The 539,538-nt window shown below is 43.7% G+C and overlaps 8 protein-coding genes and 1 pseudogene across 19 annotated transcripts; 5 read left to right on the forward strand and 4 right to left on the reverse strand.

The window, feature by feature from the left end:
* The first annotated feature begins 307 nt into the window (after positions 1 to 307).
* On the forward strand, positions 308 to 14,465 carry LACTB (lactamase beta). The gene is made up of 6 exons (XM_061594733.1): positions 308 to 687; positions 3,378 to 3,444; positions 7,025 to 7,215; positions 7,590 to 7,923; positions 8,863 to 9,028; positions 12,179 to 14,465. The coding sequence occupies exons 1-6, from the start codon at positions 421 to 423 to the stop codon at positions 12,741 to 12,743; spliced, it is 1,590 nt and encodes a 529-aa protein (XP_061450717.1). The 5' UTR covers positions 308 to 420; the 3' UTR covers positions 12,744 to 14,465.
* A 352-nt stretch (positions 14,466 to 14,817) lies between these two features.
* RPS27L (ribosomal protein S27 like) lies at positions 14,818 to 23,944 on the reverse strand. 2 transcript variants are annotated; one of them, XM_061594735.1, is made up of 4 exons: positions 23,767 to 23,944; positions 22,068 to 22,176; positions 17,503 to 17,613; positions 14,818 to 15,938 (listed from the first exon to the last, which is right to left on the reverse strand). In XM_061594735.1, the coding sequence occupies exons 1-4, from the start codon at positions 23,770 to 23,772 to the stop codon at positions 15,910 to 15,912; spliced, it is 255 nt and encodes an 84-aa protein (XP_061450719.1). In that variant the 5' UTR covers positions 23,773 to 23,944; the 3' UTR covers positions 14,818 to 15,909. The 2 variants fall into 2 exon arrangements, with proteins under 2 accessions (XP_061450719.1, XP_061450718.1); XM_061594734.1 differs by lacking the exon at positions 23,767 to 23,944 and adding an exon at positions 23,273 to 23,755.
* Positions 23,945 to 24,111: 167 nt separating this feature from the next.
* Positions 24,112 to 24,220, forward strand: LOC133370104 (5S ribosomal RNA; annotated as a pseudogene).
* Positions 24,221 to 33,328: 9,108 nt separating this feature from the next.
* On the forward strand, positions 33,329 to 79,051 carry RAB8B (RAB8B, member RAS oncogene family). Its single transcript, XM_061595085.1, has 8 exons — positions 33,329 to 33,533; positions 55,579 to 55,639; positions 63,594 to 63,654; positions 64,532 to 64,609; positions 66,125 to 66,214; positions 67,789 to 67,854; positions 70,892 to 70,942; positions 75,129 to 79,051. Exons 1-8 carry the CDS (start codon positions 33,410 to 33,412, stop codon positions 75,219 to 75,221), a joined length of 624 nt encoding a protein of 207 aa, XP_061451069.1. The 5' UTR covers positions 33,329 to 33,409; the 3' UTR covers positions 75,222 to 79,051.
* Positions 79,052 to 88,462: 9,411 nt separating this feature from the next.
* On the forward strand, positions 88,463 to 248,800 carry USP3 (ubiquitin specific peptidase 3). 5 transcript variants are annotated; one of them, XM_061594930.1, is made up of 17 exons: positions 88,463 to 88,695; positions 96,942 to 97,119; positions 142,872 to 143,018; positions 214,417 to 214,477; positions 215,205 to 215,336; positions 222,251 to 222,334; positions 223,221 to 223,302; positions 224,812 to 224,894; positions 225,374 to 225,487; positions 229,852 to 229,965; positions 240,619 to 240,765; positions 241,619 to 241,725; positions 241,816 to 241,896; positions 242,005 to 242,123; positions 245,311 to 245,424; positions 245,698 to 245,765; positions 248,184 to 248,800. In XM_061594930.1, exons 1-17 carry the CDS (start codon positions 88,516 to 88,518, stop codon positions 248,347 to 248,349), a joined length of 1,977 nt encoding a protein of 658 aa, XP_061450914.1. In that variant the 5' UTR covers positions 88,463 to 88,515; the 3' UTR covers positions 248,350 to 248,800. The 5 variants fall into 5 exon arrangements, with proteins under 5 accessions (XP_061450914.1, XP_061450916.1, XP_061450915.1 ...); XM_061594932.1 differs by lacking the exon at positions 96,942 to 97,119 and having other exon boundaries at positions 88,607 to 88,695; XM_061594931.1 differs by lacking the exons at positions 88,463 to 88,695; positions 96,942 to 97,119 and adding an exon at positions 106,734 to 106,790.
* Positions 94,076 to 130,305, reverse strand: CA12 (carbonic anhydrase 12). The gene is made up of 10 exons (XM_061594935.1): positions 130,212 to 130,305; positions 125,656 to 125,676; positions 122,308 to 122,487; positions 118,568 to 118,710; positions 113,382 to 113,477; positions 112,246 to 112,309; positions 111,475 to 111,632; positions 106,002 to 106,128; positions 95,866 to 95,953; positions 94,076 to 94,314 (listed from the first exon to the last, which is right to left on the reverse strand). Exons 1-10 carry the CDS (start codon positions 130,303 to 130,305, stop codon positions 94,233 to 94,235), a joined length of 1,053 nt encoding a protein of 350 aa, XP_061450919.1. The 3' UTR covers positions 94,076 to 94,232.
* A 2,160-nt stretch (positions 248,801 to 250,960) lies between the features above and the next one.
* On the forward strand, positions 250,961 to 256,141 carry FBXL22 (F-box and leucine rich repeat protein 22). Its single transcript, XM_061594936.1, has 2 exons — positions 250,961 to 252,986; positions 254,707 to 256,141. Exons 1-2 carry the CDS (start codon positions 252,652 to 252,654, stop codon positions 255,053 to 255,055), a joined length of 684 nt encoding a protein of 227 aa, XP_061450920.1. The 5' UTR covers positions 250,961 to 252,651; the 3' UTR covers positions 255,056 to 256,141.
* Positions 256,013 to 423,799, reverse strand: HERC1 (HECT and RLD domain containing E3 ubiquitin protein ligase family member 1). 7 transcript variants are annotated; one of them, XM_061594925.1, is made up of 78 exons: positions 423,607 to 423,799; positions 404,218 to 405,173; positions 402,442 to 402,537; positions 401,025 to 401,219; positions 400,449 to 400,760; positions 397,888 to 397,984; positions 396,487 to 396,630; positions 394,542 to 394,669; positions 393,321 to 393,465; positions 393,059 to 393,230; positions 392,272 to 392,406; positions 391,156 to 391,321; positions 376,321 to 376,446; positions 375,311 to 375,532; positions 374,643 to 374,795; positions 374,026 to 374,158; positions 369,901 to 370,092; positions 368,918 to 369,139; positions 362,342 to 362,515; positions 359,398 to 359,512; positions 359,188 to 359,308; positions 354,367 to 354,538; positions 353,882 to 354,188; positions 353,053 to 353,173; positions 346,661 to 346,712; positions 340,268 to 340,536; positions 339,549 to 339,764; positions 337,399 to 337,519; positions 336,999 to 337,236; positions 335,188 to 335,387; positions 334,062 to 334,217; positions 333,681 to 333,787; positions 332,342 to 332,449; positions 331,911 to 332,081; positions 330,790 to 331,029; positions 330,103 to 330,186; positions 328,281 to 328,804; positions 326,703 to 327,481; positions 323,420 to 323,618; positions 322,702 to 322,862; positions 322,457 to 322,573; positions 319,064 to 319,295; positions 317,848 to 317,972; positions 317,064 to 317,284; positions 313,113 to 313,381; positions 311,132 to 311,184; positions 310,833 to 311,033; positions 309,168 to 309,342; positions 307,731 to 308,001; positions 306,698 to 306,911; positions 305,362 to 305,618; positions 304,823 to 304,950; positions 302,141 to 302,268; positions 301,331 to 301,531; positions 299,429 to 299,559; positions 297,987 to 298,186; positions 297,598 to 297,709; positions 297,056 to 297,202; positions 296,720 to 296,821; positions 286,052 to 286,225; positions 285,229 to 285,522; positions 278,045 to 278,110; positions 273,160 to 273,285; positions 271,552 to 271,690; positions 270,449 to 270,630; positions 267,654 to 267,809; positions 266,457 to 266,579; positions 265,271 to 265,373; positions 263,973 to 264,142; positions 263,487 to 263,625; positions 262,860 to 263,029; positions 262,023 to 262,192; positions 261,387 to 261,552; positions 260,418 to 260,494; positions 259,086 to 259,338; positions 258,524 to 258,676; positions 257,562 to 257,867; positions 256,013 to 256,651 (listed from the first exon to the last, which is right to left on the reverse strand). In XM_061594925.1, exons 2-78 carry the CDS (start codon positions 405,145 to 405,147, stop codon positions 256,466 to 256,468), a joined length of 14,640 nt encoding a protein of 4,879 aa, XP_061450909.1. In that variant the 5' UTR covers positions 405,148 to 405,173; positions 423,607 to 423,799; the 3' UTR covers positions 256,013 to 256,465. The 7 variants fall into 7 exon arrangements, with proteins under 7 accessions (XP_061450909.1, XP_061450907.1, XP_061450906.1 ...); XM_061594923.1 differs by having other exon boundaries at positions 310,833 to 311,030; positions 331,911 to 332,087; XM_061594922.1 differs by having other exon boundaries at positions 331,911 to 332,087.
* Positions 423,800 to 451,675: 27,876 nt separating this feature from the next.
* DAPK2 (death associated protein kinase 2) lies at positions 451,676 to 534,589 on the reverse strand. Its single transcript, XM_061595879.1, has 11 exons — positions 534,509 to 534,589; positions 533,997 to 534,160; positions 496,229 to 496,327; positions 469,101 to 469,322; positions 467,302 to 467,440; positions 464,669 to 464,798; positions 463,781 to 463,829; positions 463,507 to 463,533; positions 456,742 to 456,894; positions 454,555 to 454,600; positions 451,676 to 453,311 (listed from the first exon to the last, which is right to left on the reverse strand). The coding sequence occupies exons 1-11, from the start codon at positions 534,587 to 534,589 to the stop codon at positions 452,661 to 452,663; spliced, it is 1,761 nt and encodes a 586-aa protein (XP_061451863.1). The 3' UTR covers positions 451,676 to 452,660.
* Positions 534,590 to 539,538: the final 4,949 nt, after the last annotated feature.

Here is a 539,538-nt window from a genome sequence, read left to right on the forward strand (position 1 = left end):
AAGATTGGAAAAAATATGAGAAACTGATGGAATCCGAAATGGACAGATGCACCCATCCCTCCTCCTCAATAAAACATACTTAGATTTGGTCTACTGTTCGGGGCATGGGGAATCTTCTTCATCAGATTTTTTTACGGGGTGTGCAGTGATGAATAAATATGGGGAACTTGGGCACTACGTTCGGAACTGTTCAACAAAATGAGATGGAAAAGTGAAGAGGGACAAAGTCAGAGAAAGATCCCCTCGATGCGCTCGACTGGCTACTGTGCTGTCTGTTTACGAGCGCCTGTCCAGAAGTGAGCGGCTCTGCTCGATGTGCTCGGCAGGCGTCTTCTTCTGCCTGGCGCGTCTCCTCGCAGCGCCGGCCTAGGCCTGGGCCTAAGCTTGAGCCTGCGAGGCGGGCGAGCTCTCGACAGCGTGATGCTGCGGGGCCTGGTAGCGGTGCGGAGGGTCCAGCTGCTCCAGCAGCGCCCGCTCCTGAGGGGCCTGTGCAGGAGCGGCGGCCGGGGCCTGTGGAGCCCGCCTTCTCGCCGAGGCTGCTGGCGGCTGGGCGTGGGGCTCGGGCTGGCGCTGACGGCGCTGGCGGCCGCCGCTGTGGGGGAAGACGAGGAGCAGGAGGGTCCGCCGAGGGAAGCGGGCTTCGCCCGGGCCGTTGCCAGCAGCAGAGATCTTCTTCAGCGGGTGAAGGTGGGAAGGACGGAGTGACACACACGCCATGATGGGAGGGGGAGCTGAGCGCTCTCGAGCATGTGCAGAGTTTATTTTCCCCCACGGTTTCCCCCCCCCAGGACCAAATGCCAAAGCGCTTCTGAGCATTGAAGGGCATGGGGTGCCTGAGAACATACAAAGTTTATTCCCCCCCCCCGTGTCAAACGTGCCCCGTATATCCAGTTAAATTTCCACTCTCAAGGGAATCCTTAAAAAAAAGGACTAAAGGGTACACAGCGTGTTCAAACATACGGCAAAGTCCCTCTGAGCATGTACAAAGTTAAACTGTAAAAAGGGTCAAAGGGGGAACCTCCTGAGTGTGTGCAGAGTGCCATTGTTGTAAGGAATGTTTCCTCACCTGTCTGAAAGTGTTAGGACAGTTGTGCTGTAACATCTGGTAAAACCCTGCCCCATCTTCTGTGGCCTGGCTTGGGTGGCAGGGACCCCTCATGTTGTGCTGCAGAACAGGTGACCCAGCCAAAGAATGCATATGTACCAAATTGACTATGCTAACCCACTTTGGTATTTAATCTCTGTCTCCATGAGATTTTTATTTATTTATTTATTTATTATGAAATTTGTTAGTCGCCCATCTGGCTGGTTGGCCAGCCACTCTGGGCGATGTACACATTAAAACAGTATATAAAACAGTTAAAAGTTTAAGAACACAGTAAAACTAGCCCGTTCCAAAAGCCTGCTTAAAAAACCAAGTCTTCAGGGTCCGGCGGAAGCTCATTATAGACGGGGCATGGCGTAGATCATTTGGGAGAGAATTCCATAGGGTGGGGGCCACAATTGAGAAGGCCCTCTCTCGAGTCCTCACCAGTCTAGCTGTTTTGACTGGTGGGATCCAGAGAAGGTCTTCTGAGGCTGATCTTGTTGAGCGGCATCCCTGTCAATGCTGGAGGCGCTCCTTCAGATAAGCTGGGCCACAACCGTATAGGGTTTTAAAGGTTAAGACCAACACCTTGAATTGGGCTCGGTACACAACCGGTAACCAATGTAACTCCTTCAACACAGGAGTGATGTGATCTCTACGGCGGCCGGCTGTAATCAGACGCGCCGCTGCATTTTGTACCAGCTGTAACTTCCGAACCGTTTTCAAGGGTAACCCCATGTAGAGCGCGTTACAGTAGTCTAAGCGAGTGGTGATCAGGGTATATACCACCGGTGGAAGCAGATGATTGGGAAGGTAGGGGCGTAGCCTCCGTATCAGATGGAGTTGATACAGAGCTGCCCGGCTCACAGCCGAAACTTGAGCTTCCATGGACAGCTGGGTGTCAAGAACGACCCCCAGGCTACGAACCTGGTCTTTTAGGGGCAGTCGTACCCCGTTAAGCACCAGGTCTATATCTCCCAGCCTTCCTTTGTCTCCCACAAACAGCACCTCAGTTTTGTTAGGGTTCAGCTTCAGCTTATTCCTTCCCATCCAGCCACTCACCGACTCCAGACATTTGGACAGGGTTTCCACAGCCAACCTTGGTGAAGATTTAAATGAGAGACAGAGCTGCGTGTCATCCGCATACCTTAAGATGCCTTAATGCATAGGTGTGTAGTATAGGTATGTGCACATGGAAATATTTTTCTCCTCATAATAATAATAATAATGTAGTTTATTTGTAGACTGCCGTTAATCTGATTATTGGGGGGTGTCCTGCAACATAATATAAAACCACGTAATAAAAAAATAACAGAAATCTTACAAATTTGACCTTAAACTAAACTAACAGAAGAGAGTAGTCTCAAAGACTCAGAAACATATGCAACACTAGTGGCTCAACTTCCTCTAGCGAATCTGATAGCTGATCAGGGGAGTAAAAGTGTGAAGCTCTGCCTCAGTGGCAGGAGGAATCATAGAATAGTAGAATTGGAAGGGGCCTACAAAGCCATCAACTCCATCCCCCTGCTCAATGCAGGAATCCGAATTAAAGCATACCTGACAGGTGACTGTCCAGCTGTTTCTTGAATTTCTCCAGTATTGGAGAGCCCACCACCACCCTAGGTCATAGGTTCCATTGTTGTACCAGACTAATAGTTAGGAAGCCGAAATCTGACTTCCTATAACTTGAGCCCATTAGTCGTGTCCTGCACTCTGGGATGATTGAGATCCTGGCCCTCCTCTGTGTGACAACCTTTCATGTACTTGAACAGTGCTATCATATCTCCCCTCAGTCTTCCTTTCTTAAGGCTAAGCATGCCCAGTTCTTTCAGTCTCTTCTCATAGTCCTCTGATCATCCTCATTGCCCTCCTCTGAACCTGTTCCAGTTTGTCTGCATCCTTCTTAAAGTATAGTGTCCAGAACTGGATGCAGTACTCAAGATATGAGGCCTAACCAGTGCTGAATAGAGAGGAACTAGTGCTTGATGCAATTTGGAAACTATACTTCTGTTAAAGCTGCCTAAATAGCATTTGACTTTTTTGCCGCCACATCCCACTGTTGGCTCATGTTCAGCTTGTGATCAACAACAATTCCAAGATCTTCCTAACATGTGGTATTGCTGAGCCAAGTAGGAGGAAGGAGGGTTCTCAGCCTCCATTGGTGTGGGCAGGGGTATGTGCCTGTAATGGAATTCAGAAGAATTTAAATTGCTTTTTTAAAAAGATGCATACTTTAGGATTGAAGCATAATGGGAACACAAAAAACTGAAGTTGTTTTTTATTCCAATAGGATGAAGTGGGAGCCCCTGGAATAGTAATAGGAGTTTCTGTAGACGGTAAAGAGGTGTGGTCAGAAGGTGAGTATTAATGTGTTTTTATTATTTATCAAATGCTTCTTGTTTGTGTGTGGGGGTTATCTTTATGTAAGAATACAATATAACAAAATTATTATTCATTAATTCATTTCTGTAAGTATTGAGAATGGAGGAGAGAGGAATGCTCTCTAAAGACAAAACCTGAGGGGAAATCGACTTCAGATTTGTATTACCTGATTAGTTGACGTTTGTTTTTTGGGGGGAAAGACACCTCTTGACTTGGCAGTTTGTAATCAAAGTTAGTGATGCACATGGGAGGGACAGCTTCAGCATAGCTCTGCTGAGCTTGATGGAACAATCCTGTGATTCCTGTCAGTTGTGATTCTACTATCAGTGGTTGCTAGCGGGAATTGGATGAAGTAAGGTTGTCTTAGCATATGCTTTTTGCTGGATAATATCCTTTTAGGATGCTGCATATGTGAATTGTTTCAGTCCTGTCCCTGCCAAAGGCTTTGTTTGTTGTTGGGCCTTATTTTCCCCATTTGGGCTTCCCGCCCCAGCCGGGGGGGGGGGGTTCCTACCTCTTTTTGAAAAAACTACCACCTCTTTGAATGTTTTAAGAAACAGTATCTGCATAATACAAGCACTGGGTACATAACCTTTAACATTCTGTGTTGGCAGTACACTTAGTGGGAGCTGGATAGAAAGAAGGGTTTTACTAGGTGGGGCTTTCCCTGCCCTATTACTGTTGTCATCGGATAAGATCTGTCAAGATGATGGTGCCTGCTTGATTCTCTAGTCCACTTGCTTCAAGAACTCTCTCTCTTCTGTCGGCCCTTTTCCTGACATTGCCTGAGACAGGCTCTCCTGTCCTTGGGCCTTGTGGGAGGTTTTGCCTTAGCTAACCCTATTTTCTCCCACCTTCCTTCAGCACCATGCTTTCACTAACCATCATTTCCCCTAGGCCCTTGCCTTTCAGTCCACTGCCTCTTTTGTTCTGCGTCCTTGAGCTGCTTGGGGTCTTGGTCAGCCCCCTTGTCTATGCAGGAGTTCAGCATCATCCCGTCCCCTTCTTGGCAGTGTGCAGCCTCTCCTGTCTTTAGGCCTTATGTGAGCTTCTGAGTCTAGTTCTCTTTTTGTCAACTAGCTGCTTACTCTGCTGTTTCTTTCGTCAGGCCTCTGCTGCTCCATCAACCCTTCAGCTCCATGTTCCTGTATCTTGATTTGCTGCTTTCTCAGCCCTTTCTTCCCACCCTCTTACCTGTGAGCTTACCTGCTTGTCACTTAGCTTGCTGGGCAGGACAAGCTTTGTGAACATTTGTATGACATTACAGCAACTTGGCTAGTGTTGGAAGCATCACCACAGCATGTGTTTGCACATTATGCTATGAAAACCATTGCAGAGGAGCTCATCCTAATGCAATAAAGTAGCACAAGGAAGTGCAACGTGTTCATCTGTTTTAACTTGGTTACATTTGTTTGCTACATTTAAATAATTACTATGATGCAAAATTTAGCTTTGTTTGTACTGTAATTTTATGCCCCTGCGATTTTACCCGGTAGTCTCTTTTCTTCCATGGCAGTCTGGAAGGGTTGTGTTCTTTCTTAATAATTGCTTCTCAAAGCTAAGTTTAAATTATTTTTCCCATTCATTTGTTAATTCTAAAAAGATAACTGGCGATGGTTCACATTAACCTAACTTCAGAATGAATTAAGGAGTCTGTAAAGATTGCAAACCAACTGGGGAGGGAAAAATGTTTCTGCTGAAAATGGCCCATCTTATGATCACCCTTCTGTAGTAAATTTATAAATAATAAGTTTAAACGTGGGCAAGGGAAGGTCAAGAGCAGTAAGATTCTAAATACCCTTACAGCAGCTGCATAAATGTGTGATGCGAGAAAACAGCCTTAAAGGTGATAAGAGTTAAAACAAGGGTATCCAAATCAGACTTGCTCAGAAGCTCCCAGTATGCTGACTCAAAACATTTCCTCTTTTGAGATGCTTGCTTGCCATAGGGAGGCGACATCCCTGAATCCTGCTTGGGCAGGTGTAGCTTGTACTGTGACCTAGAGTGAGACAATTCACTTGTCAGGGCAATAAATCTATTATTTGAATTCAGGTAGGCTGTTTCTTTTCAATGCTTGTCTTCCTCTCCCCAATTAAGATAACAAACGGCATGTATGTTAAGATGATTCATTGATGGTTCTGTGTTGTTACATGGAACATTTTCACCAAAATTGATTTGCTTTACTTGGGCTTGTTTTTCCCTCTCATGCAACTTCAGAGCTCAGTGTGGCAGTGTGGTCTGCCAGGATTAGATAATGTGTGCTTGCCACACACAATGCCTCTTATCGTGGCTCTAAATGGTGCTGAAGTTCATTTGATGAGCCGAGTTAGACCAAAGCTGGACACTACGCTGGACCTGACATCTGTCTGTCTTGATAAGAGGAGATCTGCTTTGAAGCTGGGTTGATAAAAAGTAATGATTTTTTTTTTTAAAAAATCATTTTTATTTAAATCAATTTTTAAAATTTAAATCAGACTTCAAAATTTTCTTTAAAAATAGTAAAAAAAGAGCTTAGGTCAAAGATATCATCATGAATACTAATTATACCACTTCTAATTATATTCTGTGAATATGTTAGCAGCAGTTTATGGAGATGGGAGATAACTGATCAGCCCTATTCGATGGTGGTGTACATGAAGTGCACATTCTCTCTCTGTCTCTTGGCCTTGCCCTCTAAGTACAAAGATAGAAAGGGTCAATGAATAGAAAATGTGGGGAGATAGAGTAGATCTGAACAATGAGGAGACCACTGAAGTGGTAATCCAGCTCTCAAAAGCTGTAGCCTCTTCTGCAGGTGTAGAGAGAACGTTTTCTTCTTTTGGACTAATTCATTCTAAATTGAGAAATAAGTTGGGAACTGAAAAAGTAGGAAAGCGTGTATTTCTTTTCCAGACAATGAACAAGGAAGACAAAGGTGAAATAAAAGACCGAGTTAACTATACCACCCAATGTTTTACGTTTCTCATGTTGACTTGGTTGAATTTATTTTGTAAAGAATTTTAATCTAAAATGTAAATACATTTATTTATCTAGTTAACAATTCAATCATCCAAATGAATGTTTTGTTAATGTTGTTGTTTTTTCTTTCTGGTTAGTTTTCTTCTTCAACTATCTTTTTAGTACAATTTCAAAGCCTGGTTGTTGCTGGTGATTCTGACACATCATGATTAATTGACCAGTTGGAGCTGGTTCATCACCTGAATGACTTTTCAAGTTAATTCTTATCACCCCATTTTTTTGATGAAAATTAATCTGAAAACAATTCAGAATAATTGCTTAGTGTGTACCTACCTTTAAATGAAACCTACGTCTCTGAATATGTATTAAGGTTATATTAAACAATAAAGTTCTTCTATGAAAAAAATGAAAAAATCTTCACTAGTGATTTAAATTGTAATTTAAATCATTAAAATAAAGTCCTTTGGGGAAACAGTTTAAATCAAATCAGCCCTGCTTTGAAGAGTCCTAGACAACCTGATCTTTTGGTTTTCATAGAGTTGAGGTTTTTCAGTGCACAGAACACCACTTGACAGTAATCTTCTTATTCCCTTAAAGGAATGGGTTACGCTGATGTGGAGAACCGTGTTCTCTGCAAGCCAGAGACTGTCCTGCGAATTGCTAGCATTAGCAAATCTCTGACTATGGTTGCTGTGGCAAAGCTGTGGGAGGAAGGAAGACTGGATTTAGATGCTCCAGTGCAGAAATATGTTCCAGAATTTCCTGAAAAAGAATATGAAGGTAAAAAGGTAAATGAGGCTGTTCACCAGCATTAAGTGGTGATTTGATAGGATTTCTTGCACACCCAGTCACCTATAACATGTGCTGAATGGTGAACAAGAAGTAGTAGCTTTCTTGTTAAGAAAAATGGACATTTAATAGGTAATACAACAGGTAAATATACGTTCTTGACTGGGGTGGGTGGCATCCCCCTTGACAACTTATACTGGCATGATCCTGTCAACTATAGTAAGGCTAGTTAAGTGTCAGCTGATTAATGGGGTTGCCATCCACAAGTCTCTCCCACTGCCCTGAATACTGGAAATGTATTTATGATTATTATAACTACAATACATGCTATCAGTCCACATTGAACTTGAGCTGATACCTTTTAAAAATGTAGGTCACCATTACGACAAGGCTGCTCACTTCACATTTAAGTGGAATTCGCCACTATGAAAAAGATATCTCCAAAGTAAAGGAAGAGAAAGAAAAGGCCAACAGAGCCCTGAAAGCTGCAAAAGATACCAAAAAATCTGACCAGCGAGAGAGTAAAGATAAAGGCTCTGAAAAGACTGACTCTCCTAAAGCCAAGCCAGAACACGAAAACAAACATTCCAAAAGTGGAAAGAAAAAAACAGAGTTTGAACATCAAGAATATTACTTGAAAGAAAAAATTGATAATGTGATTGATTCACTGGACATATTTAAAAATGATCCTTTGTTCTTTAAACCAGGTGAGTTGTTGTGTGTTTGGCCCAAACCACTTAGTACAGCTGTGTTGTCAGGATGCCAAGTGGCAGCTCACATAACTTGTTTCAACATTATCTTTTCATTGAGCAAAGGGTTTAATGGTCTTTGCCTCCTCCATCTTCATTGTGAAGTATGTCCTTATTTCTATACTTTTCCTCTCATGAATGCATGAAACATACCAGTGTGTCTTCTCTGGGGATCTGAAGAGGAGGGAGGATTATAGCAGAGAGTCCCAGTTTCAATCCTTGCCATTTCCAGGTGGGGTTGGGAAAGGCTCCATACTGTAACCTGGAGCAAGCTAGTACTAGTTGGTGTAGACAATATGGAGTTAGATGATCAGTGGTCTGACTCAGTATAAGGCAGCTTCCTGTGTTCATAAGAGCGCTTGTATTCCAAATACAGTACATAGATCTCAGGGATTGTTAATATCAGGTTACAAGAGAGAGCAGTTTATTATATTGAGAGTTTTTAAAAGTCCTGAACTTTAACTGCTGGAAGAGCTAATTTTATACAGTTTTAGACCTGGAGCCAACCTATTAAATTAAGTACTTTTTTCACCCCTCACATCATCTCAACAACCTTAGCAAGCAGATCCCTCTTCAGGGACCAAGAGCATAAGTGGTATGTAAAACATTCCTAGAGCCAGTGTGGTGTAGTGGTTAGAGTGTTGGACTATGACCTGGGAGACCAGGGCTCAAATCCCCCAACAGCCATGAAGCTCACTGGGTGACCTTGGGCCAGTCACTGCCTCTCAGCCTCAGAGGGAGGCAATGGTAAACCCCCTTTGAATACCGCTTACCATGAAAACCCTATTCATAGGGTCACCATAAGTTGGGATCGACTTGAAGGCAGTCCATTTCCAATACATTCCTAGCAAAAGCATTGTATAAAAAGGGCCTTTTTTCTCCTCTCCTTTCTTCAAGGTAGTCAGTTTTTGTATTCGACTCATGGATTTACTCTTCTGAGTGCGGTCGTAGAGAGAGCCTCAGGCCAGAAATTCACAGACTACATGCTGAAGATATTTCGTGACCTAGATATGTTGACAACAAGACTGGATGATAATGAGCCACTGATATATAATAGATCAAGGTAAACAGTCATGTGGTCATGTCCTGTAGCTGCTCATTTGTTTTGGCTGAATAAACGGTGTTCTGGGCATCCACAGCAGTCGGGGTTCCTCTGACGCTAGCAGAAGCCTGCATGTACTTTCAGATGGCATGTCCCCTCTGCAACAGCCTTATTTTCTCTCAGTCACAACTGAGCAGTTACTGGATCCACTGGAGTCTATGTAGTCCCAGCCTGGTATCCTCCAAATGTTTTGGATTACAACTCCCAGTAGTACAATGGTACTCCCAGCAGCCCTAGTATCACATGGCACTGCTGACTGGGGCTCATAGGAGTTGTAGTCCACAATATCTGGAAAGCCAGGTTGGGGACAGCTGCTTTTAAACAAAATAATAGAGAATTAGTAGTCTAGGCAGGTAATAAAGACACCACAGACTCTTAAGCTTTTGTTAAATATTGAGTTAAAATCTGTAAGAAAAATACTTGTAAGATTAAAATATGCCAGATGAATTTTCTCCAATCCTCCCTCTACCTCGCTTCATTTCCCTCCTCCCAACCCACAGTGCTCATTTAACATTAGCCCTTCAAAGTCCTCCAAATAAGCAGAGGTTATAGTTACAAATTACCAAGAGATCAAAAGCAACATCTTTTGTTAGTCAACAGGTTAGAAAGACACACACACACTCGCTCAAAATAAAAAGCATGTGGCTATTACTCAGTGTGGTGTAGTGGTTAAGGTGTTGGACTAGGACCTGGGAGACCAGGGTTCGAATCCCCACAGCCATGAAGCTCCCTGGGTCACCTTGGGCCACTCACTGCCTCTCAGTAAAAACCCCTCTGAATACCTCTTACCATGAAAACCCTGTTCGTAGGGTCGCCATAAGTCAGGATTGACTTGAAGGCAGTCCATTTTTCCATTGCTCTTGGGAAACTTGGGCAACATTCTGGTTGTGGATGTTTAGTTTTAAGAAAATAATGTTTTGCACAAGTTATTCCAAAGTGAGCGGCAATGAATTTACAAATCTTTTATAGATTTCTATAAAGAGAATGAGAGATTTCTTCCTCCAGCTGGAAGACTATTAATCTTGCATTCTTTTGTGTGCTTTTCTTCCACCTTAAAATGCAAGTATAGAAATATCATGTTAGAGCTGGTCCTGAAAGCCAAATGTAATTGCATATATTGCAACACCCCAATCCAGATAAGAGATCAGCACAGAGAAGCAGGTGCTTGTGTATGTGAATTACTTGCTGGATTGGGAACTGCAAGCATAAATCAGATTTGCATCCATGTATGAACCCTGATTAGCCTGACTGCATTGCTCTTACTGGGATGCACATCTTTTCTACATTCCAGTGCAACTGGCCAAGCATAAATGCCATCTTAACACACTGTTAGAGCTGGATTGAGGTATTAATAAAATTTTCATGAATATGCAGATTCTTTGGGCTGCTTTGTTTGCTTTTTCCTGTTATGAGAACAGAATGATAGTTTTGGAGATTCTCTACAGTAAATGGGTTTCTCTGTGTCAGTAGTAATTGTTAATACCTGTGTCTTGTCAGAGAGAGAAACTTGGGAAATGCTGGCAAGCCCTTAATTTTTATCAATGGAAATAAATCTCATGGGGCAGTTAACATTATTCTAAACTAAATTAAAAGGAACATGTATATGTTACATTAAGGGGAGCAGGGTAGAACTGAATGTAATGCTTCTCCGTTGGGAGGGATGTTCTAAAACCAGAAGATGCTGCCATCTTGTGGTTCCCTTTGTATTTCCATAATGCAGTGCCATGAAATAACGGTACCTGTTTTCTGGTAGCCCCTTTTTCAAACAGCCAAGCTTAAAAGTGAGTAAGTTTAGGCCAAGACTTTTGTTCTTAATTTCCATCATGTATTTATGTCAGCTTTGACCGGAGCTAAGTTAACCATGTTTAAATTTGTTTAGACCGGCAGTTGCACACCTAAAACAGAGCTTCCATGGCTGGCAGGTTGTTTCCTGGTGATTTTGCTGTGTGCGTTTGTGCTGTTAATGAAGATAGCCATAGGAAAGGGCTCTCGCCTGTCTCATGTCTAAAATTTGAAGGGACAGAGTTCTGAACTTTATTAGAAAGATCAAGCCTAGACTACACTGGGAAGGTGCTTTTCTAGATGACGTAGGACTAACCCTGAATACAAATAGAATCTCTACTGTGGAAGAGGCTCATCAGTGCACTTGAAGGACCGGCCCGTATCAGCAAAATGATGTGGCTGTAGCATGGATAGCTTGAGTGTGTGCACATCTTTTAATCCTGGAGGGATTTTTATGTCCTCTTGGCTGATGGTCATTTCTTCCGTTCCTTCCAGTGTTTTCTTTCCAATCATGGGCTAATGTTTTTTTTTAAGGAAGATGACTGTTCTCGGGAACTAAGCTTCTGCACGGATCCAAATCCTATTAACAGCTTCCCTTCATTTGGAATCCTATAGCAGCCTTTCAGTTTAGAGATTTTTGTAATTCTCCCCCTGCCCAGAGCAGGAATGTTGAGTGCATTGGCCATAGATCAAGGGTGAGCATCTTGCTTCCTGGCACCACAGGGGTGGGGGTTTCTTGTTTGGTTTCTACAATTCCAGTGCAACTGCTCCTCTTACCATTCATTGTAAAGCAACTTCATGCTGAGATCTGGAGCCAAGCAAGCGTGACTGGCAAATAGCTATGCATACTGCTTACTAACTGTGCAAAGCTTCCCCATTAGTATCATTACTGTTGTAGAGCCTGTTATCCTATCCTATTCTGCCAAATCAACAGGCTAGAGAACATTCTGGTGTTAACAGTAAGCTGCCTTCTACCACCTTCAAAAGGTAGGTCATGTGGGTCTAAAAAGAGGAAAGTCCAAAGTTCAGGTTATCACACTTGCTGATCCCTTTTAGCTTGAGAGAGACGTACGAAAGGAAAAACATGCCCACCCTTCCTTCAGAAGCTAGAAGCCTCTCTGCCCCCCAGCTTGCTCACTGGCTGCAGCTTCTTGGACATTGAATTTGTCTTGCGTATTATTTGCTGCTGGCAGAAATGTTTCATTGGTTATTATCGTCTTGTACTTTCTTCTCCCATGTAGTTTCTGAAGTGTTGCCTATGGCACATTTGAATAAAACAGGTACTTCCTTTTCTGTGTGAATGACCATCCTTATTGCTTTCACCTCTAGGTATTACATTCACAACAGAAAAGGCCATCTGGTCAACGCACCGTATGTGGACAACTCCTACAAGTGGGCTGGTGGCGGATTTGTCTCCACTGTGGGTGATCTCCTTAAATTTGGGAATGCTATGCTATATGGCTATCAACTTGGCCAGTTGAAAAACCATGCCACCAGACTCCTTCCTGGTTATCTCAAGCCTGGCACCATAGCAATGATGTGGACCGCAGTTCCAAACACAGAGGCATCCTGGTACAAAGATGGTACATATGGTATGGCGTGGTTCATTGTGGAGAATAAGCAGGAATATGGCTTCTGCAGGCGGCAGCAACGCTATACCTTCCACACTGGTGGGGCAGTGGGTGCAAGCAGTGTCCTGCTCATTCTTCCTGAAGAATCAGACTCTGAGGCTGCAAAGGGTGGCCCGCTGATGCCACCCCACGGTGTGGTGGTCACAATTATTTGTAACATGCAGTCAGTTTCCCTTGACAGCACTGCCTTAAAGATTGCAATGGAATTTGAAAAGGAAAAGTTAGCACAATACAGTGCTAAAAACAGTGCCTTGCAGGATTAAGCAACGTTCAAAAAGAAATGTGGAAAGTTGTGTACGCTGGCAGGTGTCCATAGTACTGAAAGTATCCTCTTGCAAAGACATGCCCCCATTCTATGTTGATTGTGCTGCATTAGAACTTACCACTCAGGGAAGCAGCCATGTGGGTCAAGCAAACCCTCGTTAAAGGGGGGATTTCTCCTGTGCATGTTGCCAAAAGCACCAGCAATGATAACTTTTGCTACTTAAAGGCAAACCTAGATGCCAATCACAGTGTGGCACTTCTTTCTCTGCTGCTAATTGGGTAAAATTGAAATGTGCAAAATAAACATCTTCCTTGGAAGCCTGTAGGGGGTAGCCTTGCACATGTGACAACATCTGCTTATGCTCTTCAGCAGACTCTTCATAGTTGTACCTGAAAGACTGATAGTAATAGTAATAGTGAAAACCCAGGAGATTATCTCCAGATATGCCTTGACTAGGGAGGAACAGAGGTCTATTCATGCGGGACTTTGCTGCTGCTATGCTTGTTTGTGGATGGCAGGTCTCAATAAAGGAAAGGAACAAAGAAAAGTAGCAAAGACTGAGCTGCTGAAGGCAGCGAACCCCATCAGCCCCTGAGAGACAGCTAAGGAGGGCATGGGCAGGTTGACCTCCCTCCTTGGCTCACTGGGACTGTTAGCAGGGCTCAGTCCTCCACTTCAGGACAGCAAATTCTGCAGGTATGATGGGACTGACTTTACACAACAGTTTCATCCAAGTCAGATGTTGCTATCTAGCTTTTAAATGCGTTTGGCATTTTTTAGGAGTTTGCTTGCCAAGTAATATTCCTGTAGACTTGAGGGCAGTCTGGAGGGCTTTTTAAAAAATAGGTTGAAGCCTGCCTCATGATAGCAAAGAATAGTTTGTTTCAGAATTTGGCATGGTTGACTTCAGTGAGGATGTGTGCTCATAGTAGGCTGCCAACATTGTGCAGACTTTGGGAGAGGATTTCAGTTGCTCCCTGTCCTTCAGCATTTTACTGCAGGTATTATTTCCAAAGTGTAGGAGGCAAGGAAGCATTTTAAAGCTTTAAGAGATGTTTGCAATCCAATACATGCTTACCTGAGAGTAAGTCTCACTTCTGAGTTGACATGTATTAGATTGCAGCCTCTTTGTCAAAAGCAGCAATCATATGTGCATTTGCTTAGGAATAAGCTCTGATGAATAAATGGGACTTGCTTCTGAACAATCGTGCATAGATTCAGGCTGTATCTGACAACTTTTTTTGCCTGTTCTCCCTTCTATAAAAGGCCCTGAAATGCCTTCTCTACCGATGTTTTATTATCCTAGAATTCCTCTGAAGGAGATTCTGGTGCACTGCACAGGCATGCATAATCTGTTCTCCACTTTCAAGCATGCCTGTTAGTAATAAGAGTGATATGCTAGGGCTGATGGGAGTTGTAGTCCAAAACATTTTGGGTACCAGCTTGGGAAAGGCTGGTCTAGGTGCTGAACAACTGAACTGTCACATTTGACTTCTGTTAGGTAGGTAAAATAGTCCTTCAAGGATGAGAGATCACCTTGGTTTTGCAGGTGCACAATGACCCTAGTATAAATTATGTTAAGCATTTCTTGCTCTCTTGCTCTATCCCTTTCTCCAGCAGTCTCCAGTGGTTCTATTAGTCTAGAATGTCTATCTGGACCTTTTTATTATTAACTAGCATTTTTGTATGCCTAACCAATAAACACTTTATGTTAACAATATTCAAGTGTCCCTAGGTGCTACATTCATAACCAATTGAATCTGCCCCCTTTCTGGCAGGAGGTGTAGATTCTGGAATCTGGAAAAACAGCTTTGTAGCTTTAAGACGTGCAGAGCAATGTATGTAAAAGCTGCCTGGGGACAGCAGAGGTAGTGACTTCTGCAGAAAGAGGGGAAAGTAAGACACACGTACACCCCCACACCCGGGCTGAGCCTAAACCTACACAAACTGATTGACAGAGGAATGTGTAACTAAAACGTATACGTTTAAGTAAAATGTTAGCCTGCCCTGCTTTATCTAAGGAGCTGTTAACTTTCCAAGACGTGTAATAAGATAGCTCCAACTCCTGCAGATCACATCTCAAGCAGTTTATTTATTCTGATGCAGACAAACTAGTAAAAAGCACAAAATAGTTTCATTTGAGGAAAGAGAGACAATTACTGATCAACTAAGATTCTTCCAAACAGGTGCCACAGCTTCAATGCTGTTTTTGAGGATGGTATTTTATACATTATCAGTGAAGAATAACACAAAGGTTGTAGCAATTATGATTAAAGGTAATTTGCAGTGAATTAGCTTAATGATTGATACGTTCCTTAAACCAGTTATTTGCTCTGCTGGCCACAGCCAGTAAAGTGCATGTCATTCTACCAACCGCCCAGTACAGGTTAGAAACAGCAGTTCAGGGTGGCAGAAGGTGGTCAAGGCAGGGGCCACACAGCCCATGGCCAAACAGTCCAAGAACATTGGCAGCTACCATCTACTAGGTTCTCCAAGGCCTTTCCCATCATCTGCCCCTTTTAACAGGAAGTGTCAGGGATTCTTCTGCATGCAACGCATGTGCTCCGACACTGAACTATGATCCCTCCCCATAAAGAAAAACCAGAGAAGTTTAAAGGGGCTGCATCACAGCATAACTTGCCAGTGAAACATGCAACAATGCAAGCAGGTTCTTCACAGGTTTATCAAGTGTTGTGCAGTTAGTTGACAAGGCAGGAACAAGTATTAGTGTCTACTGGGAACTTCTGGGCAAGACTTGACTGAAACAAAATGGTTTTTTTGCAATAAGCCAATAATAATGATCTTGCATAGCTTGTATTCATTTTGGTGGGGATTTGCAAAGCAGAGGTTCCAAGAGGGCTAGGCCCTGTAGCTGCAAAATCAGCAGGGTTAAAATATTAAAATGCCTCCTTTCCTGTGGAAATTTCTCTTAACAAGTAAAGCCCTATTCATTTAATGTCTATTTCATAATACAAACTACAAAACTAGAGTTTGGTTACTCCAAAATATATATACAAAATCTGCCCAAAATATGAGAAGTCAATTCTTTGCTGTTTTCTGGGATTCTTCCCCCAAAGCTAAACATAATTAACTTGCTAGATTAAGCAGCATTGTCAAACAGATAAGGCTTCCAGCGGTGTCACATACAGCAGCACAGAAATCATTCAGTGTTGCTTTCTTCTAAATGAGCAACCTGCAAAGAAAAAAACGTGCATGAGAACCAGAGAGATTTTAGAGACTAGACAGTTACATGGAAATGAGAGCTGCTGTTTTCCAAATATCCTCCAGCACATGCTTCTCTCTGTAAAAACCCAAGCTTCCCTTCTTTGGGACACTTGCACTAGTGTTGATCTTCAGTATGTCTCCCTGTAATTTAAACCCATTGCTACTTGGGGCGGGGGGGGGGGGATAGCGACTGACTCTTAGTCTCACTTCCCTCACATACATTCAACTATCATTGTGCCCTACCTTGCCATCCTAGTGCAATTTTTCACAAATTATCTTGAATTAATTTATCTTTAAAAAAAATTACCTATTGAAAAGCCCAGTAGCTAAACTAGGGAACCTTTCAGATGAGACGTTAACTTCAGCAGCCCCTCTGTATTTAATAGGAATGTAGGAAGCTGCCTTTTACTGAGTCAGACCATTGGTCCATCTAGCTTAGTACTGTCTACAATGACTGGCAGCGGCTTGGTCAGGGTTCTCTACCAGGCCGCCTTGGAATTGCCAGGGACTGAACCTGATCCTTCTGCATCCAAGGCAGATGCTCTCTGTCTCTTCCCTAGCTCTGCAAATTTCGCTAAGCCGTGATTCTCAGAGTTCAGACTACAACCTCTTCACACAGAACCCGTTTGCTTGTGTAGGTTTTGAGAATCTGTACTGTAGAATACACAGCATTTTGCAAAACTGCATATCTAGATTGTCTAGACTCTAGAGAAAGGTCTAAAATAGCTTTTACATTTACTGATTGTCCCTTTCCTCTAATGAGCTCAAGCCAGCTTGTATAAAGTGCCTCCTCATCTCCCACTGAAACTAGGCATGGATCAGTGGCAATTTCTGCTAAATATGGATGGACTGGGTTGGCATTCTAGAATATATAGTACTGGATTTCTTTAGCCAGCTACACAATCCAAGACACTATCTTGTAGAGTATATACTTTTCCTTGAGTGTTGATGCCCCATTTCCTGTTTGAGAAGAATTTGAACCCTGTTCTAAATTCTGCCAACCCCCCCCTCTTCAATTGTTGAAGTCTGAGTATATTTCCAGATGCCTATTCAATCATGGACATTAAAGATGTTTTGTGCAGAGCAGAATCAAGTTGCAACATACTGAACCAGGTCATTAATCTATCTAGCCCCAGTATTTTTTTATTCTATTCAACATTTCAGACATAGGTTTTTCACAGCCCTGCTACCCAAAAGCCATGAACTGAAGATGTCTGGGACTGAAACTGATACCTTGTGCCTGCAAAGCATGTGTTGTACCACTGAGTAACAAGTACTCCCCATGGCTCTAGAACAGCCTCCGCCAATCTGGTGCCCTCCAGATGGTTTGGACTTCAATTTCCCCAAGTCCCAGCCAGCACAATGGAGAAGGCTGCTCTAGAATTTTAGAGTCCACACGTATATTAGGAGAGAAAATAAGGAATTTCTTTAAATCTATAGGCTGCTTGTGCATATGAATAGTAAAATCACAGCATAAATGGTGTATCTGCACATGGGTAGCTAAATTTAAGGGGCAAGATGTTGTCCCCTACCTTCTGTGAGTCTGGCTTTGCCTCCCGTGGGCTGGCACAAGACTGTCGAACATCCTACACAGGGCACCACTGTCTGAGCATGGCTGAACACTGTGGTGATCTTGTAGCATCCTGAATTTTCAAAAGCATACATTTCTCATTCAGATAGACACACACACTGATACCACACTGAGCATCGAACATAATACCCAGTGCTACACTGGGATGTCAAATACTGTCCATTGTCTTCTCGGGTCTTTTCAGTTTCTTGCCCTCTGTGTTAAAATTAGTACAGGCAAGTCAATATATTTAAGGTCACCCAGGGTTGTCCACAGCCAAGTGGGAGCTTGAACCCGCTTCTCTTCCCCCTCTACAGCTTTCATAAATTTTAGTTGAGATGTGTTAAAGTTGTTCTTGGAGGCCTGTGCCAGTGATCAAACAGGTCGTGCAGTTAGAATGCTCATTTAAGAAGAGAAAAAAGGCACTCTACACTGCATTGGTTTGCCAAATCCATGGGCCACCCTGGGCTCCTACTAGGAGGAACCATGGGATATCAATGTAATAAACAAATAATAAAATAGGTTTGTGTGTACTCTTTTTAAGAACTCTTACTAGTGTCACATAAATCACTGAGACATAGAATAGCAATAAAGAGAAAACTTTTCAAAGAAATGCAGCAAACCTCACGCCACAACAAAACCTCAAGTGACCGGCTCTTACAGAAGCTACTGGCTGAGATCAAAGGGCAGAGATATGGCTTACAAGCAACATTCATCTTAAAGCAAGGCTAGCGAACCTTTGGCCTTCAATTCCCAAGAACTCTAGCCAGCATGGCCAACAGTTAACAGTGGGAGTTGTAGTCGAGCAACATCTGGAGGGTCAAAGGTTCCCCAGCTCTGACTTAGAGACCCGGAGGAGCAAAGTCCATCCAGCTGGTGTTATATTGATTGTGAAAGTGGAAGATGGGATTATAGTTGATAAGCTGAATGTGAGTCAGCATAGCAATGTGACATGGCTTCAAAAAAGGCTAAAGCAAGTTTGAGCTACATTAATAAAACCATAGTCACAAGAAATAATAGTTCCATTTTATTCCACACTAGTCAAATTTCACTTGAAGTACTGTGTCTAGGTTTGGGAAGTATGTAGAAAAGTTGGAATGGGTTCAGAAAGTGCAGCAAGAATGGTCAGGATACATAAAAACAAGTCCTATGAAGAAAGTTGAATAATTGGGTACTGTTTAGCCTGGCAAAGAGAGAAGCTGAGGGGACATAATAGCCCTCTTCAAATACGTAAGAACGGACATATAGAAGAGGCAAAGATTTGTTTGCTGCTGATTCAGAGGGCAAGACAAGATCTATTGGGCTCAAGTTACAGGAGGGCAGGTTTTGGTTGAACATTAGGAGAAGCTTCTTGACAGTAAGAGCAGTTTGATACCTAGAGGGGTGGGTGAGCTGTTCAAGCAGAGGTTGGACATCCATCTTTTGAGGATTCTCTAGCTCTGGATTTCTTGCACTGAGCAAAGGGTTGGACTAGATGGCCTCTCTCCAAGTCTTATTATTCTATCTGTAAGACAATGCCCTTAAAGAATTCCAGGATACGCAAAAAACAAAGAATCCTCCAGCACCTTCAAGACTAACACATTTATGGTGACATGGGCTAGAGCAGCATGAAATGATTTTACAGATGAAAAGTCAATTTGATGGATTTCTGTACCTCCCAAGAAGTTACTTTGAGCCTAGTACTTTGGGGCCAAGAGGGCTTTGGATGAGCAGTTCCTGACCACAGAGCACTGCAGCCATCTGTTGGGAATGCTTTGATTTGGATTCCTGCATTGAGCAGGGGGGTGGACTTGATGGCCTGATTTGCCCTTTCCAACTCTACTATTCTATGATTCTAAGCCCTGACTGAAACTGATGGGAATTTCTAAACTGGCTTGCCATACAGAATGATTTTCTTTAGAAAAACAAGTCTTGCTATGCAAGTCTTGAGTGCACCTCACTGGATGCATGCCTTGGTTTACTCCTTCACTAACAGATGCAGCCAGATAAAAAGACAGGCAGAGGGGAAAAGAGAAACAGTTCCATTTAAGTACAGTTAACTGAGCAAGAGGAGAAGATGTATAGTGATTAGCTCAGATACTGTGGAAAAAATGGACTGCCTTCAAGTCGATCCCGATTTATGGCTACCCTATGAATAGGGTTTTCATGGTAAGCGGTATTCAGAGGAGGTTTACCATTGCCTCCCTCTGAGGCTAGTCCTCCCCAGCTGGCCCGGGTCTGCTCAGCTTGCCACAGCTGCACAAGCCAGCCCCTTCCTTGTCCGCAGCTGCCAGCTGGGGGGACAACTGGGCTCCTTGGGACTCTGCAGGTTGCCCATGGCTGCACAGGTGGCAGGGCACGTCACCCCTGAGCCACTCACTGTGGGGGTGATATTTAGCTGGCCCTTCACACTCAGGAGACACGAGCGGGAATTTGAACTCGCAGGCTCTGGAGTCACTCAAAGCAATCATTTATAATTCTGCACTTACACTCCAGTACATTTTTTCTAACATTCCTTGGAAGAAGAGATCACCAGGGGACACATTCCAAACAGTTGGTAAATTTGCTTGAGATCTTCCTATTCATACCCAATCTTTCCATTTGATTATATGCTGCTTTGGTGTGCTTCCATCACTTGGTCATTTAAACAGTACCCAGTAGATGGTAGACTTTGTAAAATTCTGAATTTGTTAGCAAAGAGCCACCATGGTAGCAGGAGACAAGTAAGCAATGGGTGGGCAGTAGGGAAGGAAGGAAACGGGAAGTTATTGAAAGCCATAAGCCAGGACTCATAGCATAGGTAATGCAGAGAATCTTCACTTGCATGCATATTTTCAGATTTATTTCCACTGCTATGATGACTGCAAACACAGTTTTTAAAAAATGTGAATATACCCAGAACAAAATAAAAAAGGAATGGAACCATCCTGCCTTCCTATCTGATTTTCTTTTATTTGGCCTGAAAGAACAAGATTTTCAGCATCCATATCTACCTCACATATTGTACAACGATGTTTGTGCAGGTAAAGTTATTTAAGTGGAATATTCCCACAAAGAGAGAAATGCTGTGAATGTCAGTGACCTAGCGCAGCCAAAGTTGCATGTGTATGAAAGCAGGATAATCCAGAACTAATATAAAATGTTCCCAACTCCTTTAGTGTTGCATCTGACAAAAATAAAAATGTTATAATTGTTCTTCTCCTGACATTCTCAGGAAGTGGGCTACAGCAGGTAAGAGAATGTCAGCTGTAAGGTTTTTCATCCTTAGATGACATTTAAACTTTAAGAGCCAAACTTTTGCTTTCAAGTATTCCAGATGCACTAACTAGGTATATAGGCAGGAGGCTGAAGAAATGTGCACATGCTTAGGAGGAAGTTTCACCACATGCAGTGGGACCAGATAAGTATGCAAAAGACTGCAGTCTGTAAGCACTAGTGTGCACATAGATCAGTGGTTCTCAAACTTTTTTGGTTCGCAGTGCACTGTAAAACATATAAAAATTTTCGGCGCACTTCATGTACAAAATTAAAGATATATTAATATATTTTAAGGGGCCTAGCCTAGCTATTAATTGATCATGGATGTAATAAATCTCTATACAAATGGGTTTCTTCTCATTTTTAAAATATACTTCCGTAATATTCACGGCACATCTAGCCACCTCTTGCGGTGCACCAGTGTGCCGCGGCGCACCATTTGAGAATCACTGACATAGATACTACATGTAAAAGGTTTCTCACACGCAAGCACACACAGACTTCCATTGATTACACAGTCACGTATAACCTTTAGGAGGGAACTACCTGAACAACTTGACCTTCTGAATAAACTCTTCTGATATGTAGCTGCAGTGTTTCAGTAATGAATGTGGGAAATGAGCCATATCAGTAAATGTTAGACTGCCCGCACAGCCAGTGGAAGCCATTATTCAAAACTGTAAGAAAGCAAGTATCTTGCTTCCTCAAAACAATTTTCTCTGGCCTTTATAGTAAAAATATTATAGCCAAGGAGATATGTGCCACAAACATTTTTATAAAAAAATATTTATTTGTTATTAAATTGTTTATTGTTGGATAAATAACCATTCTTACAAATCAAGGATTTAACAACGCTATTGAAAATTTTGTTAAGAAAAAAAGGACTGAAAGTTAATTCTTCAATTAGTGTTATTTGTTGCTCACTGGGATGTTGAAGCAAATAAGGCAAAAAGAATGGATTAAGTCTAGATTCCTTCTGGAGGAATCGCACGTCTCTTGTCATGGAAAGTTACAAAGACTTACTGCATGTCCTTTTGCAGTACTTTTACTCCAGGAGAAGAGATGAATATGTAAATCCAAGTGGGAGGCCATTAATCTCTTACTGCAGTCTTTACCAACCTGGTGCTTCTGCAGCCGTTTTGGACTACAGGTCCCATCAGCCCCAGCAAGTGCTGGCAGGGACTGATGGGAGTTGTAGTCCAAGATGCCTGGAAGGCACCAGGTTGGCAAAGGCTGCCTTTAAGTTTTCTGTGGTCCTTTACAGAAAAGAACACTTTAAAAAATAGTTACCTGGACATTTGACATCCATGAAGTAGGAATTTGGACTCTGCACCAGGCGTTTCTTTTTGTGTTTTCTCTTTTCCTCCTCTAAGGACGGGTGACTTAAATCTCTAGTCAGCTATGCAAGATATCAAAGGAGAGTTATTGCCATGTATACAACAAAGTAGGATTTGTTAGCTTGGCTGGCCAAGGTATTTTCTACTGTGTATTCTGCTGCGTATTTCTCCCAGGGCTCCCCCAAACAATTTTGGTGTCCAAGGCACAAAAATCCAAATGCTACCCTAAACACAGGGCACAATTCCCCTCAGTAAAATGGACAACTCTGAACAAGAAATTTGGCTTTCCTCTCCTCCCCCTTTTCCTCATAAACAAGAACTTTCACCCCTATTAAGGGGGTAGGGCATTCGCCATATGGCAAACAGTCATACAGTTGCAACCGGGCAATGGTCTTGATGTGCTGAATTTGCCAGGTGATGACTTCATTACAAAACCATATGTGAAAGATTAGCAACCAGAAGACTTGGCAGATCCTGGAAAGAGTGCACTGAATGAACAAAGAGAGAGAGCTCTCTCCTTGGACAGCCTGCCATGAATTCTAAAATTAGCCACTGAAAGCCCAGTCAGGCACCTGCTGCTGCTGATAGCAATAGGTTGGCTCCTAGGGGAAGAACTTTTACCAACCGTCTAAATCAAATGCTTGAAAAAGTGGTAGACCAAAAACCTATGCTTGAGCTCTATGGAGAAGTGAAAGGAGACTACCCATCCCCCCCCCGCACTACGCTGCTCAGTTTTGTAGTTACTTTTCCGATACATGCTTATATTCTTAATCTGTTTTTGTTTTTTTTTAAATGGGGTGGATGAAATAGGATTCAGAGTCCTGGCCCCTTCACCACAACTGCTCCACAAATTGCTCCGAGTCTCTATGCAGGGAAAGAGTAACAGCTTCACACTGCAGCTGGATGCTGTCTCCTGGGTGTCAAGGGCCAGCTAAAGATCGCCCCCACAGTGAGTGGCTCAGGGGTGACGTGCCCTGCCACCTGTGCAGCCCTGGGCAAGCGGCCTAGTCCCAAGGAGCCCAGTTGCCCCCAGCTGGCAGCTGCGGACAAGGAAGGGGCTGGCTTGTGCTGCTGTGGCAAGCTGAGCAGGCCCTAGCCAGCTGGGGAGGACTAGCCTCAGAGGGAGGCAATGGTAAACCCTCTCTGAATACCGCTTACCATGAAAACCCTATTCATAGGGTCGCCATAAGTCGGGATCGACTTGAAGGCAGGCTATTCCCGTTTTCACCACACACCACTGAAGGGGAGGTAGCAGGGCTACCCAGCGTTGCTCCCAGGACAAAGAGCAACCGCCCGGTTTTGCCGAGACGACGGGCATCGGAAAGCGCCCGGCGCTTTTTCCCAGGGAGCCCGTGTTTGGCTTTGCAGCGGTGGGTCTGCCCCGGAGGAGTCGTACAGGCGCAACCTGCTGTGGGGCGCGGTGGGGGGCAGGGAAAGCGGCAAAGGGTCTCCCTGCACGGCCAAGACCGCCCTGCGCCACCCCCGAAAATGGAGCGGAAAGGGACGGGGAGGGGGCTCTCGCTCTCCCTCCCCGCCGCTGGGACTCGTCTCTTCCCGACAGGCAGAGCTCGGGCGGGTGCCCTCCTCGCCTCACCCACCCATTAACCCCTCAAGCGCCGCCCCCTGACCGCCCGACCGCGGCGGCCACTCACGGGCATGTTTACTCTGCCGCCGCTGCAAGCCTGCCGCACTCCTAACCACGCACGCAGAGATCGAAACGCAGCCACGTGACGCAGAGGGAGAGGCCCCGCCTCTTCCCGGTCTCCAAGGCGACGCCCACTTCCGCGAGGCCTTCCGAGAGCCGCAACGCCGTGGTGTGGCGGGCACGCGTTGGAGGCGACGCGGTCGTAAAAAAAAAAAAAGCGATAGCGACGCTTTGCAGCGGCAAACAGCAGTATTTGAAATAAGAAAGGAAAACACACTTCAGAGCGTTTTTTGAATTCCATTTTCTACAAACAAAAAATGTAGAATAAATACGATGCACTTAAGAGGAACAAGCCTACGGCCATTCTACCCTGAACACGCCGGATCTGGGAAGCTAAGCAGGGTCAGGCCTGATTAGTACTTGGATGGGAGACCGCTTAGAAATACCGGGTGCCGTAGGCTTAGAGGAAGGCAATGGTAACCCACTCGGAATACCTCTTACCATGAAAACCCTACGAATACATCCAAAAAAGATTCATAGGGTCGCTATAAGTCACAATCAACAACAACAAATAACCTTTTCCCCCTTTCCACTGTGAGCCTCCGATGAATTTAGGGCTAAATCTCAGAGACTGCCCAAGGAGGTAGTCAACCTGTGCCTGGACTATGCCATTGCATTGATTGATTGATTGACTGATTGACTGCTCCCCAATGACCTGTGCCCTCCAGATGTTTGGGGCCACAGCTCCCATCAGCTCTAGCCAGTGCGCCACAGGGCATTTGCACCCTGCTGTCCAAATCAAAAGGGCCTTGTTCCATGGGGCCCATCTATTATTTGTATAAAGAAGGGACGTTGAAAGAAAACCTCTTTTATTAGGGATATATTAGGGCACATAAGCCCCAGAGCTCCATGGGATCAGGACCCTTCCAAAGACCAGGAAAGTCAAAGGTCCTTAGCAGTCAAGTCATTTAGGGATGCCTCTCCTTTGTCCATACAGGGTCCTTCCCAGCTGTGAAGCATCCAAGAGAGGGGGTCTAAGGTCTGGCCCTCAGGGCCAAGCAAGTTCGTCTTGGGCAGGTGGGGGCAGGCTCCCCCTAGTGGTGAATGAGGATATCGGGGTGTCTCCTGGTAAAGCCCTGAGACAGGGCAATACTGACTCCAACGTTTACTCAGGGTCTAGAACCAGCACTCCTCCTCATTTCTCCTGGCCAGTCTGGATTTGGCAACAGGAGCGATGGAGAGGGTATCTCAGATCCCTCCATATGGGACTCTGGGGAGCCTGCCACTCTCCTTCAGCCCCTTCTCTTTGGGTCTTTAAGGGGAAGACTCTTGGTGGCTGTTCTGGAAAAGGCTTTTTTTGCCCCAAGTGCGAGTTCAGCCCCTAGACCTAGGCCCGCCTCTCCAGCCTTCCCTCCCCCTGCCATGATCTCCTCTTCCTTAATTAATGTAGGACTGTGGTCTCATCTGCAGTATACCTTTAAAGCAGTATCATGCTTCCCCCAAAGCATCCTGGGAACTGTAGTTTGTTGTGGGTGCTGAGAGTTGTCAGGAGGCCCCTCACAGAGCTACAATTCTCAGAGTGGTTTAACAATCGCTCCTTCTTCCCAAGTAACTCTGTGACGGTAAGAGGGGCCTCTTGATGGTGCTCAGCCCCTTTCCTTTACAAGCTGGCAAATTGGGGCTGGTTGAAAATGGGCAATGGCTCTGCTGGGCAGAACTGACCCGCTCGTTCAGTATACCTGCTGCAGAGGTCTACAGAGCTCTACCCTTTGAAATTCCATTAACAGCCAACAAATTCATTAGTAGAGGTCTACCATTTGAACTAGTGCCTTAAGAACTCTGCCCTTTGAAATTCCATTAACAGCCAACAGGATTAGTAGACAAAACACTGGGCATCTAGGGGTTCAGCAACAAGGAAGCAACCATGGAGGCTATGTGGGTGAAATGGGCCGTGAAGACCCTTCGGCAACCACCTTTTCTCCCTTCAGATGTGCTCCTTTACGCATTCTACATCGCAAACAAGAACCGCTGAAACATGTTCATTTCATGGAGGAAATGCAATGAAAACCAAGAAAATCTTCAAACCGCACGGAGAATGTGAATTAGGATAGCAAGTTTGCCAAAGAGGGAAGAAGCCTCCTCAGCGTCTTTTGCACCTGAGCTGGTGCTAGTTTACTGCCAAAGAAAATGCACAAGGTTATGACAGCAAAATAAAACAGACTATTACATATCTATATAAAGCGTGGGAAGGGGGACACCACACTCTTAATTACCTGAAATATCCTCTTTTCAGCTCCTCTTTGCTTGATGTATTCTTTCGGAAGGAATTCTTTTAGACTGGAAAAAAACAAAGAGCCACAGGTAATGGAGAGACGATTGCCTCTGCCTCGTTTTGAAGCAAGAACGGATGTCAACCATCCGTTCAATACATGTCAACCATGTCAATACATTTAAAGGACTCTTTTGCCTCTTTCACAGTTGTGGCTTCCCCCAAAGAATGCTGGGAACTCTAGTTTGTTAAGGGTGTTGAAAGTTGTTAGGAGATCCCTGTTCTGATCTGATTGTGAGAAGATTTCTTCAGAGACTATGGAAGGGTACTGTTTTTGAGAAAACGTAAGTGCTTTGTCATGGCTAAAGCTGCAATCCTGTACACACTTACCTGGACGTAAGCCCCATCAGGTACAACCTTCTGAGTAAGCATGCATATGATTGTAATATACATCAAATAGCACACCTTCCTTCCAGCCAAAAAAACCCAATATATTGGAGGACAAAAAGAGAGAGAGGTTTATGATTTTAAAATTATTATTCATAGTGGTGGTGGTTGTTTTCCCTAATCTGATTATTTTTGTTGATCTAAAGCAATTGACCTATTTAGCTTTAGTGTTCTGTTGTCAAAATAGCTTGGGAGTAATCTAATTAAGACTACAATAACCACTCAAATGGTTCTATTTAATTACTCGCAACCCAATTACTCTAGCACTGAAAGGGAAGCAGCAGAATTGCCTAGACTGATTTATTTGCGCTTATAAATGAACAGGCTGAGATATTGTTTGTTGACTTTAAAAAAAAATTGAGTCTTTCCCCAAAATATACAAATGTAACAATCACACAAATAATAAAATAGAGCAAACAAGTGGCAAAGAGGCACAAGATCTAACATTAAACAGCAAATGTGCTGGCTGACACAAACCAAAGTTCATTTGCCACGATTCGGTTTTCATAAAGTAAAAGGAACAAAGGCTAACTTAATTGCACATTTACAGCTTGGAATAAGGCAAAGACTGATTGGCTTATAGCGTTGTGCAAAATAACCTGTATTTGGGAATGGAATACCGCAGGAAATACTTCATAATTTTAAATTAATTCACGTTCTTGCTGCTTCCTATCTTTCACATCTTCACAAGAATCCTGTGAGGCAGGTTAAGCGAAGAAGCTGCGACTGGCCCAAAGTAACCTAGTGAGCGGATGTGAACCCTGGTCTCCCAGGTTCTAGTGTCACCCTCTGGTTCTTCCTTGCTTTCAGAATGAAGCATTTCTACTTCTTTCTTTTGATGTCGTCTATTCCAGGGGTGAAGAACATCTGTGGACTTTTAGTTGCTGTTGGACTCCAACTCGCATCAGCCCCAGCCTCGATGGTCAGGGATGATGGGAGATGGAGTTTGCCAACATTGGAGGGCCACAGGTTTCCCATCCCTGGTCTAAAGAGTTCTTCTCTCCCTCAGTGCTCTTGTCCCCTTGTCCCCTCTGGGCATCCGCCTGCCCGGGGAGATATATAAGTGTTGGGTTGTTGTAAAGGCAGCAAATTGTTTAAATGCTGTGAGTCTGCAGGAAAGGCACTGATGTCTGTGAGGCGTCCTTCCCTGGCTCTCCCTGTCAGGTTCCTACCTGCGCGTGGTTACTGCCTGTCACTAGGCACCACCAGGGACTCCACCAGTCCGGACTGTCCTCTCTTTTGGTTTCTCTCCCCGCTCTAGCACAGATCTCAACAGATCCCCCTGCTAGGCAGCACCACCAGTCACGTCCTATAACCAGTAGTCCCAGAGACTCTGCCTGAGTCTCCCTCAATTAGGTTACCTCTGTGACTGCGTGCTTAAGCTGTCCCAATCCCTTTGATTTACTCAGACTGCTTATAATTCTGGTTTGCTCTGAATACTTGTGGTGTTATTCTTCCCTTCCCCGCTGCCACCATTTGTTATAGTTTCCCTTCAGCCTTGGTTATTTACCTCACCCTAAGAACATAAGAACATAAGAAGAGCCTGCTGGATCAGGCCAGTGGCCCATCTAGTCCAGCATCCTGTTCTCACAGTGGCCAACCAGGTGCCTGGGGGAAGCCCGCAAGCAGGACCCGAGTGCAAGAACACTCTCCCCTCCTGAGGCTTCCGGCAACTGGTTTTCAGAAGCATGCTGCCTCTGACTAGGGTGGCAGAGCACAGCCATCATGGCTAGTAGCCATTGATAGCCCTGTCCTCCATGAATTTGTCTAATCTTCTTTTAAAGCCGTCCAAGCTGGTGGCCATTACTGCATCTTGTGGGAGCAAATTCCATAGTTTAACTATGCACTGAGTAAAGAAGTACTTCCTTTTGTCTGTCCTGAATCTTCCAACATTCAGCTTCTTTGAATGTCCACGAGTTCTAGTATTATGAGAGAGGGAGAAGAACTTTTCTCTATCCACTTTCTCAATGCCATGCATAATTTTATACACTTCTATCATGTCTCCTCTGACCCGCCTTTTCTCTAAACTAAAAAGCCCCAAATGCTGCAACCTTTCCTTGTAAGGGAGTCGCTCCATCCCCTTGATCATTCTGGTTGCCCTCTTCTGAACCTTTTCCAACTCTATAATATCCTTTTTGAGATGAGGTGACCAGAACTGTACACAGTATTCCAAATGCGGCCGCACCATAGATTTATACAATGGCATTATGATATCAGCTGTTTTATTTTCAATACCTTTCCTAATTATCGCTAGCATGGAATTTGCCTTTTTCACAGCTGCCGCACACTGGGTCGACATTTTCATCGTGCTGTCCACTACAACCCCGAGGTCTCTCTCCTGGTCGGTCACCGCCAGTTCAGACCCCATGAGCGTATATGTGAAATTCAGATTTTTTGCTCCAATATGCATAATTTTACACTTGTTTATATTGAATTGCATTTGCCATTTTTCTGCCCATGCACTCAGTTTGGAGAGGTCTTTTTGGAGCTCTTCGCAATCCCTTTTTGTTTTAACAACCCTGAACAATTTAGTGTCATCAGCAAACTTGGCCACTTCATTGCTCACTCCTAATTCTAGGTCATTAATGAACAAGTTGAAAAGTACAGGTCCCAATACCGATCCTTGAGGGACTCCACTTTCTACAGCCCTCCATTAGGAGAACTGTCCGTTTATTCCTACTCTCTGCTTTCTGCTTCTTAACCAATTTCTTATCCACAAGAGGACCTCTCCTCTTATTCTATGACTGCTAAGCTTCCTCAGAAGCCTTTGGTGAGGTACCTTGTCAAATGCTTTTTGAAAGTCTAAGTACACTATGTCCACTGGATCACCTCTATCTATATGCTAGTTGACACTCTCAAAGAATTCTAATAGGTTACTGAGACAGGACTTTCCCTTGCAGAAGCCATGCTGGCTCTGCTTCAGCAAGGCTTGTTCTTCTATGTGCTTAGTTAATCTAGCTTTAATAATACTTTCTACCAGTTTTCCAGGGACAGAAGTTAAGCTAACTGGCCTGTAATTTCCGGGATCCCCTCTGGATCCCTTTTTGAAGATTGGCGTTACATTTGCCACTTTCCAGTCCTTAGGCACGGAGGAGGACCCGAGGGACAAGTTACATATTTTAGTTAGCAGATCAGCAATTTCACATTTGAGTTCTTTGAGAACTCTCGGGTGGATGCCATCCGGGCCCGGTGATTTGTCAGTTTTTATATTGTCCATTAAGCTTAGAACTTCCTCTCTCGTTACCACTATTTGTCTCAGTTCCTCAGAATCCCTTCCTTCTGGTCTGTGAAACCCCAGCCAAGGATCAGGCCTTTGGTAAACCAAATTAAGTATTTATTAAATAACACAGATAACAAAGATAACAAGATTACTTCATAAGGCACATAAGCATATGGTTTTATCTAATACTAATCCGAACTCTACCCCCCTCCTTCTCCACGCTCTCCTGACAAACAACTCTCTCAAACCCACCAAAACAACCTAACATCCACTCCAACGTTCACCACCCCCAGATTTACCTGACATCCTTCCATTTATACCCTCAGCCATTTTAAAACATTCAGCCAATCATCCAGCATTCTACTGCCCATTCACTCCCCCTTCCTCTTTCATTCTACTTACCATGTATCTCCTATACAAACAGCACTTACCCTATTTACACTAACACAGGAACATCACAATGTCCTCCCAACAGAACACTGGCACCAACAAGTTTGGAACACACTGGATTAGAAAAAATAACAATACTACTGAAGAAAGCAAAATGACAAATGTATTGAGATAAATTTGAAGAAAGATATGATTTTATTTGTTTTATAAATAGAAAGTACAGTGATTAGAGACCACAAGAAACACATGGAGTCCTTTCAAGATACATGTCTCAAATACAGGACCTGGATACATAACACCCCTCCTAGGGACAGAAGAAAACAGGGGGGGAAATCAATATCTTTTCTTCGCCTGTATATGTTGCAGTTATTGTTGTACTTGCAGTTAAATGGAAATATATACAATTCCTCCATAAAATTAATAAAATATTCTAAAGAAACAAAAAAGTATGCGATTCGCATACAATATGTAAATCTGCTCAGTTCCTCTTTTCCCTTTCACAGCAGAATGTACTGAGGGAAGTCTAACAACTAGCCTGGCACATGTATCAAACTTTTATTATTTTGAATAACAATTCCTGACCAAGAATTTGTTGGGTCACAAAGCTTGGGGACATTTAAATAACAATGGATATAATCCCACTCTGTTGGAATAAATGGGAGTTTTGTCTTTGACCACAATGGATGATGAATAGTATTTTACACCGATTTATTATTGAACACATTATAAAAATGATTTGAAGTAATTCACTAAATAAATAGAGAGCCAGTCGTGTAGTAGTTAGAGTGTTGGACTATGATCTGGGAGACCAGGGTTTGAATCCCGACACAGCCACGAAGCTCCCTGGGTGACCTTGGGTCAGTCTCGGCCTCAGAGGGAGGCAATGGTAAACCCCCTCTGAATACCGCTTACCATGAAAATCCTATTCATAGGGTCACCATAAGTCGGGATCGACTTGAAGGCAGCCCATTTCCATTTTTACAGTTACCTTTGTACAGTAGGTTGGAGAGCCAGTGTGGCGTAGTGGTTAGAGTGTTGGACTACGACCCGGGAGACCAGGGTTTGAATCCCCACACAGCCATGAAGCTCCCTGGGTGACCTTGGGCCAGTCACTGCCTCTCAACCTCAAGAGGAAGGCAATGGCAAACCACCTCTGAATACCACTTACCGTGAACACCTTATTCATAGGGTCGCCTTAAGTCTGGATCGATTTGAAGGCAGTCCATTTCCATTTTCACTAAATAAAGATCAGCTTTATTTGTCATCTATATAAAATCTGTTCCTACAAAAAAACTTAAAGTAACACTTCAATTTATTACTGTAGTTAACAGGATCGTCATTTGGGGGTGTACTCCTTGATCCATGTTTGTTGCCGCAGCCGCAGCCTCAGCCTCAGTGGTTAGGTGTGCCTTTTATCAGCTACAGTTGTTCTTGGACAAGAATAGCTTGGCCATGGCAATTCATGCACTGGTAACCTCAAGACTTGATTATTGCAACGTGGTCTGTGTGGGACTACCCTTGGGCCTGGTCTGGAAGTTCCAGCTGGTGCAAAATGCTGCAGCTAGACTGTTGGTGGGGGTAGGTTACCACCTGTGTATAACTCCAATGCTTAAAATCTTGTCCTGGCTGCCCATATGCCATAGCAGTTCAAAGTTCTTGTCATAATTTACAAAGCCCATAACAGCATGGGTCCAAAGTACCATAAGGGCCACTTGATGCCTTATATCCCTGCTGGACCACTGATGTCTTCGGGGGAGTCAGTATTAGTGGTCTCCCATGGCTCAGATACACAGCTCACATCTACCAGGAGCTGTCTGTTCTGTGGGCCTAATGCTGAGGAACTCCCTCCCAGTTGAGATCAGATAGAGCCCCTCCCTGTTGAACTTCAGGCAGTTGGTGGACTTGTATTATTTCAGCAGACATGTTACTTGAGTTTTCCTGATTTTATGGATAAATTTAATCTGATTTTATATTTTGTATCTGTTTTGAAACATAATTGTACACCGCTTAGAAACTATGGTTTTAAGCAGTTTATAAAATGTCAAAATAAATGCTTTTTGAAATGTTCAATGTACACTGTCCTTCAGAAAATTTCAAAATAAATAGCAGTATTTTCCACAAATAGATTTTAGGATGTGACTTCTGGGTCCCTCCACCCACTCTCTTGTAACACCAGTTCCATCAGGCTTCCTCTCTCCTGTCAAATAAATGTGTGTGATCAAAATGGCTCACAGGAAATAAATCTAAATACAATCGTACAATTACCATAACCCATTGCAAAAATTATCATTTTAATTATATAATTTTATTAGCCATGATATCTTTATGAATAATTATAAAATAATATTATAACAGGACACTAACAAATAAACAATTAGGAGTTTATTTAAATTTTAAACTTTAAAATACATCAGCTTATAATGCTATACATAAATAACTGAGGATGGCTTTGGTGTAGGCCATGAAGAGTCCTCCATTGCACCTGGCTTCCTTGAGAAGTATAGTTTCCAAATTGCGTATTAGTTCCCCTCTATTCAGCACTAGTTAGGCCTCATCTTAAATACTGCGTCCAGTTCTGGTCTCCGCACTTTAAGAAGGATGCAGACAAACTGGAACAGATTCAGAGGAGGGCAACAAGGATAATCAGGGGACTGGAAACAAAGCCCTATGAGGAGAGACTGAAAGAACTGGGCATGTTTAGCCTAGAGAAGAGAAGACTGAGGGGAGATATGATAGCACTCTTCAAGTACATGAAGGGTTGTTGTCACGTAGAGGAGGGCCGGGATCTCTTCTCGATCGTCCCAGAGTGCACGACTTGGAATAATGGGCTCAACTTGCAGGAAGCCAGATTTCGACTGGACATCAGGAAAAACTTCCTAGCCATTAGAGAAGTACGACAATAGGACCAATGACCTAGGGTCTAACACTGGAAGGCTTCAAGTGGCATCTGGACAGGCACCTGTTGGGGATGCTTTAACTTGGATTCCTGCACTGAGCAAGGGGTTGGACTTGATGGCCATACAAGCTCCTTCCAACTCTACCTTCCTATGATTCCTCCCGCTTTGGAGCCCGGGATCTGAGCAGACCCGCAAAGAGGCAGCATCGCAAGCGCCTTCTCTGAGCCTTGCGGGCGACGTGGCCTCCGGAAAGCCAGAAACACTACTGTTCCCAGAGGCCCTTGCGCGGGGGTTGGGGTAGAGGGAGAGGGGAGAGCTTCCGGCGGCGCGCGCGGCCGTAACCTCTACGTCCCTCCCATCGCAATGCCCCGCCCCTTCCTGCCCTCTCTCCCCTCCCCCTCGCTCCTGGCCGCCAGTCCCAGCGAAGATGGCGAAGACCTACGACTATCTCTTCAAGCTGCTGCTGATCGGCGACTCGGGCGTGGGCAAGACCTGCCTGCTCTTCCGCTTCAGCGAGGACGCCTTCAACACCACCTTCATCTCCACCATCGGTGAGGCGAGGCGAGGCAGTCTCACTGCTCCTGAGGCGGACTCCTCTGAGGGGAATCCCACAGGCAGGCAGGCGGAACTGATGCCGCTGTCCCGCTTCACAAACCCACGAGCTCTGAGGGCGTCGAGGCGGCGGCCCACTGGGCCCTCGGAGCGCGGCTGAGGGGGCGCTTCTCCCAGAGGGGGCTCGCCGGGCGTCGCCGCCGCCAGCGGGCAAGCGGGGTGGTCTCCGTCTTCTCTCTCTCGTCCCTCAGACCCGCTTGTTGCTGGCTTTAATTGGGAGAGGAGGAGGAGGCGCGCCATGGTCTTCCTCTCCCTTCATCTTCCGCCCGTTATAACTTGTGTGGGCGATATAACGGAGAGGAGGGGGTCCTGAGGCGTTTATTCCGAGTAGGGGGCGCGAGGCGGCGTGTTCTTCCTCCCCGTGTACTTCCTCGGTTCCTCTCTCCCGCCCCATCACCCAGCTCACTTTCTTAATGGCTTTGTTGCGGAGATTTGTTCTGAGGGGGCGCCGTGGAAAGGAAGGGCTGTTTTGGGGGGCCGGGGCGAAGGTTTGAGGAAGGGTTTCCAGCGAGCACCTTTGGGGCGGGCGATACCCCACCTGCAGCGTTGCGCCAAGTGCGGGGTCCCGCCGTGGCCGCCCTCCTCCCCCCCTCCCAAATGGGAGCCCCGGGCCTGCAGATCTGTACGCCGCCCCTATTCTCTTTTCCTCCCCGCCCCCGAGACGACACCCAACCCAGCCTGCCCCGATAGAAATAGGCTCTCTTGGAGGAACTCCCAAAGAGGTCGCTCTCCTTTGACACTTCTGGGGTGCTTTACCGGGTCCTGTTTGTGGCCCATAAAAAAGTTGCCTTTCGCAAAGGCCATCTCTGGCCCCTGGTGGCGGATAGGCACTTGTTTCGGGACTTACTGTTAAACTGCGCAGTGCTGTACAAAAATAGCGTAAGAGGCATATCCTCTGTTTACCACCTACGGTTATGGCATGCTGAGGAAGAACAGGAGGGCGAATAGCTCTGTGGAAAAGCCCAGGTAAATAACTGTCAAAACTGGCCAGTGGAAGAGATACTTGTCTAGCTACCCAGCAGCATCTCTGGATTGACTGGAATTGCTTTTCAAAGGAATTCAAAGGATTGACTGGAATTGCTTTTACTCTGATAGCCAACATGGATGAGATAGAGATGAGTTTGAAACTTATCACTAGTTGCTGTTTTCCTTAGACATTTCATGGGTGAGTGGTTGCTACTTGGCTCAGTTCAGCTAAAGAATTCGCCTTGTTTGTCAGAGCTAAGGAGATACAGCTCCACAGCTCCTGAGGAAGGAAAGTATTTCCGAAATGCGTAGAGCACTACAGTAAATTTTACTCAGCACCAGAGCCTGCCTCTCCTTTTTGTCTTCAGTTCAGCGACTATCACGCCATATATGCTGTCTGACAGTGGGCATGCCTGTATGCTTTCTACCAGTCTACCCAGAACTGATGTTGAGTTAACCAACCTGGATCCTTTTTGTAAAAATGATGTTGTGCTGGCCACTTACAGTACAGATCTGTCCTAAGGGATCATTTTGCTCTTTCTTGGAGTGATGCTTTCCTTAACTGAGATGCGCATTCTCCATGATGGCAGTTCTGGCCCTGGAAGTGGGGCACTGCTATCAACTCTCCAGGTCAACTATCTTAGCTTTGAGGGAACTCATCATGGCATACGATGGTGGGTGGTTCTGATATGAGACTGTAACTGCCCAGCTGTTTGAGGCATAAGGTGTAGTGGTGCTTGTAATCTTTTATAAAAAAACCTTTTTTATTAAGGCATTGTAATTTATGTTGTTGGTTCTACGGTATTAAGAACACTGGTATACCCCCATTAAGTATTTTAAGGCAGTTGTACCAGAACATTTAAGCAATGAAAACGATTGTAGTAACAGGGAGCATTTTCATGACCAGGGGTAATAATAGATTACAGTATATGATAAGAGAGTAGGAACACCCTTGATGAACTTCTAAACAGGCTGTATGACTTGGTTGTAACTTGTGCTGTTTTCCTTTCACTGTTGAGTAGCTTTTCCTTCTCGTGAAAACCAATTACTTTTAAGGAGTCTTGCAGATGGGGCTGGCAACTTCTATTCTAGGATCTTTGCTGCTACACTACAGTTACCACAGATATATTATTTGTTTTTTGAATTGCATGTAGCCTCAACATCATCATTATTATAATTAACATTTTGTCATCCTGTTAAAAACGGTTCCATTACCACAGTAGTATTTGGTCATGTGTATAAACATGTTGTATTAAATGCAAAGGCTGTTGGATGCATATTGACAGAATGCTCAGTTCTGTTCTACTAAAGAACCTGTGTTAACTGGGAAAAGTGTAACTTTTTAATAGTTGGCGTTCTAGTTTTGCTTAAGCAATTGGGATACATATCATTTTCATCTGAAACCAAATGTGTCTAACAGTTGTTTCTCAAGTGTAATCTCATTGAATCAGGCTGCTTTCCTTGACTGCAACCCACTTAGTGCTGAGGCATTTTAAAGACTGCTTTCTGAAATACTTTTTTAAAAATTATAACAAACAATTGTAACCAATAAGACATCTAAAGCAAGCAGGCAAGGCATTAAGACTACATTGTTGGCTTCAGGAACAGCCAAGGTTGTGTTCTCCAGATTTTGCTGGACTATAGTTCCCATGGGCCCCAGCTGGCTTGGCTAATAGTGAGGGATGCTGAGGGTTATATTCCCAACGACGTCTGGTGGCTACCTTGAGCTAGCTAGCCCAACCAAAATCCTTTATAGGAAGCTGCCTTTTACCAAGACAGACCATTGGTCCATCTAGTTCAGGTAGCAGCTTTCCAGAGTTTCAGACTGAAGTCTTAGCTCTACCTGGAGATCCCACTTGGATTGAATCTCAGATCTTTTGCATTGTAAAGTAAGTGTTCTACCTCTACGCCCTTTCCTAGAATTTGCTGGTGGTGAATTTGGTGGTGATGGCCACCAACTTGGATGGCTTTAAAGGAGAATTATACAAATTTATGGAGTATACAGCTACCAATTGTACAGTACTAGCTACTACAGCTATGTTCTGCCTCCAGTGTTGGAGACCGTATGCCTGTGAATGCCACTTGTTGGAAATCCCAAGTGGGGGAGTGCTGTTGCACTCATGTCCTGCTTTTGGGCATCTGGTTGACCACTGGGAGAATAGGATATCAGACTACATGGGCCATTGGCCTGATCCATCATGCTCTTTTGTCCCCTAAATGAAAGATTTTTCCAGGCTCCAGAACCTCCTGAAACCCATTAGACACACATTCTAAGGGACTGAATTCTCCAAAGAAGCTACTGCCGCAGGAGGCCTGACATCTGTCTCCCCTCATTGGTACATCACAGTGAATGATGGCACCCTAAACAGGCCTTTCTCAGTTAATCTCTATGTGGGGAAATAGTTGGTTCGAGGAAGGGTGTTCCTTTGCTTCTCAGGGAACTGTCATAGTAACTGGTTGCTATTCAATTTTTTGAATGCTGAGTGTACAGAAATGGTCAGGAAATGGAAGAGGTCACAAGAAAAACTGCTTAAGCTGGGTGTCATATTAAACACTAATTAGCTACAGTAAGTAGTCTTGTGCAAGAGTGTTCATGTATTCTGAGGCTCTGTGGTTTTCTGGCCTTGCTGGTTCACATAGCACTTTTGTCAGGTTAGGAACATACATTGGCATGTGAAGGTCCTACACTTTGAGACTATTCTTGTACTCTTTATAAAGTAAAGGTTTTAATTAATGTGCTTATGTAAATACAGTTCCTGTGTGGTGAAATGTTTGTGTATGGTTCTGTCTTCCTGTTGAGCTAAATGTGTTGTCACTCATGTCACAAGTGCTCTTTTGTATTTACGTGTGCTTTGATGTGACTATAATACTTCTATTTGTTTTAACGTTCATTTGATTTAAAATTGTTTCTTTTGCTGCTTAGCTCACTTGAGAACTCTCGCATACACACAAAGGAATGAAGCTCAAATGCATTTTAGTATCATGTATGAAAATGCCGTAGAGCATTATTATGTCACCTGAATATTTTAAGTATCTTCAGAAATGATTGATGTGGTAAATTTGCCATAATCAGTGGTGGTGGTCGTTATTGAGATGTATAGTTATAGAAGTTTGTTATACACCAAGGACAACACTATCAGTGTGTCATGAAGCTGCCGTTAGAGCCAGAATGGTGTAGACATAGTATATCTCGACTTCAGCACAGTGTTTGACAAAGTGCCCCTTAATATTTTGATTAGCAAGCTAGCTAAATGTGGGCTGGATGGAACAACTATAATATGGATCCACAGGTGGCTACAGAATCATACTCAGAGTGCTTATCAGTGGTTCCCTCTGAAACTGAGGGGAGGTAATGAGTGGGTACCTGCAGGGCTCAGTCTTGGGCCCAGTGCTCTTCAACATTTGTATTAATGACTTAGATGAGGAGATGCTCATCTGGTAGAGTGGTACGACAATGAAATCAATGACCTAGCGAGGTGGTAGGCTCTCCCAACACTGGAGGCATTCAAGAGGCAGATGAACAGGCATCTGTTGGGTATGTTTTAAACTGGATTCCTGCTTTGAGCAAGGGGTTGGACTTGATGGCCTTATAGGCCCCTTCCAACTCTACTATTCTATGATTCTGTGAAATGTCCCAGATGCCTGGGCAAAAAGGACTTTGCTTAAGCTTCTGCTTTTTTTGCTTAATTCCTACGAATGCCAACCATACCAAAATTTTATTGTTGTGCTGTTTTAGAGAACTCTGTTGGGAGGCTTCTAGGACAAGGTACATGTGCAAGCAAGTCACTTGGTTGCTTTGTACATGAGGAACTACAACTAAATGTGAACAAGTCTTTTGTTGGAGGTGTCAGAAAAATTGTACTTGTGCTGTAGATGGCTCATTCGCATATGCAAGTCATTGCTTGATGCTGACAAATGATGGAGCACAGCAATATTTGAACCAGACCTTGCAAGTGACAGTTGCCTCTGCCTGTAATTACAGATATGGTTGTTTTTTGCTTTAATATTTAAAGGACAAGGAAACAATTCCCCAAAATGTACATTGTTATTATTTTTATTCTCTTGAGTACTATAAGTTTTCTCTTCCACTTATAGCATTCATTGTACCCATCACCGTCATGTGGGCTTTTGGCTGGTTAATCTGAAGTACCACCACACTTCCTTGTTCTTCTTTCTTTAACAGACTAACATGGTAGGCAGTTGGATGGCAATGTTACCAGAGACAACTAGGACAAATGTAGGGTTTCACAACAACTACTACTTGAGTGTTGAATACAGTAGGGCCCCACTCTCCCACTCATACAGCGGGCTACATTCCAGACCCCTGCCTAAAAGTGAAACCCATCAATAAAATGGTGCCCGATGCCCGAAAAACACCATAAAAGCAGAACAAGCTCCAAATGAGTGGGGCCTTACTCTAATTTTAGCCGCGTATTAGCGGGCTGCCAAAAAGCAGGGCCCTACTGTAGTTTACTTAGGTTGCAGTTCTAAACATGCCCTTCCTTGAGAGTAAGTTCATTGAATTTAATGAGACGTTTGAGTAGCCATGTGTAGGATTGTGCTGTTGGCATTCTACTTGTGGTTGCTCAACTGTGCTCTCTGTGCAGTGACTTTTTGGTCTAGCAGCATAATAGTTCTGCATCTCTTCACTTTCTGATTGTAGCTGCAATAGCAGTTAAACTGAGAAGGTTCGTATGTTAATCCTAGTTAAAAGATGGAGGACCATGAAAGTGCTACATAAAAAATGTACCCAACATGTGTCAAGGATTGGCTGGTCGGTTGCACTTCTGTGTAAATGAGCTGAAGTTGTGCAGGACGTTGAAAAGGCTACCCAGTGGCTCAGTTCAGACACGATAAACCTCAGGAGAGAGGAGCAGAGTAAAAGCTGTCTTGTTTGTAGCAGACTATAGCCTGCTGTATTCCTCTGACTGCAGCAAATTAGAAGCATTCTAATTGTCACCTTCCACACAAATGAGGGAAGGATGGCACACATGTTTCTTATTCTTGTAATGGCAAACCATGGTTTGGCACTGTGGCAGAATGCTGGTGGTAACTTTTTTTGGGGGGGGGGAGGAATATATATTTTTATTGAATTTTATAACATCTCATACAAACCAGAATAACGACAAGAATAAAATAAAACAATTTATTTATTAATTATTTGATTTATATCCCGCCCTTCCTCCCAGCAGGAGCCCATAATAAATGTACATTGGGGGGGGAATGCTTCCCAAAGCCCTTGTGAGAATGGAATGATGAGTTAGTTGGGTCTTTCATCTAATTCAGAAGGTCTCTTAAATTCTCCTTATGCAGAAGCAAGATGTGTTTAGAAACTCACAACTCTGTTTTCCTTACACTTAATTAATCTGTAGCAAGTTGATTTTCTTTACACTTAATTAAGCTGCATCAAGAATCTACTCTGGTATCTCTGCAAATGTATGTTTAGTGGAAACATATCGGAGTCAAATACTCTGGACTCAGGATTTTACAGCTTCCTTGAGTGGAAATTGTCTACGCAGATCTCATCTTAAAGGGAAATGAAGCTTGACAGCATCATCTACAAAGTCGGCTGTTTTAGAAGTCACTATATAATTGCATAAAATTTTTGAAAGTTGATCAAAGGTTAACACAAAACATGTATAATATGCAGTCTTGCCTCTTCATCTGCTTTTATACCAGGATACAGAGGCACACATGTTTGACCGGAGCATCATAGTTCTGGCCTTTATTAGTCTTGAATTAATCTATTGCTGTGTGATGTGTTTTCAGATTAAATGTGTTGGGTTTTATAATATTCAGCAAGAGGGTTGTTCTCTCCAAAGGCGGTTGGGTTTCTTATGCTGGCAATCTTAACATAGCTGAATTTGTGGGCTAGCTCCCTTATGGTCTGGGAGGAGTTCAAATTCAGTGTAGAAACTTGCTGACTATGAAACAAACTTTGTAATATTTACATTCTTATCCAAGATGATATCAGAATCTGGCAGAGTGTCCACAAAGGCTGTTTGTGTGTCAAATGGCTGGAACAGTTTGGTTTTTCTTTTTTAATAGTTTTTTCCTCTGCGTTCATTTTATCTGTCTCCATTTTGATTAACAGAAGCCTTTGTATTGGAACATCAGCTTCTAATATTTTATCAAAATATCAAGATAAAACTAGAGATGTTTTTTCCCCAAAAAACTTGGAAAAGTTTGGATTATGTAGTGTGCGATCAGCTGGAGTGTGGGGAGCTCACGCACTATAGCTGATCACTGTCAGCTGGAGTGCGGCGGCTGGAATATAGTAGGGCCCCACTTTCAAGCGGTTTTTGCTTTTCGGCAGGGGCCTGGAACGTAACCTGCCATATGAGTGGGGCCCTACTGTAATGGCCAGTGGCCGGGCTGTAAATCTGTCAGGCTTGAGTTGAGGAGGAGTGGCCAGCAAATACAGCAAGTGTGGATACCAGGTGGGAAGAGCCAAGAGAGTGCAGAACAGACGAATCCTTGGGGCAGTCCAGAGTCAAGGTACCGAAGATCCAATTGGGCAGGGTCTGACGCACAGAATCATGAGCAGGGCTGGTGATGATCTGGCACAGAAGTCTGACGTTTCCAGCAAGAACCCAAGCTGCTCACAGTCTTTTAAGCTCAGTGTCTGAGGCCAGCTGTTTGCAATCAGCCTTCCCTCTCTCAAGAGCTTGGGGTTCTTAAAAGGGCCAACTGCCTCCATTGGCATCTCCTTTCTGCTGGGGTTGGACTAGCTTCCTGGTCACTCCCTGAATCTGACAGGATGGCTCCAGCAGAGTCCTACTCTTTGTTTGATGATGAAGGGTCTTGAGCTGCCTCTCTGCTCATCCCTTCTCCTGGGTCTGAGGTCTTCCATTCCCTTTCATCCTCTGTTGAGTCCTCTGAGGCATAACACTAGGTTCCTTACAGCTTAGCAGCTTGTAACTCAAGTTGTAACAAAAATAATTAAAAAGTAAATTCAACTTGTAATTATTGTCTGAACAAACTGTAATTCTAATATAACAAATGTGACAAACAAGGCAAACCAAGTTATACATAATACATATTATGTTCCTAAAGATACTTTTGATCTGTAAAGGATGCTAAAAAAATGAGTATTGTGTATTGTCCAGTTTCCCAAAATAATAATAATAATAAAAATCTGTTTCCCCCCCTTAAAACCCTCCAGAAAAAACTTTTTTTCTTGGCTTCATTATTTCTGGAAATTTAAACACTTCTTGGTAAAACTCAGATTTTGGAAGAATAAAAAATCATGGAGGAAAGCAGTAGCAATATGGAAACTTTGCTTTAGAAACTCCAGTTAATATGGGAGCTTCATACTTAAAACATTACTCTTTAATTTGTTGTTTTGTGCCTTCAAGTCGATTACGACTTATGGCGACCCTATGAATCAGCGACCTCCAGTAGCATCTGTCATGAACCACCCTGTTCAGGTCTTGTAAGTTCAGATCTGTGGCTTCCTTTATGGACTCAATCCATCTCTTGTTTGGCCTTCCTCTTTTTCTACTCCCTGCTGTTTTTCCCAGCATTATTGTCTTTTCTAGTGAATCATGTCTTCTCATTATGTGTCCAAAGTGTGATAACCTCAGTTTCAACATTTTAGTTTCTGGTGACAGTTCTGGTTTAATTTGTTCTAACACCCAATTATTTGTGTTTTTTGCGGTCCATGGTATCTGCAAAGCTCTTCTCCAACACCACATTTCAAATGAGTTGATTTTTCTCGTATCTGCTTTTTTCACTGTCCAACTTTTACATCCATACATAGAGATCGGGAAGACCATGGTCTGAATGATCCTGACTTTAGTGTTCAGTGATACCTCTTTGCATTTGAGGACCTTTTCTAGTTCTCTCATAGCTGCCCTCCGCAGTACTAGCCTTCTTCTGATTTCTTGACTGTTGTCTCCATTTTGGTTAATGACTGTGCCGAGGTATTGATAATCCTTGACATGTTCAATGTCCTCATTATCAACTTTAAAGTTACATAAATCTGTTGTCATTACTTTAGCCTTTTTGACATTCAGCTGTAGTCCTGCTTTTGTGCTTTCCTCTTTAACTTTCATCAGCATTCGTCCTCTTTAATAATATATCGTATAATCATACCCTGTAAATGTCATAGTAAGTAGAGAAAAACATGGCTATACTGAATCCTTGTTTAGCCCCTCTCCATTCTGATAAATAAGATATCCTTGAAAATACTGGTCTCTCTGAAGTTCGTATCTGTCAGAATTGGTGTATAAAAAAACTGTTAACTGCTGATTCTGAACTTTCAGTTTGAGTTTGACAGACTTCATAAAGTGGAAGACTCTTGTGAATTGAAACAAGCTTCTCACCTGTTTTTATGATTGAGACCTTGATTGTGTGATTACGTCTGGGTGTGCAAATATTGCTAATTGTTTTCACTGAATGCAGAAGATAAAAGCATGTGAGACTAATGGTGGTCCTACTATCATATTGCAGAGACAACATACTTGGCAAACACGTCTTCAATCAAATTCCAGAAGAGTTCTGTGTTCTGCAACATTTGAGAGTACACTTCCAACATAGCCCTTGAGTGTTGCTTGTTTAATAGTTGAATCAAATGTATAGAAATACTCCTCATTACTATATTTTGAATGTTTGAGCAATGAGATTCTTTTAAGAAGATCTTTAAAAATTAATTATATCTGAGGGAAAATATTTTGAGGATTTTATCCATTGTCCAGCAAACCCCCAATCTTTCTGCTTCAGGCTTCGGAAGTTGGAGAAGTGAGGATTTTGTTTCTCCAGGCCTTTACAGAAGTAGTTCAAGTTGTAACAGCAAATGTGATGTCTGAGTAATCAGGAAATTGGTTGTGGGAAGAGGGTATAGAACACTTTGCAGTGGTTTTCCGGGGTAGAGTGTTTTATTCACCTAAAAGATCTTAACATCCCCACAAACATTTTTAAATGCTAGTTTAAAACTACAATTTTTAAAGGCTTCAGTATTATGTTTATAGATGTCATGCTATCTCCTTATGCTCTTTCTCCTTTATGTGTACTGACAGTTTTTTTGGTGAAATGGCTTGGGGTGTATGGGTAAGCTTCTGCGCCTTTTGTCTCCTCTGCATGACAGATGTCTGACGGCTTCATCTCCATCTCCATCTACAATTGGCAGATGGAGCTTTCCTAGATGTGTGTCTGTCTCATTTGACTGATAAGGAGACAAATGTCTTATTTAAATATCAGTTAACTCTTAATGATTCAGGAATTCAGGAAACACCTGACTGGATAGCATATGTTCTGAGGAACTTACTGTGAACCATAAGAAAGCCATCTGCCACACCTTGATATGTTTGTGTTCTTCACAATAGGTACTTTGCACATATTAATTAATTAATTAATTAATTATTTGATTTATATCCCGCAGGAGCCCAGGGCAGCAAACAGAAACGCTAAAAACACTTTAAAACATCATAAAAACAGACCTTAAAATACATTAAAACAAAACAATGTTAAAAACATTTTTAGAAAAAGTTTTAAAAACATCTTTTAAAAAGGGTTAAAAACATATTATTAAAAAAACATATTAACAAGCAATTCTAACAGACGCAGACCGTTGTCTGATTGTTTGGTGGCTGAATGCTGATTTAATGTGTGTTTCTGAAACTCCTTGTTGAGTTTATTAAACAAAGCAAAATGCCCTACCCCTAATTTCTGCTCAAACTCTGATTGTGGGCAGACTCCTGTTTCTTGGGACTAGCAGAGGGCATCTTCCACTTCATTATCTGTGGAATCCTCCTAGGCTCACTGGCTATATAAAAGTTAAATAGCTTTCCTAGCATCAAGGCTTAGTATATGCAGGCAAAAGGCATATTAAGTAATGAAGATAATGTTGCATGGGACCCCCAGCTTGGCAGTTATTCTCTCCGTTTCTTCCATTCCTCAAGAAAGGGACCTGAGTTAGGAACTGTACATAGCAATGAACTTGCTTTGCTTCACTCTATATGTGGCTGCTTTTGTGGCAGACAAGGCATGCTCTGTCCTGGCCAACTGTTGGATTCAGACTCACTGGTGTGTTTTCCTTCATTATGTTTAATGTGGAATTTCATCTTAGAATGCTTCATAGACAGCAAGTGAACATGTTGTCACAGCAATTGAACATGCCCCTTGAGACCCTTTAAGTAGGCTTATGGCCTTTCTGTTTGCACGGGGAAGGTTTCTCAGAACACGACTAGCTAGCAAGTGGGCACGCCTTCAGACAGGTTGAAAAGCTGCTGCTATCTGTTAATGCCTGTGCATCTGCCGGCCTTGGTGATGGGGCTGGAGGTACTTCAGCCACCTCCTCCTCTGAAACTGCCTCTGGTTGAGCCTCCAATTCCTCCCCCTCAGAGGAAGGCACAAGCTCCTGTGATAAGGCAGGGCTGAGAGGTGGGATGGGAGGTGGCTCACTTTGCCAAAAGTGACTGGAATTAGGGGGCAGAGTTGTCACCATCTAAACTGCTGAAGTGTCCTGTTTCAGCCCCCTCCCGTTGCAGCCCACCAGGTCCCTCCCCAGGATCCTCCTCTTACTGATCACTCTACAAGAACTCTCCACAGGGACCATGACGTGCTCTGATTCTGATTTTGGTAGTCTGAATGCATAGTTTATATATAGTGATTTGCCTTTTTATAACTGCAAAATATATCTATCCATATTGAATTGAACTTCACTGTCTGGCGGCCTGAGAGATGCCAGGCAGGTTACAGTTTGATAACTGAACAGTTTCCAAAGCCGTCTGTCCCTGTTCTGCTATTTGCTTTGGGGAACCTGAGCGTTAACTGAGTTAACTCAGTTGACTCAGGATAGTGGCTTGTAACAATTGCATGATTGATAGTTCGGAGAGTTTAATTTTGTAAGTAGTTAGGTTAGCAGTTTCCTTCTTAAAGGTCCAGTGAGGCTAAAAATAACCCTTGGGTTGGTTTAATTTAACCTTGTTATCATGGCAGTTCAACTTATAACCAGACTTTTTGTGTGCATATTAGTGTTGCTAGTGATTCCTTCTGCCACTGGTACATGTAATAGTATTGATGCTAAATGTCAATGATTTCATGGATGTAATAAGCAATGTTAGATTACTCCCCTGAATATTTTGGTATAACTTGAAATGGAAGTGTGGACTGGGTGTGGCCAACCCCCCTTCCAGTATTTCAAAACATTACAGAGGAAGACCCTGTCAATCTGAGTCATCTTGGCGGACAGTACTACATGCATGCAGAACATGTTCTTCTGACCTTAAAGCTAAAGATCTAAGGAGGTGTTGGCCATCTTGAACTGTGGAGAAATGATTTCCTCATTGCACTAGTGATTCAGCATTTTATTCATTTCAGTGCCCCTGCCAGATAAGCACTATGAGGCATATTGTGGAGCTTTTGTTCTGAGATAATTTAGTCACTAGTACATTTTCTACAAAAATGTTGGTGTATGTGACCCCCGAGCCACTGTTGGAGCTGATCTTAAAGTTGCTGCTTTGAATTAGTCTCTTTATTGAAAGTTGTTAAATAGGTCGGGAACAAGTTTTTCTCTTTCAACAATAGTAACAGAATTTATACCAGCCTTCTTCAAACCACATGGTTCGTGGCTGTTGGAAGGTTTGTTGCCTAATAGTGACATGTAGTAAGCTTTGTTTTTTTTTAATCAAAGAAAAAAAACCCTGCATTTGATCCAGTATCCTTGCCTATAATTTGCCAACAGAATAGGCCAGCAGGCTATGATGTATGTGCTTAATTTGCTCACCTCACCCGCTCAAAGGAGCCAGTTATTGAGTCACATGCTAGTTGTCTTTTGGTGCTTTGTCCGGTTTGCTTTGGGTGAATAAATATATACTTTAGGCATGGCATATTAAAGGTTAGATCTAATCTAAGTTTTAGATAGCCTGTATACCCATGGAATTGCCAATGTAGATGTTTTTTGGGGGAAAGGCCAAAGATTAAAGTTCAGAATGATTAATTGTCTTTGTGACTTTTTATAGCATGGCACTAGCATGTTGCAGTTGGTGCAAAATGCAGCAGTGTGACTGCTCACTGGGGCAGGATATCATCAACCTGTTACCCCGCTACTGAAAGAATGGCACTAGTTCAGCCTTTCCCAACTAGTGGGCCACCAGGTGTTGTTGGACCACAACTCCCATCAGCCTCAGCCAGCATTGCCAATGGTCAGGAAAGATGGGAATTGTGGTCCAACAACATCTGGTGGCCCACTAGTTGGGAAAGGCTGCACTAGTTGCTTATTAGCTGCCGGGTCAAGTTAAAAGTGCTGGTTTTGATTTACAAAGCTCTATACAACTTGAGACCAGAATAGCTGAAAGACTGTCTTCCTCTTACATACTCAGTGGATCACTGCACTCTGCAGGTGAGGGTCCCCTGCAGATACCATCTTATCAGGAGGTCCGTTCCACACAACATAGGAAGTGGACCTGTAGTATTGTGGCACCTACCTTTTGGAATTCCCTGCCCTTAAATATTAGACAGGCAACATCTCTGTTATCTTTTCAGCACCTACTGAAGACCTTCCTGTTTCAACAAGCCTTTTAAGTAGAGATCTTTATTCCAGTCTGCATCTGTGCTGGAATTGCTGGTTAAGATGTTTTTAAGGATTTTTAAAAAAAATGTTTTTAAGATGTTTTATTTTTACGATACTGGTTTTTGAGTTTTTTAAGCTGTTGTGTTTTGTCCTTTGTTTGCCACCCTGAGCTCCTTCTGGGAAGGAGGGTGGGATAGAAATTTAATAAATAATAACAATAATATTAGCATGTTACAGTTGTACTCCACCCTCCCATAAACATTTTATTTCTCAAACCTCTAGTTTTTTCATCTGTCCCAGCATCCAAGTGCGAATGTGCATAAGCAAGTCTTGGTGTTTCTTTCAACTATAAGTTATGAATTAAAAGGGAGGTTGAGCAAAACTGATCTCAGACTTCAGGAATTTAGAGGCTAGTGTAACCATATTTTTTAATTACAGAATGTGTCATAAACAGAAGGAATGAATTAGAGAGAAATCTCCAGGCACTAGACTTTATGCTTGGGATCCAGTCTTGGTGCATTTATACCTTTCTTAAAAGGCTAATATGCGGACTTAACAGTTTGTAGGTATGTCTGTGCATGTCAGTTTTTAATCTCTGGATTGCAACAAAACGATCCCCTCAGTAGGATGTAGCATTGTATAACTGAAACATTCAGATCATCTTGAAGAAGTTACTCTGAAATTCTCATATTTTAGTTTTGCTGTAGACTTGTGGATTTTGGGTGTGATATATTGGGATATATAATGTGTCATCTGAACAGGACCTTGGGTAGATCCACACCATACATTTGCATATTTTTCATAAAATATGAGTTTCCAATCTGACAGAAAGCTTGTTTGTTATAAAGATGAAGTGGAGTCTTTATAAGTGTCTTTGTCGCGTTCACTGCAATTTATTTCTGACCTTACAGATAGCTTGTAGTCCCTTGCACTGTGCAATGAGTGCTACAGGCTTCCAGATGCACTGCCTACAAATAGGAGCTGAATAACTTGCAATAATGGGCTGAGTTCAAGGATGAATGACTAGTACTGTGGGTGGAGAAAATGAGGTTTTGGTGTCTTTGCCAAAGAGAGGATGGACAGATTCTCATTAGCAAGTAGTGGACATTAGGAAGGTGCTTCAAACAGAGTCAGACCATTGGTCCATCTACCTTAGAATTGTTTACACTGACTGGTAGAGGCTCCACAGGTCTCCTGGGAAGGCGAAAATTCACAAACACTGTAAAGTTTAAATCAACCTTAACAATAACCGAATACTCAAGACTTAAGGTACACATATAAAACACTAAATTGCAAATAGGGCAATTTATTACAAACAATTCAGAAAATCAGTATAAACTCATTAACAAACTTCAACATGCAATTTCAGATCAATACCCATACATAATAAAATACAAAAAGGACCAATAAGCTGAGTCCAGGCACCAGTCCAGGGCTTGCATAGTCTCTCATGATTCGGATGTTACAGTGAAATAGAGCTGGGTATCATAGTGTAGTGGTTAGAGTGTTGGACTACAACCTGGGTTCGAATCCCCACACAGCTATGAAGCTCACTGGGTGACCTGGGGCCAGTCACTGCCTCTCAGCCTCAGAGGAGGGCAATGGTAAACCCCCTCTCAATACCGCTTACCTACTCGTAGGGTCGCCGTAAGTCAGAATCGACTTGAAGGCAGTACATTTCCATTTTCAGCATCAGCATACTGCTGACACCTTGCCCCAAATCTCCAGATAGTCGCTCCCAAGGGCTTCATATAGATGTTAAACAGCATTGGGGACAACCTGGTACCCTGCCCAACCAGTACTTGTGCCAGATCAGCCTCACAGTATGTCTTTTGCCACTTGCAGGCAGGGCTGTGGAGTCGGAGTCATGGAGTCGGAGTCGGGAGCAATTTTGGGTGGAGTCGGAGTCAGTAGAAATGTACCGACTCCGACTTCGACTCCTTCATAAATGGCAAATATATATTAACTAGTAATAACAAATTTACTGTAGTAAAATGGTAGCACAAGGCATTTCATCACCACCACGTGAATCCAGAGCTTGGAAAAGTTACTTTTTAAAACTACAACTCCCACGAGCCCAATCCCTGGGGCTGATGGGAGTTGTAGTTTAAAAAAGTAACTTCTCCAAGCTCTGGATTCGCGTGGTGGTGATGAAATGCCTTGTGCTACCATTTTACTACAGTAAATTTGTTATTACTAGTTAATATACATTTGCCATTTATGAAGGAGTCGGAGTCGGACAGTAGAAAAATAGAGGAGTCGGAGTCGAAGGTCTGGCATACCGACTCCACAGCCCTGCTTGCAGGGCCCAGTCCAAAGGGTGGCCAGGTGGAGCCCGGGCCCCTGGGGCTACAGGGGCCCCTCCACTCCCCTTCGATTTGCGGCAGGATTGCTGCCGCGGATCACACAGTGAGAGCTCCAGAGCCCCCACCATTCCCTTGCTACTTCAAACTACCTTTCTTGGCTGTTGTGTGGTTGCGTGGGCAGCACTGCCCTTAACCAAGATGGCAGCCGAGTTTCTTAAGGGGCTGAAGCCTCTGCCGTCATCTTGGCTGATGGCACGCATGCGCCCTGAACTCCTACTGGGAGGACTGTCAGGATATAAATTTAATAAATAAATAAGTAGTCTGACCATGGCAATGGGGTAACACTCACCCCCCTATCCCCAGACCACCCCTTCCTCCATCTGGAGCAAAAACCAAGTTGAGTGTGTGCCCTGCCATACATGTTGGACTGGTGACAACTTGAGATAGCCTCATGGTTGTCATGAAGTCCAGAGCCAGCAGACTTGACATGGAGGTTGAAATCACCCAGGACTATTTTTCTGGGCTCCTCCAATACCATAGCAGCCTCCGTGAGCTCAGTCAGTTTATTGTCTCCTTGGTGTGACACCAGGTGCAGGCACTCACAGCCAGATCCAAGACAGAGTGGTTTCCTGGTAACAGAGATGGAAATTCTATGGACTAGATCAACCCTCCCCACCAGTCCTTACAGCCTGTGCTGGTGTTGCATCAAGTATCCAGGTGGGTCAGATCAACTCCCCACAGCTCACTCACCCAGGTCTTGGTAATACACACTAAATTGGTACCCTCATCCATGATGAATCCATGAGTGTGGTCTTATTATTGTGTACTGATCTGGTGTTAAACAACAGCATACACAGGCTGGTGGGCATGGCAGATCAGTAACCAGGAACCTGTCTATGGGAGTGGGAGCCAGGAACATTGCGTAGATAGCCATGCCCTCAACTTCCATGGTAGCTCATTGCCTTGGATGTGTGTTAAATGTACGGTGTGGACCTGGCCCTTGGGGGGATCGCCATTATCCTGCCAAGATTGAAGAGGGTGAGGTCCAGATCCAAAAGTTACTGTGTAAAAGTCAGTTTTATTTGGCTTAACAGCAACCTTATTTTCTACTAAGATCATAAAGCAGACCCCAACCTGGTGCCCTCCAGATGTTTTGAACTACACCTCCTATCAATCAATGGGTTGTAGAGCTTACCTGGAACTCAACTCTTAAGAACTTTCATACCTTTTAGCATGTTACAGAAGCAAGCACAAAAAAAATTCCTGGCATCTTCAAAATGTAATAAACATGCAGTGACAGATGCTTTTGTGTACTACAGTCCAGAAGTGTTATCCTCACTTGGCTGGTAGGCTCACACATGCTGAGAGGGAAACTGTAAATTGGCCTCCAATCTAGTCTTCCAGATATTTTGGCCTACAACTCCCATCATCCATGACCACTGACTGTGCTAGCATAGTTCTAGCCCCAAACATCTGAAGGGCACCAGGTTGGCGAAGGCTGCTGTAAACAGTGAGACCAAAAAGCCATGAAGTACAAGACATGCAGTTTGACTTTTCTGTGCAAACCTCAACTGTATGAAGGATGAGCACAGTGATCATTTACCACAGCAGTAAAAGGGAGGTTTTTTTAAAAAAATGTGGAAGTGAAAAAACTCAATTTAATGTAGATGTAAGCACAATCTGCATCAGTATGTATCCAAGTCAGACTGGATTTTTGCTGGTGTAAAAAATATTAAGCTCCAGATTTTTTTTTAATTGCCTCAAACTGGAGGTGTGGTTTTTGTCTACCACTTCCTTTTGCACCATTTATCTTACTGTGGACACGTGTGACAAGAATGTCCCCCAGGCAGTCTCCACAATGCAAGTCACGTAATATGTCATGTCAAATTTTAAGGAAATGTGGATCCAGCTGTCATACGGTGGGGTGCAATACTATATAAAAGATGTTACAGTTTTATGGATACACTCTTAAAATACCCAAACAAGATCTCACTTGATGGGAAATCTGAATTTGCTGTTGTCCAGCTTGTTGCACTTGGTTATGATAGCGGGCTGTTGCTCATCTCCTAGCTCTAAACCTTGCATCTGGGAATATCTGTTATGAGAACTGTTATTCTTAGGCAGCTGTGATTGGCCCTTGGTCTCTACCAGTACAATCAGATGCTTATGGCTCTTCTGTGTTAGAAAAATGGTGTAGTATATAGGTATACAGCTATTAATTTTTAATAAAATAATGTGCGAAGTGAACCTGAAACTAATGTTGTGAGATACTACCAGGTGACAAGAGGGAACAGCTTTGTGAGGTGTTGTTTTTAAAGCAAAATTTCTATGTACTCGTATTGAGGAGTTCTACACGGCCTGGCATCCCTGTGTGTGGGAAAATAGAGCAAAAGATTATTCTTCAGAGAAACTAGTTTTATAAGAAACTTGTACTATGCAGACCTATTTTCTTATCTCTTCTGTAAGAAAACATTTGTTCATGTTGTACATTCTGATATATAAAATCTATTTTGTTCAAACTGTTTCTTTTTGAAGCTAATGAATGTTATAGCCCAGTGTGTCTGTATGTGTTAACCTTGAGTTCTTCCTGATAGAGGGGCAGTTGCACACACACAACTGAGGTTGGGATGACAATTAGCACCAAAAGCAGGCCTATGTGGGCTGCAAATGAGCCATACTGGCAAGAAAATGTATCTTCTGGCTCCTTAAAGAGGAACAACACTTATTGTTGCAGTTTTGTGGCCTAGTGCTATTTCCTCAGATGTGTGAAGTATTATCCTTATTGGATTATTATTATTAGTCGTGTGTGCGTGCGTGGACACACACAGGTGTAGAAAAAAGTTTGTAAACTCATAAAATGGAAGAAAGCAGTAAATCTGTTTCTGTGCAAATGTGTACAGTAGAATAATCCATTCACAATAGCAGTCCCTGGCTAGCTTATTTTTCTTGATATCCTAATTTAACATCTAAAAGAAACAGTGACTTTCTGTAGTGGGGAAGATAACCCCATATTGATCTTGCTTTGATCTTGCTTAGTAGAAGAAACATAACTCAGCAATGCATTGCAAACTTCTTGAAATCTTGACTAGCCTGGCCTGAGACATCTTGATACCTGAGGTTGAAAATCTAAATGGCACCCCCTTTGCTAATTAATCCTCTGGGAAGAATCCTCTGGGAAGTTCTCTTGCATGGGCCCCCTCGCAGACGAACTTCTGTGTTCTTCTACAGCTCCTGTTCATTTCAGTTGCAGCTTGTGCAGGAGAACCTAGCTGTGGATTCTGCCCTATGGGCCTACTGGTTTGTGTCCTATTCAGTGGTGCCCTAAATCGTCTACCAGATACGTTGTCTCTAACTTGACTCTTGGTAAAGCCACCCTGTGCATAGGTGTAATACTCTTCAGGTGCAATACCTAAAATGGCATTTTCCAGACTTCTGATACCTGAGGCAGACTGTTTGCTGAACAAAAGCTAGAGATACACTTCCCTCTTGCACACTGTGAGGTTTATGTTTAATGTACATAAGAGAGCCACCCACTTTCAGTAGAGCCTTCTCAATGTGTTTCTGTATGAGTCGCTGTTCTGATTTGGAAGAAGGCTTTTGCAGAGAGGAAATATACAGGTTAATTCTGTGGGATGTCTGCTTCAGGAGTAGTTGAAAGATTCAACCCCCCTGTTGCAGACAGGCAGCAAAGTTATCCCCAGCAGAGGCAAGGCCAGAATACTGAATCATACTGAGACATAGGAAACCTGGGCTTACACAAGCCTTTTAATCTTAACTATTCTTTTTCCTAATGGCACAGCACACCAACAGTATTGTCATGGTGCACAATTTAAAAGTTAGTGGCCTAAGCTTTCTTGTATTGTTGACTGCTTTCCTAGTGGTAAAAAATTAGAATTAACTCTGCTGCCTGACTAAACTCTGAAACCTTCTCCATCATGCTCTTCATTTTTTAAAGTTCCTTTTGGAAACACCTTCCTTCACATTTCATGCAACCTGCTCATCAGGAAGCAGCAGTCAGTCACCAGATCTGTGCTGCTGGTGGGTGCAGCAGCTTGCCACTTCCTGTTGCTGAAGTGAGGAAACAAAAGAAACGTCATTGCTTGCTCGTTAAGAGCTGCAAGTGCTTGTAAGACTTTCCGTTGTTTCTGTGAAAGTGAGAGAGCAAAAACTCTGTCAACTCTGTGTACATTTCTCCACTTTGAACAGGAATTTAGTCAACCAACTACCATGTTACGGCACACATTACATTTAAATTGCCTCCCTGGGCTCCTGCTGGGAGGAAGGACAGGATATAAATCCAACAAATAAGTAAACAATAAATTAGGAGATATTGGGTTGCTTAAAACCTATGGATACCAAATGTAGGCTTAAGGCATAGTCTTATGGGCATCTGCCTTTTCTGTAGGACGGGATCTTCCCTGTGTGTGTGGGAGAGATGATAAAAGCAGGTGGTCTATGTCTCTTAGGTGAAAAATCTCAACTTTGTTATAAAAGTAGGTATTCCCACCGTAACGTCTCTGTTGGCTGCCCACAGCAGATGGGCTACCAGGCCAAGCCTCAATTTTTCTATTGGATTATGATTTGTCATTAGATGCTCATGTATGTTACCATTTTGTGCTGATTAGTGCCATTACAATTTTAATTTTATTAGCTGCTTTAAGTATGCTAATGAAAGGCAGGATGTAAATTAAACACTCATGGACCAAAGGAAAAGGATTCAGCAGATTATTCAGGGGTGGGGTAGGAGAGCACACAGGTGGGCTTTAGCAACAGAACTGAGCTGCATTGAGTGAAATGCCATCTTTATTACCAGAAGCCATGCCAAGACTCCTGTCTCATATTAACTCTTCAATATATTTTTTTAATTGACTGCTCATTTTATAATTTTCTGCACCTATCTGAAGGCTTAGAAATGTGTTCCTTTGGAACAGAATGAATACCATGTTGGCTTCAGGCACAATACAAAAAATGTCTATAGGTTATTTCTTCCACATTCTGCTAAACTTCTCATTTTATCTCTAATTCAGTTAAGTGTAATTAAATGCAAGCTCTTCAGAGAAATTGACAGAAATTTCAACAGTGGATTTTAACACTGGGCATTATTTTGGACTGTTTGTCAGCAACATTGTTAGCCTAATGTGGGGGGTGGGGAGGCTCTGGAGATGGTTAGCCAGTTCATTGTGTCTTTACCCTGGCCTTCAACACCTGAGATGTACATTTTTAGGACCCATCCTTTTTCTGTGATGTTGTTTGGTTGTTTTTAACTGTTGTAAATTATATGTTTTTAAATTGTTGTAACCCACACTGGGACCTTTGGGTGAAGGGCTTGTAATAAATTATGATGATGGTGGTGGTGTTTGCTATGAGGATCTGGATGACTAGAAAGCAGAACAATTAGACCTGTATCTGTAGCAAGCAGCCAGACCTGTTTCAGAGCCACTCCATGTTTTCCCCCAATTTGACTTGTTATTTGGAACCAAGTTATATCTGTAAAAACAAAACTGTTTTTCACCCATTCACTAGAATGGAGAATTTTAAAATGGCCATATAATTGCCAGTGTCTGTCTCACAGAAATTGATAAAATTCGCAGGCATAGGAACCCATCCAGAATGGATTAATCTGCCAAACTGTAGACAGAAATATGTAGACGTTTTTGTGCAGGGCACCTTTTAAATGTTGATACTTTTTTTTCAAGTAAAGTAAAACTTGGATGCAGTTTGCAAGTATCACTGCTTCTGAGTGGACAAAGCTTGACAGATTTCATAATGATAGCTGCACTGGTTCTCCTTCAAGGGCAGACGTTACTGGTTGCGGGTTGGTATTGTAGGAATCATATAGTGCAGTGGGTGGGTGGGGGAGACCATGGATTCCTAGGAAAGACTGGGGTGAAGGAAATGTCACCCTCCCCCAGCAAGGACCATGTTACATAAAGGGTCATTGGTGGGGGGTTGGCCCCCTCAACACAGACTTTTGGGGATCCCATTGCCCAAGTGAATCTCCAGTCACACTTCTCTGGATGCAAGCCAATGTGAGGTTGTACATTCTCCTTCATATCAATCAACCTTGAATGCTAAATTTCAGTATGCTTATTTGCAGAGCCATCTCTACATACCACTATGACAGACAGTATCTAATTTGAGAGCAAAGCAGCACAACCATGTAGAACCCTAATTAATACAAATCTTTCTTTCCCCCAGGAATTGACTTTAAAATCAGAACAATAGAACTAGATGGGAAGAAAATCAAACTACAGATATGGTAAGTTTATAAGAATACAGCTTGCCTTTGCCCCTGGAGATTTCAGATCAAGGTTGCAAAGCGTACTTGCCAATGGATTGCTGTTTATCTCTTTCTCTCAAGCTCCTTGAATTAAAAACTTGGGCATGTTACTTAAAGTTCAAACCAGCTTTTGAAAACTGATACCAGAAAAATGTTAGTTGTCTACACAACATTTACATGCAAGAGGTATTCATGATTGAATAATGGGTTGTTGCTCATCCCTTGATGGTTTAGTTAAGTTCTACATTTAGGCCTTCTAAAGACTTGTGGCATTTAGACATCTCTGGCAGACTTGTCACCGTTTGGAGGATTTGTTTTCATCCCTAGCATTGTTTGGTGTACAAACTGCTTTACAACATAGGCTTGAGACCTAGCATTCTTCTGTGAGACAAGACTTATTTTCTGATTATTAAATCATATTAAATTCTCCCTTTCTATTGAAAAAATGCTCAACACAGCTTATAATTACAAAGTTTAAAAACAAACTGGTTTGAAACAGAAATAGAACAAGTCTAAAAATAGCCACAAGAGAGAATTGATTCACAAAAGGCTTCTCTCAGCCTTGGAGGTCAAGCAGCAAGTTTTATGTTCCCAGTGAAATAGTGGTGCAAAATGACTTGCATGTGCCATATTAGTGGCTGTAACATCCATGTACTCTCAGTAATGATAGACAAACTTTGCTCCCTCCAATCTAAAGATTGTTAAATAAATAGCCAATATATACTCGGAGAACGTGAGGTCTCTTCACACAATATAAAACCAGCCAACCCCCACCACTCCATCTTCCTATCCAACAGAGAAAATAGGAGTTGAGATCACTACATGTGGAATGGAACGACTGCACTAACAGAATCAGCATTTTGTTTAATGGGTACAGTTGGAGATGGAGCACATGGCTGAACACCAATCTATACATATAAGCAGTGGAGGCTGGTTACTAGGGTTACTGGGGCACAGCCACAATGAAAATGTCAAGCAATTTTTAAAAAACAATTCCTCCCAAAATCCCAAAGCCACGCCCTTTCCTGCCCTAGAAACATCTTATACTTCTATTTGAACTCAGGAAAGCTCTGCAAACTTTTCTATCAATCTACTGTTCTCAACCCTACTAGGAAGGCTCTGACTCCATCTGTTTTTATGGGACCTATCCAGCACAGTCAGTATAGTGGATTAGGGAGGAGTCAAGACTTCTTCAAAAACAGCCCCATGTAGCATGTATCAGAATCATACATTAGTTCTTTTTTTTTTTTTTACAATAATTTTTATTCAAATTTTCATAAAACATAGAAAACAAAATCATAAAACATTCAAAGACAAAAAACAAAACAAAACAAAAATGATTAAACAAAAAAATAAAATAAAATAAAATGTTGACTTCCCATTTGTCACATATCAAATCAGTTATAGGTCTACAATATATAACAATCCTGTCTCTTAAATCATATTATAAAATCACTTTCCTCCAGTAGTTATCTTAATTAATCATCAAATCTCATAAACATTACTTTATTCTTTCCACAAAAAGTCAAAGAGAGGTTTCAATTCTTTAAGAAATATATCTATCAATTTTTCTCCAAATAAACATGTCAATTAATCCATCTCGTTAATAATTATAATAATCTTATTGTCATAACCATAGTCCAAATAAACATTTCGATTAATCCATCTCATCAGAATCTGTTAGGTCCAATAATTTCAATAGCCATTATTCCATTATCCCTATTAGTTCCATCTTCCATCTTCAATAGTCCTGTTAAGTCCAGTAATTTCAGTGTCCAATCTTCCATTATCAGTATTCCATAATAATCTTGCTGTTGTAGCCATAGTCATATAATAAGAGTCTGATGGGAATTTCCTCTATCCCAAATATTTTCTTGCCATCCATTCTGAATAAGTTGCTGAAATACTGTTGTAAAGTCATATTTGTGTTCTTCTTTTTTACAAAATGCACTGGCTCATCTCTTAAGAGTTTTTCCATTGTCACATGGCTGCAGTTAATTCCATAGATTTTCTCTATATCAAGCTCCATCACATCATTCCAGTCCAGAAGATTATCCAAGCCATTGATAACTTTATCTCTAATATCTTCATTAATTTCTTCAGAGATAACATTAAATTCCAAACAGTAGATTTTATTTCTAAAATCCATAAACTCCAGATCTTTTTCCAATTCCACATTTGTTCCAATCTCCAGGGCTTGTATCTTCCCTTTATTTTTTCTTTTCTCATCTCTGATCTCATTCTCCTCTCTCACAGGGTCCCCTATTTCTTTAAGCTCCTGCGTCATTTTGCTCAGTTCAATTTTCAGCTCCTTACTACCCTGTCGCAGGGTTTGTTTCGTTATCTCAATCTCATCCATTATTTTCTGAAACATAATTACTTCCAGATTCTCAGCCACTTTCTTGATTGCCATTTTTAAAACCACGAAAACAAAGCAAAACAAAAATAAAGAAGAACCACTTCTTATTTCAGCAACAATTGGGTTAATATTCCAGGCTTGATGACCTCACAGTATAAACAGAGCAACCTGCCTTATCTCTCTTGTGCAAGAATGCAAAACAAATTTAGTTCCCAGCATCAAAACAGTTAGTGGCGTCGTGAAGAAGCAGATTCGTCAAAATAAAATAGACCAAAAAGAGAATAGTCCCAGACAATATAATATTCCTCGGAATAGAAATCAGGAATAGAAATCCCTCTTCTGTTTATTATCTTTAGAATGCACTTCCAGGACAGCTTTTTGCGACAGAAACAGAGATAAGCTGTTAATTTCGTGAATAACAGAGAAGAGCTATATCTCACCCAGAAGTTGTCCAAAGCCGATCAATCTGACAAATCTCCTTTTGCTGCAACAATTTAAACCAAGTAAAAAAAATAATAGAAAGAAGGGTGCTTGCCTGTTAGTCCGTTCTCTCTTTGAAGAAAAGATAAACGTATCGCTTAAGCAGATAGAGCTTGTTAGAAAGTCCGTCCGGCATTGTTGGCTGGACCTTATCTCATAAATTAATGAAATCCAGTCCTCCCAACAAAAACAGGCTTTGAGGTTGATCTCTACGTTTCTCCCTGCCCGGGAGAAATTTCATCAGTCAAAAAAAAAAATGTTCTGACTGATTTATATCTGAATAAGCTTCTTTTGAGGCGGGAGCCCGTCCCAAAAGCAGGCACAAGCGAAGTCACCCTTCCCGGAAGTCCAGAATCATACATTAGTTCTGAGCATACTCAGAGTTGTTTCCCGAAAGCCAGATCTCATAGGTCACCAGAAAAGCAACAGATAGTATTTCCTACTTTGAGGAGTTTTAATTTTTGTTTTGTTTAGTATTTTTTATGTGACCTTACTAGAGAGAGATAATCAGAGAGCACAAGCAAACAACAGTGAGTCTCTGTATATACTGTAATAAATATCTTTTTTTTTTTACTTAATCATGTTGCATTTTTTCATGAATTGAGAGGAGAAATAGTGGATGGCTTGTGTATGTGCTGCAACAAACTCTATTAACCATTTCCCTGAATTCATTCATTAAAAGCTGCAGCAGCTTGGGTGAAGCAGCTGATTTGAGACACATGCAATTCAGAGTATTTTCAGAAAAGATTTGTGGATCTGCTTCCAATGAACCCCTCCCCTAGCTTAAGTTGAGACTATTTTGAATGCCCAGGAATGGAGGAAAATGCATGCTTTTTTGTGAGTTTTGTCAGTGGACTAAAACGAAAAGTTTGGGTTCTTTGCTTGTCTGGATATGACTCTACATCCTTTTCCAAACCCAGAAGATATTCTCCCTGATCTCAAGCATAATAGAGGCTGATTATTATTAGTTTGGTGCGATGTACTCTGCACATGAGCAGAGACTATTACTTCACTTTTTCAGGACTGAGCTATGCTTTGCAAATATGTTCTGCTGTGCTTTGATGTGCCCTACCTCAAATGGGGGAATCATTTTTTTGTTGGAATACTTTGTTCTTTTAATTTAGAAGAAAAATGTTTTGGATAATGAAAAGTTAAATTGATTCTTGTGGGGGAGGAAAACTGCATGTAACTGGTAGCAAAGTGTTCGTCACATTTTAAAACGTCTTGTGGTATTAGTTTATTTTTTTGACAAAGGATGTGTAGGTGTAATCAAGTTGTAGGTGAATTCAAAAACTTATGTCGTGGTATGGCTTAATTTCTAAATAATAATAATAATAATAATAATAATAATAATAATAAATTTAATTTCTTCGTCGCCTATCTGGCCTATGGCCACTCTAGGCGACTTACAAAATTATTAAAATACAATTAATAAAATACAGTAATACAATAAAAACAATAGATCTACAACAACAATATTAAAACTGGGTAGGAGGCATTACAATTATATCGATTAACCCTCCCCAGATACCCTGAAGGCCTGCTGAAAAAGCCAGGTCTTTAAGGCTTTCCGAAATACATTTAGGGAAGAGGCATGCCGGAGATCTTGTGGGAGGGAGTTCCAAAGAGTGGGGGCCGCCACTGAGAATGCCCTCTCTCTTGTACCCGCCAATCTGGCTGTTTTTGATGGCGGGATTGAGAGAAGGCCCTGTGTGGCCGATCTTGTCGGGCGGCATAATTGGTGGCGTTGAAGGCGCTCCGTGAGATAAACTGGGCCGAAACCTTATAGGGATTTAAAGGTCAATACCAACACCTTGAATTGGGCTCGGAAAACAACTGGAAGCCAGCGTAGGTCGAACAACACTGGTGTGATGTGATCTCGGCAGCGACTATTCGTAAGTAGTCGAGCCGCCGCATTTTGTATCGGTTGTAATTTCCGGACCGTTTTCAAGGGTAACCCCACGTAGAGCGCATTACAGTAGTCCAAATGAGAGGTGATCAGGGCGTGTACCACCAGTGGCTGCTGATGAACAGGAAGGTAGGGTTGCAGCCTTCGTATGAGGTGTAGTTGGTACCAGGCTGCCCGGCTCACTGCTGAAATCTGAGCCTCCATGGACAGCCTGGAATCAAGCACAACCCCAAGGCTGCGGACCTGGTCCTTTAGGGGTAAACTCACCCCATTGAACTTCAGGTCAATGTCACCCAACCTTCTCTTGTCCCCCACAAGTAGTACCTCGGTTAAGAGTTATAGAGTCAATCTTGTCCGAAAATCGTACTTGGGCCCTCTTACATGGAAGCTCCTCCTCTGCCCATATGTAGAAAAGATTTTCTTTTTTAGTAAGGAGACAGTAGCACTTTGCATATGTATAATGGCACACTTTCCTAAATAAGTGCTATACAAGTCCTATTGTAATGAAAACAGCAAGGTTAAAAATTGCAGCCCAAAACCACTGCATGCAAGGGCAATAACATCTACAGTAGGGCCCTGCTTCTCGGTGCTCTGCTTTTCGGCGTTCTGTTAATACGGCGCTACCGTGGCGATCAGCTGGAGGGGGGGCTGGAGCTCCCCGCGCTCCAGTTGATCTCACCGGAGGAGGAGAATATCAGCTATAGAGCGCTCTAGCTGATCTTCTCTTCTGGCGGGAACAGACTCCCATGCTGGGATCCTCTTCTGGTGTGATCAGACTGTCCTCCGGCGTGATCAGTAGGTTAGGTTCCAGATCCCCGCGCTACAGCTGATCCGTTTTTTGGCGATTTTTGCTTTTCAGTGGGGGTCTGGAACCTAACCTGCCGTATGAGTGGGGCCCTACTGTATTTAAAAAATCAATTTAAAAAATAGGACTCTCAAATCTGTCAGATTCAACTATAAAAATAAAATCTAGATCAGTCTTCCCCAATGTCCAGGCTGTGCTGGCTAGGGGCGATAGGAATTGTAGTTTATGAACTATGAAGGGGTTGAGGAAGGTTGATCTAGAACTTGCTTGCTTGTAAATACCACTTGAGTAATTTTTACTTGAGTGCAAATGCATTAAGATTGAAGTTGTAACATTTTGCTGGCTTGTTTTTGTTCAATGCAGAATGTAATTGCAATCCGCAGAGTGCTGTCCCAGGAGGCTGTTCCAAGTGGTCTGAAGACTGGTTGGTCCAGTTGCTTCGGAACCGATGGGACATTCTAAGACCTCCTGTGATGAGTTTGCAAAGCACTTTGCAGATAAAATTGATCGTCTAAAGAGTATGATTCCGCACGCTATGGATACAGTGAGTGAGCCAGAGTCGGCCAGTGGTTCTCCGGTGATGTGTGATTGGTTCCAGCTTCTTCCTTCTGATGAAGTGGACAAGGTGCTTTCAACCTTAAGGCCAACCACCTGCTTACTCGATCCTTGCCCATCATGGCTCATTATGAGCTGCAAGAACAGACTGGGTGAGGGGATCAAGGTGGTGGTAAATGCATCCTTGGAAGAGGGCGTGATGCCATCAGCTCTCAAGGAGGCAGTAATAAAACCAATTTTAAAGAAGCCCTCCTTGAATCCCCAAGATCTGAACAGCTTTTGCCCAATCTCAAATTTACCATTCTTGGGCAAGGCGGTCAAGCGGGTGGTGGCAGAGCAGTTGCAAGCGCACTTGGAGGAAGCTGATTATCTGGATCCATTTCAGTCGGGCTTCAGGCCTGGACATGGGACTGAAACAGCCTTGGTCGCCTTGGTGGATGATATGAGGAGAGCGTTGGATAGGGGTGAATGCACCTTCCTCGTCCTCCTGGATCTCTCAGCGGCTTTTGATACCGTTGACCACGGTATCCTTTTGGACTGCCTGGAGGGATTAGGCACGGGGGCACTGTACTGCAGTGGTTCCGTTCCTTCCTCTCTGACAGGCACCAAAGAGTAGCATTGGGGGATGAGGTTTCGGATCCTTGGCCTCTCACCTGTGGGGTGCTACAGGGCTCCATCCTCTCCCCGATGCTATTTAACATTTATATAAAGCTGCTGGGGGCTATCATTAGGAGATTTGGGCTGCAGTGTCACCAATATGCGGATGACACACAGCTCTATCATTTAAATCTTCACCAAGGTCAGCTGTAGAAACCCTGTCCAAGTGCCTGGAGTCGGTGAGTGGCTGGATGGGAAGGAATAAGCTGAAACTGAACCCTGACAAAACCAAGGTCCTGTTCGTGGGAGACAAGGGAAGGTTAGGGGATTTGAACCTGGTGCTCAGTGGGGTACAATTACCCCTGAAAGACCAGGTCTGCAGCCTCGGGATCATTCTTGACTCCCAACTGTCCATGGAAGTTCAGGTTTCGGCTGTGAGCCGGGCAGCACTGTATCAACTCCATCTGATACAGAGACTGTGCCCCTACCTCCCCAATCATCTGCTCCCATCGGTGGTACATGCCCTGGTCTCCTCTCGCCTAGACTACTGTAATGCGCTCTACGTGGGGCTACCCTTGAAAACGGTCCGGAAGCTGCAACTGGTACAGAATGCGGTGGCACGCCTGATTAAAGGCAGCCGCCGGCGAGATCACATAACTCCAGTGCTAAAAGAGTTGCACTGGTTACCAATTGCTTGCCGGGCCCAATTCAAGGTGTTGGTTTTGACCTTTAAATCCCTATATGGTCTCAGCCCAGTCTATCTGAAGGAGCACCTCCAGCATCATCAGCTATGCCGCCCAACAAGGTCAGCCTCAAAAGACCTTCTCTCTATCCCATCAGTCAAAACAGCCAGACTGGTGAGGACTAGAGAGAGGGCTTTTTCAATTGTGGCCCCCACCCTGTGGAACTCCCTCCCAAATGATCTCCGCCATGCTCCCTCTATAATGAGTTTCCACCGGGCTGTGAAGACCTGGCTCTTCAGGCAGGCTTTTGGTGTGGGTTAGATGTTATTGTTTTCAGATTTTTAATGTCTATTATATTTGTATGCCTATCTTGTACATTGCCCAGACTGGCTGGATAGCCAGCCAGATGGGTGACTAAGAAATTCAATAAATAAATAAATATGTTATACTTAAGCTGAAAGGTAAACATTAAGGGTATTGGTATTGGGTGAGGTCTGAAGCATTGAATTGCTCCCTCCATTTTATACATCTGTTTTGATTTACAGGGATACTGCTGGTCAGGAAAGATTTCGCACAATTACAACAGCATACTACAGAGGAGCCATGGTGAGTGCTCATTTTCAACTTTGGTTTTTCTGCTGTTATACAGTAAGTGTATCAGCATTTCACTTTTGATTACCAAGTTCACAATATTGCAGATAAATGTCTTGCTTCACAGAAGGGCCATTTCATGTTTCTTCTAAAGTCCTGTTTCCAAATACAAGATGGGAGTACTGTTTCAGTGAAGTGGGATTTACAATTCCTTAGAAGCTTACCATACTATAATTGTAGTGCCATTGAAATGAGTTGCAGAACACACTAGTTGTGTCATTGCCAATGGTGAGTGACCATGACTGCTGTCAAGTTCCTTCCTTGCCAAAATGAGACAGGTAGCTCTGAACAGTCAGGAATTGAGGCAATGGAATGTAAGCAGATACTGCACCCTTAAGTTAGGTGCACAGACTGGAGTAGGATTGATTTGAGGGTGAGAGGATGCAAGTCCTCTTGCAGAAATATTGAAAAATGAGCTTATGTGTGATGTGATAGGAATGTTGGGTTGTGGATAATGTCTGCATTGCAGTGTTGAGGTGGGGGGGTTAGGACTAGGGGGGCAGTAGGCAACTGCACATAGTTAAACTATGGAATTCATTGCCACAAAATGTGGTGACAACCCAACAGATGGCTTTGAAAGGGGGTTAGACATATTCATAGAGTCTGTCAATTGCTACTGGTTAGGAAGGCCATATGTTACCTTCAGGATCAGAGGCAGCATGCTGGGGAACACGAGCAGGAGAGGGCTGTTCTCATGTCCTGCTTGTGGGCTTCCCAGAGGCCATTGGTTGGCCACTGTCTGAAATAGGATGCTGGACTAGATGGCCTTTGGGCCTGAATCTAGCAGCCAGGTGGTTTGTATGTTCTTACGGTCTTGCTCTGATTTCTCTAGGGAATAATGCTGGTATACGATATCACAAATGAAAAGTCCTTTGACAATATTAAAAATTGGATAAGGAACATAGAAGAGGTAAGTGTATATAAGGGAATAACTAGCTTTGGCTGCCAGCTTCTTGAAACCCCAAACAGAATGAAATATCACCAAGCAGCTTAAATTGCACAACTATCTAGACAGCTGTTGTCGTGTCAAGGGGAAATAGGGGCAAAGTGACTTTGATGCCAGTGACTGGATTCAAGTGAAATTTGTTTTCACAGGGCATCAAGTAAACAAAAAGTAAACAAAAAAGTGTAGGGGTGGAGTAAGTCTGGCTGCTTTCTTTGGGACATATTAGATGAGAATGATTCTCTGAGTACTTTTTCCCCTGATGGAATTAAGATAAACAAGAGACAGATGATAAACATGTAAGGGACTGCCAAGGTGATGGCCTGTCAGTGCTTGAGCATACTTGATTAGGTAATGTTTCAATTTTTTATCTTTGAATAAAGGAACCGAGAAATCTCTTTCTAGCTGGTAAACATTTTGCTTAGCTCTGGGCTAAACCCTTGTTCATTTCTTCTTAGCTGAAGCTATGTTTACCACTCAGTGCTTATTTAAACACCAGCACAGTCCAAGCCCTACATTTTGACATAGTCCTTGCTCAGTAAAGTGAAATAAAGAAAGTTTAAAGGAAAGGATCAGAGGGAGAAAAGGAAGTTGCAATTAATTGGAGGCTTAGGAGGAGGATATATTTGGGAAAGGTGCTATATTTAACTTAGAAAAACGCAACATAGCATCCAAACCCATGACACCAGCCAGTCATTAGTAGTACCGCCCCATGGGACATAGGCCTAATAACTAGTCCTCAGATTCTCATAAAATAAGGCCCAGTTTACTAATAGGAATTGGTTGTTTTTCTTTCTCAACTAAATGTTAATTTTGTCTGCACTTTTTGAGTCTACAATACAGTAATAATTTGGCCTAGTAATGGACAGATATGCAGGTGGGATGATCGCAAGATTGAATACATCCCTGTATTTTTTAAAAAAAATCTTAGAGTCAAAGGGAAGGATTCTTGCCATGTCTTCTCCCTGACATGCTTTTTCTTTATATGGAGAATTTTGGGGTGGGGGAGAGCTTTCAAGATGTATTCCCCTACCTGAAGTCTGGGGTGGTATATTCCAGAACGAGGACTGCGCCAGCTCATGAACAAATAAAACGGCAGCAGAAGCCCACAAGGTCCATGAGTCTTTATTCCATTCAGCAATGCAGTAACTGTCCCATTGCCGTTCATACACCAAAAGCTCCTCGTTAAAGGGAAATTATGAGAGTGAACTTAGAAAAAAAGTCAACTGCTTAGAAGAACAGATATGCTGGTCTAGACCAGCCCCTACTTTTATTTCTGTGGTTGATACTATGGGGTGCTTCCAGATATGTGTTAATCAGACAATTCTTTGAGTAAAACATAATGAGTTTTGTTCTGATTTAATTAAAAATGTGTGACTTCCCATTCTGATAGCTTGGTTCCTGTTATATATCTGGCATAACAAGATTTTGTTGAACAGATGTTGTGATTTCGCTGTTCTTAGTGTTTCTCCCTCTGTTCAGCACGCATCTTCAGATGTAGAAAGAATGATCCTGGGTAATAAATGTGATATGAATGAGAAAAGGCAAGTTTCAAAAGAAAAAGGAGAAAAGGTAAATCTTGCTCCATCAACAACTCTCTCTATATTTTTCACTTTCTTGATGCCCTTTTCTTTCTTGATTCAGTTCTCATTTGGAGGCGGTGAGTGAAATAGAAAAGAAGTGTGCAGTGCAGTAACCACTACCTTGATTTCTATGTTAATTTGGGGATGGACTCGAGTTTATGAAACAGCAGTTTCCCTGGAGCATTTCAAAACCATCATTTATTGAGGTGAAATAATCATGACTGTGGGCCATAATATGCTAACTATCAAGTTCATCAACTACAGGAGTTTAAATCACAGTTGATCCAAGACAGAGCAGCAAGGATAACAAGCAAAAGATTTGGGATACGGAACTCTTGAAAATCCCACCACACTGCAGGCTGGACAGTTACAACTGTTTCATTCTTCCTGTGTGAATAGACAACAGCTAAAAATTGTGCCCCTTCTGCCCACTGATATCAGTTAAATGCTGTCAATTTCATTGTGGTTGTATTTGGGCCACAACCTTTGTGTCCTGAACCAGTTTTGACTCTGTTAACAAAGTTTAGCATAAAAACTAAGGACGTTGGCAAGGGTCACCTAAGGCAGACATAGAAATCAGCTTCAGGGACTCATTAAAACAAACTTCAAAGCCAAGACAAACTTTCAATCTGAGCTGAAGGAGAATGCTCCCTCTCCACTGTGGGAAAGAATAGAAAGGGGATACTTGCGACAGTTTCCCATGGTGTACATGGAAGTCTAGCTTGGCTCCCCGGTCTCCAATTCCACCCCTTTCTGTCCCTCTCCCTTAGAACCTAATGGAGAAAAGCCAGGATGGAAATGGGCGGAGAGGGGGGAATTAAGAGGAGGGGGAACCCAATCCCTCACAATCCAGCCTAATGGAATGAAGCTGCTCCATGAGATTGGGGTGGAATGAGGCAGGTAGATGGGCAGGAGGAAGCAATTTTCTGAGGCCTTGGATTGACTCAGTTATGTTTTCCCAACTACTCAGGTTGTTTTATTTTCAGACTTAAACCTAGAGCTCCATCCATTTTTAGTAACTCTTTTCACTGGTTAAAAACACCATTCTGGGTTACTGCTCATACTGGATAGTAGGCTAGCATCTTGTAAAGGGCAGACCTGAAAGTGGTATCATAGTGTGGTGTGTCTTGCTTCCTTAAACTGCTTGAAAATGGAAAAACAGCAGTAACAACAGAATGCAGAGGCTGCACTTGAAAGAGCTAGGCGGTGTCTTCCATGTGTGTGGTGGCCCTTCAGCTCCACCGTTTGTACTTCAACCCAATCCTGGTTCCAAAGGGTGGGGGCATGCCACAGCAAATTTCCAAGAGGGATGGAGTGGGGCTGCCACCTTAAGGGAAAATGGGGCATTGCACACACCATACATATGGAAGTCCTTTTGCACATTGGCCCCTTTGGATTCCAACTAAAGACTGCAGTAGCTTGAGAATGATAGAAATAGTGTTGACTTAGCCATAAGTCCTGCTTGCAGCTGCTACAATGTAGTTGAGCAGCTAGATGAGCTGACAGCATGTTGAAAATTTACTTTTTAAAAACACCAATGAATTCTTATTAATACTTTTGCAGTTAGCAATTGATTATGGAATCAAATTTCTGGAGACAAGTGCAAAATCAAGCATAAATGTGGAAGAGGTAAGAGCAACTAACAATTTGTTGGCCACCTAGTGGTTAAAATGTTTTTCTGATGTTGTAACTTTTTATTTATGATTTGTATGTTGTACTATAGATGCACTAAATAAAGTCCTGTATTTACACAAGTGCTTTTGGGTGGTCATCAGGAGTGGGGGGTTCAAATCTTAGCTTGGCTTACTAGCCAGCAATTATTTGTATGGCAGCTGACCCCTCACCAGAATACACGAAGGACTCAAGGACTCGGGGAGCCAATATTCAAAAAGGGATCCAGAGGGGATCCCGGAAATTACAGGCCAGTTAGCTTAACTTCTGTCCCTGGAAAACTGGTAGAAAGTATTATTAAAGCTAGATTAACTAAGCACATAGAAGAACAAGCCTTGCTGAAGCAGAGCCAGCATGGCTTCTGCAAGGGAAAGTCCTGTCTCAGTAACCTATTAGAATTCTATTAGAATAGAGTGAGCAGTGAAGTGGCCAAGTTTGCTGACGACACTAAATTGTTCAGGGTTGTTAAAACAAAAAGGGATTGTGAAGAGCTCCAAAAAGATCTCTCCAAACTGAGTGCATGGGCAGAAAAATGGCAAATGCAATTCAATATAAACAAGTGTAAAATTATGCATATTGGAGCAAAAAATCTGAATTTCACATATACGCTCATGGGGTCTGAACTGGCGGTGACCGACCAGGAGAGAGACCTCGGGGTTGTGGTGGACAGCACGATGAAAATGTCGACCCAGTGTGCGGCAGCTGTGAAAAAGGCAAATTCCATGCTAGCGATAATTAGGAAAGGTATTGAAAATAAAACAGGCGATATCATAATGCCGTTGTATAAATCTATGGTGCGGCCGCATTTGGAATACTGTGTACAGTTCTGGTCGCCTCATCTCAAAAAGGATATTCTAGAGTTGGAAAAGGTTCAGAAGAGGGCAACCAGAATGATCAAGGGGATGGAGCGACTCCCTTACGAGGAAAGGTTGCAGCATTTGGGGCTTTTTAGTTTAGAGAAAAGGCGGGTCAGAGGAGACATGATAGAAGTGTATAAAATTATGCATGGCATTGAGAAAGTGGATAGAGAAAAGTTCTTCTCCCTCTCTCATAATACTAGAACTCGTGGACATTCAAAGAAGCTGAATGTTGGAAGATTCAGGACAGACAAAAGGAAGTACTTCTTTACTCAGCGCATAGTTAAACTATGGAATTTGCTCCCACAAGATGCAGTAATGGCCACCAGCTTGGACGGCTTTAAAAGAAGATTAGACAAATTCATGGAGGACAGGGCTATCAATGGCTACTAGCCGTGATGGCTGTGCTGTGCCACCCTAGTCAGAGGCAGCATGCTTCTGAAAACCAGTTGCCGGAAGCCTCAGGAGGGGAGAGTGTTCTTGCACTCGGGTCCTGCTTGCGGGCTTCCCCCAGGCACCTGGTTGGCCACTGTGAGAACAGGATGCTGGACTAGATGGGCCACTGGCCTGATCCAGCAGGCTCTTCTTATGTTCTTATGTCCCTTTTTTGCAGTGTTTCCACAGCATTGCAAAAGAGTGGAGAAGGGACCATAGCTCTGTGGTAGAGCACCTGCTTTGTATGCAGAAGGTCCCAGGCCAATTCCAGGCATTTCAGCTAAAAAGACCAGGGAGCAGGTAATGGAAGAGATCCTTTTGGACATGTAGAGCTGCTGCCAGTCCATCTCACCCTTCTTCCAAATCTGCTCCACTTGCTAGGGGAAAAGCTGGGTCTTGTTTCACTCTGTGTCAGGCTTCTGCAGAAGCCAGACCCAATGAGAGTTCCTTGCTGGGGCTTCTGCCTTCTGCAGACTAGGACAGTCCCCCCTCCTTTTCCTGAATTGTCTACAACTGTCGGAGAAGGTCATCACTATTGTGGATTTGTGGTCACTGTTCTTAAACTTGCATGTGGAGATGCTGCAGTTCATACAGATTCATTCAGATGGAAAAACAGAGAAAGTTGACTGCAGAAATCACAAAGGATGATTAATTTAGTGAGGAAGGGACTATAGCTGGAATGTTTTTTCTGTACAGTTGCTGATGCAGGGGTAATCGCACGATGTGACCCAGGTTGTGACATCAAGCCCAGTTTGCATTAAATGGTTTTGGTCCCAGCTTTGTCGCATACCTCAAATACGTAATTCTGACATTCTTTTGAAATTAAGAATAAATGCCCTTACCACTTGGAGCAACTGTATAAAGTGATTTTCTAGTGCATGAGGTTGAAGGATTAAAACTGCAGTGCACAAGCAAATCACACATGCTTCATACACACCAGGATCTGTGGTTTACAGCAGACAATGGTGGTGGTTGTAGTCTGCAACAACTGGAGGCCACTGCATGGCTATTCCTGGTACAGAATAATAGTAAAATGGCCTCTGGACAACATTAGTTTAGTTGTATTAATTTAGAGCCCATGTTGTTGGGGCATGTTCACATTCCTCCTTGTGACTGAATTTTCTTCACGTTCTTAGGCCCAGCTCTGGACTCACGTTACTTTCTCAGAATGTTTAGCTCTTTACTAAATTAACTCTGAACTGCCAGACACCACTTGACCAAACAACAGAAATAAGCTTAAATATATAGGACAGGAGCGTCAAAACTGGTGACGTAACATTCTCTGATATACAATACGTGTGTTTATTCTACCTGCCTATACTGCCTATTCTAGACAGATTTCTAGAGCCCCTTTTCTGCCATCAGAAAGTAGTGTTGTCTTTCTGCTACATTAGTGAGGGAAAATAAATTGTTCAGAAAGTAATATCTGAGCCAAGAACACCGTCAAATGGGAGTCGTAAAATGGCACTTTTGCTCTGAGGCATGTTTAGATCTTGGGTGCTCAGTCTCAAAGATCTCTCTAATAAGCCAGTTCCCATAAGACTAAAAGTGGAAGGGGACAAAGATTTTTAAACTCCTAAAAAGTAGTTCTCATTAAAAAAAAAATCATCCTGCACACTCAAGTGCCTAAAATGTGATGATATAAGATGAGCTCTTCAGTCCATTTGTATTTTTCTGATAACTTTTTTTCCTCTTCATTCTAGGCTTTTTTCACTCTTGCACGGGATATTATGACAAAACTCAACAAAAAAATGGTTGGTTTCTCTCATCTGTATCTCATGATTAGTATATCTTGTATGGAATACAGAGATTCAGTTTTGCCTGGCCTTAGTAGTCATCCAGAGTTTTGTACATTCAACCCTACCTTTTCTTCAAGTGAGCGGGGTCTTGTCTGTGATGTTATGCTAGAGCTTTGGAGGCATTGAGGGAATCTGTGAAGCTGAGCCCAACCATGATATGCTCCCATCCTCCTTTAGAGCTCATAGCTGATATGGGTACGCATCCATGTGGGGCTCTGCTTCACCTTGGCCAGATGCTTCCTTTGGTGATGAGCAAATCGATGAATCGTTGAGAAGGAAATTCCTTGTCTGAACTGAAATACACATTTTGAATAAATTAGACAGTATATGCCCCTGGAAATGGGAATGTGAAGATTATATTCCTTCCCATTTGCTCAAAAGCAACATTCTGCACAGTTTCTTCTCAAGTCCTGCATTTAGAACATCCACAGCCAAAATTTGCAAAGCTTAGAATTCGCCTGCAATGCTGTCAGAGCTTATAAGGGGAGAGCCCCCATGTTTCTTACCTTTTGGCTTGGCACATCCAAATGGTTGCAATTTTTTTTTCCTGGGAGGACTCTTCTTTTTCTACCTCACCCCACCCCAATGGAAATAAAGAAGACTGAAATGAAACAATATGTTGCAGGCCTCCCAAATCTGATGCATCAGATATTACATGGATAAGTGTTTTAACCAACTAAGTTCTACTCAGAGTAGACCCATTGAAATTAATGGACCTAAGTTAGCCATATCCACTAAAATTTCAGTGGACCTTCTCTAAGTAGGACTAACACTGGACATAACCCTAAGTGCCAGGCAGATTGCGCTTGGGTCTTTAAGATGTACGTCAGGCACCACAGTCTGAAGTAGCCTTGATTCCCCCCCCCCAGCAGTGTAATAGAAATTTTGTGATACATTTGCCTTTTTTTATGGGAACATGAACACTGCTTCATGAGGCCTAACTGAACTTTCCCTCCATATAGTTCTCTGTTAAGACTATCAGACCCAGAGGGAGCCTTGCCATTAGAACAATAGATCTTGGGTGCATTAGAGGTGGCAAAGCAGAATTTACAGGTCTGAATCCTTGCACAAATCCTCCAGGAAATTCTGCTGCAGAGGTCTTGCTGAAAACACACTGGGAGGTGTGTACAAGAACACAGAGGCATGTACAGTGCCTTACAAAAGTAATCAGACCCCTGACCAATGCTCTCATATTACTGAATCACAAATGGTACATTGTAATTTTGTTCTGTATGATATTTTATTTTGAAACTCTGAAACTCAGCATCAATTATTATAAGATGACATTGGTTTTATGTTGGGAAATGTTTGTAAGAAACATAAAAAACGAACATGCTGCTTGCGTAAGTATTCAGGCCCTTTGCTGTGGAAGCTCCCAGTTTACCCAGATGAAAGAAATTGCCCTATCCAGGACACCATTACCTTACCACTGGCCTCCGCCTGTGAACCATTAAAGTTGCTGTCACATTGCCAGGATAACAACCCCACTGTTGAAGGATCATTCGTCAGGCTGTGGACCTGAAGGAAAATGAAGACCAAAGAGCATTCTACAGAAGTGAGAGATAATGTAATACAAATGCATAGCTTAGGAAAAGGGTACAAAATAATAACCAAGTGTTTGGATATCCCAGTGAGGACAATTGGATCAATAATCAGGAAGTGCATCACACCACCCAGGCACTGCCAAGAAAAGGCCGTCCCTCAAAATTCAGCGCTTGAACCAGGAGACTTGTGAGAGAAGCTGCAGAGAGGCCAACAATCACTTGGAAGGAGCTACAGAGTTCAGTGGCTGGGAGTGGAGTAATGGTGCACCCGTCAACCATATCAAGAGCTCTGCATAACACTGGCCTATCTGGGAGGGTGGCAAGAAAGAAGCTGTTACTCAAAGTACCATCTGAAAGCATGTCTGGAGCTTGCCAGAAAGCAGGAGAGTGCCCCAGCTGTAATGTGGGGAAAGGTTTTGTGGTCAGGTGAGACCAAGATAGAGCTTATTGACCAAAGCTCAAAGCACTATGTGTGGCGCAAACCTAACATTGCCCATGCCTGAAGACATGCCATCCCTACAGTGAAGTATGGTGGTGGCAGCATCATGCTGTGGGGATACTTCTCATCAGCAGGGACTGGGCATCTTGTTAAAATCGAAGGAGGAAAATACAGGGAAATACTGCAAGAGAACCTGCTTCAGTCCACTAAAAAACTGAAGCTTGGGAGGAAATTCACTTTTTAGCAGGACAATGATCCCAAGCACAAGGCCAAAGCAGCATTGGAGTGGCTCCAGAACAAAAAGGTGAATGTCCTACAGTGGCCCAGTCAAAGTCCTGATCTCAATCCCACTGAGAATCTGTGGCACTCTTTGAAAATTGCGGTCCACAAGCTTTGTCCATCCAACCAACCTGAATGACCTGAGTGAATCCTCCAAGAAGAATGGGCCAAAATCCCTCTGACACTGTGTGCAAAGCTGGCACATACCTACCCCAAAAGACTTAAAGCTGTTTTTGCAGCGAAAGGTGGCTGTGCCAAATGTTAATATGTGTGGGTTGAATACTTATGCAAGCAACATGTTTCAGTTTTATATGTTTCTTACAAACATTTCCCAACATAAAACCAATGTCACCTTACAATAATTGATTTTGAGTTTCAGTGTTTCAGAATACAATATCCTGCAGAACTAAATTATAATGTACCATTTGTAATTCAGCAATATTGAGAGCATTGGTCAGGGGTCTGGTTACTTTTGCAAGGCACAGTAGCTCCCTTCTGTTTGAAAGAGGTTTGCTTAGGAGAATATTCTGGTGGATGGTGCTCTTTGAATTTTCCATTAGAGATACCACAAAGAGTTTCACTTCTGAAAGGCATGTAAATCTACCAAATGAGATTATTTGTTAGATTCCCTCCTGTGGGGAAGGCTCTGCTTGTGGTCCTGGCCTTTTTGGCAGTGACTCACAGTAGGGCCTTCTCCATGCCAGCACCTCAGCTATGGAGGTTCCTTTGTCCACTACCATTATTTCACTGACAGCTAAAGACCCACTTATTTATCCAGGCCTTTGGGGAAACATGAATATGGCTGATGATTTGCTGTTCCTTGTTTGCTGTACTTCTGAATTTTAAATTGTTTTACTCATGATATTTTGAAAGCTTTATTTCTGTTTTGTGGCTTATCTGTATGCCACCCTGGGCTGCTATGGAAGGAAGGGCAGGGTATAAACACAACGAATAAATAAGACTAACACGTAGAGGTCATGTGCAGGGCCCACTCCTGCATGAACCTCAGGAACAGGAATTGCACATGACGCTGCTGCTTCTCTTTTGCACAGGTCCTTTTCACTTCAGTGGGCCAAGTCTATACTTCCCATTATTTCCCAAATGCCTGATGACTGGCATACACTACTTTTTTTGAATAAAATTGGAGTCATACTCTTAAACCTCAAAAGTTTCACTATTGGCATGAAAACTCCTTCCCCCAGCTGTTCTGGGCATGATTTCTGTTTGGAAGAATGCAAACCCAGAGCAATGACTTATGCAAGGATGCAACAGGCAGTCACATCTGAGGGCAGTTAACTATGCCGCAATTCTGTATCAGTTGTGATTAAATGCTTTGGATACGGCAGAATTATACAGCCCAAGCAAAGGCAGATTGTAAGGAGACACAATTAGAGCAGTGAATCTTACAAAGATGCAGTTGGGCAACCTCTAAGTGAGGGTATTTTGGGCCCATAGTGTAGCGTAGTGGTTTGAGTGTTGGACTACGACCTGGGAGACCAGGGTTCAAATCCCCACACAGCCATGAAGCTCACTGGGTGACCTTGGGCCAGTCACTGCCTCTCAGAGGAATGGTAAACCCCCTCTGAAAACCACTTACCATGAAAACCGTATTCATAGGGTCGCCAAAAGTCGGGATCGACTTGAAGGCAGTCTGTTTCCATTTTCAGTATCCTTTAGTTATTTCCTAAAGCACTTTTCTGTGTGTAGATAATTACTTGACCTCTGTTTCAGGTACACCAGTACACAAAACAGCATGTTTTATTAGTTTTTCATTGGATCTGAGTATTGTTCATAGCAGGGAGGGGGGAATAATCCAAAGGCTGGGTCCATTCCTTTCTAATAATGAACCTTGTATTTTTTTCTTCTTCTGTCTCCTTAGAATGACAACAGTTCAGCAGGTGCAAGCGGACCAGTGAAAATAATGGAAAACAGATCAAAGAAGAGCAGCTTCTTTCGATGCACGCTGCTTTGATGAACTCCTTTTAATAGACTGCAGCATACCTAGAGAGAAAAAAATCCCTTTCCTGCTTCTCTGAAAGCGCAGGCTCACCTAGCCTCAGAGCTGTTACCACCAGGCTGCTGCTGAGAGCTCTGTTTGAACGTAGAGTGCACTAAACCAAGATAATGGATTTTGGTTCGCTCTGCTTCTCAACGTGTTGGGCTCCCTCTTCTCAAATGTGGAAGCTGTGAAGTCAAGTGAGACGCACATGTGCAGAAGCTAAATCTTTCTTCATCACTTTGTTTCACTGCCTGTTTCAACAGCTGCTTGGTTTTTCTTTGCACACTTGTACTAGTCTTCGGTTGCCTGCCAGAGCAGAGTCTTGCCCTTGTTCTTGCACAGCTTTTTTTGTCTGCTAAGCATTCCTTAGCATTTTCCCCCAGCTGTAGTATAAAAGGACCAGATAGGATCCCATTAAATATATAGGGCATGATCCAGCCCTTCATACATGCAGTGCCCATGCTCAGAGGATCCCCGTAGAGTCAGTAGAACTCTGCCTACAGTGATGCTTGGGCAGCGTAAAAGACTATTAGAGCTATGTTTGCTTCCCATATCTCCATCCAGCTGCCCTCATCTACTTGGTATAATTTACTTATGCTCTGTCAAGGCAAAAGGGAGGCCTTTATGTGATATGGGAGGTGTGCATGGACCTCCCACCAACCCTGTAGGCCCCACATAAAGCCTGTGCACTGGAAATGGGGGGAGGGGCTCAGAGCCCTATGGAAATTGATGCGCACAACTAATGTTGTCTGCCTGATTGCCTGGTATGCCCCTAGTATTTTTCTCAGGCATACAAATATGTCTGCAACATAAATGTGGTTTTGTAACCTGGTGGAAAGCTTAACACCTCAGGCACTTAAAACCTCTATTTGGGTTATAATGGGCTTACCTTGCCAGTTTTGTTTTCCATATAAATAGATTTGTGTATTTGTTAATTAACTTTTTTTCTGAATGTAGGGTGTTGCTTTTCTGACCATGTACAGAAAGTGTTCCTTAACTACTTACGACATCCAACTCACCTGTGACTTCACTTCTATTTCATGCTACATTTAGTTGAATTGGGGAGCACTCAGCTCTCTCTTAAATGCAGCAACTGTTTCTACATATAAAAATTTCTTGTTCCTGTTTCAGCCTGTTGAATATTGATAGAAAAGGTGCACATAGCATGTGTAATTGTCCCCTGTAGCTTTCAGTTCCTCTTCAATAAGGCAGGTGCTTTACAAAAAGCATTGTTATTCTGTTGATAATGACATTCAATGAATCTTGTAGCAACTAACTGATACTAGTTCAAACCTTTAGCACAGATACAAACTTAGCTGCCTTTCTCACTCAGCTGAGACTCCCATACCTAGACTATTTCACCATTATTTAAATTATTTATAAAATGTTGGGTGATTTTAAGAACAGGTGCTTTAGTTCTATTGATGTGCCAAACATGGACCTTTGCAAAGTATAACTTAATCTGAACACCACCTCAACCTTCTGAAACATGCCCCATTAGCTAGCCAAGTAGGCACACAACTTCATTTTAGAAGGTCAAGTGTTGGTCTTAATATAATTCTAAGCGTATTTTGCATCTTTCAACATGAATAGGTTGGCCATTGGTAGTCAGTAGAGCATCTGATTGGTTTCTAGGTTGAGCGGGTTAGAAAAAAATCATTCCTATAGAGTTGTGAATTTGGGTATGTTCCTCCACTGCCCATATGTTCATAGTCCTAACAATATTGCTCAAATGACCTCTTGGGTTGTCCCCCATCTGGCTGATGGCTAGAAGAGAAGCATATCTGGCAGGAATATTCAACTGCAAAACACAAGTATGCCCAATAGCATACTAAAACATTGCAGTTCCTACTTTATAACACAAAGTGCTTTTTTTAGCCTAAGAGTGACTATACCCATGATGCATGTCCATCTTTTTTTATCACATCTGACTTCTTTGTATTGTAAATCTGTATCTCGGGATTGTTTGAAAGCCAAAACTGTCAAGTTCTGTGGTTCCCTTCTGCAGATTTTCTTTGCTTACATTTCCTCTTTGTTGGCATCATACTTCACATCTTGGTTCTACATATGAACATATAGTCTCTATGAACTTCCCTTTGAGAGAGCCTGTAACTAGTTGAACTGATATAAAGTGCTTCTTGAAGCAGCAGCAAATTGGGGTACCTACTCTGTTTTATTAAAAAAAAACTTGCTATTTTCTTACTTCTAGCTATGCTAAAATGTACATAATTTGAGTAAGACCATAGGAAATTCACTTTAAGCTTGTTGTAAGGATGCCACATAGAGTTCACTTTGTTTCATAATGTTAATGTTTAGTTTTTTTCCTGTCAAAAGATTAGTGACAGAATTGTCCGTTCCCTGAAAATTCTTGTTTCATGTGGAAACAACATTAGTCTTAAGGAAAAGTTGATGTAGCCTGTGCAGCAGCATTAAGTGCTATGGCTGCACTTGGACTTTTTCATAATAGTTAAGGCTTTTGTCTACAAATAGTATGCCTTGTCAAACAGATGTGCTGTATTTTACCATGTAAACCAGCTAATTGTTCACTGCAAACACTTTCCTTGAGAGCTTTTGGCAAGCAGGCATGCAAATGAAAGTGTGAGGCTGCCTTTGCATTGGTTGCTTGCTACAAACATTTCTTAATCCAGAATCAGTCTTGTGTAGTGTGGTAACCCTGCAGAAGACAACATTGCTATAACCTAGCTAATAGTTGGTTTCGATTCCTAACCCTTATCATTTCTACATGATATAACCCATTTGGCCTTGCTGTGTAGAACTCATTCATTTCAACAAAGGGTAATCCTTAATGCTCTTTCCAGAACAAAAAATGTACATTCTCTCCCCATTCTTAATTTTCTGTTGTTTACTACTGACTTTATAAATGAGAGTGCAACTTTAAAATGTGCATCTATGCTTGTTGATCTGTCAAAGCATCTCTCCTCCAATTGATCTTTTTATGGCTTAAATGCTTGGTTTTAAGTTTTACACATCTGGTTACAAATTTGGATCCCTGTATGGCATATGAAACATAAAAATCTTGAACTTTATGTTCTCTCTGTACAATACTGTAAAATACTTGCTAGCCTTTTTTGAGAAGTGTAGTTTTTTTTAATAAATGGGGTATTTATCTATCCCAAGTGCATTCCCACTTCTCACTTGCAAATGCAACAAATAAAGTCCATTATTTCTGCTAGCCAAAATGGATGTTGTGTTAGACTTTTTAAATTCTGTCAATAACTTGGTCATTAACAACATGAGAGGCTTGTGACAGTGCATGTGTTTGGTAATTATGAAAAGGCCCAATTTAGAATGAATGAAAAAATTGTAAGACTAAAGGAGCTAACAGTTAAGTCTCTGGTGTCATATTTTAGGCTTTTCATTTCAAAATACATGTGAATACAGGGCCTCTTAGATACAATTTTTCCTAGCTTCTGGGCAATTTGTAGTGCATTCCTATGGCCTTACAAATATATTTTTCTGTGCAAATTACATTGTTCTCCCTTGGGCTTATAATTTTAATATGATATACTAAATTCTGAGAAATAAAACATGATCCAAAAGAGCCTAATTTTTACATACCAATTATTCTGCCATGTGTGAAGCACAACTGATCACCCCTCCAAAGGCATAAAGTGGAAGAGCTCCTGCAGATAATGTGGACTTGTCAAATGGTTAAGTTGTAAACCTAATCATTAATTGTGTACTGATACTGTATAAAAAAGACGAAGGGGGGAGGGGTGGTATTTCAAGTGAACTCTTTTATAACTATGTCCATCTCAAATAAAATTACATAATTAAGTGTTCAGCTTTTGTATGAAATCACACCATGTGACCCAAACAATTCTCTACTGCATTACAATTCTGTCAGAGTAAGAAGAGGTAAGAGACTACAATCTCCTGTAACTGAATAGATTGTTGGAACACCCTTACATTTCCTAATTAGGGTCGTAGCTATTGTTAACTTTTATTGCACACCATTCTCAGGGCTGCACCCCAGACTCTGAGAAAGTAATGCATATTGGATCTCCATCCTTTTCAACATGATACGTTGTTTATAAAGAGTCAGACCGTTGGTCCGTCTAGCTTAATAGTGAGGAGGAACCTCAGGCCCAGAGGCTGAATGTCATCCTGCAGGGTTCTCCGTGGCAGACTACATCCCCCCGATGCTATACCCACTCCGTAACCCTGCTTTGCATTGCAAATGCCCTTACCTGGCTGCAATGTGTCCTTGGACTCTGTTAATGCTTCTGGTTTGTCTGGGAAGAGGCTGGAGAGGAGTGGGCAGAAATTAGCCTACTGTACAAAGGTAGATTTTGCACTTGTTACTCCACCCACTTTTGCCTGTGGCCTCTGGAAGGTTGCCCCCAAAAGAATGCTGGCCTTGGGCTGAAAAATGGTTTCCATCCCTGGTTTACAGCAGGGATGTGGAACCTGTGAGGCCCTCCAAATGTTGTTGGACTGCAGCACCCATCATACTGGACCTGCCTGGAGCTGGTGAGAGTAACATCTGGCGATCCAGAGGTTTCCCTTGGTATACATGGTTTCAGATAGGAGGTTTTCCCCTAACCCTACGAGGAGATGCCAAGTATTGAACATGGGACCTTCTATATGCAAATGATGCACTCTGCCTCTCAGCCATGGACCTTCCATTTTTCAGGGAGGGCGGAGCTATGACTGAAGGACTATTTCCTGCTTCAAATTATTACAAGGCAAAAATTTGTAAAAGGTAATCTTGTCATATTCTTGTGTCGAAAACAAGAGAGCGCGCCCAAAGAGTAGCATAATGAGTTCGGTATCCAGGAGTGCTTTAGAATTGTGTTCCTCGTGCAGCAGCTTCCCTGTGCCACATATCGAACCACATTTGAAACGGGACTTTGAAAAAATAATATGTGATAATACGAGAGCCTGCAGTTAACTAACATGTTTTCACCAAAGACACCATTTTCACTGGGGATGGGGTGGGGTGGGGTGAGTTTAAGGATAGCACAACTTCCTGCAAACCATCAGAAAGGAAATTATTTGCTGCACCACTAGCAGCAAGTGCAGACATGAGAACCTGTTGCAGCCTTTGCTTTAAATGCTTTAAAGCTATTCCAGTTTCACAAGGAACTGCTCCAGCTGATGAAAACTGATCTCTCCCCTCATCTCTAGTAGCAGAGGACTGGTTCTGACCATGCTGGAGTGAGAACATTGCATTTTGCACATGCTCAAATAAATGGTTGGCCAACGTTCCTAAAGTTGAATCCTGTGCTGTAAACCCCGTTGACTGGCACAAACTGAGCCTCCAGAATTTGCACGAGTATAAGGACTCTGCTATTATGGTTGCTGCTGATTGTGAACGCAGTAGAATACTGGTTTTGTTTGCTTTCATGCCCTCAAAAATAACCTATTGCAAAAGACTAAAATGATCCTTCTTTCAGGATAGCTGATACATAAGGCCATGGGGTGCATGCAACTCAGCTGAGTCCTCAGATAAGTGGGTGAATTTGGAAAGGGGGAGGGACAACTGGCAGACAGATGGCATCCACGCTGACTGCAATATTTTTCCGCTAGGATAGCTAAAAAGGCTATGATCAAGTAGATCTAACTATGTTAATGGATAGTTTTTGTTGCTGCTTTCGCTTGCCTTGTTTCCTGCAGTTACTGTTTCAGTGTTCTGTGTCTCAGTGTGGTATACTTCGGGACTCTCCCGTTTTATCTTGGCAACAATCTGTTGAGGTTGAGTGTGTGTGAGTGACCTAAAGTGAGCTTCTGGGCTGAGCAGCAATCCTAACTCAAGGCTTTCCAATCTCCTTATGTGTTGAGCAAGGGAGAACACTTGACAACTAGAGAGAAGCATTTGCCCCAACTTAATAAATAAATAAATAACATGAGATAAGCTGTTGTCATTACTACTTAATCCCATGTGTTGAGTTTCCTTTTGTAATTCAACACCAAAGTATCATCTTCCAGATGCATGCCAAGGATGTCTGCCAGTATTCATTTAGTGGTTTTTAAACCCTCTGCTCTTCAGCAGTACCTTATCAGAAATTAATGTACTCCTAACCTAGTTTGTAGCTGAATGAGTCCTGTTACAAAAGGAGCTACAAAATGTATACAGTAAGAATATCCCTCTGTTGATAGGTTTGGAGATGTGTCCCCTGTTCTAAAAGCTCTTATTCAGTGTTTAATTCTGCCAAAACATCTATATGAAGCTGCTGGGAGTGGTCATTAGGCGTTTTGGGTTAAGGTGTCAGTATGCTGATGACACCCAGCCACACTCTTAGACTGGGTACATAGTTCACAGGTGCCCCTGGACTGAAATTTATGTGACAACTATGACTGTTCATGGCTATAAAGAATCTGGCTATTGTAGTCATGTATTGGTAACCTCACAGTTGGACTACTGTAATGTGCTGCTTGTGGGGCTTCCCTTGCATTTGGTTTAGAAGCTGCAATTGATGCAGAGTACAGCAGCTAGGGTGCTTGGTGGAGTCTCTTTTCCCACACACATTACACCAGTGTTGAAAAAGCTGTACTGGCTGCCTGTGAGCCACTGAGCCATGTTCAAGGACTTCTTGTTGGCATATAAGGGCCTTCTCAGTGGTGGCCCCCAAATTATGGAATGATCTTTTTGATGAGGTGTGCCTGGTGCCAACACTGTTATATTTTTGGTGCCAGATCAAGACTTTCCTCTTCTCCCAGGCATTTTTAAACAGCATTTGAATAGCACATTTTTAACTTGCCTATCGGTTTTTATGGGTTTTAATATGTATACTTGTTTTTAATGTTTTTAATCGTTGTAAACTGACCAGAGAGCTTCCACTATTAGGCAGTATATAAATGTAATAAATAAATATAAAACCCTAAACAACTTGGCACTAGAATACCTAGTGGACTGCTGCCCTGGCCACTTGCCTTGCTGGCTATACCATGATTAGTGGAATGCCGCCTCATGACATCTGGCAAGTGGACCTTCTCAGTGGTGGCACCCATCCTCTGGAATACCTTCCCATGTGCAATTTGGGAGGTAGAAATTATTTTTCATTCTTGAAAATGTACCTTGCAAGCTTTTCCTCGATTTTAAATTTTTACTGCGCTGTTCTGTTTTTACTGATATGTGTATTCAGCTTTATAGTGTTTACATTTTGGGCTTAACACATTTAAACCCTTTAGGGATCAATGTATATTAAAATATTATAAATGAACATGATACGCAAAACTTCAGTCACCAGGGTTATTTAAAAAAAAAATTATGAATGGACAAGTATCCAGGCCTAACCTCCCTTCTACCAAAACCTTTCCAGGTAGCTTTGGCAAGCCACTCTCCCTCTCCCATCTGCAATGCAGGGCCAGGAGAATAACACTGACTGGCCCTATAGCAGGAATGTGAGGCCTGTGACCTGCCAGGTGATCTAGGACTCCAAGTCCCATCAGCCTCAGCCAGCGTGGCTAATGGCCAGAGATGATGTGAGTTCTAGTCTAAGAACATCTGGAGGGCCATGGGCTGCCCACCCCTGCCTTTGTTTAAGGATTGCAGCTAGATAATGCATGGGAGGTGCTTGGAACACCTGGAAGTGTTATACAAATATTAATTAATATTATTAGCCTTAAGCCTGCTATGTTGTGACAGTGTTCCCTACAAGATAAAGTGGCATCTGGCAGTCTTTAGGGCGGTGCAAGCTGTGGCCAGGAGTACACACACACCCGGCCATTGGTGAGGGCTGATGGGAGGTCGGAGTCTTATAGCTTTCCCATCATGGCTCTTTCAACAAGCCTTTTAAGTTGATACCTATCCCAGTCTGTGTCTGTTAGAACTGCTTGTTAATTTTTTTAAATGATGTTTTTAACCCTTTTTTAAAAGATGTTTTTAAAGCTTTTTTTCCCTAAATGTTTTTAATGTTTTGTTTTAATGTATTTTAAGGTCTGTTTTTATGATGTTTTAAAGTGTTTTTAGCGCTTCTGTTTGCTGCTCTGGGCTCCTGCTGGGAGGAAGGACGGGATAGAAATCAAATAATAAATAAATAAATAAAATAAAACAAGTAAAGTAAAGGCTGCTCTCCAATACACACTTACCTGGGTGTCCCATTGAACCCAATGGAGCTTACTTCTGACTAGGTATTGGATTGCAGTCTAAGTAACTATTGAAAAAATGAAATGGACTGCCTTCAAGTCGATCCCGACTTATGGTGACCCTCTGAATAGGGTGTTCATGGTAAGCAGTATTCAGAGGGGGTTTACCATTGCCTCCCTCTGAGGCTGAGAGGCAGTGACTGGCCCAAGGTCACCCAGTGAGCTTCATGGCTGTGTGGGGATTTGAACCCTGGTCCAGGTCATAGTCCAACACTAACCACTATGCCACACTGGTTCTCAAGTAACTATTATTATTCCCCATATTGTAGTTGGGTCTGAGCTTGACGTTTCCTATCCCTGCTTTAGGGTATGAAAATGCTCCCTTATAGCATCTCTGCATTAACTTGAAAGAAACTCGCCTATCGGCCAAGATCTGTCCCTCTGCTTTATGGTAACTGAAGCAACGACTTTATTCTTAGAAATTCTACCCAGCCCTTCAAGCGGCTTACTAAAAATCAGAAAATGCAACCAAGCAGTGAAATCAAGCAAGTGCATACTAAAAGTGGCAAGAGCTATAAAATATTACAGGTATGCATCCTGAACTGTATCCAATAAATAAATATAGAAGAGTGGCTTCAGCCCACTAATGTTACATTGTGTCACAACATTTTATGCAAAGCCCTTTTGCTTTGTTTTGCAAATTGGTGGAAGCCTCTCCCCCCCCCTTTCTTTCCGAGCATTTAAAATTTGGGTGTCTTTGTCAAGCAGGTGGGACATGAAGGTCGTCAAATTGCTTTTTCAAAGCAGCTTCATCTTTCCAGTTGTCTTTCGCAGTATAACATATTATGGTTCCTATAACACAATTCCCTCCCCTTAAATATTAGACAGGCGCCATCTGTGTTATCTTTTCGGTGCCTATTGAAGACTTTCCTCTTTCAACAAGCCTTTTAAGTTGAGACCTATCCCAGTCTGCATTTGTGCTGGAATTGCTTTTTAAGATGTTTTTTAAAAATGTTCCCCCCCAAACAATATGTTTTTTAACGCTTTTTATTTAAGATGTTTTTAAAGCTTTTTTTAAAAAAAAGTTTTTAAAGTTGTTTTGTTTTAATGTATTTTAAGATCTGTTTTTATGATATTTTACAGTGTTTTTAGTGCTTTTGTTTGCTGCCCTGGGCTCCTGCTGGGAGGAAGGGTGGAATAAAAATCAAATAATAAATACATAAATAAATAAGTGATACTTTTTTTAACATTAGATAAGTTTGTTCAGAGTTATGTTTAAAAGTGTCAGGTACTTCACGTTCTTTGTTTTGTATTCTATTCCGATGTTGTGGTGAGCAGTGCCGGATTTAGACTTGGTGAGGCCCTAAGCTATATAAAGCTTGGAGGCCCTTTGTTAAAAAAGTACACCAGATATATATTTATACAGCCACGAGAGTGGCTGTATACTATAGCCAGCAGGGATTTTTCACATTCCGCAATGTTAAATTGAAAATACTCCCCATGCCATTCTGATGCTTCCCATAAGCTCATTTCAAAACAATACCTTACGTACCTTACAGTCCTGAACTCAGAAATGCTTGCTTAACAACCCTGTCAATTTTCATGGCGATACACAAAACAGTCAGAGAGAATAGACAGTTCAAAGTGTAAAAAGAGAGAGAAAAACCTCAGAGCCCTTTAGGACTTTTTTCTCTGAGAGTTATAATCTGTTGAAATTCATTAAAAATCAGCCATGTTCACAGAGTACCTGTAGTCCTAATACTGACGTTGCCCCATACTCTGACCTTCATCTGCTGCAGTTTAAAAGTTTAAAAAATGCCTGGCTGATTTTTAATTAATTTAATAAATTTTGGCTGGGACCCAATGATAGCGCGGAGCATGCTCAGTAAGAACCAACTGTCAAGAGTTCTAAAAGCCTCACAGCTGCTGGGCTTGGCTAATCAGAGGGCCACACCCACACCAGACTTTGATTTCATGTGAGACAGTCATGGCTTCCCTCAAAGAATCCTGGGAAGTGTAGTTTGTGAAGGGTGCTAAGAGACTCCTATTCCCCTGAGAGAATGGTTTAACAGTCAGCCACTCTGATTGAAGGTCTGTGAGGGGAACAGGGCGTCTCCTAGCAACTCTCAGCACCCTTCACTAACTACACTTCCCAGGATTCTTTGAGAGAAGCCATGACTGTCCAAAGTGAAATAAAGGCCTGGTGTGGATGCTTTGGTTTAAATTTGGGTGGGAGGCTACATGTGTCTGCTGTAGAATAAAAAGGTGGGGGAAAGCCTGAAAAAGAATGATTCTGTTTACAATGTTTTCCTTTTGGAAAGGAAAGGGGCTTCCCTTCTGCCCAGTGCCCACCCACCCAATCTCCTCCCCTCCCACTCCCTGCCCCTTCCCTGGGTCAGTGTTGGACTACGACCTGGGAGACCAGGGTTCGAATCCCCACACAGCCATGAAGCTGACTGGGTGACCTTGGGCCAGTCACTGCCTCTTAGCCTCAGAGGAAGGCAATGGTGAAATCACCTCTGAATACCGTGTACCATGAAAAACCCTATACAAAGGGTTGCAATAGGTGGGGATTACCTTGAAGGCAGTCCATTTTCATTTTCAAACATGATTTCATAGAAATAAATCCCACTGAACTCAAAAAATATGCAAATGATCAAACCCACCCTCCCTTCTCTTTCCTCCTATCCCCTCCTCTTGCCCCTCCCCTCCCCCTTCCTTTGCCCCTCACTCCCCATCCCCTTCCTCCTCCCCATGGTCAGTTTTACCTATCTTAAACATGATTGCACGGAAGTAAATACCATTGAACTCTATAAGCATGCAAATGATCAAACCTGCCCTCCCCTCCACCTTCCTTTGCCCCCCTCCATTACGCTCCTTCCCACTCCCCCTCCTCCTCCCCCATGGTCAGTGTTTCCTATCCTAACCAAGATTGCATAGGAATACATCCCATTGAAAATAAGCATGCAAATGATCAGACCTGCTTTCCCCTTCTCCTCCCCCTTCCTCCTCCCCTGCCCACTCCAGCCCTCCCTCCCTTGCCCCCTGTTCAGTTTTACCTATCCTAAGCATGATTGCACGGGAGTAAATCGCACTGAATTTAATAAACATGCAAATGATCAAACCTGTCCTTCTCCTCCCCTCTCCATCCTGCCTCCTCCCCTCCCAGTCCTCCCCTCTGCATTTCCTCCCTCCTCCTCCCCTCCCCATCCTCTGTGGTCAGTTTCACCTATCCTAAGCATGATTGCAAGGGAGTAAATCCCATTGAACTCAATAAGCATGCAAATGATCCATCCATTCTCAGCAAACTTGGGCAGGATCCCATTTCTTACCTCCCGGATTAAAAAGCAGGGAAATTCACTAATAGGCAAAAAACCTTGTGGTTTAAGAACATACCTATAGCCCACAGCTATTCTATCAAACTTTAAAAAGCAGGGAAATTGGGCAGCTATAGTGAATGCACCAGGGGAGCAGGAGACCTGACCTCCTCTCTGAGATATTGTACTGCCCTACAAATTGGTCAAAATGCAAACACCATTTGGGTTGGTCTTTCACAGTCCAATCCACTTCCTGTGTAGCTTGGAAGAATTTGGTAACATGTGCTTCTGAGCATATGGTGAGTGGTGGCAACACCTGCAATCAGCCCAAATAATAGAAAGAAGACATGTGCTGTGCTAATCTTGCTTTAGCAGGGAGGAAGCAACATTATTAAGACAGTTGATATAGTTCAGATGGTCACTTTGAATATGTCTGATTTCCTTTGCAATTTTAGTTACGTTTCCTATAGGAAATCATTTTCTTTTGTTTCTATTTCTGTGAATATGTGAAGTACACCAACTCTTTGCAAAATTTATACTAAAAAAACTCCAAACATAATTGTGGAATAAGGGCACTGACTTCTGCAGAATAGTCTCCAGTGGACCTCACGAGTGTCTTAATTTGCACAAGATAAAACAGTGGAAGGTGAAATATATTCTAGCAAAATGCTAGGTGTGCTCTATGTTTTTAATTGACTGTTGCCCATCTTGCCTTAAATGAAGTGGTTTAAACATAGCAGGCTGAAAATATGCATCCTCTTTTTTCCAACAGCTAGAGTCATTGCTGAAGTAGCAACATATTGGAATCAGTCTGATTTTTCATCAAACTGCAGGTCCAAATTCCACTGTTAATGCACCCAAAATAGAAATAAAACATAACCTCCAGTTTGAAACACAAAAGGCTGTCTTCACCATCATATGACACTGACCTATAAAAAGGCTTTGAAATTAATAAAAATAAATTTGACACAGATTTTCTAGTGTAGATTCTCTGTAGAAACATTAATAACACAGGAAAGAAGCAAAGTAAGAAGAACACCAGCAAACATACAAAAATATAATTCTCTATCTTTGGAGATGGCAGGTGTTGCCACCACTCACTATATGCTCAGAGGCACATGTTACCAAATTCTTCCAAGCTACACAGGAAGTGGATTGGACTATGAAAGACCAACCCAAATGGTGTTTGCATTTTGACCAATTTGTAGGGCAGTACAATATCTCAGAGAGGAGGTCAGGTCTCCTGCTCCCCTGGTACATTCACTATAGCTGCCCAATTTCCCTGCTTTTTAAAGTTTGATAGAATAGCTGTGGGCTATAGGTACATTCTTAAACTGTGAGGTTTTTTGCCTATTAGTGAATATATATATATATATATATATATATATATATATATATATATATATATTCAGTACACATAAAATTTTAAAAGTCCCCCCCAAAAATTCTGAAATGTTTTGAGGCCCCTGCGGATTGTGAGGCCGTAAGCTGTAGCTTGTTTAGCTTATGCCTAAATCCGGCACTGGTGGTGAGGCAGTTTTGGGGAAAGGGAATTGCGGGGCGGGGGACAAAATTGGATGCGGCGGATGATCAAACAGCCTGTGTGTGAGAGAGAGAGAGAGAGAGAGCGGGAAGCGTGAACGAGGAGGGCGGCAGAAGAAGAAGAAGGCAGCTTGTCCGGCAGCAGGCCGGGCGGGCCGCGCTCGTTGTGCCTCAGGGGCGAAGGGCCGTTTCTCTTTCTCCCTGGCTGACTAGCTGAGGTCGGCCGCTTCCCGCCAAGGCCCAGCAGGGGGCGGCGGCGGACTACCAAAGTCAGGCCCGGGCCCGGCGGCGTACATCGCCTGAGTGCAGCCGCCGGCCTGGCCTCCTCTCGGCTTCATCGCCCTACCTGCGGAGCGATGGGCCACCAGGGCTTGGGCCGCGGCAGCTGCCTGAGGAAGAAGCCCAGGCCTGCCTTCAGGCGCCGCCACAATCTCTGCCTGTGCTCGCTCAGGGGAGTCGCCAAGGCAAACGCCCGCCCGTCGCCGGCCGCTAAACAGCCGCTGGCTCCTGCGTTGTCTTTAGTCAGCCAGAAATGGGTAAGAAAACCAAACTATTTACTTACTTATGGAAGTATGTTTATGTCGCCATAGCATAAAATGTCAGGACGTCCACAGTGTGGCGTAGTGGTTAAGGTGTTGGACTACGAGGGTTCGAATCCCCACATAGCCCTGAAGCGCCCTGGGTGACCTTGGGCCAGACACTGCCTCTCAGCCCCATGAAAACCCTATTCATAGGGTCGCCATAAGTCGGAATCGACTTGAAGGCAGTACATTTACATTTACCGCAATAAAACCACAGGACACAATTAAAAACAATGCTAAATGTTTACAAAAATAAGAGTCAAGCCCTACGTTTGTTCTTTTGTTTATTATTAAATTTATATGCCACCCTTCATCACGAGACCCCAGGGTGGTTTACAGCATAGAAAATAATATATGCCAATAATTGACATCATATCTATACTGTTCAAAAATTAAAGCAATTATAACAGGAAGAAATATATAATAAAATACAAAATCTTAGATTCAACTGTAAAAAGGCCAGAAGTCAGCAATGGGGGAAGGGAGGTGTGTCGAACCGAGGACAGAGTCACTTCAAAACGCAGCCAGACAAACCCTTCTCACTGTTTCTGAAGTTATTAGAGTGCCCACAGCCTCAGTGGTATGTTGGAATTAAGCAGTTTATGGCTTTATAGGCTATAAACATCACCTTGAGTTGTTCATGGAAAAGAACAGGGCGCAACTGCAGATGTCAAAGTGCAGGCAAAAGGTGTTCCTGGCAGATCATTGTGGAGATTGTAGCATTGCCAGGAGTGCAAATGCCACACCTCGGATGTGAACCCCAGGTTTATTCAGGATGGGGGTCAAACTGTCTTGTTAGCTGTTTCAGTCCGGTGTTTCTGACATATCTGAGACACAAGATGCCAAGGGTGGAGTTATTGAAAGATTCCAGTTGCTCCCTGCTGGAACATCCTTTCTACCTAAGACTTTAAGGCTTACTCATCATGAAGAACTCCCATGGAAACCAATGAGAGTTAACATTTGGGTGAACATACACAGATTGTGATGTAAACGAATTGGTATGACCATGGTTTTCACAGCTTCTACCTTTGAGAAGCCCTTTCCACCTTGGTGTTCTCAGCTGGAGGTCCACTGCATGCTATATAATGTTCTAGGGTGTCCATGCACAGGGAACTAACCAGGCTTGCGTAGCCTCAGCCTTGCCCTGCAAGAACAGCATGCAACTAGAACAGAGTCAGCAGCATGCACCTGCAGCTGGCGTTGCAGGGACATCTTGACAGCGCAGGCAAGCAGTCTTTGAGAAGGTTGCCCATTATTACTGCTTTTCTCCCTGAGGCACCCTGGGGTTCCTCAGAACACCGTTTGATAATCCCTCTTGATAGCCCTCATGAGCCTTCAGAGCAATTTATATCTCCACTATAAGGACTATTGGGCATTCCTTGCTATCTGACTTAAAAGCAGTATTCCCTGCTGTGGATTACATGGTCATCACTCCGTGGAGAGTTCAGGAAATGCAGAGAGGAAACATTGCCTGGCTTTTATCCTGGAAGATAATTTTGTGTGATATATATATAAAAGAGTAAATATTTGAAGAAGAAAAGGAGTTGCCACAAAACTCGTAATAAAAATATTTATTGTGTGATGCTACATGAAGTTAAAATTATTGATTATGTTTATATAAGACTCTTGCTACAATAAGAAAGAACCTTCTGTACAAACTTGCAGCTTCCACCTGATGTCACTAGCAATAACCACTGGAGGGAAACATAATTTCTTTAGCCTGAAACTAACAATGAGTTCATTATTATCCCGAGAGTAAATGGTGGCATTATGAGAATATTTGATTTGACCTATTTGATTTAGAGGTATCTGAAGTCTGACCTACAAACTGCTTAAGCCAGGGCTGGGGAACCCAGATGTTTCTGGACTGGAGCCCCCTACATCCCTGACTAGTGGCCACGCTGGCTGGGTCAGATGGGAGTAGGAATCCAGCAACATTTGGAGAGCCCTCACAGGTCTCCCATGCCTTGTTTAAGCCAAAACTTAAAGCTGGTTTTGTCCTTTTGAAATAAGTTGCTTAAGTGCATGTGAATGTAGACTAGGGATGGGGGAGGAATTTGATTTCAGTTCACATTCAAAGCTGAATTTATCAAATTCGCACTTTCCAAAACAATATGAGAACTGAAACACAGCCATCCTTTGAAATTTGCACATGTCCAGATTTTGCAATGCAGATCTCCAACTAAGCAATGTTTACAACAATGCATACATTAGGGGAAAGTGTGCATAAAAATGAATGTGTTTGAAAATAGCATACAAAAATGCATTATATTCAGATAAATTGCTTTCAAAATGTGTACATTAGTTAAAGCTTCATACAAAAATGTATTTATTAAGAGAAATTTGCACTAAAATGCTGACCCTAAAATGCTGGTCTTAATTTATAAGGTGTATAACCTTTACTTTAAGGATATGATCCAGCAAAATTTAGGCAGCAAATTCTTTACATGCTTACCTGGAAATATCCCCATGGAATTCAGTGAGGCTTATTTCTGAGTACGGGTACACACACACACACTCTTCCCTAACTCCTAACCTTAATATCTATATATGTGAGCACTTTTACCTCTAAACTGATTTCAATAGGAGGATTAAGCAGATGCATAATTCTCTCCTGTTTAATCAATAGGATCCAAAAGCACTTATGAGGCTAGAATAATACTGCTAAGAAAATAAAATCAGCACATGATTATACCTTATTTTCCTACCTCATTGGCTGTGTGAACAGAATATATGATTTCCATGAGAATAGGGTTTTTAAATCCTTGCTTTTGAACCACTGTATGTATGCATGTTCTTATGGCTGGCCCTGAAGAAAAGATTTTGCAACTAAAATATTTATTGCTTCATTCAATAAATTGTTTTCCAGCACACACTGAAGCCCTATCCTCTCTGTCCCCTCCCCCTCACCTTTTCGTACTGCCCTCCACTCACTTTGTGATTTTCATGAATTTCATCAAGCTACTCATGAAACCCAAATTTTTAATGTCCAAAACTGTTGCTCTTAGCTAAAAATACAGGCCTTAAAGACGAAAACGTGAGAAGATGCAGAATACAATAATTATCGTCTGCAGTTCAAAGAGATGATCAATGAACCTCTGAAATGTTTCACTGTAATAGTATTTTGTTTCAATTTTGCTGGCATTAGTGACTCGGGATCTTCCAGTGCCAGTGTTTCAACAGTGGGCCAAGTTCAAGGTGCTGGTTTTGGTGTACAAAGTCCTATACAATTAGGGACCAGGAGACCTGAAAGATCGTCTTACCCCTTATAAACACAGTCAATCACTACGCTCTGTAGGTGAGGGCCTCCTGCAGGTACCATCTTTCAGGAGGTCCATCCCACACAAAATAAGAAGTGGCTCTTAAGGGTAGTGGGTCCTACCCTACCCTTTGGAATTCCCTCCCCTTAAATATTAAACAGGCACCATCTCTATCTTTTCAGCGCCTACTTGAGATCTTCTCTTTCAACAAGACTTTTAAGTAGAGACCTTATCCCAGTCTGAGTCTGTGTTGGAATAGCTTTTTAAGATTTTTAAAGCTTTTTTTTTTAAAGATGTTTTTAAGATGCTTTACTTTTAAGATATTTTAAAGATGTTTTAATATGTTTTTAGTGGTTTGTCTCATTTGCTGCCCTGGGCTCCTGCTGGGAGAAAGGACAGGATAGAAATTTAATAATAAATAATAATAATGGTAGCATAAGCCAGAATGCCTGAGAAAAGAAACTATTTCTAACAGGATCTAAGGCACAACAGTTTGTATATGAGCCTTAATAGGCAGAGGTTGGAAAATTTTGATTCATGTGTGACTATATTTTCTCTTATGCCTCTCATTTCTGTCACTGAAGAGTCACATAACCGTTCGGTCAGCTCTTAAAAGGGACCTGGCCTCATTGTACTAGGGTACAGCTGAGGGTTGCTGCAGCTGCTCTGGATGCTTCACTGAACTGGCGTATCGGAGCCAAATTGTTGAAAACAGAATTGGCGTCTTGTCACTTTAATTATCTTGACACTTCCAGAAAACCAATGTGGGCACAAGGTGATGCTAGCACACACAACCAGGAAAAAGCACTGCAGGGAAATGCATGGCCCTTTCCTCAGGACAATCCAGAGCAGTTCACACTTCTGCCTTCATGTTTGCACAGTGAGGAACAACAAAAGCACTGAAATTAGAGCTATCATGAAGGCAGGCCTTGGGAGTACCCTGGGGGCAGATGCAAACTAGCAGAAACTGTATAGCCTTTGTTGGACTGAGCTGTTTTAGACTAATGGTGAGGGATCCCATGGATGGATGCTGTCCTATATAAAAATGGCCCTGAATTTGGGATACTAGCCAATCAAGGAGAAGAGTTTTAGCCAAGCCTTCTTTTTGATGTACTAACTTTTGATGGGCAGTGAGGATTTTATAAGAAGAAAGTACTCAGACATGCAATACCCTGCTGGCATTATTATTGTTATTGTTATTTATTACATTTAGATACTACCCCATAGCCAAAGCTCTCTGGGCGGTTTACAGCAGTTAAAAACAATAAAAACAAATATACACATTTTAAAACACAAAAAACAATTTAAAAACAATTAAAAACAATTAAAAACAATTTAAAAACACACGCTAAAATGTCTGGGAGAAGAGGAAAGCCTTGACCTGGCACCGAAAAGATAACAGTGTTGGTGCCAGGTGCACCTTGTCAGGGAGATCATTCCATAATTTGGGGGCCACCACTGAGAAGGCCCTCTCCCTTGTTGCCAGGGGGGCCTTAGATGTTGAGCGTAGTGTACGGGTGGGTTCATGTCGGGAGAGGCGTTCCATCAGGTATTGTGGTCCTATTAAGAAATATAGTCAAGAAAGAACTATACTACACACTTTCACAAAAGTGGTCTACAGATGAACCATGTTTTGGGTCTTTTAGTTGCCCTTCCAGCTCTATTTTTCATGTTAATATTCTGCTTCCAAAGCAGGCCTCCTATCCAAAATTGCTCCTTTTCCTCCCAGTATCCTCCACTGTTTCTGTTCCATTATTAGCCATGGTACTTCAGTCTGGCACTAATAACATTCTCTACTCCCTGATGCGTGTGATTCCTTAGCATTAGCAACATTCATTTTATGATTTGGGGTAGGGGTCTCACCTATACAGTAGATACATATGAAAGTCGTTCTTCAAACTAGAATGCTTTTTGTTAGCATGCAGCATGAGTGGAGTTATATCATAAACTGAGCTCAACACCAGATCCTAATACATTGTTTGGTACTTTTTGGGGTGGGAGTGGGGAGGTTAAGGCACATGTCTGTTGCATATCTACTTGATAGCAAACTCTCTCCTTTCATAGCCTATTGCAGAAACAAGAACAGCTGAACACATCCCTTTTTGTGCTCATGCAAAAACAATCCCACCAGATTTGAGTGATAGACAAAGGCCAGAGATAATAGGAATATTTGAGCTGTTAAGGATGTGTAAATACTTGGGAAAGTCATGAATGAATGGCTCCTTAGGTAGCTCATGCTTTGGAGATATTCTCCTCCTCTTTGCTGGTGGCTGGCTTGTAGATGACCCCTTTGTCTTCCTTTGTCCTTTTGATGCTGAAAAACAGAACAACTGGGTTAGCCAAAATGTAAATTGCAATTGGAGAATATTAGCAATTATTTTAAAGCTCTATTCTGTTGTTCTTTGAGCTGGAGTGATGAGAATATGGGCTTTTCCCCACACAGACAATGGTTTATGTGGGATTTCTAATCCATTTTAGAGGTTTTGAGTAAAGAAGCAGCAGAGGATGGTAATTCACACAATTGTTTGGTCTCTTTTCTGACATGGTGAACCTGCTGTCAGTGCAGCTCATTACAAGTGGATTCAGGCAACAAAGATTGAATGATGACATGATGAGATAGCCCAGCTATCTGAGGTGGCATCATGGTGACTCCTCAGTCTTTTCACCTTTGAAGAGCAGCTGACTTCAATGACAATAAAGGCGCCTTTATGAGATAACAACCCTGTGAACAGGTTGTTAACAGGATATCCAAATCTTCCCTCAGACCTGTGTTTGGAACCTATTGTAAGATGTGCTCAGTCTGAGGCTGTGGGTAAATAATGAGCATGCCGATTAGCTTCAACATGTAAAAAAATAATCTAAAAATTGTTACGTTTATTAACAAATTAAAACAACAACACAGGGATACACCTTTAGAATTCAGGGGCATTTCATGACGCAAATAATGGACAAGAGAATATTTTTTTAAAAGGAGGAGCAAAGTAGGGATGTTCCTAACAATGACAGGCTTTTGAGAGGCACAGCTGCTTCAGAAAAGGACGTAACTGAAGAGTACATGCTTTGCATTGAAAATGTCCCGGTTGGATCCCCAGCATTTCCAGGTAAATACCAGCTTTATGAATAATAAAAGCTGCCTCCTTTCCCTTTATTCCCATTTTCTGCCTCCACAGAACGTGCATGTTTCATCTAAGGTTGGAGACAGGCCTGGTAACAGCCGAATTTTACATTCCCAAAGATGGGTGCGGGGAGGGTCAACCACTGTATATTCCTTCTTCCCAGCAGCTGAAGTGCGACCTGAAACCCAACCGAGTCTCACCTGAATGTCTGCTGCCTTTGCAGCTATTCCTCCCAGATGCTTCACCATCAGCCACTGTCAGTTTTTTCCTCTTCCCAGCCATGTTCCTGACAGTTTGGATGCCCCCCACCAAAAGCGATTGCCCTCAAATGGATTTACTCTTGTAATGTGTGCATTGCCAAAGTGTAATGAACATATGAAACTGCCAGGTTATTGCTTCAGCTAGGCCAATATTGTCTGTTCTGACTGGCAGCCGTTCTTCAAGATCATGGGCACAGAAGTATTTTCCAGCCCTGCTCCTTAAATTGGACATGCCAGGGACTGAACTTGGGACCTTCTGCAGCCCAAGCATTAGGCTCTGCCGCTGAACAGCAGCCCAAGAAAAAACGAATGTGGGCTCTGGTGTTGGTAGGAAGGGCACTGCTGGAAATGTAATTTGTGGAGCACCAGAGTACGTTTTTATTACGACTGTTGAAATTAGTTTCGTCTACTAATTATACAAGAAAATGTAATGATAGAGAATCAAGACCCTAAACTAATATTCCATAGAATGACAGTAAAAAGTCTTACCTCTTCCTTCTTCGAATCAGCCAAAAGGCTACAGCGATAATGAAGACAGTGCTGAGGCTACTGGCTAATACAACAAACAAGACAAAACCTTTGGGGGGGGGAGAAAAGCAGGCAGTTATTAGTAAAACATCATAAATGGAGAACTTGTCCCTAACCTGTTGTGATGCTATAATTAACTTTGCTGTTGATAGCCTGCATTGAGCCTTCAAAGAAGAATATATAACATTTTCTGAGGACTAATACACATTACTAACATGAAAAAATTAATCAGTCCTTTGACTGAAAGCTTTGGAACAAAAAAATGTTACTCAAATTCTAAGTATTATTGTATTTCTGCCTTTAATATTACTTGTACAGCTCCTACTTATTTAAGTGGGACTTGTCCCATGTGTGCGTGTGCACATGCAGGTACACATGCAGGCACACAGAGTAGGGGTTCAGTTGGTATTTTCTGCCATGTCTTGGGCCAGCCATAATTTGTTATTGAATCACTGTGCTTTGGAGCTCAATCATATCTGTGTCCAGGTTTTTTTTTCTTCAAAGAAGTACTAGTATGAATTTCATTGCCTTCCCTAATGCTTATGACAGAAGACATGGTCAATAAACATTTACAATTAATTGGTTTCATGTTTAGCAGATAGGGATGGAAAGTTCTGTCAATTTCAGTTCTCTCAGTTTCTCATTTTTCCAATGTTACATTTCTGCAGCAATCTGCAAATTTGGTTTAAAAAAATCCTCATGAAAATTCTCCACCATTTTAGTGCGAATTTCTTCAAATAAACAAAATTTTGTAGGCAGTGTTAACAAAGGTACACATTTTTGCAGCCATTTCTCATCACATCATGCCTTTTTGCCTGTTATTTTCACTCATATATTCATTTTTATCCACACTTTCCTCTAATACATGCATTTTTGTAAATATTGTTTAGCTGGCAAACTGCACCCCAAAATTCTAATAAATGTGAATTTCAAAGGATGGCTGTTTCGCTTCTCATATTGTTTCAGAAAGTGCGAATTTGATAAATTCTGCTTGAAATGCGAACTGAATTGAAATTCTCACCCATTCCTACTTGCAGAGCAGATCTGCATTGGAACGATATGTGTTGGGGTCGAGAGATGATGAAAGGAGAATTAGATCAAATAGAAGAGGTCGTAATCACACTATGAATCACAAAGGTGGCAATGTTGGCAAGGGGGTCTTGAGGAAAACATACCCGCACTCAGTCTGTCATGTGCTGGATCTTGACAAAACAGGTAAGGAAAATTGAAATGCACAATTCCACTGCAATTAATGTTGGACAAACAAGAACCTAATTACTTTTCTAACTGAGGTGGGCTTGAATCTTAGTTTCTGGGTGGATTTTTTGCAAACTGCCTGAAGAATAACTGGGAATGAAAAGTCAGCCATAGTCATCTTTCTGCTTATAAGTTTGGTAGACTGAAAAGGACTGGCTGTTTCAGCCTCCTCAATTGTCCATTGAGGGTCTTTTGTTTACCTGCTGCTACGGACATCACTAACCAAATCTGCTGGTCATATAGATGGTGTTTGTTCATAAGCAGGGCTGGCCCAAGACATTTTGCCCCTCAAGTGGCTCCACTGTGCAATATGAGAGCTCCGGTACTGCTCCAGTTTGCATTCTCTGCATTGTCTATCAGACACTTGGCCCCAAGTAAAAAAGGTAAAGGTGTCCCCGCACTTGTAGTGCGAGTCGTTTCCGACTCTTAGGGTGACGTCTTGTGAGGTTTACTAGGCAGGCCGTATATATGGGGTGGGATTGCCAGTTCCTTCCCTGGCCTTTCTTTACCCCCAGCATATGCCGGGTACTCATTTTACCGACCACGGATGGATGGAAGGCTGAGTGGACCTCGACCCCTTTTACCGGAGTTTCGAGTTCCTCCTTCCGTTGGAATCGAACTCCGGCCATGAGCAGAGCTTTCGGCTGCATTACTGCCACTTACCGCTCTGCGCCACGGAGGGTCCAAGTAGCTGCCATTTTCAAAGCAGTCCACTTGGCATTGCTTTATCTTCTGCAGTGTTGTGGCTGAGGAGGGGTGTGATGTTCCTATATTAATGTATATATGGTAAGTGTTGGTTGTTTAGAAGATACATGGTAAGTGGAGTGAAAGAGGGGGAGTGAATGGGCAGTAGAATGCGAGATGATTGGCTGAGTGTTTAAAATGGCTGAACGTATAAAAGGAAGAGTGAGAGTGGAATCTGGGGGGGAGAAGAGAACTGAGTGGGTTGCTTGGTGGGGTTTAGAAAGTTGTTTGCCAGGAGGGAGGTGGAGTTCGGATTAGTATTGAGTAAAACCATATGCTTATGTGCCTTAAGAAGGAATCTTGTTAATCTTGTTAGCTTTGTTATCTGTAATAAATACTTAATTTGGTTTACCAAAGGCCTGATCCTTGGCTGGGGTTTCACAGACCAGAAGGGAGGGTAAGGTAATGACCAAGGCTGAAGGGGAACTGTAACAAATGGTGGCAGCGGTGAAGAGAATAACAATACCAGTATTCAGAGTCTCTGGGAATACTAGTATTGGGACGTTACTGGTGGTTGCCTAGCAGGGGGATCTGTTGAGATCTGTGCTAGAGCGGGGAGAGAAACAATAAAAGAGGACAGTCCGGACTGGTGGAGTCCCTGGTGGTGCCTAGTGACAGGCAGTAGCCACGCGCAGGTAGGAACCTGACAGGGAGAGCCAGGGAAGGGCGTCACAAGGGGGAATTCCTTGAAATTAGTATAATAAGGAAAAGGCTAAGCTAGAACCCTTCTCCTTAACATGCTGGTTTTCTACAGGCAGGTAATATTTTTGTAGGAGCCTTCCACAACCTAGTGTTCCCCCATGTTTTGGACTACAACTCCCATCAGCCCCAACCAGCACAGCCATTCTGGGGCAAGCTCTTTGAGGGCAGTCGGCTGGCTGCTCCTGATAAGAGAATGCTGTACTAGATACGGACCCACTGTTAAAGACCTTACCCTGGAAGACAATCTTACTCGGCCATGAGTGATCGCCAATGAAAACTAGATGGACTTTGGTCTTATCCAAGAATAACTAGAGATTTAAAACCAGGGTTAAATACAGGTGAAATATTTCTCCCACGCTATAATATTTTGCTACTACCCCATTTCTATCTCTGCCTGACCTCTTCTACCATTAGCAATAGCGGATAGGAAGAAGTTTTTTCTCCCATTCTCATCATACTAGAAACTGGAGCATCCAATGAAGCTGAATGTTGGAAGATTCAGGGGAGACAAAAGAAAGCATTTCTTCACGCAGCGCATAGTTAGACTGTGGAACTTGCTCCCACAAGGAGAGGCAGTGATGGCCACCAACCTGGAGGGCTTTAAAAGAAGATTAGCCAAATGCATGGAGGAGAAGGTGGTGAGCCATGATGGCTGTGCTCCATCTCCACTCGGGGCCTGCTTGCCATCCCCTAATGAGCCAGATAGTTGGTCACTGTGAGAAGAGGATGCTGGACTGGGACGGGATTTTGGCCTGGTCCAGCAGGGCTTTTCTTATGTTCTTAATAACCAACACAGAAAATGGATGGAATAAACATCCATAGTATATTTTCTTCTGTCTCAGGCAGACCACTACCTCTTATCTCAGTTTCCCATTTGAAAAATGGGAATAATCATGAACAAGCATTATTTGGTAAATGCCATGGCCAATCAACTAAACTGGTGATCTCCTACAATGGGCTAAATTGAGTGCAAATGACTTTGTTAATTAGAAGTTAGATTGTTTTTTTTGACAACCAGTACCCTAGCAGAGGGCACTATTAATAACAAAGCAGGCAGTCGAGTAAATGCAGTTAATTAACTGAGATTTTAGTTTTACTTCCCTGTATGGTAGAGAGAGGCTTCTAGGGAGCCTACAAGCATGCTTCCAAGACTCAGGTGTCTGTCAATGGCCTGGTCTGCCAAAATGCTAAGGCATGGTTTGGTAAACTATAGTTTATGTGAGCATCTGGACCCTGCCCAGCAGCTTAATTATGATTTGTTTACTGCCAACAAACTACAGTCTTAAGCCACAGGTTGTTGTTGGATTGCGAACCTTAGCTTGTTTTTACTATGACTTGGCATTATATACAAGCCTGGCACTCTTCTTTGCCCATGGTTTGTTTGGCTACCCTACTCAACAAGCTACAAAAACATGAGGCAACACCAGCTGGAAAACAAACCAAGCTTTGCAAAAACAAGCATTGGTTTGAGTGTGGACAACTTATGATTAATAACCAAACCATGGCTTAGCATTACATCTGAACCAGGCCAATACAAGGCATTCAGAAACACAATTGTTCTGACTCATCCACAGTGGTTGTGTGATAATTGTTATTGTGGGTACAGTGGCACCTAAGCTTGGAGACATGATAAGAAGCAATACACTTCTGAAGGTCAGATGTTGGGAACAAGCAGTGGGGATAAGCTATTGCTTTCCTGTCCTCTGGTGGACTTCCTAAAGACATAATGTCGGGCACTATTAAAAACAGGATGCTGAACTAGCTGGAGCTTTGATCTGTCCAGTAGGGCACCCACAACACATCCCATGACATGTTTCAGTGCCATGTTGTCATGACTGGCCATCAACAAGCATTAATCTACTGGCAAAGGTTTGCAGTCCACCTAGGAAAGCCTGTGGTGCAAATTTGTTTGACTGATTGATTCTAGTTTTTAAAGTTTAACTTATCCTTCAATGTAAATATTTCCAAGGTGACTTACAAAATTAAACGCAACAAGAACAGTAATTACAATAAGATGTCAAATTCCTACGGGGCCTTATATTTTTCCCTATTACCTCCTAACTGAAGCTCAGCTTGCATATTACGCTTTCCAACCACAGGGTGACCTGTGGAGAAAGTAGACAGAAAAAAGTTTTTCTCCTTGCTTAACTCTGGAAGTCACAGTCATCCAATGAAGCTGAATGCTGGAAGATTCAGACAGACCAATGGAAGTACTTCTTAACATACACTGAGTTAAAGGCAGTGATGGATAGCTTTAAAAGAGGGTTAGACAGATGAATGGAGGGAAAGGCTATTGATGGCTACTACCCTGGAGCTATCTGCTAGTGCTCCATGGAATCCCAGGTGCTATGTCCTTCCTCCACTGTCAGAGGCAGCATGCTTGTGCATACCAGTTGCTGGGGATCACAAGTGGGGAGAAGGCTGTTGTCTGCAGATCCTGCTCATGGGCTTTCTATGGGCATCTGGTTGCCTACTGAGAACAGAGTGCTGAACTAGATGGGCTCTTGGCCTTTTATGGTCTTATCTCTTTCAGGATCACTATGAGGATAAAATGGGAGGAGGGGGGACAATCATGTAGATGGCCTGAGCTCATTGAAGGAAGGGCTGGATGAAAATGTTATATGAATCATGTTGTTGCTAGGAGGCAAGACATTAAATGTCTGGGTGCCGTCATCAGGAGTTTTGGAGTGCGTTGCCACCAGTACGCTGATGACACGCAGCTCTATTTCTCCTTTTCATCTTCTACAGGTGAGTCTGTGGATGTGCTGAATCACTGCCTGACCGCGATAATGGACTGGATGAGAGCTAATAAACTGAGACTCAATCCAGACAAGACTGAGACACTGTTGGTGAATGCCTTCCCTGCCCAGATGGTGGATGCTTACCCTGTTCTAGATGGGGTTACACTCCCCTTGAAGGAACAGGTTCGTAGTCTTGGGGTTCTTTTCGATCCTTCCTTGTCTCTGGAGGTGCAAGTGGCCACGGTGGCAAGGAATGCATTCTACCACCTTTGGTTGGTAGCCCAGCTACGCCCCTATCTGGACAGGGATGACCTCGCCTCAGTTGTTCATGCTCTGGTAACTTCTAGGTTGGATTACTGTAATGCGCTCTACGTAGGGCTGCCCTTGAAGACAGTTCGGAAGCTTCAGCTAGTGCAAAACGCAGCAGCCAGACTGCTGACGAGGACCAGCCGGTCAGCGCATATAACACCTGTTCTGGCCCGTTTGCACTGGCTACCTATTTGCTTCCGAGCCAGATTCAAGGTGCTGGTTTTGATCTATAAAGCCTTACATGGCGTGGGACCGCAGTATCTTGTGGAACGCCTCTCCCGCTATGAACCGACCCGGTCACTTTGCTCAGCGTCTAAGGCCCTCCTCCGGGTACCAACCCATCGGGAAGCCCGGAGGATGGTTACTCGATCTAGGGCCTTTTCTGTAGTGGCTCCCGAATTGTGGAATAGCCTCCCCGAAGAAATACGCCTGGCGCCGACGCTTCTATCTTTTCGGCGCCAGGTTAAGACCTGGCTATGCTCCCAGGCATTTTAATGCGTTTAATGTTACAATTTTAAATCTCTTTGTTTCAGTTTATTTATTGTGATATTTTGTATTTCTGTACTTTTAATCTTTTGTACACCGCCCAGAGAGCTATTCGCTATGGGCGGTTTAAAAATGAAATAAAATAAATAAATAATAAATAAATAAATGGTTTGGTTTGATTCCAGTTCACTTTCAGCTGCAACTGAAGCAGTTCCAGTTCAGGCCAGTAACAGTTCAATAAACAGTGTGGCAGAAATGAACTAATTTTATTTATTTATTTATTGAATTTCTTAGTCGCCCATCTGGCTGGCTATCTAGCCGCTCTGGGCGACGTACAAAATAATCATACAGATACAATAAACATTAAAAATCTGGACACAAGATAATAAAATCTAGCCCACCCCGAAAGCCTCCCTGAAGAGCCAGGTCTTCACGGCCCGGCGGAAACTCAGTATAGAGGGGGCATGGCAGAGATCAATGGGTTCCCCAATGGGTTCTGTTCCAGGTCACATGAGAAAATTTAAATATGTGGCTGTTTGTAGAGCAAGTCAATCGCTTGCACACTCACTGCTTTAGTTCTCTGGGTTGGGACACTAAGGTGGCATGCTGCAACGCTCCTCCTCCTAGAGCACTGCAGACCAAGTCATCGCACATGCACCGTTTGATTTTTTTATAAACACCTTTTATACAAAACCTTATGTCAAAAGTTAGAAGAAAAGGTTTCAGTTCACACATTCAACACTGTCCTCTCATTCTGCAGAGGCTGGTTGAGCATTGCAGCATGAGAGACGCTCCTTTGTCTGGTGTGCCCTGCTTTCTCTTCTTCCCACAGGCTGTCTTATCCTTAGAGTCTGCTACCTTAATGAGGAAGCAGGACCCAAAGCCAGGCCCAGCACTCTTTACGATCGCAGAGTACAGAAGCCTGGGTGGACCCAAAAGTTATGAGCTCTACCCAATGCTGCTGTTACTTTATGCACTCATTCTGATTCATTCTAGTTCTGGAGAGCCAGTGAGTGTGGACCCCATCAGGTGTTTCTGATCAAACCCTTATTCTGAACTGGGAACCTATGTTTTTAAGAATTATTTTTAAATTATTGTTAGGTACAGGATTTTTTGGTTCAGGAACAAAATAAAGTTTTGTGCCAGTTTTTGGTTCAGGTTTTGTTTGAATAGTAGTTTCTTTTATAAACATAACATTAAGCAGCCTTTTTCATCTCTCTCTCTCTTGCATTTGCACAGTATTTTGATCTCTCATGGTAGCCAAGGCTGGGATGCCAGCCTTCAGTGCACAAAGCAGCAGGTCCATGGGACAGGTGCCAGCACTTTGAGCAGGGTGCTAACAGGGAGGCTGAGCTGACCCAGCAGTTGCCTTGAGTAATGCTGGCCTCAGTTTTTGTTTGGCCTTCAGAATGTGTCTGCAACTTTTCAAGCTTGTTGACATCCTTCCTTGTGGAACACAGCTGAGGTTTTACTAGTCGTACTGCCACTAAAGTGGTATGAATGTTAGTCATTTCAGTTTTCTAACTTCTTTCTGCTTCTTTGAATAAAATACTCTGTTCAAGGCAGAGCTTAGAGCAAACTTTATTACAAATCTGTTATGCGACCAACACAAATATACAAAACATAATAAAATTAGAGAATCTCCCTGCCATCCTCACCGCCCATTATTTCAAAAACCACTCACTGCTTTTATTTAGGGAGCAAATAAAGAATCTTGTTTGCAGAAAAATTAGCCATCTTTGTTACTTTTGCTTTTCAAATAAATTCAAATTGCTTGCTAACTTCTAAGGTGCGAGAGTATCAGAAAAATCAGGGCGTTTTCACACATTATATGGCAGCAAGCTTAGATTTGTAATTGAGTGTGCACATGATGGGAAGTTCCAGGCAGTTCTGATGCTTTGCACCTGTATGACACACATGTGCGTGTCATTCACATGTATGTGGTTAGAGGTACGTGTTTGACAGCTTCCACAATCAATTTCTACAGAACAGAGGCACGCCAAGTTTCTCCTACATCCCAGTCAAGTGGATTCCTGGTATGTGTGCATAAAACACTTGGGTGTGTGTGAACTTTTGTGTGTGCAAGTACATTTCTCCTGCTAAAATATCAGAGCACATCTGTTTGTGTATTGTGGACTTCAGAATGAGTTCTGCATTAGCTAAGAATCTAAGGACAACACACTTGTTTTCTCCAGCACCATGGATGCCAACATGTTAATGGTATCTAAAAATATAAACAGTGCCCGTGGTCCTCAACATCAAGGGGAAATGATAACAGGTCTACTCAGAAGAAACAGCTGTGCATAAATATTTAGAAGTGGAGTGAAATTGATTTGGACTTGCTTCTTTTGAGTTTGGAGACTGGTCTAGCTGACCTTGACGTCTTGCCACAGTTTTGTTAATGTAGATGTTGACTGTGTGTCCCCACCAAAATAGCCACATTTTCCATTTGATTTATTCTGCATCTAGGATTTCAGCTTTCAAAGAAATTTGCAGTTGTGAAGCAAAGCACTTTATAAAAAATCCGTAATAGACAGCACAGTGCAATGCAGAACTTGGTTTGCCTTATTAATTGTAAAAGAAAATAGAACATGGCTTTCATGATATACACATTTGAAAGCCCATGAAATTTCATGGGTTGTGAAAGGAAATCTCTCCATATCTCTTCCTTGCTTGTTTGCCATCTTTGGAATATTTAGGAGTGGGGAGTGCAGCAGAGGTTATTTTCGCAGCATTTCTGTAGCTTAGTTTATATGTTACATGTCCTAGTTGAATAGCAAATGGTCAGCCAAAGAGGTCTAACCCTCCAAGCATAATTCAAAAGGAAATAAAGACAGGTGACCTAAGGCAGCCAGGGTGTCCCTGAAAATGTTCGTTATTACCATTTGCCCTTAAAGTTTTCTGCCAGCTGCTTGGTTCATGTGCCAAGTGAATATGTGTCACTGAAGTTCCTAAACTGCTAGGAACTCTGTCCGTGTTATATAAATAATAAATAATTATTATGTTTGGGGTTTACCCCTATTTTTTAAAAAGCATCACAGTTTCAAGCACTTTGGAAATCTAGTGGAGAAATCCTCCTAAGTGGTTTGTACAGTTGCTGGAATAATGCATAATTAACAGAATAAGCCCCATTCAGTACAGTGGGTGTTATTTGTGAATAAACATGCATGAGATTGCATTATAACTATACTTTCTTTATTGTAAAACAACAAAGTTTGCAGTCCAGTTTGCACAAAAGAAGCCAAGCGATAATAAGAAAAGCACATTACTGATCCACAGTAAAATGCAAGGATGCGTTTGTTTGCTTGTTTGGACGGAAGTCATTATTGCATTGATTTGTCAATCATTCAGAACCATGTAAGGAGCTTTAATAAATTCTTGTCACCTCACATTTCACTTGAGTTAGATGGCTAATTTTTCAGCTCATGACGGTGGATTTTTGCAATTAATCCAGCGTTATGAGCCTTTTTTTTTTTTACGTGTCAAACTCAGTCTCCTGAAGGGTTTCGTCAGATCCTTTGCAACTCCCCAGAAAAAGTCTCCCTGCAATGCAAAGTTGTGATTCCTTTAGATGCAAATCACCAGATAACAAAAGACCCTTGTCCACTTGCAGGTGCTTGTGGCAACTTGAGGCTTTTAGAAAATAAAAATCAGGCAACCCCAACACAAAACAAGATAAACAATTAAAACTGTATTTAACTAAACTTGGAGGACATCCTTGCTTCCATATCAGGGTGAGGAAGAATGCTGCACCCTCAATGTCTTTACTGTGCCAGGGGCACTCATGAGCATATAAAGCCTCAAACTCTGGACTAGAGTTCCTGCATAAATTTGAAATTTGTATTGGCTGTTGCTTACCTTGCCGGAAGGAGACAGAAACCAGCCTTTCGTCAACCTTCTGGACTCTCCGGAAGTTGTTCACCATTTCAAGAGGGGCAGGGTCATTAGGCTGTGTGCAGTACAGAGCAGTTTGCAGGGCCAGCAGCTATAAAAGGACACCAGTGTTACAACATCAGAGTGGCAGGAATGGAAAGGCACCTTTTCCTTGGATATTTTCCGTTGCCAATTCTCATTACAATTGAGGTGTTTCCCCCAATAGCTAGCTTTCATTATGTTGTAGCTGGGATGTATTATCTCTCATACTCATAAAATTCACTCACACTCACAAAATTAACATGCAAACTGTGTAACAGATAAAAAATACAGAAAATGGTGGCGTGATATTCTGATGAAAAGTATTCACAGTGGAAAGCTCAACTAAGGCAGGGGTGTGTATATACACGAGTGCACGCATCCCACACTTATGGAGACGTGGATATATGCACAATTAATGTTTCATGGGGGCTGTTTAAAACAGTCACATATAGGGCTTATATTCAGTCTTTCTAGCTGTCAACCCAGATGAAATGCGGAGGTGTTAATGTGGTCTGAGTGCATTACCTGGATTGCAGATCAGCACATTATTGCTTATCCTTCAGATGGTTTTGTTTTGTTTTGCAGAGGACACTAGGCCTATGATGGAATGCTTAGACAACCATTTCCCTACATGCATTCAAGGCTTGCCCAGGACATTTGCTGCCCCAGGATCTCTTCTGCAGTGTTTCCATGGGATGCAACTCTCATATTGCCCACTGATTGCTTGTACAGGTATATCCCTGCACACACTGTTGAAAGAACACTTTTTTTTACATTAGGTAAAAGAAATTTGGGTCATACAATGTGGATTCCAGCTAGATTAACTCTGTCAGCTGTGTTTTCCTGGTTTTAAGCACTAGAACAGGGGTGGCCAAACTTGCTTAACGTAAGAGCCACATACAATAAACTTCAGATGCTTGAGAGCCGCAAGACATGAACAAATATTACACACACGCTTTTATTGTTACATGCACATTTTGTTACAAAAAGTTTATATAACTATGGAAACATCTTTTTTTTTTTTTTTTTTTTTTTCCAATAATTTTTATTCAGATTTTCATAAAACATACAAGACAAAATCATAAAACATTCAAAGACAAAAAACAAAATCAAAAATAGTTAAACAAAAAGAAAAAAAGAAAAGAAGAAAAAAAAAAAAAAAAGTAAAAAATAAAGAGTAAAATATTGACTTCCCATTTGTCAAAGATCAAATCAGTTATAAGTCTATAATATATAGCAATCCTGTCTCTTAAGTCATATTATAAAATCACTTTCCTCCAGTAGTTATCTTACTTAATCATCAAATCTCATAAACATTACTTTATTCTTTCCACAAAAAGTCAAAGAGAGGTTTCAATTCTTTAAGAAATATATCTATCAATTTTTTTTTCCAGATAAGCATATCGATTAATCCATCTCATTACTAATTATGATAATCTTATTGTCATAACCATAGTCAAAATAAACATTTCAATTAATCCATCACATCAGAATCTGTTAGGTTCAGTAATTTCAGTAGCCATTGTTCTATTATCTCTATTAGTTCCATTTTCCATCTTCCATCTTCAGTAGTCTTGTTAAGTCCAGTAATTTCAATATCCAATCTTCCATTATCAGTATTCCATAATAATCTTGCTGTCAAAGCCATAGTCATATAATAAGAGTCTGATGGGAATTACCTCTATCCCAAATATTTTCTTGCCATCCATTCTGAATAAGTTGCTGAAATACTGCTGTAAAATCATATCTCTGTTCTTTTTTTCAAAATACACTGGGTCATCTCTTAAAAGTTTTTCCATTGTCACATGGCTGCAGTTAATTCCATAGATTTTCTCTATATTGGGCTCCATCACATCATTCCAGTCCAGAAGATAATCCATGCCATTGATAACTTTATCTCTAGAATCTTCATTAATTTCTTCAGAGATAACATTAAGTTCCAAACAATAGATTTTATTTCTAAAGTCCATAGACTCCAAATCTTGTTCCTGTTCCACGTTTGTTCCAATCTCCGGGATCTCCTCTCTCACAGGGACCCCTATTCCAGTCTCCAGGGTCTCCTCTCTCACAGGGACCCCTATTCCAATCTCCGGGGTCTCCTCTCTCACAGGGACCCCTTCCAGGGTCACCTCTCTCACAGGGACCCTTATATCTTTAATCTCCTGCTTCATTTTACTCAATTCAATTTTCGTTATCTCAATCTCATTCATTATTCTCTGAAACATAGTTATTTCCAGATTCTCAGCCACTTTCTTAATTGCCATTTTAAAAGAAAAATATAGGAAAACCACTTCTTATTTCAGCAACAATTGGGTTAATACTCCAAACTTGGTGACATCACAGTATAAACAGAGCAGACAGCCTTATCTCTCCAATAGTTAAGTAAACAAAATGCAGTTCCCAGGATCGAAGCAATTAATGGCAATCGTCAAGAAACAGATTCGTCAAAATAAAATAGACCAAAAAGAGAGTAGTCTCAAAACAGTATAATATTTTTCAAAATAAAAATCTGGAATAGAAATCCCTCTTCTGTGTGTATCTTTAGAATGCAAATCCAGGACAGCTTTTTGCAACAAAAACAGAGATAAGCTATTAATTAGTGCGTAGCAGAGAGAAGTTACGGCTCCCCAGTGAGATGTCAAAAACCGATCAATCTGGCAAATCTCTTTTAAACAGCAACAATTTAAGTCAAGTAAAAGAAAAATATAGAAAGAAGGGTGCTTGCCTGTTAGTGCGTTCTCTCTTAGAAGATAAGATGAACTTTCGCTTTAACAGATAGAGCTTGCTGTTGAAAATCCGTCCCACCTTCGTCGGCTGGACCTCGTCCCATAAATTAATGAGATCTGGTCGTCCCAACAAAAATAGGCTTTGAGGTTAATCTCTTCGTTTCTCCCTACCCGGGAGAAGTTTAATCAGTCAAAAAAAAAAGAAAAAACTGACTGATATATCTGAATAAGCTTCTTTTGAGGCAGGAGCCCGTCTCAAAAGCAGGCACAGGCTAAGTCACCCTTCCCGGAAGTCCTAACTATGGAAACATCTAAGAAAAATATGCAAATAAAAGGGGTAAAAACAGATATTTTAATGATATTTATTTGTCTTAGTAAATATCTGGTCAAAACATGGAGGAAAATATGTAAACCAATAAAATTAGAGATATTTTAATCAGATACCACCTTACAAAATTATAGTCTTATCATAATATTTTTATGTGACAAACAGACATTGCTGCAATTATCAGGCTATTTACTGCTAGAAGGGGTCTTATGAGTCTCCATCTTGGCTGTGAGTCATTGAAAATCCAGCTGATATGTTGTCAAGGATGTACGAATTACCTCCATCAGGTGTTGATTTGTAAGGATAGCACAATGCTTCGACTTCACAAACTTCATTACAGAGTACAGTGATTCACAGCAGTATGTTGTGCTGAAAATTGAAAATTGGTTTTCTTCAGGATATTTTATTTCTGGAACTTCCTTTCAGAACTCAATTGTAGACCGGGATTTATTTACTCTCTTTTTGAGATTGGGAAAGTAACTGAAGTTTCTTGACAATATGTCTCTTTGAAAAACTCTTATTTCATTCTGAAAGCTGAACATTGTCTAAGTAAGATCAGAAACAATCTTATCCTTCCCCTGGAGTGCCAAGTTGAGAGTTTGTAGATAATTCATTATATCAGTAAGGAACATTAGATCTTGCATCCATTCATCATTTTCCAGTTGAGGATAGAATCTTTTCTTTTCTTCAAGAAAAGTAATAATAGGCTCCAACAGATCCACAAACCTACTTAAGACATTGCTGGTTGACAGCCACCTCACAATGCAGAAGAAAGGGACATCACTGGGTTTATCTTCAAGCTCCAGTTCTTCAATAAAATTTTTGAACTGTCAGTGGGTCTTCCCATTTAAGCGTATGAAATTGACAAATTCAAGAACAGATTTCATAACATTTTCATACCTGAAGTATCTGGCTGCCAGGTGTTCACGATGAATAATGCAATGAACAGAGAGAAACTCTGGAAAGCTGGGATCATTTTTCATAAGTGCAATTAATCCTGCATTTCCCCCCACCATTGCAGGTGCTCCATCTGTTGCAACACTGATGAGTTTATCCAGTGGAATGTCAGCATTTGTTAAGGCTGTCAAGTGCATTTTTAATGTCAACACCACGAGTTGTTTCTTTTAGTGCCACTAGGTCCAACATCTCTTCTTTCACAGTTGCATCAGAGGAAACATAACGAACAAATACCGCCAGTTGTGGGTTGTCTTGTATGCCTGTAGATTCATCGAGAGCAAAGCTGAATGCAAGGGAATTCTTTAAATCATTTTGCATTTTGCCTGCAACATCAGCACTGATCTGGGAGCCGCACATATATATCAAAGAGCCGCATGTGGCTCATGAGCCGCAGTTTGGCCACCCCTGCACTAGAACATAAGAAGAACTTGCTGGATTAGGCCAGTGGTCCATCTAGTCCAGCATCCTGTTCTCACAGTGGCCAGCCAGTTGCCCCCAGTTGCCCATGGGAAGCCCACAAGCAGGACCTGACTGCAAGAGCACTCTCCCCTCTGCAATTTCCAGCAACTGGTATTTGGAAGCATTCCACCTCTGACTATGGAGGCAGAGCACAGCCATCGTGGTTAGTAACCACTGATAGCATTATCCCCCATGAATTTGTCTGATCTTTTTTTAAAGCCTCCAGATTGGCAGCCATCACTGCCTCTTGTGAGAGCACTTGAATTGCATACTTTAACGCGCTGTGTGAAGAAGTACTTTTTTTTGTCTGGCCTGAATCTTCTGACATTCCACGAGTTCTAGTGTTATGAGAGAGGGAGAAAAACTTTTCGGTATTCACTTTTTTCATGCCATGCATAATTTTATACACTTCTATCATGTCACCTGTTACTCGCTTTTTCTCTAAACTCCATCAGGTTTCTCCATTCCACCAGGTTTGTGTTATGCTCAGTATATCAGTGCTGTCCTCTAAGAGCAAGAACTCTAATTCTCCCATGTTGGCTTGGAAGTTTCCAGCATTAGCGTATAAACACTTGTATACAGTGACTCTCTTCAAGTGTCTTGCACACTTTTGGTTTGGCCTGTGGTACTTTTGCCTTTCTGGATTGTTATCCTGTGCCCCTGCACTCACAGTGCCCAGTTCTAGGCCTACCCCATTTAAGTTTTCATCATTTTATTTTCCTTATCCTAAGGAGGAAGTTCAGGCTTATTATCCCATTTTAATCCAACACAGTAAGGCTAATACAGTAGACCAAACCAAAGTCTTGTACAGACGTTGTTTCAGAAGTTGTGTAATTAGGTGGGAAACACTGAAGGCAGGAATACACTTAACATACATAATTACTGGCAACATTTTACTTTTTAAAATTTATTTTTTACTGAGAAGATATGTTTTATGGAACCTTGCCTGTTCTTCTGAAATTTGTACTGGTTTTCGAAATACCGTCCAAAGAACACTTGGGTAGCAAGGAGGTGTGGTGAGGGATCCTTCATAGCGGTAGTATTCATCCAGTCTGTCTGGGAGCAAATCTTGGACATTGAAACCTGGGATGAAGGTTTTCTGACCTGAAAAAAATCATCCTTGTTTTACTAGCTATATTCTTAGCACCCCACCTCTCAACTTCTTGTTTTGGGATGGAACATTTCCTTAATTTTTTACTTTGCTCTCTTCTTCATCATTCCAGAATCGCCTGTGTGCTGAACAAAATAAGCACTTGCACCAGTTGCACTGATAGAGCACATCTAGCTAAAGAAGCAACATGTTGTGCCCCAGAGGTCATAGCAGTTACAGCCCATCAGTGGGGCTGGCTGCTGCAAACACTCACTTTGCTGAGAGCAACAGAGATGATCCAGTGTTGTCATGTCAATTGCGGAGCTGAAGCTGTTTATCTAACTCATCTGGGGTGTGGGAAGAATGACAGTGAGACAGACAACTTTGGGAGGGATGATCCTGGGTGAAACAAGCAGAACTTTACAAAATCAGCAAACTGGGTTATTGTTTGCTTATAAACAATTTAGTACATTCTGCCTGGTTCCCGAATTCCTTGAAACAAAAAATAAATGACATATAGCACACTGGCCTCATACCAATGACTAATGAAAACCCGTGCTGCAGGTGTATTCCAAATAGGCTGCTTTGGGCTATGAACCTCTTTCTGCCTGGAATCCTGTTTCCTACCTTTGTATTTCACATTCTGAAAATGGCTGAAGATCTTTTCATATGATGGATTGAATGGGCCTATCTGTAACAAAGCAGAGCGGATTTATTTTCTACGTGATTACAGTTCTGCATAGTTTAAGGTTGCAGGTCACTGTTGGGCACAATTAAGGGTTACTCAACAGGAGACAGGACAAAATAGGAAGGTGGTAGCACAGCTTCCGTTCAGTTCAATGAATCTTGCTCAAGAGCACTTCTGGTGGGTTGTGCCCCCATGTTTACGTGTGGGGAAGACCATTTGCATTCTTTACCTTGGAGATTACAATGTTTTGCTCTGTTTTGGTCTATTTCAGGTTGTACCTTCATTTGTTGGTGAAATAAGCCTAGCCACAGATTTAGTGAGCTGAGGTCATTTCTTTTCAGGGCACAAATACACCGATAATTCTGCACCACCTGTATTTCAATAACCCCTGAGCTGCTCTCATTAGAGTAACAGCACCTGGTGGTGAGCGATTTCTTTAACCACATTCTATAGCCATGATTATAGTTCACTAACCCATTAGCAAAATAGCAGTGGAAAAACAAATCAATCATTTTAGGTCGCCAAAGTGTATTTGGGGGAGGAAGAAGTGTTGTTTGTGTTGCAACATGAATGAAAAGGCATACAAGAGGACAGTGATCCTTCAACAGTACACAAGGACAGGCAATCAAACTAGCCTTGCCTTTCTTCTTCCCCCTTTGTCAGGTGAGGGACCCTGTGGCTCTTCAGATCTTTCTGGATTACAACTCTGACCATCCCTGAGCACTGGTCATACTGGATGGGGCCAGTGGGAGTTGCAGTCCAGCAACATCTGGGGGGCCACCACTTCCCCAGCCCTGATCTAGAAGGACAAGCCTGGAACCTGGACAGTGGCATCAACTGCCAGGAGCCAGATGAGACTTTCACAGAGCTTGAAAAAGTTACTTTTTTGAACTACAACTCCCATCAACCCAATCCAGTGGCCATGCTGGCTGGGGCTGATGGGAGTTGTAGTTTAAAAAAAGTAACTTTTCCAAGCTCTGCACACATATGCAAACACACCAGCATATCCCTAATGACATTGCACCTCTGGGTGGGCTTTAATTGTAAGCCACTTTAGAAAAAGAGAGGCCCTTACCTCAATCAGGATAGCCAAAACTGCCAGTCCATCTGACTTATCTATTGCTGATTTCGAATCTCGATATCTGTCAGAGTTATAATGTACTATGTGGAGCTACAGAGAGGGAATAAAATGGCAAATAGGATCAACAGAAAGTATGACGAACATACAAAAATTACAAAAGAGAATCTAGTCTGCTGGATGCTTCATTGCAGTACTTCTTGTCAACCAGTATCTGTTTTCTTAACTAGACACTCGAGGTTTTTTTAAAAAATAAGGAAACTATGCTTATATTCTGAACATCAAAATCAAAGGATCAGTGTTATTTTATTTATTTATTTTTATTTTATTTTATTTATATACCGCCCTAAGCCCATAGCCCAAACGTAATCCAGGAACACTTATTTGTGTGAATATGCGAGCTTGGTGGCTTGCACCCAAGGCTGCTTTTACACAGCCTAAGCCTGGCCTAGTTAGAGGCCATCAGAACTGCAACATATGAACTACAGATGTCATTAAGGTGAGCAGAAGTTGGGGGTAGGGGAATCTGGCTGATGATGGGTACAATCCACCAAGAAATTATTCTGTTGTGCATGAGTATGGGATTTCAATTTGGCGTGTGCAGGAGAGCTTGGTTGACTGTGCCCCCTGTTAACAACTAAAAATGGAGGGTGAGAGATGGGGGCCAGTGCCACACAATTAGGATTTTCTGTCTGAGGCACCAAAAATGTTTTGGGTCAGCTCTGCGCTTCCAGTCCTTTGTCATTGACCTTGAATTACACCAGGGCAGGCATCCATGTTTTCTGCTAGACTTATAATTAGGCTGAGACATGAAACAGCTTAGTGGTTATGAACTGAAGGAACTGAACATAATGACAATATTCTGCTGAGTCCATAGAGTGGATTGTGCTGTGTTCATACAGGTCCTCCCAGGCAATTCTGTAGAATAAATATCTAAACTAGGATTATGAAATTTATTAGTGGATATGGATTGATCAACTGCTACTAGAGCTCCCTTTTTCAGGGGTGCCAGTATGGTGCCATCGGTTTCTTTTTTTGAACGGTTTGCGTTATGATTTGGTGTTGGTGCTTGGAGAAGGTGGGTTTTGTAGAGAGTTTTGTACTGAGGAAAGGGAAAACTCAATCAGTGGATGAAAAAGAATGAAACTTCTTGAAGATTTAAGAAACTTTTTTATTTACTGAAAAAATTTGGTTTTTAAAAATGTATATTAAAAAAATTATAAGCTGCTTCTCCACCTAAGAAAGGGTCCTAAAAGTACATTAAGCAGGGGGTTGGACCTAATGGTCTTATAAGCCTCTTCCAACTCTCCTATTCTAGATTCCATGATTCTAAATAAATAATGTAAATCTACTTCCTTCAAATCGATTCCGACTTATGGCGACCCTATGAATAGGGTTTTCATGAGGCTGAGAGGCAGTGACTGGCCTAAGGTCACCCAGTGAGCTTTATGGCTATGTGGGGATTCGAACCTTGGTCTCCCAGGTCATAGTCCAACACCTTAATGCAATGAACAAGGCTGGCCATGCCATGCAGCAGAGGGTGAAGCAACCTCCAACCTGCTTCAGCCAGCACCAAGAGGAGAAGAGGGATTGAGGGCACAATCAAACTTGCATTTATGCCGGGCTGAGGGGAACTGGATGCAATGGATCTTCAGCTGACCTGGCTGGGTCCCGGCTTAGCTGGTTTATGCCAGCATCGATCTGTCAACTCAGCTCAGCCAAGACCCAGCTGGTTCAGCTAAGACTGGTGCAAGTGGAGCTAGCATAAGCTGGTGTAAGGTCCAGAAAAGGGGCATGTTGGGGGCATGTCAGGGGAAGGGCTGATGTGAGGGGACTTAGGCCACACCTAAGTTGTGTTTGGAGCACTCCTGCAGATGCCAACCCAGCCAGGAAAAAGGTAGGTTTAAGAAAATAATTGCAATAGAAGTTAATGGAGAGGGTTTACTCTCCAGTAGGGGTATCTGGGAGAGCAAGCTTTTACTTTCTGGTCTCTGGGCTCACAGCTCCTGGCTATGCTGGCGTTCAGCCAGTCCAGAGGCTCCTGAACAGCAGCTGGATGAGGCGGAACTTTACGGCGGCTTCCCCTGAGTTGGATTGCTCTGTGAGACAGGAATTTGGTGTATTTTAATCTTGCCTGTTGTAGATTTGTTTTAATTTGTTTTATTCTAGATTTTTTTAAATGCCCTTTTCACTTTTAATTGTAGTTGGTCTTTTAAATGTTTTATGTTGCTGTACATTACCCTGATGTTTTGTGAGAAGGCAGTTTATAAATAAATAAATAACTTAATAACTTAATAAATAAATAGTATATTGCCTTGGGTACCCTTGGGAGGGCCAAAAGGTGGTACGAAAAACATTTTTATAAATTAATAAATAAATGGCTATCTTTTAAAAGCATCAGCCTAATCATGTGCGTGTGTGTGCATGTGCTTTGGACTTCACCTCAGGCACCAAGATATCTTGAGCCAGCCCTGACAATGAAAGGAAAATAATCAAATTAAACAGGGCAGTTACACAATAAAATTTTTGAGTAGCAGAAATAAATCAACAACATCAGCAGAAGACCAAGTAGCAGGATAGAAAATCAAACATCCTGGTGAGAATTAACCAATATTGAAGGAATAATGGAACAGGATGGTCTTCACCAACCAATGGAAGTTTAAAGTGCCACCCTGGGCTCCTGCTTGGAGGAAGGGCAGAATATAAATATAATAATAATAATAATAATAATAATAATAATAATAATAATAAAAAGGAAGGACCAGAAAACATCCTTTAGAAGGAAGTCCGGGTGCCGTCACCAAGAAGGCTTTCATCCCATATTCCCATCAACTGCACTTTTGATGATGATAGGATATGGAGCAGGGCCTCCTTTAAATATCTATGTGAAGCCAAATAAAAAAAAATGGACCATCATCCAACCCTGTTTCCAGCACCAGGCCAATATTACTGTAGGCCTGAACTGCCTTTCAACTCCAGTTCCTGGCTTCCTTTCAACAGCTGTCTATGGTTCACCTCTGGCACTGGCAGAATGTAGCAGTTTCTGGCTGCATCTGACAGATACACAAGCCACCTGAGGCTGATCAGCCTGGTGCTGCTTCATCCCTACCTCAGTAATAGAGATGAAAGGCAGGCAGGAGGCCTCTTTCCAAGAGTAGAAGTGGTAGGGTGGTATCCCTCCGTCCCATTGGACATGTGTAGGGAAGGATAAAACAAGAGAATAGAATAAAGAGCTACAGAAGTTCAAGAGCCAACATTGAAATTAAGAATGCTAATTACAGCCTTCTCCGCTTTCTTAAACCAGTTGTTTACCGGGCCCAATTCAAGGTGTTGGTGCTGACCTTTAAAACCGTATACGGTTTCGGCCCAGTCTATCTGAAGGAGCGCCTCCAGCATCAGCAGCGATGCCGCCTGACGAGATCAGCCTCCCAAGACCTTCTCTCGGTCCCACCGGTTAAAACAGCCAGGCTGGTGCGGACCAGAGAGAGGGCTTTTCCGATCGTGGCCCCCACCCTCTGGAATTCCCTTCCTTTTGATCTCCGACATGCTCCCTCCCTGATGGGTTTTCGCCAAGCCTTAAAAACCTGGCTGTTCAGGCGGGCCTATGGGATTGGGGAGGATTAATTTTATAAGGTTTTAAATAGAAATTGGTTTTAAATGGATTATGATTGTGTTTGCTTGTATTTTATTTTGTATTATGTACTGCTCTCTATTATTGTAAGTCGCCTAGGGTGTCCACTAACCTGGACAGATAGGCGACCAACAAATAAAATTTATTATTTATTATTATTATTTATTAATTATGCCAAGCTACGCTAGATATAAGAGAGGTGGGCGGGCACATTACTTGTCTGAGCATTTCTAGTACTTTCCAGCTTTTGCAGCAAGGCTAAGGCTTCTAAGAGCAAAGAGCATTTTCTGAAGCTGTCTCTTTTCTAAACTAAGTGACCTTGACAAAAGCGTAATCTCTGACATACTGCTTTCATTTTGCTCTCTCTGGAAGATTCCAGGCTGCTTATTACGTTTTATCTGTTCAACAGCTGGGTCTGGTCTAGGTGCCAGTGGGAATTCCTTTCTCTCTGTCATAGATAGGATGGGGTGGGGGAGTATGAACACTGTTTGACTCATCAGACTGAGAGCTGCCAGAGATTTCTGGAAACATTTCTCTCATGTTTTCGCCAGCCCCCTCAGTGACATCTGTAACTCACTCTTCATCCTCGCAATCTTGCCAAAGGTTCTCCCATGACAGTACATCATGTTACAGTACATCATGTGTTCACATAACTGTCATGAGCCCCATGGAGGACTGTTGGCAGGACTGGTCTGAGGAGAAGGAGGTATGGGATCCAGGGAAAGGGCTCAGTGCTCCGGGTACTGTGGATGAGGATGTTGGGGAGGAGTCCAGTGGTCTGCCCATTGACTGCTCATTGACAGCCTCTCCTCCATGGTGTCTGATGATGTGGAGGAGGGGGTTGAGCTGTTGGCCCCTTTGATCACACTGCCTTCAGCAGTGACAGTGGAGCAGCAGCCAGGCCTGCACTGCTGTGGTGGGTCTACCCTCATCTCAGGAGGGAAAGCTGGAGGCAGGGCCGGAGGAGGATCTGGCAGAGTCATCCCTGCCCCCATTGGTGACACAGATATGAATAAACTAAGCCTATTAGCCAGCCTATTCGTAGGAGTGCACACTTGCTGGCCCAGTCCTGAGTTGAGGAAAAAGACCCACAAAAGTAGCTATACCTGCCCATCCTTTATTAAGGGGATTCAGGGGGCATGTCAAGTGTTGCGACAATGTATTTCCTTGAGCAGCCATGCTGCTTAATGCCTTGTAGTGATTTTAGACCTTTAGTGTATCCCGACCTATATTCCATTTGCATTCTAATCTGTGGATTAAAGCCACTGGCAATAACTGAGCCGAGTCCCACGTCTGATTCTGCTGATGGGAGCCAGGACAATAACTGCCTCTGCATATGGCTTCAGTGGCCTGAACTCACATGTACAGCCAGTACTGTATTGGTGGGACTGGCCCTCATTAAGGCCATGCTAAGAGTGCCAAAAGAAACATTTTCAATTGTTGTGGTCATTTTTTGTTGGCTGAAAGCTGATGACTGACTCCCTGTTGTCATCCTAAATAAATACATACATAAGCAAATATATTCAACAAATTAAATGCGTAATAATCTTACTTCGGCCGCAAAGTGCCTCCCCCCAATTGTGTGCTCAGAGCCTTCCTGCTTGTTCCGGTTTCCCCAGTGTAAATGGAGCTGAGCAGCAGAGTACTGGAAAGGGAGGCTCTGGATATGCATGCTTGGAAAAAGACTCATTTTTACTACAAGAGAAAATGGGAGAGAGAATATGATGTGACAGAGTTAATAATCGGGGGAATGGCTGGGTACTCAAAAGACTTGGAGCACAGGAGCATGGCACATATTTGCATAAAATATGCGTATGCTAATTTATATGTATAGATGCAAATTTGGACTGCGGGCACACTTGTTCCTTCAAAAGCAATCAGAATGGTGTCTCTGTCCTCTGCTGGCCACAACTCTCTTCCCCACTGCTGACTTTAGACCTTTCAGGACTGCCCACAGTGAAGCATTGAGCCAATCACTGACTTTGCCTGAGCCTGCAGCAAAGCATTTACATTGGTCACACCTGGAAGAGAAACAGGTTGATCTACCAATTACTTGCAAAATTTGCTGGAAGCTGAATTTAAAGTAAGGGTAGAAACACACTCACTGTTCTGCTGCTTCCAGTGCGTCTCCATCTCTCTTGTTTCTGAAAACGGGCACATGATGCTAGTCAAACCGCACACCTTTTTACTATAAAACCTGGTGGGATCAGCTTGAGTGCAGTTTTTTTTAAATTCCGCTTCAAAGAGATTTCTGAACTGATTGGCAGATCAACCCATTCCCCCTCCAGGTGTAGCCAATGGAAACACTTTGGTGTAGGCAACAAGCGTGTTTATAGCCTAAAATGCACTCAAGCTGATCCAACCAGGTTTTAGAGTAAAAAGGGGTGGGATTTGACTAGCATCATGTGCCCGTTTTCAGAAAAGAGAGGTGGAGACGCACTGGAACCAGCAGAACAGCGAGTGTGTTTCTACCCTTCAACTGCCTGTTTGGGGGAGGCAGAGAGAAAACTCTGGCTGTTGGGGCTTACTCCAAGCTATGGGGTGCCAACAGGATTTTCTGAACCAGTACTCTGTATGTCATGGATAGGGGATCATGTGGCCCTCCAGATGTGATTTTTATTTATTTATTTATTTATTTATTGAATTTTTATACCGCCCCACTAGCATAGCTCTCTGTGGGGTGTACAACAAATATAATAAATACAATAGAATCACATAGAACAATACAAAAAATATAAATGCAAATCCATAATCTAAAACCAGATAAAACATATTTTAGAAAAGCTAAAATGCCTGATAAAATAGGAAGGTTTTAACTTGGCGCCGAAAGGATAGCAATGTCGGTGCCAAGTGCACTTCTTCGGGAAGACTATTCCACAGTTCGGGGGCCACCACTGAGAAGGCCCTAGTTCTTGTTACCATCCTCCGAGCTTCTCTATGAGTCGGAACTCGGAGGAGGGCCTTCGATGTCAAGCGTAGTGTACTCAATGCTCATCACCTAGAATGGCCAGTGGCCAGGGTGATGGGAATTGTAGTCCAGCAACAGCTGGAGATCAGCCACAGGTTCCCACCCTTGCTGTATGTTGATTCAGACCTATTCCCTCCCCCAAATCTATTGGCAAGAACTGCTGCTTATGTACACCATACAGTGAAATGAAGTGATTCTGAGTAAATTCAGAAGGCATCTGGCTGGGGTTTCACCAGCACTGTGCTTTGTAGTGCCCTGTAGGCAAAGTAAAAAAACAAGCTGAAATTACTCAACAGAGTCTTGTGGCACCTTCAAAACTAACAAATTCATTATGGCATAAGCTTTTGTATACTAGAGCCCACTTGATGAAATGCACAAAGCATTTGTCCTGAGCTGCTGGTGCATGGTGTTGGGGGTGGGAACAGTGAAAGCCAAGGAGGGAAACAAGTTGCAAAAAGTGACCATTCCATTATTAACAGTGGTCATTTACAAAGCAATGTTGGTGACAGTGCAAAGATCTGGGCATTGGTGAGCTAATTAACACATGTAGTGTGATTAAAAACAACTAAACAATGCTTCAATTTGGATTCCTGCATTGAGCAGGGGGTTGGACTCAGTGGCCTTATAGGCCCCTTCCAACTCTACAGTTCTATGATTCAGACACCGTCATCCTGATATATGCCACAGGTGACAGAATTGAACCTCTTAATAGATTTTAATTCAGTGGTTTCACATTGCACTCTCCCTTTGAAGTTCATGCGCTCAAGAACAGCCACCTTTAGGTCAGAGGCAGAGTGTCTTGGGATTATGAACAGTTCCCTCACTGGTTTTTGAATACAACTAGTTCTGATGTAGGCTGTGAGCACACTAGTTGCCCACAGCAAAGTGTTTCCATTGGCCACACCTGGAGGGGGAATGGGTTGATCTGCCAATCAGTTGTGAAATTTTTTTGAAGCTGAATTAACAACAAAAAGCACTCAAATTGCTCCCACCAGGTTTTAGAGTAAAAAGCGGAGGAGTTTGACTAGTGTCGTGTGTCCCCGTTTTCAGAAGATAGAGGTGGAGATGCACTGGAACCAACAGAACAGTAACTGTGTCTCTACCCATAGATTTGTGTTTAAATCCCCACTTTTTTGGACAAGATCTTAAACTGAGATGTGCATTTAGGGCTCCTGGTACCAAGTCTTGCTAATAAGAACCTAAGAACATAAGAAGAGCCTGCTGGATCAGGCCAGAGGCCCATCTAGTCCAGCATCCTGTTCTCACAGTGGCCAACCAGGTGCCTGGGGGAAGCCCGCAAGCAGGACCCGAGTGCAAGAACACTCTCCCCTCCTGAGGCTTCCGGCAACTGGTCTTCAGAAGCATGCTGCCTCTGACTAGGGTGGCAGACTTTGAAAGATGAATGTTGTGGAGTTCATTAGATCAGGATTATTGTCCATGCTGGTGCAAAGGGAACAAGAAGCTTTGTGGCCATTGAAAGAAAATTGTTCTTTTGCTATAAAACATGATGAAAAAAGGGGGTTCAATTGTGATTCAAAATAGAGATATTAAGACAATTCAGAGACAACTTATGTACATATTGATGGAGATTCTGAAGAAAGGAAACTTTAAATATCATCTGCATTGTTGTTGAAGGAGCTATGGTTGTGGAGTTAAGTGGGTGAGAAACTAGCAACGGTTTGAAGCTTTCTGTGCCTCTTTTAGTTGTATTTTTCCATGTTGCTAAAATGCTCCAGAAAACAAAACAAAACACTGCATGGAGCTCATCCCTCTAAGCTTGGTAGAAGGACATGGCACCTATAATTATGCCAGTTAGTTCGGCCAAGACCAGTTCAACATGCTGGCCCAGGAGATTATTATGGTGTACTTTGCTTTGGTGGGACTTGCATGATTTATTACCCTGTAGTTTAATTTATTTATTTATTTATTACTCATTACCACCAAGTGAAATAGCAGGTTACTTAACCTGTAACTGTCGTTCTTCATCATGGCACAGAACCCATAAGTATGATGGGACAGGGGCCCATGACCTCTGCACTGGAGGGAAATTCAGATTGAAAAGTAGTGTAGTGGAGACTAAGCTGTAAAGCAGACCAGATCTTACCTCCATGCTAACCTCTCAACCTCAATCCCCCATCTGCAGTAGGAGGATAATAAGTTTGGCGTGCTTTATTGGGTTGTTTTAAGGATTATAAATTATATTGGGTTAATAAATGTGGAACATTGAGCACTCTAAAGTCTGGTATAATGCTAAATATTATCATTTGTTATTCTGTAATAATAATAATAGTTCCGTTTTCTCGGTCAGTGTTAGCTTCCCTTACCTGAGTGTCCATTATTGGTCAAAATAAACTTTTCAATGAAGGATACATTGTAGCCTTCCAGTTGTATTGGCAGAAGAGTGGAATCATACTGGAGAATGTCATTGTGAAAGTCGATTGGTGACTGGAACACTCCTCCGCAATAGGGGAACATCTTGGGCCATACTTTCTCCCCATCAGAACCTAGGAGATCCAAGAAAGGAATCCAGAGCTCTAACAAAGGATGCTGCCTGATACTGAGTCAAACGACTGGCCCCTTCTAGCTCAGTGTTGCCTATATCAGTAGTGGTCTGTGGTCTTTTCAGGCCCAAACATGCCTTTGGGGGCCCATGTCTTCATTTCTTGCCACATATTTGTAGGGTGGTAGTGCTCCTGTTGTGACCCACCTTAGCTCAGGCCACAAGGTGGTAGTGGGTCCTCACGTCCCAGCTGAAGACCAATGGACTACACCAGCTGGTGGCAGCTATCCAGGGTTTCAGGCAGGGAGCTGTGTCCCATTCCTACCTGGAGATGTCATTGGGACTTTTGGCATGCAAAGCAGGTGCTCTGCTACTGAGCTACAGTCCTTCCCCACCAAAAGATTGTATCCGTTCCATTTTTATCCCTCCCTTCCTATTCAGTAAGGTTGGCACACACACATGCTTCCCTCTCCTTCCGTTTTATCCTCATACAGCTGCATGCCACTACAACCATACATGGGGTTAATTCTCAGAGCCCTCTTCAGACTTTGAAGGGTCTTGGGGTGCACATGCACAGTGTCCCTCTGCAATTGGCAGGCAATATGAAGCCTCTGGATTGGTATTTTTTATTTTAACAAGTTTGTAATGCACTTTTCACAAAGTGGTGGACAAAATTCACATAAAACACAACTAATAACATATAATATATGAAACATTTAAAACATGTACCCTGTACATTATTAAAAGCTAGCACAAATATATGAATAACCCCAACAAATGCCTCAACAACTGGAAACCAGTAAATAACAATTTCACAGCTCAGTTTATATTAGCCATTAAAGGCTTCAGCAAAGAGATGGGTCTTCAAGGCCAGCTTCCAAATATAAAGGGTTGGGGCTTTCTTGATCTCAGGTGGAATCCAGTCCCATAACTTGGGGGGCCACCACTGAAGAGGCCCTACTGTTATGGGTTTTCCAGTCATAAGAACTTAAGAAGAGCCTGCAGGATCAGGCCAATGGCCCATCTAGTCCAGCATCCTGTTCTCACAGTGGCCAGCCAGATGCCTATAGGAAACTCTCAACCAGGATCTGAGTGCATAAGCACTCTCTCTGATTTCCAGCAACTGGAATTGTCTGTGATTTGGGTCATAAATGTATGTTGCCTGACGCATATCTGATCAGGGCCTCAGACATGTTACTAGCCCGGCAATATGTTGCCATGGGACCTAAATAGAAGTAGTAGTTTGCTATGATCACAGACCAAATAAAATTCAGTACAGAATAAAAGATACATTATAAAAGATACATTGTAAGTCGCCCAGAGTGGCAGATTAACCTCTGCCAGATGGGCGCCTAACAAATCTCATAAATAAATAAATAAAACATAACAATTAAAACAAATATAAATAATTATTATACATATATTTAGATTAGGAACAGGGAGGCCCTAGGTTCAAATCCCTAGTCAGTCATAAAGGTCCCTTTGTGACCCATGTCTCTCTCTCTCTCTCAAATCCTAACCTACCTCATAGGGTTGTTGTAAGGATAAAAGGGGTGGTGGAGGAGCCCCAACCTCCTTGGAGGAAGGGTGACATCAACACTGAATAGCAACAACTTTCTGTTCTTCCTTGGTCAGCAGAACTGTGTTATCTGCCTGCTGGCTCTTGGCTTTATTTATTATTATAATTTATTATTTGATTTATATCCCGCCCTTCCTCCCAGCAGGAGCCCAGGGTGGCACTTGTCCCAACACACACACACATCCCAGGTCTTGCCCTGGCCTGTAGGGACCACATTCAGCAGAATAAATGCCTTTGACTGCAACTTTATGTGTCTTACGTGCATGCGTGCATGATTTCTGTTTCTTGAGAAATTCCTGCTTACACCACTCTGGGATGGTTTTAAATGCTATGCAAAGGTCTCCTGCAACTTTCCTGCATGGAGGCCAAGGGCTGAAAGAACTGCTTATCTGACTCACATAGTGGAAAAGCCCTCCAGTAGTAGGAGAAAGAGTTCAGCCTGTGCTTGCTACACTGGGACTGGGATATCTCTTACAGGAGGGCAAAGGCTACCTCGAGCCGCGTACCACTAATTACTCTGCACTCCAATGAAAGGGTGGGGGTGGGGTGGTGGAAGGACAGCAAGCACTCTGCATTCCCCACAGTGACACACCTTTCTCTTGAGAAGACAGAATTCCCCTGAAGGAACACTGCGCAACGTAATTGTTTCGCCATGGAGGCTGCCTTGCAATTCTCCACTTCCCCAAATAGGAGGGTGTCTTACAGGGGCAGTTTCCCTGTGAAGAGTGAGTATGGGGGGTGGGGGTTGTGCAAGTGCACACATGCTTTTAACACCTGTGTATTTATAAATATTTTATTATTTATTTATTTATTTATTACATTTATACCCTGCCTTTCTTTTCATGATAGAAACCCAAGGGGGCTTACATATGGTTCCCAGGGGGTCTCCCATCCAGGCACTGGCCAGACTTGACCCTGCTTAGCTTCAGCGGGGAGCTGGCATTATGTACCTTCAGACCATAACCTGCAATAATATGCAAGTTGAGCACATTCATTTACTCAGATAAGGCTTCTCCAGATGACCTTTTTATTGAGCATTCATCCTGTCTGCATGTACAAAGCGTACATCTGCCCAGTGTTCTACTGAGCATTCTGTTTCAACAGATGGTTCTTGGGACTTAATTTCTGCTGCACATCAACATTAATGAGCAAACTACAAAGATGTAATGTTACCACACAATACACCTTTGCTTCCACTCAGCTGCCTTCCATTCCTGCTCTCTGTTACATTGAACTTGCAGTTGCAGTCACGTGTCACCTGTCACCCAGCAGTGGTCTAGTAAGTTTTGGTGGTCAGCTGGTTGGCCTGGTAGTTCACCAAGTGATCAGCCCACCTCTTTTAACAGGGATTGATGTCACGCAATACAGAAGCACATTCCTTCCTTGATAACGAACCTGTGATAACTACCATATCATCAAGGCATCACATGCTGGTATCACCAGTTGAGCCCTGTTGTATAGATGAATGGAAGATTTGTAGGCAATGGGACAACAAATCACATTCTGCTATTAACTAAATTAGACTTGATCTAACCTGATATTAAAACTACATGATAAAGAATTATAATTTAATGTAATGAAGCCATTACTTACCAACATAAGACCACTGGGACCCTAGAAGGAAAGTAAAAGAGAGATTATTTGCAGCTCACACAAATACAAAATACTATAACTAAACATAGTGTATAAAAGTATATAATTAACATAAAATAGCAACCAAATATATCTATATAATTCTCAACTTGTAACTAAGAACTTCAGCCTGAATTTACTTATTTCATCCTCCCTCCCAATCTATTTTCCTTGTGTCTTCTTGGGATTGTAAGCTTGAGGGCAAGGGCTGTCTTCTTTTTGTGTGTGATCTGAAAGCTACTCTAGGGCTAAACAGCTGGTGGTGGTGGTGATACTTTAAATAAATAAATAATAGTGCAATCCTATACGTGTTTACCCAGAAGTATGTCCCAGTGCATTTAGTGGTGCTTCATCCCATTTAAATGTGCAAAGGACAGTAGCCTTATTCTTTGATAATGAATGCTAGTAATACATGCGAATGGGAGTAAATTCCATTGATCTCAGTAACCATGCAAATGATCAATCCATTCTCACCAGACTTTCACAGGAACCCATTTCTTACTTCCCGGATTAAAAAGCAGAGAAATTCCTGTTACATGTTACCAAATTCTTCCAAGCTATACAGGAATTGGACTGGACTGTGAAAGACCAACCCCAATTATGTTTGCATTTTTACAAATTTGTAGGGCAGTACAATATCTCAGAGAGGAGGTCAGGTCTCTTGCTCCCCTGGTGCGTTCACTATAGCTGCCAAATTTCCCTGCTTTTTAAAGTTTGATAGAAATATCTGTGGGCTATTGGTATGTTCTTAAACCGCAAGGTTTTTTGCCTATTAGTGAATAAGTTCTTCAACAACTGCCCTCCACAATGATTCTGAAAGCCTCTGCCCCTACATCTCCTTCCCTCACCAAAGCAACGGGAGGCCATGCTGCCCTTCAAAATATACAGTCTCCCCTTGGCAACTTACAGCACATAAAACAATTAAAAACCATAAAAAATATAAAACAATTTACTAATAGTAAAATATTTCACTACTGCTAAAATCCAATTTCATCATCTTGCCGTCCCAGTAAAAATAGAGCCCTCTCCTTCAAACATATCCTCACTAAAAGCAGTCCTGAATAAAAAGTGTGTTTATATCCCACCTAAATTATAGCAAGGAAGGATCTTAAGGCAGGGAGTTCCACAGTCATGGAGCCACCACAGAAAAGGTCTTCTGCCTGCCAGCCTAATTGGGGTGGGGCACAAGGACACGAAAGCCTTTCTCTGTCACTGATCTTAAATCTCTGCCCAGTTTGAATGGACCTGAAGAGTCCTTCAAGTAACTTAGTCCCAAGAGGTTAAGAGCTCTAAAGGCTATGACCTTGAACGGAGTGTTGGACTGGGACCTGAAAACCAGCGTTCAAATCACCACTCAGCTACCAAGCTCAAAGGCTGATTTGGGGCCAGTCCCTGTTTCCCAGCTTACCCTACCTCACAGGGTTGTTGTGAGGATACAATGAAGATGGGGACAACCCTGTATGTCACCTTGAGCTGCTTGGAGGAAGGGTGGGATAGAAATATAATATATCCCTTGTAGCCATCTTCATGCAAGAACAGAAGAAAGCTTGAAATATATTTGGGATATGGGTGTGTTTTAAATCTTATTTTGGGCTTCCAATAGTTTTTTGCAGCAAACGTCTTGTTTGGGTACAACCGCACACGGCCTCCCACCTTCTTCCTCAGCAGAACTTCTGTCTCTTGTTACAGGAGCAACCTTGGAGTCTTGAGCAGATCCCTGTATTAAATGCCAGGAGCTTTCACACAAGTGAGATACTGCCCTTGTTTGTTTGTTTGTTTAAATTTCTAACCCGCCTCTCCAGTTAAAAATGCTCCAGGCACTGAGCTCAGTGTGCTTTGGGCTGTTGTAACGTCCTCTTTAAACAAAGGAGAGCAACAGAGGCCTTTCAGAATTCAGAGAGAGAGTCTGCTTTCCAAACAATGACATTATTCAGCTGCATTTGAGCTTACAGCGAGCACTGCTCTGTGTGAGTGAGTGTGTGTGTGATGTCTTTTCCTAGACTAAAATATCTCCAACTAGTGGAACTGTAGCAGCAGAATGACAGGCACTGCAGTGGTCCCTGCTAATTAGGGGCTGTCCTTATTTTCCTGTAAATTGGGCCTGGGGAACTGGGGGGGGGGAGACGTTGGATTGCAACTCCAACATCCCTGACAGTTGGCCACGCTGGCTGCCTGGAGTTGGAGTCCAGCAACAACTGGAAGATTGCTGGTTCACCATCCCTGTTTTACAAATCATCATCCCTGTTTTGTCTGGGGGGGGATCTTGGAGGGCTGTCCTAACCTACAATTAAATCTGCCTTTAATCTACAAGCAGCTCAAGATGGTATATGTGAGCCCCACATTTTATCCTCCCAGCCACTTTGTCAGGTAGGTTCGTCTGAGAGACAGAGACTGGTGCAAGTGATGGCTGAGTGGGAATTTGAATTTGGTTCCTAATCCTACACTCCAACACAAGGATAGCCAGTGTGGTGCCCTTCAGTTTTTGCTGGACAACATCTATCATCCCTAACCATTTGCCATGCTGGCTGGTGCTGGTGGGAGCTGTCATTCATCAACATCAGTGGTCACCACATTGGCTGCCCCTGGTGTACCCACTATGCCACCCTGGCTCTCTTTATGACACTGCCTTACTCTTAGTTGCTGGATTAGTAATGAAGCCCTTCCTGTCTGCTTTTCCCAGAACTATGGATGCATTTTGTCCCAAGCACTTATGTATGCAAATATACATACAGGTACCGTGTTGGACAATCTGTTGTTGCAAACATGGCAGCTGGCAAGTTTCACTTTGTGCTGCTGATAACATTTTGTAGGAGAAATCTGTTGGCTTGGGCTTTTGTAAAATCACCTGCAAAGCTTGAAATGGCCTTGGATAGCTTCCATGTTCGTAGGTATAGCAGCCCTTCCCTGACATTTGAAGTGGACTGAGAAGAGGGCAGCTCTAGACGCAAAGAGGATTGACAGAGCAACAGCTTCCTATACCATTATTTTTAGTGTCCCCTTTAATCTTAAATTAATGCAGCGTTGTCGTGGCTGTGAGTTGCATGAGCTGTGAGACAGGATGTCCATGCTCCAAATCTCACAGCCCAGATGAAGGTGCTTTCTCTGAGGCCAGGCGTTGTGTCCGTTGGTTGAGGAGCTCCATATTATTATCCACTATTACAGGTGGTGCCTCTCCAGGGTTGCAGCAGAGGGTTGGTCTCTCTCCCATCCCTACCTGATCCTTTTAACTGTGCTAGTGCTTTTAAGAACCTTCCACTCTCGTTGTCTGCTGTTGGTTTTCTTTTCGTTTTATTTTATTTATTTATTTATTTGTTTTATTGCACTTGTATACCGCCCCATAGCCGAAGCTCTCTGGGCGGTTTACAGCAACCAAAAACAAAACAAATATACAATTTAAAACACATATTTTAAAAACAATTTAAAACACAAATTTAAAATTTAAAACAATTTAAAACACATGCTAAAATGCCTGGGAGAAGAGGAAAGTCTTGACCTGGCGCCGAAAAGATAACAGTGTTGGCGCCAGGCACACCTCGTCAATAAGATCATTCCATAATTTGGGGGCCACCACTGAGAAGGCCCTTTCCCTTGGTTGGTCTTTCACAGTCCAATCCACTTCCTGTGTAGCTTGGAGGAATTTGGTAACATGTGACTGCTTTAATATCGTTTATTCACATTCTATTTTGAATGTTATGGTTTTAACTATTCTTTTGTAAACCGTTCAGAGAACTTCAGTTATTGGGTGGCACTGAAATGGAGTGAATAAATAATGAATCAATAAATGGGGTGCCAGGGCCCATAAGAACCCCCTTGAGGGCCTTAAGCACCCTGCCCTGTTCCCACAGCAACAGCCCCACATCACATCTGCAAAATGGACATACTGTTATTGGCCAACCTAACTGGGCTGCTGTAAGGATTACAATACCTGTGAAATAGCTTAAAACACTGGTGTATAATATTAGTAGTAGAGCTTGAGTTGTGTGGTCTGAGTTGTTACTGATTCATGTAAGTAAGTAAAGTACAGTAAAACTTAATTTTTGTGTCGCCTATTTGGCCGAAGCCACTCTAGGCGACGTACACATTCCTTCAGGAAGTTATGCTTTAGAAATACTCCCTAAGAAGTCATTGCAAGCATTTGGGTACTGCCAGCGAGAAACACAAGCGCACCTCCTTGGCATGCACTTAGGAACATAAGCATGGCCACTCAGACATCTGATAAGTTCCAGAGAAGCAACTGCAATAGTTGCAAAAGCAACAAAGTGCCCTGTAGCACCTTAAAGACAAAGCTATTTATTATGGTACAAGCTTTTGTGGACTTCATCAGATGCCTGAAGTGGTGTTCTCCATTGACAGTACGTGTGTGTGTGTGTGTGTGTATAGAATGTAAAGTGTAAGTGAAATGGTAATGAAATGCAAAGCGTAAAATTCAGTTAGAGCTCAGCTTCCCAACTGCTGCATGCATTACTGCTACACCACCTTAGGAACACCAACATGAAAGAAGGCTGAAAATCCGTTACCATTGACAGGTGCTTGCGCAGAAAGGTGAGCCTTGAGGAGGAGAGTCAGAAGAGTAGTTGCGATTGCTGTGCTGAAGGACCTTGTGGCTGACATATCCAGGAAAGCTTTTTGTCTCCTCTGTGGTTTACACAGGGCTGCCTGCCCTTCCTTAGTCTCAGTGGAGCAAGCTGGCTTCAAAGTGACACACACACCCCAAACAGACAACTGCTCCTGCTAATGACTTACTGTCTCTCTACCCTGACAGCCTTTGCGTCTGAACGACTCAGCCCCCAAACAAATGATGTCAGTGAAGGACCTGCCTCCCTGGTCACATCACCTCAGAGCTGCAGGCTACAGCATCCCTCCTCTGCTCCATTGTGATCTGGAAATGAAACCTTCTGCACCTCTTGGGGACAATCCCAGCCCTTACACATTAAGTACAGCACTGTTTTCCTTTTTAAAAAACTCCACTTTCCTCACACTAAACTCCCCCTAGCTTTGAATTCCCCACTCAGCACCAGTTGTAGGAATGCAATTATTATGCAGATACGGGTCCCTCTCAAAAGGGAATGTGTGGCGGAGGGGTGGCGGCAAAGCAAGCAGCTGCATCATTGCTGCCACTGGGGTGGGGAAGTGGCAGCATATTCTGAGGGGGTGGTCAGTGCTGGAAAAAGCCCACTGAGGGCACTCTGTCCAAGACCTCCCAAAATCTGGAACAAGCCCTGCGCCTAACTGAAGTTACTGGGGAGGGGGTTGAACTTGGGCCCTTCTGTGTGCCCTACCACTGACTTACACGTGTCCTTCACTCTGATTGAAACTTTAATGTGCCTTCTTCCCAGTGTCCACTAACAGAATGAGAGGGAAAGGAGAGGGAAGGGAGGTTGGACAAAGGGTGCTCTGTCAGGTGGGGTTGTGTGTGAGAGAAGGAGTTCTAGGATCTGGACGAGAAAGACGAGATAGGAATAATTTTTGTAAAAACCCACAAATCACAGGAGCAAGATCCTGTGTGTGTGTGCATGTGCCCACACACATTTTTTACTCTTGCATGTGGCACAGTCTGTGTGTCACATGGATATATTTCCCTCTGCAGTCTGCAGACAGCACTGGCACTGGGCCAACAGGGTCCCTCCTAATCTCTCTTTGTGGTTTGCCATAATTTGAGTTGATCATAGGCTGCATGTCTGTTAATGATGAAGTTTTTCATCTGATTATGTTTGATCAAATCCAAGTCTTACCCTCTGACTTTTTCACCCTGGCCTTCCTTGTAGTACTTTCTCTTCTGTCTAGTTTTCAGACAGAAAACATTTGTTGTTCTTTAATTTACTCTTATTTTTATTTTATGGTTTTATGTTTGTAACTGGCTTTTTATCACATAACAGCATCTGTTTCTCCCTCACAGTGCAATCCTATACAGGGCCGGCACCAGAGGGTGGCCAGGTTGGGCTCTGGTTGAGGGCCCCTGCAGCCCAGAGGGGCTGCTGAAGTGCCCCTCCTGTTCCGTGATCCATGGCAGTGTTGGGTCCGGCAACCCAATCCTGCTGCGGATCGTGGAAAGGGAGCTCCTAGGCACCTCCTCAATACAAACAACGCAGGCTTCAATAAGCCCGCTTGCACACCCCACCAACCTCTCCCATCAGTGTGAATGCTGTGTGCACTGTACACGCATGCCTGCCATCACCCAATATGATGGCGGGAGCTTCCCTAAGGGGCTGATGACCCTGCCACCATCTTGTTTGATGGCAGGCATGTGAGCTATGTGCACACATCATTCACATGACACGAGAGGTAGGTAGGGCATATGGGTGGGCTTATTAGCCCCGCACTGCCTGTATCAAAGGAGTGTTGGGCTACAGTGGTGTGGGCCCACGGAAGGCTGGTGCCCAAGAGCCCAGTCATGCCTGGCACCAGCCCTGACCCCATTCATGTCCACTCAGACTTAAGTCTAAGTTTACTCCCAAGTAGGCATGAGTGAGAAATTTTACTCATTTGACATTTCATGCTGAATCTATCAAATTCACACTTTCTGAAACAATGTGTGTGTTATGTGTCTTCAAGTCGATTACAACTTAAGGCGACCATATGAATCAGCGACCTCCAAGAGCATCTGTCGTGAACCACCCTGTTCAGATCTTGTAAGTTCAGGTCTGTGGCTTCCTTTATGGAATCAATCCATCTCTGGTTTGGTCTTCCTCTTTTTCTACTCCCTTCTGTTTTTCCTAGCATTATTGTTTTTTCTAGTGAATCGTCTTCTCATTATGTGTCCAAATATGATAACCTCAGTTTCATCATTTTAGCTTCTAATGATAGTTCTGGTTTAATTTGTTCTAACACCCAATTATTTGTCTTTTTTGCGGTCCATGGTGTCCTCAAAGCTCTCCTCCATTTCAAATGAGTTGATTTTTCTGTTATCTGCTTTTTTCACTGTCCAACTTTCACATCCATACACAGAGATTGGGAATACCATGGTCTGAATGATCCTGACTTTAGTGTTCAGTGATACATCTTTGCATTTGAGGACCTTTTCTAGTTCTCTCACAGCTGCCCTCGCCAGTCCTAAGCCGCCTTCTGATTTCTTGACTATTGTTCCCATTTTTGTTAATTACTGTGCCATTGATAATCCCTGACAAGTTCAATGTCCTCCTTGTCAACTTTAAAGTAACATAAATCTTCTGTTGACATTACTTTAGTCTTTTTGACTTTCAGCTGTAGTCCTGCTTTTGTGCTTTCCTCTTGAACTTTCATCAGGATTCGTTTCAAATCATTACTGGTTTCTGCTAGTAGTATGGTATCATCTGCATATCTTAAATTATTGCTATTTCTCCCTTCATCTTGGTCTAACCCCACTTCTTGTATATGTTACATATGAGAACCAAAACACCGCCATCCTTCAAAATTCGCACTTATTTAAATTGTGCAATGCAGTTCACCAACCAAACAATGTTTACAAAAATGCATACGTTAGGGGAAAGTGTGCATAAAAATGAATATATTAGTGAAAATAACTTACAAAATGCATTATTGCTTGCAAAAAAGTGTACATTAGTCAAAACTGCCTACAAAAATGTGTTTATTTGGAGAAATTTGCTAGAGAATTTTCATGAGGTTTTTAAAAAAAATAAAATTGCAAATTGCTGCAGAAATGTGGAGAACTGAATTTAAGACTGGAAAAATGAGCAATGGAAAGAACTGAAATTGACAGATCCGTCCATCTATACTCCCATGTCTGTGTATAGGATTGCAGGTTTAAATTAGTTTCATTTCAAATCAAGGCCAGGTTAACGTCTAAGCAGGGGCTTCTCTGTTATAGCCCCAGAACTATATTTATAATTATTTTAGTACAGAAATTTGGAATGCATTCTTATCAAAGGTCAACATGGCTTCTCCAGGTGGTATAAAATAAACAAAGCAACGTTGTAATATTTCATTGTCAGATGGCTTAACAGTATAAATCAAAAGGTCGTATAAGAACAGAAGAGCCTGCAGGATCAGGCCAGTGGCCCATCTAGTCCAGCATCCTCTTCTCAAAGTGGCCAACCAGATGTCTCAATGGGAAGCCCACAGGCAGGATCTGAGTGCAACACATTGAACTGGGCTCAGTAACCTATAGGCAGCCAGTGCAAACATTTTAGCAAAAGGTGTTATATGGCTCCTTTGAGTCAGTCAAAACCTGGCAGCCATCTTCTGGACTAAATTCAGTTCTGAACCATTTTCGGGGGCAGCCCACAGAGTGCACATTATAGTAATCAAACTGGGAAACTACCAGCGCATGGATTACTGTGGGCAAGGTATCTCTGGGGACTGGGAGGGACCCAGGCTCAATTCTTTGCTCAGCCATAAAGCTCACTGGGTGCCCTTGGACAAGTCAAGGTTGTAGCTCAGTGGTCAAGCATCTGTTTTGCATGCAGACGTTCTCAGTTTCAGTCCTCGGTATCTCCAGGTACAGCTGGGAGAGATCTCTGCGTAAACCCTGGAGAGCTGCTGCCATTCAGTTTGGACAATATTGAGCCAGATGGAGCAATGGTCTGACTCGGTATAAGGCAGCTTCCTGTGTTCTTATGTTCTCATTCTAACCTATCTCACACAGTTGTTGTGAAAATAAAATGGGAAACTGCTGCCCTGACCTCCTTGGATGAAAGGTGGGATATAAATGTAACAAAATGAATAACTTATAAAATAACATATTCCAGCTGCATGGGCTTAGCTGGATGCTTCTGGTTCAGTGTTTTTGGTTAACACAACTATTTTTGCCCCCCGCCCTGGTGTTATATTGTTTATATTGTTTTTGCTATTAGAAAAAAGCAAATAGGGAGTGTGTGGTTTATACAAAATGGGCAGGACAAAAACAGAGGCTAATCCATTTTTGTCCAAGGAATCTTTGAAGATGGAATGCTCCTAGCAGGACCCCTGATGAAATATTAAATTCCAAACTTTAATTCAAGGCTCTAGGATTCTGCGTTGGGATCCGTATTCTGCATATCTAGGCTGCCATTTGAACAATACGATTGCATGTGGACACGAGAACGTCAGGAGGACCTCGCAGCTGGACCACAGCAACCAACTAGATTCCCCTTATGGGAAGCCCACAAGCAGAACCTGAGTGCAACAACAGCACTCTCCCCACTTGTGATTCCCACCAACTGACATTCAGAGCGATATCACCTCCGATGCTAGAGGTAATATAGCCAACATGGCTAGTAGTAGCCATTGCTTATCTTATCCTCCCTTATTTTGGTGACCATCACTACTTCTTGTGGTAATGAATTCCATAGTTTAACTATGTACTATGTGAAGAAGGATTTCCTCTTCTGTCCTGAATCTTTCACTATTAAGGATAACTGGAAGACCCCCATTGGGCTATAGTGTGATGAGAGCGCCAAGTGACTTTGACGCTGTCCTGAGACAAAAGCAATGAAGTATACAAACCAGAAGGGACGCCACAGTTCACTGGCTTTGATGTCCAGGTTGTTGCATATATTGAGTTCCACCTCACCCAGGGCCAGCTGTATCTTACAAGTAGACTAAGTGAAAGTACATCTCAGCTGGCAGTCTGTAGTGTGTGGTCTCTTACATTTATAATTTTGCAAAACAAAGAAAATACATTTGTTTTTAAAAAATGGTTTGAGTTTGTTGAATTGATAGAGGGCCATAGGGCATGTGCCACACAAACATATATATTTAAACCCTCAAGAGCTATATTCACAGGACTGATCTCAATTCATAGAGTTATCCTATAGATGTATAGGCTGGGTAAGACTATCGATATATTCACTAATAGGCAAAAAACCTTGCGGTTTAAGAACATACCCATAGCCCACAGCTATTCTATCAAACTTTAAAAAGCAGGGAAATTGGGCAGCTATAGTGAATGCACCAGGGGAGCAGGAGACCTGAACTCCTCTCTGAGGCACATTTTACCAAATTCTTCCAAGCTACACAGGAAGTGGATTGGACTGTGAAAGACCAACCCAAATGATGTTTGCATTTTGACCAATTTGTAGGGCAGTCCAATATCTCAGAGAGGAGGAGGGGAGGGGAGGAGGAGGAGGAGGAGGAGGAGGGAGGGGAGGAAATGCAGAGGGGAGGACTGGGAGGGGAGGAGGCAGGATGGAGAGGGGAGGAGAAGGACAGGTTTGATCATTTGCATGTTTATTAAATTCAGTGCGATTTACTCCTGTGCAGTCATGCTTAGGATAGGTAAAACTGAACGGGGGGGAGGGAGGGAGGGAGGGCTGGAGTGGGCAGGGGAGGAGGAAGGGAGAGGAGAAAGTAGGTCTGATCATTTGCATGCTTATTTTCAGTGGGATGTACTCCTATGCAATCTTGGTTAGGATAGGAAACACTGACCATGGGGGAGGAGGAGGGGGAGGGGGAAGGAGCGTAATGGAGGGGGGCAAAGGAAGGTGGAGGGGAGGGCAGGTTTGATCATTTGTATGCTTATAGAGTTCAATGTTATTTACTTCCGTGCAATCATGTTTAAGATAGGTAAAACTGACCATGGGGAGGAGGAAGGGGATGGGGAGTGAGGGGCAAAGGAAGGGGGAGGGGAGGGGCAAGAGGAGGGGATAGGAGGAAAGAGAAGGGAGGGTGGGTTTGATCATTTGCATATTTTTTGAGTTCAGTGGGATTTATTTCTATGCAATCATGTTTGAAAATGAAAATGGACTGCCTTCAAGTCAATCCCCACCTATTGCAACCCTTTGAATAGGGTTTTCATGGTAAACGGTATTCAGAGGTGATTTCACCATTGTCTTCCTCTGAGGCTAAGAGGCAGTGACTGGCCCAAGGTCACCCAGTCAGCTTCATGGCTGTGTGGGGATTCGAACCCTGGTCTCCCAGGTCGTAGTCCAACACTGACCCAGGGAAGGGGCAGGGAGTGGGAGGGGAGGAGATTGGGTGGGTGGGCACTGGGCAGAAGGGAAGCCCCTTTCCTTTCCAAAAGGAAAACATTGTAAACAGAATCATTCTTTTTCAGGCTTTCCCCCACCTTTTTATTCTACAGCAGACACATGTAGCCTCCCACCCAAATTTAAACCAAAGCATCCACACCAGGCCTTTATTTCACTTTGGACAGTCATGGCTTCTCTCAAAGAATCCTGGGAAGTGTAGTTAGTGAAGGGTGCTGAGAGTTGCTAGGAGACGCCCTGTTCCCCTCACAGACCTTCAATCAGAGTGGCTGACTGTTAAACCATTCTCTCAGGGGAATAGGAGTCTCTTAGCACCCTTCACAAACTACACTTCCCAGGATTCTTTGAGGGAAGCCATGACTGTCTCACATGAAATCAAAAGTCTGGTGTGGGTGTGGCCCTCTGATTAGCCAAGCCCAGCAGCTGTGAGGCTTTTAGAACTCTTGACAGTTGGTTCTTACTGAGCATGCTCCACGCTATCATTGGGTCCCAGCCAAAATTTATTAAATTAATTAAAAATCAGCCAGGCATTTTTTAAACTTTTAAAAAGTCCTAAAGGGCTCTGAGGTTTTTCTCTCTCTTTTTACACTTTGAACTGTCTATTCTCTCTGACTGTTTTGTGTATCGCCATGAAAATTGACAGGGTTGTTAAGCAAGCGTTTCTGAGTTCAGGACTGTAAGGTACCTAAGGTTTTGTTTTGAAATGAGCTTATGAGAAGCATCAGAATGGCATGGGGGTATTTTCAATTTAACATTGCGGAATGTGAAAAATCCCTGCTGGCTATAGTATACAGCCACTCTCATGGCTGTATAATGAAATATAGGTTGGGACATTGCATTTTGGGAAAATTAAGATGGCAGCCAGTAACCAAAGACTGGAGCGTAATGGTTTTTTGTTTGTTTTGGCGTGATATATGATGTTAAGCAGTCTTCTGATGGGATCAGATATATGTCTTCCTTTAATGAATCCTGTTTGATCTACATGAACAAGATCAGTTATCATTGAATTGATTCTATTTGCTAATATAGAAGTAAATAATTTTTGATCTTGGTTAAGAAGATTTATTGGGCGGTAGGATTCCACTTTTGATTTATCTTTATTTGGTTTTGGTATAACTATTATACGGGATGTTTTCCAGGTGTCTGGGATAATTCCACCTGACCAAATATAATTAAATAATTGTGTGAGGTGTGGAGTTAATATATCTTTGAAGATTTTATAAAATGTGCTATTAAAGCCATCTGGTCCAGGTGCCTTAATGTGTTTGAGGTTTATGATTGCTGTAGAAACCTCTTCTGTTGTTATATCTTGGTTTAGAAGTGTTTTTTGAGCATCTGAAGGAGTGGGTGGGGAAAAGTCAAGGAGAAGATTTTGGAGTTCTTCTGTTTTAATAGGTGTGGTATTACATAGTTTCTTATAAAAATCCATGAAGCATTTATTAATTTCTTTAATATCAGAGGTTATGTTCTCTTGATGTGAAATTGTTGTAATTGTAGTAGCTGTATATTGTGATTTTAGAGCATGAGCTAGTAATCTGGAATGCTTATTTCCCCATTCATAGTATTTTTGTTTAGTATACCAGAGAGATTTGGCTATTTTCATAGAATCTATAGCTTCTAATTCTTTTTTTTTCTGTTGTAGTTCTCCTAATGTGGTGTCTGGATTATTTTGTTTATGCTGAGATTCTAATTTGTCCACTTCTTTTAATAATTGGGTTTTAATTGGGTCGGTGTGACGTTTCTTTTTGGCCATTTCATTTATACAGTGACCTCTCATTGTTGCTTTCATTGCGTCCCATAAAATGTTCATTGTAATGTCAGGGGTAGTGTTGAATTCAAAATATTCTTTTAATTTTTCTTGTAGTATGTTAGTGACTGATCAATCAGTAGTAAGGGAAGAATCAAATCTCCGTATTGAGTTGTATGGAGTGTATTTTAGGGTGTTTAAATTTACTCCTACTGCAGCATGATCTGATACTAATCTGGGGTATATTTCTGCTTTGGTGATATTAGTGAGGAGTTTTGAAGATACTAGGATGTAGTCTAATCTCGAGAAAGTTTTAAATCTGGGTGATTGATATGTGTAATCTTTGATATTAGTATTCATGTGGCGCCATGCATCTATTAACCCGTGTTTTTGTAGTAGAGACTGTATGGGAGATGATGTTTTTGCAAGCGATTTTGGTAGTTGTATGCTTTTGTCTAGTATAGGGTCACTGCTCATGTTTAAATCCCCACCTATAAGAACCTCACCTGAGGTGAATTTCTGAAGTTTTTTAAGTGTTTTGGATAGAAAATTTAGCTGGTTAGTATTAGGAGAGTAAATTGAAGCTAGGGTGTAATTACGATTTTGTAGTAGTCCTGAGAGGAATATATATCTGCCCTCTGGATCTATTTGTTCTTTTTCAACCTGAAAATCTAATATTTTAGCAAAAATAATTCCTACTCCTCTTGAGTGATTTCCTCTCGTAGCTAAGAATTGCTTACCAAAATATTTGTGTGGAAGAAGATGATAGTTAGGTTTTGGTTTATATATTTCTTGAAGAAATATAATTGAGGGTTGTTGACCTTTGATATAATCTGAAACTCTCCGTCTTTTGATTACATCTCCCATACCCCTCACATTTAGAGTTAATATTTTCAATTCAGCCATTAGGGATAAGTGAGTTGATTGTTTTGATCACCTGTATATACCAATATCCCTTATCTTTGTACCATTTCCATCTTAACATTTCTGTGTTTAACCATATATTATGACTTATATTGAATATGTAGCTCTGAAAACCCCAAATAAAACATAACTTCCCCCCCAACATGTAACCCCCGTACCTGACTAATGAAAGACAGAGTAAACTTACTCTGCTTACAGGTGTTGTCATCGACAGCCCTGTATTAGTCGGTCAAATTTCTGAGGTTTATTACCTCAGAGAAGAATAAAACAATATAATTTGAATAGTAGCAAATAGATAAAACTTTTAACTAAATAGCTTATTATGTTTCTGCCAACCCTGGCCTGTGATAAATTGCACCAACTTAGCCTTTGTGCATGTTAGAAATTTGTGATTCAGTCCTTGAGAGATCTGTTTGTATGTTGATTCTTATAGTGATCCATCCGTGAATGTTCATTTCTTTCTTGTAGATGTGGATCTTAGTGCTCTGTGAGTAGTCATTGAGTTGCTGACTGTGTCCCCTCTTGGACGTCTTCTGCGTCTCATGGTATGAGGGAAGGATTTCCAGTTGTCACAGTCAAGTAACATGTTGAACAGCTCATCTGATTCTGTTTCTTCTTCGTCCCACGGAGAGTTGATGTTGAATAGTGCCAGTAAATTTAGCATGTCTTTTTTAGTTGATGCTTTGTGATGAATACCATCCATTTCTGTTATTAGCGCAAATGGGAAGCCCCACCAATATTTGATGCCTTCTTTTCTTAGTAGTTCTGTAGCAGGGCGAAATGCTTTACGTTTTTGCAGTCTTGCAGTGCTCAGGTCCTGTAGAAATAAGACGGGGCTGCCTTCGAATTCGATTTGATTTTTTGTACGTGCAATTTTAAGCAGTTCTTCTTTTTTTGCAAAATTATAAAATGCAATTATAATGTCTCTAGGAGGGGCATTATTTTTTGGGCGAGGACCCAGACTTCTGTGTGCGCGTTCTATGTCTGATGCAATAAGGCCTGCTTCCGGCATGGTTGCTGACCACCAAGATATTAAAACCTGAATAATATTTTTATTATCAGTCCATTCCTTAATCCCACACACTCTTAAATTCCGGCGACGGCTTCGATTTTCCTGGTCATCGACGCAAGTTAATATTTCTTTTTGATTAAGAATAATGCGTTTGATCACCTCTGTGTATTGAGTGCCCAAATCTAAGGCCTCATCTGCAGTTTTAGCAACGTCGGCCATTTTGGTTGTCAGGGATGAGATTTTTTCATCTAATATTTTAAAGCTATCGTCCCATTTTTGAAACAGTGAACTTTGTAAGGAGGCAATTTGCGTAGAGAGGAGGTTTGTAGCTGGGTCTTGCTCTGAATCAGGGATTAAGGGCTGCATTAACTCACTTTTTGATGATGTTGATGTTTTCGCTGCCATTTTAATGTTTTCGGGTTGCTTTGATTCACGATGTGTCCAGTGAGAGGTTGTTTTGTCAAGATGAGAAGTACTGCTGTTGATCTAACTCTGCAGGAGGTATTCCTGGTTCCATCAGATATTTTTAAGAGGAGTTTTGTAATTTGTGTCAAGGCTTTTTTCGAAGAAAAGGCTGCAGGGTTAGCAGAGCTCACAGCTTACCCTGTTGCTCCGATGGTCGCCACCTGGTGGATCTCAGACGGCTCGGTTGATGTCCTGCTGGGGTTACTCTGATTCCAGCAAGCTCTTTTGGAGAGGTGGGGGTGGTGCTGACCGGTGAACCTGGGCCTGATCCATGCGGATTGGGCCCTCCCCATTGCTTTCCATTGTGTGTATTTTCTTAGATCACTTCCACTGGGATTGGGGCCCGCAGCATCATGCCAAACGCGAGTGGGATGTGGCACAAGTCCCTCCCCCAGTATGCCCCTCAAATACCCCTTTTTCAAGAGTTACAGTGGCTCCTGCTGGCTTCCCATCCCACCCCAATGCGTGGTGGCCTTACCTGCCAGCAAACTCATCCCGCAAGGGAGGCAAGCCCATTTCTCAGGGGGTCCATCAGAGTCTGTGGCTAGCAGATGGCAGGGAGTCACATTCCTCGCACACCCCTGTCAGCGCTGGCTCGGCTCCGTGGCCTTGGGAGCAGTGGGGCCTCGCTGCTCGCTGGTGCCTGTGGGAGGCATCGGATGGAGACAGGACATGCCAGTTCTCAGAGTGGAAGTGGGGTTGGGGCAAGGTTAGAGACAGACACACTGGCATGGTGACCACTGCCTGCCCGGCACCCAGCATGGCTCCTGACTGCCATGTTTGTTGCTGGGAAAGGGCCATCTGGCTGCAGCACCTCCACGGATGAGCACAGGTGGCTTGAGCCCAACCGGCACGCCAAGGAGTCGCTGCTGCTGTACCAGCTGGTGATGGCTGCTGCAGCTGCTGTGCTCTGTGCCCATGGAGGGAACCCTGCTGAGGAGCTCTGGTGCAACTGGTTTGTCTTTGCCACAACCAAGCTCAGTGCTATGGGGAGCAAGGCATGCACACCCGAGTCCTGCCTTAAGCATTGGAATGACACCTTTGTGAACATCCACTGGCAAGCGGGAGCTCATGCGTGGCAATGTGCCCATTCAGGAGGCCCAGGCCCCGGCCCCAGAGAAGGAGGAGTGGGTGTGTGTGTCAAAGAATGCAGGAGAACCATCCATCTAAACCATCCACGACATCTGATGGGTGATGTATCATGACATGTGTTTCCATGAACTTTGTAACTTTGGCTCTGTAATATGACTTAGAGTTTCACTCAGTCCTTCATCTATTGTAACTTGTTTTAACTAAGATGTGCCTTCAGAGTCTTTTACTTTGATGTTAAAGGATATCCAGCAACTTATTTCATGCTGATATACTGTATATTTCTATTTTTCTGTTTCTGCAGTAATGGCTAGGCCCCACCTGGAATGCATTTTATTAGTTGTAGCGTGCAAGATATGACTAAACAGCCTATATTATAAAGACTGTTCTGTTGTCTGAAGTCTGACTCCGAAACAGAAAATTTCTGGTACCTCCCAAGACTCAAGAATTCTTGAGTGGGGTCTCCTCTATCTTCCGCCTACACTAGATGACTGCTGTTGATAACCTGTGAACTAATGTTCAACATACAAGGATGTAGATATGGAGGAAGGGAGAAAGCAGGAACTCTCGACCCTGTGCATTCACTGGCATGGTGGCTGGCTTTGCCGATATCACACTGATGCCAGGCAGGAGCCACTCCAAGCAGTGTCAGACTGCCCCCATGGAGCAGCCGGACCCACTGGCAGAGACTGGCTAGTGGGTCTGGCTGCTCCTTGGGGAAGCAGGCTGTGCCAGAGGATCCTGCAGCGCCCTTCCCATCAGGGGCACCTGCAGAGCCCATGGGAAATCTGGCAGAGGCACCCATGGTCCAGCAATCTGCTGAAGTGCTCCTGCTGGTGTCTCCGTGGGAAAACCCCTGCAGATTGAACTGAGCCTAGGCAGTGGGTATCCCAAGGCAGCAGCTTCCTGGAGAGTCCTCAGGCTCATGGGTGGCTGTTGTGGGCAGGGCCACATCCCTGGAGCACATGGTCCTGGCCTGGTATGGATGGTGTGGTGATGTTTGTTCCCCCTCTACCGCCCCTTCCTCCACCCCATACAGGTTCCCTGATACTGGATGGCCCTCCAGAAGTGGCGGTGCTGATGTGGCAGGAGCCTCAGGACCAGCTATCGAGCACTCTTCACCTCATTTCCCTGACCACACCCAGTGTCCCATCCAGAGCCGAGGAACACAGGCGCACATGGTTCAGTAAGGTTTTCTCTTTTTATTAAAGTTACAGTTATATCAAAAGCTTTTCGACTCATTCACCTAACTATGCTTTCTAAGAACTATTTCCCTGACTAGCGCTAACTAAGCCAGCCTCCAGTTACAGACGTTAACTCAGCACCCCCTCCTTGTTAACGCACCCTTAAATAGGCTTCACTTTTGCATGCAGATGACAGCCTCTGAGTTCTGCGAGAGCGAGGGAAAGGGCTGGACCTCAACTTCTCCCTCCAAGTGAGGGGGGCTAGCTGACTGGGTAGGCGTGGGAAACTGCTGAGTGCCCGGGTGGGAATCAGCAAGTGGATCCGGTGGCTCCTCAGGCGCAGGAGAAAGGGGCGTGTCCTCAGAAGCAACCTCTGCCCTTCCACAGGAGGTGTTAGGATTTGGGTGTGCTGAGATCCTCCCTCCCTCAACCCCATGCCCAAGTCCTCAAAGTCAGAGTCCTCCTCCTGCAAGCCCTCCCCCCTGTCCTGGGTCACAACACCCAGTGACCCTGATCCAGGACAGCCACATGGCCCTTCTGAGGGTCCCTTGGCAGTGAATCCCGAGCCCGCAGTGCTGTGCTCATTCCTGGAGGCTTCTTCCCCAGCAAGTCCCTTTTCTTGCGACGTGCCAAGCCAGTTGATGAAGGAGACCTTGGAGCTGGTTCTGCTCCCTGGACTCTCCCAGCAGTCCACCTCCACCCACCAACACCTGCTGCTGTGGCCAGACAGCTCGCTCTCCTGGCACCGCCACACTTCCTTCCCCATGCTGGTCCTGATCCTGCTGGAGCCCCACAGGGTGGTAGTGATAGGGGAGGCCCTCGTGATGATAGCAGCAACAGCAGCAGCAGCAACACCAAGTATGGCAGCAACCATGATGATGGAAGGGATGCCCAGCCTGGCGCCAGTGGCAGGGATGAAGGTTCTCCTGCCAGACCTCGACAAGGGATTTTGAGGTGGGCTGGGACATGGTGGGGAAGGAGGACAATGATGAAGGTGATGACGGTGACAGGACTGGCAATGGGGAGGACAATGCAGAGGCTGGGCTGCGTGACGGGGAGAGAATCCACCCACGTGCCAGGGGCCCTCAGCCTGTGCAGCCCCTTCCTTGGACAGTGGTCTCACATTGAGGCTGGGCACTTGTGGCAGGATGCCGCTGCCACTGCCACCACCTCAGTGCATGCAGTACACACCCTCCATAATGGCATTGGGGAAGTGGCAGTGCAACTGCGGGTGATATCCATGTGGGGTCTTCAGGGCAAGGTGGATGGTGGCGTGGCTGCTACCTAGGGCCAGTCAGAAGCCCTCCAATGGAGTGCCCTGCAGAATGACACAGCCATTATGGCCACAAAAATGGTTGCAATAACCCCCATCCTCCATGCCTTGCTGCAGGCAGTGTGAGGTGATATGGCCGTGGTGCGCAGGTGAGGGCCCCCCGCATGAGTATGGATGAGTTGGGGATGGTTATGGGCATGCTGCCACCACGAGGGAAGGGGAGGCTGTCGTGTGAAATGCTAATCTTCAGGGCCACTCCTGTTTCAGACGCCTGCGAGGGCCTGTTCTGTTGTCTTTGGGGTAGGAATCATGCAAGAGTTTCCTGCCTGGCTCCTCTTTATCCTGGGGCTGTAGCTGTGTGTTTCTGGTGGGTATCTTTCAATAAACAGTCTTCCTGGATCTCTCTCTGTGTGGGGCCTATTCTCTGGGGTTGTGGGTGTGTGCATGTGCATGCTGGGGGTGCTGTCAGGATGGTGTGATGCGGATATGACATGGGGTGCATACTTGCCGAATCCCCACATAGCCATGAAGCTCCCTGGGTGACCTTGGGCCAGTCACTGCCTCTCAGCCTCATGAAAACCCTATTCATAGGGTCGCCATAAGTCGGAATCGACTTGAAGGCAGTACACACAAATATGCTGTGTTGCACTGCCTGTATGTGTGTAATTGGCGGAGCGTCAGATGGGCGTGCGTGGTGTGTGTGCCGGGTGTTGCATTCTGATTGGCTGCCAGAGTGGCTGTTATGGGCGCTGCGCAACCAATCCACCTCCATGCGGCTTGTGCGTTTGCGTTCCAGTGCTGATGCTCCCTGGCCACTTCCTACAGGCTCTGTGTGTGGATTCTCATCATTTGTTCTCGGCACCAGAGGGGGGCCAGGGACCTCTCCTCGGTGCTGATCCACAGGTGGCTGCTGCTCCCATGGCACCAGCAGCCCCGCTGGCAGTCTATGTTCCCCTGCTGTTCTTGCAGCATACTCTTGTGTCTGTCCCCTTGTGATGACTCCCATTGCGTTTTTTGGGGCTTGCTCCCAGGTAGGGATATTTGGGAGTGCAGCCTTATACTTTCTGTCCCTGGCATCCAGCCATCCAGAGGGCTCTTGGATATGGTGGAACTTTACCCCAGCTTCTCTTGCGTTGGCACCACTTCCTCTACTGTACATTGGATTGCTGTTAGTTTATTTATTACTGTGTTTGAAAACTGTTTGAAAAGGGTTTGTTAGTAGCTGCTTTTAATTTCATGTCATTTAATGATTATGATGCTTGAACAGTTTATTTTTCGTGTTTGAACTGTTTTGCTTAGTTGCTGCAATCTTTTTAATGCTATTTTAATGTTTCCATGTTATTTAATAATTATCTGGTTTATGATTATGGTTTTTGACTGTTTTAACATGCCTTGTGAGGGCAGGAACTCTGAAAGGCAGGTTAAAATCTGTTAAATAGATACATCTTAAACCAAGACTCTGGATTCAAAATAATAGTCCATATTGTTAATTTATGTACATAATAGGGTTGCCATTATTTTTGTTATATAACCGATCTATCACATTTAGTACACTTTCTCCTAATTGATTTTTCCAGAACTTTCTTTAAATAATCCCAGTTCAGACAATCAAAGGTTTTATAAATGTCTAATGACAGTACTCCCAGTGATTTTTTTTTTAATGTTTGGCGTGATATATAACATTAAGGAGTCGTCCGATGGGGTCTTCCCGTGATGAAACCTGTTTGGTCTGCATGAACCAGATCTGTTATCATCAGGTTAAGTCTGGCTGCTATTATGGCTGTGAATAATTTTTGGTCCTGATTTAGAAGATTTATTGGCCGGTAAGATTCTACTTTCATCCTATCTTTATTTGGCTTGGGGATGACCCCCAAGTTTCCGGGATAGATCCCCCAGCCCATATGTGATTGAATAAATGAATTAACTGTAGGATTAATATTTCCTTGAAAGTTTTATAAAAGGAACTGCTGAACCCATCTGGACCTGGAGCCTTATTGTGTTTAAGCCTTTTAATTGCAGCAGAAACTTCTTCCTCTGACATCTCTGGCAAATAACTATGATGACACTCTGGGACTTCTTAGTTCAGCCTCTCCCAACCTTATGCCATCCAGAGGTTTTAGACTACAACTCCCATCAGTACCAGTCAGCATGGCCGTTGTAGCCCAAAATGCCTGGAGGACAGCAGGTTGGGGAAGGTCGTCTTAGCTATACAACTTATCTTTCCAGTTAGGATGTGGATGGACACTGCTGTCATGGAGCATTCTAGCCGGGCTCCTCCTCCATATTCTAAAATAGTCAGATTATTTAGTAGCGGTGGAGGCCAGGGAGATATTTCTGTGCCACACATCAGCACAAATATTCTCAGAGCACACTTTACACAATAAAACTAAAATATAAATAGCAGCAACAGCAACAACAATATACAAAATGGGAAGGAACAATTTCACCTGAGCTGAAAAATTAAAAGCCTTGTGGGAAGGAGGAAGTTTGACTCTGAAAAGCAAAGGAAGCAGCGGGTAGGTCTCCCTAGGAAGAGCATTCGGTAGTGGAGGCCACCAGCAAGAAAGCCATCTGGAGGAGTGCTTCCACTGATGTTATCAGCACACACGCAGGGTGCAGGGTTTGGTCAGCCTTTACTAGGGACCAAGCCTTTAGTGTGGCAGGCCAGTAGAAGTTCTGCAAGGATCATCCCTGCCTCCGTTTAGACATTGCCTAAAAACAGGGTCATTTAGACAGACCTTTGAAATGTGAATTTTCTTTTAACCAACCAGCATTCATGGATGTTTTTCCTTGTATTGCTTTTTAAAAAATGGTTGCTGTAATTTGTATATGGCTACAATGCCTTGTTGTGATTTTACAGAAGTGCAGTTTATCCACATTGAAATAAATAAAATAAATAAAGGCTGGTATTCACTGATTCATAGGGTTGCCACAAGTCATAATCAACTTGAAGGCACATGACAACAACAAATTCCTTTAGCTATTCTGCTCCCAATGCATACAAGCCTTTGAGCACTGGCACATTGAGTTGCCATTGCTTATGACAACAGCAGCCCACCTCCCTGCCCCCTCCACCCAGTCTGATCTGCTCTGTGCAGGACCTCCTAGACCTAGCAGTTGCTTGCAGCTGAATGTCTGCTGCTCACAGGTGGGCTTTATATGGAGAGCAAATCATAGGGATGCTCTGGTGAAATCACTATATTTGCTCTGTCTGCATGTGCTGGAAGACCCAGCTGTCTAGTTAAAAGGAGCAAGTAAGGTAAGACAAAAGGGAGACATTCTGTTCGGATTTCTCACGTGCTGTGCTCGGCTATCCCTTGTTCTGAAGCTGGATCCCTCCATAAATAGCCTTGGCTGTAATAACAAGGCGGCGGCTGCTGCTGCTGCTGCTGCTGCTGCTGCTGCTGCTGCTGCTGCTGCTGCTGCTGCTGCTGCTGCTGCTGCTGCTGCTGCTGCTGCTGCTGCTGCTGCTGCTGCTGCTGCTGCTGCTGCTGCTGCTGCTGCTGCTGCTGCTGCTGCTGCTGCTGCTGCTGCTGCTGCTGCTGCTGCTGCTGCTGCTGCTGCTGCTGCTATTACTGCAGCTCTTTTAGCCTGTTGTACTGTGTTGTAGCATCACAGGGGATGCTGAGGCACAAGGGTTGATTTGTGCGAGACAGTTGTGGGCTGCATCTGTAGTCTGCCTACTACTCTTGCTAAGGGCATTTCAGCCTTGAAAACCCACTGCATTCTGAAACTTTGAAGTCATGAGAGCTAGCCTTGGTGGTGGTTGCTGTTTTTTTAAATGAAACACATGAAAATTGGGATCTTAAGATGCTGATTTTTGTCAGATATTTTACTCTAGGCTTGGTCTTAGCCTAGAGTTTAATTTGTCATTAATTTCTAAGTAATTTTTAAGAGCATGAGCCAGAGACTCTTAGGATTCCCTAAAGCTACAGTCCTATGCATACTTATGTGGATGTAATTCTCATTGGACTCAATGGACTTACTTTTGAGTAAACATGCATAGGCTTGTACTGTCGCTTAACAGCAACAGGATCTGCCATGACTCAGCCAGAGGATTCCTCATCAGAGTAGGACCTGGAACCCCTGTTACTTAGCGATGCCAAGACCCAACTAGATCTGAGGATGAGGAAGAGTTGGACTCTCAGACCAGGCAGCCGGGGGGCCATGTGTGCAGCAGAAGCGTTGAGTTGCAGAAGTTGAGGCTGAATGGGCCCTGAGCTGAGTGAGCAATGGCACCTTAATGGCAGTTGGAAACCCACCCTATTAGACTTCACGGAAAGACTCCTTGAGAATCATGATCTCCTCACAAGTATTGTCCTCCTCACAAGGAGACCTCTCTTTGGTACCAGCTGATGGGTGTCGTTCCAGGAGCTCCACCTCAAAAGCCTCATCACCAGGCTGGAAGAACTCCTGGGATGATGTCACTCTACCAGACTTGTCTTATCCGAGCTGTTACCTCTGCATGACCTGGCTGTGGGCTGCCTCTGGTCTCAATCAAGACTTTGCCTGTGCCCATTCTTGAACTGCTAGCTGCATGCGCACTCCCTGGGCTACTTATGGGCCTTGTTGGGAATCCTATTCAGTTGGGACCTGGCTAGAAATGGGGCAAGATAGGACCTAAGCCCCTGAATGCTGCATTTAGCCCCCCCTTCATTTCAGGTGCAGTTCAAATGAGTCCTAGTTTCCTCTGGTTCATGACCAAAATAACCTTTCCTGAACTTAATGTAGGTGAGTTCTCTGCAAAATAAAATTCCTTGCGGCTGTTCTGTTAAGGTGTCTAACATGACAGACTATTTCCTTAACATCCCTAAATGTATGTTTGATGGACTAAGATGATGTTTTGTTACAAATGTGCTGTCAAAGCTTTCTGTGGCTGTTATGGGGATTGCTTTGTTCTGGGTTTTGGTATAATGTATTTATATTTTAAATATGTTGTAAATTGCTTGAAGGCCATCGGGTAACAAGTGACTAACAAGTCAAGATCGATGAGTGCATTTGCCTGCCTGGAAGGTGTCTATGAATGATAATACTTCTTGCTTTCCTGGATGGTGTCTGTGTGTAGAAACTAGTCTGCTGTATAAAGCTAAAATTCACATTAGTTGCTGTGCCCACTTCTGTCTTCTGCATGTGGCCCATGGAAGACTGCCTAGAAAGAAATGTGGCTCTTGGGCTGAAAATAGTTCCCCAGCCCTAGTTTACCTACTTGCTTGGAGAAGGGAGCTGTTCAGTGGGAAAGCCCTGTTGTGTCTATCATGGGGCATGGGGGGGGAGTTTGGATTTGGTTGACCCTCCTGTTAACACAATGCCAGGGCCAGCTTAATTTCTAAACAGCAACTTGAATGGCGGTATAATAGGCAAGATGGCCTGGATAGGAAGAAAACTTGGTTTGTACGTTTTAGCTTGGTGTTTTATTATTTATTACATTTACACCCTGCCTTTCTTTTCATGGTAGAAACCCAAGGCGGCTTACATATGGTTCCCAGGCGGTCTCCCATCCAGGCACTGACCACACCTGACCCTGCTTAGCTTCAGCAGGGAGCTGGCCTCATGTGCCTTCAGACCATAGCCTGGGAAGGCTTTTTAGGAAGAGCCAACTGAGAGAGTGGTTGCGTTCTTGGTCACTTCGAGTGCCAGCTCTTCCCCATTAGCTTCAACATAGACTGAGTCCCCTCTTTCTTAAACTTGGAAAATGGTTCCTTTCTCTTAAAAGCTCTTTAAGAATCCAGCCGGGGAATTTGCCAGCTAGCACATAGTGTATCTATGCGCACACGGGTGTTGCACTTTTCTCTTTGTGTGGCTCAGCGTTATGCAGAAGAGAAGCATAGCACACTCCTCTGATCGCAGGGGTTGTATGTGTGACAAGAGAGAGTCACTTGGTACCACTAGGAGGCACTGTGGCAATTTTGTTTGATGTTGGGTCCTGGGGGTGGGGGTGCAACTTCCCCAGAGATGGAAGTGTGGTCAACACAGTTTCTGGTCTTGAGCCAAAAAGCCTGCCCCTGTCTAAGGATTGAAGGAATGCAGTTAAGTATACCCGAACTTGGTGGGCATTGGTTTGCCTAACATGCACGTGTCTCATGAGCTGCAGTCCCTCAAGAGTGCCCCAACTTTTTTCTTCTAATCTCCTCTACTGGGCCTCCCCCTCCCTCCCACAAACCAATGGAAGAGGAAGGGCAAGGCATGATGGCACCATGTGGGATAAGCTATAAATAAGAACTACCTGTTCCTTCTCAGCTAAGAAGCAGAAGTGTTGTGTTTGCAACTATGAGCATGTTGACTTGCCACTGCTCACCTCTGGAGTTTGATGAAAGATGGAGGATTGACAGTCTTTGTGCCCAGTTGGCGTTGAGTGACAGATCGCAGGCCAATCACAGGAAGGGCAGGTAGTTCAGAAAAGTGAGCTTAACACCTTTGGGAAATTGGGAGACGGGGCTGTCAAAGTGAGACCTAGTGCTGAAGTTGTCCAACTTCCCTGCTAGACAGCAAGCTTTCCTCAGATGCGGCAGAGGGGAGATGTGACCTCTCTGCCTGCACATGATGGAGGACTACAGAACTTGGGTGTGCCAAGGCAGGGCAGACTTTTGTGACAACTGGGGGGGGGATCAAGAAGGTGGCTGGTGGCCACTCCAGACAGAGACATTCAGTGTGTCGCTTCCACAAGTTAAGTGGTCATGTGGATACAGCATTGGTACTTTGGGGGGGGGGAGGATCATGATGCTTCCTTGCCTGGGTTCCTGCAACTCCTTCTGGGTCTGTTACTGCTTCATAATAATGACAAGGCAGTGGGATTAGGTCACCTTCTAGGTAGGCTAAAATCTATATTCAGTAGGTCTTCCTGCTTATGGAGCCGTAAGACTGAAAAGACACTTTGTTAATGCAGCCCCTGTGCTCAGAATCAACAGATAGCCAACAAATGCTGACCCACAGCTTAACGTGTCTTACACTTTCAACATTTCTGCAACTTGAACATTTCCATGTCTTTTCAAAAATAAACAGCAAGGGAAACTTAATCCCAAAGCCAAGGCACCTTTGTCTTTTTATAGCTGGGAGCAAAACATGGGTGGATCCTGAAAGGTAGACCTAGTTACTCATTTAAGGTTTGGGGCTTCTGGCGACTGTCATTACTAAAGTGCTGCTCGGTTAAAAATGGGCTTCAATGAAAGGCTTGCTGTGTGGGTCGGCTGGAACTCTCAGAGCAAAGGTTGTGGCACCTAACAGTGCTGAGGCATTAGAGGTGGCCAGAAGGAACCTCATGAAGGCTGGATGGCTGGATGGCTGGCTTGTAGAAACACAGACAGCTGGCAGTTCAGGAAACAGAGCTCTGTGAACAGGAAAGCCACATTCTGCATATTAATTGCCAGTGAAAGAGATTGTTCAGATTGGCCACAATCCACTACTGATTTAAGGATGCTTAAACCCATTTACTTGAATAGCCTTACATATGCTCAACAGAGCAAGTCCCACGAAGGTGTCCAGAGCACTGCCTGTCCCACCTGTATTGGATCAGTTTCAATTATTGCGGCCTGAGAGTGTGGACAAACTGCTTGAAGAAATGTGGCCCACCACCTGCCCCCTTGACCCTTGCCCATCCTGGCTGCTCAGAGCTAGTAATAGGGGACTGACTGGGTGTTGAGCCTCAGCTCTCCCAGAAGGGACAGGAAGGAGGGAGGCATGAGTTTCAGGCACCTCCGCTGCCAGGAGACACAGGAGACTTGGGAGTTGTTCTGAGCGAGACCTTGGGGAGGGAAGTGAGCCTGAATTCTAGTCAGTTCCCATGGAAGACACGATCTCCGAGGAGGAGAGCGCACCGCCCCCAGTTGCTGCTGAGGACCTGTTGGGGGAAGCTCCAGCAAAAGTGCCAACTCCTCCCTTACCAAGCAGTTCCCAGGATGCCACCAGTGTGACGCAGCCCCCTGACCTCGAATCCGTTACGCAGGAGCAGGTGTCTTCCGATGAGCTGTTAGAGACACGCCCCCCCGTCACTACCCCCCGTCAACTTGCTCCCGCCGCAGCGAGAAACGGACAGGGCAGAGACAGGACTTGCGAAGGAGTCAGAGATTACGATCGAAAACATTCCCTACTTAAGCTTGCCGCTTACAGTGGGGAGCTGCTGTGTCAACTTCCTTCATACACCGCAGAGCATGTCTAGTGTAGTTAGGGATTTTAGTGAGTTAGTGCAGGTTTTTCTATGAAGCACAATGCCTTTGATGTATCCATTACCTTAATAAAACAAGATTTAATTGCACCCGCATCTCAGCCTCGTAGTTCTGGCTCTGGGCGGGACACTGGGTGGGTCCAGGGAGTTATTAATGCTTTGCTGGAGGAGGGGAAGGCACCATCTGCCCTGAAAGAGGCTGTGGTGTGTCCTCTCCTTAAGAAGACCTCTCTGGACCCAGAAGTGTTAAACAAATATTGCAGAGTGGCAATAATCCCTTTTTTGGGCAAGGTGCTTGAGAAGGCGGTGGTGGTCCAGCTTCATGCATGCTTGGAGGAAACTAGCTACTTGGATCTGTTCCAGTATGGCTTATGGCACTGAAACAGCCTTGGATGCCCTGGTTGATGACATCTGTTGGGAGAGAGAAAGGGGGAATGCAACCCTGCTTGTTATCCTTGATCTCTGTGGCTTTTGATACTGTTGACCATGGTATCCTTTTGGAACGTCTCGAAGAGGTGGGGGAAGGGGGCACTGTGCCTCAGTGGTTCTGCTCATACCTCCAGAGCTGCTTCCAAAAAGTAGTTATGGGGGGGGGGAACTGTTCAGCACCATGGGAATTATTCTGTGGTGTTCTGCAGGGTTCTATCTTCTCCCCCATGCTATTTAATATCTATATGAAGCCAGTGGGAGCTGTCATGAGGAGATTTAGAGTGAAATGCCATCAATATGCAGATGACATCCAGCTCTACCTCTCTATTCCATCTGAATCAGGAGAGGCATTTGACGTGTTGGACTGGTGCTTGGAGGCAGTGAGGGATTGGATGTGGGCCAATAAACCGAGGCTGAATCCTGAAAAGACAGAAGTGTTATGTGTCCAGAGTTCTCATGTTCAGGAGGTGGGAAAACAGCCTGTTCTGGATGGGGTTGCTCTTTCCTTGAAGGAGCAGGTCTGCAGCTTGGGGGTACTCCTGGATCCAACACTGTCACTGGAGGTTCAGTTGGCCTCACTGGCTAGGACTGCCTTTTTCCAGTTCCAGCTGGTTAGTCAGCCTTGGCTCCTTTTGGACAGAGAAGAGTTGGCCACAGTGCTCCATGCTCTGGTGACTTCCAGACTGGATTATTGCAATGCACACTATGTGGGGCTGCCCTTAAAGATGACTCGGAAATGTCAGTGGTTCCAAAATTATTATTAATTAATTAATTTATATGCTGCCCTTCCTTCCAGTTAGGTGCCCAGGGCAGCAGCCAGATTACTGGCAGGGAGTCCCTTTAGAACTTGTATAACCCCTGCTTTAAAACAGCTGCATTGGTTGCCAGTTTGTTTCTGGGCCCAGTTCAAGGTGCTCATGTTACAATATCTTAAAGATCCCCTCCATCCCTACAGATCCTCTCGGGTGTTATGATCAGCAGAGGGGGCCTTTTTGGTAGTTCTGCCACCCTTGGAAGCTCAGGGTTTGGTGGCCTGGGAGAGGGCCTTCTCTGTGGCAGCCCCTAAATTGTGGAACTCCCTCCCCACCGAGGTGCATCTGGCAACTTCATTATACAATTTTTGGCAAGTGCTTGAAGATGTACCTCTTTTCCCTGACCTTCAACACCTGAGATGTATATTTTCAGGACCCACTCTATTTTCTGTGATGTTATTTAGATTGTTTAACTGATTTAACTATGTGTTTTAAAATTCTAACCTGTCCTGAGACCTCTGGGTGAAGGACAAGTAATAGGTAGTAGTAGTATTGAACTGCAGCCATTCTGTCCATCAAATATCTTTTTACTGAGCCCACTTTTACTGTTGAAAAATGCTTCTTCAAAGGCTCCAGCTGTCCCTGATCCTGGCAAATTACCATCTCTATTTCTGCATATGTTTGCCTTTTGAGGATGCCTGCTGATGCTACTAAAACTAAACTATACCCCCAGTTGTGTTCTTTAGGATTCAGCTCTGTACTAACGTTTCTAGAAGTTAAATTTCTGGGAAGGTGGGTAGATGCTTATTGTGTCAATCACACATAAACATTTCACTCACGTCAGCTGCAGAGGTATATCCTGAAGTGTGATAGCATTTTATCAAAGCTGGCCCTACCATTGAACAGAGTAAGATGGCTGCTGGGCTGCAGGGTGCCTCAGGGATGTGCTGGGTGGCAGAGTGGTGTGTGCCACACAGCTTGCCCTGTCCCCCTTCTGAAAGCTTGCTTCCCTCAGGTGCAGTGGGATGCCACATGGTTGCCAGAGGTGAAGTAAGATTTAAGAGCCAGTTGGGTGGCTTCTGCTTGTGGAGTAGGAAGGAGCCATCCTGTCCTTTGTGTCAGGCAGCAAAATGTCTTTGGCTGGGCCTGCATTTTATCAAACAATTATGTTTTTCTTTAATGCAAACAACAAGCAGCCTCCTCTCTTTTAAATCAGCAGAGAGTATAAAGGGCCACATAGCAGACAGCACCCCAGACAGGGAGAAGTGGGCAGCAGTCCTTGATATGACAAGTTCATCCCTATTTTCATCTGTCAAGGGTTGGAGGAGGGCTGATGCTCTTTTAGAACATACAAGTTTTTGGTGCAGTGTTTTGTGGAATAAAACTAAGATGTATTCTTGTTCGGAACATATCTGGGTTTGGAGGACTCAGTGGGCTCAACTCCAGAGGAAGAAGATCCCAGTCTAACGCACAAGCTGTGGATATAGCCCACTTGCTCCCACAGTCCACTGGGCTGTTGTTGCCTGAATCACCAGGGATGCCTCAATGCACAATAAGTTTCTTAGTTGTTGCACAGTCCTGGAATAGTCCCTAGCATGTTGGCAAAAAGCTGGTGTATTGTGAACTTGGTAAAATGCTTATAGCTGACTATAGCAAAGAACGCCTGAGTTCAAGGATGCACAACTCAAATCACTATGAGATGAACTATGCCATTTTTACTAACTGAAGAGGCTGTGTTGCTAGGTTGACCCACAGAGAAGCATCTCCAACAGTTAACTCTGTATTCTGATCTTCAGCTAGCCCCGTTTCCTCACCCCACAATTCTTTCTGCATCCCATATTACCTTCCTTGGGAGGTGGTGGGCTCTACTTCACTTGAAGTATTTAAGCAGAAGCTTGAGAGCTGCCTGTCAGGGATGCTGTCGTTGCCGATCCTGCCCTGAGTGGGGGGATTGGGCTCAATTACTACCAGGGTTCCTTCCGACTATGATTGTCTGTCTGATTTCCCGCACTTGTTCATCCTTCATCTTCTGCTTCCCCTACCACCTCTCTGAGCTTGGCATACCCAAAGCTTTCACTCTCCTAGCAACTCACACCAGTAACAGTCTCAGACGTGGGTGAGCCATTCCATTAGTTTGGCTAGCTGCAAGAGGGTGGAAAAACTGGTGCCGACTTTATCACGCACCTCTGACTCCAGGGAGAAGAGAAGGAAAGCGAACTTCATCATGCAGGCATTCTCCCACTTTAGTGGGCCTTGGCTGTTCCCACAAATGCAGGGCTGTCAGCAAATCTTGGGGGATCCTTGGTACACCCTCACACACTCCCCAAGTAGGGTGGATGGGAGCTGAGTTTGGCTCATGTTCCAAAGTGGCACTTCTGCTCACTGCTGAAAACATCTGGGGGCTCAGGGAAGGCAGTAAATGGCAGCATGGCTGGGCTGGGCTGGGCCATTGAGGGGCCCTTCAGCCAAGGCACAAGCTAGCCATCCACTGGCACCGGCTGTGTGGAGATGACAGGCAGTTGAGGATAGGGCTGTCATTCGCTTACTGTGGGCTTTGGGGAGGCCTCCTTTAGCAGCAGCAATGCCAAATGTTGCCAATACAAGAAGAGCTGACTGATGAGTTGGTTAAACAAAGAACTAAACCAGCACAGTCCATGCTGGCAGCCCCTGTGGTTTACAAGAAACACATGGCTGCAGAAATAGCACTGTCTGTAAAGAGTATTTTGGCAACAGACAGTCTTGTTTAGGATAGAGGCAAAGTGACAGAGTTTGTATACAGGTGCAACTCAGACAACTCAATGGCTGGTGTGTGGTTTTAAAGCTGAAAGCAACATAGCTAAGTGTCAGTAATGAAATAGATCTGCTGTAGTTTTGCAGGTGTTATCCTTGGGACTTAGAATACCTCTGCAGCTGAAAGTCATGACATGTACTTGACCCGGGCCCCCAACTTCTGGTGACAGCTTCTAAGAACATGAGAGACCAGCTTCCTGTTCTCATGGTAGCCAGCCTGAAGACCATTATGCGAAGTCCACACACAGGACCTGGGTGTAAGATAGCGCACTCCTCACCTGTGATTCCCAGCAAGTGATATACAGCGGCATCCTGCCTCTGATAGTGGAGGTAGTACGCAGCCATCATAATCAGTAGCCATGGATAGCCTTATCTTCCATGAATTTGTCAAATCCTCTAACGAGTTGGTGGACATCATGATGGACTTAAACTCCACAGTTCAACTACATTCTGCTGTGTAAAGAAGTATCTTTTGTCTCTCTAATCTTCTGAGTGCTATTAAAGGTGTCATGTCAGACACTGTCTCCTCAGATGATGACCTGGATCTCCTGCTGACCAAAGACCTGGGAGAGCAGGCAGGGCCCATCCCCAGCCTTGCAGATCTGAGAATCTGGGAGGAACCTCCCCAGAGCCACCTCCAGAGGATCCTCTTGAGGGGTAGGTTCCAATTCAACTGTCAGCAGAAGCACCCCACCTGAGAATGCAGACACCTAAAGAGCTAAGCTTGGGCAGTGGGTCAACAACAAACTCTGTGCCTGAAGGCCAAAAATTGTCTTGTGACTCCAGAACAAAGGATTCCTTAGTGGTTAAGGTGTTGGACTACGACCTGGAAGAACAGGGTTCAAATCTCCACATAGCCATGAAGCTGACTGGGTGACCTTGGGCCAGTCACTGCCTCTCAGCCTCATGAAAACCGTATTCAGAGGGTCGCCATAACTCGGAATCGACTTGAAGGCAGTACATTTACATTAAGGGTTCTTCTCACAAGGAAGGGCTCACAGAACAACCTAAACATCAGCAGCTGGGGTTGGACATGGCCTGGGCGGAGAAGGCAATATCAGCCCTTACTTTGAGCCACCTAATTGCTGAAACAGTTGAAGTCTTTGGCTCTCTGACTGTGAACGCAGGTTCTTTTGAATTACTCTGTCTTGGATTCTATTTGCTCTGTTACTGACTCCTGGAGAGTTCCTACTGATGCTGTTCCTGGTCACATTTGGACTCAGATCGGTTTCTTGTGGCTGGCCTTGCTTTGTCCTTGACTTTGCTTGTGTGACTTCTGTTGTTGGGTAATCTTGTATGTGAGGCCTTAGCTACAGTGAACGCCATAGTTTTCACTGCCTACCCTAGCCTGAACAGGCTAAAAGGCAGCAGAGTAAGAGATAGGTAGATGTGAGACAGAGGGCACAATCCACTGGTTTTTTTTCATGTGCAACTCCTACTGTAATGAACCAGAGCTGTACAAGAGCATGGTAGTCAGTGATGCCATTTGCGCTAGCCAACTAGAGCTTTCCACTGCAGTTGTAGTCCAAAATGTCTGAAGGGCAACAGGTTGGGGAGTGGTTGCTGTAGATTGAAGTATTATACATCCAGCAAAGTTACATGTCTGGAGATGGATGTTGTTGGAATAGGAACTCATGTAGATGCTCCAGGGGAAGGGGAAGGGTTGAACAAAGTGGTCCTGTTTCTCCAGGATTTCATACTCTGTCACTTAATCCTCCACTGGTTCCACCAACACTTCATAATTCATTCCTGCCTTTTTATACTTTTCCCTACTCTCTTCTCCACCCTCTCCCATCTTCTCTCTCTCTCCCTCTCCCTCCTTCATTTCAGTCTCTATGCCGCCTCTCCATCTTCACCACCACCTTTTAACCTCTTCTTTCTTATCCTCCATAACTTTCACCTCCGCTTCCATCTCCTTTAAGTTGTGTCTTTCCTGTGCATTCTCCTCACCGGATGACTGCAACATCAAGAGCTGGGGTTGCATTGCAGCTAAGAAACTGAGCTATGAATCAGGAAGCCTCTGTTCCTCATTCCAGTCTGCTGTTTGAACATTTGAAAGCTCTATACAAATGTTAAGTATGATGAATGATGACTTATGTACATGAAATTATATTCATCCTACACTTTGGCTGAAAAAAGGCTCCCAGGCTGGCTTACAAGTATGAGACAGTCCCTGAGCCTTGCAATCTAAAAGGCATGACAAAAAAGAAATAGGGATGGGGGAAAGCACACTTGGGCACTAGTACCTAGTTCCCCTTGTGAGTGTGCCATCACAGATCTCACGGACCACAGGCAAAAACTTGTATATTCCCATCCCTAGGATTAGTTTACACATTCAGTCATCAACTGTTGAGTAGTCTAGTGATGGAAAAATTAGAATAAGAACTTGCCTGTGTGGAGCAGCAAAGCTGCCATTCCTCCCACACCCTCCACCTCCATTGCTGCCTTCTCTCTTCCTTTGTTTTTCATTTACCTCCACATTTGCCCCATTACGTAGCATCCTGTGCAAAAGCTGATCAGCAGAATAGAGTATCTGAACATGTTCTAATCTCTGTAGCCAAAGTCAAAATGTCAAGCTACTAAAGGGTGACTTTTTTTCTCCGTGTTTTAGCGGCAATTGTAGATCATTTTTTTCTACAATTGCTACTAAAACATGTAGAAATGCTGAAAAGTTAATGAAAGCAGGGATGACTTCTGGAATATGTTGTGTCCTGGTGCCCCCTGGTGCTTAGCAATGGAAATGCTGTTGTTGTTATATGCCTTCAAGTCAATTACAACTTATGGCGACCCTATGAATCAGTGACCTCCAAGAGCATCTGTCGTGAACCACCCTGTTCAGATCTTGTAACTTCAGGTCTGTGGCTTCCTTTATGGAATCAATCCATCTCTTGTTTGGCCTTCTTCTTTTTCTACTCCCTTCTCTTTTTCTCAGCATTATTGTCTTTTCTAGTGAATCATGTCTTCTCATGATGTGTACAAAGTATGATAACCTCAGTTTCATCATTTTACCATCTAGTGACAGTTCTGGTTTAATTTGTTCTAACACCCAATTATTTGTCTTTTTCATGGTCCATGGTATCTGCAAAGCTCTCCTCCAGCACCACATTTCAAATAAGCTGATTTTTCTCTTATCCACTTTTTTTCACTGTCCAACTTTCACATCTATACATAGAGATCGGGAAGACCATGGTCTGAATGATCCTGACTTTAGCGTTCAGTGATACACCTTTGCATTTGAGGACCTTTTCTAGTTCTCTCACAGCTGCCCTCCCCAGTCCTAGCCGCCTTCTGATTTCTTGACTATTGTCTCCATTTTAGTTAAAGACTGTGCCAAGGTATTGATAATCTAGACAAGTTCAATGTCCTCGTTGTCAACTTTAAAGTTACATAAATCTTCTGTTACTACTTTAGTCTTCTTGACATTCAGCTGTAGTCCTTTTTTGTGCTTTCCTCTTTCACTTTCATTGGCATTCATTTCAAATCATTACTGGTTTCTGCTAGCAGTATGGTATCATCTGCATATCTTAAATTATTGCTATTTCTCCCTCCAATTTTCACACCTCCTTCATCTTGGTCCCATCGCGCTTTCCTTATGATGTGTTCTGCGTATAGATTAAACAAAAAGGGTGATAAAATACACCCCTGTCTCACACCCTTTCAAACTGGGAACCAATTGGGTTTCTCCATAGTCTGTCCTTACAGTAGCCTCTTGTCCAGAGTTTAGGTTGTGCATCAGGACAATCAGATGCACCCCCATATCTTTTAAAGCATTCCATAGTTTTTCATGATCTACCCTGTCAAAGGCTTTGCTGTAATCTATAAAGCACAGGGTGATTTCCTTCTGAAATTCCTTGGTCCATTCCATTATCCAATGTATGTTTGCAATATGATCTCTAGTGCCTCTTTCCTTTCTAAATCCATCTGGCATTTCTTGTTCCATTTATGGTAAGTGCCTTTGTTGTAGGATCTTGAGCATTACTTTACTTCGATGGGATATTAAGGCAATAGTTTGATAATTACTGCATTCCCTGGGATCCCCTTTCTTTGAAATTGGGATGCATATTGAATGCTTCCAGTCTGTGGGCCATTGTTTTCTATATTTGCTGACAGATTTTAGTCAAAATTTGGACCAATTCAGTCTCAGTAAATTGTAGCAACTCTATTGGTATGCCATCTGTTCCTGGTGATTTGTTTCTTAAGAGCAGCTTTCACCTCACATTCTAAAATGTCTGGTTCTTCATCATATGGTTCCTCCATCAATGAATTTTGTCATCCTTGCAACTCTCTTATATAATTCTTCAGTGTATTGCTTCCATCTTCCTTTTATTTTATATTGGTCAGTCAGTGTGTTCCCCTGTTGATTAACATCCCTACTCTTTGGTTTAAATTGCTCTTTAATTTCTCTAATCTTTTGGAATAGGGCTCTTGTTCTACCTTTTTTATTATCCTCTTCTATTTCTGTACAATAATTATTGCAGTAGTTCTCTTTGTCCTTACATACTAGCCACTGTATAATTGTATTTAGGGTTCTAACTGTGTTTCTCTCTCCTTTCGCTTTCCTTCTGTCTTTAAACATTTTAAGAGTTTCTTCAGTCATCAGTTGAGGTCTTTCTCTCTTTTTAACTAGCGGTATTATCTTTTTGCATTCTTCCCTGATAATGTCTCTGACTTCAATCCATAGTTCTTCTGGTACTCTGTCAACTAAGTCTAAAGCCTCAAATCTGTTCCTTATTTGATCTTTATATTCTTCTGGGATGTTATTTAAATTGTATTTGGCATTATGATTGCTTTCTTGTTGTTCTTCAGCTTTACTCTGATTTTCGATATTACTAGTTCATGATCTGTTCTGCAGTTTGCTCCTTGTCTTGTGACCCTGCTAGGAGTCTAGCCTCTTGGTCTAGACTCCTGCCATCATTTCTCTCAGCTTCTTCAGCACTCAAACCCCCTCACCACGTTAAGGTGTACATCCTAGAGGAGGCTTATTATTGCATTTATTACTGGTAGATTAATTTTTTCAAGGGGAGGAATGGTGGCAAATTACCCCCAAATCCTATTTTGCTGGCATGGAGGGGGAAGAGGAGGAAAAAATCTCTCCAGACCACTCCTGGGTCTGGCTTCTCTGTTTGGGGTATGGAAAAACCTAGTCCCTTTGTGTGTGCACAGCAAAGTGGGGGTCTCTCTCTGTCTGTCCGTCTGTCTCTCTCTTTTTGTGGGAAAGTATCAACAACACAAACATAAAACCAAAAAGCAGTAAGATAAATACAGTATAAGTGTCTGCACAAAGGGTTAAGTAGATAGATGGGTATATTACGGAGTAGAGGGAGGTAGTTTAAGGATTTAACTAAAAGAACTCTTGTAGAAGACAGGGAATCATTGTAAAACAGCCAGAATATAAATGTGGCTGGCCTAATATATTTCAAGCTTTTTAGACACGAGAACCAGTGTGGTGTAGTGGTTAAGGTGTTGGACTACGACCTGGGAGACCAGGGTTCAAATCCCCACACAGCCATGAAGCTCACTGGGTGGCCTTGGGCCAGTCACTGCCTCTCAGCCTCAGAGGAAGGCAATGGCAAAAGCCCTCTGACTACCGTTTACCATGAAAACCCTATTCATAGGGTCGCCATAAGTCGGAATCGACTTGAAGGCAGTCCATTTCCATTTTCAATTGCAGACACAGCCCAAATTGTAGGGCATCATAACAGCTAGGAAAGGAGTAAGAAAGAGGCAGTCAAAATGATCAAGGGCTTAGAGATAAAGTAGAGAGAGGGTAAGTTTTTAAATCTAATACTAAAACTGTGGGTCATCCAGTATTATTGATGGGGAAGATTCAGCACAGGCTTTGGAAAGAGCTTCTTCACATTTCATTTAATCAGTTTATAAAATTCACAGGCACAGGATGTGATGAGGATTACAGCTACACAAATTCATGGAGACAAGAAGAATATCAATGGCTATTATCAATTATAGCTATATAGAAACTTCAGGTTCATAGCCAGTCTACCACAGAATGCCACCTGCTAGAGGGCAAGTGTGATGTTCCTATATTAATGTATACATGGTAAGTGTTGGTTGTTTAGAAGATACATGGTAAGTGGAGTGAAAGAGGAGGGGGAGTGAATGGGCAGTAGAATGCTAGATGATTGGCTGAGTGTTTAAAATGGCTGAACGTATAAAAGGAAGAGTGAGAGTGGAATCTGGGGGGTGGATGAGGTGAAACTGAGTGGGTTGCTTGGTGGGGTTTAGAGAGTTGTTTGCCAGGAGAGAGGGGGGTGGAGTTTGGATTAGTATTGAGTAAAACCATATGCTTATGTGCCTTAAGAAGAAATCTTGTTAATCTTGTTAGCTTTGTTATCTGTAATAAATACTTAATTTGGTTTACCAAAGGCTTGATCCTTGGCTGGGGTTTCACGGACCAGAAGGGAGGGTAAGGTAATGACCAAGGCTGAAGGGGAACTGTAACAAATGGTGGCAGCGGTGAAGAGAATAACAGTACCAGTATTCAGAGTCTCTGGGAATACTAGTATTGGGACGTTACTGGTGGTTGCCTAGCAGGGGGATCTGTTGAGATCTGTGCTAGAGCGGGGAGAGAAACAATAAAAAAGGACAGTCCGGACTGGTGGAGTCCCTGGTGGTGCCTAGTGACAGGCAGTAGCCACGCGCAGGTAGGAACCTGACAGGGAGAGCCAGGGAAGGGCGTCACAGCAAGCAACAGGAGTAGGCTGTTACTTGTGGGCTTTCTGGAGAATCTGATTGGCCACTGGACTAGATGGGACTTTGCTCTAATACAGCAAAAGGACTCTTAACTGCAGACACAAACAGCAACCTGTTTTCCACAGGGATATTGTCTGTGCAGTGTATCTTTTATGTATGCATGTGTGAAGCCCCTTCCATTGCTATGACACATCACATGGAGGAAACCCAACACCCCTCCCCAAGACAAGAGAAGCATTTACAGCATAGAAAGGTGCCATCCTCATAATATTTTTAGGATAACCCTGCCCTTCATGGAGAGGGAGGACTCCCCTAGGAGTGTCCTGGAAGCATCCTAGAAGCAGGTGTAAGAGAAGGTGAGTGGGAAAATGTTGGGCAGCCCAAGAGTATGACGGAGTCTTGGCTGGAACCAGTGTGATTGACAGGCAGGTAGAGAGTATCTGTTGAGAATGACAATTGGTGAGATAAACAATGAAGGGGAGATAATCAGGTGGGAGGGAGAATGGAAATATAGGGGAAGACTTGGGAGGAGTTAAACTCTTCTGGAGGGGAGTCAACTAGTTTAAATTAGTATATAAGAACAGTTATTTTAGTATTCCTTATGAAAGAATGACTTGTTTGGTTATTATTTTGTATAAATAAAGCTATGCTTAATCTGGGTAGAGTATGGTAAGGCTAGTGTATTTCACTCCATGTGTCTTGCGTGATAATACCCAAATAAAACTATATAAGACTACCCGAGACATGCAGGGATGGGAATTTGCCCTCTGCACTTCAGGAGGTGGTGAACACAAGTGTTGTGCAAATCATGAAGGGTAGGCTGGACTCAACAGAGCAGCGGAGCAACTGCCTCATGCCCTCTAAGGAGACCAAGGCCATGCGAGAGACCCTGGGCCTCAACCCAGGGTATAAATAGAAGAAATCTTACTTACATTTTTAACATTATGGCGCTTGTCTCTGGAAAGATACACTTTCCAGATCAAACCTATCTACCTACCTAAATACCCACTTAAGCTAACCAGACCCCAACAACTAACCTACCCCTAAATAGCTATCTAAAACAAATACACTGAAATATGAATAAACACGATATAAGATATGAAGAAAACTATAAATAACAAAATTAAGAAACATATAAACCAAATAAACAGAAATATAAACCTCTCTGCTTTCTGACATACTATCTCTCTCTCTCTCTCTCTCTCTCTCTCTCTCTCTCTCTCTCTCTCTCTCTCTCATTCTCACATCACCCAGACTGCTTCTCCTAACTTCCACAATGGACACCCCTAATGAGTGAATTAAGCAAGCAGCAAGAGATGTCACAAAGGAGGGCAGGTCATCCTTGACAACCCACCTACGTTGACCCTGGGCATTACTGCTCCTCAGTCTTGATTGTTCATCAGAACTTTGAGGCATCTGGTGTTCTGTTTGCTAGCTTGCTGAAACATTTCACTTCATGCTCATCTCTCAGTTTCTCACATAAATCAGATTATTCTTCTTTAAGCAACATTTTTAAAGGGAGACTATCCCAACCTCCTTTTAAATACAGTAGAAAACCCACACCTCCCAAGTTAGAGATGAAGGAGTGAGGGGGGAGGTCACTGCCTTTCCCTTCTCCTGGCCTGGCCCTCACATCATCTCCACCATTGGGGGGGGGATTGTCTTGCGCTATGCGCTTCTCTCCACCAAAAGCCCCATCTAGAAAAATGTCTGCTTCATCCAACAAGGAAGGCTGGCTACAGGGGCTGACTGAGGGTGGGCCTTTGTCATGTCCAAGTACCCCCTGAGAAACACCTTTCAGGAGAGCACCAATGGTACCTTCTCCAGTAGGCACTAGAACGCAACCAAGTGAGATGTTTCAAAGCCAACCCTTTTTGATTCAGGTGGGGCTGGCTTGGGAGAAGCTGTTTAAGGACTTTCCTTCCGAAGGTGACCTCCACTCTTATAGCATTTCATGAAAGAAGATGGATTAGACCATGTAGCTGCCCTGCCTACCTCTTACATAGGGGCATCTGTTTTATTTATTTATTTATTATTTCGATTTATATACCGCCCTTAGCAAAAGTAGCTCTCAGGGCGGTGAACAAACAAAGTAAAATACAATATATCATAATAAAAACCACAAAAACATATACAAACAAACAACAAAAAACACAATAAAAATGAAATACAGCACAAATTAAAGAAAATACAGATTAAAAGATTAGAAAGGTTAAGAAGATTAAAAGATTAAAATGCCTGGGAGCATAAAAAGGTCTTTACCTGGCGCCGAAAAGATAGGAGTGTAGGCGCCAGGCGTACCTCTTCGGGGAGGCTGTTCCACAACTAAGGGGCCACCACAGAAAAGGCCCTAGATCTGGTAACCACCCTCCGGGCTTCCCGATGGGTTGGTACCCGGAGGAGGGCCTTAGATTCTGAACGAAGTGCACGGGTAGGTTCATAGCGAGAGAGGCGTTCCACAAGGTATTGAGGTCCCACGCCGTGTAAGGCTTTATAGGGCAAAACCAGCACCTTGAATCTCGCCCGGAAGCAAATAGGGAGCCAGTGCAGACGCGCCAGAATAGGTGTTATATGCGAAGACCGACTGGTCCTCGTCAATAGTCTGGCAGCCGCGTTCTGCACCAGCTGAAGCTTCCAAACTGTCTTCAAGGGCAGCCCTACGTAGAGCGCATTACAGTAATCTAATCTTGAAGTTACCAGAGCATGAACAACGGAGGCGAGGTCGTCCCTGTCCAGATAGGGGCCTAGTTGGGCTACCAGACGAAGATGGTAAAATGCATTCTGTGCCACCGTGGCCACTTGGGCCTCGAGAGACAAGGAAGAGTCGAAAAGAACCCCCAAACGACGTACCTGTTCTTTCAGGGGGAGTGTAACCCCATCCAGAACAGGGTGAACATCCACCATCTGAGCAGGGAAGGCGCTCACCAACAGTGTCTCGGTCTTGTCTGGATTGAGTCTCAGTTTATTAGCTCTCATCCAGTCCATTATCGCAGTCAGGCAACGGTTCAGCACATCAACAGACTCACCTGAAGAAGATGAAAAGGAGAAATAGAGCTGCGTGTCATCAGCATATTGATGGCAACACACTCCAAAACGCCTGATGACCGCACCCAGCGGCTGCATGTAGATGCTGAAAAGCATGGGGGACAAGACCGACCCCTGGGGGACTCCACAATGGAGAGTCCATGGTGTCGAGTGATGTTCCCCAAGCACTACCTTCTGGTGACGATCCGCGAAATAGGAGCGGAACCACTGCCAAGCAGTGCCCCCGACACCCAACTCCGTGAGTCTCCCCAGAAGGATACCATGGTCGATGGTATCAAACGCCGCTGAGAGATCAAGGAGAATCAACAGAGTCACACTCCCCCTGTCCCTCTCCCGACAAAGGTCATCATACAGGGCGACCAAGGCTGTTTCGGTGCCAAAACCGGGCCTAAAACCGGATTGAAACGGATCTAGATAATCGGTTTCATCCAAGAGCGCTTGGAGCTGGCTGGCAACCACCCGTTCCAAAACCTTGCCCAAAAAAGGGACATTCGCCACCGGTCTATAGTTATTCAAATTGTCTGGGTCCAAGGAGGGTTTCTTTAAAAGAGGTCTCACTACTGCCTCCTTGAGGCTACCAGGGACTACTCCCTCCCTCAAGGAGGCATTAACCACTTCCTTGGCCCAACCAGTGGTCCCAGCCCTGCTAGCTTTCACTAGCCAAGATGGGCAAGGATCCAGAACAGACGTGGTTGCCCGAACCATTCCAAGCACCTTGTCCACTTCCTCAAGCTGCACCAGCTGAAACTCATCCAATAAAGAAGGACAAGGCCGTGCTCCGGACACTTCAATAGATTCATCTGTCACAACATCAGAGTCAAGATCCCTGCGGATACATGCGATCTTATCTTGAAATCGTGTCCAGCAATTTCGTTGCAGCGGGCTTCAGATGTTTTCATAGTATCGTGGGGGCCAGAGTGTAAAAGCCCACGCACGACTTTGAAAAGCTCCGCTGGGCGGCATAAAGATGATCTAATAGAGGCAGCAAAATAAAGCTTCTTTGCTGTCCTTACCGCTTTTGTATACAACTTATTGGTGGCACTTACCAAAGCATAATTGTATCCACTGGGAGTTTTCCTCCATCTGCACTCCAGCCTCCTCCTCTCATGTTTCATCGCTCTCAACTCCAGGGTATACCACAGAGCTGTATGAGCTCTACACCAGAGGGGGCGCGCGGGAGCGATCATGTCAATAGCCCGGGTCATTTCCGTATTCCACAGTGCGACCAGGGCCTCGACAGGAGCACCGGTCCTATCAGCCGGAAAATCTCCCAGAGCCCTCTGAAAACCTATGGGATCCATCCAGCTCCGGGAGTGGATCAACTTAATAGATCCTCCACCCTTGCGGAGGGAAAGAGCCGCTGTAAGTCTAAATTTCAACAAGCGGTGATCTGTCCATGACAATGGGGTAGATGAAAAACACCCCACCACCAGATCACCGTCTCCATGTCCAGTGGCAAAGATCAAATCAAGAGTATGTCCCGACACATGCGTTGGGCCGGTAGAAAATTGAGACAGCCCCATTGTTGTCATGGAGGCAATGAAGTCCTGAGCTGCGCCAGATAGGACAGCCTCAGCATGGACGTTGAAATCCCCCAGTACCAAAAGTCTAGGGGATCTCAACAGCACCTCCGAGACTACCTCTGTCAGCTCAGCTAAGGAAGCTGTTGGGCAGCAAGGTGGACGGTACACCAACAGTATTCCTAGTCTGTCTCCCTGGCCCAATACAAGGTGGAGACATTCCAGACCAGTCGCCGTCTGGACAGGGTGCCCGGTGAGAGGGAAAGAACTCCTATAGACCACAGCGACTCCCCCTCCCCGGCCCTCAGATCTACCACAGTGCTGAACCAAATACCTGGGTGGACAAAGCTGGGAAAGAGCAACTCCTCCCTGATCAGCCACCCAGGTCTCGGTTATACATGCCAGGTCGGCACCCTCCTCCAGAATTAAATCATGGACAAGGGAGGTTTTGTTATGTACCGACCTGGCATTCAAAAGCAGCACTTGGAGATCCGAGAGCTGGCTGATAGGACCACCAACAATCCTGTGAGTATGAGGAGAACCGGAACAAGGCACAGACACAATTTGTCTGGGACGAGTTCCTCTTACCTGGCCTGTTCTCCTCCTAACACCATACCTCCCATTACCCGTCACTACGTTGATTGGGGCCCCCGAAAGCCCCCCCACGAAGGATGGAATCTTTTCTCCCAGGCACATGTTAAAAATACACAAATTCACACAGACAAACAATCATACAGATCATTCACCCGACAATAATGCACGCACACACCCAACTAACAACGTTAAAATTAGTTAGTCCTCTTCAGCAGCAATGGCAGTCTCGGGCCTCCCAGCCAAAAACGAGCCACAGCAATGGCACCAGGACGGCACCACAGCCCCAAGCAGCGACAACAGCGCCCACACACGAGCAGAGAAGCGGCGAAGGCAGCGGAGATATAGGCCGTAGTGATAGTATCCTGGGCAGCGGCACGGCCCTCGGCAACGATGGAAATGCCCGCAACCAGCGGCGGCGACGGCGGCAACACAGGCCGCAGCGACGAGGTCCTCGGCAGACACACGGACCTGGCAGTGACGAAAACGCCCCGCACGCAAGCCGGCAGGCGGTGGCAACGGCACGGGCCGCTGCAACAAAGTCCCCAGCAGCGGCACGCCCCCCGGCAGCGGCGACAACGTCCTCATGCAAGCAGGCAGGCGGCGGCAACGGCGGCGACACGGGCCGTGGCAGCGGAGTCTCCAGCAGCGGCACGCCCCCCGGCAGCGACAACGCATGCAAGCGGGCCGACGATGATAACAGCAGCAACACGAGCAGGCAAGCGGGCAGGTAACAAACAACGGTGGCGACACAACACCGCCCGGCAGCAGAGCCCAAGCCGAAGGCTGCAACAACGCACACACACACAACGGCGGCGGCGGCGGCCGGGCAACGCAAAGGCCGAGCAGCGAGCCCAAGCCGCGGAAAACAAAGCCACGGAAGGAAAAGCAAGGAGAAGCAAGGCACAGCCACGACAACAACAAGGTAGGTAGTAGATGGCAGATGGTAACCAGGTAACCTCTCTAGTCCCAGCCAAAGATGTTAAAAAGCTGTTAAAAGACAAACGGCAGGAGCCTCAAAGATGGATTAGACCATGTAGCTGCCCTGCCTACCTCTTACATAGGGGCATCTGTTGTCAGGGCCATCTGATTGAGTGGCCAGTTATCCCCAGTGGAGAGGTTAAATTCTGTGACATGTATGCCAGTGGAATACACGTCCTGATCTATTTGGACAGGGAAGTTGTGGATACCTTCTTACCTATGGTCAGTGGGGTAAAAGGAAACGAAACAGGCACTCAGTTTTATGAATAGGTCCTGTATTTGGAATGTGCACCTTTAGTGCCTTATGTACATCTAGGGAGTGCCATGCTCACTCTGAAGGGTGTCTTGGATTGGGACAAAAGGTTGGGAGTACCAACTCCTGTTGACAGTGGAAGGCTTGAAGGGTTTGGTACAAAGGCTGGGTCAGTGCGTAGTACTACTCGGTCCTTATGAAATATGCATAGATTTTTAGAAATGGAAAGAGCTCTGAGTTTTGAGATCTTTCTTGCTGATGTAATGGCCACCAGGAAGAGAAGATCCTTGTAAGAGAGATGTCATAGTGGAATGCTTTTCAACAGTTCAAAGGGAAGATGTTAATAATGCTGTCAGAATCATGTGTAGACACCAAGTTGGGAACTGATGTTAAAGCCGCTTCCCTCAGAAACTGTTTCAGGTACGGATGAGAGCCAATAGATCTTGAGAAAGATGCGGATAGCACTGAAGACAGTGCAGATGCCTAGCATCTTAGTGTGTTAGGTTTTAGATCCATTTTGAGGCCATCCTGTAGGAAGGTCAATATCTCTGTCAGTCCCACTGTTGTGGAGCAGACCTTTCTCTTGGTGCACCAGTTATCAAATTTCTCCCAAGTACCCTTACAGATGCACAGTGGAGAAGGTTTCTTTGTTGCTACCTCTGATGGAAGCCCCACCTTCAGCAAATGTTTCCACTCAACTTCCAGGCAGTTAACCTTAGCCGTTCCATATCTGGATGATATAGGGGCCCTTGAGTCAGGAAATCTTTGCTCACTGGCGAGGTCCATTGAGATTCCATCGCTATCTGCATAATTTCAGAGACCCACAGCCTCCTGGGCCAAAATGGTGCTATCAGAAAAACTGATGCTCTTTCCTGCCACACCTTCTTGAGTACTTGTGCCAGAAATGGTGTGGGTGGCAATGCATACAGAAGTCCCTTGGGCTATGTGTCAGTGGGACGGAAATCTTGTGTAAAATCTCTTTATCTGGTGATTGTTCTTGGATGCAAATAGGCCCACCCACATCTTGCTGAGGTGGTACTGTAGTGTCTTGAAGATGGGTCTGTGCTGTTCTGGCAGCGCTGGGTGGCTGGAGGCTCCAACGTGGCAGGCACAACATGCTTAACGGTTTCTTTCTCCCCAGCCCCTCCAAACCCCCGCTTCAGAGGATATGACAGCTGCTGCTTTTAAAAATATTCTTAGTCATCCTTACTTAATTTATTCCGGACCACTTGATTTAAGTACACAATGTATTTTTGACCCCAGTACGCAGACTAAGGTAATGGATTCATGTGGGAACATTTTGAAACCAGAATAGTAATTTATAGTTGGTAAAGTAATAGATTAGCAATCAGGGTGATAATCAAGATTGTAATTAATTGTTGGGAACTGAATTGATTAGCAATTGGGGAAGGTAATCAGACTGTGAATTAATTAATAGGAACAGGCAATAAATTAATTTCCCCCCAATTAATTCATTTAAATTAGCACTTTGAAAGGAACAGAAGAAACCTGCAATGAGATCAGTAGTTTAGCAGCCAAGGTAGAAGGAACAGTCAGACCAGAAACAAACATACACTCTTGCCCCAATTCAGCCTCACATGCACCCAACCGGTTAAGGTAATCCAAGGCCAGGAGAGCACTAGCGAAAGCATCCTTTTCAAGTGAAGCAAAAAAAAAGAGGTTCCAGAGGAACTACCCAGAAGCAACCTGGAGCTCTGCCATTTCTTGCCTCTTCAAGCAATTGATGGACAACAACCCACTTGGTCGCGTCCTAGTTCCCAATGGAGAAGGAAGCAAGCTTTTTAGCTCTGCAATAAAGCCATTGGCACTCCTCCACAATAAAACCATTCCGCACCCTCAGCAATTCCTATTCAGAAATAGCTTCTGATAGAGTGTTGCAAACCAACACTCTCAATTAAGCCTCATTTTATGGTGATTGGGAAGATGTATCCGATCATGAATCTCATGACACGTATATTTCTTTTTGGTCAGCAATGGATTCTTTGAGTCTAGCAATTTGTTGATACAAATGCATGATGGGAATGGTAGTTTAAAGGCTAAAGGTCTGAAAAGGAATACTGTATGAAGGACTCTGTGTGTGCTTACATTATAGCATGATGACCTGGGATTATTTGCGTAAGTGTAGTGGGAACTGTTGCCAGTTTTGATGTGGTGGGACTGAGCGCAGAACAGTACTGTGTGGTGATTGTAAGATGTATGCAAAGGACATTCATTTTATTTAGAAAAAACTGGAACATATATTAGACATGAGAAAAGCCCACCAGAATTTTCTCTTTTAAACTGCCTAGTTGTTTTTTTTCTATAAAATCTGGACTGCAACTGCTCTAGTCTCTGGTGAACTGGAACCCATAAACTGACTGGATTTGCTTAACATTACAGTGATTGCTCTCTGTGGTGCTAGAACCACTTGTTTCTATTCTCTTCTTTTCTTGGCATTTTGGTACAAGAATAGGTAACGCCTCCATAGTCGGGGATAGACCCATCTTGCAAGCTCAATATTCCTGCAGGGCACAGGAATCTCGTAAGCATGCCATGCCTTGGCTTTAAAAGCTTGGTGCGTTGTCATAGGGATTTGTTGGGACAATTCCATAGCTCCAGTGCAGTTTTGAACTTCTTGCTCCGTTCTTGGACTCTTGAATTTTAGTTCCTGCACCCAACCAGGCTGGTTCTGCCATCCCACCTCGTATTAAGAGATGTTGGGGCTGCTATAACTTGGTGTCTGCTGCTGAACCTGTACCGTTACTTTGCTTCAATAAATATCTCCTCCTTACTTCCATATAAGAGCCTTTGTCCCATGTTTTGGGAGGGAGCCAGGACACTAGCACTGTTCTTCTTGAGCATGTGATAGGCCCAAGATTACACAGTGATTTTAACCCTGGGCTTCCACGTCCTAATCCACTTGATATCTCTCTACCTTAATCCACATTCTGGAAAAAGATGCAGAAGTGAATAAGTTGGGGGAAATATTTTCCCAACAGGTCTGGAAATTTATGGGGTCGCTTGTTAACAGTCCTTGTGGGCCCTTTAAAACTAACCAGTTCAGGCTGAAATTCTGTACATGCTTAGCAGGGAGCAATCCCCATGAAATTCAGTGGGGCTTACTCCTGAGTAATATAGTTATTGCGGCACAAACCCTTATTAGAAATCTAAATCTTACAGTTTTATTAATACTTAGTAAAGTGTCCTCTGTTTCTTTGCAAAGGAGGTTAGGGAGAGAATCAGAACAGGTGGGGGCCACACAATTTTGGGGGGCAAGGAGGGGGGTTAATGGGATAAAATACTTTTGTAGTTCTATCTCTAGAGAGTAAAAATGGCAAAATGAAATGAGCAATTAGTCAGCCGCACATCCACCCACATACAGTCTACCAGAATAAAACAAACAAGCTTTTTTTCTGTAAAGTATATAAAAATATTTCTACTCACAACCTTCACGTATACAGTGATACAGACATAGCTTAGGAAATTAGAAAGAAAGGTTACTTTCCATCCATAGTTTTCTGCTTCTGACAAGGAGCCCCCATGCCTGCTTGGTCCATATGGCTAATGGAGGGGGGGGGAGCACAGCAGAGAAGGGGAGAAACAACAATAAACAAACAGGAAACTGCATCACTGGGAACTATAGACTTATACTGAATCTGACCAGAGATGGCATTTCTTCCTTGCTGTACTAAAGTATGTTCAACCCTGCCCCATAGTGATCCTATGTGGGGTTGCCTGTTTCCCAGCAGAGAAGTATTTGTGCTAGAGTGACCCCTTCTGAAGCAAAGTAAGACACTTTTCAGCTCAATTAGGTGGCAACAATTTCTAAAACAGCAATGTTTAAATGTCCACAGTATGTTTGCGAGGGAGGGAGGGGCACAAAACCTGGCCACGCCCTATGACCTCCCACCAGGTCCACAAGGCCACTTCCTCCACTGCAGTTCTATTTATCCTACATATATGCCACCTTTCAATCAAAAACTACTCAAGGCATTTAACTGAGGGGGAAGGGCCATAGCTTGGTGGCATAGCTTTGGGTGCAGAAAGCCCCAGGTCCAATCCCTCATTCCTCCAGACAGGGCTGGAGGGGACAGAATACCCGCGTGAAACTCTGGACAGCTGCTGCCAGTAAGTGTAGACAAAACTGAGTTAGAGGTACCAACGGTCTAACTCGCTATAAGGCAGCTTCCTCTGTCCTTATGGATGACATCCCAGACCAGCGTAACTACACAAGCAACCCAGTGGATTCTTCACTGTGGCAATATTTGCAAGGCTGCCAAGGAAGCAACGTGAGAAGCTGTGCCCAAGGCTTCCAGTTGGCAACATAAGAATTTCTTTTTTAGAATTTGAGGCCCTTTCAATGATATGATGTTACCAAGCATTCTGGAAGTGCATGGGAAGCTGCTTTATATGGAGTGACCCAAGTGGTCCATCGAGTCCAGACTTGTCTTCTCTTCTCTGACTGGCTGCAGATTCCCAAAGTGTCAGATGCGGAGATGTGGCTAAGATCCTTTCTAATTGGAGATGCCGGGGACTGAATCTGGCACCTTCTGCATGCGAAGCTCAGCCTTAATTACATAGGAATTCAAGCCCCTAGGGATCGCACTGGTGTATGAACGTATAATGTGAAAATAATGGACATCAGCAACTAGCCAGGGATGAATACATGCCATATACCAAGTGGTAACTTACCAATGTGCAGTGTAACCACTTGGTAAACTGGATGACCAGCCAAGTAGACAGAAGTCTTTTACCACATCACATGTTCTCTAGATTTCTAATCAAGTGTGGAAGTGTGATAAAACTATCAGCAGGACAGAAATATTCCAGTTAAATATTTAGGGGTATGTTTGGAAAACATATTCAAAATGTGGAAGAGATTTAAGAGAAAAGTGATTCCTGGATGATCTCCTTTACAGCTACATTTTATAATGAAGTAGAAGATGAAATCTATCTTAGGCAACTTATACCTGTGAAAAACATAGACTAACAGTGTTGGAGAAAGAGTTTGAAAATACCACCTTCAAAACCCATAATGAAATAGGACAATTTCACCCTTATTTCTTTCAGTACCTGCAATTAAGAAAGAGCCGGCAGCTTAGCAGCTAAACACTGTCAAAGAAAATATTGAATTCAAGTCCTTATTGACAAAAGATCAAATAAAGATCAAATATAGTGGTTAAGGTGCTGGACTACGACCTGGGAGACCAGGGTTTGAATCCCCACATAGCCATGAAGCTCCCTGGGTGACCTTGGGCCAGTCACTGCTTCTCGGCCTCATGAAAAACCCTATTCATAGGGTTGCCATAAGTCAGAATCGACTTGAAGGCAGTAGATTTACATTTATATTACATTTATTGACAAAAGATCAAATATAGAAACTGTTGAACAAAATGCATAAATTAGGAATCTGGGTATGTCAATCATTCTAGATGGGAAAGTGATCTAGAACAAGAGATCCCAACAGATACTCAGAAATGGTTATGGTAACACCCTCCTAAATAAACCATTAGTTTTTTTAAAGATTGTTTTTATTGATTTCATAGTAATTTAACATGGATAATGTAATGATACAATAATACATCAACTTAACTTTAATTCCCTCCCCCCTCCCCCCACTTTAGAGCCATTTCCTGTTTTGAATCGGTTTATGTGTTATTTATGGAAAGTATATTGGTAAGTATTGATATACAGGTGATTATTGTAAATAAAAATTAAATACAATATTAACATGAAATGGTTTAAAATTGTAAAGGTATCAGTATTTGTTTATGAGAACCAAATAGATTTTGCAGATGAAGAAAGCTGGTTATGTAGGTCTCGTTGTGAGGTGTATCCATATAGTTCCACCATACTGACGTGAACAATTCCGGTTTCGCAGCACCTCTTAGAAATCGAAGACGCAGCGTGATTTTGTCCAGTATAGCTATCGTCCATATTTTGTTGAACCAAATCTGCAAGTTAAGTCCATCTTGATTTTTCCAGTATTGTAATATTGTTAGTCTCGCTGCTATGAGTAGTTTACATAGCAGATGTTTTGATTTTAATGTTTTGTTTTCATCTTTGAATAAAGATAATAAAAATAGTTCCGGTGTTAAGTGTATTTTTTCTTTCGTAATGTTGTTAAGTTCGGTATGTACTGAAGTCCAAAATTTTTTGATCTGTGGGCAGCTCCACCATAGGTGGAAGTATGTTCCTTTCTGATTGCATCCTCTCCAACATAAGGGGGATGTTGATGAAGATATATGAGAGAGTTGTACTGGTGTATAATACCATCTATGAATTGTTTTCAGCATAGTTTCTTTATGTGCTGCAGAAATTGTTTTGTTGTGTTTAGAATGAAAGATTGAAGACCATTCAGATGTTTCTAGTTGATATCCCGGATCTTTTTCCCATTGGTTTTTCAGACCTGTCAATTTTCCCATATCAATTTCTAGTAAAATTTTATATAGGTTAGAAACTATTCCCTTACCAGAGCGACCACTCTCTAGCAATATTTTTTCAAATTGTGTGATATTTTTTGTAGCGTATGTTTTAATTTGAGGGTCCTTTAGAATAGTTTGTAATTGGTATGTATGTAACCAATCTAAGTTCCAAGATGGGATATCAATTTTTAACTGTTGAATAGTGATTGGGTTACCTTGTGGAAAAAAATCTCTCAATCTAAAATAATTTTGTTCCTCTCCTATTTCTATATATTTTTTCAAGAAGGCATCTCCTGCGTTCGGGTAAGCAGATAAGGGAGTTAAAGGGGAGTATATTGAGGATAATTTTAATTGCTATTGTTTCCAGATGGAGAATGTGGATTTTGTATATGGATTATTAATAGATTTAATCCATGTGCGGGTGAAGGGTAGATTCCAGATCTTACCTTTCGATAACATATTTTCTTCTAATCTAATCCAAGATTTTTTTGATTTCATTATGATGAAGCTAAGTTGGCGAAGTTGAAATGCTGTGTAATATAAATATAGATTTGGAAGACCCCAACCTCCAGAGTTTGTGTATGTGTAAAAGGATGTCATTGCTAGTCTTGGTCTTTTATTTTGAAAGATGAAATTATTTATCATGGTTTGCCATTTGTGGATAGTGGTATGTGTAATAAGAAGAGGGAGTACTTGAAATAAATAAAGAAATCTGGGGATTATTTTCATGCGAATGGTCGCTATTCGACCTGGTATGGTTATATTGAGTTTTTTCCATTTTTTGAGATCTAGTTTCATTTTTCGTATTAAAGGGTAATAATTAATATAAAACAGTTTTGATGTATTTTTGGGAATTAAAACTCCCAGGTATCTAAAAGCAGAGTTACATATATTAATTCCCAGTGTTTTGCGAGTGATTAATTGGTCTTGAGGACCAACATGAAAAAACATTATAGAGGATTTGTTGAAATTTATTTTAAGACCAGATATTTCTGTAAATGTTTCAATCATCAGTTTAAGTGTTGAGGCTGATTGTGATGGGTTTCCTAACATTAATGTCATGTCATCTGCATATAAGTTGAATAGATGTTCTTCGTCAGTCACATTAATTTTATAACCCTGTATTTGAGTTTGTGAGCGTAATTTCATGGCTAGAGGTTCCAGAGCCAGAGCAAATAGTAATGGGGAGAGAGGACATCCTTGTTTCGTGCCTCTTTGTATTATTATGGGGTCAGAGTCCAGATTGTTGGTTCAAATTACTGCAGTGGTGATGTCATATAATCGATTAATCATGTTTAGTATCCTATTTCCTAATTTATATTTATCTAGTACTTTAATTAGATAGTTCCAGTTTAAGCAATCAAAGGCTTTGTATATATCTAAAGATAAAATACCTAATGGTTTTTGGTTTGTTTTGGCGTGGTATATGATGTTAAGCAGTCTTCTAATGGGATCAGATATATGTCTTCCTTTAATGAATCCTGTTTGATCTACATGAACAAGATCAGTTATCATTGAATTAATTCTATTTGCTAATATAGAAGTAAATAATTTTTGATCTTGGTTAAGAAGATTTATTGGGTGGTAGGATTCCACTTTTGATTTGTCTTTATTTGGTTTGGGTATAACTATTATACAAGATGATTTCCAGGTTTCTGGAATTATTCCACCTGACCAGATGTAATTAAATAATTGTGTTAAATGTGGGGTTAATACATCTTTGAAGATTTTATAAAATGTGCTATTAAAGCCATCTGGTCCAGGTGCCTTATTGTGTTTGAGGTTCATGATTGCCGTAGAAACCTCTTCTGTTGTTATATCTTGGTTTAGAAGTGTTTTTTGAGCATCTGAAGGAGTGGGTGGGGAAAAGTCAAGAAGATAATTTTGAAGTTCCTCTGTTTTGATAGGTGTAGTACTATATAGTTTATTGTAAAAGTCCCTGAAGCATTTATTGATTTCTTTAATATCAGTGGTTATATTCTCTTGCTGTGAAATTGTTGTAATTGTAGTAGTTGTATATTGTGATTTTAGGGCATGAGCTAGTAATCTAGAATGTTTATTTCCCCATTCATAGTATTTTTGTTTAGTATACCAGAGAGATTTAGCTATTTTCGTAGAATCTAGCGCTGCCAATTCTTTCTTTTTCTGTTGTAGTTCTTCTGATGTGGTGTCTAAATTATTTTGTTTATGTTGAAATTCTAGTGTGTCCACTTTTAATAATTGGGTTTTAATTGGGTCAATGTGACGTTTCTTTTTGGCCATTTCATTTATACAGTGACCTCTCAATGTTGCTTTCATTGCATCCCATAAAATATTCAACGTAATATCAGGGGTAGAGTTGGACTCAAAGTATTCTTTTAATTTTTCCTGTAGTGTGTTAGTGACAGATCTATCAGTAGTAAGAGAAGAATCAAATCTCCATATTGAGTTGTATGGAGTGTATTTTAAGATGTTTAGATTTATTCCTACTGCAGCATGATCTGATACTAATCTGGGGTATATTTCTGCTTTGGTGATATTAGTGAGGAGTTTTGAAGATACTAGGATGTAGTCTAATCTCGAGAAAGTTTTAAATCTGGGTGATTGATATGTGTAATCTTTGATATTAGTATTCATGTGGCGCCATGCATCTATTAACCCGTGTTTTTGTAGTAGAGACTGTATGGGAGATGATGTTTTTGCAAGCGATTTTGGTAGTTGTATGCTTTTGTCTAGTATAGGGTCACTGCTCATGTTTAAATCCCCACCTATAAGAACCTCACCTGAGGTGAATTTCTGAAGTTTTTTAAGTGTTTTGGATAGAAAATTTAGCTGGTTAGTATTAGGAGAGTAAATTGAAGCTAGGGTGTAATTACGATTTTGTAGTAGTCCTGAGAGGAATATATATCTGCCCTCTGGATCTATTTGTTCTTTTTCAACCTGAAAATCTAATATTTTAGCAAAAATAATTCCTACTCCTCTTGAGTGATTTCCTCTCGTAGCTAAGAATTGCTTACCAAAATATTTGTGTGGAAGAAGATGATAGTTAGGTTTTGGTTTATATATTTCTTGAAGAAATATAATTGAGGGTTGTTGACCTTTGATATAATCTGAAACTCTCCGTCTTTTGATTACATCTCCCATACCCCTCACATTTAGAGTTAATATTTTCAATTCAGCCATTAGGGATAAGTGAGTTGATTGTTTTGATCACCTGTATATACCAATATCCCTTATCTTTGTACCATTTCCATCTTAACATTTCTGTGTTTAACCATATATTATGACTTATATTGAATATGTAGCTCTGAAAACCCCAAATAAAACATAACTTCCCCCCCAACATGTAACCCCCGTACCTGACTAATGAAAGACAGAGTAAACTTACTCTGCTTACAGGTGTTGTCATCGACAGCCCTGTATTAGTCGGTCAAATTTCTGAGGTTTATTACCTCAGAGAAGAATAAAACAATATAATTTGAATAGTAGCAAATAGATAAAACTTTTAACTAAATAGCTTATTATGTTTCTGCCAACCCTGGCCTGTGATAAATTGCACCAACTTAGCCTTTGTGCATGTTAGAAATTTGTGATTCAGTCCTTGAGAGATCTGTTTGTATGTTGATTCTTATAGTGATCCATCCGTGAATGTTCATTTCTTTCTTGTAGATGTGGATCTTAGTGCTCTGTGAGTAGTCATTGAGTTGCTGACTGTGTCCCCTCTTGGACGTCTTCTGCGTCTCATGGTATGAGGGAAGGATTTCCAGTTGTCACAGTCAAGTAACATGTTGAACAGCTCATCTGATTCTGTTTCTTCTTCGTCCCACGGAGAGTTGATGTTGAATAGTGCCAGTAAATTTAGCATGTCTTTTTTAGTTGATGCTTTGTGATGAATACCATCCATTTCTGTTACTAGCGCAAATGGGAAGCCCCACCAATATTTGATGCCTTCTTTTCTTAGTAGTTCTGTAGCAGGGCAAAATGCTTTACGTTTTTGCAGTCTTGCAGTGCTCAGGTCCTGTAGAAATAAGACGGGGCTGCCTTCGAATTCGATTTGATTTTTTGTACGTGCAATTTTAAGCAGTTCTTCTTTTTTTGCAAAATTATAAAATGCAATTATAATGTCTCTAGGAGGGGCATTATTTTTTGGGCGAGGACCCAGACTTCTGTGTGCGCGTTCTATGTCTGATGCAATAATGCCTGCTTCCGGCATGGTTGCTGACCACCAAGATATTAAAACCTGAATAATATTTTTATTATCAGTCCATTCCTTAATCCCACACACTCTTAAATTCCGGCGACGGCTTCGATTTTCCTGGTCATCGACGCAAGTTAATATTTCTTTTTGATTAAGAATAATGCGTTTGATCACCTCTGTGTATTGAGTGCCCAAATCTAAGGCCTCATCTGCAGTTTTAGCAACGTCGGCCATTTTGGTTGTCAGGGATGAGATTTTTTCATCTAATATTTTAAAGCTATCGTCCCATTTTTGAAACAGTGAACTTTGTAAGGAGGCAATTTGCGTAGAGAGGAGGTTTGTAGCTGGATCTTGTTCTGAGTTAGGGATTAAGGGCTGTATTAACTCACTGTTTGATGATGTTGATGCTTTCGCCGCCATTTTAAGGGTTTCGGGTTGCTTTGATTCACGGAGTGTCCAGCAAGAGGTTATTCTGTCAATATAAGGAGTATTGCTGTTGATCTAACTCTGCAGGAGGTATTCCTGGTTCCATCAGATATTTTTAAGAGGAACTTTGAAGTTTGTGTCAAGGCTTTTTTTGAAGAAAAGGCTGCAGGGTTAGCAGAGCTCACAGCTTACCCTGTTGCTCCGATGGTCGCCCCCCCCCTAAATAAACCATTAGTATCGATTTGAAAGGAAATGTTCATAAACTCATTTTTTAGATGGTTCTTGACCCCTGCTAGACTTAACTATTAATCAAGGATCAAATAATGTGTGCTGGAGGTGCAAAGGAACAATGGTGATATATTACATATATTTTTGGTCCCATCATAAAATAAGAACTTTTAGACAGCCATATTGGGAGCATAACAGGATATAATCTACCAGCAAACCCAGTACTTGTGTTATTGGGATATGTAAAAAAATCTCATTTTCTCAGAGGACAGAGAAATGATATTACATCTATAAACTGCAACCCATTTGACACTGAGTTATAAACGGAGAAAATAAATGCTTTAACACTGGATAACAAGGGTGTGGGAAGGGAATCAAATGATAAAACTGACCAATTTAGAGTAAGGGAAGGCAACAACCTAACCAGTTTGAGAAATGGAATTCTTTATTATGTGCTGGTGAAGTAAAAAACAAGAAAATGTTGAACCGTATACACTATTAGGAACATTGTAATACATTCATAAAAGGTGGTGCCAACATCAAATAGATCTGTAAAATATTTTTCTTTTCTTTCCCACTTCTTTCATTTTGTTATGCTAAAATAATATCCTTACATAGAGTTAAGAAACCTTAAAACAAACCTGAGTTGTCCATTAAAACTTTTTCTTGGCTCCTGTTTTAAGCTGCCCTTGGTTAACATTCTCATCAACCTACCAAGTCACTACAGGACAGGTTCTGAGTGCCAGAAACGTGTTGATTGGCCTAGGTCGGTCTTCATATTCCTGATTCAGACAGCCTTATAACAAGGTGAATCGGGGGCACTACTTTGGGCAGCAGACAGATCTGACCCACTGGGGGTAGTTCTCCTGCATGAGCCCAGTTCCAGAGAAAAGCACAGTAGTTATGGTAGAAAGAGCTGCCACAAAAACTGGTGACGGCTTTAAAAGGGGACTGGGCAAATTAAGGGAGGGCCATGAAGGTGCAAAGCCCATACAGTCCCAGTAAGCCACAGTTTGGTTTACCATGTCATGCATGTCAAGCCAATGCTGATTGGATCACTTCTATTCCATGTGCTTATTGACACTTTAACTTTAAAATGGTAGACAGGATTTACCCTTCCTTGCAGAAGCAGAGAATGATTCTGCTTCAGCCAGCAAGACTTGTTCTTCTCTCTGTTTGGTCATTCTGTTTTTGCTTTCCATCGCTTTTCCTAGGATTGGTTTTAGGTTAATTAGCCTGTAATTTTCTGGATCCTTTTTTTTTAAAAAAAAAAGGTGTTACATTGGCCACTTTCCAGTCCTTTGATGTGTGAGTTGAGGGACAAGTTTCATATTTTTGTTAGAAGACCAGCAATTTCATATCTGAGTTATCTAAGAAACCTCAGGTGGATACCATCCAGAGCTAGTACAGTAGGGCCCCACTCGTATGGCAGCTTACGTTCCAGACCCCTGCCTAAAAGTGAAACCCACTGAAAAGCAGAACTCTGTCAATAAAATGGTGCCTGACGCCCGAAAAACGGCATAAAAGCAGAACAAGTGCCGTACGAGTGGGGCCTAATTGAAAGCGACCGTATTAGCAGGCTGCTGAAAAGCGGGGCCCTACTGTAATCTGTCAATAAAGGTCTAGAACTTTGTCTGTTGTCACTACTATTTGCTTCAGTTCCTCAGATTCCCTTCTATAGTTAGTTCAGGCATGGTGATCACCATGGGATCACCAGGGTTAGATTTGTTGTTCAGAGGTCCAGTTACTACCCTAGCTGATTTTCTGCTTCTAACTTTTCAGAAATTTTGGTCTTAATGTTTTTTGGAGATACGCTCCTTGAATTTCTTTTCGTGTCCCTGTTGTGTGCTTCCATTTCTTTGCCCAAGTTTTTCCATTTGTTCTCCCCATTTGGACAATAGTTCAGTTTTCTGAGGGAAGTCTTCTTGCTGCCAATAGGTTCCTTGACTCTGCTTGTTAACCGTGGTGCCTTTTCTGATCTGCAGTATACATTCTCTCTAAGCTTCTATTGTGGTTTTGAATATCCCCCAAGAATTCTGATATTTTCCTTTACTTTCCTTTCAACCAGTCCCCTAATTTTTTAGAAATTTTCTTTTTTGATGTCAAATGTGACTGAGTTGGACTTTCTTACATATATATTGAATTTGATAGTGCTGTGTTCGCTGTTTCCAGTTGATTCAATAATATTTGCATGTTGCACCAGGTCTATCTGCTTATTTTATTTATTTATTATTTAATTTGTATCCCACCCTTCCTCCCAGCAGGAGCCCAGGGCAGCAAACAAAGCGCTAAAAACACTTTAAAACATCATAAAAACAGATCTTAAAATACATTAAAACAAAACAGCGTTAAAAACATTTAAAAAATTTTTTAAAAAGGGTTAAAAACATTATTAAAAAATATATTAAGCAATTCTAACACAGACGCAGACTGGAATAGGTCTCAACCTAAAAGGCTTGTTGGAAGAGGAAAGAAATATTGCACTTAAGATTAAATCCACAGTCACTGCCCCTCCAGTTAGTTCCATGACCAGTTGTTCTATGGCAACAGTTGTTTAGGGTATCTAGAAATGTTACCTCTTTGTCATGACTGGAACCCACATATATCCACTCTGTGAGGATAATGGAAGTAATCCATTACTACGTTTCCACTGGATGTCTTGATTTTATTTTCCAACTTAAGATTGTGCAGGGTGATAATAGGTAGGATACAAATACCTAAATTAATATTTTATTATTAGATTTATTAGTTGCCTAGTAGAAAACTAGTCTCTAGGCAACTTACAGCCAGAATAAAAATCAAGAGTTAAAAACATAGCTATCGACTTCCCAGGAGGATCCCTACGCCTGTGCAGCCTCTGAGACGAGTTCCGTCTTGGATGAAACTTATCCAGTTTAAATTCAGTCAGAAGGCTCTTTTCTGACTGGGAATAATTTCTTCCGGTTAAAGAAGAAACGTGAGATTTCCCACATAGCTTTGTTTTGATTGTTGGAGTCTGGAATTCGTCAGAATTGTCTGTCTTCCAGCAGCTCAGACAGAGCGAGGATTTTTATGCTAGCTCAGCTGGATAAGTGACCCGTTTTTTTTTATACGGATTAACAGGCAAACATCCTCCTGTCTACATTCATCATTTTCTTATCTATACAGCTAAAGAGATTTGTCAAAGTAACAGCAATTGAGATAACCTAGGTGAGGTAAGACTTTCCTTTTTTTATTCACGGAACTAAGGGGGAAGAAAATATAAATGGCTTATCTTTTTTTTTATTGCAAAAAGCTGACATGGAAAATAGCATTTTAAAGATTACAACGGACGAGAGATTTCTGATTGGAAGAGATAAGAAATCTTTTTGATTTATGGCTGGGACTGTTTTTCCTGATCTACTTTTTTTTTGACGAATCTGCTCATTCTCTCTGCTACTAGCTATTTCGACGCTGTGAACTAAAGCCGTTCTTACACTTCCGGGCAGATAAGAGATAAGGGCTGTCTAGCGTGTGACGTTAGTTTGTTGGAAAGATTAACTCCTTTGTAACTGGTTAAAGAAATAAGCTGCTCTTTGTTTGGGACATTGAAAATTGAAGGAGTTTTGTTCCTTTGGCTTTAAGAATGACAATTAAGAAGATCATGGATGTACAAGAAGGGACTTTATCTCTAGACATGTTTCAGAAAATAATGAATGGGATTAACTCAATAAAACAAGAACTGAGAAATAATAGACAAGCGTGGAGAATTGAATTTCACGAAATGAGACAGGAGCTGAAAGAAACTCAGGATTCTATGAGAAAGGAGAATAAAGATAGATCTGGAAAACAAAAAAAGGATGAAAGAGAAATTAAAGGCAAGGTTCAAACTATGGAGATTGGCTTAATTATGGACATGAAAAAAGATTTGGATTTCCTGGCTGTGATGGATCCTGGAGACAAATATTACAGTTTGGAATTCAGCGCTGTCCCTGAAGGAATTGAAGAGATTGGAGATAAAGATATTATCGGTTCAAAAAAATTCTTGGACTGGAAGGATTTGATGGAACTTGAAATGGAGAAAGTTAACAGAATTAATCCCTGTTTTGTGTCAATGGAAAAACCTTCAAGAGATGTACTAGTGTATCATGTGGAAAAGAGGAACAGAGATGCGGCTTTGCAACAATACTTCAGTGATACGTTTGGATTTGATGGCAAGAAAATATCTGTGATGGAGGAAATTCCTATCAGACTTTTATTATATGACTATGACAGCAAGATTTTTGGGTGCGTAAAGATGGAAGATGGACCCAATATGGATAATGACAGAAGAGCGATTTAAAATTACTGGACTTAGTAGATTTGATGAGTTGGATTAATTGGCATGTTTATTTAGAAAAAAAAATTGATTGACATATATCTCAAGGATTGGAAACTTCTCTTTGACTTTTTGTGGAAGATTAAAATGATATGATGTTAATGAGATTTGAAACCAACTAAGATAACCATTGGAGGAAGGTGATTTTATAATCTATTAAGAGATAGGTTTGTTATATATTATAGATTTATAGATGAACTATGCCAAATCGGAAGTCAATATTCTTTCTTTTATATATATATATTTCTTTTTGTATTGTACTAGTTATTGATTTGTGTTGTTTTCTTTTTGTATTGTTTTGGTTTTGAAAATTGGAATAAAAATTAATTGGAAAAAAAAGAGTTAAAAACATAGCTATCAATATATTAACAGAACAAAAGCTTTAAGAATCTCATCAACAGGCAACTATAAAGATATCTGTAGAATATGTGGTATAATAACATGTAGAAATTCACCACATGCCTGGGAAAAGAGGAAAATCACCTGGCATCAAAAAGATGTTAAAAGCAGCACCAAGTAGGTCTCGCTTGGGGAGAGAGCATTTATGTTAGGAAGTATGAGCTTTCTTTTAGAAGGGAAAAGTCTGGAATGAAATTTTGTGCCTTTCTGCTCATCCCTCTTTAATCACACTTTGGGAACCCTGTTTTAGCTGACAGTTATTCTTCTGTTTTCTACTTCTGGTAATTGTAATTAATTATGATTTTATTATATTTAGATTAGTTATATTTTGTCACTGCTTTACTGTAAGTTGCTTTGTTGAGCTTTTGGGGGGGCTATGCCAATAATTTTATTATGATTAATAATAAATAAAAGACTACCATTACCAATTGGACAAAACAATAATTGGGCAAAATCAGCTTGTAAAGCTCAGGATCAATGGAAAGCATTGCAGGCCTTGCATGGAGCTTGCAAAACGTGTATTTCCTGCACCATCCACCTAGTGGACAAAGGAGGAACAGCACTCCTCCGCCTTCTGGACTAGTCTGGAAAGGAGGAAGAGATGGCAGGAGAAAAAACATTCAGTCTGGTGGGTTAGCCTGCAAGAATGATGTGATGTGATATTTGGACTTTGAATACAGAACGTCGTTCCATGGGAATCTGACTTTTGTTGAATACCTGTCCGTGTAGGGATAGCGGGGAACAAACTGGCTGCAAGGAATGCTTTGCCAGTGCCCAGCTGTTGATGTCTCCTTGCCTTTATTACAAAGAGAAGTTAAATATCGCCTTCAAAGAGAAATTGTTACGGAATGGCAACATCTGTGAGAAGTGGATAGTACGGGACCTAGAGTATTCTCCTTTTCCCCTGATCTGAGGGATTTTCAAATATTTAACCAGAGTGGTCGAGCTTGACAAGTTTGTCTGCCGCATGTGTTAACAGGACATTGTGCAGCACGTACTAATCTTTTTAGCATTGGGGTGGGGTGGGCTTGGGTCTCTGTAACCTGAGGCCTATAAAAGAACTGGGCATGTTTAGCCTTGACAAAAAAAGTCTGAGGGGAGATATGATTGCCATCTTCAAGTACTTGAAAGGTTGCCACCCAGAGGGCCAGGATCTCTTCTCAATCGTCCCAGAGTGCAGGACACAGAATAATGGGCTCAAGTTGCAGGAAGCCAGATTTTGCCTGGACATCAGGAAAAACTTCCTAACGGTTAGAGCGGTACAACAACGGAACCCATGACCTAGGGAGGTGGTGGGCTCTCCAACACTGGAGGCCTTCCAGAGGCAGCTGGACAGCCATCTGTTGGGGATGCTTTAATTTGGATTCCTGCATTGAGCAGGGGGTTGGACTTGATGGCCTTGTATGCCCCTTCCAACTCCACGATTCTATAACGTTTGTGGGGTATGTGAAATTATACATCATATTCTTTAGGGCTGCTTGTGATATAGAGACGAAAGTGAATTTTTTTATTCATTTACTAGCTGACAGAGAAGCCCCTGTAGGTGACCTGGGAGTCCTCCTTAGGGCATGTGGTTTGCGAATACTGTACTTGATCTGCCATGTGGCGTTTTTTCACGTTTGTCATTTACTTGGTCTATTGTTATGAGATTGTGGGGTTTTTTTTTTAATGGTCAGTAGGTGGCAGCAAATAGAGCCTTTCAGGCCAATGCTTCGCCATAATACAGAAGCAGCACCAACCTGGAGCCGGAATTCCAGGAGCGGTCTGGATAGAGAAAGGGAGGCCGGCAGCCGGGGCTGTTTCTCTCTCTCTCTCTCTGCCCTGTGCTACGAACCGAGCCAAGAATCGCACACGCCGCACCTTCCCACACCACGGCCGCATCAGCCGAGCGCGTTTCACGCCCGTTTTCCCCGCCCCAAAAGCTCCTTCGAACTTCATAGTTTTCCTCTCAGGAAGGCGTAGTTCCTCCCCGCCGAGGATTACCGAGGTGGGCGAGGGGAGGCTGCGCTTTCAACGTATGGTGCGCAGGCAGCCTCTCCCCCCCCCAAGAGAAACATCTCTGGCTTCCTCTGCCGCGCGCGTGCGTGTGTCGCTTAAGTCTTCCTCACAGCGCCGGTGGCGTAGTTTTCCCGGTGACTGTGACCCTGAGAAACCTCTGTGAGGTGAAGCGGGAATTCGGAAGGCCCGGAGGATGGTTTTCCGAGGGCAGGGCGTGAGGAGAGACAGGCAGGCGAGAGCGCCGCTTGTGAGGAGGACCATCATGGCGGCGGGCGCGCTTCTTTCCACCTCCGGCCGGTTACTAAGATGCCGGCCGGCGCAGGCGCAGTAGCGGCGGTGCCGCGCGCGGAACGAAGGAGGAGCGAGCGCTTTTCTCACGGGCTTCTCCCTCCCTCCCTCCCTCCCTCAGTCTCGGCCTCGCCTCACGTCGCGCCCGGTCCTTCCCCTTCCCTTCGCCGCCGCTGCCGCCATGGAGTGCCCTCACCTCAGCGCCAGCGTCTGCCTCGCGCCCGACTCGGCCAAGTTCCCTCAGGAATCGCCCTCCTCGTGGTGCTGCAACGGTGAGTGCGGGGGGGGTCGGACTGGCGCCACCATCACTCTCTCCCCTCCCTTAGCAGCACCGCGTCTTTGTTCCTGGGACGTCCCGTCCCCCCAGCGCGCACCCGTGTCAAGGGTCGCCTTTGCTGAAGGGCCTCCTCCTCTCCTGCGCTCTGCCCACGACCGGCTCCCCGTCCTCCTGCCGCGGCTTCGCTCCCCCCACGTGGGCCCCTCCCCCCCACTGGACTTCACTGTTACTGGGGGGTCCGGGGGCGCCCCCCCGTTTGGCCCTCCCCCCGTTTCCCGCTCCTTACACGCTAGAGGAACAGACTCGCCGGGCCGCCCCCGCCGCCCGTCTCTCCGGTGGAAACTGGCGAGGACCAAGTCCGCCTGCTGTGCCTCGTGGGCCGCGCTCGGCTTCCCCGGTCCCTTGCTCGACTTCCCCTCCTGAAGGGGCCGCTCTGCTCCCATGCCCTTCTCTGCTGCTTCCCCCCGTCCCGATCCCGTCCCATCTGCCCACTGCGCCCTTTCAAAGAATCAAACGCCGTGGTTGCCTGTGCGCGCGTTAGGGTGGGTAGCAGCCGGGCGGCGCATCTCTTTCCAGCGCGGTGCTCGCACTAGGCGACCTCTACCCCGAAGGCCTTTCCCTCCCCGTGTCCCGCCGGTGCCGGCTGTAGGAGGCAAGGAAAGGGGGTGTGCGAGAGGGCAGGAGGCCTCCCATAGTTTTTTTCTCTGCCCCAAGCAGGCGCGTTTCCCCCGTTTCGCCCAGCTATTGCTGGAGATGTTGGAAGGATCGCATTTGCTGCTGATTTTTTTTTTAAGGATTGGTCATTTGCAGCCCGTTTACCTCCCAAAGCTCAAGGGCATGTAATTTTTGCATTAGAACTCTTCACTTTTCCCCTCATGAATTCTTTTAAACGCCTCATTCTCTCCTGTCCTTTCTGTGGGCTGAGGAATGCTTGGCCTGTACAGTTCCGCTGAGCTTTGTCTGCCTTTTTGAGAGAGGAAAGTCTAGCAGGCGTTATCGAGGCCATGTGCCTGGCAGGCAAGACATTGTCTCTCTTCCAGGGACTGGGGGAGGGGGGTTCTTTGCTTTCAACTCGGAAAGAATGCAGGAATCTCTTCATGGGTTCTTTGTTCCAGTGAGAGAGTTGTAGTGAAGAAACAGAGCCCACCAGAGATGAGTCTGAAGAGCCTGTACGTGTTTAATGTGCTGGAAGGCGTTGCAGTGCCGCCTGTATTTCTGAGTTTAGGCCATGTCTGAGAACTAGGCCAGAACATGCTGGAGGGTGGATGCAGTGCAATAAAACATCTGGGAGGAGAAAAGTCCCAGCAGGAAATGCTGAGTAACATGATCCATCTATGTGTACACAGGGCCTCTGTCAATATTTACATAATTCAGATGTGTGTTGTGGTGCAAATGTAAGACTTTCCATGGCTGGCCTTTTGTTGATTTAATGGTGGGAATAAACATGAGACACTTGCCTTACATTGTCAGTACACTCGTGGAAACACAATGGCTTGTTTAGTTGTTTCATCTGGAAGGCTTACACCTTTCCAAGAAGGAGTAAATCAGTAGTATGGTATTTTACGGTAATTATGTTTCAGCTGCTCTCTTATAACTTCCTCTGTTTTTCTAAGAAAACACTCTCTAAATTCTACAGTACTTGAAAAGCCCCTCTTTTGAATTTGCAAGAGTTAATGAGTTAATTTATAACTCAGTGGAAGTTTTGCAGTTCAATGGGATGTGGATTGCATTCCTTGTGACTTTATCCAGAGTGCTTATTAATCTTGCTAATGATGTTGTTTTCTCATGTTTCCTGTGGAGGAAATAAGGCTGCTGTTAAGTGAAGTTTTTGTGTGTGAGAGGCGTTTTGCTTGCTTGAATCTCCTTTGTAACTCCATCCTGGAGCTAAGGTGTGGTTACTACTGCTTTTGTTTTGGTAAAACCAGTTATTTTACTCTGTACAACGTGCGGTGTTAAAAGGAGAATTTATTTTACTGTATAATATTGTAGGAGAACTAAGACACGTAAAACAGAACACTTAAAAAAAACTTGGAGAAATACACTTACAAACGTATAAGGGGTGGATTTATCAGCTCAGAGTTATCAAAGGCAAGCAAAGTGTTAAGCAAGGTCATTTGGCATGAAGGTTCCTCCTCCTCCTCAAGGAAGGTCAGGAAGATAAAATTACCAAAGGTGAAAGGGAATAAAAAGTATCAGTGTCAGTGCGGCTTGCACTTAACAAAAATGTACTGTGAGCTGTCCATAACAGAGTGGTGTTCTGACCAACTACTTGCCACCATGGAGCAAGGATGTTACTTGCCCCTCACAAATGGCTCCCTGTAAGGCTGACATTTGTATACATTTCCTGACTATAACTTGGGGGAACCTACTGCAAAATTGGACTAATTGGGAAGCAGTTATAATTACACTTCTAAAGAATTCAATTTGAGTGGCTGTTTTGCTGAACCACAGACAAAGACATAGTGCACTTATACACTGGAGAGCTTAGGAGATGCCAGAGTTTTGCCATATTCTTAATTTTTGATAACTCTCCTCTCTCATTGCCCCTTCAGTCTGTGCTTCTCAGCATTCCCATCTTCTTTCCCATTCATAAGCTTTTAGCTATGCTTGTAATGCTGCAGAAAGGCCAGGAGGTTATTATGTTCTGCAGTGTGTCCTGATTTCCCATAGTCGTGTGTGTGTGTGTGCGCGCGCGTGCGTGCGTGCGTGCTGCTATTACACTCCTTTGGGAATACCCTGATGAATAGAGTTCAGGAGAGGAGAGTGGGAGTTCTCTCTTTATGCTATAGACCTACAAAGGTAACAAGCATGGAAACTTTTTTCCTGGCTTTTTGTATTTTATAATAGAAGTATACAAGATGACAAATGATATATTCTGGGTAGTTTTGTAAATCTATTTAATTCAAACATACTTTTGGCCTGTATAGGAATGTTAGTAGTGTCTGTTGGGCATGCAGTTTCTCTACTATTGCAACAATGAGACGAGTTCTAATCTCTATTGCTTTTAATTGCTGGTCTGTCTTTTAAGGTGTTTGTTTTACACTCTGATATTTTTAAGGTTGTATTTTGCTGCCAATTTTTTAAGCTGTCATTATAATTGTTACTTTTATATTGTATTGATTTTTATCTTGTTTAAAACTTATTCATTGGCGATCCCTCGTGGCAGAGTAAGATTGTCTTCCAAGATAAGGTATGCTTGGAAGATGCCTGTGCGTGAATTTGTTTTATGTGGGGAGATCAGTGCACGACGATCAACACACAATCTTGACAGAAAAAGGCTTTGATCCAATGGCATGGATACCACGACAATTGGAAGTCTTTCAGCCTTCATCCGGCTGCCGTTGTAACATACACATTGTTATCCTCTGCCTGTTCTGCCGTTGAGGACTTTCTTGGATCGTTCTTTGTCTGGTTCCTCTCCCTTGACCTTACTGCCATGGGTGACCCTGCTGGAAGTACATGACTCCTGACGACATCGCTCCCAGGGTTCATTGAAACACACAAGCCCACTCACCACTACGAGGTGACGATCCAGTGAGGGGTTAAAACTTATATGACATCTAGAGAACAATAGTCAAATTGGGAATCTAATACATATAGTAAATAAAATTAATGAGTAGACAAAAATGAGACTGCATTTCTGGGGACTGTTTGATGCTGTACATAATCATCATTGTGGTGTTTAGAATAAGGCTATTGTTAAATCAGTGGTCTTCAAATTCTCTCTACTAATGAAATTCACCATGGGACCCACCTTGTCCGCTCTTCACTGAGACAGCATTGTCGGTGGGGGTGCAGGCAGGGCTGGAGATTCCTTGGTAATTGCCAGGCCGTAAGTCCTCAGCCAGCAGCTTGGCTATAAATCTGCCAGGCTAGCAAGGAGGAATCAAGATAAGGGCAGAGGCCGTTCAAAGCTTACGTGCCAAGCCAGAAATCCAGAAGAGATGTCAGTGAAGGTCCGGGTCTAGTTTGCCGAGAGATCAGTCCAAGTCAAGGTTCAGGGGATAGGAAGACACACAGTGGTCACGCCTGACGTTGTAGTCAGCAACAAGCTGAAGTCAAGGTTTGACTTTTAAGGAGCAGGTTTGTCAGCAGGTGTGAGCCATCAGCGTTTTGGCCTTAAGTGGACAGGCCTGCCCCTCTTCTGCCTGACCTTCTGTTGTCTATGTTCTGCAGGTGAGGGGGGAGTATCCTGTTCACTGTCTGCGTCTGGCTGAAGGGCTTCAGCTGTGTCTGGGGTGCTCTGCAGCTGAGGGGGAGAAGGAGCTGGGTTCTCAGGAGTTTCCTCCATTTCTCCTTCTGGGTCTGCTGCTGTTACTCCCGAGTCATCCTCATCTGATGAGTCCTCTGACAGGGCCATGACACACCTTTTGCCTCCCCTCTTTAACTCAGAAGTCAGCCACCTGCCAGCTCCTTCTACTTTTTCTTCAGCACTTGTTCATTTAATTAAGACAGCTTATATAACTAGATTGCCTACGACCATTCAACCCTGAACACGCCTGATCTTGGAACCTAAACAGGGTCAGGCCTGGTTAGTACTTGGTTGGGAGACCACCTGGGAAGGCAATGGTAAACCACCTCTGAATACCTCTTACCATGAAAACCCTATGAATACAGTACTTCCAAAAGATTCCTAGGGTTGCCATAAGTTGTAATCGACTTGAAGGCATACAACAACAACATATAACTAGATGATCTTTGTTTAATCAAGGTGGTCTGCTGTAGCTGGGGAGTTGGATTTTGATCTGGGTTCATATCCTCCCACCTCCTGCCATTAACGTGTGATCTTTCATTCTTTTAAATTCTATTTTACACTTGTATTTCAGCTTTCCATTAACCTTTGAATTGTTTCATTCTTTTTGTCAACTGTCCTGGGAATATAATTGAAGGGTTATACAAATACTTATAATCAGTTTTAAAATTTGTAACATGGAAGTAAAATAACTTGCCTTATAAGATGGTTGGGAAGGTAAATTCAATGGATGATAAAATGCTCAGAGTGCTCTGGAGATTCATTGACTTCTTAATTGGTCTTCCTTCTAAATTAAGAAGAGTGCATTCAGATTTGTTCATATCATCCTGAAACCCGTTGAGACATACCTAATCTAGACTTCATCAGTATATCTATTGATATATTTTGTGGCATAGGAGAGTGAAAGGCTGCTGTTCATTGTTACTGCTATATAAGTGTCAGTGTCTTGTGTTGTTTTGTTTTAATAAGCATTTGTTTTTACCAAGCTGTGATATACATTGATATGGCCTAGGAATTGTCTGTTTTGCTATGTGATCTACCTCATTCTGAGTTGGTTAGTTGGCCTTGTCAAGTGAAAACATGACCCAGGTTGGTCAGTGGCGCATTGTGGGATATTTTAAGAGTGGGTTTTTAGTGAAGTAAATAGTGTCAGACAGTTTGCATTCTTATACAATCCTTGTCAGTTTGGCTGAAGGACGGTTAATCCTTTTTTTTTCTTCCCAAAGCTTTTATTGATGACAGTGCCGGCTTTCATTTATAAATGCAGAATAGTAGTACTGGAAGTGTGCCATTTCCCAGATCCAGTTGGCAACTGAAAAACTGGAATCATCACACCAAGAGTGCAGACCTTTCATGTGGTTAAACATTGGCCTTAATTGGTCATTTTGTCAGCCATCAACATTTGTTTAGGACAGAGTTTATTAACGGCATCATAACAAGCGTTCGAGTTAAGAATAAAACTCAGACCATCCTTAGATGTAAGGTAGTGCATTGCTGGCCAGGGTGTCCTACCCCTGCTCAAAGTCAAGTATGTAGTCTTGGACACTTGGACGGTTAACATGTAATTTAAGTTTTTGTGACTAAAGGACATCAGAGTAGAGGAAAACCCACAGGAAACAAGATTTGTTCCTTTGTCACTTAGTATTATTGGCTCAAAATATGGTGGCAGTACAGGGACATAGTCATTTCAGAAAAAGAGATCTGAAATTTTAAGATGGACTATAAAAGAGCAAATCTCCCTGTTCCTGACCCTTTCAATGAGTACACCAAAACTGGAATAGGTGATTTGATCATATGAATCTTAAAAGGCTACTGCGTTACTTTTGGCATCCCTTTGTGACACCTGAAGTGAGCACATTGACTGCACCACAAAATTGTTACCTGTCCCAAATCTGGGGGTCAGTGCTGATGAATTATAATTCTTTTGAGAACAGGCAGAATTGGATCTCGATGCAAAGTTGAAGTATGCTATTAGGGGCAAAGTCCTTGTATTCTCTGGGCCCTAGGCTCTAGGACAGTGGTTCCCAACCTGGGGGCCATGAAGTAATCCAGAGGGCATCACGAACAGTAAAGAATTTATTTATTTATTTATTTATTTATTTATTTATTTATTTATTTAAAAGCTTCACTACCTGGACGCTGTCTGCTCTCCACTGCTGCTGCAGATAACACCTCTCCCTTGCTCCAAATGAGGGAGGAGGACTTTGCTGAAGCACCAGAGCATCTTTCAGGCATACCAAGGGCAGGCATCTGCCTAAACCACACATGGCAGATGCCAAAGGAGGCTGAGGGAGGTGCTACCAGGAAGAAGAAGGGATTACTGTCCTGACTCCCATCACCTCACAGTGCTGCTGCCACCGCCGATACCCTTACTCGGAATAAGAGAAGAGGGCTTTTCATGAAGCAAAAAGAACCCACTGGTGTTGGGAGACAGGACTGTACATCTTCAGTTAACATTTAACAATGGTTAAGCGTTAAATGTTTTGCAAGCAGCAATATTGATTGCAAAAAAGGTAACTAAGGTTGTTACAGCCGAGATCTGAGAACTGTTAACTATTGCAGAGACATGCATTGGTGTGCTTATAGGTGACACTGGCTGTGAAGCTTAGCTGAGAAAGCTGTATTTTAGGCCTAAGGAGCTAGAGCGCAGATCCAGTTTGAAATGTCGTAGCGTTTCGTTCCCCTTGTTTAAAATGTTACATTACTTAGAATAGTAGGCAGATTACTGAATTTACTAGTGGAAGAAATGCTAGTAGTGAAGGGTTAAATCGTAGGGCCTTCTTTTGTTTTTAAATAAGTCCATATTTGGTTTTCTTTTGGCAGACAGCTTAATAGTGGGTACTATTAAGTGGGGACCAGGACCTGGTGCGAGATGTAAGTGTTGTCGAACTGATTAGGAGCAGTGACCATAGTGCTGTTAAATTAAACATACATGTAAATTGCCAAGAAAATCCAACACGGTCACATTCGACTTCAAAAGAGGAAACTTCACAAAAATGAGGGGATTGGTAAAAAGAAAGTTGAAAAACAAAGTCCAAGGGTCACATCACTCGAAAATGCTTGGAAGTTGTTTAAAAACACTATATTAGAAGCTCAACTGGAGTGCATACCGCAGATCAGAAAAGGTACCGCCAGGGCCAAGAAGATGCCAGCATGGTTAACGAGCAAAGTCAAGGAAGCTCTTAGAGGCAAAAAGTCTTCCTTCAGAAAATGGAAGTCTTGTCTGAATGAAGAAAATAAAAAGGAACACAAACTCTGGCAAAAGAAAGAAATGCAAAAAGACAATAAGGGATGCTAAAAAAGAATTTGAGGAGCACATTGCTAAGAACATAAAAACCAACAACAAAAATTTCTATAAATACATTCAAAGCAGGAGACCATGTAGGGAGGCGATTGGACCCTTGGATGATAAGGGAGTCAAAGGTGTACTAAAGAATGATAAGGAGATTGCAGAGAAGCTAAATGAATTTTTTTGCATCTGTCTTCACAGTGGAAGATATAGGGCAGATCCCTGAACCTGAACTAACATTTGCAGGAGGGGATTCTGAGGAAGTGAAACAAATAGTGGTAACGAGAGAGGAAGTTCTAGGCTTAATAAATATAAAAACTGACAAATCACCAGGCCCGGATGGCATCCACCCAAGAGTTCTCAAAGAACTCAAAGGTGAAATTGCTGATCTGCTAACTAAAATATGTAACTTGTCCCTCAGTCCCTCCGTGGCTGAGGACTGGAAAGTGGCAAATGTAACGCCAATCTTCAAAAAGGGATCCAGGGGGGATCCCAGAAATTACAGGCCAGTTAGCTTAACTTCTGTCCCTGGAAAACTGGTAGAAAGTATTATTAAAGCTAGATTAACTAAGCACATAGAAGAACAAGCCTTTGCTGAAGCAGAGCCAGCATGGCTTCTGTAAGGGAAAGTCCTGTCTCAGTAACCTATTAGAATTCTTTTGAGAGTGTCAACAAGCATATAGATAGAGGTGATCCAGTGGACATAGTGTACTTAGGCTTTCAAAAAGCTTTTGGTGGTACCTCACCAAAGACTTCTGAGGAAGCTTACCAGTCATGGAATAAGAGGAGAGGTCCTCTTGTGGATAAGGAATTGGTTAAGAAGCAGAAAGCAGAGAGTAGGAATAAATGGACAGTTCTCCCAATGGAGGGCTGTAGAAAGTGGAGTCCCTCAAGGATCGGTATTGGGACCTGTACTTTTCAACTTGTTCATTAATGACCTAGAATTAGGAGTGAGCAGTGAAGTGGCCAAGTTTGCTGACGATACTAAATTGTTCAAGGTTGTTAAAACAAAAAGGGATTGCAAAGAGCTCCAAAAAAACCTCTCCAAACTTAGTGAATGGGCAGAAAAATGGCAAATGCAATTCAATATAAACAAGTGTAAAATTATGCATATTGGAGCAAAAAATCTGAATTTCACATATACGCTCATGGGGTCTGAACTGGCGGTGACCGACCAGGAGAGAGACCTCGGGATTGTAGTGGACAGCACGATGAAAATGTCGACCCAATGTGCGAAAGCTGTGAAAAAGGCAAATTCCATGCTAGGGATAATTAAGAAAGGTATTGAAAATAAAACAGCTGATATCATAATGCCGTTGTATAAATCTATGGTGCGGCCGCATTTGGAATACTGTGTACAGTTCTGGTCGCCTCATCTTAAAAAGGATATTCTAGAGTTGGAAAAGGTTCAGAAGAGGGCAACCAGAATGATCAAGGGGATGGAGCGACTCCCTTATGAGGAAAGGTTGCAGCATTTGGGGCTTTTCAGTTTAGAGAAAAGGCGGGTCAGAGGTGACATGATAGAAGTGTATAAAATTATGCATGGCATTGAGAAAGTGGATAGAGAAAAGTTTTTCTCCCTCTCTCATAATACTAGAACTCGTGGACATTCAAAGAAGCTGAATGTTGGAAGATTCAGGACAGACAAAAGGAAGTACTTCTTTACTCAGTGCATAGCTATGGAATTTGCTCCCACAAGATGCAGTAATGGCCACCAGCTTGGATGGCTTTAAAAGAAGATTAGACAAATTCATGGAGGACAGGGCTATCAGTGGCTACTAGCCATGATGGCTGTGCTATGACACCCTAGTCAGAGGCAGCATGCTTCTGAAAACCAGTTACCGGAAGCCTCAGGAGGGGAGAGTGTTCTTGCACTCGGGTCCTGCTTGCGGGCTTCCCCCAGGCACCTGGTTGGCCACTGTGAGAACAGGATGCTGGACTAGATGGGCCACTGGCCTGATCCAGCAGGCTCTTCTTATGTTCTTACTATGTAAAGCACAGGTTTGAATGCTATAATCTATGTTTCTCCTTTTCTTTTTACTCAGTGTTCATTGATAGGAAGTGATGAACTTAGTTCTTCAGTACAGTAGGGCCCTGCTTACCAGTGTTCTGTTTTGCGGCGTTCCGCTCATACGGCGGCTTTCAATTCGGGGAAATTCTCCGTTTTAAAGCCGATTTTGCGCTTTTACTGCGTTTTGCGACAATTTCGCGCAGCGCACCCCATTATTGTCAATGAGTTCCGCTTTATGGCGATTTCCGCTTTACGGCGGGGGCCTGGTCCCTAACCTGCCGTATTAGCGGGGCCCTACTATAATATATATTTTAAATCTTCCTTAACAGCACTACACTGAAATGGCTTAGAGATCCTAAGGACTTTTTGCATATTTCTTTAGGGGCGGGCATGGTCAAATTCTGCAGAACCCTCTGTTCATGGCTGCTGGACTTAACACAAAATTCCTGACTGTGTAGATCTTGATTTGATCTTGCAGAACACTTCATAATGTTAGCAAGCAAGGGTGCATGCTCAGGATCCCAAGCCAGTTTAGTAATGTCTTATTGTTAAGAGATCTTAACTATAGATCCTTGTCTTGTAAAAGTAAAACAGATCATTGGCAACTTGGGTTATAATTTAAAAAAGAAAGAAAAAAGGAGGCCAAACTAGGCCGCATTCATACCTTCTGATGTCATGCTAAGCTTAAGCTATGCCTTCGTGGTTTGTTTCATCTGCTTGCACTATGGGAGAAGTGAAGGTGAGTGAATGGTCTCATTCACATCATGGTTTATGTAAGTCTACGTGCGAACACTTCCTTTTGTATGTGTGTTTGTGCTCACTTCTGAGGACCTTGTATCTTCAGTTTGGGCATTTGACCAGTCAAATAATATTTGGGTATTTTGTAAGCTGTCATGATGGTATGAGAACAACAGAGGTTATAATCAACAACAGGGAAACTTACTCCCATATTCATGCTAATTGCAAAAACAAATTAGATAGCTGGTGTGAAACAGTGTCAGTAATGTTAAATTGTAGTTGATTATTTTATTTCACTCTTCCTTCAAGTAGTTCAGGGTAGTGTGCATAAAATAATACTACCCTATGAGGTTGGTTAAGCATTTGTACTAATAGCCCACCTCATGGTTTAAGTGAGCATTTGAACCTGGGGGTTGTATTCAACTAACTTTTACTTAGAGTAAACCCATTGAAATTAATGGACCTATGTCGTGGGCATTAATTTCAATAGGTCTATTCTGAGTAAAAGTTAACTGAATGCAACCCTGGACCCCCATGATCTTAATCTGATGCTTTCCACTAAGCAGTAGTTTTTGCCACTGAAGACTTGCTTGTGTTCCTGTTGGGAGAGGCTTGTAGCCAATGGGAGAAGCTTTACAATTGTGCTTGATATGCACGTGACTGCTGCAGGGCTCCATGGCAAGCAGCCCTCATTCCTGCCCATGATAACATGTGATAACCATAAGGAAATTAAAAGGTAATGGCATTCTTGAAGTACTGGACCTGGACCATTTAATCGAGAGTATTTGACTTGACTGGCAAGCCAACCTAACTAATCTCTTGACTGATGACAATGCCTTCAATTACGATGCTGAACGTACATTTGCTTTTTAATTAAATTACAAAAATTCAGGAATGTTTATTTTACTTGCTTGACCCACATTTGTCAATGTGGGCCCACGTTTTTACAAAGTCTTCTGGCATATCTGAAAGTTGCCTGGGAAACTTACTCCCATCTAGAGTAACAGTGATCATTCATTGTGCCTTATACGGTGCGGGACCACGATACCTTGCGGAACGCCTCTTCCGATATGAACCGGCCCGTGCACTACGTTCTGCTACGAAGGCCCTCCTCCGGGTTCCAACTCACAGGGAGGCCCGGAGGGTGATGACAAGATCTAGGGCCTTCTCAGTGGTGGCCCCCGAACTATGGAACAGTTTCCCCGAGGAAGTACGCCTGGCGCCGACTCTGCTCTCCTTCCGGCGCCAGGTCAAAACCTTCCTATTCTCTGAAGCATTTTAAGTTACACTGATTTACTTTTTAAAATGTTTATTGTATTGGATTGATGATTGTATTTTAGTATTATTTTGTTATTCATTGCATTTTTATGCTATTTTATGTTCACCGCCCAGAGAGCTATTGCTAGTCGGGCGGTATATAAATTTAATAAATAAATAAATAAATAAAAATTGTGAAATAGCTACTGAAGAGTGATACTTTACATGCCTTCTCTGTATCAACTCAGTGTCTGGATCATAGGACTAGAAAAGTGTTAGATGCCAGGTTGCCATGGCAATTAAAATTTGGTTCTAGTGCTTAGAAAACTACTCAGTTTGTGAAAATCATTGCACATGCATGCATTCTTAGTTACAAATGAAAGAGGGCGCTATGCACAGGATGGCAATGTGAATGGTCGTTGATTTCCTCTGCTACAACAATTGGCATTTGAAGAAAACATCTGGATTTTCTTCTCTGCTGTATAGAGAAATAGCTCAGTGAAGATGAGCTCTGGTGTTGCCTGCCTGCAACATTATTTAAGCATAAACCCATTTTGAGTTGTCTGTGCTAAACTAGGGTTTGACATTTGGAGTTATGTGCTCCCCTCACAAGCTCAGATTCCTTCCCTGGTTTGCAGTAGCCCTTGTTTTGCTATGATATCTGAATTGGACAGACTAGGATTACTGTAAACTGTAACTTGTCTCCAAACCAGAACTGAAAACTATAGCTTGAAGTGGAATGTGAGATCATTCTTCCTTGCAGTTTGGTCATCAGCATAATATTAAAAGTGGCTGAAACTTCTCCATAATGAATGTGCAGGCAGGAAAAGCTACAGTGAAATGTTACCCCTGTACCTCAGTTAAGATTTTTTGGGATTCAGACTTCCCTCATAGGTAGTCCATATGTAGTAAGTATTTTTTATTATGATGCTTGATACGTATGTTTCATTGGTTATTTTAAATAATCGTATATGTGATTTTTAGTTTATTGAGTTAAAAATAATTGTTTCAAAATGAGGCCATTAAAATAATTCAGTGATAATGGAAAATGAGCAGGCTAAGGGTTGTTGCTTCCTAGAAATGTGTAATGCACAGAATGTTGCTCCATCACATCTTGGGTGTTTGAAGTTGGCATCCATGCTTTGAGGTGGTTGAGGGAAGGTTTATGGCTATAATCCAAGTTTGTACTTTCCTCTTCCTTGTCCCACAAGTGCAAAAACAACTTTCTCTGTTCTTGCTCAGCCAGTGTTGATAGCATTTTGATTACTGAATGAAAACCAGATCTCAACTGGGCATTTGCATACTTAAAGTGCATGATAAGTTTAATGCAAAAACAAAACAAAAATTATTTTATGGTAGCACTTCAAAATAGAATGATAAAGTATACACTACTAATGTATCTTGGTTTTCCTGTATCTCATTGGTTCTGTTGTTTCCATTTTTCTGATCAGCAGTTCCATGGAAATGTTGGTATGTTAGTTTCCCTGTGTCAACAGACCTTGTTAGTCTCTACAACTACAGAAGATAGTCTTGTTTGCTCTTAGTAGACATGTTAGGTTTTGGGGGAAGGAGAACTATATTGTCCACATGAATCAGTAATGTTTATATTTGTTAAGGAGGATGTAAGCTGAGCGGTTAGTGCGCATAATAACTGGCCATTGTGGACATTCACCATGCCCCATGGAGAATGCACATATTCTGTGAAGAGGGAGTTATGCACATTTCCCACCTATTATACATACTCTCCAACACGCCTTGGGGAATATGCATATATCACCTGATTTCTGAACATTTAATGGCCATAATTTAGCTGAGATATGCACATTCCCCAAGGCCTGTTGGGGATTATGCATAATGACTGGAGAATGTACAATATTTAGATGATATATACACATTTCCCAAAGCCTGTTGGAGATTATGGAAGGTTAATGTGTACATTCTCCTTGATGCCTGAAGAATAAGCACAAAGGCCAGTTATTATGCACATTAACTGCTCAACTTACATTATGCGTAACATATATGAAAGACTTGAAACCAGGGCTGTTGAGTTGGTACGCCAAACCTTCGACTCCGACTCCCTCTATTTTTCTACTGTCTGACTCCAACTGTGACTCCACTCAAAATTGCTTCCAACTCCACAGCCCTGGAAAAGGCTGTAAATGTCTTTTTAAATTGGAAGCTCTGATAGGAGCATTTTTATCGCTGCCTGAATATGCGCTGATCTTGGCATCACAGCATTTGTCTTCATCTGGGTCCTGTGTCATACACTGACACACAAAATGTTTTCCATCTTGAGTTATGGTGAAATGCTCAACTACAGCTGACTTCATGGGGAGCTTCATTGACATTTTGAATTTATATTTTAAAAAATTTCTCAGTCAAAATTTATTTTGACGTCGGAGTCGGTACATTTCTACCGACTCCGACTCCACCCAAAATTGCTTCCGACTCCACGACTCTGACTTCGACTCCACAGCCCTGCTTGAAACTTGTCTGCCATCCACCTGTCTGTGTACTAGTGGCTTAGCTGTTGTGGTATCTAGAACACTCACTACATCAGGTGACTATGACAGCAACAGGATGTTGAATTCTTCCTGCACTGATAAGCAACGGTGAAGGTGCAGAATTAAGGGAAAGAGGGGCCAATAAGAGAGAAGTGCCAGAAGAAGAAAGAATCTTGAACAGGCACAAGGAGTTGCATCGCATTGAAGAGAGTTGTGAGGTTTGAAGCCAAGAGGGCAGTGAGGTCTGAGTTGGAGCAGAATTGTTTGTTAATAGTATATGAACTAGCTGGCTGTATCTTTAGCTGCAGCAGAACTTCAGTGGTCTAAGAAAATGACTAATTAGTTTTTGGAGAGTACTGACTTTCAAGATAGACACCATGTTTTAATAGATACTGTTTAGGAGAACTATGTTGAAAGTTGCTTTGGGCATTACCTCCAGTCTCTTGACAGCTGTTTTGTAATGCCCATTTCCTGTTTGCTTTAGCTTCACTTTTCTTCTTCTTTCCCATCTGTGAATGTGGTAGCCACAGATAACTACTTACTCACCTTGAACCCTCTTTGTATGAGTCTAGGTTTTGTGTTCATCTGATTGGATGTGACCTTTGAGAGCTGGTGTAGCTATGTGTAGCGAGCACGAACTGGGAAGGTCTTGGCTCAGAAGTCATTGCAACTGACTGAAAACAGTAGGTGGTCTTAGGAAAGTCTCCGTGTCATTGCTTCATCTCCCTCTGTGTAACATACAGATAATAGTGGCCTACTCTACAAGCTTTGCATAAGGGTGTTAGGATAACATGTGGAGTGCTTTGAACATATTCCTTTATAAAATCTTTTATATTTAGAATCATAGAATTGTAGTGTTGGAAGGGGCCATCGAGTCCAACCCCCTGCTCAATACAGGAATCCAAATTAAAGCATACCCTACAGGTGTTTGTCCAGCTGCCTCTTTAGTGCCTCCAGTGTTGGAGAGCCCACCATGTCCCTAGGCCATTGGTTCCATTGTCATACCACTCTTAACAGTTAGGAAGCTTTTCCTGATGTTCAGTTGAAATCTGACTTCCTGCAACTTCAGCCCATTATTCTGTGTACTGCAGTCTGGGACGACTGAGAAGAGATCCTCAATCTTCTTTTCTCAAGGTTAAACAGGCCCAGTTCTTTCAGTAATAGGGCTTTGTTTCCAGTCCCCTGATTCTCCTTGTTACCCTCCTCTGAACCTGTTTCAGTTTGTCTGCATCCTTCTTAAATTGCAATGATCAGAACTGGATGCAGTACTCAAGATGAGGCCTAACCAGTGCCGAATACAGGGGAACCAATACTTCACATTATTTGGAAACTATACTTCTGTTAACACAGCCTAAAATAGTATTTGCCTTTTTTGCAGCCACATCACACTGTTGGCTCACATTCAGCTTGTGATCAACGACAATCCCAAGATCCTTCTTGCATATAGTATTGCTGAGCCAAGTATCCCCCATCTTATAACTGTGCATTTGGTTTCTTTTTCCTAGGTATAGAGCTTTGCACTTATCCCTGTTAAATTTCATTCTGTTGTTTCCATACCAATGCTCTAGCCAAGTGATTCTCAAATGGTGCGCCCAGGCACACTGGTGTGCCCTAAGAGGTGGCTAGGTGTGTCTCAAATATTATGAAAGTATATTTTAAAAATGAGAAGAAACCCATTTATATAGGGTAAGTAATAGTTTTCTATAGTTTAAGTTATTTTTATTCATAGTTTAAAATATATTACTTTAAATTTTGTACACTAAGTGCGCCAGAAAATTTTTATATGTTTTACAGTGCGCCGCGAACCAAAAATGTTTGAGAACCACTGCTCTAGCCTATCAAGATCCCTTTGAATTTGGTTTGTGTCTTGCAAGGTATTAGCTATGCCTTCCAATTTTGTATCATCTGCAAATTTGATAAGCATTCCCTACCCTTCCTCATCCAAGTCATTAATAAAAATGTTGAAGAGTGCAGAGCCCAGGACTGAGCCCTGTGGTACCATGCTCATTACCTCCTCCCACTTTGAGAAGGACCAGTTGATAAGCATTCTTTGAGTATAATTCTGTAGCCAACTGTGGATCCACCTGGTAGTTGTTCCATAGCTAGCTTGCTAATCAGAATATCATGGGGCACTTTGTCAAAAGCTTTGCTGAAGTTGAGATATGCTATGTCCATAGCATTTCCACAGTCTATGAGGGAGGTTAACTGATCAAAAAATGAGATAAGATTAGTCTGGCAGGATTTGTTCTTGATAAATCCATTTCCTCAAAGCAGTTCACAATAAAACAAATAAGATTCAATAAAACCAATGTAAACGCCATTGAACAGAAAAAAACAGTCAAAACATTCAACAGGGGAGACAAAATGTCAAAACAAATGAAAAACTAAGCAGAAAAAAGGTCTTAACTTATCTAAAGCTTAGAAAGGAGTTAGCCACCTGAGATGCAGGCTAAATGTTGTTTATAGGGTGGCATATTTTGCTTTTTTAAAATAGAGCAGTTAATTCTTTGCAGGGCCTAGCTGAGGCTGCAGTGTAAATGACAAACAAGTTCTGTAGACTCACTTTAAGTTACAAAGCTGTAAACAGTCATCTCTTCTTTCTTATGCAATGGCAAATATGGTTTCCACATTCCCAAATTTACAGGAGGTTGATGAGAAAAGATATGACTCATTTTAGGCTGCCTTATGGCATCACAGATTCTTTTTGGCCACATGCTTCCTGTACAAATGTCTTTCAGAATACTTGAGACCATTCTAAAAATACAGCTGGGCTAAACTGTAGGTAGTTGCTGTTGTAGACACTTAATTAAAGCTTGCAAAGCAGTTGCAATATGTATTTGGACTCTTTAATGTGAGCTGTGTAAAGACTGTCTATAGTTAATTCTAATTTCACACCTAGCTTTGTTTTTGTAAAATTAGTATGATAATTTGTAGTCACATATGTAGATCTTCAATTCAAGCCACACCAAGTTAACTATGATTTGGTGTGATGTCTGAATTGACAGACCATAAAATTAAGGATATTGCTCTGTTTCTGGAGTCTTCTGGACCTTGCTAAGCAGACAAGTAACTCTTAACAATGGTTTACCTGTATGTCTAGAATTCAAGCTTTATGCTTGGGTTTTAAGCTATGGTTAGTACAAACCATGGTTTGGTGGGGGATGTCAGAGTTGTACTATTAATTCCTGTAGTGCTCTGTAGCATCGCACCACATTTACAGAATTTCTGCTTGCCACATAGCTGTTAAAGGCACAAGAGCTCTGCTTTCCCCCGTATGCCAACCCAAAACTGCACTGCTGTACCCAGTTACCTGGGAGGAAGTCCTATTAAACACAGGGACTTCTGAGTGACATTTATGCCATGGAACTGCAAGTTTATACAGTGAATTTTTAATGACTGCCTGGTTTTTAGCTCCTACACAGCAGGAGTCATGTTTAAGCCTCTTAGCAAAGTTTTCACATTTTGCATTTGCCATTGGGGGTGGGATTCTTTCATAGAATCATAGAATAGTAGAGTTGGAAGGGGCCTATAAGGCCATCAAGTCCAACCCCCTGCTCAATGCAGGAATCCAAATCAAAGCATCCCCAACAGACGACTGTCCAGCTGCCTCTTGAATGCCTCCAGTGTCGGAGAGCCCACGACCTCTCTAGGTAATTGATTCCATTGTTGTATGGCTCTAACAGTTAGGAAGTTTTTTTCTGATGTCATTCAAAATCTGGCTTCCTGCAACTTTAACATCCACCATCATTTATTGTGTAGTAGTATTTGCAGGAAATAACTTCTCTAAGAAGTATCTGATTTCAGATGAACCCACCACAGAAAAGATGCATCCAGGTTGCCAGAAAAGGCAAACAATGGAGGTTCCACCGGCTACTAGAAAATAAGAAAGAAGCAAGAAAAGTGTGCTAAATGCGAAGGGAAAACAGAAGCTCTTTAGGATACCAGGGATTCCTATTGCCTTATGTCCAAACAATTCAGTTATCAGTCACAGCTCTGCTTCACTCCATTGGCTAAAAACACTTGACAGGTGTGATCAGCCAGACTGGCTCATTTCACAGAAATTGCTTAGAAGGGTACCCGTTCGTTTTGCTTTATAACTTCCTTTCTAGGAGGGCTGGAGACTTACTTTTTTGCAGGTGCCTTGTTGCCTTTGAGCTCCAGGTTGGTGACCCACACCCTAGGATGCTGGTGGTAGGAGGTGTAAGAGTAAAGAGAATCTAATTCCACACTTAGCTCTTTCTGGGGAAAGGATCACGGATCAATTAAACACTCCTTGATCTTCCAGAAGTAAATTCTCTTATATAGACTTCTACTTGTAGTTGCAATAATGTGGCAGAGAAAATGATACAAATATGTTTGAAGGATGTTCTTCTTTTCTTGCATGGGAAGCAAAGTGCAACACCACTTGTGTTGGCTATGGCTTCCAGAACATAACTGATAGGTTCTGTGAAATGACTGGGGTAAGAACACCTGAAGGTTTACAGCCAAATAGAGCTTTTGTATCCATTAGTATTTTATTTTTAAAAACAGAATCCCTATGGTTCACTGATACATATTAAATTCAGGAAAGGTGCTTTGCATGCAGAAGGCTCCAAGTTAAACCTCTGGCGTCTCCAGGGCAGGGTTTTGGAGAGCTGATACCAAAATCCTGAGACTCTGGATAGCTGTTGCCAAGTTGGTGTAGAGAATAATGAGCTAGATGGACCAATTATCTGATTCTGTATAAGGTTGCATCCTATGTTTTTTAAATTTACAAAGCAAGAGGGTATACGTGGATGTCTTAAGCCAGCAAAACTAAGCTGTGAGGTGATTCTGAATATGCACTCTTTAGAACATAAGAAATGCCTTGCTGCTGGCTGAACGTTCTTTCTAGTGGACTGGGGAATCTTTTTGACTCCAGGGGCCAGATCTGTCCACACTATGTGGGCCAACTTTTTTAAAAAAGAGTATTTATTCATGTTCTGACACAAGCATTAACAACCCTGTATTTATACAGAAAAACCATGCGGAGACCAGGGCTGTGGAGTCCGACTCCTCTATTTTTCTACTGTCCGACTCCGACTCCTTCATAAATGGCAAATGTATATTAACTAGTAATAACAAATTTACTGTAGTAAAATGATAGCACAAGGCATTTCATCACCACCATGTGAATCATCAGGCTAGATTGATAGAACATAAAATATATTTGATTAAAATTTCTTAACAAGAAAACTTTCCTAAATTCCTATGAAAGTTTTTATTTTGAAGCTGGAGTCGGAGCCGGTACATTTCTTCTGACTCCAACTCCACCCAAAGTTGCTTCTGACTCCACGACTCCCACTCCACAGCCCTGGTGGAGACGTTACAATGATAAACATGGTGTGGAAACCAAACTATCATAAAACCAGAGCTTACTTATGGTTGGTACATAAAGCCTTCTGTGGCAGTGGAGGTTTCAGAAAATCTTCTGTCCTGTTAATGTAACTGATAAATGGAAACCATATTGTATTGAACTTGTCGTGCTTTGAACACCCCATAACCACTTTTCTATGATGGGTCAGGTGCTCAGATAAAGCTATGTCCCATATATCTTATTGTACCAACCCCTCAGTGATGGTTGTCCTGCATCCTTCCATTGTTGAGTTACTGTAGTTCACACTGCTGCAAACAGCAAAATGACCAGATCCTTGTGAGGCAGGGGCAGGTCTTGCAAATAATCTCTGGCCAGCAAAGCTAATGGTGCATTAGGCTGCATTTTTTTGCCTATAATGCAAAAGGGGCATGCTCTTTGATGGGGGGGGTTGCCCTCCCTTTGGCACCGCCCCTGGGAGAGCTACATGTTCTCCATCCCTGGTTTAACCAGTGACTAGAGGGGTGCTACGCATCCTGTTCTTTCCCACTCTTAAACAATCAGATTGGAAAGGGGGGAGTAAATGTTGGCAGAGTGTGTACCCATGTACGTTAACGTTTTGTTTTAATGTATTTTAAGGTCTTTTTATGATGTTTTAAAGTGTTTTTAGCGTTTCTGTTTGCCGCCCTGGGCTCCTGCTGGGAGGAAGGGTGGGATATAAATCAAATAATAAATATAATAAATAAATGTTCAAAAAAAATTTTTTTTAAAGAAAGCTCCCAGAAGAGCGCAACAATCACACCACATATGAATTAGCATACCACTTTCCCCTCAGCTTCGCCAGCACAGAGGTGCGATGTTCCCTGTGATGTGGGACAGTTGGACCAGAGCCAGATGCCACTGCAATATAGCCTTGAGCACTCCTTGAATCTTGGAGGAAGTCATGTGGAGTGGAGGTTTACTCCAAATCTGACATCAGTTCTCTTCATCCAAATGTAAGCCTAAATCCCCTTCCCATGTTGATTTCAGCTCCTCAGAAGTGTCCATAAAGAGTTCCACCAGCGATTTGTAAATCATTGATCCAGAGCCTTTAAAATTATCATCAGACTGTAGGCACCAATATTCAAAGGTCATTTGCGAGTGGACACTCTCGCCTCTCTTTAGCAACCTGTCAATGAATGTTCTAACCTATATTTGGAACCAAGTATTCGTAACACCCTTCAGTTTCTCCTCAGCCCACCCTGGGATATAGGGTGCTTGTGACGTCCTTCCCTGGTTCTCCCTGTCAGGTTCCCACCTGCTTGTGGCTACTACCTTTCACTAGGCACCACCAGGGACTCCACCAGTCCGGACTGTCCTTTTTTATGGTTTCTCTCTCCGCTCTAGCACAGATCTCACTAGATCCCTCTGCTAGGCAGCACCACCAGTCACGTCCTATAACCAATGTTCCCAGAGACTTTGCCTGAGCCCCTCTCTAGCTGGTTACTTTTGTGACTGCGTGCTTATGCTGTTGCCAACCCCTTTGTATCTATATAGATAACTCATATAACTCTGGGTTGCGCTGGATACTTGTAATGTTATTCTTCTTCTCTTCACCGCTGCCACCATTCGTTACTGTTTCCCTTCAGCCTTGGTAATTACCTTGCCCTCCCTTGTGGTCTGAAAACCCCAGCCAAGGATCAGGCCTTCGGTAAACCAAAATAGTATTTATTAAATATCAGAAATAACAAGATTACTTTTATAATGGTACATAAGCATATGGTTTCATCTATTACTGTGATACTTGTCTTATTATTAACTAGAACTCCAATTCCCTCTTTCTCCACACTCTCCTAACATCCACTACCAAACACCTTCTTTCTCTCACATTCACCAACTGACTTCCACCCCCCAGATTCAACTGTCATTCTTCCATTTATACTCCCTGCCATTCAAATGCTCAGCCAATCATCCAGCATTCTACTGCTTATGTACTCCCCTCTCCTCTTTCACTCCACTCACCATATGTCTTCTATATAAACAGCACTCACCATATTTACATTAATACAGGAACATCACAGTGCTCTCTGTCTATCAAATTTTTTACCCTGTATAAGCCCTTAGATCTCTCAATTGACTATACTTATTCCTATGGATTATTCAGAAAAGGAAGAAGGTGGGAACTTTGGGGGGCAAAGCTTCTACTCCGCTTCTTCCAAACCTGCATAGAAATGGGTTGTTTATCTTTTTCACTGCTACCCCAGGAAGGGTGCAAAAATGGAGAGCTTGCAGCATCAGGATAGAGAGGGGTATTTTCAGTTGCACCCATGGAATGTGGCTCCCATCCTGAATCACTCGCATAATTTGCTTTAACTGGAAACCTCATAACTTGAGATTGGACATTCCTAACCCCCCCCCCCATCCTGTGGCCAATAAAGAATGTTACTGCTACCCCAGCTGCGCTTCCCCTCTGCAATGGAGCTGTTCAATAGTTTCTGCCATTCATGGAACCAAGGCTTTGGAATATGAAAAGGGAACACCTGGGGAACAAAAACCAAGAAACTAGGAAGAATGGACATTTTTATCGGAGCAGTTCTCCCCAGCCAGGCGCTACCCTTTAATTTCTTGCAGAACAGATTTTAAAAACTTAAGAAATTGCACTTAGGTCCTTTGTAAGTGTTATGCCCAAGCACCTGAATCCCTTGAATTACGGGGTGAACCTGAAAGAAGATAGGACCCAATCATTGTCCATTTCAGGTAAGTTAATTGGCATGATAACTGATTTGGGAAAATTTACCTCTAAACCGCAGCCTTGTGAAATTGGTCTAACGATACCTGCAGCCTCAGCAAGTCTTCTCTGGGACTACTCATCATTGAAAGCATATCATCTGCAAATAAGTTCACCTTATGTTCTGCCCCCCCCAACTAACACCCCTCGTATACACGGGTCAGCTGTAATCCTTCTGGCTAGAGTTTCTATTACCAGTGCAAACAGGAGCGGGGAAAGGAGGCACCTTCGTTTGGTACATCTCTCCAGTCACACCCCAGGGGAGTTCAGCCTGTTAACCTTAATCACAATCTCAGAAGTTGAATATAATTGCTGTATAAAATGAAGTTTGTCCCAAAATTCATGCGTTTTAAGAGTGTCTTTAGAAAGTCCCAATTAATGTGGTTGAAAGATTTGAAAATGTCAATAAGGCAGTAAGAGAGCCTTTTGTTTTTACACCGTATACATTGTTTAGCACCCTTCGGGTCAGATCAGCTATATTCCTATGTGGAATAAACCTGGTTTGATCTGGGGAGACATATCTGCCAATAAAGACATTCATTCTTTTAACCATTATAGTTGAGAGAAACTTAGCTTCAGCATTAATCAGTGCTACTGGCCGATAGGACACCCACCTCCCCTAGCTATGGGTCCTTACCCAGCTTGGGTAGCACTACCATATTTGCTTTCCTCCACGTATTTGCTATTGTAGAATAGCTTCCCCACTCCAAATTTCATTAGGACAGCTCTGTTTGAAAGACTTTGTATATACTTTCCTGCTAAATCCACCCAGGCCCGGGGACTTTTCAAGTTTTTAATCGCTTCCTTGACCTCCTCTTCCAAAATGGGGCTGTCTAGAATATCCTTGAGCTCCTCAGACAGTTGCTGCAATGCCGCTTGTGCCCCAAACTCATCCTGAACCTCCTGTGACAGACTGTCTGAGGACACCACCCACCACCTTCCCTTCATAGTTGAATAACTAGATTTCTGGCCAATCAGTTCTTTGAAACATAAGCCAATAAACATGAAGCCTTGTTCCCAAACTATAGTATTTACTCCGCAAGTGTGCAAGAGCAACATGGATCCGGCCTGTCTCTAAAGTTTGCTGCTCATATAGTTTCATCTGCTGACTCTTATAACTGTGATTAAAGCCTCCCACCCCCGAATTCCTTCTCCAGTATTTTAATATTTCTGACAAAGGCCCAACTTTTTTCCTTTCTGTTCCTCTGTACTGTAGTCTGCAACCTTTGCTGATGCAGCAGCTCTGGATAGCCACCTTCATCACATCCCAAATCAAAGGAGTACCCAATCCAGGAGTAATACAACCACTGCAAAAGCAGCTGAACAAAACATACTTGCAGTGGCCAAATCACCTAGTCAAATCAGGGTGAACCTCTCCTCTTGTCTATTCTGCCTGATGTTTGAGACCAGCTCAGGTTGTCAGCCCTGGCATCCCAATTGCGAATCTGGTGCCTGTCCCCTTCTGGGACTGGCACTTCAAGATCTTGGAGCAATTCATCTGCTTGAAAATCATCACTGGCTGACAAAAACTTATCCTTATGGTGGACCAGCAACTTGAAAGGGAATAAGATTTCTGCGTCTGTTAAGGCAGCAGTGTAATGTTTAAATGCTCTATGTCTCCGTAGTGAAAAACTTCACTAGCAGACTCCCAATACTTCAGCTCCCTTAGATTACGAAGATCCTTAAAACTGTTCTATAACATTCAAACCAGAGCACTGTGTCCCTTGGGGTGATGTGCTCACTCTAAATCTGTGGATTCCATTGTGAACCTTGAGGTTTAGGCCATTGATCCAGTCCAGCAAAAATGCAATTAAATTGCTCCCCTCCTCCTTTTCAGGACCGCTGCATCTTAAAAAACAGAACAGAATACATCAAAGGAATTAAATCAAGACAAAATAATAATAATATTAATAATACACCAACATAACTGTCTGGTAGTATCAATAGAACATTCAAGGTGATTCAAGGACAAACAGCAATAATATACGTGACTGCTATAAATTTCATGAGAAAAGGTATAGAATAAATGAGTGAGCATTCATAACTCACTGTCTCTGAAACACTCTTCCCCCCCCCCCCAGAATGGGATATGTATATTAGGTGGTCTGCTGTTACATTGATCCCCAACCATAAAAGTTAAAAGCAGCCACTATATCCACTCAAAAGTGCTCTCTTTTGATGTTCCTCTGCTGTTAGCTTCTTCACAATCCCTTCCTTCACCAACTTTCTATGGAAAACTGTTAGGAATGCCAATGTTGAGCAATTTCCAGTTTGGCTGCAGCCATCAGAAAGAATAATTGTTCTTTGTGAGCAATACCCTGCATGTGACCAGGTATTATTGATAGTGCAGCGACTTGAGGATTAGGCGGAATGATTTGCACTAATATGGCTGAGACCTTATGAAATACCCTTGTCCAAAAGTCCACCGCAGCTGGGCACCACCACCAGATATGGTAGTACATTCGCCAACAATGACATCCTCTCCAGCAGTTAGGTGATAAATCAGAATTCTGTATAGTTTTGCAGGCGTACAGTACCAAGATTGTCATTTTAACATCTGCAGCTCTTTTTGATTGTCCAAACTTAGTTGCACAGCTTCTTTAGCAGCCTGTGCTGTGCCATCCAACTTTTATGAAACAGCTTTGAGTTTAGCTTCCAGCGGCTGGAGTGCTGCCCCCCAGTCTGCAGATAAAGCTACCTAGAACTTGGCAATGTACTTGTCAGTATTATTCAGCATAGCACTTTTTTCAACAAGGACTGGCAAAGCGCTTTCATTTCCTCCCATCAACTATTGGGAGGTGAGAGAGAAACCACCCTTTTGCAGGTATTGGCTGTGCATGAGAGAAGTCCCTCTTGCAGTCAGTGCCTGTATAAAAAGGGGCTGCATGTGCCTGTTCCCAGTAGGCAGGATTTAACTCCCCTGCTTGTCACCTGACAAGTGGAGGTTATTGGCTGTCAATACTTGCCCCCTGCTTGGAACTGGCATGCACAGGCAAGGCAGAATTCAATTTTGCAATAGCAAGTTATGTCAGCTGATTGATAGGTGGGCGTGGGTTGTGGAAAATGGCCTCATAGGTCAAACTGAACCTCTGTTCTAGAGTTTCAGAGGAAAGTGGTTAATTAAAAATTGACTAGTGGTCCATTAATGGACTATGGTCTGTCTTCTGCATTGGTACACCTTCAAAGTCAGTTGGAGTTGGTAGCTAGGAACACTTCGATTATCTGAGAAGGAAGTGGCTGACCTTTTCCTCTAACTCAAAATTAGGAAAAAATTCATTACTTCAGGCTCTCAAGGCTTGGCCACCATTTTGCATTCCTTATGGACTCTGCTTTGGAGACCATTTGTAGATTGTGACTGGTGCAAAATGAGATTGTTTCTTCTCACATTCTCAGTGCATCAAGAAAGTGACCCAGATCTTCAAATCAATCAGAGCAGGAGTGCAAAATCTCATTTTAGTAGCCACTAATCTCCATCCCATGCAAAACAGGCTGTTCTCATTAGAAATGTATGGCATCTGATCATTACCATGCGGCTTATCTTGGTTTCTGTTTCCTTTCCAGTATATTGGATTTTAATCACAATTTTAAATGGAGTGCATGATGCTACTGTGCACCTCAGTGCTTCATAGTATTGATGCCTGAACATAACTGGATGTTATCATGTCAAAACACTCAATTTTTTACATTGGTTATGGTTCAGTTGCTAATTGTAGCTGTTTCAGTTTGGTTCTGGTTCACACCAGTAAAATTCAGTAACCAGTTTTAACACTTAAAACTGGAGTAGTTCAGGATTATGTGGAAAGACTAAAGTAATCACATTGTGATCTTGATTATAATAGGTAATTGATTTTTCTGATATTTTATCCTGAACTTAACGCTAGATAATTAAACATGCTAAACAGAAAAGCTTACAAGATAGTAGGAAAGAGGTGTGTGAAATGGGAAACATCTGATAGAGTTATAAGGATGGAAAATGTGCATTTAAAATAATCCATTCACTCTCCAACTCTCACATACAGTCCACCCTCATTTGGTCAGCTGCCTCCTCTGGTTTTCAGGAGCTACTAATCAGTTGATGCTGTGAGAGGTAGTATTTTATATAATTACTGAAAGAGATGTGTATAACTAAACAATTGGCTTATGTAACCATACAACAGTCTGTTTAGCTTCTCTCCTCTTTTCTTGTCCAACAGTGTGCCGATCTAATAAAAGTCCTTGGATCTGCCTGACTTGCTCAGCTGTCCACTGTGGAAGGTGGGTATGAAATCTACATTGGGAATAGTGTAGGGAGTCATTTTGTCCTTCATAATCATCCCACATTGATTTTAAACTGCACACTAGAGTAGCAGGATCTTGCTTTGGCTTTCCCTTGCATTACACTTGACCAAAAAGATTGGCCACTGCTAGTTTTAAGCGTTCATCTTTGCCAAAAAATGTTGAATGCCCACAAATCTGGCATGGAGATTAGGGGACCTTTGCTGAGGAAATAGAAGTCACTCCCTAAATTAAATGACATTCACACACAGATTCCCCACAAGGAGATGCTCCTGCTGGGGGCATGTCTATTTGCTACTCTCTGCTCCTGCAGTAATAAGCTGCTACTTAAAAACAGAAATCCATTTCTTTCCTCCTGAAATCATGTTTAGATGAAAAATGATTTAGAAAGAGAAGACTTAACAAAGTGTCGCTCTACAATTAAAATTACTGTTAATCTGGGAAGTACAAAAAATTGCAGGGCTTATGACTTTTATTGGACTAACAAAATAAAACCCTTCAAAATGTACAAAGGTAAAAGGTGTCTAATTCTGCTGGAGCAAAACCTAATGGGTGTTAGCACTTCAAATCTGAGTGAAATTAAACAATAAACAGGATAGCACGGTTAATGCTGTTGCAGTTATTCATTTGCTTGTTAGAGATATGCAAGATACTATTTGAGAGAAAGGCTCTTGAAAACTTCCTGCCTTTCCCCCCTTCCTTTAAGATACGTAAATGGCCATGCAAAGAAGCATTATGAAGAGGCCCAGGTTTCTTTAACTAACCACAAAAAAGCAGAAAAGCAAGAGAAAATTCAACACACGGTGTGCATGGACTGCAGTACTTACAGTACATTCTGGTAAGTTTTTTTTCTCCAAAGCATTTCATTTAGTACTGATAGCATTTAAATAATGCTTTACGAGTGTTCAAAGTGCTTCCCATTATATAGGAAATACCTCCAACAGTCCTGTAAGTTAGGCCAGAATTATCCCCATATAGCAGGTGGTGGATGAACGTTGAGATGTTTACCTAAGGCCATCTAATGGTAAGAGCTGAACTTGGGATTTTCTGCTTCCCAACTCATTCTGTTAACCACTATTCTGTACAAGCTGAGCAGTGTGTTTACTTTTTATTTATATGTTTATCCCACCCTAACTTCAGCGCTTGGGGTAAATAATAAAAGCAACAACCCTCGCCTTTATGGAATAGCATTTTGTCCAGTTCATTGAAATTTCCTCACCCTTTTGTAGAAGATTCCAAGTTTGTTTTTTAACCTGATTTCCAAAGGCCAGCTGAAATAAACAAATTTTACAAACTTCTGTAGAGTGTATTTAACAAATACTTCAATGAGACACTGGCTCACTTCAAACCAGTACTCGATCGTGGTTTGCAATTCTGGCTTGTAGGGCAAATGCAAATCACAGTTTGCAAAAAACCTTCAGAAATATGAAGGGAGAGAGAGGGTGTGTCCTTGGGGCTTCTGTAAATCAGCATTTCGTCTGAACAGAGCCGCTGTGATCTCTCAATAAAGTATTTGTTAAATTAGCTCTATGTAAAGCTGGTCTGTCTTTGAGGTCTCTTTCATGCATATGTGCATGCACACTCACACATGTAGCTGTTCTGAATCATCACATGTCCACATTTTATGGCACTGTGCTATAAGTCAGCATTACTCCCCCTTGTGTTTTGTTGAAGCCTGATTTGCATGTGACCAGGAGTGGTGTGGTTCCTGTACCTCTTCAGCTGCTTCCATTCCTCTTTGGGCAATGTGTGCAACTTCTTTCCACATAGTAGTTATGGATCCTGCTGATGGCAGTCATCCTTTTGTGGGTAGGCATTGTTGTCAGCATGGTAATAACCATATGATTTTCCCTAGCAATATTCTCAGGCCTTTCCTCCATCATGCTATCAGTGGGACGGCAAAGAGACATTATAAGCCACGTTTGTGAATTAAAAGCAGCTGTCTTCTTCCCATCCCACTTGCCTCCCTTGAGGCTTTTTATGCCCCACTTACTAGCTAAGCACACCCAGGTAATTCAGTCTGTCCTTATACGACCTGCTTTGTAGACTCCAGGAAAGTATTTTGCTGGATTAAAACATCACATACCTGCTTAACCTTAGCCATTAAAAGCCAGCCCAAATTTACCATGTCCTGAAAGATGCTCAGAATGTGGGGAAACTGTGCAAAGAATGGGGTTCCACAGTTTCTACAGCAGCCATAGCAAACTCCTCTTGATATCATAGCAGACATATAAACTTTACTGTTCCAGCCCTGTAAAATGTACAGTTCAGCCTCACTTTTCCAACTCATAATACCTTTCCAATGTGGCCTTCAGTAGATGGAATGGAGGAGGGTATTCAAGGTTAACCAGAATTTTAATACCTACTGCTTTCAAAGTAGAAAGTTTACTTGATTTTGTGAATTAAAAGTTAAAAATGTCAAGTATTCGAAGAGAGTTCAAGCACTGAAAGTTCTCCTTGCTGTGCATTCAGCCCCCAGCTTGACGTACAGCCATTTTTAGCAATTATGGGGATCATGAGATATGGGTCTTGGAACCAAGGTCCCAAAAAAATATAATAAAAGTAGAAAGGAGAATGCTTTGCAAAACTATACGAGTTTGCTTAGTATATCCATAGAACATTCTGCATCTTGGCATGTTATGCAATCTTTGATAATTACAAGAGGGATGTATAAATGTTCATGAACTAGAATCACTTCATCAGATGCTTGAAATGTTATCCTGCATTACACAGATGTATACATGCAGTTTGGGGGTGGGGTGTGAATTGAACATTGGTGGCAGAGGTCAAGGGGGAGGTCCCTAACAAAAATATTTTGTGTAACATGCATTATATACCAGTGGGACTCTCCTGTTCGAGGAGGACAGGACAAAGCACATGCCATTCCAATAGAAGTAGAAAGATAGAAACAAAAAGGTAATAGACACTATTGATGGAAAGGACACTCCGGTGGTGGTGTGGTATGCAGTGTTCGTTTCTTGGCTGAGAACAACATGGTGTACATGTGCAACAAATGCAAGTGGATTGTGCAATTGGAAGAAAATGGTGAGAGGCCTGGAACAGTAGGTGGCCAAACTCAAGGTTATAAGAGAAGATGAAGACAGAACGCTGGAACAGCAAAGAGAAGTATAGGAGGTGGAAGAACAACAGCAAGTTGAAGCAGAAGAGGAGAGTGTTGAGGAGAGGAAAAAACAAGTGGAGGAAACTCTGTGGAAAAGAGTGACAGGAACAGAAGAGGTCCTGCACTGGTGGAACTGCTTTCAGTACTTGAGGATGAGACTGGAGGACAGCCTGCAGAGGAAGAATTACAGGAGACCCAGTGGGACAGCGAACGAGGGTCTGAAGCTCAATCAAGCAGAGGCAATGAAACCATACCCTACAACAACAAGAGAAGAGTAGTAGTATTGGGAGACTCTGCTGTGAGGGATTGAAACCCAAGTATGCTGAGAAGACCCATGGATTCACCAGGTATGCTGTCTCCCTGGAGATGTGATGGAAGGATTGCGAACAGTCAAAATGCCCACTGACAAGTAACCCTTCTCATCCATGTGGGAACAAATGATACTGCCAAGTGCAGCTACAATGAAATCACATCAGACTTTGAAGCTCTGGGAAGGAAACTCAAAGATTTTGTAGCCCAGATAGTTTTCTCATTCATCCTTCCAGTACTTCCAGAGTGGAAAGGGGGAGGGGAAATACTCCGGGTGAATGATTGGCTATGAAGGTGGTGCCAACACGAGAGATTTGGATTCTGGGACCTTGGGCGACACTTCCTGAAAGATGGACTGCTGGTAAGTGATGGATTGCCCCTCACAAGGACTGGGAAGAATGTGTTTGGCCACAGCATGGAGAAATTCATCAGGAGGGCTTTAAACTGAATCCTAAGGGGGAGAAAGATGTAAATTTAGAGGTTCTAGCAATTGTCAAAGGCTTATGCACAGGAACTGAGAGAACAGCTCTAATGGGGCCCAATAATAGTTTTCATAAAAATGTAGGAAGGAAGCCAGACCATAAATCACATGGTCTTCGATGTTTATATACTAATGTCCAGAGTATGGGAAGGAAACAGAAGGAACACGAACTCTTAATACAGGATAAGGGTAAATACAACTTGATAGGTATAACTGAAACTTGGTGGGATGACTCCCATGCCTGGAATATAGCAATTGAAAGAACAGAAGGAATAGAAAGGGAGGCAGAGTCACACTATATGTTAAAAAAGCATATATGTGCATAGAAATACAAGAGCATTAACTTGGTAGCCCCATCAAGAGCATCTGGATTAAAACAAACAGGGCAAGGAATAAAAGGAATGTGGTGGTTGGAGTCTATGACTTGACCACCCATTCAAGGAGAAGACAAGGATGAAACTTGAAAAGCAAATTGCCAGTGTTTCAGAGAGGCATCATGTAGCAGTAATGGGGAACTTCAGTTACCCCAATATTAGTTGGGAGACAAATTCTGCCAAACATGGCCCCTCCAATAAATTCCTGACTTGTGTTGCTGTTGACGTTCTACTACAGAAAGTGGAGGAAGGAACTAGTGGATCAGCCATCCTTGATTTGATTCTCAACCAATAGAGACGACTTAGTGGATGATGTGGCAGTTATGGGAACTCTGGGGGAACGTTACCATGTTATACTTGAGTACTTGATTCTTTAGTGTAGTCATACTTGCACCCTAGATTTCAGGAAAGCAAATTTTAGTAAACTTAGAACAATGAAAAATAAGTAATGAGAAAAGGAGTCCAAGATGGGTGGAAGTTTCTAAAAAAAAAAAATTCTAAAGGCATAATTGCAAATAATTCTAACAAGGAAAAAAGGTGGAAGACCGCAGAAGAAGCCAGTGTGGTTTCACAAAAAGCTTAGAGATGACTGAAAGCAAAACAAAAGGACGCACATAGGATGTGGAAACAAGGATGATTAGGAAACTGGAAACAAAGCCCTATAAGGAGAGACTGAAGAACTGGGCATGCTTAGGCTTGAGAAGAGAAGACTGAGGGAAGATATGATAGCACTCTTCAAGTACTTGAAAGGTTGCCCCACAGAGGACGACCAGGATCTCTTCTAGATCTTCCCAGAGTCTAGGACACGGAATAATGGGCTCAAGTTACAGGAAGCCAGATTTCAGCTAAACATCAGGAAAAACTTCCTAAGAGCGGAATGACAATGGAACCAATGACCTAGGGAGGTGGTGGGCTCTCCAACACTGGAGGCATTAAAGAGGCAGCTGGACAGCCTCCTGTCAGGTATGCTTTAAGTTGGATTCCTGCATTCAGCAGAGGGTTGGACTCTATGGCCTTATAGGAGTCTTCCAACTCTACTATTTTATGATTCTATGGAAACAGGGAAATGAAATGCAGGTAAATAATATCACAATCTGATCTCATTGTTTGCGCACACACATCCACCCATACCTGTAACTTCGGATAAAACTTCATGCATCTTATGTTGTGGTTTCTGGTCCACAAAAGTATGCTGTAATACTTTTGTTAATCTTCAAGGTACCATGTGACTGATCTTTTTGCTGCAAGAGGCTAAGACGGCATCTACTCTGGCCGTGTCTTTTTTAAGGATTGGAGAACTGGTACCAAGCAGAACTCCACTTTTGTGCTTGTATTAGATTGAATTATGCAAATAACCTATTTTGCAGAAATGTTGATTGTACGTTTTGTGAAATTAAACGTCAATCATGATTCATACTAGTGGCAGGAAGAAAGATCTAGTGAGGGGTATTATAGAGTTAGGGGAGAAATAAGCTAATAATGCAAGAGAGGAACGAGCAGCAAGCGATAAAAGCCACAAGAGCTTCTCTCCATGAACCCCTCCTGAGAACCTTTCTCATTTCTGTTCCCATGCGTAGTAGATGTCTCTGTGACGACCTTCCCTGGTTCTCCCTGTCAGGTTCCCACCTGCTTGTGGCTACTGCCTTTCACTAGGCACCACCAGGGACACCACCAGTCCGGACTGTCCTTTATATGGTTTCTCACTCCGCTCTAGCACAGATCTCACTAGATCCCACTGCTAGGCAGCACCACCAGTCACATCCTGTAACCAATACTCCCAGAGACTTTGTCTGAGTCTCTCTCTAGCTGGTTACTTTTGTGACTGTGTGCTTATGCTGTTCCCAACCCCCTTGTATCTTTATATATAAAGCATACAACTCTGGGTTGCTCTGGATACCTGACTTGTTACAATTTCTCCCTTCACTGCTGCCACCATTAGATACTGTTTCTGTTCAGCCTTGGTAATTACCTTGCCCTCCCTTCTGGTCTGTATATTCCCCAGCCAAGGATCAGGCCTTTGGTAAACCAAAGAAGTATTTATTTACTAATAACAGGAAATAACAAGATTACTTTAGGAATGTTTCACAAGCGTATGGTTTCATATATGGTCACTCTTTATGTTTCTGTATATATCCTCTTTAAATATCAGCCAAATCCAATCCAAACTTCCCTCAGAACTCTGCCAACCAACTCATCAACCGTTCTCCAACTGACTCTCTAACCGACTCTCCAACTCTCTCTCCCCCTCATCACTCACCAACCTCCATTTATACCTTCAGCCAGCCAGCCACTCAGCCAATCATCATCCAGCACACTTCAGCTTCTCACCCATGTATTCCCCCTTTCTCTCTCAGTCATTTACCATACATCACCCAATAGACCTACACTTACCATATTTACAGATGCTAACTTACAGGAACATCACAGTCTCCTTCTTTATAATGAGAAAGCTGATGCTCCCATGAGATTGCTTTGTGTAACAAATTGTGTTCTAAATTTCATGTGTTCAGAATTGCAAGCAGGTTCCAGCTCAGTTCATGGGTACTATTGCTGAAGGCAGTGAGAGTTTAGAAGAACTCCCTTAAATGACTGAAAGTCTCTGTTGCGAATAAATAGATTGAAGTGGCGCCATGCTGAGCAATGCATGCTGCTGTGCTGGGGACTGCCCACTCTCTGGTGTGCAAGTAGGCCAGGCCTGCTCCACAGTGCTGTGTGAGAATGAGGACATGTACCACAAGAGGCTTTTCTTATCTTGCTGAGGTATGCAACAGCTATAGAGGATTCTGTGGCAGCCAGAATGCCTTCATGAGAGTTTATACATGAGCTACCAAGGTGTTCTGTAAGAGTAGTCACTTTTAGTTAAGAGCAAACTTGGCTAGTAAGTGTCGAAAGTATTGGAGTCAAAATGGGATTGTTGAGTAACAAAAGAGAGGAATTAGTGTACTTGAGGGAGCTTTTTTTTTTTTAAGGGGATGCGAAAACTCAACAATCCCAAAAGAGCCCCATTGTGTTCAGTACTGTGGGATGTTGAATGTCAGGTGGAAAAGAGAAAATGGCAAATGAGGATAGGAGGGAGGGAGAGTGGAATTCCCTGCTTGATCTGTTTGCAGCTTTTTGCATCCTGGAAGAGGTCATGGCTGGCTGATAGGAACCCTGAATAGGAGTACTCCTGCTAGGAAGGAAGGATACAGGGCATCAGGTTTATTTATTTTTTGCAGGTCCCACTTATTTCCTTCTATAATACAATGGGTCTTTTTCAATGCTGTGTCTGCTTAGATAGCAAGTGCAAGAACATTTCTGTACCTCTGCATCTGAAAGGAGGTGGTGAGTGCTATTTGGCTTTTGGTTCTTTTAGCAGCAATCGCTGTTCAGTTTAACAAACTCAAATGAGCCGAGTACAGATGTCATGATTATCAGGCTATGCTGAAGCCTATCAGTTTGCTTATTAATGTGTATTTTCTCTGCAGTTATCGCTGTGATGACTTTGTAGTGAATGATACCAAGCTGAGCCTGGTACAGAAAGTCCGAGAACACCTCCAAAATTTGGAAAAGTAAGCAATATCCTAGATGTATGCTTTTGTCGGAAAGTGGGCATGGATAGTGCAGGATTGTGATGGTATTCCTTTTTAGTAGTTTGCCCTTTGTATATGAAACATACATATTGAAAATCCAGAGGCTTCTGCCCTCCACTAATCAGTGTGGAACAAAATCCACTGTGAAATTCTCCTGTGCACATCTCACGGAAATAAATAGGGGCTGTGCAATAGCACACTGTGGTCTTGTGCAGTGCCTGTTTGTTTCTGTGAGACTTGCACAGCAGGACTTCCTGGTGAATTGTACCCATGTTAGGGATCTGTCTTCCGCTGTGCTGCCTTAATGGTGCCAAGCACCTGTCACCCTAGACTTAGGCTTGTATCCCAAATGCCTTGTGCTGGCCTGGAATCCAAAAACGGAAGTCTGTTTTGAGGTTCCAGATGTTGCGTTGTTTCATTTGGCTGGCTTTGGTGAGCTGAAGTGTCATGTTTAGAACAACGCTTGTATGAGTAGAGATGGACTTGTGGGAATTGTCTTCCAAGCAATATTTGATCAAGAAAGCAGAGTATGTTGTTTTAGATCTGACGTTTTTGCTCTAATTAGGGAATGCTTGAGGGTACCTGCTGTAGCATAACCTAATCAGATTAATTTGAGATTGTATGCTGTTGAAAACAGAACTGGATTTGAGTTTGTGCTGTGGGAAATACAAAAATCTATTTTAAGGTGACTGTTAATTTTGTATTATAGGTTCTATAATCAACAATAGGTCTCTTGGTTGCATGAAAAGGAAGCACTGCAAATGTGAATATGCAGTAGTCAAGACATTGTGGCCACATTTATCTTTAGTGTGTTCTCTTTGGGTTTCTTAACCGTCTTAACAACCAATTTATTCATTTGCTACAGTTCAGCTTTTACAGCAGACCGACATAGGAAAAGAAAACTTCTGGAAAATTCCTCCCTAAACAGCAAATTGTTAAAAATAAATGTAGGTACCACATAATTGTTTATAAAATGATCATTTGGGCGCAAATCTCGTTAAGCAGTGGCGTTCACTTTCAAGTAAATGTCTTGGGCTGCAAGCATAACTTTGTAATGTGTTACTACCTGAAGGTTCTCGGGTGACATCTTCAGTGGTGGTACACATGCTTTTAATTGTGGTTCGAAATAGGCTTGTCATTATACATCTTATTTTGAACACCAAAGCCTCCAAAGGTCATTATTTCAGCTGATGAAAATGCTTTGAATTTGTAGAAACTCTTATTCTGCAAAGTACCTAATACCTGCCTGCTATTCTGCTCTGTCTGAAGCTGGGGTGGGCAGCTTTTTTTTAAAACCAAAGGTCGGTGGCCTACCAGGAGGCCAGTGAGTCAATAAAATCCTGATTGATTTTGTTTTTGTGAGTCAATGGCCTGAGGGGAACCTTTTTAGAAAAATCTCTCTCCTCCCTGCCTTCCTCCCCCACCCCCAAGCCCAGGGCTTCCAGCAGGCTGCCTTCATTTCTTGGGGCAGTTGGAATCCTTCATGTGGTGCTGCCTTCTTGACAGGCACAGGTGGTGGGAGTGCCTTGTGAGGGAGGGCAAAGGCAAGGCAGCTTTCCCACCCCAGAGTGACTGTAGAAGCAGCAGAAGCCCCAGGTGCCTGTGATCCTGCTGGTGAGGGGAGGAGAAGGGACTGCAGCAACCATTCACAGGATCTTCTCACCACTGCCTTGCCTTGCTGGTGCTCACACTTGGACTTATGATTGGGCACTGTGCCTCTATCTGCTCAAAGAGCCTAGATTGGGGTGCAGTGGCTGATAGGCCTGGAGAGCCCACTCTGGGCCATATAAAATTGGGGTGCAGGCTTCCCAGACATGGCCTGGGGGAAACCTGCATTCAACTGTTTTATTTATTTTTTAAAAAATCTACACTGCTTAATTTCCTGAAGGATCCCAAGGTGTCAAACAAATCAGATGACGAACCAAGTAACAAATAAAATGAAATCCCTGGTTTTGTCATAAAGCTCCCCTGTGTGACCTTGAACCAAGTCTCTCAGTCTCAGAGTACAGGCAGGATAGAAAATATCAACAAGTCCTATTTTGCTTACATAGGTTGGCCTAAAAAGACAAGTCAACTTTACTCATACTGTATTATTAATTTATTCATTCTCTGTTTGCCCATAGGGGCATTCAGGGTCACTGGTGTTCTCAACCCAGCTGGAATCACCTGAAAGCACTGGTGCTTTGATCCCCTAGTGGGCACTCTGCTGCTGAAATCTGGGTTTGTGACAGAGCTTTTACAAGCAACGTAGATGGGCCTGACTCAAATTCATGATTTCCTGTGTTCTAAATTTTCTGTAGCTTGCCATTATTGAATGAACACTTCATTTGTAATATGGGAAATCTTGATGTAGGCAGGTAGCCCTCCCCCTAAGGGAGGGGCTGCTTTCCAGGTGGGTTGAAGATGGCTAGCCTCTTGTGAGGTGACTGGTTTGCTTTGATTTCTCTGCTTCACAGGGGAGCACTGCAGTCCTGTGTGCTACAGGACTTCGGAACCTGGGTAACACGTGTTTCATGAATGCAATTCTTCAGTCACTCAGGTACCCATCCTTTGATACGATAAATCCCTAAATGGTTTCTTGGGCTCAGTTGGGGCGTGTGTGTATGTACTCTGTGATGTCTTATGAGACTAGGACGGACTGCTAAGTACTGTGCATCTGAAGAGTCTCTTTATCTACACACCCGTAAGTCCCAGTTTTGCAGTGCAACTTGTGTTCGTTTGCATTCCCACCAGTGGTGTATCTCTAGCTGGCAAAATCCTGCAATATGTTTTGCAGATTATATTCTCTGTGGTGTTAGAAAACAGAATCTGTATTATGTAGGTTCATGTCAAGGTATGGTTAACATGCAGGAATTCAAGATGCAGTCCTAGAATGTTTATGTATTTTGGTGTGTGTGTGTTTTAAAGCTGCCCTACAGTTATTCATTGTTGGGTTACCATGGAAACAGTGAAGGCCTTCAATTTTCCCCCTGCCCTTGCTGCTACTTCCTTCTGATTCACATTTCTTTCTTTCAACAGTAACATTCAGCAGTTCTGTTGCTACTTTAAAGAATTGCCTGCAGTGGAGCTTCGGAATGGAAAGACTGCAGGCCGGCGAACTTACCATACCCGGAGCCAAGGGGATAACAGCATGTAAGTCAGTTCAGTTCCAGGGAGCAGGAAGTAGGACAGGCAGGCACCTAATACTGAAAGAAGCAGACAGGCTTTCGTGTGCTCTTGTGTTGATCCAAGGATAAGTAGGTAACCAGATATCTGAGTAGTGAAAGCTGCTGTCTTAAATATTAATATTTGGAATTGGTGACAAATCTGGCTGCTCAGAGTGGTTCTTCATATTGCATGCCGTAAATGGCTCAGTTGTGACTAGGGATTAAAGCTTGACACAGTAATAAGACCTCAAACGTTGATGATCTGTTGAACTGGGTAGAAGAAATCTATCGAGGAGCAATAGACCTAAACTGAATTACAGTTTATTCCCATTGATTATTTACTCTCTCTCTTAGTATTTGCCGGTGTGTGGAATGCAGTTCATGATGTTGCTGCCCCATGGAATCAGCACTGTGGTTCTGCCACCCACGTGTATAGGGATAGGCACGGGGAAACCATTGTGACCAAGTGTACGATGTCATTCAAGAGGCAAAAACTTGCAGCATCATCTCCTCTGAATTTGGGCCACATGGCTGCTCCCAATTTGTGACAGGCCATTTGTGTGGAGTTTTAAAAAGGAACATAGCAGTCTTCTGGATGGCTGACTGTTCAGGTGTGCTTGATTGGCCCTGTGTAAATACAGTAAAATAAATAAAATACATTCTGGAAAGTGGGGGGGGGAGGTTTACCCTTGAGAGTGGAAATGAAATCAAGCCACTGTGTAGCCTAGCGAAAAGGTAGATTAATTTAGCCATGTGGAAGGATATAAGGGCAAATATGACTACAAGAACAAATTCACATAAGCCAGAACTATCGTGAATAGGATTGGTTTAGTAGTGTAAAACGTTTCTAACCAATAAGGTGGCAAAAGTTTGACATAGTCTAATTTGATAACTGAGTTTGATAAACTAGAAGAGTAGTCTAATAATTTCTGTGGGGTCAGGTAGGTCTTTTTCTGAGGAAGTGGCTTCTGTGGATGTGGTCTTTCTCTGGCCATCTGATTGAAAATCCTCCATTCTATCTACCCAGTGACCTGAGATGATCAGGGCAACCCTACTTTCAAATAAATGTGCTACAGCCTGATTTGCTAGCTAACTTTCTCCCCAGAAGAGATTCAAGTCTTCAACCCAGCCCTCGGGCAAATCACACTCTTGGTCTTGGTTTCCATCTGTGAATTGGGAATAATATTGCTCATCCTCCCAACAAGATGGAGAAAGTGAATGAGACCAGTTCATGTTAGTGGGCCTAAATTAAGAGCAGGACGTATATATTTAAATAACGACAGAAGCTTTAAAAATACTAAATTGATTTCTTGGCCAAAACTGTCTCTTCTCATAAGAGGCTGATCCTTCAAAGGGCGAGTCTGCAGGTTAGTTCAGTTTATGAGGGAAAGCTCCATGTATGTGAGCTTTTCTATTGTGCAATGTTGTTTGTTTTGTTCTTTCAAGTCAATTACAACTTATGGCGACTGTATGAATCAGCAACCTCCAATAGCGTCTGTTATAAACCACCCTGTTCAGATCTTGTAAGTTCAGGTCTGTGGCTTCCTTTATGGAATTAATCCATCTCTTGTTTGGCCTTCCTCTTTTTCTACTTCCTTCTGTTTTTCCCAGCATTATTGTCCTTTCTAGTGAATCATGTCTTCTCGTTATGTGTCCAAAGGATGATAACCTCAGTTTCATCATTTTACCATCTAGTGACAGTTCTGGTTTAATTTGTTCTAACACCCAATTATTTGTCTTTTTCATGGTCCATGGTATCTGCAAAGCTCTCCTCCAGCACCACATTTCAAATAAGCTGATTTTTCTCTTATCCACTTTTTTTTACTGTCCAACTTTCACATCTATACATAGAGATCGGGAAGACCATGGTCTGAATGATCCTGACTTTAGCGTTCAGTGATACACCTTTGCATTTGAGGACCTTTTCTAGTTCTCTCACAGCTGCCCTCCCCAGTCCTAGCCTTCTTCTGATTTCTTGACTATTGTCTCCATTTCAGTTAAAGACTGTGCCAAGGTATTGATAATCTAGACAAGTTCAATGTCCTCGTTGTCAACTTTAAAGTTACATAAATCTTCTGTTATTACTTTAGTCTTCTTGACATTCAGCTGTAGTCCTTTTTTTGTGCTTTCCTCTTTCACTTTCATCGGCATTCATTTCAAATCATTACTGGTTTCTGCTAGTAGTATGGTATCATCTGCATATCTTAAATTATTGCTATTTCTCCCTTCAATTTTCACACCTCCTTCTTCTTGGTCCAATCCCGCTTTCCTTATGATGTGTTCTGCGTATAGATTAAATAAATAGGGTGATAAAATACACCCCTGTCTCACACCCTTTCTGATTGGAAACCAATCAGTTTCTCCATATTCTGTCCTTACAGTAGCCTCTTGTGCAGAGTATAGGTTGCGCATCAGGGCACCCCCATATCTTTTAAAGCATTCCATAGTTTTTCATGATCTACACAAGCTTTGCTGTAATCTATAAAGCACAGGGTGCTTTCCTTCTGGAATTCCTTGGTCCATTCGATTATCCAGTGTATGTTTGCGATATGATCTCTAGTACCTCTTCCCTTTCTAAATCCAGCTTGGATGTCTGGCATTTCTCGTTCCATATATGGTAAGAGCCTTTTGCTGTAGAATCTTGAGCATTACTTTACATGCATGGGATATTAAGGCAATAGTTTGATAATTACTGCATTCCCTGGGATCCCTTTTCTTTGGAATTGGGATGTATATTGAACACTTCCAGTCTGTGGGCCATTGTTTAGTTTTCCATATTTGTTGGCAAAGTTTTGTCAATATTTGTACCAATTCAGTCTCAGTAGCTTGTAGCAACTCTATTGGTATGCCATCTATTCCTGGTGATTTGTTTCTTCCAAGTATTTTAAGATCAGCTTTCACCTCCCATTCTAAAATCTCTGGTTCTTCATCATGCGGTTCCTCCATGAATGAATCTGTCATCCTTGCATCTTTTTTATATAGTTCTTCAGTGTATTGCTTCCATCTTCCTTTTATTTTATATTGGTCAGTCAGTGTGTTCCCCTGTTGATTATTCAACATCCCTACACTTGGTTTAAAAAATAATTAGGATTTTTTGAGGTAGTATGCCTCTAAATAGCAGTTGCTGTGGAACACAAGGTGGAGATGGTTATTGTACTCATGGCCTGCTTTTGGGTCAGACCTAGGGTCCATCCAGTCCAGAATGTCTGATTCCAGAAGTGACCATTTTGTTTGCATGCTTTGCTATCTAAAAAGCTATATACATACATGTGCAGGCAAAGCTTCAATTTAGGTAATCAAAATAATACTTTGGAAATCTATACTGTGCCCCCAAACACCAGGCAAAGTACTAAAAATTGGTTTTCTTCCACATTACTTAGGCATTTGATAGAATAGTTGGCATTAAATCCACAGTGTGGAGAATAGGTGTCTTAGTGGCAATGTTCAAATGGCAGGTATTCCATAGCATAACTGTGCATCTCAAAAGATAGGTGTGTCATTGCAACCTGTTACTGCAGAGCAATCGATTAGAACAAGGCAAGGTTTCATGAAAGGCTGTTGCAAACTAACAGCACAATCCTATACATGTCTACTCAGAAGTAAGTCCCATTGAGTTCAGTTGGTTTTTCATGCAATGACTGCCTGTTATTGCCCAAAATCCACAAGGCATGTATTTTGCAATAGATCTGCAATGCCACCCAAAGGCAAGTAGGAGTGAGCCCTTTCTGCAGTGGATTTGGCAGTTCAAGTTCAGTTCCGACCCCACTGATCTGATGTCTGTCTCCCAAGGCAGTACTCTTGAACCCTCCAGTCACTCAGCATGCTCCCAGGCCACTCTGCAAGCTGTGACAGGTGCTGTGGCAGCTTTTTATGGCCATGTAGTGACTCCTCCCACTCGCTTCAGTATGGCTGTTGATGGAACCCACTGTGGTATCCAGACAGGGCACCAGCTCCCCTGTGGGTAACCCAAGTGAAAAGGATCCTCCTGCTGCCGCCAGGCCTGGTCTGGGTCTGGAGAGAGCTCCCACTCAGCCTGCACCCACTGCTTGGGCTGCTGCATGTGCTCAGTTGAATCTGGAAGAGCTCGAGCAGCAGCTTCCCCCCATTCCGGCCTGGGCAGGCCTCTCCGGAGGACCCGGTGGGTGCCCACGCTGTGTCAGTATCAAGGCAGAGATCCGTGCCTGCTTTCCCAGGCCGTGCCACTGTTACTCCCTTAGGATGCCCCCAAGGTATCCAGAGCTCGTTGTACTTTGCCTGCCACATATGCTTGCTTACCATCTTAGTGGGAATGTTAGAGACAACTTATGGAAAAGTTCATCCTAACAATACTCCTTTAATTTTCCTCTCCAGTTCATTGGTAGAAGAGTTTCGGAAGACTCTGTGTGCTCTGTGGCAAGGGAGCCAAACAGCGTTCAGCCCTGAACCATTGTTTTATGTCGTTTGGAAAATCATGCCAAATTTTAGGTAAGTCCTGTTAGAAAAGAAGTGTTTTTTGGGACTCAGTGACTTTCCCCAGAAGGAAGGTGTTTTGTTGACCCTGAATGCCATTTTAGTTTGCTGTGAGAGCTTCCTGCTGTGTGTCAGCGGACTCTTATTCTTCCAGTATACAGAGGGAGGAATGTTGAAGGTTTTGAGTATTTTTGTTGTTTTAGGTCTAGCAGTGCTATGCTAAGTTCTTAGCCTGTGCCATATGGCTGAAGTGCCTTTGGCAAGGACTCTGCTTCAAAACGTACAGCTCCAGCAGGTCCAAGCAAAACATACTGGGCAAAACTTCCTTGATTCTCTCAATATTGAATTCATTTCTGTCATTGTAGTTGTAAATAAGTGCTACAAAGAGAATAAATCTATGTGCAATAAGCATTTTGCACCCAGCTGTCAAAAAGAATAGTTCACTCAAGTAAATCCAAGTGTCATTCCTCTCCAAGGTCTCCCTGTCCTGGCCCCTGAACCTCTTTCAAAGGAGCACTGAACTATTAGGATTAATTGTGCAGAAGGTAAGTTGCTCCACATTTTCAGGTAGTAAAGATGTTCTGTTGATGTGTTAACACCTCTAGCAGTGCTGAAAAGATGCTCTGAACATATACCCAGAGCCTGTGAAGTGAGAAACCCAGGCGGTAAAAAAGCTATCTCTTTTCTACTCCCAGTAACTTTGTGTGTGTATCCCTGACTAATGAGAATCAAGGAAGTTTAGCATCGGTAGTTTCAAGCAATGGACAAAAGTCCTCATAATACTTTTGGCCAGTTGTCCTCCTCCTCCTCAGTTGTTTGAAGTCAAAGTAAGAGTTCTGCCCCCTAAGTTGGCGCTAGCAAATTTTCAGCACTGTGGGTTCATTTGTTTTTAATAGAAAGGGATACCCTCTGTGGTGGGAAGGGAGGAAAATGTGATTCTCTTATTTCGATGTAAAGGAAAATGCCAACATTTCATTGGGGAGAAGTGCAGCTCTGCCTCTGTCTGGTGCTGGTGGCGATGAAATGGCAAGAGCTCCTAAGATGACTGTGGCGGCAGGGGGAGAGGAGAAAATTAAGAAAACAAAGTAGCTTGCTTGACCCGTCAAGACCCATCTTGTTACAAAGCTCAGTCTCAAATATCAAACAGTCAAGGCAACCCGCTCCACCCTAGCGCAAAGGAGGGTCTGCTGTGCTATCTTCCGTTGTATGGCTTAGAGCAGACTTCACCAACCTGGTGCCCTCCAGAAATTTTAGATTACAACTCCCAGCCAATGTGGGCATACCAGATCTCATGATGTCACAGCTCCGAACCCTCATCCTACATCATGGGCACAGTTCCATCAAAGGTATGGGTTGGCAGAACCGTGGCTGTTTGGGGAGTATCGCTGTGAGCAGGGACCTTGCTCCTCAGTTCTGAGGAAGGGCCGTGGCTCTGTGGTAGACCATCTGTTTTGCATCCTGAAGGTTTCAGGTTCAATCCCTGGCAGCATCTCCAGGTAGGACAGGGAAGTGGGGGATCACTGCCAGTCAGTGTAGGCAGTAGTGAGCTAGATAGACCAATGACAGCATCCTGTGTTCCCGTTAACGAGGGAAACAGGCTTGCCCTCTCCAGGTCAGGTCAGCCCTCTGTTCTCACCAGTGTGCCATTTTGTGTTTCTCAGGGCTGCTGCCTCTCCTTTTCCCTTGCTTGCTGCATTGTTAAGGAGGAAATTGTTGCCATCTCATGGACTCTTGGAAGAGAGGCCACGAGGAGAGGGCAGAGCAGTGAACTCATCATTTGTTGAGCATCATGTTGAGCAAATGCATGTTGCAGCCATATGCACGGAGGCATGGTTGTTGGAGAGCCTTTCAAGCACCAGTGCAGGTGCAGTCTTTATAGCCACACTGAGAATTGGGTACAGTTCCTCAGTTAGGACTTGACCACCTTGGATTCAGTGGGAATTGAATCCAATCCTGGGAGGAAAGGTGGGATATATATCAAATAATAAATTCACATACAGGAAACTGCTTGTTCAATAGCACCCTTGCATCAAAATTTCCCTGCATGTGGAAATCTGCTGTCTTCGCAAGAAGGCTGGAGCTGGTGTTTGCAGACATGCTAGTTCTTGTATGTGTAGGGAGATTTTAATGTGGAAGCTCATTCAAATAGTTCCTTCTCCCACCCAAATTTTCAGATGGTTCTGTGACTTTTCATGAACATTTCATATTGTCTCTGGCCACATACATTTGCCTATCTGCTGCTGCAAGGCATGGCCTGATGCCAGTTGTGGGGACATGTGGCCTGAAATTCTCTCTACACAACTCGCAACAAAATAAAAGTATTGGCAGTTCTTGTGATGACGGAGCTTTGCTTATTTAGGTAGACTGTGCTAAAACGTCTGCTGGCTGAACAGTCTCCCATAGAGTGTAAAACAGCAGCAGAGTCTTCTTCTACTTGACAGACTAACAGGTATATCACAGCACTAGAGTCCACTTCATCAGATGGAAGAAATGTTACCCAGGGTGGAACGTTGCAGGTATATATACACCCATGGGTGTAAGAGGGAGGGAAGAAATTACAGTCATTGTTCCACCCGCTTGTGCCTCTGCCCCCCACCCCTTCCAGAAGGTTTCTCAGAAGGGAATGCAGCTCTTGGGCTGGAAAGGTTTCTGCACCCTTTAAGGTGTCACAAGACCCTTCGTGTTTGCTGAAGTGGACTAACACAGCTATTACTCTGTGAAAGAGTGTTGCTGTTGCTCCAGCTCTATGCTGATTTAAGCAGGTGGCTGCACTGAAGAGTTCTGCGTCTGAAGCAAGGTCAGATGATTATAAGAGCCTTGCTTGTAGACTTATATCTGATTCCATCTCCTCCCCCTTCCATATCCTTCACACGGGCAAGTCATCATTTCTTGAACCAGCCTTGCGTTAGGCCAACAGAAGGCCCTTTGCCTCTTGGAGACTTCACAAGTAATTCCCTGTTGAGAAAATATGAGCAATATGGACAAAACTTCTTCAAGTGGCTTAATTTGGCACACTCTGCTGATTTCATTTGAGGTTGCAGTTTTTCTTGTTTTTGAAGCCATTGAGTGGACCCAGGTTGTCCATGTGTTCATTGGGTGGTCCTCAGAAGCCTCACTTCCCAGTCTGAAAAACTGAGAAGAAAACAGGAATCCTTAGCAAGATTGTCTTAATTAGAAATGTTAAAAGATTCAAAATAATTATGTGCACTTAATAGCAGAAATAAAATACTTTCTTGCCAGGAAATAAATTATATAAAATCTTGCGCTGCACTGTAGACACTGGCATTATTTCAAAGCTTTGCTTTGTTACAAATTTCAGACCGAATACGGTGTGTTGGTTGGCTTATTTGTATAACCAATTTATAGACAGCTTAATATTTTTTAAAAAAACCTTCAGAATGGTTTACAAAGTATAAAAACTATAAAATCATTAGACTAGAATACAAAAAAACAAAAAAGCTTGAGGCCATTAAAACTCCAGAATCAAAATATTAAAACAAAATATATTGAGCAGCATAATCTAAAAATCTTTTTTTAAATATTTTTTAAAAGATTTTAAAAAAAATGTTTTTAACGTTTTGTTTTAATGTATTTTAAGGTCTGTTTTTATGATGTTTTAAAGTGTTTAAGTGCGGCTCTGTTGCTACTATAGCTTAGCTTCTGAGATTGTAACATCTTGCCTCATTGCTGCCACCTGGAGGCAACTAATATGGTTGCATGTGTATTATGTGTGAATGATTGAGTTGTGATGTATGTGAGTTTTTATTTGGAAGTTTTGTAGTTAACTTAATATTGTTTGATTGTTTTATATGTATGTTTATTGTAGTGCGTGATTGATTCAGTGTGTGTGTGTCTGTGTGAATTTTAGTGTGTATTGGTGTGAATGTGCATTGTGTGGGTGACTGTGATTTGGTGAGTGTGTATTGTGTGTTTTATTAGTTTTAATATGTGCCTGGGAGAGAGTATTATACATCGACCGGGGAGACTTTCGGGGCCCCCAATTAGCGTAGTGACGGGTAATGGGAGGTACGGCGTTGTGAGGAGAACGTGCCAGATAAGGGGCACTCGTCCCAGACAAGTAGTGTCTGTGACTTGTTCCGGTTCTCCTCACATCCCCAGGACTGCTGGTTGTCCTATCAGTCAGCCTTCGGATCTCCATGTGCTGTTGTTAAACGCCAGGTCGGTTCACCATAAGATCTCCCTTGTTCATGATTTAATTGTGGAGGAGGCGGCCGACCTGGCGTGCATAACTGAGACCTGGGTGGGTGATACAGGAGGAGTTGCTCTTTCCCAGCTTTGCCCACCTGGGTATACGGTTCAGCATCATGGTAGAACCGAAGGACGGGGAGGTGGGGTTGCTGTGGTCTATAGGAGTTCTTTCTCACTCACCAAGCACCCTGTCCAGGTGACGACTGGTTTGGAGTGTCTCCACCTTGTGCTGGGCCAGAGAGACAGACTGGGAATTTTGTTGGTGTACCGCCCACCCTGCTGCCCAACAAATTCCCTAACTGAGCTGACAGAGGTAGTCTCGGAGGTATTGCTGCGGTCCCCTAGACTATTGGTACTGGGGGACTTCAACATCCATGCCAAGACTGCTTTATCTGGGGCGGCTCAGGACTTCATGGCCTCCATGACAACCATGGGGCTGTCTCAGGTTGTTACTGGCCCAACGCATGTGTCGGGACATACTCTTGATTTGATCTTCGCTACTGGACATGGAGATGGTGATCTGGTGGTTGGGGTTTTTTTATCTACCCCATTGTCATGGACAGATCACCGCTTGCTGAAGTTTAGGCTCACGGCGACCCTTTCCCTCTGCAAGGGTGGGGGACCTATTAAATTGGTCCGCCCCCGGAGACTAATGGATCCTGAGGGTTTCCAAAGGGCTCTGGGGGATTTCCTGACTAAGAAGACTGGCGCTCCTGTCGAAGCCCTGGTTGGATTGTGGAATACGGAGATGACCCGGGCGGTTGACACGATCGCTCCCATGCGCCCCCTCCTATGTAGAGCTCATACAGCCCCATGGTATACCGTGGAGCTGAGAGTGATGAAGCAAGAGAGGAGGAGGCTTGAGTGCAGATGGAGGCGAACTCCTGACGAATGCAATTATGCCTTGGTGAGTGCCTCTTCTAAGCGGTATGTAGTAGCAGTGAGGGCAGCAAAAAAGAGATATTTTGCTGCCACAATTAAGGCATCTCACTCCCGCCCGGCGGAGCTCTTTAAAATCGTTCGAGGGCTTTTACATTCTGGCCCTCGGGACATTATAGATTCATCTGTAGCCTGCTGTGATGAGTTCGCGAGGCACTTCCAGGATAAGATCGCATGCATTCGCCAGGACTTAGACTCCAATATTATGGCAGTGGGATCTAATGAAGCATCCAGAACACGGTCTTGTCCTTGTTTATTGGATGAGTTTCAGTCTGTACAGCTTGAGGATGTTGACAAGATCCTTGGACTGGTGCGGGCGACCACATCTGTGCTGGACCCTTGCCCCTCTTGGCTGGTGAAAGCTGGCAGGACCAGAACCGCTGGCTGGGCCAAGGAGATAATAAACGCCTCTCTGAGAGAGGGAGTGGTCCCTGACTGCCTGAAAGAGGCGGTTGTGAGACCGCTCCTGAAGAAACCTTCTTTGGACCCAGATAACCTGAACAACTATAGACCTGTGGCGAATGTTCCGTTCCTGGGCAAGGTGCTAGAACGGGTGGTTGCCGGCCAGCTCCAGGGGCTCTTGGATGACACTGATTATCTTGATCCATTTCAATCCGGTTTCAGGCCCGGTTTTGGCACCGAAACAGCCTTGGTCGCCCTGTATGATGACCTTTGTCGGGAGAGGGACAGGGGGAGTGTAACTCTGTTGATTCTCCTTGATCTCTCAGCTGCTTTTGATACTATCGACCATGGTATCCTTCTGGGAAGACTCACGGAGTTGGGAGTTGGGGGTTGGGGGTACTGCTTGGCAGTGGCTCCGCTCCTACTTGGTGGGTTGCCACCAGAAGGTAGTGCTTGGGGAACATTGCTCGATGCCCTGGACTCTCCATTGTGGAGTCCCGCAGGGATCGGTACTGTCCCCCATGCTTTTCAACATCTACATGAAGCCGCTGGGTGCGGTCATCAGGAGTTTTGGGGTGTGTTGCCATCAGTACGCTGATGACACGCAGCTCTATTTCTCCTTTTCATCCTCTTCAGGTGAGGCTGTTAACGTGCTAAACCGCTGTCTGGCCGCGATAATGGACTGGATGGGAGCTAACAGACTGAAACTCAATCCAGACAAGACCGAGACGCTGTTGGTGAGTGCCTTCTCTGCCCAGATGGAGGATGTTCATCCTGTTCTTGATGGGGTTACACTCCCCTTGAAGGAACAGGTGCGTAGCTTGGGGGTTCTTTTTGATCCTTCCTTGTCACTTGAGGCCCAGGTGGCCTCGGTGGCACGGAATGCTTTCTACCATCTTCGCCTGGTAGCCCAGCTACGTCCCTATCTGGACAGTGACGACCTCGCCTCAGTTGTTCATGCTCTGGTAACTTCTAGACTGGACTACTGCAATGCGCTCTACGTTGGGCTGCCCTTGAAGACTGTTCGGAAACTACAACTAGTCCAGAATGCAGCGGCCAGATTGCTGACGCGGACCAGAAGGTCCGCTCATATAACACCTGTTCTGGCCCGTCTGCACTGGCTTCCTATTTGTTTCCGGGCTAGATTCAAAGTGCTGGTTTTGACCTATAAAGCCCTACACGGCATGGGACCGCAATACCTGGTGGACCGCCTCTCCCGATATGAACCTACCCGGACACTGCGCTCAACATCTAAGGCCCTCCTCCGAGTGCCATCCCATTGAGAAGCTGGGAGGGTGGTGACTAGAACCAGGGCCATTTCTGTGGTGGCCCCCGAACTGTGGAACAGCCTCCCCGATGAGGTGCGCCTGGTGCCGACGCTACTATCTTTTTGGCGCCAGGTGAAAACCTTTTTATACTCCCAGGCATTTTAAAGTGTGTTTTAATAGCATTTTCATCATTATTTGTATTTTGGATGTTGTTTGGTTCTTTTATTGTTTGTTTGTTTTGTTTTCTTGATTTATTGTATTTATTGTATTTATACATTGCTTGTTTTTTTATCTTTTTGTACACCGCCCAGAGAGCCTTCGGGCTTAGGGCGGTATATAAATTAAATTAAATAAATAAAAATAAATATTTTTATCATTTCTGTTTGCTGCCCTGGGCTCCTGCTGGGAGGAAGGGCGGGATATAAATAAAATAATAAATAAATTAAATTAAATAAATTAAAATTAATATTTATTTGGCTTTGGTTGTAAAGCCAAATCACTACATTAAAATCTTCGTGTTCTCCATTGATTTTTGTGGGCAGTGTGTTCTTGTCCCCCTGGGGACATTTAAAAACAGCTTGTCAGTGTGAACCAGGAAATGGTCTATCCAGAGAATGGGCAAGATCCCAAGTTCAATCCACAGTTTCACAAACCTAAGAGTCCCAAATCTTGTGTGGGTATTCCGAGGGCCAACGTGATTGGCCCTTTCTTCCTTTGCCCCACCTTCCTATTACTGAAATCCCTCCCGCCCGTTGGAACTGAACTCATGCCTGCACCAAAAACAAAGGGGGAAAAGCCCCACCCACCCCTTTACCCAAAATAGTGGAGGGAGGGGGAGAAGCCCCAAAGTAAACTGACTGCAAAACAAGCTGATGGTCCACACAAGAGCTGTTCGTGGAACCCTCCCAAGTGTGAGGAAATAAAGAAGGCAGGTACCAGTCCTCTCTTGACAACAAGGGCCTGTTGACATTCATGCCTGTGCGTGGCTAATGAAGTCCCATTGCAGTCCAGTTTTTAAAACAAAAAACTACCACCAAGAGACTGAAGAGGAGGGTTAGAAATCTTGCGAGCAATCTGCTTTCAGCACTTTGCCCTGCAGTGCAAAACAGCCAAACCATTCAGCAAGGAGTCTGTGTGGAGAGGGATTTAGAGAACGGAAAGTGGGGTACATGATGCTCCTGACAGCCACCAGAAGTTAACATGACAGTGGGTGGAAGGACATGCACACCACAGAGAAGCCGGAGGAGGAGTGGGGGGCATGGATGGGGAGGAGCATGGAATTAGGTGAGGGGAAGCAAACTACAGGAGTGTGACAGGAACTAGGAAGAGCAGATTGGTGTTTTAATTTTTTTTCTTTTTGGATTTTCCCAGGAGGTGGGAAATCGGAATCCACTTTTAAAAAAGTGATATGGGTGCTGCTAGACTAGAGGGCAACAGCTTGTGGATGAGGCCCAGCAAATTTGGACTCAAGCAGCCTCCAACTCACTTTAAAGCCCAGTGTGGGCAAGCCCAATGAGAGGCTTCTGTCTGCACATATTTATCTATGTTGCTTCCTCCTTGTCCAGCCTCTCAGTTTCATTTCTCCTCCCATCTAGTTCTCTGTGTCTTCTCTCCCCCCCCAATAGTCCCCCACTGAGAGCCAAGTCGTATAGCGGTGAGTGTGTTGGACTGGGGCCTGGGAGACCAGGGTTCAAATCTCCACTCAGGCATGATGCTCGCTGGATGACCTTGGGCCAGTCACAGTCTCTCAGCCTAACCTACCTCACAGGTTTGTTGCAGGGATAAAATGAGGAGAGGGAGGAGAACCATGTACACCACCCTGAGCTCCTTGGAGGAAGGATGGGATACAGATATAAATAAATAAATAAATAAATAATCAGCATCCCATGGCCACTGAACATGCTCAGCCCTCACTGGGCTGTTATGGGCTTTCCCTCCCAGATTTTTTGTACTTTTTCAAACCTCAGGGTTCCCCCAAATCTGCTTATACCTCCCTCTTTTGCATCAGTATACTGTTTTGACTGCGTAAGTACTATCATTTTCCCCTGAAGCAAACATTCTCTGGAATTGGATGGATGCACTAGATACTTTGCTGAAAACTAAGCCTGAATTTTCATGCATGATCACAGCAGTATCCTAAAACAGCATTCCAGGTATTTCTGTATTAGCAAGGATACTGCTGTTATAGGCAGATAGATGTCACAGCAAATGTCCAAGTTTATGGTAGGTATAGCATCAAATTGATGATTTTTTGTTTTCCTGTTTCTCAGTGGGGCAACCTATAGGTCCATAGCAGGCCCACACTGAACCAGTCCTTCTGTTTCTTCCTGTAGGTCCTTTCTTTGTTCATTCTGGTGACTGGCGGTATAAAGCTGGCTGCCATGTTTCCTTACATTAATGCTCATGGGCACACTTGGCAGCATTTGCACTTTCATGAGGAAACATGGCTGCTGTTGTTGAAGGGACAGGCAGGAGGTGCATGAAATGTGTGCATTCCCAGAGCAACAGTTGTGGCAGGGAGCAAGAACTCCTCACCTTCAGTGTGTGACTGGTTTAATTTTTCAAATATATTCCAGTATTATAGAACTACAATGTAAGTTCATATTACAGAACATTTTCAGTGCCTGAAACTTGCTCTTGTTAGAATTGTCTATGGAAATGGAAATGGCCTTCAAATCGATCCTGACTTATGGCAACCCTATGAGTAGGGTTTTCATGGTAAGCGGTATTCAGAGGTGGTTTACCATTGCCTTCCTCTGAGGCTGAGAGGCAGTGACTGGCTCAAAGGTCACCCAGTAAGCTTCATGGCTGTGTGGGGATTTGACCCTGGTCTCCCAGGTCCTAGTCCAACATCTTAACTGTTACACCACACTGGCTCTCACAGCATTGTCTATATAGCATCTTTTTCATAAATGCCCAATCCTCTCTCTTGAAAATGAAGCATTTAAATAAAGTAAACTGCACCACAGGTACAAATTCCCATCTCCTTCACAGTCTTACGAAATTAACATACAGGCATACCCCACTTAACGTTGCTTAACTTAATGTTGCCTCGCTATAACATACATGCTCCATACGTCCCCATACCCCGCTTAACGTTCACGCACTTCGCAATAACGTACATTTTATTGGCATGACACTGCTGCCATCTAGTGGTGATTGCGTGCAGTACAAGTGAAGACAATTGCTTCACTTAAAGTAGATTTTCACTTAAAGTATACTCTCCGGTCCCATTGCGAACGTTAAAGCGGGGTATGCCTGTATTTCAAAACATTTTTGTAGTGATTGTGGTACTGCTGGACCCCTTCCAGCTACAAATGAGCTTGGCATTTGAGTCATTGTAGGAAAGTTTCCTGGTTTTCTGGTGAGGTTTGGTTGTAGAACTGCACAGCCACAATGGCAAGAGTGATCACTTTGACTTTTTTTTAAGTATAAAGCAATATACAATAAAATTAAATCATGGTTGCAGTTAATCCTACCCAGAGTAGGCTGATTAAAGGTAATAGACATGACTAACTTGGATTCAGTCATTTGAGTGGGTCTACTCTAAGTAGGACGTAGTTGAATATAACCTAGTGATTCCAACACACACACCCAAATTGTGCCCATGGTGCTGCCCCACAGTTTGAAAAGCTGAGTTAGCACATTAGAGAGGTGTTTGTATTGGACAGTGAATGATGAAGACTGAATTAGGCTCAGTAAATCAACTGTTCATCCCACCTGTGCTGGTTTTTAAGTGAATCCAGTGTAAATGAAATTGCTTGAGTAACTACAACCCATGCCATGTAATGTGAATTATGCACCAGTGTAAGTAAGCAGTCTGTATATTCACTGATGTGTTTATGTTAAGGGGGTACCAGCAGCAAGATGCCCATGAATTCATGCGTTACCTTTTGGACCATCTGCACTTGGAACTCCAAGGAGGATTCAGTGGTGTTTCCTGCTCAGTCATCTTGCAAGAGAATTCTGGTCTTTCTGGTGCCAGTAGATGCTGCATGTAAGGAGAGAGGTTTTTAATCCATTCTGCAAGCTTGTTCCATGCTATCTGTTTTGATGCAGTATCAGAGCCTATGAATTGCCCCCCAAAATCCAGTTCTCTCAAACCATAATGTCCAAATTAGAAGAGATGCAAATTGTATAGTCTTTGGACAACCCATGATAATGCCAAAGACAGATGTTTAGCTACTGGCATGCCATCCTCACTGGAGAATTCTTTCCCACCCCAACTGATGTACTTCATTGATGGGAGAAGCAGAAGCTGGTGGAGGTTAGCCTGACATCCGTTACCCACTCTTCCCAACTTTTTTCTTCCTTCACAACTGTGGGGACATTTTTCTGCATCATGTCATATTATCACTCGTTCCCCTTTGTATGCCAGAAGATGTGGTGGTGGGGAGGAGAGACATTGGAGTGTGTATGTCCCTTGGAACTCTTGTGCAACGTGTGGTGCTAGATGAAGTGGAAGGGAGCCAATGAAATGGAAATACCCTTATCACCTACTGGAGCGGTGCTTCCATGCTTTAGCAATATGTCTGTCTCCTATTGGTAAGTGAAGGGAACAATCAGCTTTGAAGTATGAGGACTTCATACCTGATCGTTTCCTGCCACCCTTGGTTCCTAAAAAGAGCTCAAGCTGTATCAGACTGCACGTTTATCTGGTGCGGCATCTTTTTCTCACAGTGGCTAATCATATGCCTGTGGGGAAGCCTTGAAAATATAGGGCATGAGCACATTAGCCCTCTTCTGCTCATGCTGAATCAGAGCAATGATTACAGCATGGCTAGAGATATTTTGTGCTAATTAAAGGTGGTGCTTTGTGATGCTCACCCTTCTTGAAATGTTTTCTCTAGAAACGGGACATCTACAGTTGTCACCGCCATCTTTGGAGGCATTCTTCAGAATGAAGTCAACTGCTTGATATGTGGGACTGAATCCAGAAAGTTCGACCCATTCCTAGGTAAACCATGTATCTTGAAAAGTTTCATAAGCAGCTCTTCTATTTTTGATGTTAAAAACTAACCTTGAACTAATATACGTGGTTTTTTAGACCTTTCGCTAGATATTCCAAGTCAGTTCCGAAATAAACGTTGTAAGAACCAAGAAAATGGGCCAATGTGTACATTACGGGGTAAGTTTTTTTTAAACTTGCAAGTTGTATATGTCACTTTAATCAGTATTTTTAATTAGATAATTGGTGGGGGAAGTGACCTTAACCATCTCAATTAAATTGTTCTAGATTGTCTCCGCAGTTTTACAGACCTGGAAGAACTTGATGAAACAGAACTCTACATGTGCCACAAATGTAAAAAGAAGCAGAAGTCCACAAAGAAATTCTGGATTCAGAAACTACCAAAGGTGAGAGCTAGGAGTTGAAAGTTGTAAAATGTGGTGTATCCCAGGTGCCTTCCAGATGTTTTCGAGTACAACTCCCATTAGCCACACCTGTGCAACTGGGTTTAGGGAGTTGAGCGAAGGGACTTAACCTGATAATAACACTAACGACAGAATGGATGTAATCAGGATAAATAATTTAAAAATTAGGATGCAAGGGATTAGAGGTCTAAAGGAAGGATTTTAGAAAAAGATGGGTTTTAATTGGAATAAAGAAATGTTTAGGTCACAAGCCAAAAAATAACCAATGCTCTACCATAGATTCTTTCATTGTTACTGCTTCTAACAGAGAGAATTAGTAAAGAGCATGGGAAACAGTGGCCCAGTTTTAGTATATTACTTCAGTGTCCTTCCTAAAAGCAATGTGATTGAAGAGATCCCAGATAAAGTCATTCCATGGTTGGAAGTTAAGAGTTGTCAAGTCACAAAATTAGCTCCTTCTTCTCCCTGCTTGGCTTTTATTTTATTTATTTATTATTTGATTTATATCCTGCCCTTCCTCCCAGCAGGAGCCCAGGGCAGCAAACAGAAGCTCTAAAAACACTTTAAAACATCATAAAAAAGACCTTAAAATACATTAAAACACAACAACGTTAAAAACATTTTTAAAACAAGCTTTAAAAACATCTTTAAAAAAAGGGTTAAAAACATTATTAAAAAAAATATGAGCAAGCAATTCTAACACAGATGCAGACTGGGATAGGTCTCAACTTAAAAGGCTTGTTGAAAGAGGAAAGTCTTCAAAAGGTGCCGAAAAGATAGCAGAGATGGCGCCTGCCTAATATTCAAAGGGAGAGAATTCCACAGAGTAGGTGCTGCCACACTAAAGGTCCATTCCCTATATTGTGCAGAACAAACCTCCTGATAAGATAGTATCTGCAGGAGGCCCTCACCTGCAGAGCGTAGTGATCGACTGGGTATATAAGGGGTAAGGCAGTCTTTCAGGTATCCTGGTCCCGAGCTGTATAGGGCTTTGTACACCAAAACTAGAACCTTGAACTTGGCCTGGTAGCAAATGGGCAGCCAGTGCAATTCTTTCAGCAGCGGGGTGACATGTTGGTGATACCCTGCCCTAGTGAGCAGTCTCGCCGCCACATTTTTCACCAGCTGCAGCTTCCGGACCAACCCCAAGGGCAGCCCCACATAAAGTGCATTACAGTAATCCAGCCTGGAGGTTACCAGTGCGTGGACAACAGTGGTCAGGCTACCCCGATCCAGAAACAGCCGCAGCTGTCTTACCAGCCAAAGCTGGTACAAGGCACTCCTAGCCATGGAGGTCACCTGGGCCTCTAGCAACAAAGATGGATCCAGGAGCATCCCCAGACTGCAGACCTGCTCTTTCAGAGAGAGTATGACCTCATCCAAAGCAGGCAACTGACCAATAATCCATACTTGGGAACCACCAACCCACAGTGTCTCCGTCTTGCTAGGATTCAGACTCAGTTTATTGGCCCTCATCCAGCCCACCACCGAGTCCAGGCAGCAGTCCAGGGCTTGCATGGCCTCTCCTGATTCAGATGTTACAGAGAAATAGAGCTGGGTATTGTCGGCATACTGCTAACACTTTGCCCCAAATCTCCTGATGACTGCTCCCAAAGGCTTCATATAGATGTTAAACAGCATGGGGGACAAGATGGTATTCTGTGGCACCCCACAGCACAACTGCCAGGGGGCCGAAAGACAGTCACCCAATGCTATTCTCTGAAAGTGACCCTGGAGATAGGATCGGAACCACTTTACAACAGTGCCTCCAATACCCATCTCACCAAGTCGGCTCAGAAGGATACCATAGTCAATGGTATCAAAAGCTCCTGAGAGATCAAGTAAGAATAACAGGGTTGCACTCCCCCTGTCCTTTTCCTGATAAAAGGTCATCCATCAGGGCAACCAAGGCCGATTCAGTCCCATAACCAGGCCTGAACCCGGACTGGGATGGGTCAAGATAATTTGTTTCATCCAAGAGTACTTGCAATTGCTGCGCCACAACCCTCTCAATCACCTTCCCTAAAAAGGGGGTATTTGCGACCGGTCGGTAATTGTCACAGACCAATGGGTCCAGGGTGGCCTTTTTCAGGAGTGGTCGGATCACTGCCTCTTTCAAGGCAGCTGGAACCAGTCCCTCCTGCAATGATGCGTTTACCACACCCTGGATCTACTCGGTCAGACCCCCTCAGCAAGCTTTAATAAGCCAAGAAGGGCAAGGGTCAAGAGGACATGTTGCTGGCCATAGTGTCACAATCACCTCCACGTCATCAGGCTGCATCAGCTGAAACCATTCCCAAGAAGTTGCAGCAGACGTTGCACTGGACACCTCATTGGGGACTACAGTAGATGTGGATGGGGCATCAAGACTGCTACGGAGGCAAGTAACTTTACCCTCAAAGTGCCTTGCAAACAATTCACAGTGGGCCTCTGAAGGGTCTAAAACTTCATTTCCTGGACGATGTCAACAGACCCCTGACAATATGGAAAAGCTCCACTGGATGGCTACTTGAGGATGCGATGGAGGCAGAGAAGTGGGTCTTCTTCGCTGCCCTCACCGCCACGCAGTAGGCATGGTTATGATGTTTTACTCGTGCCCGATCAGTCTCACAGTGTGTCTTTCGCCACTTGCGCTCTAGCCATTGTCCAGCCTGTTTCATTGCCCTTCGTTCACTGGTGTGTCAAGGTGCAGACTTGGTCCCACAATGCCGGAGAGGGCGCTCGGGGCAATTGTGTCAAGAGCCCGACGTGCCTCGCTGTTCCATAGCGTGACAAGGGCTTCAACAGGGTCACCTGCTCTATCCACTGGGACCTCCCCCAGGGCAATCAGGAATCCAGTGGATTCCATTAGTCTCCAGGGGTGGACCATCTTAATCTGTCCACCACACCTGCAGGGAAGGATCGGAGCCATAAGTCTCTTCCCTTCTGAAGTGCTTGGGCAGGCGGGCGGGCGGGATCTTAAACTTACTGTCTTACCTAAGCAGTCTTGAAAGTTCTTGTAGCATCACAAGGTATAGTATAAATCTAATAAAGGCAATAGCTACCTTTCTGCAATATATTCCCATGTTCTTGACATCCAAAAGAGGTGACAGATCTCTCCCTAAAGTACTTATCCATGAAGGAATTTGTGCCGTGACCTTTGGCTTATGTGTCTCCTTTAATGCCATAGGTGCTATGCTTACATTTGAAACGCTTCCACTGGACAGCTTATCTGAGGAACAAAGTGGACACGTATGTGGAGTTTCCCCTGAGAGGCCTAGACATGAAGTGTTACTTGCTAGAGGTATAGTTAACTGTCATGTGGAGTAGCTTGTTATTGGGCTTAGTTTTATGGTGGAGAATTTTCCCCCTCAAAGTATTTTTATTAAGTTTTTAAATCTTAACGTTAAAGAACATGTAAACAACATTACAATCAACATACCTGGCAAATACAAGATTCATTTATGAGTGATACAATCAAACAAATTTTCCAGTCTTTCTAGTTCATTGTTTATATATGGTGGAGAATTTTCAATTCCTCGTCTTTTTTTGTCTCTTCCTGTCCTCCAAATTGCAGCCTGAAAATAGTGGTCCAGACAGTTGCCTGTATGACCTTGCGGCTGTGGTTGTGCATCATGGTTCAGGGTGAGTATGACAAGGACCTTGATTGGACCCTGGAGGCTCTTTCATCTTTCCAAGTTGACCATTCAGAGGCTTCTCTGTTCTGAACCCCACATCACTCCACTGTGAACCTGACATTAATTGAAAATGGATGAATGACCATCCTTGGGTTTAAGCATTTTCTAATTTGAAAGTGGTGACCAGCGAGACTTGCTAATGCACTTCAAGAATTTCTGTTTGTATTCTTTTGGAAAATACACGTCAAGTGATTTAAAGGAAATGTGACAAGATGTTGCTTTTGATGTGTTCTTAATCTATTATGAATCTATTGTGAATACAGAGTAACCTTGTTTGCTTTTCATACCTTCAAAACTCTTTAATTCTCTTTTAAGCTTAAAAAATCAAGAGGTGCATAGTTTTGTCTGAAAATATTGTCTGAATTGTTATCTGAAATTTTAGAACCTCATTCAAGTTCCTTAAGTGAAAATATAGTGGCTGGAAATTATTTAATTCTTAGACTAGAGGCAGCTGGTCACGTTTGATTTTTTTCACAAGTTCAGTCATCTAGCTGAGAAGCAGGCTTCATTATTAGAGGAACTGTTGATCCTGTGCTTTTTCAAAAGGGCTCAAAACATTTGGGCCTAAAAAGGGGGTGTCTAGAAGAAAAATGCCCCTATATTTCAGAGTCAAAATAAATAACATACAGCTAATTAAGTGTAGGTTGGGATCTTCAGTTCCAAGACCTTGAAATAGTGACCACCAGCTGGCTTTATATTGTATAGTGTGACTGACTAGACTGGACTCTCTAAATCAGCATAGATTCCCAAAAATCATGGATGCTCTCACCAATTTGGCCTTCTTGCTGGCTACAAAATAAATTATAATAAGTCTAACTCTCTTTTTCTCAATGTTGGTTTTCACACGCTGCTTGTGATTTGTCAGTTGTCAGGAATCAGTGTTAGTCCCAGCTCCATTCATTATCTAGGTGAAGTTCATATACCTAAAATTTTAGATAAACTGTTTCTATTAAATTATCCCTGTCTTCAAGAAAATGTGGGAAAACATTACTTCCTGGTCCAAGCTTAATTTATCTCTTTTGGGCAGGATAGTGTTGCTTACAATCATGGCGCTGGGTAGACTGTTGTGGGGTTTTTTATTTCAAGTTTTCCCCATCTTTGTTTTAGGTCAGCTGCCTGAAAAACAGCAGAAAAATGTTAATAACTTTGTGCTGAAAAATGAACACGTTAGATCAGCTACTAATCCTTTATACATGAAATCTGTCAATGGAGGTTGGGATTCCCACTACTCCAATTGTGCTACAGTTCTTTTTAGCTTGAGCAACTGGCAGCAGTCCGAAGAGATGACTCAACATAACCCTGGGTGCAAATGAGGGCGGAGACCTAGCTGGGCACACTGTCCTTGGTGACTCCTTCAGTATCCCTTTAACGTAAACAACTGGGTAGTATAAATAATCAATTCCTAAAGTCCACACTGATAGTTTGGAAATGTTAGCAGTGTAGACTGTCCCCACCTCACTATTGTGCACCATCCTTCCTTTCGATGGGAGGGCAGGAAACCCCTCTGAAACATCTTACAGAGGCAGAACCTATGTACACTGTGGGACTTCAATAATCGAGCCCCCTCCCCTTCAGAAGACCGATTTCATGCCACTCTAGAAGGCACCCCAGTGAACTGGCTGGTCATCTGGCCCTTGTCCTGTATATCTAGCAGAAGGGGTAGGGGGAGAGCCGCTAGACCTCTGACTCTTCCTGAAAAGTGGTATAAAGGCGTGGCATTTTGTTATACTGTATATTGTTGAGACTGACCTTTTCCTCTCCATCAGCATTGAAATCTCGGTGGGAGAAGGACCATGGAAATAGACAAGGGCCCATGGAATGGCCTCTGCTCATTGAAACCCTTTGCTTCCCTGTCAGTGGGTACTACCACCAGTGATGATGCTGTGTAAACAAAGGAACGCTAATTCCCATTGCTAGTTTTCCAGTCAAAAAACAAGACAGTAAAGAGCAGTCCATTGGGTACCCTGCCTCTTAAGCAGGCAGAACTGGAACCTGGGCTTTTGGGGGGGGCGCTTTTCCTAATGAACACTTCAGACTTGCCCAATTTGTATGAACCCCCCTCAAGAGTAAGTGGGAGGAGATATCCTCCTCCATCAACAGGCTGCATTTATCTCTCTCACTGGATGGTTAAGCTCAATGGCTAAACACCTAAGATTTCTGAATTTTAGGAGGCATTACAGAAATGCTTCTCATCAAGGTGTACATTGTATATATCTGTTAAAAGAAAAGGCAGTTGTGGCTTGGCAAGTATTTTGAGGGAAAATTGCTTTCAGGAAGTTGTTATGTGGCTAGCTTCCCCTTGAATTTTTTAAAAACAGAAAGCAGTGAGTGTATTCTCTCATGTTCTGTTTCTTTATATTATCAGGGTTGGCTCTGGACATTATACAGCCTACGCAGCTCATGAAGGCCGATGGTTCCATTTCAATGACAGCACAGTGACGCTGACTGACGAGGAGACGGTGGGGAAAGCCAAGGCCTACATCCTCTTCTATGTAGAGCGGCAGGCCAAATCCACGCCTGATAAACTTTAATACCTTTTCTCACCCTTTGCATATCAAGTCTAACGGACAAAACATTTCCAATCCTCCACAGATACTTGATCCAAGACTCTTGATTTCATTGTGCACTTTTCAAATTTTTTCTTGTGGGTTCTGGTTTTACTTGTCAGTAGTAGCATTTGATTTGTTAAAAAATGGACACAAGCTAACTTTTGTTAGTTACACCAGAAAAAAATGGATTTGCTGCTTTAACTCGGTTTTTATATATAGTTTCAAGAGCTACTCTAGTTGTTTGACTTTTGTCTATCAGTGTTGGAGTTTGCTTTCTAAAGGCGCATTTACATCAAAGAAACTTGAATCCTTGTAATAAGCACATTTGTATACCCAATTATGAAATAGTCTCTGGTAGCTTTTTCAGTTACTACGTGAGGCTTCTTCCTCTTAAGATCAAGGACTTGTACCAAATACTTTACATGTGGACAGATTTTTGGCTGCCTGTTTTTTTTGTTTTTGTTTTGTTTTGAAGGGAGTCAGCAGACCATGTAATTGCTGCTGTTCTTGCCTATGGAGGCTGCTTTCTTTCCATATTACCTGGACTTTTAATAACTGGCTGCATAGTTTGTAATGGGAACTGTTTCAAAATGTTTGTTTTTCCTTTAAACGATAGGGGAAATTACTGTTCTTTTTAGCTACCAAAAAATCTGAGAAAATCCAGGGTTTGCTAGTCTTTCTGCTAAGATCAGTAGTGTGTAGAATCATTCCCTTAACACTATCCTGCAACTTTTGCCTTGTGATGCCTTGGAAGTAGAATGGAAGTGTCTACAAATGCCATCCCTGTAGCATGCAAGCAGCAGGCCTGGGTGATTGCAAAAGTAGAAAGAGACTGTAAGAAACAACTGTGGTGTAGGTTTGGAGGATGAGTATACTATCTTGGCTACTATTAACAATTGCTGTTGGAGCGTTGCAATTCTGGGCTCTGAATTTTTTTTACTCTGCATCTCACTGTTTCTTGCTGCAAATTGGGTTTACAGTTGTAAGAAGCACAGCCTCAGTAGGGATTTTTGTGCTATCTAACTAGCTCATATGAACAGAGGTTTGTACAGAAGGGTGATGTCTTGCAACTCTGGCTGTTTTGAGGAGAGAGAGGCTGGCCCCCTCTGATTGTGCCCATAAGATGTATACATACTTACTTGCTTTTTCACACACCCAGTAGGAAATTATAGTGCTGTTTTGTGGTGCTGTTTTTAAAAGGGCAGCTATGGTAGCTCCAGTGTTCCTCTTTCAGAATAGAGAAGAGAATCAGGTTGTTGAAGCAAGATGGAACTGTGAACCTCAACAATGTCACCTTCAAAATACACATGCTAGAATGGTCTATGGTAGAGTTATGATCAACCTATCTAGAGCTGTTATCCTGAATTAGAAGCTGTTCAAGTGAGGTGGCAGAGGGGAAGCATTAGTCTTCCCTCAGCACCAGCTCCCATTGGAATTAAGGACTTCAGAAAGTGATGTAAATGTGCCTTTCTTGATAACTTAAAAAGCAGCCACGTTAAATAGCTGGGCCTGGTTCCACTTTCTCCTCTTCCTCCCCAGTGGCTTGGTAGTCTTCCTTTTTGGAATGTGGCAGCTGAAATGCAATGAGCTTGCTTTGTTCCTGTTTTTGAAGCTGGCTGTGTGGTAGCACAGGCACGTTGGTCTGGACAAAGAAGGCTTTTCCTAAGTTAGCTCTGCCCACCCCTGCAAACCCAAATGTACAATTTAATCAGGAAGTTGTGGCAACACAAGTTATTTCTCTTCCTGGTGATTTGCTTATCCACTGGATTCTACTCAGTGAGTGATGTCAAAGTGATAGATATGAAGCAGTCAGAGTGTGTACTGCACCTGGACTAGTATTCAGTTTTTACCCTTGTATGACATAGCCTGTATCTAAATGGGAGGGCGAGGGGACTTTTTTTCATTTCTGCCAAATCATTGGCCAGGTGTAGCACTGCCAGCCAGTGACGGTTACGATCAGAAATACGCAGGCGGTGAGGTCGGTAAGCACTGTAGATGCTTCATTCACACTAGTTATCAACACTTGCTCAATTAAAGGCTGCTTCCTCCCCCTCCCCTCAAAAAAGGATAGTTGAGAAAAACAAACAATGCCCTCTTCTCTCCCCCCCCCCCCCCGCCTGGGGGTTCCTGTGAGATGAAGCCTGTCTGCTACTTGTAGTAGCCCCAAATGGTGCCACCCCAAAGGTGAACTGCTTAGGAAACTCTATATCGGTGGAAGAGGATTAAGCAGTTTCGAGATCCACTAGCAAAGGCAAACTTTTGGGCACTTGTCTCTGGCTAGAGGTGGCCATATGGTGCTTTTCTTCACTTGGCTCTCTCTCTGGAGTGGTGATCTGCATCTTGAACCCCGCCTGGTCTCTGTGTCAGTGCCAGGGCCCTTGGGGCGCTAGTGCCATAGCTGGGATGGGTAAGCCTCAGTGAGGACCACTGAGCATCTTGGAGGGTGACTTGGCCATGATTCAGATTCCTTCATAAAATATATTTCTCTGAAAGATTTGCCATTAAAGTCTTTTCTCTCTGTGCTCCTTGTGTGAGGATCAGTTTTCCTGGGCAATAAATGCTCCTAATTGCTTCTAGAAGAGACCTTTAAGCAACCAACTTTGTATGTTAGGTTGGATTTCTCAAAGCCATACATCAGGCTGCCTGGGGCAAGTCAGCCTTGCCAGAATTTCCTGGGAAAGCTCCAAGAAAGCAAGTGGGGAACCCCTGTGCAAGTATAGCAGTGCAGAGTGTTGTGCTTCAGACAGAATTCATATGCAGGGATAGGGCTAGCTAATGAATTCTTCTTGCAGGCTACTATCCCCCCCCCTTATGGACCTCATATGAAGGCTGCATTATTTCTCTAGGCAGCTGTTGAGTGTGTGTTTCCCCTGCGGAGACCATTTGGAACAGCTGCGTGAAGCCTTCCCCTAGAACAGAAGCCCTGTCAGTCAATGGCTGCTCCTTGTTCCACCGGCAGAAAAGCTGGGGGAGGGAGCTTTGCAGAGCGATGGAAGGCTTCCTGCCGTTTTCTTCCTGCTGTGCCTCCACTTTGGTTCCGTTCCTTTTTAGAGGGAAGAAGAGACTTCCCCTGTATTCAGCCACACCTAATTGTGTTGGTGGTGCTCTCCTTACTCACAAGAAGGCACTGAACTGACCACCCTCCCAGGCAGAGTATGGTGTGGTGATTAGGGTGCTGGACAGAGATCTGGGTTCAAATCCCCATTCAGCCATGAAGCTCACTGGGTGGCCTTGGGCCCATCTTAGTCTTCTGGTCTAAACTACCTCTCAGGCTTCTGGTGAGGGTAAAATAGGGAGGGCAAGAACCATTTATGCCACCTTGAGCTCTTTGGAGGAAATAATGATGGAGAGGGTACATTGAGAGCAGTGCCTCTGCCTTCTCCTCTCTCTAGGATGTACCGGAGTGTTCTGTTCTCCTCAGATGCTGGGTCTGTCTGCCCTTGGTGTGCCTTGTGAGCCAGAGCAGGTGCTCTGAACTTGCCCCCTCAAGGGTGAAGACTCTGGCATTTAGACTTCCTCTGACACCAGCCAGCTAGGGAAGGAGGCAGGAGTAGAAGCACTCTCTGGAGCCAGGATTTTCCTCTGCTCTTACTTTGCTGTCGTTTCTAGGGTGAGGAGAATGGTTGTGACTAGTGCTGGGAAAGAAAGAACTCCCCGCCCCTTTTGCCAGTAACCACCCCAAAGTCGGAGAGCTGCTAGCTGTAAGCAGATTATCTGTCTGCATCCAGCTATTAGGACTTCTCCAGCAAGCTCCAGTACTGCGCAGGGCTTTGGAGGCAAGAATCTAATAGCATCTACTGCAAATCTCTGTGGATTTATATAGTGAATGAATCTTTGATTCTTCCCCCCCCCCTTTGTACACAGCCACTCTCAAAATTCAACTGCTGCCCCTGTAGGATGGGAACTACCTTTAGACCCTTTGTGTCATGTGATGGGTGAAAGCTTCAGTTCCCTTGCAAATGGGTGGGTTCGGAAGTGCTCTAAACAATCTGAAACCATCTCCTAAACATCATTAATAGTCTTGGAGGCAAATAAATCCTTTTAAGGCAAGATTTTATTAAACTAAGGCCTATTTTGCTCCTGCCCTAGCTATTCCACAGGGAAAAGAAACAGGCTGCAGTCAGCCTTCCCTTGATCCTTGCCCTTTTTGGAAACGCCTTTTGCCAGCTGGTAGCCAAAAATAACTTCCATTCCACACCATATTTGTGCAAGAGACCAGGAGTGACTTGGAAGCAGGTCAGGCCTCCTGTCCTGTTGCTTTCTTTGTACAGACACACAAGGGCCATGCATATAACACAGATGAATTGGGAATGCCTTCTGCACATTTTCTCCTTTCTGGATAAAAACAGCAGGAAGAGTTTAGCCCAGACATGTCATAAGTTGCTTAGGGTCTTTCAGGACCCCTCGCTGTGGCCTCTGCTGCACTTTCATTCTCTTGCAGAACTGACCAAGAGTAACTTTGTCCTGGGACCAGCCTTGCGCTACCTCACCATCAGTTGGCATTCCAGCCAAGTCAAGGTGTGCAACATTGAAGACTGGAGGAAAAGCACCTTGCAAAGGAACATCTGCAGCACCCATGAACACACAGTCGATAACTTCTTATGCCAGGTTTGCAACAGGTGAGTCCTTGCGCTGTAAAATACTTCATTGAATGGGCAGGTTATATAATATAGGGGAGTCACATAGGCTGCAACTTGAGTGCAAGTATGGACTGTTGGTTTCTCTGTGATTCTAATGCTCTCCAGATCATATTGTTTACATGTCCACCTTGAATCGCTGTAACAGACAGTGCAGCACCAGACTTCTGAAAGAGTTCCTCCTCTTCTCAGCCCTATTTCCTTCCCATAGGATTATTTCAACATCTTTTAAAGTGAAAATTCAAGTCTACCAGCTTTCTAAAACAGCAACCTCTGTGCTCTTCTTTTAATGTTGTGGAATTTCGAACAGCATGCGCCACAGCTGCTATTCCAACCATTTTTAAAATGGCTTTAGCTGGAGAACACAAACGCCCAAACGGTTTTATCCTCCCCCTCCCCCATTTCATTGATAGCCCGAGGAGAGTTAAGATGAAAAGGTACAAAGAAATTCATAGTTGCAGTGAGAAGTTGAAAGGTCACCCCCCTCCATCTCACTGAACATTCATTATGAAAGCATTATTTAGTATGATGGACAATATTATTTCTGATGGGTGTAGTCTAGCTCTCTGTTTCTGAGTGATATTTTAATACGCTGAACTTTGGGGACAGGGTTGGATACAAAGCTAATCTGAGAGGTATAGCAAAGAAGCTCTCCCCAGATAATGATAAAGTCCTGTCGCACCTTAAACAGTAACTACTCTTTTCTGAATGGCCACTGTGAATGTAATAGCTTATGCCCTAATAATTTTTCCATAGTTACTGTTAATGTAACTGTCACTGCATTTTTCTGCATTGTATTTCCCTCTGACTTTACTTTTTACAACCTCCTCCCTTCCAAACTGTGTGTGAATGTGTATGTGCAATACACACCTGTAACACAAGAGAATGCTTCAAGCATCTACTAAGTGGATTCTAGTTCAGGGGTACCTAACACAGGAGCTGTAGTTCAGGAACATATGTAGGGCCGCACGTTCCCTCCACTTCTCCACAAAGCTTGTGCTATAATAAACGTTAATCTCTAACAGCAGTCTGTTGTTTTGACAGCAGCTGCCAACTCTCTAGAACTTTTACCAAGATGATAATTCCTCTAACTAGCTTAAATGTGATAGAATTAGGGGTTAAACATTACAGGAAAGTTATGGCAAGAACCAGAAAAAGGGAAGGAAAACAGTGCAAGGTCAGCAGTTAGAGGAGGTGACCCTCCTGATTCAGCCTGAAGGTCCATCTGATATTAACACCCTGATTTTTCTCAGTGGCCAACAAGGGCTGAAGCCCTTCTGCAGCTTCCTGACAATGGAGGCAGGATACAGACATAACAGCTGCATAGAGGCCACTACTCAGCCTTACAGTCTTAGGAAGGCTTCACCATTAAGCAAAGAAAAAAGATGTTACGTACACAAATTGACACTGTTCATGCAGAATGACCATAACTGCTGTACTCACATTGGCCACTGGACTGTGAACAAGCAGAGTGTGTGTGTGTGAAAACTTGGCACCTCTTGCTGTCTAGGAGCAAACACATTTTTTTTTGTATGTGTACTGGGCTGCCTTTGTAGGCAATGATTTGAAGTACTGTGTAGTCTGGGTCTCCTGCTTCATGTGGGCTGGGGGTATGGGAAGAACAAGCCACCGCAGAGCTGGTCTTTAGGACTCTGGACTTGGCTTTCACATCTTTGCTAATCCATAGCACACCTCCTTTCAGGTGCCCAAACTTGCTTTCTTTGTTGCTGACTGGATGTGGCCATGTGACAGATGATTCTATCATGTTGCTTCTGAAGAGCTGCTCCTCTCTCAAAACTCTCCAACTTGAAAACTGTGTCCAGATAACTGACCGGACTTTGGAAGCTGTAATCCTCTATGGGGCTGACTCTTTACAAACGCTGCATGTGGACTTCTGCAGGAATATAACTCAGGCTGGTTTGCAACAAATCCGGAGAAAGCGTCCATCAATAACGCTAAAAGCGGAGAGAAGTGCACACATGATCCCAGACAGAAAGCCAGGCAACACCTGGGCAGGGGAGCAAGCATTCAAGAAACTGTTGTGGCACTAAGCCAAGAGAGAAGATGCTGGGGTGTGGTACATAGTGTCTATGCATGCGTCTATATAGAAACAAATGCAAAATGAGAGGATGGTGAAGCCAATCTCTTGCAACCCTGGCAGCTTGAGTACTCGGAAGTAGCAATGGCTCACAGATGGCTGGAAAATTGGGAGAGGCAGCGGAATTTGTTCTACTTCAAACAGTCCCTGATAGTTTAGGAACATGAAATGCTCATTTTCATAAAATGAGGGGTTTTTTTTAAAGTGCATATAAACAAAGGTTACTGAATGAGATAAAGAATCCACTAGTGCTGTGACATTTTTTCCCTTTGTGTTTCTATATTTAGCTAATTTTGAACTTCAAGTTGGGGATGGGAAACAACTGTTTGACACCATGCTTTTCTCAGCCCATTGGCCTGCCGGGCTAGGGCTGATGTGAGCGAGAGGGACGCTGGTTTCCAATCACTGTTAGTGTATTTACTGACGTCTCAACTAATTAAATTTATCATCACAATACCTCAAAAACTACCAAAGGAAACTGTGTATGGTAGCGTTTAAGCCCTTGTAAGCTCTTAAATCACATTGAGTGCAAAGCCTGTACTGGCATTACCTGATAGTGACTGCTCTACTTTTTCATATTTCCATTCTTTCAAGGAGACTCTCAAGTTAACGATTACTATTTTTGTAGGGATTATAACAAAAGAAGTACAAAATTGCATTCTGCCTAAGGGGGAAAAGGCAGTTTTCTCTTTTGAAGTCAGTTGTGCCTGCCACTACATTTTTCGCTGATATGCCTGCACTATTTTATGTTATTTTATAAGCTATAGTCCACACCGCCATGGTTTCTTTTGGCAGTCTCATCTCAAGAATTAGGAAGAAGAATAAGTGGAAGACTTTTTAAAAGACTTGAAATCACAAACCACAATTTTGGCTCGGCACCATTTCAAATACTGACAAAACCACAATTCAGTTCTTGAATTTGCTTTATTTTCTCTGCATAAGGAACCCTGCACAGGCATTTCAAATTAAAACAAAAATAAATATATGATATTCATGTAAAACTGTCCTTTCTAATGAACAATTATACACAATGTACAACTCTTCATGTTCACTGGAAGGGCTTACAAATGTACCATTCCCAACAAAAATGCACCAGAAAGGCTCCATGCAAACTTATCAAAAGTGAACAAAAATGGGGTGGGCTGGGGAAGGAAACCCCTTCCTGATCTCACTTTCTGCCTTTTTTTTTTGTTTACAGTCACAAAAAATAAACACATCTAACTTTTGTTACATTTACAGTAACTAAAAAGGTGGCAACTGTTTATGTTCCTAAAACGTCTACTGTTACCATAAAATGGTGTCAACATTGAAATCTGACATGGGCACCGCCTGTGAAAAAGGAAGATGGTTTTTGTCCACAGCATTAATAATCTGTGTCTGAGCCCTCAGCATTGTCCACATTTCTGGACAGCATGTAATTGTCCATATCTATAGACCTGCAATTGTTGATTGCATAGCGCAAACGCTCGGCCATGATTAGCTGACTGGAATAGGGTGGGAGCCTCAGTTGAAAGAAACAAGTCTGTGAGGTAGGCAAGCTGTCGTAAGGCTGCGGAGAAGGAGAGAAAGGCAGGTTGCTGTTAAGCAGGAAGAAAAAGGGGCAGCACACTTTTAGGGTTGGTCTTGTCAAGTCTCTGGAGCAGACGTGGGAAAACATGTTTTTCTGAGAATCCTCATAAAGTCCTAGAGCAGAGGGGCTCTTCTATCAATCCTCATAGCTCCCAATTTACCCCCTTTCCCAATCTTAAGGTGCAAGGTGGTAGAGAAATGGCAGATAAGACACTGTTGCCAGTTCTCTGCAATGAAGGCTTCTAAACATGTTTGGATCCTCAAGGGAAGAAACTTTAGACCAAAATCCCTCCTATATCTCCCTGCTGAGGATAGAAGAAAATCTTTTTTAAAAGGGTTAGCTGAACAGCTCATGTTAGTTTACCAACCTTCCTTGCAGGCTAATAGAGTGAATGGACCTTTCCTATGCCATTTCCTCTGCTGGCTCTTTTGCACCAGTGGAAATGGCTGGACAATTCATTAGTTCCCCATGCAGGGCAGCTCCTTCACACCAGTCGCTTCCCTCAAAGGGGGCTTGTTTCAAGCCAGAGTCAAACACCTTCGTCTAGAGCAGGGATGGGGGAAACGTGCATCCCTCTGAATGTGACTGGACTGCAATTCCCAGCAGCCCCAGCCACTACGGCCAGTGCTGAGGGATTATGGGACTTGGGAACTGAACAACATCTGGAGGCTACTGGTCTACAGGAAGTTCTTTACCCATGCCCCTGCATAGGTACAGTCAGTCAAGGAGGAGTATTTGCATAAACATTTTAAGTCAGACAGATAGATCTAGCTTAGTTTGTATTATCGGCCCACCTTCAGTTTCAGTGTTGTTTTTTTAAACTACTATTTTCTACTGTCAGATTAATGAGAGAGGACAGGAACGAAGAGGAAGGAAACTGGCACCTTACCCTATCAACCTTCATTATTTGGAAACGCTGAGAGATATCCGCTGTATTAGCTGGCAGGCGAGATCTTCCCGACACAAACCTCATGAAAAGGACACGCTCCTCATTCGAAAACTCCTCTAGAGTATGCCAGAACCACTGCACAAGCTGGTGCTGCTCATCAACCTCTCTGTACCGTACAACCTTCTTCAGAACTTCCACAGAAATTTCTGGCATGCCGCAGACCATCTGCTCCAACTGCTTGGCGGTCAGAAGGGAAAGCAATGGGACTGGGACAACCCACGACATGCCTTCTCGGACTGCTGCCACCTGCAGCAACACAGAGATGGATTTCAGTAACAGCACACCGCTCTCTGCTCTGCAAGGGCACACCATGGATCATTTGCAATCGTTAAGTGGTATTGCAAAACAGGATATACATGAGCTTTGCAGGCGCTTAGCAAGAAGCAGGTTTTATGAAGTATTTTTAAGACTGCAATATTTTTAGTTCTTCTATAATACAATCATAGACAAAGATGGCAGGGTTGGTTGGATCAAGCAAAGTTGACAAAGCAGTATATTTTTGAGCTTCACAGAGCTCATTGTTAGGGAGAACCAGTTTTGCTGTGGAACTTAAAAGAGCTTGCATACACTTCAGCAGTGTAGGTTGCACTGACCCTGAGGCATACTCCTGAATCCTTTCCCCTTCGCTATCACTATCTATTTGACCGAACACTTTCAATGGGAGAACCTATGAAGGAGTTCAGCTCAAGTGGCAGGCAACCTTTAAGCAGCAGTAAGCCAACGCTGGCACAGGGAGTCCTCCTCCCCCCTTGACCTCTGCTGCATCCAGGGGGGCTGCATGGGTAAACTGACAAGAGAAAAGCTTTTATAATCAAAAGTATTCAAACAACTAGGGAAATCCTTTAATTAGAAAAAGCTGTTGAAATAAATGAAAACTCTGTAAATAGGCCTAAGATTCTCACCTGACGGTCAATTTCATGGAGTCTGTACTCGATGGCCCTTTCCACATACTCCTTTCTGTTTGAAAAAGTGAGTGGGATGCTGTTCCCACCAGGAATTATGGGAACCATTTTTCCATCAGCACTCTGGCCAACAAAAGAATCTAGAGGAATCATCTAATGGGAAGGAAGAAACACCACCACTTGAACACGGGTTGCAGCAAGCTTTTCAAAGAAAGTATCACATCTATTTAGTACTACTATGTATGTACTGATTTTTCACATCAGAGATTTCAACTATGCGTTCCTTTCACTTCTCATTTCCATAAAATACACTTTCAGATAAAGCACAACACTCCTCTACCATCAAACAAAGTATCCCTTTTTAGGTGTTCTAATCGGTGAGGGACAATGGGAATGAGTGCGCTAGCTTCAGCGTTGGAGACGAACCTACAGCAGGCAACCTGCTCTACTCATGCAAAGGTCCAATATGGAGGACACACAAGATAGTAGCAAGCTCTAGCACGTACCCTCTCACTTCAGGAGAAGGAAATCGTTTGACAGAGACTTAACTGCTGAAACGTACCTCATGGAAATTGTCTTCTGTGATCCCACTGTCTTCAATGTGAAGAATGCTGTTGAGGGTTTGCACATAGAGAAGATCCACCTCCTCCAAGTCCTCCAGAGTGAGTGGGATACAGCACAGTTGCTTCCAAACCATGGGAGCCAAATGAAGATCTAAAGGCTTCTTGGTACGAATTGCCACACCCATCAGAATGCCCAGAAACTTGAACTGCATCAAATGTTCATCTAAGCAAGCGGAAGGGTTGAAGAGGAACCTTGAAAAGATACAAGGCACAGGAGTGATGTCCATACACAGGCTTCCCTAGAATGGTTTGACCCCCCCCCATGCACCACCAGTCCCAGGGGCCGCATCATGCACAGACAAAGGCAGCTGCCGCTTGCCCACCAATTGAAATCCTTGAGAGTTTCATGGACCACTCTGGGGGTGAACTCTTGTATACAGAGGGAAAAACTGCAAACACAAACTTGTTTGGATTATCTTTGAAGCCACCTGTGACAAATAAATGTGCCCTGAAATTTGGCACAAAATGAAACAAACTCATGCTAATTTCACCATGCTAAAATGGTTATCCAGATCATTATTTATTTTGTTTGTTCATTGTCAGCATTTTTATGCCACACCATAAACACAAGGAGTTGTGTTTATGTAACAGAAGGCAACTCCCCCCTCCCCCGCCAAATGGTTTCAGAAGTGGGATGGGGGGCATGATCTAATACACATGGCAGCATTCTGAAAACCTGCCACCTTATGGATAAAATAGGCATGGCACACCTTGAAACTAATGTCTCTTGAGTTTGGAGAAAATAGCTCTGCTCCACAATGAAGACAGTGATCAAGCATGAACATAGAAATAAGGCGACTTTGGGGGGCATTTTAATGCATTATGTCCTATGAATGTGTTTCTTTTGTTTATCCCATCACTGAACTGAATGAGACAGGTTCCTACAAGTTTAATATCCATGCAAAGCACCTTCTGAAGAGCTTAAATGAACTTTTATCCTAACAGCATGCTTGGCTGCCTGTGGAGAAGATAAGAGTTTGATCTATAAACAACTGAACAGTTTGTGTTAGCTGGAATCCAGGTTCTCTGACAATGGTCTACCATTAGAGTAGGGTGCTGGAGAACAGCCAACTCAGGCAATTATGTCCAAAATTACGACAAAACTTGCTGCAATTAACTGACCTCTATCCACTAGATGCTGAATACTCCTCTTAATGCCAAGATGATTTTGCTGAGAACACAGGCACATCCTTCACTCATTTCAATTAAGCCTGCCTTAAATGCAGAGCCCATTAGTGGCCTTCAAAGAAGAAAAATGCCTTGCAACTTACCGATCTCTGTTGTAGCCAACTTCAGCTGTTGCGTTTGGGGAAGGAATCAGGAGGTCTACGACACCAGTTTCAAGTTCCTGATACATTAAGAAGGGGAAGAAAGCATTTCAGGGATTATCAAATATGCCCCAGCAAATAAAATTATAGTTTTAAACTTACAGAAAGAGCTCAACACCACAATAGTGTTACGTTTAAGTTGAAGAAACAACCCCCCGGTAGTATATATTCTGGAAATGACTGCCACATATGCAGAGGCTACAATTCCAATAATAAATCCTCCTGGGCTGCTGATGTTAGCGTTACACTCAGCACAAAAGAGTTAGCTGTAACACTAAAGTACTCCTAGTGTATCTATTTATTATATTTTCATGTAATCTCAATGTTAAAGTAGTATTTTTTTTAATAAAATGAAGAGGAAGTCTGTTCCATGATTCACTGAGAGTGGACTTCTCTTCAGGGTAAATCAAATCAGGAATTTCAAAACGTTGCCACATTTGAAAAAATGCTGGTTGAGTTGGGCATGAGGACAGAACCCACTGAGGAGTATGGCAAGCCTGCCCCCTAGTGGAGACACTCGAGGAAGGCATACAAGGACAGGGAAAAGAGCTGGAGCCTTCCGCTACTCTTTGGTGGCACAACGTTGCTATGGGCTTGGCCTTCAGTCTCAAGGAAGATTCCCTTATCATAGGCTGGCACTTTGATCATTAACTTTGTATACCTGCATTAAAACTCTTACCATGCGAACATGCAAAATACTTCATTTCACACATTCCAGAATATTACCTCACATTAACTACAAAAATGCTTGACTCTAATCTCATGTTCCAATACTCTACAATCCCATTTTCTCTCTCCAAAACAGGCTGGCTTTTGATTCAGAATTTTCAGCAGACCAAAGACACGTGTGGGTGATAAGATTTTGAGGAAGAAGCTGAAACAATTAAAAAAGGTCTCTTAAAAATAAAATACCTGGCACATTTCTGTAATTGTGTCATCAAAGACTCCCCCTGCATCGTCAGCACCTTCCCCCACTAATTTCACTTTCCAGGCACGAGAGGGCAGGCGAAGGTCTGACGCGTTTAGCTTCACAACTTGTCTTGCAATTTGAACAAATATAGGTTTACATTTCCGACCTCTTTGGAAAGAGAGAAGAAATTATTAATAACGAATGAGGTTGTTGCAGAACATATATACCAGCCCTGTTTGTATCATAGAATCATAGAGTTGGCAGCATCCTATAAGGCCCTTGAGTCCAACCCCCTCCTCAATGCAGGAATCCAAATGAAAGCATACCCAACAGGTGGCTGTCCAGCTGCCTCTAGAATGCCTCCAGTGTTGTATATATAATACCAATGTACATAATGCCAAATCAAACTTGTCTGGATCAAGACAAAGTAGAAGCCTGGGTTCAGATGCAACACTAACCTCAACCAGGGCAAAGCTTTGGGTAGGGTGGGGGGCCATCTTTGCTCCAGGAACTCACTCATTTCCTCATACGCACTAAACCATGGTTTTGCTTGGCAATGCATGCTAACTGGGTCCCTCTGACAACACCAGAAAAAGAAATGCAGTCATTCACATATTTCACTGTTTTAAAATGCTGACCTGGTTGAGATCCTTTTGACGGTTATCTGTGGCCCATAGTTTTTCCCCTGAACCATCGTTTTTCCAATGGAACGGACCATGGGGAGGGTGTAGACTCTTGGCGCAAGTAACGGCCTCAGCTGTCCTTCAACAATCCCCCACGTCCCAGCATTGTAATGGGATGTGCTGTTCTGTAAGAAAAGGGGGAGTACATGCTTGAGGCCAACATGCTCTCCAGTCTGGCTGCCTGCCTCCCTCAGCACAGGGGACCACCACTGTATGAGGTGAGCGCTTGCACGCATCCACCTGACAATCATGGCAAATCAAATGCTACCTCCCCTCCCCCCACAGCCTAGCTTGTAGCCAGTTTTCTTCAATGGAGCCTGATGTAAACCACCCCTAGCAATGGGCAGGGCAGTTGCTCTGGACAAGAATCCTGAGGGTGGGGCGCATTACACTTGATCTCTCCCCCCCCACTTGGAATTACGGTCATCTCCCTAGAAATGGCAGGGACATGTAATTTGTTCTTACAGCCCCACTTTCCATTACTATATAAGATTTGAAGCGCTCAGACTTGGCTTTGCTAGAATTCATGAAGCCGACAGACACAACCCCTAAGAAGTTCTCCTGTATGAGCTCCACTGGGAGATGCGCAAGAAGCACAAGCGTGCACCTGCAGAGCCCCCCCCTCCAACGAAGCTTGCATGCTCCCCAGGGGATCATGTCCTGCTTGGGAGGAAAACTAGCTGCAGCACAACTGAGATTTTATTGATGGTGGGGGTGGAGGAATTGAGCAGAGATTTGATAAGCACAAGAATGCACCTCTGACAAGGAATGTTTCAAGCTGAGAAATGTTACCTGGTTATTGGGACTGAGATTCAGCAGCCTCCACGAAGAGTACATGAGGTCTGAAAAATGGTAAAGCAGCCTCAGCCTTGCTCTGACGGTGTGGATGCTCACTTCCTTCAGGGCCCCGTACTGCGGTGGGACGGCATCTGGTAAGCCCAGTTGCAATGGCACTGACACACCTGCTGCCACAGAAAGCCAAAGAAACCAACAGACAAGGAGGTCAGATGCTGCCGGACAACATCCATTTTTTACATTTGGCTGGGGATCTTTGAATGGGAAAAGCAAAACAGGAATCATGCAAGCATTTTTGTGTCCAAATGGGATTCAGACGATTCCACCCTGCTCTGCCCTGGATCCTACCACCACATACAGAAAGGAAACTAACCATTTCTGCAAACATTTACATGATTAACAATAAAGACTATTGCTGCAATTATGCCTCTTGGCATGAGGACATTTTGGCAACATCCTCTGTCAGCATCAACAGTCTCAAGGATTTTGGAGAGAAAAGATTTAGGACTGGTACATATTGCTTTGGCACCTAACTGGGATTGGCACTGCAGGAAAATGTCCAAAGCAGTCCCTGACCGTTGGACTAGCAGGGAGGGACTTCCAAGCGTCGCCACTCTTCTTTACCTGGGGCTCGTGGGGGAACAGGTGGAGCAGTCCAAGCAGCACTATGGCATCGCCCTGCTGAAATCTGTCGGACACTCTTTCCTTGCAAGAAAGTAATCAGAGTTGGCTCTCGGACATGGTTGGTATGGCCCAATCCAAGCTAGAAATTGAGAGAAGATATGGGAAGAAGAAGAAGAAAGGCTTACACAGCTCTCTAATGCATGCAAAACACAATCAACTAAATGACTGGCCGCTAGCAAGTTCTGGATCTGGGGCAGGGTGGGGTGGGGGATGCTACATTCAAATAAATGTGATGTCTTCTGGTTGAGGCATTACGTTGTGTGCTTGGTGATAGGTGAAGGAAGCAAAAGCTCACCCACCCACCCCCAATCTCCCTACAAACAAAGGTTGGGGGATAAAGTGGAGGCAGTAATCTAAAAATTAAAATCCAATTTCCACCGAAAAGGGATTTTTTGGTAGTTAAAATCAGACCACCCTCTGACATACCTGACCTTCTGAGTTGCTCCCCCAGGCATAGACATCACCAGAAGCGGACAGAGCAAGGGTGTGCTCTGCTCCAACAGCAACATCTTCAATAAAGATTCCTGACAGGGCAGGAACTTGCTGTGGGCGATTATGGTTGCGGGCCCTTCCTTCTGGCAAGCCTATCAGCCGGTCTGGAACGGTACAAAATCTGGTTGCGTGTCTTAAGAAACAAGAGGAACTTCAAAGGTCAAAAACCAGGGAAAGAGAACTGCTGGTCTCTGGGCCAGATGCAGCCTGTGGCTTCTCCTCATCCTCCTACCCTCCTCTTCCCTCACTCCAGCCACCAGAGTCACTCCAGCCACCAGGGAGAGGGAGAGAAATGGCAGGCAAGCTTGGAGACAAAACAATGCAGCTAGAGAAGCACAGTCCCTTCGGAAAGATGCTGTAGCTGCCACACTCTGTTACTAGGTGTGCTCGTGAATCTGCTTGCCTCCAGACCTTCCCTCTCTCTCTCTCTCTCTCTGTACTGATAGAGGGAATGGGTGAGAGAAAGGGAGAATTCTCACCCTGTCTACCACCTGCATGCTGCTGTTTTGCAGAAAACAAGACTCGCTAATATCCTCCTATACGGACCTTCACTTTACGTACGCTCGCTTCGCAAGAACGGACACTTAACAGCATGACGCCATCGCCCAATCAGTTTCCAACTACAAACTTTTTCTTAAAATAAGGTCTACTGTGTTTATTTTAGTTATAAATGCATTATTTACATCAGTTATGCCCATATATGACAATTGCAGTGCAGTATATGCATTGATAAGTGAAAAAAAGGTAGTGCTTCACTTTATGTACATTTTCGGTTTATGTACTCGCTCTGGACCCATTGCGTACGTTAATGCGGGGTATTCCTGTAGCTAGAATGGAGGACAGATGTTTTGCCTTTTTCGTGATACTGGCAAACCTAATGCTGCGAGCCATCCGGTGTGCACATGGTGTAAATGCCTCTCCAAAGAAGAGACTGCCAATCCCTCCCCCCCCCCAGTTTGTGCTTGGCTGAGCACTCATTTTCAGAAGTATTTTCTGAGTGATTTTTTATTAATGGAGATGGGTTAACTAACACCATATTGTTGAATTTTGTGGCTAAAATCCATTTGAAAAGTTTTGACAATCGCTTTCATACAATGGCATAACATCTCGTTCATGGAAAACCATTATTATGGATTGCTGAGCACCATTCACTGGGAGACGAGTGTTCTAAAATGTATGCTCTAAAATACATTGAAAATTTGCCGAATTGAAGAAGTTCCAACTACACTTACCTTGCCCAAATGTGTAAACATGCCCATCTTTTGTCAATGCAACTGAAAACTGGGTCCCACAGGAAACTTTTTTGATGCCAATACCACAGAGAATATCTACTTTCTATGAAAAAGATAAAAAGGCTCATTATTACCACCCTCTAGTAACAGGCTTAAAAACAACAACAAAAAGGTAGCTAGTGCTTCTAAACCAGAAGTTTAAATTATTTATCAAAATATACAAAATCCATCTTTCAGGAAACATTACAATTATATTAATTTATTTTAAAATCCCAGCATCATACCAGAATACTAGTATAGCACGGCTCTGAATGCAAAAAATGATTAATTTACATTATTCTAATCTCAAAACTACTAAAACTGAGTAGCACGTCAGTATTAATTTTTGTTTACATGCTTTATCTGGGATACAAACATTGATTTCCAGGACTCTGCAGTGGAAGAAACAGAATCTCAGATACTGAACTAATTTTATGGCTGTGGAGTAAGCAATTCAATGATGCCGTAGATGTAAAAGACCATATTTTAGCACTTAGTCTTCTATATACACAAATTAATTTATTATTACTCCAATGAATTTTAAGCACGTGCTCTAGCTCAGTTGCTCCCAAACATTTTTCTGCCAGTTGAGCAACTGGAATGCCTGTGCTAGATGCTGTACGATTTTTATTTTAATTATACATTGTCTTTTACTGTATTATAATTTGAATTCCACAGAATTCAAATTGTAAGAAGTAAAATACAATGTAAGAAATAAAAGCAATAGCATCAAAATCAATATAAACAATGCAATGGTTGCAGCATCTCCCATCTTCAACCACAAATCCACAGACGCCGCGGAACACTTGAATGAAGCTTACAGACCGCAGTTTGGGAACCCCGGCTCTTGGTTTTGTCAACTAGTTTTGTCAACACAATCCTAAATGTGTTTTATTTGGAAGCAAGCAAGACCTGCTATGTTCAATGGGATTTATTTCGGACTAAACATGTAAAGGATCAGATGTTAGCCAGATTTGCTCATGTGAATTTCCCACTTTTAGGTCTAAGACAGAAAAGTGCAAAAACAACAAGTTCTATCACTATTACAAGAAAACATACAGAAAGCCAAGTTACAAAAATGTGTGTGCACACATGTGATCAAAAATGCATTTGGAGATATAGGAGAAGTTACACAGAGGGTGCTAACCTGTGGTGAGGATTTTGCAGTTGAGTTTCCCAAGCCCAGCTTTCCATAGTCCCCATCACCAAAAGCCCAAACCATTGAGCCATCTGTGGACACTACTATGGTGTGGTTTAGCCCACAGGCAACCTAGTATTGAAGAGTTAATGTTGTAATTAGGTTTCTGTTCAGAACAAAAACAAGCCCTAAAGTTCCAAACAACTTCAATTAAAACTTCCATTTGAAATTTTTGCTTATTGGATGCGCTCTTGTATGCCTTGGTATATTGACAATACCCTGTGGAAAAGTTCCCTTAAAGCGTCTCCTTTCTTTGCCAAGGTATTGTTAAACTGGAGATAGAGTTGCTGGGTTGAGCGTGCAGCCACAGCACTCAGGACAAGCACAGGCCTCCTCAGCCTTATGAAGGTGTTGACTGCAGCAGGGTTTTCTCCAAGCTACTTTCAGGACTGCTGTTGCTGCTGCTGCTGCTGCTGCTACTACTACCACCACCACCACTAGTAGTAATAGAATAGAGCCACAACCAGGGCCATGGGGGAAAATGAGCGGCAGCAGGCACCTAAGACAGGACACAGGAGGATTTCTATTTGATATCACTCTCCGACACTGGAGGCATTCAAGAGGCAGCTGGACAGCCATCTGTTGGGAATGCTTTGATTTGGATTCCTGCATTGAGCAGGGGGTTGGACTGGATGGCCTTATAGGCCCCTTCCAACTCTACTATTCTATGATTCTATGATCAATGGCCTGCCTATATCACAACACTCCAGACACAGCAGAGCTAAACCCAGGCTGGTAGAGAGAGCTGCATCAGAAGCTCCAGAGCAGCTGCTCTGCAATCTATCCAGTGCGTAGCCGACAATGCAACACAAATGCTTACGCTGCTAATCCTACAGATACTGGAGTCCTCAAAGCAACCATGGAGCTCATCCAAGACACATCAAAATTCCTTCAGAGCATGCAGGTTGGCATATTCTGATCTCAAAGGTGGATGTGGAAAAGTGAGCTACTACTTGTGTGGATTTTTGCAGGCTGATGCACTGTTGTTGACTGTACGTGTGCCTCAGAATATCAAACATGAAATACTGAACATAGTTTGACAGGAATTCCCCCCTTCAAATTCCAGTCTGTGAAGCAGAAATGTCTGAGGGACTAGGCCACAATGTGAGAGTTCAATTATACACACAAATGCAAATCAAGCCTGACCTCTCCAATCTGATAGCCTTCTAGTGCCGTCACTCTTTCAGGAAGCTTCTTATTGGATGTGTTTCCTAATCCCAACCGGCCATAATCCCCATTTCCAAACGTAAACAGTTTGCCATCTGCAGTCACCACTGCTGAATGCTTGAAGCCACAGGACATCTGGGGGGGGGAGAGAAAGAGAATCAAAATAATATTTTATAAATATTTATGAGAAAATCCATAGATACTTCAAATTAGGGTTTATAGAGCACATTTCTGTTTAGAATTAGGGCTTGTAGAGCTTTGAGAAGGAATGCTTAGAAGAACTTCATTTGCAGAAGCTAAGTGATGTTTGTACTGTCCTCCAGGTTCAGGCCATGTGGTGCCAATGTGTCCATGGAGCATATCCAAATGTTCTCCCTCTTAGTCAATGCTGCTGGATCTGTTGGCATCTCTATAGCTGTTATAGAAAAGTCCAACAGACTGTTGCATACAGTGCCTTGCAAAAGTAATCAGACCTCTGACCAATGCTCTCAATATTACTGAATTACAAATGGTACATTGTAATTTCATTCTGTATGATATTTTATTTTGAAACACAAACTCAAAATCAATTATTGTAAGGTGACATTGGTTTTATGTTGGGAAATGTTTGTAAGAAACATGCAAAACTGAAACATACAAAATTGAAACATGTTGCTTGCACAAGTATTCAATGCCTGTGCTGTGAAAGCTCCCAATTTACCCAGATGAGAGAAACTGCCCTATCGAGGACACAATTTCCTTACCACTGGCCTCCACCTGTGAACCATTAAAGTTGCTGTCACACTGTCAGGATAAAAGCCCCACTCACGCAGGATCACTGGCCATGCTGTAGGTCTGTAGGAAAATGAAGACCAAAGAGCAGTCTACAGAAGTTAGAGATAATGTAATACAAATGCATAGCTTAGGAAAAGGGTACCAAATTATATCCAACTGTTTGGATATCCCAGTGAGCACGGCTGGATCAATAATCAGGAAGCAGAAGCTGCATCACACCACCTAGGCTCTGCCAAGAACAGGCCATCCCTCAAAACTCAGGGCTCGAACAAGGAGGAGACTTGTGAAAGAAGCCACAGAGAGGCCAACAATCACTTTGAAGGAGCTACAGAGTTCAGTGGCTGGGAGTGGAGTAATGGTGCAGCAGTCAACATATCAAGAGCTCTGCATAACACTGGCCTATCTGGGAGGGTGGCAAGAAAGAAGCCGTTACTCAAAAAGTACCTTCTGAAAGCATGAGAGTGCCCCAGCTGCAATGTGGGAAAAGGTTTTGTGATCAGGCGAGACCAAAATAGAGCTTTTTGGCCAAAACTCAAAGCGTTATGTGTGGTGCAAACCTAACACTGCCCATGCCTCAAGACACACCATCCCTACAGTGAAGTATGGTGACGGCAGCATCATGCTGTGGGGATGCTTCTCATCAGCAAGGACTGGGCCTCTTGTTAAAATCGAAGGAAGAACAGACAGAGCAAAATACAGGGAAATACTGCAAGATAATCTGCTTCAGTCCACTAAAAAACTGACGGTTGGGAGGAAATTCACTTTTTAGCAGGACAATGATTCCAAGCACAAGGCCAAAGTGACATTGGATTGGCTCAAGAACAAAAAGGTGAATGTCTGTCAAAGTCCTGATCTCAATCCCACTGAGAATCTGTGGCGGTCTTTGAAAATTGTGGTCCACAAGCTTTGTCTAACCAACCTGCACGACCTGGAGCGAATCTGCCAAGAAGAATGGGCCAAAATCCCTGTGACACTGTGCGCAAAGCTGGCACATACCTACCCCAAAAGACGTAAAGCTGTTATTTAAGGTGGCTCTACCAAATATTAATGTGTGTGGGTTGAATACTTACAAGCAACACGTTTCAGTATTTTATGTTTCTAATAAACATTTCCCAACATAAAACCAATGTCACCTTACAATAATTGATTTTGAGTTTCGGTGTTTCAAAATAAAATATCCTACAGAACGAAATTATAATGTACCATTTGTAATTCAGCAATACGAGAGCATTGGTCAGGGGTCTGGTTACTTGTGCAAGGCACTGTATATATATTCTGAGTTACGTGATTGAGTTGGAGCCTTCTTCATTCATCCAAGTCACTCTTTGTAGAAATCTGTAAAGCCTTTTCTCAGATTTAAGAAACCTCTTCTCCATTTACTGATTCAAACCTTTAAAGAATGTTTTGCCCACTGTTTTATGGATACATTTATCACCTCCAGGATTACATGCTAACTTTCAGTCCATTTGTTAGTTTTACTATTGGGAGGGAAGCCGCTGCTCACTGGCATGCCACAAATCTCAAAAGTGGTTTGTTTACGTAGCACAAGGTGGCTTATAAACATGTTTGGATGACCTTGTTTCTGCCTTTGGCTCAGCTTCTACATGGAGATCTTCTGCCCTAGTATAAAGGAACAGACACCCTCACCCTACGCTAGGTACTCAGGCACAATTACCATGTTGTGACATCATCATGTTGTGCCTTTCTCTGCCCACTTCATTGGCTGCCACCAGCACAGAGACAAAAAGGGGACATGAGCCAAAGGACTATAGGCAGGGGCACCAGGGGTGGGTTGACTGTGGAGAGAAGAATGAAGGGGGGGGGGCTGTTACTTTCAGGGTCAGCCTAGTTCTGTCCCTGCCCGGGTACAAGGAAACTTTGACTCATGAGCCAGAAGGCCTGAATTCAGATTAAAGACTCCTGCAAAGCCTACAAGAATTACCGGGCTGATGGCATTTAATCTACTTTATATCTAGGGAGAAATAAATTCCGCCGTCAACCTGCACGACTTCCTCTCCTTGCAAAGCCTCTATCTGTCGGGGTCGGCGCTGCCGGTCGCTGTTTCCATGGCCCAGTTTGCCATAATCTCCGTCCCCCCAGCTGAACACTTCGCCGCTCTCTGTCAAAGCCATGGAATGCCCATCAGATCCACAAGATGTCACCAGCTGGGTTACCACAAAACCTTCAGCAACAGAAGAAAGAAAGAAAGAAAGAAAGAGGATCGCAATTAGTCCAAGGCGTAAGTAGGTCATTAAACCAAATGACTGAACAGAGTTATAAGGCAGAGCAGCCTTCGCCAATCTGGTACCCTCCAGATGTTTTGGTTTTTATTTTAAATAAATAAATAATTTTAATTTATTGTAATGTTTTTGTGATCTTCATTGTGTACAATTTTATTATGTACATGTTCAATTTTATTGTAAGCTGCCCTGAGTGGCCTATGATAGGGTAGAAGGCTGGGATAGAAATAGCTTAAATAAATAAATAAACTACAACTATCAGCACTATCCAGAACTGTGCTGGGTGAGGCTGAAGGAAGCTGCAGTCCAAAACATCTGGAGGGCACCAGGTTGGGAAAAGCTGAGGCAGAACATAGAGAATACAGAAGTGAAGCCTAGTAGCTGGAGCTATGAGCCTTCATGCCCCCCCCACTCACTCACTCACTCACTCTCTGTTCCCTCCTCCCCAGGTTCAACATCTATCCTATTAGGGTACTACAACCTAAGGTTGTTGTAAAAAGTGTAAAAGATCCCCATGCATGGAAAATGTTTTGAGCACTTAAAGGAAAGTGGCTATTGTTATTTCAGCATTCCATATGGTCATCCTTGATCTGCTGCTTTGGGAAGAGATTTTGGAAATGCCAGCAATTATGCTTCATGACGTGTCCCAACAACAAAGAAAACAAAACTGATTTGTCAAATACATGAAGCTGACAAAAGATGCTCCATTATTTTATTAATAAAACCTATAAATCACGCCAGGGCACATTGTTACATATCTAACTCCAGACATTAAATGCTGGTGTCCCAATTAAGAGCCCCTAAAATCAGTGACTAAAAGAGTTATGCCCCAAATTCAACTGATACCTTCTTTTAATACTTACCTTGCAGTGCTGAAATAACTGTGAGAACGTGAAGATCGTCTGAGTTTCCTTGCCCCAAACGACCATAACTTCCTTCTCCGCAAGCCAAAACTGTTCCATTAGCTTGAATCACAAATGTACAGTTCTGGCCACAAATGACCTAATGGTTAAAAAACAAAAAACACAGGCTGCTAAATAGACACAAGCACAGATCGCAGGAAGCTGAGTTGGAAAGGGCCTCAAAGGCGCAGCCCCTCTTGGAACAACCAAGCCCTGCAAACATGCAAGAGAGAAGTACGTTACAGGAACTGACACACACACCTATCTTTTTCAGAGATAATATGTTTTCAGGAAAAGTTATCCAAATGAACCATACAGCCTTGAAAGCAAACATGACAGATGGGACTAGAATACTGACAGCCGCTACACACAAGCAGAGAGGTGTGGAGCAAACCTGACCAGTCTGCTGGAAGAACTTAGTGGGTCTGATGTGGACTGCCTTTTGTACCGAGGAACAAGGCTTTGGGGCAGGGTAGTCATCCCTCCAGATGTAATTGAACTCCACTCTCAGCAGCCCCGGAGCACGGTCAATGGCCAGGGATGACGGGAGCTGGAGTCCAGCAACATCTGGAGGGCACCCCTTTGGCTACCCCTGCTTGAGGGCAGAGCACTGGAAACACATTCACGGGTCATGCACCTTCACTTGGGAGATGGAGAATTAGTCTCATTACATGTAGTGGTTGGGCTTGGGCCTGGGAGACCTGGATTCACATCTTCATTCATTCATGAAGTTCACTAGCTGACCTTGGGATAGTGAACTCCTCTCAGCCTAGCCTACCTCACAGGGTTGTTGTGTTAATAAAATGGGGATGGGGAGACCAACGTATGCCACCCGGAATTCCTTGCAGTAAAGCCCAGATAGAAATGTAATAACTTAAATCAAATTGACCTCCCTGTGCATAAGTCACATGGGAAGGATGGTCCCAAAGGCATATTCTGCATAAATAGTTAATATTCTGCATTAAGGAAAGCTGGATTCTGCAGTAAACATAAATTATACTGGAACAATGTACTGGACATTAGAACGGTGCCGACAATTTGTTCTTTTTGGCACCTTCTTGAGATTTTTTTTAATTCAACCAGGCTTTGGATTGTTTATGCTGGTTTTGTAGCTGACTGTAATCTGTTCACACACACAGCCATGATACGTTCAAATGGTGGGCAGTTTGTAAACTCTTTAAATAAATACATAATAATAATAGATTATGAAAATAGAACATTACATCATTTCTCCTCTTCTGCATAATTTATTCTGCAGCGTTTACCACTTCGCAGACATTATGTGAGGTTTGAGAGGCCTGCAAAGGAGCTATGCAAAGCACTAAAGCCAAACTGTTCACCCAATACACATTCTGGGCTCCTACAAAATTATGGCATCCACATAGCTGAGTCTTATGGTCTTCCATGTATGGGTGGGGGGGAAGGTGCTTGTATGTTTGAGATTATGTTGTTTTGCAGAACTTTCAAATATGCACTGACAACAGGTTTGAAAAGATAGGTATGGAAAGGGAGGCCACCCATGCACATAGAGGAGAAAAAGAGCACCAAGGAAAGGCTTCCGGTTGTTACCTGCTGAGCTTGTGAGAATGATGGTGCCGATACAGGGACCATGACGTTCCTCCCAGCCTCCGCCAGCTGCCCATGCCTCCCAGCTCCCCACAGGTACACGTCACATTTGCCACCAAGGTGCCAGTCCTGAGGATCAGAACAGAATCACTGGTTACTTACCATGAATGGCTAGCATGTGGGTGCACCCACTTGGAGGGTTATGTCCTATGATTTGTCCACGGCCGGGACATGCGACTAGGCGATTTGAATTGTCTGCTTCTGGCTCCTCTTTCAGTAAAGTCTGTGGCCAAGCTCAGAGCATAGTAAGAGCTGCACAGTACAGCAAAAGGGAAATGGAGTAGTCATGAACAGGACCCTAGGAGGGCAGCAGGCAGAAAAAACAGACAATGATGAGGAGTGGAACCTGGCACGGGTGTGACGCATATCTAAATCAACAACCACTGTTAAATGAACGAAGGGCGTGGCAGCGAGTGTCTCTATATGTCAACCAATCATGATAACTAACTAATGATTTGTCCTGTGGTTGACATGGGAGGTATCTACTTGGAATGACGTGGAAACGCCATGTGAGAGATTAAGAGAGGGACAAATGAAAAGAAAAGAAATAAGTGGGTGTCTATTCAGGAGGCAGAATGTTCTGTCGAATCAGTCTCCTGAAGGCGGAATCCACCAAGTCCTGAAGGTCCAATGTGTAATGCCCACTGAATGAGGCGAAAGCATAGCAGGTGTCAGAATGGAGCACCAAGAATGACCTGCAGCTGCCAGGTAGGGAAGCAGTAGGTGACAGGTGGTGTGGGCAAAGAAGCTCCCTGCAGAGCCTTTTAAGATATCGATCCAGAGGTTTGAAGGCTGGCTGAGATAGAACTGAGGAGAGAGCTGCTGGTTGGCACATGAGAGAGTATTCAGAGGGCCAAGTCCACCACAGAAATAAAGGAGCTCTTTGAAGCTGGCCTCTCTTGATTCATCTTCTTCCTGTGGCTCCACCAGAGGAGTCTTCCACGATGAGTGATGCATTCTTTTGGTCAACTGCCTTCTGAAGGAGAGGATGGTAAGGATCAGTTCCTGAAGGTAGCCAGTCATGGGGATGTTGCTGCTCAACGTCCAGGCAACTAAGTTCAGCCATGAACGACGGGTCCTTGTGTCTGGGTGGCAGGAAACACAGTGAGATATTGGCAAGAACTATGGTCTGCATGGCCAAAAGGGTGAGAATGATGGAAGCTTATTCCTTCCTGATTTTGCGCAGTACTCAAGCTAAGAGTGGGATGAATGAGAACTCATACAGAAGCCCTGGGGCCACAGAGCAGAGACAGCATCTACTGCTTTGGCACCTGGAGTCTGGAAAAGTGGCAAACCTGCCTGTTGATTGGCTGCCTAAATTTTATGGATGGTTGAGAATATAAATGGGTCCAAACTCCATTCTCCCAGCTCGATCTGTGTTCTGCTTAAATAGTCCGTAATTGGGCTTAGCCTACCCTTGGTGTACTGAGCCATGACTGGGTTTCAGCACAGCCAAGAAAGGATGCAGCTTCGTAGTGGAAGAGCCTTGCTCCTCCTTGATGGTTTATGTAAGCCTTAGCATTGCCTGCACAAATTAAGATACGGGCTTGATGGTTAAGAACAGCAAAAGCTTTCAGAGCTAGGTTAACTGCATGCAGTTCCAGCCAGTTGATGCTGTGGCCTAATTTCTCTGGAGGCCATTTTCCCAGAGTCATCCTCCTTGACCAATGTATCCCCCAGCCTTGGAGACTGACGTATGTAGTCAGGATAATTCTACTAGCGTATTTGAAGGGGAGCTCTATGGTGAGATTCATTTATCATCAGCACGAGCCTTTGTTTTGTTGACAGGAGAACCAGGATCTGTTAGTGGACTACTGCTACCTGGTGAGGAAGGAGGGGCCATTGGAGAGGCCTGGAGTAGAATCTTGTCCAATACCAACGCATGATATCATCACGTCTATGATTTCAGACAGTAACATACAGTCTGCTGACTTTGCTCTGATGAGAAGCAAGATCTCTGGGCATATCTTGAGGATCCTACCTACAGAGGGGAACAGCATCCTTAGAGTATGTTGACGATTGCTCCCAAATGGACTATTCTGTCAATTGGCTGCAGTTGACTTTTGACGCAGCTGATGAGGAAGCAGCGTCCAACCAGACATATTAGAGTGATGTACTGATCTCTGATGGCTCTGGGAAGGAATGGTGACCTGATAAGAATGTCATCAAAATATGGGTACACAATACTGATGAATCTCCTATAGGAGGAGCAACGCTACAGTCTGGAGAAGACTTGATGTGCTTTCAGATACCAGGCCAAATAGAAGGGCTCTGTACTGAAAATGCCAGCACCTGTGAATGAAGCCAAGAAATCTGCAGTGGTCCAGAAAAATGATAATGCACAGGTGTACTTCTATCAAATCCACCAATGCCAGATAATCTTGTCCATGAATAGCTTCTTTGATGGTTTGTAAAGTTTTTACATGGAACATGATATTTTACGAACTTCTTCGGGTATTTGAGATCCAAGATAGCCTGTTAATCCTCAGCCCTTTTTGGGGACAATGAGAAAGATCAAGTAGATACCACCAAAAAAAATCCTGTAGGGACCCAGTTCTATAGTCTCTATTTTTAATTGGTTAGCTGTTGCTGTTTGGAAGATTCAATTCTTCTCCACGGACCTAGAGGTTAGGGATAGGCACATTTCATGGGGTATCTGAATAGGTTGCATCTTGCAGCTGTACATGACAGCTTGAAGGGTCTAGTTGTCTGTCATGGTGGTTTCCTAGATGAATGAGAACAGTTGCAGATGTCCCCCCACATTGGGGCTTAGATAGCACCAGAACTGTTGCTTGCCAGGCAGTGCTGGACTCAGTTGCAGAGAGGTTCCCATTCCCCATAAATCTGGTTTGTAGAAAATATCCAACTCATCATTAATCTGGTTCTATTCCAAAACAGTTTGCTTACTCAAAAGTCTTTGGACTTATAAGATTGTCTTTGAGAACAAAAGGAAGAAAAAAGGTTTTTAGATTGGTGTCTCTCTTCCTTTTCAGGAGCAGAAGGCACAGCCTTGCTGTTGTATTTTCTGGTTTCAACCTGAACTTGAGAGCCTCTTTGCTGAAAAGGCAAGCCCCTTGTAGGAAATGGAAGCCAGGTTACCTCTGGATTCACAGTCCATTTTCCAGTGGTTTAATAGTGATCTCCTGTACACTACATATGTTGCTGTGGTGAAGGCACTACATCTGGTTCCTGCTGAACAGGAAACAGCCATATCCATTGTGTCATCTGCAATGAATTCTTGTTCCCAAGACAATTTAGAAAGAGATACCTGTAATTTATCTACTTCAAAGGTCTGGATCTGGGATCAAGTCCTTGAGTCATGACAGCTTGGCTGTGACAACAAGGAAAGCTGCCCTTAAGGCAGAGTCTTTAGCCTTGTGAATTCTTTTTACAGCTAAGTCAGTCTCTTTCTCTCCTGTTTCCTTTTGAATGGCATTCCCACCCCAGAGCAAATATGCTTCTGACAAAACGGCTGCTACTGGGGAGTCTACTAGTGGTACCTTAAAGAAATCCATACCAGATTGTTCCAACGTATTAATGTTGCTGGGCTTAGCTGTTGGATGTCTTACGCCCCAGCAAGGTAGTGCACTGATTCCACTCTCTCTTTAATGCTGCAGGTAACTGGATTGCCTTCTGAGACACCTGGGCAGGTGGCAAGACTGAGGCTACCCTGGAAGGTGCCTGGGCTGGATCCTGTTTGGCTGAGCCCAGAGTGGAGATAGCTTCCTAAGATTTCTCAGAATTAGACAAACTCACTTCTTGTCTTTAGCAGCAAAGGAAACTGCTTCCTGGTTGGCAGGTTCCTCGCTCTTAGAAAGAGGCAGCTCCCTAGGATGCAGGACCCTAATTGAAGACGTAGTAGGATTTGAAGGACCTTTGCCCTTAGCTGAAGCAAGGGAATCTGGAGGTTCATAATGTGAGATTTATGAAGAATGCTCCTGTGTAATCCTAGCACCTTTTTTCTCATGAGGATGGCCATGAAGAGGAGGAAGAATGCCTGGAGCCCTTAGTGCTTTAGAATTCCTCTCAACATTCAATTCTTTAGCAATATCTGCTATCAAGGACTCTTTTAAGGCTTTGCATCACCTCCTTAATAAAAACACCACCACCACATGGTAGAGTTTAGACTGATCAAGACGTAGGGCACTTGGGAAGGCTGACGGCTGATCGTAAAAAGAGGGTTCAGAATCATCCCCATCAGAAAAGTTTGCCCCTTCCCTTTTATCACATTATCCTCTGACACCATTTACTGGACAGTTGGAAGTTTGCTTTCATTTTCTACAGAAGATAATGGAGGTGTGTCTTTTCATAGTCTGGCAGGAAAATGTGAATAGTAGTCAATTCCACTAGGTGGAATTGTCCCTTGCCTTCCGATGTGGGGACCTTTTGATAAATGACCTTAATGTACTGTGCTTTTGCTTACAGGTTTGTTGGACTGATTGGTGGTCAGAGCAATTTCACTTGGGGGGGAGAAAAAAAGAACATGAACAAAGGATCCTGTGTGTGTGTGTGTGTGTGTGTGAGAGAGAGAGAGAGAGGGGGGGGGGGAGAGAAAAGCAGGAGGAAGAGGAGGGAGTAGGAAACAGAGCCTAAGGAGAAAAGATGGAAAGCAATCTGAGCACAAATGCAGAGAAGAGAAACACTTGCTTTGGGCAAAGAAAGGGACTAAGCTGAAGGAGAAGCCAGAAGAATGAGACTGCATTCAGATTGTCCAGTCACATGTCCTTGCCTTGGGAAAAGCACAGGACATAACCCCTCAAGTGGATGTCTCCCAGAAAAAGAGTTCACCACGTTTGACTGTTTTAAATTCACCCTCCACTTTACTAACCTCAGGCCGTGACGTTGCCCAGGACATAATCTGTTCATCCATCCCATTGATCCACTTGCAGTTATCCTACAAAACATGAAATCAATTACAGTGGGGCCAAATGCAGAAGCTGTGCACTTTCTTCCCAAGGCTGCTGTTTTTTTCTCAGCTACAGCAGTAATTTCCGTATGTTTCAAAACCCTACAGAACATTGCTTCTTAAACTACGGTGGACTGGGTGGATCACACTATGATGAGGGTTTTTTTCCTGTGTCAGAACTGGAAGCATAAATGCCTGTGCACCAATAGTCTTAAACTTCCGGTCAAGGACACCAAATGCAGCAACAGCACAAGAGAGAGAGAGGGAGGGAGAGAGGTGTCACAACAGCAACAGCAGCAGGGCATATATTCACATATACAGAACATTTTACATTGAGCGTGGGTGGGCTAGACAGGGAAGCCAATGAGAAAGAGGCTGTGGTGCAAGCCAACAACACCAATGTTGCTGAAATTTGGACTCTGCTTCAAGCTGGTGAGAATGCTGCAGCTAATGGTGGCAGCAGATTAGCTCTTAATTACTCATCCCCCCATCCCCCTAATATGATATTGGGAGGAAGAGGTGTTAGGGGCATCATCTCATTGGCTGACAGGCACTATTTTAAAAATTTCAGTGGTGCAATTGTTTGTCCTGGGGAACTCTGTAAAGTTCCCTCTTCATAGCTAATTCAGTTTCCCTGTATTTCTGTATTTCTGGCAAATAAGTGAATGAAAAATACCCTTCGTAGCATCCCCACTTCTAGCATTCCTAAGTTCTTGCAATCCAAAAGCAAGGATCTGCCTTCTGCTGCAGCATCTTCCAGGAGGCAGTAAGTGGAGGCCCTTCAACAGAAGGGGAATCCTGACACGACAGAGGTGCTGTTGGGGGGGGCATTCTCATGCCCAGGAATTGAGTGTTTGACCTGTTCTGGCTGGAGTCACTCTCACTGAAGAAGGAAAAGGATAAACAGCATCTGCTCCTGAATCCATCTCTTACACTGGAGGCTCAAGTGGCTTCTGTGGCGAGGAGTGCTTATTTCTAGCTACGGCCGCAAGAGCCGACCACAGTTTTGCATGCTCTGGTAACCTCCACTCTTGATTACTGACTCTACATAGGGTTGCCCTTGAAGACCGTCTGGAAACTGCAGCTAGTAAAGAATGCTGCCGCTAGAGTATTGCCTGGTACTTTGGTGCAATGCCATATAACATGTATCTTGTAGGTCCTGCACAGAGAGCTGATACGTTACTGTATCTAATATAAACAGCTGATGTTAACATACAAAATTCTGAACATCTTGGGAACTAGGTGCGAGAGAGTGCCTCTCCCCATATCAGAAAGCCTGGACCCTGAAGTCAGCTGAGGGACCCTTTTTGTTGTCCCATGGGCAAGTGTTGAATGCTGCGTGGGAATATGGGATAAACATCAGAAGACCTCTAATGATGAAAGGATCATCTGGTCCAGCATCCTGTTCTCACAGTGGCCAACCAGGTGCCTATGAGAAGCCCACAAGCAGGACTCTTCCCATTTCTGCTCCCCAGCAACTGGTATTCAGAGACATACTGACTCCAACACTGGAGATAATTGGTAGCCACTATGACTAATAGCCTTATCTTCTGTGAATGTGTCTAAACTCCTGTGGGTGATCAACACTCCAGCTGTTGGAAGCAAATTCCAGTGTTTTGACCATGCACTGTAGTTGAATGCATGAATGAATGAATGAATTCACTGTAGTTGTAGTAGTACTTCCTTTGGTCTGTCCTGAGTCTTCCTACATCCCCACAATGATCCCAGGTTCTCGTACGAGAGAGGGAGAAAAGCTTCTCTCTATCCACTTTCTCCACACCATGCTTAATTTTATACACCTCTGTTATACACCTTTTCTCTAAACAAAAAAGCCCCACATGTTCTAACCCTTCCTCTCAGGAGAGTTGCTCCACCCCCTTGATTGTTTTAGTTGCCCTTTTCAGAACCATTTCTAGCTCTACAATATCTTTTTTGAGGTGAGGTGACCAAAACTATACACAGTATTCCAAATGAGGTCACACCAGAGATTTGCATAATGACATTATGGCATTGGCAGAATTATTTTCAGTCTCCTTCTCAATGATCGCTAGAACGGAATTTGCCCTTTTCACAGCTGCCACGCACTGGGTTGACAATTTAACTCCACTATAGGAGCTTCTTGGTAATTGTGGCATGACTGTGGAACTCCCTCTCCCTGAACGCACAGAAGGCCACTTCACCAAAGGGCTTCCAACCCCCAACAGAATTGTAGAATGGTAGAGTTGGAAGGGGCCTATAAGGCCATCAAGTCCAACCCCCTAATCAATGCAGGAATCCAAATTAAAACATACCCGACAGGTGGCTGTCCAGCTGCCTCGAATGCCTCCAGTGTCAGAGACCCCACGACCTCCCTAGGCAATGGGTTCCATTATTGTACCACTCTAACAGTTAGTTCCTGATGTTCAGTCGAAATCTGACTTCCTGCAACTTGAACCCATTATTCCGTGCCCTGCACTCTGGGACGATCAAGAACAGATCCTGGCCTTCCTTTAAGTGCCGACCTTTCAAGTACTTCAAACGTGCTATCATCTCTCTCCTTAGTCTTCTCCAGGCTAAACATGCCCAGTTCTTTCAGTCTCTCCTCATAGGGCTTTGTTTCCAGGCTCCTGATCTTCCTTGTTGCCTTCCTCTGAACCACTTCCAGGTTGTTTGCATCCTTCTGAAAGTGCAGTATCCAGAAATTGACGCAGTACTCAAGATGAGGTTTAACCAGTGCCAAATAAAAGGGAACCAATACTTCACACCATTAGTTCTCAGCTTTAGCCTTCCTAATGCCATCCGTGCAAATCTGTGCTACCTATCTGTACTCTTCCTTTGTGATCTGGCCTTCCTTCCATTTCCTGTATGTGTCCTTTTTTGTTTTCAGGTCATCTCTAAGTTTTCTGTGAAGCCACATTGGTTTATTCTGCTATCTTCCCCCCTTTTCTCCTTGTGAATTGTTTGCCACTGTGCCTTTAGAATTTCTTTTTAGAAACTCCCACCCATTTTGGACTCCTTTTCTCATTAGGGTTGCTCACCATAGAACCTTACTTATCATTGTTCTGAGTTTATTAAAATCGGATTTCCTGAAGTCCAGGGTACTCTTATGGCTACCCTCAACTTTTGCTTCCTTTAAAATCAAGAACTCAAGTATAACCTGGTCACTTTCCCTCAGAGTTCCCTTAAATCCCCCTCATCCACTAAGTCATCTCTATTGGTTAGAATCAAGTCAAGGATAGCTGATCCTCTAGTTCCTTCCTCCACTTTCTGTAGGAGAAAGTTATCTCCAGCACAAGTCAGGAATTTCTTGGAGGGGCTATGTTTGGCAGAATTTGTCTCTCAACAGATATCAGGGTCACTGAAGTCCCCCATTACTACTACATCATGGCTCCTCAAAACATTGGCAATTTGCTTTTGAAAAGTTTCACCTTCGTCTTCTCCTTGATTGGGTGGTTGGTAGTGTTCCTTTTATTTCTTGCCCATTTTATTTTAATCCAGGTACTCTCGGTGGAGCTATCAAGCTCATCCTCCTGTATTTCTGTGTAGGGATATATATTTTTAAAATATAGCACGACTCCACATCCCTTTCTATTCCTTCTGTTCTTTTTGAACAAGTTATATCCTTCAATCGCTGTATTCCAGTCATGGGAGTCATCCCACCTAGTTTCAATTATACCTATCAAGTTATATTTACTCTCCTGTATTAAGAGTTCAAGTTTGTCCTGTTTGTTTCCCATACTCTGGGCATTAGTATACAGAAATATGATTTATGGCCTGGATTCCTTCCTACATTTTTATGAAGTATGGGCCATTCCCTCAGTTCCTCTTATTGTGCTCAAGCTTTTGTTAGTTGTTACCGCCAAGTCTACGTCTCCCTCCCCTTGGGATTCAGTTTAAAGCTCTCCTGATGAAATTCTCCATGCTGTGGCCAAACACATTATTCCCAGTCCTTGTGAGGTGCAGCCCATCACTTGCCATCAGTCCATCTTCCAGGAAGCGTAACCCATGGTCCCAGAAACCAAATCTCCACCGTTGGCACCACCTTCACAGCCAGTTATTCACCCGGAGTATTTTTCTTTCCCTTCCTACTCCTCTTCTAAGTACTGGAAGGATGGATAAGAAAACTATCTGGGCCCCAAAGTCCTTGAGTTGCCTTCCCAGAGCTTCAAAGTCTGATGTGATTTCTTTGTAGCTCTGCTTGGCAGTATCACTAGTTACCAAATGGAGAAGAAAAGGATACCTGCTTTATGAGTTATGGCAACCCTTTTGTCACATCTCTAATCCATCCTCCAGGGAGACAGCACTACTACTCTTCTCTTCCTCTTGTCATGGGGCATGGTTTCATTGCCTCTGTTTGACTGAGTTTCAGCCTCTCGCTTGCACTCTCGCTGGGTCTCCTGTAATTCCTCCCCTGCAGTCTGTCTTCCAGTCTCATCTTCAAGTGCCTGGAAGTGGTTCTGTAGTTCCACCGGTGAAGGATGTCTTCTTGCTTTTATGCTCCTGTCACTCTTTTCCACAGAATTTCCCCCACTTCATTGTTGCTCTCCACCTCGATCTCCTCTTCTGCTTCAACATGCTGATGTTCTTCCATCTCCTGTACTTCTCTTTGCTGTTGTTGTTCCCTATCTAAGAACTCTTTGTCTTTTCTTAGACTCTTCAGTGTGGCCACCCGCTGTTCCAGGCCCCTCACTGTTTCTTCCAACAGTGCCACCAGCTTGCACTTGTTGCACGTGTATGCCATGTTGTTCTCAGGCAAGAAAACAAACATTGCACACCCCTTACGGATCACCACCACTGGAGTGTCCTTCCCCTCCATATTCTCTACTGCTTTCTGTTTCTTTCTTTCTACTTGTATTGGAATAACCTGTGCTTTGCCCTGTCCTCCTTCAGGGTAAATAGGAGACTCCCACTGGTATGTGGTGCACTGTACAAGGGGAAACTTTTTTAGGGACCTCTGCCATCACACACCTGTTCGTTCGCTCTCTGAAAGCTGGCTCGCTTGTATCTCCTCTGGACCGGCTGAGACAGCTCCCTCTGCTCTGCTCAGTTAGGCGTCAGGAAACAGAATGAAAACTCCCAGCACACACAGCGGCTCCGAGTTGCACTCAGCAGCTATCAGGCCACGCCCCTTCAGCCAGCAGCTATCAGGCCATGCCCCTTCCAATCAAGCTGCTATGGAGCCCTTCAGAGCACACGGCTTCAGAGCCCTCTTTGTCTTTGTCTCTTCCTCCCTACACCACCTCTGCCAAACTCCTGTTAGTTCTCTCTGTTCGCTTGCTCTGTTTGCTCGCATTCTGAGAGCTGGCTTGTTTGTATATCTTCTGGACCAGCTGATACAGCTCCCTCTGCTCTGCTCAGTTAGGAGTCAGGAAACAGTTCTGAGTTCTCCCAGGCGTTTGAGAGTCTTCACATTGTAGTCTTCACACTGTAGTCTGTTAGTTGCTGTTTGACTTGTCGAGTTTTACTTGTGTTTTATATTGCCAATACATACCCTTTTACTGATTAGACTGGAAACTGCTTTCTGTCTCTAGTGGGGTGGGAGAGTGTAATTTATTTTATAATTCATTTATAATATTTCTGAGCTAAGTGCCTAGTTAGCACCAACTTGAGGAAGCAACAACCAACCCACAGCTCCAGGCCAGCCGGCACGAAAAGCTGCTTGGATTCAGGGCTGAGTATGATGGGAGAAGCTCACTCACTCCTTTCCTCCCCCCCCATATGCCACTTTACACAGCCCAAGGACTGTAGTCCCACGTAGTAGAAATAAGCTTTACTGAAGTTAATGAAATTACTTCTGAGTAAGCATTGACAAGATTCAACTGCCTGTGTCTCAAATGTCTAAACTTTTAGCCTTATCCTATGCATAAGTTACTATGCAGAAGTAACCCCACTTTCCTTCAGTAGGGCTTAGTTGTATCAGAAAGATGCATCAAATTGTAGCTTCAGGCAGGGCAAGAAGGTGCAGCAAGGTCTCACCTGTACGGCAGCAAAATAATTGAGTGCCCTCCTGTGAAGCATACACTGCTCCTCTTTTCTTCTGGCTTAGTTAACTATGAGTCAACAGAATCCTAGAGTTGGAAAATGGGGTGTGAAAAGGCCTGTTGTGCTGTTCCCTTCCCTAAAGGCAGGGCCAGCATCCCTCCAGCAAGCTGCACTACCCGCACCTGGAGTATGGCTGCATCACAGAAGCCAGTGGACTAGCCCCAGACAAGTCGAATAAGCCAGCCAAGACACACACAATTTGAAGACCCGTTCTGAAAAGCGATGCAGCTCAAAGGTGGTACATCCTTCTCACTGACTTCTGCACAGTGTCTTTTCAACTGTGTTGACTTACTAAATCTTAACTGTAAACTCTGCCCAATCTGGACTGTGATCTGTTGATTAGGGAGGTCTGCATCATGCTTAAATGTCATTCAAATACACATTGCCTATATGTACACAATTATATTAACATTTGGAATAAAAATGTTCAATAAAATTTGAACTTGCTCACTGATAACTACTGATATGGTATTATTTGTGTTTTCTGATGTAGGGTGAAATGCTAGGGCTTGTAAATGTGGAGTTAGCTTACAAATGGCTATGCAAGTTTACAGGTGGATCCAAAGCTTGAGAAGCTATAGATCTCTACAGAGGGAGATAGAGGGATGGCTGGGAAGGATAAATAAATAAATAAGTCGCAGCAGCCGCCACCACCACCACCATCATCTTCATCATCATTTCTGTTTATATCCCATCCTTCCTTCAGATCAGGTCAGGTCAGTATGTATTGCAACACAATAATCAAATTCCTCATGCATCCTCATGTACAACAGGAAAATAATAATACTGATCTCACAGGGCTGTTATACACATTTTGGCATCTCAAGCACTATGAAAATTTTAAAGTGTAAATCATCATTATTATTACTCCCAAAGGGGACAAGCTGGGATTGCTTTTGTTGCTATTAATCTGAAAATCTCTTCCCTGGCTGCAAAGGAGTGAATAAGATGGTGGTGCTGGTGGGTTTGCTACAGTTTTGACATCACTGAAACAACACCAACTCCCCAGCCACCCACCACCACCACCTCTGGCAAGTGCTCTATTGCTAAGCTCTTCTGTCACAACACCACACTGCACATTTTACCATGAGGAGGACAAGTTCATCCTCTGGCACAGGCTCCAGATCTGGGACTGTGAAGGATTCTGGGAAGGTGGCTCCCTTGGCCAGAGCTTCAGCAGCTTTGATTGTTGTGGAGAAGCACTCCAGCCAGGCCCACTCGGTTGGGTTCCAGGTCAAAGGATCAGGGAGGCAGTTCTGATGATGAGGCGCGACTGGTGGATTGCACAGGAGCTGATCTAGGTGAAGTCCCACAGCCAGTGAGGCCAAGCACTGCATGTAGGGACTATGAACAAGCTGGTCTCCACAAACTACATGGGGCTAGAAAAGAGAAAGTCACAGACTGGGCAAAATGAACGAACCAAACTGGCACCCCTTCATTTTCTATTAACACCAGCTCCCTCAACGTTCACAGGTATCAGACATTTTGGGGACCCCCCATCAAAATCAAACTGTTAATCAAGGTCCCCCACTCTCCACATTCCCCCATTTTTTTCTGACTACCATTATTTTATAATAAATAAAATAAAATACACAGTTACTCTGCCAAAAAACAACAGAAAGTTGGCCAAATGTTTTGTTTATAATTATATGTTTCTAAATTTGGACCCGGGTCCTTTGGATGAAGGGCAATAATAATAATAATAATAATAAATTAGACTTCAGAGGGTCTTTTTGTTTCTCAAACAAATACTGCAGAACCAGAAGCAGTACAGTGTTATTCCATGCTTCATAAGACCAGCATTTCTGCAAACATCTTGTGTATTTACATGTTGTTAAACACAGCACAGTTCTACAGCACTTTACCGCTATCTTGTGTTAATGTGCAGCCTTAATCAAGTCCTCTTACCTTTTCATAAGCATACTGTTCCTGAAGCATTATGGGCAGACGTTCTAGGAAAGCCCTCATGCAAGGGGCCATGTTTAATCCAAGAATACCCTGTTGTTTCAAAGCAGTCCTACACGTTGCAAGGATATGGTTAGAAGATATCCATTCTGACGTACAATTCACCACCAACACATCCTGAACAAAATTCAAATATGTCCAATTCAGAAAAGAAGAAAAATACTAACTTTTTTGTAATAACTTGCTTACTGTTTACAAACTATGGAATACAGATACAAGCTAGATATAAATCTGTTTTTGTTTATTGTAATGATTTGTGCTTCAACACTGATTGTATGCTGCTAACTGCAGCATCTCTTTATTGTATCGGTGATTTTGAATACATTAAGGGTAAACAAAGAGTATTGTGGTATCTTACAGACTAAACCATTTTTCTGTGACAGACATTTTTATGGGCTACAGTCCATTTCGCCACACATATAGTCCAAAACAGCACAGTCTTCAGCATGTTTACTCAGAGGCAAGTCCCACTGTGTTCAATTATGCTTACCACTGCAGCCTAGCAACATAATTTTCTACATGTTTATCCAGAAGGGAGCCCCATAGAGTACAGTAAGACTTACTCCCAAGTAAATGAGTAAATGGAAAGTTGGTCTTACTGTGAAGCATCCTTCTGGTCAGCACAGAGTGGAGCAGACAGAAATCGGTTAACTCCTCTCTGAAGGCAATCACTTGGAAAAAGTGGTTAAGTGGTGGCCAGCCAGAAGGGGAGGTAACCTTCTCCCACTCTTCAGTTGATGACAAAGTAAATGAAAAACAAGCACAGAGTATCCAGCCACTTAAGCCATATTCATGTGCAACTTGAATAGAGGATAGAACAAGACACCAGAAAACATGATTGGACAGTGAAGAAGGGGGTCGAGGAGAGCTTAGCCATGTGGTCCAGGAAGCTATGTGGCCAAAGGCTGCCTAAGGGTCCCGGAGGGGGGACCCTCCCCACCCCACAGCCTAGCTCTCTCTGCAGGGTGGGGCTGTCGGCTCCATTCCACTTAGTGGGAGGACACTTCCTGCGAAGGCCAACTTTTTGATCCTGGTCAGCTAAGGAGTGGAGCAGACAGGAATGGGATGTACCGAAGCAGTGACCCCCCCAACACCCTTAGGTGGGATGCAGACCTAGGCCACTACCCTCCAGAGAAGCTTCCGACCGAAGGCAGCATCGGCGGAGGCAAACTTACCCACATGATAGCGTCTGATGAAGGTGGAAGGGTGAGCCCAGGTGGCAGCATTGCAGATTTCCTCCAGCGAGGCGTCCTTGTGGAGCGCCATCATGGTGGCGGTCCACCTGACAGAATGAGTGGTTATTCCCTGAGGGAGGGGAGGGGAGTATCCTTGGCTTGGTAGGCCCTAACCATGCAATCCCTCATCCCACAACTGAAGGTAAACCTGGAAACCGTCCACCCCTGTGCCCCTGTTCGAAGGACACGAACAGACTCTCAGACTTCCTAAAGGGCTGAGGTAGATCCTAAGCACTCAGCTGACATCCAGCCTGCACCATCTCTTTTCCTTGCAGTGAACTGGGTTAGGACAGAAGCTGGATAGCATGACATCCTGTGCCCAATGGAAGGAGGAATTAACTCTGGGTCAGGGCAAGGACCACCTTGTCTGGGTGAAAGGTGCAGGTTCTTCCCAGATGGACAGAGCCCTCGTTCTGCCATCCTCCCAGCCGAAGTGACAGCCACAAGGAAGACTGTTTTGAGGTGAATTCCTTGATGGGTATGGAGCAGGCCAGCTTGAAGACGGGTCCCAAGAGAGCTCTGAGAACTAGGATGAGATCCCAGGAGGGAAGCCTGCGCTGCACCAGGTGGGAAAGGAGGGCTGTTCCCCCTCAGGAAGCACTTGATCTGAGGATGAATGGAGATGGAGTTACCGCCCACTGATGGGAGAATGCTTCCTAGGACCACCGCTTGCAGCCTGAGTGTATTAGGAGTCAAGCCTTGGTTGAGCCTGTCTTGCAGGAAGTCAAGAATGGTGCACATGTGACTTTCCTCATCAGGCAGCTACACCACCAGCTGAGGATGAAGGATGGCTCTACCATTATGAGGAGTTCCAGGAAGAATTCTAGGACCTGCGGAACTGGCAGATTGTCCTGTAGGTGGTTGGGTACCCTTTGGAGGTCTTATTGTCATCCTTCCTCAGGGCAGCAGGAAGAGCCTTCTTTTAATCCTTAGTCTCCACTAGGGGGCATACCAGAGACTTGCAGAAGAGTAGGCCGCCTGCGTATGGGAGGGATGAGAGGCTGGCTTTGGAATGGTGGTCTGCTTCCCACTGCTTCAGCCAGATGTTGAGTTTTATCACTATGGAGTAGCCTAACGCCCGTGCAAAATATTGTAGGCTATCTAAGGAAGTGTCCGCCAGGAATTAGCTATCTTTGCCAGCTTGTACAGTCCCTTCCTGACATGTCTGGCATTTGGTGAAACCTCTGTCAGAAGGGCTCTAGACCACTTGACTGCCACCCAGGCCAAGAAGGAGTTTATTTATTTATTTTATTTAATTTATAAACCGCCCTTAGCCAAAGGCTCCATGGGGGGTGTACAACATAAAATGATACAATAAATCAACAATCACAAAATATAAAATACAAATATATAACAACAATAAAATAAATTAGAAAGACCAAAACATTAAAACGTATTTAAAATACATTAAAATGCCTGGGAGAATAGGAAGGTTTTAACCTGGCGCCAAAAGGATATCAACGTAGGCGCCAGGCGTACCTCCTCGGGGAGACTATTCCACAATTCGGGGGCCACCACCGAAAAGGCCCTGGATCTTGTCACTACCCTCCGAGTTTCTCGATGGGTCGGTACTCGGAGGAGGGCCTTAGATGACGAACGAAGTGCACGGGTAAGTTCATAGCGGGAGAGGCGTTCCATCAGGTATTGCGGGCCCACACCGTGTAAGGCTTTATAGGTGAATACCAGCACCTTGAATCTGGCCCGGAAACAAATCGGCAACCAGTGCAAACGGGCCAGAACGGGTGTAATATGTGAGGACCGAGTGGTCCTCGTCAACAGTCTGGCTGCTGCGTTTTGCACTAGTTGCAGCTTCCGAACCGTCTTCAAGGGCAGCCCCACGTAGAGTGCATTACAGTAGTCCAATCTAGAGGTCACCAGAGCATGAACAACTGAAGCAAGGTCGTCACCGTCCAGATAGGGGCGTAGTTGGGCTACCAGCCAACGGTGGTAGAACGCATTCCGAGCCACCGAGGCTACCTGAGCCTCAAGTGACAAGGAAGGATCGAAAAGAACCCCCAAACTATGAACCTGTTCCTTCAGGGGGAGTGTAACCCCATCCAGAACAGGATGAACATCCACCATCTGTGCGGAAAAGGCACTCACTAACAGTGTCTCAGTCTTGTCTGGATTGAGTTTCAGTTTATTAGCTCCCATCCAGTCCATTATTGTGGCCAAGCAACGGTTCAGCACATCAACAGCCTCATCTGAAGAAGATGAAAAGGAGAAATAAAGCTGCGTGTCATCAGCATACTGATGACAACACACTCCAAAACTCCGGATGACCGCACCCAGAGGCTTCATGTAGATGTTAAAAAGCATGGGGGACAGTACCGATCCCTGTGGGACTCCACAATGGAGAGTCCAGGGTATCGAGCAATGTTCCCCAAGCACTACCTTCTGGAGACGATCCGCCAAGTAGGAGCGGAACCACTGCCAGGCAGTAACCCCAACTCCCAACGTCTCTCCAGAAGGATACCATGGTCGATGGTATCAAAAGCAGCTGAGAGGTCAAGGAGAATCAACAGAGTTACACTCCCCCTGTCCCTCTCCCGACACAGGTCATCATACAGGGCGACCAAGGCTGTTTCCGTGCCAAAACTGGGTCTAAAACTGGATTGAAACGGATCTAGATAATCGGTTTCATCCAAGAGCGCCTGGAGCTGGCTGGCAACCACCCGTTCCAAGACCTTGCCCAGAAATGGCACATTCGCTACCGGTCGATAGTTGTTCAGGTTATCTGGGTCCAAGGAAGACCTCTTCAAGAGAGGTCTCACTACAGCCTCCTTGAGACAATGAGGGACAACTCCCTCTCTCAAGGAGGCATTGATCACTTCCTTGGCCCAACCAGCAGTTCCATCCTGGCTAGCTTTTACTAGCCAGGAGGGGCAAGGGTCCAGTACCGACGTGGTTGCGCGCACCAGTCCAAGCACCTTGTCAACTTCCTCAAGCTGCACCAACTGAAACTCATACAATAATTGAGGACAAGACCGTGATCTGGGTACCTCAATGGAATCAACTGTCCTAATATTAGAGTCAAGATCCCTACGGATGCATGCAATTTTATTTTGGAAGTGCCCCGCAAACTCGTTGCAGCGGGCTTCAGATGATACTATAGTATCCTGAGGGCCAGAAAGTAAAAGCCCTCGTACTATTTTAAAGAGCTCCGCAGGTCGGCACAAAGATGATCTAATAGAGGCAGCAAAATAGCACTTTTTTGCTGCCCTTACTGCCTCCATATACAACCTAGTGGAGGCACTTACCAAGGCATGATTGCATCCGTCTGGAGTTCGTCTCCATCTGCACTCAAGCCTCCTCCTCTCTTGCTTCATCACTCTCAGCTCCGGGGTATACCACGGAGCTGTATGAGCTCTACATCGAAGGGGGCGCGCAGGAGCGATCGTGTCAACAGCCCGGGTCATTTCCGTATTCCACAGTTCGACCAGGGCCTTGACAGGAGCACTAGTCTTATCAGCCAGAAAATCTCCCAGAGCCTTCTGAAAACCCTGAGGATCCATTAGTCTCCGGGAGCGGACCAACTTAATAGGTCCCCCACCTTTGCAGAGGGAAAGGGTCGCCGTAAGCCTAAATCTCAGCAGGCGGTGATCTGTCCATGACAATGGGGTAGATGAAAAACACCCCACCTGCAGGTCACCATCTCCATGTCCAGTGGCGAAGATCAAATCAAGAGTGTGTCCCGACACACGCGTTGGGCCAGTAGAAAATTGAGACAGCCCCATTGTTGTCATGGCGGCAATGAAGTCCTGAGCTGCACCAGATAAGGCAGCCTCGGCATGGATGTTGAAATCCCCCAGTACCAAAAGTCTAGGGGATCTCAACAGTACCTCCGAGACTATCTCTGTCAGCTCAGCTAGGGAAGCTGTTGGGCAGCAAGGTGGGCGGTACACCAACAGAATTCCCAATCTGTCTCGCTGACCCAACACAAGGTGGAGACACTCCAGACCAGTCACCGCCTGGACAGGATGCCTGGTGAGAAGAAAAGAACTCTTATAGACCACGGCAACCCCCCCTCCCCGGCCCTCAGACCTACCACAGTGCTGTACCATGTACCCGGGTGGGCAAAGCTGGGAAAGAGCAACTCCTCCCTGCTCCCCCACCCAGGTCTCGGTAATACATGCCAGATCGGCACCCTCCTCCACAATTATATCATGGACAAGGGAGGTTTTATTATATACCGATCTGGCATTCAAAAGCAGCACTTGGAGATCCGAGAGCTGGCTGATAGGACAACCCGAAATCCTGTGGAGTTAGCTGCTGAGGGCCGTTGCCTCTCTGCATCTTTCACTTGGGCCCAACAGGGTGTCCGCCCCCTCCTTGGGGATAGCGGTTTTGACCCCAAGTGTGGGCACCGGCTCATCAATGGCTAAGATCTTAAAAGTCTCCATGGTTACTGTGGGGAGGTCATAGAGTTTTCTAGAAAGAGCGTGAGAGGATTTTATTTTGGTTGGGTGATCTCACTCCTTTTTAATAATGCCCTTGAAGAATCCTGGGAGAGGGATGATTGCACGTTGGCCTCTGGATCTCAGGAAGACAGCTGAGGATCCCTATTCTCCCTCCTTAGAGCTCTCCTCTTGGGTAGCTTCCTTCAGAGGATCTAGCCAGAGGCAAGCCATAGCCTTAGAGACCAAGATAGGGTAAGAATCAGGTGAGTATAGCCTCTTATGCACGGGTGGGGGCAGAGGGGAGTCCTCCCCTGAGGGTTCTCCCTCCTCTCTCCCAGAGTCCAAGGCAGCAGATGACAGGGAGGTGCCCTCCTCCATGGAATCTGGGTGAGGGATAGGCGGCCAGGTTGGGCCTCAGAGCTGGATCGCCTCTTTCACTTGTCCATGCGAGGTTTGGGCTTCTGAGGCAAATCCCTTCACATACTCTTCCGCCTCCTCCTATCTGGCCTGGAATCTGATGTGGAGGAGGAAGGCAAGTACTGAAAGGGGCAATGAAACTTGGGGCATTTGGGTATGGGCCCAGTGTTTAGCCAAGGAAGCACCCGTTTCCCATATCATGGTTTCAGTGATCCAGGCCAACACGGCCACCAATGCTTATGGCTTATCAAGATGGTGGGTTCTGGTGCACTTTTGGCTTGTAGGCAATGTGGAGGGGACCTGAGAAAGTGAAACATCTTCAGGTAGGGAGTGCAAAATGGTACCCGCCACCAATGCCAGTGTGGCCAAGGAGTCCCCTGCCTGGAAACGAGCCTCCTCCCTGCTCAGGGACCCATTGTCTTCCTCAGCCAAGGATCAGCACAAGCTGCCTCCCCCACAGGCCATGAGGCTCCCTCCACAGAACAGGCAAGGGAAAGGGAGCCAGGCTGGGAGAGCACTCCCCTCCCTCCACAGTGGAAAATAAATGGTTGTATCTGAGGCGGCTGCCGCGTGTTGTGGAAGCATGATGCCAAGAGGGAACTGCTGCTCAAGGCAGTGCAGGAAGCGAGGGGCCGACCTTGCACTCTGTAAGCCCTGCCGAAGTAGCACTCCAGGAGGGATTCACACACAAACACTTGAGATTGAGGTGGAGCGCACTGTCCAAGGACAAATCCCAGCTGTCTCTGTGTCCAGGCACTCTGCACCAAGCGACGAAGCTACCTAGTTGCTGATGGGTGAGACTAGCAAGAGAAGAGGCAGGCTGGAGTCCATTGCTTCTCAAAAGAAAAAACTCCCTTGCAAGGGAGAAAAAACGAAGGCCGAACTCCCCTGAATCCCGTATGGAGTCTCAGGAGGAATGGATTCACTCTTGCTTGCTGAAGGGAGTCAAGAACTGAAGAGTGGGAGCTTCCCTCCCCTTCCGACTGGCCACCACTTAACCATTTTTTCAACAGTCTGCCTCTGCCTCCAGGGAGGAGTTAACCTATTCCTTTCTGCTCTACTCCTCCGCTGACCAAGAAATGCAACACAGATGCCTCTCTGGTATTTGTCATTAAGGAGATCATTATATACGATGCTCATTTATTAATATAAAATATGTTAACAAAATATGAAAAAATATCTTGCTTCTAACAGAAGAAAACATTCATAACTATGTCACTATTTCCAAGTATATTCACTCCATTTATCAGAAATTAACAAATTAATAACATTTGTCAGGCTGGATGAAAACTGGACCTCAAAAGGAAATTTGCTCTGAAGCCAACTGAACATGTGTTAAGACAAATAATCGTGTCTAAAACATGGCGGTGAAGGCATCAAAGTAATATTTTGCTGCGTGCATTGTGTACTTGAGGAGTTGGCTGGCAGAGTTGTTCTGTATAGGAAGGAGATTAGCTATTCTGGATTGGGGGGGCAGTTTGCAAGACACGTCTTTGTAGTGACTTTGCTGTAATGTCAAATTCAGTCAAGGAGTGCAATGCTACACCTGGCCCAGTGTTATGCGATTATTTCCAGTTGATGCAGCTTGATGATATGGACAGATACTTGCAGTTACGCCTCCAACCATGCGCCCTCTGGACCCCTGCTCTTCCTGGCTTAGCTGGAGTGGGATGGCTAGGTGGGTCCAGGGTGTTGATGGAGCTGGTGCCCTTAAAGAGCTGGTGGTGCATCTACTCCTTCAAAAGCCCACCCTGGACCCATGGAGTGTAGTAGCCAGTCACTAACATCCCTTTTTGGGGGGAAGGTGGCGGAGAGGGCTGTTGCAGACCAACTGCAGGTGTTCCTAATTATCTGGATCCACTTCAGTTCAGGCCTGGTTTCAGGACAGCCTTGGTCGCCCTGACAGATGGCCTTGATCGTCAGAAGGAAAGTGGGAACGCTACCCTGTTACTCTTACCCACCCAGTAGCTTTTAATACCATTGGCCATAGTACTCTCCTGGACCAACTGGTCAAGATGGGCATCCGAGGCACTGTGTTTACAATGGTTTCCTTCCTACATGTGTGGTCAAGTCCAGAGGGTGTTTAAGAAGGGTGTAGCCCTTATAAGTGTCTAGTCTGCCTCCTATGGCTTATCCCCACACCAATTACTTACTTTAGGGATTAGTAACGCAAGAGCTCTTATTAAACAGCGCCTTTACGATATCGAACAACAAAGCAATTTGGCCACAGTAAGAAAATTCTGCCTGTGGTACAACAGCTTCCCACTCAGCTATCTTAACACCCCTGCCCCTTATTTACAAAATTTAACAATCTCTAAATACAGAAGAGCTTTTACTAAAGCAAGACTGAACATATTACCATCAGCTGTATTAGAGGGTGTTTTAAAAGAATTCCATTGCAAAACCGTCTATGCCCATGCGGAGATGGCAGTGCTGAAACAATAGCCCATGTACTGCTATTCTGCTCTTTCTATAGAGACTTGATGAACGAGCGAATTATCCCACTGTTGTCACCCTTTCCAGGGCATCCAACCAACTTCTACGTGGTTTTTCTTCTTGCAGACCAAGAACAGATGTCTGCAAAATTTTTAGCAGGTGCCATTAGAATAAGATCTATAATGGTACCTTGAGTTTTAATCCATTACAATTCCTTTTTTATTAGTTGCTTGTTCTACTTATCCACCTCTCTTATATTGGATTGTGGATTTATCAATTTTACTGATTGGTATCTTACAGAAATGTTAGAATCCTAGCAGGAAATCTGATTAAGCTGTATATTTGCTTTTTATTGTATACATTTCAATTGCAAATGCAATGGCTCGTCGCTAATGCAAATAAAGGATTTTATTTTATTTGAGTGTCTAGTCTGAACAAGTAGCGTTGGAGGAAGGCTCTTGGGTTCCCAGGCACTTGTACTGTAGGGTTCCACAGGGTATTACTTTGTCCCCAATGTTATTTAAGATCCACATTAAGCTGCTGGGAACCGTCATTAGGAGTTTTGGGGCACAGTATCATCAACATGCTGACAACATGCAGCTCTATTTCTCCAACATCAGGAATCGCAGTGCAAGCTATGGACAGTGCCTGAACACAGCGGTGGACTGAATGATGGCCAACAAATTGTATATGAATCCTCGAAAGATGGAGGCTCTGCAAGTAGGTAGTTCCGATGTCTGGAAGACAGACCAGCTGCCTATTATGGTTGGGGTTGCACTGAATCTGAAGGTGCATGTACAGAGTTTGAGGGTACTCTTGGATACATTTTTGTCAGTAGAGGCCCAAGTGGCCTCTGTGGCTAGGAGTGGCTTTTACCAGCTTTGTCTGGAACACCAGCCTTGCCCATATCAGGACTCAGTCTAGTCTAGCCACTGTAATCCATGCGTTGGTAACCTTGAGCCTGATTTACTGTGATGTGCTGTGGTAGGGCTGCCACTGGGCATGGTTCACCAACTCCAGCTGGTGCAGATCATGGTAGCCAGGCTGCTCATGTGGACAGACAGCTAAAACATCTGCATTGGCTGCCCATATGTTGCCAGGCCAAGTTTAAGGTACTGATATTAATATACAAATCCCTGAACAATTTGGGTCAAGAATACCTTAAGGACCAAGTGAGCCCTTATTGCCCAATTCAATCACCCAGAAGCATGCTGTTAGCCATCCCCAGTGTCTCAGAAGCCCGACTGGCCTCAATTAGACTGTGGGCATTTAGTGTCACTGGTCCCGTGCTGGAGAACATACTTCCACCAGAGATTCAGCAGACATCTTGACTGTTAACCTTCAGAGGACTCTTGAAGCCTTTTTCATGCCAACATGTCTATTCAGTTGTTTAATTTCCTTTTTTAGATGAGCCAGCCATTCTTGTAATTATTTTGTATTGTTTTATGGTATTTTATGTTTTATTGTATTTGCATATATTGATATTCACTGCCTTGACATTTTATGAAAGTAGGAGGTATATAAGTACTTTTATAAATAAATAAAAATTAAAAGTGAAGAGTTTGGGTTTTTTTCTAAATAACTCCAATTTTTATTTGAAATAAAAATGCTCTCGGTATGTCCATCACATAACTTAATAAATGATTTTAAAGAATTATTATCCACTGTTTGTTCTGGAAAATTCTAGAACTGAGATTTTGTAACTCCAGGTGAGCAGTCATCACTGGTTTGCAAAGCCGCATGGAAAACCAAGGGTCTGCAGGGACATTTTGGAGAATAGCACCAACAATGCTGCAACCATTTTCTTCATTATGACCAAATAATTTGGACTAAATATGCCAATGTGACAAGCCTGAAAGCATCTGGCCACACAAGCACACTGCCAATAACTCTTGTATAAAGAATGTATTAGATACTGGATTAGAAACAAGTTTAGTTAAGCATATGATTCAGGTCCATAGCTGTTACTAAGATAACTCACTTGGTCTGCAATCCAGTGCAGCCATATGACTGAGCACCACATGGCTAAGACAGAGGTTAAATGCACTAAACCTGGGCTAGCCCACCCCCTAGGGGAGAGAAGACTGGCATTCAGAGCTCTATTCACACAAAATGAACAATACCTTTGATCTACTAGAACAAGCAGCTACTCCAACCTCAGGGATCCATACAGTTGTCTGAATGGCTCCAGAACTAATGACAACACTCTGTAAAACAGAACCATCCTAAAAGGAAAGAAAGCATAAACCCACAAAAGCTTAAGCACAGATAATCATTCTCCCATTACATATAAAATCAGCATTCTTCAGGCCATCAGTAAAATGACTTAAACTATTTGCTCATCTTTGGGGTGGACATACACGCATTTGGCCAAGTGGGAACAATACAAGAATTGCATTTGAAAGAAAGGCTGAAAACAGGCTTTGCTTTAGTTTCCTTAAATATGGATGTTTGCTTACCCGTAAAGACCAAATGTTCATAAGCCCACCGAGTCCACCTGATACTAAGGTTAGCCCATCAGAACTGAAGGTCACTGTCCGAACAGGCGTAATATGCCCTTTCAGCTGATAAATGCACTTCGTTTCTGCTATTTTCCTGTATGCATCCTAGAAATTAAATTTCATCATCAGGGTATCTTTTGGATTAAGAAATACATTAAAAAAAATTATTACACAGGATTTAACCTTATCTTCTACAGTTCCACCCCACATCCCAAAATACTTGGAACCATGGCAGTTTCTTCAGAATGCATACATGAGACTATAGTGGATGTGATTATGAGCACTTTGTTAGGAACAAATATGGATAACATGCTGAGTGAATGATTTTAAATATTACAGACGTTAGAGTAAATTGTTTATTTACCCCAATTCACCAGCACTGCCTGCTTTGTTTCTGCCCCTTAACAGATATTTTCCTAAACCAGGTGTCACTGCTTTCTGTACTGCATTCATTCTAACAAGAAAGCAAGATTCCTCTTGCCATCCGTTGCGCTCTTTACCTTGCCACTGGACTCCTCATCCCACCATCCTTCTGAACTCAGGCTGGACTGCAGCAAGATCAGCTCATCTTGGGGAACAGTCCAAACACAAAGCAAACCATTCTCGCATCCTCTAAATAAAAGTTAAGAAAAGCAATATTGTGTCCAAAATTCAACTTTTTACCTTTACATATTTGGATTTTTAAACAATACAGAGGTGATATGGAGTTCATGCATTTGTTTTTAAGCAATACCCATATTTAAAATGAGTAAACACAGAAAAATGTCCCAGAAATCTGTAAAAAAACAGGCTTGTTTTTGTTTGATAATGTAAGTGTAAATTACTTAAAAGGATTAACAGCCAGACCAGAAACGAGCCAAAGAATTACACAGCAAAAATATCCACTTACGTAGCTAGCAAAAGCTGTGCCTTTGGGCCTTTCCCTGGAAGGCTGCACCAGGCGATGGTGTTCACAACAGCCTGGTGAGGAAGAGAATACAGCTGTCGCCAGCAACTCCCCATATGCCCCCAAAGCTTGACTGACTCCTCCTTGGCGCACGTCATGAGGATCTTACCCGTCGGATCCCATTTCATGCTAACGATGGTGTCCTGAAGAATTCAAGGCGCAAGAAAAAAACACATTGCAGCATCTTTATATGACAAGAGGGCTAACTAATGAACACCATTTGAAAAAAATAACTTGTTTAAAGAAGGGGGGAAGCCAAGTTCTAAGAACAGCAATCTGACATACTTCCCTAAGGCCCAGTGTGAGATATACTTATGGGAGAATGGACCTCAACGCAGGCAGAACGTCCCCAGGAAGGTTTGCCTGGCACCAACTCTTAACTGTATTCTGGAGTCAGGCAAAAACATTTCTGTAGAGCAAGGGACTCCTGCTGTCTGGGATATGGTCAGTCTTGGATATTAACGATGCACTGATCATGTCAATGGAGAGGCTTTTGTAAACTGCAAAATGTTTTACTGACACTTTCACTAAAATAAAGTGTTTTATTCTGTTTTAAATTGTTGATACATTCATACATTTTGAGATATTTTTCTTCCACTGTAAAGCTGCCTAGAAACAATCAGTACAAGGCGATTAATAGTAATAATATCCCCGCCTATGTATTCCTGGAAAACAGGATAATTGCATAACCCACCTGATCATCCCCAAGAGAAATGAACGGAAGGCACTCACATGAACCTACTATTCTGACCCCTTCCCATACCCAAAAGAAGCTCATGGAGGAGGGAAACTCCAAAGAATTCCTTGCCACTTTTACAAAATAATGGCATAAAGACGCTAACAACCACAGAAGTAAATACTCTCTAGACCCCAAGTAGAAAGTATTGGTTGTCAGGGTTGAAAAAGGGCTCCTGCAGCTAGCAGGACAACCAGTTTCCAAAACATCTTGCAGAATGAAGACCATGAGATCTTTAAAAGTTAACAGCTTCCTCAGTCCAAATCAGAATTTGTTACTTGAAAAGAAAGGATTTCTTTCACAAAGACTGTTTAAAAGGTTGACAAAACCTAAATCACAAACCATGCAAAGGACCCCTACTTGAATCGGTGACCTGAATGGCAAATGAAGATTTTACGTCTGTGTGACTAGGTACAATATTACAATGAAGTATTTTTAAGAACAGGGCAACAATTAGAATGCAATCCAACTTCAGACTGAACAGTGGCTTCCCTCACGAGTGCAGAGCCCTAGAGCAAACCAGCCTTCTGATTAAAACTGTTAGGAGGCGAGTCTTCTTGAAAGGCTTTCAAAACTGTGTACATTTAAATCTTATTTTAATTCTCAAGTCTTCTGGGGTAAGCAGATGAGTGTGAATGTTTGGCTTTACCTTGTGCGCATCAACTAAAACAATTCCTCCTTTCTCAAGTGGCTCTTTTGTGCCTATCAGCAATTTCCCATCCAAATAGCCTATTGCAAAAGGTTTGTCTTCGCTAAACCAGGCAAGGCAGGTAACAGACACTATGGAAGCAAACAGCAAAAATATTGATAAGCAAGTTATTTTGCATAATTTTAATCAAACTGTACTGGAGAAAAACCAACAAAACTATGTTAGAAAAGAGAAAGATGGTGGGAGAGAGAGGGAGCACTCTTCCAAAAATACCTACTACTTCCAAATATGCTAGATAATTTATTTGAAGACTAATTAACGGTCGAGCCCCAGCTCCCTCAAGGGAACCAAGGAGGGGGGCTGGATGAGTTGCAGATCCCTCAGTTAGAGCAAGGGGAAGAATCAGAGGGTGTAGATGTTTTCGAGGATCATGGGGGAGGGGGTGTGGTTGACTGTGCCAGTTCCCACGGACAGTTCTCCCACCGAAGAAGACTTCGCGCCACCTCCAGCCACCTCAACAGAGGATGTCCTGATGCGTGCGCCAACTCAGCCCCCCCCGAGCTCCCCTCTTGAAACATCAAATGCATCCCCGCCTCCTGAAGCCAAGCCTGCACCTATCGAGACTGTATTGTCAGATGAGCCGACAGAGACGCGCCCCCTTTTGCCCCGTGCGAGACGTCGCGAGAAGCGCCTCGTCCAGAGGGAGGCTCCTCAAAGGAGTCAAAGATTATGGGTGAAGACCTTCCCTACTTAAGCCAGTGTCCCCCTGATCTGGGTGCCGAGTCAACTTCCTTCACATGCTGCAGAGTATGCTTAGGTAGCTTAGTTAGGGACAGTAGTGAGTTAGCATAGCAAGGTCTATGAAGCGCGCTGCCTTTGATGTCTCAATTACTCTAATAAAACAAGAATTAATTTCATCCTCGTCTCCGTCTCGTGAATCGCACTCTGGGCAGGACATTAACCAGAACTTGTGAAAGCATCGGTGGGAACTTAAGAGCAGAGCAGTGCCTTTGCAAGAGATGGAAAGTAAATGTCCACATTGCTTCTTTAACAGGTAGTCATAAATATTCATAATTTAGGAAGTGAGTATATTGCACTCTTTTAAGTACTTGAAAGGCTGTCACACAGAGGTGGGCCAGGATCTTTTCTCGATCTTCACAGAGTGCAGGGCACGGAATAATGGGCTCAAGTTACAGGAAGCCAGATTTTGGCTGAACATCAGGAAAAAACTTCCTAACTGTTAGAGTGGTATGACAATAGGACCAACGGCCATTAGGGAGGTGGTGGGCTCTCCAACACTGGAGGCATTCAAGAGGCAGTTGGACAGACAACTGTTCTGTAAACTTTAAATTGGATTCCTGTATTGAGTAAGAGGTTGGACTCGATGGCCTTATAGGCCCCTTCCAACTCCACGATTCTATGATTTTATGACACCACAGGGATGAGAAAGCATAAACAAGTAATACAAAATGTATCAGGTGGGGCCACCATGAATGACACAAGTGAGAATCGGGGACTAAGTGCAACATAGTACTGTCTGGCTCCTTCCAAGCCACCATTTTCAAACCAGAAGCTGCCCTTGGGAGACATATGCTCTGTCCTCTCCTTCATTTCCGCTCCAGAGCAACTCCCTCCTTTCCTGCATTAACCTTGAAAGAGGCACCAATGCGATCAACAGTGAACCACAAATCAGATTACTGCAGAACCATAGTTGGTATAACCAGTAAGCATCCCCGCTTCAGATGATGTTTTCAACGGAAAGGCCTCTTACACTGCTTGTGTGTAACTCTCAGGATCAACACTCCGAAGAATTAAATCTTCAAAACATAGTATTTTTGAACAAGGTTTTTAAGGTTGTTATTTAAAAAAACCCTTAAAAACAAGTCCTTAGCAGTCCCCTACCATCCTTCCTGTAGCAGTGTTCCAGTTCGACTCTGTGCATGGCAGAAACATCTAAAACTTCAATCAGCCCAAGAGAGCCATCCATACGGCCTACAAGCAGTGATTCTGGAGCTTCTCCTGTCCAGGCTGTAGTTGGCCCTTCTTCTGGCCATGTTAGAGCAGACACCCAATGAGGCTGAATATCCAAGAGTCCTTTTCCTCCTAAGAACACAACATTCACTTTATCTTTTTCTATATTTAGATACCCACCAGTTTCCCTAACCCTGAAAGAGAAGAACACATCCAAGAGAAGCACTGTCACTTCAGTAGCATTCCTCCCACCAGGCCTGTGATGGTAAAGCTATCAGGTAAGCCATTCAAAAGCACTTTAAGCAGCAGGAGGACAGACTTTATTTGCTGATGGTTGAAGGAGTTTGTGGCTCAGCATCTCACAAGCTTCCCCATGGGGTAGGCTGAGGTGCCTTGAGGGTTTGGCCACCCAGACCAGACCAACAGCAGCTGTGGCCTGTTTCAACTCAGCTATGAATCCGTCTCCAGTTATCTCTTACTTTCTGCTGCTAGTCCAAGCAAAAGTCAATTGTTACTTTTAAATTTATGGTTGTACCTTTACGCCCAGGGAGAGGTGCCTGTGGGATTTCCTCCCTCAGGCATCAAAACAGCTTGGACACCTTGTTTTTTCCATTTGCTGTTCCATCTTGGTAGCAAAGTGTCTCGGCCAGCCCTGCAATCAAATGGCATTCCACCCCACCCCTATGAACCAGGCTCCTTCTGATGCTAAGTATGCAACACTCAACCATGCATAGCTCATACCATTGACTTGCCATATGTTCACCATCTTCTCCAGTGCTCCAGCCAGGTACTTGCCACTGACACTCCAACAGGCAAGAGATACGCTAGGGTCGCTGGGGGACCCCAAGTTCTCCTCTGCATCCCCTTCCCTGCAATAAATAAAGACATCAGAAGGTAATCAGTATTTGAAACAAGTTAGTTTCTCAACCAGATCATTGTATGTACACCATACAGTAAGACACTCTCCATCACTGGCCCAGTTTTTATCATAACGTAATAGCAAAATCATTACAGAAAGTGTGAAAATAAAGCTCCGCTCTTGTTCTAAAAGCCAGCAGGTAGGGGAACTTGTGGCCTTCTAGATGTTGTTTGACTGCAACCCCTCTCACACCTGACCATTGGCCATGCTGTCCACAATATCTGGAGGGCCACCAAGTTCCCTATTCCTGGCCTATAGACCATTTTGTGACAAAACAGGGTATTTAAGGAGTCCTACAGCAAGTAAAACCATCACTCCCCAAAGTGTGATATAAATACTGATCCAAACTTTTCCAGGCTATTATCATCACTGTACATCGTGCAGTGCCCACATCTAATTCCTAACATAGCGAAGGAGAATAAGAATGCAATGTCACTGCTTTAAGCTTCACACTGAAACCACAGATTGAGACACCTTCCACATTTCAGAGCCTAGAGGACAATTTATTATTTATTTCAACAATGTATGGACCTCTTTACACCACTTCAGCAGTGTACAGCAGGGCCCCGCTTTACGGCGCTTTGCTTTACGGCGCTTTGCTAATGCGGCGGTCTCAATTAGACGCAATTAGACTAAAGCCCCACTCATATGGCGCTTGTTCCGCTTTTACGGCGGTTTTCGGACATCGCGTGCCATTCTTTTCACTGAGTTCCGCTTTACAGTGGTTTTCGCTTTACAGCGGAGGTCTGGAACGTAACCCGCCGTATTGAGTACTATACCTCAAGGTTAAAAAGATACAACGAAGACAAAATCGGTCACAGCTAACTATACAATCAGAAGACTTATTTAACATGCTTGCTGAAATAAAAAAGGTCTCCACTAGGTGCCAAAAGTTCAACGAGGAGGGGGCCTGCCTGATCTCAGCTGGGAGGGAGTTCCATAGAAATGCACCCCTAATATTAAATGCACAGGTCCTGGTGGACATGAGCTGTGCATCTGAGCCATTGGGGACCACTAACAATGACGCCCTTGAAGACCTCAGTGATCAGGCAGGTATATGAAGAACCAGACACTCCTAAACATAACCTGGACCCAAGTTGTTAAGGACCTCATAAAGTAATTTCTATGAGCATTGGGTAAGGTTCACTCAAAAGACATATCACATGCCTTTTGGGAATCAGCTGACTTGAATATGGCTGGACAAGGCCACTTTGCCAAGGTCACAATGTACACAAGCATTCTGGAAAATCAAGACAAAATAGCTGCCCATGGCCCATTTAAACTGCCATTTAGAAAAAAAACAATTCATGCTTAGCAGGCAACAATATTAATATCATCTACAAATTAGGAAGATGGGATAGAGGTGATGAAATTTTACTAAACGCATAGAAAATTGAATTTACTGTGAAAACATGCATTTGAACAGGTTCTAGATAATGGTCCCACACCCCAGTTCATAGTAATCACAGTCCTTACTATTAGACATAGTCTGTGACTGCTGCTCTTGCGGTGGCGTGGCTTGAAAACCTACAAACGCATCCCTGGAAGTGGACAATGCACATAAACTTGCTGTCTGTACTTTGGGCTGTTTGTAGCACCATCTCTTCCTCCGAGAGAGGTCAGCTGCGTGGCTCTCTGCTGCCTGTAGCGCTGCACCATTATGTTTCAGCAACCCAGAGCACCTAGGCTATGCCTCCCCCATGTAGCGTGCCTTTCTTGATTCTAGCAACTCAGCAGAAGTTAATATGGGTGCCGAGTGCTGGTCGCCAGCACTGTGTGGGATCATGACTGAACAGGCTGTTTTCAAAGGCGCTGTGGCGGTTTTGCCTGCCATTTTGTTAACTGCTCCCCCAACGCTTGTCTCATCGAGCGAAGTCCGAGCAAGACTGAAAGGCTCGTGCCGCATCTGGCAGTGTGGTGGGAGGCCTCTTGGAGACTTTGCCCACATTTCAATTAAAAACAGGAAGCTTTAAACACTATCTTTCCCCGTTACAGAGTGAATCGGGGAGGGGGGGGGAACTGTGCCGAGATAACAGTAGAAGTGTTGGAAAAAACAAACTCTCACTCATAAATGCAATAGGAAGAACAGCAATTACTTAGCCTACAGACGAGATAGAAAGGGTTTTTTTATTTTAAGCAAAACGCATATGAAAGGAACTTGGAAGCGCACATACACAGAGATGGAAATTCTCAGATACACACACTGTCGATTATGGACAAAAACCACTCACTCACACAACATCCATAACATTAAAAACTGTAAGGAGTCACAAGCCTGTAAAAAAGTGGACAATTGTGAAGAGTGAAGCAAATCATATCTGCTCCGTGCTGAGACAGAAGATGGACTGAGGTGGAGTGGGGAGTGTAACAGACAAAGACCAGTTTGTATTTTTCCCATCTCCGGCCACGAGGGAGTAGCGTAACCCACCATGTTGTGTGTCCACCATCTCATGGAGAACTGGCATTTTAAGCTGACCAAATTAACGTCTCAAAGGATCACTTACAATTTGTTGAACACACATGTTTGTTGCAATGAGTACTGCTTCTTCGTAACATTCCACACCCGAATTGTTCCGTCATTGCCACTTGTTGCTAAAAGTCCTTTTTTGTTGCACCACACACATGTCATTACCTATTAACACCAATAATAATTGCAAAGTTGCAAGTCAAAGATTTAAACATTTGTACTTTTAAATACTAGTAATATACAATTACTGAATACAGCCTTTACCAACCTATGCCTGTCAGATGTTTTGGACTACAACTCCCATTAGCCCCACCCAGCACAGTTGTATGATGCTGGGGCTAATGGGAGCACTACTGTGCTGACTGGAATGGATGGAATTATAGTCCAAATCTGGAGGGCATCAGATTGGTGAAGGATGATCTTCACCAACTGTGTGATAAAGGCTGATCACACCTGTGTGATAAAGATAAGTCCAATGCTTAATACATAAGACAGAGGTTTAGCAAGCACCTCCCACAAGTTAAAGAGAAATACCATTTACAAATAGGGATGAAGATATTCTGAAGGGATGGTTACCCTGTTCTGATGAGCCTCCAGCTTGATGAAGGAGCATTTGCGCAGATCCCCGCCCATATCTGCAAGAGTCTGGGGGCTGGTTTGGTTATCACGATCATGAGCTGCAAGAGTCCGCACCAGCTGCTGAGCAGCCCACTGCCTGTGTTGCGAGGACAACCTTGAAGAAAGGCAGCAAGCTGCTAGTGCGTTAGCCAGCTCCAGAGGGCCTACAGCAGAAGGATCACAGGAAGGATGGGCATACAAATGGGCAATAATACCTGCTTAGACAAAACAATGAGATGATGCCCAGATGAGTGCCAAGAGCAGATAAAGCCGAACACTGTTACCCACAGTCTGCAAAACAAAGAAGAACTGAAGGGGGACCCAACCCATACATCTTAAATCTCCAAGAAGATGAAAAAACAACTGGCTCAGGTTTCCATGTGTCCTTACTCCATCGCTGGATACAAAACTGATGTGCCTCCCCACCGTTTCCCAAAGAGGATTGCTGGAACACCGCATTCTAGCAAACAGAAAATTAACAATGCATATACTCCCCTATAAACATAGGTTTATCTCAGTGTCTTAGGAACTTATTTCTAACACCACGTTGCAACTGCAATTTTACAGAAACCAACAGGACTCTGTGAGGCCAGATTGGAACATAAGAAGAGAACTGTTCAATGAGGCAAAAGACTGATCTCGTCCACCATCCAATTTTCCACAGTGGCCAACCAGTTGCTTATGGGAAGCCCACAAGCAGGAGATGAGAGCAAGAGCCCTCTCTCACACCGTTGGTCCCCAGCGACTGGAATAGAGAGGCATGTTGCCTGTGATCCTGGAAGGAACATACAGCCATCAACAGCCTTGTCCCATGGATTTGCCTAAATCCCTTTTAAAGTCATTTACGTTGGTGGTCTTCACTGCCTCTTGTGGGAGCGTATTCCAGTCCTGAATCTCCCAGCATTCCGTTTCACTGGATGACCCTGGGTCCTAATAATATGAGAGAGAGGGAAAAGAACTTCTCCCTGTCCACTTCTCCATAGTAGGTAATATTGTAGGCAATATTTTATGCACCTCTATGATGTCTCTTCCCTGACCGTCCCTATTTTTCTAAACTCACAAGCCCCAAACACCTTTCCTCACAGGGGATGAATCCCCAACCCCCTGACCGTTTTGACTGCCCTTTTCCCAGCTCTACAATATCCTTTCTGAGATGCAGTGACCAGATTTCCAGGACTAATATAAAATAAACAAGTTTCTCAACCTTTGTCTACCCATGAAATGGTAAGGAACTACAGGGAGCTCCCATTTATAGTCCCTGCACTGAAAGTGACATCCTGTTCAGAATAATTACCTTTCTTTTCAACTTCTGCTTTATCATAATTTGGTCTCAGTTTGGCCCCTTTGTCTGCCAACAAGGCTACAAGCGCTTGAGTCACAACAAAGTTGGGTGATGTTACAAGCTTATTCTCTTCTGCGATTCCTCGCAGAAAGCTTGGCAGGAATTTTCGTTGCACTGGATCATCCACTGTAGTCAAATTGACACCAGTTGCTGCTGAAATCAAGTTCTACAAAAACAAGGAAAAACAAAAGCGCTATAACGGCCAATGCAGACGTTTTCAAACACACATCATTTCAACTGTGCTGATTTTTCAAACAGATTTAGACACCTGAAAGGTAGAGATTATCTTCACTTATTATGTTGTTTCTATTCAGCAAGGTGCAATTACTACATATAAGGTCAAAGGCCATTAACAGATCAGTATTTGTGGATTATTAATCATTAGGATTTAGGGACAAAGAAAAAAAAGTATTTACATCTGTCTCATGTGCACATAACAATTGGCCGGAGCTCACTGATCATGGTTTATCTGGAATGAGTAATGTGCTGATGCACACTGCCTCCCCCTCCTCCCTTTGCTCCTTCCTCCCTGTGCAGGAAAAAGAAACCAGAAAGCTTCGCTTCCCATCACGTCCCAGCCAAGCTATGATTGCTAGCGGCTGGTTAAGGAGAAACAAAGCACAAACCCTGCTTTTGACATAGTGGGAAGGCTACCAGGTGCATCTCACTCACACCAGAGGAGGAGCCAAGTGGGAGCAAGCAGGCTGCAGTAGAATGTTCTTTCCAGTTTAACTGCAATAAGCCAGGAAGTCTCTACTCAGAGAAAGGCTTTCTTAAGTTCCTAGTTTCTCCTATTTAGTTTAAATTAAAATAAAATCATAGGCCTACATTAAAATTAAAGGCAACTTGCTCAAGGGCTTGAAAATGTGCAAGATTTCATTATATACATAAAATCAACTTACTGATCACTTCTTGAGCCACTGCAGCAAGAAAATACTTAGTAGCAGAAAATAAAAACCCAGAGCACAAGGATGGTCAATCCTACCTGAGTACACAGTTGAACCAGCAGTTTTGCAGCACTTGGAGTATTTGAAGCCAAACAACCAACGGCTGTGCTCAGATAGGCCAGGCAGGAAATGGGCTTGCTCATTTTGTTATGTACTCCTCGAGATCTCTCGGAGGAACCGGATACAGTACAGGGACTCGTAGAGAGGCCTGCTCTCCCCGCTGCAGCCAGACACATCAGTCGGACCAAGGTCCGGATATCAGTTAAGCCCAAAGACTCAAGCCCAGCTGCAAGACTGCAACTAGACCCACTGTTGAGAGGGGGGAAACGTTATTTTTTTTCTGCCTGTGGACTACACACACAAATATTCACATCTCAAAGCACCTATTACACACTGCAGCTGCCGTTAACAAAAGCACTCTTTGGGAAAGGCCACAGCTCAGCAGTAGAGCATCAATTCTCAGCATCTGGAGGTATGGCTGGGCACATCCCCCGGCCAAAAGCCTAGAGAGCCACTGCCAGTCAGTGCAGACGATACTGAGCTAGATGGTCTTACTCAGCACAAGATAAGCCTAAGAAAGGAAGTGGGAGGCGCCTCCGAGCCCTGCCTTCGGTCAAGCCTGTCTTCACTGTGAAAGATCCAAAATGGAGAGGAGCCCAGTGTTTGGGCCACTGGATGGAGCCATGTTTCATTCTTGTTTATGTACTACATATGGATGTTGTTCATGTATTTTGCTTTGTAAATTAATTTGTTATGTTTTATTGTACCTTGTGTATTCTATTGTAAACTGCTTTGAGATCTTTTAGATAGTAAGCGGTCTATAAATGGAAATAACAACAACAACAATAATGATGATGATGATGACGATGTCATGGGTAGCCACCATAGCATGCTCTAGATGTTTTGGACTACAAATTCCATCAGCCCCAGTCAGCATGGCCAATGGCCATGGGCAGAGCCACAGCTCAATGGCACAGTGCCTGCTCTGCATGCAGAAGGTCCCAGGTCCTCAAAGACACCTCCAGGTAGGGCTGGGAGAGACTCCCTGTCTGAAAGCCCAGAGAGCCGCTGCCAGTCAGTGTCAACTATACTGAGCAAGACGGGCCAATGGTCTGACTCAGCATCCTAATGGTCAGGGAGTTACAGTCCACACCATCCAAAGGGCACCGCTGCGGCTACCCTGAGCCACGTGTAGGGAGTGCTGGTGCGCTGAACTTTTCATTGATGTTTAAAATCATTAATCCTCTAGAAAAAACATACTTTGAAATTACCACATATATACTTCTGAAAGTTTGCCTCTGGATGGAAAATAGCCCTACTCCCCTAGTGTCCTTTAGAAGAGTATTTTACCCCACCAAAAACTTACAACCATTTTCAAAACTTGCTTGGCTTCTACTTTCCTTTCAATTTTGTCTCAGATAACACAAGCTATCAATCACAGGAGTTTAAATCGGGTTCTCTAGAGCTTGACAAACCTGACAGAAAGAAGCGAGAGGGCTCTCATGACCATTGTTCTTGCCAGAAGAACTTGAGCGGCTGCTGTCACCCTCCTTAAAGCCATCACACGGTCATGTGGATTTACCAGAGCAGCGGCTTGCTCTCCCAGGGTGATTCTGCCAGAAGAACTTTTCTCTACGGAGCCATGGCAGCCTTGAGTTCAAGGGAAACATTGCAGCACACGTGAATTTATGAGATACAAAACCCTGATTTATCTGGGTACGTCTCCTTGAACATTTTAAAAAAGGCAACTCATAAATTAATTAATAAACAAACATTTTAAAAAGTGACTTGGAAGGTACAAATGTAGGACATAATTAAGATGGTTCATCTGCCCTGTTCTCAAGGGCTTGAGGGACGCAACTGCACAAGACTGTTGAGCTCAGGGGTGTTGAGCCCAGCCTCTCTCCTAAGGATCAAGGAGGGAAGGCATGAGTTGCAGGCACCTCAGCCGTCAGCAGGCATGGACAATCCAGCTGTTGTTGAGTCTAGCCCACACCTTGAGAAAGAGAGCGAGCTAGCCACCCCACCACCTCCCACGGATGGCCCTGCCCCTCAATGGGACAGCGCTCAGCCATCAAGCACCCCCGTGGAGCTGTTAGGGGAGGATTCCGAAAGAGCAGTAACTCCTCCTATGCCAAGCAGTATCCTAGAGATGCCCGACGCTTCCCAGCCCTCTGCTTCCCCGCCTGCAGATGAGGACCCTGTTCTGTCAGATGAGCCCGTGGAGACTCGCCCCCCTTCACCGCGCTCACAACGTAGGGAGAAGCGGACAGGGCAGAGGGCGTGTGTGCGAAGGAGTGAGAGGTTACGCTCCAAGACCTCTCCTATTTAAGACTGCCACACTGTGAATGGGGTGCTGAGTCAACTTTCATCACACGTTGCAGAGCATGTCTAGAGGGTAGTTAGGGACTTGTAGTGAGTTAGCATAGGGTCTTCTCTATGAGGCGCTCAGCCTTTGATGTATCCATTACGTTAATAAAGCAAGAGTTCCTTGCACCCTTGTCTCCAACTCGTGATTCCCGCTCTGAACTGGACAAAGACAGATACAATTGCCATCTCTCCTGCTCAAGTTAATAGTGGGCAGTTCAAAACTCTCTCTCGCACTGGTCTCTCTCCACCTCGCCTTTGCTGACAGGAGTGTTACATATAGGCCTATTAACCCTTGAAGCATCTCAATTGGCCACAGCTGGAAACAAGATGATGGACTAAACAGACCTTTGGTTCAATCCAGCAGAGATCGTGCAAGAAGGGGTAGCTGAATCACTACTCATCTAGTGAACAATAATATATCCACAATTTCTTCTGAGGATGCTCCTCACACCCTCTTTACCATAAAAACCCTTCCGTTCCCACCCAACCCTAAACCAACCTGACATTCCTCCTCACAGTTCCTTTATATTAAAAAGGGGGGCAAGGAAGGGGGCATGTTGCTTGGAAGTCTTCCCAGCTTGTGATGACACAGGAGGCTCTGCAAAGCCGCCCTCTTATCCACAGCAGCAATACCATCACCACCACCACCACCTGAAAACATTAGGAAGCCAACTGCTTTGGCTACAGTCTTGGAGCGAGCACGCTCAGAGATCATGGCCAAGAGAAACAGTGCGAGACTTCAGGCAATTACTTCTCTACCTAAAGTTTACCTATTTGCATTAGTGTTTCCTCCATACTGTTGGTGGCTGTAACCATGGCAATGGAGGCTCCCAGTGGATCACTATCGGGGAACTGAACGGGCTCAGGCACAATGCGGCGATCGTTCAATCCGAGGGGTCCAGCCAACAGTTCGAATTCCTCTTCGCCCGTCAGTTTTTCGTCCTCGTCGACATCCAACATATCCCAGTCTTCTAGCATTACATAAGTAAATTGTAGTTAGGTATAACATTTTAATGCAAAGCTAGAGCTATGCACTGGTGTCATCAGAAAGACCTACATAAAGAAGTACCTTCATAGACACTGTCTTGCTTGCCTATTAGATCGGGTGCCTGGCCTTTGTATCTGCACCAAAAAGAGAAGACATCAAGCTGCTGTTAAATCAAACACCTCATCATCTTCAGACAAGGGTGGGGAACATCTGTGGGGGGGGCTCCAGATGTTGCTGGCCTCCAACTCCCATCTTCCCAGATTGTTGGCTCTGCTGGCTACAACTGATAAGAGGTAGAGCCCAACAACATCTGGAAGACTACAAATTTCCCACCCCAGGCTTGGGAATATTAAGTTATAGCTGTTTGAGTTGCTATCATAAGAAACAGCTGCAGTGTTGAAACACTGAAGAGGAATCTACCTTTCAACAGTCTAATCACCCTGGTATGGTTCCAGCCATCTTATGGAATAAGCAAGATGCACCACATGATCTGTCAAGGTGCATCCCAGGATCCTGTGACACTGTAAGGGATTCTGGGATGTACCTATCATACTGAACACAGTTGTACTGATTCTCTTCAAATCACTGGCAGTTCCAATCAATAGTTGGGCCACAGAACACTAGTATGCTGGGGATAAACGATATTAAAAGTTACACTAACGCACAGTGAATTATTTTTGATATGTTGTTCATAGGGATTGTTTATTAATAACTGTGAGTCTATACATGATTTTGCACCAATACTGTACTAGGCATTGAAACACAAAAACAAAATTCTGTATAAAGCACTGGAATGAAAAGCTGGGTTTGAGTACATGGTCTTTAAAGTCTAATATTTGATTCCATAAATAATTTTAGAATGTGGTAATTATATTTTCCCCCTCATGATAAAATGTTACAAAGGATTTCATTTGAAGTCCACATTTGAGAATCTTGTACAAACAGTACCACCAAGAAGTTCTGATGTGCATTTCCAGCCTTCCTCCACACAGAGGCTGCATTACCAGTCAAATCACTGGTCCACCTAGCTGAACATCCTCTGGTCCAAGGACAGGACACTCACTGCCCTTCAGATGCTGTTGGATTACAACTCTCATCAGCCTCCCTGACCAGCAGCCATGGTGGCTGAGGACAATGGGAGTTGGCATTCAATAACACCTGGAGGGCACCATGTTAGGGACCCCTATAATCATCATCATCATCTATTCAGCAGCAGCTATCCAAAGTCTCAGGGAAGAGGCCTTTGCCTACAATACTGTTTTAACTACAGTTGGGATACTGGTCAATGTAGGCCAGTATAGTCTACTCTGACTGGCAGTGACTTTTGTAAATCTCACACTAAGGTCTTTGCCCAGGCCAGCTACCAAAGACCCTTTTACTGGGAGTTACTGGGGATTGAACCTAGCACCTTTGCCACGCAGAGCACCTGTTATACCTTTCCAGACATGGCAAGGTGGCATGTATGGGGTTCTCTCTCCTTTTGCATTTGCAATGACTTTGTGAGAACCTGACAGGGAGAATCATAGAATCGTAGCATTGGGAGGGGCCTATGACCATCCAGTCCAACTCCCTGATCAGTGCAGGAATCCAACTTAAAGAATACCAGAAAGGTGGCTGTCTAGTTGCCTCTTGAATGCCTCCAGTGATGGAGAGCCCACCACCTCCCTGGGTCATTGGTTCCATTGTCGTACCGCTCTAGCAGTTAGGAAGATTTTCCTGATGTCCAGTCGAATTCTGGCTTCCTGCAACCTGAGCCCATTATTCCATGTCCTGAGCTCTGGGACAATCGAGAAGAGATCCTGGCCCTCCTCTGTGTGGCAACCTCTCAAGTACTTGAACAGTCCTATCACATCTCCCCTCAGTCTTCTCTTCTCAAGGTTAAACATGCCTCAACTTGCCCAAGGCTACCCAATGGAGCTGCATGGCCAAGCAAGGGTTTTAAACTGAGCTCTCAGCTTCCAAGCCCACCCCTCTAGTCCCTGCATCATATGGGCTTATGAACTCCAGCTCTTCACAATAAGTGCTTCCTTTTTCTTTTCCTGGCCACTCTTGTCTTTAGTACCTTTCCGAAGCAGATGTCTTAGACTTGCTCTTCAAGGCCAAGTATTTTTCCCGGCAGCTGCCACACAGCAGGTAGTAAGGATTCCCACTTCCACATTCGCCACCAAACCATCCATCTACATAAGAGCCGTTGCTGCGATAGCCTTGCCGGTTTGCACTGCGCCCACAGCCAGGGTGGTTTCTTTTCATGTGTTGATTGAAGCTGACAACACTGGATTCACACAACTCACACACTACCACTTCTTCTCTGTCTTCAGATTCACAAACATGCTGCACAATGTAATTATGCAGTTATTTTCTTGTACATTAAAAAAATCTAGTACTCCTATTTCATTTTGGTGGACCATTGTGACCACAGCTAAATCAGCAGCATTCAGCTGTAGCTTGTAATGGAGGCAATAAAGCATTGACACAGCCTGGGTCATCATGGGTTGGCCTTCACCACCCTGTGGCCCCCAGATGTTTCGGATTACAACTCCAATCAGTGCCAGCCAGCATGGCCAATAGTCAGGGATGACGGGACCTGGAGTTAGCTGGAGGGCAAGAGGTTCGCAAAGGCTGCCATGGGTGAACAAGGTCAACTTCATCCACATCAAGTATATAGAAGTAAGCAGTTCACACTTTTTTGTAACTTAATGACATGCACTTTTCAGTTGTAGAATTCAAAAAAATTAAGACAGTCTAATTCTCTGGCTACAATCCCTCAATTTTGTAAGGGAAGTAAGAAAAATGGCCTACATATGCTTAATTTGCATGTGCTGCACAATTTGTCTAGCTGCATACATACTTTTTACAAATCTGTTTGCATTCAGTTCATTTTGTATGGGGCTTTGGGGAAAGAAGGAAAAAAGCGTAGATCCCATGAACTATGGGGAAGGGCTGTCAATTCCTTCAAGCAAACAAGTTCACCCTCACATTAGCAAGAACAGTACTTCTGCAACTGCAAGGGCTAGAAACAAGGCAAAAACTGTTCTATACATTTAGGCAAAATGAGGATGAAGATTCTGGGGTGTTTTGAAACTGACAGGTGTGGGGTCATATTTTTGAAGCAAAAAAAACATGAAAACCTCCCTCCACTTGGTAAATCAGCTGACAAGAAAGAAATGTTTAGTATAGCAATTTATTCTGCATGTTCTATTTTACTATATGCAGGGAGCATTCAAAAACATGAACCTGCCTGCTGCAATCTGATACAGTCTAATCTACCTCCTCATTCTGTGTAATGCGCAGATTGGCTAAAAGTTCCCATCATTCTGCAGATAGTCCTGCGTTTTTTACTTTTCATGACAAGTGATCAGAGACACTTGCAGAATATCAATTCATAACTGATTTAGAACAAGATCAAGGCAAATTATGTCTTCACTGGACATCTTTAAGAGTCCAGAGCCTATAGTTTTTAGTGCCTTTATCAAGGTGCTAAGCCAAAAACACTTCTTTACTAGAAGCCCAAGAACCAAAACACATCTGAGCACTGCTGTGAAATCATCAAAGTACACATTTATAATCTCAACGTGAAAAGCATGTTACATTAAAACTATACAGATTATAAAGGAGAAACAATTCAGCACGTTCCTGCAAATTTTTCACAACAAACCCACAAAGCATTAAACAAGATACAATCTACCAGGAACTTTCCCTGCACTGATGTGCTCTTGTGTAACCCTTATTCACCTCAACATAGTTTCAGGACGGCCCTCTCCAAACTGGTGGCATCCAGATGTTTTGGGTGGCCATGCTGATGGGGCTGATGGGAGTTCAAAACATCTGGAGGGCATCAGGTTGGGGAAGTCTGTCCTAGAAGAATCTGCCTGCAAATTCGTTAAATAGGTGCCAATGAATGTACTGCTCCAACTGAAAAACATAATGAAAACATGCAATTTGCAAAGCACAACTTGACAAGCCTAACATAGGAAGCTATCTTATGTCAGAAAGAAAAAGAAAAGAGTAGTGGGAACTTTGGGATCAATAATGAATTATTCAGATTCAGCTCCAGTTTTAAATAACTAGCAGAAGAAAATGCCATCTATGGTGCATGTGGGCAATATTAGTCTTCAAGGGGGGGGAAAGGCTGAGCTACTGAATTAAGGCAGCTGTCCAGGAAGGGAGCTGATGCCAGACTCCAGTCAAGACAAAATTTGATCAGGTATTGTGGGATGAATTTCAGCTTTTGCAGCCTGAGGATATGGACAAGATGCTTGAAGCTGTGTGGCTAGCCATGTGCCTTCTTCACCTTTGCCCCTCTCCGCTGATAGAATCTAGCTAGAAGGGGTTGACTAGGTGCGCCCCACTGCACGAGAGGGTCGTACCTGCCACCTTAAAGAGGTGGTAGTGAGATCACCACTTAGGAAGCCCCCCCTAGACCCAAAGGTTTCTGACAACTACCACCCAGTCACAAACAGCCTGTTCGAAGGGAAACTGCTTGAGAGAGTGGGGGCCATTCAATTTCACATGTCCTTGGAGAAAACACTCATTTCAGTTTGGATTCTGGCCTGGCCTGGCCTGGGTCATCCTGACAGCTCACCGTAACTGGGAGGGAGAGAGGAAGAGCGTGACCCTGTTGCTTCTCTTTGACCTTTCCGCAGCTTTTGATACCATCAACCACCGTATCCTGCTGGACTGGCTCTTTGGCTTGCCAGGTACAGTGATACAGTAGTTGTAAAATTGTAAAATAAAACACTTTTATTTTGAACATCATTTTGAGCCATTCCATCCCCTTTTTTTGGCTTCCTAATTTTTCCAAAACATGAGAAACCACATAGTAGTCGTAATGTGCAAGGCAAGTATAAATTCCAAGCATATATAGAACTTGCAAACATGTGTGTAGTAAAAGGTTAGCTCTGGATAATTTTGTAAAAAACATGAAGTATTTCAACAGCAACCCAGAAGAGAAAAAGGTCAATCTTTGTTTGAACTAATGATTTTATAAAAATTCAAAATGCAGGGCAGGGTGGGGAAATGGATTCAGCCAGCGGGGCAGATCCTTATCTCCCGCATTCCCTACAGACCAACTTTGACAGGTGGTGTCATGTGGCTGACACCTGTTAGCGTTCAAAGAAGTGTGCTGTAACCAGCATTTACAGGGAGCTCCACTGAAGTCTGCAGAGGGGAAAATGCTCCTAAAGATGGAACACTTTCCCATCTGCAGAGAATTAAACATCATGATTTCCTGCTCGGTGAGCAGGAGGGGCATATTAACCCATCGTACTCACTTACTTGAGAAAAAGCTGTTTGGATTCAAAGCACTCCCCCCTCCAGCACTGGGAAAGCAAGCCACTTCCTCCAGCCCCCTCAGGTGCGCTAGGAGTTCCCTAGAGTAGCTGATCCCAGCTATGCCTTGAAGCTCTGACAATTAGCTGGTGCAGGCTGTGCAGTGCTCTCTTCAAGTCCTGGTGATCAGCTGACAGTTGGGGCTTCAAAGTGGATTGCAAATTAGCTGATCAGTGGTACCCGCAAACCCCTTTGTGCCACCCCTGCGACTTTATATGACACCAAGTGTGGGGCAAGTAGGCAAGGCTTGGCCAAAACAGCCTGGCAGGCCACATGGGGAGGTCTGGTGGGCCTACTCAAGCCCGCAGGCAAGATTCCCACCCCAATGTAGGGGAATATTAGCCACTCAACAATTCTGATGAATGAAATCACGCAGCTCTACAAATAAAAAAATGGCTTGCCTGTTTTTCCTTTAAAACAGAAGGTGACTTAATTGTTACTTCCTGAAGCAAAAGACAGTTGCCAAATAGGAAAGCAGTAACAGTTAAGAGAAATGATTTCACATGAACACACAGATGAGAACTATGTGAGACTATTCATGTGCGCTGATAAGAGCCTGGAACCTTCCAAATAAGCTTCGGCAACAATAATGTTAATAAACAGTTGCTTAGGTAATGCACAATGTTATTTCATTTTCTAGAAAGCAAGTAGTAAGCAAAGCAGCCCCAGCTGCAATCACACACACCCAGGTAGGCCAATCCAGTACCTCTGGGATCCACATTCCCAGAATGTCGTTATCACTGGCAAGGTCCTGCCCAAACATGGCTTCCATGGCTTCATCATCCAAGTCAATTTCTAACTCTTCATCCAAGTTGAAGTCATACAGTGCTCCAGGGTCTTGTGGCAAGGAGATCCCTTCTCTCCGGCTCTGATTCCTGTGTGCCTGTACAGAGCGGTACAAGCCCGCTGAAACCAGACAAGAAAACCATACAATTTATTTTGCAGGTAAATTACAGCAGTGCATTTTAACTGCCATCAAGGTCACACATCAGCAAAACAGCTGTCATGATGGGGGACACTTTTACTACAGGGACCTGTCTGGAGAGGTGCCGTGCACTTTCATTTGAGATTCACCACCAGCACCATCAGAACACAAAGATTGTATGTCATGCACTTACACGGGGGCAGGGGCGGGGGAGGAGTAAGGAGCATGTTCAGCCCCATGACTCTAGGAGGAGTTTTTTCTTTCCTAGTCTAACAGTCTTGCTGATGGCAGTCCAATTCACATCATCTCTCAGAACTTAAGAGCCACCAAAAATCTTCACCTTACCTACACAGTCCCACTCTGGGTTTTGTTCCTTAGTCGCACAATTCTGACAAGAGCTGAAACTGGCAAATGAAACATACCCATTGACACCCTCATTATCAGCACACACTTTTAGAATGCCATGCTACATAGCACGTACCCTCTGCAGTAAGTTAAGGAATGAAGAAAAAAGAGCATTGAAAAATGTTTTCAGACCACCCACCAGCACGGGCCAGCAGTGTCCGCGCAGCTAAGTCAAATTTGTGCCTCCTGGTCACTGCTGAGCGACCCCTTGAGGTGGGTCCACTTCCAGATGCTGCATTTTCCGCATGTTCCATATTATCGTGGCTGGAAATGTACAGAACAGGTTAGAAATGTTGCAATGTGTCAAATATTCATGAACAGTAATTCAGATTACTACATTCAGTGTAAATTATCCCTTCTACTTTCAAAGATCTTAACCTTGTGACCTCTAACCTCATATTATGTTCCTGCTGTCCCTTTTCAGTACCTCCCACTCTTTTGTCTGTATGATGCTCTGGACTAGTCTTCCGAAACTTGGTGCCCTCCAGATGATGTTGGACTCCAACTCCCATCACTTTTGACCATTGACTATACTGGCTTAGATTGATGGGAGTTTGGAGTCCAACAACATTTGGAGGGCACCCAATTCAGGAAGACTGAATGCTTTCTTTTATGTCCAATCTTGACTATTTCTTCTGTTTTCACATGGAACTCACTTCCTCCTTTGTTCATCACGTTTAGGAAAGATCTAAAAACCCACTGCTTTCTTTAAATTCCCACCCTGATCCAACCCATATTCCGCCTTTTAAGAGTTAACTTTTACCTTTTTTCTTCTTCTTGGGCGAAAAGGAATGCTAGCACTTTCTTGTTGATGCGCAGAGGAGACAGCTGTTCTCCTCCTAGCTCAAAGGAGGGATCATGTGGCAAGTTTTATATATCACACACACGCACTTTTGCCTCGAGACCCTCCGGACTACCTGAATTACACAGTTACTTTTTCCTTCACCCTCCCCTTATTCTTGCCTTTTGTGCCCCCGTCTCTTTTTCAGTAGGGGCTTAAGAACAGAAGAGGCCTGCTGAGCTAGTTCAAGGGTCCCTATAGCCCAGAATCCTGTTTCTCGTGGAGCCAACAAGCCTGGGCTGGCTGAAACTGATGAGACTTGTAGTCCAAAACATCTGGAGGGCATCAGGTTGGGGAAGGCTGCATTAAACCATCATGACTACCACTGATTCACAGACCTAATCTCCATGGATTCTGTCTAATTGCATCTAAGCTAGTCTGATTTTTTAACTTTTGCACATTTTAATAATGAATATGTAATAGTTTCACGTTGGCAACAACCACTTGTGGGCAGCCAATATGTGTCCTCCCATTAACAGGGTGTGAGCGCAACCTGAAGAAAAGAACAGGTTACCTTTCACTAAAGCCTTCCTCCATTTCAGTGGCATCAGCAGAAGGGATGTCTCCAGGAGTCTGCAAAAAACACTGATCGCTCGACTTCCCACTGTCCCCAGAGACCACAGGGGCGTGGCGGGAATCGGCTGCTTCTTCTGACTGAGGTTCTTCATCCTCCTCGTTCCCAGGATGCTCTATCATCCACATTGCCAAGACTGTAATGTTTTGCGCATCTGCTTCTCCTCTTGCACCTACGAAAGGCCAAAAAAAAATAACATCTTACAAAATCTCACCCAATTATGAAAAAAGGAATGTCTTCTATGAAGTTTGGCTGTGAAGGCAGTGAATTCATGGCAAGAGCCCTTTTAGGAGCTTCTTTGCATGATGCTTGATAGCTGGAACAAGACTCGACATGAACAAGACTTCTTCCCCTGCTTCTTACAACCTTTAGTGTGGTGGCACCAACACTTTGGGATTTCCTCCCCTTAAATATTAGACAGGCACCATCCCTGTTATCTTTTTGGCGCCCACTGAAGACCTTCCTCTTTCAACGATACTTTTAAGTAGAGACCTTGTTTCAATCTGCGTCTGTGCTGGAATTGCTTCTTAATATGTTTTTAAATTTGTTTTTTAAAATGTTTTTAAGAAGTTTTGCTTTAGTATGTTTTTAAAGATGCTTTATTGTAATATGCTTTAAAGTATTTTGTTTACAAGATGTTATAAAATGCTTTCAGTGTTTTTGTTTGCCGCCCTGGGCTCCTTCTGGGAGGAAGGGCAGGACATGAGCTAATCAATCAAATAAATGAACAAATAGAGACAAGCTTGAACACACTTGGAAATCTGAAGGAAGTGGTCAAGGGATTTTTTTAGTGGGTAACTGTTTATGCCCTTCTACTATTTGTTCCAGGGCTCTTATTCCTTGTCCAACTTCAAGACAGTGCTCCTTCCCATTGTACTTTACAGACTAATTCTTGCCCCAAATGCAAATTATTGGACAAAAAAAGAAAAAGCAGCAGCTATGAGACTTTAGAGGCCAATTGGCTTGTTACAACATGAATTTTTGCAAGGAACAATAAAACAATTCATTCAATAATTAACCTAATAAAGACCAGAGTCTGCTGAAACCACAACTCTCTAGATTGGAACAACTGTCATCTAGTCTTGTGTGTGCATAGGCTGAGTTGCAGTGTCTTGGTCACGCCAAGCAGGCCCTCCCTTAGCATGTGCGGGTCGCGGGCCAAAAGCACAGTTGCCCCCCCCCACATGCTTTCTCTCTATATATATATCCTTTCCTCCAGGCAGCGGTGGAGGCTTTGTATTTCGGCTGCTAGGAGCTTGCGGCTGCGGCTCCCTCTTTTGCAGCCTTCGTTGGCGGCGGCGGCTTTCTATTTTTTGGCTGCGGCTCCCTTTTTTGCAGCTTTTGTTGTAGACTCGCTTAGCATTTCTCGCTGCAAGGTTTTCTCCTTCCCGGCTCGCTACCGCGGCCGTCAGGAGACCACCGCTGCACCTCTTCCTCCCAGCTCATTTCTATGCTCCCCTCAGCTTGCTACTGCGGCCGTGAGGAGAACGTGGTGGCTGCTTTTATATGCAGAGCCCCACCAAAGCGTGGGGCCCGGGGCAACTGCCCCGCTTCCTGGTGCCTAGGGGCGGCTCTGATGCCAAGGCAGCACAAGTTCTACGACTAAAAGCTTGCTTGAAAGTTCAAATCAACTTGCTGTACAGCACTTTCCCCTTTGCACTGGAACGTATGAAGAGCCCTGCTGGATCAGACCCAAGGCCCATGTTGCCTAAGGGAAGCCTGCAAACAGGACATGAGCACAATCCCATAGCTTAATTTGATTGTTTTTAGTGTATATATGTATTGTTTTTATTCTGTTGTATGTCGCCTAGAGTGTCCCTAACCCGGACAGATAGGCGACTGAAAAATAAAATTTTATTATTTATTATTATTAAATTCTCCCCACTTGTGCTCTCCAGTACTGGTACTCAGAGACGTTAACACCTCCAATACGTAATATTGTGACTGATCGCCTTATCCTGCCTGAAAGTGTCTAATTTTCTTTCAAAGCCATCTAAGCTGGTGGTCATCACTGCTGCTTTGGGGAGCCAATTCCAGAGTGAAGCCGCACTGCGCAAAGAAGTACTTTACCTGTCCCAAACCTTCCAACTTTCACCTTCATTGGATGCCCCCCATTTTTACTATTATGAGAGGAGAAAAACCTCTCTCTATCCGCTTTCTCCATGCCATGAATAATTTTATACGCCTGTATCATGTCCCCCCTTTATCCGCTTTTTCTCTGAACTAGAAAGACCCAATAAACAACAATAATAACGTTGCACCTTTCCTCACAACTTTCAGTTGTTCCAGCCTCATGATCATTTTGATTGCCCTTTCTTGAACCTCCTACGATATTGTTTTTGAGGTCTGGAGACCAGAACTGTATACAGTATTCCAAATGCAGTCACACCATGGACTTGTACAACATCACTGATTGATTGATTGATATCCCACCCTTCCTCCCAGCAAGAGCCCCGGGCAGCAACATTATGACATTGGCCGTTTTATTTTCAATCCCTTTCCTAACGGCCCCTAACTAGAATCCGCCTTTTTCATAGCAGCCACACTGAGCTGATATTTTCATCAAGCTATCCCACCACAACCTCCTCTTTACTAGTTGGCCATCAGCAGTTCAGACCCCATACGCATATTATGTGAGTTTACCATTTTTCTGCCATGATGTACATCACTTTACACATGCTTACACTGAATCACATTTGCCAACGGCTGCCCCTTCACCCAGTTTGGCAACATCCTTTTGGAGCTCCTCACAACTCCTTTGTGTTGTAACCACCCTGAACAAGTAGAATCAATGGCAAATCTGGCCAATTCACTGTTCACCCCAAACTCCAGGTCATTTATGAATAAAAAAGCACAGGTCTCAATACTGGCCCTTTGGGGACTCCACTTCCTGCAGCCCTCCATTGGGAGATCTGTCCGATTTATTCCTGCTCTCAGCTTCCTGTTCTTTAACCAGTTCCTGATCCATAAGAGGATCTATTTTCTTATCCCATGACTGCCAAGCTTACTCAGGCACTTTATCAAAACTTTTTTTTCCCAAAGTACACAGTGTCTACTGGACCACAATTATCCAAATGCTTATTGACTCTCAAAGAACTTGAAAAGATACGTAGGGGTTTTCTTCTTTGCAACCCCAAGCCAAACTAATAAATTTTGGTACAAATAATTTCAAAAAACAGATATAGGAAGGAAAATGTGTTGCCAGTTTTAATTTATATCATTTATACTTAGCGTGGAATGTGGGTCTGCCTGGCACAGAAGTAGAAACATTCAGCCTTGCACTCTCTCAGACAAAGCTGTGCAGTGCAGATTTCTCGACAGCAGATAGATTACCTGTGGCTTCCATTGCTTTTGCAATCTGCCGTAATGAGAAGCCCATTTCTAACAATGGCACAGCAATAGCTGGTGGAGGAGGGGAAGTTGAAAGGCGGCTGCTTGGGTCCGACAAAGCTGTGGGTTGTGGAAAAGTGGAAACGCACAGATTTCAGTACAGGTTTAAAGAGGGCAAAATGAATTTGCAAAAAAATATATATTTTTTTAAATTGACCCATTGTACGAAGACTGTGGACAAAACCTACCTGTCCGATTGGCAGGTCTTGCAGACTGAGAATCAGGAGAGGTAAGTGATTGTCTCCTGCCAACCTCATCAGAGGGAGATGTTGGCAAAGAGGATATTGGAGGTGTTTGTGCACGTCTTGTTGGAAGTACAGTAGTAGTTGGGTAACTGGAGAACATTTGCCTTTAAATATATATATATATACAAATATATGTTAGAACAATAGATAGTAGTTTTAGCCTGCCAACAAACAGGATAAAAACCTGCCTCTCTAATATCATTAAGCAACAGATGCAATTCACCTGTGTGATTTATATGGAGGTCAGCAACAACAGTGCCCATTCGCTGGATCATGCAATTTCCTTAACACCTCTCCTTGCTAAACAAGCCATCTTTAACCTTAAAAGTGGTTTTAGAAACCCGTTCGAGGGTTCAAATGAGCACAGCCTGTGATGCAACAACTGACAGCATACCCCAACACTATTAGGTCTGGCACCTCTAGATCATTATTAAATTACCAGTAAGGAAAAACACACACAGATCTACAGTTTAAATCAGCTAGGAAAGGAACAGCTATTTTAAAAAGATGCATTGCTTCCTGCTATTCTGTCTGTTAAAACTGTTTGCAAACATTTTCAGTAAATGAAATCTATCTTCAAAAAAAAAAAGTGTCAAGATCAAAAACGATTTCAAACTTGCTGGATTGTTTATGGGAAGCAAGGTCAAAAGTCAACCCATACCTAAGAAGGCTAAGAGGCAAAACACCAGGGGATTCAGAGGCAGGCACCGTTTCTGTATCCGTTACGGGAGTGGTGGCCGTTGTCGTGTCTTCCAGAGAGCTGCTCATGAAAGAGGTCGTGCTGGAGGCAGAAGGACTCGTCGTCACAGGCGTCTGGGCCTGCTGAGCTTGATCGCTTTCTTCTATTTGCTGGTCCACTTCTGCAGAACAATTTACTCTTTTCCCATATCATTTAGATATTATTATTACTACTACTACTACTTCATTTAAGAACTGCTTCCTGTAAGCATCTCAAAGCAATCTCACAATACAATAAAACACACATAAAATAACTGTGTTTAGAAACATAGTTATAACGATTGCATATATAAAAAACGATTTCATATCCAATGCAGATGCCAACTGGGATTTTAAAAAACACATCTATTTACTGGCAATTACAGAACAGCATACTCCTGACTGGTCCGCAGCCTCGGGGTTGTACTTGACTCCAGGCTGTCCATGGAGGCTCAGATTTCGGCAGTGAGCCGGGCAGCCTGGTATCAACTACACCTCATACGCAGGCTGCAACCCTACCTCCCTGTTCATCAGCTCCCACTGGTAGTACACGCCCTGGTCACCTCTCGATTAGACTACTGCAATGCGCTCTACATGGGGTTACCCTTGAAAACGGTCCGGAAACTACAACTGATACAAAATGCGGCGGCTCGACTACTTACGAATAGTCGCCGCCGGGATCACATCACACCAGTGTTGTTCGATCTACACTGGCTTCCAGTTGTTTTCCGGGCCCAATTCAAGGTGTTGGTATTAACCTTTAAATCCCTATACGGTATCAGCCCAGTTTATCTTACGGAGCGCCTTCAACGCCGCCAATTATGCCGCCTGACAAGATCAGCTACACAGGGCCTTCTCTCAATCCCGCCGACAAAAACAGCTAGATTGGCGGGTACTAGAGAGAGGGCATTCTCAGTGGCGGCCCCCACCCTTTGGAACTCCCTTCCACAAGATCTCCGGCACGCCTCTTCCCTAAATACATTTCGTAAAGCTTTAAAGACCTGGCTCTTTCAACAGGCCTTTGGGATTTCCGGGGAGGGTTAATTACTGAGATTGAAATGCCTCCTACCCTGTTTTAATGTTATTGTCTGCTGCTGTATTGTTTTTTATACTGTTTTTATATTGTACCATTGTATTTTATCATATTGTGTTTTAACTGCCTTGTACGTCGCCTAGAGTGGCCATTGGCCAGATAGGCGACACAGAAATTAAATGTATTATTATTATTTATTATTACTTGTGGGCTTCCTGAAGGCATCTTCTTAGCAAATGTGGGGAACAGGCTGGTGGATGAGGTGCACCTTCGGCTCTCCTTACATTCTTATATGTGGTTCTAAAGTTTTGATTGTTGGATGAAGGGCTCCGTCTCTGCCAACCTGGCCCCCACCATAAATTGTTGGTAACTCCCATCAGCCCCTCCCAAGCACAGCTGTATGATGCTGGGGCTGATGGGAATTGTAGACCAAAACTTCTGGAGGATACCAAGTTGGGGAAGACTAAACAGAGTCCACCCACTCTGTAAGACCAAAAGCCTACCTAATCCTTTTGGAAATTCCTTCTCCCCAATATATGGCTGGCACCGTCATCATGCATCTTTCGGCACTGATTCAAGGCGTGCTTCTTTGCCCAGGCTTTGGGAGGGGGATGACCTGAGGTAGCCAGCTGAAACTGGATTGGTTGCCCATCTGCTGTAGTGTTGTATTTTGATATTGTACGTTTTTTATGCTTTAAATTGTTTTTATGTGTATTATATTGTTGTAACCCATGCTGGGTTCATGAGTGGATGAAGAGCAGACTAGGAACCAAAATAAAAAATAAACAGTAAATAATAATCAATCCAGCAGTAGGCAGAAAGGGCTCCTTGGGACACTTCCAAGCAGGGCGTGACGCTCCCCACCTCCCCATATGCTATGGCCCAAGGCATGCAAATTGTTCACACGTAGAGACCAGAGGGCTGAAAGGGTGGCTGCAGCCTTGGCTCTTGGCACAGAGGAGGAGGACTTTTTTGGCCTGTCTTTCATTTACTGATTGTGCTGCACAGACAGAAATTTATCTTGTTGCATCAAAGGGGAAGCCAGAAGACAGCAGCAATATGAGAGCAGCAGAAATTGATGTAATAATACTGCGAGAGGAGGAGATAATTGGGGGGTGGGAGGAGGGACTCAGCCATACCCTACCCACATTTTTAAAGTGCCCCCCCCCAGCCATGCATTAAAGGCAGACTAGTTTGTGGGGGATTTGCAGAAGACCTTAAGCACCCTCCTTTCTGCCAATGCTCTTCTGTAATCCCCCCCCGCTGCATTCCCTGCTATCTCAAGAAACACAGGAATCTGCCTGACACAGACTCCAACCACTGGTCCTTTAGATGCTGACTGGCAGCAGCTCTCCAGCGCTTCCGACTGAGGTCTCTCACATCCCTCTCTGGAGATGCCAAGGACTGAACCTGGAGCCCTCTGCGTGCAAAAGCAGGTGGTTCTACCACTTGAGCTCCAGCACTTCCCCAGACGTCCAGTTCCACCTGCCTACCTTATGTTGAACCTATCTAGCCCAATGCTACCTACTCTGACTGGCAGCAGCTCACCCAAACTCTTAGTCAAACAGAGGTCTTTAACAGGCCCGCTACCCAAGATCCTTTCTGGCGATGCCACGGAATGAACCTGCATGTAAAGCATTTGCTCGTTTAGAGAAGCGGAGGCCTAGGAGAGGCAGTCAAGGAACTGGGAGGGTGTTGCAGGAGCTGGTTTGTCTCTGTCCCAGGCTGTGAAAAGAGTGAAATTACTGTTTCTGGACACCTCCTGCATGCCAGCCAGAGAATAATGCAGTGCAATTGCTGTGCTACACTTACTAGTGTCATTTTAGAAAACCGTCATTGAATGCAATATCCCAAGTTTATGCTTGTTTTTTAAGGGGACTCATTAGTTTTCTTTAATGAAGCCAAATGACAGGGAATGAACAAGGGAAGGCTATTGGTAAGCATGATTACAGCTCACATTTCTAATGACAGAAATGGGCAAGAGAGGTTGACGCTAGCATGCTGCACACCAACTGCTGTTCTTGCACCAGCGTAGCACCACAATATACAACGTTACGCCAACTCTGCAGAAACAACCTAACAGTATCGCTGGTTTCGCACAAGAACAAATAATAAAAGAAAAGGGCATCAGTTACCAATGTAACACACACTACGTTCAAATTTACACCTATATATTTGCATATTTAAAGGGTACCTTGCTTCATTTTGCCACCACACTGGTCCTCCAACAGCCCGTGAACCACTAATTTGTAGATCATTGCTTGCGCCCGTTCCAAATCTGCCAGTCCTAATGCCCTCTTGATGGGCGAGCGCATGACTGCCCGTTTCACCATATGGCGCATCAAGAACTGCAAAGCAGCGCGCATTTCCACATCTTCATGAACAATGGGAGAACTTGCACAATCAGAATTATGGCCACTCTCTGCCAGGACTTTTGGTATCAGTAACAATTCAGCATATTTGCTACAACTAAGGAGAGTGCTAAGCGATTTCATAGCACCAAGGTAAATATAAGATAACTGCACTGCTCTGATTTCCGACTGTACAACATCATGATTCTTGGAGGCATGTTCGTGATTCTTCTTTTTGCCTTCAGCATTTGGATGCTGGCACTCCATGCCTAAGGAAACAGATTCTAAGGAAAAGGAAGCAATTTCGTTGTCAGATTTTGAACCTGTAGCACTATGGACTTTGATCTCCTCAGCACTTGGCACCGACCGGGCATCTGATCCAGAGTCGCCTTCGGTTTTCTGGTCAACATCTCCTTTGTCTTCTGTGTCATGCTTGTGCTTTTTCTCATGTCTCTGCTTGGCACTTGACTTCCCCACATCTTCATGGATGCCAGTCAGATAAGTGAGGTCCAGCAACACCGTGGCTGTCAGTCCACGAAATCTCGCAACGTCAAAAGGCAGCGGCTCACAAGGTTCCAGATTATACAATGGCGTGTCACTAGGCGACCAAAAAGTTGGGAAGCTTTAATGAAGATCAGAATGACACAGGAAGAAGCAAGTGAGGGATAGACAGGAGGAAAGCACAGGAAATAATGTAGGCAAAATAAGACGTAAAATATATTTAATCAAAATCTAAATGAATCAACAGTCTAAAAAGTAAATGTAAACAAGGGGGAAAGAAATGAGATAAGATAATGGGAGAGGCGAGACTCGATGCAAAAGGTAACAAAGCATGAGCATAGTTTTGTATCATTTAAGTCCAAATACTGGGCAAAGGTAACCATTAAATAATGAGGGTTTTTTTTGCTATATTAGACATATTTGTTTTGGAAAATGCTTCCTAACTGAGGAGAGCACACAGGACCCAGGACCTGGACCAGGTGCAGGCACTAAGTAGGGAGATAGCATAGGCCACCTAAGAGCTTTTTGCAGTATTTTTTTAAAAGGTTTGGTAGCACCTTAACAAGTAAAACAAACAAAAAGCTGTTTTGGAATAAGCTTCTGGGGGCTCACAGAATATGTCACAAGGAATGGGTTATTCTCCAAGGTGCCACAAGGCACTTGGTACCATGATCACTTGCACACCCCTGCATGGTTCAGATGACAAATGACGGGTCACTCACCCCAGTGTCACATGGCAATGGCCACAAAAACTGTATCATTCAAAAGCTACAAGCTACATTTATTTCCAGATGGGCAATCCAATCTACAACTACTCATCAAATATTAGCAACTTTCATTTCACATTTAAAAAGTCAGGGACGTTTCCTAAGCACTAAGAATTGGTCACTTGTCTAATGCTACTACTGAAAACACTGTACCTGATTGTAATCTCAGCTTCGTCCCACTGCACCTTGGCAGACGTACTGCCTTCTTTGACAACTCCAAGCAAGGTGGCGTGCCGCCCAGTTTGCCTGTGAACACAGCGGCCTCCAACTCTTAGTCCAGCATCAACTCCACCAATCACTGCCAGGACTGGCCACACCTCCACACACAGAGTCTTCAGCTGGAGCTCTGGAAGATCAGCCAGCCCATGCCGGCTGCTGTGCTTGCCCTTCTCCTCCTCCTTGCTCTCCTTCTCCTCTCGTGCGTCATTCTCCTCTCTGCTTTGAACAGAGCGGCTTTTCTTCAGTTTCTGACCTGCTTCTTTCAGGCACGTTTTGATCTTGTGCAACCGCTCCATCATTTTCTTGTTGATGCAGTGTGTCCACCGGTCTGTTCGGTGGAGGATGCGGATCAGCTGAATGGTGGCCTCTGCAAGCACAGCAGCAACAGGGCTGCAAATGGGGTCCCCTGGCAGCAAATCCCTCGGGGTGCCACGCATCTGCATGTCACAGATTTTTACCTATGCAGACAGAAACAGAAGGAAATTCAGCGAGCTGTGTTCTCAGGCTTTTGGTAAAAATTATTTGCAAATTAAGACATCTTCCAATTGAATCAAGAAGTCTTTTTGCAATTTTCTCCAACACTGCAGGCCATCTGCAAAACAGACTTCTACGGGGTTTTGTGAGAAGTTGTAGCAATGAAGAAAAAGGTTTCTCTAATTATACTCCCTACATGTAGAGGTTCAGAAGGAACAATCCCTCTCTCTTCCTACAGACATCTTTTGAAAACTGTATGGTTTTCAAATGCCTTTTGCCATTTGAATTTTGTCTTTTCAACCAATCTGTATTTATTGATGTTTTTATAGTTTCTTTTTACTGATTTTGTTTTTACACATTGTGTACCGCCTTGATACAATGTTATGAAAGTGGGGATTATAAATATGTAAATAAACAAATAAATATACTGACAGACTTGTGTGAGCCAATGTTTGACATCTTAGGGACTCTTCCACATAGTTGCAGACAATTTCAAATTATAGAAATATTTACAAACGTCCAACAGATTAAATTTATTTAATTTTATTTCATTACATTTATATCCTGCCTTTCTTCCACCATGGAATCCAAAGTGGCAGGCATGTGGTCCCTCGACACTGACCTGCGCAGATTTAGCAAGGTGGTGACCTCATGTGCCTTCAGACCATACTCTGGGACCTTTATGTTTAGAAAGTCAGGTGTAAATGTGTGTTTCTATGTAGAGGCCAGTTCACTTCTTCCATCATTTCCCAGCATTCTGTGTCACTAGAAGTTGAGCGGGGAAGGGGGGCAGAGTCATGAGCAAGCTCTGTGGGCGGAGCCTTCCCGCTACTTGGCTGTTCCTGCCTGTGCTAGACTTGGGGTGCTCTCAGCTCAGCAAAGGCAGGAAGACAAGTTAAGAGCTGCCAGGACTGCCCAGGGTTGTTTTTTCCCCTGCCCCCCCCCCACCAGTGGTGCCTCCACACACTGACAAGAGTGTGAAAGAGAGGCGGAAGTGGCTAGAAGAAGCCCGACTTGGAGGGGTCAGAGCTCAGTGGTCTTTTGCGTGCATAAAAGTCCCAAATCCAATCCTGGTATCTCCAGGACTGGAAGCGACCTCTGCCTTAGACTAAGAAGAATTCTATCGGTAACAGCGGCCAATACTGGTTAAATGGACCTATGGTATGAGTCAGTATAAACTGACCTCCACACAAAATTCCCCATCTATTCCACCTGTTACACTGATATGCCCTTATCAAACAGAGTATTAACCTTCACCTCCACTGCTAAATATTCAAATTACCTTTTCTCCAGGATTACTGCTATAAAACATCACACAAGGGTATAATTCTGCAGCATCCACATCTTCAAAAGCCAGTTTTGGTTCCTGGTAGGAAAAACAACAAATTAGGAGAAAGCAAGCTCCCTAAATTGACAATTTCACCCACTCATTTCACAAGGGAGCACTTTGTTACAGATGGCCCTGTCAGCTGTTCTTCAGGTTCTGCCTCATTTTCCATCAATTTGGAAGTTTAGACAAGCCTTCCCCAATGTGGTAACCTCCAATCAATTTGAACCACTATTTCACAGGCCCAGCCAACACAGATATATGATACTGAGGCTGACGGAACTTGTGGTCCAAGATATCTGAAGGTCACCAGTTTCATGAAGGCTGGTTTAGGCTGTCACTGAGTAAGAACAGGGTTTGTTCAGTCATGGTGCCTAAGCTAAGGAATTCCTGTGCCCCGAGGTCAAGCTGATACACTCCCTTTCTTTCATAATTTAACACTTATTTGTTTGCCCTTTGATTTGATTTCATAAACTTAGAACTTTATGATAGTTTATATTATGCCATTGTTTTATCTGCTGTGTTGCCTTTTTTATAATTGCTGATTTAATGTGCTGTACTGCTATTGTGAACTGAACTGGAAACCCTCATGGTTTTTTAAGCAGTATACATATATGTAAACCAGTAATAGGAGATTCATACCTCTCCATTTTTACCAAAGGAGATAGTTCTTGCTTCCATATCCAAGACGCACGTTATGAAGTCCCCTTGAGTAAAACTGGTCAGTGTCAGCGTCTGTTCCCCATTGTGATACAGATTGCCACTATATGCTCTGTACAGCCACATATCTGAGGTAGTGCGATGGTTAAAATCGTGAACTGGCCAACGAGACATTCCAACACATGTCCCTTCATTGCCTCGATTTTCCTTCACTATATAGAACTAGAAGGTGAAGAAAAACTATTAATGCCCATGCCACTTAAATGCCACTTAACACATCCCCATCAACACATCTCCACCAACACATCTCCATTAATGCCACTTAACATATCTCTAAGCAATAACGTAAAAGTAATGGGAACAAGGAGCACTGCTTGGATCTGAAAAGCCATTTCAACCAGCAAATTAACCACTGCTGAATTGGAACGGGGAGGGGAGAGGCTCTCTGGACCCTCCTACGGACTCTCTTGTCCAGGGGTAAGCCTAAACTGCCACTACCTAACAATTATTTCAAAACAACAATAATCCTTTTATCTCAAAATGATAATTTTGAGGAATGAAATATTCTCAAGAAAAAGGAAGTATTCTTAGAACAATGGAAACAAAAGGACCGTGTGAAATCATTTTAAGTGTAGCTTTTGATGCCTTATCCCCACAAACTAAAATTTAGCAGCTGATTTGGCAGAATGGCCCATAGGATTTCAGAAAGTCCTCCCCAAACAATGTGTCCCATGAGGCCTTTGCTGAGACGTCTAGAAACAAGTGCAGGCAAAATTATGCCAATGGCCTATATTGCTCATCCCACAAGCTTAGAGAGGCCCAGCAAGTCATGAGTAAAACCTAAAACTGTGAGAATTCTGGGAGTCCAGTTTGCAAGGGCCAGATATTTTGTGCAAATCTAGGGACCAAATTTAGGCTTAGCAGCCAGAACTTGCTAAAAATGCCACTACCATAGATTCTGTATGCTCCCCCTGTTTTCAGGAGGATTCCCTTTACAGGTTGGAAATGCCACAAAATTCTGGTGCCCCAATAATGGCAGAATGGATTTATCTATTCACCTTGTTTCACCTCTGTTTTTAAAGTGTATTTTTTACACTACATACCTTCCATTGGTAGCACCCAGAAGTGACTCCAGCAGATGCTAACCCATATCCTTTTCCACCACTCCCGTGAGTTAAGATCTGGCCATTCTCTACTAAGCAGCACTGGGCCTTCTCAGGGTCAAAGGACACTTCCTGTATAGGAAGATTCTCATCTTCCTCTTCAGATTCACCCTGTTTCTTTCAAAAACAGAATATAAACACTTCACAATGTGGTCAATTAAACATATTGAGTGGGAGGAACAAAGTAGCATTAAAAAACAAAATTAAGGGGAATATTTATAAAAATATAACATCTTTTACTACACAAAGAATAATCATATATTCAAATAATCCAATATTAAAATATTGGTAAACCAAATGCCATTTCAACTTGATCCAGATGTGTTTGACACAAAGGTGGCCTAATAGAAGATCATAATTCAAGTTAGTACCTGCAGCTTCATTTCTTGTCCTTTCTCGATCTGAATTATGTGCTTCGCTTGTGCAACTGGACTCTCCCACATACAGTCAGACAAAAGTGAGAATAGTCGTTCAATAACCTGTTTGGGCAACATTATTTCCGAACATTTAATTCCAACTAAACACAGGTAAACATTAAGACCCATTCTGCAGGTAGCAGGGGATTTGAAGTATGCAACCGAAAACAACTTTCCACTGCTTTTTAAAAATGTGTCTCTGAAAACCTGCAAACACTGTTTATGTGATTCAGTGCAATTAAGGTTTGATGAAGCAGCTTCCCAAATTCTGAGAGCTGTAGGTATCACAACAAAAAAGGGAAAGAGTGCCCAAATGAGTAAAAGCTGGTCTGTGTGTGTGTGTGTATAAACATACATACACACACACACCAAATACGGTAAAAATACTAACAATGTCTACAAATAAATTTTATTATAAAGAAATAAAACCTAATAGCTGAAAGATGGATAAAACAAAAAATTGTCACAACATAATAAATTATAAAATATAAAACCTGAACAGTAAAAAGCAAAATATTTGAGAAGCTGAATTTTGGACAAGAACCATACATAGATCAAATGTAGACAAGCCATATATGTAGCACATTTAAAAAGTGGTTGTGCATATGGTCCAATTAATATTGTTTGCACAGCTGATATACCACATAGCTTATTCTATGTGGTATATTATTCTGATATACCACATAGCTTTCTGGATGTATACATATTAAACACATTTCAGCTTCCTAAAAACTGATCATAATTAAAGTTAATACCTGCAGCTTCAGGGGCCTGTTTAGTTACAGTATCTTTTCAGCATGAGTTTGCCAATTGTGGTCCAGTAACTGCTTTGTGAATACTAAATATAACAGTCCAGCTATCTAGCACGTATTTTATTCAAAAGTCTAGCGGTCATAATTCAGCGCAATGCAGATTTGATGAAGCAGCTTCCCAAATTTTGACAGCTGCATGTCAGTTTCACTGGAGGAAACAGCCGCTCTTGAAGGCTATATGCACTCATTCAAGCAGCAGCTGCAGCAGCAGAGCTGATCCTGAAGGATGGGGCCAAGAAAAAGATCTCTGCCTTAACAGAGTAGAGAGAGCCCCTGCCACTCAAGAGGAGATGATTTGGGGCTAGAGAGATCAGTGACCTGATTAACAAAAAGCACCTTCCTTTGTTTAAGCTATTGTTGACTCGGAAGGTGTTAGAAGTAATGTAAACTTAACCAAAGATTGTAAAATGCAAATGCCACTGGTATGGTCATTGCTATCAACTCAAAATTTAAAATTTTAAAATATTGTAAAGTGTCAAGACCTGAGCCATCTGGTCATCCTCCACACCCGATTCACAAGCAGGCAACACGGCTTCCAGAACATGTAACGCAAGCAGCCTGGTCCTCAAGTTGCCAACCAAAGGTACACCTAGGAGTAGGATCCAGAAGGAAAATGGGTACTACGAACACATTCTAAGAAACTACCAAACCAAGATAGAAATCTGCCATGTGTTTAAAGAATGGTATCAAATATCCTGAACACAAAGGCTAAGATGGAGCATAAGTTTAAATACAGACGTCGTGTATGAATAGAGATTGCAGAATTATTCATTTGATTAACATGATGCATGTTTATATCCATCTCCAAATGCTAAATCCTCCCACACATTAAAAAAAAGAAAACAGTTTGCATGGGACCATACCTGAACAACACTTCTGAGAAGCTATGTTCAGGAGCACCTCTGTCCACTTTGGTGAAGCCATTTTCGACTGAATGGCTTTTGAAGAAACCACCCTTCTAAGAAACACTAAGAAATCTCCTAGATGCAACTCTGCAGCATGTTGTTTTCGAAGAGCCACTATGGATTTAAAACAATAAAAAAATATTGTTGCAAACAGGAAAAGTATTCATATCCTTAAATGGCCTATTTTGCATACGCTCTGCCTGGACAATCCCTCCTCCACCAGCAGTTTTTATTACTGTCTTACAACTGAATGATTAATCTGTTCTGCTTCTATTGTCCAGTTGATTATCACTGTCTTTAATGATTCTATTGCTTTTATGGAAGCTGCTCCGGAGCCTTGTCAGCTGAATAAGAGAGTGCATGTATGTAAAGTAAAATAAAAGAATAAATAATATGCAACATAACAGCATCTTACTGTGTAACAAAATTCCTGTTAAGCTAACTTTATTCCTGCTCTCTTGTACCATAGATTTATGTTTATTAAATATCTTAGATGCCTTTTTTGTACCAAAAGAGAAAAAGTAGATAATTAATTGCAAACCTGTACAAAACTCCACACCAATTGGTAGTGTAGACAGAAGATTACATTAAAGGTGAGGGATAAAATTCTCAGCAAGGTTTAAATCCCACTCTTATAATCTAAACTAACTTTAAAAAAGTGGTTACTTTTTCTAAACTTCTAACAACTAAGGCAATGCTGTCAACAGATGTCAAATGGTCATCTCTTTTTTTGTCTCTCTCTAGCAAGCACTTAGAACACAGTTCCATTTAATGATTTGTTGTCATCAATTTTCCACAGCATAAGCAGAAATATAGAAGTCTCTGTGAAATCATCTGCAAGGGGCGGGATGCCCCTCTGTTCTACAGAACAACCGAAAACACAACGCACTGGAACAGATAGAGCATTGTAATGGGATCAGAATAATCTAGCATCTCAATAATTGCTACATAATTTGAATTAATCTTTTATGGAATACTCTTGCAGTGGAGGTTGGTGCTTTTGATACCTTCCTCCCCATTACCCCTCACCCTCCACCACAGGAATTCTCTCTTTACTTTTCTTTAAAAGCCAGAATGAGATTACCTCTGAAGTCTTTCTTCTCACTGTCTCCATTTAACCCTGCCTTTTTTCCTTCCTCCTCTTCCTCCTCCTCACCATCTTCTTTTTCTCCAAATGAAGCCATAAGCATCACGCCAGCTTGTGACAACAGGTTTTTCAGCTGACTACACAGCAGATCCAGCAAAGACTGGACCACTTTGGGACTCAGTTTATCTGCATAGGTTCTGTGGGGGGGGGGGAATGAAGGTCAATTAGCAACCATGCGTGCTGAGCATTATTAACCTAGCTTTAAAGAACGTGCTGCAGAATGTGTAGAGTTTTGCAAATAAAGATATGGATGCATAATAGTCTGGGGGGAGGGCAAATGTCATGTTCTTGGGTCTGGACTATCCTGTGACAGGCAGGAAGAATAGCTGCTGCTTCTTGCCCCTCTCATTATCAACTTCATGAAATGACAGACCGTCTCATTTACATTTGCTGGAGCCAGAAGGAGACTCCTGTTAGTTGTTCTTCCCCTCCTCTAACAGTGAGCTTCTCTGAAGGAAAGGGAAGCAGCAGAAAGTCTCAAGAGGTTCCTGGCAGCCAAAGAACTCCAGTGACTAAAAGGCAAATAAGCACTCAAGGGACCTCCATTCTCTTGCTACCTAAGGAAGAGGGAAAGCACAATTCTTCCTTTTACAAAAGTTTCAGAATTTACAGAACAATGCCCAGTGGTGCATAAAGATACTACAGCAGCAGCCCTCTGCTGATTACAACAACATTAATAGTTTCCCAGAAGATATAAGCGCACGAACAAATAAATATAGGGTGGTATTCAACTCTTGAGTAGGCCTTAACTGAATACAACCCAAGGAGATGGCGGGGGCAAGACCATGGAGTGATTTGAAGGCAAGGACAAGGAGGTCCTGCTGGATCTGGGAGTAGACAGGAAGCCAGTTGTAGGGATTTGAGGAAGGGCATCACATGATCATAGCGATAAGAGAAGGAGCCGAGTGTTGGACAGGGGTGACAGCACCAAGGGGAGACAACTGAAGACAGAGAGAAGACAGCAATAGCCTAGGCAAAAGATGACTGGAGGTTTTCCTGATGGAACAGAGAGAGATGGCCCCTGTTTTCAATGTGTTGTAAAGAGAGAAGCAACACAACAAATGGGACAGGTGTGTGAGAGAGATTTTAACAGCTGCATTAAATTCCACTGGAGTTCATCCAAGGATAGCAAAAAAATATTAACACAGAATATCACATGAACAGCTCAACTTTATATTCCCAATGCTACTTTTTGAAATATTTAAATGTACACATTTATTCTATCTGCTTTAAGATAATGCTGAACCAAGATGAAACAGGCTGCAGTTTTTATCATACACTGCACAATAACCAAGCTTACCCCCAAGATACTACAAGGACATAAAGATAACTGTTGACACAATAATGCTAATTTAAAAAGTGATCCAGGGTTCTTTCCCATCCCTTCCCATCTCTCTCTTTTTAATCCTTTCCAGTGCTGAGTGTTGACTGGGCACTGGAACAGACACAGCATTGTAATGGGATCAAAATAATTTAGCATCTCAATAACTGCTACATAGTTTGAATTCATCTTTTATGGAATACTCTTGCAGTGGAAGTTAGGGCTTCAGGGTCCTTTCTCCTCAGTTCCCACCCCGCCCCATCTCCTGCCCCACACCCACCACAGGAATCCTCTCTTGTTTCTTAAAAAATCAGAATGAGATTACTTCCGAAGTCTTTCTTCTCCTATGGAAAAAGTACTTGCATATTTAAACATGGATAGTTGAGAAGACAAATTATCACCCAGAAGACAGACTGTTAATACTTACCCTGTGGTGATGGCAAGGATCTGAAGTAATCTAGTGCTGGCTACTTTTAAAGCTGTGCTGAGCTGGGAAATGCCACTTTTTGGTAAAAGCTGCAGCGGCTGACCAAGCATGGTGTCTGTTCCACATAACTGGGACAGGACATTTAACAAGCCGGTGGAAATGGCCAAGGAGACATCCACTGGCTGGTAGTGAACACTCAGGGCAAAGACAGTAACCAACAGGAGACGCTGCTGTGCCTCTAATACACACATGCACACAAACACAAACCAAAAGATAAGGAAATACTTAAAGACTATCCCTGTTTAAGCTTGCTCAGGAATTGAAAAAAGAATACAAGCAACATTTGACTTGTTTTCTGACAGCAACAAGAGAACTTGCAAGATTCATATGCTCCTCTTACCTATGTGATGTTTATTTGTTTGGAGGGCTCTTTCCAAAGTTGCAGATAATTGCTGATAGATCTTATGCACAGCCACTTGAATTTCAGCCTGGATATTCCTCTTACCTGCCCTGATGCCATCCTGTGGAAAAATCAAATATCATAAATCCTATCCATGTGGATCCTCCAACTAGCCAAACTAGAGAGAGTGCTGTCCAGTAGTTTTAAAAACAGGATTTCCAGCTGGCTTGCACAACTGGGTTTGTTAGCAGAAACAGCAGGAGCAAATCCCGTGGCACCTTAAAAAAGACTTACAGAATGGTGGACACAGTTGCCTCACCTGGAAGGAGAAGGTCAAATGATGTGACCAATGATGTGTGACCAATGATGTGTGACCAAGCAAGTTCGCACTCGCACTCACTCTCTCGCACTCTCACTCTCTCGCGCTCTCTCGCACTCTCACTCTCTCTCTCTCTCTCTCTACTCTGAGTAGGACTTAGTTGGATACATCCCATAGTAACAATCTGTTCCAACATCCTTTCCTTGCCCTAGTACTGAAAGAAGTATACAGACATGGGATAAACAAAGCAACATCCCGACAAAAATCTTTAATTTTCTTGAACAGCCAACTTCAGAAAAAGTTGTTTAGAATTCAAAAAGATGCTTCCTGCATTTTAAAACAGTAGTTAAAACAAGGTCCTTTTCTAACTCTGTGTTTCTTGGTGAGAGAAGCACAAGTCATCATTTTGGGACCTTGTATGCAAAAAGAGAGGCCTAGGGTTTCCAAAACGAAATATGGGTCATTTATTTGAACAAGTGCCCATATGGTCATTTAGAGTTGTAAGAGCTTGACAAGAGTTTAAGTAGCTGGATTCGTCTCTTTGGCTGCTAAAGCTAGACTTCAAGAACAACATTACACTTCAAAGAAATTGGCTTTTATTACTGATATCAGCTAAGAGCAGAGGAATTAAGGGCAGTAATTTCATGAATTTATGATAATACTAAAAATATAGATTGCCATTCACATTACTGTCATATTAAAAAGACTGCATTCAGATGTTAAGCCACAGTTTAGAGTTAAGAACACAAGCAACCTTGGACACTTGTACTTTCTACTCTCCCTTTTCACATGCGTTAGAAACTTTCATTTCTGGTTTGTAGCAAGCAGTAGTTTGTTGTTTCATGAAAACCTAGCAAGCTATAATTTACAGAAATCAGAATTAGAACCCAGGAATAAACCATGGTTTGCAATCTTGATTTATAGGGCAAGTATAGTTTGTAGAAACCATTGTTGGATGAGTTCAAATAAAACAGAGCAAACTATGGTTTGCCATAAACCAGAAACAAAAGCTTCCAATTTCCTGGAAGGGAAGGGGAGAAAAGGCAGGAGAATAGGAGGAAGAAGCATGTGAGGTCAAGACTCATGTATTACCTGTGAACAGTGCCATTAAGTGCATTTTCTGTGCAAATACTGTATTGTGCACAAGAAATTAGTGTAAATATACATTGCACCGCATGCTACTTTTCAAGATATATTTATGTATTTGTCCCAATTTTATGCTAGTTTTTGAATACTGAGGTCACCGGTACATAGCATTGGCTAGCAATACAGGACTCCTTTCATGTCTTGCCTACTCAAGCATGCATTGGACATTGCAGTACAGAGTTGTCGGCACACACAGCATTGTTTCTATCATACCGAATCTCATAACGCTAAGAAAATGTTGAATTTGTAAGATATATACATGTTGCTTCAAATGGTCTTCTATGTTCCCTGGTATGTCCCATTTTAGACTTCACTCATTCCCTTCATTACTGGTGTTCAGAGCTGAATGCCACTGCCTGGGCTTGATACTATGCCTGATACCATAGGAGACTACATAATCTATCAGCAGGCTTGGGAAGAGGGTGCCGATGGGGACCCAAAACAAAACAGCCCATTGAGAACTGAGTGCACTCAGGGGCCATGAAATGCTGACTGCTGGGAAGAGAAACCCAGGTGGGGGGAGAGGGGTAATGAAAGGGAACAGGAACACTCCAAATGGCAACAGTTGTTTGCAGCTGTTTCCCCTCCCCCCGGTCATAGTTTTAGCTCTACAGCAGTCATCTTGGAACTGGGTTGACAGAATCCCAACATTTGGCCAAAGCCAACACAAAGCTTTGTCCCTTACCTGATAGTGATGTAAACGGATGCTCTCTCCTTTGGAGCCTGCATGCCCTACAGTACCCAAGCCAAAGCACCCAGCTAGGAACTGCAGCCGCACAGATGTGAGGAGGGAGGAAGACTGAAACCCTGGCCCTTGGCGGCTTCCTGCAGAAGGAGTGCTGCCTTTTTCTTCCATCCCAGAAAGCAACACCAGGATCTGATGAAGTGCCTCCAGCCGCAGCTAAAAGAAATTTAAAAAAATTATTTGTGTTGATCCCTTGGAAGACAAATGCACTCAAGTGCACGGATACTAATGCAGAATGTAGGCCTTGCACACACATACCACAGAGGAGAGTATTTTAGGAGCAGAAATGTGAACAAATGAGGAAAATGAAGAAAGAGCTATGGAGCGACACTCTGCCAAAACTGCTTCCAAAAAGCACCTCTTCCTTCCTAACTGGCTGCATGCACAACCCACACAGAACATGCATGCACTAGATAACACCACCCTGGCTGCTATCATACAGCATGCCCAAGCAGAAAGAAAGATGATGTGCTCAGGAGGCCACACACATGATGGCACAGAGGCCATTACTGTCTCCTCCTTTCTAGAACATCTCTTCAGGTGAATAACCTGAAATGTCCACCTCCCAACTAGTCACAGTTGGGTGAAGCATGTAAGCTGACACGAGCACAACATCTTCTACCACGATTAACTGGAAGAAAGACAATTACAGAACACACCTCTGCCCTCTGCTGCTGCTGCTCCATTGCAAGAATATAGGCCTGGGGGCTCGTTGACATACTTTCTTCAGGCTCCTTAAAGCCGGGAGAGCTTCCCACGTCTCCACTTACAAAGCTACTAACATTTTCAATCAGAGTATGAACTCCAACAGACTTTGTGAAGTCAAAGTCAGACTCCCCAAACAAGCACGTTGAGCTATAGAGCCAATCTCTGTGTTTCAGCCGAGTCCATGAATCACTTAGTGCTTCCAGTGGGCTGTGAAGCACTCCTAGAAACACAATAAAACTTCATAAATTTCAATTCAGTCATTTTAAAGAATGGTAACAGAAGTGAGCGCGCAGTTTGCAATTCAAAATGGATGAGAATGGGGATTCCTCTCATATCATGCACACAGTTAGCAAAGTATATTATATTAAAGGAAAATAACTTCAGCTGTGTTTTCCTAGCAGTAATTCTTTAAGCAATACATTGCCACAGAAGGAAGCTAAAGGCAGAAGCCACTCAATCTGCTTAGCTTAAAGCTAGAACACTGAATAAGATGGTATTGCAAATAAAGACAACAGAGAGTGGTTAAGGGAAAAGAACAATCTGCCACAAAATAAACTTAGCACTTAATCCTCTTTTGTGACATTAAATTGTAAAGCAAGGATTGTGATTAACTTGCACTATTAAAGTATTATGGGCAAAGCGAAGGGATGATTGGTTTGAATGAAAACTTTACACAGGGACAGGGATGGGCAAAGGGCAAGTAAACCAACACAGACTATTGCTTTTCTGCCTTCCTTCAGAACTGCTTTCCATTTATTTTGGTATCATGAAGCAAATCTCCTTTCAAAAGCGTGGAATGCCACTGGGTATAAACATACAACCAAAGAGTGGTTTTCACTTCAACCCTGCCAGGTTGTAGAACCAGATTTCAAGGTCTACCTCCTTGTGGCATCCGACTCTTCCAAGGAGCGGCATGCACAGTTCCTGACCCCACCCCAATTGTTGCACATCCAGAGCTGTTCGGGGAGAAGGGGGCACAGAGATGGATTGAGACCCATCCATGCACGCAAACAGATGATTGGGGGCCGCCTTCAGTTACCGGATTGCATGCATGCTGTTGGATCAGAGCATTTGTAACTGATATGAACTGAGTGCTTCAGCAATAGTACTACACATTTGAAATTTATGCATTCAGTACCTGTTGTCTGCTGCACTGATCAGTTTAATTGCTGATCAGCAAAAGCTGGGGCAGAGAATGCGTATTTGGGGATGTCAGAGTCTGTAGCTCTTTATGGAAGCCCTTCTGAGACTCCTTTTTCAACGGGCTGAATGTCCTAAACATGCATCCTCACTTCTGATGCTACCAAGAAATTATACGGCAATATGCACCAAGGTAGCAGCATCTTCCAGCAATAAATTCATTTCTTTCCAAATATAATATACCTTCTTTTTCAGAATGCCTTTCATTATATTACTGTCTCATATTTGTGGAAATACACATTTATAAAACTGTGTTTCACAAAGCTTAGTGTCTTTTACACAAACATACAAGAATTAGCACAAAACTAATGCAGCAAATGGCACATTTCTGTCTTAAACATATGAAAGCTAATTTTAAAAGAACTAGAGAATTGTTTAATTCTCTAGCAATATTTTGCTTACATTATTGCCCAAAGTACATAATTGCTTTTTAAAGCCCACATTCTACTGGGTAACCAAAATTGCAATCTAAGTGAAAATTCACTTATATTTAAATTGTGGGTTTGAATTTACTTTATCTAAAGTTTCAAAACCAACTACACCCGCCTGCAAATTGACAGTGACTTTCTTCATTTAGTCATCCCTTTAGACATGATGTTTTGTGCTCAGCACACTTCGATTCTCCAAATTTCTAATTATCTGAATGCTTTGAGAAACTCCCAACTAGTACAATCAAAGAAGCTGCTGCACAAAATGCAAGATATAAAAAATGAAGAAGGAATTTTAAAAAAACTTTTTTTTTTAAAAAGTATTATTGTGAAGAAGTGTTTCTGAAAACAAAACATAGATCTGATGCATTAAAAGAGAGGATGGTCCTAATAACACATCCAACAGCTATTCAAGGCATCTTGCATGTGTGAGCAGAAGAAAGCCACATACCCTCACGACCCACTCTTGGAGGCTTAGGCTCACCTTGATCAGCCAGCATGGTCTACACCACACAGAGCACAGGTAACAAATCTTGAACCCACAGATACTATTGAACTACAACTGCCATCAGCCCAGCCAGCATGACTGATGGTCAGGGATGATGGGAGTTGTATTCCCACCAATATCTGGAGGGCACCATTTTGGGTAGCCCTGGGTTAGGAAGTCAGACTAGGGCCACTGAAACCCAGTTTCAAATCCCTACTAATCCATGAAGCTCACTGATGACTCTGGGCCAGCTGTTATCTCTCAGTCTAATGGCAGTTGTAGTCCAAAACAAATCTGAAGGCACCAGGTTGACAAGCTGCTCTAGGCTCACATACAGAACTTTTGCAGCCCTGGTGGCGGAGATGCCAGGCAACAAACCTGGCTTCTAAAACACCCCAAGTACACTGGCTTCATTGATCCTCTCAGTGGCAATTCCCTGAACGTAAACAGAGCCATGCTTAATGAACTCTTATAACTTGAATTTTGCTGTTAACAGTTATGCCTAAGAGCAGAGTCTCAAACGTTAGATAGAACAAAATAACCCACTGTTTACTTGTCCTTATATGTCAGTTTCTAGTAATGGGATTTTCAAAATGAACGTGGAACAGCTGCTGTACATATTTTATGTTTTATAAAGTATGTAGGCAAGCCAGAGAGAGAAAATAAAACTAGAACATGCCGTCATGTACTTGCTTGAAGCTCTTCTTTTTTCTGGGGCTCAACTGGCCAAAAAGGAGTAAACACACTACCACACAAAAACCAGAAGACAAAGAGAAACATTTGGTACAGAAGACAACATTCCATCTGCATTCCGTCCATACATGGAAAACAGCTTTAAGAGGAAATTCCTTTTGGAAATTAGTCGCAAAGGGTTGGCCTAGTTCTGCACCTAACTTGGATTATCATATATCAGTGGCTACCTGGGAAGACCACTTCACTAAAAATCTATGCAAGAGAACAGATATATTATCAGCCAATCAAGTCCCAGGGTCATAATTTCCCTGAATGGCCGCCTGTCACCTCTAAAGAAATAGTCAATCTTATTGCTAAATTGAAAACAGGAAAAGCACCTGGTTTGGATAATATTCCACCAGAGCTTTTCAAAGCTAATGTTGACTGGTGGGCGCCGATTCTAGCTACCCTATTCACACATATGACACTGTCATTCCAGATGACTGGGGCTTGGCAATAATTATTCCAATCTTTAAAAAAGGTACTAGATCTGAGCCGGCTAATTACAGACCAATCAGTCTGTTAAATATTATCAGTAAGATCTATGCCAGCCACTTAAGTGACAAACTTCAAACTTGGATGGAACAAGAAAATATTCTTGAGGAAGAACAGGCAGGATTTAGAGCTGGTCGCTCCACAACGGATCACGGTCTTGTCTTATCCCATCTGATAGAAAAATATTCAACGCTCCCTGGACGAGCTCTTTATACAGCATTTATCGATTTTAAGGCAGCCTTCGATATGATACCTAGATATAAACTTTGGGAAAACCTAGAGTCTATTAATAAAGACAGACGCCTGCTTGCTCTAATACGTTGTCTATATGAATCCACCTATTTACGAATTAGATGCAATAGCGCTGGTCATCTATCCAAGGCCATTCCAACATTCAAAGGCATTAAACAGGGATGCATTTTGGCTCCCAGGCTGTTTAATCTATATATCAACTCCTTGGTTAAAACTCTGTCATCTATAGGAAATCATTATCCCAGTTTATCCAAGAGGCCTATATCTATTCTCCTATATGCCAATGATCTTGTTCTCCTCTCGCTGATCCCTGTATGATTGAGATGATTAATGAATGCCCTTGCTAGTTACTGCAAGAATGTGCTCCTGGAAATTAACCATAACAAATCTAAAGTTGTGGTCTTTTCCAGAAGAAGATTAAATCACTGTTGGCATATCACCGATCATCCTATAGAGCAGGTTAAATCCTTTAGATATCTTGGGATGATATTTCATTCCTCAGGATCCTGGCGCCCCCAAGTAAACAACGCTACTGCCAACGCTCATAGAACCACTAAGGTGCTTCTTCCTTTTATTATAACAAAGGAGGGCAGTATGTTCCTTCCGCCATTCAGATTTTTGTGGTCAAAGTAATTGCCCAGCTATTATATGGTGCCCAAATAGGTACTTATAATGACTACGTGCCTTTGGAGGTAGTTCAGACAAAACTTTTGAGATCAATTCTCGGTACTCCATCCTGTGTCCCTAACTCCATATTGCGCCTAGAAGCAGGTCTCATTACGATCAAGGCCCACATTTGGTTGCTTAAATATAAATTATGGCTAAAATTGTTGTTTGTCCCAGTAGGTTTGGCCCCATTAACGTTAACTGATGCTTTTTGCTCAAAATGGAAAAAGTCCCTAACAAGCAAGTTACTATCTTTAGGGTTTTCTCTACCTATGATTCTGACATTGGGTTTCTCCAAAGCAAAATCCCTCATTTTCCAAAGAATTTATGACATAGAATTACAAGCCCATTTAATCAGGACGGAAACATACCCAGACCTTAGGTTTAACACAAGGTTATTTGCTCCAGCTCGTTATTTGTTTAATTTGACTGTCCCAAGGTCTAGGAGGGTGTTTACCCTTGCAAAATTTAATGTATTAGCATCGACACTCTTGGAGGGCAGATTTTAAAAAATCAAATATGACGAACGGAAATGCCCATGTTGCAATGATGCAGTGGAGTCGGTTTGTCATGTGTTACTCCACTGCCCTTTTTATCATGATCTCTGAGCCATTCTAATTACACCAATTTTGCAGAGAATTCCTCCTAGAGACGAAAGCTTCGCTGTGAGTTATCTTTTGTCTGATCACGTCTCTTTTGTGACAACTAAGGCAGCTAGTTTCTGTGCTGCCGCTATCCGTGTCAGGAAGATTGTGGTGTCTGCTTAACTTGCACGAGATTCTCAGTAGCTTTCTATTAATTGAATGTAATATTATTATACTCTCCCGATGTTGTCTGTTCTGTAAAATACTTTAGAGAAACTGATGCTCCTCATGGTGCACCTGACTAGTTAGACGATAAATTCCTACTTTGCTGAAATGTCAAGCATAATTTTAAGACTTATAGGAAAAGTGGAAAGGAAAATATTAAAGTGATGTTTTAGTGATAAATGTTGGTTTCATAAATATCTTAATGTACTTGCTTGGTCTATGACTGTAATAAATTTTATCGTTATCGTTATCGCTTTAAGAGGAAGGAAACGCTTGAGCAATGTTTGTGAATGTGCAGCTTCTCAAACTTCCTGCTGTGTCAGGAAGTGATGGGAAGTGATGATTACACCATTTCACATCCCCCTGCTATCTGAATGCTTAAGAGGAGCCAGTTCTTGTTCTCTACTAAATTAACACATGAACACTTGTGTCCTAAAGATTGGGGGATCAGGCAACAGGATGGGGCTCAGAGCATACTTGTAAAACAGGAGCTGCCCAAGGGGATGTCCCTCCACAGGGTCAGGTCCAAAGCCAGGAGTAATTAAGGGCCTCAAAAGGAACCATCACTCATCCAGCCTTTGGAGTTCATCTCCAAAGAGACTTTCCAAGGCAAGCAGAGCAGGGACAAGGGGACCTGGTGTAAGCACAGAACTGAAGCAACATTTTGACCAGACGCCCTGCTGCTGCTTCCATCTAGCTCTCTGGCAATGGTTCTCTAGGGACTCAGACAGGGGTATTTTCCAGCCCTGCCTGGGGTAATGCACCCTTACAACTTGGCCACTCTCTTGGGGCAAGCAGCAATTGCTCTTATACACACAGCCAAAGTGGCAAATTGCACCTGCATATGCTACATTACATTTTGCTGCTTGAGGAAGCACAGCACAAAGGCAACTGCTCATGGTTTTTTCCCTTATAAGCTTAGAACTATATAAAAGAGTGGGTTTTCAAACTGTTTTCCAGATAATTGTAGGGTTCTCCAGAGGTTTCCTCAGGAAGAAAAATCAGTCATGGCAGACAAGCTGCTCAAAAGGCATCTTGCCTACCATCACCAATATTCTCCTGCAACACAGAACATTCTGGAGCATACACAGATCCCAGACAGTACTGAGGAGACAAACAGGCCTGTTCAGCGCCCATGTGAACTGTTTGTATGCCCAGAACTCTCTACAATACAGAGGGGCTCTGTAGCAGACCAGTAAACACAGAAAGGTTTTCTGAAACTACAGTTTCAAGACAACAACTTAGAAAAACTGGCTTCACACACACAAAAATTACCTCTCTTTCTATGGGACAATGCCAAGTCCAAATCCACATTTCGCCTTCCGCTCTACAGTAAGCAACAACAAAAAGAGGGTTAGTATTATTCCTTATTTACTTACCACATTTATATAATGCCTACCAATGCACACATGGAGGCTTATAATTTAATAGACATGTCAGAGAAGGGACAGGCTGAGAAGAGTAAGCCCGTGGAGGTATCCGTGGCTACTGCACAGGACAGTCCTGGGAGGAGAAGAGCCAAGTGGCCTCGCTGGGGCCGCTGCCAACACAGCCAGCGTCATTCTCTCGCCTCTCTCTCATGTGGCGAGGTGGAAGCAACTCATTCATTTGTAAGTTATATGTAGCAGCTTATTACCAGAGTTCATAATTCAAAATGCCATATAGCGAACATAAAACATAGAGGGCACTCTCTAAAGAAAGCTACCTCTATACTTACAGAGATATTCTGCTGTGAATTTGAACACACATTTTTATACAGATCTCTCCATTTTGAGAATCACACAACGGGCCAGTTCTCACGTAATGCTAAACCATGCTTCAGCACTATGTGGATAAGCCCAAGCCAAGTGTTGGGCTCACATACTCCCACCTCTGCTGAGTTTATCTTCACCTTTAAATAATCTTGTCTTAGCATTACATACAAACCGGGGGTCATAAAAACATAAGAAGAGCCTGGTGAATCAAGCCAGTGGCCCATCTAGTCCAGCATCATGTTCTCCATGGCCAACCAGTTGCCTACGGTAAGCACGCAAGCAGGACCTGAGTGCAACAGTACTCTTCCCTCTTACGTTTTCCAGCAACTGGTATTCAGAACCACACTGCCCTTGACTGTGAAGGGAGAACATAGCCTTATCCTCCATAATCTAAACCTCTTTTACAGCCATCAGAGTTGATGGCCATCAGCACCTCTTGTGGGAGCGAATGCCATAGTTTAACTATGCACTGTATGAAGAAGTACTTTCTTTCATCTGTCCTGAATCTCCCAACATCCAGTTTCACTGGACATCCACGAGTTCTAGAGTTATGAGAGAGGGAGAAGAAGTCTATCTACTTTCTCCATACCGTGCACCTCTATCATGTTGCCTCTCACTTACCTTTTCACTAAAGTGAAAGGCCCTACATTTTGGTTGCCTTTTCCTAAACCTTTTCCAACTCTACAATATCCTTTTTGAGGTGCAGCAACCAAAACTGTACACAGTATTCCAAGTGTGGTCACATCACAGATTTGTATGACGGCATTACGATACTGGCAGTTTTATTTTCAATTCTTTTCCTAAGAATCCCTTGAATGTCACAGGTGCCCTGTGTGAAAGATGTTGAGTGGATCTGACTGTTCCCAATTCTCTCAGAGGCCTACTGGAATAACTGGTTCAGGTAGGTTTTGTTGGTGGGCTCGTGTCCATATCCAGTGTTGAGGAGGAGGAGGAGGGACATGGGTGATGCCACCCCAATTTCAGTGATCATGGGTAGAGGGAGGTATAGCCATGAGGTAGTGAGCTACCATAGAAGACAAGAGCAAGGCTGTCTACGCCTTGTTCTTCATTCCCTCTCCTGCCATGGACAGGTTTCTCATTACTCATCTGTGAGCCCACTGGCCTATGCATGCTGTTGTTTAACGCCAGATCGGTACACAATAAGACCACACTCATCCATGATTTGATTGTGGATGAAGGTGCCGATTTGGTGTGCATTACCGAGACTTGGGTGGGTGAGCTGGGAGGATTTGTTCTGACCCAGCTTTGCCCACCTCGATACTCAGTGCAACACCAGCACAGGCTGCAGGGATGGGAGGGAGGAGGGGTTGCTGTGGTCTACAGAACTTCCATCTCTATCACAAGGAAACCACTCTGTCTTGGAGCTGGCTGTGAGGGCCTGCACCTGGTGTCAGGCCAAGGAGAGGTAAACTAGGGTTGCTGCTGCTGTACCATCCACCATGCTATGCTTGAGCAGGTGACGGCCGTCTTGGCTGTGGTATTGGAGGAGCCCAGAACAATAGTCCTGGATGCTGAGGCTGCCTCTAGTGTTCCGGCTCAGAACTTCATGGCCTGCATAACGACCATGCGGCTGTCTCAAGTTGTCCCTGGCCTGATGCACAAGGCAGGGCACACTCTTGACTTGGTTTTTGCTCCAGATGGAGGAAGATGTACTCTGGAGCTGACATGGTGGTGGATGTCCGCCCTGGGCTCCTGCTGGGAGGAAGGGCGGATAGAAATAAAATAATAAGTAAAATAAATAAATGTCACCCCATTGCCATGGTCAGAGCACTTCCTAGTGAAGTTTAGACTTATAGCTCCAATCCTCCCCTGCAGGGGTGGTGGGAAGATTAAGATGGTCTGTCCCTGGAGACTAATGAAATCCACTGGATTCCTGAATGCCCTGGGGGAGTTCCCAGTAGATAGAGCAGGTGACCCTGTTGAAGCCTTTGTCACGCTGTAGAACAGTGAGGCATGTTGAGCTCTTGACATGGCTGCCCCCAAGCGCCCTCTCTGGCATTGTGGAGCCCAGTTTGCACCTTGGTACACCAGTGAGCTGAGGGCAATGAAACAGGCTGGAAGATGGCTAGAGTGCAAGTGGCAAAAGACGTGCTGTGAAGCTGATCGGGCACACGTAAAACATCATAACCATCAGGGCTGTGGAGTTGGTACGCCAAACCTTCGACTCCCGACTCCTCTCTTTTTCTACTGTCTGACTCCGACTCCACCCAAAATTGCTTCTAACTCCACAGCCCTGGAAAGGGCTGTAAATGTCTTTTTAAATTGGAAGCTTTCATAGGAGCATTTTTATCGCTGCCTGAATATGCGCTGATCTTGGCATCACAGCATTAGTCTTCATCTGGGTCCTGTGTCATACACTGACACACAAAATGTTTTCCATCTTGAGTTATGGTGAAATGCTCAAATACAGCTGACTTCATGGGAAGCTTCTTTGACATTTTGAATTTATATTTTAAAAAATTTGACAATCAACATTTATTTTGAAGCCAGAGTCGGTACATTTCTACCGACTCCGACTCCACCCAAAATTGCTTCCGACTCCGACTCCACGACTCCGACTCCACAGCCCTGATAACAGTGCCTATTGTGCGGAGGTAAGGGGGGCAAAGGCGGCCCACTTCTCTGCTTCCATCACATCCTCAAGCAGCCGTCCAGTGGAGCTTTTCCATATTGTCGGGTCTTTTGACATCAACTCCAGGAAATGGAGTTTTAGACCCTTTGGAAGCCCACTGTGAATTGTTTGCAAGGCACTTTGAGGGTAAAGTTGCTCACCTCTGTAGCAGTCTTGATGCCCCATCCACATCTACTGTAGTGCCAGTGATGTGTCCAGTGCAACATCTGCTGCAACTTCTTGGGATCAGTTTCAGTTGATGCAGCCTGATGATGTGTACAAGGTGTTTGTGACGATGCAGCCAGCAACGTTTCCTCAACCCTTGCCCTTCTTGGCTTATTAAAGTTTGCCAAGGGGGTATGACCGAGTGGATCCAGGGTGTGGTCAAAACATCGTTGTGGGAGGGAGTGTTTCCAGCTGCCCTGAAAGAGGCAGTGATCCAACTGCTCCTCAAAAAGTCCACCCTGGACCCATTTGGTTTGTGACAACTACTGCCCGGTTGCAAATACCCCCTTTTTAGGGAAGGTGATTGAGAGGGTTGTGGCACAGCAATTGCAAGTACTCTTGGATGAAACAGGTTATTTCGACCCATTTCAATCTGGGTTCAGGCCTGGTTATGGGACTGAATCGTCCTTGGTTGCCCTGATGGATGACCTTTATCAGGAGAAGGACAGGGGGAGTGTGACCCTGTTATTCTTACTTGACCTCTCAGTGGCTTTTGATACTATTGACCATTGTATCCTTCTAGGCTGACTTGGTGAGATGGATAGCAGAGGCACTGTTTTACAGTGGTTCCAATCCTACCTCCAGGGTCGTTTTCAGAGAATAATATTGGGCAATTGTCTTTTGGGCCTCTGGCAGTTGTGCTGTGGGGTGCCGCAGGGTACCATCTTGTCCCCAATGCTGTTTAACATCTCGCTCTTGGGAGTGATCATCAGGAGCTTTGGGGCGAGGTGTCAGTAGTATGCTAATGATACCCAGCTCTATTTCTCTGCAACATCTGAATCAGAAGAGGCCGTGCAAGTCCTGGACCGCTGCCTGGACTCAGTAGTCGGCTGGATGAGGACCAGTAAACTGAGTCTGAATCCTACCAAGATGGAGGTGGTGTAGGTTGGTGGTTCCCGAGTTCAGATAATTAGTCAGTTGTCTGCTTTGGATGGGGTCATAATCTCTCTGAAAGATCAGGCTCATAGTCTGGGGGTGCTCCTGAATCCATCTTTTTTGTTAGAGGCTTAGGTGACCTCAGCGGCTAGGAGTGCCTATTTTACCAGCTTCGGCTAGTAAGACAGCGGCAGCTGTTTCTGGACCGGGATAGCCTGGCCACTGTTGTCCATGCACTGGTAACCTCCAGGCTGGATTACTGTAATGTGCTCTATGTGGGGCTGCCCTTGAGACTGGTCCAGAAACTGCAGCTGGTGCAAATGCAGTGGTGTTACTGTTCACTGGGGCAGGGTATCGCCAACATGTCACCCCGCTGCTGAAAGAACTGCACTGGCTGCCATTAGCTACCAGTCCAAGTTCAATGTTCTCCTTTTGGTGTATAAAGCCCTATACAGCTTGGGACCAATACTGATCCTTGGGGGACTCTACTTTCTACAGTCCTCCAATGGGAGAACTGTCCATTTATCCCTACTCTTCCTGTTACTTATCCAGTTCCTGACCCACAAGAGAACTTCTCTTATTCTGTGATTGCTAAACTTAAGGAGTCTTTGGTGAGGTCCTATTTTAAAACAAAATCCAGCTTCATAATCTATGGTTTGAAGTCACATAATCATAGAATAAAGGTGGAAGGGGCCTATAAGGCCATCACTGTCCAACATCCTGCTCAATGCAGGAATCCAAGTTAAAGCATACCTGACAGATGGCTGCCCAGCTGCCTCTTGAAGGCCTCCAGTGTCGGAGAGCCCACCACCTCCCTAGCTAATTGGTTCCATTGTCATACCACTCTTAGCAGTTACCTGAGCCCTTTATTCCATGCCCTGTACTCTGGGATGATCGAGAAGAGATCCTGGCCCTCGTCTGTATGACAACCGTTCAAGTATTTGAAGAGTGCTATCAGATCTCCCCTCAGTCTTCTCTTCTCAAGGCTAAACAGACCCAATTCTTTCAGTCTCTCCTCACAGGGCTTTGTTTGCAGTGCCTGATCATCCTTGTTGCCCTCCTCTGAACCCGTTCCAGTTTGTCTGCAACCTTTTTTTTTAAAAAATTACATTTGTATACTGCCCCATAGCCGAAGCTCTCTGGGCGGTTTACAACAATTAAAAACAAATATACAAATTTAAAAACACTTAAAAAAAAAATTAAAACACATGCTAAAATGCCTCGGAGAGGAGGAAACCTTCTTCAAGTGCGGTGTCCACAACTGGATGCAGTACTCAAGATGAGGCCTAACCAGTGCCGAATAGAGGGGAACTAGTACTTCATGCAGTTTGGAACCTATAGGTCTGTAAATGCAGCCTAAAATAGCACTTGCCCTTTTTTTTGCAGCCACATTGCACTGCTGGCTCATATTCAGCTTGTGTTCAACAATTTCAAGATCCTTCTCACATATAGCATTGCTAAACCAAGTATCCCCCATCTTATAACTGTATATTTGGTTTCTTTTTCCTAGGTGCAGAACTTTGCACTGTTGTTTTCAGCCCAATACACCAACTTATCAAGATCATTTTTAATTTTGTTTCTGTCTTCCAGGGAATTAGCTATCCCTCCCAATTTTGTATCATCTGCAAATCTGATAAGCATTCCCTGCACCTCCTCATCAAGTTATTAATTAAAAAGTTGAAGACCACTGGGCCCAGGACTGAGCCCTATTGTACACCGCTCCACTTTGAGAAGTCGGTTTGTTATGAAACTGATCAGCTTGGGCTCACTGATCAGTGCTAAAACCATGTGACCTTACACAGCTTTAACATTGTCAAATGTTCTTCTGTAATCTCTGGGATTGTTCTACATTTTTTATTTTTGATATGCTAAGTTCCTCTAACTCTCATGCCTTGTTTTCTTCCAACAAACTATACAGATAGGCAATGTAATTCCTATGGGACATAGTGAGAAAAGGAGGGTTGAAATTAAGCACATGGTGATAATTAGATCCCATTGCATGTGAACTTCCCAAGAATATTTGGGGGGCAATGGTTTGCTCCAGCCTCCCCATTGTGTCCAGACCTGATGTGAAATCAGATCCCAGTACGATACACAGACTCACAACATTGCAAACACATCCTGTACTGCTGAACCAATAAGAGTAACATTATGCAAGGCTTTAAACAAAATTTACCTACCAGTGAGTAACCTTCTTCATCTGATTCAGGCTGAGATAAATCAGATTCACTCCGTGATTTCATCAATTTGTAACTTGAAGCGGAGTAGACTGAGCGACTCTCTGCAGTAAGGCTTTCACTTCTGCTTCATGTAGACATGCGAGAGAAATAAATAATAATTTAGGCAAAGAACAGCTACCATAATGGTGTCATTTGCCTTAATTTTTTATTTTGTGCCATAGAGGGTTTTATGCTTTGCATGCGCAAGGAATTCTGATGTGTCCATGGAGTGTTCTCTCAATCAAGGGCTTCCCCTTTCATAGGTTGCTTGTGTGGAACTCACCCCAAGGTTCTTTCCATGAACCTTATAACATATAATTGTAACCTGCTTTGCTATATAATCAAAAGCAGCTAGCAATCAGATTAAAACACAACATAAACATATACACATATATGCATTTGTTACATATAAATTATAACAGAAAACATATATGTAAGTGTAGAAAAATAACACAATTATCTATGTTTAGTAAAGAATTCCACAGAATAAACTGAAAATTCAAACACAACAACAATCAATGACCAAAACCTACTAAGTCGTTTGTCTCTTAAGCACCCAATACATTAAGAGGCCCAGCATATTCCACCCCGCCCCTGTCTGGGAGCCCATTTCACAATTTAGGCACTATCACAGGAAAGGGTCCGACTCTCACACTGCTAACTTCAGCAAAACCAACAGTCGCCAGTAAGGATATGGAGGCTCCCCCTACCTTAGCAGGCCACTGAGGCTTTACTCAGCAAGGTTTCAAGAGCTGCTGTTTGCTCTTTGTACACAGTTCGTTAATCGCACCTGGTCATGAGTCCAATTCCTTCCGGAGTCCCAGTTGACGGCTGCTGGAACTGCCCTTCCTCTCTTCGTTTCTGCAGCTCCTCGATCACAGGGCTGACCCCCAAGATCAGCAAGGCACACCTATGGATCACCGAGTTGCATGCAGCGGTGTAAACATCTTGTCCCTCAGGAAGGTCTCTGCTGACACGCCGTTCTTGCTGGGACTGAGGGGGCTGGGCATCATCTCGAGCCCCTGCCCCACCATTTATTCTCTCTCGATCTCGACTGCGCGCTACTTCACGGGCTGATAGGAAACATTGAAAGATTTCTGTAACATGCAACACAAAAACAAAGATCTTAACTTCTAGGCAGAGCTAAAAGGCTGCAAAAATTATTCAGATGAAGTTTTTTTTCATCACAGATAAAACTCCTGCTGGAGGCCCCGTTCATTTCCATGGGACTCTCGCTGAAGAAGCTTCTGCAGAACCTTTCCAAACTTTACTTACTCCCAGCTGTCATAACTTCATGTTCTCTTTCTTCCTCTTCCTCTTCCTGTTCCGGGTGCCCCTCTTCTCTTTCTCTTTCTGCCTGCTCTTCCATCTCTGCTTCCTCATCAATGGTTCGGGTAAAGGTGTGTTCTTGGGCATCCATTTCTGAAGATTCTGGGTTTTCTGACATCTAAGATGGGGGAGGGGAGAGAGAAGGGAGCAATTACATGAAGAAATTGCCTCTTTTTAAGCAATTAATTCTACAGAAGTTATATGGATACAGCATACTCTTACATTAAACCAGGGGTGGAGCCTGGGGGCCAAATACAGCCTTCTACCTGGTCCCTCAGGCTTTCTTTAAGCCATGCCTCCCTCCGCAGGACACATACCCTTCTCCGCAGGGCACACCTCTCCCAAGTATTTGTGCTTGACTGGAATGTGTCCTTAAGACAGCGTAATGTATTTTGGTAGCCTGGATGGAGGCATCAGTGTAGAAGCCTCTGGCTTTTGCATGGATGGAATGTAGCCTTTTATACAAAGGTAAGAAACACACCCATTTCTCAGCCCAATTCTGCCTCTGGCCCTGCCCACTACTGGCATTCATTCATTCATTCATTCCATTTCTATACCACCCCATAGCCGAAGCTCTCTGGACGGTTTACAACAATTAAAACATTAAGAACAAATATACAAATTTAAAAACACTGGGCATGCATCCCCCAGGGGGTTGCCCCCAAGAGAATGTGGGCTTCAGGATGAAAAAGGTTGCCCAACCCTGAACTGAACAGGAAAGAATGGCTACTGTTGAACATCAGCCGACTCAGGCAGTCCTGTTGGGCCATGTATATAGCAAAATGGAAGTTTATTTATTTATTATTAAATTTATATCCCACCCCTCCTTCATCATGAGCACGGGTCACAGGTTGATTGCTACTGCAAACATTTCTGAAACTGTGTGAAGTGATGGTGTGGCAACCCTGCTATCAGTGCTTGTGTGAGTGGTTGCATGCAACCATTTGATACATGTGATAGCTGCAAACCAATTAATTCAATTAATTGAAGCCAAGTGTCACATGGTAGTGTGCACTTTAAACAGCCAGGAAATTAAGAGTAGATCAAATAGCCACTGTAACATAACATTGCATCATCTGAGAAACAGCAAAGGTTTCAGATCCAGAACACCAACGAAATATTCAAGAGGCAGCTGGATAGGCACTTGTTGGATATGATTTAAGTTGGACTTCTGCACTGAGCGAGGGGTTGGCCTCAATGGCCTTATAGGCCCCTTCCAACACTACTGTTCTGTGAGTGGTCCTGATTCCCATTCCTTTTACTGGAAACTGAACTGAAGACCTGACAGTAGCTGGACAATGTCCAGGCTCTTCATGGAACCTTCAAGGGGAGGGACAATGCAAGAGGAATGGCACTGGCATGGTTTCTTTCTATGCCGCCTTTTGGCCAAAAGCCCCTCAAGCACTGTTTGTAGATGCTGATCTGGTGGAATGAGAAGTAACATTCTGAGGAGCAGGAAGACCCAGAGTCACAAGCAAGCACAACGCAAGCCTGTAGCCAAAGGGACAGAGTAGCACTGAAGACCTTCTTTCCTATGGAACTAAGATGGAACCAAACAAAGAAAGAATCAGTCTGATGAAAATCCCCCTCTAGGATGCACACCTCAACGTGGTGAGGGGGTCTGAGAGTGTCGAAGGAGCTGAGAGCAACGCCGTCAGGAGTCTAGACCAAGAAGCTAGACTCCTAGCAGGGGCACCCGAGGCGGAATGGTCAAAGCTGAGACACCAGACTAAGATGCATCCAAACTCAGAGGAAGGCAATGGTAAACCACCTCTGAATATCTCTTACCATGAAAAGCCTATGAACAGAGTAACCAAAATGCAACACGAGATACTGCTGGAAAATGAGACCCCCAGGTCAGAAGGCACTCAATGAGCTACTGGGGAAGAACAAAGGACAAGTACGAGTAGCGCTGTGACTAATGACGCAGCTGGGTCACAGCCAAAAGGAAGCCCAGAGGCTGATGCACACAGATGCGAAAGGAGAGTCCAGAGTTGTACAACACACACAATAGGAACATGGAACGTGAGAAGCATGAACGAAGGAAAGTTAGAAATTGTCAAGCAAGAAATGGAACATATCAACATTACAATACTTGGCATGAGTAAATTAAAATGGACAGGAATGGGACATTTTCAATCAGGCAACTACAAAATACTTTATGCAGGAAATGAGAAATTAAGAAGAAACGGGGTTGCTTTAATAGTGAGATGTAGCAAAAGCAATTAGGAGCTACAACGCAGGGTCCGAGCAAGTGATATCAATGAGATTAAACGGGAACCCTATTAACATAACCATCATCCAAGTCTAGGCTCCAACAGCAAACACAGAAGGAGAGGAATTGGAGAGATTTTACGCAGAAGTACAGGAAGAAATTGATCACACACCAAAACAAGATGTGCTGATAATCATGGGGGACTGGAATGCAAAAGTAGGGAACAGAGAAGAACTAGGAATTGTGGAGACAGAAACGAAGCAGGAGAAAGACTTATTGAATTCTGTGAAGCCAATAATTTGTTTCTTGCAAACACATTTTTTGAGCAACCGAAAAGAAGACTGTACATGTGGAAATCACCAAATGGTCAATATAGGAATCAAACTGATTATATAATTGGTAGCAGAAGATGGAGAACTTCCATACTTTCTGCGAAAACAAGATCAAGAGCAGACTGCGGTACAGATCATGAACTGGTCGTATCAAAAATCAGAGTAAAGCTAAAGAAGAACAACAAAGCAATCATAATGCCAAAAAACAATTTAAATAACATCCCAGAAGAATATAAAGATCAAATAAGGAACAGGTCTGAGGCTTTAAACTTAGTCGACAGAGAACCAGAAGAACTATGGAGTCACCAAGCTATCAGCCTCAACCAGCTGGGGTTCAAATGCCACACTGGACCTTGAGACAGGAGACAGGACCTTGAGAATCTGAAACGACTGGAAGAGGACAAGGCTTGGCAACCACCAGATGGAGAATTTTGGACAACCAGGGATGATGGGGACCGTGAGGAGCAATCAAGACCACTCCTGCCTCTTCCTCTCGGATCTTGCAAAGAGTCCTCTCCAGAAGGACAATTGCAAGAAAAGGTTAGAGGAACCTCTGGGGCCACAGCACGTCCGTCGCTTCCACTCCCAACACTGGGAACTGAGCAAAGAAGTGGGGGAGGTGGGCACTGAGGTCAGAAGCAAAGAGGGCCAAAAGAAGAGGGCCAAAGTGCCATTGAAGAGAAACAAAGACCCTGAGATAGAGCCCCTGCTCTCCTGGAAAGATCTGCTGACAACTGAGCCAACTGGCGTTAGAGGCGCTGCTGGAATTATTTGTGCAAAGAGACAGGAAATGAGACTCTGCCCACGAGAAGAGCTGACTATGTCTGCAGGCTGCACAAATAAGTCCCACTCTAATGGCTGGCATGAGCTTTCACTGGGGTGTTATCCATGGGGAGCAATACCTGGACAAAGCTGAACTTGGTGACAAAGTGCTAAAAGGCCAACTAAACTGCCCGCAGCTCTAGCCAACTGATGCTGTGTCTGGCTTCTGCTGAGGACCAGACTGGACAAAGTCCAACAGGAAATGAGCTCCCCAGCCAAGGAGGCTCATGTTCATTGGGATGGTAGTCTGACAAAGATGCCAGAAGGGAATCCCACACTGGAGGTTGCTGTCCAGGGTCCACCAAACTAGCAAATGCTTTAGAAGCGGGGCCAAATGGATCAGGCAATGACAGCAGTGGGAGATATCCGCCTGGTAGGGAAGCAGGGGCCATTGCAGGGGCCACAGGTGATAGAGGGACCAAGGCACAATTTGCACAATCAATATAAAAAGGCTCAGGACCTTGGCCAGAAGCATTAAGTCTGCTGACCAGACCAGCTGCAGATCCAGGGCAGCTGTTTTGAGCCTGAGGATCTGTTCTGGGGAGGGTAATGGTCTCCACCATATCCAAATGCTGAAGGCATTAGCAGGGCTCCAGATGACTCTTCTGAGCATTGATCAGGAAACCGTGGTGCAAAAGCATTTTCAGGGAGTGGACCAGGTCCCTCCAAGCCTGGTTGGTGGAGGCTGAATGGACAAAGAGGTCATCCAAATAAGAACAGATATGGATATCTTGGAGGCACACTTGTGCCACCAGGTTAACAATTATCTTGGCAAAAACCCTAGGTGCAGATGACATTCCAAACAGCATCACACTAAACTGAAGATACGCATCATTGTAGGCAAATCTTAGGTAGCTCCTGTGGTGTGGATGGATGGGCACATGGAGGTAAGGCTCCTTCAAGTTGATCAAAGCACAAACATCCCCAAGGGTGGAGCACTTCTCTGATGGTCACTAGGGACTCCATTCTGAATTTCCAACAGTGGACAAATTTGTTGACAAACTTCAAGTCGAGGATAGCCCTCCATGACTCATCGTGTTTCACAACCACAAACAAAATGAAATAAACCTCTGAGAAGCATGCCACTGGGGAGACTGGCTTGATCACTTGAATGTCCAGAAGATGCTGGATCGCCTCTGAAATGGCTGCCCACTTGAGGGCTGTGTAAAAGTAATAGATTTTTTTTAGCAAACTCACTACAGAGAGAACAGAATCAAAAGTTTGAAGGAGATATTAATATAGTCAGCACATCTAAACTAAATCATGTTAAGACAAATGCTCACATGATTTTCATCCTCAAAAAAGTAATCAAACTATACAGCATTCCATGCCTTGAAATGCACAATTTTCTTGCACTACATAAGAAAGAGGAGTAGAATGGTGAGCCTTCAGACTTACCCATCTATCCCTTGAGGATGACCTCATCTGAATAAGTTCCATATTCTTGCAAGCCAGCAAACGACTTCGAACTTTATACACACATCGATAAACTTCTACTAGGGCTTTGCCAGGCTGATACCTAAAAGACACAAAAGTTTCTTACGGGTAAGAGGACATGCAGTATCTCTAACACAAGGTAACTTCTCAAAATGCCTTCTGGATACTTGCCTGCTCTCACCGCTTGCTTGACTAAGTAAATTTGTATGCTTCAGGAGGGCAGCAAGAACAAATCTAGAGACGGTATCCAAAAGCGATTCGCTGCTCAAGGTGGCACTATCCCAATCTGGAAAGGGGGGGAAGACAAACTGATAATGGTTTTCTGAAAGTATCCAAAGCTAAAACAGCATCAATAATTCAACAGTATAACAGACTCATTACGATATACTCTTCACTACAAGGTTAAGTGTTGGAGATGTAATAGGCCTCAAGCAGATTTCATGATGCCCAATTATACACTTATACAGGATTATAATCTGCAACTTTATTTTAGAAATGACTGGGTAGCAATTGCCAAATAATCCTAAACATTATTACTAAATTATTTAAGAGTGATGGTCTTAGAAGAAGATCTGGAGGTAATATTAAATCTATTGAAAAAAATGAAATGGACTGCCTTCAAGTCGATTCCGACTTATGGCGACCCTGTGAATAGGGTTTCATGGTAAGAGGTATTCAGAGGGGGTTTACCATTGCCTTCCTCTGAGGCTGAGAGGCAGTGACTGGCCCAAGGTCACCCAGTGAGCTTCATGGCTGTGTGGGGATTCGAACCCTGGGCTCCCAGGTCGTAGTCCAACACTCTAATCACTACACCACACTGTCTCTCATCTATTACTAAATTATAAACCTATTACTTGCTGCAAAAATAAGCATTTCCAAAGCATGGAACAGAAGAAGAGCCCTTCTGATTTCAGAAACGTCCAAAAGAATCTGGGATATTGTAATGATAGAATTAACATTTTGTACAAGAAGAAATAACGGTCAAACAAAAAGATTTAGAACAGTGGGCACTGTTTATTAAGTTTTGGAATAACAAGCTTAAGGAAAATACTTATCCATATAGATTATTTTCTTTATTTTAGCATTATATTATGTATACAAGTATTGTGTAAACTCTGCAAATAAGTTGTGAACAGAATTATAGAGCATTCAATAAAATGGGGGCAGTTGGGGAGGACAGCATCCATAATTCAACAATGTAACAGCCTGCCTTTTTTCCCCTAAACCAGAAGCGGGAAACCCTTCTCAGCCTAACGGCTGCATTTTCCCCAATGGGAAACCTTTCAGGGATGCATGCCAGGGATGGGCACAGCCAGAGGCAAATGTGGGTGAACGGCGGTTACTGCTCTTATCTTCACACAAAAGGTTACATTCCAGCCATGCAAAAGTCAGAGGTTATGCTGCGCCTCCCACCATCACTCCATCCAGGGAAGCAAGAGACATTATCACAGTTCAAGGACAATTCCAGCTAGGAAAAAGCACTCGAGGGGGAGGTCTGGTGAGGAGCATGGCTTGGGGAGAGGGGGTATGGCCCAGTGGGAGTCCTGCGGGACACATTTGGCCTCTGGTCTGAGATTCCCCAGCATGTCAAGAGATATGAAATGTTTTCTTCCTACCCAACTTTCCTTTCCCCCCCTTTTTTTTACTTAGAACCTTGATCAGTTTGTATTTTAATACTAACAAAGGCAAGACCCTCCTATTTTTATTTATCCCAGGCACACTGACGACGTCTAGAATGGATAAAGAATAGTTATTTGTTACCTGCAGTTGGAGGACCATGCAAAATGCTTCAGGAGTAGAATCCTATGCACATTTACATGGATGCAAGCCCCAGTGAGGTCAATGGGTCTTACTCCCAAATAAGGGTGCACAGGACTCCAAGTAAGTGTGCACAGAACCACAATACGACTTCCACAAGACTTGGTCATTAATTTGAAGATATTCCAAATTCAACAACTATCATGACTCCGAGCTCAGCCAGAGGACGCAGCCAAGCCCATAGAGCCAAGGCTGATGATTTACAGCCTGCAGAGCCTGAACCAGGCCCCTCACAGACACTGACCCTTGAGCCTGACTTGTCAGAGGAATAAAGTGCTTCCCGTACTCCCACACCTGCCCAATGGCAGAGGAAGCGTACTAGGCAGGATGCCACAGAAAGGTGACTGGCCCTTTCAGATCCATAACCATCAGGCCAAGGGGTCCTGATGGCCTCAGGTCACCTCCAGCCTTTGCTGGCTCACTTGGAGCTATCTGTGGTGATGCAACTACTGGCCTGCCTTGTTGCCCTTGGTCCAATATGAATGGCTCAGAACACCCATTCTAATTCCCAGAGCTGGTTCTACATCAAGGATGGGCAATTATTATACAACAAGCACCTCTTCTGTCCCTTTGCCACCCATCCCCAAGGTACAATGGATGTAGTTTGCATAGACTCTCAACTCCATGGACCCTAAATTCACTTGAAGTTCTGCTGTCTGTCAGAGGGAAGCTCTTTTTCATTATACAATAGTCATGTGGCATGATCAGTGAACAGAGCTTTCTAAAAGCCTCAAAAGGACTTCACATCTCTGTCCCTGGGCAGCGTTCATCCCAACATTATGCCCTCCCACTCATCCACCCACAAAATAGGACCAAGTTATAGGAAGTGAGCTGCCATGCCCACCCTAAGTAGGATGGATTTTTCAGACTAAGGACACATAGACTTCACCACCGTGGCATATGGGCAGCAGGCAGCTATTTATTATGTGCCTAAAACTGCTTTAAAAATCTGGTTCTGCCAGCACACACTAGCAGTGCACAGATATTTTAACAAGCAAACTGACTACATTACAACAAATGTAACAAACGTCAGAAAATAAAAATCCTTTCTAAAATAAAATGGCCATGGCAAAGTGGTGTCTAAATTAGGGTATCCCAAGGAGTTCATAGAAATTTTAAAAGTTTTAAGTGGATCCACATCCTGTTGTTTTTTTTAAAAAAAATGAAAGAGTCCCTCCTCCAAAATGAGGATAGATGAATCCAATTCATTTCACTGTGGCAGGTCCACTGCCTCTCCCTGGTCGCTCAGGACAGAGGAGCGTCTACTAACCAGCCCCTTTTGCTTCCCAAAGCTTACCTTTACTAACCGCATAGTCTTGCATGCTGACCCAGAGGCTACGAGCAGGCTCCTTTGCACATCCCAAAGCCAAATCAACGAAGACTGAGATTTCAGGGCGCAGCTTGTAATCAAATGGCTTTTGCTCTTCATTTCCAGAGAGGGCTACCTCTAACAGGGAACTCATGGACTTGTCTGAAACAATGTGGAAAGTCCTGTCATTTATTTAGGAATCTGTAAGCAGGGCCTGCAACAAAACATTGCCATGTGGACTGTTCCTATTCAGGGTTCCAGCAAGCCAGTCATACCCTTTTTCCTAGATACTCTATTCCATCACCCTCCACCCTCCCCCTTTTCCATTCCTCCCTCCCAAAATACACTCAGCATTCCATGGCCAGTGAGCATACTCAGTAGACCATTTGCGGGCTTCTCCTCACTTTTTCTTGTAAGGGTTTTTTTTCATACTTCTGCAACCCTTGGGAGTTCCCACACCTCTACTAATTCTTCCTCTCTTGTCCGTGGATGGTGTTGTTTTGGCTACATGGTGATAAGCACTCAGAGAATACTATTCATGAATATCAGACTTCGCCAGCTAGGGGCCGTCCAGATGTTTTGGACTATGACTCCCACCAGCCCCAGCCAGTGTGGCTGTACGATGCTGGGGTCTCTGGGAGCACGGCTGTTCTAGCTGGGGCTGATGGGAGTTGGAGTCCAACAACATCAGGAGGGCACCAGGCTGGTGAAGGCTGGTATATACAACGCCCTGCTTTTCAGTGCAAAAGGTCTTCATACAGCAGCATACAATACTACTCAGAGTACGAATGCAATTTTAAAAACTAAAAAATACAGTTTAAGCAAACCAAAAACCAAAAACAGCAGCAATCTATTACAAGAAGTTTTCCGAAACAGGAAAGTCTTCCCTTTTTTGTTTTAAGGATTTACAAGGAGGGAACCTGGCAAATATCCTTGGGGAAAAAGTTCACAAATACGGGTTCATCACTCAGAAAGTTCTGTCTCTGGTTCTCATCAACTGGGTCATAGTTAATGGTGGGGCAGCAGAGGACCACCACTAATGATAATCACAAGACTTAGCCAAGTTCATGTAGACAGAGACAGTCCCTTAAATAACCTGGCCCCAACCATTTACACAGCACCATCATGCCACTCTGCAGGCACAAGACTGGAACAGGCTCAGAGGAGGGCAACAAAGATGATCAGGGGACTGGAAACAAAGCCCTGTGAGGAGAGACTGAAAGAACTGGGCATGGTTAGCTTGAAGAAGAGAAGACTGAAGGGAGATATGATTGCACTCTTCAAGTACATGAAAGGTTGTCACATAGAGGAGGGCCGGGATCTCTACTCAATCATCCCAGAGTGCAGGACACAGAATAATGGGCTCAAGTTGCAGGAAGCCAGATTTCGACTGGACATCAGGAAAAACTTCCTAACTGTTAGAGCCATACGACAATGGAACCAATTACCTAGAGAGGTAGTGGGCTCTCTGACACTGGAGGCATTCAAGAGGCAGCTGGACAGCCATCTGTCGGGAATGCTTTGATTTGGATTCCTGCATTGAGCAGGGGGTTGGACTCGATGGCCTTATAGGCCCCTTCCAACTCTACTATTCTATGACTCTATGATTCTCTATGATCCTATGAGGTCCCTGCCCTGAGGATCTTACAATCCAAAATTCAACACAAGGGAGAAGAAGGGGAATGCAGTGGAGATGGGGTTAAATAGGGAAAAGAATAAGCATTTATTTCAGTCTCATATACTTCAGCTTAGTTACAGTACGGCATAGAGACTAAGAAATAATGCCAAAGACTCCTGAAAAAGGTGTGTTTGGAGGAGGAATTTTAAAAAAGTCAGCAAGGTGGCATTATGCAGATCTTCTAAAAGGGCATTTCAAACACAAGGCAGCAAGGAAAGACAGATTTTAAAGTTACTCTATTTCCCATTTAGAATACAGTTGCTTTTGGAATCAAATGAAAGAAAATTGCTCTCATTTCTGCTAAGAATGAAAGCTTGTCTTCCCACTTGCCCAGCCCAGATTGAGACTGGACATAAGAAAGGAGTTTATGTAAGCTCCATCACTCCCTCCCCTAAGTTCTGCCCTTTCACCTTTGAAGGCGGGGAATTCTCCGGGCCGCTCCTACACAATAGAAAACAAAACACAAGAGCAAAGCAGAAGTGACCCCTCTTAGGCAATGAGTAAATGGATATTCACATTTTGCAATTTTGCAGTTTTGAAAAACAATACATTCAAACTCTATTAAGTTTATGTTAAATGGGAAATATACCCATGCACGTTACAATATAGGTTTACACAGAATTTTAAAAAGTACTTAATATTCCTTTAAGCAACAGGTACAGTTGGTTTTTAGAGGTGTTACCCTTAAAGGGCCCCCTCTAGGACGCACACCTTAACGTGGTGAGGGGGTTTGAGAGTGTCGAAGAAGCTGAGAGCAATGCCATCAGGAGTCTAGAACAAGAGACTAGACTCCTAGCAGGGTCATGCAAAAGGGAATGGTCAAAGCTGAGACAGCAGACTAAGATGAATCCAGAATCAGAGGAAGGCAATGATGTACTACCTTCAAGTCAATTCTGACTTATGGCAACCCTATGAATAGGGTTTTCATGAGGCTGAGAGGCAGTGACTGGCCCAAGGTCACCCAGTGAGCTTCATGCCTATGTGGGGATTCGAACCCTGGTCTCCCAGGTCGTAGTCCAACACCTTAACCACTACACCACACTGGCTCTCAAAGGCAATGATAAACCACCTCTGAATACCTCTTACCATGAAAACCTATGAACAGAGCATCCAAAATGCAACACGAGATACTGCTGGAAGATGAGACCCCCAGGTCAGAAGGCACTCACCGTGCTACTGGGGAAGAACAAAGGACAAGTACAAGTAGCGCTGTGACTAATGACGCAGCTGGGTCAAAGCCGAAAGGAAGCCCAGAGGCTGATGAGCACAGATGCAAAAGGAGAGTCTGGAATTGTATGATGTACACAACAGGAACATGGAATGTGAGAAGCACGAACCAGGGAAAGTTAGAAATTGTCAAGCAAGAAATGGAACGCATCAACATTAGAATACTTGGTGTGAGTGAATTAAAATGGACGGGAATGGGACATTTTCAATCAGCAACTACAAAATATTTTATGCAGGAAATAAGAAATTATGAAGAAACTGGGTTGATTTAATAGTGAGAAGTGATGTAGCAAAAACAATTAGGAGCTAAAACGCAAGGTCTGAGCGAGTAATATCAATGAGATTAAATGGGAAACCTAATAGGTTTGCTGTTGGAGAGTAGACTTGGATGATGGCAAATGCAGGAAAAGAGGAATTGGAGAGATATCAAATTTTTAAATTAGTAGAAACTGCATAAAATCTTGGTAATATCAAAAATCAGAGTAAAGCTAAAGAAAAACAGCAAAGCAATCATAATGCCAAAATACAATGTAAATAACATCCCAGAAGAATATAAAGATCAAATAAGGAACAGATTTGAAGCTTTAAACTTAACTGACAGAGAACTAGAAGAACTATGGTGTGAAGTCAGAGACATTATCTGGTAAGAATGCAAAAAGACAGAAAGACCTCAATGGATGACTGAAAAAACTCTTAAAATGGTTAGAGAGAGAAAGAAAGCAAACGCAAATTGAGAAACAAACACGGTTAGAACCCTAAATGCAACAATACAGCAACTAGTACATAGGGGCAAAGAGAACTATTACAATAGTTATTGTATAGAAATAGGACGACAAAAAGGGTAGAACAAGAGAAATGAAAGGCAAATTTAAACCAAGAGTAGGGATGTTGAATAATCAAGAGGGGAACACACTGATTGACCGAGATGAAATAAAAGGAAGATGGATGCAATACACTGAAGAGCTTCGTAAAAGAGATGCAAGGATGACAGATTCATTCATGGAGGAACTGTATGATGAAGAACCAGAAATTTTAAAATGTGAGGTGGAAGCTGCTCTTAAAATACTTGGAAGAAACAAATCACCAGGAACAGATGGCATACCAGTAGAGTTGCTACAAGCTACTGAGACTGAATCTGTCCACATTTTGACAAAAATTTGCCAAGAAATATGGAAAACGAAACAATGGCCCACAGACTGGAAGCGTTCATATACATCCCAATTCCAAAGAAAGGGGATCCCACGGAATGCAGTAATTATCAAACTATTGCCTTAATATCCCATGCAAGGAAAGTAATGCTCAAGATTCTACAACAAAGGCTCTTTCCATATATGGAGCCAGAAATGCCAGACATCCCAGCTGGATTTAGAAAGGGAAGAGGCAAATATATCACAAATATATGCTGTATAATGGAACGGACCAAGGAATTTCAGAAGGAAATCACGCTGTGCTTTACAGATTACAGCAAAGCCTTTGATTGTGTAGATCTTGAAAAACCATGGAATGCTTTAAAAGAAATGGGGGTGCCACAGCACAGTCTATACTGTGGACAAGAGGCTACAATAAGAACAGAATATGGAGAAACCGATTGGTTCCCAATTGGAAAGGGTGTGAGATGGGGTATATTTTATCACCCTATTTGTTTAACCTACATGCAGAACATATCATACGGAAAGCAGGATTGGACCAAGATGAAGGAGGTGTGAAAACTGGAGGGAGAAACATCAATAATTTAAGATATGCAGACAATACCATACTACTAGTAGAAACCAGTAATGATTTGAAAAGAATGAAAATTAAAGAAAGCAGAAAAACAGGACTACAGCTGAACATCAAGACAACTAAAGTAATGACAACAGCAGATTTCTGTAAGTTTAAAGTTGACAATGAGGACACTGAACTTGTAAAGGATATCAATACCTCGGCACAGTCATTAACCAAAAGGGAGACAATAGTCAAGAAATCAGAAGAAGGCTAGGACTGGGAAGGGCAGCTATGAGAGAACTAGAAAAGGTCCTCAAATGCAAATATGTATCACTGAACGCTAAAGTCAGGATCATTCAGACCATGGTATTCCCAATCTCTATGTATGGATATGAAAGTTGGACAGTGAAAAAAGCAGATAAGAGAAAAATCAACTCATTTGAAATGTGGTGTTGGAGGAGAGCTTTGGACTGCGAAAAAGACAAATAATTGGGTGTTATAACAAATTAAACCAACTATCACTAGAAGCTAAAATGATCAAACTGAGGTTATCATACTTTGGACACATAATGAGAAGACAATGCTGGGAAAAACAGAAGGGAGTAGAAAAAGAGGAAGACCAAGGAAGAGATGGATTGATTCCATAAAGGAAGCCACAGACCTGAACTTACAAGATCTGAACAGGGTGGTTCATGACAGATATTCCTATTGGAAGTCGCTGATTCATAGGGTCGCCATAAGTTGTAATCGACGAAGGCACATAACAACCACCAATTCTTAAAGGGTTGTATTCAACTATGTTTTACTCAGAGAAGATCCAATGAAATTAATGAACCTATGTTCGTCATATCTACTCTGAGCAGAACTAGCACTGAATACCACCCAAAATGTATAGGCCTCCTACACTGCATAGATCAAGACAGCAGGTATCCTATTCTTACATGAGATTGCCAGCTGACTCCCATCCAAGGGCCAGACTTGCTTGGCCATAGCCATGCTACAACATTTGGTGCTCCCAGACCACTCACAGTGTCCACATATCAGCTTCCTAAGTTTTCAAATCAGATGCAAAATCCATCAAGTGGATGGATAAACAAGTGTAACCTCCATTTGTATAATGCCATCACCATACCAAGGTTTGAGTAAAGATTTACTCAGTGGAAGCAAATCCTAGCTGCTCTGCAATGGTCAGCATCAAACAGAAATCCTATTTAGCAACAGCGATGGGGAAGAAATTCAATTCAGTTTGGAATTTAACCCAAATCCACCTACTTTGGACATTCTGAGATACAGCCATCCTTCAAAATTCACCCTTCTCCAAATTCTTTGATGCTGTTCTCCAACCACAAAATATGTACAAAAATGTGCACATTAGGCAGTCAAACTGCATAATTGTTGAAAATAACATGCACCAATGTATTATATTAGACTGCTGCTTGCAAGAATGTGTATATTAGGCAAAATTGCATAGATGGATATTAGAAGAAATTTATATTAAAAACGCCAAAAACTTTTTGTGAGGACTTTTTGAAAAACAATTCATAAACCAACGCAGGAATGTGGAGAGCTGAACTTAAGGTGGGGAAAATGAGAAACTGAGAGAACTGTCCTTCCCTAATTAACAATAATCTTTTTGGATTAGGCAAGTTTATGGAGAAGAGGCCAGTCAATGACTGCTTGCCATAATTCAACATGAAGCTCTATATTTGACAGAGATAACAAGCCTCTTGATTACCAAATTCTGAGGACCAACAACAGGGGAAGATTCTTATCAATATCACCTTCATGGACCTCTAGCGAGCCTCTCAGGGGATCTGGCTGCCCACTCTTAGAGACAAGATGTTAAACTAGATGAAACTTTGGTCTGACCCAGCAAGGTAATACTCCTAACAAACCAACAATGCTGCTTCCATATGCATGCATCCATACATCAAGAGTGCAGCTGATCAGATTACCTAACTGTGGAATATCCATTTCTACTCCATCACTAAATAGTGGTGTTTTCAACCAATAAGCAGTATCTTGCTCCTCAGGTGACACAGGAGATCCTTGAAGCATTCCACCAAGACAGCGTCCAATAAGCAGAGCCACGGTTCTCTCAAGGTCAACAAGCCACACCCATGACTGTGCAGGTTGTGGTAAGGGCACTCCAGCTGGATCAACCAGTTCAGGCCCACCTAGAAATATTAATAGTTGAAATATTAATAGCCAACATTTTCTGCATTAAGCTATTTTGAGAGATCATCCACCCATCTCCCAATCCAGTGATCTGTACTGAGCATGCAAGTTCCAACACCTACATATGCTCCCATGCCCAAAAGAAATTCCCCATTCATTTCAGTGGCAGGAACCAACCTGGGTATGCATTCATTCACTCACATATATACATCCACTGAAATGAATGAGGATCCCCCGGATGAAAGAGATCCGAAGAGATATTATTTACACTGAAGCATCCATTTCTTCTGGGAGGGAAACTTCCAGGGATTAACACTCAGCGCAGTTGTCTTAGAAATTTTCAAATAAGTTAAAATACCCCTTTAAATTTCTAAATGAAAGTATACGAGGGGTCCAATTAGGGAAAAACAGGACACATTCTCAAGGGGTTATGCTCAAGCCAACAAAGGTGGTATAGCAGCAGCAGCCACTAATCAACTGTGCCTCCAAGTTACTTCTTAGACATCACAGAAATCATAGAACTGGACCTCTGTGAAACTGTACCTGCTGTCCTCTTTGTGTTCTCAGAAGCAACTGGGTACACCAGAATGAGCAGGTGATGCTGTTACTGATGAGGGCCAACCAAAAAAAAAAGGAGTGGCTATATCAACCAAAATAAGTTCAAGCAAAGTGGCACCTTTTCCCTGACATTCATAGAGCCTTTTTGTATTCTGCAACTCCTGTCTTCCAGAAGGAAAAAGAATTGTACTGAATGCCTTACCATGAAGAGGCCACTGTAACTCCTGATCCTCTAAAAGCACCGCGGCTGGCAACAGTCTATTGAGGCGATCCAGAGGTGGCAACAGATCCAATAGGTAGCTCAATAAAGGCCGGGCTACCGATACAGGCAGCAACAGCAAGGAATTGGCAATTTGGCAAAGCATGCTTCCTGCTGCAGAGACGTAAATGACATCTGCAATGGGGGGGAAATGACAAATGTCATTAATACATTCCAAAAGGGTAACCGCTGTTGGAATTTTGCACCAGCAGCAAATGACGAGTCATTTGAAAGACTAACAATTGTACTGTGGTATAAGATTTCATGGGCTCTGTCCCAGATTAGGCCACAATAAATTGGTTAGTCTTTAAAGTATTTTTGTCACAGCACATCTATTATTATTATTATTGATGATGATGATAACAATGAGGAGGAGGAGGAGAGCCTGCTGGATCAGGCCAATGGCCCATCTAGTCCAGCATCCTGTTTTCAGTGGCCAATCCATGTCCCATGGGACGCCTGCAAGCAGGATTTGAGTGCAAGAGCACTCTTCCCTCCTGCGGTTTCCACCAACTGATATTCAGAAGCACACTGCCTCCAGCTGCAGCCATGGATAGCCTTTTTCTCCATGAATTTGTCTAATCCTCTTTTAAAGCTACCCATGTTGGTGGGCCACCACTACTGCTTGTGGCAGCAAGTTCAATAGTTTAACTATGCGCTATGTGAAGAAGTACTTTCTTAGTCTGTCCACGAGTTCTAGTGTTATGAGAAGGAGAAAAGCATTTGTCTGTACACTTCCTCCATGCCATGCGTAACTTCAAACACTTCAACCATGTCACCTCTGACTTGCATTTTCTCTAAACTAAAAAGCCTTAAATGCTGCAACCTTTCCTCATAGTGGAGTCGCTCCTTCTCCTTGATCATTCTGGTTGCCCTTTTCTGAACCTTTTCTGTCTTTACAATATCCTTTTTGAGGTGAGGCGACCAGAACTGTACACAGTATTCCAAATACAGAAACCATAGATTTGTATAACAGCATTATGATAGCAGCAGTTTTATTTTCAATACCTTTCCTAATGATTCCTATCATGGAATTTGCCTTTTTCACAGCTGCTGCACACTGGGTCGACATCTTCATCGAGCTATCCACTACGACCCCAAAGTTTTGTTCCTGATCAGTCTTTGCCATTTCAGACCCCATGAGCGTACATATGAAATGAAGAATTTTTTTCCAATATGCATAACTTTACATTTGTTTACAGCGAATTGCATTTGCCATTTTACTGCCCATTCACTCAGTTTGGAAAGGTCTTTTTGGAGCTCTTCACAATCCCTTTTTGTTTTTAACAACTCTGAACAATTTAGTATCATCAGCAAACTTGGCCACCTCACTGCTCACCCCTAACTCTAGGTCGTTTATGATTCTAGCAGTGTGATCCTGCGCCAAAAAAGGCAAACGCGAAAAATCCTAAAGATAGATATTCAATCAAAGCCAGAATTTTTCCTACTGGGCTTTATGGACAAACAACTAGAAAATAAGTATGGGAGGATAATCTTATATATGATTACAGCAGCAAGATTGTTGTATGCGCAAAAGTGGAAGCTGGAAGCAATACCTACAATGGAAGAATGGTTATTGAAATTAATGGACTTAGTTGAGATGGACAAATTGACATGTTTACTTAGAAAAAAACCGACAGACATATTTCTCAGAGTGGAAGCCTCTCTTGGACTTTTTGCGGAAAGATCAAAATGAAATGATGATAATGGGATTTGATGATTAATCAAAATAATTAAGATAGTCTATGGAGGAAAGTGATTTTGTAATGTATCAAAGGACAGGTTTGATATGTATTATATTTGTATAGCTGATCTACGACAAATCGGAAGTCAATAAATAAATAAAACACGGGGAAAAAAATGAAAAAAAAAGGCAAACGTGGTTTTGGGCTGCATAAACAGAGCTATAGTTTCCAGGTCGAGGGAAGTAATAGTCCCACTATATTCTGCATTAGTCAGGCCTCATCTGGAATACTGCGTTCAGTTCTGGGCACCTCATTTTAAGAAAGATATAGACAAGTTAGAGCGGGTTCAGAAGAGGGCGACAAGGATGATAGCCAGTATGGAGAACAAGTCTTATGAGGAAAGGTTGAAGGAACTTGGCATGTTCAGTCTGGTGAAGAGAAGGCTGAGGGGTGACATGATTACACTCTTTAAGTACCTGAAGGGCTGTCACATAGAGGAGGGTACAGATTTGTTCTCTGCTGCCCCAGAGGGTAGGACTAGGTCTAATGGTTTTAAGTTGCAGGAGCGTAGATTCAGATTGGACATTAGAAGGAACTTCTTGACAGTAAGGGCAGTTCGGCAATGGAACCGACTGCCTAGGGAGGTGGTGGGATCCCCTTCGCTGGATGTCTTCAAGCAGAGGCTGGACAGCTATCTGCGGGAGATGCTCTAGCTGTGGATTTCCTGCTGTGAGCAGGGGGTTGGACTCGATGGCCTACAAGGCCCCTTCCAACTCTATGATTCTATGAACATGTTAAAAAGCACAGGTCCCAATACTAATCTTTTGGGGACTCCATTTTCTACATCCCTCCATTGGGAGAACTGTCCATTTACTACTACTCCACTCTGCTTCCTGCTACTTAACCAGTTCCTGATCCACAAGAGGCCCACCAACAGCCTGAGCAACCTGGTGGGATACCTGCTCTGGGGAGAGGGAAGCCACAAGACAGGATGCCAAAGCCAGGGAGGTATTGCCATCAGCTCCTGAGGTCAGGCTGAGAGTATTTTGTATCATTTGATTGTGTTAATATTTTAAATTGTAAACCACCTTTGGTGCCTTGGCAGCAAGGCAGTATATAAATGCAATAAATACTAAAATAAACGTTAAAGTGTTTAAAGGAAGCTGCATGGGGGGCAGTGCAGATGGGAGTCGGTCACATGATCCTACCCTCCCCCCCACCTCCCAGCCCCTCTCCTCTCACACAAAAAGTCTTCTCCAGGTACTTAACTGGGTTCAAGGACAACAGTGGCACTGCTCTCAACCACAGGTGAATGCTAACTGGGTTCCCTCTTGACCAGGATTTTTAATCAGCTGTCCATGCACCTTCTTGGTGGCCAGAATTATTTTATGTATTTAGGCATTTATATCCTGTCTTTTTATGAATATAATCAAATTCAAGGTAGCTTGCAATTTGTTTAAAAAGATGTAAATTGCAACAAGAATGGAAAATAAACAGCAATAACACAGCACCATAAAAACCACATTAGCAGCAGCAAACTAAATGACACTGAAGGCTCCAATAAAAATGCCACCAAGGAATAAAAGGGATTTAAGAGTCCATTTAAAAGCAGGCAAAAAGAAGGACTGGTGGACCTCGCTTGGGAGCCTATTCGTTCTGCTGCCATAAGTGAAAAAGCTCTCCCTTTTGGCCTCACCAGCTACACTTTGCCTGCCAACAAGGAGGGCCTCAGAAACTAAGGAGGATTAAACTGATGGAACAATTTCAGGAAGGTTTATACTGAATTGGCAGGATCTGTCCTGCCCATCCCTCCGTGGCCAACAGGACAGACCCTTCTCTATGCCACTCTCCACTGCCGTCTGAGGCACAGCTGGTGGGAATGAGGGTCTGTGGCAGTACCTAGAATATGGAATTTCCCGCCCTGCGAAATTCATCTGTCACCCCCCTCCTGGATAGTCTTACATCGCCATTTGAAGATCTTCAGCTTGACCTTCGCCTCCCCTCCCAGCCCCCCTCCACACTTTGGTCAATTTGCAGTTACTTTTGTTGTTGTTACATTTTGATCAGCTTTACTGTCACCGTATGCATTGCTTCTGTGATGATGTACTCCCATTTTGATGTAGGGCACATACTCCCATTTAGGAGTGGAAAAGTGAGGAAGAAATCTTGAGATAAATATGTTGTTTTACTGTCCTGTTTTAAAGAACTGTTACTTACATTCTCAGATTGTGAAAAAATCTAAATGTACCAACGCAACAGCTAGCAACAGAAGAGACAACAGGAAGGAAAGCCGAGCAGCAAAGAGACTCCATCTTTCTCTAACCTGTTCAGCTCTGCCGTTCGCACTCCTGATATTAGACATGATCTAATGAGCAACACGCACCTCTTAGTTTTTCCCCAACACTACCGTTCCAAGAACTCTCTTTCAGCAGAACAGCAGAGCGGGAATAGATATCTGTGGCATGAGGCAGCAGAAGCTGAAGGTGCTTGTGCAGAAGCGCCACACTACTTGAGTTCTGGAAACAAAACAAACATGGTAAATATATTTTACAAACAGAAACCTGCAACAAGATATTGCAGTGTGGAGTGCTCATGTTTAAGGTTCCAGGGAACCAGCTATGCCCTACTCCTGGGTACTCCATTCCATTACTCTGCTTCCCCCACAATCTTCTATTTTCCCCCTCCAAAAGTCAGTCACTATTCTGTGGCCACTGAGCATGCTCAGCTCTCATTGGGCTGATCTGGGCAGGGTTCTCCCCTCAGAGGTCTAAAAACAAAACAAAACAGATTGTACTTCCACAAACCTTGGGGTTTCCGTGAGCCTGCTAATACTTCTCTCTTGTGGATGAATGGTGCTTTTTTGCCTACTTAAGCACCAGGACTCACCTCTGAAGGCCAGAAACAGGAGGGAATGACAAACCTCTCCTTACAGAAGATGAACTCTAAAATCATCCTTACTGCTCTTTTTGTTCAATATGCTATCAAAGTCATAGCACTAACCTCACTAACACTGTTGATGTGACAATATGCCAGAAGTTGTTTCTGCAGGGAACACAACAGCTCATGAAGATGAGCGGGCTGGCTGTTTTCCGATGATGATGTTCCAAGCAAAAATTTGTCACTGTTCTTCTCCAGCTCTCCAAATGCTTGATCCTAGACAGAAGAATAATCATGTGCGAGCTTTCATATAACTCTCATCTCTGTTCCTTTTTTTATTTTTTATCCCAAGACAATTTCAGCCTGGGCCTTCCAGTCAGAAATGTATGAACTATGTTTTAGTTAGCAGATAACCACTGGTAGTTTTCAGTAATTACTAAAGGTGTGAAGTTTGCCCCCAGACAATTTGAAGTAGGAGGAACTGAAATATGTTCAGTTAACTATAAAAAGATATTGACTGGCTACTTTCTGTAATTAAAAAAACAACAAGTCAGACAACAAAGAGCTGGCAGTTCATATGAAAAAGGAATTTTCAGAAACACAAAAATTGTTCCTTTTTCATGCCAGTTTTGTGCTTCTCTTGACAACTGCTTCAACACCATTTTAAAAAAAACTGTCATCTTCATGCTGGGCCTAGCCAATCAGGGATCATGTAGTCAATACAGTGACACTGCAGCACTATACAGTTGGATAACTGGTAATTGGAAATACAATTCCAGCTCTGAACTTACCGTATAAAATCCTAAATTTCGCAGAAGAGTCTTCATTAAAATTTCAGCCAGATGAGTGTCTGGATGGTTACTCTGGGCATCATATGTTGGATCAGAGATATTCCCATAGGCAATACATAGTGAGGAAACATCTGTAGCATCAGATGGTGAGCTATAGCCAAGCAAGGAGGCCACATGAGTATGGTCCTGCAAACTCGTCAGAATAATATCCAACTGCATTCTCTGAAGGAATTAAAAAAAGGTGATTTTCTTCATTTGTAATTCTTCAGATAAAAACTCCCAATTAGGAAATCAAAATGAAAATAGTTTGTCTTTAAGCAAGTAGCTTGTTCAAGATTGAGGGCCAAACTGAAACACAGTAGGGGCCATAAGATAGCAGTTCATTTACTTATGGTCACTGTATGTAAGTAATTTGTGAATCAGTTTCAGCAAGAACAAGTTGATATTTTGAATAAGTGGGACATATCAACACTGGTAAAATGCACCTTTTTTCTATAGTACTTTGAAAGAGTTAATTAAAACCATAGTTTGCCATTACATCTGAACTGGAAAACTATGGTTGAGCAATCTCCACAGACAAGGATCTCACCCTGGCTTTAAGAAGAATGAAATATACATTTCTCTGTAAAAACTAGCTGAATTGCAACGGTTACTAGATTATTTCTGTGTGAAGCTTGCCCAGAAGAACCCTTCATTCACAAGCCCCATCTCACTTCTAGCAGCTGTGTAGAAAAGGGCTTCACAATGGGAGCCCAGTTCCACCGCTGTCCTTTTCCTTCCAGTCTGGTTGGAAGCACAACGTGCTGTTGTGTGATGCTCCTGTAAAATTCAGCTGACCATCTGCTGAGTCACCCAATGACCCACAAAACTACATCTTACTCTGCAAACAAAATCAGTATTTTCCACTTACCTATCCGCCCTGACCCACTCACCACAGAATGTAGCCTTTATGTTCTTCACAAAAAAACATCACTGCTACTACAAAACACCAATTCCAAGAAACTTTTTACCTGCCCTTTTGACAGGCTCTCCCATCTGTCAGGACCTTGGGGCAAAAGCGAATGCAGCAATTCCATTCTCTCTCTCAAGGGAGGCAGCAGCATTGTTGCTCCAACTGACAGAGTCTCGATTACAACCTAAAATGTGGAATGAGACTTTTCAGACACCATTTCAGCATATCACGGAAATACCAGAGGTGGGCTGTACAAAGAGCAGTAAACAGACCACTACCTTACATTCTATACAGAGTGTCTATGTTGGGGAAATATCTGTGGCACGTGAAATAAGGCAAATTCTGGGGAACCAGTCTATGATGAATCTAAGAGGTGAACTCATAAATCAGTCAGGTAACTCTCTTAGTTTATACAAGGCCCTGTTAGAAAACACCATTTTAGGTAAAACCTTGGCACCAGAAGATGGAATCTTACACACAGTCTTGATTTGTATAATCTCTGTTATCTTTTTGGAGCCTTTTGAAGACTTTCCTCTTTCAACAAGACTTTTAAGTTGAGACCTATCCCAGTCTGCGTCTGTGTTAGAAATGCTTTTTTTTAAACAATATGTTTTAACCCTTTTTTAAAGATGTTTTAAAGCTTTTTAAAAAATGTTTTTAATGTTGTTTTGTTTTAATGTATTTTAAGGTCTGTTTTATGGTGTTTTAAAGTGTTTTTAGCATTTTTGTTTGCTGCCCTGGGCTCCTGCTGGGAGGAAGGGCGGGATATAAATCCAATAATAAATAAATAAAATTTGATGCAGAGTACAGAAGGAAATACTCCTTGGCAAAAGAAGCAAGATCTTTAAGGACAGATAAATCTGATGATCAACTCAGGAGGTTTTTAGCACAGCAAAGTATATATAAGAATCTCCTAAGAGGGGGGAAAGGAAGTTTTACTAATAAATTGTGAAAAGATCGTTAGTAAGAACAAAAAAATATTCCTGGGATCTTGTAGCACATGGACTTGAGAAAAAGAAACCAGCAGTGGAGGGCCAAATCCCAACGCTAAAATGGGATTTGCACTTTAAAAATATTCATAAAGGTAATCCTGATGAAGGCCAATTAGTGAGGTATGAAACAATGGCTAAGTCAGTTTTAGAGATGCTACCAATTTGGCCCCTTGTTACTGAAGCAGGAAGGACCTTTGATCTTACCGTGAAACAGCCTTCTACATGCATGCAAAGATCTCAGATGGGTAGCAAGCTCTACCTAGTGGTTGAAGGCAGAACAACACTGATTGATTTTTCAGAGTCCTTTAGTCTTCCCTTGGCTCTATGGATCAGTTTTCCCAATGACAAGTCAAAAATACTCAAACAATGACCCAACGCCTTTAAAAAAAAAAAACAATCTCTCCCCATGTACTGTCTGCTACCTAGATAAAAGACAGATACAAGGAAACTATCCCACCAGCCCAGCCCACAGAAAGGAATGGCCCTGAGATCATATTTTACATGCACATAGAAGGCCATTTCACGGTAAGACCAAAGGTCCCTTCTCCTGTACATGTAAAGATGATCTCAGGTGGGACATACCCAAGCTGACTAATGTAGGGTGGGAATTAAAGGCTGGGCTGCCTATTTTTCATAGAATCATAGAATGGTAGAGTTGGAAGGGGCCTATAAGGCCATCAAGTCCAATCCCCTGCGCAATGCAGGAATCCAAATCAAAGCATTCCCAAAAGATGGCTGTCCAGCTGCCTCTTGAATGCCTCAAGTGTCAGAGAGCCCGCTACCTCTCTAGGTAATTGATTCCATTGTCATATGGCTCTAACAATTAGGAAGTTAGAAGATAGAAGTGTATAAAATTATGCATGGCATTGAGAAAGTGGATAGAGAAAAGTTCTTCTCCCTCTCTCATAATACTAGAACTCGTGGACATTCAAAGAAGCTGAATGTTGGAAGATTCAGGACAGACAAAAGGAAGTACTTCTTTACTCAGCGCATAGTTAAACTATGGAATTTGCTCCCACACGATGCAGTAATGGCCACCAGCTTGGACGGCTTTAAAAGAAGATTAGACAAATTCATGGAGGACAGGGCTATCAATGGCTACTAGCCGTGATGGCTGTGCTGTGCCACCCTAGTCAGAGGCAGCATGCTTCTGAAAACCAGTTGCCGGAAGCCTCAGGAGGGGAGAGTGTTCTTGCACTCGGGTCCTGCTTGCAGGCTTCCCCCAGGCACCTGGTTGGCCACTGTGAGAACAGGATGCTGGACTAGATGGGCCACTGGCCTGATCCAGCAGGCTCTTCTTATGTTCTTATGTTCTTATGAAGTTTTTCCTGATGTCCAGTCGAAATCTGGCTTCCTGCAACTTGACCTAGAATTAGGAGTGAGCAGTGAAGTGGCCAAGTTTGCTGACGACACTAAATTGTTCAGGGTTGTTAAAACAAAAAGGGATTGCAAAGAGCTCCAAAAAGACCTCTCCAAACTGAGTGAATGGGCGGAAAAATGGCAAATGCAATTCAATATAAACAAGTGTAAAATTATGCATATTGGAGCAAAAAATCTGAATTTCCCATATACGCTCATGGGGTCTGAACTGGCGGTGACGGACCAGGAGAGAGACCTCGGGGTTGTAGTGGACAGCACAATGAACATGTCGACCCAGTGTGCGGCAGCTGTGAAAAAGGCAAATTCCATGCTAGCGATAATTAGGAAAGGTATTGAAAATAAAACAGCCGATATCATAATGCCATTGTATAAATCTATGGTGCGGCCGCATTTGGAATACTGTGTACAGTTCTGGTCGCCTCATCTCAAAAAGGATATTATAGAGTTGGAAAAGGTTCAGAAGAGGGCAACCAGAATGATCAAGGGGGTGGAGCGACTCCCTTACGAGGAAAGGTTGCAGCATTTGGGGCTTTTTAGTTTAGAGAAAAGGCGGATCAGAGGAGACATGATAGAAGTGTATAAAATTATGCATGGCATTGAGAAAGTGGATAGACAAAAGTTCTTCTCCCTCTCTCATAATAATAGAACTCGTGGGCATTCAAAGAAGCTGAATGTTGCAAGATTCAGGACAGACAAAAGAAAGTACTTCTTTACTCAGTGCATAGTTAAACTATGGAATTTGCTCCCACACGATGCAGTAATGGCCACCAGCTTGGATGGCTTTAAAAGAAGATTAGACAAATTCATGGAGGACAGGGCTATCAGTGTCTACTAGCCATGATGGCTGTGCTATGACACCCTAGTCAGAGGCAGCATGCTTCTGAAAACCAGTTACCGGAAGCCTCAGGAGGGGAGTGTTCTTGCACTCGGGTCCTGCTTGCGGGCTTCCCCCAGGCACCTGGTTGGCCACTGTGAGAACAGGATGCTGGACTAGATGGGCCACTGGCCTGATCCAGCAGGCTCTTCTTATGTTCTTATGTTGAGCCCATTATTCTGTGTCCTGCACTCTGGGACGACCAAGAAGAGATCCCGGCCCTCCTCTATGTGACAACCTTTCATGTACTTGAAGAGTATCTTCCCTCAGTCTTCTCCAGGCTAAACATGCCCAGTTCTTTCAGTCTCTCCTCACACGGCTTTGTTTCCAGTCCCCTGATCATCCTTGTTGTCCTCCTCTGAACCTGTTCCAGTTTGTCTGCATCCTTCTTCAAGTGCAGTCTCCAGAACTGGACAAAGTACTCAAGATGAGGCCTAACCAGTGCCAAATAGAGGGGAACTAATACTTCATGTGATTTGGAAACTATACTTCTGTTAATGCAGCCTAATATAGCAATTGCCTTTTTTGTAGTCACATCACACTGTTGGCTCATTTTCAGCCTGTGATCAAAGACAATTCCAAGATCATTCTCACATGTCATATTGCTGAGCCAAGTATCCCCCATCTTATAATTGTGCATTTGGTTTCTTTTTCCTAAGTGTAGAACTTTGCATTCATTCCTACTGAATTTCATTCTGTTGTTTTCAGCCCAATGCTCCAGCCTATCAAGGTCCCTTTGAATTTTGTTTCTGTCTTCCAGGGTATTAGCTATGCCCCGCAATTTTGTATCATCTGCAAATTTGATAAGCATGCTGTGTACCTCCTCACTCAAGTTGTTAATAAAAATGTTAAAGAGCACTGGGCCCAGGACTGAGCCCTGTGGTACCCCACTTGCTATTTCTGTCCAGTTTGAGAAGGAACTGTTGATAAGCATTCTTTGAGTACGATTCTGGAGCCAACTGTGGATCCACCTGATAGTTGTTCCATCCAGCCCACATTTAGCTAGCTAGCGAATCAGAATATCATGGGGCACTTTGTCAAAAGCTTTGCTGAAGTCGAGGTATATTATGTCCACAGCATTCCCAGTCTACAAGGGAGGTTACCCAATTAAAAAATGAGATAAGGTTGGTTTGGCAGGATTTGTTCTACATAAATCCATGCTGGCTCCTAGCAATCACTGCATTGTTTTCAAGGTGCTTACAGATTGACTGCTTTATAATCTGCTCCAGAGTTTTTCCAGGGATTGATGTTAGGCTGACTGGCCTGTAGTTCCCCGGTTCCTCCTTTTTGCCTTTTTTGAAGATAGGGACAACATTAGCTCTCCTCCAGTCATCCGGCACTTCACCAGTCCCCCATGATTTCGCAAAGATAATAGACAATAGATAATAGATAATAGAGAGATCTTCAGCCAGTTCCTTCAATACTCTGGACTGCCTTCAAGTTGATTCCGACTTATGGGTGACCCCATGAATAGGGTTTTCATGGTAAGCGGTATTCAGAGGGGGTTTACCATTGCTGTCCTCTGAGGCCGAGAGGTGGTGTGGGGATTCGAACCCTAGTCTCCCAGGCTGTAGTCCAACACCTTAACCACTACACCACACTGGCTCTCTAGGATGCAGTTTATCAGGCCCTGCCAAACTTATTCAGAGTGATTAGGTATTCCTTGACCATTTCTCTATCAATCTCAAGCTCCAATCCTGCCCCTGCGACTTCATGTTTCCCGGGAGGGTCACAGATCCTTTTTTGGGAGAAAACTGAGCCAAAGTAGGAATTGAGGACTTCTGCCTTTTCTTTGTCATCTGTTATCATTTTGCCATCCTCACTGAGTAGCTGTGCCACCATTTCTTTTCTCTGTCTTTTACTATGGACATACCTGAAGAAAGCTTTTTTGTTGCTTTTGGCATCCCTCGCTAACCTCAGCTCATTCTCAGCTTTAGCCTTCCTGACACCATCTCTGCAATTCTGTGATACCTGCTTGTACTCTTCCTTTGTGGCCTGGCCTTCTTTCCACTTCCTGTATGTGTCCTTTTTTGTTTTCAGGTCATCTCTAAGCTTTTTGTGAAGCCACATTGGCTTCTTCTGTTGTTTCCCTCCTTTTTTCCTTGTTGGAATTACTTGCCATTGCGCTTTTAGAAATTCCTTTTTTAGAAACTCCCACCCATCTTGGACTCCTTTTCTCATTAGGGTGGTTTGCCATGGAACCGTACTTATAATTGTTCTGAGTTTATTAAAATCAGCTTTCCTGAAGTCCAGGGTGCGCGTATGGCTACTCTCAGCTTTTGCTTCTGTTAAAATCAAGAATTCAAGTATGTGAAAGAATATGCTATACCACCCTTCTTCCGAAGGCTGCCTTTGCTGAAGCATATTGATTAGTTTTACAATATTTAATGAAAGTGTTCGGTGAGGCCCAAGTAGCTGTTCTGCAAACCTCAGTTAAACGAGCATTAAGCGCAAATGCAGCTGTAGTGGCAGCAGCCCTGGTGGAATGAGCCACAATCCTCACTGAAGGAGATAAGTTCAATGAGGTGTATGCGAACACTGTACATGCTTTAAGCCATCATGACAGCGTGGAGGTGGGCACTTTCTTCCCAAGAGAAGTAGGATGAAAAGACACAAACAGTGCATCTGACTTCCAGAAGGGTTTAGTTCTGTATATACTTTCAGAGGCCTCCACACACCTAAGAAATGTCATACCTTTTCAGTGGGATGCATGGGAGATGGACAAAAGGAAGGATCAATTCCTGCTGGCAGTGAAAAGAGGACAGAACGTTTGCTCGAAAGGAAGGAGCAGTCTGTAGGATCATGCTGTCCTTGTGAAAGGTACAGAAGTGTCTGTCTACAGAAAGTGTGCTGAGTTCTGATATCCTGTGGACTGAGGTGATTGGTACCAGAAAAAGAACTTTGAAGAATAGCGAACGAGGGGAAACAGTTTTCAGGTGCTCAAAGGAAGGTGGCTGAAGGTCTTTTAGAACCTTATGCAAGTTCCACATAGGGAAGCAGTGTTGGACTGGAGGTGCTGCAATGATTGCTCCTTGCATAACTCTCTTTAAGAAGGGATGTGAACCCAGGGATTTGTCCAGAGAAAACAATAGTACCAAGGATAATGCAGAGACCTGCATGTGCAGTGCATTTGGCCTTAGGCCCATAGAAAGTCTATCTTGCAGGAATGCTAAAATTTCTGGCATGTCTGCTCATTTTGGTTGGATGTTTGTCTTCAAACATCAAGATGAGAAAGCCTTCCAGGTGCCCTCATAGAGTGTAGTGGTGGATGGACACAGATGTCATCATGGCATCCACCACCAGTTTCGACAGATGTGACTTGATTTAACGCCTCCTTTCAACATCCACGCATGAAACTTTAGCCATTCTGGATTCGGATGATGAAGAAGCCCTGAGAGAGCAGATCCTTCCTGAGAGGAAGATGCCACAGGATAAATATTGCCAGAGTGAGAATCTCGGAAAAGCATAGTCAGTAAGGCCAGTACAGTGCAACCAGTATGACTTTGCCTGTTCTTCCTGCACTTTCTGAAGCACTTTGGAGAGGAATGGAAACAGGAGGAAGGCATACAGCAGACCTGACAGTCATGGTGAGACAAGTGCACCTATGGCCTCTGCTGTGTACTCTACATATCAGGACAAGAATCTTTACTTGCCAATTGTGCTGAGTTGCAAACAGATCTAAGACAACTTTTCTGAAGCATGACACCACCTTTTCGAACATATTTGGATATACTCTCCATTCCCTGTTGAGTACCTGCTCCCAACTCAACCAATTGGCTTGTACATTTTGCACACCTCGCAAGCGCTCTGCCACCAAGGACTCCAGTTGATTCTCCACCCAGATGAGCAGAGTTAATGCCTCTTGACATCATAACCCCTTGGCAGTGATGTTGTCGGTCCGTACCAAGACTGCCCTGACTGTTATGAAATATTGCAACACCAGGGGTATGGCATGCAGCTCAAGAAGGTTGATTGGGAGGAGTCTCTCCTCCTGAGACCACCCTCCCAGCGCCATATGGCTCCTGCAAATGGCTCCCTAGCCTGTCAGGCTGGTATCTATCATTACTATTGTTCATGGTAGGTCTGGAATACAAAATTGAGCCATCAGTGTCATCGGCCCAGTTCCCTGGAATGCTCTGCCAACAGAGGTTCAGCAGGCACCTTCTGTTTTAACTTTTAAATGCCTGACCTTTCTGCTTCACCAGGCTTATACAGGCAATTAAGAACATGTGTTTTTTTGCAACAATTGACATTAGTTTTTATTGTATATTTAATTTTTTTTAATTCTATGGTTATGGTTGTTTTAAACATGTTGTAAACCACTTTGAGGTTTTTAATGAAATGGCAGTATGCAAACACTTTTATAAATAATATATATATATTATACTGCCAGACGCATTAGGTTCACCGAAGGTTGTCTCAGTATTGACTGCCTGATGGATTTTGGCAATTCTCTCCACAGATAGTAATACGATTCCTTCAACAGTATCCAAGACTGCGCCCAGGTGGTGAACTGATCTGGTCAGGATAAAGTGACTCTTTTCCTGGTTGACCAAGAATCCGTGGTCTTCAAGACACCAGCATCACCTGGATGTCTCATGCTTTTGGTAGTGTAGGGAAAGAATTAGCAGGTCATCCAAGTAAGGATAGATGTGTACCTCCTGGAGTCTGAGGTGGGCCACCATGATCTTGGTGAAGACCCTAGGGGCAAACAAAGGCCGAACGGCATGGCCCTGTACTGAAAATAATGAACGTTGACTGCAAACCTCAGAAAGCGTCTGTGAGGTCTGAATATTGGTACATGAAGATACGCCTCCCTGAGTTCTGTTTACAGGAATCCCACTGAAGAATCGCCACTCTGATGGACATAAATCTCCACCCAAAACTTGTAGTACTTGATGTATTCGTTCAGAAATTTCAAATCCAAGTACCACCCGGAAGGACCCATTTTCCTTGGGCACCATAAAGAAAACTGAGGAGATGCCCTGAAATCTCTCCTTTGGTGGAACTGACTCTATCGTTGCAATGAGAAGGGGGTGATTTATGGCTTCCTGAACTCTGAGTCATTTAGCTAAATGAGATGACAGATAAGAGGGTACAAAATGTGAAGAAGGGGGGAAGCAAACTCCAGATGGAGCCCCAACTTGAGAGTCTGAAGGACCCAATGATCTGCTGTAGTTAGGTGTCACCTGTGTGAAAACTGTTGGAGTCACTCTCCTACTGCTGGGAAAGGAACACTGTCAGAACTGTGGCTTGCCACCTTGTGGAGCCACTGCTGTGAATCGGCCTGAAGACTGCTGGCAGCTCCTGTTACTGACATGCTGTCAGCACCAGAAGAGACGTGAGGAACGGACATTTCTACCCACGGGTCTGGATCCAAGAACGCACTGAGCGGGAAAATATGGGTGAGTAGGAAAGTATGGGTGAGAAAAGTCCGCAAGTCTTCTTTCTTCTTGGAAGATAGCATAACCTTTCTCTTTTCTCTGGACTTTTCCATTGCTGTGCCGCCAAACAGTCTGCCTCCTACATATGGCTCAGATGCCTGGTTTGTACATGCTGTGACTTCCACTTGCCAGGGCCAGAGCCAGAGCGATCTCCTGATGAAAACACCTGCTGTCAAAGTTCTTGCAGCAAACTGCACAGCATCCATGGAGGCATCTGCTGTGAATGCCACTGCCCTTGAGATTTTTAGGAGAGACTTCCTGTTTCAAGCTTGATCCTGCTGGGGAGCATTCAGCAAGTCCTCCAACCACAACAGGGAAGCTCTGGTGAACGCCAATGCCACTGCCGCTTTTCTGACAGATACGGCACTGGCCCCATGGACCCGTCAAAGCCCATCATCCATCTTTTGGTCCATGGGGTCTTTGAGCTGAGTATCTGCACCCTTGGGATTCAATGACAGATTTAAAATGTCCCCACAATGGGGGTGTCCACCAGAGGAAGGTGAAGATGATCCATCCATTGTTGATCCGAAACATAATGCTTGTTGGCCGTAGCCATGGACTTCTTATTCTGCAAGGGAGTGTCAAACTCAGACTTCAGAACCTTAGATAATAGTGAAGGCAGTTTCTGTCCCTAATGCAGGCTGGTTTTCGCAAGGGGCATAATACAATGAATCAGTGTTTTGTTTTGAATTATCTTATCCAAAAGTATGTAAATGGTCCATCAAAAAAGTTATACACTGCATTCGTAGATTTTTCATCTGCTTTTGATTTCATAGACTGACAATGTTTATGGAAGAAATTAGATGCTACCTCACTAGAAAACGTCTGCTGTTCCTTACACAGTGGCTTTATTCCAGTAACAATATCAACATTCGAATAGGCCTGCAAGCACCCTCTCTGATTCAATCTCTACAGTAAGGGGAGTCAAACAAGGTTGCATTTTGGAACCACTTTTATTCAGTCTTTACATAAATGATATAACTCAGGATCTCTCCCGCTCTTCCTCCCCCCCCCGCCGCAGTTGGGAAAAGGAGGTCCCAGTTCTGCTCTCTGCAGATGATGTGCCCTTATTTCATTAACTCAAATGGGTATGAGAAGATTACAGTAAATTTTGAATTTGGTAAGTAAAGCAGGAAGGTCTATCTATTAATTACAGTAAGACGAAAGTGGTGGTGTTCCCCAAAAGGCACAAAGAATGTAGGTGGGCTCTGGATGGACACAGTATGGAACAATGTTGTTCATTTAAATATTTAGCACTTTATTTATCTGAAGATACCTTATGGCATATCCATTTTGAAGCAATTACATCTTCAGCTGCCCCTTCACTGGAACCTATACAGAGGGCCATATTTTATTAGAACCAACATTAAATGTTTTTGTTGCCAAGATTGCATCTCATATTTTATATGGTGCAGCAATTTGGGGTAGCCACTGCAGAGATGAACTTGATGTAATTCAAAATAGGTTTCTGTGCATGCTTTTGGCAATATCACACAGTACACCTGATGCATTACCAAGGACTGAAACAGGTCTCCCTTCCCTAAAGGCATGTTTCCACAAATTGTATTGGGGAAAAATCTATCAATGTCAGATCAACACTTAGCAAAATTATGCTTTTGAGATGTTTTGTAGCTGTCTGATGCTGAGAAATTTGATTCTCTTAGCAATGACATCACAGGATACATCTGATTGTAAGATCCGGGATACAGTTTTTGTCGAAGAGATTTTGAATACATGAAGAACTGCAAGTCTGCCATTTTGTATACCAAAATTAAATCAGACAATAAAAGGGCAGCTTTTTTTTTTTTGCAGAGACTGAACTTTTTTCCTGTTAGGCACACTTTCACCCAGCTTAGATTTCCAACAATGCCTATTAAATATCTAGTTGGCAGATTTTCTAATAGGCAGTAAAAGAATGTTTTCGTGTATGTGGATCAGGCCATATTGAAGATGTTGTGCATTATATCTTATATTATAATAATAATAATAAATAAAATTTTATTTGTGAGTCGCCTATCTGGCCGACCAAACGGCCACTCTAGGCGACGTACATTGCCACAACAAATACAATATCAAATCCGAATTACACGAATTAAAAACAGCATTACATTAAACAACGTTAAAAATTGAACTGCCCCCAGAGACCCCATAGGCCTGCCTGAATAGCCAGGTCTTCAAGGCCCAGCGGAAACCTGTCAGGGAGGGGGTATGGCGGAGATCGAAAGGAAGGGAGTTCCAGAGGGTGGGGGCCACAATTGAAAATGCCCTCTCTCTGGTCCATACCAGCCTAGCTGTTTTAACTGATGGGGCTGAGAGAAGGTCTTGTGTGGCTGATCTTGTCAGGAGGCATAATTGGTGATGCTGGAGGCGCTCCTTCAGATAAACTGGGCCAAAACCGTATAGGGCTTTAAAGGTCAACACCAACACCTTGAATTGGGCTCGGAAAACAACTGGTAACCAGTGTAGATCTCTTAACACCGGGGTGATATGATCACGGCGACGGCTGTTCTTAATCAAGCGCGCCACTGCATTCTGTATCAGCTGTAATTTCCGGACCGTCTTCAAGGGTAACCCCACGTAGAGCGCATTACAGTAGTCTAAGCGAGAGGAGACCAGGGCATGTATCACCCGTGGGAGCAGATGGACAGGAAGGTAGGGTTGCAGCCTCCGTATCAGATGTAATTGATACCAAGCCGCCCGGCTCACTGCTGAAACCTGAGCCTCCATGGACAGCTGAGAGTCAAGAATGACCCCAAGGCTGCGGACCTGGTCTTTCAAGGGCAATTTTACCCCATTAAACACCAGGTCTATATCTTGTCCCCCACAAGCAACACCTCGGTCTTATCGGGGTTCAGTTTCAGCCTATTCCTTCCCATCCATTCACTTACGGAATCCAGGCACTTGGACACGGTCTCCACAGCCAACTCTGGTGAGGACTTAAACGAGAGATAGAGCTGAGTGTCATCTGCATATTGGTGACACTGCAGCCCAAATCTCCTGATGATAGCTCCCAGCGGCTTTACATAGATGTTGAATAGCATAGGGGAGAGGATAGATCCCTGTGGCACTCCACAATTGAGAGGCCAAGGGTCTGAAACCTCATCCCCCAATGCCACCCGCTGATGTCTATCTGAGAGATAGGAACGGAGCCACTGTAAAACAGTGCCCCCTATTCCCAATCCTCCCAGGCGGTCTAAGAGGATACCATGGTCAACGGTATCAAAAGCCGCTGAGAGATCTAGGAGGACGAGGAAGGTATATTCTCCTCTATCCAACGCCCTCCTCAAATCATCCACCAGAGCGACCAAGGCTGTTTCAGTTCCATGTCCAGTCCTGAAGCCCGATTGGAATGGATCTAGATAATCCGCTTCATCCAAGTATGTTTGCAACTGTTTGGCCACCACACGCTCAATCACGAATGGCAGATTTGAGACTGGGCGAAAGTTATTTAACTCTTGGGGATCCAAGGAGGACTTTTTCAAGATGGGTTTTATTACTGCCTCCTTGAGGGCTGTTGGTATGCACCCTCTTCCAAGGATGTATTTACCACTGTCCTGATCCCTTCGCTCAGCCTCTCTTTACAGCTCATAATGAGCCATGAGGGGTAAGGGTCCAGCAGACAAGTGGTTGGCTTCACAGTGGAGAGCACCTTGTCCACTTCCTCAGAAGGAAGAGGCTGAAACCGATCCCATCGGACCGGAATGCAACTGGCCACCTCTGGCTCACTTCCTGTATCCACGGCGTGCGGAATCATGCTCTTCAGGCATTCGATTTTATCGGCAAAGTGTTTAGCAAATATGTCACAGGATGATTTGGACTGCTCCATGGGTTCCTGAGCAACTGGACCGACCAGTCTACGGACCACTTCGAACAACCTCCTGGGACAACACTCTGCAGACGCAATAGAGGCAGCAAAGAATTCCCTCTTTGTTGCCTTTGTTGCCACCTGGTAGGCAGCTATTGCTGCTCTAACCAGTGTCCGATCGTCTTCAGAGCAGGATTTCCGCCACCGGCGCTCTAGTCGTCTCACCTCCTGTCTCAGGCTCCGCAACCATGGCGTATACCAGGGTGCTACCTGAGCTCTGTTCAGGGGGAGAGGACGTTTCGGAGCCACCCGGTCTACTGCCCTAGTGAGCTCCCTATTCCACTCCATCACCAGGGCTTCGACCGGGTGACCTTCGGCAGGCTCCAAATCTCCCAGTGCATTCAGGAATCCTTCAGGATCCATCAGGCGCCTGGGGCGGACCATCCTAATAGGTCCTTGTCCCCTGCGAAGGGTGTGTGGCATTGAGATGTCTATATTCGCCAGATGGTGATCTGACCATGACACAGGGTTGGACAAAATGGCCCCCATTTTCAGAGTACTTCCCTCCCCTCCCGAGACAAATACAAGGTCAAGAGCATGACCGGCTACATGGGTGGGCTCTATACTACTAAGGTGCAGTTCCCAGGAAGTCATGGTTTCCATGAAATCCCGAGGGGCTCCAGTGAGGGTGGTCTCGGCATGCACGTTGAAGTCCCCCAAGACTAGTAGGTTGGGGGACAACACCCGTACAGGCGAGATCACCTCGAGCACCTCGGTCAGGGAGTCTGCTGTGCAGCGGGGTGGGCGGTACACGAGCAGAATCCCTAAACTGCCCTGTGGGCCCAACCTCCAGTACATGCAGTCAACAAACTTGGTCTCATGGAGAGGGGGTCTGGCGAAAACCAAAGACCCTCGATATTGCCTTTTATATAATTCACCAAGGGCTAGGCTTCTTCTCCCTCTTCAGACCTCCTTAGAAGTCAATCAGATGATTGCTGGGTATGCTTTAAGCTGGATTCCTTCACCGAGCAAGAGGCTGGACGGCCTTATAGGCCATTTCCAACTCTTCTATTCTGTGACTTTAAGATTAGACAGTTTCTGGCTAATGTAGATAAATGAATCAGCTATAGGATAGCTTTATTTGCTTTAGCTCCAATAATAAGAGCAGATTTTTTTAATCATACTAGCACCAAATGTTAAGGGCAGCTTTTAAATTAATTGAATTGTTTTAAATTTTGTATTTGTTCTTTCAGGATCTTATCCAGTAGTGTAGTGGCAAGTTCAGAAGTGCAGGGTCTCTTCGTGCTAGTCACAGCCACCCCTCCCCCCTTTTTGCTGCTGAGTTGAGAATAAGATCCTGGTTAATTAATGCCTTCTCCCACAAAAACAGACATCCCTAGGAGCCAATAAGCATGAAAGGGGAGAGTATTAGCCACTGAGAAGAGTGGCTAACACTCTCTCCTTTCATGCTTATTGGCTCCTAGGTCTTCTCAGTGGCTGATTCACTTCCTTTCACTCTGATTGGCTCCAATCAGCAGGAAAGGACAAGGAAGCATGTTAGAAGCCACTCTTCTCAGTGGCTAACACTCCCCTTTCATGCTGATTGGCTTTCTGGATACAGGAGACATAGGGACCTCACTGAGACCCTGCTCTGAAAACAGTAAAGGGTCTAAGACCCCCTGAGACCCTGGACGACAACACCCTTGGTCTTATCCCTGTTTTATTGTCACTGTGTTTATATATGTATACTTCCTATCTTGTGTTTATCCTGTAATGGCCATTGGCTACAAACAACAAATCTCGAACTGAACTGGATCCTGGAAAACATTTTTGAAATATTTCACCTAGTGCATCTTGAAACTAACATTCCGCAATACACTTTGTCCAACCGCTCTACACACTGGTGCCAATGTACCAACTGAAAATGTGACATGCAGTCCCCATGGTTTCAAATGCACCTTCTGTCTTTGGCCCTCTGAGAACATCCAAACCCGAGAAGCTCTGGAAAAGGCACTGCTCTGTTAACTGCCATGAGACGCACACTGCTCATTTCCTTCCCTATCTTACACACAAGAGTAAGCATGTAAAGTCCACATATGGGTGGGAAGGTCCTCTTTGGGGGAAGGCTTATTGCATTTCAGCAAACTTTGGGAATCCTGTGACTATCCAGATGCTTCCATCTTGGTTTTGGTTGGTGTTGCTATGGCAACAAGGATGTTGGCACAGTCAGTTCTGGTTTCAGCTTTACAGACTGTGATAAAGCAGTCAGGTAAGCCAGAGGACCTGTGGTAGAATTTTTGAGTTCCTAGGTGACAGATTTTTAGATTGACTTCCCAACTTAAATGAATGGAGTAGTTCACCTGAAAAGGCAAGCATGCTCTATTTTGGAGAGATTTACCTCCTGTATTTCATCTGGAACAGAAGAGTCCATCAATCTAAATAATAAATTCCGAAGAGGGCCAGCCTGCCTTCCAAGAATGCTTGTCGCTACTCCGCCAGCTAATGCAAGAGCTAGGTGGTTAGAGAGCAACTTCAGACATAGCTTCAGGAAATTGTGATGCTCCCTGCAAAACAAGACCCTGCCGTTAACCCAGGCTTAATCCTCAATTCATGCTCTCAGGGTACATTTTTCCTTCTTCAGTACTCAAGACCAGCAACTGAATACAGAAGTTCACAATCCAGAATAGTCATATTTATTTTTTTAAGTATTATTGAATGTTTCAAAACATAAAAAATACCATCTCTGTGGCAACTCACAAATAGATCAATTTTGTCAAGACAACCAGCTTTGACATAAACAGTGATCACAAAGTATACAATTCTCAGATCAGCACTAGAGTTAGCTCATTAGCAAATATCCCCTCCATAGCATAGTGTGAGTCGTTGGAGGCTGATAAAAGGTTGTTTCTGTTAAAAAAGCCGATAAACAGAAACCATACAGTGTCAAACTTCTCCTGTTTAGCTATACCTTTTATTATTCTACTATGATAGGTCAAGCATTCCAAGATAGCTACTTCCCACACTTGTGGCCCACCACCCTTCCTTCGCAGGCCCTTCCACTGCCTTCCTCCATCTGGCCACCTCCATCTGAGCAGATGGCAATAACAGTGACACTAGTTCTTTATGGCACACTAGCAGATTCTGCTCTCTTTCAACTGAGAGCAAAACAAGCACAGGGTCTGGGACTAAAAGCTGGCTGGTTATACCGGAAACTAATTCAAACAGCCAAACCCAGAATTGGCTTACTCCCGTACATTCCCACCACATGAGAATAAGGATTCCCCTTTCCATACATCCATGCCAGCAGAGTGGGGACAAGGTCCTATTCATAGGGGAGAGTCCTATTGGTGTCTGTTGATTTCAAGGTAAAATAAATAATTAACTAGTCCTGAAAACTGCAAAGCAAAACCTTCCATGCATGTATGTGCCATAACCCATAATAATTACCACCATCATCATTATCGTACAAAATTTAAAATCAACAGGATAGCATATATGCCTTAGAAATAAATACCTCGAGGATGGGAAAGGAAGAGGAGGAATCTCACTGTTAATTTTGTCACAATACTGCTCAAGGAAAGAACGGAGATGAGAGAAGGTACTTTCTTCAAGATCAACACAGTAGGGCCTATGCCAGGCAACAACTTGTCTGCAATCAAATAGACGGTGGTCATGAAGCAAAATTTCTACAACAATCAAACTAAATAAAGACTCATTAAAAACAGAACAAAGTCTTCCTGCCAACAAGATAAAGTAAGGAGATCTGAGTACATAGCATTGGGGCTTCAAAGCCTTCCTCATGTGATGGAGTCAAGAGCCCTTTTAATACTTCTAGCATTCTTTGACACTCTTTTACAGACACACACACAAAATTAATGCATATGCATGTTATTTGATCTTCCATCAGGAACCAGTGCCCATTCAAGCTAGTTCAGCAGAAGTAGGATAAATTCACAGCTTATTCAGTTTACCACAGGAATGTTGATGAAGGCACAAACCAAAACAGGTTCCATCAGCTTAAAAATACATAATTGCAAAACCATCCCTTTAATATATATTATCCAGCATTACAGGCAACTATGCTAATGCACATGATTAGAGATAAAATGTCAGATATAAGGAGGTATAAAAACACACATGAAAATTAAACAAGGCCCCTTGGGAGAAACTGAATTACAAAAGAAAAGGGAGAGACATCCTTCAAAAATATCAAGCAGTACTATTTTAAAAAGTGAGACGATTAAAAGCCATTCAGCACAAACACATAATGTTTGGGTTATTAATACCAAATGATCACTTACCTATCTCTAGGAAGGGCTGTCCACGCAAGACTATGGGATGTTCCAGCAGAAATCTGCTGAATTGCTACTCCATCTAAACCACTCACTTTCTTTGGCTTTGTAATGGGACCTGTGGAGTTTCCTTGGCCACACTGTCCCATGGAATTGTTGCCCCAAGCATAAACTTCATTATCTAAACAGAAACAATAGTTTTAAACACACTTGAAAACCAATGTATATTGGCCAAAATAAGTTTTAGCATTACATACAGATGATATTTTACCATGAGAAAGTGCCAGACAGTGGCTGTCCCCAATTGAAATATCCACTATCCGCGTAGCAGCTAGCTCTTCAATCAACTTGGGCCTGAGCGCTGTAGCTTCTGAAGACCCACATCCTAGACACGCACCACAGCCCCAAGCATACACCTGGGTCAAAATATAGAGAATTGAATAACACAAAATATTATTGTTATTAGTCCAAAAAACCCATCAGTCCGTATCTGGGTGAAGTCCCAGTTAGGACTGTCACTATTAAAGAAATCTTGGTCATTTAAATTGATGAGTTGATTACATTTGCATACAGGTAAACAAAATAACTCTAAAACAATAAGGCTATATTCTTTGTCTTTAGACAAAGCATACAAGTCACAGCAGGCATCTTCATAGAAGAGGCATTCCTTCCAATGTGAAGGAGAACATGGAATGCATCTTTAAAGGTACGTCTATGAAAAATATTTTTAAAAATTAGAATTGGGACCACTTTTAAATGAATTGCAAGGTTGAAAAATTGGTTAACTGTTTCAGCAATTAAATGTTGCAGCCCAACTCAGGCATACACAGTGCTCAAGTACAAATGGATTTCCCATCCTCTTTTGCACTAAGAGAGGGGGCACTCCTCACATACATGCTGCGCAGGCACAGAGTGCTACATCTACAATGAAGTGAAGCAAAGTGAGAAGATCTTCTAGGCAGAGCTATTCAGTCTGCATATTGGGGATACTGCAAACAATTGTTGGGTCAGGGAGGTGGGTGATCATAATTTCTAACTACAATCATTAAAAATGTACTCATTCTCATTGTTGGCCAGTAAAGTGGAGGATCTATCATCTGCAGGCTTATGAGTTCTTACAGGAAAATCTAAGATTTCAACAATGTATCCCTTTGAAACCATGCGCATTCATCTGCTGTTTCAAAGCTTGGGATGTGAATCTTATTGTATTGTAATGTTTTAAGACTTTCTATTCCTTGATTTTAAATATATCACTTTGGGTACTTTTCAAGTGTAAAAGGGGCCAGCAAAACACAAAATGGCTTCTTATCAGTCTTATAAACAGTCCCTTCCCCAGAGTGAGCAGGGAGAGGCATTTTTGTACACTGAATTAATTTTCTTTCCCCCCCACATTGTTGACACACCACAAATGACTTCCCCGGTACAAACTGCTAGTAAGAATGGCTTCTGGGCAAGGGTTTTTGTGTAAATGGCAATGCGGCTTCCAGCTTACCTGCCCTGTTGAAGTTAGAGCAAGTGAAGATTGACTTCCAGCACAAACTTTCCGTATGAACATTCCTTGTAGGGCTTCTATAACTTTAGGTTTATATACTCTGTTGGTGTCCCCATGACCAAGTTTGCCTGTTAGAATTAGATAATAGGGAACAAGTCGGTTTATGATGCGTCCTGCACCTCCTGGGCCATGAAATGACAACATATTTAAAGTATACTGCATGCAAAATTTAGTATTATGACAACTACTTAACAAAGAAACCTCTCTAAATACATATCACGACTTGAATCATTGCCACATACTATTTTACTGATTTAGGGCACAATCCATAAGCTCAGTGTGAGACCACACAACCTTCTCCCACTGACAGCAAACACATACGTACACACACACAACAGCATTGTTGTGGAAGGAGCCTGCCATCGCGCAGACCTTAGCAGGAAGCCGCACTGTAGCAATAGAGTTAAGACCACTCTAAGAACATAATGTAAGAAGAGCCTGCTGGGTCAGGCCAAAGGGGGCCCGGCTAGTCCAGCTTCCTGTTCTCACAGTGGCCAACCAGTTGCACATGGGAATCCCACAAGCGGGACCTGAGAGCACAGAGCACTCTCCCCTCCTGCAGTTTCCCACAACTGGTATTCTGAAGCATGCTGCCCCTGCCTATGGAGGCAGCCATCATGGCTAGTAGCCACCATTGATAGCCTTTTCCTCCATGAATTAGTCTAATCCTGTTTCAAATGATCTTCCTGACAAGGTGCGCCTGGAGCCAACACTGCTATTTTTCTGGCGCCAGGTCAAGACTTTCCTCTTCTCCCAGGCATTTTAGCATGTGTTTTTAATTTTTTTTTAATTGTGTTTTAAATTGTTTTTTGTGTTTTAAAATATGTGTATTTGTTTTTATTGTTTTTAATTGCTGTAAACTGCCCAGAGAGTTTCGGCTATGGGGCGGTATATAAATGTAATAAATAAATAAAACCATCCAAGTTGGTGGTCATCACTGCCTCTTGTGGGAGCAAATTCCATAGTTTAACTATGCGCTATATGAAGAAGTACTTTCTTTTATCTATCCTGAACCTTCCAACATTCACCTTCATTGGATGTCCACGAGTTCTAGTGTCATGAGAGGGAGAAAAAAAATTCTCTATCCACTTTTTCCATGCCATGCCATTCACTTCTATCATGTCACCTCTTACTCACCTTTTCTCTAAACTAAGAATTCCCCAAATGCTGCAACCTTTCCTCATAGGAAGTCACTCCATCCCCTTGATCATTCTGGTTGCCCTTTTCTGAACCTTTTTAAACTCTGCAATGTTTTTTGAGGTGAGGCAACCTTTTTTTTTTTTTTACCATACATTTGCTGTGTTCGGACCATCTTTTCTTAATTTTTTACCACTTCAATACACTGGCTGTGTTTGGACCATCATCTACAGCTTCATAAACCATGGCTTATGACTCTGCGAGAGTATGCTCCTCCCTTGTCCAGACTTACATTAAGCCAGAGTGCCATGTTACATTCAAAGCTGGGAATGCAATATCCTGTTTAGGGAACTATGGTTTAAAGTTGGTTAACAAACCAGGATAAGCAGCCAGGACCTGATCCTAATTTAACTGACACTAAGCCAGAGTTCCCCAGTTCCTGGCACTAATGCAAACAAGCCAGGATTCTCCATGCCAAAGCTGGTGCATGAAGAGAGGAAAGGAGGGGAATGGTGACAGAGGAGCATGTGACTACAAGCATAATCGCTTCATCAACCTTTTTGAAGCCATGGGCAATTGTCCGTATGCGGCCATTGGGTATTTCTGTACTTAAAGATGGAAGGGAAGAAGAAAACAAAGTATGGAAGTTGAGATTTTACAGGCCTTCCTCCCTCACCACGCCTTCAACACACAACACGCTGTACAATCTCAAACACAATGTAGAAGAAAGTGCCTGGAAAAACATTACCATTATCTCCTCCTCCAAATGACCAAACAGTTCGCCCATCTTTGGATAAAGCAATGGTATGCGAGCTGCCACAAGAGACTTCTCCTACGTTGCTAATATCTTTTACTAAAGTTGGAATGTTACGGCTGTTGCTGTCACCATGACCTTGGAAAGAAAAGAGAGGGGAAAAAGAAAAAAAGCTGCGAAGGTTTCCATTTTGTTCCTTTCATTGCACCAAAACCCATCCTAAAAACACTGTTTTAATCTGCATTAAAGAAAATAATCATTCCTTTTGCCAGCATGAAAACTTTTGTAGAAGTTGAGAAGAAAGTAAATTTCTCTAGTATTCAGTCAATGCAGATTAATGCATCACATTTATTATTATTATTATTATTATTATTATTATTATTATTATTAGCAGCAGCAGCAGCAGCAGCAGCAATAGCTGCCGCCGCTGCCACTGCCGCCACCCTTCTTCAACCCTTCACCAGATGGTCCAGGGTGAGTTACAGCATATAAAAACACAATGAAATAGTTTAACCCTATTGTTGTTACCATTTTATTCATTTATATTCTGCCTTTTTCTCAAAACTGGCACTCAAGATGGCTTACAAAAATTAAAACAGAGAAATGAAAATAGTGAGCACTTAGAGTCACTGCAGGTACCACACAACTTCCTCCTTAAGCACAGTTAAAAAACAACAACCTGGAAGCCATTTTGGGGAAAGAGAGAAGGACTTTATCATGCGGGGGGGAATTCAAAACTGAAAATAAAATGCCTGGTAAGGAGAAAAGAGGAACAGAGAGGGAAGCATTAAAAAGAACATGTTAATTCATTGGAGTTTCAAAAAACGGATACATATCTAGCCTTTTCCAAGCAAAGATATTCTAAGTTTGGTTAATAAAAAAGAAGCTTTTGGCTTTTAAGGTGCAGCAGTTAAGGAAGAGCATATTTATTTACCCCCATCCAAACAATGAACAGAGTTAAAGGGAAAGGAGAGGTGAGAAAAAGGAAGTTTGAAATTATTCAGATTCAAATACTTCAAGCTTTCTTGTGAAGAAACAGATAACTGAGGTTTGAATGGAGCTCTACCACAACAGACAGAAGTTGAGGATGAAGAATATTTGGATACTTAAGAAGTTTTAATAATAATAATAAAGGGTTAAAAAAGAAATAAAAGTCCTAGGATTTTATACTAGAATATGATGGAGGCAATACTGGTATATCATTAGATCAAAGTATGCCTTGCTATTATTTAGCTCTATCAAATGGGTCGGTTAGAAGCTTACAGCAAAGTTGATTTTGTACTTTATTAGATCACAATATTTTTTTAAGGTTACAATTTTTTCAGTAAAAATGTTAATTATATTCTTAAAAACCCTGGGCAAGTCAGATAGCTTGTTGCAAACTGTGTCCATTACCTAGTCTACCAAAGTCCCCTTCTCCCCATGTGTATAATTCACCATCTTCTGTAACAGCAGCACTGTGTCTATATCCGGCTGACACGCACACCACTACCTGCAGGGCATGCAAAGAGGAGACAGAGAGTTACAACTGAACGACTGCTGGAAAGGCAACTATCAACACAGGAGACAAACAGAGACTTTCCTCTACCCTTCCCCAGTAATTTTTATTTATTTATTATTTATTTATTTTATTCGATTTATTAGTCGCTCATCTGGCTGGAAACCCAGCCACTCTGAGCGACGTACAAAATAAAGGCATATAAACATCAGACATAAAAGTATATAAACATCAAAAAGAAGCAATAAAACTAAACAACACAGTAGAAGCTATCCCCCAACCCACACAGCCCAACCCAAAGATCAGAAAGTCCTCCTAAAGAAGCTCCCTTTTGAAGGCTGGAGGGTGGGGCAAGGCAGGTGGAAGCAGCCTCCCCTGATGGCAACAGAGTCTCTCTCCCCTCACAGCCATAATACGAGGAAGAGAGAACAGCACCAAGGCTTTGCCCCTCGTCAGAAAGCCTGAGAGCTCCAGCTCCACCTGCTCTTAGCTGCTCTCCCTGCTCCTGCCTAGGGAGGGACTGCGGCTGTCCCTCTCACCTTTTCATTGCCGCATTCACCTTAGGCAGGCTGTGTCCCTGCAAAGTGCAGCTCATCCGGAGGGGGGGGGGGCAAGGAGAACGGAATTTCTTGGTTTCTAACTTCTCCCCATCAACAAATCTAGAGATGAAAGATGGGGAAATTCTGCGTCAACTCCAGTGCTACAGGTCTTTCTGGGAAATGTGGTAAACGGTTGGATTTTGTAGCAGAAGCTGCGAGCACAGAAAGCCACACGCCTAATTTTAAAATGGGGCAAAAAAGAGAGAGACTCTTCTGAGTTAGGGTTTGGCCTCATTTGGTTTGCTCCCTGTAATCACTGAGGCGACATTAACACTTCGCAGGAAGATTTATTTATTTATTTTATTTTATTTATATACCGCCCTAAGCCAAAAAGGCTCTCTGGGCGGTGTACATAAGAGATTTAGAGCTGCAAAGTGGAAGTCCAGACCAAAGCTGGCTGCTACTACAAGTCTATCCTTGTGCTCTTGACCGTTCCTCTTTATCTCTCTCCAGTCCCAGTCAGGGAAAGGCATAGCTCAGGGGCAGAGAGTCTGCCTTGCATGCAGAAGGTCCCAGGTTCAATCCCCAGCATCGCCACATTAAGCTGGGAGTGTCCCCTGCCAGAAAATCCTGGAGATACTGCCAGTCAGTGTAGACAATACTAAGCTAGATGGACCAGTGTTCCCAGTTAGGCTCCTATGTTACTATGTTCCAGTCTTGTCCTGGCCACTGAAACCCTGCATTACTAGCTGGGAAGCCTCCACTGCCTTCCACCTATATCCACCGTCAATCCCTCCTGTTGGATTCAGGTCTAGCATCTGTTTAGATTCTGTTTTGTCTCCTTTAGAGGGGCGGTATCCCACCAAAGCAAGGCTGACCAGTCCCAGATTATTTCCCCCAACCTTTAATTATGACTCATCCCTCCAACCAGCAAAATATGACAGCCAGATTTGGGGCTGCCTTGCAATATTACCTGTCCCTGAAAACGCCCCTTGGCCCATTCAATGGTTTGCATTTTAGTTACCTGTTATCTATGGTGGGAAAAATATGAATGACGTGGCTCTGCACCATCTAGTATTTGTGGGAATAATACTAGTGAATTTGAAAAGGAAAAGCACCAGGCTTAACTAGTTAAAAATGTGTAAGGAAATCAAATGAGCTTGCACATGCAGCCAAACCACTTGAAGGCCAAATCAAACATCACTCTCCATGGGAGTCACCAAATACACTTCTGTACAGATGTAATCCAAACGCAGCCAAATACAGCATGTGTCTTGGGCTTGCCACAAACATCAGTCTGCTCACAAGGAGAACATCTCTGTACCAGAGCCAAACTCTCACAGCCATGGCTGGCACTGGCATTCCATGTGCCTGGCCCAATTCAAGTGGCAAGTCCAGCACAAACATTATTGTCATTGCCAGAGGGAAGCATTCTTTGCCAGCTTTCACATGGAGTGAACAACCAATAAAGCAGCTGTTTTACTTTATGGTTTTATGAAAGTGTATTTTTTGTGTTTTTAATCCACTGTAAACGCCTCTAGAACTGAGAAACAAGGGTGGCATATAAATATTGTAAATACATACAATAGTATGACTGCAGCTTCCTAGACAGCACCAAAAACTCAAGTCATGCTTAAGGGGCCAACTGGATTACAGCAGTCATTTCTCACAACCTAAAAGGGATGTGGATGGTACCTCCTAAAACAGCCACCAGCTACATCTTGCTTTTAGAAAACATCCTGCCCTCTTGCGGATGGAAAGGAGGGCACTCCACTGTCACCATCCTATGGCCCAGAGAAATCAGGGGGGAAGCCAAATCACAGATAACAGGAAACCTTCAAATACGGGAAGTCTCCAGAGCAACATAACCAAGCTACCAAAGAACGAAAGTGCCATTCCACCCCTTTGTGTGAACGCACCTTTCCTTGCAAAGGCCCCTGGATAAGTTTTGGGTATTTCTGTGTGGAGCTATTTCCATGGCCCAGCTTTCCATAGTCACCATCACCCCAGCTGAAGACCTCTCCTTCTGTTGTGAATGCCAGCGTATGGCCATCAGAACCTTTAGATGACGACACCTTTTTGATAGATCTGTGAGGCTCAAACGTCAGCTTTTTTAGAGTAGACTGATTGTTGGAATCGCCCAGTCCCAGCCTGCCGTAACTGCCTTTGCCACAAGCCCGAACGGAGCCATCTGTAGATATTACAAATGTACAGTACTGGCCAGCTTCAATCTATTGTGGGAAGAAAATTAAGGAACATTAAACATAATTTATTTAGAATTGCTGATCAAGGGTTATGTATTTATTTTCAGAACAAGGGACCCTCATACAGCTCAGGAATTGTAGATTTGTAACTTGCCTTTTTTAATGGTTAGAGGAAATATTCAGTGCTGTTCAACACTGAACCTTCACCTCTTTTTTCACTATGCTGATAACATACACATGAACACACACAGGCGCACACACCAAAAAATAAATAAATCCCTAGTCACTCACTGTCTGAGCATCAGAAAAACTTGGAGCCAGCTTGGGCTGAAGAATTTTCTCTTGTGTTCCTTCCACAAGTTGGTGGCTGCTATTACTGCCCCAAACATACACTTCGCAGGTCTCGGAAACAACAGGGGCATCACCAGTCTGAATGCTGTCTGGACTGGCACATGTCCTAGAGTAGTCTGAAGCCATGCGACAAACCTATCAAAATAAAAATACATTTCAGGAAACTGAGGGATCGCTGTGCCCTACTAGCATGTTATCATCTTAATTCAAGTACAAAGTCTAGATCCAAATTGGCATAAAGGTCCAATTTTTTAGAACACATACTCTGAATACCATTGGTAGTATTACTATGCTATCTCTGCTACCTTTTTGGAGCCTTTTGAAGACTTTCCTCTTTCAACAAGCCTTTTAAGTTGAGACCTATCCCAGTCTGCGTCTGTGTTAGAATTGCTTTTTAATGTTTTTTTAATAATGTTTTAACCCTTTTTAAAAGATTTTTTAAAATATTTTCAACGTTTTGTTTTAATATATTTTAAGATCTGTTTTTATGATGTTTTAAAGTGTTTTCAGCGCTTCTGTTTGCCGCCCTGGGCTCCTGCTGGGAGGAAGGGTGGGATATAAATTAAATAATAAATAAATAAATAAACAAAATTGGGGAGAATACTGCTGCCCTCAGGTTGCAGGCTTCCCAGAGGCATCTGGCTGGCCACTGTGAAAACAGGATGTTGGACCAGATGGACCCCTTTGGTCTGATCCAGCAGGACTCTTCTTATGTTCTTAAAAGTCAATCATAAAACTAAATATGAAGGTCTAGGAGGGGGAAATAATGATATTACAACATATCTGGGGCTCAGCTTTCCACTTCACACTTCCCTTTTGTAAAATGAGAGTCATCCTCCCACTCTTCACATATTATATCCTTTGTTTCATCACAGCCCTCAACATCAACCAAGCACGCCTTCCTGACAAAATCAAACAGCAAGGGCACATCAAAAGCTGTTCTGTGCAGCTGCCACTCACCCATCAAATCCTTTTTGGTCACAGAATCACTGAGTCCAACCCGCCCTGCTCAATGCAGGAATCTACTACTACTTTTACTACTACTTCTCCCACTCCTTTCTTTAACACACAACCACTTTGGGCCTTGGGAAAAGGCAGGACAAAAAATCTAGTGAACAGCAAAACATGTTGGTCAGTGACGCAGGCTGTGAGACTCACAGACAAGGTTTTTAGCAGAGAGAGAGAAACCTGAAGCAAAACAAAATAACAGGGTCAAAATCCGTGGAAGCAGCGGGAGAACTTCAGAGTTACTATTTTCACACTTCCAAAGTAGTGAGAAATACAGAACATGAAGAATGCAAACGGCAGACCTTAAAAAAAACCCACTAGCCTTTAATTAATGATTGCAGAAACATACCTCCTCAAAGAGGCACAACGCTGCCTCGTAAAGGGAGCATAAACCTTCAGATGTCCTTGTCGGTTCCCTCCACTGACTTCGATCAGCAGACGAGCCCTGCAAGGTAAAACATCACTGCAGAAGTGATCATTGCAACATCTCTGGCATACACTGAGTTATGCTGCCCTGGGCTCTTACTGGGAGGAAGGGCAGGATAGAAGTTTAATAAACAAACAAGTAAATACAGAGAGCTTTGGATATGGGGCGGTATACAAATGTAATAAATAAATAAATAAATAAATTTTTACCCTCCACGGAATTAATAGATTTCCCTAAATAAAACCAAACGGAGCAGAGTTTCCTTCAAAACAACTACTCTGAGTATTTACATAGAACTTTCTCAAGTGTTCAAATAAGTATATGCACATTCTCTCCATCATCCTCATGTTATCCCCACGTGACACAGGCAAACACACAATGTTGCATGGTCTGAAGCTACCCCAGGAGCGCCTGGCTCAGCTGAAATTTGAACCAGAGTGCCCTGCTCATAGTTCATGCTCTTAACCATCACAAGGACACCAAAGGCAGCAAAGTTTAGAAGTATTCCTGCTTGTAAATTAAAAAGCAAACAAAAACACCCCAAGATACATGCCTAATGGTTCTTTGTTTCTGGAAAAACAACCCAGATATTAATGAAAATATTTTTCTCCTGCTTCACAAGTTTCACATACTTTAATACAGCTGAGGATTTGTGTGAGGTAACACATCTCCCTCTAAGTGTTGACTGCATTTATTCACACACTGACTGGGAACTCTCCAAACATACCACAAGGTAAAGTCAGCAATTTGACAAGCATTTCAAAACAAAGGGGCAGGTTGAAGTTTAAAGTGTGTACATGTGAGGGAAGAGAGAAACAGGATTGCAATCACTCACACACTGGGTGCTTCAAGCTACGTATTCTATGGGCAGTGAAATTGCAGTGGAGGTTATTCCAACATGGACATCACGTGGGATAGAAGTGCCCTTTTGAGTCTGATGCCATTCCCCACCATATGTAGGTATTACACACAAGGAGTCTCAAGTGAGTTACTCCCAACCAGTATCTCATGGGAAACATACATAAAGGCACAAGTGGCAAAGCATGATTTCCCCTCTTCCCAAGCAAGGAAGCTGCACATGGGTAACCACTGCAAAAAAACAGAGTTTCAGCATAAGCCCAAGAGGAAAAAAACCCACTAGCAACATTTGTACACTAGGCACAATTCTGCTGAATCTTTAAAATGTACAGATTTGAATTAACAAGTATAATTTTCACAACAGAATGGAGCAAACACTGAAACTTTAATTTGCTTCTTCTCAGTCAGGTCGGCAGAACTGGTGGGCAGAAGCATCAAAGAAAAAAAATCTCAAGCTAGTCATATAAAACAACAGCTTAAAATCCATGATGATTGAATTACTGCATTGTACCAGCTAGCTTGATTTCCAATGAACAATTACAACTACCTGGTACTGTCACAAGTTGCTCTTAACACTGTTTATCTTTTCTGTCAAATCAAAATGATTGAAGTTAGAGCCAAAACAAATATTACTGTATAAGGTTAAAGACAACCAATCCCAGTTCAGACACATCTGAAACTGTTTTAATGCCACTAAGCACAGCTCATGCCACCTAGCACTCAGAGACTTCAAAACTTCTATTAATCTCAATGAAACCTGCAAAGGTTACGCATCTGTTTCTAGAAGGAAGGGCCAAGAATTAAAAACATCAATTTCAAACATACATGGTGCATACATACCAGTGACCGCCTCATTTGCATTAATATGTTCATGAAACAATCAAAACTGATCATCCCCTCCTGAGTCTGCAGCGTCTTGTTCTTCTCCATTGCGTTGACCACCGCTGACGCACTCAGTGCCATCTCAATCCATTCCAGGAGGTACCGCAGTGAACCACGCTGAGCAGCCAAGCCAAGCAGCAACTCAGAAGCCAGCCTTCGGCCCAGAGTATCTGCTCCAGAGTTAGGAATTGTTACTCCTTTAAGAAACGATGTTACCTGAGACAGGCAGTCCAGTCCCATTGGTGGGATTTTACTTTCATTAGCAAGAGATAATGGCGGTAAAGAACTCACAACCTCTATTGCAGTGTGGATGACGTCATTGCAAAGGCTAATCCCAGGTCCTGAAGCAGGCATCATCCAGCTTTGCCGGAGCAGTGCAAACAGCAGGCTCAGTCCAGTCCGGACCCCCATTTCTATAAGTGCATCTGTACTCGACCTCGGCCGCTCGCTGACAGAATGGATGTCTGTTGATCCAGAACTGCTTTCTGGAGAATGCTGCTGCTGTTTCACCTTGCCTTTATCGTGGTATTTATTAGAAAGTGCATAAAAGATGCGCTGTAACACAAGCAAACGTTTGCGAAGTGCTCCAGCAAACGGAGAGTCTGAGCACACCATCTTAGCCAGAGCCAGCTGGCTGCTGAGAAGGGCATCCAAGTAGTGGTCCTGCTCATCACTTGATAAGGACTCCCGTTCAAAATCTGGTAGCTGAGGTCCTTTGAGACAGAGAACCTGTTGAGGCAATGGTACTACTTCCTTATTACTAACTAATTTAGCATACAAGATGGAGACTCCCTCCCTTGTAGCAATAGATTCACTATCTTCTGTGATCCAACAGCTGTTTAGATGTTCAAGCCATTTCAGCTTCACTGGTGGAACCATGGCTGCCATGTTCGTTTATTCATCTGCCATTAGTCCTAGAAACAGAGAAGATATATTTTTTTTTTAAAAAAAGGCCTGGTTGTACAAAAATCTAGTTTTTATAAGATCCACACTGGGCAAAGGTCCATAAATTGTCTGTTTAATTATTGCTTATCTGAAGTTCAGGATGAAAGGGAGCACGTTAAATGGCACTGTTCTGTCTCTATTCAAAATTATTGATATATGTATGTACACTCATCCGGGGGCTCTGCTGATTACACCCAATGCAATAGTAGGTGAAGTATTACCCAAAGCTACTTCTGTAAATACTTCTGATTTTGTTCCCAAAATGTGTCAAGATACACATTCATAAGACTTTTTAAGTACTGTATTTTTAAGTATAACAAACAATAGCATCAGAATGGCCATTATCATCATCATCATCAACCCATTCTTCCTCCTTAAGAAGCCAGCAAAAAACAGCACCTTCTAGTGGTGAGCTCCCATAAACTTCAGCTGCAAACACTACTGCATAATTAATTTTTAAATCAAGAACAGCCTTGTTGTGTGAGACCAAATATCAGCCTCCTGCTTCCAGCAAAGGTTGGAGAAATGCCTCCAGGAAGCTCACAAGTGGGGTGGGAACAGCTGTCCTCCATTGGCTGTCCCAGCATCTGTAGCTCAGAGGTATAATGCCTCTAAAGGCAACAATTCCTTTTTTTTTTTTTGCAGTGGTCAGTAGTTGCTCATAGATTATCCTCTATTCAAAATCTATTTCTCCAGAGCCCAATGAACTGCATCCTAGAGTATTGAAGGAACTGGCTGAAGAACTCTTAGAACCACTGTCTATTATCTTTGCGAAATCATGGAGGATGGGTGAAGTGCCAAATGACTGGAGGAGGGCTAATGTTGTCCCTATCTTCAAAAAAGGGAAAAAGGAAGAACCTGGGAACTACAGACCAGTCAGCCTGACATCAAACACTGGGAAAATTCTGGAGATTAAAAAGTGGCCAGTCCGCAAGCACCTTGAAAACAATGCAGTGATTACTAGAAGCTAGCATGGATTTATGAAGAACAAATCCTGCCAGACTAATCTTATCTCATTTTTTGATTGGGCAACCTCCCTGGTAGACGGTGGGAATGCCACAGACATAATATATCTTGACTTCAGCAAAGCTTTTAACAAGGTGCTCCATGATTTTCTGATTAGCAAGTTAGCTAAATGTGGGCTGGATGGAACAACTATCAGGTGGATCCACAGCTGGCTACAGAATTGTATTAAAAGAGTGCTTATCAATGGTTCCTTCTCAAACTGAGGGGAGGTAATGAGTGGGGTACTGCAGGACTCAGTCCTGGGCCCAGTGCTCTTAAACATTTGTATTAATGACTTGGATGAGGAGGTGCAGGGAATGCTTATCAAATATTCAGATGATACAAAATAGGGAGGGATGGTTAATACCTTGGAAAACAGAAACAAAATTCAAAGGGATCGTGATAGGCAGGAGCATTGGGCTGAAAACAACAGAAGGAAATTTAACAGGGATAAGTGCAACGTTCTACACCTAGGAAATAGAAACCAAATGCACAGTTACAAGATGGGGGATACTTGGCTCAGCAATACTACATGTGAGAAGGATCTTGAGATTGTTGTTGATCACAGGCTGAATATGAGCTAACAGTGTGATGCGGCAGCAAAAAAGGCAAATGCTATTTTAGGCTACATTAACAGAAGTATAGTTTTCAAACCGCATGAAGTATTGGTTCTCCTCTATTCGGCATTGCTTAGGCCTATCATAGTACTATGTCTAGTTCTGGACACCACGCTTTAAGAAGGATGCAGACAAACTGGAACGGGTTTAGAGGAGGGCAACAAGGATGATCAGGGGACAAGAAACAAAGCCCTATGAGGACAGACTAAAAGAACTGAGCATGGCTAGTTCTTTTCTCTTCTTCTCTTCCCTTCTCTTCTCAGGCCTAGAGAAGACTGAGCGGAGAGATGATAGCACTTTTCAAGTACTTCAAAGGTTGTCACAGACGAGGGCCAGGGTCACTTCTCGATCATCCCAGAGTGTATGACATGGAGTAATGGGCTCAAGTTGCAAGAAGCCAGATTTCAACTGAACATCAGGAAAACCTTCCTAACTATTAGAGCGGTACAACAATGGAACCAACCACCTAGGGAGTAGTGGGCTCTCCAACACTGGAGACCTTCAAGAAGTGGCTGGACAACCACCTGTCGGGAATACTTTAATTTGGATTTCTGCACTCAGCAATGGGTTGGACTCAATGGCCTTATAGGCCTCTTCCAACTCTATGATTTTCTTAATGTAATCATAATAAAACAGCACATAGAAGAAATGCAGTAAATATATACTGAAGGGAATGATAGTGTTATTTTTAAGTCATTTTTGGTGGTGATGGGTTACTGTAAAAGAGAATTAAATAGAAAATTTATTGAGAATCATATACTTCCTTTTGTCACCTGCTTTGTCGACTGGAGTCAGGCTCTTGCCACCCCTTCCTAAGGTGCTTCTATGAACTACAGCAGTCTTTGCCAACCTGGTGCCCTCCAGATGTTTTGGATTACAGCTCTCATCACCCCCAGCCAGCTCAACAGTATGATGATAGGGATGATAGGAGCATAGCTATGTTGGACTGGGGCTGATGAGAGATGTAGTGCAAAACATCTGGTGGGCACCAGGTTAATGAAGAGAACTAGAGAATGACTCCTCTCTCACTCTCGAAAGCAAAGGGGGATGTACTTCTGGACTTTGTGTGTGAACAATACCTGAGTAAAACACAGAACCACACTACAACGGTGAGATCAGGAGACGGATCCACCCACAGTACTCGGGGACATCGTCCTACCTGCGGCATATCCGAATCCACAGTACAGTGAATCATGTTACAATGAGCGTCTACTGTATTTTAAGAAATCCTTAAAACTGTTCCCTTTTGATTTTGGAAGTAAAAAAAAATCACACAGACACAGCCTCAGCCTTAGTTACAGTCCCACAGACCTCTGCTACTGCTTTGTACCCTGCTTTAGAGATCCCTGTTTAACCTATTTAGAGACTGAAAATATTCCCCAAGAGAAGCAACACACTGTTTTCTTTCATACAGTTTAAGGAAGTTAAACCGTATCAAGTTCAAGGTTCTAGCTTTGGTGTACAAAGACCTATCCAGCTTGGGACCAGGAAAGCTGAAAGATTGTCTTATCTGTTATACACCCAGTCAGTGACTGCGCTCTGCAGGCAAGGGCCTCCTGCAGATACCATCTTATCAGGAGGTCCGTTCCGCACAACATAGGAAGCGGACCTTTAGTGTGGCTGCACCTACCCTGTGGAACTCCCTACCCTTAAATACTAGACAGGCGCCATCTCTGTTATCTGTTCAGCACCTATTGAAGACATTCCTCTTTCAACAAGCCTTTTTAAGTTGAGACCTATCCCAGTCTGTGTCTGTGTTGGAATTGCTTTTTAATATGTTCTTAAACCTTCTTTTTTAAAATGTTTTTAATCTTAGATGTTCTGAAAACTTTTTTTTAAGAAACGTTTTTGAAGATGTTTTCTTTTAATGTGTTTTAAAGTTTGTTTTTATGATGTTTTAATGTCTTCAGTGCTTTTGTTTGCCGCCCTCAGCTCCTGCTGGGAGGAAGGGCGGGATATAAATCAGATAATAAATAAATAAATAAATAAATAAAGTGCCACCATGCACACAGACGTTGTTTGCCTCACGTTTGTCGAAGCCCTGCTGTGAGTGTCCAATGCCACAGTCCCTCACCCTCCAGCAAGGACAAACTCTGCTCTCTACATCACAAATGAGTCAGCAGGGTGGACTGCCTGATCAGAGATAATTCCTCTGAACGCCCTATCTGCATCCAGCACCCTACTCCTCCAAACCTGCCAAATTAACTCCTAAAAAATGCATGTTTACTAAAAGGCCCATTATTGGATTTATCACCCCTTTCTGCAGTGATGTTTTAACTTGAAAACCTGGAACTGGGCATATCTTAATCCACGTGAATGAAAACTAAGAATTCACAGCTTCTTCTGCCTCCTTAGACATTTTTATAAACCAGAGTCACCAACTGGCAGATTAGCAGACTCCTAACTTTTTCTAATGCTCACTAATATTAATAAATCTCATCACAAGCTCTATCTCAAAATAGGGAGAAAGTAGAAGTAAACATTGCTGTGAATAGCTCTCAATTTCCCATCTCCGTACCACAACCAGAAGACAATGATTAAAATGGAGATACACAAAACTGACAGAGCAAAGTCTGTGACTGAACCAATTTCTATTAACCTAAGAAAGACAGGGAGACAAAGATATGCATATGTATTGGAAAAAGAGGCTATCTGGGGTTCCCCACTCAATGTACCCAGAGCTGCCTTTGAACAGCATTTCCTGAAGAACAGCGAGAACAGGGGGGTGTTCTTGTCCTCATGTCCTCCCTGTGGGCTTCCCAGGGGCATCTGACTGGCCCCACTGGGATACAGGATGCTAGAAAAGATGGACCTTTGGTCTGAGCCAGCAGGACTCCTTGAAGTGGCCATCAGAGTCCCTTCTTTTGCCTATTGCAAGCAGTATCCATTTCGACTTCCAGTGTGACTTTGGAGAGTAAAAAAAAGCATTACAATGTTTAACTATATATGTCTGCATGCTTCTGTAAGCACATGGAGAACAGACAAAGAAAACAGTTATGTAATACTTGGAAGCAATACTGGAGCGATGCTTGTTTCACAGTCTCCCAACAGGAGACTCCTTTGCCTGTTTTCTGTGTGTCCTGCATACTAACACTTGTCATGAGAAGCTTACTGCAGGATGAACAACAGTCACATATACATTGCTATAGCAACACTGAAGAACAAAATCTGCAATTCAGTCCTCAAAAGGCTCAACCTGGACAAGTCTCATTACCTCATTTCTGCTTTGTGTAATGGAGATGACAGTGTATTGGGGGGGGAACCCAGAGATGTCTGATATTTCACAAAACTGAAGGAAGGTGTTAAGACTTGAAAAAATAGCCTTGGTCGAGTCATCAGTTATTTGGACATGATACCAAGGACTGGCCTGATTTACGACCAGGGTTCGAATCTCCACATAGCCAAGAAGCTCACTGGGTGACCTCGGGCCAGTCACTGCCTCTCAGGCTCTGAGGAAGGCAATGGTAAACCCCCTCTGAATACGGTTTACCATGAAAACCCTATTCATTGGGTCGCCTTAAGTCGGAATCGACTTGAAGGCAGTCCGTTTCCATTTTCAAGCATGATTGCATGGGAGTAAGTATGCAAATGATCAAACCTGTCCTGCCCTCCTCCTCCCTCCCATCACCTCCCTTTTGCCCCTTCCCTCCCCCTTTCTTCACCCCTCCCCTTCTTCCCCCTCCTACTCCTTCTGCTCCCCTCTCCCCCTTCTTCCTTCTCTCTACTCTCCCCTCCCCCTCCTCCTCCCCCATGGTCAGTTTTATCTATCCGAGCCATGATTACACAGGAGTAAATCCCACTGAACTCAAAAGCATGCAAATACTCAGACCTGCCTTTCCCCTCCTTCCCCTTTCCTCTCCCTTCCTTCCCCCCTCCTACTTCCCCTCCCCTCCCCCTCTCCCATGGTCAGTTTTACCTATCCTAGGACTATGACTTGGGAGACCAGAGCTCAAATCACCCAACAGTCATGAAGCTCCCTGGGTGACCTTGGGCCAGTCACTGCCTCTCAGCCTCAGAGAAAGGCAATGGTCAACCCCCTCTGAATACCGCCTACCATGAAAACGCTATTCGTAGGGTCGCCGTAAGTCGGAATCGACTTGAAGGCAGTCCATTTTCCATATCATTTTTAAAGAAGGCAACTATTTCAGACAACAAAACACATCAAACAAATATTGCTGTTACAAACTAGGACTGTGAATTATCTTCAGCAAACCAGGACACTACAATCAAATCTCTGAGCTGTACTATGATAATAAAAATGTCCTATGGAGCCAGTTAAGTCAGAAAAGCAACAGGTACACCAAAAACTAAAGAACAGCAACAGAAACACAATCATTTCTCCACTGAAAAGCAGTGAAGTTGAACCACACCAGGCCATCTAGAGCCCTAGCAGCATGGCCAAGAACACCACTATCTCACAGAGCAGCTAAATACGGCAGGATTATGACCACACAGTCCATGTGAACCTAGCCCAGCCTTCCCAAGCCCTAGATGTTTTGGACTACATTTCCCATGAGCCCAACCCAGCATGGCCACATGATGCTGAGGCTGATTGGAGAGCTGTCATCTGAAACATCTGGAGAGCATCAGACTGGGCAAAGCTGGCCTATCCCAACCATCTTAGCCGTTTCATTTCTTGCCATCTGGTTACCTCTTATCCAGCCAACTCAGGTGCTTGAGACTCAGCCCACCTCAGTGGATGTGTGCCAAACCCCAACCCAAAGGGATCTCCTCCTACTGTGCCATGTGCAGCTAAAGGAGGATTAGACTTTGGATAGTCTAAACTAGGACGCCTGTGGTCTTAGCCCAACAACATATTCCGCCTGCCTGTAGCAGATGAAAGATAAGATGGCAAGACCCCCCCGCCAAGCACCCTGACTACAAGTAGTTGCCATTAGGGCTCCTCTTCTTCCAGAGGTGTGTCCTGCAGTGACTGTTCCACCTGGGAGTTATGCCACTTCACTATGTAACAGGCTCCTGGGGGAAGAATGGGATGTAAATTTAATAAATAAATAAACAGTATGAAATAATTGGTAACTGGATCTGCTTATATTCCTGTTCCCGCCCTCTTTCTTTTTCCTTTTGTATTTAACAAAATTTATACACAGCTTAACTGTAATAAATCCTCTAAGCAGTTTACAAAAATTGTACAAATTCTCAATTAAAACCAGTTAAGAACAAGTAATCAAAAACATTTAAAAGATACATTAAAATGTAACAATAAGCTAAAAAGGATTAAAACATGTCAACATCTACATGTCTGGGTAGGCTTGCCTAAAGAAAAACGTTTTAAGCAGGTGCTGAAAAGAGTGCAGTGAAGGCGCCTGCCTGATGTCAACAGGCAAGGAGTTCCAAAGTGTAGGTGCTACCACAATAAGAGAATGATTTCTGACAAGTGTGGAATGAGTATTATGTGGCATCTGTAACAGTGCCAGTTCCGCAGAGTGAAGTGGTCAAGCCTCATAGATTATAAGCCATTATTATGAAACCATCTGCTGTGTTTTGAAAGATGGCATATAAGTATGGTAAACAGAAGAAAAACAAAATATACTTGTCAGCAAATGTATCCCTTCTGAAGAGTCCTTATTTATTCAGCGACTAATCTACTAAAGAAAGAAGTTTACCTGGCAAATAAAAGGCACAGGGAAACAAAAAAACCCAAAAAATAAAAATTAAATATTTTTTTTAAAATGGGGAACTATACATCAGGAGAGAGCCAGGGTGGTGTAGTGGTTAAGGTGCTGGACTGCGACCTGGGAGGCCAGGGTTCGAATCCCCACACAGCCATGAAGCTCACTGGGTGACCTTGGGCCAGTCACCGCCTCTCAGCCTCAGAGGAAGGCAATGGTAAACCCCCTCTGAATACCACTTACCATGAAAACCCTATTCACAGGGTCGCCATAAGTCGGAATCAACTTGAAGGCAGTACACACACACACACACACATCAGGATAAGTGAGGACATTTTTTTTAAAAAAAAAACAACACACTAGGGAAGAAGGTTACATTTAAATTAAAAAAGACAGTTAGTAAAAAAGTATATAATTAGTATTTCATCTTGTAGACTTGGAATCCCATCTAGCAGGAACTGGGAAACTCTTCACTCACCTGGGTGTTATTTCATGCTGTCGGTACCTAGTGTCATCTGCCTAGATGTTACAAAATCCTCTAGGCATTTTTGAAAGAAGTTCCTCAAAAGCCTAAGGGTAGAACTAGACCAGCCTGTGCCAACCTGGTGCTCTCCAGATGTTTGGATTGCAATTTCCATCAACCCCAGGCAAGGCAGCCATAAGAAGCCAGGGGTGTTGGAAGTTGTGCCCCAAAATAGCTAGAGAGCATCAGATTGGTGGAACGTGAAGGAGACAATAAAGGGAACAGAGGACTGAAAGCATCAGCCCCATGACTCCCCTTCCCCTGGTAAAGTCTAGGAGGGGGAAGGCGTGATACAATTTAATCACTTTGAGAAATTCACATCCCATGTTGACATTTACTAGACATTACCAGGGGAGAAGGAAGTACACTAGTGATCTAGTTTAGCCTAAAGTATCTGTATCTGCTGAGCTCAGAGTCATCCCTTATATTTGCACCCTTTTCTCTTTACAGCGACTTAGACAAGTAATCAGACCCCTGACCAATGCTCTCATACTGCTGAATTACAAATGGTACATTGTAATTTTGTTCTGTATGATATTGTATTTTGAAATGCTGAAACTCAAAACCAATTATTGTAAGGATTGGTTTTATGTTGGGAAATGTTTGTAAACATAAAATACTGAAACATTGCTTGCATAAGTATTCAACCCCCACATGTTAATATTTGGTAGAGCCACCTTTCGCTGCAAAAATAGCTTTAAGTCTTTTGGTGTAGGTAAGTACCAGTTTTGCACACAGTGTCAGAGGGATTTTGGCCCATTCTTCTTGGCAGATTCGCTCCAGGTGGTTGGATGTCACTTGTAGACCGCAATTTTCAAAGAGTGCCACAGATTCTCAGTGGGATTGAGATCAGGACTTTGACTGGGCCACTGTAGGACATTCACCTTTTTGTTCTGGAGCCACTCCAATGCTGCTTTGGCCTTGTGCTTGGGATCATTGTCCTGCTAAAAAGTGAATTTCCTCCCAAGCTTCAGTTTTTTAGTGGACTGAAGCAGGTTCTCTTGCAGAATTTCCCTGTATTTTCCTCCTTCGATTTTAACAAGATGCCCAGTCCCTGCTGATGAGAAGTATCCCCACAGCATGATGCTGCCACCACCATACTTCACTGTAGGGATGGCATGTCTTCAGGCATGGGCAATGTTAGGTTTGCGCCACACATAGTGCTTTGAGCTTTGGTCAATAAGCTCTATGTTGGTCTCACCTGACCACAAAACCTTTCCCCACATTACAGCTGGGGCACTCTCCTGCTTTCTGGCAAGCTCCAGACATGCTTTCAGATGGTACTTTGAGTAACAGCTTCTTTCTAGCCACCCTCCCATACAGGCCAGTGTTATGCAGAGCTCTTGATATGGTTGACGGGTGCACCATTACTCCACTCCCAGCCACTGAACTCTGTAGCTCCTTCCAAGTGATTGTTGGCCTCTCTGTGGCTTCTCTCACAAGTCTCCTCCTTGTTCGAGCCCTGAGTTTTGAGGGATGGCCTGTTCTTGGCAGAGCCTAGGTGGTGTGATGCAGCTTCTGCTTCCTGATTATTGATCCAGCCGTGCTCACTGGGATATCCAAACAGTTGGATGTAATTTGGTACCCTTTTCCTAAGCTATGCATTTGTATTACATTATCTCTCACTTCTGTAGAATGCTCTTTGGTCTTCATTTTCCTTCAGGTCCACAGCCTGACGAATGATCCTTCAACAGTGGGGTTGTTATCCTGGCAATGTGACAGCAACTTTAATGGTTCACAGGCGGAGGCCAGTGGTAAGGTAATGGTGTCCTGGATAGGGCAATTTCTTTCATCTGGGTAAACTGGGAGCTTCCACAGCAAAGGGCCTGAATACTTACGCAAGCAGCATGTTCGTTTTTTATGTTTCTTACAAACATTTCCCAACATAAAACCAATGTCATCTTATAATAATTGATGCTGAGTTTCAGAGTTTCAAAATAAAGTATCATACAGAACAAAATTACAATGTACCATTTGTGATTCAGTAACATGAGAGTAGACAGCTGGTCTAGCACAGTGGGGAGGAGAGCCTGACTGGGAGTCCAGAGTCTGTGAGTTCAAATCCCCGCTCGTGTCTCCTGGGTGTCGAGGGCCAGCTAAAGATCATCCGCACAGTGAGTGGCTCAGGGGTTACATGCAGCCGTGGGCAAGCAGCATAGTCCCAAGGAATCCAGTTGCCCCCCAGCTGGCAGTTGCGGACCAGGAAGGGGCTGGCTTGTGCAGCTGTGGCAAGATCAATACCTGACGGAATGCCTCTCCCAATACAAACCCACCCATACGCTACGCTCAACATCCAAGGCCCTCCTCCGGGTGCGTACTGCAAGGGAAGCTGGGAGTCTGGCAACAAGGGAGAGGGCCTTCTCAGTGGTGACCCCCAAATTATGGAATGATCTCCCTGATGAGGTGTGCCTGGCGCCCACACTGTTATCTTTTCGGCACCAGGGCAAGACTTTCCTCTTCTCCCAGGCATTTTGGCATGTGTTTTAAATTGTTTTTAAAAGATGTGTTTTTAAATTTGTATATTTGTTTTTAATGTTTTAAGTTATTGTAAACCGCCCAGAGAGCTTCGGCTATGGGGCGGTATATAAATACAATAAATAAACAAACAAACAAAACAAACAAAGCTGGGGAGGACTAGCCTCAGAGGGAGGCAATGGTAAACCCCCTCTGAATACCGCCTACCATGAAAACCCTATTCATAGGGTCGCCATAAGTCAGGATTGACTTGAAGGCAGGCCATTGCCATTTCAATATGAGAGAATCTGATTACTTTTGCAAGGCACTGTAATGAAGCCATAAGCTCCTCAAGACATGGCTCTGTCTTTTTTGCTTATGTTGCTCTGACATGGATGGCACTATATAAACAAAGAAGAATCACCACAACGTTGTGTTCAATACAGCTGCCAGCCAATTGTTGCCACATTTTTTTAGAATTCCAATTCACAAATTTCTAAATGAAGTACAAATCCTACTACAGAATCTATAGCTCTCATTTAAACTTCTTCATAAGGCTTGAAACAAATATCTGAAGGCAATGAGGGGTGTTTGGCTTCTGCTGACAAACAAAAAAAGCTTTTCAAACTGTGAACTCATATAGTCTTTAAATCTGCCACGCTCTAGGGCTGCACCTGAAAGCTTGCTCCAGCCACAGCCCTTAGAAGGACAAAGGCCAAGCCAAAGGGCATTTCTCCGCTAAACTCAAGGCCAACTCACACGCACCCAGCAACGTGGTAAAGCTCAGATCAGTTGCCATCTCTGGCGGGCAAGATCGCTCTTGTGAATATTCTAACACTTTGGTGACACAAGAAAAACACAGAGGGCCTTTTTTTTTTTTTGCAAACTGCTTAGAGGTCTTCACATCCAAGCAGTATTTATTTTTTGTTAAATAAAATAAATAATAAATAAATAAGTGGGGAACCTCAGCTGAGCATGGTCTGGAAAAGTCAGCTGAGCTACACGGTCCCAAGTTACTGTCTCAACACACTGAAGCAGTCACACAAACAAAGCTTCACCACACTGGGAAGTATTTTAAATGTCTAGGTAACATGAGAGAGACAGACAGAGAGAGAGATTTGTTTGTGTTAAGTGCCAGCCTTGCAAACATGAAAGACAGAACTAAAAACCCTAAGCACAATTTTCAAATGTTTACACATCTGGGCAATTAAAGATGGGCAACACACCAAAAACAGTTGTGTGAATCAGGCAAGCGGCCTATGCCGGCTCAAACAGGCTACCCTAGAATATGGTCCTACCACCAACCACCACCAGAGAGGGGTTTACTACTGAGATAATCTTATTTTGCTCCTCCTCCAAATAATTCCTAAAACTACGTTCTTCTCTTTCATCTTCAATGAGAGACTCATGCAACAGGCAAAGATCTTTAAAACCCTGAACATATAACATCAATTTAGTGATTCTGGAAATATCTGCATTTAGGCTGCGAGTGGCAGCTGTGTATGTATTTCCAGGTTCACGGCCGCTCACACCACAAAAGATTGGACTCTAGTACCATCGTCATCACCAGCAAAACAAACACTTATTTAAAATCCAATGGCTGATAAGCTGACAAAACGGTCTGTCACTTCTCCAGAAGGTTGGAAAATAAATTTGCTGGAGATATTCTCCGTGAAAATCAGATACACAGGGCTATGTTTTGAGAACAGCAACAACAAAAATAAACTTTTCGGCAGCCCCTAAAGATATGTCCATTTTTTAAGTGTTGCCGGAAGCACTCACTCTCTAACACACACACATGCAAACACATTAACGCTCTTAGCAAAGCCTGGAAAAAAACTATTGTCTTCCTGGTCTGTTTATTGCTCTGTCACTTGTTCAAAGCTTCTTTAGCCTCTTGCTGACATGAAAATATTGCATCTATTTCAAGAAAGACACTTCGCTGTTGCTCATTCATTGACAAGATTATTAAAAGTTCTTCTTCAACACAAGAAGAAACTGAAAGAACAGCAGCCTGCACAGAGCAAGCCTAGGCACATATCTGGCATGGGCTCTGCAGAGCGTTCCTGGAGTAATGAGGAAGAGGAGATCTGGGACCCGGAGGAGGGACCCAGTGGGTTACACAGCAGGAGGCTGGAATAAGAGAAAGCTTCAGCACTTAAGGCAGTTACAGCTCAGCCCCCTTAGTTTCCCTTCCAAGTGAAGAAGCACTGCTGTCTGACAAGGAGCCGGCCCCTCTTCCCCCTCCCTTGCCACCCCAGATGCCTCCACTGCAGGGGGGAGGAATCGGAGGCTGGACCAGAGACAGTGTCCGAGGAAGATCTGCTGTGACCCAGGCTGGGAGGGGAAGCATACAGGAGGGCAACACCAACGATGAGGACTGGGGCTATGAACTTGGGGAAGGGACTAGCAGAGAGGAGAGTTCACAGCGCGCCCAGACCCGTCACCGACAGCTCATTCCCACCGATCCAGGCCCCCCTGAAGAAGAGCAACAAGGACTGTCAGAGGCTGCTCCGTTAGACACGCCCCCCTCGCCCATGCCGCCACTGTGTCCACCTGACGTTTCCCAGCCAAGTGCCCCTCAGCTTCCCACGCTTGAGCAGGCAGTCAGCCCCCACCCATCGGAGGGGGAAGGTGAGGTCCAACCCCCATTGCCCCTCACTCGGAGGTGTCAGAGGCTGGAAATTCAACAGACGGAGTTGAGGAGGAGCCTTCATTTACGCACGAAAGCCAAGCCTACTTAAGTTGATCCAGGGAAGGGGCCAGAAATGCTTAGTCAGTGTTAGTTCCAGGCAAAAGGTCCTAGAAATTTTAGTTAGGTTAATGAGGCGCACTGCTTTTGATGTATCTATAATTGGAATAAAAACAGGAAAAAACACAGATGCATCTGAGACCCGGTCCTTCGACTTTGGACAGGACAAGATTTGCCTGGCCTGCCTCTACCCCCGTCACCAAGGACACGCCAGCAGATGCACAGACAGGCACAATTACCAGCCACTCTTCGCCCTGTTTGTAGGAGTGCCCGCTTGCCAACCCAGTCCCATTCAGAGACACCTTCCCCATGCAAATGGAGAGCCCGCCCTCAACCTTCTCGGGGGGCATGGCTAGTGGCTGCAACAATGTCTTAGCTTGAGTAGTCATGTTCTGTACTGCTATGAAGAGATGCAGATCCTGTGTAACCTGTAAGCTAATTGATGAAATGCTCTAAGCTGAAATTCCACATTAAACATAGTGGAGAAACACACAAGTGCATCTGAGTCTGAATCCAACAGAGTTGGTCAGAATGTAGCGCTGCGGGGTTTCCAAACCTATCTCAAATTGAGGGAATTTTCTGGGGAGCGAGGGAATTTGTAATGGCAGCCAGAAGGGCCTATGCTTGCAGGAAGCAAACTATGTTTACTAATGGACCCTAAACAAGGGGTTGCATTATACCATCACTGGCCCATCTAGGCCAGGATTGCCTAACCTGATCATCTTTCCAGGGTCTCGAGAGGCAGAGGTCTCTCTCAGTCCTTTAATGGGACATGCCAGAGACTTAACCTTAGACCTTACATGCTCCGCTATTGTAGCTTTAGTTTTGACATCTAACAAGTATTGACCAAGTCCCTTCCATAAAGCATTTACAGGTTTCATTTTTAATCCACATAGACCTAAGAGCCTTCAAGTGCACTTAAGTCCAGTTAATAAGAACCTGCAACCCTTCACTTACAGAATGTACGTGTTTCAGACCCCCTTTTAATTTACATAATGCTAATTTACACAATCAACACAAGGTGCATTCAAAATGTCAAACTACCCAGCACAGGCAAAAGATTGTGCCAAAGACTCTTTTTAAATATTACTGTGCATCATCTTCAATGTTCCAGAAAGGAACAGAGTTGCCTGGAAACATTCCAACTTGCTTGATGACACTGGATCCATCACAAGAGGCAGCCATGGAAGAGCGGCTGCAATTGGCCAGTACCCAGGCCTCAAGCAGCCCTTCCATTGATCGGTCAACACCAGAGCTATTGGGTTCAAGGATGAAGACCTCTTCGTCTTCTGACACCACCCAAATAGTTACTACTATTTATCTCATTCCCCTTTGGACTGTCCTCACTCTGACAGCGGTGTTATGTTTGACAGCCCTCAGGAAAAGAAGCACCCTGCATTTTGAAGGCTGTTTTCACACACGCGTGATCACCACCACATGGCCACAATGATGACACCATGAGTAGAGGTTTCACATCATCTCAATGATTTTGAACGCAGGAAGTAGTACAATGCCAGTAATACATGTACAATCCAGCCGCAAGAAAGATAATCTGGAGGTTCATATGCCAGAGTTCCCACACACACTGCATGCACAGGACTCAACCATGCAGAGAAGAAACTGCTGACACAACCTTGCGGCAACCTTGTGAATAAGGGTTAATCTAGAGACATTGGCATGGTTTGTACATCACACTAAGCCAAACCATGGTTGAGCACGTCACCCAATCCCAGGCTGTGGTTTAGCTCTCCCCAGACTAACCACAGCTGTAACAAAGGTTTGTCTGATGGCTTACAGCTTGTCATTTGTCAGAAAGCGCTAAATCACAAGCGCTGGGTTAGACAACATGCTGAGCCACGCTATGGCTGAACTCCCCAGGGCAAAGCAGCAAAACAACTGGGGAGGAGCAAAGCAGCCAAGATTTCCTCTCCTGAATCCCACTTCCTTGTGCTAAGCCACGTTTGGCTTAGAGTGACAAGAAGACCAAGCCATAGAAAAGTTAAATGGTCACACAGATGTTAACAGCGAGCCAATGAGTCTAGGCCTAAATTAGGCTTCTCACTAGCAATTTTTTAAAAATCCACTCCCCGCTCACACAGGAAGAAAAAATAATCCTCCAGAGCAGCTTTCACTAATTTGGTGCCCTCCAGATGTTTTGGACTACAACTCTCATCAGCTTTAGCAATACCAAGCCATATAATGCTGGGGTTGATGAGACCACGGTGATGGGAGTTGTCGTCTGAAACAACTGCAGGGCTGGCGAAGGCTGCGCCTGGGAACTACAATTAGCTAGAGGACTCGTTGGACTTAAATGAAATTGGTACCCTTTATAGGTATGGAAATGAGCTTGAATTGCTCACTAAAGCGCTGGTCTTAAGCGAATGAGTGGTGACTTTTGGGCCGCACGCACCCGCACATTGCTCATTCACTTTAAACCATTGTTTAAACTATGGTTTAAAGTGACATGCAAATCAGGCTAATGTACTCAAAACATTTAAACAACTGAAACAAGGAAAATTAAACTGTACAGACTTTTCAATAATTCCCTGGCATCCTATTGGGAGGATATGACTGGTTTTATGTGCAGTTTTACATGCTGTTCTTCTTGTCTTATCTGCTGTTAGATAAATAAAGCTTTTGAAAATAAATAAATAAAATATATACAATCCATAACATCCACTACTCAATTAAGAGCTAAAATAAGTTACAAAAAAGAGCCAGTGTGGTGTAGTGGTTAAGGTGTTGGATTACGACCTGGGAGACCAGGGTTCGAATCCCCACATAGCCATGAAGCTCCCTGGGTGACCTTGGGCCAGTCACTGCCTCTCAGCCTCATGAAAACCCTATTCATAGGGTCGCCATAAGTCGGAATCGACTTGAAGACAGTACATTTACATTTATGTCTATATCCTAATTATCATTCCCCTGTACTGGGCATGGTAATTAATCAAACAAAACCTTTACCACTAAAGTATTTGGAATTAATCAAAGACTATGCCATTAAAGTACTTGGAACTTGCCTAAGTTTATCTGAGGAGAGGAAAGATCCCTGGAGTTTGATTGCCCTGGTACCTGTACAGATCTGATGGTGGTATCTGGTACCTAGAAAAGGGCAATGTTGGTGCCCAAAATTCTGAGGCCAGTTCCTAAAAGTGTGCTGCCAGCATCTGGGTATTTGAAGTTATTTTCCAGTTACTCAGCTGGTTAAAAACCTCTATAACAAAAAGGCTTGAAACTACAGAATAGTTTAGAAGAGCAAGCTTCAATATATGAATAAGCTGGTATCAGAGACCCAGTTCATGAACGTATCACCATCAACACTGCAAGAAGCCCAACAATGTTATGGAGGGCAGTCACGGGAATACAAGGCAAATAACCTCTCTTGTCTAACTGACACCAAAATGCTTGTTACAACTTTAGGTAGGGAAATTCAGATGTTGTATTTGGACCAAAATTGTTATATAGGGCTCAGTGATGTTTACAGGAGAACATCTAACAGAGCAGTTGCATTGCAGGGAAAAGAACTATCCAAAAGAGCCACCAGATTTGTTCTGGAAATTTGTGGAGTAACAGACAGCTCCTCAGCAATAAAGGGGAGCTCACAACCATCAGGTGGAGGTATGCAAATTCCACTGGAAAGACCAACACAGATAGATAATTTAAACCAGGGGAGGGCTACTGGTAGATATCTGGGTGAAACACAGGAAACTGCTATTTGTTTTACAAATAACAATATGAGGCTAGGCTGCCAAAAAGGCGGCGGCTACCCAGGAATAAATGACTGTGAGCTCAGTTCAATTCTGGTACTGAAAACAAATGCATAGGCCCAGAATGCTCTCAAAAAGAACCTGTTCTTTAATTCTAATTGTATGTCTTTTACAATGAGCTCTGCTAGATCTTAGGGTTCAAGTAAAAACAAAGTAGATCTGACAAGCCTCAAATCTGCCCACCCCAGTTTCAACAGCCTCCCAGCTATGTGTGAGCTAGTCACTGCTGCAGTAAGCCTTGGAGAATGTCTAGTGGGGAACCTCAAAATGTTTTTTCATTTTATTTATTTATGGGGTGCAGTAATGATACTGCTCTGCATTACTGCACTAAGCACTGCAGATTAACCATATCATACCAAATAAAAAAAACTTCTGTGGAAGGATACACACAAACCCTCATGGCCAGCCATTCCACCCTCCAGGCCTAGACGGCACACCATGCGTATGACAAAATGTGCCACCTCAATTGTCCACTGCAAGCAAAAATTGCGGACCAACACATCCTGGGGAGCTTTTGTGGAAGCAAGTCCAGTGACAGGTTTTGCTGGTGACTGTCATTTCAGACAACCCATTCATGAGACACATGATCAGCAGAGGCTGGTTCATTAGGGCAAGTGGAGTACCGCCCTGCCAAGTTCAGTCTGCCTCCAGCCAGCCCCCTACCTCCTCAAGCACAACCACTCTAGGAGGTGGCACTGGCTGGCAGCTTCCTTCTCCTCCTTAGTCTCAGGATTACCCTTGTAGTACTCAGCAGAGGTGAGAAAGGGGACAAAAGCAGAATTAGTTGGCTCTGCCTGTCCTTGGCTCTGGCTTGGGCTCCTTGATATCCGCACCACCAGTCCCAGTGAGCATCAGCCACCACTGTGCTTGATTCAGTTGGGGCTCTTGTACCAAAAAAAGAGAGAGAGAAACAGCAACAAGAACAATCCCACAGCGTGGCGATGTGAATTGCCTTTCTGCCTCCCAACGTAGGAAGCTGGGGCAGGGCTTTTGCTACTGAGACAGGAGACCTGGAATAGGTGCCACGAGCCCCTGTTCATCCCCAGAAACCTTCCTCTCTCCCTCCCTCAAACTTGGCTCTAGATCTTACACCCCTGGGGGGAGGCCCTGTGCACACTGCTACCCTGTCACACATGCCATGCCAACCGATAGAGCAAGCACGGAAGTCACGCCAGCAGCGACGGCACCGCCACAAACAAGAATAGGAGCAAGATGACGACGAGGATGGTGGCCCTGACATAAGAACAACCATCAATGACGAGATCGTTATTAGCAGCAATAATAATAATAATAATAATAATAACAACAACAACAACAACAGTGGCATAAGGGCAATCCATAGTAAGATCAATAGTAAGAACAACAACCCTGATGGGCAGTGCCATGAAAAAATCCATGGCAAAGAGCATTAACAAAGATGATGATGATGATGGTGTGACGATGATGATGGTCGATGCACAAATGAATCCACACGTCACCGACGGGTGGCGGTGAAAATGACGACCCCCCACCACCACCCCTCCCCTGCTGGGCTTATGGAAGGGGGCGACCCCACCCCACCCCCGGGCCCGCCCCGGCCCTCTTCTCCCTCCCCCTCCGCCCTCCGCGCGGGCGCTTCTGGGTGACGCCGAAAGCCCTCCGGGCTCCCGTTTACCGAGGTCCGCTCCGGGCGAGGCTGGCGGGATGCGCGGCGGCCCGTCTCGTCCCGGGATACTGCGTGGGCGGCGGCGGCGGCGGCGGCGGCGGCCCTTCCCCTCCGCCTCCTCTTCCTGCGGCGGTGGTGGCTTGTCAGAGAAGAGGAAACATGACGCGGGGAGGGGGAGAAGCGGCAAAATCTCGCGAGACTTCTTTCGCAGCCTCGCGAGATCCGGCGGCGGGCGGCGGCTCTTTCTGCCGTTGCTGCTGCCTGTCTTCCAGCTCTTCGCCGCCCCCTGGCGTCAGGTGCCGGGAGAGGCGGCCGGGGCGGGCGACGCGCCTCCTGCAGGACGGCGGTGGCACCGGGCTGGCACGTGTCACAGCCAGGGCTGGGAAAGCATCGTTGTTATAACCGTAATAAAACGTTCTACAGTACTTTGTGCTGTCATTTATTTATTATTTCTTAAAATTTATATGCCGCTTGATTGTAAAAAAAAAAAAACACCTCTAAGCGGTTTAGAAAAGAAGTTGGCCTTATCATAGTTTTATTGTTCCTTTTATTTATTTTTTTGTTTTACTTACCTTTATATCCCGCTTTATCTTTTTTTTTTAAAGGAGGGAACCAAATCAACAAACAAAAAGATGACAAAACGCCAGTCATGTACATTTATAGACACTGGTGAGGCTGCCAGAGTGGGAAAGCCATTCTACTGCATCAGCATCTCCAGGTAAGGCTGGGAGGGGACCCTGCCTAAAATCCTGGAGAGCTGCTGCCAGTCAGTGTCGGCAAGCCTGAGCAAGAGGGACCAATGATTTGAGCCAGTGTAAGGTGACTTCCTCTGTATCCCAGGAGCAGCTCTTGGGAGTGGGGGTTTAAGGGGATAGGAAAGGAGGGTGACAAGGAGAGGTGCCCGCACTAGAGGCATAGTTGGATGCCATCCATCATTATGGTTACTAATTATTTACACACTGTGTATTTATTATTAGAATCATAGAGTTGTAGGCGTTCCTGTATCCCATCTGGCTCTACCCCCTGCTCCATGCAAGAAATCCAGAGCGAACCTGGAGAATTCTCAATGGCTGTTCTTCACTTGAAGGCCTCCAGGAACAGAGCCTCCCCCCCCATTCCCCTGGGGAACTGTCTCCATTGTCCAATGGTGCTTACTCTCACAAAGTAGTTTCTAATGTTCAACCAAAATCTACCCTCCCGTAACTTGAGCGCATTCGATCTAATGCTGCCCTATGGGACACCTGTTGGGTATGTTTCATGACAAATATCTTGAATAACCTTCGCCAATGTAATGCCCTTGGGGGGGGCTTAGCCCCCATCAGCCCCAGCCACAATAGCCAATCCGGCAAATGATGGAAACTGGAAATTCCATTCTGATGGAAATTTAAGTTAAAACATTTCAAGAACACCTTCTTTCATCGGGAAAGGCTGCTCTGTGGAGCTTCTGGTGTCTCTAAACAAATCAAGCCTGCAAGCAAACACCATGTCTGTCTAGTAGACGCAGTTACTACAATACTAGGAGTTATTAGTGGTGCATGCAGACATAGCAAGAGGCCTTGAAGAGGGCTATCTTGTTCCCCACTCAGTCTTCTTTCCGGCAAACTGCATTCAACCCAGTTCTTTCAGCCTTTCCTCAGAGGGCCTACATCTTCTATCTTCATATCGCTTTATCTATATCCTTCTTAAAGTGCAATACCCAGAACTGGACACAGATGAGGTCTGAACAGGGTTACCTGGTCAGAAGCATCCAAAACCCTGGGATTTTAGGGGCGGGCCCTAGTGATGTCATCGGGCAGGCCCTAATAATTTCATCAGCCGCAGTTGCTTGGAGCATACCACTCAAACAAAAAAAAATTCTCTGATTGGAAATTAAGATACAAATCTTAGCTAAATGAGAGGGTTCCCAGGTCCAGCTGAAGTGACAGGATCATTCCTTCTCACCTGCTTAGAGATCCTGGGTAAGGAATATTTAATCAAAGGTTATTTGAAAGGCGATGCCTCTGCGGCACCAATATTGGCCCAGTCACTTGGCTTCCTTATTACCATATTATGAAGAACTCTTGGTTCATTTATCATAACAGAAGAGGGCCCATTTTCCTTCTCAACATATTTGAAAGGGGGTGTATAAAAGAGGACATTGATGGCCTCTGCTTTGGACCAGCTAGGCCACAGCATTTCCATAAGGCCTCCATGACATGCACACAAACACACAGACCAGGGTGGCTAACCTCCTGTTTGAGGGCCTGATATGGGCCCCAAGCAACTTTTTTCTAGTCCCCCAAGATCCCACCAATTTCAGCAGCAGCAGCAAAAAAATAAATTGGCCAATAACCCTGCTTCTCTGTGTGGGTGCACCTCTCTTGTTTGCGTGTGTGCTTTGGGATACCCACTGACCACTAGCTTCTCCTCACCCTGAGGGTTTGCCAAGAGTGAATATGCTGCTCAGGCACATCCCTGACGTGGGGCACAGTGATTCTTCTTGTAACCCTGAGGGCAAGTAGCATAGTGCAGAATCTTGGACTCTAGTTCACAAAAGCTTATGCCCTAATAAATGTATTCCTCTTCAAGGTGCTACATAGCTTGCTGTTTTTACTGCAACAGACTAACACAGCAACCCCACTAAAGAAGCTTGTTTTTAAAAAACAAATAAAAGTATCTTAGATCGTGTTTGTGTTCAAAGAGATGCATGCGTTTGTCAAGCATGCCGAAGAAGTTCACATTTGCTCAGGGCGTACCTGTCACCTTCTCCCAAACCGTGGGCATCCAGGAGCGAGAGGCTGCCAAGGGGGAGGGAAAGGGTCTGCCCTCAACTACATTTGCTCTCCATCTCTCTCAGCAGTCATGATTTATAATTAGCCTTTGGCTCTCTTCAGTCTCAGCTTGAGGTATGGGGTTGCTTCAGAAATGCTTATTCATGAACATCCTGCAAAATTACATCCCAGCACAGCTGGGAGGAAGAGACGGTATTAGATCATGAGCTTGGCTCAGTAGCAAGAGGAGGCAGTCCAGGGCTTCAAGATCCCCAGATTAGAATCCTAAGAAATCCAACCAGGACTTGTATTACTCTAAGCCCCATGTCCGTAAGGCAGTAGGCAGGCTATGGCAGCCATTCTCAGAGTTATTTATTTAACAAAATCTATATAACGATTGCCAGTAGAACCTCTAAGGTGTGATTTAAAAAGATTTGTAATGAAAATGTAGCCACTATGATCCGAGTTACAAAGAATTGCAACCAGGTGTAAAGATGGATGTGTGCACACACACGCACCATTGGAAACTCCCAGAAAATATTACCATCATAGGATCTGCCGGGCACTAGTCTTGAGCGTAGTTACCGCGAAGGTTAATCCAGCCCTGATGCAGTTAAAAGGAACCTGTTGAGGAATGGCAGCAGCAGAATAAACTCATGACGCAAGGCCCAGTTGCCCTGACCTTAGGCAGGCACCCAAGACAGAGAATGGGCAAGGGAAGGAGCAGGCACCTTTGCAGGCAGAAGGCCCCAGGCTCAATTCCCAGCGGCATCACCAGGTGGACCACTAGCCTGACTCAGTACAAGGCAGCTCCTATGAGAGACCAAGCAGAGGATATTCAATGAGACCATCAAGGAGGGTGAGGATTTGTTTGGCCATCAGCAAGAAGGAAGCGGGTTCAGAGGTTCAATGGGGGTGAAGGACCAATGTAGGCAGGAAGGGGAGGGGACAGCGACGCAGCCTAAGAAATGGCCATTCCCAAAGCGAGTGACAAAGCTCCTGGCAACCCCCTCTCCGCCACCAGTGGCTTCTTTGTGCAAGGTCAGCCAATGTGCCTCTTCCTCTCCCCCACGCCATCCCGCCAGGCACAAGAGAGATTCGCTCAGCGGGAGGAACAGTCTCCAAAGAGCCAGCCAAGAGGAGCAGCTGGAGATGCACCAGCCACAAAGTTGCTGTCCAGTTGCTGAGGAGGAGCTTTTGCTGCTCTTGCCAAGACCATCCTCAGTCAATCCAAAGCCACCAAGACGTGTGATGGCGAGAGAGGAGCTTGTCCAGCCAGAAAGAAAGAGCGAGGAGGAGGAGGAGGCGGCAGCAGCACAGGGGAGAAATTGCCAGCTCAAAGGATGCAAGGACGTTTGGGTGGGGATGGGACGCTCCTGCATCCCCTGCTGTGGGACTCTCCGGGGCTGCTAATGCCAGGTGAGGGGGTGACCCAAGAATCTGTGTCATTTCACAGCATGCTGAATTTACACTTTACTTTCTTTTTAATATCTGGTCTGTGACCGTAATAAAACCATTCATTCATTCACTTTACTGTGAAGACCACATGCCGAATCTCGGGTGTTTGGCACAAGCATTACTTCCTCGCTGAGAATATAAGGACACTGGAGAGCCCTGCTGGCTCAGACCTCAGAGGCCCACCTAGGCCAGGATCCTGTTTCCGACACCTGCCTGCCAGATGCTGCCAAGAAGCCCACAGGTGGGATGGGAAAAGAACGGCCTTCCTCGATTATCTGACTGGCACACCTACCAGCAACAGCTATGCAGTGCCTTTGAACAGGAGCCTTACATATAGCCATGGCAACTGGTAGCCACCGACAGACCTCTCCTTCCCCGTGAATCGCTCAAACCCCCTTTGAAAGCCATCCAAGCCAGTGACTGCCACCGCTATCCCATAATGATAGCAAGCACTTTAAAAACAGAACTGTTAGAGATGGCTGTGACGTCCTTCCCTGGTTCTCCCTGTCAGGTTCCCACCTGCTTGTGGCTACTGCCTTTCACTAGGCACCACCAGGAATACCACCAGTCAGGACCGTCCTTTATATGGTTTCTCACTCCGCTCTAGCACAGATCTCACTAGATCCCCCTGCTAGGCAGCACCACCAGTCACGTCCTATAACCAATACTCCCAGAGACTTTGTCTGAGTCTCTCTCTAGCTGGTTACTTTTGTGACTGTGTGCTTATGCTGTTCCCAACCCCCTTGTATCTTTATATATAAAGCATACAACTCTGGGTTGCTCTGGATACCTGACTTGTTACAATTTCTCCCTTCACTGCTGCCACCATTAGATACTGTTTCTGTTCAGCCTTAGTAATTACCTTGCCCTCCCTTCTGGTCTGTATATTCCCCAGCCAAGGATCAGGCCTTTGGTAAACCAAAGAACTATTTATTAAATATCAGAAATAACAAGATTAGTTTTAGAATGTTTCACAAGCGTATGGTTTCATCTATTCCTGTTTTGTACTTGTCTTATTATTAATCATCATCAAATACTTTATTGCAAGGCCATAGGCCAGCGCAGATATACACAAATATACAGATTCAATACATTAAATATACAAATATAAATGTAGAAAGAAGAAAAAGGAAAGTTGGGATAAAAAATAATTTTAAAATTATTCACAAACAACAAGAACAATCAATAGATTAAAAAAACCATGTTCTCAAGTAGTCCTTTGTTATCTTTATTTATAATTAGCCTTAGTTTATTATTTGGAAGATAGTTCTGTAATAAATTTGGCTCTCAGTTTCTGGGCTGTTAGAGCAAATAGAGCTACCTTACGCGTTACTTGAAGGTTTTGATCTGACATTAAAAAAACTACTTTTTCGTCATCCGTAGTCAACCTATCTGCAACCAACCATTCCTGGAGGTGAAGCCTGAGGTCTTGATATATTGGGCAGTAGAGCAAAATGTGCAAGAGGTCCTCCTCCTCATTATTATCACAAGCACATTTTCTCAGGTTCTTGGGGATATTTGTTATTCTGCCCACTCTGCCAGCATTTGGAAGTGTAAAAAAACAAATTGCAGTAAATGCGTGTCTTAGGTTAACGCGAAGTGGCTGTCAAAGATATTGGGAACAGATAGAATCAGTTTTGAATCTCCAATACCATGGAGCTACACGGGAGTTGAGTAGGGTAAGTCTATCTAAGTATTTAGAATGATTAAAAATCACCTCACGAAGCCTCTTATTTGTATCTATAGTATAAAATTGATGAGTAGTTAAATGATATCTGTGCAGCAGTTCTTCTATTTTACAACCCCAAATTTTGTGTGAAAAAGGGTGACAGATACAACATTTTAATAGATCTTTGCCTTGCATAGAGGTAAAAGTTCTCACAAATCTTAAAAGAGCTAAATGTATGTGGGCGCTAATTGGAGGGATACCAGTCTCCGCCCGGAGCATAGCTGCAGACGTTCCAGGTGGCAGGAAAAGTAGGCGCCTTAGAAAATTTGTCTGAATAGTCTCTAGGGTTAGAATTGTTGCAGCTTCCCAACCCCAGACCGGCGCACCGTATATTACATGCCAAATTACTTTGGCCTCGAATATCTTTAGGGCTGGCATGATCAAATTGCCCCCTACGGATCGATAAAATTTTAGGATTGCCCCAACATTTTTTGTTGCTAATTGTTTTATTAAATGGATATGAGATTTCCAAGAAAGGGTATCTGAAAAGGTCACACCCAAATATTTGAATGTTCGGCATTGTTCTAGTTTATGATTTTCCAATGACCACTGATGGTTCGCTGGTCTTTTACCAAAGGTCATGATTTTTGTTTTCTCATAGTTTATATTCAGCCTGTCTGTTTTGCAGAGTACGTATAGTCTTTTCAATATCTTTCTTAGGCCAATAGGGGCTAAGGAAAGTAAGACCATATCGTCAGCATAAAATAATGCTGATACCTTCCTTAATCCGATAGAAGGGGGAAAGTATTGCTTGTCTGAGAGATCTAGGATTATTTTATTTACAAACAGGTTAAATAGAAGGGGAGCTAGTGGACAGCCCTGCTTGACTCCTGTCTCTATCTGTATCGAGGGAGTCATATTTCCCTGAATGTTTACCCTAACCTGCGCCTTGGTATCAGTGTATAGAGCCCTTATGAGAAGTAATAGATCAATTCCCATGTTGTATAACTTGGACCATAGAATATTTCTGTCCACTGAATCGAATGCTGCGGCCAGATCAACAAAGGCCGCATAAAGATGTCTTACAGGACCCATTATATTCATTTTTGCCAAGAAATATAAAGTAAGGCAATGATCTGTCGCAGAGGAACCTTTTTTAAAGCCAATTTGTTCAGGGGATATAAGCTGATTTACATCTGCCCAATGTTCTAACTTCTGGAAGAGAAATTTGCTATATAGCTTAGCTGTCACATCTATTAAACTAATGGGACGATAGTTGGTCGGGCCAAAGGGATCATTTTTTTTATATATTGGAACAATGATACTGGATCTCCATCCATCTGGAATGACACCGGTATTATTGATTTTGGTGAATAAACGTGCCAATAAAGGGGCCCACCAGTCGGAGAAGTGTTTAAAGATTTCAGGGGGTAAGAAATCTTCCCCCGGAGCTTTCCCAAATTTCAACGATTGAATTAATAATGTGATCTCATCAACAGAGACTGGGGGCCACTGGTGGAGATTTCCAATATCTAGTTCCAGGATGTTAGTTTGAGAGAATGATAAAGAGGAATATAAACTATGAAAATGAGTATACCAGGTCGAATTTGGAATTTGAAATTCTTTTTTTTTTTTGACGAGCCCATCCCTTGTTTAACTATGTCCCAAAATAGACGATCTTGGTTTAAGGAGATCGCATTAGCCAATTTCAGCCAACAGGAGGCTGCAAAATCCATTTTCTTTTGACTCAACAGATTTTTATATGCAATCTTCATTGATCTGAATAAAAGAGTATGGGTTCTGTCAGAATTCTGTTTAGATATTAGGCGAAGTTGGGCTCTGAGTTTTTTTTCCGCTAATCTACATTCTGAATCAAACCATAAAAAAGCAGTTTGAAATCTGTTTGTTGTCACAGCCTTCTGTGTCAGCATTGGTTTGAGTGATAAAACTATGTTTTGAAAAGCCAATATCGGATCTAGAACATTTTCTAATATTCCCTGACGAATGGATCCCAGGGCGGGGCTCCACAGAGTGTTAGCTAGCTGTTCCCTCTTTTTTTCGGACCATCGGACTCTTTTTAAGGGACTAGAGTTCACCTGTTCAAAAGTTGAGCATACAGTGGGGACTGGATACAACAAGATTAATTGTAGAGGAAAATGGTCACTCTCAGGTCTATAAAATACTTTAAAATTAGTAATGTCCATTAACAGTGATTGGGATGCAGTTATGTAATCAATTACACTTGCCCCAAGGGGGGACCAGTAAGTAAACGATCCAGCGGAGAGATCAATTGCGGAGCCGTTTATAATTTCCAGTGCATATGATGACACAAGATCAAGCAGTAAGAGTCCCTGTTTGTTTGTCTTTTTATCTTTTGAGTTTCGATTCTCATACTCATATTGATGAGAAGTGTCCCAGTTAGTGGAGTCAATGTTCTGTTGCCAGGAGTTTCCAATTCTGGCATTAAAATCTCCGCATATTATCAATCTATCATTTGGATAATGATTTTCATATTGCCTAAGCATCTCATCCAGCATGTCCCATATTTTAAAAGTGTCCGCATCTGGTTTTCTAAGCGGGGGGATGTGTTTATGCATATTAAAGCCTTCTCTCCTATGCCTCTTATTCTAAGTACCAGGAATGAGTGGGGGTGTGCAGATGGTAAAGAATCAACCTCTAGCAAGCATTCTTTTGAGATCATGGTTATGAGTCCCCCTTTAGGGCGACCTCTTCCCAAAGTTTTAATTGCTGGGCTTAAAAAAACATGATAATCAGTAAAATTCAAATTATTTAATGAGGTGATCCATGTTTCCTGTAGACAAATAATTTTAAATTCATTTATGAAAGTCAAGAAATCTGGATCCTCACATTTATTAGCCCATCCATTGATATTCCATGATAACAAAGATATCCGTCATTTGACAGAAATCTCTTCAAATGGGAGTGTGTTAACTATACATCCATTAGAAGTTGGTAAGATTCGATTTTGGTGCATAGAGTTACTTTTGTTTTTAACCGAATGTATGATTTGGGCAGTTTTTCTTTGATTAGCATGCTGTGTTTCAATTTCCCTAGGCTCTGGGATGCTAGACGGAGACCCTAATTCCATCACTTCCAGTGCACGCATTCTTTCCCACCTCCTTGGAGAATCTATTTTTGCCTGTTTGGCAAGTTTATAACGAGGGGAAATTTCCCATTGGGTTTTTTCTTCAATAAGAGAGGAGAAAGTGTTCGCCATATTAATCTCAACTCTCAACTGACTATGAGTACCCAGAGCTCCTTTTTCTCTGTTTAGGTCATTGTGGGTTCCTTGCAAGCTACATATTTCATTGGATTCAGTGGATTTAAGTGTCTTAACCGTTGGTTCAATAGGTTGGAGTATCTTAGTCAATGGTTCTAAAATTGACATATGTTTTACTCCTTGGGGTTGTTTCAGACTTGATTTTGATTCTCTAATTTTGTCAAGATGCGTTTTTAAGCAGTCCAGTCTTTTCAGTATTTCATTTTGAGCTATTTCAGATAATGTGCTAAAGGTATTTATTAACATTAGTTCTTCAGAATTAAAAATGTTGTTATTAACCTGTATCGAGGCAAGACAATCAAAGGTTTGCATTTGTTCCAGCGGTTCTAATTTGAGATCTATTAATGGTTGGCTAATTGACAGCTAATCATTCTGTGATCGTTTCAGCTTTCCAAAATTGGAAAGCTTCGCATCTAGTGGTATAGGTAGAGCTTTATTAACAAAATATCTGGTTATATTAATATTTAGATTGGGAAAAAAAGATCTAAACATTAGTATTTTTTGAACAATAGATTGAGCAGAGAATTTAACTATGGCACGAGCATTATAACCATTAAAGTACAAATATTATACCTGCTGCACATCAGTTAAGGACAACACTATCGTTGGTTTTATAAGATTACAAAAATGAAGAATACGATCGTGTTGGCTTAAGAAGCCCACCAGTTTTGGAAAATTTATGAATACTAGATGTAACGGCTCCAAAACAATAGACCAGTTACTTTTATTAGAAGGTATCTGTATGGGCTGTTTCAGCAGGATTTCAGACCAGGGATCTTGGCAATTATCGGCATCTGCTTGAGTGACATTCTGCAAAGTCAGGGATATGTTGAAGAAGTCCATACTCAGTGATTGCTCTTCGTCCTGGGGGTTTGTCAGCTTCGTCAATGATTCTGAGATCTCAGGATTTCTTTTAGATGACTTAACACCCAGAGATTGATTTTCTTCTACTTTTTGGGGGAGTGGGCCTGTCTTTTTTGGTAGATCCAAATGGTTGCTGGAAATAGCGTTTTGATCTAACAGTTTGAATAATTTCCCAAAGTTCATTTTTCTTTGTTTATGTTTATAATTTTTAATGTTGCTAGATTTTTTAAGTAGCGGTTTTTTATGAACCGCTTTTCTTCTTATAAACTTTTGATTTTTCGTGGAATGATTGGTCGAGATCGTGTTACTTGTCTTTATAGTTACATTTGGATGTCGTGATGGAGAATCAGGGGAAGAGTGTTGGATGAGTGGTACAGCTTGATCCTTATAAACCTTGTTGTCCAATAGATTCAGAATCGATGTGAGAATACTGTTGGTTTCTGTTAATGAGGATTTCATAGAGTCTATATCAAGAGCCAGCATTAGGAGCCACCCAGTAATAGTTGGCCCAATTTCTTCTTGTTTCCGGTCTGTGACAGTGTCTGTGGTAACCTTGGGGCATATACGATCAGTTTCGGACTGGTGGTCCCCCTTGACCATGCCCTGTCTGATCGTCTCTAGTTGCTTAGGAGACACTTTTGTCATACTTGTATGTTCAGGCTGCAGTTCTAAGATCAAGTTCCCTTTATCTTTATCTTTGCCACTTTCCTGTTGATTGTAAGATTTTTTTAGAGGTCTTGGAGGGAGGTTAACGTTAGATATGGATATAAAAGTTCGATGTTCGGTGATTGGCCTAGCCCATGTTCGGCAGAGGGGTTAGTTATATCTGCAGATGTGTTTTTGCTGGATAAAGCCCGGGTCAAATCTTGATGGAATAGACACTCTTTATCAAACAGTTTCGCTGCTGCTAATTCCTCTGCCAGATTAGGTGCTGTGTCCAAGGAAAATACGTTGGATTCAATAGTTGGAATGTATTTAGTTGACCAGTCATAGATAATATGGGTCTTATCAGGGATTTTCTTTGACAAGTTTTCATTGCTAGGTGAAGCATAAAATTGAGTAATATGAGTTTGTCCCTTTAAGTCTGAGCAGTGGAAATCTGAGTGTCTGCGAGCTGCAGGGAGATTGCCTTGAGGTAAGTTTTTAGCTTTTGTTTTCTTTTTCTTCTGTTTTTTCATCGAAGGCCAAGGGTGTGGAGAAACCCCCAGTGTTTTCCTTTGGCTCCTTGTTAATACCATGATCTCTTGATGTTTTAGTTTTAGTTTTTGTTAAGCATTTGCAGCAATGAAAATGGCCGTTATTATATCTCTTAAAAACTCCTATCAGCCTTTTCCTATTAGAGGACTCGTTTCTTTGAGGAAAGCGAACAAATAATTGCTTCCCAATTAAAAGCTCTTCTTAAAACTTTTTCCTTCTTTTTTAAATGAGATAAAATAGAATAGAATAGCATAGCAGATAAAAATAACGAGCAACCAGATACTTAGGTCTTACCCGGACGCCATCATTCCCATACATTATTAATCAGAACTCCAACTCCCTCTTTCTCCACACTCCCAACATCCACCCTCATTCAACTGTCATTCTTCCATTTATACTCCCTGCCATTCAAACGCTCTGCCAATCATCCAGCATTCTACTGCTCATGTACTCCCCCCTCCTCTTTCACTCCACTTACCATATGTCTTCTATATAAACAGCACTTACCATATTTACACTATAAGCAGGAACACCACAATGGCCAGATGGCAAAGGGAAATGGGAGGTTGTAACGTGTGAATTGCCAGGTCTGGATGAAGTGGCAGGGCTGGCTCAGGGCACTGGGCTACCTAAGGGAGGTGTCACAGCAGCAAATCCCTCCCTGCCCCCCCTGCCAAGGCCAGCTGCGCTCTGTTTCTGAACACACCCAGAACTGCCTTTCAAGGAACATCTGGTCACTGATTGGTAAGCAGAGCAAACGCAAGCTGCACTAGCAGCCTACCTGCCTCCTCTCCCCACCAAGCCCAAATCCAAAGAACTGAAGAGGGGCCACAGAGTCACGTTTGCTGTAAAGGTGCAGTAGAGCCTTGGGTCTCCCCAGCCTTCCACTAGCCGCTTTTAATTTTTTCCCTCTTTTTCTTTGCCGTGTTTGCCTATGAGGGATTTACTTCCACAGCCTGCTCCTATCTGTGTTGTGGGAACAAAGAGGACTGGCTGGTGGGGGCTGCCCCCCCACCAGCATCAGCCGCCTGAGGCTGCCCCCTCCCTTTGCCTCTCAGTAGGGCCGGCCCTGGAAGCAGGTGCACACGGACCCCTTTCTTTCAGCCAGTTGCCCCCCAGAGCAGAACATCCAGTGACTCTTCCCCAGTACCCTCCCCCAGCTGGTTACTGTTAGTATTATTCAATTAATTTGTATCCCGCCCTTCCTCCCAGCAGGAGCCCAGGGCGGCAAACAAAGCGCTAAAAACACTTTAAAACATCATAAAAACAGATCTTAAAATTCAATTAATTTGTATCCCGCCCTTCCTCCCAGCAGGAGCCCAGGGCGGCAAACAAAGCGCTAAAAACACTTTAAAACATCATAAAAACAGATCTTAAAATTCAATTAATTTGTATCCCGCCCTTCCTCCCAGCAGGAGCCCAGGGCGGCAAACAAAGTGCTAAAAACACTTTAAAACATCATAAAAACAGATCTTAAAATTCAATTAATTTGTATCCCGCCCTTCCTCCCAGCAGGAGCCCAGGGCGGCAAACAAAGCGCTAAAAACACTTTAAAACATCATAAAAACAGATCTTAAAATACATTAAAACAAAACAGCGTTAAAAACATTTTTTAAAAAACAACTTTAAAAAAGGGTTAAAAGCATTATTAAAAAAAACATATTAAGCAATTCTAACACAGACGCAGACTGGGATAGGTTTCAACCTAAAAGGCTTGTTGAAAGAGGAAAGTCGTCAAAAGGTGCCGAAAAGATAGCAGAGATGGCGCCTGCCTAATATTCAAAGGTTGATTCACATTTGCGTGGGAAGCCTGCAATGGGTCACGCAACCCACCAAGCCCACTATGGCCTTTCCAGGACTGCGGCTTCCAGCGTTTCCCCACGTCCCCACCTTTCAAGCACCCATCGCAAGCACAGCTGGCTTTTCCACCGCTCCCGGCAGCACAAGCCTCAGTGGGACTGGGGCAGGCGCTTCTGGCAGCAGAGGCCCACTGATCCACCCCACACAAAGGCGCTCTCACAGAGTAGCCAGGGCTCTGTGCTAACACCCTGAAACCCACGAAGCCCAGATCTTTGCTGTCCTCACACATAGCAGCAACTGCCAGTTATTTCATCCTTAAAAGTGGTGTGGAGCAGGAGGCAGATTCTTAACGAAAGAGAAGAGGTCCCTTGTGCATGGTGGAACATGGCCCAGCTAGTTTTTAAATGGGGGGCAGTGCAGCAGTACAAGACCTGGTAAAGGTGCGGCGGAGCCTTGCGATGTCAGGCATGCAGGTGCCACCCTTGGCTTGGCTCACACATTGGCAGCACAAGGAATTCTGTTATTTGCCTCTCCAATTGTGCAGTGCACCTGCCCGGGGTAGGATACTGGCAGGCAGCGTGCCTTTTCTGCCCATAAAATGAGAAGGCAGCTGTGCTGAAAGGGCCAGCCTTGGTCCCTGCCCAGTCTAGGACCATAGTTCAAGTGGAAGAGCATCTGCAGAACGTCCCAGGTCCAAACTCTAGAAGCACCCCCAGAGAAAACCAGGATCAGGTGACGGGGAAGGCCTTTCTCTGCCTGAGGCCTCAGACAGCTGCTGCCTGTCAGAGTCAACAACAATACTGGACTAAAGAGACAAATAGCTTGTCCTGGAATAAGGCACCAATGAGCAGATGTTAAACAATTTTAAACTGCAAAATGCCCTGTCATGAGTCAATTTCTTCCACTCCCCTAACAGTCTGAGATTGGAGGCAGCGTGTGGACCTCACTTTGGAAAGAGTTCATACACTTCCCATTACTGCAATGAGCTAAGCTGCTTTGCAATGCAGATTACTGTGATTTGGTTTAAGTGGCTACAGAATGCTGAATGATCTGCTGTACAATTAATCTTACGGAACGCCATGCATGTTCAAATGACAGATGAAGGGGATGAAGATTAGGGGGCCAAGCCTAGTGTAATATCATACACACTTTTCCCCCTTTCTACATTATGTCCAAATGAACTTCCTTCCTTTGCTGAACATCGCAAACCCTGACCTTCCTTTCCTGTATTCTATATCAGTGGTTCCCAACCTGGGGGCCGTGAAGAAATCCAGAAGGGAAAGTAAAGAAATGAATTTAAAAAGAAAAAAAGGTTGCACTTCCTGGATGCTGTCTGCTCCTCGCTGCTGCTGCAGATGACACCTCCCCCTTGCTCCAAACGAGAGGGGGGGACTTTTGTTGAAGTGGCAAAGGGTCTTTCAGGTGCGCCGAGGGCAGGCATCTGCCTGTAAAAGATGTGGCAGATGCCAAAGGAGGCTGAGGGTAGAGCTACCAGAAAGGATTACTATCACCGACTCCTGTCTCCTCGCGCTGCCGCTGCTGACGACAACCTTACTCAGAACAAGAGAGGGCTTTTCGTGAAGCAAAAAACAAGGCTTACTTTCTTGGCTCCTGCTTTGCTGCCACTACCTTTTAAAAATTATTCTTATTTGTGAGGCCACCCAGATCTCGCCTTTAGCCCAGATGGGCGTGCTTCCTCACTCATACTGCTCTAAACCACCCAGAGAGCTTCGGCTATGGGGCGGTATATAAATGTAATAAAAAAATAAATAAATAATAAATAAAATGGAGCCAAGAAGCAGTGAGGAAGCTCAGGACTTGCTCGCCCCCCATCTCTGAGGCTAAGTGTGTGTGCCAGGGTTCCCCCTTTCTTCCGCCTACATTCCACCCCCCAACCTCTCTCCAAGATGCTGCAGCAGTTGAGGGTTCCCCCCTCCCACGTGCCCAAATGCATGCATGCCCAGATGCAACGTGTCCAAATGCAAGATGCTTGCAGGAGGGGCAGGTGTGTTTGTGTGTGTGCACATGTGCTGATGTTTTCTGCTCCACTCTCATTCCCCAACTGCACGCTAGCCAAGTCATCAGTTCTGATTATCACCCCAAGGCATAAAAGCACTAAACCCCCTCTTCAATCGATCCACCCTTTTGTCTTCACAATCTAGCATCCCCATTACTATCACACTGCTGCTTCTCGATGATGATTTTTAAAGAAAAGCTCAGCAGATTGGCTGAGGTCCACATACTGCAGCTGAAATCTATTTATTTATTTATTATTGCATTTATATCCCACCTTTCCTCCAAGTTGCTCAAGGTGGTGCACATGGTCCCCCCCCCAACCCTGTGAGATAGGTCAGGCTGAGAGACTGTCTGGTCCAAGGTCACCCAGTGGGCTTCATGGCTGGGTGGAGATTTGAACCTGGATCTTAGTCCAACACTGGTGTTGAGAGATAGGACTGTACATCTTCATACTGTGGGGGGGGCGAATGGGATCCCAATTTGATTGGACCTTTGCATTAAGAAAAGAAAGCAACACCTCCCTGTCTGCAGGGGGCTTTTTGTGGAAAGAGATATTTGGAGATGTGATTTTGCCACGCAAATTAACAGAGACTAAAATTACAATTAATGGGAGGGGGAAGAAAAAATTTTGAGCTTACAAAGGGGGTCCCATACTCATAAAGGTTGGGAACCACTGTTCTATATCCTTTAAGTGTTATTTGCAGATGAAAGTAAGTACAGGTGTTCTCCGTTAACTGGAGAAACAACTTCAACTTGTTTCCATGGAGTTGGATGACTGGCAATCCCCAGAATTCCTGAATCTCCTGTTGTGCATTCTTTACCACCTGCAAAGGGTTGTTGTTTTTGTTTTAAACTACCTATATATTTTTAAGCGTGTACTAGAGGTCTCATCCTGAAATACTATGTCATGTTTAGAATTTTTAGACTCATATCCTAACAAAATTATTACCAAAGTAAATATGTAACTTTTATTTTGGAGAATGCTTGTCAGGATAAGGGGGTACATTTGGTACACAGCTGATAATGGAACACACCGTGAGAAAAACAGGTAGTAGGGGAGCTGTTAAATAGGTACGGATGGAAGGTGTGATGTTGCAACTTTGGTGATCTTGGAGGAAAAAAACAGTGGCACTAGAACAAAAGAAATGGCAACCTCGGAATGGAAGAACAGACCAGGAAAGGAGCACTTTTGTCTGAATCAGAAGGTACGAGCATTCCTTCCGGTGAAAACGGTGATTTAGCATGTCCTGGAATACTTCTTTTCTTCAGGATGTGGCAGAACTCAGGTCTCACCTCTTGGTGAATTTGCTACATCAAAAAGCAAATGTGAGAAGTAGTCCTCAGACATTAACTCACTGGTGTTTTGTCTTTTTAAAAATCTCTTTGGAGTTTGCAAGTAGAGGACAGTGACAACAAATGTACACATTGGAAATTTTTGCCGCACACACTTTGCCATGAACATCAACCCCCCTAAATACAAGCACATGAGCAAAATGCTGACCATGTTAGGGGGTGGGAATATACACAGACACACCCACCCACTCCCTAGGCATATAGGACTGTAAAAAAACATGGAAAGCAGGGAGGGGGGCATAGGGAGGCCACAAGGTAGTATCCCAACAGAGCAGAGCCATTTTTAAGCATGATACAATTGACATTACTGTGTACAGCATTTCTAAAATGATATTGAATACATTGGTGGAAGCATAATGAACTCGCTGGTAGCAAGATATCAGAACTGTACCCTTTAAGCCCATATAAAAGGCCAGGTGAAGTAGCCCCAGCCCTCTGGCTAGGTTCCAGGCAGGCATGGATGGGGAAGGGAAAACTCAAGAATTAATAAGGGAATGCAAGAACAGATGTAGAGAACAGAGGCCCCCCCCCGGGCATTCCAATGGGGCTCAGAGTGAAGAAATGTGGGGCAGACAGGATATGCAGTATCAGGAGGGAATAAAAGTGTGGAGGGGAGATGTCAGATTTACAGCACAAGCTTAAGCACATTGACTCAAAAGCTCTTTCCCATTGAGCTCAGGCCAGGACTTGCTTACTCTCCGTAAGCATGCCAGGGCTGCTACCTTATGCAGTAGTACCTCTCAAGCACAGGGAACCCAGACAGCTGCCTTCTTTCAAGTCAAACCATTGACCCATCTAGCCAGTACTGCACACACCCCAGGAGGGGAACTGAGAACCCCACACTCTCAACAGGCCATTTGGACAGGTGGGCAGCAAGCCAGGTTAAAAAGGAGACCCCAAGCCCAGCCAACCTGCTCCTCTTTCTTCAGGGGGCAGCTATGCTACTGTGCAGCCACCCCCGGAAGAAAGTGGTGCTTGCAGTCAGCACCAATCCGCTGAGTGGTGGTGGCAGAAAGCTCCTTTGCCAATGCACCATCAACAGCACCCTTCAAGGCTCCTGATTGCACACGGGCAGCCGTCATGTGGGGGAAGTGGCTGTGGGTTGAGGGAAACAGCTTCCCTGGTCAAACTGGGACCTGTGCGAGGCCTAATTAGGCTCACCAGCTGGAGAAGCCCCACCCTGGTCTACACTGACTGGAAGTGGCTCTCCAGAGTTTCAGACTGGGGGCATTTCCAGCCCTACCTGGGGATGCCAGGAATTGAACCAGAGACCTTCTACATGCAAAGCAGGAGCTCTGCCACTGAGCTATGGCCAACTGAACATAGTGAGAATTACTTCTAAGTAAACACGCATAGGCTTGTTTTTGGCACAAGGTGGAACACAGGGGACCTAACGTATTGCATTGATATGTCCACCTTTCTAAACAGAGATGAAGCCTCCGTGGTGCTCCAGATGTTGCTGGACTATGATTTCCATCGTCCCTGACAACTGGCTTGGCTGGCTGGGGCTGATGGAACCCAACACCCCTGCTTCAAAAGGTGAAAAGGGAATGTAAACAAAGGTGCTAGGGAGAATTCCCGCCAGGCCTGCTGTGCAAGCCAGATAGACACATGGGATTTCTATAAGGGCACATCTGTGCAAGTGTGCAAATCCCACTGATTTCAGGGAGACTTACATAGGAAAAATGCTGCACATTTTATCTTGTAACCAGTAGCCTTCAATCTTTTCAGCTCCAGGACGCATGTCTAGGATGCCAGGCCATGAACACTTACTTGGAAATAAGTCCCAATGAATGCAACAGGACTCACTTCTGAGAAAACATGCACAGAATTGTGCTGCACATCTCACTCTGCAACATGGGACCCACTCCAGGGTGCTGTTCTGTTTAGCACAAATGCTCTCTCTCTCTCTCTTTTTCCTCTGGCAGGGATGGAGAAGCTGTGGCCCTCCAGATGATGATGAACTCCAACTCCAACCAGCCTCAGTCAGCATGGGCAATGCACAGGGATGATGGGAACTGTAGTCCTGCAACAACTGGAGGGCCACAGCTCCCTCAGCCCTAATGTAGGTGGCAGGATGGAAAGGCACTCTTATAGTGCAATTATTTTCAATGGCTACCTTGACAGGTTGTATGCTGGATCTTTAGAGTGTTGGTTTTTATGTTCATGTATTTTAAAAGATTGATATTTGCCTGATTTTAATTGGTGTTTGTTTTTGTTTCTGAACTCCTAAAACTATCCTGGGGGGATCATTTGCAAAGGTGGGATATAAAAGATTAAAAATAAATATAAGAGATCTGGCCTCCTGTCTTTTGAAAAAAACACATAAAAGAGAGGAAATGGGCAAGTGCATCTTGTCTTGCAGGGGTGATAAGATTGCATCTACCAAAACACCTTCTCCTACACCACTACTAAAGGTAAAGTAACTGACTTCTTTGCATCTCTCTCTCTCTCTCTTTCATTCTCTTTAAACATAATCACCAACAAACATAACACAGCAGCGTACTTCACTCATGCCATCCACGTTGGGTTGAGGCAGACTCATCCGAGTCCTCCTGACTGACCTGCCACCACTTGGACAGCAAAGGCGCAAAGCACCAAGAGATTTTTGTATGGTGTGTGAGGATGGCAAGGGAAGCTCTGGCAATGATTGGCTAAGGTGTCCCTCACTGTGGGAGGCTGTGTGGATCCAGAATTGGCCTCCACAGTCACTTACGGACCCACCGTTGAAGACCTTATCTTGGAAGACAATCTTACTCGGCCATGAGTGATCGCCAGTGAATGAACGAATGAATCCTGCTATCAGAAGGTGGGGTGGGGACAGCCGGAAGAGTTCCTGGCTTAGCTACTTTGTGCCTTGAGAGGGAGGTGCAGGGAGAGGGTTAGGGAAGACAGATGCGGCAGGAGCCAAAGGAAGGAGGCACCCTCCTCTAGCCATTGTCATGGGCTGACAGCTGGTGCCCAGTAACCACGTTTGATTTTATTAGGATCAAATGTTTGCAGAATGCATCTACTCTTCATAAGTTATTCATATGCATCTCTGGCTTTTTGGTCAAAGAAGGCTCTCTGTCTCTCTACATAGTCCAGACCTACTGGTCCTCCCTTAGGAGGGGAGGCACAGAACTCCAAACCCCAGATGATGCCAAGACAAGGGACTCATGCATTGCCCCCAAAGTGGTGGTAGAAGAACAGAGACTGACAGGAAATGCAGCTCTCCAAGAAGAAACTTCCTTCAGCTTGGCTTTTGCGTTTGATCACCCTTTCCAAGCCCCCTGCCCGTGACAAAAATAGCTCCTTATTCCCCTGCAAGAAAGGGGAGGTTGCCCTCAAAGGCCTCAGACCCGAAGCAGGAGGTTGCCCACAGAGCAGTCCTCCTCAGCCGCCTGGCTGCATGGAGGGCACCAGGAGTGGACACCATTCCCACTGGACCATCATTCTTCCCCTCCCCCCAGGTCTGTTTCCTATCTAGCTCCTTCCCCAGGACCAGCAACTCTGCACACGCTCTTCTTACTCAAAACCTCATTAGGATACATGGAGAGCAAAGCTGGGCTTTGTAGAACTGAACCCTTATAGCTCACCGTCCACCTCTGACTTGGCTCATGCCTGAAGATTTTTGGTGCAGCAAAATGAGCCGGGGGCTTTGTGGGGGCTTCTTCTGGCCTTGGCAGGATCCAGACACTCCCTGCATGAGGCCTTTGGTCTGTGCTTGCATATCCTTTGAGGAAAGAAAGAGTCTCCGAGGCACAGGGTTCAAATGTACAAGAGCTGTGCCCGTAGTTCCTTGAAAACCTCAGTCCAACACCCATTTCTGCTAGGTGGAGTTAAGATATGCTGCTTCTCCTCCGCAAGAGGTGGTGAGGTGCTGGCTGAGTTGGAAGATCTTCCTCATGGTCACTTTCACAGTTGCGCTGGAACAAAGAGAAACCAGGCGACATTTCAGGCGGCGCTCTGCCTCTGCACACTTTTCACCCCCACCTCCTTTGAGACGCCCCTCCACCCTGAGAGTGAGGCATGCCTTTCTGTACAAGTGTTAGCTCCTGCCCACTTTGGCATGTCTTTGCATCGCCATGGCACTGGCTTTGCGTCATTTAGTGCAGGGGCAGGCAGAAGCTGGATCAGGGTCTGCTGGGAGACCCCTGGCTGGTTTTGCAGTAGATCAGCAAGGGTTCCCAACTCTCACTGGCTTAACAAGAGTGACAGCAAAAACACTTTCCCCCTCTTAAATTAGGCTGCTGAAATCAAGAAAGCTTGGGAGGAAAGAGGAGTAGGTAGAAGTAGGTGTATGTGTGAGTGAGTGAGTGAGAGAGAGAGAGTGAGTGAGAGAGAGAGAGAGAGAGAGAGAGAGAGAGAGATGGGAGGGGAGAGGGGGGGAAAGGATCTGTGTGCGAGTTCCAGTTCTGGACCTGGAAACAAGTTCCCGGGCTGAGGATGTTCAGGTGCTTGGGGCACCTGGTCCTGTAATTCTATGAGCTACTATATTGTTCCTGCTCTGGTAGGTGGACCTGGGGGCTGTTAATAAAAAACAAAGTAGAGCCTGCAGGCCTAAAGTCTACCCACCACTTGTAGAATCTAGAACTCTGGGCAAAGCACTTAACTTTGCCTTGTGCAGCTAACCCTGAAGTTTAGCACATGTAAGCACTAGCACTTAGGCAGTATTTTTATGTCACTGAGCGTTCCCTAGAGAGCGTGCCGATACCTCCCTCTTGGTTCTCATGACCCCATTTTAGCCCCAGCACTCACCAATTGATGTCTCCATCAGTGGGAGTGATGACAATATGCAACCTCCTGGGGCCACTGAACACCAGAAGCTGGGAAGCCACAATGGGTGAGGGCTTTTGCCTTGTAGGCTTCCCAGAGGTTGGCTGGCCAGCCAGCTGCTGCAGGAAGCAAGACGCTGGACTAGATGGTCCTTTGGTTTGATCAAACAGCGCTCTTCTCATGCTCTTTCGCAAAGTGTGAAGAGCAAAACCCACCAAAAAGCCAGCCCAAGTGAGGCTTACTTCAAATCTGCATTAATATTTTTGCAAGTGGACATCCCCCACTTGGCACCTTATAAAGTCTAGCCATATATCTGCAACCCTCAGATGGCCACAAGTAAGGCAAGCACAACAACAGAGCCTTGTTAGGGCCATTCAAGGGCTAGAAGAGCCCTGGTGCCCTCCAGAAGTTTTTGAGCAACAATTCCTATCAGACTCCCATCAGGACTGGGCATGTTTAGCTTTGAGAAGACTGAGGGGAGATACGATAGCACTCTCCAAGTACCTGAAAGGTGGTCACACAGAGGAGGGCCAGACACAGAATAATGGGTTCAAGTTACAGGGAGCCAGATTTCGGCTAAACATCAGGAAAAATATCAGGAAAAATCAGGAACCAAAGACCTAGGGAGGTGGTGGGCTCTCCAACACTGGAGGTGTTCAAGAGGCAGCTGGACAGCCACCTGTCGGCTACACATGATTCTATGACTCAGCCAACAAGGTAAGGACTGAATGTTGGGAGTTGTAGTCCAGCAACATTTGAAGGCCACCACATTTGGAGGCCCTTGCTCTATCACAAACAAGGGGACATGTCGACTTTCCTCTCCCTTTGCATCCATGTACTCACCAAGCTGTCATCTTGCATAAGGCGGACTCTTCTCACCAGCGAGCGGGATAAATGGTTGCACAGGGCAACAATGCTGAAAGTGAGCTGCAGAAATAACAAGGACATTCTGATCACACACTTGCACCACAGAGGCAAATCCTGCAAAGTAACTCATGGGAGGGCCCCCAACACTCTTGCATTTTTGGTACACCCAAACGGGAGGCTCAAGAACCGCCCTGCCATCGGTGTCCTATATATGGATGAGGTTTGGAAGCAATTCTGGAAAGACCTTACAAACATGCATGGGAGATTTAGCAAGCTAACAAGCCCAGGAAAATATTATATACAGTAGGGCCCCGCTTTACGGCGTTCCTAACCCGCCGTATAAGCGGGGCCCTACTGTATAAAATGTAGCTCTAAGGAAAATATGTGGCTGGACCCAACTGCCTCAAGTTGATCTAGTCCAGCCTTTCCCAACTAGTGGGCCACCAGATGTTGTTGGACCACAACTCCCATCAGCCTCAGCCAGCATTGCCAATGGTCAGGAAAGATGGGACTTGTGGTCCAACATCATCTGGTGGTCCACTAGTTGGGAAATGCTGATCTAGTCTGTTATGATTTCACCTGGGCCAAAAAGAGGCAGCTCTCACAAAATGCTGGGTGTAACAAAGATAGTGATGGATAGACTGCATGAGGCTCCCTTTGAAGATGGCCTACACTGGGATAAGGCAGCTGCATTCCTCAGCTCTATGGTAGGGGTGGGAAATGTCCCCCTCTTGACAGCTGCTTTCCTCTGCGGGGAAGAGAGTCAGGGCCCAAACACCAGTACTGTGCAGGACCAAAGCATGCACACACACCATTCACCCTCTCTGGATTGAATCACACTCTCCCTGAAGATGCTGGGGTCCTCCTGGTTCCATCTCTGTCACTGGAGACTCAAATGGCTTTAGCAACAAAGACTGCTTATTCCTAGTTCTGGCTGGTTTTCCAGCTGTGGCCATTCCTGAACTGACATAGCCTGGCCCCAGTTTTGCATGCTCTAATAACCTCCTGTCTTGATGACTGTAATAAGGTCTATATGAGGCTATCCTTGAAGACTGTCTGGAGACTGCAGCTACTGCAGAATTATTGGCCAGCACTGGGGGGGAAAGCAGTTTATAGATTGTATTCATAAATTCCCAAGCACACCCCTGTAGCCACAGCCAGGAAGGTGAAGGCCATAGCCTGGAGAGGTATAGTGGGCTGGAGGTTCCCCACTTCTGTGAACAACTCCTCCCCCAATGGGTAAGCTGCATCTCCTCTCCTTTGAGATGCAGTTTGAGCCTCCAGGGTAAATCCTCCTTTTTTCCCAAATGGGAAACTGGTCTTCACCCAAGCAGAGATGCTGTCCCAGAAGGGGGACACACAAGAGGTGCACCGACATATCCAACCCTTTTATTTGTGATTGTTTATTATTGTTTAAAATGATGCATGGCATAGAGAAAGTGGACAGAGAAAAGTTTTTCTCCCTCTCTCATAAAACTAGAACTCGGGGACATCCAATGAAGCAAAATGTTGGGAGATTCAGGACAGACAAAAGAAAGTACTACTTTTTGCAGCACATAATGAAACTATTGAATTTGCTCCCACAATAGGCAGTGCTTTGCAGGCTTCCCATGGGCAACTGGCTGGCCACTGTGAGAACAGGATGCTGGACTAGATGGGCCACTGGCCTGATCCAGCAGGCTCTTCTGATGTTCTTAATTTTATAATGTGATTCAATTATTTTGTTTTACATTGTTGTTGCTTATTGTGATTCTAATTTTATTGCTTGTTACCCTGGCAAACAATGGAGAGAAGGGCAGACTACAAATGCTTCAAATAGCTCAACTTTGTAGGAGCATTGACTGCTACTGTGATTTTTTCCCTTCCTTATCAGCCGGCAGGAATGGCACTCTTATTGACATACCTGGACGTATTTGCAACCTGTCTCTGAGGCAAGAGAGGAGGACAAGTGATCAGCAGGGTACACACCAGGGACACTTATTGAGTAATGCAGATGTCTATGATCAAAGGCAACATAACGCTGTTGCTTCAAAAAGCAGGAGATGGCATACTGTCTCTTTTTTAATAGTTTTATTTATGCATTTTCAATAGTAAATACAATGTTACTCAAAAGAACCCCTAACTCCCCCATTGCCCCAGACATTCCATGTGTACATATCATTCACGAAGAGGTAAGTTGCATACTGTCTCTTTAAGACTTGGCAACTTCTCTATGGTCTTTATGGCACAGGGTGAAGACCTTTTTATTCACCTTGGCCTTTCAAACTTTTATTTTGAGATAAAATGTAGGTCAGCCTTTCCCATCCTGGTGCCCTCCAAATGATGCTGGACTACAACTCCCATCAGCCCTAGCCAAGCACAGCCATCTAGAGCTGCACTTATTTTAATGGGTTTTAAATGAACCTTATACTCTGTGTGTTATTTGCCTTCAAGATGATTTTGACTTATGGTGACCCTACGAATCAGCGACCTCCAATAGCATCTGTTGTAAACCACGCTGTTCTGGTCTTGTAAGTTCAGGTTTGGGGCTTTCTTTATGGACTCAATCCACCATAGATTTATACAATGGCATTATGTTTCCCCCCCGTACCTTTCCTAATGATCCATAGCATGGAATTTGCCTTTTTCACAGCTGCTGCACGCTGGGTCAGCACCGTCATTGAGCTGCCCACTACGCCTGCAAGATCTTGTTCCTGGTCAGTCAGTACCATCCAGACCCCATGAGTGTAGATGTGAAATTAAGATTTATTACCCTGACATGCATCACTTTACACTTGCTCACATTAAATTGCATTTCCCATTCACTCAGTTTAGAGAGGTCATTTTGGAGCTCTTCACAATCCCTGTTTGTTTTAACAACCCTGAACAATTTAGTATCATCAGCAAACATGGCCACCTGACTGCTCACCCTAACTCTAGATCATTTATGAACAAGTTAAAAGCACATGTCCCAATACTGATCCTTAAGGAATTCTACTTTCTATAGACCTCCAATTGAAGAAGTGTCCATTTATTCCTACTCTGTTTTCTGTTACATAATGAGGTTCCTGACCTCTCCACTTATTCCATGACGGCTAAGCTTTTTCAGGAAACTTTGGTGAGGTATCTTGTCAAAGCTTTTTGAAAGTCCAAGTACGCTATGTCCACTGGATCACCTCTATCTATATGCTTGTTGACACTCTCAAAAACTCTAATAGATTAGTGAGACAGGACTTAGCCTTGCAGAAGCCATGTGGCTCTGCTTCAGCAAGGCTTGTTCATTTATATACTTGGTTATTTTATCTTTAACAATACTTTCTGCCAGTATTCCTGAGACAGATTTAACCTAACTGGCCTGTAATTTCCAGGATCCCTCCTGGATCCCTTTTTAAAGATTGATGTTACGCTGGCCACTTTCCAGTCCTCAGGTATAGAGGCAAATCAGAGGAACAAGATACATATTTTTGTTAGAAGATCAGCAATCTCACATCTGAGTTCTTTGAGAACTCTTGGGTCGATGCCACCCGGACCTGGCAATTTATCAGTTTTTATTTTGTCTATTAAGCCTAGGACTTCATCTCTTGTCACCACTATTTGCCTCAGTTCCTCAAACACTCTTCCTTCAAAAGTTAGTTCAGGCACAAGGATCTGCCTTATATCCTCTACTGTGAAGACAGATGCAAATAATTCATTTAGTTTCTATGCAATCTCCTTATCCTGCTTTAGCACATCTTTGAGTCCCTTGCCATCCAAGCGTCCAACTGCCCCCTAGACAGTTTCCTGGTTTGAATGTATTTAAAGAGTTTGTTGTTGTTGTTGATGATGTTTTTAACAATGTGCTCCTTTAGCATCCCTTATTGTCTTCTTGCATCTGTGTTTGTGTGGTGGGGTTGAACTCAATGCCTTGCAGACCCCTTCGAACTCTGTTATGCCTTTTTATTTTGCTCATTTGGAGAAGTCTTCCATTTTTTGAAGGAAGACTTCTTGCCTCTGATTAGCTTCTTTGATTCTGCTTGTTAACCACACTAGCATCCACTTGGCCCTGGTGGTATCTTTCCTGATCTGTGGTATAGACTCCAGTTGAACTTCTAATATTGTGTTTTTAAACTACTCCCAAGTGTTTTGGAGTGATTTGACCCTCTTGACTTTGCCATTCCTTTTTACCAATCCCCTCATTTTAGGGAAGTTTCCTCTTTTGAAATCCAATGTGATCATGTTGGATTTTCTTGGCAATTGGCCATTTACATGTATGTTTAATTTAACAGCACTATGGTCACTGATCCCAATCGGTTTGACAACATTTACATCTCGCACCAGGTCCTGGGTTCCACTTAAGATTAAGTCCAGGGTTGCCATCCCTTTGGTAGGTTCCATTACCAACTATTCTAGGGCACAGTCATTTAGGGTATCTAGAAATTTTACTTCTTTGTCATGACTTGAACACATATGTAGCCAGTCTGTGTCAAGCTAGTTGAAGTCACCTGTTACTACATTTCCTAGTTTGGACGCTCCTCAGTATCATTTTTCATCTCAAGATGTCCCTGGGTATTTTGATCATGGGGACGACAGAATGTCCCCTGTACTAAATTATTCTTGGGGTCCAGTATCACCACCCACAACAATTCTGTGGAGGTGAGTGCAAAACACTGGAAAGCCTCCATAGCCCTGCTGGCTTCCTACCTGCATCATTGTTTTTGTAGTTTATTGTGTTAATTTATTGAAAGCTAAGCTTTTGTTTATTTCAAGGGACAGGTGGTCAGAGTGGGGTGCCCTGGCCTCCTCGCCCTGCTGCTTAACTCGCCTGGATGCTTTGTCAGCTGCGGGCTTCCTCTAGCTCATGGAGTCACAGGTTCCCCATCCCTGTTTTTTAAAACGAAAATCAGAAGTCTTGTTTCTTCAGAGAGGACAGTGCTACACGCATCAACAACCACATTCCATCTACAGTACCTTCCACCGCCTCCGGACGTATTGCTTTTTGAAGTTTTCCAAGTTAACGACTGACTCCCGCCTCACCATGGCCTGACATTTGTCCATTGGCTGGGAGAGAAGAGGAAGCAAGGTCAGTGTTTCACATTCTCTGGACCATTAAAAAGAACAAAATATACATGATGTGGGTTGTGCCCTTTAAGGCTAGGGGGAGGGGGGCATTGTGATGCCCTCCAGTTGTTGCTGCCATCAGTCCCAGCCAGCATGGCCAAGTATGAATGAGTGGCAGCCATAGTTTCACCATGCCTGCCTTAAGCCTTTGACCAGTGAGCATTCTCTCTGTTTAACGTATGACAGTGATGAGGCTGGCACCACCCAGTTACAACATCAGTAAGCTGGTAGCAAATAATACCTGATTTACCTCTTTGAACCTAGCCAGCTCATATGGGACATCCAATTATGCAGAGTTAACACAGGCCTTGGGACACTTACCTGATCTTTTTATTGGGAAACTATTAAAAATATGAGTGAGAACTTCCAAGCAAATTACAGATCTACTCACACACCAGTCTGGAAGACACTTGCGTCAAACATAGTAAAACTGTGGTTAAATTACTGCATGGCAGTTCAGCAGGGCATAACAACAAATAAAACTGAAGATTTTTGGTTGGAGGACATGAATGTTGCCAGTTCCAGCATTTGCCACACCTGGGGAAAGGGGGGGGCATTGGGAGAGGTGCCCAAGAAGTTTGGGTGGGGACTCATGAGGACTGGAAGCTGCTTGGTGGAAGAACATGAGAAGCAAGCGACACAGAAGAAAGAAACACAAAGAAGGAAACAAATTATATGCTTGGGCTTTGCCTTATTGGAACTGCTTTAATTGGACTTTGCCTTATCAGAAACTGAACCTTGCCTTCCTTGATGTTGCCTTACCAGTACCTGATCTTGGACTTGGTTGACTTTGCCTTGCTTGAACCTGAACCAATATCTAGCACCCCTCTCCCCAATCAAACTAGAGCCCCATCCGGCTGAGACCATCCCAAAGGACAGAATAATAAGCAATGGCTAAGCATAAATTCATGGTAATAACGGTATCCAACCTTTTGGGTAGCATATGAACAGAGATGCTGCAAGTAACTGCACTGTACTAAACAATGTTTATTGGCTCTATAAGTGTGAAATCAGTTACATATTTGGGAAAATTCATGCTGCCTGTGCAATACTCTTCAAAAACAGGAACAAAAACATGCATACTTGAATGTTAACTCCCTCCTGTACACACACACACACTTTCTCTTTCTAATGATCTGTGTCAAAACAGCAGTAACAAAAAGAAATCATCAGGTTCCACAACAGGAGTCTTCAGTCATTTGGTTCTTTCTTTGGGGTGGAATGCAATGTCACATCTCTCTGTCGAGACCCTGTCAAGGTGACCCTGACATCCCTGTCAAGACGCTGACCTTGGCAGGCTTATTTTCAGAGCTCTCCAGTCATCCTGCAACACATTCAACCAAAATGCCTTCTCCTGTTTTAATCAGGCCATGCTCAGGATTGCAAAACCTTGTACATCTGAATCCATCATTAGGAAAAGTGCTGTTTATATGAAGTTTCAAAATAAAAAAAATCAATATATTATTAACCTTACTCGACTGTTTTATAAAGGACATTGATAAAACGCAAAAAAAGGGCGTAAGTATGCTTAACTGTCTACAGGCAAGTATTTAGGAGGTATCCCATGGTAACAGTAAGTTAATTCCATCTTCCAAAGTACAATGACAGCATAGACTTTCATTTTTAAATGCAAGATATACTTTATATAGAGAATAGGGTGTTACAAAGGAATTTTGATTAATTTCTAATTGGCAACATTCACAACCTGCAATTCAACAGGGCTTTGTTGCATTAAATATAAAACAATGGCAGGATCTCATATGCCCTGTGTGGTGGGATATATTTTCATGGAGTTCAAAAAGCCAACTGCAACAGTGACTATCAGGCTTTCCAGAGGTAAAGCAAAGTGGGCTTAGCCATTAGCCTGTAGGAACCTTGAGGTGGCAGCAAAGTCATATCAAGGTAAATTTCTTACTGTTTCACACCAAAAAAGGCAGTATCAGTTTAGGCAGCGTTACTGACTTGATTTTGCAACACCCAGGTTCAAGGCAGCTAGGAATTCTTCACAGCACGATCTATTTAGCAACTCCATAAGAGAATTGTTGATGTCTTTTTTGAAGACAGAGCCAAAATTTCCAGTGATGCAGGTTTCACTTCCACCTTCCAGCTGAAAGCTGCCTGTAAGTTCCTGAATCCACTTGAGTTCTTCCGACAGCTCCTTACTCAAAGACTCATAACGCGACTGCAGTTCCATGTACTTCCCAGTGGTGCCGGTAAGGCTGGTCCCCACAACCCGGATGTCGTCCTGCAAGTGCTTCTTCAGAGATTCAATCTTACGATACTCATACTTCAGCTGGGAAAGTTCATGCCTCACATTTTCGTGTTCTTCTTTGTACCAAGCTTCTTTCTCATTGTAGATGGACACAAGAGTGTCAATGTCCTCCTGCAAAGAATCATGGGATGCAGCCAGAGCACCAAAGCTCTGTTCCATCCCAGAGAGATCTTCCACCACGTGGGCAAAGCGCTCAAAGTTGATGTACGTGTTGTTTGGGGGCATGCTGGAGTGGCACTTGATGGTATACTCCTTCAGGCGTTTGGTCTTCAGCTGCCTATTCTCAGGCCTTTTGCTTTCCTGGACTTTTGCTTCTTCTTTGGGCTGGTGAGTCTTCAGACAGAAGTAGGGTATTGTTAATATTGATCTGAAGAATCATGCGAAGTCTTTCTACAGACACCACAACATCAACACCACCAGACCAGGCAAAAAGGAAGGCAAAACACACACATGTCCACAGTCCTGGGAGAAACAAGGCATCCTTTATCCCTTCATGCATGTGATTTACATTTAAAAAAAAAATGTTGGTGAAAAGAACATCCCCATAAGGACTGTGACTAATTGCATGCTGACAGTAGTCTCAAAAGTGGTCAACTTTTGTAAAAAGAAATAGTTCGGGAAACACACCATTGAGCATTTTGTTAATATATGTAAATTCTTGGTGTGAAAAAATCTAGACTGTAGCACTCCATATTCCAGCATGCTAAAACCAGCTAAGTATATTCCATGTTACAATGGATGTCCACCATTTAATGAAATGTTGAGCTTTACTTGTAAATAGTGATTATACCAGATTAACTGAATGAATGCCCAAAAATGATGTCCCCACTTTTTGGATGTAAAGCAGTGAATGCTAATAATACTTAGGTGAACTGTCAACATTCAATGACACAACTCATCCACAAAAATTGTCTGGAGTCTTCAGCATTCAGATGTGAATGTCGACACAAGGCAAATTTAGGACATCCACCGTAATTTCTACACAGCGACCACCACAAACGCAAACAGAGACATGGAAAGGTATGATCCACTGGGCGCTTCTATCTAATCTCCACCCTTGAAAAGTTGTAGACATTCAGGAGAGCATCTTTTGCAACTCCCTGTAGATTTCAAGAGGGGCTAGATAGAACCATTTCACACTGGAGAGAGCCCAACCAAGCAGAGCTGGAATATGGCTTACATCTGTCCATGCAAACATCACACTATGCGCTCCAGGACAGAAAATTGTATGCTTGTCAAAGTGTGTCTCAGCATCAGCTACCACATCTTTTTCATCTCTTTGAGATAAGAAATAGTTTTTAAAAGGCAAAGCATATTATTTTATTTTGCAAGATTCTGAAGTTGTTTAGCAATACCACCTCTCTCCCAAGGAGGTTGTAACTGTGGGAAACCAAACTAGGAGGTCTCTGTCACGCTGCCATACTGCTTAAAATCAGATATCCAATAGCAAATGAGAATAATGGCAGGTGACATTTCAATGCCAAAATGTGGAACTCCATATAAAGCTCTGTCCAACGTCCACATGGATTCAACATCCCCTTCCCATGCGGAATACTTGCCCTACTACAAGGCTTACCGTAATCCAGGGGTGAGTGAGAGCTTCTTGGATTGTGAGCCGTTTCCTACAAAGGGGGAAAACAGTTAAGTGAGCCCTCCTGGCAGGAAGGAGCTGTTCAGCACAAACATTATTGAAGCATGTTGCACACTGGCTGCAGAGTCAGCACTGCCTGTCTCCATCCTTACAGATGTCTCCTAAAACTGCTACAAGAGGGTCCAGAAAGTGAGCTGAAGTGCATGTGGAAATGAAGCAGCTCTGGTGCCCTTGAAGCGCCGGGATGGGAGACCCTCTGGGAACAATGTGACAGCTACTCTTTCGACACAGAGGAAAGTATAAACCATATGAGCATGCCCCAAATTTGAAAACTTCATCAGAGGCTCTGCTGCATGTCCCACCATCAAGGCTGGTGACTCCCTGGGACAGGACTCTTTCTGAATAATTCCTTCCCAGGGAGCTCAGGCTGGCCTCATCTGTGCCCTGGCTGTGGAAAGAGTTCTCTTACATCTCGGTCTTCATGGGTTTTTAATCCAACTCTTTGGTTTTGTTTTAAAAACTGTTTTGTTCTATTTTGATCGGTGTTTCTATCCGCATTGATGCTTTTATATTGTATATTTCACACCGACTATCACATTGAGGGTCCTTGGGGCCAGAAAAACAATTAATAAATATTACTGCTATTATTTATTACTATCATTTATTAACACTGCTTAATGCCAAAACAGGTTTTCAGTCCCTCTTTGGATCCCACCTTTTCCAGGAAGTTGCTGCTAACCATAAATGCTAATCAAGCATAAACACTGAATAAGGACATTTTATTTCATTTATTATGCTTAAGTGGCACTCCTGGCACCCCGACAAAAATGTTCTCTGGTGACTTGCTGTTAGAAGACTGTCTCGGGATGCCTTCTCACGAGGCCAGCTTTCAAGTCCCTATTCTCCAGAAAGCCTTTGGTGCAGTCTTCGACTCCCCTTGCCTGCTGCTGTAACTGAGCATGCATAACTGAAATAATTACAAGCTCTCCCCTTGATTACAGCAGCCTCCATCTCTCCCCACCACCACCACCACTTTTCCTCTGTTGTCCCCTGTGCAGTTTCCTAGATTACAAGACCCTTGGGGCAGGGACCTTTCTTTCCATTCTTTGTAAAGCATGGGTCTCAGGCAGAGAAAGGTCTGGCAACTTCCTATTTAGACTACAGCAACATGATACAGAAGGGTCTGCCTTTAAACCAGAAGTGGGGAACCTCCAGCCTATTTGGCCCAACCTGGGTCCCTATTTGGCCTGCGAGGCTGTTTTCCCCCAACCATGCCTTCAGAGGACTTCAGGTGTGGGGCAGGTAAAGGTGTGGCTGGAATGGCCGCACCACTGAGTGGGGAAGGTGAGGGCACAGCTGGTCCCTGCAGAAAGCAGCTCTGTTCAGCACTGGCAAGCAGAGGGCTGGCAAAGCCTTCGGCAATGTGATTGCCAAGTGCCCGACTGCTAGCTGGCTCCAGGCGCTTGGGGGGACTGCACCAGGAACTTGGACGGGTGGTTGCGACAACCCATCTGTCAATCATCTCACACCGTAATGACGTCAAGTGATTGACGGGTGGCTTGTCTCACGGTTCCCCACCTCTGCTTTAAACAGTCCAGAAACCACAGCTGGTCGAGAACATGGCTGCCAGATTATTAATTGGGACTGGGTGATTTGAACATATTACCCTTATACCCTGCCAGCTACGTCGGCTCCCAGTCCGTTTACAGGCTAATTTACACTTAAATTATCTTTCAAAACAGCTGGGGACCAGGTCACCTGAAAGACTGCCTTCTCCTAGCCAAAACGTAAGATCTTTTTCCAAAGGCCCCTCTTGAGTGTTAAGTCCCAGGGAGAGACTTGCTCTCTTAGGGAACAGCCTTTCCAGTGAGGCTCACTTGACACCAGCTTTCTGGTTACAGGAGAAAACTTTCTGCTCACTCATTCCTTCCAACAATTATGCCATCTGGGCTTCTGGGTCTTCAAATCTGTACTTGTAAATGTAGAGTGTCGTTTTTCATTTTTATAAAGTTTTCATTTTCATGGGGTTTTTTTATATTTATGTTGGTTTTGCTATTTATTGTAGAGAATTTTACATGGTGAGGCGGCATGCCAAAAACAAACAGTGGCTTGGGAAGCACTGGAGCTGGGGCCAGGAATCCTCCTCTTCCGAGCGAGCAGTTTTGGACTTACCGCGTATCTTTTACCAGAAGCTTCCGAATGAAATCTTTAGCCAGGTCGCTGGTGTGGCTGAAAAACTCCTCGTCGAATTCATAGTTCACAGCCGTGATGTTGGCCAGGGTCTCTTGCTTGCTCTCCCCGAGGAATGGTGAAGCCCCACTGAGCCTAGAGGGACCATGAAGGGAGAGAGCAGGGGGAGGGGAGAAAGGGCATCAGCCTACTGGGGAAAAAACAGGGGAAGATTATCCCATTCCTGACCCCACAGCAAGGAACTCTTTGCCTGCAGTTTTTCTGCCTGCTTCAAAATGGACTGGGGGGGGGGGAAGCCTCACAGTGTACGTATCCGAATAAAATTTTCAGAAACAAAGGAGAAAGCAGGTTGAGTGGTCCTTCCATAAGGCAAAGAGAGGCAGCCTCCTCACAGGGTAAATTTGGGGTACTCTTAGGGGCCACAAAATAGGAAGGCTCTGATCTTGTGGGAAGCAATCAAATGGGAATTTCCCTATTCAAGCCCCACTGAAATAAATGGGAGCTCCAGAAGAGCAATCTGTGCTCTTGTGGGGCTCCTACTCATTCCAAAGGGGGTTGCACCAAGAGAAATTCTCAGTGGATTGTGCCGCATATTAATTAGCAGGAGGGAAGGGCCATTGGCCATTTTTATTTCAGGACCAAAATGTTCTGGGCTGTCTCTACCCAGCACAGATCTCAAAATTCTCTCCAGACAAGAGATATGGAAGAAGCAGTGAAATCCTACCCAGAAAGCCCCCAGGAAAGAAAAGGGGGGGTTATTTTTCGGAAGGGCCAGCTGCTGGCCTTGGTTGCAAAGAAACAAAGGCAGGCATGCCAGTAATAAAGCTGGCATTCAGCCATCTTATTTGTTTCTGGCTTCTCTCTCAAACGCCCTTCGCTTACTCCTTTGCTTACTCCTTTAAAAAAAACAGTGTCATAGCACTTTCTCGTCAGTCTCTGAACACAGGGATGCTGAGTGGTGAAATCAAGATATAGGGAGATGCTGCTCCTTCCCCGAGGGCAAGGACAGTCTCCCACTTTGAGGTTCATAATAGCTTCCTTCCACATTTAAGGTTTAGACATTAACAGCTAGTTATGAGGGAAGGCCTTAGCTCAGTGGCAGAACATCTGCTTTGTATGCAGAAGGTCTGAAGTTTAGTCTCCGCAGCATCTCCTGTCCACAATGCCGGAATGAAGTCCCTGGTACTCAGTCCCTGGGGCAGGAAAGGAGGTAATTGTGATGGAGAGGGCGGAGGGTCCATTTGGAACCAGGGAGGCCTACTCAGGATCAAACTGCTGAGGGGTGGATGGAGGGTCTGCCTAACCCTTTCCGACTGAGCTTTGGGGCTAGTCGGTATCTCTGAGTCACTCTGAACTACCTCAAAGGACTCTTGGGCATATAAAGTGGGATAATCCTCAGGGATACTGCCCCGCTCAAATAAATAGGTAGTGATTATGTGCTGCTTCTATAAATCCATCTGCCACGTCCTAGATCAGAAGTTCCCAAACTTTTTCCCCCGTGGACCACTTGAAAACTGCTGAGGGTCTTGGTGAACCATGTAATGATTTTTTTCTGCCTGTTGTAGTGATTGCAATGCACTGTGCTAGATGCTGTATGGTACTGTGGAATTCAAATTGTAATACAACCTTTAACCTTTTTTAAAAAAAGATGTTTTAAAAGCTTTTTTAAAAGATTTTTTTAAAAGATGTTTTGTTTTAATGTATTTTAAAGTCTGTTTTTATGATGTTTTAAAGTGTTTTTAGTGCTTTTGTTTGCCGCCCTGGGCTCCTGCTGGGAGGAAGGGCAGGATGTAAATCAGATACTAAATAAAATACAAGAAATAACAGAAATAGCAAAAATACAATTAAAAATCAATATGAATATTTAAAGCGGACATCCCATGGACCACCTAAATGAAGCTCATGGGCCATTCATGGTCCACAGGCCACAGTTTGGGAACCAAGGTTTGGGATCTGGTTTATAGCTATACATGGTGGAGTGTACAAACATATAAGCCGTCCTTAAATCCCTTCACACAATGACTCCCAGGTCTGGGAATGAGTTGGCAGCTTGTTCCAGATGGCGTTGCACTCCCCTGGAAAGAACAGGGACACAGTCCGGAGGTGTTCCTTGAGCCAACATTGACAGTGGAGGCACAAGTGGCCTCAGCAGGTGGAAATTCCTGTTTCCAGCTACAGCTGTTCCTCACTAGGAGTAGCCTTACAGTAGCAACAGCACACCGTGACCCATGTGCTGGTAACCTCCTGGCTGGATTACTGTAATGCGCTCTATGTGGGGCTGCCCTTGAGGGTGGTTCACAAGGGGCAGCTGTGGGACAATGTGATAGTGAGGCTGCTGACTGGGACAGCCTTTTATCCTGAAGGAATTGCACTGGCTGCCAATCTGCTGCCAAGCCAAGGTACTAGTCCTCATGAGTAAAGGCCTAAGCCACTTGGGACACAGATATTTGAAGGACCATCTCCTCCCTTAGTGTTCTGAGAGTATGGGAGGCCCTCCTGGCTGTCCTGCATCCAAGGAAGATCTGCTATGTGGCAACCAGGGAAAGGGCCTAATCTGCAGTGGTGCCCTGACTATGGAATGCCCCCTCCCCCCCTTGAAACAGGACTGGCACCAGCACTGATGGCCTTGTGCTGCCAGCTCAAAACCCAATTTCCCCACCAGGCTTTTCTGGGACTGGCTCTTATATACCTACTGCTGATCCTGTGGTGGTGTCGGATTTACTCCTGCTTTTACTGTTGCCTTAGTTTGTAACTGAGAATGGCTTTACAGTTTGAAATGCTGATCGTAGCCTGCCTTGGTATCAGTATGCAAGGAAGGGCAAGTTAACAATATTTTTAAAAACAAGTAAATAAGTGATATTTACTTTACTGTGCAAGTTGCTGCTCAAATTTTATCTCCCCCCCTTCTATTTCTTGTAGCCGCCCTCTGAGGTATAGAAGCAGAGCATCTCCTTTTCAGATGACTCATTGGCTTAGCTCTGAAAGGCCAACCCATAATCTTTGCTCACCTGTCAGTAAAATTAAAGCAATGATCTATCATTACAGGATGGTGGTGAAGCTAAAGAAGAGAAGTAATGTGTAATATTTCATCCACTGCCACTAGTGGTACAGCCTGGCACCAAGGTCCAGGGGACCCCAAATGGCTACCCAGGGAGTGGCAGACGATGGACGAACAGGGTCCGTCACAATACCTGGGCCAGGAGAGGCATGCAGAGGCCCACTGGGGCTAGCACTGGTCATAGCAACATCCTTCCTTCCTTCTTACTTTTAAAAACATCGCATAGTGGCTGGCCAGGCATGCACACGACCATGCTCAGGTGCATAATAGATGGTAATTTTATTATTACTATTATTGTTTGATTTATATCCCGCCCTTCCTCCCAGCAGGAGCTCAGGGCTGCAAACAAAAGCACTAAAAACATTAAAACATCATAAAAACAGACTTTAAAAAACATTAAAACAAAACATCTTCAAAAACGTTACTTTAAAAAAGCTAATTTTACTAATGTTACTGTAAAAATATGTGATCCATTTCTCCAACCAAATGATGCTTATTCTCATGTAAACGTATTTAGAATTAGGGCAGCAGAAGCAAACCCCATTTTATGCCTGTAGTCATGGTGCAAAACTGTACATGCTCAGAATATTTCTATTTAGCTCAGGATTGGCAGATTTGCTTGCTTGCTCGCTCTAATGTCTGAGAAGCACAGCAGCAGTTGTAAAACACAGAACAGTAGTGACTGTGATGGGGGGGTGGAGGTGAATCACGTGCTTCACCAGTGGCATAGTACACATGGCCATCTTCAGGGGGTCCCCATAAGACTTTGAAGCCCAAGGACTAAAATTTCTTCTAGATACATGAAAAATGGCTTTTAGCACGCTACAGTATAGTGGAGGCCTGCAAATGTTCATTCACATGGCTACTTTGATCACACTGGAATCAGGGCACCATCCACCAGGAGAGAGAGAGAGTGAGTGTTACACATACACACACCACAAATCAATCACAGGACGGCAACCTTTTTTGCACCCAAGAACTAGATATGAAGGTGGGCAATGGGCATGGCCAGAGGGCCATTCACACACTCATTCATTCTCTCTCTCACTCACACACGCACGCACACACACACGCACACAAACACACGCACGCACGCACACACACGGTGGTCTGGGCAATTTACATGGCGAGGAAGGTGGTGGGGCTTGGGCACCTGTGTCAGGCTGCCCTGAAGGCCTTCTAAGGCCACAGGCTCCCCATGTGCAGTGTGCACAATATAGGGCAGAGCAGTGCTCTGTAGCAGCAGCAGGACAGTTTGAGCTCCCTTCTCTCAATAACACCAGGTAGCCAATTGTGTACCCAACAGAGGCCAGAAGGGACCATTTTAGCTTTTTGGGAAACCAAGCCAACAAGGGGGACTCACACTAGGGGTCCTCCAAGTCGCTCAGCAGGATTGTAAATTTAAATGTGACAACCCTCCCAATGACTCCTGAAAAGTAGCTTATAAATTATAATAAATGACAATTTAATAATAATCACACTTTGCATCAATACATACCTTTGACAACGTTTCATACATGTGATCTCAATCATTCGGGAGGATTTTTGTGATGGTTTCTGGGAGTCTATTTTGGTTGCTGCATTGCAAGACATTTCCATGGGCTGCCCTGAAGTTATTTGTTATTCAGCATCAGCAACTGGACTATTATTCATTTCTCTGCTGCTCTGTATCGCTGTTGCTTTGGCATGGTGGTTTTGTTTTGTGATTCTGTAATTATGATGATACACTTTGCTTTGCTTTCCATTATGGTTGTAAGCCGCCCTGGGCTTTTCTTAGAAAGTAATGTGGGATACCAGTTTTAAAAAGCAAATAAATATTAATCTTCTCAACAACCTTGTAAGGTAGGTCACTATTATCACCTGCATATTGCAGGTGTGAGGGAATGACGCTGAGAGAAGTGTAGCTCACCTAAGGTCCCAGGTCTTTACAGCAGAGGCAAGATTTTGAAGTGAGGATTTTCTTACTCACAGCTTAGTCTTACCACTACCTAACACTGGTTCTATTTGGCCTAGCTTTTTTTGGGGGGGGGGGAAGAGATTAGAAAAAGGAAACAACAACCAGAAAAAGACTAGATACTTGGGGTAAGGGGAAACAACTTCTTTGGGACTGAGAAGCATTCCTTAGGCACAAACCCTCTTTCTACTGACCCCTCACTACGACTTTGGGCAAACTCTCCTTCCAAGATCAAGAGTAACAACAATTTGCACCCAGCCGTTCAAAGCACACAAGGACCCTGAGGTTGGTACAGCCAGCCCAGGGCTGCTTTAGGGCCACAGGGTAGCATAAGGAGGCACTGCAGCGCCACCTAGTGAGCAGACTCACCAACTGCATCTTGGGGCTTGAATTTGGAGGAAGATACCTGCGCACTCAGGTGGCAAGCAAAGCAGGCGTGCACAGAATATTACCAATGCCAAACAACAGGCAGAAAAACAATTGAATGGCCTGCCAAGACCCTCAGCAATTTTCAACTGGTCCAGAGGAAACCTCTACTCCTTTGAGCCACATTTAATCCCCAAGGCCATCTGAGGGGAGAAATGCGTGGCAGGATCTGCTGTGTCCTCCTGGCCTGGGCACTGTCACCTGATCTGCTCCCAGATGCAATCTGTGGGTGATTCCAGGGAGGTGATGCTCTTTATCAAGGGCAAGATTAGACCAAGATCTACCCGATCCAGAATTCTTTGCGAGAGTTCCAGCAACTGGGAGGGAACTTCTGCTTTTGAAAAAGAGACTACAATTTGCTGGGGGCTAATTTGTTTTTTTTAATTAGATTTTTACTGAATTGTATAACAGTAACAATTTCATAAGACACACAAGATGTCACACCCGTGAAAGAGCACAAAAACATATCACAGGGAAAACATGATTTAGAAACCCTCACTCAAATCCATAGATAGTGAGTCCCTCCAAAAAGATAACTGAATTGCTAGTGGACGAAGTGTCAGCATACTTTATGAATTGAAACCACACAGCTGAAAACCTATCCTTCTTAATTGCACCCCTGGCTTTTTGACATTCCTGGGTCAGCTTTTCCTGCCAGATTCTTGCATACCATTTATTAACAGACAAAGAGCTAAGATCATTCCAGTGTGCTGTGATCTCAAGCCTGGCAGCAAATCAGTAGTTTCAGTATCAATTCTTTCTGACATAAAGCCCCAGAAAACTCCTCTATAAAGACAGACAGAAGCCCTAGGGCAGGATTTATCGGAACAGGCTGCTGTGTAATTCGGCTAATAGAAGTAAAAAATGTGCCCCAAAGTCATTGCACTCCTTCACACGACCACCATAGATGATACAATGTGCCCTTGACTGGACAGCCTCGCCAGCACATAGGTGACAGAGCTGTGTCAACATAATTAAGGCGAACAGGGACTAGTGCCATCTATAGATTAATTTTATACCAGCTTCTTTAATCTTTGCCGAGGTGGATTTAAGTATGACCTCGCCCACATGCTTTCCCACTCCGAGTCAGTAAAACGCATAATTTGGTCATGTTCCGAAAGAGCTCTCAAAGTACCTTATTCTGGGTACATTGTTTCAACAAGCATTTTATAAATCATCAACACTACCCATTGGGGGCTGATTTGTGAGGATAAAATGGGGGGGTGGGGATCATGTATGCCACCTTGAGCACTTTGGAGGAAAAGTGGGACATAAAAGCAATATGAACATAATCCAGTGATGTACTTACAGTATGTAAGTGATAACTCCTATACTCCTGAAATAAATCAAAACAAACAAAAATATTTCAATCAGCATCTATTAATGAGTAATCTGTTGGCATAAACAGATGGAAAGTGGGAAGGAGAAAGCCAAGCCAGGACACAAATGTAACAAATAAACAAATTTTATACCATATCTGGTTGTTTTAAATATTAATCTAAAGAGAGGGTTGGCGTTTTTCCATTGAATTTGGACAAACAAGAAGTAATGCTCTATTGGAAGGAAAGGACCAGAGTACTTACCACATATCTGCAGCCAGCCCAAGAGGTTCGTAGTTCACTATTTCTGGTGCTGAAAGGAGCAGCATTTATGCAAGAATCAGCAAGAGTGTGCAGAAAGAATTTTAGCAAGATCATTAATGATGGGATCACAAAGGTAACAGTCACCAAAAAAAGTCAGTCTGCTGGAACCGACAGAACACAGTTCCCACCTGCCCTCCTCCTCTTCCCCAACCCACACACTCAAGCCATAAACTCCAGCCCACTTTTGCAAGGAACAAGAAATTCCAGGGGAGGGGGAGAACAGCTCACATGCCAGTTTGGTTTCCTTTGGAAGGAGGCCCATTGGCCATTTTGTAATATTTGAGTCCATTTTCAAATATACAGATTGAGCATACATGGTGGCCAACAGCTTCACACAGGGGTGGGGAACCCGTGGCCCTCCAGATCTTGTTGGACTCCATCAGCCTCAGCCAGCATGGTGGCCAGGGATGATGGGAGTTGTAGTCCATCAGCATCTGGAGGGCCCACAAGGGTTCCCCATCCGCTACAGGACAGGGACCCCACAGAGCAGTTTACATCAACTGCATGTACTTTTTATTTATTTATTTATTTCATTTATACCCCGCCTTTCTTTCCATGCTAGAAACCCATGGCGCCTTACATATGGTTCCCAGGCGGTCTCCCATCCAGGCAGTGACCAGACTTGACGCTGCTTAGCTTCAGCAGGAAGCTGGCCTCATGTGCCTTCAGACCATAGCCTGGGACCACATTGCCTACATTGAGACAAGGACTCAGCGGCTTGGGAGGCAGAAGGACTCGCTCCAGTCTCAACAAGTGGCAAATCTGTGACTGTATCATAGACTTTGATTGATTGCTTCAGTAACAAACAGTGAAATGATTAAGACTTACCTACAAATTCTGGTGTCCCAAAAATATTTTTAAACTCAACACCGTCTTCTATTTCATGCGCCAGACCAAAGTCAATCAGTTTAATATGTGGGATGGGGATATTCTTTTCTAGCAGCATAATATTCTCAGGCTTAAGAAGTGGAAAATAGGGAAAACACAAAGAAAAGGAATAATAAAATTGGGTTTGTGGAGCTATAAGGATTAAACAGGCCCTGTTTTCTAATAGGAATATAGGAAGCATCTTTAGAGAGCCAGTGTGGCGTAGTGGTCAAGGTGCTGGACTACAACCTGGGAGACCAGGGTTCGAATCCCCACACAGCCACGGAGCTCGCTGGGTGACCTTGGGCCAGTCACTGCCTCTCAGCTTCATGAAAACCCTATTCAGAGGGTTGCCATAAGTCAGAACTGACTTGAAGGCAGTACACAGTGCAGGAAGCAGCCTTATATTGAGCCAGGCCATTGGCCCATCTGGCTCAGTACTGCCTGCCCCACTGTTCTTCAACTGTTCTTGTTGAACCACAACTTCCATCATCCCTGGCCATTGGCCCTACACTAATGGACCACATCAGACAGGTATTATCCAACCATCGATGCTGGGGATTGAACCTGGGCCCGGGCCCTTCTGCATGCAAGCCAGATGGTCTACCAGTGAGCTACTTAGATAGACAGTAAAGCTCCTCTGATTGCTCTAACGCAGAGACAAACTGCAATTCAACATGCCAAAGCAAACACTGCCATGTCGTGCTGAATTGTGGTTGCAGCCCTAGCAAAGGTCTCAGATGACAGCTTCAATGTCATATATTAACAATTTCAGATTTCAATAACTTTCATATGTCCAGCCTGCACTTTTCCCCACAAGACATTGGCAATATAAAACATGGAGCTGCAAAGTTTGATAGTAGCACAATGACAGCACTTCTGCTTTGCATGCAGAAGGACCCAGATTTAATGTCTGGCAGCATCTCCAGAGATGCCGGAAAGACCCTCTTCTCTGCCTGAGACCCTGAAGAGTAACTGAGAGGCAGAGAAGACAGTTCTGGGCTGGACAGAGAAAGGGTCTGCTCTTCGTATTCCCAATGAATTTTTCCAAGTTAGAGTTTACATTATTCATCTTGCAGGCCTCTCTCTCAAATGTTTAATACTTCAGGGTTGTTTTTCCTCCCTTCATTTTCTGGTATATGCAAAATCATGACCCCCCCTTTTTTTTAATCAAGTAGCCTACTTGCTTTCCAAAATGCAACTTTTGCCACTGCTAGCAAGTTCATGATAAATCTCACGTTCTCTAACAGAAATATCAGTGGCTCTTTTCTCCTTTAAAAAATAGAAAAGTGAGTGGAAGAGGAGAGTTTTGATCCTCAGTCCAAAGCTGTGCATGCAAAGCCCATTGAAGCTGTATAACAGGAGATTTGGGCGGGGACAGGGGGAGAGGAAGATAAGCCAAGCCTCCTGATTCCCCTCTTAGGGGGCTCAGTTGCAGAATCTTGTTGTTATTGTTGTTATGTGCCTTCAAGTTGATTACAACTTATGGCGACCCTATGAATCAGTGACCTCCAAGAACATCTGTCATGAACCACCCTGTTCAGATCTTGTCAGTTCAGGTCTGTGGCTTCCTTGATGGAATCAATCCATCTCTTGTTTGGCCTTCCTCTTTTTCTACTCCCTTCTGTTTTCCCCAGCATTATTGTCTTTTCTAGTGAATCATGTCTTCTCATTATGTGTCCAAAGTATGATAACCTCAGTTTCATCATTTTAGCTTTTAGTGACAGTTCTGGTTTAATTACTTCTAACACCCAATTATTTGTCTTTTTCGCAGTCCATGGTATGCGCAAAGCTCTCCTCCAACACCACATTTCAAATGAGTTGATTTTTCTCTTATCCGCTTTTTTCACTGTCCAACTTTCACATCCATACATCCATACATTGGTTCTATGTGCTCAGTCCCAGCTCTTGGATCACAGAGGGGATCACACAGGTGCGCACAGTGGTGGATAATGCAGAGGGGCGTAATCTCTGTCTGTGCAGAGCTGTGCCTGCCCCCATCTCACCACACAAACTGTTTCTTCTTATACAGGAAGCTGTATTGAGGAAGTTTTCCCTACTGTTTAATCTGTCTTTTCTCTTGCTGAAATGTGAAGCCGAAATGTTTGGCCCAGGTAAGGAAATGCCAGGGATGAGGTGGGGTGGAAACAACTCACATTAGTCGCTCTTGTTATTTTGCCAGAACAACTCATGGGGTGGAAGGGTCGTTGTGTTACACATGGGACGCACTGGTCCCCAAAGAGGAATGAGGCATCTTCCACTGATCACAGCACAGCAAAGGATGGGGGGGGCAACAACTCAGATTTTGAGATTAAACCCCAGCAGAACCTGGCTTTTCACCATAAGGTTGCTTACAGTCTATATTGTACAGGAGCCAGAAGAGTTAGATAGTTTAAAACCATACACCATCCTTTCCCAACCTGGTGCCCTACTGGTGCCCTATATACAGTTGTGCTGGCTGGGGCTGATAGAAGTTGTAGTCTAGGTTGGTGAAGGCTGTTCTGCAGTCAGCTGTCAGGCCCACTCCACATGCCTTCTCTACAAACCTCTGCTGCAAGAAACAGGACCTTTCATTGCAATTTGTCCTCACTTACCTTTAAATCAAAATGGGCAATTTTCTTGTCATGCAAATAGTTGACCCCATCCAGGATCTGCTTAATGAACTGTGTGGCTTCCTCTTCACTCAACGACTCTTTCTGGGCCAGGAAATCAAAAAGTTCACCTCCAGATACTCTACAAAAGAGACACACATACACAAAAATCCTGTGATAGCTACATAACAGCAAAACTGTTCAGATTAATGGTACATTCCTTAGTTCTATCCCCATTCCCTGGGTAAGTTTGATGGACGTACATTGGTTTGGAGCCCCTTTAAAAGGGAAACCACCTCCCTTGTTTCCTTTAAAATTCGTCAAGAAAGTTTTCACATTGCTTCATTCTCAGCAAATGACTACTGCCATCCTGGGGCTCCTACAGATGACCTTTTTATTTAGCATTCATCCTGATGTGTTTTGCCCACAGCTGATTTAGTGGTTAGACCACGTCCAGTCTTTATCGAGCATTCATTCCAATTTGTTTACAATGAGCATTCATCCTGTATTAATCCTGATTTTCTTGCAGGGTGTTTCTGCGTCTTCCCATTAATCATTTGTTTATCCCACACACTTCAATGCATGTCTCCGTCACTTTCCACACCGCAAAATGCCTATTATTATTGTTTTTTAACTGGATTTGTTCCACCAGGGCAATGGAGAACTTTAATGCATTTTAAATGTGCACACTGAAGGTTCCAGTACACACTTGAATTCCTCCTGCAAAATACTGACAGTCTGGAAGGACCCCTAGAGAGCCAATATAGGCAAAAAAATTTCTGCACAATATTGATTTGTGAATAAGGCTTGGGGGAAGATTTACAGCACTATTTTTTGCTTTGCCCCATAGAAAAATACATTTTGATCTCAAGATTTTATCAGTTATGTATTTATTTATAAAATAATTTACAACCCTCACCCTTCTATCCCATATGGGACCTTTATAGCAACTAACAGTCAACAGCATCATAAAACACTGAAACCCTCCAACCATTTATAGCATAGAAAGGATAATTGGTATGTACCTGAGCATGCTATCAAGAGTATTTTTTGCCCCCAAAATTGGCACTTTGTCATTTATATGTCTGTCCCTTTAAGGATTTAATTTTCTTGAATTCCAAATTGAATCATGCCTTGTGATAAAAAAGTTTCCTATTGTGCCTCAATCCTTGGCTTAAGCAAATAAACTGATTCTATATAACCCCTATAGCCCAGCCTTAGCCCCTGTGATTTGGGGTGGATATAAGCCAAATACAAACAAGCAAACCATTTACTGCCCTGAATTACGGGGCAGGAATAGGTGGTTGAGGCACAGAGACACACACAACCACAACAATATATACTACTTTACCAGCGTGCAAAGCGTGTCACCGAAACTAGTCACCGAACCTTGACAGGTGGATGAAGGGAGAGCTATCATGTCACACACAAGTCTTCCACAGGGTGGCACTCAGCACCACCCCAAAATACTTGGTTATAGAAAAGCATGGTACAATCACAGCAGATTAATGAAAGTTCTGCAGCAAGAAAAGTTGGATTCTGCAACCCATATAAGTTATGCAAATCAAATACATTTGCATATATCTGTCTCTTATGAAGCCTGGTTTATTCTAGTTTTACTCATTATGGGGAAACCCTCACTCTGCCCTCAAGATTCATCCCCTCAGTGGGCTTCTGAGATTTCAGCAGCTATCTATGCATCTTTGAGCATATCTTAAGGATTAGAAACTTTAATATATATAGGGCCTGCCTCAGGGGTGCGTGTGGATGATGAGCATGCAGCCGCAGACTCTCCTACTCACAGCTCAAGGATAAGGACCACATCTGTTTTGTTCTCATAAACATCATGCAGCTTGATGATGTTGGCGTGGAGGATCTGCTGCAGGATGTTGACCTCCCTTTCAATCTCCTCTCGTCTCACTCCACGGCGGCTAGCACGGCTCTGGCGCTTCTTGATGAACTTGGCAGCATATTCCACCCCCGTGGTCTTCTCACGGCATTTCTTCACTATTGCAAACTGGCCACTGCAAAACAGTAAGGGAAGCTGTAGAGAATCCATCTTAAGCCATACAACAGAGCCTGTTTCAGAGGGCTGCATGAGAAAGCTGCCGTAGAGCTGGTCAGACTGTTTGCCCACCAGTCCAGCATCCTGTTCTCCGCCTGTCAGTGCTCCCCAGGCAGCGTCTTTCCATCACCTGCTACCTGATCCTTTTTTAACTGGAGATGCTTCTGGGGAGTGAAACTGCGGCCTTCGGCATACAAAACACAGCTCCTCTGTCACCCATCAGTTGTCCCACAGGTAAGAGAGAGTGCAGACACTTGCACAGAAACACAGAAAAGGTGTGTTATACTTAATCAGACTACTGGTCCAGTGAGCTCAGTGCTGCCCACACTGGCTGGCAGTGACTCGCCAGGGTGTCAGGCAGAAGCCTTTTCCTGGCCCCGCCTGGAGGGATTGTCCCTGGGACCTTCTGCATGCAAAGCAGGTGCTCTTCCACAAGAGCAAGCAGCCAGCTGCAGCAAATGAAGAGCTCTAAAGTAGAGCACAGTGGGGAGGAGAGCCTGGCTGGGAGTCCAGAGTCTGTGAGTTCAAATCCCTGCTCGTGTCTCCTGGGTGTCAAGGGCCAGCTAAAGATCACCCCCACAGGGAGTGGCTCAGGGGTTACATGTCCTGCCACCTGTGCAGCCGTGGGCAAGCGGCATAGTCCCAAGGAGCCCAGTTGCCTCCCAGCTGGCAGTTGTGGACAAGGAAGGGGCTGGCTTGTGCAGCTGTGGCAAGCTGAGCAGGCCCTAGCCAGCTGGGGAGGACGAGCCTCAGAGGGAGGCAATGGTAAACCCCCTCTGAATACCGCTTACCATGAAAACCCTATTCATAGGGTCGCCATAAGTCGGGATCGACTTGAAGGCAGTCCATTTCCATTTTCAGATTGAGGTACTTATCACACACTGACATTAAAAGAGGAACAGAGGACATCTCTGATCCACCCCTCCTGGAAGCACATGACAGGGAACCATAATCAAAACAAACCAACAAGCCTCCCTGAGCATCCTTGCTGCCAAATCTCGGCAGGATGATGGAACTTTGGAAATGCGCACTTCTGCTCCAGCAGTCCCGTTAACCAGGGACAGTCTCCTGTTTTATTCATTTAGATCCCCCCTTTCCTCCAAGGAGCTCAAGGATGTTCTGTTCAGTTATTAATTGTATTTCACAGAATGTGCAGAGGTTTTTGTATTTGCTGTTTAAGATATTTCAACTTATGCTTAACTTATGTTAAGAGTTTCATTTAAATATAAACAGTGTGTAAATTGTCTAAATAAAATAATAAATTAATAAATACATGGGCCTCCTCCCTTTATCCTCACAACAACCCTGTGAGGAAGGTTAGGCTGAGAGATAGTGACTGGCCCAAGGGCACGCAACAAGCTTCATGGCTGAGTGGGGATTTGAACCCTGGTCTCCCGGGTCCTACTCCAACACTCTAACCATCACACCACACTGGTTGTTGCAGGTACAGGCAGCCCACCTACCTCAGGAGCTCCCTGGATCATTCAGGATCCAAAGGTGGGTTTCCAAATACTTTTGAGCACACAGGCTCACAAGTCAATATCTTCTACCTATATAACATACAAGCTTCTTTTAAAAAAAAAATCCACCTGGTGTCGTCAAAGTTTTCTGGGGAAGGGGTGTCACTCAGTGGGTCTACAGTTCTTCCCAGACCTGCATCTCCTGTACTTGTAATCTCCAATTACCCTCTTCCTCACACTCCAGATTTTTTTTTTAATCCAGCATAGCAAAGATTTAAAGATTTAGGTCTGCTTTTAAAGAAAGCATCCTTGAATTGTTTTGCAAGACAGTTTTATTTTACAAAAGGAAACTCAAATGTAAAAAAAAATGTTCTTAATAGTTCAGGTTTAAAAATTGGGTTGCTGGAACACCTGAAATATTTCTAAGAAGCCAACTGCAATCACTGCCTTCTTACAGCACCTCTTGGGGGAACAATCCAACTGTTCTGTAAAAGCATACTTTCTCTGTAGATCAGCCCTCCCCAATCTGGTGCCCTCCAGATCTCTCTTGGACTACAACTTCCATCAGCCCCAGCCGGCACAGTCTGATGCAGGTAGAAGTGATGGGAAAGCCACACCATTCTCTCTCTTTGCCTAAGCCCTAAAAAGCTGCTGCCAGTCAGAACAGGCAGTGCCAGAAAAGACGGACATATAATCCGATGTGGTATAAGGCAGCCTCTTACGTTCCTCAATATGAAGCTGATGATATCAACGTCCCTTACAGCAGGGTAAGTGGCTAACCTGTGATCCTACAGATGATGTTGGACTTGTTGGACTCCAACTGCCATCAGCCACAGCCAGCATGCCCAATGGTCAGGAATTATGAGAATTGCAGTCCATCAACATCTGGAGGGATACAGATTAGCCAACCCTGCCTTGCAGGCTTGTTGTAAGGGTTACCAAAAGGGGCACGGAGCACTCTGAACACTCCAAATTGTGTGTGCAAATGACACAGGCATAAAGGAATGCCTTGAACAACGAAGCAGTGCAACAGACGCCATCCTGGAGGGCTCAGATTGCAAGAATATTGGCCAAAACAATGTTTCTACTTTACTTCTATTTGCAGGCACAACTGAGGAGCCAGCATCCTTTGGGAATAGGGCTCCATTTATTCTCAGAGGTGTCAGCTTGGCACCTCTCTCTCTTAGCTCCAGGCGAACTAAAAAAATAAAATCAACCAGGCTTTTTAAGTATTAACTTTTAAACTGTCCTGATCTGCTTCTTCGTGTTGCTGGCTGGTTTTTTTTTTTTGTGCTTGCATTATTTATAGCACAGTCAAACAAACATAGATAAACAAAGGAAAAATCTTAATTGGATCACTGATAGGAGGGGAAAAGCACCCAAACACAAGCACACCAAAACAAGACATGATGATAATCATGGGGGACTGGAATGCAAAAGTAGGGAACACAGAAGAACTAGGAATTGTGGAGACAGAAATGAAGCAGGAGAAAGACTTATTGAATTCTGTGAAGCCAATGATTTGTTTCTTGCCAACACAGTTTTTGAGCAACCAAAAAGACGACTGTACATGTGGACATCACCAGATGGTCAATATAGGAATCAAATTGATTATATAATTGGAAACAGAAGATGGAGAAGTTCCATACTTTCTGCAAAAACAAGACCAGGAGCAGACTGCAGTATAGATCATGAACTGATTGTATCGAAAATCAGAGTAAAGCTAAAGAAGAAGAACAAAGCACTCATAATGCCAAAATACAATTTAAATAACATCCCAGAAGAATATAAAGATCAAATAAGGAACCAGTTTGAGGCTTTAAACTTAGTTGACAGAGAACCAGAAGAACTATGGACTGAAGCCAGAGACATTATCAGGGAAGAATGCAAAAAGACAATACCTCTTGTTAAAAAGAGAGAAAGACCTCAATGGATGACTGAAGAAACTCTTAAAATGGTTAAAGAGAGAAGGAAAGCAAAAGCAAAACGAGATAGAAACAGGGTCAGAACCCTAAATGCAACTAAACAACAACTAGTACGTAGGGACAAAGAAAACTATTACAATAGTTATTGTATAGAAAGTGAAAAGGACAACAAAATGGGAAGAACATAAGAAGAGCCTGCTGGATCCGGCCAGTGGCCCATCTAGTCCAGCATCCTGTTCTCACAGTGGCCAACCAGGTGCCTGGGAGAAGCCCGCAAGCAGGACCCGAGTGCAAGAACACTCTCCCCTCCTGAGGCTTCCGGCAACTGGCTTTCAGAAGCATGCTGCCTCTGACTAGGGTGGCAGAGCACAGCCATCATGGCTAGTACCCACTGATAGCCCTGTCCCTCCATGAATTTGTCTAATCTTCTTTTAAAGCCATCCAAGCTGGTGGCCATTACTGCATCTTGTGGGAGCAAATTCCATGGTTGCGCTGAGTAAAGTAGTACTTCCTTTTGTCTGTCCTAATCTTCCAACATTCAGCTTCTTTGAATGTCCACGAGTTCTAGTATTATGAGAGAGGGAGAAAACCTTTTCTCTATCCACTTTCTAATGCCATGCATAATTTTATACACTTCTATCATGTCTCCTCTGACCCGCCTTTTCTCTAAACTAAAAAAACCCAAATGCTGCAACCTTTCCTCGTAAGGGAGTCGCTCCATCCCCCTTGATCATTCTGGTTGCCCTCTTCTGAACCTTTTCCAACTCTAGAATATCCTTTTAGAGATGAGGCTACCAGAACTGTACACAGTATTCCAAATGCGGCCGCACCATAGATTTATACAACGGCATTATGATATTGGCTTTTTTATTTTCAATACCTTTCCTAATTACCCCTAGCATGGAATTTGCCTTTTTCACAGCTGCCGCACACTGGGTCGACATCTTTATCGTGCTGTCCACTACAACCCCGAGGTCTCTCTCCTGGTCGGTCACCACCAGTTCAGACCCCATGAGCGTATATTTGAAATTCAGATTTTTTGCTCCAATATGCATAATTTTACACTTGTTTATATTGAATTGCATTTGCCATTTTTCCACCCATTCACTTCGTTTGGAGAGGTCTTTTTGGAGCTCTTCGCAATCTCTTTTGGTTTTAACAACCCTGAACAATTTAGTATCATCAGCAAACTTGGCCACTTCACTGCTCACTCCTAATTCTAGGTCATTAATGAACAAGTTGAAAAGTACAGGTCCCAATACTGATCCTTGAGGGACTCCACTTTCTACAGCCCTCCATTGGGAGAACTGTCCGTTTATTCCTACTCTCTGCTTTCTGCTTCTTAACCAATTCCTTATCCACAAGAGGACCTCTCCTCTTATTCCATGACTGCTAAGCTTCCTCAGAAGTCTTTGGTGAGGTACCTTGTCAAATGCTTTTTGAAAGTCTAAGTACACTACGTCCACTGGATCGCCTCCATCTATATGGTTGTTGACACTCTCAAAGAATTCTAATAGGTTACTGAGACAGGACTTTCCCTTGCAGAAGCCATGCTGGCTCTGCTTCAGCAAGGCTTGTTCTTCTATGTGCTTAGTTAATCTAGCTTTAATAATACTTTCTACCAGTTTTCCAGGGACAGAAGTTAAGCTAACTGGCCTGTAATTTCTGGGATCCCCTCTGGATCCCTTTTTGAAGATTGGCGTTACATTTGCCACTTTCCAGTCCTCAGGCACGGAGGAGAACCCGAGGGACAAGTTACATATTTTAGTTAGCAGATCAGCAATTTCACATTTGAGTTCTTTGAGAACTCTCAGGTGGATGCCATCCGGGCCCGGTGATTTGTCAGTTTTTATATTGTTCATTAAGCCTAGAACTTCCTCTCTCGTTACCACTATTTGTCTCAGTTCCTCAGAATCCCTTCCTGCAAATGTTAGTTCAGGTTCAGGGATCTGCCCTATATCTTCCACTGTGAAGACAGATGCAAAGAATTCATTTAGCTTCTCTGCAATCTCCTTATCGTTCTTTAGTACACCTTTGACTCCCTTATCATCCAAGGGTCCAATCGCCTCCCTAGATGGTCTCCTGCTTTGAATGTATTTATAGAAATTTTTGTTGTTGGTTTTTATGTTCTTAGCAATGTGCTCCTCAAATTCTTTTTTAGCATCCCTTATTGTCTTTTTGCATTTCTTTTGCCAGAGTTTGTGTTCTTTTTTATTTTCTTCATTCGGACAAGACTTCCATTTTCTGAAGGAAGACTTTTTGCCTCTAAGAGCTTCCTTGACTTTGCTCGTTAACCATGCTGGCATCTTCTTGGCCCTGGTGGTACCTTTTCTGATCTGCGGTATGCACTCCAGTTGAGCTTCTAATAGAGTGTTTTTAAAGAACTTCCAAGCATTTTTGAGTGATGTGACTCTCTGGACTTTGTTTTTCAGCTTTCTTTTTACCAATCCCCTCATTTTTGTGAAGTTTCCTCTTTTGAAGTCAAATGTGACCGTGTTGGATTTTCTTGGCAATTGGCCATTTACATTTACAAGAGCCCTATTCCAAAAGATTAGAGAAATGAAAGGGAAATTTAAACCACGAGTAGGGATGTTGAATAATCAACAGGGGAACACACTGACTGACTGAGATGAAATATAAGGAAGATGGAAGCAATACACTGAAGAACTCTATAAAAGAGATGACAGGATGACAGATTCATTCACGGAGGAACCATATGATGAAGAACCAGAAATTTTAGAATGTGAAGTGAAAGTTGCTCTTAAAATACTTGGAAGAAACAAATCACCAGGAATAGACGGCATACCAATAGAGTTGCTACAAGCTACTGAGACTGAATCTGTCCAAATTTTGACTAAAATTTGTCAAGAAATATGGAAAACTAAACAATGGCCCACAGACTGGAAGCGTTCGAAATATATCCCACTTCCAAAGAAAGGGGATCCCAGAGAATGCAGTTATTACTGAACTATTGCCTTAATATCTCATGCAAGTAAAGTAATGCTCAAGATTCTACAACAAAGGCTCTTACCATATATGGAGCGAGAAATGCCAGGCGTCAAAGCTGGATTTAGAAAGGGAAGAGGCATCAGAGATCATATCGCAAACATACGTTGGATAATGGAACAGACCAAGGAATTTCAGAAGAAAATCACACCTGTGCTTTGTAGATTACAGCAAAGTCTTTGACTGTGTAGATCATGAAAAACTATGGAATGCTTTAAAAGAAATGGGGGTGCCACAGCATCTGATTGTACTGATGCGCAACCTATACTCTGCCCAAGAGGCTACTGTAAGGACAGAATATGGAGAAACCGATTGGTTCCCCATCGGAAAGGGTGTGAGACAGGATTGTATTTTATCACCCTATTTGTTTAATCTGTACACAGAACATATCATACGGAAAGCAGGATTGGACCAAGATGAAGGAGGTGTGAAAATTGGAGGGAGAAACATCAATAATTTCAGATATGCAGACGATACCATACTACTAGCAGAAACCAGTAATGATTTGAAACGAATGCTGATGAAAGTTAAAGAGGAAAGCACAAAAGCCCTGAAGCCCTGGTGGAGGGCTGGAATGCCACAATCACCGGGGCATTAGACCGAGTGGCTCCAAAATGCTCTCTCCCCCTGAACAGAACTCAGATGGCACCATGGTTTACCCCACGGTTGCGAACTCTGAGGCGGGAGGTGAGACGGCTAGAGAGCCGGTGGCAGAAATCTCGCTCTGAGGACGATCGAACACATGTTAGAGCTGCTGCAGCAGCCTATCATGTGGCAATAAGGGCAGCAAAAAAAGATTTTTATGCTGCCTCTATTGCATCTGCAGAGTGTTGTCCCAGGAGACTGTTCCAAGTGGTCTGGACCCTGGTTGGTCCAGTTGCTCCGGCACCGATGGAGCATGATAAGGTCTCCTGTGACGAGTTTGCTAAACACTTTGCGGATAAAATCGATAGTATTAAAAGTGATATTCCGTACACTGTGGATACAGGGAGTGAGCCAGAGTCGGCCAGTGGTTCTCCGGTGATGTGGGATTGGTTCCAGCTTCTTCCTTCTGATGAAGTGGACAAGGTGCTTTCAACCTTAAAGCCAACCACCTGCCTACTCGATCCTTGCCCTTCGTGGCTCATTATGAGCTGCAAAGATAGACTGGGTGAGGGGATCAAGCTGGTGGTAAATACATCGCTTGAAGAGGGAGTAATGCCATCACTGCTCAAGGAGGCGATAATAAAACCAATCTTAAAAAAGCCCTCCTTGGACCCTCAAGATCTGAATAACTTTCGCCCAGTCTCAAATGTGCCATTCTTAGGCAAGGCGATTGAGCGGGTGGTGGCTAAACAGTTGCAAGCACACTTGGAAGAAGCGGATTATCTGGATCCATTTCAGTCGGGCTTCAGGCCTGGACATGGGACGGAAACAGCCTTGGTTGCCTTGGTAGATGATATGAGGAGGGCATGGGATAGAGGCGAATGCACCTTCCTTGTCCTCCTTGATCTCTCAGCGGCTTTTGATACCGTTGACCACACTATCCTCTTGGACCGCCTGCAGAGGTTAGGCATAGGGGGCACTGTATTGCAGTGGTTCCATTCCTTCCTCTCTGGGAGATACCAAAGAGTAGCACTGGAGGAGGAGGTTTCGGATCCTTGGCCTCTCACTTGTGGGGTGCCACAGGGTTCTATCCTCTCTCCAATGCTCTTTAACATCTATATAAAGCCACTGGGGGCAATCATCAGGAGATCTGGGCTGCAGTGTCATCAGTATGCGGATGACACGCAGCTCTATCTCTCATTTAAATCTTTACCGAGGTTGGCTGTGGAAACCCTGTCCAAGTGTCTGGAGTCGGTGAGTGGCTGGATGGGAAGGAATAAGCTGAAGCTGAATCCTGACAAAACCGAAGTGCTGTTTGTGGGAGACAAGGGAAGGTTGGGGGATACAGACCTGGTGCTTAACGGGGTACGTTTGCCCCTAAAAGACCAGGTCCGTAGCCTGGGGGTTGTTCTTGACTCCCAGCTGTCCATGGAGGCTCAGGTTTCAGCGGTGAGCCGGGCAGCTCTGTATCAACTTCATCTGATACGGAGGCTACGCCCCTACCTTCCCAACCATCTGCTCCCACCGGTGGTACATCCCCTGGTCACCACTCGCCTAGACTACTGTAATGCGCTCTACGTGGGGTTACCCTTGAAAACGGTTTGGAAATTACAACTGGTACAGAATGTGGCGGCTCGTCTTATTAAAGGCAGCCACCGGCAAGATCACATCACTCCTGTGTTGAAGGATTTGCACTGGTTACCGGTTGTTTACCGAGCCCAATTCAAGGTGTTGGTCTTAACCTTTAAAACCCTATACGGTTGTGGCCCAGTTTATCTGAAGGAGCGCCTCCAGCATCGGCAGGGATGCTGCTCAACAAGATCAGCCTCAGAAGACCTTCTCTTGATCCCACCGGTTAAAACAGCTAGACTGGTGAGGACTAGAGAGAGGGCCTTCTCAATAGTGGCCCCCACCCTGTGGAATTCTCTCCCAAATGATCTACGCCATGCCCCGTCTATGATGAGCTTCCGCCGGACCTTGAAGACCTGGCTTTTCAGGCAGGCTTTTGGGGCGGGTTAGGTTCTTACTGTCTTTTAAATTTTTTAATTGTTTTATGTACTGTTTTTACTTTGTACGTCGCCCAGAGTGGCTGGACAACCAGCCAGATGGGCGACTAATAAATTTAATAATAAAATAAAATAAAATAAAATAAAAGCAGGACTACAGCTGAACGTCAAGAAGACTAAAGTAATGACAACAGAAGATTTATGTAACTTTACAGTTGACAATGAGGACACTGAACTTGTCAAGTATTATCAATACCTCGGCACAATCATTAACCAAAATGGAGACAATAGTCAAGAAATCAAAAGAAGGCTAGGACTGGGGAGGGCAGCTGTGAGAGAACTAGAAAAGGTCCTCAAATGCAAAGATGTATCACTGAACACTAAAGTCAGGATCATTCAGATCATGGTATTTCCAATCTCTATGTATGGATGTGAAAGTTGGACAGTGAAAAAGGTGGATAAGAGAAAAATCAACTAATCTGAAATGTGGTGCTGGAGGAGAGCTTTGCGCATACCATGGACTGCGAAAAAGACAAATAATTGGGTGTTAGAACAAATTAAACCAGAACTGTCACTAGAAGCTGAAATGATGAAACTGAGGTTATCATACTTTGGACACATCATGAGAAGACATGATTCACTAGAAAAGACAATAATGCTGGGAAAAACAGCAGGGAGTAGAAAAAGAGGAAGGCCAAACAAGAGATGGATTGATTCCATAAGGAAAGCCACAGACCTGAACTTACAAGATTTGAGCAGGATGGTTCATGACAGATGCTCTTGGAGGTCGCTGATTCATAGGGTCGCCATAAGTCGTAATCAACTTGAAGGCACATAACAACATTAAATGTTAGTGCTGATTGCACAGTCACATAGATATGTACAGATGCAGTTCTTTAAAAGCCTTGAAAGTTAGAAGAGGGATTATCCAGCTAAAAGTATTCCCAATGTTTTAACACTGTACAAACTTTTACAGCTCCAGACTATTCTTAAATGCAGGCCAGCCTGACTTGACCACAGCTGCTTAGTTTCAAGGTTATTCTTCAATTACTCATTTTAGTATTTCCTCCAGAGCGCAGACAAAGGAAACCCTCAGACCAGATGAGTGATGTAAAGTACAGGATCCTAGCAGGTTAGGGTCTTCTTTAGAATTGTATGACGCAAGCCCCCCTTGGATACCGGTGTGAAGGAATTCGCCTGCAGAGGAAGGAAGTGGAGAATTCCACAGAGAGCACAGGGTGAATGAGGTCACTCCACACCTGGCCATTCTTCCCCCTTTACAATGGACCCTAGGTGCAATCCAAACACAGAGCAGGCACGAGAAGAGAGAGAGGGCTGCTGTACTAAGGGCTGTGGAGTTGGTTCGACTCCGACTCCTCTATTTTTCTACTCTCCAACTCCGACTCCAACTCCACTCAAAATTGCTTCCAACTCCAACTCCACGACTCTGACTCCACAGCCCTAATCCCTTCTCATGATTCTTTCCAAGCACTGAACCTAAATAAGGTGAGGCAGAAAAAAGTGCCTAATTCACACGATGCTTGAAAGCATCCTCTTGCAAGCTGGTGCTCTCCAGATATTTTGGACTATCATGGCTGTCCTGGCTGGGGCTGATGGGAGATATAGTCCAAAGCATCGAGAGGGCACCAGGTTAGGGAAGGCTGCTTGTTGTTGGGCAATTATATAGCACCAAAAACATGCATGTTACTTTGCAGTGTAACATCAGCAAAACAGAGAGGTCCCTGCCCAGAGGATCTTACAGTCTAAATGTCCACAGTGGGGAAGAAGCAGTTGAGTTATGGGTCCTTAGGTTTTGTTTCATTTGGGGCTAGGGTCATAAGTCAAAAGCTTTGTGGAAGAGGCAGTGGCGTAGTGGAGGGGAATGCAGAGCAGCCATTCCTTGGCTTTTGTCAGAGCAGGGTGATGATGCCGTGTGCCAGATCACCAGGATAATTCATGGACTCTCCCTGCTCTGAGAGGGAGATAGTGGGGCTTCCAGGTTTTACTGCTTTTTGTGACCCAGAGGAAGTCAGAAAATGGGCGAACGGAGCTTCCTGCATCCTTGGATTTTCCTTGTGGGTGTGACTGGGTGTGTGTGTGCTGGAAAGAGGCCAGTATGGTGAAAGGATATGAAGAACGAGAGGTGTTTTAAATTTCTTTTTATGTCTTTGTTTCTACATTTATATCCCACCTTTGCTCCAAGGCACTCAAGATGTTATACATCTTTCCCTCTCCCTATGTTCCTCACAACATCCCTGTAAGGTTGCACCACACAGACATTCTGGGATGGTTCCAGGCAAATGGGGCAGCAAAAGAAGAACAGCTTTCCTCCTTTTGCATCTGTAACTTGACTCAGAAGCAGACATTCCACATGTTGTTTTGAAAAACTCATGTATTCAGATCAGCACATAGAATATCTGCTCATCAAGGAGAAGACAAGGCTCCCTGATGGGCTGTTTCTCTAAGTTCAGGGAACTGGGCTTGTGTTCTGTTTGTTTAAGGGGAACATAGCCTCTGCACCAGTAGGAGCTGTACCTTGTGACCATTCAAGATGCACAGAATCATTCTAGGGAACCTCTCGGTGGAAACCCATTCAGAATTCCAGGCTGATTGGAATTACAGGCTTTTGTTTACACAGGAGAAATTCTGAACTGGAAACCTTCCCTCTGTTATTACACATATTACAAGTATGGTAATTACAGTATATGTCTGTAGAGGGCATATATTATGTGGTATATCTTGCAGTTAAATACCGTATTTTCTAGTGTAATACTAAGAGTATTGTATAATTAATACAGAAACCATGACCATTGTCAGATCTGAAGTCTCTCACACATCCATAAAAGCCCAAAAATTCAGAGATAAGGCTCACATTTGACCTTAACTTGCCCTGGGATGCCTGAGAATTACACTACAGACCCTCAACCACTAATTTTAGTTCTGTGATCGCTAGCCTGATCTATGCACACAGATGGTTTATAATTGGCAGTGTCATTCCAAACCATTTCATAGAGGCGTGGGCAATTATAGAACTGGCGAGGGGTTTGGGGCCTGGATATTTAAAGAACTGCCTACTCCCATAGAAATGTGCCTGAACGCCAAGATCTTCCCCTAAAGTCCTTCTCTGGGTGCCTCCTATTGGAGGACTCTGTCTGTGAGTCACTGAGAACCTGGAAACAAGGGGTTAACCCATAGCTTGTTGAGGTTGGAGGGGACACTGGGGAAATTGCTTTGTCACTTCCTGTCTCTCTAGCCATGCTTCTCTGCTCTACTTCCTCCTCCTCTTTCCTGCTCTTTTACCCTCATGTTGATGGCAGCCATGCTTGCTGCACAGAGTTCTTTGCTCTACTATATAAATATGCTTAACTTCTAGTAAATACTTATTTGTAAACCAATGATCAAGTCTCTTGTTTGATCCATTGCTACACATGGGGAGCTGATTCAGACTACACCTCCACCCTCCGAAACTAGGAACATGGTCGGGAGGCAATGCTGCCATGGACTGCTGAACAGGAGCGCTACCCTCCCACCATAAGGAGGGGTCTGGACCACAGGGACCCTCGGCCAGGGCCCGACCTGGCTGCCCTCTGATGCTGGCTGCCTGCCACAATCTCTGCCAGAAGAGTGTTCCATATAATGGGACCGGGAACACTAAATGCCTTACTTCCAGTTGAGGCCAGTCAGGCCTCTATTACACATAGGGAATAACCAACAGCTCTCCACCGGAGGAGCTCAGTGATCAGGCTGGGACAGAAGGGCTCAGGTGATCCTTAAGGTACCCTGGGTCCAAGTTTGTTGGACTCCAATCAGCTCTTGACAGAATGGCCCATGGCCAGGTATGATGGGGCTGAAGTCCAGCAACTTCAGGAAGGCCACGGGCTCCCCATCCCTGTGTACAAGGCACTTACTGATAGTTGTAAGCAACCCTAAGTAAAAGCACAAGGATGCAAAAAAATAAATAAATCCAACTTTTTAAAATTATTGAGGTAGGGTTGATGTTTGGTGTGAACCTGAAACAGTTATTTGTTGCTGGATTGCCAATTAGAAGTGCAGCTTCAAATTATCACCCAAATTTACCAGCGGGCTAGAGAACGTGCCACACCAGTTCACTTGAAATCACATGCCTGATTTAGCCTATTCCATCTATGGATGAAGTCAGAATACCATGAGGTATTTGTATAGTTATACTTCAACTGTGATAGCCTGTTCCAATAATTTTTCTGTTGGGTCACGTGCTTCCAAAGGACTTTGGAACTTGCCATGATTTTGTTTGCTTCCTTATCTTCAATTTTGCCAATACAGTTCTAAGAACGAGGCAGGAATTATATCCTCGCATTCTCTTCCTTTCGTGTCTGCACAGCAGTTCGAATGCTAGACTCCAATGTGGGCATCCCATGTTCAAACCCCCACTCAGCTATGATCCTCACTGGCCCACAATTTCTCAGCCTAGCTAGCCATGGGCACAGGGCTGTTCTTCTGAACTGAAAATGACAGACTCGACTGTTGGAAGGAAGACCAGATACAAATGCGATGTGCATGTTATGTCATGACATGTCATTTCTGGTGTAACAGGACTCAATAAAATGTCCATCCATATACATTACTCAGAATCTTCTGAAATATTAAAGGCTATATCCAAAGTTAATCCTACTCAAGAGCAGACCCACTGAAATTAATAGGCACAGTTTGTTGTTGTTGTTATGTGCCTCCAAGTCGAATACGACTTACGGCGACCCCATGAATCAGTGACCTCCAAAAGCATCTGTCATGAACCACCCTGTTCAGATTTTGTAAGTTCAGGTCTGTGGCTTCCTTTAAGGAATCAATCCATCTCTTGTTTGGCCTTCCTCTTTTTCTACTCCTGTTTTTCCCAGCATTATTATCTTTTCTAATGAATCATGTCTTCTCATTATGTGCCCAAATTATGATAACCTCAGTTTCATCATTTTAGCTTCTAGTGATAGTTCTGGTTTAATTTGTTCTAACACCCAATTATTTGTCTTTCTCGCAGTCCATGGTATCTGCAAAGCTCTTCTCCAACACCACATTTCAAACAAGTTGATTTTTCTCTCACCTGCCTTTTTCACTGTCCAACTTTCACATCCATACATAGAGATCAGGAATACCATGGTCTGAATGATCCTGACTTTAGTGTTCAGTGATACATCTTTGCATTTGAGGACCTTTTCTAGTTCTCTCACAGCTGCCCTCCCCAGTCCTAGCCTTCTTTTGATTTCTTGACTATTGTCTCCATTTTGGTTAATGACTGTGCCGAGGTATTGATAATCCCTGGCAAATTCAATGTCCTCATTGTCAACTGTAAAGTTACATAAATCTTCTGTTGTCATTACTTTAGTCTTCTTGACGTTCAGCTGTAGTCCTGCTTTTGTGCTTTCCTCTTTAACTTTCATCAGCATTCGTTTCAAATCATTACTGGTTTCTGCTAGTAGTATGGTATCGTCTGCATATCTGAAATTATTGATATTTCTCCCTCCAATTTTCACACCTCCTTCATCTTGGTCCAATCCCGCTTTCCGTATGATATGTTCTGCATATAGATTAAATAAATAGGGTGATAAAATACACCCCTGTATCACCCCCTTTCCGATTGGGAACCAATCGGTTTCTCCATATTCTGTCCTTACAGTAGCCTCTTGGGCAGAGTATAGGTTGCGCATCAGGACAATCAGATGCTGTGGCACCCCCATTTCTTTTAAAGCATTCCATAGTTTTTCATGATCTACACAGTCAAAGACTTTGCTGTAATCTATAAAGCACAGGGTTATTTTCTTCTGAAATTTCTTGATCCGTTCCATTATCCAACGTATGTTTGCAATGTGATCTCTGGTGCCTCTTCCCTTTCTAAATCCAGCTTTGACGCCTGGCATTTCTCGCTCTATATATGGTAAGAGCCTTTGTTGTAGAATCTTCAGCATTACTTTACTTGCATGGCACAGCTAACTTGGGTCTATTAATTTCAATGGGTCTACACCGAGTAGAATTTCACTGTTTTATTTATTTGTATTTTCAATAGCATACCAATGTACATTATTAATTTGACATTTTGTAGTAGTATAGATAATCCTATCACATTTTCTTTATTTCAAGATCTGAACAGGGTGGTTCACGACAGATGCTCTTGGAGGTCACTGATTCATAGGGTCGCCACAAGTCGTAGTCGACTTGAAGGCACACAAACAACAACAATATCTACATGTATATACACTTTCCCATTTTTTTGTCTTGGAATTTATTGTACCATCTGAATAATAAAAAACAGACAAATATTATTAATAAATCATAAATTATATTTATGTGGATGTGTAGGGGTTAAGATTAAATTATTTTATAGTTTAAGAGACTTCTATGAATACAGGAAGGCATTCGGCCCTCTTCCTGCGGAATATTTCCCTGTACAAGATTGCTTTGTGCATTATACCCAATTCAAAAATAATCATGGTTCAGAGCAGCCTTCTGCAACCTGGTGCCTTCTGGGTGTCACTGGGCTCCAGCTCCCATCAGCCTCAGCTAGCGCAAACAACATCAGAGATAATGAGCGCTGTTGCATCTGGAAGCACCAAGTTCGCTTCATCCACCACTGTTTTGTGACTTGCTCCGCCCCTACACTGCCAGTAATTCAGCCCTATCCTGGGGGAGGAAGTTTGAGAGCCCCCATCTTAGCTTATTTGGTAGGCTTCTCTCAAAGAAAAGCTTATTTCTTTGGCATGCAGAAGATTGGAAAACAACGCCTAAGAAGATGGCATCTTCATCCATGCTGTTGAAATAAGCGGTGGTACTTTGTCCCTGCTCTGCCACACCATTGTTGCTAAGGAACCCAGATTTTAGCAGGACAGAGCAAGGATGGAGAAATTTTTGGATCTGCCTTGAAGATTCCCCTGACAGCAAACAGCATCCTGCTTTTAGAAGCAGCTGCTCAAAGCAGAGGGGGTGGGTGGGAGAGAGAGAAGGAAAGTGTGAGTGTATGCCCAGCCTTAAAGCACTGTTAAAATTATCCTTAGCTTGGAAGCTGAGAGATTATATGATACACGGGACAGAAACTTTGGGATGTTTCTGACACTTCTCTCCTCTTGGCCTTTCGCTTCTTGCCCTGCCACACTGACAAACAGACAAAGGTTCAACTACACCACCCTGAGCCCAGCAGAAGCTCACCAACCTGCATGCCGTGATCTAAAAAGGGAACTCCCTGGCACTCACAATCTGCAATGTAATGTTTATTTTTTGCTGGTGATCTTGTGCTGGTGGTCTCAGCAAAACACTCAAGGGGCAAATAAAGAAATATCCTGGTTACTCACACACCCTACAAAATGACCCTCCTCTTCACTGCTTTCCCCCCTTCTATTCCTGGAGACAGAATATGGCCAAACTATCCTCTGAGCTGAATTCTAACCTGCAGGAGCCCAAACAAAAGGAAGCACGAGGGGGGGAGGATTCAGTTTGTACACTCAAGATAGTTGAGGAAGGAGAAACAGAGGTCAGATCCAATATATTGACCTACACAGGTCCAACCCTCCCCAGCCTTGATTGCACTGAAAGAACAAGGGAAGAAAGCCCTGGTTTGGGAATGAAGGGGGTTTAGGCTCTGTGTGATCTTTACTCCGAACAAACAGGCCCACCTCCATGCTCCAGCTGTCTTGGACACACCTGGACAGGTGGCACTTTTCCTTTCTATTTGAGGCAAACAGAATGAGCCTGTAGAAAAAGGTGTCAAGAGTTGCAAGCAGAAGAATCCAAGCAACAGGTCCACAGCTGGGGGTGAGGTGGGGAGGAAGGGAGCAGAAATGGGTCAGGCTCCCCTATTCACCAGAATTTTACAAAGTAGAAATGTTGTGTGCACAAGGACACCCATGGCTGCATAAAAGCCAGACAGTTATACACAGATATGCATATACACAAAACGCCTTCCTAAAAACACACACATCACATTAATCATGGAATTGTGGATATGGAAGGGATCTTAAGCGGTAATCTAGACCAGCCCCCTGTTCAGGGCAGGATCTGCAACTGAAGCTTCCGTGCGAGGTGGGCCTCCAGCCTCTACATTAAGTGCCTTCCATGCAGGAGAGCCGACCACTTCCCAGGCAGCCTGTTCCACTGTACGACTGCTGTTACTAGTTAGGAAGTCTCTCCTACTGCTCAGGCAAAATCCGCTTCCCTGCCATTTCCACCTCTTGGGTCTAGCCTTGCCCTCTGGAGCAACAGGGAACAAGCCTTTGTGACAGAGTTTCAGCTGTCTGAAGGCAGCTATCACATCTCCCCTTAATCTTCTCGACTCCAGGCTGAACATGCCCAACTCTCTCAAGTGTTCCTTACAGGACTTGTTTTCCAAGACTCTCAGCCACCCTGGCTGCCCTTCTCTGGACACACTCCAAATTTCTAATGGGGTGGGGGAGGTGAAAAGGAGATGGCTTCTATATCTTCCAGCATTTCACACATGGAGTAAGGACAACTTTGTCTACCCCCTTGGCCCACCAAGGACCACTTGGTCTCATATCCACTACTGCAAAATGCAGAATGCTCATCGCTGCCTTTGAGGGGCAGCCAAGGTGACACCTCCCTCCCCTGCCCCCAGACACTGGCTGTGGCTGTTGTTTGGTTGGGGGTTATACACAGCAAAGGGAGAATTAATTTTCTCCGGTATTCCAGTTCCTGTTTAGATGCATTGCTTCACTAAAGATAGAAGCAGAGCCAAAGTCATTATGTCTGGAATGGGAAGCAGCTGCCACATAGATATTGGGGGGGGGGAGCCAAGTAGGGCATGGGCGGCATGAAGCACCGGAGAAAAAACGAGAGCAAATGCTGCTTGGAGAGATGCAGCGGGATTTAAAGGGGTGGCTGGTGCTAACTGGGGGAGGGGCTTCCCCTGAAATGCAAATAAGCAGCTTCAGAGAGGCCATTTTTGTGTCGCCTGTAGAGGGCAGAGAAAGAGTTAATCTCCACCCCTGGCTATGAGGGGGGAAGAGGTTCGGAGCATTGCCAGTTTTTCTTCTGCGAAATGGGTATTTTGTGCTGCCTATGACGTCTTCTTAGATTTCCAGATCTGTCTCAGGCCCAAAAAGCTAAACAGGGCAACCACTAGAACTGCCAGGCAGGCATCTTCCAATAGAATAAAACCTAACAACCTGCAAAGGCCTGGGCAAGCAGAGGCATTTTCCCTTGGCACCTAATACTATGAGTGAACTGCATTAATGCCATTATAATTACCATTTCATCAACACAGTTCGGTCACCCAAGGAGATGCCTGTCTTTGGCCTGCATACCAAAGACAGAGGCCCCTTTAGCGCTCTTTAACAGCTGTAGTTGGTCAGGGAGTCATTGACCCATTTTGCTTGGAGGAGGCAATGCGAGGGCTTCTGATGAATAATCTCACTGGGCGGGGGCAGGGGGCGTGCAATTCAGTCTTACTGAAAGCATTCCTTTCAATGGCCTTTCTCTCACTTGTGCCAGATGAAGCCATTTTTAAAAACTCCTACAAGGCTCAGAATGTTGCCAATTTCTAAAGAGCCTCTGATATTTTCATGATGCACTTGGAAGCCTCCTTTTCCTTTCCTGATACAGCTTCTGAGCAAACCTCTATGAACAGGGAGCAAAAATAAATGGCCATTTTTTAAAAGATCAGTTTGCATAAAGACATGCAACAATTGTTTTCCTTTGTTGTGACGTTGCTGCCTGAAGGCACACACACTTTCCAAGAGATTCTTTAAAAGGCTGCATAGCAGCAGCGCCCGTTATCTGAGGCCGCCTTTCCTTTTAACAAAAAGCTGCTGTGACCATAGCAGCTCCACTTAGCACCTATGGGGCAGGAAAACAGCTCCCAGTGACAGCTGCTCCATGGAGAATTACATTCCCTTGCTGAAAAGTTCAGGCAACAGAGTATGTCCTGGGTAAAATAAAAAAAAGAAACAAATACAGAAGTGCAAAACGTTCAGTCAGCCCCACCAAAAATTACTGATTATGCTTCTCTTCCCCCCACCCCTGTGCCAGAGTTCTGCCCTTTATCAGACAGTCCTTCCACCTGGAAAGAACAAGGGGATGAATCATTCTGGGAACAGAAACATGACAATTTCCAAAAAGCGTTTCTACCCATTGGTTCTCTGAAATAAATGCTGATTGAATGTTGAAAGATTTGGCCCAAACTCATTTGGCCGTTCCCAAATGCCAAACCCATTAACCCCCTTTCTATACTAGCCAGAGAGCCTTCCTGAATTTCACACTGATTTTCCTTTACTGTGAATGGCTACCTAGCTCTTGAGCTGGTCCCATTCTGCCGATGTCAGCTGTGCTAGTAAGAGGACAAACACTGCAGAAGGGAAGCTGGGTGGCTCTCTCACTGCCACCAACACATCACTGATGTGCCAGAATCCATCACACGCTTTAATGTCCAGAGGGGCCTGCAGCATTAGACTCCCTTGCAACAAAACAACAAAGGATCTTGGGGCTAACATGGACTACAGAGTATACTGGAATAGAAGAACTTCAAAGGGAAACTGCAATGTGAGACCCCTGAATTACAAACATTAAGAGGGTCACTTGTGGACGGAATTGGCACAATGGATTTTTATTACACTTAACAATTAGCCATTTCACAACTGTTTTTTGTGAGTGCTCACTATTGATAATATAATTATTTGAAATTTGATTTTTTTAAAATATGTCTTGAAGTTTTTATTAAATAATTTCAAGATGTTTCATGGGATGGGAAACGACTCATAAAGCAAACAAACAAACTGCCATCTGCCAAGTGTGCCACCCTGGGCTTCTACTGGGAGGAAGGGCAGGATATAAAGCAAGTAATCAATCAATCAATCAATCTATACTTTTCTGCATTTCCTTTTGTTTACAATTCCCCCATCTCTCCCTTTCTGTCTCTCTGTTATCTGCAGCTCAGGCTAAGAATTCATACATCTGGTGTAGACTGTAGGTCAGGAAAACTTATGCCATAATAAATTTGTCTTTACTGTACCACAAGACTTTTGGTTGTTTAAACTTCAAATTGAATCCATTATCAAAGGGTCCATGAACCAAAGGGAACCCTACTCTGACCTGGGCTGCATCCCCCACCTGCCAGGAAAGGGGGAGGCCAACCTGGCCCCATCCATCAGCTTGCTTTCCTCTTCCCTTCCCATGCCTTTTTCCTTTTGGGCTGTGTCTGTTAGATTGTCAGCCTTCAGGTAGGGACTCCTCTATCAAAATATGCAAAGTGCTTAGAAAATGTTATATGCTTTGTACGGGTTAAACAATAATAAAATCATCAACAACAACATTCATTTAAGAATGGGTCAGTTCACATGTAATGCCAAACCATGGTTTGGTGTTATATAAATGAGCCCTGTGGCCATGTGTGCCCACCCCCTTGCCCCACATGCTCCAACTGAGTGAATTACTTCCACTTTAGCAGAAACCACAAATCCACAGCTTGGTCCTGGTTTCAAATCCTACTTTGAAAGGCTCACACTAACCCTAACTTGCTGGCTTGGATGAAATGGCACCCTCTGGCTTCCATAAAAGTGGAACTCACTCATAAAAGCAGCACACACGGGGGGGGGGAGTCAGCACAGGGGATGGAGGGATGCATGCAATGCCAAAGCGGGGTGCAACTGCACTGACTCCAGTTCCTCCCATCCTGCTTGCCCTTCCCACTGTCAGCGTTTTAACTGCCAGGAAGTCCCTCAGAGCAGGGATCTGGTCATTTTGGCTTACGCTAATCTGTAAAGCCAGGGTGGGGACTCTGAGGCCCTCAGCATGATTGTGAGGCCAAGCCACCTCCAAGGATCACGCCCTCTCCCCAGCGCTGCTCCTTCAGTGACGCTGCTTGGCTTGCATGTGACTTTGGGCTGTGGCAATGCCATTTGCTTGCTTGCTTGCTTAGAGGGAGGGATGGGGGTGAAAGTGGAGAAACTTCAGACTTTTGCATGGCTTGAAGGTAACCTACTGCACAAAGGTTAAGAGTCACATCCATTCCCAAGCCCACTTTTACAACTGGCCTTTCCCATCAGTGCCACGTGGCCTCCAGGTGGTTCCCCATGAGGCTGAAAAATGCCCCTCCCCATTCTAGAGCTTTTGTTAGATTGATAATAATCTGAGTTGCTTCTTCATCAAAGTGGGCAATGAAGCCAGATGGCGCACAGGGTCGTGCATTTCACAGCAGCTTCGTCTCGCATTCCACCGCCCGCCCTTTCCAAGCAGGGAGATGGCCAACACCCATCCTGGCATCATGCTTTATCAGCCCTCTGCCATCTCCTCCCTTCAGCAGAATGCCCCACCTATCTCTGCTTTCACTTTGGCAGGTCAATATTTACCCAACAATCTCACTCACACACATATTACACATCACTGGTCAAAGTGTCATCAGCTCCTGTACAACAGCCTTGAAGAGGACACAGAGTTGATTTACCATGGTCCACAGCAAGCACCATGGCAGAGAGACTGAAGCCAGCCAAAAGGGATCCCAGCAAAATCAGCAAAAGTCAGTGTGTGGTCAGAGGAGGAGACGTTTTCCATGGGTGTGGGGAATCTGGTGCCTTCCAGATGTGGCTCCCACCATCCCTGACTGTCAGCAGTGCCTTTTTGGGGCCAATGGGAATTGGAGCCCAACAACTTCTGGGGAGTCACAGGTTCCCCAGCTCTCCTCTGCACCCTCCAAGATCCATCAAATCAAGCAATCAGATGCAATGAATTAGAAAATGATTTCCAGACACAATGGGGTTTTCTTTAAATTGCAGACATAACTAAGTAATCCACTTCAGATGATGCCACCATCAACCCATGGTGTGATTTATTAGGCTGAGATGTAGTTTTTGTTGCAAGCGAATATTTAGTTGAGAGATATAAAAAATGTGTATACACCTGAGGAAAAAACATCGCACTAATATGGAGCTCTTGGCTAGCCAGGGGTAAGAAGACCTGAATCAGGATAATAATAAATTGTCCTGCATAACGTATTAATCTTGTTGTTGTAGAGTAATTATGTTTTGTGTATTAAGTTGAAAAACAATCTATCTATAAAAATTTATTCCCTGATTATATAGTATATTATCATTATTAACTGATAATAGTACTATGCACAGATTTATTTATGTATTATGTACATAAATAATTTATGTATTATCTGCCAGGCCCTGATCCGAACAGGTGCCCCTGCTCATGGGAAACTAGCCCCACTCACTGCCTCCTCTGCTTCTGTGGCACTGGGGGAGATGGGGAAATCGGTGTGGGGACTGCGTGGGGCAGGATCTATTGCTCTTCCAGGTCACTGGCAGCGTTGAGATTTGCTCCCCTTCCTACTCTTCTGAGGACACGTCAGGCTTGAGGTCTGGACAGGGCTAGGACGAGACCTGCACATGTGACAAGCCTGATCAAATGACGAGGACAAGCCTGATCAAACGTGCAGGAGAGCCTCCAGGAGAATCTATGCATGCAGGCGTGGTCTTGAGGGCACACAACGCATTCATGCTGCTGAAGCAAAACAGGTTTGAGTGTGGTCAGTATCTGGAAAGGAGAGTGCCTTGGAACTCTCCCGAGTTCCATCATGGAAGAGAGACGGGTTACAAAATAATTACACAAATAAATGAAACTCTTAATTCATGTGGGTGTGTCAGAGAGGTGTCCCGTTACAATTTATCAACGCAGGCGCCAAAACGTCTGAACTGGCCCTGGCGCAAGTTTAGTCCTGTAATAACATTTCTGCTTTTCTGATCTAAGGGAACATCAGTTTTTCAACATGACACACCTACCATTCTACCACAAACAACCCATAAGCAGAAGCTTTACAAAAAGGTGTTACAGAACCGCTGGATGACAGCCACGAACATGCCTGACAAATAAGGACTTCCAGACAGCCGTGAGCTGACAAACCATTTCAAATTCCCAGCTACAAGCATCTGTGGTTTCAGTGCTGCTGGGGATATGCACAGTCCTCCTGATTTTTTGTTCCAGACCTTGCAAAATTAGCTACCAAATGCTCAGAGGAGTTGTCAATATTTCCAAAACATACATGCAATGGCAAAAGCAGTGCTTCCAAAAACACTGGGCCTCAGGGTGCCATGCCACTGGAATACATTTCTGATTCACCAGCTGGGTGGCAAAAGAGGATACTGCTTCCTCCTTCCTCTTCTTTACAAGACATCAGAAGATCCCTGCAACAGCCACTGGATCAGGCCAAAGGGGGCACATGGAGCCCAGCATCCTGTTCTCACAGTGGTCAACAGATTGCCCACAATGGGAAGCCCACAAGCAGGGCCCAGGGCCCAAACATCTGAAGGGCACCAAGTTGGCAAAGGCTGCTGTGATGGAATGAGAATAAAATATTTACTGGTTTTGTTTGTGCTTTATACATTTTTAAGAAAACATACTGTAAATAATCATATGAGTAAAAAGAAAATAAATATAAAAAGGAGTCAGGCAATTATTATATTCAGTCCTGGGCCCAGAGCTCTTCAACATTTCTTTCATTTACACATTTCTTTCCTATGGAGGAATTCTGTCCATAAGAGCAGAGGGTGGAGACAGCCAAAACCATCTCTGTCTCCCGGCTGGACATTCAGGTGTATTTGCATACACGATTAACAGCAAAGCATTTCACCAGTGTAGCCAAAAGAAACTTCCTTCCTTTCATTTTGAGAGCAAGATGCACCCCTTAAACTCACTGAACAACCAAATAGGGGCCACATGCCAGCAAGGGATGTGGCCAAACTTAGGTGTAGCCACACAGACTGTCACATATGCACGCATGGACTCGGCTCAGGTGAGATAGGGGGGAGTTATCACCTCTTCCTGTTCCTTAAATGATCAGTCTGATGACCGGGGAGGAAATGATTTGCATCCCCATCAAGGTGATGCACTGCGTGAAGAGGCTTCAGTGTCTCTGCCCACACCAGAATTGTGCCTACTTTTTAAAAAATAACCTTTTGCTGCTGCTGCCAAATTCAGGGGAGTCTGGGGAGGGGGCAGAATAAGCTAGTTGGAGGGACACATCAGGCCCCCAAACAGGAAGTTAGCCAGCCCTGCTGTAAACTTCCAAGTGAGCGGCCACATTACTTTTATACAGCAGCCAACACATAGCTGGCCTTAAATAAATCTTAATAAGCAGCATGGGGGAGGGAGTCGCAGCCTCTCCCTCCTACAAAGGGGGCAGCTCGGTGGGACAGCATAGCAGTTCAGTTCGGCCTATAGAACGAGATAAGGTGAGTTTTTCCAATTTACGGTCCCTGACAACTATTTTGCCTAAAACCACTTTGTTTCGTGCAGGTGACACACCTCCTCAAGAGATCTTGACATAAGTCTCTTCAACTACCACATACATCTGTCAGCACCCAAATTCAGGAAGAAAAGGCACTGCATAACAACAGCATAGAATAACCCTGTTTACAGAATGTATGAATGAAGCAAGCAACTGCTTGTCTCTCTCGTGCCCTGTGCACTGACAGCACATCTCGAGGTGGGCCTTCAGAGCAGCTGCTCTGTGCAATGTGCCAGGAAAGACAGGGCTAGTTCACACAGGCATCCCCTACTGCTTGATGCCAAAGTTATCACTGCGTGTGAATGAGGGATCACAAGTTCAAAGGCCCACAGGCTTCCAGTCGCCACAAATATAAAATGGTTCACACCAGTGAGATATCAAGCAATTCCCCCTACCTCTCTGAACTGTTCCACAGAGTTTGCTTGTTGGACCAAATCAAGCCTGAATTACAATTCATTTGTTTTATGCTTATGAATTTGTATTCTCAGCTTAACCTACCTCACAGGGTTGTTGTGAGGATAGCATGGGGAAAAGGAGACCCATGAATGCCACCCTGAGCTCCTTGGAGGAAGGGTGGGATGGATATAAATGTAATACTGATAAATGGGGGGGGGGACTTCTCTCCAGCCTGCCTGCCGCCAATTTTGAATTGGGCGAGGGTTTGGAAGGATGAAAAAAGCCCAACCTAAAAACCAAAGAAAAAAGAATCTGCAACACAATTCAGATCTACAAACACTGGACTTTGCATGTAGGTCCTTGGCAAATCCATTGTATGGTTGTCTACTAGGATGTATTTTCCTGGGTGGGTTCTGCAGGCAGGGTGCAATCCATGTTCCCGTACTACATATAGGTTCTGCACACTGATTTTCATCTGAACCATCCTCGGCACCACCCTGCTTTTTGTAATAGTGCTGTAGATTCGCCATAATATTTTATAGTATTTTTATCCTCACAACCAGGCCCGGTTCTAAAGGGCGGCCAGGTGGGGCACTGGCCCGAGGGCCCCTGGAACTACAGAGGGTCCTCCGCTCTCCTTCCACGATCAGTGGAAGCATCCACGGACCGCCATCCCCCGCTATCCCCCCGCTTTACCTACCTTTCCGTTGTTTTTTGCGGTGCGCAGATTTGCCATCAATCAAGATGGCAGCCGAGGTTTCCTTAAGGAGCTGAAGCCTCTGCCACCATCTTGGCTAATGGCACGCATACATGCTACGCGCGCACGTTGCTGCCATCAACAAAGATGGTGGCAGAGGCTTCAGCCCCTTAGGGAAACCTCGGCTGCCATCTTGATTGATGGCAAACCTGCGTGCGCCGCAAAAAACAACGGAAAGGTAGGTGAAGCGGGGGGATGGCAGGCGGCACGGAAGCTCCTGTCGTGCGGTCCGCGGATGCTAAAGTTCCGCGGATCGCGGAGGGGGAGTAGAGGGGCCGAGGGCAGGCTGGTACCCAAGGGCCCTGGCATGCCTGGGGCCGGCCCTGCTCACAACCACCCTGTAAAGTAGATAATAGTGCAATTTTAGCAAAACAACAAAAAGTACAGTACTAGCACCTTCAAGACTACCTAATTTATGATGGCAAAAGCTCTCTTGGACTAGAGTTCACATCATCAACATCATTCTTGGTAATTCATGAAAGCTATCCTGTTTCCTAGCGTTTAAAGTGCTAGTGGGCTATTATGTCATTTCTGCTGTAAACTATGGCTAGCTGGCCCCTGTCTCCCCAATATGGAATCTCTGTCTGTATTTAATACAATGACTGCACAACAGTAACTTCAGCCTGAAATATAAACTCTTCATTGTCATCAAGATACTTGGAAATGTAGCTATGATTTTACCAAAATGCCAAGAAAAAACCCAGAAGCAACTGGCTCTAGCACCCAGATAGTAATCCCTGTAATGTTGAGGGAATCCAGAGACTAGAGCGGTTCCAGGTCAGGTTTTGCCAAAAAATCAGAAGCTGATGTTACACTCCAGGCAAGAGAGGGGGGACGTCCCGGCCAAGGCAATCCTTTTGGATTGAGATTAACTGAGTGGTGCAGAGAGCTGACTGGCCACAGAACAGGATATTGACAGAAAAATATCTCTCTCTACATTGAAATGGATTATGGAAGGACATGCAGGACAGAAGAGTGTGAATATGAGATTTGGGGGGAAACTTAAAAATAAATGGCTGGGCGTTTAACTTGGTAGGACTAAACTCTGGTTGCCCTAACAAACCAGACTCCACTGAAGAGGAGCAAATAGGAGCTTCCCCACCCCATGCAAAGAGCCAATCATCCAGAACAAGACTTCAGCAGGAGGCAAAGTGTTAAAGCCCCCTCCCTTGCACACATTGGTCCCAATCCAGCTCTCTCTCACACGCTCCATGTGATTAACATAGCATACTGTTTGGCCCTCACGCATATGCCAACTGGTGGTTAACCAGACATTAAAATAGATTGTGTGAACAAGCCCATAAACAGGACATCTTTGAGCTGTGTCAAGAATGCCACAGACTTGATCTCATGTTCGAACAGCACAACTAGACTGTCTGTGAACATCTCATGATATCTCAGCAGTTTGGCCAATAGCTAAGGCAGCTCACAGGTGACGTTTTTACACAGACAAGTAGGGAAAGTTCAGGCTTACCTTCCTAGCTCTTCCCCGATTTCATAAACGTCCTCTACCTTCTGTTGTTTAAATACGGCCATGCCTGGACTCCTCATTGATGCACACCGTTTAATTAAGCTGGGAAATGAAACACACACAGTCAGACTCGGTATTCTTCCTGTGGACAAAAACTGCTGACCACAATTGCAAAGAAAAAGCCGTAATGTATCACATCTCACCTTCTGCCCTCCAAAAAGTACCAGACAAAAAGATGTTGCAACATATAACCAGTACCAGAGAATGCAGTCTTGTACACCAGTTAATTAAAAAAAGATGTTGCAACGTATAACCAGCATCAGAGTAGGCAGTCACGTACACCAGTTAATTAAAATGCCTTAACACACACACACAAATACCTGTCCAGACCTTGTGTATTCTATCTAGCTCAGCAATAAGAAATTGCTGTTCTGTGGCAGTCGTTCATGATCTACGAGCTGTTTAGTATTCGGTTGTTTTGTTCCATCAGCGAAAGAGCTCAGAGTTAAGGCTGGGCCAGGCCGGGGCCTAGCGAAATGGCAGCAACCATAGGTGTTAACTTTGGATTCCCCCCGGGCAGCCAGTGCCAGGCAGCACTGACAGGCTGACATGATAGACTCCGTTACAACAGCAGCCACAGCAAAGGCCTGCCTCGTCTCTCTGTTGTGTCATACTACAATTTCCATGATTCTTCGGGGCTTTGTTCCTATCTGCCAGCATTTCTTCCTTTCTTTGTGTCTTTGCTTATTAAGCATTCATACCCTGCCCGGAAGGGCCTGTGGCCCTCACAAGATGGCATAGTCTTTCTCCCTGGCTCCACCCAGGCTGCAAGGCAAGGCCTCAGTTGGGCCCAGCGGACTGCAAAGCTGTAAAGAAAGAATGAGGGGGCAAGGAGAGCCAAAATGGAAATGGCAGGGGGGGGGGAGCCATGAAAGGAGGAGGGGAAGGAGAGAACCGGCAAGAGACCCTCCCCTAGAAGCTGGGAGGGCAGGGAGGAAAAAGGGGGGGAGAGAGAAAAGGGGGCGGCAGAAAGAGAGTGAAGAAAGAGTGGGTGGCCCTGGCCACCTTTGGCTCTGGCCTCGTCCCCCAAACAGGTTACCCCAAAGAGAATACAGCCCTCAACATAATAAAAGATGCCCTACCTCTAGGGTTGCCAGGTCAGAAGCATCCAAACCCTGAAGGGAGGGCCCTGGTGATGTCATAGCGAGCGGGCTCTAATAATGTCATGGGGAGTGGGCCCTAGTGATGTCCTGGGGCGGCCCCTAGTGATGTCATTAAGGATGATACATTAAGCATCAGCCACAGTTGCTTGGAGCATACCACTCAAACAAAAAAATTCTCTGATTGGAAATTAAGATAGAGATCTTAGCTAAATGAGGGTGTTTCCAGGTCCAGCTGAAGTGACAGGATCATTCCTTCTCACCTAGGGTTGCCATACTCCAGTTCCACAAATCTGGGCAGGCTAATTTGCATATTATTTGCAAATTATTTGCATATTAATATTTGGATTGTCCAGTTGTTTTCTTTTTGTGCCTAGGAATTACCACCAAAAACTGGGGAAAGATGTGAGAAATCTTTTTTTTTTAAAGCAACATTTTCAGCCTTAAATGCCTAGACTCGTTTCCAACACTATGGAATATTTATAGATTGATTAAGAGGATTTATATGCTGCCCTTCTGGTGTTAAAAACAGAGCTCAGGACAGCTTACAAATATAATAAAAACAATAAAAATACACAATCAATATAAAAACATAATAAAAACACAAAATAGCAACAAACATAAAGTAAGTCAGGGCAGCAGTACGGTTAACCATTACATATACGATATATTTCAGAGATGTGGTGGGTGGAGAAAAAGAAGAAGCCAAAATGTTAGGAAAAGGAGTCTTTCACACCACATGCTTAGTTGTAAATACTGTTGCAGCAAGTTTTACAAGTTCCCCCAGTATTCCACTGGTGCAGGCACTCAGACATTCAAAGTATCTGTATGTTTCTTAGGTTTTATAAAAGCAGAGCTTTGCTTAACTCAAAATTTCTTCTCCCTTTGATCAACCACATCTACAGAGTTTCCACCTCCATACTCAAAATGAAACTGGGCCTGGAAGTGTGCAACAACCCCACACATACCTTGCTAATTAGATTACCAATGCCAGGATGTCTGTCTTATCAACTACTCTCCTGCTCCCCCCCCCCCGCCACCAGGCATCATGAAAGACCCAGTCCTGGGCTCAGAAAGAAAATAAATATCTGGTCCTCTTCAAAGTATTGATAAGCCTCCTGTTTTAATTAAAATAATAATTATAAATTCTTGCTCTTATCACTAAAGGGAGTTAATTACCTTGCATATGGCTGCTGTTGCTTCTATGGCTGTAACGGAGTGAGGTTAAAGATAAGTGAAATGCAAATAGGAAAAAAAACACAAAAGGCAGTATCACTTTCCTAAATGTAATACCATACCAACCATGACAAGATTCCTCTGAGTAAGGCAGAAAACTCAGCATCCCACAATCAGTCAGGATTCATAACCAAAAACCCAAACTAAAAAAATCCTAGCAGCCAGTCAGCCAAGGTCACAGAAATCCCCATGCAGCACAACCTGACCTGGGGACTGCAGTTAATGCAGAATGCTGCAACACAATTGCTGACATGAGTGAGACCCTATCAGCACATAATACCTCTGCTCTGAAATCTGCATTGGTTGCTGATTTGCTACCAGGCCAAGTTCAAGCTGTGCTTTCCATGTTACGGGTGCCACATAGTACAGTACTTGTTCTGCTCTTGTAAGAAATCAGTCCTGTAAAGTGGCAGCACCTACGCTTTGGAACTCCTTGCCTATTGACATTAGGCAGATGCCTCTTTTCAGCACCTGCTAAAATCAGTTTTCTTGAGGCAAGCCTCTCCAGGCATAAAGAAGCTATTGTGTTTTTAAATCTGTTTTTAACTCATTGTTGTTTTTATTATTTTGAATGTTTTTAAGTATCTGTCCTTAACGCTTTTGCCAATAATTTTATTGTTTTAATTCTTTCTGTAAACCGCTTAGAGATTTTCTTACAATAAAGCGGTATATAAATGTTGTAAATAAAAATACATAAATAAATGTTGGCGTCACTGTGGCCCTTGAGTCTCTTCCCACTTTTAGGAACCAAGGAATCTGCCTTATACTGATTCAGGCCATTTCGTACAATGATTTCTTAAATGCAACACCATACCAACCACAACAAGATTCCTATGAGTAAGGCAGAAAACTAAGCATCTCACAACCAGTCAGGATTCCTAACCAAAAACCAAAAATATGATAAGAAATATTTATATAAGTATGACTATCAAATATATTTATTATTTACACAAACTGTAAAGATATTTATAGTGCAATCCTAGGTTTATGTATTCAGAAGCAAGTCCCAGTGTATTTAGTGGGCTTTCTCAAACAGGGACAGAAATGGAACCTCAAGTGATAAGCAACTTCATTCACACAACCCAAAATTCTGAATCATGCCACTTTATGCTGTTTTGCAACTGTTTATACTTGTTTTTATGGTTATTGGATTTTAAATGGCTTTATTTCTTTTTGTGAGCTGCCTTGGTTTCCAACCCTACCTCACAGGGTTGTTGGAAACACTCCATACACACACACACACACACACACACACACACACTGCAGATGTATAAATACATACAGCCCATATAGTAGTTTATTGTCAAACCAGTTGGTCATTGCAGAAAAATCAGTATTAGTTTTAAAAAAACCAGTATTACTTTCCTACAGAATAAAAACTGTAATACCTAAGTAAGCCCTGCCTACTTGATTTAAAATAGGACTGGAGCGGAAACAGAAAGAGTTAGAACACAAACACAATTCTTTTTTACATTCACTTCAAAGTCCCATTGATTTTCAGCACATTCATAACCATGTCTACTCAAAAGTCCTATTGAATTCAATGGGATTTACTCTGGGCATATGGGATTAGTATTGCTTTTACAAAAGCAAGTATTGGGAAGGTTTTCAAAACAACGCCCAGGATCTGACTCCTGCACACAAGAGGGAAAAAATCTGAAATGTATATACTTACCCAATTTATGAGATTTTCAGATAAACGGGGGGAAACCACCATTTTCTGGCATTGCAATGAGGTTTTCTAGGTCAATCAAACTGAAACACAACCCTGGCGTCACTGATTGGGTGCAATCCTGAACGGGCAGGGTTAAAGCTAGGAAGTGCTATAAAGTACTGTTTAAAGAAAGATTCAACAGCCAGGCTGACGTTTTTATGTATATCTCAAGAACCGGACCACTTAGACACTTAATTTTTTTTTTAAGTTAAAGCTGAGAATCCGGGCCACCTAAGAGGCTAAACGGGCCCCGGGTGGCATGCAAAGAATCCAGGTAAAACCCAGCTAACCAGGCAATATGACAACCCTATTCTCACCTGCTTAGAGAGCTTTGGTAAGGAACGTTTAATTTAGCCTACTTGCTTCTGGCAAGAAGATTTAAGTGCCCTCAGGCCAGGCCAGTCACCAGAAGGCCCTGTAGGAAAAAGGGAGCCTAATGTTGTGAAGATGTTAGATGGGAGCACTCAGGAGTAAAGCTGGATGCCCCTGAAGGCTGCAGTTCTAAACACGCTACTAAGGGACTAAGCCGCATAGAACTCAACAGGATTTACTTCTGAGTAGATATTGTTAGGATTGTGCTGTTGGTAAGGCTTGATATCCATATCAAAGCAGGGTTGGCAACCCCCTGCCTGGAATGCCCTGCCTGCCCTTTAACATGCCTGCCCCAAACTTCTTCACAGACTTGACTCTTCACTGCAGAGAGACGTTTGAGAAATGAGTAAGAGTTAAGAAGATCCCCTACTCTTCCTGCCTATTCTGTGGGTTGCTATAAACTCACTATGACAGCCAACCCAATTTCAGTGAGTAATAATTGACAGAGAGAAACACACACATGGTTTGGTCTACCTGCACAGGCAGTAGATTGGAAACAACAGCAGTTGAAGCCACACTTCCTAGTATGTGAATTCTCTTTTACCAATATTGGGCAAGAAACAAATCATCATGCAAATAACAAGGTGCATCATCAGTGGGTTTAAGGGGTTGAGCTGAGCACATTGAACCACTGTTGTTACTTCCATGGATGTAAGGGAGTAAAGTCTGAGGTAAATGAAATGTGAATAGAAAAAGAAAATCAAAAGACAGTGGAGATTTCCTAAATGCAATACCATACCAACCACAACAAGATTCCTATGAGGAAGACAGAAAACTCAGCACCCCATAACCAGTCAGGACTTCTAACCAAAAACCTAAACTAAACAAATCATGACAGCCAGTCAGCCAAGGCTGCAGTTAGTGCAGAATGCTGCAGCACTATTGCTGACATGAGTGAGACTCTATCAGCACATAATACCTCTGCTCTGAAATCTGCACTGGTTGACAATTTGCTACCAGGCCAAGGTCAAGGTGTGCCTTCCATGTTACAGGTGCCACATAGTACTTGTTCTGCTCTTGGAAGAAATTAGTCCTTTAGTGTGGCAACACCTACGCTTTGGAAACTCCCTGCCTATTGACATTAGGCAGGCGCCTTCATTGTACTCATTTTGGCACCTGCTAAAAACATATTTGTTTAGGCAAGCCTACCCAGGCATGTAGAAGCTATTATGTTTTTTACCTGTTTTTAATTTATTGTTGGGTTTATTATTTTGAATTTTTTTAAATACTTGTCTTCAACTGTTTTTGCCAATAATTTTATTGTTTTAATTCCTTCTATAAACCGCTTTGAGGTTTTTTACAACAAAGCAGTGTATAAATGTTGTAAATAAAACACATAAATAAATTTTGGAGTCACTGTGGTCCTTGGGTCTCCTTCCTCTTTAAGGCACAAAGAAATCTGCCGTATACCAAGTCAGGCCATTTGGTACCACCTAGCTCAGTACTGATGACCCTGATTGGCTCTCCAGGATTCCAGGCAACAGTCAGGTTATGAATAAGACAAATAAACTGTCCTCTTCAACAGTCCAGTAAAACTGAAAACTTGTTTGACTCCTTAACTAGAAAAGTATAACACTGCACCATATACACTTTTTACAATTTCTGTTCAAAAATTATTTGAAAGATAAAATGTATAATATGCCATTTTTTGCAAGTAATTAAAAAAAACTGCATGTACGCTTTTATAATAATTTTAACTAAAATTGTTTACTGTGCATGCCCACCAACATCCTGCTGTGATCTTCTGTTGTAGTGCAATCCTATGCATGTTTACTCAGAAGCAAGTTCCAGGCCTGTACAGAGTAAGAAAGCTTCATGCTGCTGAAAGCTATATATTTACTGAATTCCTGATGTGACACAAGCAGGAAAACTGTTTTCAGAACTTGAAATGGGGTTTAGCTATTGCCTGTGGTCAACAAATCTTGTCAATCACAACCCTGACTTCACTTACTGGCTAAAAACCTAAAAGGGCAGGGATTAGAGCAGCCACTTCTAACAGAAGTTGCGGGGGGGCTGACATTTAAGGTTTATATCTCTTGAACAAGACCACCTAGAAACTTTTTTTTAAATGAAAGCTAAGAGTCCAGAGATTAATGTGACTCATCTGGAGACCCGGAGAGGACCCTTCGAGTCTCTGAGCAAAAACTGGAGACCTGACAACCCTAGCTACCTCTGATGTAGATGATGGCCATTCTTAGGGGCAGAAAGAATTTTCCTTACATCAAGCAGCTATTCAGCCAGTACAGTAGTTAAAGGGTACAGAGAGACCTGGGTTCAAATCCTCACTCAGCCTATGAAGCTCATTGGGTGACTTTGGGCCTATCGTTCTATCTCTGCTTAACCAACTTCATAGGGTTATTGTGAGAATAAAATGGAGGGCAGACCACATGTGCCACCCTGAGTTCATTGAAGGAAAAGTCAGATATAAATCTACTAAAGACGGATTTAGTTCAGTTATTTATTTAAAGGAATATCAAGTTATTTACTGCTGCTTCCTCCAAGACTGTGGTTTAACTAGCTTGCTCAGAGGTATCAGTCCTGCAGGACACCCTCCTTGCTTCTCTTCTAGAAGGCCAAGGTCAGAGTTGTGCAAGTTACTTTGCAGGGCATCCATGGGCCTGGACAGATCCTTGCTTTGAGGAAAGGAAAGGGGTGGCTCAGTTCCCTTTGCAAGCCTTAAAATTCCTTTAAAACAACACCCTACATGACAAGAGTGCTGGGCACCCCTGCTTTGTTAATGTTACAAATAAGGATGCTGGACACTGAAGAACAACATCAGGTACAAAATGTTTCTGTTCAGGTAGGCAAGCACAGGATCTTGAACCCCTGCATGAAACTTTTGGAATGCTCAGAGACAGCTGCATCTCCAGACATACAACAAAATCCAACCCACGTTCACTTCTGATGCATATCCCTCTGCATTCTATGGGGCTCCTTCCCAGCTAAGCATAAATGGGTGTGCTGCCTAACAGTGCAATCCTAACCAAGGCTGCAATCCAATACATGTCTACTCAGAAGCAGGGGTGCAGTCGTCTGGGGTCTCAGACCCCTTCCTTTTTTGGGAGCAGGGTCCTAGCAAGGTCTCTATGTGTCCAGCATCCTATGAGCCAATCAGCATGAAAGCGGAAGCCACCAGGAAGAGTCTTCTAACATGCTTCCTTGTCCTTTCCTGATGATTGGAGCCAATGAAAGTGAAAGGAGGTGAGTCAGCAACTGAGAAGACTCTTGTCAGTAGCTAACACTCCCATTTTATGCTTATTGGCTCCCAGGGGCATTTGTTGTTGTGGGAAAAGGCACTAACAAGGATCTCATTCTCAACCCAGCAGAAAAAGAAAAAAGGATGGGGATGTATGGCTGTGACTATCAGCAAAGGACCCTGCACTTCTGAACCTGCCACTACACTACTTCTCAGAAGTAGGCTTCATGGGGTTCAATAGGGCTTACTCCCAGGTAAGTGTGTTAGACTGCAGCACAAGCCAACTCAGAAGTCAGTCCTGCTGAATCCAAGTGGGGCTGGGACTGCAGCCTTAATGAACTTCCATTGGGGGAAAGCTGCAAACAAGCCAGCTGATAAGGGGCTGGCCTATGTCCTGATGATCCAACCGAGTGCCTAACATCAGAGGATGGGGCCAATCTTGCCCACAGGGAGAGGAGAAGGAAGCTGCCGGGCTTGGTCCCCAGTGGTTTCGAATGCCCTCCCCCGGTTTGTAAGACCTGACCCCTTTTCCAAACCAGAGCACAGCCCCTCTTGCCTCTTTCAAAGCACAGTCGAGGTTGACAAAGCTTTGAGGGGAGGAGGCTTGCTCTTTCGGTCTTGGTGACTTTTAAATTGGTCTCAATTGGTCCTGTGCAGAAAAGCGGTGCACAAAATGTTAAGATAAACAGATCAGGAATGAAGCGGCTCTGCAATTGGAAAACATGGTACTGGCACATCAAAGAGAGCTGTCCTGTCGCCTTCCCACCAACCCTGCACCCTTGGGGACATTTGGCTCGGCGTCTTCTTTAGGGAAAGGTGTGTGGCTTAAAAAGGCTACTGGGAAAAGCACCTCTTAAAAAAAGAGCTGCATCATCTTGGAAGGGAAGATCCAGTAAAAAAAAAAACAACCCAAGAGAGTGGCTTGTAAGACTCCTGAGAACTTGGCCCATTGCTCTGTTGACTCACTTCTCCAGGGGCTTTTAGATGACAATGGAAGGATCTCAGTTGTCATATTTGCATAAACCTCACACATAACAATACTTAGCATTTATACATCCTTTTTAAAAACCAGATTATTCTACTTCTGAGCCAATTTTTGGCAACAAAAATACACAAAGGCTGGAGTCATTTATGGTGCGCTGTCCCACCAACATGGAACTCCCTTCTCTTAGAGGCATTACAAAGACTTTTTATAACCTCTCCATTTCCCCAAACATCATTTTTTGAACAGACCTCTTCCCCTCCCCCCAAAAAAGTTATTGCGTGGGATGACAAGCACACAATGAGTGTTAAAACATGGTCAGGGTAAGGCTTTTCACTGGGTGTGATGTTTTGGCATGTCTGGATTAGATTTTTGATGTGCATTTTAAAACTGTAATCCACCCAAAGTTCTAGGAATGGAAGAAGTCTAAATAAAAATAAATTCAGAGTAAAGCCATCGAAATTAATGGGCAAACTAACTTGGGTCCATTAATATCAGTGAGTCTGCCCTGAGTACTGCCTTCAAGTCAATTCCAACTTATGGCGACCCTACGAATAGGGTTTTCATGGGGCTGAGAGGCAGTGACTGGCCCAAGGTCACCCAGTGAGCTTCATGGCTATGTGGGGATTTGAACCTTGCATAGTCCAACACCTTAACATAGTTGGATACAGCCTTAGCTTCTTATTATGCACCTTTTGGATGACTGCATTTTTGCCTTCTGGTCTGCAATGCAGCCATCACGAGAACTAGAAACTTAACTAAAATAAGAGTCTCATTTGTACAAGGAAAGCAGAAGAGGTGAAGGAATGGTGGATACAGCACATGGACTCTTAGGTTCCCAATCCATCATCTATGAGGTAGCCATGTGTCTTACTTTACAGAGGACAATCCTCTATTGGAAAGTGTTGTTTTTCTGAAGGGCTGTCTGGTCTAAGTGGTTTAAAGATAAAGAACCCTAAGAAAGCACAGCAGAGAGAGCCTTGGAAGTTGCCCATCCAGGGTTAACCTCTGGACAAGAGACTGAGCAGGTACCCAGTTACAGTCTTTCCCGGGAGGGTGAGATGTACTATATTTCTATTTTAAATCACAGTAATTATTTCCAAATTGCATCTATGCATTTGCATTAGGCAATATAGCGGTGGTGGATTTTACCATTTTTGGCAATGCGTAAGTGTACTCTGGTAATCTGCGGTACTATTCAAAGTATGTGTGGCCAACACTTGGGGCCTCCAACAAACACACTGTGAATACTGAAGCAGAACACAAAGGGCTCCGTTCCAGGAACTCAGGCACCGTGTGAATCTATTTCCTTTCCCAAGGACTTTATAATCTAATATCTAACCCTAGATATATCTGTGCTTCCTTCTGCTATAATAAGCAACTGCAAACACTCGTTATGGGCTTCTCCCCACACAATCCTCCCCAACCGAATTCTGAAGATACTGATTGGCGTTCGCTGGTCTCAACTAACTGACATCCTCAGGAAACAACAACACCTCCCCTCCCGAAAAAACCAGATCAGATTGGAGAAGGAAAAGCAGCAGTAAGTTTCTAAGGCAGCCATTCTATACCCAATTACCTGAGAGTAAGCCCAAACGATTCAATGGGACATACTTCTGAGTAGACATGTATAGGATTGCACTCTAAGAAAGTGATGTGATGTTTTTGTCTCCTCTGGAATGAAATGTCTCATGGGAAACATAAACTGCTGAAAGAGAACTACTTACATTCAGAACAGAAAATTAGGACGCTTATAGCCATGTGTCCAAAAATATCGGACCCAGAAAATGGATAAAACAATATATTTTAGTGAACTGTCACTGGCATCTACAGAAGACCTTCCACTTTCAACAAGCCTTTTAAGTAGATACCTTTGTCCCAATCTGCATTTGTTTTGGAAAAGTTTTAATATGTTTTTATTGGTGCATCACTTGTTTGCTGCCCTAGGCTTCTTTTTGGAGGAAGACTGCATTATTAATAACAACAGCAGCATCTGCCAGTCACAGAGGATTGTTTATACAACAGAATGGGATTAAATTTGGCATCTACTTTTCTTAGCCTCAGTTCCCCTGTCTGCAAAATGGGGAAGACGTGATCGGCCAGCCTTCCCCAAACTGATGCCCTCCAAATGTTTCAGACTAAAGGCCCACCAGTCACAGCCAACATGGGAGTTTATGGGAGCTGTATTCCTAAACATCTGGATAGTCTTACAGGTCTATTTTACAAGGCTTTTTTAAAGAATTTCTGTCTGAGATAACATACATAACACAAACTAAACATGTGAGTTGCACAGCGTAAATGCTTAAATAATAATCATCCATATTCATGTCCAGAGATGGGAAGTCATTCATTCCTCCTCACCCACCCACCCTGCCCTTGATGTACAGCTTATGGTTTTCAACAGAGTCGGGAACATATGCATAACTTCACAACTGCCCTTACACATATCACTCTTTTAATCACCCTTTCTTAACCAGCAGACTCCCTTGCCTTCAAAGTATATCACTCTTGTAGAGATATTACCTCCAAAATAAATGTGTTACTCATTATCATGAGATATACACACACCTCCGGTACTCATTTTAAACACCTACAGCTTCCAACTCAGGTTATTTCATACACAGAATACCTGTTTAAATGACAAATGTAGAAGTTAGCTTTGGCTGCACAATCCTACCCATGTCTACTCAGAAGTAAGCCCCCGTGAGCTCAGTGATTTTCAGAAGGGCAACTGTGTTAGGCTCTTGCAGCAAGAACAAAGACTTCTGTGGCACCTGTGGCACTAACACATTTATTATAGCATAAGCTTTTGTTGGCTCTGTTTTGTCAGACAAATGGAGCCAGAGTCCATGAAAGCTTGTGCCATAACAAATTTGTTAGTTTTTGAGGTCCTAGAAGATCCTTTGTTGTTTTAGCCTAAAACAACTACCTACATAAGCCAGATGGAAGGTAATAGCATCCCGTCATTGCTTATTTAATTTTTAATAGCTGAAAGAGTTCTCAAAGGAACACACAATAAAACAATGAACATATTTGTTAAAAATAAAAATACATTTTAAACCAGCAATAACAAACCATCCATTTTTTAAAAACACCTTTACCCGTAGAAGCGGCCACGTATCTCTCTCCATTTAGTAAAAAGGTGTTAACTAAATCAAACACCAGGTATACCTTCCAAGAAGATTTTATCTAGAGAATCATTACCCATCCATCAATGTAATTGCTGCTTATACCAAAACACCTCTGACTTTATGGTGCCTTTTGCCCAGCAATTTTACAACTGTATTGACTTCATCGGAGTACAAAGCGAGGAAGGAAATTTAAGTTGTTTCCTCTTTGCCCGTAGCTGGAAAAAGTCACATGGATGCCTCAAAATGTGATGCTTGACAGTTATTCCCCCACACAAACCTCTTACCAAAATCAACAGCTGGGCCCTCAACATCTAATATTGGCATCTCTCTATTTGAGATATTATTCCAGCCCTACCTGCACCACCATTATACCAAGACAGCGGCAAAAGAAGAAGCTGTGGCAAGCCTCTTGATTCCCTCTTGGTCCTTTATCCAAGGGAGGGGTAGCCAATGCGGTGCCCTCATAAATTTTGGATTACAACTCCCATCAACCCCAGCCAGCATGGCCAATGATCAAGGATGATGAGAATTATAGTTCACAACTGGAGGGCACCATGTTGGCTACTTTCATTCCAGGGTCATGAAGCAGATACTAAAACAGCAGAGCTTTCATGGACTTACAAAACTGCCATCTACTGAGTCAGGCCATTGGGTCCACCTACCACAATATTGTCTGCTGCGACTGGCAGCAGCTCCCCAAAGTTACAGTCAAGAGTCCTTTCCAGGGCTACCTTGAGATCCCAGGGGTTGAACTTGGGGTCTTCTGTATGCAAAGCATGGAGCTACAGTCATTCACTTCAACATCAGAGTCAGACCAATGGTATACCTACCAACATATTATCTACTCTAACTTGCAATAGCTCCACAAGGGCTCAAGAAGAGATCCTGCCAATCATGGAAATGCTAATCTGGAAAGGCACCATAAGGCATTTACCAGTGACAACAACCCACATTATCAAATGATGCCCTATGGATAGCCTTAGAGTTGTAATATGCTGCCCCACCCTGTGGATGGAATTGTGTGGGTCTCAACACTTGAAAGGCCCCATTAACAGAAATTTGAGTTTGATCCATGTACCCAAGTGAGGCATAATCTCTGATGCAATCCAAGGCTGAAAATAGATGGGGAAACCTTTATTTATTTATTTATTTATTTATATCCCACCCTGCCCCCAGCAGGAGCCGAGGGTGGCAAACAAAAGCACTAAAAACATTAAAACATCATAAAAACAAACTTTAAAACACATTAAAAGAAAACATCTTCAAAAACATTTCTTAAAAAAAGCTTTCAAAACATCTTCTAAGATTAAAAACATTTTAAAAAAGAAGGTTTAAGAACATATTAAAAAGCAATTCCAACACAGATACAGACTGGGATAGGTCTCAACTTAAAGGGTTGTTGAAAGAGGAAGGTCTTTAATAGGTGCCAAAAAGATAACAGAAATGGCAACTGTCTAATAACGATAGGGAGTTCCACAGGGTAGGTGCCACCACACTAAAGGTCCGTTTCCTATGCTGTGCAGAACGGACCTCCTGATAAGATGGTATCTGCAGGAAGCCCTCACCTGCAGAGCGCAGTAATCGACTGGGTATATACCTTCCTATGCAGAAATGGGCTACAGGGGATATATTTACACTAGACCACTGACTGGTCCAAATGACAGATTTCTCCCCTTCTCTAACTTAATGGAGATTTAAGCCCTCCCAAAATCAGCAGATTGGCAACATGTACAGCTAAGCCATCTCTTGACCACTCTGTTTGGACCAAAAGCCCTGAGTGCTTCCCATGTTCCAGTTTTACTGGAAGACTTAACAGCCTCTCTACAACATACCAAACCAGTAGTTCCTCTTTAGAGACAGGACCAAACCTGGCCTCAATGCGTTAAGGATGGATGTGATGACCTGAGGCAGTCAATGGAGGATAATTTTGGCCTCCATGAAATTGGCCTCTCTAGACATCAGTCTGAATCTGATACAACAACAAAAAACATCTTCAGGGCATATTGGACCCCATAACAGCTTTTTTCAAAAGAACATATCAAACAAGTGCTGGCAATATGGGGTCCCTCAGGCAGCACAGCACCATATGATGCAGTCTTGCTCCAAAACAACAACATTTAGTCAAAGATTACCAACTTCATCAACCCAGTTGTAGGTAAATCTCTGACAGTTAAGGACATTAATGTTTTGTTAAATTATATCATCACAAACGCACAAAAAAGGGACATTTGAAAGGGCCCATAGTCTAACTGCCAATTAAACTTTGTACAAGCAAATCAGAATGAATGCTCAATAAACAGGACATATGAAGGAGCCCTAACAGCAATTCTCCAGAATGTCATACAGTCTTTCCCAGCTCAGTGCTGGACACACCAGCACTGAACCTGGGATCTTCAGCATTCAAAGCATGTAGCCTGCCACTGAGCTATTCTCTCTTGCTAACAAGAAAGAAATTAGCAATTCTACTATTTGAAATTGTATCTGTATCAGAATCTCAGCAACTTTCTGAAGAGCTATCATAATGGAAGAATATGAAGTGCAAAGATCTTAAATAAGTAGCCAAGAAATCTAACATCTAAAACAATTTCAGCGTATCCTATTATATGTGACACCATAATTCAGCAGAGGATCTGGCAAGTCAATGGGATTGCTTGGTCTTTGTGGAAGGCCTCTTCTCCACATACAACATAACAGTGAGCGAGCTTTATATGCTTACAAACATCCAAAGCTGGGATGGATGTCCTTGGGTACATGTAATTCACCATCACTGTAAACTACATATGTGTATGCTCTCTTCCATGACCAAGTGAATCACTGACATGTTGGTAGACAGAAGTGACAAGGAAGAGATCTCTCACTGAAACCAATAGGAAGGTTACAGGAGATATGCTTTTTAAAATTGCCTCTAGAACAGGGACTGCTTCTCCCCCCAATGGGTTGTATCCAACCAAGTTCTCCTTAGTAGATCCATTGAAATTAATGGATATTTGTTGGCCATACTCATCTCCATTAATTTTGATGGTTCAGTTCTGAGTATGACTAATGTTGGATACAACACAGTATGTCTGAAATTTGGCAAGTCTTGAAACTTGCAGAATTCCTGAAAATGTCATGCCATTTGGATGAAAGAAAATTACAGACAGCAGAAGATTAGATGGGTCACCCACTGCAGGCAATGGAAGCAAATCAGACTAATTAAACTGAAATGGTTTCTGAATCATTTATGAAAATGAATTAAAAATAAACATAATTTACATATAAATGAATCACATTTTAATAACAAAAATAAATGAAGTAACTTTTTAAAAACAATCATGCACACCCCTCATGAATTAAAATCAGAATAGGCCAATGGCAGCAGCAAAGCAGATTTGATTAGATTATGGGATGTCAGGCGGAGTGCCCTACAGATGTGGGTGGCCAGTTGGGTAGGAAGAGAAAATTCACATGGAGCTGATAGAATCTTGAAAAGCGCTTGGGAACGCTGAAATGCATTCTTCAGTAAATTCTGCAACACCGTAACATAAATCCTTTAGCAATCATACAAACATACAAGAGATTACTGCAAGTTAAGGCACAATAACATTAATTAAACCACACACTATGAGATCATTCCAGATAAGCAGAGAGGTGCCAAAGCAAGTTCCTATGACATAATTGCAAGAGAGGAACTTTCTCTGTTTCTTCAAACTTCTAGTCCCAGTTTAGTACAGCAATAGATACTTCTTCACATAGGAGAACAAGGACACTGCTGTACACCAAGGTGACCAGCACTGGTCCATCAAATCCAGTATTATCTACTCTGAGGGTGCTTCCAAATGGATGGGGTCGGCTCTCATGCATGCAAGATTTTTGCAGCATCTACACAACATCATTGGCATCAAAACGCCAGCCTGTACTTTCCCCCCATTTAATCTGGATTTACCTTTTCCAGGAAATAAAAAACCACCTTCTTGCCAATGAGCCGTTTGTGACATCTCAGCAACCCACTTTTCCAAATTAAAAATCTGACAGTGAAGTGGCTCTCCAGGGTCAGAAGCCTTGTCCATCACCTACACGATCCCCTCCTCTTCTTTTGAACTTGAGGTTCCAGGGATTGAGCCACGACCTTTTGCATGCAGAGCCGCTGTTCTATCATGGGGCTAGAATCCCTTCTGCTTTGTCAGACAATAACAAGCTTAAAGGATTTTTTTTTTTAATCATGTCAGTTTCCTTGCACCAAGAGACTCTTGGAGACTTGTGGTGTTATATACAAGTTGAGTCTGAGAGAAGTGCTGGGCAGAGGAGCTCTTTAAAAGTAAAGACAGTTCTCCAAAAGTAACAATCACCCTTACATCACCTTTATGGTGCTTTTTACCGGACTGAAGCAAAACACAACCTTCTCATTCTCTGTCCAGATTTGAACCAAAAAACTCTATCTTCCAGCCAGTCAGGTGTCTGAGACATGTTTTCCACCAACTTTCCCCCACATCCCCAACCAATAGCCACAAACTTCCACAGACTTTTAAGCAAGAACCTTCAGCTATAAGAGCTTTTGTCAAGTCAGACTGCTGCTTAGAACTGGGCCTGACTTGATTTGCTTCCAATAATAATGGCATTTTTTTAACAATACAGAAGAGCTATTTTTGTGGTTCACGTTAGAGTTTTAGCTTCAAAGGCTTTAGAAGGCAGAGTTGCTAGAATTCCCTTTAAAGAGAGATAATGTCTGTGTAACCCTGAAAGGTTGAAATGTTCTCCCATGTTCTTTTATTGTAGCTTTTAATTAGAGAACCCACCTAATATATCCTCTTTTAAGAAGGCAGCCTGCTGAATCTTTAGGTACTCTTCTGAGCATCTTCCTTGAGGGGACCAATGCCTGTATTATGGAGCAGCTGTCAAAATAGCTGAGTCTTGTCATGTCTTCTAGACCTGCTTATATTTGCTAGTTTTTATCTTGCCTTTAAAAAAATGCTTTTATTGAGGCTGTGATTTTGTATTTTGTCTCCTTGGTCAGATGACCATAATAAACTCTAGACTGACTATAAAAGCCAGCAAAAGTCTCACAAGAGAGAAAGATATTTTGCATGATGAGGAGTGTTCTTGCCGTATTGTAATTTCCGTGCTGTACTTGAAGATGCATGTCAGGGCTGGCTCAACAAAAGTTCACATAACACAACACGCTGGGGAAAAAGAACTTTATGACCAAATGTTATTTATTGCCAAGACATCTTCAAGTGGCCCACATACACCAGGCATTACACTCCCAGATTCCTGTAAGCAGGCCTCCTATCTGATTCCACAACCTCGCCTTTTTCTCAAGAACATTCACTGTGTTCAACACTAATCTCACAACAGGTATCCTGACCTTAATGTGGGTCAGGGCTATCAGCAACTGCTGCCCATTAAAATGCCTCAGAATTCTAGCTTACACAAGTTCTCATCCCTCAGGAGTATATATCAAACCCTGGAAATTTTACATGCCTCTCTATGTAAGATTTATATCCCACTCTTCTACTAAAACGAAGAGCAGCTTACAGACAGAAAATAAACACAGCATAACAATAGCATATAAAGCATGAAAACCACATATTTGAAGCACTAATGACAGATGGGGCCTCCTTGGTGATGGTACCAAGATTTTGGAATGCCCTTGCTAAGGAGATTAATAATGAAGAACAGCAACAGAACTAAATATTAAACTGTATAAATATAAGAACGTAAGAAGAGCCTTTTGGATCAGGACAAAATTCAAGGCTGGGGGGGCAGGGGGAGAAAATCCCCAGGGCCCAAACCTCTGGGGGCCTGGGCCATGAACAAACAAATAATACTTTACAGACCAGACAGTGGCTATAATGTCTGTTGTTAAATCTCAGCATATCCAAGTCTTCTATAAGCACCAACATTTATTAATATGATTCAGACATGGCAAAGCCCCACATATACCTTGAGGGTCTCAAGCTGAGACCAGAATCACTAGGCTCCAGTAGTTGGTCACAGTTCACAATGAAGAGAGTTGCTTTATGCAGCAGAGTTCATTAGAGATATAAAAGAATATGAAAGAAAGTGGTACAGCAGGGCCCCGCTTCCCGGCGCTCCGCTAATGCGGCAGTTTTCCCCCCCTCTTTTAAAGCCGCTTTTGTAGCATTTTGCAGCATTTTTGCGGCATTTTCACGTGACGCGCCCCATTAAAGTCAATGGGGTTCTGCTTTACGGTGGGGGTCCGGAACGGAACCCGCCGTATAAGCGGCGCCCTACTGTATTTATCTTACACAAAATAAACTCATATTTATTAAGAAAGTAGCCTAGCTGAATTCAAAAAGTAGGGGGAGAGAGAGAACGTGGGAAGAAGGAGGAGGAACTGGAAGTGATGATAGCCCTGAGAATATCAGTCTAACCCATCAGAGACATGCTTAAACCTGAGGAAAGTCACAAGGAGAGAATTCAAGCAGGGGCCCTTTCAACTGACTAACTATATCTATTGCCCCTAATTGCCAATAGATTCAGAGCACACAGCAAGACAATGCATTGATTGAAGTGAAGCTTCCAACACCCCTCCTCATTGTCTCGCATTGCAACTCACAACTTCCATCACTTCACAAAGATCCTGAAAACGCTCTCTGGGCTGTGGCTTGGTAAGAACTTCTGTCACCATTTCTTCTGTCGGGCAGCACTTCAGCTCAATGAGCCCTTTCTGTTGAGCATCTCTCGGCAGTGGTACTTGGTATAAATGTGCTTTGTTTGCAGCGTCGCCCTTTCTGGGGAGAGCAAAATGCAGCTCTTGTTGTCTTCATGCAGCTTTGGTTCACTGATTCCAAAGTCGAAGAGTAGTCTGTGTAACCAGGTTGCTTCTTGACATGTTTGTGTTGCAGATATGTATTCTGCTTCTGTAGAGGAGAGGGCAACAATTGACTATTTCTTACTAGTCCAACTGATGACGAGTCCTCTTCCAAAATAGAACAGATTTCCACTAGTGGACTTTCGGTCTTCTCTGTTGTCAGCCCAGTTTGCATCCATGTAGCCCACCAGCCCAGGATTACTGTTTGCAGGTAGCATCAAGTTCAGATCTTCAGTTCCCTTTAGATATCTTCCTATCCTTTTGACTGGAGTCCAATATTTCTTTGTTGGTGCATTAACTCTTCTGCACAGTATCCCAACTGCTGCCGCAATGTCTAGTCTTGTTACAGTTGATATATACAGGAGCTTTCCAATTGCTGTCCCGTACTGACTGCTGTCTCACAGTGGTTCCTTGGTCTCATTGTCTTTAAAGAAGCCCACTTCCACTGGAGTTTCTGCTACATTGGCTTCGGTCAGCCCAAGGTGTTCTATCAGGTCCATTTTTTTCTGTTTCTGGTTACTGAAGAAGCTTCCAATTTCTCCCCTTTCCATCTGGATTCCAAGATAGTAAGAGATGTCTCCCAGGTCTTTCACTTCTATTTCCTTGTTAAGATTTCTCACCATTTCAGCACTGTCTTCCTTGTCTTGGTGACAGCAGACCAAATCATCCACATAGGTCAAGATGAATGTCCATCTATTATTCTTGAACCTCAAGTATAGGCGGGGGTCAGCCTTTCCTTGTGTGAACCCCTCCTTAAGTAGTTGGTTTAGTTTGTAATTCCACAGGCCCTAGCAGCTTGCTTCAGGCCATAAATGCTTTTCTGAAGCTTGCACACCAGTCCTTCTTTCCCAGGTTCTTCAAACTCTGGTGGTTGCTGCATATATATCTCTTCCTCAGTGTCTCTATATAGGAAGACTGTCTTTACATCCAGGTGTTGAACCTGCATCTTTCTTGAGGCAGCAATACTGAGGAATGTCCTTATAGAAGTCTGTTTGACCACAGGTGCAAAAGTTTCACAATAATCTTCACTGTACTTTTGGGAGTATCCCTTAGCAACTGGCCTAGCTTTGTAGCCCTGCATATCCCCTTCTGCACCTTGCTTAGTTGCAAAGACCCATTTACATCCAATGGTCTTTCTCCCTTTTGGTAGCTCTGTAAGAGTCCATGTTTTGTTCTTAAGAGATTTTATTTCTTCTCCAGCAGCTTGCAGCCATTTGTCTGTCTCAGTATCTGGCATCCCTTCAGTGTCTCGTCAATTGGAGGGCTTTCGTGTCTCCTCCACTTTGGTTAGAAGAGACAGCCTATTGGGTGGCATCCCTTTGTTGGGTCTGCTTGAGTGTCTCACTTCTTGATCAGCTCTTGCACCCCCTTCTTGCTCGGGTTCACTTGAGGTTTCAAAAGTTGCCTGTACACTTACCACACCAAAAGAAATTTGCATATTTTACCTTTTCTTTCATGTTTGTGAGTAAAACAAAATATGAATAACTTGTTCTTCAAACATCAAATTAATATTGGCGTACAGTACTAGTATATAATACTTGCAGGAAATTTAGGACCACCATGAATTTTCTGGACCTCCTTTGTAGGTCCTGTACTAAGTAAAAAAAACCCTGTAAAAATGTTTACAACATTGGAAACAGCATCAAAATTAGCCTAAACTGATACAAAGTCCATCTCAAAATAATGTTGAATATATTTTTTAAAAATTGCAACACAAACATTATGCATATTTCAAGGGTTATTTGGAACAGTGTTCTTTTTAATAAATGTATTAACTATCCTGTTCTGATAAATGTTTTTCAGTTATTTTCTATCTCGCCCAAAGTTAAACCTAAGACACTTAAAAAACATGTTTAAAGAAAATAGTAACATTTGGTTTGCAGGAAGGTGTTGGACTATGACCTGGGAGACCAGGGTTCGAATCCCCACACAGCCATGAAGCTCACTGGGTGACCTTGGGCCAGTCACTGCCTCTCAGCCTCAGAGGAGCGCAATGGTAAACCCCCTCTGAATACTGCTTACCATGAAAACCCTGTTCATAGGGTCGCCATAAGTCGGAATTGACTTGAAGGCAGTCCATTTCATTTTTCCCAATCGTACATCTTTCCCCAGGCCCAGCTTTCAGCGGCCCTGAGGCCAATGGCCCATCTAGTCCAGCATCTTGTTCTCAGATTGGCCAACCCGTTGCCCAAGAGAAGCCTGCAAGCAAGACCTGACTGCAAGAGCACTCTTCCCTCCTGCGGTTTTCAGCAACCAGTATTTGGAGGCACACTGCCTCCCACTGTGGTGGCACAGCATAGCCATTATGGCTAGTAGCCTTTGATAGCCTTCATAAATTTGCCTAATTTTGTTTTAAAGCCTTCCAAGTTGGTGACCATTACTGCCTCTCAAGGGAGCTAATTCTATAGTTTAATTCTTTTGTCTGTCCTGAATCTTCCACCATTTAGCTTCTTTGGATGTCCATAAGTTGTAGTGTTAGAAGAGAGGGAGAAAAACTTTTCTGTATCCACTTTCTCCATGCCATGCATAATTATATACACTTCTATCATGTCACCCCTTACTCGCCTGTTCTCTAAACTGAAAAACTCCAAATGCTGCAACCTTTTCTCTTAGGGGAGTCGCTTCATCCCCTTGATCCTTTTGGTTGCCCTTTTCTCAACCTTTTCCAGCTCTACAATCTCCTTTTTCAGGTGAGGTAACCAGAGAGCCAGTGTGGTGTAGTGGTTAAGCTGTTGGACTACAACCTGGGAGACCAGGGCTCAAATCCCCACACAGCCATGAAGTTCCCTGGGTGACCTTGGGCCAGTCACTGCCTCTCAGCCTCAGAGGAAGGCAATGGCAAACCCCCTCTGAATTGAAGGCAGTCCATTTCCATCATGTGTTGTTAGAGAGCCAGTGTGGCGTAGTGGTTAAGGTGTTGAACTATGACCTGGGAGACCAGGGTTTGAATCCCCACATAGCCATGGAGCTCACTGGGTGACCTTGGGCCAGTCACTGCCTCTCAGCCTCAGAGGAAGGCAATGGCAAACCCCCTCTGAATTGAAGGCAGTCCATTTCCATCATGTGTTGTTAGAGAGCCAGTGTGGTGTAGTGGTTAAGGTGTTGTACTATGACCTGGGAGACCAGGGTTTGAATCCCCACATAGCCATGGAGCTCACTGGGTGACCTTGGGCCAGTCACTGCCTCTCAGCCTCAGAGGAAGGCAATGGCAAACCCCCTCTGAATTGAAGGCAGTCCATTTCCATCATGTGTTGTTAGAGAGCCAGTGTGGTGTAGTGGTTAAGGTGTTGAACTACGACCTGGGAGACCAGGGTTCGAATCCCCACACAGCCATGGAGCGCCCTGGGTGACCTTGGGCCAGTCACTGCCTCTCAGCCTCATGAAAACCCGATTCACAGGGTCGCCGTAAGTCGGAATTGACTTGAAGGCAGGACATTTACATTTAACCAGAACTGTACACAATATTCCAGACGTGACCACACTACAGATTTATATAAAATTTATGTATGAAAAAAAATGTTTTCACTTTGCCTAAAATAAAAGAAAGGAAAGGAACTAGGTGGATGTCACAAGGAGGGCTTTCCAAGATATTGGAACCGTCACCAAGAAAACTCCCTCTCTCATGCTTACTTGCCTATCTATGCATAATGGCATAAAACCTTAAAGCCTAGGAAAGTTGCACTCACTCCGTCTCTGTCCGGCTCCTTATGCATTGCACTATTCTGCCTCTTCCTTGTTTGTGTGCCCCCAAAAAATCATTCCAAAACTTCCATGGAGAAACATTGTCAGAACAGGCCTGCTGAATAAGGTGATAATGAGGCTTTCCTAGTTTTACTATCAACTGTCACAGACTAGCATAAAGGGGATCAGAGAATCCACTGGGGCTGCATTTTCCGATTCTCCTTGGGGGGGGTGGCTAAGGGAAGCTGTCAGGCAGAGTTTCTATATTTCAAAATTTGTCACTTCTACACTGCATAGTGGGCATGTCCTTTTAAGTCGAAAGAAGAAGTATTTAAACTCTGGGTCAAGCAGGGCTGGATTGGACATGAAGCCACACAGTGGACTCAGTACAATAACTTCCAGCTTACTCAAAGACATGCGTCACAATTTACTTAATGCACCATGCCAAGGATTCTTGTGGCTTTGGTGTGGGATGTGAGGTCTGCCTAGGGGTAGCCTTTGGATGCCCTGCAGATGTTTTGGACTACAACTCCTAACCGTTGGTTGGATGGGAGTCATTAGTCAAAAACATCTACAGGGCATCAGGTTAGGGAAGGTTCCTGTAAGGTGACTTCTCAGAGCTAAGGTCATGCACAGGCAAGAGTCTTAAGTTCAGTGGCTCAAAGAGAGTCATCTTTGTTGAAGGCAGCCCCAACCTCCTGCCTTCCTTTCGAAGCCCTCTTGGCTAATCTCTGCAACTCATCATTGGCCAGAGAGACCAACTAATTGCTGTTACCGATACCCAGGCCTTCAGAGGCCACAGGCTAGAGTGTGGATTAAAAGTGTGTGTGTGAAAGGGGTGGGGGTGGGGGCTTCAGAGACCAAACAAAGGCAAACTCAGGAATGTGTCCAACACTCCCTCCCTAAATCGTTCCAGCTTCCTCAGCTGCAGCCAAGCTGTAACTCTGCCATGTAAGTCTTCGGGCATATCCACACTGCTGAGCTGAGCTGGTCTAAACCATCATTTCATCTGCAAGGGACTGCAGGGAGCCAGGATGCTATGTAAGCAGAATTCTCTGCAACCTCAGCAAGCAACAGTTCCCAGGATTCTCTGAGGCAAGCCATGACAGCTAAACTAGTATAAATTGCGATTTTGGGTGTAGCTAGAACCATAATCCTCATGGCAATTACTTAATAGGCTATTAAACTTCAAATAATGTCAGGAAAAAGCTAATTGGTCTCCTCTTGCAGCGCAGATACGGCTTTCTTGTACACATGACACACTTTCCGAGGCCTCAGATTGCTCTTGGCCTCCTTTTCCATGAACTATACATTGAAATTTGTTTCAATAATGCCAGAATCGTACTCAAAGAGTGTTTATCAATGGTTCCTTCTCAAACTGGGTGGAGGTAATGAGTGGGGTACCACAGGGCTCAGTCCTGGGCCCAGTGCTCTTCCACATTTTTATTAACGACTTGGATGAGGAGGTACAGAGCATGCTTATCAAATTTGCAGATGATACAAAATTGGGGGTCACAGCTAATACCATGGAAGACAGAAACAAAATTCAAAGGGACCTTGATAGGCTGGAGCATTGGGCTGAAAAGAGCAGAATGAAATTCAACAGGGATAAATGCAAAGTTCTACACTGAGGAAAAAGAAACCAAATGCACAGTTATAAGATGCGGGATATTGGCTCAGCAATATGACATGTGAGAAGGATCTTGGAATTGTAGTTGATCACAAGCTGAATATGAGCCAACAGTGCGATGTGGCTGCAAAAAGGGCAAATGCTATATTAGGCTGCATTAACAGAAGTATAGTTTCCAAATTGTGTGAAGTATTAGTTCCCCTCTATTCAGCACTGGTCCAGTTCTGGTCTCCACACTTCAAGAAGGATGCAGACAAACTGGAACAGGTTCAGAGGCAGGCAACAAGGATGATCAGAGGACTGGAAACAAAGACCTATGAAGAGAGACTGAAAGAACTGGGTATGTTTAGCCTGGAGAACAGAAGACTGAGGGGAGATATGATAACACTCTTCAAGTACATGAAAGGTTGTCACACAGAGGAGGGCCAGGATCTTTTCTCAATCGTCCCAGAGTGCAGGACACAGAATAATGGGCTCAAGTTGCAGGAAGCCAGATTTCGACTGGACATCAGGAAAAACTTCCTAACTGTTAAAGCCATACGACAATGGAGCCAATTACCTAGAGAGGTAGTGGGCTCTCCGACACTGGAGGCATTCAAGAGGCAGCTGGACGGCCATATGTTGGGTATGATTGAAGTTGGATTCCTGCAATGAGCAGAGGGTTGGACTAGATGGCCTTATAGGCCCCTTCCAGCTCTACTGTTCTATAAATCTTTGATTCTTTGAAACTGGTAATTAAAACCCTCCTGCACCCCCCAGTATCACTTAAAATAGCCACATCCTAGCTGGAATACAAGAAGCCATATGAGGAAACAGGCAGATGCTGTGTTCAGATTCCTGCCTTGATCTAGCTCTATTGACATAACTGTTATGGGGTTAGAGTCTAATTGTTAGAGCCATACGACAATGGAACCAATTACCTAGAGAGGTAGTGGGCTCTCCGACACTGGGGGCATTCAAGTCGGGAATGCTTTGATGTGGATTCCTGCATTGAGCAAGGGGTTGGACTTGATGGCCTTATAGGCCCCTTCCAACTCTACTATTCTATGATTCTTAAAAAAATAAATATTGGGCTTAACAGAAAACCACCAGGTTCAAGTCAGCACCTTTTAAAATTGTCCTTGTTATCTTGCATCAAACACCTGCATATCTGCTTTTCCATGTAAAAAAAAGGGGGGGATAATAGGAAACATTTGTAGCCCGCCTTTCCTCAAAGGAGCTCAAACATTAGCTCTGCCCTACCCACTTTAGCTTCCCAACAACCCTGTGGAGTTATAAATATTCTACAGCCACAACAGTGGCTGTATACTATAGTCAGCATGGATGATTCACATTCCGCACATTACCAAATTCTTCCAAGCTACACAGGAAGTGGATTGGACTGTGAAAGACCAACCCAAATTGTGTTTGCATTTTTACACATTTGTAGGGTGGTATGATATCTCAGAGAGGAGGTCAGGTCTCCTGCTCCCCTGGTGCATTCACTATAACTGCCCAATTTCCCTGCTTTTTAAAGTTTGATAGAAATATGTGTTGGCTACAGGTACATGTTTAAACCGCAAGGTTTTTTGCCTATTAGTGAATATTATATAATAATAATAATAATAATAATAATAAATTTATTAGTCGCCCATCTGGCTGGATGTCCAGCCACTCTGGGCGACGTACAAGATAAAAACAATACATTAAAACGTTAACATTTAAAACCATAACAATAAAAACCTAACCCACCCCAAAAGCCTGCCTGAAGAGCCAGGTCTTCAAGGCCCGGCGGAAGCTCATCATAGAAGGGGCATGGCGGAGATCATTTGGGAGAGAGTTCCACAGGGTGGGGGCCACTATTGAAAAAGCCCTCTCTCTAGTCCTCACCAGTCTAGCTGTTTTAACTGGTGGGATCGAGAGAAGGTCTTCTGAGGCTGATCTTGTTGAGCGGCATCCCTGACGATGCTGGAGGCGCTCCTTCAGATAGACTGGGCTAAAACCGTATAGGGTTTTAAAGGTCAAAACCAACACCTTGAATTGGGCCCGGTAAACAACCGGTAGCCAGTGCAACTCCTTCAGCACTGGAGTGATGTGATCTTGCCGGCGGCTGCCTTTAATCAGACGAGCCGCCGCATTCTGTACCGGTTGCAGCTTCCGGACTGTTTTCAAGGGTAACCCCACGTAGAGCGCATTACAGTAATCTAGGCGAGAGGTGACCAGGGCATGTACTACCGGTGGGAGCAGATGGTTGGGAAGGTAGGGGCGCAGCCTCCGTATCAGATGGAGTTGATACAACGCCGCCTGGCTCACAGCTGAGACTTGAGCTTCCATGGTCAGCTGGGAGTCAAGAATGACCCCCAGGCTGCGGACCTGGTCTTTCAGGGGCAATCGTACCCCATTGAGCACCAGGTCCACATCCCCCAGCCTTCCCTTGTCTCCCACAAACAGTACCTCGGTTTTGTCAGGGTTCAGCTTCAGTTTATTCCTTCCCATCCAGCCACTCACCGACTCCAGGCACTTGGACAGGGTTTCTACAGCCAACCTCGGTGCAGATTTAAATGAGAGATAGAGCTGCGTGTCATCCGCATATTGGTGACACTACAGCCCAAATCTCCTGATGATTGCCCCCAGCGGCTTTATCTAGATGTTGAACAGCATCGGGGAGAGGATGGAACCCTGTGGCACCCCACAAGTGAGAGGCCAAGGATCCGAAACCTTCTCCTCCAATGCCACTCTTTGGTACCTACCAGAGAGGAAGGAATGGAACCACTGCAATACAGTGCCCCCCATGCCTAACCTCTTCAGGCGGTCCAGGAGGATAACGTGGTCAACGGTATCGAAAGCCGCTGAGAGATCAAGGAGGACAAGGAAGGTGCATTCGCCCCTATCCCACGCCCTCCTCATATCATCTACCAAGCTGACCAGGGCTGTTTCAGTCCCATGTCCAGGCCTGAAGCCCGATTGAAATGGATCCAGATAATCCGCTTCCTCCAAGTGCGCTTGCAACTGTTTTGCCACCACCCGCTCAATCGCCTTGCCTAAGAATGGCAAATTTGAGACTGGTTATGGTAAACTGATTGTGGTAAATTATCAGTATTTATGAACCTATTAGGGTTACCAGGTCAGAAGGATCCCAAACCCGAGATTTCAGGGGCGGGCCCTAGTGATGACAGGGGGTGGGCCTGAGTGATGTCACACGGGGCAGACCCGAGTGATGTCATTAAGTATGATACATTAAGCATCAACCACACTTACCTGGAGCATATAGTTCAAACAAAAACATTACTCTGATTGGAAATTAAGATAGAAATTTTAGCTAAAAGATGGAGCCTGGGTAGGGAACATTTAATCTAGCCTATTTGCTTTCGGCAAGAAGGGTTTAAGTGCCTTCAGGCCAGTCCAGTCACCAGAAGGCCATTGTAGGAAGAAAGGAGCCTAGTGTTGTGGAGATGTTAGATGGGAGCATTCAGGAGTAAAGATGGATGCCCCTGAAGGCTGCAATTCTAAACACACTTACTAAGAGACTAAACCCCATAGAACTCAACAGGACTTACTTCTGAGTAGATATGGTTTGGATTGTGCTGTTGGTAAAGCTTGACTAGGGATCCCCTGCAAAGACATCCAAATCCAAGCAGGGTTGGCAACCCCCTGCCTGGAATGTCCTGCCCTGATCTTTTAATGTGGCTGCTCCAAACCTCTTTACAGATTTGACCCTTCACTGCAGAAAGAGGTCTGAGAAATGAGTAAGAATAAGAAAATTCTCTACCCTTTCTGTCCACCCTGTGGGCTGCTATAAAATGATTTTGACAGCCAACCCAATTCCAGTGAGTAATAATTGACAGAGAGAAAACATACATGGTTTGACCTACTTTCACAGGCAGCAGCTTGGGAACAACTGCAGCCACACTTTCAAATATGTGAATTCTCTTTTACCACTATTGGGCAAAAAACAAACTGCCATGCATCCGACAAGGTGCATCATCAGTGGGTTTTAGGGGGTTGAGCTAAGCACGTGCAACCACTGCTGTTGCTTCTATGGATATAAGGGAGTGAGGTTAAAGGTAAATGAAATGCAAACAGAAAATGAAAAACAAAAGACAGAGATGCTTTCCTAAATGCAATACCATTCAAAACACAACAAGATTCCTATGAGTAAGGCAGAAAACTCAGCATCCCACAACCAGTCAGGATTCCTAACCAAAAACCAAAACTAAAAAACTTCTGGCAGCCAGTCAGTTAACGCTGCGGCACGATTGCAGACACGAGTGAGATTCTATCAGCACATAATACCTCTGCTCTGAAACCTGCATTGTTGCTGATTTGCTACCAGGCCAAGTTCAAGTTTAAGCTGTGTTTTCCAAGTTATGGGTGCCACATAGTACTTGTGCTCTTGTAAGAAATCAGTCCTGTAATGTGGCTGCGCCTACGCTTTGGAACTCCTTGCCTATTGACATCAGGCAGTCACCTCTTTTCAGCACCTGCTAAAATCATTTTTGTTTAGGCAAGCCTATCCAGGCACGTAGAAGCTATTGTGTTTCTAAATCTGTTTTTAACTCATTGTTGGTTTTATTATTTTGAATGGTTTTAAATACATGTCTTTAACTGTTTTTGCCAATATTTTATTGTTTTAATTCTTTCTGTAAACCGCTTTGAGATTTTTTACAATAAAGCAGTATATAACTGTTGTAAATAAAATACATAAATAAATTTCTGAGTCACTGTGGTCCCTGAGTCTCTTCCCACATTTAGGCACAAAGGAATCTGCTTTATACCGACTCAGGCCATTTGGTACCATCTAGCTCAGTACTGATGACATGGACTAGCGTGGGCTCTCCAGGATTCCAGGCGACAGCCTTTTCCAGAAATTGAATTCTGGACCTTTCCATGCAAAGCATTTGCCCTACCAATGAGCTACAACCCTCCCACTGTTTAAAAAAGTATCTTTTAAATTTGTTCTTTTCAATTCACTCTTGAATGCATATTATACCTAGGGCAGATCCACACCATTCATTTAAAGCACATTCAACACCCATGAAGCACATGAATCCCATCACAGAAGCATGGGAACTGCAGTTTGTTAAGGGTGGTGAGAACAATAACCATGAGGGGGAAACTACACTTCCCAGGATTCTTTATAGGAAGTCATGCAATTTAAATGTGAGTTGGATGTGCTTTAAATGTATTGTGTGGGTCTACATAATAAACATTGCCTGCATGTAAATTGTTTTAATTAATTTTTCAAAATGGAAATGAGCTATAAAGTGTAGTGGGTGACCATGGGCTACTCACCATCTCTAAGCCTACCTGCCCCTCAGGATGAAAACAATGGAGAACCATGACCACCTCAAGAAAGAAGGACACACTTAAAATGTAGAGGAAGTATTGTACAACCACAGTGTGAAATAGGATACTTATTGGAACACAGTATGAAGAAATATTTATATAAGCATGACTATCAAATATGTTTATTATTTACACAACTGGTAAAGATATTTATAGTGCAATCCCATGCTTGTTTACTCAGAAGAAAGTCCCAGTATATTCAATGGGGCTTGTTCAACCAGGGCGATGTCCAGAGAACTGCAGCCTCAAGAGATAAGGAGCTCGTTCTTTTAACAAGCCTTTTAAGTTGAGACCTTATCCCAGTCTGTGTCTGTGTTGGAATTGCTTTTTAATATGTTTCTAAACCTTTTCTTTTTTAAAAAAGATGTTTTAACAAATTTGTAAAAGTTTTTAAAGATGTTTTGTTTTAATATATTTTTAGTCTGTTTTTATTATTTTAAAAGTGTTTTTAGTGCTTTTGTTTGCCACCCATGGCTCCTACTGGGAGGAAGGGCGGGATATATATCAAATAATAAATAAATAATAAACTTCATCCACCCAACCCAAAACTCAGAATCATGCCACTTTAAGCTCTTTTGCAACTGTTTATACTTGTTTTGTGGTTATTGGATTTTAAAGGGATTTATTTCTTATTGTGAGCTGCCTTGGTTTCCAATCACCAACCATACCTCACAGGTTGTTGGAAAGACTCCATACAGTACACACTTGCAGGTGTAAAAATACACCCCATATAATAGTTTATTGTCAAACCAGTTGATCATTGCAGAACATTAAAAAAAAATCAGTATTAGTTTCCTACATAATAAAAACGGTGATACCTAAGTAAGCCCTGCCTAATTGCTTTAAAAATAGGATTGGTGGAGAGAAAGATTTACAACACAAACACAATTGTTTGCTATGTTTACTCAAAAGTCTTTTTTAAAAAAAGATTTACTGGATTTTCAAGGATCCCAAAGGTTACATCCAGAATAAATGGGGGGGGGGAGAGATTTAATGCCAACAAAGTTGGGTGGATGCTGGGAAAAGCTTTCAGGTACGAACAGCATCAATCCCACAGCAAACACTGATGCCCATTGGGACTGGCGGGGCAGAAAGCAGGCGGCCCAACAGTGGAGCCACAGCCAACACGAACGTGCGAGAGAGGGCCAGTTAACGCCAGTTTTGTCCTCGTCACCCTCCCTGCTGAGTTCTTCCAGGGAAGCTGTGAGGTGGGCAAGATGGAGTGCTACCTCTTTCTCCCCCCCCCCCGCCCGCCCCCATTCCATGTATCAAAGCTTACCAGACTGGTAGCTGAATCTCACTTCAGCACTTGAGAGGGGGGGAAACAGCATCCTCCCAGTACCTGGAGGCTAGCTTAGGGGGTGCAAGGCAGATTGTGGGGGGTACACAGCTCTGTCCTCTCTGCTGCTGCCCACCCCCCGCATTTGCCACCCCAGGCAGCTGCCTCACTTTGCTGGGTGGTAGGGCCAGCCCTGTTCAGGACAAATTCAAAAGGGGGACATGCAGACAAGGCTAGTTGGTTGAAGGCTGCTCAGCAATGAAAGAGAAACACCCACTGAGTGTGGACCCCAAGGGGGCCGTTGGCAATGGCACTATGAGTGGCAGCAAAGGAGCAGTCGAGTTGCTCAAAGCAAAATTGTTGAGTAGCAATGTGAAGGCCTGGGGGGAAAACAGTTTTTTTTCTGAGCTTTTTATTTTTCAATTTTTTTAGGGAAAAAAACGGAAAATTTGGGGGGAAACAGGGAAAAACATTCTTTCCAAATTTTCCTGGTTTTTTTGTCCCGCCTTCCCATCTCTGTTCTTGAGCAGCTTGGCGGAGGGCATCATGCATACAGAGAGATCCCCGTTTCAATTCCTGCCACCCCCAAAGAAAGGATCTGCCCTCTTCTCTACACTCAAACAGAGCCGTTACATTTACAGCACCTGCATCAGCATTTCCTGCAACCAACAAGCAACATTCAGGCATGAATCCCTAAACCTTCAGAGAGGCATGCCGAGGAGCCCCACCTGGGCCCCTGATCCCAGGTGTGTGCCCTCTACATGTTAGCAGCAAGCAACTGACTCTTAACAGTTAACAACAGCATGATGCCCTTTGGATGTTTTGAACTATAGACCAGGCTATGGCCTGAAGGCACATGAGGCCAGCTTCCTGCTGAAGCCAAGTAGGGTCAAGTCTGGTCAGTGCCTGGATGGGAGACCGCCTGGGAACCATATATAAGCCGCCTTGGGTTTCTACCATGAAAAGAAAGGCGGGGTATAAATGTAATAAATAAACAAACTGCAGCTCCAGTCATAACCCCTAACCATTGGTCATCCTGGCTGAGGCTGATGGAAGTTGGAGTCTGACAACATCTGGAGGATACAAGGCTGGGGAAAGCTGCTTTACATTTGTGGGGCGGGAAGCCATCACAGGGCAACACCAACAGCCACCGCAGCCACAACCACAACTGTCTGCCACTTAAATTGCATAACTTTTGCTATGTTTATTTATTGAAGCCATTTCTATACCGCTTAATATATATAAAAATCTCTAAGCGGTGTACAGATATTTTAAAGCAATAAAGGTTTTGCCAGTCACGATGGTCCAACAAGAGAGGATATTCCACCCTCCCACTGCAACTGCTCAGTCCCACATAGGTGCACCTAAACCCATTGAAATCAACAGGCTGGAACATCCCTGACTCTGCCCCGGACGGTGTGCCTAGTCCCTGCCTTACTGCCATTAGGGACCCTCTGCCCCATTGCCCTGTTTCTGAAGACATTTATAGATTGCTGTGTTTGTGTCAGGTCTCATAAGAACATAAGAACATAAGAAGAGCCTGCTGGATCAGGCCAGTGGCCCATCTAGTCCAGCATCCTGTTCTCACAGTGGCCAACCAGGTGCCTGGGGGAAGCCCGCAAGCAGGACCCGAGTGCAAGAACACTCTCCCCTCCTGAGGCTTCCGGCAACTGGTTTTCAGAAGCATGCTGCCTCTGACTAGGGTGGCACAGCACAGCCATCACGGCTAGTAGCCATTGATAGCCCTGTCCTCCATGAATTTGTCTAATCTTCTTTTAAAGCCGTCCAAGCCATTGGTGGCCATTACTGCATCTTGTGGGAGCAAATTCCATAGTTTAACTATGCGCTGAGTAAAGAAGTACTTCCTTTTGTCTGTCCTGAATCTTCCAACATTCCGCTTCTTTGAATGTCCACGAGTTCTAGTATTATGAGAGAGGGAGAAGAACTTTTCTCTATCCACTTTCTCAATGCCATGCATAATTTTATACACTTCTATCATGTCTCCTCTGACCCGCCTTTTCTCTAAACTAAAAAGCCCCAAATGCTGCAACCTTTCCTCGTAAGGGAGTCGCTCCATCCCCTTGATCATTCTGGTTGCCCTCTTCTGAACCTTTTCCAACTCTAGAATATCCTTTCTGAGATGAGGCGACCAGAACTGTACACAGTATTCCAAATGCGGCCGCACCATAGATTTATACAACGGCATTATGATATCGGCTGTTTTATTTTCAATACCTTTCCTAATTATCGCTAGCATGGAATTTGCCTCTTTCACAGCTGCCGCACACTGGGTCGACATTTTCATCGTGCTGTCCACCACAACCCCGAGGTCTCTCTCCTGGTTGGTCACCGCCAGTTCAGACCCCATGAGCGTATATGTGAAAGTAAGATTTTTTGCTCCAATATGCATAATTTTACCCTTGTTTATATTGAATTGCATTTGCCATTTTTCTGCCCATTCACTCAGTTTGGAGAGGTCTTTTTGGAGCTCTTCGCAATCCCTTTTTGTTTTAACAACCCTGAACAATTTAGTGTCGTCAGCAAACTTGGCCACTTCACTGCTCACTCCTAATTCTAGGTCATTAATGAACAAGTTGAAAAGTACAGGTCCCAATACCGATCCTTGAGGGACTCCACTTTCTACAGCCCTCCATTGGGAGAACTGTCCGTTTATCTCAGCGAGGGGAGTCCTCCTCAGAGGAAGACCAGGGCGCTGCGGTCTTGGATGCAGCCCTGGCTCAGACCCCAGCTGAGGGGGAGGAACCAGGGTCCTGTGATGAGGCTGAGGAAGGGCCATCGGCACCTGGGGCAAGTTTGCCCTGTCATCGAGGCTGAACAGGTCCCAAGCCCAAGGGACAGCCGCGGCCTCAATCGTCAGCCCATCTGGAGGAGTGCTCAATTGCAGGCCTGGACTCCTCAGAAGTACAGGACTCCCTGAAGAAGGTGACTGCTAGAAAGCAGCTGAGGTGTGGAGTGTGGCTCCAGCAGCATTAGCTCAAAAAACCCCGTGCTAGGCTGGGAGAGCTGCTGGAACAACGTCTATACACCAGCCTTGGCCATGGAGGGCCCCACACCTGCCTCTTGCCTGGCCCATGGACTGCTTGGATCTCGACCTTGGACTGTTCTGACTTTGCTTCTTGTCTGACCCCTTTGTAGTCGTGGACTCTGACTTTAGACTGGCCCTGGACACTGCCCTGGGGCTGCTCTCCTCTGTGTTACTGCTGGGGAGTCTCTTGCCTGCTGAGAAGCCTGATGAGAACAGGGCGGTAGACCCATATTCCTCTTGAAGAGGAACAAGAAGGAGGAACAGTGATGAATGGGCAAGCTGCAGGAGTAAGAGTCACCCAGTAGAGAGGCATAATGACAGCTTAACTAACACCACGCCTGCTGGGATCCTCCATTTCCATAGCATTAATTCTTTAACTTTCTTAACTTTGTGATGCTCTTTTGAGTGCATGCTTATCATTCTACTGTGACCAAACTGGTTTTATTGGTAATTTTATCGATGTCAATCGGATCTCACTTCTTTATTGTCTGTGTTGCAAACAACTAAAATTTGGTGGATCCTGAAAATCCCACGTTTAAAAACTCAGTTTCATCACTAAATATTGACAACCACATATGTGAGATTTCTCTCACACATACACATAGATGCAGATAAAACAAACAGCTATGCCTATTTTTAGACATTTGCAAGATTTATCTGGGATTGTCATTTACCATATTTTGAATATTTACTGAAACATGTATATATCTATTACATAGAAAATGGAAATGGACTGCCTTTAAGTAGATTCTGACTTATGGCAACCCTATGAACAGGGTTTTCATGGTAAGCGGTATTCAGAGGGGGTTTACCATTGCCTTCCTCTGAGGCTGAGAGGCAGTGACTGGACCAAGGTCACCCAGGGAATTTCATGGCTGTGTGGGGATTCAAACAGGTTGTAGTCCAACACCTTAACCACCACACCACACTGGCTTTCTATTACATAGACAGACACAAAAAAGACAGGTCCCTGCCTGCAAGAAGCTTACAATCTAGATACCACTAAATGATTCTGGAAAATGGTCACAATATGAACGATAGTAAGAAATACGTTCCTTCCTCTTCATCAGAAAAGAGCAAGTATTATCCTGCATTTAAGTCCAATTGGCAATGGTGAAATTTCTGTTTAAGAGAGTCTTTTTATATTCCAAACATTTTTGTTTAGTGACTGGTACTGGATACTCTCAGTAGACCAGAGTTAACAACTGCTACGGCACTTAGAACAGAATGTCTGCAATTACAGATGCTCATAAACCGTCAGAGCAGCAAGACTTCGAGGGACCAGACCTAAGCGATATCCTGTCTCTACCACATGCACGGATATAATTAACTCAGGAAACCCAAGAGAAAGGTGCCAGCACTTGCTTCAGCCTTCCCTGGCCTGCCCCCCTCCAGCTGTTTCGAGCTACAGTCCCCATCAGCTGCAGCCAGCACGGCCAATTGACCAGGATGATGTTAATTGTATTCCAGAAGTATCTGGAGGGCACCAGGTTGGGGCAGAACAACTTACTTCTTCATTTTTGTTTCTTTTAAAAAAGAGAAGAAGCACCAGTCTAAAGCGGCAGTCCTAGGCAATACATCCTAGTGAGAAATTTGCAATCGGTGGACTAATCAAATCATGCAGCTTTGCATGCAAAAGGTCCTAGGTTCAATCCCCGACATCTCCCTCTAGGACCCCAGCCTGAAACTCCAGAAAACTGCTGCCAGCCAGGGTAGACAACACTGAGATAGATGGATCAATGGTCTGACTTAGTATAACACACTCAAGCTTTGGAATGAGTGTAAAGAAAGTTTCCCCTCAAGCATAGCCCTACACTTGCTCTGAAACAATCACTGTCAAAAGAAAGAGACAATTCTCGCCACAGTACATCCCACAGCTGGGTAATCTTTTTCGAAACAGACAAATACCGTACAGGAATGTGCCTGACACTGACTCAGACTCCTGGTCCGCCTAGCCCAGTCCTAGTAGCACCTACTCTGACTGGCAGCAGCTCTCCAAGGGGTCTTTCTGAGCTCAGAGACGCCAGGACTGAGCCGGGGAGTTCCAGCACTGAAAGCGTTTGCTCTGTCCCAAAGCGTGTCGGAGAAGGAATCACATCTGCTGGTGCTGCCGATCAATATAAAGTGCTTCTGAGAACATTCACTCTTCTTCCAGAACTGGTGTAGTAATTAACGTTTTTAAGACTTAATTTATCACCACTGCACATTTTGTAAAAGCTTGCATGAAATCTAGATTCCTTTATTTATTGTTGCGTCTTTTTCCCCACAAGGGATAAAGAAAATGTAAGCAGAACTTCATGTAAACAAGGGGACGCTTTACATAAGATTACACTGACAAAGGGCAAATTACAACCTACTTTCTGTCCCAGCCTTCCCCAACTTGGTGCCCTCCATATGTTTTGGACAACAATTCCCATCAGCCCCAGCCAGCACAGCTGTATGATGCTGGGGCTGCGAGAAGCACAACTGTGCTGGCTGGGCTAATGGGAGTCAGTCCAAAACGTGGAGGGCACCCGCTTGGCAAAGGCTGGCCTAATCCAACCCACACACATATCTGCAGCATCCTTATCCCTAATGTAGCCAATTGTCCTCCTTGCGAAGGACAAGCTTAAAACAAAGACCCTTCCCTCTCCAAGAGGATGGCAGCAGGAATAGACGTGGGCAACATGCAGGAGCCAAGTCAGATCCAGTTCACACAACAGCGGCATCATGTGCCATCTGTACATGATCTATTTAAAGAAGATCAACAGGTCATGTCTAAGACCAATTCATGCCAAAGAGCGGGACTCTTAATGTGGGGCAAACAGTACTGGCTCATCACTCATTAATTGTGCCCAGTACATACATCAGGACTGCAATCCTAAACATGTGTAGCTGAGAGCAAATTCCAGTGAACTCAGCGGGACTTACTTTTGAGTCAACATGCACAGGATTGTTCTGTACATCTCTTTCAATTAATCTGCTAACCTCTAGTGCATTTGTAACCAACCTGGTGCACCTGTCACCAGGTTTCATGATGCAAAAAAGAAAAAGAAAAGGAATTTCAACACATGTGTATTATATTGATACCTCCTCCTTGTTTTTAAGAATCATGGAGCAAAGTGTTCTCACCACTCCATATACAAATTAGAGTCACTGTTCCACTTGTGAACATGCATTGGGAAAGGAACAAGCAACAAACAAACAAACAAACAAACAAACAAACAAACAAACAAACCATGTATTCATTGTGTGTATATTTATAATCTGCCATAGTCTCTACAGCCAGAGCAACTTAACAAACGTCTAGTAAAGCTATGGTGTCCTAAAACTCAGCCCCCAGCACCTAAATCAGCCAGGTTATAAATATCCAGCTAAGTGCTAAATGACAATAAGGTGATCATTAAGATGCCCCAGCCAGCCAGGTTCCAATAGTTAGTAGCCAGTTTGGCCTCTCTGTGGGCTAAGAACACCCTTTGGGAGCCAAGAGCCTGAACATGTGTCAGAAGAAGGGAGTTGACATTGGGAATGGACAGAAGGCACAGCTGCTCAGTGCCCCCCCCAGATCTCAGTGGATGGGGAGGAAATTAGGGGATATATAGCGTTCACACTGATGGCTGAAGCATATTCCAGGGGTGCAGGTGAGAGATCTGCCTTTCCCAAATAACTCTCCCTACTGAAGTACACTTTATTAATCCTTTTAGCCTCATAATCGGAGTCATTAAAAGTAGAGCCATCAGGGCTAGTAGGTTTCCTCTGCCTCCACTTAAAGCTGCCCAACTCTACAGCCCCCTTGTGGCAGTGAGTTCCACAGTTGAACGATGCCCTGTGCGCAGAAGGGCTTCCTCCTCTCTGGCCCCATCTGTGGAGGGCCCCTGCGGGCTTCTGGTCCTGGGAGCGGGGCTGGGAAAAACTTCTCCCGAGCCCAGTTCCCCACCCCGGGCAGCACTTCGGGCGCCCCTGTCAGACGCCCCCCCCTCGCCCAGGTTCCCCGGAAGGCATAAGCCGGGCGCGGGCTGCGGGGGGGGGGGGGGTCCCGGCGCCTGCAGATTCGGTCTGGCCGGGGGACCCGGGCTGCCGCCTCCTCCCTCTCGGCGGGGGCTTCCGGGGCTGCGCGGCTCTTGCCGGCTCGGGGCAGCTCCAAGGGGCTTCTCCTTCTCTCTGATCCCGCCTGGGGCGGAGGAGCTCTGCAACCGGGCGCGCGGGGGGAGTCAGCGGCTACTCACCGGAGCGGGAGCGGGAGCCGGAGCGGCGGCGGTGGCTGAGCGAACTGGAGGGCAGGCGCGCACGCCGAGGCGGGGAGGGGAAGGAGGGAGGAGCCGCCGCCACCCTCGGCCGGGCCGGTCCTGTCCCGCGGCGCGCCGGCACAGTCCGCGGCGCCCCCTGGCGGCTTGCGGCAGAACAGCCCCAGGCGGCCGCTGCAAGCTTCGCGCTCCCACCGCGCTCCTCAGCAGGTGCCTCTTAGCCAAGGCCCAGTGAAGGCGGAAAGTCTCGCACCGCTGACCTGGGACTAAAGTCCAGAGAGCAACTTAGCGGGGCTGACCTCAGAGTAAACACGTGTAGTGGGGATGGGGGGGGAGGATGCAGCTGGAGGAGGACGCGGTGGAAACGGATACTCTGGGCAGTTTTACTGAAGATGCAGAAACAACATGTAAGAGCCTGGAGGCTCCTGGACTGAGACGCCGTTGGTTAACAAAGCGATGCAAGAGCGCCCTGATGCATTTAGGAAGCCGCCTACGGGAAGGGTCATCAACCAGGCCATCACCTCGCAGGTCCTCTCTTGCCAACCAGTTTCAAAGGTGACCTCGTCAAGTTCCATCTAACACAGAGCTTCTCTCTATCCGCTTTCCTGTATCCTGCTGCATCCTTTCGTCACATCCCCTCGATCCTTTTAGTTGCCCTTTTCTAACTCTACAATATCCTTCTTGAGGAGAGCAACCAGAACTGTATATAGTAGTCCAGGACACACCATAGGTTTGTATAATGGCATTATGATAGCAGCAGTTTTATCTTCAATACCTTTCCTAATGATCCATGTCATGGAATTTGCCTTTTTCGCAGCTGCTGCACACTGGGTCGACATCTTCATCGAGGTATCCACTACAACTCCAAGGTCTTGTTACTGGTCAGTCACTGCCAGTTCAGACCACATGAGTGTAAATGTGAAATTAAGGTTTTTTGCTCCAGTATGCATAATTTTACACTTGTTTACATTTAATTGCATTTGCCATTTTACCGCCCATTCACTCAGTTTGCAGAGGCCCTTTTGGAGCTCTTGGCAATCCCTTTTTGTTTTGACAACCCCGAACAATTTGTATCATCAACAGACTTGGCCACCTCACTGCTCACTCCTAATTCTAGACTGTTTATGAAAAAGCACAGGTCCCAATACCAATCTTTTGGGGACTCCACTTTCTGCATCCCTCCATGTGGAGAACTGCCCATTTACTCCTTCTCCTCTCTGCTCCCTGCTACTTAACCAGTTCCTGACCCACAAGGGGACCTCGCCTCTTATTCCATGACTGCTAAACTTACTGAGGAGTCTTTGGTGAGGTACCTCGTCAAACGCTTCTTGAAAGTCCAAACAAATTAGTCATGGTGGTCAGACTGTTCCCAAATGTAAGTTGCTTCCTCTTTCAGAACACTGCTAATTTACCCATATACAAAATTTAACCAATTAACAATGCAGTTCTAGACATGCCTACTCAGAAGTAATCTGCACTGAGTTCAACGGGGTTTCATCATGGGTAAATGTGTATAAGGTTCCAATCATATGCTTACTTACCTGCGAGCAAGTCTTATTCGCCTTAAATGCCGCCCTGGGCTCCTGCTGGGAGGAAGGGTGGGATACAAATTAAATTAATAATAATAATAATAATAAATGGAACTTACTTCTGAGCATACACACTGTATAGAGATTTGCTCTGTCATTGACATTTATCATGCTGCAGCCCCAATAATCCGAGTTTCAGTCAATGCAAACACACTCTGAGGCAGTTTGTCCTTTCCAGAGTGGGCGCTGGAGGTTGCTGCCTGGGCTTGGGTCAGGCTGACTCCTTAGAGAAAAAATCAACCCCCACATCTCAGTAGGTAAAAATGGCATTATGACTTTTATCTAGAGGTGATTGTGGGGAATGAATGACAGGAACCGAACTGATTTGAAGCAGGATCTGTTTAGGAAATTGGCTGCGAGTAAATTAATTGCATTTATTTATTTATTTTATTTTATTCAATTTTTATACCGCCCATAGCAAGGGTCTCTGGGCGGTGTATATCGAATAAAAATATATATACATTCAATTTAAAAACCACCTGGTCATCAAATCAACAATTTAAACATATAACAAAAGTAAGATTAACATAATAAACCCATATTAAATACAAATCAAAGGTAATTAGAAAATAGATGGAACATATAACTACCTTTACAACATTAAATACAAATACTAAAATACTAAAAATACTAAAATGCCTGGGCAAAGAGGAAGGTTTTCACCTGGCGCCGAAAGGATAGTAAAGTAGGCGCCAGGCGAACCTCGTCAGGAAGGGTGTTCCATAGTTGAAGAACTGGTCTGGGGTGATCTGAGGCAAATTAATAGAATAATTTATCTGGGGTGATTTGAATTAAAATTATTGGCTTGCCTCCTTTCATATTTTCACACTAAATGTGCATATAATTTATATAAATTAGCATACCCACATTTTATGCAGATTTGTGTCTATGGGCCCATGACTCTCCCTCTCCTCGATCAGCAGAAAACCTGTGTTGCTCACGAGGAAGCCACATACGTGAACCCTGAGTCAAGTCCACCCAGTGGACTTTCCAAATTCAAGAGTGACAATGTGACATTTGTAATAGAAGGAAGGAAGGACGGACATGGATGAAAGTCCCTAAAAGCTTCTACCCACCTAGAAAAGGAATCCACCTTTCAGAAGCTGGAAAATACCGGCTTGCCTGACAGCACTCTGACACAGCTGTCGCCCTACCATGTAGGGGAGGTGAGGCAAATCTGGAGCACCATATAGGCTGGCAGAGGGGAGAGTGCAGCCTTTACATGGCATTCTCCTGTGCAGGCCCCATTGAAATGGGGTGGAGGGCTCTGGCTTTGCCTCTTCTTTTCCCTATTGTCTTGGGTAGCTGAGGGACTGTGGCTTGGATTATACCACATGGCAGATGAGCAGCTCTGGCGATGTCTGAAATGGGGCCTTCCTCACCTCACACAGGCTGACCGTGGTGGTTACAGACAGAGCCAGGACTTCTATGGACCATCCCATTTTTCTCTCAGTTAGAAATCTCCAGGTATCATGCATTGCCACCAGGCCAGCACATCGCCAGCCCCAACAGCTGAAATGTTGAGCACTGAAGACCATCCCTCAAAGAGAAGTCAGGCAGGTCCACAAAACAGTTCTCACTTTATCACAGCAAGCAGCTGTCCTCCCACACCAGTTCTGGGATAGTCATTATATGGAGGGGTTTCCCAGTCCCATGAAGCTTCATTTCACACGGATAACACACAGGAAGCATACAGAAGACCCCAAGCACTTTTCCCACAGAAGAAGCCAGAAGGTTAACCAAGGGCAGGCAAGCCACTGAACGGAAGTTTCAACAAGGAAAGCCAACTTTCAAAATCACAGTCGCAACTTTCTCACATAATGGACATGAAGTGTGTGTCTCTGTACAGAACAGCAGGAGGACACACCTTTGGCCTACATGATGTGAAGTGCTCCTGCCTGAGACACCTTGAAGCCCTAATTTATTGCATTGCACCATCTGCTTCATTCTTCCGAGAAAAGGACTGGCTATTCAGTGTTTACACAAAGAATATACCCAGTCTAGTTTATTTATAATAAATTGTTTGTAGCCATAGGCTGTTACAACAGAAAAACCGTGTACATTGACACATTACAAAATAATCATCCTGAATTAAATTGAATTAAAATTCCAAGCAAATTAATTATAATAACTATTCCCAGAAAGATCATATACATTGACACATTGTAAAATAATCATCCTGAATTGAACTGAATTAAAATTTCAAGCAAATTAATTTTATCAACCATTCCCAGAATAAGGGGCTCTCAGTTTCTTTGCCGCTAAAGCAAAGTTTGCAATAGAAATTATCATGTGTGGCTGTGTAGCAGATAATAACAAAATCAAAGTCTGAGACTTGTTGTCGTTATTATTAACTGGGATCAGTGGTGCTAAAAATTTTGCTTGTGGGGAAGAAAATAGAGGGCAATCGAGCATATAATGAACTAGGTCTTCTGGCACTCTGCATCCTGCTATGCATAGCCTTTCGGCATATGGGATACCAAGGTATCGACCATACAGATAGTTCGAGGGCATCACCTGAAATCGTAATTCGGTATAAGCTCTTCTGAGGGGGGCGCTTGTTAGAACATCTAGGTAAGGAGGCCATGTATGATTAGGTTTAATATGGGTAAACCATTTGGAAAAATGGGAGGTGGCGATCACTGCGGTATCTTGTTGTGCGTCACTATCATAGATATGGTTAGACAGAGCCTTTGAATTAAAACTAGCGAGCAGAGAAGGGGTCAGAAGATACTGAATGGCCAGGGCATAAAAAATTTTTGCCCAACCCCCTTTTTCAAGCTGAACCTCCCAGCAGAGTTTGGCCAATGAGGATGGATTGGCCTCCGATAATTTTTTCCATAAGCGTAAAAACGCTAGGTCGGCTCTGGCCATTAAGGAGGGAGAGTTAAGTTCTATTCTCATAAAGGCCGCCGGCATGCCTTTGGGTAAGCCTAAGATTTGCTTAAAGAAGATGTTTTGAATAGGTTCTAGGGCTGACCGTAAAGAGGGGCCCCAGATCTCACACCCATACATGATTTTTGGAAGAATTTTTGATATATAAAGTTTAGACATGGGTCTCATCAGTTGGCCGCCCTTAGAGTAAAAAAATTTCTTCAGAAGGCCAAGGGCCTTAAGAGCTACGAGTTTAATATGGGCCAACTGTTGAGCCCATGACAATTTGTTGTTAATATATATACCCAAATATTTAAAAGTGTGGACCTGTTCTATTGTATGCCCATTTAAGCGCCAGATGGATTTAACTTTGCTATACTTTCCGCAAATCATTATTCTAGTTTTTGAGTAGTTAATATGAAGACATTGGGCGGCACAATATGTCTGAAATTGTGAAAGCATTCGTTTAAAGCCTAGCCTATTTTGGGAGAGTAGGAAGAATATAGAAGTCAGGAACAGAAAGGCTGGCAAATGACTTAAATCAATCAGACACACACAGTCAGAATGACTCATGGTGTTGTAGTCGGCCTCTTAACCAAAAAGGCTCATGACGTGGCTCACAACATATAAAACCAAGATTAAAAACCAATGTCCAGGCACTGCTAATTGTCAATAGGCAACTTCAAGGCCCCTCCTGGTCAGACTTCCGAGGAGTGATCTTTTTAGCCTGGTGTCCAGCAAAAGAGCTCCATCAGTGCAGGGATTTCTGTTTGGACAATGGAACTTGCGCCCTTGCCCTCTCCATGTGCCCCAAATCTGCTCATGAGGGTTTGGGGAACCCCCAGAACACACCTAGGATATGTGTAGGGAGAGGAGAGGGTGGGCAGTTCAGTTGTGCAGCCAGAAGTCTTTGTGCTAACAGGACTACCTTGTTGGATGCTAAACTTCATCTTTAAACTGGACATGAACCAGCAAGCCCTTCAAACAGAGGACTGTCCCCTGTAACGTAGGACACATGGCCACTCTATTTGGAACATAGGAGGATGCCTTACGCTGAGTCA

Source organism: Rhineura floridana, chromosome 14, assembly GCF_030035675.1.
Source record: "Rhineura floridana isolate rRhiFlo1 chromosome 14, rRhiFlo1.hap2, whole genome shotgun sequence".
In the NCBI taxonomy this organism is placed as follows: domain Eukaryota; kingdom Metazoa; phylum Chordata; class Lepidosauria; order Squamata; family Rhineuridae; genus Rhineura; species Rhineura floridana.

Excerpts from the sequence above, each read along its gene's own strand:
- HERC1 (XM_061594922.1), bottom strand. The coding sequence starts at position 405,147 with ATGGCAGCCATGGTTCCACCAGTGAAGCTGAAATGGCTTGAACATCTA. Across the intron at positions 353,174-353,881 it reads GGAATTGGACTCATGACCAG|AAGTGAAAGCCTTACTGCAG; the intron begins GTGCGATTAACG and ends TACATGAAGCAG. Across the intron at positions 317,973-319,063 it reads GAGGAAGGCTTTAGTGAAAG|CCACGATAATATGGAACATG; the intron begins GTAACCTGTTCT and ends GTACATTTCCAG.
- RPS27L (XM_061594734.1), bottom strand. Across the intron at positions 17,614-22,067 it reads CATGGATGTCAAATGTCCAG|GATGCTACAAGATCACCACA; the intron begins GTAACTATTTTT and ends TTGAAAATTCAG. Across the intron at positions 15,939-17,502 it reads CAAAGCCAGACTCACAGAAG|GTTGCTCATTTAGAAGAAAG; the intron begins GTAGGGGACAAC and ends TTTTCTTTGCAG.
- CA12 (XM_061594935.1), bottom strand. The coding sequence starts at position 130,305 with ATGTCAGCCACAAGGTCCTTCAGCACAGCAATCGCAACTACTCTTCTG. Across the intron at positions 113,478-118,567 it reads GGAGGCACTTTGCGGCCGAA|CTCCACATAGTACATTATAA; the intron begins GTAAGATTATTA and ends CCCTCTCTGTAG. Across the intron at positions 112,310-113,381 it reads TTTTGGCTATCCTGATTGAG|ATAGGCCCATTCAATCCATC; the intron begins GTAAGGGCCTCT and ends GCTTTGTTACAG.
- FBXL22 (XM_061594936.1), top strand. The coding sequence starts at position 252,652 with ATGCATATAACACAGATGAATTGGGAATGCCTTCTGCACATTTTCTCC. Across the intron at positions 252,987-254,706 it reads TTATGCCAGGTTTGCAACAG|GTGCCCAAACTTGCTTTCTT; the intron begins GTGAGTCCTTGC and ends ACCTCCTTTCAG.
- LACTB (XM_061594733.1), top strand. The coding sequence starts at position 421 with ATGCTGCGGGGCCTGGTAGCGGTGCGGAGGGTCCAGCTGCTCCAGCAG. Across the intron at positions 3,445-7,024 it reads TAAAGAGGTGTGGTCAGAAG|GAATGGGTTACGCTGATGTG; the intron begins GTGAGTATTAAT and ends ATTCCCTTAAAG. Across the intron at positions 7,216-7,589 it reads AAGAATATGAAGGTAAAAAG|GTCACCATTACGACAAGGCT; the intron begins GTAAATGAGGCT and ends TTAAAAATGTAG.
- USP3 (XM_061594930.1), top strand. The coding sequence starts at position 88,516 with ATGGGCCACCAGGGCTTGGGCCGCGGCAGCTGCCTGAGGAAGAAGCCC. Across the intron at positions 97,120-142,871 it reads GCTGGATCTTGACAAAACAG|GTTCCCTGATACTGGATGGC; the intron begins GTAAGGAAAATT and ends CACCCCATACAG. Across the intron at positions 242,124-245,310 it reads GGATTCAGAAACTACCAAAG|GTGCTATGCTTACATTTGAA; the intron begins GTGAGAGCTAGG and ends TTAATGCCATAG.
- RAB8B (XM_061595085.1), top strand. The coding sequence starts at position 33,410 with ATGGCGAAGACCTACGACTATCTCTTCAAGCTGCTGCTGATCGGCGAC. Across the intron at positions 33,534-55,578 it reads CACCTTCATCTCCACCATCG|GAATTGACTTTAAAATCAGA; the intron begins GTGAGGCGAGGC and ends TCTTTCCCCCAG. Across the intron at positions 70,943-75,128 it reads CAAAACTCAACAAAAAAATG|AATGACAACAGTTCAGCAGG; the intron begins GTTGGTTTCTCT and ends CTGTCTCCTTAG.
- DAPK2 (XM_061595879.1), bottom strand. The coding sequence starts at position 534,589 with ATGGAACTTGACGAGGTCACCTTTGAAACTGGTTGGCAAGAGAGGACC. Across the intron at positions 469,323-496,228 it reads ATCGGGGAAGAGCTAGGAAG|TGGCCAGTTTGCAATAGTGA; the intron begins GTAAGCCTGAAC and ends ACTGTTTTGCAG. Across the intron at positions 463,534-463,780 it reads GGGCTGGCTGCAGATATGTG|GAGTATAGGAGTTATCACTT; the intron begins GTAAGTACTCTG and ends GATTTATTTCAG.